The sequence below is a fragment of the Molossus molossus genome, unplaced genomic scaffold (genome assembly GCF_014108415.1).
Source record: "Molossus molossus isolate mMolMol1 unplaced genomic scaffold, mMolMol1.p scaffold_m16_p_16, whole genome shotgun sequence".
Lineage (NCBI taxonomy): Eukaryota > Metazoa > Chordata > Mammalia > Chiroptera > Molossidae > Molossus > Molossus molossus.
The window spans coordinates 72029048-72593555 of NW_023425351.1; the positions used below are offsets into that span (position 1 = coordinate 72029048).

Below are 564508 nucleotides of genomic sequence, written 5' to 3' on the forward strand. Positions count from 1 at the left end.
AGAGAACAGAGGACCAGGGCCACCTTTCCCTTGTTTCTGTGTGTGTTCTGTTTGAGTTTGTTTTTTGTTTTTATCATATGCATGTATTTCTTTTTCAATTAAAAAAGTAATGGAGGACATAGAAAAAAATGTTGTTTTTTTAAAGCCCAGCTGGTGTGGTTCAGTGGTTGAGCATGGACCCTGCACCAAGAGGTCTCCGGTTCAATTCCAGGTCAGGGCACATGCCCAGGTTGTGGGCCAGATCCCCAGCCAATCGATGTTCTCTCTCATCGATGTTTCTATCTCTTTGTCCCCTCCTCTCTCTCTAAAAATCAATAAAGAAAACAAACTTTTAAAAATAAATACATAGATAATGGAGGACAGGAGTGGTTCTCTCAGCAAATACAGCAGCCATGGAAAAACAATCTGAGCCATCACTTTGCTTTAAGCCAATAAGTATTTATTGACTCTCTACCATGTGCCAGTGATGTTTTATGACTTATTTTATTTTTCATAAAATAACAAAATGCTTTTCCTCATCCCTGCCCAGAGCCAGTGGACAACCAATTGAGTTTTACTGACTTGTTTTCCAAGGAGTAGGAATGACTTATCAACACAACACATCTTCAGGGCATAACAAGTGGAGTGGATTTCCAGTGTGCAGACCTACCAGCCAACCAGGGTTTTCAACAGAGGCGCCCAGGAGCTGAGGGAGAGCACCTCGGGGACACCACACAAGGCTGCCGGAGGTGGCTTCACCTAAGCGTGCAGGTTGATGGTCACAGAGCACAGAAAACAGACATGGAAGGCCAGCCTTTTTGGAGGTCTGTGTGCAGGGAACAGAGCACCATGCTTAGCTCACATGTCTTCATTAAGACCCATGAAAGGTAGCTATTCTTAGTGCTGAGGTCCAGAAAGGAAACCAGTTGGCTGGAATCACACAAGCGGCTGCAGCTATTTAGGGATTCCAATCGAGGTGTCTGATTCCTGGCCTGAGCTCTTTCCATAGTCCTTGTTTGTTCTTATTCTGTCTATAAATGGGTAAGGCAAGCAATTTGGAAATAAGATTGAAAGCCAGCAAAGGGAACATTGCTATTTTTAGAAAATTTGTCTCTGTTTACAATGTACTCACTTAAATTAACTTATTTTATTGTCCCAGCAAATCTGTGGGGGAGGGAGGGAGGAGAGTAATCTGCATTTTTACCAATGAGAAAACTGAAGCTCAGAAAATGTAAGGGCTTGCCATGGCCCCACAGCCATCAAATGAGGGTGTCTAGACCAGTCCCAGGGCTGTCTTGTTCCTGGGGTTGTGTTCTTGTTGTAGCTTTAACATTTCCTGAGCATCTCCTCTGAATGTTGAGAATTCAAAGAGTATGCCAACCTGCTCTCAAGGAGTTTGAAGATGCGTAAAGTTAGTAAGGAGCCTCTAAAATCATCAGGTCCTCCAGACCGCAGGCGGACGCTCTAACTGCTGAGCCAAACCGGCCAGGGCTAAAATCATCAGGTCCTCCTTGGCCAGTTTGGTTCAGCAGTTAGAGCAATGGCCCGCGGACCAGAGAGTTCCAGGTTCGGTTCCCACTAAGGGCACATACTTTTGTTGCAGTTTGTCCCCAGCCCCGGTTGGGGTCGTGTGGGTGGCAGCCAGTTGATGTGTCTCTCTCACATCGCTGTTTCTCTCTGTCTCTCCCCCCGCCCCTCCCTCCCGCTCTATCTGAAGATAACTGCAAAAAAATGTCCTCGGATGAAGATAAAAAAATAAAAATAAATAAAATCATCAGGTCCAACCTCACACCCACACCAAGAGCCCCTCTGCAAATGTACTAACAGAGGTGGGAAGCTTGATGATATGGAGCCCTGTTTGAAAGTTCTGCCATAAAATGAAGCAGAATATGCCCTGGCCGGTTTGGCTCAGCGGTTAGGGCATCAGCCTGGGGTCCCGAGAGACCCGGGTTCGGTTCCCCACTAAGGGTGCGTACCTCAGTTGCAGTTTGTCCCTGGCCCTGGTTGGGTCGTGCGGGTGGCAGCCACTCGATGTGTCCTTTTCATGTCAATGTTTCTCTCTCTCTCTCCCTCCCACTCTATCTGAACAAAAAAAATGGAAAAATGTCCTCGGGTGAGGATAAAAAAATAATAATAAAATAAAATGAAGCAGAATCTGCTTCCCTAAAACTACCGATCATGCAGTCTTAAGGATGAGGGACAGGGCCCAAAGTTGAAAACTGTCACTGAAACAAGAGTCAAAAGTACAGGTTGGAGCACCCACTCCATCGCCAACTACTTATGTCTTCCTGCAATGGAATGACTCCTTCACAGGGCTGGTAGTAGATAAAATCAAGTATGGGAAAGCCCTTTGAGACAGAGGAACAGACCTAAGTTCTGTCTCAATTCTTTCACACGCGACTTGAACAGCTTTGGGGTAGGCTGACCATATATCTTGATTTGCCTGGGACAGTCCTAGTTTATGGCTGTTGTCCTGGCTGAAGAGGTCTGGTTGGGTGATATGTTCACCCCACACTGGGCAAAACCCATCTCCTCTCGAGAGCCCTCAACAGTATTATGAAGGGTCCCTTACTCCTTTCCATGTCGTAGGCTGACTCTCAGCTACCGTGCAGTCCGCTCGCGCTTGTCCACAGCGCCAAGTCTCATCTGGGCTTCTAGTTCCCAAGCCAAGAGGAAACCACATTTGTTGTTGTTAATCCTCACCCGAGGATACTTTTCCATTGCTTTTAGATAGAGTGGAAGGAACAGAGAGAGAAACATAGACACGAGAGAGACACATCAATTGGCTGCCTCCTACACAACCCCAACCAGGGCCGGGGATCGAACCCAAAACCCAGGTACATGGTTTGATGCTCTACCCACTGCGCCAAACCAGCCAGGGCGGAAACTACATTTATTTAGCACCACTAAGAACCAGCCACTTGAGCAGATCTTTCACATGTATTCACTCAAAATAATACAATCACGGAGGCTACCGTTTACCTGGCAGGTAAATATGCAATGTGCTTGGCACAAATTTCTCCTCTAACCCAAACAGTGACCCTATAAGGTAGGTTGTTCTAATGTAAGGGGACTTTTTCCCCTTCCCCAGTATGGAATAATTGGGAAGTAAGACACAGGAACCAGACAATAGATACTTACAAATCAATGTTATTACCAATACTTCTTTGGGGAGGGTGCTTTAGATCTGGTTTTAGTTAACACAATCCTTCACCTTAGCAGTTCTCACAGGGGTCACCTCAGACCATCAGAAAACACACATTTCCGATGGCGATTCATAACAGTAGCAAAATTACAGTTATGAAGTAGCAACGAAAATAATTTTATGGTTGGGGGTCACCACCACACGAGGAACTGTATTAAAGGGTCAGGGCACTAGGAACGTTGAGAACCACTGCCTTAGAATTACGCAGACTCGAGTCCTAGCCAGAGCTGGACAACCAGAGGCCTCCCCTTGATGGTCCGAAGTCACACATGCTAATGAGGGACAAGGGTGGGATTCAAGCCCAAGATAAGCCCCAAAGCTCATTTTGAACCTCGCAACCACTCCGCAAATAACTATGGTCTTCTTTCAGAGATGACTGTGAAGTGATGGCAGTGGCTCAGTCATTGAGCGGGACACCCAGCGCCGCTTGCAGAGCTGGGGGCCTTCGGGGAAGGTCCCCCCTGCGCAAGAACCCTATCACAGCAGACGTGAGTGGGAAAGAGGCGAAAAGGTTGCAAGGGAAGAAAAGTGGGGACACCGCCCAGTGCCAGCCAAAATGTGGCCTCCCGCAGCCCGCCTGGTCTCTGAAGCCCGGCGCCCAGCACACCTGGACTCCGCGCGCTCTCAATGAGCGCCGAGCGAATCAGCCCCGTCGGTGAATGAACGAATGAATGAAACTCCAGCGCCCGCCTCTGGGGTCTACAGCGGCTCCACGACCTGGGCTTCTAACTGGCCAATCAACGCCTTCGCTCGCCCGCCGCGCCCCCCAACGCCCCGCCCCTCTGCGTTCCCTCCAGCTGCGCGGAAATCCCGGAACACTGGATTCCCGAGGCGGCCTCGCTGAGAGTGCGCATGCTCTAGACCTGGCGACGGCGAGGCGTCCTCTTCTCGCGGCGCCAGGAAGGGATTTGAAAGTGATTGGTTGAGAGATGAAGCCGAGCTCCACCCGCCTCCCCCACCAACTCCTCCCGTAGAACCTAAGATTCATTTTGGTAATGTCATCCCCACTAAGATTCCCAACAACACGAGGGGAGAGGTCTTCGTCGGAAGCGCTCCGTGGAGAGAGTGAGAACAGCCGCGAGCGGCCGGAAGTGACGCACAAGAGCGAGCGGAAAAGGAGAGGCCTCGCGCTTGTTGCCCTGGAAACCGAGCCACGCGCCTGCGTCCCTAGTGCGTCAGCAGCCCCGAGGACGCTGGCGCGGGCGTGGCGAGCTGCGCGCGCCCGCGGCGGAGTCGCTGCGAGGGCGCGCTCCGGGGTGGGCCCGGGGCCTGCCGGGGTGCAGTCCTTTCTTCAGCCCAGAAATGTGCCCGACTCCGGCCCGGAGGACACCGACACCGGGGAGAATTGGACCTGCGCAGATCGCCCCCTCCGACCCTCTGGCCGCCCCACCGCGGAAGTCCTGCCCAACCTGTTCATCTGGTCAATTTCCAAGCCCCAGCCCGAACCCAAAGCAAACCCACTGCCCTTTTCTGTTTTTCGCGGAGCCATGCATGCTCCTGCACGCGTCCTTCTTTTCTGCATTGTTCCTTCCGTCCAGAATGTCCAACTAGCACGGTCCTGCTCCTTGGCCTTACGCTGAGATGGCACATGGCTCCTTCCCAACTTCCCAGGCAGCTGTTGATCTGGGATGGAAGTGTGGGTGACCGATGGTCTTTCTGCTACATATGTCCTCGGTGTTTTGTTTTGTTTGAAAGGCGTGCATACAATGATTTCATAGTGAAAAATAATTTTTTAAGAGACCAGTTCTTTGTCCTCAAAGAGCTTGTTACTTTTGGAAACACTTTTTTGGTTTTTTTGGGTTTTTTTTGTAAATTTTTTTCTTTATTATTTTTGAGAGAGAGGAAGGGAGGGGGAGAGAGATAGAAACATCCATGAGACAGAACATCAATGGACTGCCTCCTGCATGCCCTCCCCCCCCCACTGGGGATGGGGCCCACAACCTGGCATGTGCCCTGGCAGGGAATCAGACTGGCGACCTCTTGGTGCATGGGTCGATGCTCAACCACTGAGCCACACTGGCTGGGTGGTTTAACTTTTTTTATATATAATTTCAAACAGAAAACTGGCAAAAATTGTAAAAAGAATTCCCATACACCCTTTATCCACAGTCACCAATCATTTGCATTTTTGCCTCATTTGATAGGTATCCCAATTATGTACTTTATAGCAGCTATATCACATGCCCAGAATCACATGCTGCAATTAGTTGTCATCTTTTTTAATACCCTTTTTTCTGGAACAGTTTCTCAGTCTTTTGTGTTTCATGACTTTACTATGTTGGAAGAATATAGGCGTTATTTTTAAAATATATTTTTATTGATTTTGAGAGAGAGAGGAAAGGAGAAAGATAGAAACAACATGAGAATCATCAATCGTCTGCCTCCTGCACGCCCCCTACTGGGGATGGAGCCTGCAACCTGGGTATGTGTGTGCCCTGACCAGGAATCCAACCAGCAACCTCTTGGTGATGGGTTGACGCTCAACCACTGAGCCACACCGGCTGGGCTAAGCCAGCTATTTTGTAGAACTTTCCTCAATTCTGAGTTTGCCTAGCACTTTCTCACAATTAGATTTAGGTTATGTAATTTTTGCAAAACACCACAGAAGTGCTGTGAGTCCTTAGTGCATTATCTCAGGAGGCACAAGATGTTGGTTTGTCTCACTGTTTGGGATGTTAACTTGGATCACTTAGCTACAGTGGAGTCGGCCAAGTCTCTCCACTGTACAGTTACTATTTTTCCCATTGTAATTAATAAGTAATGTGTGTATTTTTTAAAGTTACTTTGAGATTACACAAATAATCTAGTCTTCATCACACTTTCACCAATGAATATAATATCCACTGATTTTTTTTTTTTTAATCCTCACCCAAGGATATTTTTCCATTTATCTTCAGATAGAGTGGGAGGGAGAGAGAGAAACATCTATTCAAGTGTCGACTGCTTGCCTCCCGCATGACCCAGACCAGGGCCAGGGACCGAACCACAACCGAGGTACACACCCTTGACCAGAATCAAAGCCAAGACTCTGGTCCACGAGCCAGCACTCTAACCACGGAGCCAAACTAGCCAAGGCTCCACTGATATGTTAAAAATGATTACCAAACAGCAGAGTAATGACTGTCGCTATTTAAATTTCAAACAATGCACCATGCACTATAACATTGTTTTGGAAATAGCATGCATTTGCCCAGCAGACAATAGGTGATCAGTAAATACTATTTTCTATGTTGGGTTTCCTTCCTTTATAGGTTAATCAAGAGGTTTCCTGTTTCATGGACTATAAGCCGAAGCACTAGGTTAACTTGCCATCCAGATGATTCTTTTCCTGTTAGCATCTACATCCGTGCCTGTCACATATTGTTAACAATTTTTTTTAATTAACAAAGGAAAAGCACACACAGATCCCAAGATACTATATCAAAAAGACTGAAACATTATAAATGTGAGCAGCTAATACATAAAAGTTCTCACCAATGCATGGTAGTCACTTGTAGAACCAGAAAACTTGCAAAGATAAATACAATATATCCAACTTAATAGAATTGGATTTTACATTTCGAAATAAAGTTTAAATAAAAGAATTCAAAAAAAGAAAGAATAATCCTGAGGATATATCAGTAGCTGCAACTCCAGGTATGACCACCAGATGTCATAACAAGCTAAGTAGCTATTTTAGAAAAACCTCTGGCCTGAATTAGTATCTAATTGCCTCAAATTGTGTCCAAAACCTTGGATTTTTTTTCACTTTGAGAGAGGAGTCTGGGTCAGTCAGTTTTGGAAAAATTCAAAGTAGACTGAAGCTAGGAAGGAATTCACAAGAACCTTTGGTGTGTCTTAAACATTGAGGTTAATTTTCAAAAGGAGAGACTGAGGCTACATCGCTGCCATCTGTCAACGTGATACAGTATTGCTGAGTTACTCTAATAACACTGATCAAGTGGAAGGGTGTTTTGTTTTTTTTTAACCTCAATTATCCATTCCTTTGCCATTTCTTTCCTTCTTTCTCTGAAGTGGAGAAAGGATTCAGATCACTCAGAAACAGCAGAACAGTGGTTAGCAGGGGCTTGGGTGGGGGGGAATTGGGGAGATGTTGGTCAAAAGATACAAACTTACAGTTAGAAGACCAATAGGTTCTGGAGAGCTAATGCACAGCATAGTGACTATAGTCAACAATACTATTTATATACTTTAAAATGGCTAAGAGACTAGATCTTAAATGTTCTCACCCAAAAAAAATAAATAGCCCTGGCCGGTTTGGCTCATCAGTTAGAGCATTATTCATCGGACCAAAGAGTCTCAAGATCAATTCCGGTCAAGGGCATGTAGCTGGGTTGCAGTTCAGTCCCTGGTACCAGTCAGTGTCCTGAGGGAGGCAACCAACTGATATGTCTCTTTCACATCGATGTTTCCCTCTCTCTCTCTTTCCCACTCTAGCTGAAGATTAATGGAAAAGTATCCTCAGGTGAGGATTAAATAAATAAATATGTGAGTGATGGAGGTGTTTAGCTAACACTGTGGTGATTATCACATTGCAATATAGAAATGTATTTAATCAGCCCTGGCCAGTTTTGCTCAGTGGTTAGAGCATTGGCCCTCGGATCTGAGAGTCCCAGGTTCAGTTACCGCTAAGGGCACATACCTCAGTTGCAGTTTGTCCCTGGCCCCAGTTGGGGTCGTGTGGGTGGCAGCCACTCGATGTGTCTCTGTCACATCAATGTTTCTCTCTCGCTCTTCTTCCCTTTCTCCCTTCCACACTATCTACAGATAAATGCAAAAATGTCCTTGGGTGAGGATAAAAAAAGGAAAAAAAAAGAAATGTATCTAATCAACACATTGTACACTTTAAATGTATACAATGTCACTTGTTGATTGTATCTCAATTTTCGAAAAAAGGATTCAGACCAAACCGAAATAATGGTAATGGGGCAAGTCTAAATTGGTTGCCACCTGATTGGATGCAATACAGAGAGCGCAACATCACTTCTGTGATATTCCTGCCAAAGATGCATGACCTGGACTTAATCATGAACAGACAACAGATAAACCAAGTTAGGGACTTTCTACAAAATAAATGGCCTGTGATTTTTTTGAAAGCAAGTGTCAAGGTCGTGCAAGTCAAGGGAAGACTCAGGAACTGCTCCAGAGCAAGGAGAAAGCACAGCTAGAGGTCGGGCGTGGATCCGGATTGGGCTGTTTTGCTTTAAAAAATAAATTATTGAAACAGCTGGTGAGAATTGAAGCAGGTGGGAATAACACATGGATGTTAATTGTCTGACTCGGAGGGCAGTGCTGTGCTTATGCAATCCATCCCTGTGTGTGGAAAATACACACCAAGCAAGAGAGATGTCAGGGCAGCAGGGCAGCCACTCACTCTAAAATGGTTCAAGATTTGCCCTGGCTTGTTTGGCTCAGCGGCTGAAGTGTTGGCCTGCGGACCAGAGTTCCAGGTTTGGTTCCCAGTAGGGGCACGTACCAAAAAAAATTTTAATTAAAAATAAAATGATTCAGGAGCCCAGCCAGCGTGGCTCAGTGGCTGAGCGTCGACCCAGGCACCAAGAGGTCTCTGGTTCAATTCCCACTCAGGGCACATGTCCAGGTTGTGGGCCCAATCCCCAGTGGGGGGGGGGGGGCATCCAGGAGGCAGTCAACTGATGTTCTCTCTCATTGATGTTTCTATCTCTCCCTCTCCCTCCTTTCTCTCTAAAATCAATAAAGGAAAAAAAATTAAAATGGCTCAGTAAAATAACTTATTTGTAGTGTACTTGAAACTTAAGTTTGCAGTTGTTTAAAACTCATTCAAAAGAGAATTCTAAAGCAAGTCCAAGTGGTTAAAAATATACCACAATTTCCTGGCCTGGCTCAAGCATGCAGAAGAACACTGGAGGTGTGGCCTTGAAATGCATATTTTTCAAAGCACAGCCAGGTTTGGAGAGCAGCGACTTCCATGGCCCAAGGAAAGGCAGAGCAGCCTGTATGTGCAGGCCGATTCCTTGCACTGGTGCAGCTAAAAAAGAAACCTGTTCCATGCACATTGCCTAGTTCAATTCATTCTCCAGTGTCTGTATTCCATTCCTGCCATGAAACTAGAGATCCTTCCTCTCCCTATTTTTTCTTCTTCTTCTTCTTCTTTTTTGCTAATTGGTTTTTAGATAGAGTGCAAGGGAGGGAGAGAGGGAGAGAGAAACAGCAATGTGAGAGAGACACATTGATTGGTTGCCTCCTACATGACCAACTGGAGCCAGGATCAAACCTGCAACCCAGGTAGGTGTCCCTGAGGGCCCACGCACTAACGGCCGAGCCAAACCAGCCAGGGCCTTCCTCTCCCCTTTAACAAGAAATCAGTGCTGAAGCTGCTCCTTCTGGTGCGCTCCCCACGGCAGCTGTGGGGATCTGGCCCCGGGTATCTGTCACGAAGGGGAGACTTCTGGGAGCCTTGGTGGGGTCCAGGCTTCACTCTTGGTGCTTTAGGGTCCCCTCTGCTTTGACTGTGAAGACACAGCCCCAGGTTTTGGAGCTGTGACCTGGGCTGGGGTCTCTGTGCCCCCCCCCCCCAGTCCACAGGAAACGTGGTGGCTGTACTTTGCTCAGCACGAGGGGAGCTGCCTTTCCCTCTCCCGCCCAGATCCAATCGCTGCTCCAGCTTCCCCTCGGCAGCCTGCATGAAACCGCACGACCCCCAGAGACCCTTCGGGGAGCCCAGGAAGGCCACCTTCAGTAGGACAAGGCCATCAAAAATCGCTCCCTGCGGTGGCATGCAACTCAGAACATACTACACGCCAACTAGTGCAGTCTTCACACAGGTGAATTGTGTGCCATGTGACCTGTCTCCCAGCCTCCCTCTGCAGCCCTGCCCCAGCCCCACCCCCCACAGCTGACCACCTGGCTGAAGGCTGATTTTCAGAATGTCACTCTTCCCGTGCCTCTCAGACCCTGTTCTCTTTCTCTCCCCTGCCATGCACAATTTCAATGAGGCAGAGATTTAAAAATTTCTTTTTTCCAAAAAAAAAAGTTTCACTTTGCTTTTGACAATGTTACATCTAAACATGTTACTTTATAAAAATTTTCATGACCATTATTCAGGCTCATAAAACAATTTTTTTTTTCTTTATTGATATTAGAGAGAGAAAGGAAGGGAGAGGGAGAAAGAGATAGAAACATCAATGAGCCCTGGCCAGTTTGGCTCAGCGGTTAGAGCGTCGGCCTGCAGTCCGGAGAGACCCGGGTTCGGTTCCCGCTAAGGGCACGTACTTCGGTTGCAGTTTGTCCCCGGCCCTGGTTGGTTGTGCGGGTGGCAGCCACTCAATGTGTCCCTTCACGTCGATGTTTCTCTCTCTCTCTCCCTTCCTCTCTCCCTCCCACTCTATCTGCACAAAAAATAGAAAAATATCCTCCGGTGAGGATAAAACAAAACAAAACAAAACAAAACAAAATAAGAAACATCAATGAGAGAGAACACTGATTGGCTGACTCCTGCATGACCCCCCCCGCCCCCCCCACCCCCAGGGGTCCGGCCCACAACCTGGGCATGTGTCCTGTCTAGGAATCAAACCCGTGACCTCTTGGTGCGTGGGTCAACACTCAACCACTGAGCCATGCCAGCTGGGCTAAAACAATTATTTTCATCAACATTTCCCAAAATAGTATTGGATACTGTAATTTTTTTAACTTGGCCAAAGGTAACTGGAATAAACAATGCTTTCCTTTTCCCAGCTTCTTTTGAGCGTATCGAATTAAAGGGGGCGCCTCTAAACAAAAGACTACCAATTGCATTTAACAGCCAGGTGCCAGTGTTTGGTAGTACTGCCCGAAAATATTGAACTTTTGTTGTACTGCCCAGAAACTAAACATGAATGAGACTAACAGCTGGGTAATAAATCGTTTTCCAAACTAACTCGTTTCTGTTCATTTCTTTCTACAAAATTGAAGGAACACCTACTGAGTTGTTAGTTGATAAATCACTAAGAGTGATTTTCACCTGTGGCACCATCTGATGGTTGTGATGAGCTCAGAGACTTGAGAGACACCTGCTGTGACACTTGCTTCTTTCTTGGCTGCTCATTTATGTGGACGAGGTCTTCAGCACTTACATGCAAACCCAAAAACTAAAAGTAGGGTTGGTGCCCGATCTCTCTCATTCAAGCAACACACAAATATTTTCAGGTCCATAAAAATACTTTTAAAATATTTATTTCATTAAGACTTATTTCCAGTAAAATTTACCTTTATGTTAATTTGATGCTTGTCAAAATTTAATATATTTATGATGTTTTGGCCAATTGTGTACCACTAGTAACTTGATTGATAAATCAATAAAGAAGAAGAAAATTCTGATTTTTAGAGCTTATGGACTTAGGAATTTTAATTTTTAAAATATCAATTACTATAGATATTTTTACTGAAGAGAAGTGTGAGTCTGTCAGATGGTCAGTAATATAATAAAAGCTGGTGTAAGAAGGGGAATGGAAATGTGACTTCGAGGTTAAGGAAGCATTGGCACATACCTGCCTGGCGGGATGACCCCGTGACCACGAAGGGGGTTTTCTCAGCACCAGGCTTCTCCGTGGTGCTCCCGGCGTGCTGCCCCCTGCGACTTCCCCGAAAAGAAAAAAGAAGAATTGGTACAGATATGTTCTCAATGGGTTATGATAATATGGTTTTGGGATTCCACTTGGATACATTTCATTTTTTATTTTTATTTATTATTTTTTTAAATCCTCACCCAAGGATGTTTTTCCATTCATTTTCAGACAGACTGGGAGGGAGGGAGAGAGAGCTTGAGAGAGAGAGGGAGAGAAGCATTGATGTGAGAGAGACTCATCAATTGGTTGCCTCCCGAATGACCCCGATCAGGGCCGGGACTGAACTGCAACCGAGGTACATGCCCTTGACCGGAATCAAACCCGACACTCTCTGGCCTGTGGGCTGACGCTCTAACCGCTGAGCCAACCCGACCAGGGCCCACTTGGATACATTTAAAAGTAATGTTTTATCTTAAAATTTCAGTAATTACGAACTCTGGAATTTACATTGTATGCAACTAGTACTGAAGTTGATAACATTTAGATATCAACATAAAACCCACTGGACCTCAAACAGTCTCAAGGTCCCTGGTGTGGTGCAGACTTCTCAGCAAATGGAAATTCAGTTGAGAGAGGGTAAATTCACGTTTCAACGTGTCCCTTCTGTCCTGAATCACAGCAATGATGGAAAAAATATAAAAGAGGGACATTTTTAAAATATGTAATTGTGCACACACACGCGCACAAAACGAAGATAAATAATTTCTAAACGGTCTGAGCCGGCGCGGGTCACATCCACATGCAAGGCCAGTGCAGAGCCAAATGGTTTTATTGCACGCGCCTGGGTGTAGGCGGGCTGACTCCTTAAAAAAGAGCCCAGCCTCGAAGTCTCTTTGTTCTCTGGGTTCTATAGTTACAAACTATAAAAACTACAAAAAACTACATTAAAAAAAACCCCGCCCTGGCCAGTTTGACTCAGGGGTTAGAGCGTCGGCCTGGGGTCCAGAGAGACCCGGGTTCGGTTCCTACTAGGGGCGCGTACCTCAGTTGCAGTTTGTCCCCGGCCCTGGTTGGGTCATATGGGTGGCAGCCACTCAATGTGTCCCTTTCATGTCGATGTTTCTCTCTCTCTCTCTCCTTCCCCCTCTACCTGAACAAAATATTGAAAAATGTACTCGGGTAAGGATAAAAAAAAAAAATGTAGAAACAACCCAAAAACCCACATTCTCTTGGCACTGCGTAACTGGTGTCAGGGCTGATACAAGTTGTCTCAGAGGTAAGGAGTCTGCTCCAGCAGAGGTCTGGGCCATCATTAATCTCCTTTTTATTATGGTCCCTTCAAATTTCCCAAGGCCACCATTAACCCCTTATCTTTATGGTTCCCCTGAGTGTCAGTCCCAGGTTTTTTAGAAAACTGCTCAGATGTTTACGTGCAGGAATAACTGGTCAGAATTGAGTTTAATTTTGTTAAAACATTATTAACCCTTTTTGTTTCCTTGACCAGAAACAAGAAACAAGACTGAAGCAGGCGGAGGGGGTAGGTCCTGAACGTGGCAGAGGAGGGTGGAAGTTACCCCGGAGGGAAGAGGCACGGTAAGTACCCACCTCAGGCATGCAGCAGGTGGCAGCTGCACAGGGGGACCCTCCCGCTTGCACAGGGGACCCAGAACAGATGGCCTAGCAAACTAACGGACATGTGCACCTTGAAACCTCCCAACAACCTTCAAAACCTGCACGGTCATCCCTGTGGGAGGCAACCGATGATCTCAAAGACGTCAGCACCTTAACCGCCAATCCTGTGAATGTGTGACTTTTCGTGGCCAAAGGGACTCTGCCTATGTGACTGAATGAAGGGAGGTGATCCTGGGTTATCAAGTGTGGACCTGTCATCTCCGAGGTCCCTGTGAGAGGAGGCAGGAGGGTCAGTGTCAGAGGAGAGCCGGGCGTGCTCTGTGACTGGCCTCGCGGAGGGAGGAGGTGCCACAGGCCGAGGAGTGTAGCTGCCCAGATGCTGGAAGAGGCAGGAAATGATGGTCCTCTGGAGGCTCCAGGGGACACAGCCCAGCTGTCCCTTGACGTCAGCACCTCTGTTGTCCAGAACCTAAGGTAGCAAATGGGCATCCTTCAAGCCATTGGGTTTACGGAGATTCGTCACAGCAGTGAGAGCAAACCAACAGGACTCCCACTTTATGGATGGAGCAACTGAGGCTCATCGCAAAGCCCCCATCAGTGAGGGGAGAGGCTGGCGACCTCAATGTCCACCTTTCTCCCTGACTCCACTGCTGCGTGTCTGGGTCTCGGAGCCACCCTGGACCACACCGGACCTGCTGAGACCTGTGGCCACTCTGAAGGGGCCGTGTCCCAGGGGGACATTCTGCCCTGGCACCAGCCCCTGTGCCCATCTGCAGTGGTTGTCACCGCCAGGCCAGCACAGGAGGGCCGCCGTGCTGGGCAGAGCCATGTGGCATTTCTCCTGCCTAGAGATTCAAACTCAGGGCAGACTCCCGGCCCCTCCAACGCCAGGCTGAAAAAATATGCAAAGAAAGAAAGAAAAAGCGCAGAACCTGGCTCCACCGTCAGAGCTGGACCCAGCCCCAGAGAGCTTGCAGGACTTCTTCCAGCTGAGGGGCGGCAGCCCTGGGAACAGCGTGGCCTGAAATAGATTTCCTTTTACAGGGACAGTCAGGAAAAGTGGGTCAGCCCTTGGCTTTTTCTTGGCCTTTTTTTTTTGTTTGTTTTAAACAAGTACACCCATTTCCAGAGCTTTATCTGGGCACAGGGCCAGGTAAGCTGGGCCTCTCCAAGGCTCCGCCGAGCTGCCCACGTTCCTGCGGACACTGGGGAGGTGACCCTGCACGCTGACTCAGGACCGCGGGCTGCGAGCCCAGCACCTGAAGCGTGACTCAGTGAGGTGACCAGCCCTCCTTCCCAGTGGAAACAGCCGGAGGTGTGTGCGCTTTCTGTCACCACAGCGAATGACTACATGTCCACAGGTGTCAGACCACCACCGTACACCTGGCGGCTCTGCGGGACGGAGCCAGCTGGTTCCAGGGACGAGCCCGTCTTCCTGGCTCCATCGAGTTGTTGGCGGACGTCGGCTCCCTGCAACGCTAGGGCCCGGGCCCCACTTCCTCGCTGGCTGTCAGCTGGGCCCAGGTCCGCCTTCCTGCCTCTTCAGAGCCACTACCGCCAGCTGAAGTCCCAACACTGCAAGTCCCTTTTGCCTCTTCGTTTCTAGAACCCGACTCTTCTGCCCTCTCTTCCTCTCCCTCTTTTAAAAGGTCTTGTGTTACCCCAGGGCCCACCTGGACAATCTGCCCAACTCAAAGTCGGTGGCTTGGTCACGTCCGCAAACCCCCTTTGCCACGTCAGGTGGCAGGCTCACAGGTTCTGGGAGTGGGGCATGGACATCTTTGGGGACCACTGTTCAGCCCCCACAGGCGGGAAGCAGACCCCAGCCCCGAGGAGAGGAACAGGCCCATGACTCGACTGTGGCCATCCCCGAGGGGGCCCGTGGCGGACTGTCTGCATTTCCTCCCGCCTCTCTCACCGTCCTGTCCACACAGCACCTCCGCTCACACCCCGCACTGGGCTCCCAGAAGGGAGGCGACATGCCCGGGTGAGAAATGAGTCCTGCTCTCAGATCGCGGAGACCAGCGGGCCGGCCGCTGTGAGCCGTGAGTAAGCAGTGACCTCAGACCTGACTCACCCCGGCCCCGGCGGGGCTGGCGCACAGAGTGATTCAGCGTCCGTCACAGGGTCTGGTGGCCAGCTCCAGGGCGGGCTCCCAACGTGCCACTTCCTTGCTCCATTCTGCCCTTTTCCTGGACCCCAGTCACTGGTCCTGGGCACCCATGCCAGTGGGCGCGTCCTGGCTGGGTCTGGGGAGCTCCCTCTTCCGCCAGCCTGGGGTTCCCTGGGGGCAGGCGAGACCCTGGTCCTCTTGATAACCCCGCGCAGGCCTAAGATGGGACCGTCCCTGGACTACAACCACCTTTCCTCCGCCCCACACCCGGGCCTGTGACCTGCGAGCGACAGCCCTGAGCTAGAGGCAGGAGACGGGGTGGGCGGGCACCAGCCCCCACGGCCGCCTCCACCGCAGGGCTGCAGGGCTTGCACTGCCCTGCTCTCGGCCGGCACCTGCGAGCTGTCCGCAGGGTCAGGGAGCCAGGGTGCGGTGATGACCACACAGGGCTCCTGCTACTGTTACTACGATCTTTAAGAGTTCAGGGTTGTCTGGTTGGTGGCTGGTGTGGCTCATTGGTGGAGAGTCGACCTATACACCCAGAGGTCACTGGTTCGATTCCCAGTCTGGCACATGCCAGGGTTATGGGCCTGATCCCCTGTGGGGGACATGCGGGAGGCGGCCCATTGATGTTCTCTCTCATCGATGTTTCTCTCTCCCTCTCCCTCTCCCTTCCTCTCTCTCTAAAATCAGCACAGGCACCAGCACTTGGTGAGTCTCTAGGAATTGCCTACTGAGCTGACCTGCAGGGAAGGGCTTCGTCGATGTGCTGTGATGAGGTGGGTAACAGGCAGAATGATACACACACATCTTTCACATAGGTGGGTGCAGGGTGGTTACCTAGCACGGGGAAGAAGTGGGAGTCGCGTGGAGAGCACTCACCACGGGCCAGGCCTCCCCTATGCCGGCTCTTTTCAGGCCTAAAGCATTCCCCTTCACACCTGCCCCGAGGTGAGTACCACTGTCCCCATTTCACAGGTGAAGAGGGCAGCTCAGCCAGGTGAAGCCACGTGCCCAAGGCCTTGCAAACTCAAAGACCTAAAGTACCCATACAATTATTAACAACTTTTAAACTAAAAGCAGTTTGTGGCAGGCAGTCATGTCCTAGGCCAGCATCTTCCCTGACAAACGTCAGGCTTTTCCTTAACTGAGCCGGTCTATTGTCTTCAGCATCTACAATAACATTCCTCTGGAATGTCAGAAACTCCTCTTTCTCCAGACCCCGCAGGGCACAACCAATGCTCTCCTTGTCATTGTTATCCTGTGACTTGTTGACTGTTAGCTATCCCGTACCCACCTATATGAAAGATGTATGTCTATCATTTTACATTTTATCCAAACTCCGCCCCTTTGCTTTCTCCCACCTCCCTCATCTATCACCAGTGGGTCTCATGTAACCCACTTACATCTCTGTTGATTGCCATGTATAAAACAAGGTGCAGAACTGCCCTTCTCCAGAGTATCCTCTCCATCCCTTGAGATATTGCTTCCTGGCAATTTTTTGACAATTTGGCTCAAATAAACTCACAAAAAATTATCTATAGGTTTGAATGTTTCTTACGTTGACATCTAGACCGTATACACTGCCCAGGGCTTGTGCTCTTGGCTGCAGAACAGAAACACCCAGACAATCAGGACATTGATTATGTCACATTACAAGAAGTCAGGGGTAGGTCAGTTATTTCAGGGGCTTAGCAACGTCAAGGGCCTAGGTCTCCCATCTTTGTTCTTGGCTGCTCTCTCTGTGTCCACTGCTCTTCATGGCTGCATGATGGCTGCAGCAGCTCCGAGCATCACACATTTATCTATCAAACCTGGAAGCAGGAAAAGGGGGTTGCTGTCTCATGCCTCTCTTTTTAAAATTGAGATATAATTCACATAAATAAATGTTGCCATTTTAAAGTGCATGATTCAGTAGTTTTTCATATATAATTTCTTCTAAGGGTACAGGTCCGCAGTATTAAATTAAGCACATTGACATTGTTATGCGACCATCACCACATCCATCTGCAGAACTGTTTCATCCCGCAAAACTGAAACTCTATACTCATTAAACAATGATGCCCATCCCTCCTTCCTCTTAGCCCCTGGCAAACAGCAGTCTACTCTCTGCCTTTATGAATCCGACTGCTCTAAGCCCCTTCTGCTCCCGGGAGGAATTAGAAGTGTTTTCTTTTGAACATGACATGGGCCAGGACAGCCAGAGGGAGCTGCTGAGACACGCTGGATAAGAATCCCACACGCTGATGAGCAGCGGTTGACACTGCAGCCATATTTTTTTATTGTAAGATGTATTGCAGGAAATCTAAAAATGAGGGAAAGAAGAAAAATGTCCCATAGCTGCACCCATAACACAGCCACTGCGACAATGAAACACATTTCCCTCTTCCAGTCTCAGGAACGGGGAGACGGGTAAAAAGGCGAGAGAAATACTTCAGTGTTAACTGACCAAGAGGCCAGACCGGACAATGAACAAGGATGCGACGCATAAAACATGTCTGTGGGTGGCAAATGCGTGGAGGGACTTACAAACCCCAAGTCATGGGAGGGATATGGGAAACTTTTTCTATTTCTAGAACTTTCTGCAATGACAGTGTGGGCCTACTGCTGCAGTTAGATAAAAGGGACAAAGCCAGAGTGTGCTGGCTGCCTCCCGCACAACCTCGACCAGAGCCAGGGACTGAACTGCCCTTGGTCAGAATCAAACCCAAGACTCGTTGGTCTGTGGGCCGATGCTCTAACCACTGAGCAACCCAGCCAGGGCTCTGCCGCTTCTTTATTACAGGAGTGGGGCTGGCTGGTGGTGTCGCTGCTCTGAGCCTCGGTATCGCCGTCTAGAGAAGCAGGGTCAGAACGCTGACCTGAACCACTGTTTTGGAAGTAACACAAGGGTAGGAGGGATGTCAGCTGAACCTATGTGTCCTTTTGTTCGTGCCCCACCGGGGATGGAACCCACAACCCAGGCATGTGCCCTGACTGGGGATTGAACTGGCGACCTTCCGGCGCACAGGGTGGGGCTCCATCCGGTGAGCCACTCCGGCAGCCGCACTGCTCCCGTGTCACAAAGCTGAGGAATGTTCCCGAGCAAAGGGCAGACGGTGAACAGTGCAGAGCAGGTGAGTGGCTCAGACAGGAGGTCTGCAGGACCTCACTGCACGGCGGAGTCCCCACTGTGATGGCCCTAGAGAGCACCGGCTGGACACTTGTGCCCACCGCTTTCCCCAAGTTCCAGGTGCTTTCCTGAGAGGCAGCCCGGAGGCAGAGCCCCTGGACCAAAGGCACCGCCCCTTATGCCTTACTATGTTCTGCACTCCGCACAGCCCTGCCCGGGGGTGAGCCCTGCCCGGGGGTGAGCCCTGCCGTGGGGTGAACCCATCCTGGGGGTGAGCCCTGCCGGGGGGTGAGCCCATCCGTGTAGTGAGCCCTGCCTGGGGGTGAGCTTTGCCCAGGGGTGAGCCCATCCCGGGGGTGAGCCCTGCAGGGGGGTGAGCCCTGCCCAGGGGTGAGCCCATTCGTGGGGTGAGCCCATCCGTGGGGTGAGGCCATCCGTGGGGTGAGCCCTTCCTGGGGGTGAGCCCTGCCCGGGGGTGAGCCCTGCCCGGGGGTGAGCCCTGCCGTGGGGTGAACCCATCCTGGGGGTGAGCCCTGCAGGGGGGTGAGCCCTGCCGGGGGGTGAGCCCATCCGTGTAGTGAGCCCTGCCTGGGGGTGAGCCCTGCCGGGGGGTGAGCCCTGCCGGGGGGTGAGCCCATCCGTGTAGTGAGCCCTGCCTGGGGGTGAGCCCTGCAGGGGGGTGAGCCCTGCCGGGGGGTGAGCCCATCCGTGTAGTGAGCCCTGCCTGGGGGTGAGCCCTGCCGGGGGGTGAGCCCATCCGTGGGGTGAACCCATCCTGGGGGTGAGCCCTGCCCGGAGGTGAGCCCTGCCCAGGGGTGAGCCCATTTGTGGGGTGAGCCCTGCCTGGGGGTGAGCCCTGCCCAGGGGTGAGCCCATTCGTGGGGTGAGCCCATCCGTGGGGTGAGGCCATCCGTGGGGTGAGCCCTTCCTGGGGGTGAGCCCTGCCTGGGGGGCAGTGAGCCCTGCCACACAAGCCACATTTGATCAGGGATCATTGCTTTGGCTCATCATCTTTTATTTTCCCACTTATTATCAGATAGAGTGGGAGGAAGGGAGAGAGAGAGAGACAGAGAGAAACATCGAAGGACACATCGACTGGTTGCCTCCCTCACGACCCGACCAGGGCCGGGGAGGAACCACAGCCGAGGTACAGGCCCTTGACGGAATTGAACCTGCGACTCATTGGTCCGCGGGCCAATGCTCCAACCGCTGAGCCAAACCAGCCAGGGCCATCACCCTTCATTAATTAAACTCATCAGGGTGCCCACACTGAGCCCACAAGGTTCTAGGCCACGATGGAGGCCGTGGCCTTCTCATGCATTCTAAGCTTCTTCCAGACTACACAGGAAGACAGGGACACCCAGGACACAGGCCCGCACTGAAGAGCAACAGTGCCTTCTCCAGTCCTGCCTGCCTTTTCCCGAAAGCACCCACTCCGTCAGCCGTAGTTGCATGAATGTTTGCTTGTTACTTGAAATTAAGGCAAAGAAGTCCCAAGAGACTTCTTGACAACAAACCAACAAACAAACCCCAGAAGATTCCCCTAAAGGCTAAACAATGTTTCACTCTCACATCAATGTTGCTCTCTCTTTCCCTTTCTCTCTCTCTAAAAATCGATTTAAATGTCTTTAAAAAAGGAAAAGAAAAGAAATGTGAGCTTAATTGGTGTGTGTTCTAGGCAAACCCATCTAACCTGAAACATCCCTGGGACCTGCCGGGGCTCCAGCCTGGATCTGTCAGCTGTTTCGGGGTGACGCTGGCCCACACCCAGCTGTAGGTTCTCAGTCTGCGAAAAGGTACAAGGCACACGGGGTCCCCTTTTCCTTCCTGGATAAGTAAGGATCAGATCAAGGTGGTTGGTTTATGATAGGGTAACAGTGTCATTTGTCATTCAAGCCAGGACACTTCTAGAGTGAAAGGGAAAAAGAAAGTGAAAGGGGTTTGATAATTACTCTGGTTCAAGAGGCGTAAACCAGGACCTGCTGTGCAGACCAGGCCCCATGCAGACACTCGGCTGCTTAATCACGGAAAACCGTGAGTGGCTGCACGGACAGGCATTTACTGACCGTGCTCTAGGCCAGGCGCTGGGCGGTGCCTTCTCACGCTGGCCGGTTGAGTCCTCACACCAGCTGCTGTTCTTCCGTTATGGCTGGAGCCCCGACAGCCAAAGCAGCTTGCTTGAGGCCACACAGACCAGCAATCCTCCAAATGAGCAACAGAGACAGAAGTGCTCCAGGAGGTTGCGGGCAGGGTCAGCGAAGACAGGGCTGGACAGGGTCTGCAGGAGCCGGCTCTCTTGAGGTCCCTGGGTCTGAGGGTCAGTGCTTTGCAAACACCTCCACCTGGGCTGAGGTCAGTTCCCCCGCAGGCTGCTGTGTGTCCAGCCTGCACTAACCCAGACCCAGGAAAGTGCCGGGTTCTGGTGAGGAAGACGAAAAGGTCTTCGCTGTCACAGCCACAGTCACAGGGAGAGACAGCAGGGCGGTGACTCCAGTAGGCACTGCCACGGGACGAATCTGGCCATGTGGGCAACACATGGAAGCCTGGGGACCTGAGTCCCCCAATTATTTCTGAGCTGAATCACTGATGGGTGGAATTAAGAGTTTTGTGGTTTGTGAATCAAAGGCTCAATTCTGTAAGCCTGAGGGCATGGATCCATGGGGATAATGGTACAAGTCCTGCATCAAAGCCAGACCCGGAAACTCTTCCCATCAGGAATTCGGGCCCTGGCCGTTTCGTCTTGGAGGCCCCACCGCACTGGACTGCGGCCCGCCCTCCTCTCCAGCGCCGTTGCTACCTCGCTCGCTTGCGCGGTGCTGGGCAGCGTGGCTCCTAGTCACTGGCCTCCTGGAGATCACAGGCTGCTCCTTCGGCCCTGAGTGCCCTTCCCTCTCTCCGTGGCTGGTCCCCGACGGCCAGGCTCCGCAGGAAAGGTCAGAGGGCAGGGGAGGATCGTGGGTGTGCACCAGGTTTTGCTTCATGTTTCTTTTACGTATCTACTTTTCCTCATTTTTTTTTACGTCAAGAAGTGTTGCTTTGGTAAAAAGAAACAATATTTGAGGAGGAGGAGGAGGATGTGCACCAGCTTGGGTTCCTGGGAACCTCCCTTCCCCCACCCCCAGCCAGCTGGGTCTCTTCCCTGACCCTGCTCCTGTTCTCCAGAACACTCGAGGGGCGTGCCTCTGCCCCATTCCCCCCATTACTGAATTCTATCTCTTACCCCCACTGGCTCCACACAGACAGCACCTCTTCTTCTTCTGCTTTAATCAACTTCAACCTATAATCTCGTACAATAAAGAGCATCCATTTTAAGTGGACAGTTTAATGAGTTTTGGCAAACATATACACACCCCTGTAACCAACTGTTGCAATCGAGTGAGAGAGGGAGAGAGAGAGAACACGTCCCCCAGACCCCCAGCCAGCCCCTCCCCATCCACAGGCCACCAGGGGCCTGTCTCCTGTCCCTCTGGACCAGTTTGGTCTGACCCAGAATTCCTCGTCAGTGCAGCAGGTAGGGGTGCTTTCCCGTGTCTGGCTTCTATTGGCAGGACGCTTCTGAGACTTGTCCAGGCTGCTGTGTGTGTTTGTAGCTCTTTTTTTCATTGCTGAGCCCACTGCGCGGACGGGCCGCAGTCCGTGAAACAGTGTCTGGGGTGGGCATTTGGGTTGCTTCCAGTTGTAGCCATTAGGAATAAAGCTGACACGAACATTTGGGGACAATCCTCTGTGTGGGCATAAGCACTTGTTTCTTCGGGTAAACATCTCGAGTGGGGCTGCTGGGTTGCATGGAAGAATGTATTGAACTTTTGAAGAACTGTCTGCCTGTTTCCTAAGTGTCTGCCCCAAAAGCCGGGTTGGCAGCAGCAGGGAGAACTGCTCGGGCCTGTGGGGGCATTGATGGACCATGCCTCTTGCACAGCACACCCCCCCTGCTGCCCCGCTGCCCTGGTGCTGCCCACCGCAGGTGCCCTGTCCGCCTTGGCAGGGTGCAGGAGTGAACACACTCAGCTTCCATCATCATTTCCAAATCAATGTGTATTTCACTTCCACTTGTCTGGGTGGTTTTCCTTTCTAATCTTTTGTTATTTTAACAATCACACAAATAATACATGGCTAGGGCAAAGGAATTAGAACATCAGTGTAAAAATAATTTTTAAAATCCCCCTTAAATCTCTCCGACCAGAGATTCACTTCCCAGGTTCTATACTGCCACAGGGAAAACGAAGATAAATAAGCTACGTTCCTCAGCTTCAAGGAAGGGGGCTCCAGCCCAACGGACCCGAACACAGAGTCCAGAAATACTCTTGCATTTGTGGTCAAATGATTCTTGACAAAGGTGCCAAGTCCACTCAGAGGCGAAAGGACAGACTTTTCAGCAAACGGAGTTGGGAAAACGGAACACCCACCTGTAAAGAGTGAAGTTGGACTCACTTTACACTGTGGACAGAAATTCGCTCAACACAGGTCCAAGCTAAAGCTATAAACGTCTCAGAAGAAAATAGAGGGAAATGCTTCATGGCATTATCTTTGGCAAAGATTTCTTAGGCATCACACCAAAAGCAGGGGCGACAAAAGAAGAAATAGATACGCTGGGCTCTGTCAAACCTGGAAGTGTGTGTGCATCAGCGGGCGCCTCGGCAGACGGCGAGGCCGGCTCGGGACGGGGCAGAGACTGCGCATCGCGGATCTGGGAATGAGTTAACATCTAGAATAAAGAACTACCAAACACAAGCAACCGATTCAAAATTGGGCAGAGGACTTACGTAGCATTTCTCTAGAGAAGACAGACAAATGGCCAAGAAGCCAGTGAAACTATGTCCAAGCTCGCTGACCATTACGGAAATGGAGGTCCCAGACACAGTAAAGTGTCACTTCCTACTGATTAGGATGAATATTATCAAGAGAGAAAACAAGTGCTGCTGCCCTGGCTGGTTGGCTCAGCAGTTAGAGCGCTGGTCTGGCCCAAGCAGACCAAAGGGTCTCGGGTTTGATTCCTGGTCAAGGGCACATACATGGGTTGCAGGTTTGATCCCTGGCCCCGGGCATGCAGGAGGCAAGCAATCAATGTGTCTCTTTCGCACTGATGTCTCTCTCTCTCTCTCTCTCCTTCCCTTCTACTCTAAAAAACCAGTGGAGCCTGGCTGATGTGGCTCAGTGGTAAAGCATCAACCCACGCACCAAGAGGTCTCTGGTTTGATTCCCGGTCAGGGCACATGCACAGGTTGTGGGCTCGATCCTATGGGGAGCATGCAGAAGGCAGCCAATCAATGTTCTCTCTCGTCGACATTTCTGTCTCTCTCCTTCTCCCTTCCTCTCTAAAAATCAATGAAGAAAAGAATTTAAAAAAATTAAAAAGGAAATTCTGACACAGGCTACAACATGAACCTTGAGGACATTATGCTAAGTGAAATAAGCCAGTCACAAAAGGACAAATACTACCGCATGATTCCGCTCACATGAGACACCTAAAGTAGTTGAATTCATCGGGACAGGAAGTGGACCTGTGGTTGCCAGGAGCTGGGGGAGGGAGGAGGCAGAGCAAGGAGCTATGTTTGATGGATACAGTTTTAGTTTGGGAAGCTGAAAAAGTTCTGCAGATGGATGGTGGTGATAGTTGCACAACAATGTGATGTACTTAATGCCACCAAACTGTACACTTAATGGTTTAAGAGCTTTTATGTTGTGTATATTTGCCACGATTAAAAAAAAATTGTTTTGTGTGTGTGTAAATCATCTATCAGCTCTTGTCACTTTCCCGCTGAAATCTCTCCAAGGACTTTCCATCAGCTCTTCCTGGACCTCAAGGCTCTGTACAGTCCTGTCCTCCAACCTCTCCCCTCCCGCCTGATGCAGATCAGTGAAGACCTGACAGTTCTGCAAGCTGCCAGCCTGGTGGCAGCCATCACGACGGTGGGCTCTGGTTTGCCCATCATCCCTGTATCCAGGCCATCATCTGTAATGACAGCCTGGCATAATTACATTTTTACAATTTGTGTAATTATACTGCACCGAGCTAAATGACCATTATCACAATTATTAGTTATTAAGCACTCCTAGCCACGCAAAACTAATAAGATGTAGCTTCAGCTCTTAAATGTCTTCCTTCCTAATTCCACCTCAGATTCAATTTAGGCCAGTCCTCCTTCTTGGAGAAGGATGGGGAACTTCTGGTTTTGGCCTGAGGCATAATTTACATGCCTGAGCTCACCTCAGCTTCTCAGTGATGGTGGGAGCAGACGCTTTACCTTGTTTGCAGGTGTGGAGACTGAGAATCAGGCTGGGGAAGCCAGTGTGTAAACCGGTGAGGTTCAAATTTAGATGTTTCTTTAAAAAAAAAAAAAATGTTTTTATTGATTGTTGAGAGAGGGGAAGGGAAAGAGAGAAACATCGATGTGACAGAGAAACACCAATCCGCTGCCTCCTGCACACCCCCACTGGGGATAGAGCCTGAAACCTGGGCATGTGCCCCGACCAGGAATTGAATGGGGACCTCTTAGTCCATGGGACAATGCTCAATCCACTGAACCACACTGGCCAGGAAAAACTTAGGTGTTTCTGACCACAAAGTAACCACTCCTCTCATGCAGTGCGGTGATCTGGCTTATTACAATGGGCTACTTTTTTTTTCTTGTTTACACCTTATGTGTCAAATACTGTGGTATATGCTAGCCCAGTGGGGGAAACTTATGAGCAAACGAATCATGCTAAAATAGCGTCCTAGGTCAGGGTTGGAAACTGAAATGCTCGCAGGGGCCAACCAGGCAGTTGCTTCCCTGGGACATGCTGATATCTGACTGCAATTAGCATTGGAGCTATTGGGGGTGAGAGTCCAGAGAAGGCTCAGTATCCCCTTGCCAGGTGAGCACCTCAAGTGCACTCACAACAGGACTTTAAGCAGGTGAAGAATAATCTCCTCAGGCAGGCAGGGGACTATTTCCACTGACAAAGAGGCTCAGATGCATGGGATGGGGGTTAGGTCCTCCCAACTATCCCCATTCTAATTCCCACTCTTCCGGATCAATAGCCTAGCTTCAGGGAAAAGACCTGGTGAAGGTGCGACTTCAATTTATCTTGTAATCATGCACCAGGTAGGGTTAAAGGTAGGTCTGACCTTTAGCCTTATCAGCCCCAAGGCTACAAAAGATAAGGAACCACCTAGGGCCAGCACAGGGTCATCCTGTGCCAGGAGGCTCCATTCTCATTGCAGCCTGCCCCGCAATGAGCACTTGATCCAGGCAAGGACAGGTGAGTTCACTCAACCATTCTGCAGGCGAGGTGAGGTCGTCTCTGTACCAGCACAATCATTCAGACAACAAACCCCGGCTCCCATCTTCCTGGGCCTGTTTCCTAGGACCATGTACATATGTCCCGAGGTTCAATCAGGAAAGCAGAAACTTTAGCTCTTTCCAACGAAAGGGACTTATTGCCAAGAATGGACTTCCGAGGTGTTGGGAGAGCTGCAGGAGCAGGAGGGAAAGGTGTTCTGAGTGAAAGCGGAGGAGGATGCTACCCAAAGCTCAGGAAGCTGGTACTGCCCCTTGCTCGGAGCTCAGGAGCCCAGGAGCCCAGACCGGCCACTACTAGAGGGGCTACTGCTAAGTGGAAACCCAGGGAGGGTGAAGTGGCTCAAACCACCTCCGCCATGCCCTGCACTCCCCACCCTGCCGCCAGAGCCTTCACGGAAGCAATGACCTGCCAGTCTCCCTTGGAGGACCTGAGCAGAAGTAGGCTGGCTGGGGCCCTGGAAAGTGCAGTTAACTGGGACACAGATACTGCAGGGGGCTAGGACCAGCGCTGCAGAAATAACGAGCGCACCTGCTGGGGGCTGTGGCGATAAAGTGGGCTAAGGGACAGCGGCGCCAACAACCCAGGTCGTTCTGAGCTCCCCGAGAGCTCCTGCCTCAGGGCCTTTGCATCTGTGGTTCCCTCTCCCAGGCAAGCGCGTTCTCCCTGCCCGGCCTTCCTCCGGCCGCCCCGACGTCTCTGCATCCTCTTCCCGCAGGGTCCTCTCCCGGCCTCCTTCTGGAAGGCTGGCTGCGGGGAAGCGCTCCTCTGTGCTCGCAGCTGCATCCCCGTCCCAGCGGAGAAGGCACCGAATACAGAGTGGCGACCGAGGGTGAAGTCTTTCCCCGCCTCCTGGAGGCTCTCTTACCACGGTCCACCTGCTCTGGGCAGCACCACCCTCCCTCGGGGGACCGCACGCCCCACCCCTCCGTTCTGGCGCCCGTCGGCGCTCCTCCCGGCCCCTCCCCCCGGGCTCCTTCCGCGCAGCCGCGGGGGCGCGCGGGGCATCATGGGTCTTGTAGTCCGGCCCGCCGACGCACCGCCCCGGCACTACAACTCCCACGGGGCAGCGGGACGCCGCTCCCGCGCCGACCGAGTCGGCCGGCCACCTTGCGGCGGGTCCCGGCTGCCTCCGCGGGGGAGGGGCAGGAAGATGGCGGAGGTGGTCGTGGGCAGGGACAAGTGCGGGGAGCAGCGCCTCGTGTCGCTGCCCCTGTCCCGCATCCGGGTCATCATGAAGAGCTCCCCCGAGGTGTCCAGCATCAACCAGGAGGCGCTCGTGCTCACGGCCAAGGCTACGGTGAGGCGGGGGCCGCACGGGGCGGAGTGAGGTGCGGGGCGCGGGGATGGGGGCCGCCGGGAGCGGCCGCGCTCGCCGCTGGCTCCCTTTCGCGGGCTCGCGCATGCGCGCCCTTCCGCGAGCCGCCTCGCTTTCTCGCCACGCCGCGCGCGCGCGCGCCCCAGCCCCCGCGCTCCTCCCTTCGGCCCCGCCCTCCGCGCGCCGCTCCCGGCCTCCCTTGCGCCCTCCTCGCCCCGCCCACCCCGGCTGCTCCCGGCCTCCCCCGCGCGCCGCCCCGTCCTCCCTCGCGCGGGATCACCGGGGCAACGGCGCGAGGGGGCGCGGGCCTGTTGTTCCTCCTCCAGCGGCGTCGCGGAGCCCCGGGCCCCAAAGCTTTCCCCTCTCTCGCACTCGGCCTGTTCCGTGGTTTCGGGGCCCCGGCTGCCCAGACGGCCCAGTGAGGGCCCGGGCTCCGTCACGCGAAGCAGCCCGAGGGCTCAGGGCAGTTGCCTTCGACAAGTTGTTGAGCGACATCGGAAACGGGGTCCATCCTGAGCTTCCGCCTGTTGTCTGTCTGATTTATAGGGAACCGCGAAGACAAAGTATTCCGGAGCCGAGCAGAAATTTTGAATGGTCTCTTGCTCTCTCTCTTTTTTTTTTTTTTTTTTACTGTACAGCTTGGTCATTAAACATTTATGACTCATTGTTAAATGTTTTTCTTGAGTTAAAAATCTAAAATAAACTTTAGGGAAATGCCTGCTTCCCCACCAACTTTGATACGACTTGGTTTCCTTCTGACCTCATATTTCTTTTTTCCGCACCCGGTGGTTTCCTGTCATTTGAGAAACCAAGATGATGTGCAATCATCTAATCTTAATGAGATTTAAAATTTTCAGTTCTATGGCACATTTTCAAGGCACACCTTTCATCGCACCTTTTCATCTGTTGTAGGAACTCTTTGTTCAGCACCTAGCCACCTACTCCTACAGACATGGCCGTGGGAAAGAAGCCAAAGCGCTTACTTACAATGATCTGTCCAGTGCTGCAGAGGAATCAGAAACTTTTCAGTTCCTCGCAGGTACTTGGTTTTTGAAATATTCTCGTTGAAAAATGCTTAGTAATTTACAGCCTTTCTTCCCTACTTTCCCTGAAATAAACATTTTGCTGCTTTCTCTAGGTGCCAAAGTTACCCATGACCTGGCACAGTTTTGTCTGTTGAGCATGTTTGTAATGGGGCTCACCTAGAACAATAATGAGGCCAGCAACCTCCACAAGGGTGTTTGGCTGGCTGAGCCTGGCAGACCCACCCTCTCAGACTCCTCTTTGCCACTTGTCTAGTTGGCCCCAGAAACAAACTAATTGTTGTAGAACAAGCTATGTGGGCCATGGCTAAAAAGGGCTATTCTTCCCCTGGGGCCGGCCAGCCTGTCTCAGGTAAGTTGGGTGGGTTGCTCACAGGCTTACCAAAGCATAGAGAAGAGAGAAGCACATGGTTTGCAGTCAGTGAAATGGAAACAGGTCTCTAGCATTCGTCAAGAGATCATCCAGAATGGTAGTCTGATTTTGTCTTGTTTGGAACCTATTCTAGAGGTCAAAGCAGGAACTAGTACATTTTGAAATCTGCATGGTCTGCCATAAGCAACTACTAATGTTACCTTTATGTTTTTAAGATATATTACCAAAGAAGATATTAGCTAGTAAATATCTGAAAATGCTTAAGGAGAAGGATGAAGAGGATGAGGAGAAAGATGACGATGGCGAAAGTGATGATGATGAAGCAGAATCCTAAACCCAAAACAAAATGCTTTAAAAGTCAGCCCGGTGAGGATCCTCTTGGATTAGCACAACACTGTGTGACTTTAGTCTTCACTTTCCAGAGACTTCGAAGACACTGTATTCTTTTCTGGCTGAGATGGAGGACCTCATGCACCTACACCATAACGAGCCAAAAGGAAAGTTGTCAGGCCCAGTGTTGGTGGAGGCACCAAGCAAGAGCCTGTCCACCAACAACATTTCTGCTTAACTTCCATGTAAAGGTGGAGCTCAGAGAGCTTCTGAACATCAGTGATGTAGGAAAGGCCACACCCGGTTTTAGTTCTGCATGTAGTTTGTTACGTTTTGTTACACTGTGTGTAGTATGTTAGTTACATTTGCATTTTGTATTTCAGAAAAATCTGTTTGAGTATTTGTCCAAATAGTACATTTTTAACTGTAAAGACAAAAAAATTTTTTAATTAAAAGTTGTATGTATTTTTACAGTAAAATGTCCTATAAATCTAATTTTAGAATCCCCTGTTGTTCTAATGCCTTGCTTATTACCTGAGACTTTTATGAAATTTAAAAATAAGCATTTCTAGCACTATTATTCCCAGAGAAAAATTTTAAGTCAAATCATAAATCCAAGAAGAAAATTTACCTCTGCACATTTTTCTTAAAAAGCACTTAGAACATTTTGTATGTCGAAGATCTGATTTACTGTTCCTTCTTTACACCTGTAGTAGTTGTCTTACTCTCCACGAGAGAACCACATGCTCTGCGTGTTTTCACATGGAGCACCTTTTTGGCTCTTGTCATGTTAGCAAGTAGTCAGGTAGCCACTGATGTTTTCTGTCTCCCTTGTTTTTAAAGTTTCTTTTTAAGATAAATTTAAAACCCACTGGTGTGTGGGTCTGAGTTTTGACAAATGCTGAGTCATATAACTACAGCAATTAAGATACTACCATTTTATTACCTCCCCAAATTTCCTCCAGGTCCAGCTCCTTCCTGCCCTTGTACCTTGGCAGTCACTGAGCTACCCTCTGGCCCTGCAGCAGGCATCAGCACTTCCCGAGATGGGGAAAATAGTTCACGTTCCTTGGGCTACGTAATGTCTGTCACAGTCCTCAACCCTGCCGTTGTGCCCAACCAGCCAGAGATGGGACCTGAGGAATGAGTGTGGCGGTAGCGCAAGAAAACCATTTCCGGACACTGAAATTGGTTTTTGTATAGTTCTCGTGGGTCTAAAATTTTAAAAAATTCTTTTAACCACTTGAGAATGTAAAAGCCACTCCCGTCTTACAGGTCTTACACAGTAGCCCCCAGACCTGGGTGTTCTGACCGTCACACATCCGAGGCTCCCGTGTTTGCGGGCTCAGCAGCCCTCCCCACTGCTGAGCGGGCCGCGGCATGGGCACGCCAGTTCGTCCAGCCCCAGGGGGATGGAGAACTCCCTTTGGACAGCTCACAGACAGTCCTAGGAGCGTTTATGTAGAGACCAAAACCTCAGCCTGCTTGTTACCATGTATATCCTAGTATTTTCAGACATTTTTTTTTTTCCTTACTCCAACCTTCCTTTCCTTTCCCAGCACCACTCTTCCTTTTGGTACAGAGCCCAGGGAGGCCACCGGGGGTTTGAGCCACCCAGTGCATGTAACTATAGCCAGGGCAGACGGGGCTAAGGGACGCACCAGGCCGCGAGCCCCGGGTATGGCCAGGTCTGCTTCCCACACAACATGGAGCTCAGGGCTTTGCACTCGAAGGGGGCTCAACTGAATAGTTTTTTATTTCTTCCCTTCTCATGGCTGTAAAGTAGAAGCACCCAACTCATCCTAGAGACATTTGTCCTGCCATTCAATCCATTCCTGTGGCTTCCATCCCCAAACTCCCAATTCTCGGGCAGTGCCCGGCTCTGTCGAGTACACTTCAAAGAGTAGGCCCTAGGTGTCTGTCACTGACGGTGTGCTCCCATCTCGGAAGCCTGTGCAGAAGGAACTTCCCAAGTAAACATGAGTAATTGAAGACCTTTGGGAGAGGCAGCTGTAAATACAAGGAATTTTATTTTTTTGCTGACATACTATGAGGCAAAACAAAATTGACACCATACAAAATAACTTTATAAAATATCATTCACATATTATATCGGATTTACAGCATTCTTTGCATGTTAAAGGGTATGTAAGGAGGTGAAAAAACACTATGCCAAACTTTTAGTATTAGTTTATATACACACAGTAAGAAACAAAACAAATAACTGTTAGAGTTTCCATGAATTTATTGCAAAAATAGTGCAAACTACTTAACCTAGTAAGCTGTAAAACAAACTCGAAAGGACCCAGCTAAGCTTAAACACAACAGGTGCTCAGTGTCTCAGCCTTTAGCTTTTCACCAGTTTCTCTTTTGTCAAGACCACTCCCCATCCGTTCAGTTCCGGGCGAGGGCTGGGAGGAATGACGGCTGGCTCTCCAGGGACCAACCGGTCCGCTGCCTCCCGCCAGCAGTTCCTTTAGGGTCATGCTACTTACTCAATGGCGACTGTGTGAGGTCTGTATTGAAAACGTTTAAGATGCCACCATGTTTAAATCTGGCCTTAGAAACGAGTTACCCAGCCTCTTGATGGCACGGAGAAAGAATCCAGAAAGCAGCATGAACGGAAAGGATCGGGAACATGACTGTCCACTCATGGTACCCTTTTTTCAGATGTGTTTGGGTCAAGTGTTATTCTACTGGTGGGCAACCTTTGAACCAGATAGTGAAGTTAGAAATGAAGGGGGGGAAAAAAAAAGGGCCCTGTATCCCTACAAGGGTAATTTTAAAATTTCTTCCAACAGTCTATTGGGGTCCAAAAAGCATATATCTAAACAAAATAATAAGAGCAAAACAAAATGCTACATATAAAAGCTAAAGAAACAAAATGCAGCATATTCAGGTTCTTTTTCTTGAGGTACCTATATAAATTTAATCACCTGCCCCAAAGTACTCCTGTTAGGTAAAAAACAAAATGCTTCCTGGCGAGCCAATCGTAGGGCATTTATTATCATTGAGAAAGTGCAACAAGGCCCAGCCTGATACGCAGCATGCGAGGGTGACTCGCTCTTTACAAACAGCCTACGACTGACCTGGTGGGAGTTTCAAATGAAAGACATTGAACTAGAATCATCCCCTTGTTTTGAGATCCTGCAGCAAAAAGCCTCCCAAATCAACTTTCAAAGTTTTGCCACTAAGGAATGTTGGTTCTCTTGTAAAATTCAGAGATCTCTTTAAAATAGTAAAACTATATACTACAGGCAAGATCCTGAATTTTTGTTTCTTACTGGTATAAAATCAAATTCTTAAGACTCCAAAATATTGCATTACCTCCAAAGAATTAAGTTAAAAAAGATCGCCATAGTAGGAAAAGTTGAGAATTGTAAACTGCCAAATACGAAAGCAAGGAAAGTCACGGTCTCCTCTGCTTCCTCACCTGCCAGAACGCTCCCCCAGCTCCCGGGAACCAACCAGGCTGCTGCTGGAAGCCGGCCTCCCTCCCCACAGCCTCGCCGGAGGGGGCGCCCTCCTCCGTCCGTGCTCAGGAACCCCTCTACCAGGTCAGGAGAGATGACGTCAACAACAGTCCATTTGCTGCTTATGAAATAAACTTACATGCCAGACGAAGAAGGGGCCCAAATGGCGAAAAATCAACAAGAGGACACATGAGCTGTTTTGGCCGCCCCTTCATTGGCACAGAAAATGAAGTGATAGCTATAAATATGTGCATAGAAGAGTTTGGAATTTGTTTGCAAAGTGTTAAATTTTCTCTTGGACACGATTTGTCTCCTTTTCACAGAAGGCAGTTGGGATCCCAATATATGTTAGTGGTCGGCTGGGGAATCTACCAAATGCCAAGGCCAATCGGGCTTTTCTCCCCACCTGCAATATAAAATATTTAATTCATACTGATATTTTTTCCAATGCATTAGGATTCAACACAAAAGGCACAAAATAAATAAAAATATTATTAAATGAACGGAAATTATGATTTCAAGCTTCATGTGGAGTTATAGCTCACTGTTTGGTTACTTTTTCCAATTTAATTTGACAGACTTAGTAAATAGCACCCAACTGTTTAACTGAGGTAGATCCACATTGTAGAGAAAGCTGGGTCCCCTCCATTTTACGTCTGAATTTAAGATGCTTTTACAAAAACAAAAATCTATTTAATCATATGCAGAAGCAATGGCAGGTGGCACCACCTGAAGAAAGCTTAGAACATGAGCAGGTTTGCAAGTAAGATCTACGCCCAAATCATACTCTCCATCAGCCACAAATAAATCCCAGGCTGGAGGGGAAAATTCAAACATGTAAAAATAACCCTGAAAAATTCAAGACTTTCAAAACAGATCTTTTTTTTTTTGACTGACTGCCACAGAGATGCACAATGGTCTGTCTTCATCAAGCGATGGCAACAGCCTGGAGAGAGAGAGAGAGAGAGAGAGAGAGAGAGGGAGGAGAGAGAGAGAGGAAGAGAGGAGAGAGAGAGAGAGTCTTACTGAATGTCTCCCTTTGTAACGTTGAATCACAACACAGCATCTTGATCTGGACAGCTTACACTCACTCTGCCTAATATTTTTGCATACTCTGAAACTTACAAATTGAACATCTGATTAAGGCTTAATTTAAAGTGGCATCACCACCCAGCATCATGCAAGCATTGGACTTCCTCCACACACACAGAATGGCAGTGAACTAAAGACACGGACATGAAGCCTCAGAACTGTATCTAACAGGTACTATAATTTCATAATTAAGTTTACAATTCATGTAGCAAATGAGAAGGTACACAGACAGAGAGGCCAACGAATATAAATACTAGTTTATATAGGAACTGTCCATTCACAGAACAGCACGCGGCACGGTGTCTCTGCAGGCACGACACGGCCACAGGACCTGCCGCACGGGGAGGGCGGGCGGGACGCGAGTACCACCCAAAACGAGACCCTTGCAGCTGCTTAGCTTCTTAGAAAATCGTAAACTTTAAATGGTTGTAACACATTTTGATTCAAAATGTCTTCTAAAATGTCTTATTGTGGGGGGAATTAAGAGGAGGCAAGATCTACCTAGGGAACTTTTGAATTCATTTTTGGTTCTTTTTCAATTATTTTATAAAAATAAAATAAAACTAGAAAAGTTGATAAAACCCAGGGTTCAAACCCCTCAATACATATTAGGTAAGTGATCTGAAGTGTACCAGAGGTAAGAAAATTCTGGATTTAAACCCTACATTCTTTTCTTGTAGTTAATGAGTAATTAGCTATTTTGCTGCAAAGAAACTTACAATTATTCTCATAAAACTTTTTAAAAAGTAAAAACTCACTGGCCTCTACAGTTTTAAAACATGGAGTTCACACCTTCAACAACTACACTAACATTCACTATCAAACTCAGGACTCAAATTTCGATTTAGTGCTAAACTACACACTTCCAGGATTTTAGTCAGGTACATATTTGGCTTTGAAGAGGGACCCAAACTTCCAATGTGTTGCTCCCCCTGCAGCCAGCGGCGCTCAGCACGGAGGGCTGGGGTTTGGTGACGGGGGGCCAAGCAGGCCTCAGGAAGGACTTTCTATACAATTGTAGAATAAATAACATGGATTATCTCGCCCACTTAAAACCAAGAGAATCATCCCTTGACACGAAATGGTGATTTGCAATTAGACCATCAGCCAAGAAAAGCGCTCACTACCTGGCCCGAAAAAGCACGAGCTACAAGCTGCATTTTAGATGTGTCCAAATGAGTCTGTGCACAGCCCGAGGTGACCCCACAGCCAAGCAAGCAGTTTCCCGCAGGTCACAGAAGGGAACGCCAGCCTTCCAAGGCGAGGACAGCAGGCTGGACGGCACCTACAGCTGAGGGTCTCAGGCATGTCACACAGACTCATTCCCATTCCTTGGAGAAAACTCAGTTCCCCTATACTAAGTACTCGAGTGACTCTGAACAAAATCACCAGGCCAGTGCCTGGCTAAGGGATCGGTCTTGCTAAGGCCCTGCAGGTGTGGCCTTGGCCAGGGCGCAGGAGAAACCACGCAACCGGAACCTCACGTTTCCTGACACGAGACAGCACGCACGGGCTTCACAGTTTGCAGAGTTGGGAGCGGAGGAGCAGAAGCAGCGTCAAAGGCAGAAGGTGGATGACCGACGTGTGGGATGGCACAGGCTTCCTTCCCAGCGGAAACGCAGCCCCAACATGATTGAGAGGACACTGGGACCAGACGATAAAGGCACAGAGGCTGAGACGGGGTCTTCTGGAACATGCTGTCTGGTCCTAATGGGGACCAGAGGGGCCGCCCTCTCCCACCCTCCAGGGTGTTCCCACAGTCCCCCACACGGGCCCGGTGGCGCGGCTGTCCTTGGGACCAGCTCATGGAGTGAGGACCTGAAGATTCAGAAGGTGCTGAGTGAGGAGGCCTCGACATCTAGTTCCTGGAGTCACTTGGGGGGAAGAGTCAGTATTTGGTGTTTTAGCTTTAACTCTGCTTAAATCCAAGGGGGCTGGAAACAGAAGTGATTCAGCCCCTACACCCCCAGGGAAGGGGGTGGGGTGAGATGAGGACTCCCCCTTTGGTCATACCACCCAAGGGCATTTAAGGATCTCATACATCTGAAACTTTTCACTCAACCAATAAGAGAGTAAAGTGTTAACAAAAGCACCAGTGATCTTCCGTTCTCTTATTTTCAACCATCTCTCAGGAACGCAAGTGTGGTGGGGGCTGCCTCTGGGTTCCAGAGATGTGGGTACAAAAGGCCAATGGGCGATGGAGCCCAGTTCTTCGGGCCCGCTGCCAGATCGAGCGGGGGCCACTGTGCAGGGTCCCCTGAATCACCCCGTGTGGGATTCTGGCTGAAAGTGAGACCAACCCAAAGGTCAGCAGACATGTGGGCACTCTCCCTGACATCCAACTTCTCAGGGTAGACAGTGTGACCCCGAGAGACCAGCGGACCCCAGCTGTCAGAGTTAAAGCACAGCACGCAGCATGCAGAGCATCGCCATCCAAACCACAAGGCGGAGGGCCACGTCTGTCACGTCTGCCACGTCAGGGTGCGCGCGAGTCTCTCTGGCCCAAAGCCAACGAGCGTCCAGGAGCAGAGCAGAGCCCCCCCGCCCCACATGCGATCGCCCGCCTGTGCCTCCCAAACTTAAGAGCAAGTGGAGGGACACAATGCCAACCTTCTGAGGACATGAGAACATAGGAACCCAAACAAGACATAAGGGGGTGACGCCTGGCCCACAGCAGTGTGTGGGCAGGAGACACTTCGGACAGCAGAGGGACCATTCACAAAGGGGCACTGAGTCCTGACCAACACCCAGGGCGTGGGAAGTCCTGCCCTCGTCACAGCCGTGGACCCTGTGTTCCTTCCGCACAGGGGCCGTGGACTTGAACAGAATGTCCTGCTTGCAAACCTCAGATCGGTTTCCAGGAGGGAGTGACGGGAACGCAGGCTGCCGACCCCAGGTCAGTCCGCCTGCACTGCTCGAACCAGAAGGCGTGACCTCCGGGCCGGTGTGGAAGCACCTTGGTGAGTCACAGAGCGGGCACAGAGGGAGCAGGGAGCAGAGGGGGCCATTTCTGACCCGTTTGTGAGAAAGAAGAGAAAGTGCCTCCTCCAAGGCGCAGGTCGTGAGAGCCACGGGTCACGGTGGCACGCACATCTGCCGCACTGCACAGAGATGTTCACAACTCGGTTTATTCGGGCGACATTTTGGCCATTTCAGTGTGGACAGCTACGCGTAAGAGCAGACATGAATCTACTGAGAATTCAGAGGTAGCCTTTATCTGCATTTACTTTTTTTAAACTGAAAGGTATTTAGAAACCACCTTCTGTAGTGATTTGGCTAAGCCAATACATTCACCGTAGACAGTAACATGGCAAAACATTTCCAGAAAAGCATCACGAGGGCCCTGTGGCATCGGCGTGAGTCACACGCACCCGGTGACTGAATGGGCTGACGCCTCTGTGTGCCTGACCCGGGCGGCCCGGCCGCAGACAACCACACACAAACCTAGCGGACATCACAGGCAGCAAAGAACACACTGGGCCGAGGGGCTCTCCCCAGAGGACGGTTGTGACGTGACAGTGCCGCGTGGCTTCAAAGCCATGGCGACCCCGGCAGGTGGGCCACACGCGTGCTTGCCACCCGCACATCAAGTGCTGGGCGGAACCAGGAGGAAATGCTTTTGGGAGTCATGGCAAATAACAAGAAACTAAACCACAAAACGTGTCTAAAGGATTTACAATTAATCCTCTTAAAATTAAGTCTTCAGACCTCAGGGGAGCTCACTCCCCTTTCACTAGATTGCAGACGGCCTTTTAGAAAAACGGGCAAAGGGGAACGTTTCCTTCATGAGGGGTCGACAGGCACGCGGCGGAAGAACAGAAGCCAGCCCACGACTCCAGCCCACGACACTGGAGAACGCGGCAGCGTCGCAAACACAAAGTAGCGGGGTTCCTGTCACTTCTGCTACCCTAAGTCTATCTACAGTCATCACAGACGAGTACAGCAGACGCAAGGTGGGGCATAATTAGAAAAGGAAGTTGTCAAAATCAGTGCAATTATTTTGAGCTGAAAATTTTCCTTACAAAAGAGTCTCCATGTGTGTGTAACGTGGACAGTCACACGTGCATGGCCTCTACACTGACCAGCGGCACAGCAGGGAAGCGGCTGGGTGGCAGCCGGAGAGGACAGTCTGTCACTTCGGGGGAAAGGTTTAAAATATAAATAAGAGAGTTGCGTTCCGAGAGTGAGGCGCACGAACACTGAGGACGTTCCTCTATTGTACATTCCTTTTCTCGTGAGCGTGAGAGATGAGTCAGAGAGGTCACAGGGAAATGTCTATGGCTTGTCCGGGCCACTGGGATTGTCCACTGTCTGGTTATGTCAACTTCTAGAGTTCCTCCTAATAGAACTGCCTCTGGTGTAGGAAAATGCCCATGAAAATCCTTTTAACTGTCCAACAGCTCAAAGTCCCACTGAAGAGCCACCCAGATACAAATGGCCACGCGCTTCCATGACACAGGGCAGAGGCGCCGCCGTGGCCCACGGGGCCTTCTGGGGACAGCCTGGGGTCCCGTCGCAAGACGCTTAGCTGCTCCACCCTTCACATATTGCATCAAATATATAATTTGACTGAGAAAATGCAAAAAGAAAATTTAAATCACCCCACAGATCAATGTAAAATTACACTGCTGCATATATAAGCAAAACAATTCATCCAAAAAAATTCCATTTGCGGCGTTCAAAAATAAATCATCCGGCAGACCTGAAGGTAGACGTCAGGCGACTTATAAAAGCTGGGAAACAGCCAGTACCCTGTCCATCAGGTACCATGTGCACTGGAATATCCACATTGGCCAAATCAAACCAGAGTAGAAAGGCAAAAATAAATAGCAACGTTTGCATCGACGACAGTAAACACAACATACAATACAGCATCAAAAAGCCCCCTCCCACCCTGCTGGAGGAGGAAACCCCTTTCTAGCCAGCCCTCCAGCCGGGGCCAGAGTCCGGAGCAGCGTGGATCTGGCCAACCTCGAACAGCATGAAGTCCCTCGGTTTCCAACAGCGTCCCCCCGGCCCACTGCCAAGGTCCGGGGTCGTCTGTGGGTCGAGAGTGCGCACACATTCACTGGAGGGAGCATGAGAACACCACCAAGAAGCAATACACTCTCGACAAGAAAAGGCAGACCCTACCGTATAGTACCCAGCGAGTCAAGTGTGTGTGTGTGTGTGTGTGTGTGTGTGTGTGCTTGCTTCTCAAAACAGAAAACCTAAACCCAAACCAAAACAAAGCCTTTCTTTCGGAAATCACAGGCATGCCCAGTCTTACTGAATTTATCTGGACTAGGGAGACCAGAGCTTATTGTACACAAATAGCAGGGTGAGGTCCCAGCGGCACCAAAGTCTCTTCTGCAAAATGGCGACCGGGACGGGTGCCCTGGGTTCTTCAGGGGGGCTTGTCCACTGCGACAGACAGTGGCGAAGGGGTGGGAATACACTGATTTTTCTCAAAGTGGCTGTTTTGAAATATGCTACGAAGAGTATCAATGTGAGAATCGAATTGGGAGACGCTCTTCTACAGAGATGAGGGAAATCCCAGCTTTTCTCTGACATTTTCACATTCAGTTCGCTTCGAGCAAGGCACACCTTACTACCAGTGGGCTGGGGCGCCCCCTCGGCCTGGCCCGAGGTAGCCCCGGGTCAGAGGACGGCAAGGGCCCCTCTGGCTCCCAAGCGAACGGGGCTTGGGCTGACCCTCCCGCACCGGGAGGTCTCACACGGTCTCGGAACTCAGAACGCAGCCTAACAATGGGGCCTGGCAGAAGCTGGGGAAACGGTCTACCTGAGCGCGCACCCACCGCCACGCCCTCTGAACCCCCAAACGAGGGCAGGGTGTGCAGCCGGCGAGACAGGCCGCCTGGTGATCCTTTAGTGTGAAAAGTTCTATGAAACAAGCACAGGGCCATGAAAAGCACCCTTCTCAAAGCACTTTGGCCCACTGAAAATCAACTCTGCCTTCAAAGTAAGTTTTTTAAAAAAGTAGGTGTAATTTTCTGCCAGCCTGTGATCTTCCCGAGGTTTTGGCCTAGAACATGGTCGCCGAGGAGCCCTGCCCGCTGGGCCTCCGTGTTTGTGGGAGCCCCTCCGGGAAGCTCTGCACCGGGGGCCTCAGACGCAGGCAGCCCCGGCCATGAGGTTCGCAGCCAGGCCTGGGAGTCTGATTTTAACCAGGCACCCCGCCCACGAGATCCCCTTGCACATGTTAGAAACGCACCTTTGAGACAAACAGGTTTAGATGACCCTAAAAATGGCTGAAAACCGACCCAATTTAAGAGTGTATTAGTGAAGATTCCCCCCTCAGCTTGAAGGCTCCCAGAAAGTAAGCCAAGAGTGGGCTGGTGTCCTGACGTGGAGAAAGTGCCACTTGCCAACGGAGCGACAGGGACCTGCGACATCTCTCAGAGCAGAGGCTTCTGTCACTGAGAGACAGAGACACAGCGAGGAGGGACTAATGCCATTAATAAGACACCCACATGCACACACTTCCACACGCACGCACCACTCTGAGCAGACAGCTTCACAAATAATATGCATCCTTCTGTCACCACCACCGAGACGCAGGCGAGGGTCCGCGAGAGCCCAGAGCAGAGACCGGGAGGCAGGCGGGCGCCCGCTCCAGCGGAGGCTCCCCTGTCAGGACCAGAGGTAAGTGTCAGCCGGGTGGGGGTGTCAGCAGGGACAGGAAACCTAGAGCACAAAGCAGCACGGGGGAAGAAGGCTCGTCTCCTTCCTCGAGTCTCTACGACGAACGTGGACTTGACTCTCGGTAAATCTGCCTACAGGACAAAGAGCCCACTCAGCACAAACAGAGCTGTCAGCGGTCACCCCTTCCAAGCTGTCCATGGCATCACTCCGAGTGCAACGGTTTCTGGGTTGGCAACCCCACGTCTGGGCCCAGAAGGCAGATCCCAGCAGGAGGGTCTGGCCCTTCCAAAGGCGTCCATCCACCATCCTGTGGGGGGCAGGGCTCGGCTGCTGACTGCCGCACGGGGCCCCCACTGCAGGCTCCCGCGTTCAGTGTCAGGTCCTGTGGGGTCGCCACAGGACCCCGCATGGCGAGGCGGGCCCGCCAACACACGGACGTGCTCCCAGGACCGGAAGAATGCGTACATTCCATTTGTGCTTAATCGGCTGAGCAACACATGGGATGGAGGGGCAGGGAGGGTGGCGCGTGACCACTGTGAGCGCACCCGGTCCCCTGGGGGGCGGGCCGCGGGCACAGGGGGTGCAGTGCATCCCCCTGTACTTGAGCACTGAGACCCACAAGAGCGGCCCAGTGTCCAGGCCTTGAAACACTGCAGATCACAAGAAGCACCCCGTAGTCAATAGAACAAAAAGCAGCATCTAGCTATCACATGAATACTGCAAACCAGGTATATAATTCTCTTCTCTTACATTAAAGACATAACAGTGAAAAAGGATTGTACTGTACTTATCACCACAGACCCGTATTCTTTAGAAACTTTGGAAAATAAATGTCACAGTCCTATAGGACAAATCTTACGATTAGACTGTCGGCATATTGTCTTTTTTCTTTTTTTTTTTTAAATAAATTTTTATTAAAATGGCACTTGCTGCCAATCTCTCTGGACCTAGAAGTGTTGTAAACGCACATGGCCTCTGCCGCCACCGCTGCCCCTCCCCCGCGGTGGGAAAGGCTGGCCGTGGACGCGACGCCCGAGGGCACCCGGAGGCGCCTGCCCGGGGGTCCTGACGCGCTTGCGGAGCCACATCAGGACTCGGGCGTCGCTGCGGCAGACTCAGCGACAGCAGAATGGTCAAGGCTTTAAAACCACAACCTCATCGTGTTGCTCTGGCTCTCAGAGAGCAGTCACAGCTAGTTTGAGCCCATCGATCTCATCTAGAATCATGTGTTAAAAACAAGTGAATCGAATGACCAAATAAATTAAAAATGTTTTAAAGCCCTGAGTTCATAGACTGCTTTTAGGAGATTTTTTAAGGAACACGGGACTCTAGTTTAACAAGCAGCTCATAGATTTTGGCAAACCATATTTCCTATGATAATGGGGTCTCATACAGGTCTGCAGTTCAAAATCCAAGTTTGAAATCCAGGACGGAAGGCATTCTGGGAAGTGGGGCATCTGCTGAGCCAGCGCCGTCTCCTGGTGGGCGCTGGCTGCCTCGGGAGGGCTGGCGTCTGTTGGTCTGGGTGTCTCCTGGTGGGCGCTGGCTGCCACGGGAGGGCTGGCGTCTGTTGGTCTGAGTGTCGCTGGTCTCGTGTGAATCCCACTCGGCACACAATCGTAAACACAACACGTCAAGCAAAGTACATGGTGCGCAGTGTGTCCTGGTGGACCTGGACCGCCTTGGCCAGCGCCTGATGGTCGCGTCCGTTACTCTGCCCGGAGGTATGGCTTCCTTCAGCACTGCGGGGACAGGGACACAGAGGGCGCAGCCTTGAATGCAGCACGGGGCAGCACCCTGACAGCTAAGCCAGGGCCACATGCTGGCCCTGCTGACACTGGCGTTTGGGCTTCCGCGTCGCAGCTGGCTCCAGCCACCGAGACCCCACTGCTTCCCACTTCAGAAAAGCAGCCGCCAAAGCCTGTTTCAGAAATGACCCCTGCTGTGACCTCCAGCCAGGAAAGGCCTGCCACTCACCTGTCATGTTCTTTATCCACCAGGTGGTACCTGGCCCGGAAGGCCACCAGGTGCGCGTAGTATGCTGGCGCTGGGATGGACACGGAGCGCGTGCAGCGCACGTAGGTGTGACACAGCTGGTAGGTGAGAATCTGCAGCTCATCGGAAGAGAAACGATTGTCATCCCAAAGCACATGGTAGTGGGAAGGCCTGCTTGTGCCCTAAAAGCAGATCAGAGGGTCAGAGATGGGCAGGCGCACCTGCCGACGGCACCGCCGACGCGCCGAGCGCTCCGCACCTGGGGACAGAACAGCTTACCGGGGACACGGCGCATCCAACACAGACACCGACAAGGTCAGGTCTACTGTGCAAAGGCATCCGGACCGGGCGTTTCATTGCCCGGTGGGCAAAACACAGACCACACAGGTGTCAGCGAGGGAAAGACCACGGGGAAGGTGCACACGCTGGAAACGGCTGCTCCGAGGACAGCGCTGCTTGTGCAGGTTAGTTCTCCCGGCGTTTCATTTACAGGCAGGAGCACACTCTCTCCGTGAAAGCTACATGTTAACGGCACTCTTTGTGTGCGCGCGCGTGCGTGTGTGTATTTTTTTAATCCTCACCTGAGGACATTTTTCCATTTTTTTGTTCAGATAGAGTGGGAGGGAGAGAAGAGAAAGAGAGAGAGAGAAACATCGACGCAAAAGGGACACATCAAGTGGCTACCACCCATGCCACCCAACCAGGGCCGGGGACAAACCGCAACCGAGTACGTGCCCTTAGCGGGAACCGAACCCGGTCTCTTGGGACCGCAGGCCGATGCTCTAACTGCTGAGCCAAACTGGCCGGGGCTTAACGGCACTCTTTAAAAGCGAGTTGGCAAGTGTGTTATTTTATGCAGTTTGTACAGTTTGACATCTTTTGAAACTAAGAAAAGCAGGAGTTGGTGGCCTTGCCCACCCACGGCAACACGGAGAGCAGATGGCACTGCCCACCCGCCGCTCCGCCGGGCCCCTCCCCGGCCCAGCTGCCTGCTCAGCGCCATGTCAGGGCCACAGGCGCCACCGCCCTTGCTTTACCACTGGACCCGGTGTGGCACCCACCCTGGCGTGTTGTTGGCGGCCGTCACAGGGCCTGCCAGGGTCACAGCATGAATGCCGAGCAGGCCCTCTCGAGGCCCAGGTGTGTCACAACACTAAGGTCTCAGCAAAGAACAGGCCCAGCCACTGAACAAGCCGGAGGGCCCGAGGGAGGCTCCACCCAGCAGGCAGGACGCCAGGAAGAGAACAGGCCTCGGCGAGACAAGGGCCTGTGGTCACCATAGGGCCCCGTACAGAAAGGGCACCGGCGGGCACCACATGGGCCAGGACAGATAACTAACTGCGCTAAGAAACGAGAGGAAGGACTCTGTGTTCTCACTAAGGCATCTTCTTTTTCTTTCCCTTTAACAACCTTTAAAAATGTGAAAACCATTCTCTGTGTCGGGCTGCATCAGGCCCCAGGCGCAGCACGGCGACACAGACAATGAAAATACTTCCTGGGGAGCAGGACCAGTGCCAAGTTCATGGCGCTCTCCAAGGTGGGGTGCACAGGCTCTGGGGAGGGGTGCGGAAGTCTTGGTGTACTCTCTGAACAACCAGAGCCCCGCATGAAGAGGCGGTGAGCTGGGGCTGACACCAGGCTGGCCAGAGCGGCGCTCCGAGTCACCCCAGGCCGGCTGGGCCTCTTCGCCGAGAGACGGAGCAGCCCGGCCGTGATGACGGGCCACAGAACCGTCCCTGTGTGCCCAGCAAACATGCATGCGTGGGGGGGACACAGGGCCGCACCCTGCCCTTCCCACAGCTCCTGAGACGTCCTTACCATGCAGTGTGAGGCCGACTTCCACCAGGTGGCCTTGTCACCTGCGATCTCCCCAAGCTGAGCACCAGGCACAGCGATGCCCTGGATGCCACCAGAGCGCCCTGACTCTGCATTCACTGCTCCTCCTGCCTGGACCTCATCTCACCAAGAATGCCCCCCAGCTTCCCAGGGGTCCTGTGTCCCCAACACCTGGCAGTCCTGAGCCTCTGTTCACTGGTGAAGCCCTGACCACAGCTGAAGCCCTTCCTGGGTGCTCACCACTGAGCCCCCGAATGTGTGCGTGACATCACAGACACTGCGACTGTCCGAAGGGGACCGTCTGCCCTTACCTGGATGCCAGCGTGACTACACAGGTAGAAGTCAAACTCGGTCGGGTGGGTGATCTTCGTGTCCACGGTGGTGCCTGCTGGGATGTTTCCACTCTTCCCCACCTTCAGCAACAAGGAGCCCGTTAGACGTGCCCGAGACAGGACAAAGCGGAGGGAGCGAGCCCTGCCTACCTCGCCCGAGGCTGGCCCTCCCGCTCAGGCTGCCCGCTCCAAAGTCTTTAACTCGGACAGTGCATTTGCTCAGCACCAGAATGTTAAACTAAAACCTAACAAAAACTAACATCCGAAATGACTTAACTCTAACTTTACACAGCAGGACCGAGGTCACTGGAGACCCAGCTACTGCTATTGCAGCCCGCCCCCCTAGATCCGTACCCCAACCCACCACCATGCCACTGACTGACTTTTGAGTTGTGTACCCTTTGAAATATATAGGGTGTCCCCCCCCAAATGTTTATACAAAACAAGTGTAATTACAAAGCCAGTGTTTAATGAAATACATTTCATTTTCAAATGTAACGGAACCTGCAGATGGCCTGCCTACATTTTTTGGGACACCCTGTACACATGAAAGAGGACCCCATGGGCCTCTTGCCTTCAGATGTATTTCTGCTTCTTGCCAACCTTTTGTACACCTTCAGTCTTTTAAAAGAAGTAAACTATTTGAAAACACGGCCCCCGTCTCCCTTCCGCTGCCGTCTGGGTCCCGGGCTTCACGCCCACGGACGCCCACCTGCCTCAGCCTCCGTGGCTCACAATGCTCCTCTGCAGTGTCGTCGACATTCCGCTACCTGCTGTTCTGGCTCAGCGTCACAATTTCGTAGTGACTGTGATACATCCCATCACAATCACTGGATAGATGTGCAGCGTGTTAATTTTCACCCCTATACATCTATGCCGATACGGGACCACGCCACCACCTTTTCTCCTGTTAGCAGACAGTTAGAGGAGTATCTTGCTGTAAGACTTGACAGATGTGTGGGTTTCTCTGGGGCAGCCCTCTCGAGTGGCTGAGTTGTGCTCCAAGTTCCCTCTGGGACAACCAAACTGGTTATTGGTCTGCACTCCATCAACATCACGAGGGTCCTCTTCACAGCACTGCATCTACTCCGTGGCCAAGCGTGACGCTGTGCTTGGCAGGATAGCTTAGTGAAGCCTCCCAGTGTCCTCAGGGAGGGGGCCCTGGGGGGCAGGGATGCTGCAGCCGCCCCAGCTCCTGACCTCGGCACAGCACCCACACCCTCACCACGCAGGCTCATCTCATAACTTGTTTCCTCCCCCTCCCCACGGTCTGAAATACTTTGTATATGATTACTCGCTGAAAGTTGGGTAAAACCTGCCTCTCCAACCCTCCACACTAATTCCACGAAGTACGCTGAGGCGTCCCCTCTCTCCCACCCCCTGCACAACTAGTGGCTTGCCCACGGACCTCCCTGGGCCTGACGCCTGTTGCGACAATGCCTGGACTGTCCCCCGAGCTGCTTTGGTAATTTATGGAGTTCTGCAAGCAACTGTATCCATTTCTTCTAAGCTTCCCGGTGTGTCGGAGGCTGGCAATGACCTACGATGGTGTAACTGCAGCGCTCCTGCAGCCACACTTCTGCTTCGCCCCCAACGCGCAACGAGTCTGCTCCTGGCTGAGTCTTGCTGGGCTCACCCGTCTGTGAAGATGCTTGTGTCTATTTGCTCTATGCTTCATGTCCCGCCACATCATCATCCGCTGACTCGGAGCCCTCGTGACTCAGGGCAAAGGGGGCTGGCAGGCTGCGGGGGGCGGGCAGGCGCCCCAGCACTCCTGGACCTGGGGCTCGTCTCTCTTCTCCATCCTTCCTCCATCCTTCCTCCATCCTCCCTCCATCTCGGGCTCACCTGACGCACCGAAGTCCACGCTCCACACACGGCTTCAGCGGCACTGCCTAAGGTTCGACATGAAATTCTCTTGGTTCTGTTCAGTTCTGATTACCTTGTAATTTTTATCTTCTCTATGTTTAACGCATGTGCCACTTAGAAGTGAATTCAAAATGTCAAGCTTTCTCAAACTTCTTTTTCTAGTGTTGAGTTAAAATTTAATTGTATAATGATCAGAAACTGTGCTTTGTAAAATGCCGAGGTTTGGAAATCTGCGGCCTCTTTTGTCGCCTGGGATGAGGCCAAGTCCCCGAGCGTCCAGGTGACCTCGGCTGCTCCGGCAGGACCGCCCGAGATCCGGCTTGTTCGGGCCACGCTCCCAAGCTCCGGTGCGGCCGGTGCGCCCGTCAGCGTGTGACAGCTGTGCTGCAATGCGCCTGGCAGGCAGAGGTCTGTCCTCTCCTCTCTTCCCCTAATCTGAGGCCGTGGTGCTAGGACTTCCAAGCTCACAGCTGCCACACTCGGCGGATCAGCCCTGGGTGGTGACAAAGTTCCCCTCTCTCGCTGTAACTCTGCCTCCGCACGCTGTGTCTGCGGGGCCCACTGCGGGGGCCGAGGTCGCGGCGGGCATCCTTCGGCACTGGGACGTGGCCCCCTGCAGCCCGAGGACTCCCGCCTGTCCTCGGCGGGGAGAACCGCCAGCAGCCACGCCCGCTAACCTTGCTGTTCCCGCACACGGCCTCACCCTGGACAGCCGGGAGGCACCTGGCCGTCTTCCACCTGCTCTCCGGACCCCTGCCCGAGCTGACCGCGCCTTCTAGCCCCCATCTCCCGAGGCCGCAAGCTCACTCCGCTCGACAGCCGTCCTCACGACTGGCCATCGCCGCGGGGGCGGGCTGACTGTTCTTTTCCAGAGCCGCCTCTCTGGAAATTTCTATCCGATAAACGACATCTGCCGGTCCTGTCTCAGACCTGTGGGATTTACACGTCCAAATTCTCCCCAAACTGATGGCCTCCCCTCACACACACAGCTGGGACTCCGCACAGCCCTCTGAGGACAGGGTCTCCCTCCCCAGAACAGGGACAGAGTGGTCCCACAGGCACTTCGAGGACACGCACCCGCTCATTCTTGTCCGTGCAGAAAAGCCGCGTGTGGTGCCGCTTCTGGACCACGATGAACGTGATGCCCGGCTGGTAGTCCTTCTCCAGCTTGATGCACGCCTCGCGGATGGCCAGCAGCTCATGGTGCAGCACCTGCGGGGGAGGGGCGCCCGGGCCGTCGGTCACCGGCAGCACCTGACACATCCTTGTGGCTACGGCTCCCAGTCCCTGGCTGGCGTCAGCTGTGGGCCTTCTCCTCAGAGCCCAGTCTCCCCTCAGTTACGGGAGGAGGGAAATGACGAGGCCAGGGCTCAATGGCCTACATAAGATGATGGACAAAAACACCCAGTGCTCGAGCCCTGGCCAGCTTGGCTCAGCGGTTAGAGCGTTGGCTTGCAGACCAGAGAGTCCCGGGTTGGTTCCCACTAAGGACACGTACCTCGGTTGCAGTTGTCCCTGCCCCAAGTGGGGTCACGTGGGTGGCAGCCACTCGATGTGTCTCTCACATTGATGCTTCTCTCTCTCTCTTCCCCCTTTTCTCCTGCTCTATCTGAGGATAAATGCAAAAATGTCCTCTGGTGAGGATAAAAAACAAACAAAAACACCTAGTGCTCAATAAATGGCCTGACCCGGGAGCGGCGAGGGGCTGGGGGACACACACGAGCACACCGATCCCACGACTCGTCCCGTCTCGGGAACAGGGAGAGGGTCTAGTGGAGGAGACAGTGGCTTAGGCGTCGGATGTGAGCTCAAACCCTCACGGACACCAGGCAGCCGTGTGGCTATGGGAAAGCCCAGCACCCTCTCTGATCCCCCGTTTTTTTCACTTTTAAAACGGGACCACCCTACCCTGCAAGCTTGCCGTGAAGACTAAAGCGACATAGAAAACACGAGGCATGTGAGTCCCTGGGAGGCAGGGAGCGAGGACGGCCAGACCCCGGCGCAGCGATGGCGACTGCAGGGACTGAAGCCAAGACTCAGTGACTGTCCTGATCAAATACTGTGCGGTGACGTCTCAACATGGCATCGGTCCAGGGTCAGAAGCCCAGTGGTGGTGCTTCTGTCAGACACTGAGCATGTTCACGAGTGATCACAGCAGTGACCACGGTGGAGGGAGCCCAGGTGTGTGGGGGTCACACTCTGGACCTGACGGGACAGCGCGGGAGCTACCAGCTGGCCAGGGAGTGGCGAGCTCATTCTCCTCGCTGGCCCTGGCGGTGGGATCCGGCAGCCACACGCCTGCCACATGCCACCAGCCTATTCACCGAGGCAGCCTCAGGGGTCCCCTGCGGCATCGGGTTGGGGCCCCACATCCCGCTCTGCCTCCCTGCTAACGCCTCCCAGTGACGCAGTCATCCGGCCAGTGTGGACACCTAGATCCAGGCTGGGATGGACCTGCTGCCCACAGATCACCCCGACGGCGAGGTGCCGCACTGCCTCCAGCTGGACACAGCCGCCCTTTCCCACACGCCCCGCCTACGGAGCTCCCTGCGCCTGTGACCGCTGGCCTTGCAACCCCCACGCCCCCCAAGATGCTGCCCCTCCCTCCACACTCAAACAGTGGCCAGGGTCTTGCTGATCTACTTTCCAAAGGGTTCCCAGCCATCCCTCCCTGGGGGCCTGCCCCACAAAACCTCTGCCCACACTCCCAGCCTCCGCCGGCACAGCTCCCCAGGCCCCAAGCCCAGCCTGTCGCCCCTCCTGTCTCCGTCTTGCCTCAGCATGGAGGGTGCTGGGCCCAGCACCCCGGCCCACCTTCCGCACCACGACCAGACAAACACTGGGGCAGAATGCAAACCGCACCGTCCTTTTCTGTAGCAAACCCAAGAAGCTATTTTGCCAAACGGGAGCCTCGGACTTCATGAGGACGGAGAAGCTGAGGCTCACCTGCTGAAACTGCCCCTCGGACACGCCGTCGCGGTAGAAGATGATGCGGGTGGGCTTGAAGCGCGTGGACTTGTAGAACTGGATGAGCAGCTCACGCACCATGGCGGCCAGGTCCTGGATGATCTCCTGGCGGTGCTGCTGGACCCGCACGGTGGCGCAGTAGCGGTTGGGGTGGGCGTCCATGCTGCCCACGACCTGTGGGGCACGAGGTGTGCTTGTCAGGGGCCCAGAAAGCCCCGAACTCAGGCAGGCGCCAATCCCCTCGAGCAGGCGCTCAGCCTCCCTGACCTTCCTCGCGTGGGAAGAGGTAGCTGTCGCCGACCCCGTAGGATCAAGACGACGGTTACGCGCCCAGCCAGGGCCCAGCCCAGGGCCTGGCATGGAGCAGGTGCTCAGAAAATGCCAACACTATCGGATTTGTGTGGAGGGAACGAGGGGCAGGACGCACGAGCTGCCCTAGGCAGACAAACCAACAGGGGGTCTCAGGTGACGAGTACACAGCACCCAGACCTCACTCTGGCCGCCCCACTGGGGACGAGGGGATCCTGCAACCTCGGCTGCAGAGGACAGGAGGTACCGGCTGGTGCTGCCCTCCACATCTAATCCGCACCACCCGAGCAGGCCTGGTCCTCACCAACAAAAGGCTGCAGTAATGATGGCGCTGCCCCGCCCCCCCATACCCCAGGAGTCAGCTGTGGGGACGGAGGTGCTGCTGACTCAGCCAAGGGGAGGGGCGCACAGCCAGGCCTTGGGCCCTGGGACCGCCTCCGGGGCGAAACTCACAGCTGAGGGAGGGCAAGGACCGCCCAGGCCAGTGCACACGCACATCACAGGCCCGTTAATGCGCTCCGTCTAGGAGACTGCAAGGGTGAACGAGAGGATGGACTGAACTCTCGATGGTCTCGTTCTTTTACTCACAGTTGGCATTTTGTAAAAAACAGAAAACAGCCTTGGCCAGTTTGGCTCAGCGGTTAGAGCATCGGCCTGCGGTCCTGAGAGACCCCGGTTCGGTTCCCGCTAAGGGCACGTGCTTCAGTTGCAGTTTGTCCCCGGCCCTGGTTGGTCGTGCGGGTGGCAGCCACTCGATGTGTCCCTTCACGTTGATGTTTCTCTCTCTCTCTCTCCCTTCCTCTCTCTCCCTCCCACTCTATCTGTACAAAAAAAAAAAAAACCCAAAAAACAGAAAACATCTGAAATGAGGGCAGCCTCTGCCCTGCAGGACGAGAGCCCCCAGGACCTCGGTGGGGCCCGATGCGGCCTGTCGGGGTTTCTGGACAGAGCCCGCTCACAGCACGCTCACTGCCTCACAGGTGTATCCGTCCACCTGTGGCGTCCCCCAAACACCATCACCCCGTGACGGGGATCCCGGCGGCCTCCCGGCCTTCCAGGAAGGGGCTCTGGCCCCTGGCTGCGGGGTGCCACGTCCCCTCCGCGGGCAGCTCGGGAGGAAGGTCACCCACAGGGCCCGGCGGGCGGCACCGACACTCACAGCAGCGATGGAAGGCTTCTTCCCGTCCCCTGCGGGCGGGTGGGTGACGTCGGCCCCCAGGAAGATGACGGGCTGCTGGAACACCGGCGGCCTGCGGGGGAGCAGAGTGTGAGGGGCCCGGGCTCAGACAGCACCTGCGCCCCGGTCCCGCCACCGCTGTCCCTCGTGGTCAGGGGACTGCGGTTGCGCTTTCAGAGTCCTTCTCGCTTACTGACGCACGCAGAAAGCCCTCCAGGTGGTGACACGGTCTGAGGTCGGCCTCAGGAGAACGCGGGGGGGAGGGTGCAGGTGGAATGGCCGCCGAGGCTGGGTCAGGGAGGTGAAGGGCCACCTGTGACCACACGCGAACGTTTCCAAGATAACTGTACGCCCCGAGCATGGACAGAGCCTGAGGGCGGAGGCACGGCCGTCGCTGACCCCGGCCCAGCAGGGAGCCTGCGCTCCCGGACCCAGGCAGCAGAGGGGCTGCTGGGAAAGCCTTCTCGGCCTCACATGGAGCCAGCGCCCACCCCGCTACACTCATCTAGAAACCCCCACCCGAGCTGAGGTGTTAAGGAAAAGGGTGCATTTGAGTGTGTACAACTTGTCAGTGCCCACAGGTGTGGTTCTGACACCCTGGCAGCTCTGGGCCTCCCCGGGGACATCAGGAGGCTGCTTGCTACGCCCCCGTCGCTGCCATCACCTGCCTGCACAGAGGGGCAGAGGGGCAGAACACGCCCACAACCGTACCAGCTACCCTGCCTCACATGCCTGCCCCCAGATGCCATCCGACCACCCACGCCGCCGCCGCCCCTGCCCTCGCCCTCCCCCGGATGCGATGCAGCAGCAGCAGCCAGTGCAGCAGGGCAGGCTCCGGCCACCCGCCTCCCACCAACCGTGCAGAGCTCCGCCCGCCCACTCCGTGCTGCGCCCCACACCTCACTGCTGCTGCCCCCCAGCACCACCCGCGGCCCTGGTGACTCACACCCTCCACAGGCAAACCCACACCGCCTGCCCTCTCCACCTCCTCCCACGGCCTCCTCACTCCCTTCTTCGTCTGGTGAGCACAGTGCAAAGCTCCAGATCAGCCACACCGCTCTCGGCCTCCCGTGCTCTTGGGCCCCTCCCAACCAGGCTGCACGCTGCCATGGCAACCAGACTCCTCTCTGCAAGGTCGCCAACCACCTGCACGCTGCCCAGCCGCTGGCCCAGCTCGGGATAAACTGCCCCCAGGGCCCAGGACCAGCCCCCCCCCGCCCCCGGGCCCCCGTCCTGGCGCAGAGCAGGTGCTCACACCACGCGGACCCTGGGGCCGGCAAGGGCGCATCCAGCTCGCCACTGCACTTGACAGGTCCCCCTTCCATCCCAGGAACCGAGGGAGTGGAAGGGCCCCTCCTCTCAGAGCCAGCACCCCAGGTCAAGCCAGACTCTGAACTCAGGATCCGTCCATGGGACCACGGCCTCTGTCCAGGTAACAGCGCAGCTCAGGGAGCCAGAGCCCCGCCCGGGGGGCAGCCTCACCTCCCCTGGGGCAGCAGGATGTTGTTCACGCCCCCCAGCTTGACGTTGATCTTCAGGCAGAGGTTGGACAGCGTCTGCGGCGTGGTCCGCTGCACGTTCTTCATCTGCACGCACTGCGTGGCCATCCCGAGCACCGTGTCGCCCACGCGCTTCACCTCGGCTGCGGGGCAGAGAAGGCGCTCAGCGAGGTGCTCCGGCACCCCCAGCTATCGTCCCGCCTGCCCGCCCCTCTGCAGCCCAGCCGGGAGCCAGGCGGTCAGGCAGAGGGAAGTCAGAGCCTCCGGGTTCCGGCCCTGGCACTGCCCACCGGCGCCGCCTGCGTCAGTCTCACGCTCACTCTGCCAGGGGTCAGCCATGCCAAGGACCCCAGTGGAACCCGGGGAGAAACGCCACCTTCCTTCGCAGCACCCGGGACCACAAGCAAACGCTCGAGTTAAAGTAAAGGCATTGGAAGCTTGCGTATCCTCGGCCAACGCCAACCTGACATGGAAGACGGCCGGGCCCACACCCGTCCGCTGGGCCGTCCTGGGAGACCAGGCTCCCAGAGAGCAGGACCAGGACGGGCCACCGACAGCGCCCTCTTTCCTTCTTTACTGGATCCGTAACTGGGAGGGAAGCAAGCCTTCCCTGGGTCCGGACCCTGTGCCGCCCAGAAGGGAGGCCAGCAGGCAGATAGCCACACGTCGCTCTCTCTCCTCTGCCCCCGGCGCCCCACTCCCACAGGGCCTGGTCCCAACACCTCCCCACGGGAGCCCGTGCCGCCAACGGCCCTCAGCGACTCAGTCCCCGGCTGTCATCAGCTCTGGCCACACCTGCCCCCATCCCGGTAGCAGCCCAAAGGGAGGGCCTGGGCCGTCACCCGGCCTGGGAAACTCAAGCTGAACGAAGTCACAGCTGCCTTTTGGCACCAAGGACTTGGACAGACGTCCAGAGGACTCTGAGGAGGGCCCCTAGTGGGCCACCTCGTGTGCCCTGAACGACTGTCCTCCTCCAGCCAACACCACATTGCGAGGTGGACAAGACAACCACACACACTGACATCCAGGAACTGTGGCGTCAGACAAGGCTGACAGGCCGCCTGACATTGGCGTGGACAGAAACCACCCGGTCGCCTTTGCGCACGGGTGAGTCGAGGACACCCGCGGTGGCCCGGCGGCCTACCGTAAACGGGGGTCTTGCCCGGCAGGATGACCACCACCAGCTGGAGGCCCGTGTAGGTGTTCTTCAGGTGCCGGAACATGGGCTCCACACTGTCCGCGCCCTGAGCATACTTGCAGAAGCACGGCTGGCCCTGGATCGGCATCCCCGCGTCCCTCGAGATCTTCCTGAGCTGCTCCGTGAAGGACCTGAAGGGGAAGGCGCGTCACGCCAGGAGTCTAACTGGGGTCCTGGACAGGCCACGCCCACACACCCACGTGTGAGCAAAGGGCGCGCACACAAGCAGCTCACGTGAAAGTCACTGCAAGGGCACCCAGCCTCCTTGCCACGGCAGAGCAGCAGACGGTGTCCGAGCTGCCTCCCCGCTGTGACCCCCGAGCCAGGGACGAGGCTGCCCACTCGGCAGGCCCACCCAGCCCTGCTCTGGTCCGGACACAGCCAGCGCGCACGCAGTGCACGCCACACCCTGGCCGCGGGGCACCGTTACTCTCCTGTGTACAACTTGGAGCCGTGGGTGAGACAACCATGGAGAAAACAGAACAGCCGAAGCTAGAGCAACACCAGCAGCTGCCACCGACCGGCCCCGGAGACACGGACGGGCGGGGAGGACATATCAGCAGCCTCTATTTTAAGCTCAGAAGTAAAAATGACACTGCCTTCTACAACGTGGGTAGAGACACCGAGATCCAGCCCAGCCTGTCAGTGCTCAGCCGTCCAACGCGAGTGCCGTTGAAGAAACCAACGTTTTGAATTTGTCTCCAGGTGAATTTCCCGGGACGAAGGGCCCAGGACAGAACACAGGGGGGCCGGGCCCAGATGCCGAGCCTCAGCCTGGCTCCCCGAGCCCTCCCCGGGGCGTGGGGACCAACAGCAGCCTCCCACGGGCAGCCTCTTGCCCTCCACCGGCTCTCAAGAGCGCTCTGGGAGCTACGCGTGTCGGAACACCCTCTGCTGAAATGTTTAGGGACCATGCTTCTCGGGTCTGTCTTTTCCTGTTACCCCCGAGGCAGGGCACGAGCTCTCTTCAACTCTGTGGCGCTGGGTGCCACTGCCAGGTCGGCTGCCTGGGTCACGTGGCCGCACCTGGGCCACCGGGCTGGGAGGGGCACGCTGCCCAGGGCCATCGGGCAAAGCCTCCGCTCCTGCGGACGACTTTTGATTACTCCCCTGGCCCAGGAAGGAAGAAGACACCGCCCAGCCCAGGCCTGTTTGACCTTCTTCCTCATTCTGGCTCCTTTTCCTTCTTCTAACACAGAAATATGTAGCTAAAGTGTGTTAGAAAATAAGCTTAGTTGATTAAGTCCAATTTTCTCTTTCGCTCGAATTTTGACACTCACTCTGGTTTGCTGTCTGCCCGGTGCTGTGCGCCTCTCCGAGAAGGAGCAGGGCTGAGCCCACACAGGAAAAGGCTGCCAATCCTGCCACCGAAGCCGGGCGTGCACCCCACTCCCAGCCGTCACTCCCCGCCCGTCCCAACCGGTGCCGGTCCGGGAGGCGCCTTACTTGAGGTGCACCTCCGTGCACTGGCGCTGGGGGGCGAAGCAGGCGATGGCCCACACCTTGATTTCAATGCCCGTGTGAAACTGCTTGTTCCTCATGTCCCAGACGCCCTGGACAGGGGTGGCAATCGCTTTATTCTGCAGACGGCAAGATGTTCAGAGTGAGAAAAAACGGGGACCATATTCCTCTGACCTTGGATTTTGTTCTATCCACACTGCTGGGGTCCCCTGACCAGACAGTGGTTCCTGAGACTAAGAACTGAATCCTTGGGTTGTTGCCCGTCTCCCTGTGCCCAGCACTGCAGGTGGTCCTGACACTGCAGGACAGGTGGACGGATGGATGGGGGATGGACAGGTGGGGGACGGAGAGGAAGAGGTAGGAGGAGGATGGAGGGATGGTGGATGTGGGATGGACAGATGTACAGATGGGTCAATGAGGAGGTGAAGGGAAGACGGGGGGATGGGCGGGAGCACCCCTTCAATGAGGACAAAGACACTAAACAACGAACGTGAAACCGTCTCTAAGATTCTTATGGGCTCTAAGAAAAACCACTAAGTAAAAAAGCCAGGTGCAGAAGGTATTCAATATGTCACCTGCAGAAGGAGTGGAAAAAATCCGCGGCCCATCCCTGGACAAGTTTACAGAGGAGAAAGATAACCCACTGCCCCTGGGGAGCCACCGAGAGCTAAGAGACTTCCTGCAATTCTGAGTTACAAAACATTTAAAACACTCATATTTAAAATATAAAAGGAAAAGACCCTATAAACAAAACTAAACCTTGTAGAAGTCCTGAGGACTAACCCCCCTGAGGGAACACTGCACCAGGCAGGATGGCACCGTCAGCGGAGCTCAGCCGGGGTCTCTGACACCAGGCCCCCAGGCGGCCCCCACCCCAAGGTGCTGTGCTCTGTACCCGGAGACAAGCCAAGAGGGAGAGACCCGGCCCATGAGCCCTGCAGGGCTTGGTGGTCAGGACGCATTTGCCACTAGGGTCAGCTAGGGTCAGCGGGCAGAACCTCACGCCCACGTGACTGATGGCTGGACCTGCTGCCGGGCACCTCCCAACAGCAAAACGCAGAAAGGGGGGCCTCCGGAGAGGAACGCACTGCGGGCCGAGCACCCACCACACAGGGAGACTGCTTCTGAATTCTTTGTGGGTTAACAGAAGTCACCCTTTGAAATATCAAGGTTAATCCTGAGAAATTTCATAAAGGCCAGGAAAGCCGGGCCTCTATGAAGCCCCCCAACTCTCAGGCTCCACCTGAACCATGGTCTGCACCTTGGGGACGGCTCCGACCAGGCAGGGTCACACACTGCCACTCCCTGTTCGACATGCAGACCCATGTGCCCGACACCCAGGAAGTGCCCGCCTGGCCAGCCGGTACGTACCCGGCCCCCATAGAGGATGGAGGGGGGCTGCAGGACCCGCCCGGTCACGTCCGTCATCTCGTCTTTGACCATGATCCCGAATTCCCGGACATACGGATCTGTGTTAAAACTGGCACTTCTCATCTTGAGAAGGAGAGAAAACAGGCAGAGTTGGAGGCAGTCTGTGCTTCTCTCCAGAAGCTGTGCCTGCCCCAGGCCCCTGGGCACCCGCCCTGGGCACCCGCACTCACCAGCTTGCTAATCTCTTCTTGCCGATCAGGCGCTGACCTGGCAGTTGCTCTGATCATGGTTGAGGTCTGATTGTCGGTCAACTTTTTTATGCATCTCTGTCCCGCCACAATGTTACAGACCTACGAAGAAGGCGGCCGCCGCGCATCAGCACCAGGGCTGGGGGAGGCGGGGGCCGCTGGCTCTGCCTGGGCCGGGGGAACGGCGCACCTGCTGCGCTGCTCCGGGCAGGCGGCCGACGGCAGAGCCCCAGGTGAACCCCACGGAACCCAAGCCCGTGCCAGGAACTGACTGGTGAGAAAGCACAGCCCCGAGACCACCCCCAGTGGCTGTGTCTCGGCGTGGGCTTTGTGGCCTCTGTCCTCACAGTGGGGGACGCAGGCAGAGCTGCCCGCTGCTGGGAGGAAGTCCACCTCAGGACCACAGCACGGGAAAACCAAACCTCGTCCCGGTGCTGGGTGGACTGGAAGTTTCCTGACCAGCCCGAGGGATGTCAGGGAGGGGGACTTGCCTCTAGGGGAAGGTAGGTGTGTTTCTGCTCCTGTCCAACTTGTAAACATGGGAGGTGGGGGTAGCGCAGAACCAGCTTGTGCCTGTCCTTGAAGTACTGGGCCACCGTGCACTCCACTGTCTGCCCGCTCTCCTGCTGCAGCGGGAATCTGGGGGAACAAAGAGGTGCCCAGGGCCCTTGGAACAGCGGCAGCGCCCTGCACACGCCTGTCACCCGGGCTGCCAGCATGGGTTGGCCCTCAGGGAGGTAACACATGGGACCAACAGTCGAAGCCCCTCCCGGGTCATCGGACCATTCCCAAGCCCCTAACCTTTCGCTTCACCTCTGCAGTTGGGAAATAAAAACACCTGCGTGCCTACACTGCACAGGGACCCAAACGACATGCGTGGCTGCGTGGCCACGGGCCGGGCAGGTGCAGCCCAGCCCGGAAGGAAAAGCCTCGGTGTCTAGCTGGCGAGGACACAGTGACTGAAAGTCGGTCAGGACCCAGGGCCCCAGGAGTGCCTGGGCACCTGACACCTCCCGGGCCAGCCAGGGCTCCCGGGGCCGCCCACGTGGGGGCAGAGGCAGGAGAGGGAGCAGGCGAGGCCGGTGTGCGGGGTGGGGGGCAGGGGTGCCAGACCAGGCACGCCCCGAGGGAGGACAAGAAGTGAACGAGCAGCGCTCAGGGGGCCAGGAGACCCCGTGGGGTTTGGGGGCCACAACATCACTTCTCCCCAAATGGACACAAACAATGTGGGACGCCCCCTCCTGTGGCCAGGCTCATTACTACACGGCTTTGGATGCTGAACTCGTGAGTGAAGTCAGGGCAGAGACACAGCGTAAGGGGGGGGGCATGTCCAAGAATCGGGGCGACGCCCACAGACCCCCTGCCTCCCAGCACCGCTCGCACTGAGGCTCAGAGTGGAAAAGCCCCTTCTCTCTAAGGCCACGTAAGGAGAACCGGCAGGGAGTCCCCCCCACCCCAGTGGGCCCCATATTTCACGTCACTAGGCAGTCTGGAATCCACCGAGCTGAAGGTGGCGCTCTGGAGACTTAAAACTGCCCTGAAATCGTTTTTCCACTAGAGCCCGTTCCCCAGCTGGGGCCTCGGCTGCCAGAGGGTCGGGGACGTGGCGGGAGGAGGCGGTTACGTTTGGTGGCTGGCGGGCCGCCGGGTCACGTTGCAGACGCGGTACTTCCTCTTCATCTGCCCACAGTGCGTGATCTCCACCTTCAGACCTGTGACAGAGCCGTGCGCCGGGTCAGGACAGCCCGGCGGCAGCACGAGCCTGCGTCCCCACCGCTGCGTGCCCAGGAACAGCTGCCGGGCCCACGCCGGGCATTCTGGAGCCGCAGGGCCCCACCCTCTGCCCCAGCAGGGCCAAGGCCCCAGTCCGACGCTGACCCTGAAGAGGTGGGCCGTGCGGGCGCAGCTACAGGCTGGTGTCGGCCGCCTCGGCTCTGTGCCCTCCTGAGTTATATTTAGCACCAGTGCTGGGCCCGGCCCTCAGAACACCCCCAGGAAAGCACCGGTGCAGGGGGCCGGGGCCAGGCCACCGAGCCCCGGACGCGTCTGCCCGAGTGGCCGGCAGCCAGGGGCGGACGGCGCCCCGGGAAACCGACTACGGCCAGCTCTGCTCTGGCCCGAGGTCGCTAACCGAACCCTCGGCCCACACGCCTGGCGGTGGCCCCGCCGCCCTCCGCCCCTCGGCCAGCTACCTACCTTTGATTTCTTTGGTAAACTTGACCCTTTGGGAATCTGTCAGAGGTTTTTGTTGTTCTTCAATACTTTTAAAATCCAAAACTTCACAAACAAACTCGATTACTGGCTGTGCTTTATAAAACGCTGTTGCAGAGACTGGAGGCGGGAGGGAGACAAAGGCAGGAGCGTGAGGGGCTCGGCCGCTGAGGGGGGGCACGGCCCTGTCCTCAGCCTCCGCCAAGCCCACCATCAGGCCCTGGACGTGGGTACAGCCGGGGGTGGGGGTTCGCGCCTGGTCACGGGCTGCCTGATAGGCCCTCCCGTCAGGGGCTGCTTGAGGGGCTGCTAGAATCTAAAGTCACCCTCTGAGATGAGAACTAGGTTTAAAACAAACCCCAACATCATAACCATAAAGGTCGAACTTCCTGGTGTAAGTCACTCTGAGGTGACCATGCCACGGGGGACCAGCCTGAGGAGCACACAGGAGATAAAAGGACCTGGCAGCGGGGTGCCCACTCACCACCCCCAAGAAAACCGATCTCACCCAGTGGACACCGGCTGCAGGGTCTGGGACCCTGTTAGAGACCCAGCCCCCAGCCCCCAACCCCACCTCGGGGTAGGCCTAGCAGGTGGCTCTGGGCTCCACCCGAGGACCCCCGCCCTGCCCTGGCGACAGGCGAGACCGGCCAGGTGCGACACGGCAGCTCAGCTCCGGCAGAAGCTGTACTTGGAGCTGGCCGCATGGGCCCTCCCCAGGCCTTGGTCCCACGATGAAAACCAGGCTCTGCTCACCATCAATGTTCAGCATCATTTTCCAAAGAGAAGGGCGGACAGACTGATGGAAGCCAAACCACACTTCTCGGCCCCCGCCCAGGGGGTTGGAGCAGCCCTCGGACGCAGTGAAGAAGGAGCGGCCCACGGGCGTGTACCTGCAGTCAGAGACCCTGGTTGATGGGGGGGGGGGGGGACGACACGGACACGGGCCAGGCCTGCCCCCCGTCAGCCCAGCAGGCGCCCAGAGGGGCAGCCTCAGGCACACGAGGCCTCGCTGCAGGGACAGTGAGAGGCTCAGTGCCCACAGGCGGGCACACAGAGAACGTTCTCTGCGGAGCTGGGCTCCAGCTCAGACACATGGCCACAGAGACGGCCACAGAGACAGCCACCGGGACGTGCTGTGGCTGCACGTCCCTGCTGCGCCGCGGGACCCCTCCACATCCGCCCCCGGCCATCCTCCCACGCCTCTCTCTGCGCAAAGCACGTCACGCCCTTGAGCAGGGCGCTGTGGCTGCACCAGTGCAGACAGGGGCGGCGTCCGCCACGTGCCAGCCACAGCCGGGCTGAGGGCTGCCCAGGGCCAAGGGCCACGTCAACGCAGCACCAGGCCCTCCACTCCCAACTCACCAGCTCCCTCCACGGAGCCACCTAGTTTCAGGGAGGGGACAGCAAGGCCACACCCACGAGGGGCCACCTGGCGAGGCAGGCACAGCGCCAGTGCAGTGACATCGGCAGCGCCCGGCCACCGGCAGCATCTCTGGGGACTCCCAAAGGACAGAGCGCTTGCTGCCCCGGCTGGTGTGGCTCAGCAGTCAGAGCATCAGCCCGTGGACCAGAGAGCCCCAGGTTCGGTTCCCGCTAGGGGCACATGCCCTTTGTCCCCGTGTGGGTGGCGGCCGCGCGATGTTTCTCTCTCTCTCTTCCTCCCTCTCTACCCCCTGCTCTGTCTGAAGATAAATGTAAAAAGTGTCCGTGGGTGAGGACACAATAAGTAAATAAATAAATAAGAAGAAAAGGACAGAGTGCTGCTGGTGGCCAGGCACCCCTGCCGGGGACAGCCTGCCCTGCTGTCAGCCTGTCTGAGCCTGAGCCCACCAGGCTCCCCCCAAACTCTCGCACAGCACTTCAGCTGCCTCCTCTCACCCTTACAAAGGAACAATAGACGCCTCGCTCCCCTCAAACCCCAGCGCTTCGGCCGGTTAGGCTGTGCCCCTGCTGGAGCAGTTCCCCAGGCTCCGCTGTGCGGGGCAAGCGGAAGGCACAGGCGTCCCAACCCAGGGGCCGGGCAGCCCCGCCCAGCCAGCCAGCACGTGCCACGTGGGAGGGTCACTGCCCCTGGTGGTGAGAGTGAGCCGCAGGACCCACGGAAGTCCGATGCACGCAGGCGCGCCCTGCAGTCCGAACAGGCCCCGTGGGCGGAACGTGGACGCTATTCCACTGTGACAAGTCCCAGGCGTGAAGCCGCAGAGAAACAGCAGCGGCCTCAGCACCGGCGCAGGCGCACAGGGAGGCAACCTTTCTGCGCTCGGTTGAGAACCCCAGACACTTTCCTACATTAACGCCCTCCCCCACATTAGCACGGCTGCTATTTCCATGACACAAACCCACACGACCAGCACCCGACCCCAGGACCCAGGTGCCACCCACAGACCGTCCTCACCTCATGGAGGGCAGGTGCCTCATGACCACGTCCAGGGCCTGGATCGTCTCAAAGGGGACGCTGGGCAGCCGCCCCGAAAGTGCATCGTGTAACGCCTGCAAGCTCACACAGGACACCCACTTGATGGACACCTTGAAGATGCGGTCCTTCCCTTCCCCTGGTAGCGTGACCTCCAGCTCCACCTGCAGGGCCAGAGCGCATGGTTATCACGCTGCCCGAGGGCCAAGGCGGCGGGTCAGCTTCCAGAACACTCTGGGTTGGGGCAGCTCGGTCGTCCTTATCCAAGCACACACTCGAGGGGCACACACGCCCCTGAAGCCTACCAGCACAGCGACTGCTAGGACTGGGACTTCTCCCTGCCGCACCCCGTTATCGGTGCCCACACGCCCTGTAGCACACAGCACCATCATGCCTGGTGCCCCAAACTGGGAGTGGCCGGAGGCCCCCAGGGAGGACAGAGCTGGAAAAGGAACAGGTGCTTCTGGGGGGCTGGGTGCCAGGCACCCTACTGAGGGAAGAAGGGAGGCGGAGGACCAGGCGCAGAAGACAGTGCCAGACTCTCCCGGCAGCTGCACAGCACCAGCCGGGCACACACAGCTGGCAGGACCTGCGCAGAGAGGGCCAGGGCGCCTGCGTCCCCAGGCAGGGCCGTGGGGTGGGGGGTCATGGGGAGCACCTGGGAACTTGGGGGGAGAAGATACTTCTTGGCCTGGATGGTGGGTACGTGGAATTTGTTTTACTTTTTGTTTTTCTTTAATGATTTTAGAGAGGAAGTAAGAGGGAGAGAGAAACATGGATGAGAGAGAACATCGATTGGCCGCCTCCTGCACGCCCCGCACTGGGGATCTGGCCCACAACCTGGGCATGTGCCCTGACCGGGAATCGAACCGGTGACCTCTTGGTGCAGGGTCCACGCTCAACCAGAGCCACACTGGCCGGGCTGTGGAATTTGTTTTATTACTGCTCTTTATTATATATACTTTTTTATTTACTGTACTTTATAATTAAAGTTTAAAAAATCATGTAGAAGTAATAATAACTGAAAGTCACCATTTTACATGGTTCCAATCAAGTGGCAGGCGTTGTGGAATCTGCCCAACAACCTGCCAGGCTGCGCTGCTTCACCCTCCGTCAGGGAACGGAGCCCAGGAGGCTGGGCGAGTGGAGCCAGGTCACACGCAGAGAAGGCGAGTGTCCACTTCGGACGGTCCGACGCCAGGAGGGGACACGGCCGCGGCCCGGCTCCCACGGCGGCGGCGGGCGCGCGCGGGCCGCCCGTTCAGAAGTGGCAACGCCGAGAACATGGCGACCACGAAGGGAAATGTCAGCTCCCTCCCGGCCACACAGCAGGCGTCTCCACCCGCACTGCTTGGCGCAGCTGCAGAACGCGTCCGTGCGGTCACCCTGAGGGCGCCAAGGGCCCTGGCCGGTGTGGCTCGGCAGGTAGAGCGTCGGCCTGTGGACCAGTCGCGGGTTCGATTCCGGACAAGGGCACGTACCTCAGTTGCAGTTTGTCCCCAGCCCTGGTCGGGTGGTGCAGGAGGCAACCAGTCGATGTGTCCCTCTCACACTGATGTTTCTCTCTCCCCCCCTTTCTCTCCCTCCCACCCTATCTTAAGATAAATAGAAAAATATCCTCGGGTGGGGATTAAAAAGAAAGAACTGCCTGATGGAACTGAGGGGCATTCAGGGGGGCACATTTTCCTTTAGCAGAAGATCCTCACATCTTTCAACGCAGTCCAATCCAGCCCCCTCCTGGCCCCATGAAGGGAGAAGCAAGCCCAGGCCCTGCAGTTCTGTGCCAGGCACGACGCGTAGGGCTGACCGGGGCCTGCATCCGGCAGCGCGGGGACCGCACGGGGCAGGGTGGCACTGGGCTTTGGCTGTGACATGCGGCTGAGAACATTCCATGTGTCTGGGCTGCTGGCCAGCAGTGCTGGTCCCTGACCCAAGACTCTCTCAGTGCAGTACCACGGCACCGACCGGAGGTCCCCGGGACACGGGCTCCCAGCTCTGTGATCCCTGTGGTCTGACCGCGGGCAGGTGGTGGCATCGGGCGCCCCAAATGTATTTGCTCCCCAAATAGGGCAAGAGGACGGCCTGCCCACCTCACAGAGCCCCCGGGAGGACCGTCTGTGACATGGGACACTGTTACTGCTGTCATCTGAATGCAGACGACCAAGAAGTTGGCAAACAGCACCGACCCCGGGCCTGGGACATGGCCAGCCCTGGGAGGCTCCATCTCTGCAGACAGACCTCAGCCCCACACCAGCCCTTGGTCTGAAAGTCGCCAGCCAGCGCGACGGGATCAGCATCGTAGCAGAGTCCAGCCGGGGACAGCAGGGAGACAGTGCGTGAGGACACCAGGACGCGGGGAGCCGCGAGCGCCGGGGACCGGCTGTGTCCCCGTCTGGGCGTCCTGTCTAGAACTCCGCAGAAGCACCGGCAATGCTGGTGGGGCCCCAGGGCAGAGCAGGGGGCTGCTCCGCTCGGTGTAAGGGACCCCTGCTGAGTACCTCCGACCTGGCCCGCCTGGGTCCAGGGCACCCCGACACACGCAGCTTCACTGGAAGGACCCTCAGACCCGAGAGGCAGCAGGTCAGCCCCAAAGAACAGGCCGGCTGAGCAGCCCCTCCCTGTGTCACCCGAGGAGGGCTCCCTGCCCCCAGCCGCCTGCCCTCAAAGCTCCGGACCCTGCGCACACAGAGGCTTCCTGCCCTGCTCGGCACCTGTCATTGCAGGTCAGCAGTCGGGCCCAATGCCCGGTCGACGGCCGCACAGGCGGGAGCACCAGGCGGTGGTTTCTTGGGAGGTTGTCTCCCCCTTGGCGCCGCCTCTGCACAGGGGCTGTTTGTGATTCCAGGGGTACATCCGGCCTAACGTGCTCCCCTCTGTGCGGTGTTGCCGCTGAAACAGGCCCAGCAGCTAAACCTATGCAGCTCTTGTCTCCTGTCCAGAGAAGTGAGGCGCTGGCCGGGGGGTTTCAGCCCTAACAGATGCTTCTCTCCCCACACGGTGCTGGTTCAGGCTAGGGGGCTAGTCTTTCAGCAGGAGAGACGGAGGAGATGACAGCTGCTTTTGTGAGGGCCACGGGCCACAGCCACCGGGCTCACAGGACAGACACGCAGGGGTTTTCTCTTACTACAGAAGTGTCCACGATACAAAGGAAAGTATAGAGAAAGGAAAAGATGGCCCTTGGCTACGAGATGCGAACATATAGGGAGAGAAAAGCAGTGACCTCTTATTTTGGTTCTCAAGAGGTTACTTTCTGCATGTCACGACCACGGGACAGAACTTTAAGAATGAGTGGCGGGTGCTCTGACGCCAGCTTCTCGGGTGAGGGTGTCCGGGCTTAAACTGCGGAGACACCTGAGCGCCCGCCAGGTGTTGGGTGGTACGCAGGCGGGGTGCCTGCAGGCACGGGGCAGTACCACATGGGTGAGGATGACAGATACGGGTCCCTTAGACCCCGAGAACTCAAAACATGACTTCGGACCAGCAGCAAAGACTTAGGAGCTGGTGAGAGACGCTGAGGCCCTGGAGACCCAGGACTGCAGGAAGCGCTAAGGGGAAAGCTCTTCTGGGGGCGCACCCACATTCCACTCACACAAGGACCTGGGAGGCAGCTTCTATGCAACCTCCCCATTTCACAGGTGCGGCAGCTGAGGCCAGCAAGGTGAGGCGGCTTACCCAGGGCGCCCACGAGGAGGACGAAGCAAGGACTCGGATCAGACCTGCTTCTACCCTGGAGGCGCAGTTCACCTCCACAGGGAAGTGTCTCAGACTGGAAGGGCACAGAGACTCCCCCAAGGAAAATATTCCTCGGCACCCCCAGTGTGGAATTATAAACGTGTACAGACAAAACTGAGAATAAACTCCTTATGGTTTTCTTTCTTACGCAACTTTAAACAAAAACAAATGTGCAAATTAAGCACAAAGCCTTATAATCAATGCATTTCAAACGCACAGAGTGCTGCTTTGCAGGGTGCTCGCCGGTGGCACAGGCGCGGAGCCCTGGCACTCCCCCAAATCGGGACCTGGTCTCCATCGCCCTGGCCAGTGTGCGGTGCTATCTGCTGCTATCTCTGTCCCGAGGGCCCTCGGCACAGCTCTTATCACCTCCAGCCTCACCCCAGCCCTAACGATCTCTCCTCTTATCAGCCCAAGGAGCCAGAACCACCCGGCCTGCTGGCCACCCAGATGGGGGGGAAGGAGCTTACTCTTTTTAAAATGATCATTAAGATTCGAAAGCACAAATGTACAAAGCCGAAGAGAGTCACCGACAGCAGTGAGACCGCTGGCTCTGGTCTACCCGCCTCGGGGAGCCGGCATTGAGGAGCTAAGTGTGCCGCGGAGGGTCTGCCTCGGAGGGAGCCAGCTCTCGCCTCCCCTAAAGTCCGTGCGAAGACTGTTCCACACTGAGCCTCAGCCCATCTGCGAGCCAGGAAGCCACAACCCCAGACACGCCTACTTCCCAAGCGAGCCCGTGAGGACAAAGACCCCGAGGAGAGGTGCCAGCGACGCAAGCAGAGCCCCTGACTTTCTGCTCTGACCATTATTTCAGGTGCAATTCGACTACTGCGGCCAAATGTCAGCTTTGCTGGACGGCCGGGGCCACGGTCACCCCCCCCCCCCCCTGCGGCACGTGAGCACACGTCTCCTCAGCGTGTGTCCCCACCACGCAATCCGGGCTCGCTCTGCCCGGGGCGGTGCACCTGCGTGGGCCTCTGTTTCACATTTAAAACCCTAGTGGTTTCAAGACGCCCTCAACTCCTGTCTCTGGGTGCGGACAGCTTAACCGTCCGCAACCGCGAGCCAGGGCTCCCAGAAGGCAGCCCCGAGGGACTGACGGTGAAGCACGGAGCCGGCCGGTGCTGGGACGACCGCCCTGCCCTTCCCGCCCGGGCCCAGCCGGTCTCCGTGAACTCACCTTCTCCCTCCCGATCGGAAGGGGCATGGCCGTGTAGAGGTTCTTCCTCCCGTCGAACACTGGCTTCCGGTCTCCGAAGATCTGCGTTTTAAAGTGCTGGACCATATGTTCCACTATCTCCCTGAAACAAGACAGATGTGAGTGAAGCTCAATACGATCAGAGAAAAGGCACTTCCAACTTTCTCGGGGGAAGAATCCACCAGAAACCTGAGTGGGTTCATCTCGTCCACTGCATCCTTCAGACACCACAGCACCAGCCACTGCGGCTGCAGACACGGACGGCAGGAGCCCCGGGACTACCGGGGGCCCCCAGGAGAGGATTGCGGGGAGCAGGAACACCCCGTCCCCAAAGCTGGAGGCTTGGGTGCCACGTGCTTTGCCGTGAGGCTCTGCAGGCCACCCCCTGGGCACAGAGGGCAGTCCCTACCCTGACGACATCGGGTGCTGGCTCTGCTGGGCCTGGCTTTGCTCGCAGTCAGAGGTGCTCAGGGGGTTCATGTGGTCCCTGCAAGAACTCGCCCCGGGGACTGCGGCCCTCAGGCTGAGCTCCAGAATACAGACCCTGAATGTGACTCAGAGCCCCAGCCAGCCCAGTCCCACCACAGCCCCCCTTGGGCTGGGAGTGCCCAGCGGGGTCTGCTGCCGGCCACTGACACTCGGGGGCTGTGTGTCCCTCGGGGACTGCAGCCACAGACCCCGAGAGAGAGCACGCAGAACTGCTCTGCCGCAGCTCTGGGACACCAAGGGGAGTCGCAGCCCTCCCTCAGCAGAGGCCCAGATGCACACTCTGGGGTGACCAGAGCCCCCCATAGCCCGGCTGGCTCTGCTCCCTGCTCCGAGCGCCCACCGACACCTCTGCCAGCATCTCGGGGAGGCATGAGGCCCTTCAATCCAATGCCCGAACACCCGACGCTCTTGCACAGGGCGCCTGACAAAGGGCAGGCCGGAAAGGCCCTGACCCCGCCTGGCCCGAGGCCCTCGTAAAAACCTGTGAAGAGCTGATAGCCAGCCAGCAGCCTCAGAGGCTCAAAATCTCGTCCAGTATCAGGAAAAGGCGGCTCCCTCCTGGGACATGGCAGGAGAGAGAGGAATCCTGACCGCAGGGACGGGGAGGAAGTCCGAAAGACCGACCCGCGGTGGGCCCAGAGCCCGGCTCTGCGGGAAGGGCTTCTCCCCGGGCGGAGCCGTGGCCGTCTCTCAGGCAGCGACAATCCAACCCTCCCCACCTCTCAGGGCGCAAGAAAAGCTGGCTGAGCCGGCTTCCCGCCTTCACCAGGCTTTGCCACGGCCTCCCTAGGACCCAGCCAATCCTGCCCCAAAGCCCCTGTGCCTGGAGTCCTTGGGGCAGACGACCCTCTCCACACATCTTCGATGGCACCACCAGAAGGCACCAGGCCTCCGATCCCCCCCCTCCCAGGAGATCACAGCCCCGCAGGCCCAGAGCCCAGAACCTCCAACCAGCCCCCACCTCAGCCGTTCCTGCCGGCAGCCAGACCACCCTCACCGGGGGCACCTCAACGCACCGTCTCCAAACCACTGCCCCCGCCTTCACGGACCCATCTTCACAGTCAAGACTTCACGACGGACGCAGGGCCAGCCGGCTCCACGGGGCAGTGCCACCCGCATTCAAAGAACAGCTCATCCCACCAAACCTGGTTCACTGGGAGCAGAACTAAGGGCACAGGCCGCCACGCAGTCTGCGCGGCTGACCAGCCCCGACCCCGAGACCCGACGGGGCGCTGCTCGCGGCCGGGTCCAGCAGACGCGGGAGAACACGCGGGAGGACACGCGGGAGGACACGCGGGAGGGCACGCGGGAGGACACGCGGGAGGACACGCGGGAGGACACGCGGGAGGGCACGGTCAGGGCCAGGCCGCGGCGTGGAGCTCGGTGTGGACTCTGCAGCGGCAAAGCCCTGGCCCTTCTGGGAGGAAACCGAAGAGGAGAACCTGTGCCGAGCCCGGGCAGACGGGCTCTCAGGGCAGTGCCAGCTGGAGAACGAAAAACCGGACTTCAGAAAAACTAAAAACGTTTACTCTTAAAAGACACCTTTATGAAGAGGAAAAGGCAAGCCACTAACTAGGGAAAACATTAAAAAAAACCATGTATCTGACAAAGGACCCGCACACACATGTAAACATGCTTACAACTCAGTAGGACACACAACCTAACTTTACAAAACGGGTGAGTCCCTGCCAGTGTGGGTTAGAGCGTCGGCCTGTGGACAGAAGGGTCACGGGTTCGATTCACAGTCGGGGGCACACACCTGGGTTGCAGGTTTGATCCCTGGCCCTGGCTGGGGTCCTGTGGGAGGCAATCGATCAATGTGTCTTTCTCACATCAATGTTTCTCTCTCCCTCCTTTTTACTCTAAAAATCAATGGAAAAATATCCTGGAGTGAGCATTAACAAAAAAAATAAGAGATGGGTTAAAGATTCGACAAGAAATATTACAAAAAAGGATACAGAACTGGCCCCTAAGGACATGAAAAGATGCTCATCACCAGTCACCAGGGAGACACTAGTGAAAGCTGAGACACGGAACACACCCACCAGAAGGGCTCTGGTTAGACGGCCACACACCCGCCACGGGTCACCGAGCTGGGAACCAAGGTCCACGTACATACACCACACAAGACAAGAAAACACAGAACCGCCAGCACCTAGGCCCACATGTTTATAAATAGCCCTGAGCTGGAAGCATAAATGCCCATCAACTGTGAACGAATGAATCACAGCCCTGACGACAGGGTGGTCACTGTGCTCAGGACCCACCAGCCCACGCACAGGCGCCGTCTCTGTGGCAGTGGGCACGGCGACCGTCGGCAGGATGATCTTTGGGGCGGGGGGGGTGTAACAGCAGAGGACTAACTGAAAAGCTTGGGGGTCATCAGAATGCCCCACACCTTGACTGAACATGTGTATACATTTCTAAAGCTCACACAACTATACGTAAAATCAACGTGTTTGTTGTACGTGACTATATCTCAAGTTGATTCATATTTTAAACACCAAATGTAAAAAAATTAAAAATTATGATCCTCTCAAAGATATAGGAAAAAGGCACTTAATAAAATCCAATACCCATTCACAATGTGTTTTGGGTGAGCAAACGAGGAACAGGGGGAAACGCCCGTCCCCTGGCGCCCCCTGCGGCCGCGGGCGCGTCCCCACAGCAGGTAAGAACGGGGATGGGCTGTGAAGAAGGGACACTGGCCCTGGCCGGTGTGGCTCAGCAGTTAGGCCCAAAGAGTCGTGGGTTCCATTCTGGTCGAGGGCACCTACCTCGGTTGAGGCTCGGTCCCCGGGCCTGGTCGGGGTGGTGCCGTAGCCGTGTTTCTCTCTCATCGACGTTTCTCTCTCTGCCCCCTCCCTCCCTCTCTCTCTGAAAACAAATGGGAAAATATCCTCGGGTGAGGATTTAGAAAGAAGAAAAGCTACCGTGCTCATGATGCCGCTCGTGACGCGAGGACTGTACTCGCTGAAGATCCAGACACCCGACCGGGACACTCGGAAGTGGCAGGCAGGCCCCTCCCTTCCCTGACGCCACCGGGGCGCAGCACGGTGGCCTCCGCACTCCACCGGGAGCCACCGCACACATATCCCCAGGGCTGAGTCTTCATCCATTCACGGGTTCGCTCATCCCCGCTCCCGGGGAGGGGGAGGGGCGGCAGGCCCGCGGAGACCCGCCTCAGCACCCACGCCCAGGAGACCGGATGTGGGCAGAGGCGCGGGAAGGCGCTGGGAACTGACAGGCAGGAGCAGCTTCTGCCCCATCCTCTGGGCCTCTGAAAAGCCAAGATTCCCCCAACGCTTCGCTTTCTGGCAGCGAACACGGGGTCACATTCTCCCTTCTCCTGGGAGACGGCCCTGGGCTGTGGCCACTCTGATGTCAGTTTCTGATAACAGCGGAGGGACCTCTGAGTGCTCCGGCCACACAGGACAGAAGTGTATGGCGATACAGATGCAGATTATTTTATTACCCAGTGTGATGTAGTTATCAACAAAGATGCGACGTGCTCATGTTTCCAGAACCAGCGGCCACCCTGTACCCCGAATCCCCCTTGAACCTAGTCCCAGATTCTAGGAGAGCCCAGCCCCGGGGCTTCTCTGCCCGGAGACTGGACAGTGAGGAGTGGATTCAGTGGGAGTTAAACTTGCAGGAACGAGGGACAGGGGAAAACTAGTTCCAAGGGGCTCACACACATCTTTCCTTTATGAGTGGGACACACCATAACATGCTAAAAGGCAAAACAGAGCAACCAGCGAACATACCACACTCATGGACTGTCAGACTCCATTCTCACCGAACCAATGCGCTCTTCCATGCCATGAAGATCAGAGTGGTTTATTTTTATTTGCTGGAATTCAATGAACTAGTTCTAAAATGTGGTTCTAAATAAAGACAAAGGCCAGGACACTCTCCAGACGGTCAAGGTGGACATGTAAAGCCACAGACACAGATGGTTTGCTGCTCAGCTGGGACAGACAGGAGACCTCCGGCAGAACCAAGGACCCAGAAGAAGACCATGGGCGAGAGGACATTTCCTTTACGACAGCAGCAGCAGGAGAGAACAGAGCTGAGGCAACCAGGCACCTGGTATTCAAAGCAGAAAGATGGAGCCCATGCACCTGAAATGCTCGTTAACACTGAAGCTGACAACCCCCTCACACAGCAAACTGTGGGGCAGGAGTCACCAGGAATATCTGTGCAAGGAGGAGGCCGCTCGACCATCACAGCTAGGCCACGCCCTGACAGGTGACAGAGCCACCTGGCCACCACATGAACCAGGGGAGGTGCCCCTTACCCACGCACTGCCCCGCCTCCGTGTCCATTTCTGTGTGGGTGACGGTGCTATCACGCTGTCACCAGTTTCGCACTGTGCACACAGGGGTCACTCTGCTTAATTTTTATCACAGGATGGCAGCTAATTCTAAAATGTGGAGGTCCCTTGACTCCATTGACACAGACCAACTCCAAGACCTCCCTCCCTCTCTGTGTCTTTCTTTGTTTTAATTTTGGTAATGACTAGCTCACATAAAGCATGCCATTTCGGTCATTTCTAAGTGCACAGGTCAGCAGCACTGATGTCCAGCCATCTCCACCACCCAGCTCCAGAAGTTTCCCTCATTCCCCAGGGGAAGCTCCGTTCCCACGGAAGACTGACCCCCCCAAACCCTCCACCCAGCCCCAGGGCTTCTGTGACGAGCTGTTCTTCAGCAAGGAGGAGCGCCTGGGGACATGTTCTTGCGTTTGCTTTTATTCTTCCTTAACCTCGCGTCTGACCACTGGAAGCATGTTCCTGCACGTTCACCTGGCTCCCGGACAGACACCTTACTGACCGTGGTTCTCACCTTACCGTAGCTGGTCACTCACACACCGGCAGCTTACAGGGTGGTCCGTACACTAAAACGTGGAGTAACAATGACTACGGCAGACAGGTCAGCCCTTACTCTCCATCGGGCAACCCACTCAACCCTGACAATAACCTCACAGTCGGGACGCTCGTCCACGGGGACACAGCCGCACACGGGCACGAGGCAGCGGACGCTCGTCCACGGGGACACAGCCGCACACGGGCACGAGGCAGCGGACGCTCGTCCACGGGGACACAGCCGCACACGGGCACGAGGCAGCGGACGCTCGTCCACGGGGACACAGCCGCACACGGGCACGAGGCAGCGGCCAGCCGCAGACCGCCTGGCCGTCAGGCACAGGTTTGCTAACCTAGAGACCGACATGCTCTGTATCGCGTGTCCGCCTTTTCGCAGGGGACAAACTGGGAAGTTCCCTGAAAAAGGGCACCTTTGTTACCTTCTGTCGCACAGTTCTGCACGGATACGCTCTCATTGTACATTTCAATGCGGACGATGCTGCAGGACGCCCGGTCCCCTCCTCCTCTGTCCCTTTCTCAGGAGGAAGCCGATCACTTCAAGCCCATGTGCCCATATGAACACAAAGGTACATAAAGAGAATCATATGACGTTATCTTCTTTTAAACACACCGCACCGAACTGCAAGACCTTTCCTGGTCACCATGTACAAGGTCATCAGGGCAGAGACGGAGACGCCGCCGCACCGCGCCCTGCAAGGAACAGTAACCGACCCGGTGTTCACGCTGCGACGCTCCACTGCCGCCAGCCCCCAGTGCGCTCTCTGACCCGACCCCACTGGTCGACGCACCGATGATGCCCCCTCCTTGCCTGCTCTGTCTTTACAGTCAGACCTCCTGTACAGACCTCTGTGGGACAGACACAGGTAAGCTGGTGGGAGAAAGGGTGAACACACAAAGAACCACCTTTTAAAAAGCCTGGGCCACGCACCCTCCCTCCAGGGGACAGTGCCCAAAGGGAGCCCAGGCTACAGCAGCCCAGCTGCGGGGCCCCCGCCCCCCAGGCACAGAGAGGGCTCTGCGGGCTGCCCTGGGGCCACCTGACTGAGCTCGAGAGGAACGAGAGGGAGGGCGGCTGGAGAGCAAGGACACCTTCTTGGGGTCGCGCCGGGCTCCTGAGCACAGCGCTGCCCATGTGGGTCCCTCGGCAGCACCAGCCACACCAGCGTGAGGCCTGACTACACCAGCTCTGAGGGCCGCCATCCCCGGGCCCATGGTGCCACGGTGTCCTGAGAGGACAGGCCCTGCCTGGCACTGAATCTGCCCCCACTGCCACTCTGCCGGTGAGGCTGAGGGCCACGGGCAGGACTCGGTGACTCATCACCAGGTGCGCAGGTGGCCCTCTGAGCGCAGGCGGAGTTCTTCCCTAGGCCCCGAAAAATCCTCTGGTTGAACTTATTCACCATCTACCAGGTGCTCTGCACAAGGTGTGGGGAATGCGGAATCAATGCTGTCTTTGCCCTCACAGGGGGGACAGGTGAAGAGATGGGGTGTCTGAACTGTCCTGACAGCAGCACTCCTGGGGGACAGCCCACAGCCTGAACCGAGTTCTCTCCCATTGCCTCCGGTTCCACTCGGAGCCTCCTCCCACGGTGCTGAGCTCCAGTCCTGCTGACTGCTGGCCGGGCACAGGGACTGGGTCTGTCCTGCCCACCTCCCAGCCCCAGGGGCACAGGACCGATCACTCGCACGGAGGTTTCCTGAATGTTGGCCGGCTGCTCGCGTGGTTGGGAGGAGGGGCTGGGCAGGTGCCACGCCAAGAAGGCCCTCCAACAACTTCCTATGCTATTTTGATTAGATGTAATTTTGAGATGGGACCTTAGCCACGCTCCACCAGAATTAATAGTAAAATAAAGAACCCTGAGGGTTCACACATTTAACTAGGCAACAACTCTCGGGCTGACTCAAAACCTAGGGGAACAGCAGAACATGCTGGCATGTGGGCTGGTTGTGGCCACAAAAATGCATCTCAGGCCTCACCTTCGCTACTTTCAGTTTGACTTGAGGGGATTTAAACACTGGGTAACTTTCAGACCCACCGGGTGTCACTGCACCAGAACTGGGGTGGTACAGGGAGGCAGAGACATCCAACTCAAACCACTACCACCTCTCCCTGGTGCATCACCTTGGTCACGCCGATTTCCTTATTTCTTTATTTCTTTATTTATTTTTATCCTCACCCGAGGACACTTTTCCATTTTTTGTTCAGGTAGAGTGGGAGGGAGAGAGGAACAGAGAGAGAGAGAGAAACATCGACGTGAAAGGGACACATCGAGTGGCTGCCACCCGCACAACCGACCAGGGCCGGGGACAAACTGCAACCGAGGTACGCGCCCTTAGCGGGAACCGAACCTGGGTTTCCCAGGACCGCAGGCCGACGCTCTAACCGCTGAGCCAAACTGGCCAGGGCATGCCTATTTCCTTAAAATCACGCTTCTGTGCACTGTGGTTGACGGCACAGGAGCCAACTTGCCACCATGCCCATCGAAAGCTCTGAAAAAGTGCCTGCTGTGGGTGCCCCCCTGCAAGAGTGCCGAGTCACCCAGGTCTCTGGCCCAGGGAAACGCAGAAGCAAACAAACAGGCCCATTCACGGAGCGTCTCAGGGCTCACAGACACACTGAAGGCCTTCGGTAAACAAAGCCACCGAAACTCAGCTGCTGTGCCCAGAGTTGCGTTCAGAAACACAGCCGTAGTGAGCACACCTGCAGAGGACCACACGCCACCGTAAGTGCTGCCTGTCTGGAGACGAGCGTGGGGACACATACTTAGAACTGGTGGGACGAGGGTCTGTGCTATTCTTATTCTAATACACACCAAACCACCTTCTACAAAGTCCGAATTAACATCTGTTTAGTTTCACAGGTAAAAGAGCCGAACCCCAAGCATTCTCTCCGACCAAGGCTGCGACGTGGGAAAACACCCGGCAAACAGTACTTAGCAGAGCAGCAGCACAAGCTGGGCAACACTGGGTCATCGAGCTGCACCTGAGAATTCTGTTTCTATCCTTTCCCCAACCTTAAAAAACCAAGAAGGTGGCCCCGGCCGGTGTGGCTCAGTTGGTTGAGGGTCATCCCATGCACCAGAAAGTCATCAGTTCAATTCCTGGTCAGGGCACATGCCCAGGTTGTGGGCTCCGTCCCCAGCAGGGGGTGTGCAGGAGGCAGCCAATACTGATGTCTCTCTCTCTCTCAGAAAATTAAGTAAAAAAATACATGTTTAAAAACAAACAAACAAAGACTAGAACACTTGTGGAAACAGCAGAAGCTGGGGGCTGCGAGGGTTGAGGGAAGGGAACCCCTGAGGGAAGCCAGACATTTACTGTCTGGGAACTGTTTCCAAACCACGAAACAGGGAAGGCATGCTCCCGACGGCAGTCCTGTCCGGCGAGGAGACATGGGCCAGGAATGGGCCGCAGAAGAGGCAGGAGTGTATGGGCAGGGCCCAGAGAAGCCAGGTTCCTTCAGTGTGACGTACATAATGTTCAGTAACAAAATATACACCGTAGGTGTGAATGAACAACAAAAGATGACACGTCATCTAAGACAAAATCTGCCAGACGTTATCGTTAGCAGACAAAGGCTGCTACCTAAATATTCTCTATACGTACATTCGAGGTCATCAAGAAAAAGGTGAAACAATGAGTGAACAAATGGGGAATCTCAACAAAGCTTGCAAATTATGAAAAAGAACCAAATGCAAATGCTAGAACTGAAAGTAATATCTAAAGTAAAAAATTACTGGATGGTTAGTATAGAAGACTAGAAAATTTTTTTTTAAAGAATAGGTAAAATGATCTTGAAGACAGATCAATAAAGATTATTCAAACTGAAAAAAGAGGGTTTTTAAAAAACCACAGGCTCCGTGACCTGAGACAACAGCGAACATCAGACACAGAGCTGCAACCCCAGAGGCAAAGCAGAAAACGGGGCAGGAACAGTATTTTTTTTTTTTTCCTCACCCGAGGATATTTTTCCATTTTTTGTACAGATAGAGTGGGAGGGAGAGAGAGAAACATCGACGTGAAGGGACACATCGAGTGGCTGCCACCCGCACGACCAACCAGGGCCGGGGACAAACTGCAACTGAAGTACGTGCCCTTAGCGGGAACCGAACCCGGGTCTCTCCAGACCGCAGGCCGACGCTCTAACCACTGAGCCAAACTGGCCAGGGCTAGGAAAAGTATTTGAAGAAGAAAGATATCAACATACAAATAAACGTAAGAGTTAATGACCACCAGAAGGATAAGTACAAAGAAAGCCACACCTAGGCACATCACAGTCACACTGCTGAGAAGCAAAATTGAAATAAAAAATATTCAGAGAAAAAAAAAAGACAAATTACATACGAAGGAAATACAAGAAAATGAGCTGACATTTCCTCAGACACAATGAGGATTAAGGTGGGAGAGTGTGAAATAGTCAATTTAGAATTCAATGCCCAACAACAACAAAAATCTTTCGAAAATAAACACATTCACAGGTTGAAAAGGGTGAGGGGTGCTGGGGAGATCCCCACCGGCAGGTGTGAGCAAGAAAGGCGGGCGGCGTGCCTCCCGCCAGGGCGATGAAGCGAGATGGAGGCACTGGTCAGCAGGAGAAAACGCGAGACCCAGAAACGTTACTATGTGAGTAGTCGGACCATCTTAATTCTGTAAAATAACTTCAGATCATGGGTTTATAATACCCATAGAAGTAACATGCAGGATAACACCGGCCAAAGGTACCGAGGGAAATGGAATTCTGCTATGAAGTTACATAGTTGCATATATGAAGTTACAATGTTTAAAAAAATAAGTCACACGCTTGGCCATAAAATAAATCCTAATAGGTTCCAAAAGACTAAATGTACAGAGTGTGTTCTCCAAGCATAAAGAAACTAAACGAGCAACCAACAGAAACGCCAGGCACTGGCTCGTCCTGAGCCGGGGCAGGGAGATGATGGCACAGCCTCTTCGGGGACCACCTGGCAGTTTTCACACAACTGAACCTACACCGGCCCTTGGCCCAGCGAGTCCTCCCCCGTTATGTGTCGAGATGCAAGGATGGTCACAGCAGCTCATGCCTACGACAGCCTGACAGCCCGAGCGTCTAACAAGAGGGTGAATAAATAAATGATGGGATATTCGTGTCATACAGTCCTGAGCAACAAAAACAAGAAGGTACCAGTACACACAAGGATGCAGTCGATCTCAGGAACGCCGTGCCGGCGAAAGCAGTGGACGGAGGGAGCCGAGCCCGAAGCTGCGCAGCTGCGTTCACACGGAGAGGAAGTGAATCCGTGCGACACAGATCAGAACACACCTCAGACGGTGGGGACCGTCTGGACGAGGGCATGGGCCACATCTGGGGGGGACAGGCATGTGGGTGTAGCCTCGCCCAACTGCACCCATGTGTGCATTCATTGCACCTCGATACAAAAACATTTTTCACAAAACTGACACGATGAGAACACCCTGGGAAGAAAGTCGGAAGGACCCGCTGAGCAGGGACTGGTGAGAACCTCGTGTTCGCACACAAAGATCATGCACATCCATCAGTCAGGATCAATAAAGGAGGAACGGTACCTGTTCACTCTCCTCGGGCATTTCTCGGGCTTGATGTCCAATTCGTAGTGATAGATGTCAATTTTTGGAATGTCCATTTCAAAGAAGTTGGCCTGTAACTTGATTGTTCTCCCCGAGGTCCCGAAGTCGGGTCTGGGCGGAGGCTTGAAGGCATATCCTTGGATGGGGGGTGGCGGCGGTGCAGGAGGCGCGAGCGCTGGAACGGCAAAGAGGTCACGTCACACGGGAAATGAGCGGAGCGCGGGGCGGTGGGCTGGGCGCTGGCCTGGCCATTTTCCCCACCGCTGGGGACCCTGTGCCACCAGTGCCCTCAGCCCCCTGCAGGACTCCCTCCTCTGTCTCAGCAGCACGGGACATGCACCATGCCCTCCTTTTCCAAACTGTCCCCTCCCTGCTCCGTTCCTCGCTCTGCGAGATCCTTGAAATGTTCCATTTTCTCTACGGAGAGCTCACAACCCTTCAGTGCCTGCACCGCAGCCCCCTTCCTCCATCATGAGGCTGTGGCCTACCCACTGCCGAGACCCTTCCCACACCCTCTCCAGCTGCAGCCACCTGGCCCCATCCTGTCTTCCCGCCTCTGCTCACATTCTCCACAACCTCGTGTGCCCTGGCGGCTGCCCCCCACTTCCAGGCACCCCAGGCCCCTCTCCCCACTACAGGCCAGAGTGCCCGAGCTCGCCTGCCCAGTGCCTCCGTGGCTCTCGGGCACGACTTCGACATCCGGGCAAGTGCAAGTGCCCACACCCGAGCCTCAGCCTCATCTCCCATCTCCCGCAGCTCCAAGACCCCACCCCAAGGCCCAACCTTCACCCTTCGGAGCCCTGCAGGTCGCCCCGCCGCCCAGCGGTCCCGATGGAATCCATCAGTCCCTTACTCCTCACGTGGCCGGCTCACTTCACTCATGTCCACTACCAGGTGCCACACTGAGCTATTTGGGTCAGAATTTGGGTATCTGTCTCCCTAGGGGAACGACGAGCATCTCCTGAGGGTCCGAGAGCACATGACACACAGAGAGAGCCCAGACACCTGATCAAGCCCTCCATTTAAGTCTCAGGAAGCTGAGGGAGGGGAACGCTGCCCGTCACAGCGCGAGTCCTCTACGATGGCCACCCAGCCACAGAGGAAGATGCCTGAGCTTCAGGAGCGAAGACCCAGGCCTTCCCGACTCCAGTGCCCACACCCTCCTGCAAGTGACGTCTGCCCGCCGGGTGCACGCGGCACCCAAACGTCCACAGCCTCTGACTCTGGAGACGGGCTCAGCACCCCTGCCCTCGCCCAGGACACCCTTCCGCGGGCGGCGACTCCACACGGAGCCAGCTCTTCACTTAGAACGTTCTAATGGCTCCGTGGCCACCGTGCTGGCTGCGAGCACACCTGCTCCCCCGCACGGGGCAGACTGGGCGGCAGACAGACATGGAGACACAGCCACACGCACCGAGGGGCCAGGCCAGCATTGTGTCCCGCCCACATCTCCACTTACACCATCGCTTTAATTAGGGAGCACCCTCCACCCCCAGACTGTGAGAGGAAGTTCATCCCGACTAAAGTCTCAGCCATTCCACCAGTACAATTAAAACTGCAGCTTTAAAGAAAAACAAACAAACAATAAAACCACAAATATGTCCCCAATAACAGAATACTTTTAATTTTCACTCAAATGTCTTTGTTTAAAAAAGAAATTCCTGTTCGTCAGTTCCTGCTGCCATTCACTGGGAACAGAAGTGTCCCGCTAGCGAATGCATACGCTGTTCTCAACGTGTCCTGACCCACAAGACTCGGAGTCCTTGAATTACTTGTTTTTTGTTTTGTTTTCTTCCTGTGAGAAAGCGAACACGCTTTGGAGGTTATTAATCTCACCGAGCTGTCCCATCTGGAAAGCTTCAGGCCTCTCCCCGAAGCAGGATGACGTCGCAGATGACAGATGTGTGGCTGCGCAAGGCTCTGTCCCAACAAGCACGCTCGCGTACGTGCCGGGGAGGGCGCCAGGGACCAGGGGCGCAAACACACAGGGTTCCTGGCGGCGCCCGAACCTCCCCAGGACACTGAGGGCACATCGCCAAGGGGACATGTCACGTTCATGTCTTTGGTTCAGCAGGTCACATGGGACCCTTCGCACTGGGGCTCCTGGCCGAGCTGAGGAGTGGACGGCACTGTCCAGCCAGGCCCGGCTCGTGCCGAGGACTGCGGCGGCCTCTCCGCACTCAGCACCGGGGACCAGCTCACACATGGTCCCTGTTGTCAGGCAGCCTCCTGTCCAGCAGGAGGAACCTCATGAGTGCAGACACAGAACTGAACCCAGAAGTCCCGCGTGTGTCCCGGGAAACGTCCGGCCACAGAGCTACAGGACCTGGCCCACTCCAGGAGCGAGCCCCTGCAGCAAACACTCCCAGCTGAGTGCTGCGCTCGTGTCCGGACTGTCCCGAAGGTGCAGGGCAATGCGCCGCCGCCTTTAGAAAGTGGCCCGACAAGGCTCAGCTCCAAAGCCAGGCTCCCTCCGCCCTCACTAGCCCCACCCCAGCCAGATGCTGAAGGTTCCCCCCTACTTAAATCTGACACAGGCTAGGCCTCTGCCATTTCTCAGGCTGAGCCTGTTTCCCTCCGTCCCGTCCCTCCTACTTCTGCAGGACTCGCTCTGGGAAACAAAGAACACTGTGCACCAGTCTGTGCTGCTAACCTGTGCTCATAAAAGCAATGTAAAATCTGCAATCGCGACAAATTTGTGAAATACACGACTCCATGGTGTTTCCTCCTCCAGCAGGTGAGGACGGCAGTGCTGGCGGCCGTGGGGAGGCGGCAGGATCCAAGGCACAAGGAGTGGACACCGTGACGCTGGCCGGCCGAGAACACAGGGCGGGGCCCGGTGCGCAGCGTCGGGCAGGGACACACTCCTGCTGGAGAACAGGAAGACGGCAGGGCCTGGTCCTCAGAGATCTCCATCTATGTTTATCAATCACGGGGAGTCCCAAATGCACACAGCCAGAAGCAGGGGTCACAGATGAAACAGGAGAGGCTCACACTTGGCAGAGGTGCCCGGGTGCCACACTCAGAGGGCATGAGGGACAAGGCCACTCACCAAAGTGCGAGCTCTGGGCACCCAGGTGGAAACCCACGCTGCCTGAGGCCACGCACCTTCATCACGGGGGGCACAGATGACTCTGAGAACTCCAGCAGACCCCTGATGGCAGGGGATACGCTCGGACCACCAGTGGCTGCCTGAAGCCTCGAATAGCACCGACACTGCACACACGATGTGTGCACACCTACGCACACACCTTCTCACTCACAGGAAGACCTGGGGCTTCTCTGGGGCGTATCCGAACTGCCAGCATCACTGCTCTTGCGCTTGGCGTCACGAAACAAGATTAGGGTGACACGGCCACAAGCACTGAGTTACCTCAGCACCAAGATGGCTAAGTGACCAACAGGAAGGAGCATCTGCAGCGGGACAGAGGGAGGAGCCCCATCCCTGCAGGACGGAGCAAGACAGAGAGGGACGGAGTGGACGGAGCGGGACGGAGAGGGACGGAGCGGGACAGAGAGGGACGGAGCAGGACAGAGCGGGACGGAGCGGGGCAGAACAGGGACGGAGCGGGGCAGAGCAGGGACGGAGAGGGACGGAGCGGGACGGAGAGGGACGGAGCGGGACAGAGAGGGACGGAGCGGGACGGAGAGGGACGGAGCGGGACGGAGCAGGGACGGAGCGGGACGGAGAGGGACGGAGCGGGACGGAGCGGGGCGGAGCAGGGACGGAGCAGGACAGAGAGGGACGGAGCAGGGACGGAACGGGACGGAGCGGGGCGGAGCAGGGACGGAGCGGGACGGAGAGGGACGGAGCGGGACGGAGAGGGACGGAGCGGGACGGAGCAGGACAGAGAGGGACGGAGAGGGACGGAGCGGGACGGAGAGGGACGGAGCGGGACGGAGAGGGACGGAGCGGGACGGAGCAGGACAGAGAGGGACGGAGCGGGACGGAGAGGGACGGAGCGGGACGGAGCAGGACAGAGAGGGACGGAGAGGGACGGAGCGGGACGGAGCGGGACGGAGCGGGACGGAGCGGGACGGAGAGGGACGGAGCAGGACAGAGAGGGACGGAGCGGGACGGAGAGGGACGGAGCGGGACGGAGCGGGACGGAGCGGGACGGAGAGGGACGGAGAGGGACGGAGCGGGACGGAGCGGGACGGAGAGGGACGGAGAGGGACGGAGAGGGACGGAGCAGGACAGAGAGGGACGGAGCGGGACGGAGAGGGACGGAGCGGGACGGAGCGGGACGGAGCGGGACGGAGCGGGACGGAGAGGGACAGAGCAGGGAAGCAGGACATTGTATCTGTTGCTCAGAAGGGCAGGCGATTTGAACTCAGGAACGGCGTATTTCTGGAATGTTCCACTCCTTATCTTCAAACTGCAGCTGACCGCGGGTGAGGGGGACAACTGTAACTCCACTACCACCTAAAGATCAGATCTCCACCTGCTCTTTCCACAGCCCACGGCCCTTCGCTATCCCGTAGGAGGACCTGTGACCGCCGATACCCAGCCGGGCAGGCGGGCATCAGAGGGAAGAGAGGCAGACTCAAGCCCAGGTGAGCCCACCGGCAGGTGCCCGGTGGACACGTGCCTCTGACATCAGTCCTTGTCGCTCCGGAGCACGAGCCCTGGCTGACCCCCACCACAGCCCGGCAGCAGGTGCATTAACCTCTGCTGAGCAACCAAGCCTAAGAGGACACAGCCCCCGGGAAGACTTCACTGAGGAGACACTGCCAGGCTCCTTTCCAACCTGGCCTGGCAGGGTGGCTCCGCAGAGTGGCGGTGAGCAGGGTCACCCTGCCATCAGCAAGGAGGTGACCACAGAACACACCTCAACTCTCCCAAGCGCATCCATGGTGTGGGTTCCAAGAAGTATGCCAGGGACAGAGGTCTGGAAATGTGCCATGAAGGCGATGGGCTCTCCAGATGTGGGCACGGACACCAGGCTCCACAGAGCTGTCTGGGCAGAGGAACAAGGAATGTCCCACGCCGTGTCTCGGTGCGGTTGTCCAGAAAACGTAACGAGGATGAAGACTCACCAAACACGCTCTGTGCACTGGTCACTTCTGTACCTGTCACCACTTTAAAAACTCTTCAAAAACAGCCCCCCACCCCCATCCCTGCAAAAAGAGACGCCACTGAGCTGGTGTCCAATGAACTGGCCATGGCTCTGGCCCCATGGGTCTGTTCAGCAGGGACCTCGCCCCAAATCCCTCCCAGCCCACACTGGGCCCCACGGGGCTCCCCAGCCCCAAGGTTCTCCACATCCTCCAACGGGAAATGCAGGCTCTTCTCCCTCGTGAGAACCGGCCGACTCTCAACTGCGTTCGCTCCCGGCCACAGCCAGCCAGCGACCGCAGCCTCAGCTGCCGGCCAGTGCAATGGTTTTGCTTTGATGGATTTCCTGTTGTTTCTGTAACTGTCAGTCCTGCCCCCGAGCTGGGGGATCCCTTAGGAATGGGGGGCAAACCCTTTCCATCAGGGAACACTGAGCACTGGACGGCGGCCAGCTCAGGCCCGCAGCACTTCGGTGACGAATCTGTTGGTCTGGCCTTCCGGCAGGAGTGACCTCCGAGGGCCGGGTCCTGAGCCGAGTCCAGCAGTGTGGGGACAGAGGAGCGTGTTGGCCGCACTGCTGCCAGTCACCAGCACGTGTGTTTAAAAATTCCATTTTTAGAGCCGTTTCTCAGTCAGCGAGGGGGAACGCGGTGAATGAGTAACCGACTTCCTGTGTGAGTAAGCGGGTCCCGGCAACCAGAAAACTTCAGTGTCCGTCAGATGCTGGGAGGCCAGCTTGTCATGACTGGCCTCCTAACTTCCAGGGGAGGGTCGCAGAGCAGGCTGGGGGACACGTGCCACTTCCCCACAAAGAAGAGGGCAGCCCTGCCCCAGAGGGCGCTCTGGTCCCCACGCTCCCCTGCTGAGGCCGAGGCCAGGGGAGAGCTGCCACACAGGTCGGGGCGGCGAGGTGGGGCGTGCCAGGGGGTCTCCAGCGGGTGGGCGCCCTGGGCGGGGCAGGGGCCGCAGCCGTCGGATGTCCTCGGAGCACCCCTCACAGAGACACTCGGTCAGCAGAGACCCTCGCGTCTCTCCGGGGACTCCTTACACCCACCTTGGTCAGGACGCAGGGACAAGTGAGACTTAGCCCCCAAAAGGAAGGGGGGCAGCGTGCGGGGCCTGGGCTGCCAGGTCAGGCAGGCAGGGAGCCACTGAGACGCTGGGGAAGCTCCCCAGTCGGGCCACCGCGTGCTCCCAGGGGCGGGCCTGCTGAAGAGCCTGGAAGGGCAGCAGGCTCAGCTCACCGCTCACCAGTGAAGCCAGCCCGGCCCAGGACACACACGCAACTTACAACCACACGAGCACCGTCCCTGCTCCCGCTTGGCACTGGGAGGCCCGGGCACAGAAGCGATTCTCTGAGACCACAGCAGGCCCAGCATGGCAGCGGGGGCAGAGCTGGGTCCTGTCCCCCAGGGCACAGGGGGCAGGGTGCGAGGGCACACGCAGAGCTCGGGCGGTCAGTGAACCTGGACCGGCCTCCGAGTGAGACACAGCTCTTCTCTCCTGAGAACCCCGGCAAGACAGCAACACCGGGCTCCGGGGAGCCACGGGGGCCGTGGCACAGGGCTGCCGGCACAGGCCGCTCGGTGTGCTCCTAACTCCCCGCTCCTTGGACACAGACTTCCTGGGCCTCCCACCGGGGCTGAGCCGATGGCACTCAATACGACCGGCCCGTCACCCTCACTCTCAGGACCGCATGCCGACGCTCTAACCGCTGAGCCAAACCGGCCAGGGCGTCACCCTCACTCTCATCCTGCTCTGGTACGGGCCCCACCAGGCAGACAGGGGCTCGTCTCTCAGCAGGGAAAACGGGGTCCCAGCTGCTGATTCTGTCACCACCCCTCCCTGGTGTCTGTGCCATGTGGAAGGTGGGCGGTCTGATGTCCCTGCAAGGGGACAGCACTGCAGGCCGCCGATGACGGCTCTGTCTCCAGGGCGCCCTGGGAGCGCGTCCCCGATGTGTGGCTCAGGTACCAGCTGCCATGACAACCAGCTCATCACCCAGGCGCCCACCACGAGGGGCGGAGTCGGGATCCAGAAACCAGACATCCTTCCCTTCCCACTGGGTGTCCCGGTCACCGAGTGCCCGTCAGGCCGGCCCGGCGCCACGGGGAGAAGTGAGCAGCCCGCCGGGCGTGCGGACAAGCGTCACTTCTGAGGAGCTCTTCATGCCCACGCCTCTCTGAACCCCAGCGCGTGAAACCGTTTCCAGAGCCTGTGACATGCGAGGTCGGGCACAGACCCGGGGCCTGAAGGTGCCCGCCCGCCAGCCCTCCTCTGCCCCTTCCACAGCACCTGCCGCAGCACCGACAGAGGCCGTCAGGCCAAACAGCAGCCTTGCCTCGGATGACGTGTACTATGTACTAAACCCCAGAACTGGGAGCGGGCAGTCACCCTGGAAACTGGGGGCCAGGAACTCGCCCTTCTCCCTCCAGCCCGCTCTGAGTCACTGATTGCGAGCGGGGCTGTAGGCGGGTGCCGGGGACACGGCACCGAGACAGGTCCGGGGACTAACACCAACAGACAAGCACCCGGACTTCCCAGAAGGGGCACAGCGCTTCCTGTCTCCACCCCGCCCCCGCCAGCACCCTCCACTCCGTCACTCATGACTACATGACCTTCAAAATCCGAGATCTGCATGACTGCTCACGGCGGGGTGACCTCGATGTTCCCCAAGACGATCCAAATCACGGAGCCGTAGGTAAACAAGCAGCCCAGCTCTGGCTGGTGGCAAGTGAACCAAAGGCTTGTGCTCCGTGCCGTGGGCTCTGCTGTGGCCAGGCCCGTGCCAGACGTGCTGGGAGCCTGGATGGGGACACGAGGCGCCCCTGCAGGACAGGAGCCCGGCCACCAGCACCCAGGTCTGTGGGACAGGGACGCCTTTGTCAAGCTCTTTCAAACCTCACTGTGGACGTCTGTTTTCCTCTCAGAATTGTTTTCATTATACTGGGCAGCAGCCAGAAACTACGAAGGCAAAGACTGACCAAAACCGCTCAGGGCTGGGCGTCAGCAGCTGTGGGTGTCCGGCTGCCCCAGCGAGGAGCGCACAGAGGCTCTGGCGCTGGGATCCGGGAGGGCGCCTGGCCCGGCAGGCCCGCCACCCGGTGTGTCCTGCCCTGGCTCTCAGCACGGCTGGAAGGGGCGAACTCCGATGGCTCTTCAGACACAGACCAGAAAGCTGATGCCGGAACCGGGACACGGGGCTGCCACGCCCTGCGCCCACCTGCGGCCCGCACCGTGGGTCTCATGTTCGGCCCCCCCGCCGCCTCGTGGGTGACATGAGTGGGACATCTGCTCTTGGCAGGAGAGAGAACACCAAGTGACACTCTGTCCACAGAACCACGATTCAGGCCCACGCAGCCCGGCAGCCACTGGGAGCTGAGGAAACCAAACCCAGCCGCGCCAAGCTCCCGGGTCTGCAAGGCACAGAGAGGGGCACGTGGCGGGGTAGGGAGGAAAAGGGACGCCCTTCCCTTGGAGGCCCCTCGAGAGTCCCTGCCTGCATACTCCAGACCCAGGAGAGTCACCTGACGCCTCCAGGACTTTTCACGGTAACAAACAGGCCACATGCCGCTTGCTCTCGGGAGGGCTGGCTCCTGCTCTCAAAAGGGAGGGCCGGTCCCCGCTCTGGAGGGCTGGTCGCTTCTACTCAAGCCTTGGGCAGCTCGGTCACACCGGGCAGGCTCCCCGGCAGGGCGGGCTGGCCTGGGAGAAGACAGCCAACAGTGGGTCAGAGCTGTTCTCTAGAAATGGGCCACTTCACACAGGCCACGGTTCCTGGAAGTCCCTCGTTTCTTCCTCTCTCAGTGAAAACTCTGTGGGAAATTCCATTCTGTGTCAGCCTGGTTCTTGGCAAACCCACCGAGCCAGGAGCAGTCACCTGGGCAACAGCGTGGTCCCAGAGGCTGACAAGCACCACCAAGCCAGCGTTCGGGCTGAATGAGTAACAGTCTAAGAATGTGTCAGCCTGACTGTAGTGAGCAACGCGGTGTGAGTGTGCGACACCCTTCGGGTTAATTACAAAACAAAACCAACACCTCCTGCCGCTGACCAGCGGGATTCCGCCTGATGTCTGCTGCGACCTCAAAGAACTCCGTCCATCACGGGCTTCTAAATGGACTTTTGTGGTCCAAGTGGAGACTGCAGCATTTGAAACAGGCTCTCTCTGAGAGATGGCCCCACAGCCACCCTGGGATCTGCAGAGAGAAACCGTGTCTTACTGTAAAAATGGTTTTAATAAAATGTCCCTAAGTTCAAGATGAGCCCTCTGATGCACCGTCCACCTTCACCCGAAACATCAGAAACGACGACACACACCAGGAGGGGTCAGAGAAACACCAGGGGGCACACCACCTCCCGCAGCAGCGGCACCGCAGGCTTTCAAGCCCCCATCACGCACCTGACACGCTCCGGGCAGACCCTCCCGTGTGCGTGTCCTCCCGCTCGGCAGCACGGACCAGCCCGCCCCCTGGGACGCAAGCCCCACGGGCGGGGGTGTGTGTGTGTGTGTGTGCAGTTCTGTGCATCTGTGGCACGAATGAGCGCTGGACCACGGAGCAGGTGGGTAGGATGCCCGGCACTGACCCATAGCGCGACTGAGAACTTCCCGCGAAGACCAGGACAGTCTGTTGCGACTGGTCTGCACCACTGCAGCTGAAGCAGCTACCAGCGTCGCCTGACTTCCCGGAACAGCGAGGACACCGGGCACCTTCCCAGCTGTTCGGGGTTTTCAGTTCACAGAAGAGAGACTGGGGCTGCTCGGAGGGTGACTCACCCCAGGTACCAGCCAGCAGACCGCAGGGCCACCAGACTTCCAGCCACCGCCCGCGGCCGTGTGCTGCAGGGCCCTCCGCAGCCTGGACTGCTCCAGCCCCCCTTACAGAAGAGCTCACACGACACCGCTCGTATTTCAGGAAGGTCTTTTTCTCCAAAGAACCTAAATCCTTCTTTTCATCACCCCAAACACCCAGATCTAACCAATGCCCCACCCCCCTGCTCCCACCTCCCCGGCAGCTGGGAAGTGAGGAAACCAATGTGTCCTTTATTATTTCCAGCAGCTGGGCCACGCTCATCACCCAGGGCGCCGCCAGCCTGGCTGGCCCCACCCTCTGTAACGTGTGCTGCGCCCTGTGATGAGCTGGGGAGTGACGGCCACACCAGCACAGCAGGCACGGTGCAGAAAGGCGGCCAGCCCCGCGCCCTCACTCCTGAGCACCTGCTCTGTCCCCGTCCTCAGGGAGCAGGCCACTCGGACAGTTCGGGGCTGCGGTGGCATCTCAACCAAAGGGACAGAAGTCCAGAACAGTTATAACAGTTTCTGAATAATTGAGGGGAAATTAAGGTGAGCTCCCTCACATCTGTTACAAAGTAAATTCCAATCGGCACAGAACTGTAGGTAGATAATGTTTGTAAATGAAACAAAAACATCTGAAGAAGTAACCGCCTTTCACAACTTCGGGTGGGTGCGCGCCTTCCCGGAGCCAAAATGCAGAGGCCACAAGCGACAAGCTAGACTACGTAAGATTTTTTAAAACTTCTGTAAATGTCAGAAATTTGCAAAATCATGCGCCCTTTGATCTAGTAACTCAACATCTAGGCATTTATCCTAAAATACTGACACCTGGAGCCTCACCCCAGTTTATTATAACAATGACGATGGCTTCCTTGTCCCTCGGTGGAGTCGGGCGAGCAAACGGTTGTGACAATTCAGACACCACGTGTCCACCGTTACCGGGAAGACGGCACGTGGTGAGCGGGGGGAAGTCTCCAGTGGTGCCTGGTGCCACCCACCTGCACCGCGCCTACACCCGGGAGGCCCGGGGGAGGGACAGAGCGGCACCCCAACCATGGGGACTGCTCCCCAAGTGGTCGCTCTGCCTCCAGCTAAGTGCCGTATCTATCACTAGGAAACAGTAATAACGCTATTTTTAGACCCTAAAGAGACAGCTATGAATCAATTCTGGGAAAGAGATACATGGGCACTGGATGTGTTATTCTGTTTTTCTATTAAAGAAAATAAAAACGAAGATGTAAGTAGCCTCAGTCATCACCCCATGTAACAGACGTCCAGAGAGATCTAAAAACCTGCCCCACTCAAGATTTGAGGTGGGCCTGCTAGTCCCCACGTCCATTGTACAGGTGGACAAAGTGAGGTTTGCTGGAGAGAGGGGCAGGGAGCAGGCCCAGCCTGGGGAGGCGCGGCTCAGAGGGCCCCCACTGGCCAGCACAGGACGCACACCAGGCACCTCTGCCCCGAAGCCCCTCCAGCCCCCAGCACTGCCACCGAGAACAGGCTGACGCCGCGGCCTGGTGACCCCGTGAGGGAGCCCAGACTAGTGCAGCACAGAAGAAACCGCAGGTCCAGCTGGTGTGGCTCAGTGGCTGAGCGTCGACCCAGGCACCAAGAGGTCACCAGTTCGATTCCTGGTCAGGGCACATGCCCAGGTTGTGGGCCCGATCTCCAGTGTGGGGGGCGTGCAGAAGGGGGGCAATTGATGTTCTCTCTCATCGATGTCTCTGTCTCTCTCTCTGTCTCCCTCTCACTTCCTCTCTAAAAAAAAAGTGTTTTTTATAAAAAGAAGAAACCTCAGATTCATTTCTGCCACTTTATGAACTTTTTTTTTAAATTCTCACCAAGGACACTTTTACGTTTATCTTCAGATAGAGCGGGAGGGAGAGAGGGAGGATGAGAGACAGAGAAACACTGACCTGAGAGAGACACATGGAGGGGCTGCCACTCACACAACCCCAACTGGGCCGGGGACAAACTGCAACCGAGGTACGCGCCCCTAGCGGGAACCGAACCCAGGTCTCTCTGGACCACGGGCCGGTGCTCTAACTGCTGAGTCAAACCGGCCAGGGCTGTGCCGCTTTATGGACACGCCGCATGGCTGCCCTGGAGGGACCTGCCGGTCTGCTCGTCTGAGTCAGAGGCCCCGTCTCCTCCCTGCAGGCTGCACGGGGAGTTGCTGTCTGAGGTGGCAGGGAAACCACCTCACTTTCGTACCCTCTGCTGAGGAGTGCACCTGCATGCTCTGGGCGCTGCTGTCGCCGGGACACCGTGCCAACTCAGCAGCCCACAGCTCCCACAGCTCTGCGGGGGCAGAGACGCTGAGCACAGGGAGCCACCCGGACTGGGAATCAAACCCACGACCCAATATGTGTCCTGACCGGGAATCGAACCCCAGACCTTTTGGTATATGGGATGATGCGTCAACCTAACTGAGCCATACTGGCCAGGCAACCCACTGTCTTTGAATAATTCCACCCAGGACAATCGCCGTGCCTCGACTTCCCCATTTGAGCCTGCTGTGCTGCAGGGCCCTGTGTGGCCGCAGTGCTGGCTGCCCACGGCCACGCCACGCGGTGCTGGCTGCGCTCTCCACCCGACAACTGGAGCCCGGTGGGCGGCCATCGCCTCCCCTGGATCCCCGCAGTGCCTCGGACAGCCGGGGCTCCCAGCCCCGAACGACACGCCGTGGTCTCCTGAACCAGCAGGAAGACTTCTCAAGGGGTCTATCCCGGCTCCGCTTCACCGACGGGATGGGCGGAATCGCACACGAGGGCCACGCCGTTAGAAGGCAGACGCGCTGGGATCTCGCCCAGACAGCGGGGCAGCTCAACATCTCCAGTGACCACAGACCCGAGAGCGGGCCAGAAGCAGGAGCAGGCGTGGGCTGTGCGCCCGCAGGGGTGGCTGCCCTGGAACTGCAGCCTCGGTCCTGCACTCACAGGTCTGGGGCCAGATTACGACGGTGAGGTCCTGCAGCCCCCACCTGGACACTTAGCAGACACAGACAAGTAGCCACAACACTAAAAACTTAAACCTATTGCTTCAAACCAGGAGGCGTGTGTGACACGTTCCTCATGGAACTTTCCACCCTGCGCCTTGTCTGAACCTCCAGACCCTCTCGTGCTCGAGGAAAACAAAACAGAACACAGACAAAAGCCCCGGCATCTTAGGACAGAAGGGACTTCCTGACCTGACAAGTGACCTAGGAATCACCCCCGGAAGCTCCGCCCACAAGCGGAGTTGAGAAGGATTTCGTTCAAGGTTGGAGCCAGAGGATGCTGCTGAGGGTGAGGCTGTGGCCGAAGGCAGCAGGTGGGTCACAGGGGAGAAGACATGAGCAGCCCGGCTGGAAACACCAGGCGACGTGGCCACAGAGAGGCAGAGGATGCCGGCCCCGCCGCCCCAGCCACCAGAACGCCAACTCGCCGCTGTTCGGACAGCACCGCACAGGCTCCTGCGCCAACCCCGAGGGCGCGTGGAACCTGCACGGAGGGTTTCGATGACCTCGCCCTGAGCTCAGGGACAGCCTGGGCCATGGCCCCGTGGGATCCCGTCTCAGACCCTTGCAATGCGCTCCCAAGTTGGCATCACGGGGCTTAAAGACCCAGGAAACGCTCCCTCCTTCATAGAAAGGGAACCAGGGTCCTATGAGCAGGTGCAAAGTGTAACTCGAAACAACACACCACGCCCAGCAACGCTTTCCAATTACCACCACCCAGGGCCAGGTGGTCGGACAACTGCCGCCGCCCTGTCCGTAACCTTCACACCTCTGCAGCCAGGGACCGGCGCCGGTCTGCAGAAGAGAGGGGCCAGCGAGCGCCAGGGCCGGACCGAGGCCACGCAGCCGTCGTGGGCAGAGGTGGGCCAGCGGAGCCAGCAGCTCCCTGCTCCCGACCTGGCTTGCTCGGGACCAGCCCTCCCAGGCTGTCGCTGAGGACAGTGCGGCATTCGAGGGTCGCCCTAAACAGCACGGCCAAGCGTGAGCCTCCGCTTCTTGCACGTGAAGCTGGGCTGAACGAAGCTCCGAGAGGACAGCTCCATGCCGCTCCAAAACAGCCCGAGCCCTCTGGCAAAGAGGGGGACCCACGGCCCCTGCTCTCCATCGCCAGGCGCGGCCAGCCCCGAGGGCAGAGGGAGGCTGGGGACCAGCAAGGTGGGTCAGGTGGGCCGAGCAGCTTCCACCAGCCCTCTGCTTGCCAGACATGTCCCCGTGACACGCTTCTGGGGAGCCCAGCCAGGCCACACACAGGCTGCCTGGGGTGCCTGGCCGGCAGTCCCGGCCAAGGCCTTAAGTCACCACAGCCCAAGTACCAGACACGCGAGGAAAGAAGTCTCCAGATGGTTCCAGCCTGAGCCGCCTCCTGCCCCTCGTCTTGTCCAGACCCCTGAGCCGCGGGACCAGGAGCACAGTGACCGCTGTCCCCCTACTCAGCTGGGAGGGTTCCATCCATGGCAGCAGGGAGCGGGCACACATGCCAGCTCCCGGGGTGACCAGCCAGAGCTCCGAGTCAGAGCCGGGCCCGCCGCAAGGCCCCATTCCAGCCAGAACAGACACCCCCATGTGTGCACCTCAGAAGACTCACGCATGGCCCTGGCCAGTTTGGTTCAGTGGTGAGTGTTGGCCCGCGGACGGGAGGGTCGCAGGTTCGATTCCCAGTCGAGGGTGCATGCCTGGGTTGCAGGTTTGATCCCTGGCCCTGGTCGGGGTGGTGTGGGAGGCAACCAATCGATGTCTCCCTCCCTCCCTCCCTCCCTCCTACTCTATCAAAAGTCAGTGGAGGAATATCCTCGGGTGAGGATCAACAACAGGACGCACCGGTGAGGATCAACAACAGGACGCACTGCACCGCACCGCACCGCACCGCACCGCACCGCACCGCACCGCACCGCGGAGGTGAGGGAGCCTCCTGGGGACTCCCTTGTCAGCCACGCCCACTTGGGGCGAGGAGGGCAGCAGCGCTCAGGTTGCCAGAGCACAGACAGTGGCCCGGGGGGGCCTCTCTGGACAGAAAAAATCAGAGAAAGCAGCCTCCCCAGAGGCCAAGGCCAAGGCCAAGGTCAAGGCCACAACGCCCTCCTGCCAACTGGCCCCTCCTTACCCTTGTGGCCGCCAGCCTCCCTGGTCCTCGGGGTGACCCGCAGCCCCCGTGTCCCCACATGCAGCACCACCTTCCTGCATTCTCCTTGGGCTTTGGATCCATTTTCAACTAAGAGTCACCAGAAGAGGACCAGCCCTCGCCACACACGGATGGACGGGTGCCCGCGTCGGGGACTGGCCCAGCACCACTGCCCCAGACTGGTCTCGGCGCCCACAAGTGCTCCGATCACTCCCCTCACAGACAAGAGGACAAGGACAGAGGGAGGCTCGGCCAGCTGCACAACCCCCACAACCAGCTGACCGGCTTCAGCAGCAGCCGCACCCCCGACAAAGTCCCACTGAAGCGCTGGCGGAAACGCCCGCCAAGCTGCCAGTCTTACTCCGCAAGGCGGACAGCGAACCCCCCACCTGGAACCAAAGGGAGCCCCCTCCCTCCAACTACCCGCCAGCCACGTAACCCCTAACTCTCCACAACCCCAGGCCCCTCCAGCCAGGCTCCTGCCCCTCCAGGCCACACAGCTGCTCTTGCCGGCCCCACACCGTGGTCACAGCTGCGCCCCTGCCCATCGCCCCGCGCCTCCTCCCGCTGCTCCGGTCCCGGGCGGTTCCTCCTCCCTCTCGCCCTCGTAGGCCGGGCCTCCTGGCGTCCGGTCCTGCGCACCGGCTCCGGCCTCGGCGAGGCCGCGGGGCCGCGTGCGTTCCAGCGCCCTCCACGTGCTGGCCACCGCTGGACCCGCCCCAGTCCTGTCCCATGAGCCTCCTGCGCCCTCAGTGCCTCGGCCCGGGCGTCCATCAACACTTCGAACTCTACGTGTGCCCCATCTCCCCCTGCCCCCAGACCCGTGCCCACTCACCCCTGCTTTCTCGGGCCCTCCTCCCTCCCCTCTGCAGCCTCCCTCGAAAGAGTCCTCCTACCCTCCTATTCTCTCTGTCCCCTCCCAGGTCAGCCGGTCACCCCAACTCCTCTGTGGCCACCTGACAGTCACCAAGACCCCCCATTGTGAACCTGTGGTGTCCTCACCTCAATCCTGAGGCCACTGCCCAGCCCACAATGTTGGAGTCACCCCCTAGTCTCCCTCCCATCACACAAGCAGCCACAACCAAATCCTGTTGCCTCTACCTCTAAACACGCGCACCACATACCCAGACCCACCAACGCCACCCGCACTGCCAGCCTCAGGTCCAAGCCACCGTGTCCCCCTGCGACGGCCCCGCCATTCCTCACGGGTCCCTGTCTCCGCCGAGCAGCCAGAGACCAGAAGGCAGACTCACTGCTGCTCTGACCCCAGGGCCTCTCTCCGGCCTCCGCCTGGCACCTGGCTCCAGCCCAGGGCCTGTGCACCTGCCATTTCCTGCTCGGAACTCTCTCCTCAGAGACCCTGTGCTCGCGCACTCCCTTCTCTCAGTCTCTGTCAGATGTCACTGTACAGAGACCACTGCTGTCCCGGTAGAAATGGTGTCCGCCCTCCGGCACGTCCTGCTTTGTCCTGCAGCAGGTCCCGTTATCTCGGGTCCTCCCTGAGGGCAGGGTCCTGGGCCCTGTCGCTGTGACAGCCCAGCACGTGGGTGGATGTCTCAGGTAGACTGATTTCCCTCTGCTCCCCAGCAGGGCCGAGTCTGAGGCTGCTGGGCCCCGATCTGGCGGCCTGACCCTCCGCCGCCGCCGGGCACACGGCTGCAGCTGCCCGGCCTGTGTGGCCGCCCTCGCAGCCAGGCACCTGGAGGCAGCAGGCGGGCCGGGGGCCGGCCGTGGAAACCCGAGAGGCACGGTGGCTTCCAGGGGCACAGTGCCCAAGGCCACACACCCCTGGAGACTGAAACCAGGAGTCACACACCCTGCGGGGTCCATGTCCCTGCAACAGGACCTCTGGGTGTGCTTACGGCTCCATGCACCCAAGTACACCTCCCCTGGTCACGTTGTGGCCCACGGTGAACACGCGGGGTCCTCTCTTTAAACGTGAGGTAAAACAGGTTAGAAACAAACATCACGAAGAAGAACTTCAGCCCTGGCTAATGCTGTCTGCTCCGTGGTAACAGGGTTTTCTGTTTCACATCTAGCTATTCCCGGCCGTGACCGGGCCCCTCTGCAGCAGTCTCTCTCCCAGGGCCACACGTCGGGCCTTCCACTCAGACTGTTACAAGGACACTCCTGTGTTTATCTGAAATTACAGTCGCTGTATTCTGCGAAAAGAAATGGGACTTGCCTGCTAAGGAAACAAGGCAAAGTTGAATAGCAAACATCACGGTGCCGTCAGCAAAAGCCCACCAGGCCCCAGGATGTCCCCGTACCAAGGAACGCAGCTGACACTGAGCCCAGCACAACGGCCTCCGCTCGGTCCCAGAAGCCAGGTTCCCGGCTTCGGCAAGGCCGCGCCCGGGCCCGTCCACGTCAGCCACGTCCACATAGCTCCCTCAGTGTGGACACGCACCCCAATGTACCAAAGGACAGAAACCGGAAAACTCCCCGACCTGCACACCCGGGATCTGAAGTGTCACTTCTGAGCACCGGCATCTCGTGACGGGACAGCTCCCGTCGGTCAGAACAACTCGGGGAGCAAGCGTGCTGAACGCCAGGCAGACAGAACCCCTAGGGCCGGGCCTCCCAATCAGTCCTCCCGTGAGACGGACACTCAGCTCGGCCGGCAGTGGTCCCCGTGCACCAGCGAGACCTGCGTGTCTGAGGGCGGCCGTGCCAGGCGCGGGGCTGGCTGCTCTCGCCACCGCAGCTCCAGCCGTGGGGGCGCCTGGAACAGGGTCCCCGTGTCCTGGGGAAGCTGCAGCACAAGGTGGGGCTCGAGCGGCACTTTCCATGGGCCACGACCAGCCTCCCCGTGAAGTCTGCAGGTGCCTTCAGGCCCGAGGCCCATTGGGAACCTGGGCCGTGGAGATGCACGAAATGATCCAGGGCCAGTTTGTTTTTTCAAATCACATTAACATTCACATAACATAAAATTCACTGTTTTAACCATTTTCAAGTTTACAATTGAGTGGCTTTTCGTACGTGCACAGTGTCGTGTGCACCATCGCCGGCACTTAGTTCCAGAACATTCCACGCGCCAGGAAACCACCTGCCACCACTCTCTCCTCTCTGGGCGCCTCCTCTGCCCACTCAGACCCGAGCTCCTCTCCCTGAGCAACATCTTCCGAGGTCGTCAGCTCTCCACTTGGGGCGGCTTCGACAGGCCCCACGGGGAGCTCGCTCCCACAACACGCTCCCCGTCACAAGGGCGCAGAGGGGCTGGTGGCCGCCTGCCCTTTGCCCAGCAACCCTGTGGCCCCGCTGCCAAGGGAACAGGAGGGAATCTCCCACAACTCCCTGGGGCTTTCTGAAGAGCCGGAGTGTTTCCAACTGAACAGGCGCAGGCGCGGCACCTGCCATCCCATCCACGGGGCCACAGGCCGCTGCTCCCGAAGGTGAGGACGCCTGGTGACGCTCTGCACACCTGCGCCGTGTCCCAACCAGACACCACGCGCCTGCCTTTCCGGCAAGGCCTGCCCGCACAGCAGACTGAGCCACCCCTAAACGTGCCGTGTCTCGGAACAACCGTGGGTACGAGGACGGATAAACAGATGTGGTCTGTCCCTGCAATGGGTCTTCTCCTGCCATAAAGGGAAGTGGGAACAGGCAGACATACAACGTGGACAAGCCCTGAGAACACTTCCAGGTGAGAGGAGCCCGGCAGGGACAGCCCGCCGTCACCGTCACCGCCGGGCCACACGAGGCAACGCAGCCTCCACTCAGACTCGTCGGGCGGGTGAATGAAGACACTGACTTGGAGTGGACCCTGAAACACCCCTGCGGTCAAAAACACACCCCTGTCCGAGTCCACCGCCGTGGGTGTGGGCCAGGACTCCAGGACTTTCTGAAAACACTGCGGCTGCCTCGGGTCCCAGGACGACGGGTGCAGGCAGGTCCTAGGACACACGGGAAACACACTGCTGGCGCCCTGCAGACACCTGGGTTCGGGCCGAGGTGACAGGTGAGCCATGGGGACCACAGACACTCACCACTGGCCATGTGCTGATGCAGGAGGTGAGAGACTGACCTCGACAGGCCTCTCTCCAGGGATCAGATGAAGGGCGGACCGTCGGGGAGCCGGGGGCCGAGATGGCCTGCAGACCTCCAAGGATCAGGCTGATTTACAAACGTCTCTGTGTGACCAGCCAGCAACTTCTGACGGGACACGCCCACGGGGAGGCTGGTGGGCGCACGGAGTCGCACGAGCACTGAACTTTCGGGGCCCCACAATGCAGGTACTTTCCTCTGTTTTTTTGTTTTGGCAGCCAAACGTTTGACCAGCCAAACGTCTCTGTATGACTGAGGGAGGCAACCTCAGTGTGGCCGCGATGACCCGCAGGGGGGCTCAGCGCACGAGCTGAGGGGCCCCCCCCCGCACGCGTGTCCTGCTTCACCGTAGCCACTGCCCTCAGCCGGCTCTTTCGATTCTGCTATCGAAAGGATGATGACACGGGACCAGGGCTGTGCCCACGGAGCCCTTCCCCTGTGCCCAGTGCCCCCTTCACACACGGCAACGGCTGAGCTCCTGCAGCCTCGGAGGGCGCCCGGCAGAGGGTGTCGCTGGAAATCGCCGTGTGTTCAGTGCCGCAGGGTGAGCCCCACGGAGCCCCAGACGGAGTTGGTCAGAAACGACTCAAATCCAGTTAAAAAACCCAAAAACACCCAAAAGTAAAACTCAAGTCAGCATTCATAAATTCAAAAGAGCATCCTATAAAAAAAAAAAAATTTCACAGATTGCTCTTTTTTTTTTTTTTTAATCCTCACCCAAGGACATTTTTCCATTTTTTACTCAGAGCGGGAAGGAGAGAGAGGAAGAGAGAGAAACATCAATGTGAAAGGGACACATCGAGTGGCCGCCACCCACACGACCCAACCAGGGCCAGGGACAAACTGCAACCGAGGTACATGCCCTTAGCGGGAACCAACCCGGGTCCCTCTGGACCGCAGGCCGACGCTCTAACCACTGAGCCAAACCGGCCAGGGCTCAGATTGCTCTTTAATTAAAAGACTGAAAACTTCAAACCCGCTTCGTTTCCAGTCAATCCCTTCCTTTCTTCTGTCGTGAAGTCTGTGCTGCACATCTGGGTGCTCATCAGCCAAGTTCATGGCCCGGCACCCAGGTGACACCCTGGGTCAAGGTCCCGGGACTTCTCTGGGCCTCAGGCTCCTTGCTTCCAAATCGAGGAGGCCAGGAGCCGGCCGGGTCAGGTCGACACACACAGATCCCCTTTCCAGGGCCTGGTACACAGTTACCACGCTGTTGGCCAACGTCGTCATTGCTGCACACACTTCCCGAGCCCCAAACCTCATCTGTGTGGCTCTTGTCACCGTCTGTGACACAGGCACGGGCCACTCCCTGCAAGTCACCATCACTGCTTTCCACCAGGCCTCCACAAGTGGCCGCCTCTCAAGTCCTGCAATTCGGTCGTAAACGGGACTTTGTAAGGCTGCAGGTACCGGTTCGCCAACGCGAGCTGGAAAACCAGACCCCTTCTAAATAAAACAAACACGACGTCCGCGCGTGGGGGACTGCTCCTCTCCAGGACGCAGGGCGAGGCCCGGGGGCGCAGGCCCTGCCCCCGCGGCGCCGCCTCGCACGGAGCACGGCACCCACATGGCCATCTGCACAGAGGCGGCTCGAATTCAAGGCCAAACACCGGGACGAAACGGGGACCGGCTGGCTGGCGATCCACAGCTGGCGTGCTAGGGACGGAGGAAAAGGGCATTACGTCAGGTCAGCGGGTTTTTTCTGGGGATCGCAGCACGCCCTGGGGGGCGCAGGAAGGTAAAGTGAAAACTTAACGTGCTCGGAGATGTAAAGCGATGGTCGGCTCCCGCCTGCCACGTGGCTCTGTCACACGCAGAGCCGTCCCCTCCGGGCACCGGGAGCCCGTCCACGGAGGTCTGTTCTGAGTCTCTGCAGGCGCTTTGTTTAGAAAACAGCAGGGACCCAACACCAAGGGTCACATACGAGCCTGTTCCCGTTCAAAGAGGGTATTTTGTGAACACCCACACCCCACCCCACCCACAGTCCGCAGTCTCCCAGTCGAGGGGGCTCGCCCGGTGCACAGGCCTCCTGGAACATCACAGAGATCCAGGGGGTGGGCTCACCCAGCGGGGTGTCTAGACCACCTATGTAGGGTTTGCACTGCACTGCCCACACCCTCCCTGGGGCACGGCCCCGCCCTGCGGCCCCGCAGGAATCCCTGCTGTGCAGCCCGCAGTCCTACCAACAGGCTGCCCTCTACACCCAACTTCAAGCTCCTCTAGGAGGGGCATGCACCCCAGGAGCCCAGCCTTCCCCCCTCCACTGACACAATCACTGCTCTGGCAGCTGGGAGTCCAGCCTGGGTACCAGGGGGCACTTCCCATGTGTGAGCCCATGTTACCTCCACAATGATGATCACCGTTAGTTATGGCAATATAGCAAGTACTAATCATTACGTGATTAGCAATCATTCACAGTGAAAAACATAAGTATAAGCGACGTTTATTGTAACTGTCCGGTACACAGAAAACAACCCACCCGTCAATCGTTAGTCTGACAGTTCTGTGACAGTGGCTACTAGTGCACAGTTCCCGGCTACAGTAACCAAAATAGGTGCTGGCGTTATCTCCACGTTACAGTCCCGGCTACAGGCACCCAGAGCCAACGTGACAAGCGAAGCCAGGGCATGGAGCCAGGGCGCGAACCCAGGCGTGTGGCCGAAGCTGCCAGTTACCTTGGGTTCCTCCCAAGAATGGGGGAACCTCGGGGAGGTAGGGAGCATTCATTCCTCTCTACTCTCAGCTTTGGGGTGCAGTCCCTCCAAGGGTGCACAGCAGGCATCCCAGTGCCCGCCCTACCCGGGAGGTCGGGTTACAGCCAGGGGCTTCTGCCACCAGCCCCTTAGGAAACAGATGTCTTAGCATGATCTGCTTCTATCTCGGTGCCTGTGTGCTTTTACTGAGTAGTCTGTCTGTCTGTCCCTCCCACCCCACCCCACACATGCACCCTCCAACCAACAGATACTGATGGTCTGCTCTCCGCTAGCACGTACGAGGGGCTGGGGGGCAGCTCCTGGTCAGCGAGAGGCAGGACACCAATTCGTCCCTGTACAGAGTACCCCGAGGAAGGGGGGTGTACTGTGACAGTCACACGCCAGCTCCTGAAACAGCTCGCCGCAGACTGGCCACTTGAGTTCATTAGCCCACTGACTCCACAATGGCTCTGTGGGGTCACTCTGCCCACTTTCCCAAATGAGAGGACGTCACACAGGTAGGTGGCCACAAAGCAGGAGCTGGCATAGCCAGCCGCCCATGCTGCCCACCTGTGACTAAGAGGCCACCACCTGGCTGAGTGCACGGCCATCACCTTCTCACTCAAACACCGATATAAACATGGGCCCTACACACACAGCACCCAGAAGTGCTCAAGATATTAGGTAAAAGGAACAAAATCATAAATGTAGGCAGTTCTGTCTGGATAGCAGTTGGTAAGAGACGGTCCCAATATGCCAGGCTGTGTAAGGGTTCGATCCCGGTCAGGGCACATGCAAGAATCAACCAATAAACAAAGAATGCATAAAAAGTGTAACAAATGGATCTCTCTCTCTCTCTCCCCTCTAAAGTCAATAAGAAAAAAAATTAAATAGAGAAAAATATTATAAATGTAGAATAATTCCAACTACCCATGTATGTATGGGGAAAAAGTCTGGAAATAAGTACACATTGGCACATTATTTCTCCTAAAGTACTCTACAGGTGATTATTTTCCTTTTAATTTATTCTAAATTCTTTGAAATGAGCATGTATTCCTTTTAACATGAAGAGAAGAATAATTTTTTCAGAAATCCGACCCCAAGGACAGCACTGCCTGTGGCCACAGCCCACACCGCAAGAAATTCCCGGTGGATCAGAGTGGAGTGCGGGAGGGGTGGGGCTCCGGTGCCGACGGCTGCCAGCCTGCACGGCCCCACCCCTTGTCGGTTTCCACCAGCCGGTTCTAACTGCACAGTGTCTACAGTGTAGCAAACAGTCCTCACGGAGCATTTACTAGCAACTGTTACCAAGTCCCTGTTCAGGCTCTGGCACATACTTGGCAGCAACTTTGTAGCAACTCAAACCTTTACAGGCTATACCAAGAAGGATTCTATAACAGAAGCTAGGGTTCCTTCTGACTCCTTAATTTGTTTCAGATTTTAACTGCAACATGAATAACAATCTCATTTTCCAGTGGACTTATTACTATACAGTTAAGTCAGTTTCTCATACACTAGCAGCGCGGGAAGCAAGGGCACAGGCGATGCGCCCCAAAAGGCTGCACAGTACACGCAGGCCCTGATCGCCTGGGCCAGACACTCGGATGGTGGCAGTGAAGGCGTCCTGAAGGACCCAGTGGCAGGGGGCTTGGGGACGCATGGGACAAAGAGGGTGCACGATTCTCACCGCGCACACTGAGGGGGAGAGAAAAAGTAATGGAAGTAGATGTCTGTACACTGAATGCTAAGCACACCCATCAGCTCTCTGGTTAGGACGTTACGACTCTGCTCTTCTAGGTCTGAACATACACGCAAATATTGTGGATAACGAGAGCCAGGCTTCTCCCTGTCCCACAGAGACGTCATCCACAAGGAAAGGGGACGTCGGGTGAACCCTGTGCTGCTGGGATGGCAGAGCCGTCAGCGTGAACTCATGGTTGTGACACACACATCGAAGGACATGTGAGTTCCCAGAGCCTAGGTCTTCCTTCCTCAACCCACCCTCCCATAAATGGGACAGGGGCCTGATGAAATGGGCTGGGGCCAGAGGCGCACAGGTGAGCTCGGAGCGGCCCGCAGGCCCTGGCAGCAATGCTCAGGAACCCTGTGGGGGTGGGGCGGAAGGATACAGGCGCCTCAAAGAGCTCCCATGTCAAGGTCACAGAAGGCAGACTGAAGAACTGTCACAGGTTGGAGAAAGCAAAGAACACAAGACAAAAAATGCAAGGTAGGCCCCAAGGTTGGGCAGAACATGTCCAAAAATGGACATTTGTCAGACTAATAGCCAAATTTGAATAAAATCAGTAGATCAGGTAATAGTACCGTATCAATGTTCATTTCCAGTTGTTAGTAATTATCCTTTGGTTTCATAAGACGATAACATTGTGGCCCTGGCCAGTTTGGCTCAGAGGTTGAGCGTCGGTCTGCAGACCAGAGAGTCCTGGGTTCGGTTCCCTCTAGGGACACGTACCACACACACACATACACACAAAAAGATGACAACATTGTGGGGGAGCTGGTGGGAACTCTGTACTACTTTGGCCATTGCCTATAAATCTAAAATTATTTTTAAATAAATGGTTAAAATAATATTTATGAATGCAATCACATGAAGTTTCCAGTGATGGGGGCAGAGAACAGGAAGAGAAGTCAGGGCTGGACTGAACTGAGCGGAGAGATGGTCCCCTGGGGGACTCCCATATTTTCCCCTCTACTTTCATGTACATTTGAATTTTCCCTCATTTAAAAGGCCTTTAAAACTTTTCTCCAAAGCTTCAAACTCTGCATAAATCTGCTCACTTCTGTGAGCGTATCGCATCACCAGCTACTCAAGCCAAAAGGAACCGCCCCCCAAATCCAACGCCAGGCATCTCCCAGACACTGTCCTCTCCCCAAGCTCGTCTCCACCGGGCCCCCGGCCCCTCCACGTGCCACTGGGGAGCATCTGCAGGCTGCTGGCTCCTCAGAACACGCAGCACAGGTGTGCCCTCACCTCTCCCCGGCGTTCTGGGTGAAGGCCACCGTGCAAGCCCTGCTCTGGGTCACAGTCCCTCCCATCCCTGGAAACACCTGCCGTTCTGGGTCGACTTGGGGGTGACCCTTGGATTCGCGGCTGTGTTCACGACTCGGAGCGCGGAGGTGTCGCCGGCAGGGGGACAGATGGTGAGATGGTCGCCCCACGGAGGAGGGAGACATGGAGACAGCACAGGCCTGGCAAACACGCTCAGAGCAGGAAGCCAGGTAAGGGTCCCATGTCTGGTTCCCTTTGTGCGAAATGCCCAGAGTGGCCAACAGAGACAAACCAGACTGGTGGCCGGGGCTAGGGCAAGGGAGGACGACTCACGGGGGCACAGGGTGGCCTTGTGGGGTGGAGGGGATGAGCGGCCGACGGTTCGCCTGGAAATGGCTTATTTTACATTATATGAATCCCCCCTCGTTTTTTAAAAAAAAGACCATGACATTTTATTTTTTTAATTTAAATGTTTTAACCCTCATCCGAGGATACTTTTCCATTTATCTTCAGATAGAGCGGGAGGAAGGGAGGGAGAGAAACATTGATGTGAGAGAGGCACATCGACCAGGGTCGAGGATGAACTGCAACTGAGGCACGTGCCCTTGACTAGAATCAAACGGAGACTCTTAGGTCTGCGGGCTGATGCTCTAACCACTGAGCAAAACCGGCCAGGGCTGGGCCAAGACATTTTAAAAGAAATTCCTCTCTTGAAAAAACACCTACACTTCTCATTCCTGTTGTTACCGGCTCAGACACACTGGGAACAGACCACACAGGTACGAACACAGGACAGCGCCGGGGGCAGCCCTGTGCCCGCAGAGCTGTGGCTGGGGGGCTAGGGGCACCCTGGACCCCAGGAGATAAAACCCACCTACAGCATCAGTCTGAGGACGATCAATCAGAAAGAAGACTTTGCAAGAACCCTTAATAACCACCATTCTATAACATGAACTTAAAAATTCTCCATTTCAATAAAATGTGCAAAAATAAAATCAAAACCACTGTTCAAATAATGTTTACAGGAACGGCTGCAGGGCAGCGCCTGGCGGCCCCGCGGCCACTGCACACCCTTCTCGAGGCCGGGATGCACCCCCGTCCGCGGACGCCACCCGGCAGCAGGACGGCGTCTTGACCCCCGGGCAGCTCAGGGAAGACCGGTTCCTGATGGAACGAAATGCGAATCCTTCAAAAAGCCAACCTGCTTCTTTGCTTTTCTTTAAAACAAGAAAAGACCAGTAAAGGAATATACTAATGCCACGCAGAGCTCCGACAGCCCACCGAATTCCTCACTGTCCCTTCTACTTACTTCACAGCACTTATTTTCAGAGAAGGCTCACCCAGGACGCCCATCTGTCCCCTCCAGAATTCCACCACCGAGAGGGTGCCGTGCCTGGCTGGTGTGGCTCAGTTGGCTGGAGCATCGTCCCGTACACGAGAAGGTGGCGGGGTCAGTTCCTGGTCAGGGCACATACCCAAGTTTTGGGTCTGATCCCCAGTCGGGGAGCGTGCAGGAGGCAACCGATCAATGTTTCTCTCCCTCTCTCGCTCACTTTTTTGTTCACCGAGGAAACCAGCGAGAGACCTGCGCTCCCTGCCAGCCGCACGTCCACCCAGCATGCCGTGGGCACCCACGAGTCAGTGCAGCCAACCCCACAATGCGGGCGGTCATCCCATCTTACAGAGGGAGGCACCGAACTCTACACAGACTTGGGCGCCTTCTCAGGCTCCACAGCCCAGGCGGATGCTCAAGAAGCAATGTAGCAGATCCCGCCCAGCCCTGCGGCCCCCAGCAAGAGCGCAGCCCCGGTCAGGGCCCAAGGGAGCAGGTCTTGTCACTTCAGCCTCGACAGGCTCAGCGGGATGCACCAACACCCAGACTGATGGCTTTCCTCTGCACGCCCACCCCCGTTCAAGTCAGTCACTGGCTGAGTGGCCCCTTGGCCGCTTCCCTCCACGCGGCTCGTTTGCGTGGCCCTGAGCGCCAGGCCACCCTCCGCTCCAAGCAGAGCCGGACACAGCCACCGAGACCACAGATTTTCAACTGCACAAGTTCCAAGTCGCCAGGTTTAACTTTGAAACCAGAAACAAGGTGATATGTACGCATCCAGTGAGTGAAGAGGAAACCCCGGTGGACAAGGAAGGCGGAGATGACCCAGATGATCTGAGCGAGGGGACAGGCAGACAGTGCGCAGAACACGCTGGGGCCACCAACAGGAAAGGGAGGGCGTGCCTGGGGTCCTCTCCTGGATTCCTGAGAATCACCTTCAATGTAGCAGGTCTAGCAGAGAAAACCTCCCCAGCCGCCCCCCATTCCCGTGCACCCGCCTGGACCAGCCTTCCCCCAGCCGGCTGCCCTGCCCTCTCGCCCTCACCACACTCCTCTGCCTCCAGGCGGACCAGCAACGGGGGCCGGGGGCTGACTGCACGGCTGACGGGAAACCGAGAGCTGCCTCCTGAGGAACAGCCTGCCGCAGCGGTGAGCGTTCACCAAACCCCAGAACCCGAACGGCTGAGGCTGCTCCAGCTCAAGCCTTCGGTTCTGACACCATGTGCCTGGCACGCAGGCCCGAGGCACACACCGGAGCACGCAGGGCAGAGGCACAGAGGACAGAGGCACGCAGGCCCGAGGCACACACCGGAGCACGCAGGACAGAGGCACAGAGGACAGAGGCACGCAGGACAGAGGCACAGAGGACAGAGGCACGCAGGACAGAGGCACAGAGGACAGAGGCACAGAGGACAGAGGCACGCAGGACAGAGGCACAGAGGACAGAGGCACAGAGGACAGAGGCACGCAGGACAGAGGCACGCAGGACAGAGGCACGCAGGACAGAGGCACAGAGGACAGAGGCACAGAGGACAGAGGCACAGAGGACAGAGGCACAGAGGACAGAGGCACAGAGGACAGAGGCAACAGAGGACAGAGGCACAGAGGACAGAGGCACAGAGGACAGAGGCACAGAGGACAGAGGCACGCAGGACAGAGGCACAGAGGACAGAGGCACAGAGGACAGAGGCACAGAGGACAGAGGCACGCAGGACAGAGGCACGCAGGACAGAGGCACGCAGGACAGAGGCACGCAGGACAGAGGCACACGCCGGAGCACACCAGGGAGCCGCAGTCAGGGCTGGGAACCCAGGAGTACCATTCACAAGCCAGTCTTCCAGCTGGGGCCCCAAGGGGACAGCGGCTGTTCAGGCTGGGGACAGGGAAAGGGGCAGTGACAGCCAATGGGCACAGGGTTTCTCTGGGCGGAGGGGAAAAAATGTCCAAAATTAGATGGTGGTGATGTGCGGGGACTCTGTACTAAAACCCACTGAAAATTACACTTTATTTTTTTTCTTTATTGATTTTGGAGAGAGAAGGAGGGAGAGGGAGAGAAACTCTGATAAGAGAGAATCATCAATTGGCCGCCTCCTGCATGCCCTCCACTAGGGATTTGGCCCACAACCTGGGCATGTGCCCTGACCAGGAATTGAACCAGCATCCTCTTGGTGGATGGGTCAATGCTCAACCACTGAGCCACACTGGCTGGGTGAAAATTACACTTTAAAAAATATATATGTCTTTATTGATTTTTCAGAGAGAGACAGGGGAGGGCAAGAGAGAGAAACTTTGATGAGAGAAAAATACCCACTGGCTGCCTCCTGCACACCCCCTACTGGGGATTGAGCCCCAAACCTGGCATGTGCCCTCACGGGGAATCAAACCAGCAACCTCTAGGTGGACGGGACAACTCCCAACCACTGAGCCACACCAGCCAGGCATGACTTACACTTTATTTTATTTATTTATATTTTATCCTCACCCGAGGACATTTTTCCATTATTTGTTCAGGTAGAGTGGGAGGGAGAGAGAGGAAGAGAAAGAGAGAGAAAAACATCGATGTGAAAGGGACACATCGAGTGGCTGCCTCCCGCACAACCCAACCAGGGCCGGGGACAAAATACAACCGAAGGTACGTGCCCTTAGCGGGAACCGAACCCGAGTCTCTCTGGACTGCAGGCCGACGCTCTAACCGCTGAGCCAAACCGGCCAGGGAATGACTTACACTTTAAATGGGAACTGAATGGTACACAAATTATACCTCAATAAAGCTGTTATTCTAAGGCTACTGAAGCCTGGCCGGTGTGGCTCACTGGTTGAGTGTCATCCCTGCACCAAGAGGTCGCAGGCTTGACCCTTAGGCAGGGCACACGTCCGGGTCGCAGGCTCAATCCCCAGGGTGGGCATGCCGGAGGCAGCGATCAATGTTTCTCTCTCTCTCTCTCTCTTCCCCTCTCTAAAGATCAATAAAAAAACCCACATTTAAAAAAGATGCTGAAGACACATGCCAGCCAATTACCCGTGAGCCTTACATGGATCCCGATTCAATCCAGTGTTCAAATCCACAGCACGCGAGAAGCCGCGCAGCTCAGAACACACCTGTGTGGTCCAGGACAGTGTTCGAATTTCACACTGGTAACTGGGGGACTCTCCGGGGGCGGGGGAGACAGGCAGGCACACTGGCTTTGAAGATTTCTCATGAAGTCTTTGTGACAGAGACATGACCGGGTCTGCATCAGAACACGGGCAGAGGCTGGGGCGTGGGCTGACGACACACGGACCTCCGCGGAGGCTGGGCCTGCACACCAGCTCTCACATCTGCACTTCTCCCATCTGGCCCAGCTCAGCTCCTCCACGGTGGCCTCCTCCAGGCAGACTCCCAGCCTCCACCCACCTCCTCAGTCCGTTCTTAACACAGCAACTACGGGGTCCTTTACAAACTCAGACAGCCGATGTCCCTCCTCTGCTCACTCCCCCGCTCCAAGTCCCTCCCAGGCCCATCCTGACTCCCCACCCCCATCTCACCTGTCCCTCCTCGAAGTTCTGGCTGAGTTCACCTCCTCTGAGCGCTGGAACTGACCACCATCCACAAGTCCCCGCCCTCCCCGGCCCCGCCCCTGCGCCCATGGCCTTCCTGGCCCGCAGCCCAGACACACCTCTGCCTTACCTAACTTGTGAATGTCCTGTTCTCGCTGTCCACCTCCCCACACGTGCTCCTGACTTCACCCCCACAGCTGCAGGTGCCTACAGCTCAAGGGGAAGCCGGAATGACCGGTCAGACGCTCGGACGCCGTCCAGGTCTAAGGCCATGTTTTCGCAGTGTGCACGCCGGCCACCTACCACACGGGGCACAGCACGCAGCCGGCGCAGAGGGAACAAAGCGTCCCCAGTGACGTCCCCCACCCCAGCCACCCACGGGCCACTCGAGTCGCCGTGTAGAAACCACAGGCAGAAAACGGTCTTACTTCCATCGGGCTGCGACGGCCCCGCTAGCTGCCGGTCAGCACGCCGGACACAGTGTTACCTCACACCACACCCACCAGGGTGCTCATTCAAACATTCAACCAATGGGGTCACCGGGGTCACCTAGGCGAGAAGCAGCCAGCTCCCCCATCAAGGTGCTTGGACGGCTTCCTCTGGGTGGGCCCTCCGCTGGGTTCTGGTCAAATCAAGGTTATAAGTCCCCGGGGGAGAGGGGACACTTCTGACCCCTGTGTGCACCCCCACGCCCCTCACCCGAGGGTGAAGCTGCAGCCACACTGCTCAGCACCTCCCATTGCCACAGCCGAGTAGGCTCATCACCCCATTTTCCAGGCAGGAAAGCCGAGGCCAGAGCCACAGAGCTGGTGAGGGGCTGCGGGGGCCCAGATGTTAGCGGACGCCCCCCACTAACTGAACGCCTGCTGAGTGCAGACGAGCCCATTCCTGGGTCTGAGCCGGAGCACTGTGTTCTGGGTGCAGGACCCACGCAGCCGCTCCCTCCGACCACCTCACCGGGGGTCACACGGTGTGGGCCCCAATGGCCTGCCCACTACCTCCGCACCCCACCGCCCCAAGCGCGGCCAGGCCCCTTCTAGAACAAGCCTGCCCACGGGCGCTCGGTGCCCAGCACCCAAGCGTGCACAGTCCACCCGCCCTCGGCTCTCAGAGGTCTGAACAGTGTGGAGCCGCCGAGGGCACAGCTGTTCCCGTCAGCCCTTCACCTGCAAACGTCTGGGGTTCTGGGGTTCAGGTGACAATGGCAGTCCCCGCGGCACAGCTCTTCCGAGACAAGGGCAGGTGTCAGGAAGAGTTAGGGCCCAGAGGACCGACAGTGATTCCAGGTTTTCAGACATCGAGGGGAGAAAGGCGGTGTTGCCTGATGACACTGACTGGCCGGGGGACAGCGGGCCACCGTGGAGAGAGGTGAGGTCACACGGTGTGTCCAGCTCACACGACAGTGCTGGTGACCACGACTGGGGAGGAGTCCGCTCACCTGAACCTTCAGGACAGGCTGTGCGAAGGAGCCACCGGGCCACCCACGCAGCCCCACACTGCAGTGTCCCTTTGCTGGAAGACAGAGTCCCACAGCAAGTGGGGGTTACAGACGCAAAGCCACCTGTCCAGAAACGCAGCTCACAACAAATGTGTCAGGATTAAAACCACAAGCAACCGGGTCTCCAATCAGGGACAACACAGCAGTGGGTCTGGGTGCGGTCTTTCTGGGACCCACTGAAGAAAACCTGGGGGAGACGTGCTCCGAAGACGACACGTCTAAGGCTGAAGTAGCCTCAAAGCCAAGCGTGGGGGAGCCCTGTCCGTGTTGCTCAGCAGTTAGAATGTCCACCCGAGGACTGAAGGGTCTCAGGTTCAATTCCTGCTCAAGGGCATGTACCTGGGCTGCAGGTTTGATCCCCTGTCCCAGCCATGCGGGAGGCAACCAATTGATAAGTCTCACATCAATGTTTCGCTCTCTCCCTCTGCCTCCCTCCCTTCCACGCTCTCTAAAAATCAATGGAAAAATATTGTTGGGTGAGGATTAAAAGAAGAGGGGGGCAACAGGGTAGGCCAGCTTCAGAGTCTACAGAGCCTCAAAAGACATAAAACCAAATTTATGTGAACTTTTATTAAAACTCAGGATCCCCAACAACCAACTGTAAACGTGCTCCGGAGATGAAAAAGTGGCCAGGGCCCGGGTGGAGGATGCCCCTGCCCTCGGACCTGGCACTGAGGTCTGGGGCTCGCTGCGAAGACTGCAGAGAAGGGGGAACAGGGCACAGGTGGGGCACCTGGATGACCGCTGAAGCTGCCGATGGCCGAGGGGCGCACTCCTGCCACACGACTCGGGCATTTTAAATTACTTTACAACGGAAAGGATTTTTTAAAAAAATCAACCATTACATTTTGAAGGCTCCCAGTAACAGTGCAAGAAACAGCAATGTATTTGGTCAGACTGCGCGTCGGGGGCTGCGCGGCTCATGCTGCGAGGAGCAGCCCATGGCGCTGTGAACCCTCGCCGCGCGGGCCAGCAGCCGTGCCAGTGGTTCTGCTTCTCAAAACCAGGCAGGTTTCAGGGGTCGGAGCTTCTATGTCTTTTCCTTACCGCCTTACATAAATCCTCCTCCGAGGTTTATAACAGGTCCGAGGGGGCAGAGGGCCATCCGCCTGGACGCCACGCGCCCGCGCGGGCAGACTGCTCTCGCCTCCGGAGGTGGGGCGAAGTAGGGCGCAGGAGGTGTCAGGCTCCACGGTGGAAGCAGTTCCTTCTCGGAGTCACCGTCCTGTCCAGACAAGCCCCCGGGGTCACAGAGGTCACTCTGCAGCAGATCCGGGAGGGTGTGACAGTTCACCTCAGCGAAACCAGCAAGCCCCGTGCAGAAGGCATTTGCTCAGTCTAAGATCTTTAAGTGGTTTTAAAAAACAAACTCATTGGTCCCGTGAAGGTTCAGGGCACTGGAGAGCCCGCCCACCATAAACCACTACCTCTCCGGAACAGCTCAGCACCTCGGAAATGGCGCCGCACCTCTTCAGAGCCCAGGTATCAGTTCACACCTGTGACAGCACCGTGAGAGGCATCACACCCCCACTGCGAACTGTTTTTAAAAATTAATTTACTTTGTAAGTTGCTTACTAAGCGTATTAAAATCAGAAGGAGCAACACTATCTGTGACTGTCGTACAATCCAGATCGAATGTCTTCTCATTACCCTAAAGCAGGACACACATTTAAAAGTTTCACTGAAGAGACTCTACTCTGAAAATTCCTTTTAAACAAAATTAAAAGCCTCCGTGTGCAGAAGACGAGGGCAGAGCCCCGAGGATAGTTACAGCTCCCTGGGACAGCCTGGAAGCGGGTCCCGTCCCGTCCTGCCATTAGCTAAGAACTACCCTGCGGACCCACTTATACTCTCTCAACCCGGCTGTGGTTCCAGGGCAGCGTATCCGTGAACCGTGGGGCCTCTCCCCACCGGCCACGCACAGCAAGTACTCGAAAGGCCGTGAGAGACCAGACGGGAGCCTGGAGTTCAGCACGACCAAAGCATTTTAAAAAAATGAAACAGACCAGGGAAGATCCCAGCACAGAGCACAGTCAGGTGAGCGGTGCCTCCGGAGCTCTTGTTTCAGTGATACCCATGCGCCCAATGACCTAGTCTAGACGGAACAGGTATCCTCACTGTGGGTCAAGGTCAGAAGGACTGACAGCTGCTTCTCTCAGGCAAGCGTAGGGAGCCAGCCAGGGATCAGACCGATCGTCTGCATGCTGGCCAGCCCTGTGACCTTGCAAGGCCTCACCCTCTCTGAGCCTCCGCAGTCTATCTTTAAAGTGAACACCACCCACGTAGTAAGCCGCCAGTGGACGCGAGGATGCAAAGGCCAAGGCCTGACCTTCCTCTGGTTCTTCCCTTTTCCCAGGCCTTCGACGTTCAAACTGAGTATCTGGGAAAATGTCAGCGTCTGGCCAACACTTGTTGGATCCTTACAGGAACCAGCTGGGAGAGCCCCACACAAGCAGGGAAGGGCTACCTGCCATTTCGAGGTGAGGGGGGCACCATCCTGAGCCTCAGGAGCCAAATCTGCCCCCAAGACTATGCCGAGAGAGACCAGGACCTTGTCCCACCAGGCTGAGTCATCTCCCGTGTAGGGTTAAAGCCAGTCTTGAGAATCACCTTGCTGAGCTCCCTTAAAAGTTGGTCAGGCTCAGCCTTGGAGAAACTTCCTAACAGTGACACCAGAAGACACGCTCAGGAGCCCCAGGCAGAGCTGTCTGTGAACAGACACAGCAGCAGGAGACACAGTCAGGGACCAGACGGGTGCATCAGGGCCTTCCAGTCCCTGGATCTGGGTCCGGAACAGGTGGGGCCCGGACCCCGGGGCAGGCGCCCTGTGGGCCCAGGACAGGAATGCGCCTCGTACAGGGGCCCGAGGGGCCTCAGCCTGCTGGAGCCCGCGGACAAAGGGCACAGGCTGCCCTGTGCAAGTGGCAGACCAGCGGGAAACTCAGGAGCCACGTGCCCGGAGGGAGCCCGAGCAAACGCTTTACAACACCGGACCATTTCCTTGGCCCAGCAAGTCAGCCGCCCTTCTAACGGTGCGTTTGAAACAGGGGGGGGGGGACGTGTTACTGCTTTTAGCACTGGAAGTTTTTTTAGAACTTTTCCAAAGAAAGAGAGGATGACTAGTAAAAAGGGGTCCTAGGGAAATCAACGCTCTCACCTCTCCTAGCAAATTGTAAAAGGCAATTAGCACTTGAATAAGGGGACGGCGTGTCTGGAATGAGAATGGGCCGCGTGCGGAGTCGGGGTGCCGCTGCCATCCCTCCGGGTCCACAGCCCGAACCACCCAGACACCCGCCCGCACTCGGCCTCTGCGGACTCGGCTTCGGAGAAGAGCTGGCAACACGCAAAGCGAAACTGAGTGCGCTCCAGGCCCGCGTCGCCCGCCGCCAGCGCCCCGCGCCCCGCGCCCGCCCCGGGCCTGCGCCTCGGCTCCCGGAGCCCGCAGCCCGGAGCCCGGCCTCCCCGCCCGGCGGCGGCGCAGCGGCCCAGACGCGGGCCTTGGGCCTAGCGCGCCGCCCGCCCGGCCCTGGACCCGGCCCTGGACCCGGCCCTGGACCCGGCCCTGGACCCGGCCCTGGACCCGGCCCGCGGGGCCCCGGAGGCGGTGGGGACGCGGGAGGCCCAGGCCGCGCGGGCGCCCCGACGACTCGGCCCGAGGAGGGGCCGGGGCGACGGCCGCCGCTCGGGTCCCAGCCCCAGGCCCGGCCCCTCCGCCCCCCGCCCGGCCCGGCCCGCGCCGCACCCGCCAACGGCCAACCGCCAACGGCCAACCGCCCTGCGCCCGGCGCCGCGGGGAGGAGCGCGAGCGGCCGGCCGGCGCCCGCGCGAGGACTCACCGGGGCCGGCTCCCGAGTACATGGTGGCGCCGCCGAGGGGCTCCGGGGCCGAGGGGCGGCCGCGCGCGCGCCACGGGCCCCGACGCCGCGAGCCGCGAGGGAGCCGCCGGCCGCACGATCCGCCCCGGCGCGGCCGCCTCGCCAAACAGGTTTACCCGACGCGGCCCGGGCGGCGGGCGGAGGCGGCGGCGGCGGCGGCGGCGGCGGGCGGGGGAGGGGCGGGGCGGGGCCAGCGGAGAGGGAGGGGCGAGAGGAGGAGGAGGGGCGAGGGGACAGGGCGGGGCGTGGGGATGGGCGGGAAGAGGGAGGGGGAGGAGGGAGGCTACGCGCGCGCGGCCGGGGTGCCCGGGCGGGGACCCCGCGGGGCGGTGCAAACTCGGCGGGCGGGGCTCCAGGACCCGGGCTGGGGGCGGGGCTGGGCCGGGGCTGGGGAGGCTGCGGGGCGGGGGACCCCTCGCAGCCACTCAGATGGGCGACGTGGCCTCCTCCGGGGGCGGAGCGGGGCCAGCTCAGCGCCACAGCCCGAGACCCGAGAGAAAGAGGAGCAAACAGCCCTCGTTTTCCCGCCGATTCCCGCGTGCTGGGGCCGCCTCTGGCTGCTCCGGGTGCGTGAGGGTGCAGACCTTCCTTGTCACCCCACCAGCGGTGCACTTGGCCACGAAGGAGCCCTGGTGTTGCACTCTGCGTTGGCACCTCAGCATCTCAGCCTGGTTTTTTGTTTTTGTTTTTTAAGTTATTAACCAAACCTGAATATCAGGAAGCTTGCTTCCCACCCAGAGTGTGAACTTGAGTGTGAACTTGAGCGTGCCAAGCCCTCGCACACTGACACTTCCCAGCCAGGGACCCAGATAATCCATGTGAAATATTTAGTAAGTTGTCTGCCTGTGTGGCCCAGTGGTTAAGCATCAACCGGTGCACCAGGAGGTCTCTGGTTCGATTCCCGGTCAGGGCACAGGCCCGGGTTGTGGGCCCCATCCCCCGTGGGGGGCCTGCAGGAGACAGCCCATCGATGTTCTCTCTCATCGATGTTTCTCTCTCCCTCTCCCTTCAAAATCAATAAAGGAAAAAATAGTAAGTTGTGGTGAATTTAAGCTGCCCTCCATGATGAGATGGAACTGACACCCCCATACTCGGGCCTCCCTGGCTTGGGGTAGCCCTGTGCTGCAGGACCTGTGCCTGAGGGTCCTCCTTACCCAGACCCTCCACCCTGCATGGCCTGGCTCCAGCTGTTCTCTGAGGCCTTTTCCAGGGCAGCCAGCCCACCAGTGGGACCTCCTTCCTCCCCTAATGGTGGGTGATGGACACCAAGGGTGAAACACCAAGAGGCTGGTCACCTTGCAACACCCTTGCCTGCTCGGCCTCCATCCCGTAAACAGGTGCTCTCTGCATGTTGGGTGCAGGGGCTTCACGGTCCTGCGTCCTCATCCTCGGGTGACTCAAAAATGAGTCCAAGTCCTGCCTGCAAGGGGCCCCACACCCAGTAGGTTTATTATTGGTTCTTTGCAACCTTCAAGGGCCTCCCAAAATAAGTGCAGGACCAGCACTTCCTCCAGAGAGAAACTTAAAGGGACACCAGTCTCCACCAATCAAATAAATTATCGCCATGAACGGGACCTTGGTCCATGGCCCATCCCTCCCTCTAACCCCCCCCCCCCCGGCCTCTGCTCTCATGGTGGACCAGGTGGCCTAAGAGGCCCCTGAAATTACTCTCCCCTGTGACCAGCTCTCCACCTGACAGTCAAGTCGGATTGGAGGACACATCGGGCTTTGTGCCTGCTTTGCTCAAAGCCCTTCGTTGGCGGCCCGTCTCCATCTGCCTGTGGTCCAAGCCCTCCACTGGTCTCCAGTGTCCTGCGTGACAGGCTGCCTGCGCTGCCAGTCTCCCCTCACCTTCCTCAGGCTCCTCCTCAGTGTTGTTGTGAGACTGGCCAGTCATCCGGGAAACCAGTGTGTGGTGGTATCTGGAAGCGCTGGCCACAGGGCCCTAGCAGGACAGCGCAGCTTGGGGGGATGCTGGCCAGGACAGGCCTGGGCCCGGGACGTCCTGGAGGGACAGCTCAGGAGAGTCACACCTGTTCAGGAAGGGACTCAGCCTGACAAGGAGCCCTCTCCAGCCAAGCACAACCCACATCGCAACAACGTCGGGTGAAAGAAGCCACAAGCCACACACGGTTTCATTTATAAGTTCCAAACCTGGGCTCAGGGCTGCGTAATGAATAGTAGTAACAAGCTAAGGAAAGACAAGCTGGTGGTTCCCAGGGCCTCAGAAAGGTGGGAGCTGCTGGCAGGGATGAGTATTCCGACCAGAGGCCCTGGGGCTGGGCGGGGGGGCGCTCCCTCGGCTGGCAAGTCTCTCAAGCTGCATTTATTTCCCACGTACGTTTCTGTGCCTTCACTGTAGTTCACAGCCAAGACATCTTAACGTGCCGGTCCTGCCTGTTGTCACTCGGCTGTCTGGGAACCTCTGCACCAGCGACTTTCAACTGGTGAGCTGCAGGAATTTTTAAAACATGCAGTACCTGTCAGGGGCGCTGACCTCTTTTCCCTGAGATTGTCAGATTTAAAAAATGACAACAGTTAACACAACAATAGCCGTCTGGTGTGAATGGATCAAAATGATACCGATTTCTGCCCTGGCCAGTGTGGCTCAGGGCTTTGGCTTCCATTTCTGGTCAAGGACACATACTTGGGTTGCAAGTTCACCCCCTGGCCCCAGTGAGAGAGCCAATAAAGATGTTTCTCTCTCACATTGATGTTTCTCTCTCTCTCTGCCCCACTCCGTCCCTCCCACTTTCTTCGAAAATCAATGGAAGAAGTATCCTTGGGTGAGGATTAAAAACAAGAAAAGCTCTTTTGCAGCATCTGCTTCGAGGATGAAGGCCACTCTCAGCAATCAGACGGTCGCTGTCCTAGAAAAGGGGGACATCACTCTGAAGGTGTGCACAGGTACTGAGAAGGGCCCCAGGGGCACCCTGTGGAGGGACTTCAGCCACATCCATGTGGAACTCAGTCTCCTTGGAAAGAAAAAGAAGAGGCTTCGGATGACAAACGGCGGGGAAATGGGAAGGAACTGGCCACGGTCGCACTATCTGCAGTCCCGGACAGAACACGATCGAGGGTGTTTCTCTGGGCTTCCATTACCAGGTAAGGTCTGTGCACGCTCACTTCTCCATATACGTCGTTATTCCAGAGAAAGGTTCTCTCGCTGAAATTAGAAATTTCTTCGGAAAACATGCACCCTTAGAGTTCAGATGAGGTCAGGTGTCACTTGTTCAGTATCTCGAGCCCAGAAAGATGAGCTGATGCTTGAGGGAAACGTCATTGAACTTGTATCAAAGTCAGCTGCCTTGTTCCAGCAAAGCCACCGCAGTTAAAACAAGGTGTCAGGCCCTGGCCGGTTTGGCTCAGCGGTTAGGGTGTCAGCCTGCAGTCCTGAGAGACCCGGGTTCGGTTCCCGCTAAGGGCACGGCTGCAGTTCATCTCCGGCCCTGGTTGGGTCGTGCAGGTGGCAGCCACTCGATGTGTCCCTCTCACGTCGACGTTTCTCTCTCTCTCCCTCCCCCTCTATCTGAACAAAAAACGGAAACGTGTCCTCAGGTGAGGATAAAAAACAAGGTATAAGAACATGTTTGGACGGAATCTGTGTTTCCGAAAAAGGAACGGTTCAGCAGGCTGATGCATAAGATCCAAGTTGTCCAGCGATAGGAACACCAAGATGCCAAATGCTTTGTCACACTTATTTGAGATATTTTAAAGATGTAGTAAAAGCCTCGTATTGATTTGGGGGAGAAAAATAAATTAAATAAAAAGTGATACCTTTTTGTGCCAGGCAGGCAGAAAATACATTCTCTGGCGCGGCAGAACGCTAGCCCCGAGCGGCTGTGCGCAGGAGGGAAAAGGCTGACCCCCTGCTCTCACCGGCACGGCGCCGCCTCCCCAATCCCAGAGGCTCGCCCCTGGCTGCACCTCTGGCCGCGGAGCCCCGCGGAGAGCCGGTCCTGGTCTTTGCGCTGGGCGCCCTGCTTCTGAGCACACAGGCGGTTGCGTGTGGCCGGATCGGCTACATAGTGTCGCCCGCGCTCCTTTGTGCCGCTTTCCCGCCTAGAACGACACGCGCGACCCCTGCTGGTGGAGGGGCGCTGTCGCCGGCCGGCCGGCCCTACGGCCCCGGAGCCCAGGCTGGCTGGGGTTCTCCCGGCCCTGGCAGGGACCTGCAGCCCTGTGCCCACCTCTTCCGGACCACACCCGTCAGGCCTGCGCTGAGGACCTGCCCCCTCCCTGCAGCCCCAACCCCCGCAGCTCCAGGGCCAGAGCATCCAACCAAGTTCCTCCTCCCGACCTCCTTCCTCCTGTGTCCCTGCGTGGCCATCACTCACCATCCGCCAAGACACCCCCAGGCCCTTTGCCTGCTCCCTCTCCCGCAGGCAGTGACCCACTTAACCCCTGAATGGAGCCGTGCGATTCTAGCTGCGCCTGCTCCTCCAGGCCTTCCTCCCAGCTGCATGCTGACCACACGGGGCCACCACGGGCCCTTGGGGCCCGGTCTCTCTCCCTAGCACGACTCACTGCTCCGTACGGGGGGCTGGAGGGGGGGTCCCTATGCCAAGACTGCAGGGTCCCCCGCACTGGTCAGCAGGTGTGCTCCTCGGAGGCTGCTGTCCAGACAGACCAGCAACTCCTGCTGGGAGACCAAGGGAGGGCAGGGGCCACAGCGCCCTCCTGTGGTCATGGCGCCCACAACGCTCTCAACTCGGAGGCCCTTGGTTTCTTCAAGACCAAAATGTAGACTCTGGAATAACCAGCTGTTCCAAACACGTCTGCACATGATAACAGAGGGGGTCAAGAGGTCAAATAAATTGGGAAGCATTTGGTTTACACTAAACAGACTTACTGACCACAAGCCCTCTCAGAGCCTTCCACAAAGGATTAAGAATCAGGAGTCCACAAAGCGGAAGGAGGGGAACAGACCATTTGCAACTTGTCCCAACCCCACTTGGTGACAGAAAGCTTTTATCACGGGGTGCCTTCAGGTTCCGGGGAGCACACTTTGGGAAACACGGAGGCAGAAGCCTCCCATGACTCCTTCCAGCTCTAATGTTCAAAGATTCTTTGAATAAAAATTCTGGCTGTCTGTCTGAATTAAAAACCCGAGCGCGTGGTTGTGGACTGACAAATATTTCTGTCACAGTGGGAACAAAACACACACCTAAGTAACCTCTGTCCACGAAGCCCAGCATGACACGGAGCCCACTCAGCCTGAACACAAGTCACTTTGCCTCGGAGTGCTGCCCCTGGCAGAGGCTCAGTCCCGAGTCTCCGAGCAGGCGGCCACGTGCCTGCACAGCCCGGGACCACTGACGCCGCAGGGGTGTCACCCAGTGGCACACAGAGTGCAGACACACCAGGGGACCCGTCCCCCAGCGTGGATTCTTTGCTCTCGTCATAGGGAAAGAACAGCCAAGGTGTCACTAACACTGGGACATTAACTCTAAGAGGACCACAGGCTGAACAGTGAACATAAAACTTAAACAAGGAAGCAAAAACCCAGGGCTAGGCAGCTCTTGGACTCGACACCAAAAGCACAGTCCAACAAAGAAAAGTGGACACGCTGGACCTCATCAGAAAGCAAGCTCTGGCTCGGGGAGAGGGCCGTGGAGGGGGCAGAGAGCCCAACGGCAGAGTGGGAGAGGACATCTGCACGCCACAGTCTGACAAAGGACAATATGCAGAGTATGGGAAGAACTCAGACTCAACAGGAGAAAAGCAAACCACGTAAAACATGGCCGAAAGGCCCGGAGAGACTTCCACCAAAGGCCCCAGGGCCAAGGGCACACGAACATCGCTGGCCACGAGGGACGTGCCAGCCGCAGTCCTGTACACAGACGTGCAGACCCGCGGGGATGGCTGACGTAGACAGCAGCGTGCCCCCGGGGCCACCGAGACTTGCTAAGTCAGGAGCTACAAACTCGTGCGTATTCTCCAAAGGTCTGGGATGAACGTGGAGGTGGTGGGTGCAGCTTGGAGCATTTCCTGGAGTCAAGAGATACATAAAAGCTACTTTAAGAGGCTGGGGGGAGGTAGACCGGGACAGGGGGATAAATGGTGACGGAAGGAGACTTGATGGGGTGGTGAACACACGATGCAGTGCGAAGCTTATGAAAATAACCAATGTCACCCCAATACATTCAGTGAAAGAAAGGTAATTTCACGTTGGGCGAAACCATGGATTAAACACGCCATGCTATCGATCGAAGGAGTCAAGTGGAGGACCCGGTAAGCCAGCCTCGAGGGCCGGCTCTCAGCAGCTCCTTTACACCGTGTTCTTACCATCCCAGGGTGCGTCTGTGAAATAATCTACTGATGCACCTGTCATTTAATAAGGTTTTCGGCTGTACGGTCAATATTTAAAAATTAAGCATAATTCTATATATCAGTGACAAAATTAAAAATGAAATTGAAACAAAATGAAACATCAAAAATCTAGGAATGCGTCTTATCCGAGACACTCCGACCCTCTGCACAGAAATCCGTACACCGGACGGAGTGAATGAGGCCTGCATAGTGGGGGGGCAGCCTGCTCCCACACCGGGACTCCCTGCTGCACAGACGTGACCTGTCCCCAGACTGACCTACAGATTTAGTGCAATTTTAATAGGTTTGTTTTGTTGTTGTTGGTGGTGGTGGTGATGGTGGTGGTGGTGGGGGACACACTGGTGGGGCAGGACAGGTTTCTTAAATAAAACAATACTACCATGACGAAAATAATGAAACCTTGGATTTCATTAAATTAAGACATCAGCCCAGCTGGCGTGGCTCAGTGGATTGAGTGCCGTCCCAGGGACTGAGAGGTCCTGGTTCGATTCCCATTCGGGGCACATGACCAGGTTGTGGCTCCATCCCCAGTTGGGGGCATGTAGGAGGCAGCTGACTGATGTTTCTCATCAATGTTTGTATCTCTCTCAATCTTTCTCTCTCTCTGAAAATCAATAAAAATACTTTTAAAAATAAATCAATTAAGACACTATATGGAGCCCTGGCCGGTTTGGCTCAGCAGTTAGAGCGTTGGCTTGCGGACCAAAGAGTCCCGGGTTCGATTCCGGCCAAGGGCACATACCTTGTTGCAGTCTGTCCCTGGCCCCAGTCTTCCTCTCTCTCTCTCGCTCTCTCTCCCTCCCTCCCCCCGCCCTCCCACTGTCTGAAGATAAATGTAAAAATATCCTCGAGTAAGATTTTAAAAAAAGAAAAAAACACTATATAAAAAAATTTTTTTAAAAAAAGACCATATGGGTACCCTTTATTTGGATTTGATTTAAATAAAAAAATTTTTTCTTTATTGATTTTAGAGAGAGAGAAAGGAAGAGGGAGAGATAGAAAGATCGATGCGAGAACATCGACTGGCCGCCTCCTGCATTCTCTCCTCTGGGGATCAGTCCACAACCTGGGCATGTGCCCTGACCGGGAATCGAACCCGTGACCTCGTGGTGCCTGGGTCGATGCTCAACCAGAGACACACCAGTTGGGCTGGATTTGATTTTTTTAACTAGACAAAAAATTGGGAGACTACTAGGCGGATCTGAATTCTGACTGGATATCTGATATCGAGGAATAACCACTCGTTTTCCCAGCTGTGCTAATGGTGTTTTGATGAGGTCACACGAAAAAGAAGCCCGTCTTTCGGAGAGGCCAGCGGAAGCTTTTCCAGGTGAGAAGGTGCAGTGGTGGGGACTGTCAGTGTGAGCGGGCGGGGGCGCGGACCTGGGGTGCGAGGCCTGGAGGTGATCACCGGTTTCCCACTCGAAGCCCTTCCCAGCCCACGGCCGAGCCTGGTGCTGTTTCCTCGCCATCCTCTCCCTCAACGCCTCCTGCCTCTCGGGCCCCTGACCGTGGCCCCTCACCCCTCCGGCTGCCCCCGGTCTCCACACCTTGCACAGCACTTGGATGGAAGCTCCCGGGCTGCTACGGTCAGTACTGAGGGCCACAGGTCTCCGTCCTGCGTGGGGCTAGCGCAGCAGTGGGCACAGTGGGGGCCGAGCACTCGCCGAGGTGCAGTTTCAGGGCCCCCTGTCCCCAGGCCGCACCCTGAGGAGGGCAGTCAGACGGGGACACTCCGAGGTGCGGTGCAGTCACCACCGGCCCAGAAGGAAGTGCAGACACTGCTTCTGACCTCACGTGAGTGTCGAGAAGAGTCGCTCTGTCGTTCCTGGAAAAGCAGAGCGGAGTGGGCTCCAGGAGAGGGCCCCGTCCCGCCTGTGGGGACACCATGCTTCGCAGCCCCTGTGTGACTGGCACAGGCAACTGGGGTGTTAGCAGAGCGACAGGAAGAGGCTGGGTCCCAGCCCCAGCACACTGGTCGGTCGTGACAGGCACCCCCTCCTGGCCGCTGTGCACAGCGCAGAGGGGACCGAGCCCGGGTCCCAAGGGGCCTTTTAAGGAAATGGAAACTGACCGAGTGATTCTAAAATATATACAAAACTGCTGTCAGAGAGGGGGGAGCCACTTTGATCGGCTGCTTCCGCATGTGCCCCTGCTGGTATGTGTCCACCAGGGACCGAACCCACAACCAGGGTGTGTGCCAGAGCCACCAGGGCAGCACGGAGCCTTTCAAATGGGGCCAGAGGGGCTGCCTTGATGTGCTGCGCCTCACACCTGGGGGTACCCCAGGACCAAACGACAGCTGGACAGGGCCGAGGGCACCCCCGCACCCCAGGGCTGTCCGCGGGGACAATAAGGAAGCAGGTGCTGACTGTGGACTGGGAACCAGACGCGTTGGTAGAATTAACATCTGTTACCTTATCTGTGCCAACAGAGGTGCCTTCCTGCCATGGATGTCACTGTCCCCCTTTCCTGACCCCGAAACACCCCAGCCTTACTTGGGCCTCGGCCTGAACCACTGATTCCTAAATAGCTATGCTTGCTCATCTCGAATAAATGCTTGTTTCCTCTCACTTTGAAGGCCTTTACATTTTTAGCTGAACACTGCAAATGAGCTGGAAAAGCCGAAAAGGAAGTATCATGAAAAAGGGAACAGGAGAGGACCCCAACTTTGCGGCTGCCTGGATGGCCCGGCGCGCAAACGCCCTCCTGGGACCACAGCCAGCGTTCTGTGTCACCCGACATCTTCACAGAGGTCTGGGGGACGTAAAAATATTAATTCAGCTACACCATTGCCAATGAAATGTTTCCACAGTTGAAGTGCTGTCGTTTATCACTTCGTCACATAGACTTAGTCCAACCCTTAGAGCTGCACACAGCTCGTTATCTATGGAGCGTCGAGGCCAAGCCACCTGTGGGCCCACCCGCCAAACGAAGGCTTCTGAGCGGAAGGCGACGCCACTGCAGGTTCAAATGCTCACACACACTTCCAGGGGTGCCGTGGGGTCCACTGGGAGCCGGAGTGAGGAGTGGATGCATCTCTGAGACAGACCGCTGACGGCAGTGCGCACGGCACTGCAGAGGCCGAAGGGGACGCGTGTCTCCGTCACGTGACGCTGTCCGAGCAGGACAGCCGCGCCCCCCCAGGCTGGGGTCGTGAGGGGCGGGGCCTGAGCAGCAAGGGCACGGCGAGGGGACGTGTGCCAGGTCTCCTTGGTGAACGTGTGCGACCATTAGCGCCGCTGTGAGCCTTGGGCTTTCCAGACTAAATGTGAATCAAGTGTAAAATCAAATAATCCCACTCGTTTCATGACACATCACGACTGGATTTTCTTGTGGATTTAGAGAAATCTTACGGTTTTTGAGCGATTGCTGGAAAACCACGGCTCTGCAGCTCACACCTGGCATTTGCTTTCTGCCGTGGGGTGGCCGGCACGAAGCCTTTGCTAAGATGGGATAAGATGAGGCTGATTCGCGCCCACCCCATACGGAAGAGAGTGCGGAAGCTGAGCTGGGTTTTGGCCAGTGTATCCCGAAAAATGGGGTGGTCCCAGACACACGGCAGCCAGAGCTCAGTGACCATCATGCCGCGCTCAGCTCTCTGCAAGGGCTCTCGTCCCAGCGGTGACTGCCCACCAGGACGGGGATGAGTCCCGAGGGTGGCTGTCCTGGGAGGGAGGACACCTGGCTCCGGTGAGCGGAGGCCCGGCGCCGCTAGGCCCCCTGCCGTGCACAGGGAGGCGCCACTGCGGACCAGCTGCTCTCACAACCTCCTGTTGCCCCTGTGAAGACGAAATGGACTTGGAGACCGAGCAGGGCCGGAGAAGAGACTCAGAGGTGGCCCCCCTTTGTCCACATGAAGTCAGCGTCGCATGTCCCCAGCAGGAACGGGTGTCACTCAGGAAGAGCCGGCTCCGCGGGGCCGTGCCCTCCAGGCCCCACCGGGGAGCCCCAGCTCCACGTGCTCCCCACCGGCAGGCGGGTCTGGGGACCGGTGCTGTCAGATCCCTCACCAGTGTCCACGGAGGAGGGCGTCCCCGAGGCTGGACTGACATGACGACACCAGGGCCGCGGGGGGCGCCCTTCATGGGTGACACTGCGCCTCCCTCGATTTCTGTGTTTAATAAGACGGAGTGAACAGGCGACTTAGAATGAGGGGCCGTGGCTCTGTGGTGACAGCCTCGCTTGTCTAGAAGGCAGAGAGAAAGAAACTGGTGTAATGACTGAGCTCGCCTGGGTGTATCTGATCTGACAGGTCATCTGGACAACGTAAGGGGTTTGAAGGAAAAGGAAAGAAAGGCTATCAACCCGAGACCTTTACTGGTAACACCTTTTTAATAGGTCAAAGTAACTGTACAGTTCATTATATTCTTCCTGAGAATAATTTATATCCCCCAACACACTAAAGGGAGGGTGTAGCTCTCAAAAGCACTGGACGGGACGGCGGGGCCTGGGCCGCAGAGAGCCGTCTCGGCTCGCTGACCCTCCGCTGGGAAGACAGACAGTCAGGTGAGTCGGCCCCAGCGGCTGCAGAACAGTCGACATGGCTTTTATCTTTTTCATAAACTACAGAAAAGTGGGACCAGGGTGCTTGCAGAACCTCTTCTCAATGCAGGTTGGGGTGCCCTGGCACAAAGCATCTCTGCTCCCCGAGAACTCTGCTGCAAAAGCCGGCCCGTTATTCCGTGAAGGCAGTTTTCGTGTGTTCCATAGCCAGCTTCCCACAGAGGCCTCCCCGACACGTGAAGGAAAAGCAGGAAGACGGGAGGGCTGTGGTTCTGAAAGGACCTCACGACAGAGCGTCCGGGCCCCCCTCTGTGAGTGGCGCGGCACACTGCGCCCACGGGTGTGCCAGCGACAGCGGGCCGCCGGCACCACGCGGGGCCGGGAGAGCTCGGCCCGGACTCCAGGCGTCTCCCCCACCCTCTCACTTCCCGGCGAGTTCGGCTGCTCCCATGGAGACGGACCCCACAGTCTCTTCATGATCCCTAAAAACTTCTCAGTTTCATTCTCAGAAAAATGCCACATTTTGGATCCCAGACTTTTCTGAACACCATGATTCGAAAACCAAAACAAAAAAATAAACCCAAATCAAAATGTGGTTAAACTTTAGGAGAGATGATCAGCCTGCTGTCAGTCGAGGCGCTGGTGCGGTCAGTGCTGGGCCGAGGCCGGCCCTGCTGCTGGGGGCGGACAGACGTCTGAGAGCACAGGGCCGGCTCAGTGCGGTCTCGGCTGCCCCAGCATCTTCAGCCTGGCCTGGTCGATGACGTCCAGCAGGTTCTTGGCGTCCACGGCCAGGGCGTGAGCAGCCGTCAGCATCTGCTTCTTGTACTCCTGCTGCAGGCTGGTCAGGACGTACTGCTGGGCCAGCTTCATCTTGTTGATGAGCTCGCCCAGGTCGGAGTTCAGCAGCTTCTGCGCCATCTCGATCTGGAAGGACAAGAAGGCGGTCAGGAGAGCGGCTTCCAGGGAACCTTCCAGGGGACTTTTATGTACTTCTCAGGTGCCTCTGGGAAAAAGACACTCTTCTCTGCCCTTAGAGGCCTTGGGATCGGTCACTGCACACAGAAGAGCCACCGTGGGCGTCATTTAAACTGCTTCAGCATGGACCCGCCCCGGGGCCCCACCCACAGTCCCAGAGCAGGGGCCATGCCTACCTCGCGGTGAGTGCTGGCTGGCAGGCCGGGGATGGTCTCATCCACAGTGGCCAACAGTGTCCGCAGGGCCAGGCCGACCTCCTATTGGGCAGGAGCACACAGCGGGTCACAGCGCTGCACCCACACTGCCCTCCTTCCTGTCCCTCCTTTCCCTGGGCTGAGCCCCGCCTTCTCACCAGGAGGCAGTTTGCCCCGCAGGCTCAGAGGGCTGACACAGGGCTCAACGCCCTCGGGAATGGGAACAAAACGGGTCAGGAGATGCCCACTGAGAAAGGGTCTGGGAGGACAGGGCAGGGCCGTATCCCTGGTCATGTGTGCCCCCCCCCACTGTGCCCCTGCCAGGGCACCCTCCCCTCAGCGTGCTCCCTGAACCCCCCCAGGGCACCCTCCCCTCAGCGTGCTCCCTGAACCCCCTCCAGCCCACACTGGACCGGCTGGCCTGCGCTGGACGCATGCGTATCCATGCTGAGTGCTCTCGTCTCTTGCTTTATTCCCTCAAGATCACAGGAGTGCCCAGTGACAGTGACCCCCTCCAGGGCTCCAGACCCCCTGCAGACTCCCCCGAGGCTCAGACAGCAGCGACAACTCGTGTGATGGCAGCTGTGATGCAACACAGCCCACGAGGGGCCGCAGCCTCCGGCGGTCGGTCAGGACGCAGCTCTGCTGGGACACATGGGCGGGCCTACCTTCACCATAGGCACGTACTCTTCTGGCGGGGCTGGCTGGATCTTGCTGGACATCTCGATGACGGCCTTCACCAGGCCCGTGACGTTCTCGTACACCCTGTCGTTGGAGCGGTCCAGGTTGGCAGTGGGCGGGGGGCTGATCTCCTGGGGCTGAAGCTGCCAACACAAAAGCTGGTCATCCTTCTATCGTCCAGGAGGTGGCGGCATACACCAAGCTCCTTAGGGAGGGTCTTTAAAAGAGATCAAAGCAGATTGCAGCACTGATTTTCTGGTTGGCATGGGGTGGAGTTCACTCTGAGGATGACAGTGAGTAACTCATCCGAGTGACACAGACATGAGGCCATCATCTTTCTAACTTTGAGCTCAGTTAAAGGAAATGAGGTGGAATCACACACATTACACTAAAGAGCCCGATTCTCTTGGAGAAGTGATTTGAGGTCCCCCCGCAATCATTTCCCCAGAGGAAGATCAGATCTTACACCCCCAAGACCGCAAAGAGGCTGGCTTGGCCGAGCGGCCTGCATTGGACGGACAGTCTCCACCTGCTCAGGACCCTGCAGTGAGCACGACCTCCCGCGGAGAGCTGCCCCCTGCAGGCCTGGGACGCGGGACCAGCAGGCCCTCCCTGGGTACACCCGGGTCTCACTCCCTGCTCTGGGCAAGACTTGTGCACCACCACACCCAGCGCTGCACTTCCTGGGAGCGGCCTCCGTGGGCTCAGAAGAAGGGACACGTGTAAAATGGCCACCCAGTGCCCGGGCACAGGGACATCGCCAGATGTTACCCAGATAAACTGGGCACTGAGTTCCACAGGGGCCCCTGGAAAATCTTCAGTGGCAGTTACACAGTAAACTGGCCACCCTGGGCCCACAGGACAGCCCATGCTGCTCCAGAGACCGCATTCAGTGCCCGGTCCGGTGCCTGCGGAATCTGCTGGCACAGGGCCAGGCGCCCACTTCTGAGCCCTCAGGCTGCCTCTGCCCAAGGAGGCCGGAAGTCAGGGTCCCCATCTGGGCAGGAGATGGACAAGGACGACAGTTCAGTTGGGGAGCTGGTCCCGTCTCTCACTCGGCACTACACACTCTGCTGCTGGCACACCAAGCCCAAGAGCCCGCCCCAGCCCGAGTCCTGTCCAGTCACATGCAGGGCGCTGGGCATGACACAGAGCTGGACAGACACACAGACACGATGTGCTTACCCTCCACGGCTATTGTCGAGCGGAAGGTGAGGAAAGGTTAGAGAGATTATCAGAGAGGGAGAAAAGAAAAACAGTATTAATGGAGGCAGGGACAAACCCCCGTAAACACGTGCAGACGAGCAGCCCGCGGCCCTGGGGCAGGCGCAGCCACAGCCGCGGAGGTCTGCCAGGCACGCCCGTTTCCGTGACAACGGAAACAACATGCAAAGCCCGAGAAGGACAGTCCGGCAGCCGCGCAAGGATCAGAAGAACCGGGGACTTCCCGAAAAGAGGAGCGAGGATGCTTGTGGCCACAGCCACCTGGCCTCCGGGTGACTCGGAGGGACGCATGCCCAGCCTGCCCTGGCCCAGCCTCCTTGGAAATGGCTGCACCAGCACACGGGACCCCTGGATGGGGCTCGGCTTAAAGATGTTAGGAGCTTGTTTTAAAAACAGAACAGAAACCCTCATCTGAGCAATTCTTGTGGCTGGCTCCTTCCACTGACGAGCTCCAGCGAACTTTTCTCTATGGCTTGAGCCAAGGCCGCCCGCTGTGCTGTGAGGGCCAAGCTCCCAGGGGAGGGGCCTCCTGCCCCTCCTCAGCTGTGCCAGGCAGCAGACCCTGGAGGTCAAGGCCCACCCCCGGCCTGTGCTGTCACTCGGGTCACTCGGGCTGTCCCACGGTGGGCCGTGCGGGCAGAAGGCTGTGCACTGACGTCAAGGGCTCCTGGCAGGTCTCAGGCAAAGCTCCGTCCACAGGCCACAGGCTCTGGACTGAGGGAGGCGCTCACTGCAGCGTCTCTGCCGCTGCGTCTCCCTTGCCCCCTCCTGTCACAGCCGTCCCGGGACGCCAGGCCCCTCATCGTGACTCAGCGTGGTTCACGGACATCTGGCGCCGGCTCCCTATTTCTGGGAACTCCTGCTTCTCGACCGCGTGGAGCCCCAGCAGGTGGTGAGGACAAACCCGCATGGGAGCAGCCAGCGCCAGCCACTGAGGAGGGGCTGCTTACTGCCTCCGACCACGGGGAAGCAAACTGGAGCCGCCACGGAGAGCGGGGGCTCGTCTCGGCACCGGCTACTCAGGAGCTGTGTGCACTTGGGGGAAGGCGAGCATTTCTGTCCGGTGCAGCAGCTTCCTTCAGACGACTGGACAGCCTGACCCGCCAGTGGGTGACGGACAGACATTTCACACGTACTGAGCACTAAGAACTCTTCAGTTCACATTTACTATATAGTGAGCACACTATTCACTAGGATTTCACTTGCTTGACGCCCTACAAAAGGGGACGTCCATCACGTTTGCTTGCGGATCCCCACGGGGGCGCGTGCGTCAGGGTTCCAAGCTGGTATCTGACCTGCTTCTAGCGCTGGTCATCACTGTGATCCCAGCCATTCTGTGGCTCACGAAAATGAAAAAAGTTCACTAACCTAATCCTGCCCTCTGTCCTTCCCTTTATGTCAAGAACCCACATTAGGCATGTGGTGGCCCCTCTCCTCCTCCCAGACAGCACTGGTGTGGTGCCCAGGGTGCTGGGAGCCCCGGCCGAGCTCCAGGACCGGCCCTCTGACTGCGGACCTGCCTGCTACGGTGGGCGCTGGCCCTGGGCTGCAGCTGCCTCGGGCTCCGCGCCTGGAGAGGACACTCTCCCCCAGCACGATCTCCGACTCCGGCCTGAGAGCTCCCGCAGGACCTGGCAGCACAGTGGACAGGACAATGGCTACATGCTGGTCAGCTGTTGGGAGGCCAGAACCTCGCACATGCCCTGTAACCTTTGGGGACCTCGGCTATCTTACGTGAAAGTGGAAAAAAGAGTAACCCCACCAACCTGTGAGGCTGGCGTGAGGATCTGAACACAGGACACAGACACTAAGCAAGTGGTGGTGATTTGTGAGCCTGGGTTGCTAAGCGACACTGTCATCAGCAGACCACGATGCACCTTCTGCTGCACCACTAAGAAAACACGCTGCCCACGAAACCAACACACTGCCCGGCCGCTGTGGTGCAGTGGCTGAGCGTCGGCCCATGGACTGAGAGGTCCCGGTTCGATCCCTGGTCAGGGCACAGGCCGGGGTTGTGGGCCAGATCCTCAGTGGGGGGCGTGCAGGAGGCGGCCAACTGACGTCATCTCTCGTCGATGTTTCTCTCTCTCTTTCTAAAACACTCAGAACCGAGAAGCAGAACACGTCTGAGTGGCACCTGCTCTCTCACGGAAAGCAGAGCTGGCCTCTCTCAGATGGGCACAGAGGGGGAGGCCCTCCCCAAGGCCCCCGTGAGCCCAGCACTGGAGGGCTGTGGGGACCCGGAGGGCCAGACCTGACAGCCCTACTGGCCCCCCGGGCGGGCGGCAGGAGGGCAGGTTTGGAACCACGAAGAAGCTCCCAGGTGTCTGTGCCCAAGCCTCGAGGCCCCTCATCCGAGGCTGGCCCCACGGAGCAAAGCTGCTTCTACAGACACAGCTCTGGCCTTGGATGGACAGGACAGAGGTTTCTGCTCAGCCAGGCTGACAGACCTGGAGACACACTTCGGAAGGTCTCACTTCACCCAGCATCCTGGTCTAATTACTTTTTAAAACCAGAAGCCACCCAGCACTTCATTCCAAAGCAACACTCAGTCCAGTGATGCATTTAGAAGCTGGGCTCTGAGCGAGGCCCTAGCATCTGTCACACGAGAGAGGATGGACAAGACTTCCGGTAAAGCTGGTCCCTGACCCTCGGGTGCGGAACCACACCAGACAGCCCGCAGCCCAGCCTCGGCCGAGACCCGAGGGCTCCACAGGCCTCGAGGAGTCCCGGCTCCATGCCCACCTTGACGCCCTCGTTGTAACTGTCCCCGGGGCTGCTGAGGCTGGCGAGGCTGCCCAGGTGGCCGGGAGCTCCAGGACGCGGGGGCTTCTTTGGCGGAGCTGCAGGATCTGGGAAAGGAACATGTCTTATTGAGTAGTGCACCTTTACAAGGAGCGGCAACAACTCACACGCGGTCCCCATCAAAGCAGACGGGCGGAGAGGCGGCCGCAGGCAGTCCCTGCCGCCTTCGTAGCACGGGCTGCGCTCCCAGCGTCACACGTCACACGTCACACGGCACACGTCACACGGCACACACGCTGCGGCTCGTGGAGGGAGCCCTGACAGAAAGCCACGAGGCCTTCCAAAGCTAAGACACTTAGACATTTAAAGCCACTCTCTCCAAGTTACACTAACTTCTTGATACATAATTTGTTTACCTGGTTTTCCCACAGGCTGATAAATGTGCTGGTTTCCAGTCTGCGGGAACAGAAAGTCCGGTCAGCAGCAGTGTGCACCTTCCGCTCCACCCACCCCAGCAGCTATGCTAACCCCGGTCAAACCCACCAAGGTTGGGGTGGGGCTGCCTTAAGGCCGCAGTTGGGGTGGGGTGGGGTGGGGTTAGGCAAATAAGAATGGATGCTAAGAGGGGTGACAGACGGGCTGTGACGGAGGCAAGCAGGGCCCCGTGGGAACACAGACGTGGCGATCACAACCAACTTGAAGTTCTCCTTGTGCCCTGGCCAGTTGCTCGGTGGTTAGAGCACTGGCCTGTGGACTAAAGGAGTCCCAGGTTTGATTCCAGTCAAGAGCATGCAGCTCGGTTGCAGTTTGGTCTCTGGCTCTGGTCAGGTCATGCAGGAGGCAACCAATCGATGCGTCTCTCTCACATCGATGTATCTCTCCCTCCCTCCCTCCCTCTCACTCTACCTGAAGATCAAAGGAAAGATATTCACAGGTGAGGATTTAAAAAAAAATTCTCTTTTAAAAAATTACATCCATGATGTCTCAGGAGTGCGGTGAAACCAGGCCTTCCCACCTCTGGGCTCTTGCTCAGGAAGCTCCGGCACCCTCCCGACCACCCTGCTTACCAGAAGGTGTGCAAGGGGAACCGCGATGACAAGAGGAGACTTCACACCACTGGGAGCCTAGACCTGGGTCAGCCCAAGACCCAGCCATGAGCCCTGACCCTGTGCAGAGGGACAGGACAAGAAGGCAGCTCCACTTCCGATCACACCAACTCCGACGCCGGCAGTCACACTTAGCACAGCCACTGCAGGCCGGCTCAATGGAAATAATATTTTTAGGACTCGTGCTAATCGTGGAGAGACGGTCCATGCTGACTCTGCAGTCGTGACTGGTGTGTGCTCACAGACCACTTCAAGCTGCGCTCCGACCCAGAGGCCTCTTCACGTACACCTGCGTCTCCGAGCTGAGAGGCGTGCAGCCCGAGGGGCCCCTTTAACTAGCCTTTGTGTAGCCCTCAGTTCACCTGCACTCACCTGCCAAGTTACTGACACCTGCCTGGTTCGGCACAAAGCAGGCTGGCCCTGCTGGCACCCCCCAGTGGGGGGAGAGGAACAGACAACCAAGGACAGCAGGCTGTGCCCAGGGAAAAAGGGTTGCGGGGCACCAGGAAAGTGCAGTTTCAGTAGGAAGGGCAGGCCTTTTGAGAATGTGAACTCTCCGCCCAGGCCGGTTTGGCTCAGCAGTTAGAGCATCGGCCCTAGGACCGAACACTTGCAGGTTCAATTCGGGTCAAGGGTGGTTTGGTACCCGGCCCTGGTTGGGGTTGCGTGGGAGGCAACCAATTGATGTTTCCCCCCCTCACCCCCACTCTGTCTGAAAATAAATGGAAAAATATCCTTGAGTGAAGATTAAGAAAAAGGGAGCGCATGACCTCGAGCAGACTCGGGGGAAGCAGTCAGGGAGGCAGGGGTGTGCGGAGCCCGTGGGCAGAGCAGCTGCGAGCCCAGCACGGGCAGGGTGGGGAACGCGGCCCAGACTTTGGAACAGACGTGCTGTGCTGTGCCAACTGACCTGGGCTGTAAAACACGCCTTTTAAAAGGTCTGAAACACAAAGAATGTTCTGGTTGATTCTCAGGTAGCAGGAGAGTTTGACAAACTGGAACACTGCCCGAGCCCTCGTGGGCGGATGCACAGTCTGCAGGCACTGTCTAGGCAGCTCCACAGCTCCACTCCCGAAGGGCAGGCCCCGGAGTCCCTGCCTAGGGGTGGGAGGCCACTGCGTGGACTGGGGCCATGCTCTGGTCAGCCGGGTGTCCAGCTGCAGGCCGTGGAGGACTCACTCAGCTGTGTGCACCTTCGGGTCTCCCATCTGTAACCTGAAGCTACCGACCCCTACCTCCTTCAAGGTCATCACAGAACAGACGAGCTGCCGCCCGTGCGCTGTGCTGGAAGCCCGCACGCTCTCCCTCTGTGCACACCGAGGGGCCCCTTCCACGGGCAGGCCCTAGCGCTCAGTGAGCCCAGGCTGACCCGCAGCCCGCACGCTCTCCCTCTGTGCACACCGAGGGGCCCCTTCCACGGGCAGGCACCAGCGCTCAGTGAGCCCAGGCTGACCCGCAGCCCGCACGCTCTCCCTCTGTGCACACCGAGGGGCCCCTTCCACGGGCAGGCACCAGCGCTCAGTGAGCCCAGGCTGACCCGCAGCCCGCACGCTCTCCCTCTGTGCACACCGAGGGGCCCCTTCCACGGGCAGGCACCAGTGTTCAGTGAGCTCAGGCTGACCCGCAGCCCACACGCTCTGGCCACAGGCTTCTCCTGGAGACGGGCGTGTTTTCGAGTGGAAGGTCGGAGGGCTTCAAAGTGCCACAGCCAGCAGCCACCCGGGAGGGGACCACAGCCGGAGCCATGCGTCCAGGGAGGAGGTACCCGTCAGCTGGCATGTGGCGCCTGGCACTGCAGTGGGCAACTCGGCGTGCGTTCTCTGTAAGCCTGTTTACTCCTCTGTGGGGTGTGGACGGCAAGTGCCTGCCTTCACAGGGCACTGAGGATGCAGCGAGGGGCAGGAGGAAGCACCCAGCACAGCACCTGCAGGCAGAGCGCCCTCCCCAGGGGAACTACACTCCCGTCTCTCGGAGGCCGCGAGCGCCCCTTCCCGCTCCACCTGTTTTAGTGTTCTTGGGTCACCCTTCAGCAGATGTCAGTCACTCCATCACCCTCGTCTCCACATTTCCCAGAGCCCTCACATGCCACGTACTGGACACACAGAGCTTTCCCTTTATTTTATTAGTATTTTTTCCTTTATTATTTTATTCTTAGAGAGAGAGGAAGGGGGAAGGAGAGAGAGACAGAAACATCGATGAGAGAGAACATCGATTGGCCGCCTCCTGCATGTCTCCCACTGGGGATCGGCCCACAATCTGGGCATGTGCCCTGACCGGGAATGGAATCGGGGACCTCTTGGTGCTGGGTCAATGCTCAACCCCTGAGCCACACTAGCCGGCACTTTCCTTTTCTAATGCACTTCCCTGTCTGTGACGTTCGCAACAGCTGGTCCCAGGATGAGGGCTTATTGTCATGCTGAGTCTTGCTTTCTTCTTTGCAATGTGGGTCAGACTGCTTGTCACACAGAAGGAAGGTGTGTGGAGGTGTCAGATGGTGGATGACCTGCCTCCTGCCAAGTGTACAGCACCCTCACCCGCTGGACGCTGGGCATGGCCCCCAGGGGCCAGATTTCGGGCCAGCTGGGTATCCCAGTTCAGACAGGAGAGCTCCTGGTGGGGTCCTTTCCCACTGGGCCTCTTGGAGCTGGCGACCAGTGTCTGACATGCACACGCACGTCTGGTGTGACCCGTGGTTGCTTCTAGCCAGAGCCTCACCCGTGGAAACTGGTCCCAATGTCTGCCCAGCAGGCACAGGCTCCTGTTCTACTGGGAGCGCCTTTCAGTGGTAAACGAAATTTTTGTTTATTTCAACCAAACATCTGCTGATGGATATCCTAACAGAACAATTTTAACTACTCTCCCCAAAAGACCACAGAAGCGTTCTAGCAGGTTTTAAATATATTTGGGTCAACCACAAACTAGCTCTTTTTGTTTGAATCCTCACCTGGATACTTTTTGACTTTCTTTTTGAGATAGAGTGGGAAGGAGGGATGGAGAGAGAGGGAGAAAGAGAAATCGATTGGTTGCCTACCGCATGAACCTGACGGGCCAGGGATCGAACCTGCAACCGAGGTACATGCCCTTGACTGCGAATTGAACCTGCGACTCTTTGGGCCACGGGTCGATGCCCTAATCACCGAGCAAACCGTCCAGCACATAAGCTAGCTCCTTTTTTAAAAAAATCCTCACCCGAGGATATTTTTCTATTTATCTTTAGACAGACTGGGAGGGAGGGAGAGAGAGACATCGATTGGTTGCCTCCCACAGGACCCCGACCAGGGCAGGGACCAACCGCAACCGAGGCACATGCCCTTGACCAGAATCGAACCTGAGACTCATTGGTCTGTGGGCCAACATCCAGCCACTGAGCCGAACTGGCCAGAGCTAAGCTAGCTCTGTAAAGAGAACGTTAGGCATTTCCCCTGACAACATCCAGAGGGAAAAACCGTACAGGTTTTCTGTGACGGGAACTGTTTCACTGGCCCGTGGAGGCTGTGAGGAGTGTGCACCAGCAGACACACTGTGTGCACCAGCAGGCAGCTCGTGCCCGCGCCTCCTCAGGGCACAGCGTCCAGCTGCCCTGGCGGGGCGGCTCTGAGGAAGGTGCGGGTGCGTGGACGCTGGGTCGGTGGCCCTGCACCAGCACGCGTGACACGGGAAGGACAGTCCGAGTCCTGGCGCGGACTCGACAGCTGCTTACCGGGCCCTGGAGACTCCCGTCCTCCCTGTCCACGCTGCCGCGAGAGAGCCGCACGTCAGGTTTCTGCAGTGGAAACAGAACCGAGCAGCTTCAGTCTTGGTTCTCAAGCTCCTTCCTTCCACAGCACGACTGTCCTGACCAAGGAGAGCTGAGAGGTCCCCAGTTTCAGGACGGTTCCCCAAACCCAGAAACGACAACTCCTGGCTGGCGGCCCGGCCAGGCCCTGCCCCCGGGCCCCGGCACTTGGCCCCTGCAGCAGCAGGGCGAGTGGTCCCCTCCCCGGGACCCTGCACTCGACAGACAGGAGCAGCTGCACCTCCCGGCAAGGCCGCGTGGACCTGGCTGTCCCGCCACAGCAGCAAGTTTCCCACAAAGCACCCAGAACACAGGCCCCAGACGGAGAAAACTGGGTATAACACAAGTGAGAGCACAGAAATGCCACCGACACCAGAACAGAGAGAGCCAGCTCCACGCCATCTGGGGCAACTCCCAGCTTGCCCACCATGCTGGCCACGCTGCCTCCACACCGGCCACCCCTCCTTGGAGCCCACTGTCCACCGGAGAGCTGTGGGTGTGCAGAGATCGCCCCTCCCAACGTGAGGGGCCTGCTGCAGACCCGTCCGTGCAGCCCTGCGCCCCGCGGGCAGGCCCAGCGCACGGCACAGCGCTGGCTGTCTCGCTCTTGTTACACGTCCACGTGCACAGGAGTGAACCGTGCCGCAGAATTCCCGAGTTCACACAACATCAGAGTGCGACCAGGTGGAACAAGGCGAGAGGCTGCACGGTGCCCCAGAGCCTGAACGTCGTCGCGACCAGACACGCAGGCGGGGCCTGGGCTCTGGCACGGGCCTGGCACAGGTCAGACTCCAGCCCTTCTGCGCTGTGTGACCTGGGCCTCAGTCCTCAGCTACGCAAGGGGCAGTGATGAGACGCACTGCGCAGGCTCGCTGGTTAGGAGTGTCGAGTGGATGAATGTTGGCACATTACTGAGTTTTCGCCACATTAAGTGTCAAGTAAAATAAGCACTTCCACTGTTAGTTGACCATTTGGGCCATTTTCAAATGTTCGACTGTTTAAACAGACTATGGATGACACCTTTGTGTACAAATCTAACTAAATCCCTGACTACTTGTATCCCCGGGACAGGTTTCTAGGAACGGAACTACTGGGTCAGAGGGTTCCAACATTCGGAAAGTTCTGGGTCTTGGCTGCCAACGGCTCGGCAGACGGGCGCGCTGACCTGCCGGGAACTCGGGTCTCTCCCACTGGGGGCCACTCAGGCTCGCCAGCAAGACGCTGTGCTGCCGGCTGTGAACGGAAGGCTGGCTTCTCCTCCTACGCCGCAGCCGTGAGGACGGGCGTGGCGGGTGCTCCCCACTGGGCCTCTGCCTTCTGGTGCAGCAGGGACAGGCAGGTGGGGGCAGAGTGACCTGCACTATGCCACGCCCCAAGCCCACCCCCACCCGCCAGGCGGACCCCAGGGCCCGGCGCAGCGCTCAGTGGACACTCGAGGAAGGGGTGCTTGGTCGCCACGCGGGCAGACGGGCTCGCAGGCGAGGAGCCTGACCCCGCGAGCAGGCGTGGCGGGCGCCACCAGCTCAGACGCCGGCGAGGCCTTCCAGGCTGGACGCACTGTGTTTGCCTTTCACTTCAACGAGGGCAACTCGAGTTTGCGTGCCCGCTGACAGAGTAAGGGACTGTGTTTCATGTCTTTACACGAATTACCTATTTTTCTTCCCATGTAAATCACACAAAATGACTTATTTTTATTTCTTTATACACAATAATTCCCTAAGTTATACTTTTCCGAAGACAGGATTCCATTTTAAATGAGAGAGGCCTTCACCACGAAGCCTGCGCTGTCCCGCGAGGGGTTCTGCGCTATTCCCCACGCACCTGCCGAAGGGAGGGCAGAGCTGGGCCAGTGCTGAGCAGCCTGCCCGGAGGGCGAGGGCCTGTCGCTGCTCCTGCTCGGGTGAGGCTCAGGGCTCCTGCCCCGCCCAGGGCACTGGGGATGGAGGGCAGTGCCCACTGGGATGGTCACGGACGGCAGTTTGGGACGATCTGACTGAGCTCCCCACCAGGCAGGCCCCTCTTCCTTAACGTGGGTGCAGCACAGACAACAAAGTGCACACATGTTCAGTGTAAAGCTCATGCCATCTTCCTGGACGTGTGCACCCGCCTATCACATCCCCGGATGGGATAACCCCACACGCGCCTGCCCGCCCTGTGGATTCCTGCCTTCCCCTCGCCGCATGGATGACCGTCTGAGCTTCAAGCAAGTGGACACAATGTGCACCTGGTGTGTCTGCATCTTGTGAGCACCTGTCTGCGAGCCCGTCCCTGTGTCTGTCCACTCCGCTACTGTGCGGCACCCGCAGCACGAATGTCTGTGCATTCCGCTGTCCAGGGCATGGGCTAGCTCGTTCCTGGCACCATCGAGAGGTGGCTGCGCATATGCTCCCGCGAGTGGGCATGCGAGCCCCTCGGATCGGTAGCAGAGAGCCGAAGGTGCTGTGAGGTTCTGGGGACACAGCTACCCACGCGCCCGCCTTGGTCTCTACTCTCAGGTGGCTGTCACTCTAAACACCTCGAGTGCAGGCCTCCAACTCAAAGACCCTCCTTGGCTGCACCCACCGGCTTCCCCACCGGCTTCCCCTCCGGCAGACGCGTCAGGCAGACACACGGGGGCTGTGGCCTGGCCCAGAAGCAGAGCGGTCTTCCCAGGGCCACCTTGGATTTGCTGAAGGAAACAGCTCAAATATCCATTCCTGTGTCAGGAAGTGGGCTTTGTGTGGACAGGCCGTTCTCCTGCTGAAGCTGAAACCCTGAATCTAGCACAGCATCACCTCAGAAAGTGCTGCGCAGTCATGAAGTGAGTCACACGACTGCGCAGCCGCCCGAGGGAAGGACGCGCTCAGCGCCCTGGCCGCGTGGACACAGCACAAGCGGGCGTGGCTGGCTGCCCAAGGACACGCTGACTGGGGTGGGAGAAGTGAGCACACCACCCCGCGAGCTGCCCTGGGCCCTGGCCGCTGTGAAACGGCACCGGCAGGCGTGTCTGCGGCCGTGCTGACCGCAGCACTCAGGGAGGCAGGGCCATTGTCAACAACAGTGACATGAGTCGTGTGAGCCCTGAAGATGGAAGGTTTCAATAAACAGCTGCAGACTCTGATCTATTAGAGAAGAACCTGGGAAGCAGGACTGAGAAAGAACCTAAGAGCTAACTTTTCAAGCAGAACCTGCCTCTGCAGGTTGCTGATGTCACGGGGGTGGGAGCAGAGCTGCTCCCCATGCCGTCCAACGACCGGGTGGGCCGAGAATGCTCGGTGCCAGGCCAGGGGACAGAGCAGGAGGCGAGCATCTCTAGCAACTTCTCAAGCAATCTGAATAGTTGGAGGTCTGTTGAAGTTCATAATAAAAAAGTTTGGCTTGTATGTTGTGTATCTTTTTTAACATTTCCCTTTTCTCATAACTGGTTTTATTTTATTTAACTAGGGAAGCAGGTCTACGGCAGTTCAGACTGAAGCAGACGCGGGCCCTGCCTCACTGACAGCTGGCCAAGCCTGCCCGGGAAGGCACCTCGGCCTCAAAGGGGGCATTTCCAGCACACGGGTTCTATATCACAGGGGACACAGGGCACTGAGACACCACCAGGGGCCCGTCAGCTAACTGGTAACAAGAGCGGATTAAGGTTTCTTTATAACCACCAATAAACCCAATAAAAGGACGTTCAGCTCCTGAGCGATCCCTTCAGGGCTCCTCTGCAGAATCCCTCTGAAACCGGCCAACCTCTCGCTCCACCTATTACATTAGCCTTTGGTCAGCAGGGGCCAGAAGGTACTCTGGGACACGAGGCACACGACCTAGGAGCCCAGAGCCTCATCGACGCGGCTCGCGGCAGCTGTGCAGCGCAAAGCGAGGAAGAGAGATGAAGGCCCTTTGAAAAGCTAACGGGGTGACTCCTGCTCCCTCCACCCAGGAGGGAGAGGTCCTGGTTCGATTCCCAGTCAGGGCACATGCCCGGGTTGTGGGCTCAATCTCCAGTTGGGGGTGTGCAGGAGGCAGCCGATCGATGTTTCTCACATTGATGTTTCTATCTCTCTCTCCAAAAAAATCAATGAAAACATTTTTTTTTTTTAAGTTGAAACATAAAGAGAGAAAACAACTTATGCAGAGTCACAATAAGGAGTTTTGACTCTCCAAAGTCTAGGATTTTTCCTCGTGATGCTGTCTTAAAAGAGGAGACTCGGGATGGAAGGGCCCTCTGAGTGCCAAGCTGCTCCGTTTTCCTGCAGCCTCCACGCCCCTGGCCACCCTCCTCCCCCCGCCCGCATGGCCGAAGGGCCCGTGTGATCTGTCCCTTTGTTCCTGGGCTTGGCTCCCTCCCAGCTCGCCTGGGCAGTGCCCTTTCCCTGGGGTGTCCTTCCCAGACCTTCTGGGCCTGGCCCTCTGGTCTCAGCTGCTCGGCCCTCCCCGTGCTCCCTGCTGTGGTCAGGAGCTGCCTGGGGGGACAGGGAGAGAGGAGGGGCTGGGAAGGAGGCAGGTTTTACATTAGAGAGCGACAGGATCAGACTCGGGCTTCGACTGCCACTGTGGCCGTGGCATGAAAATGGCTCGGAGTGGACAGCAGTGCAGAGGTCCTGACGGGAAATGTCCCCGGCGGAAGGAAAGCTTATTGGTCCCCGTCCCCTGGCTCTCGGCTCCCTGTCCGCAGAAGCAGCCCACCGCCCACAGCGCCTCTGGCGAAGACCAGAACCAGACAGGCAGCGACCCCGCAGCGCATCAGGAGCCAGCGCTGCGCTGGGCTGGGAGCGGTGAACAGTGACAATGCGCACGCCGTTCCCGCTCACAGACTCCAGTTCTGATCCCAGGGAACACCACACACAGAAGAAACGGCCTGAGAAGGGTCACCAGTCATGGCTGCGCGGGGGCCTCTCTCGGGAGGCCAGGCGAGCACGGAGCTGAGCGAACCTCACATCCCCCCGCTCACCCGTCCAGCGCTCTGTGTAAGCAGAAGCACCACCGTCCATTTGAACTGTGCAGTAACGCTCCACCAAGTCACACCGACCGGAGAAACCATCACAGACACGGTCTGCGAAGCAGAAGCAGGAGGAGCAGGCCAGGGGCTCTGTCTACCAAAGCAGCAGGAGACCCTTCCGGGGAGGAGTGGGGGTCTGTGAGCACTGAGTGAAGTACTGCTTTAAAGAGTGACAGCCATGACCTCGGAAGAGCCAGGGGACACTCGGAAAGCTCAGGGTGCATTCCTGAGGGCCAACCGCCTACGCACACAGAAATGCGCAGCGGGAAGTCCAAGGGGAATGGGACACACCAGGTCAGCGACAGGGAGCTGTCCCGGGGAAGTAAGACGCAGTCAGAGGAGATTACAAAAGCTATTCAGGAGAAATAGAGGAGGTCAGGAGCAACTGGGAAACGCCCTTCCTCCGAGCCCAGGAATAAAGACCACTGAGGGTGGCTGCGGGTGGACCAGCACCCCACTGGGCTGTTTTATGCAGCTCCCTGAGTGGATGTGGAACATAATCCTGAACCTATTTGGAGCGACAGCAGTGTTCAATGCAGGGGTACGGGTCACACAGACTTTTGCATCTATCAAAGCGCATCGCATTGTACACTAAGATCCGTGCAGTCAGGATCATGTGCAAATGATGGATTAAAAATGAAAACCGACCACTGACCGACCAGCCAGCAGAGTAAACGCAGTCTCGAGCCTTTCATTAGACCGCGAGAAACCACTCAGAAGACTGAATGATGCCAAGCCCAGCACCCACGTCCCACTAGCTAGCTCAGGTCCCGTCAAGCAAGGGGAGCCCTGACAACAGTCCCCGGCCGCTGTCGTCACACCCCTTTCCTTGGCCTGGGATCTGTTTCCTGAGCCCGTGTGCCTGGAACATCCCAGTCTGCCTTCAGCCTTGGCTGAACTCTGCCACCCCCCTGCCTGCCCTGGCACGGGCCGGGCTCATCACGCCACACCACAGCATTTCCACCCACTCCGGAGAACCCGTGGCTCGAGCGCAGCCCGACACAGGGCGCCGAAGTCAGATGCATGGACTGTAGTGCAGAGAGTTTGTGACATTTACTCAAAAACACAAGTGGCTGTGGGAAAGAGGCCGCCCGCACAGGCTGAGAACAGGGCGGGGGTCTTAGAGCCAAACGGAGACTCGCACAGGTTAGCTCAGGTCAGCGCAGTAACAGTGACCATTTTTTGAAGCTTGCCTTAGCATCTCAAAGCTTGCTTTGACCTAGCTGAGAATGCCATCAGAGTGAGCTCGGTTCCAAGAGTGCAGCACTGACAGCAGGCACGAGCAGCCTTACTGTGACGGGAGGTGGGGAACCAGGCCTGGTGGGGCGGGCCATGTGCCAGGGGCAGGTGCCGAGAGGTTAGGGCCACAGACCCGGGAGCGGGGCCACTGGGTGGCTGCTGGGTGGACTTCTGGCTCTGTCACACCAGCCAGAGGCCCTGGGCAATGAGAATCAAGAGGGACAGGCTCATATTCCTTTACCGTTGTTTACAGAATCTAAGACACTCCGAAGAATGGTCATTTTGTTTATGTTTGATGCAAACCAATTTCATGGCAAAACCCGAGGGGACCGGTGTGAGGTCTGTTCTCACACCTGTCAGGGTGCAGACTCGTGCTCTGCTGTCGGAATACCAGTGCTCCGACTGCGGGACGTCCTGAAGCAGGACCTGACACGTGGCACGTGCACCGGCCACAGCACCTTTCTGAGACAAAGCGCTGCACTCTGAGGCACACAGAACCGCAGTCTGGAGTAGTGGGTTCCGAGCGGCTGCGAAGACAGAGCCTCACACAGCAGCAGCATGCGGGGCGGCGATCAGCAGGTAGTGACACAGTGCCTTCTCTTCACCGCTCAGCAGTGACAGGCAGTGCTAAGTGTGCACTGCACCTGTACGGCAGTGACCTGCCTGTGAAGCATGGTATCTGTAGGCCTCAAAAACGAAGGTGATCAAGCCCTGGCCAGTGTGGCTCCGCGGGTAGAGCATTGGCTGGCAGACCGAAGAGTCGTGGGTTCGATTCTGGTCAAGGGCACAAATCTGGGTTGCAGGTTGGATCCCTGGTCCTGGTCGGGGTTGTGCGGGAGGCAGCCAATCAATGCATCTCTTTCTTTTTAATTTTTAAAAATTGATTTTCAGAGAGAGAGGAAGGGAGAGGGAGAGAGATAGAAATACTGATGAGCGAGAACATCAACTGGCCGCCTCCTGCATGCCCCCCACTGGGGATCGGGCCCACAACCTGGGCATGTGCCCTGACCGGGAATCAAACCAGGGACCCCCTTGATGCACGCACGGATCAACGCTCAACCACTGAGCCACACCAGCCGGGCCAATGTGTCTCTTTCACGTCAATGTTTCTCTCTCTCTCTCTCCCTCCTTCCCTTTCGCTCCCTCTAAAAATCAGTGGAAGAATATCCCTGGGTGAGGATTAACGACAGAAAGAGAAGGTGCTTAGTTCCAGGCCCACAGGTGGGCACCCGGCTGGCGGGCTTGCAGAGGTCGGCCGCAGACACCTCCACGAGGCCCTGGCCCACGGAGGAAAACGTGCTTCACTAAACAAACCAGTGCGCAGGCTGCTTTCTATACTGTTAACTAGAGTAGAAGAACTGCAAGCCACATGTACATGATGCAATCAGAACCCACGCCGATGAACTCTGCAGAACGCGGTCTGCAGTGCCGTGGCTGACGGTTCCAGCAGTTGACAGGGCTGCACCCAACCACACTGGAGTCCCACCCTCAGCACAGAGGACCGTGCGCGAGTCTGAGCACAGGGACCCTGGGACCACCCAGGGAAAGTCCTCACTCAAGGTTCTGTGGAAACGGTGGGAGTCTGGCCTCTGCTCAGCTGTCTCCCGTCAGGTCGCTTCGGGAAGACGGAGATAGCTGTGTGGGTGTGTGGGTTCTGAGGCTGAGGGGCAGAGTGCCCGGCAAGGGGCCCGAGTCCAAAGGGCCCTGTGTCAAGCGACACACAGAGAGCACTCTGTCTCACCACTTCCTGTCTGTCCCCAGAGGACTTCCCAGGGGGTGTCAACAAGCCTTGCTGAGAAAGACACGTTTCCCCACCCCCATACAGGCAGGAGGAGGTCTGCACCCCAGGCCAAGACGAGGGACCCCGGAACACTGCAGTGCAGGTGGGATGTTCACACACAGGCTGACACCCTGGGGGTGTTCTCTGAGCACAGTGGCGACACAGAGACCAAAGAAATGCACACCTTCGAGCCCACAAGGCCACTGCCAAAGCCTCAGAAATTAATCCTAAAATATAAGTCAGGAAAAGCAAATACCCTACACGCGCAAGTTTTAGGAACCAGTTGTAAAACTAGCTCTCTGGCTACGGAAAGCATGAACTTCTGCACGACTCCAGCAGGGCCTAAGGTGGAAGAGCAGCTCCGAACACAATTACCAGAAACCTCTCCTCCTTCTCCAGCCAGCGCTGGTCCTCCTCCATCTCCTGCTGCTGCCGGATCAGCCGCTCCTCCATCAGGTGTGCCGGCAGCGCCTGCCCGATCCCACGCAGGTCCAGCGCCGCAGGGTCCTGAGGGATGGAAGCTGCATGGTCACTCTCAGGTCTGCTTGGGAGGCTCGTCCTCGTCCTCTGTCGTTCCGAGCGGGAAGCGGGACAGCCAGGTGGTGGAAGCAGGCTGTGCACCGCCTGCGGGAGTGGCCTGGGCTGCGAGCTAACACGGCCTCTCCACCAAGTGCACGGTCGCTACGCTCAGCCCCATAGGCAGGGAGAGCTGCAGGACAGCCAGACAGATGTGCCAGAGCATGCCTCAGTCCTGGCGAACAGGGGACACTGGGAGGGAGACACATGGGCCTGTGGGAGGTGTACACTCCGTCCTCCTGTTCCTTCCTGGGCCCCAGGTCCACCCTGACTCCATGCAATCTAGGTTCTGCCTTTCATATGAATGGGATAATGGTGGTAGCCTCTCTCCTTTCTTTAGTAAAAAAGATCCACAGAGTCAGAAAGCATCTGAGTAAAAGGAGTATCCTGATCTGAGAACTGTAGGATTCACAAACAAAAGGCACCTTGGACAAAGCTATGTCAGTTAGCACAGCGAAGCCCAAGAACATCCAACTTACCTCCATGCTGGGCTGCCACATCGATATCTCCTGTGGTCTGTGATTCCATGAATCTGTTTGGTCCAAAAGAGACGCCTGCCCTGGATACAGGCTGCCTGCCACGGCCGTGATCCCATGCGAGCCAGGGTAGCCGGAGACCTGCGGGCGAGGGGGGCAGGTGGTCCTGACACTGAGCTCTGCTCAGCTGTCTCCTCGTGGAAAGGTCACTGTGATGACAGCGAATGCTCGGCAGCCACAGGACGGCCCCAAGCTGCTCACGCCCACGCCCTGCACCTGTGGCTGTGCACCTGCACGGCAAAGGGACTCTGCAGAGGGGCCGTAAACGGGACGCCCAAGATGGGAAGAGGGTCCAGCACTGTCTGAGTGGACCTGGTGTGATCACACGGCTCCTTAGAAAGTGCAAGGGGGAAGCGGAAGAGGCAAGAGGGAGATGTGACCACTGAAGATTTGTGACACATGGGCTGTGGCCCTGAACATGGAGGGAAGGAGGTCACGAGCCCAGGAAGGCAGGTGGCCTCAGTGGATGCCCCTGAAGCCACACTGGCCGACGGCTGCAAGCCGGCCGCACAGCCGCAGACCAGCTGCTGAGGGCTCTCCCAGGTGCCACGCGCTGGGAGCACACTGTCTCTGCAAACCCCCAATGTCTGCCCTGATGAACGGGGGCTGGTGGTGGGAGGGGTCAACCCCGAATTCTAACAGTGACGACTAAGCCATACGGAAGACAGTCAGCTGGACATGGAGAACAGTGTCAGGCAGAAGGAAACGAGAGGACTCAGACCAGACACCTGAACTTGTCCCCATGACTCACCAGGGTAGCACCGGATGGCTGGGGTGTTAGTCAATGTTTTAACGAGACAAAGAACAGCCACACAGCCACACAGCCTTCGCAGAGGCTGTGCATCTGTCAGGGCTCCTGGCACCACTTACCCGACAATACGGAACTGAACTGTCAGATAAGATACACAGACAGTTCTCACAGTTTGCTGAATAAAAACATTTAATAATAAAAAATTCCACTAAACAGAAAATGCTGTGCCGCTACTATATTTGGTCAGCAAGGACATAGTACAGCCCAAGCACTTTAAGGAATTTTCACAACAAAGAGATTTCAGATGGTCTCAGACAGTTTCTACATACCAGCCAGCATTGACAGGACCAGAAGCGCATTCTGGACTAAGAGGCACAGGAGATAGCACAGGGACGGTCCTGCGTGTTCTCACTCAGACGCGGAGGAGGCCACCCTTCCTCCCGACCAGCTGCGGCTCTGACTCGGCACCTGACTCAGCTCTACTCCACACTGCTCCAGGTGCTGCGGGTCCTCAGGGTGGACGCCAGGACAGAGGCCGAGCCCAGCTGAGCCCGCACAGGGCGAGGCCCCCAGGCCGGGGACCCGGGGCTCGCTCTCACGGCCACTTCTCATCTAAACAATTCTGGTGTCCGGCTCCTCTCAGTGCCTGCTGAGCTCGGCCTTCCTGCCCTCAGAAAAGCTGACGCCGCCCCTCGGACACAGAACAAAGCCTGTGCTCTGGCCCTTCCTCCGGGGGACGATCTCTCCCCCTCTGTGCGAGTCATCTGTCTGCCAGTCTAGCAGTCAGTCTGCACTGGTCCACATGGCACCTTCTCTGGCTTTGAAGGCATTTTGAATCTTACTCTTGGCCTCCAGAACTCCCCAGTGGCACCATCTCTGCAGGGCCTGCCCCCTGGTCCTGCACTTTGTGGGAACAGGAGGAAAGGGGCCTGGGCAGGGACTCTGGCCCTGCTGCTTGCGGACGACGGCTCGCAGCCCCGCGAGGACGGCAGGGCAGCGTGCACCTAGGCAGTGACTAGGCTGACTCCTTCCCAGCCTTCTGCTCGCCACCCCGCACTTCTTAGGACACAAATAACACGTAAACATACACAGCCTCCCCCCACCCCAGTCTCTGCGACGGCCGACGTACCTGGTAATGATTGGTCTGCACCATGTGCTGTGGGCTGGGATAAAACCCTTCGCTGGACCTCGGACTAGGATAACCAGGTCTGCTGGGCTGTGAACATATCAACAGAGCACCACGTGAATGTGAGCACGGACACCCCGCCGCCCCACACGGGGCTCTGTGCAGCCGCTCTGAGGGGAACACAGGCACACTTGTATACACAGCCCGGCGGCCTCAGATGCTGGGAAGTGGGGTTCACAGCTGTTCTGGGGGCAATTAAGCATTATTTGTTATTAAACTAGTAGAGATGGAGAAATGTCTTGGTTCCATCGCTAAAGTCACTTAAAGCAACATCCATGGGACAGATGACGGGCCTCCCTGCCCTGGCCTCCGGTTTTCCATTTGTGGGGTAGGCTAGACTGTGGAGTTCCTCACCTCTGCAAGTCTGAGCAGCTGTGCCAGTCCCCATACTTCGTCAGGGGTGTGACAGTGCTCAGTGCCACACAATTTAAAACACTGATCATGGCCCTGGCCGGTTTGGCTCAGCGGATAGAGTAATGGCCCATGGACCGGAGAGTCCCAGGTTCGGTTCCTGAAGGGCACGTACCTTGGTTGGAATTTGTCCCCGGACCTGGTTGGGGTCATGTGGGTGGCAGCCAGTCAATGTGTCTCTCTCACATTGATGTTTCTCTCTCTCTTCTTCCCTCTCTCCCTCCTGCTCTATCTACAGATAAATGCAAAAATGTCCTCAGATGAGGATAAAAATAAATAAAAAATAAAACACTGACCATGAAAAGAACTTTCAGGTAGCATGATAAAAAAAATGGTATAATAGCTAAAGAGCACTTTGGACTAACAGATTTCGAAACGTTTTCAAAAAGAAAATAGAGTAAATTAAAGAATTGTCAAAGTAGCCCAGGTTGGCTCAGCAGTTAGTTAAGAGTGTCAGTCTGTGGACCGAAGAGTCTCAGGTTTGACTCCAGTCAAGGGCATGTACCTGGGTTGCAGGTTCGACCCCCAGCCCTGGTCAGGGTCATGCTCCTGGGAGGGAACCAGTCAGTGTGTGTCTCTCACATGGATGTTGCTCTCTCTCTCACTCTTTCTCTCCCCGTCCCTCCTCCACTGTTTCTAAAAATCAATGGAAAAATACCCTTGGGTGAAGATTAACAAAACAAATAAACAAAAGAATCGTCAAAGATTCTTAATATATTTTTAACCAATGAAATATCAAACAGGAGGTAATTATTAACTGCAAACAAGCCTATTATCTATTTACTGTCCAGAAATGAACCGATCACTCACAGCAACTGAGCCAGTGTGAGAACACCCGCCTGTCAAACCAAAGGTGCGTGAGGAACCCTTAGTCCAAGGGGGTCCGAGGCCAGGCCTGAGGATGCTGCATGCAGTTCCCACCCCAGCCAGCAGCCATAGGCCAGAGGAGGCTCTAACCACACCAAACCCAGCCCAAAAGGAACAGGGTCTGGTAGGATTTGACTCCTGTTGAGACAAAGCGGAATGTGAAGCACTCCTGACCTCTTCTCAGTCCCTCACGCTCTAACCTGGACTTGACACGAGAGAGAGGGAGTGAGAGGCCCCCGACAACAGCAACGGAGCAGCCTCCCCTGGGGCGGGCTGCCGGCTGCAGGGAGACGGGAGGGAGGGAACGAGGAGGAGGGGGAAGGGAGGCCGGGAAGAGCATTTAAAGAGCACAGGAAGAATCCAGCCCATCTGCAGCTGAAATGGAAACTGGGACACCCAGTGCAAAGAGCAGGGAGCAGACAAGAAACAGCAGCTGGAGCTAAAGGGTTACTCAGAACAGTGTGATACTGGGTTTCCTCCCCAGACAGCAGCTGCCTACACCAGACCCTCAGATGCTGGGGGGAATGCAAAGCTGGGGCGGGGGCCTCTGCTACCTTGGGCGGCGCTTCGTCGGACCCTCCGGAGTCCCAGGACACGGTGACCTGTCTTCTGGACTCCATCCTCATGCGCTCCTCGTGCTGAGCCTTCTCCTCCTCCAGGATCGTGCTGGGGAGACAACACACAGGTTAAGGGAGCTGCCGGAGAGTCAGCACAGCAGCCCCACCCCGACCTGTCTCAGAGCACCAGGCTAATAGCAGATGATAATCAGAGCGGGACAGAGGATCAAGTCTCTGACTCATCACACAAGGAGAGTAGCTGGGTCCAAACAGCAAGCCGGGCTGCAGCCCAGCTGGTTCCCAGGCCGGCCAGGAAGACAGAGGTGCGGGAGCTCAGAGACGCACCCAGGCTACGAGAGTAGCTGGGTCCAACAGCAAGCGGGCCGCAGCCCAGCTGGTTCCCAGGCCAGCCAGGAAGACAGAGGGTGCGGGAGCTCAGAGACGCACCCAGGCGGGATGTGTGTGCCAACGTGTGTTTGGAGCCGAGGAGGATTGCCCCGAGCACCCCGGCGCCTCACCCAGCACAGACCTGTCCCAGGACAGACTGCACGGGAGCCCAGCCCCACGCACGGAGCCAGCACATTACGGGGCAAGTTAGCAATCTGGCCGATCACCCCCTAAACAGCCCTCTTCCTGCCAGCTTCCGGCCTACCCAGTACTCCACCACCCCGGGGGAGCAAGAAGCAAGGCAGCAGTATTTGAAGGGCTTCTGGAAATTCCGCTGCCTTCAGCTGGAAGCTCATGGGCAGCAGCACCCTACTTACCACTGCTCGACTACTCAGGGGCTCTCTGAGGCCCACACCCCTCCTGCCCGCTGTGCAGCGCCTGGTCCTGGCTGCCTGCCATCCAGAAACTACCCCGAAGCCAGCCTTTGCCGCCTGGCCATAGCACTCGGATTCCCAGGCTCGGCGGGCGGCAGGGCTCAGGCACGTAGGTCCCCGCTGTGGCAGTCTGCTCGGTCCCACAGGCCTGCAAGCCTGAGCTCTAAGAACGAAGCCGCCTGGTGGAGCGCAGTAAATACGCGCCCAGAATCCCTCCCGACAGTGAGGTCAGCTGCAGCGCCTGCAGCACACCCGCTCTAATCTGGGAATGTGCGCGACTGTTTCAACAGACATTCCTGCCTGACTGGAGGCCAGAGCGAGCTGCCTCTCAGCCGAGCTCCCAGCACAGGCTGCCAGGACGCGGCCATCGCTGTTCACCCGTGCGCGTCAGCAAACCATCACTACAGATGGGAGGTTCTTTTTTTTTTTATCCTCACCCGAGGACATTCCTCCATTTTTCGTACAGATAGAGTGGGAGGGAGAGAGAGAGAGAAACATCGACGTGAAGGGACACATCGAGTGGCTGCCACCCGCACGACCAACCAGGGCCGGGGACAAACTGCAACCGAGGTACGTGCCCTTAGCGGGAACCGAACCCGGGTCTCTCCGGACCGCAGGCCGACGCTCCAACCGCTGAGCCAAACTGGCCAGGGCACTACAGATGGGAGTTTTAAGGAAAGGAAATGTTTCCTGTTTTAGTGAAAAGATTCACCCCCTCCTCAAAATAAAATTCTGGTTTTCTTCTGGTTCCAGCTAGAATCATGCCAGCCAACAGCACGAAACCCGATAACTGAAGAATGGAGTGTCGCCTCCAGGCTCCGAGGTGCACGCCCGCCAGCACACTGCGCACCTGCCCGGCCGCGCCTGCAGCCCTGGGAGATGCTCTCGAATGTGCTTGTTTGCCTCTCACTCCAGCGGACCTGCGCTCACGGGCCGGCATCACCAGGTCCTGGGTCCAGGCTGCATCGCCACGGCACTGAGCTGCCGAGTGAAGCCACGAGCGGCAGCCAGCGTGGCCGCACGGCACAGAGCCCTCGCCCAGCTCCCATGCCCTCACCGCAGGGGGACCGCAGGCCCCTCCTGCCAGACGGCCGGGCAGGAGCCGGCCCTGGTTAGGGGTGCTCAGGGCCCTCCCTCAATCACCTGAACCTCAAAATAAGTAACGGACCCTGAATCAGAACTCCCCAGAACTATAGTTTAAAACAACTAAAGAGTCTATAAAAATCAAGAAAAAAAAAAAGTCCTTTTTTTTTACAATTTCTTCAAATAATGAAAATATAAGCAAGCTATGACAAGACCACGTGTGACATATTCTTTAAGGCAATGAGACCTCCATTTTATTTTATTTACTGAATTACTTTTATTTATTTATTTAATTGATTTTAGAGGGAGAGGGAGAGAAAGAAACATCGATTGGCCGCCTCCTGCATGCCCTGCACTGGGGATCGGGCCCACAACCTGGGCATGTGCCCTGACCAGGAATTGAACCAGCCACCTCTCAGTGCATGGGTAGGCGCTCAACCACTGAGCCACACCAGCCAGGCAGAAACTCCATTTTAAATAAGTCCCATTGGTGCAGTTTATCGCAAGTGGGTTGTTTTATGAAATGGGCCACCCTGATCTCAAGGTCACTGTGCCCCACAAAAATCTCCAGGCAGGTCATGTGAGGCCCCAGGCCGTAGACCCTCTCCCGCGCCAGACGCACGGTCTCCCACCAGCGGCTCTGCCCTGTTCTCCAGCTCCCGAACCCTCTGCCTGAACCCTGCCTGTCAGCGCTTCGTCACCACCGCCATCCACACTCCTGCTCAGCCCTCTGGCTTTGGACAGTGGGCTTCGCACTGTCACGGTCGGCCCCGCTGCTCTCATGAGCTGTGTGGCATCTGTGTGACAGTCACTTCAATGTTTCCTCCACTGGGCAGGCCAGTCTTATCCCTGAAGAACACAGTGGTAACCAGGGAGACAGCTCCTTCAATCCCAGCACTTCGTTCTCATACCAAAAGTAACACAGCAAGACACTTGTGGGAGCCGCAGCCTGCTGCTCGGGGTGGTCAGGAATATAACATGAGAGTCTGTTTCACAGCAGACAGTCCCGTCGGTGCAGCAAGGACGCACGTGGAGACCCCGAGCTTCTCTGTGTGACTGCTGGCGAGCCCGAGTGATCAGCAGAATGTGCAGTGTCAAGGAGGTCAGACTGAAACATATTTTCCCAAACTACAGTATTTTTAGTAGCGAAGAATTCCACTGGAAGCTCTGAGCCGCCCAACGTGAGCTGGCAACGAGCCCGCGTCTTCTCCTCGGATGGCGGTTTCTCAGTCGCAGCGTGCAAGGAGATGAAACAGAAGCTAAGATTTCGTCTAATACACGTGAGAACACGTGACTGTCCCCGTTTACCCATGAGTCCTGTCGAGGGAGAGTCACGAGGAGGAGAGTGAGTGCACTACGCACCCCAGCTTCGACAGAAGTCCTTGCAGACATGGGTTCAGAGCAGGACACGCGGAGTCCTCAGGGCCACTCTGGTGGTTTCTCAGGGCCCGCAGCTCCCGTGGAGCCTGGTCTCCCAGCCTCGGCCAGCTAGCATGGGAGATCCTGCTCATTCCCTCCTGGAGCAACAGAACATGATTTCACCTCTAAGGCATGTTCGTGGAGAGCAAGGAAGTGGTCTCATCGGTTCCTCGTTGCCAGCTCTGAGCTAGGACACGAAAGCGAACCTCCTGCACAGAAGGGTCCAGTGGCGGGCCATCCGCTGTGTGGGTGGGAGCTGGCCCGGACAGGGCAGCAGGAGTGGCCTCCTGCTGAGGTTTGTGACCACACCCAGCCCGGCCTGCTGCAGCTTGTTTCCTCATTTGCAGACGAGAACACGGTCTGCCTCTCCATGACTCAGAAGGAGAGATGAAGCACGGAGGAAGCAGTAAAACGCGTAGGTGAACGCAAGTTCGTTCTGTCTTCCTACCTGCTCACAGACTACTAGGAAACATGAGTTTCTAGCTGCTTCATTTCTGCAGCATTTTTCCTGTGAGTAACTACTCTACTGTTCTTTCCTTTGAAACTAAAAAAAATTGCTTTTTAAAAATATAATTTGCGTGAATAACTTTTTTGGTAAAGAGGACTTTGATCACTTCAACATAATTTTATGGTGACATCACAACATTTGCTTTGGACATAAAAATCAGGCTGGATTCAAAGCAACTTAGGCTAATCTGAAAAATATCCAGAGAAATAGCAGCAAGAAATTGGAAGGAAAAAAGCCAAGAGGGAAAGGCTTGTTTTGGCGAGTCCATGGGAATGTCATCGTGAAACATGATCTCTCGCCATCAGCAGCATTGCCTCAGCGCAGAGGAACGAGACCGACCTTTCGTAGCAGTGCAGCCCTGGGCCCTTACAGGCAGCGGGGCTGGGGATGGAGCTGAAGCAGGCTGGCATGCCTGCGGCTGGCCGGCCTCATGGGAAATGCCCACCAGTGACAGCGGACGCCTCTGCTCTTCTCTCACGCACGGGCACGGCAGACTAGGCATCTAGTGCCACGGACACACCAGAACTGCTTTTCTCTCTTACTTACTATGTATCTAAAACTGTGGGAAATAATGCACTTTTGTTTGGTTGTGATATTACCCACCTCAAAGTTATTAAAAAAGTGACTTCTACTGAAATCTCACTCTTTGGTGGGGACCTCTTTGTATTTCTGCCACGTCTGAGTAGCAGCTAGGAGACCACCCTCTTGCGGGCAGCGACTACGGATATAAGCAGTGGCTCTGTGGGAGCAGGAGAGCCACCCGAGAGCCGGAGTCTGGGAGCTGACACGAGAGGAAGGCAATGGCACAGGGTGGGGCCCACATGGCAATGGCCGCCAGCCAGAAGCAGGCCCCAATCTTACTGGTTTGAAGAACGAGATGACTGAGTTTGAGTCACCACAGGTGGCGAAAAGTGAGGGGGGAATCCCAGGAGGAAGACAGCCAGGCAGAGGGTTCCTCAAACTCTGAGTATAAATTCTGCCCAAATCTCTAGCTGACCTCGGAGCCACACGTGAGGCAGATTCCAAGAAGCTGAGCTAAGGCTAAGAGAGATGAATTAAAACGTGAGGCTGCCCACAGCATGGAGAGAGTTTGCAATTTGAGACCAGCCAAGTTAAGTAAGTACCTGCCCAAATCAACTAACCAACTAACCAACCAACCAACCAGACAGCCAACCAACCACTCTTCAAAGGAATATAACTGAATCTAGTCACAATATACAGGACAATCTGACATTACTCAGTATACAGAAGGAACAAAACAAACCCATGAAAATGTGATCTATTCTCAAGAGAGAAAAAAGGAAAATCTAAAGGAAGCTGACTCCAAAGAAGACCCAGAAGTTGAAATTAGCAAGCAAGGATTTTTTTTTTAAAGAAATAGTATTTTTATTTTATTTTGTTCATTTTTATTGATTTGTCACAGAGAGAGGAAGGGAGGGAGAGATAAAAACATTGATGTGAGAGAGAAACATTGATTGGCTGCCTCCTACATGCCTCCCACTGGGGGTCAAGCCTGCAACCCGGGCATGTGCCCCAACTGGAAATTGAACCAGGACCTCTCAGATCATAGGATAATGCTCAATCCACTGAGCCACACCAGCTGGGCAGCAGGCAAGGATTTTAAAGAGTTATTATATTCAAGGACATAAAGAAAAATTTGTTTATAATTAATTAAAAAAAACAGAAAATGTGAGCAGAAAATAGAAACTAAAAAAGAACCAACTGAAAAACACAATGTCTGAAATTATATCTCTATGGGATTGAATGATTGGTAGGGTGGAGATGACAGAAGAGTCAGAGAACTTGAAAATAAATCTGAAGGACACTACCCACAGGTTTAACATGGATGAGACTGGAGTTTTAGAAGAAAGAAAACAGCACAAAGAACATCTCAATGCACAGTGGTCAAAGACATATTTACAGATTCAAGAGGGTCAGTGAACCTCAAGTATGACCAACACAAAGAAAATCACACCTGCCCGGCCAGTGTGGCTCAGTGGTTGAGCGTCGACCCTGCACCAAGAGGTCTCCAGTTCGATTCCCTGTCAGGGCACATGCCCAGGTTGTGGGCCCGATCCCCAGTGCAGGGCATGCAGGAGGCGGCCAGTCGTTCTCTCTCATCAATGTTTCTATCTCTCTCCCCCCTCCCTTCCTCTCTCTCTAAAATCAATAAAGAATAAAATAAATAAATAAAAAAGAAGGTCCCCCCTAAGCACATCTCAGTTAAACTGCCGACATCCAGAGGAGAGAGAGCCGGGGAAGCAGCCAGGACGACGACAGCGGAGCAGAGGGACAGGGACAGGACGGCCGCGGCCCCTCGCAGGGAGGAGAAGAGGTCAGAAGACAGCGGAAGAGCCTTTAAAGAGCTGGACAACAGTCGCTGGGAGCAGCCCCGGAACAAGCAATGTAAACAAGGTCTGAGATGGGAAGCCGAATGGAAGCTCTTTAGGAAGAACAGAGAGCACTGTATGGGGTTAGATGTAAAATAGTCTTCCTTACAACACCATTTAAAACACAGACACCAGCTTATTCTGCCAGGTCGCTAACACGAATGCACCGTGACGACACCTGGAGTGTGCAGGGCGGAGGAGGAGCAGGCTTTCCGTATTTTACGTCAAGTACAATAAAGAGCGCTCTGTAGACCAGTAAGTTACACACGGACATTGTAAGCCCTGGGCCAACCAGTAAAATGCAACGCAGATGTGGGTTTAGGAGAGAAAGAAGGGGGGGGAGCTGCCGGCAAACACAGCCGACCTGGCCCAGGACTGCTGCCCCCCCGCGAGAGCCATGCTGAGCCGTGTCTCCCCACCAGCCTCCTGCCACCAGCAGGCACACTCCCTGCCGCTCTGCGCACGGAGGGGCCACAGCCCCTGGGCCACCGACCCTCCACGTCCAGAGAGGGGAGGCACTCGGGTCTCCTCTTCCCCATGGCCCGGGGGAACCACCCGGAGACGGAATTCAGTGAAGGGGGCTGAGAACAGCGGGAGAGAATGCAACCGCAGCAGACAGAACGGGGTCGTCGGGCTCTCGCTGTGGGCTCTGAGGTGGGTGCAGACCGTGAGCAGAGAACTATGGAGCACAGCTCAGATGTGAGCCTCGCCGAGTCGGGGTCTGGAGCACGGAGAAACCAGAGGGAGGGCGGTCCTGACTGTGGTCTCAGTCAGGAGAAAGTGGCTGGATCTTGGGTCCACCCTTTGTAACTGCCAGTCATAGCATTTATTTAGCCTCAAGTTCTCTAAGTGCAAAGGCAACGGGAACTCAAACATGGTGATGCATGTGAAAATGGCCCATGAGGTCACAGAAAGACAGAGGACGACTTTCTGTGAGAGCAAGTTCAGTTCCACCAGAAATGCCGATTTCACACGAAACCCAGCTAAGCGCTGTAACCACAGAGATGCGCAGCGAGCCCTGTATGCTGCTGAGACCACCAAGGCTGAGACTTGTCCTTAGATGAGAAAGAGCAAGGACATAACTTTTAGTGGAAACTATTTAAATTTTACATTAAATTCCTATTAAATTTAGATTTACTATTTAATTTTTACTACTGGGAAGGCTAAGGAACAAAAACCAAACCATAAACAACCCCCTTAAAGTTCAGATGTAAACATTTTAAGATGTATACAGGAAAACCAAGATCACGCTTCAAGATATTAGCTAGACCCAACAGGAGAGCAACGAGAAGAAAACACTGTCATGATGACTAAGGACCCACTGACACTCCGCCTGGGAAAGGAATTTTGGAAGCAAACACAAAACCATTTAAAAAAACACACGCGCAGCAAGAAGCACCGCAGCCTCACGCCACCGCCTGACCTAGAGCTTCGATGCACAGTCCCCTTTCAGGGGAGTGAGGACAGAAGGATTTAAAGAAACTTGCATGAGATGCTGTTCACATATTAAACATTTTAAATCCACGTTCCATAAGACATCTATAAAATGTCAAAAACATATTAAACATTTTAAATCCACGTTCCATAAGACATCTATAAAATGTCAAAAAGAGGTGCTTTGGATCTGGGTACCTGGGTCATAGCAGTTAACACTTTGAAAGTCAGATCAGCAGGTTTTAAAATGGGAGCTGACCGTCCTCCTGCACCCGCGACCCCAGGGTCCCTCTGGTCTTCAGGAGGAGCCTGTGTGACTGCTGCTACCAGAGCAGCTCGAGGTGCACCCACGGGACCCCGTGCCATCGGGACAGATCAGATGAGCTCGTTTACCTTGAAACTACATGTAGGTAGACTTGTGATCCTGCTCTTACAGGGACACTGAGCCACTTGTCCAAGGCCACACAGCCTTTTCAAGTCTAACCTTCATAACACAAAGTAGAGAGCTGCAAACACAGGGTTAAATTCCTCCACACTCAAGTGTTCGCTGATCTCATACTTATGTAGGACACACACACACACACACACACACACACCATTTACCCTGCAGGTGCTGCTGGCTTGAACTGGCAGCCTCACAGACCAGCTGACATCCACGTGGATATGCTATGGAGAGGTCATTTTAAAGTTGCATAAATCGGGGGCTGCAGCCACTCCAGGTTGTAGCTGTCTCCAAGGCCAGCTTTGTATGACAAAGTGAAGAAGCAAACATGACAACATGAAGTTAAAATAACAAACACCCCGCCCCCAAGCTGCGACAGGCTCCCTGCCATGCACATGGAAGTATCACAGCAGGTACCTGCGGACTGACCGCGCATTGCAGGGCTGGCCCCCACCTTGCCTCAAGTCACCCTAGAGACTCAGGCTCATTGAAAACTTCTCAAACAAATGTTAAGAAAACCAGCAGTGGGAACTCCTTGTAAAATATGTTTTCTTCTTCTTCCCTTTTAACCAGACGACGTTAGTCAGCTGCTCACAGGCCGAATCATAGGACGGGCACCTAGCGACCTCTGGGCACGTCTCCGTTGAGGTGCGGAGCAGGGCTGGCAGCTCGGGCCCAGCCTCAGGTGGACCTGCCTGGGACCCAGCCCTGACCCAGGTCTGCTACCTTACCACAGGGTCTCAGCAAACTGCCAATGCTAGCGCCACCTCCCCCAGACGTGAGGACCAGAATAAAGCACAACGCCTGCCACACATAGCGCTCCGGTGACACTGGCTCTGAAGGTCACAACCAGTCAGCCGACTGGAGTGAGGGAGACTTGCATCAGTGAACACATGCTGGCTCTAAAGGTCTTCCCAGCGCTCAGTGACGGGACCCACTCAAAACCAGGGGCCGCCTTCCAGGGAGCTGCTTCACCAGGCCAAGGTCCCTGGGACAGAAAAGGTCAGGTGACCAGTCTGCCCGCCACTCAGCTTCTCTGACCGCAGCGTCCACTGCAAACGGCGTGCTGGGAATCAGGAGTGGCTGCCAAAGGCTCGCACAGGCTGTGGCTGCAGAAGGACAGCAGTCGTGCCTGCTGGGGGCTCGCTGCATGTCCACGCTGGGGACCGGCGGCACCTCCTGAAGCTAGACTGGTGCACACGGCTGACTCTTGGATTCATACCCAACTGACACCCTTGTTCACGTGCTCACCAAGAGACACCCACTATTATATGTTCACAGGGCAAGAGTGTCGACAGCCCCAAACTGGAAAGGATCCGAGGTTCCACCGACAGCGGAGTGGTTCAACTACGCTACGTTCACACACAGACTGCACACGGCACAAGCACGCAGCACAGCCACCAAACAATGGGACCTTCTCAGACAGATGCTGAGCAAAACCCACTCCAAACACCAAGTCCGTACTGAAGGCCTCCATTGACAGGGCGCTCAGACAGGCGAACTGGCCACGTCAGTGTGAGCCCTGAGGGGCACAGCGACCGGAAGGGCAGCGGCGGGGTCTGGGCCAGCGTTGCTGTCTTGTTCTGGATGCTGGTTGTGAAAATTCAATGAGCCATTCACTTCTTGGCATGTTTACATGTTCACATCTTTGTACGCCAATAAAAAGTTTAAAAATATATCAATTATGGTATAAACTTTTAATTGACAATTGTTTTTGTTTTTTTGCCTTCATTTGTCTAAAAGGCTTCAGGAAGCTGCGCAGTAGCGGAAACAGTTCCCTGGACCGGTGTGCAGCCAACCCCCGTCTAGCAGAGAGAGCTGGGGCAGAGCCTCAAGTCCCAAAGGGCAGACAGCGCTGTCTATTGTGATCTCCTTGGCATCGTATCTACCAAAGTTTAACTGAATTTATCAGTGATGAACTGACTTTTTCATTCAAAAGTCACTCAGTGTACACCCATCAGCCGTCAGTCACACAGCACAAAACCGCCAGAGACCACGTAGAGAAACTTCCCCTGCAGGTCACTGCCCCATACTCCTGCTGAGGGTTCTACACTCGAAACTCGGCCGCCTACAGGCTAGTCTCGTTCTGAGTCCCAGTGAATTCACATCTATGAGTAAGGCAACGGGGTGAGGACAGACTCTGAGTCAGAGATCAGCCCAGGAGACTGAACAGCACTTCGTGAGTCCGCCTGACAAGGTTCAGCGCAGAGGAAGGGGCACGCGTGCGCCCCAAGGGGGTGGAGGCCTCAGTGAGCTGAGTCTGTCTGCAGACAAGGAGAACGGGATTTGGGAGACATTTTTAACTGCCCCAGGTAAGGACTTTCTGAAATTTATTACTTTGTTAACATCTTGGATATAATTAAACTTTTGAAAAACTCAGAAAAAGAACCTACTTCATTATTGTGGTACACCCGCACATGTAAGTGACCAAGTAAGCTGGTAGATTACAGGTGAACTTTGCTGGTCTATTTGGTAGCATTATTACACAAGTCCAAATGCAGAGTTAAACTCACTTCTGACTAAGACAGAACAATACAGAATCAATTATTTCTCAATGGCTTGTGCTAACTGTGCACAGGAAAATATCCATAAATTATAGTCTAGGTATATTATATTTATGTGTGTGTGTATTTGAAAATAATTCTATTTAGTTCTAAAACTTCATCGTGGACAGTTTTTTGGAGTTAATTTACCTGAAGGAACAGTCCTTAAATCAATGTCAATGTTAGTCTGCATGTGCTCAGCAAGGAACCCGGGCCACCGGGCCCTGAGGGGTCTAGGCTCCTGGCCTGGAGGGTGGGCGGCACCGAGGTGAGTATGACGATCCCTGTCCTCAAGGAGCTTCAGTCTAGTAGGGATGAGACATACTAGACTGTGAGCTCCTCGAGGGCAGGAAAAGTGCTCTAGTCATCTTGCCCAGGGACAGCACCAGGCCAACTACGGCGGTGCAGTGTCTGCGGGCTGAGCGGGCACGGCGGGCACGGTGGGCACGGCGGGCGCGGCAGCGCGTGGGGGCGATGAGGCAAGCAGTGCTCTGAGGGCTCCGAGGGCTGAGCCAGTCAGCTGGGAAGTCACGGAACAGCCAGCACGCGACAGAAGCCCAGAAGGACGGACAGGATCTCGCCGGGGGAGGAGGCAGGCCAGGCAGGGAGGGCCAGCTCGGGCACAGTGTGAGAGGGGCAGGACGGAGCAGCCCCTGGAAGGAGCCGCAGGGCTGCTCCGAAAGCCCCCGAGCAGAGCACGGCAGCGCCGGAGCCCCGGAAGGCGGACTGCGGAAGGCGGGCTCGAGCTCGCCGGGCAGGAGAGCGGAGTCAGGAGAGACGGGGCTGGAGGCCGGGCAGGGAAGCCTCTCCAGCTGCCAGGGGCAGGCGGGCAAGGAAGTGCCCATGACTCCAAGATGGACAGGAAGACAAAGGCCTCAATGTCACCCACGGAAGGTGAGGGGCTGAGGAGGAGGCAATCTCTTTGCTCTGGAGAAACGCGACGCCCGCACGATCGCAAAGGAGGGTGGGGCCGCGAGAAAAGGCAGCACAGCCGGAAGCTGATGACAGCGGAGGAGGAAGCCCAGCCCAGAGCACCTCCGAGAACCCAGGAGGACGGAGAGGAGGGGTCCAGAGCTGAAACCTCGTCACTGCTGAGCCATGAGCAGGGGTGCAAGGTCAACAGACAGAATGTCAGGGAGGCAGTACGTGGAACTGGAATCAGAGGGAGAAATTGCAAGGGCAGAATGTCCAACTGCGAGGAAAGATCGAAGAGGAACAAACAAGTTTATGAGCAAAACATGAAATCCAGTCCATTCAAACACAGCTCTAGCAGTGAGAGAAACATAAGTAAGCCACAGGGGCATCAGGAGGTGAGACATGTAGCTCGGAGAAGGCCTTCTGGGAACACGGAAGACCCGGCACGAGAAATGCGGGGCAGGCGGGCTCTGTGCCCTGGAGCGGCCCCTGGCCGCGGGCAGGCGGTGCGGGCCAGGAGCCAGCTCAGCCGCTCAGTCAGGGAAGCACCCCAAATATGAAACAGGTGACAGACACTCAATAAACCACGGCACTGGTTGGTTATTAAAGTGTCAAGCGTTAATCTGGATGCATCTTAATCCAATTAGACAGCTGTTTATTGAGCGCTTATTCGGTGCCTGGTCCCAAACTCTGGGATTACAGAAAAGAGTAAGACGCAGGGCCATCATCAAGAGCCGGAGTCTGCTTGGGGACACAAGCCAGCCAGTGAGAAACACCCAGGCCAGGTGCACGTGGTTCTGCAGACAGCGGAAGGCTGGCGCGCTGAGACGTCCCGCGTGCGCCCTCCAGGGCACTGGGAGCTACGGAAGGTTTGGGTCTGACAGCCTGGCACGAAGAGGAGCCTCTGATGGCAGCTGAAGGGCGATGCGGCTGTCCCCCTGGGAGAACAGCAGCTCTGGAAGGGAGCACAGGAGTGCTGTCTCTGGGGTCAGGGCAGGTTAGGGAAGCCTCTTGAAGGAGGTGACACCTGAGCTGGATTCTACCGACGGAATAGGGCTCGTTGGGGCCGAAGGCAGGGAAGCGTGTCTGGCAGAAGACAGCATGAGAAGAGGCAGGGCCGTGCCGGGAGAAGGCAGGCGGCTAGGCACGGCTGGGGCCGAGGACTGCGGCGAAGGAGCCGTGTGAGATGCGCCGGAACAGGTAAGCAGGGACCACGTTACTGCAGACCTTGCATGCCACGCTAAGTCAGTTAGAAGTTAGGGGAGAGAGACTTTATCATCATTTGAAATTCATTTGAAGATATAATCTACTCAAGACTCTTGTAAGGTATAAATAAATGCAAATCAATTTAAAAATTATGTTTGCCCAAGAAGCAGGTTAGCCTTCGAAATACTGAGAAAGTAACCTCGAACGCTAACACTCAGGGAGCAGCAGCACCTGCCCAGCCCGGCCCTCTCTCCCCCCACTCCTACCTGAGCTGAGCCTTGAGCTCAGTGAACCGGGGCCGCCTGCTGGGGTCATAGGCCCAGCATTTCGTCATAAGGCTGTAGAGGGTGGGAGGGCAATTTGGAGGCATTGGCAATCTCTCCCCATTCTCAATTCGCCCGATCACATCATTGTTCTTCACTCCTTGAAAAGGCTTCACACCATGCATCAGTATCTCCCACATACACACACCTGTGGAACGGGATGAGAACAGAACAGGGCTTAGCAGGCATCGCTTCAGAGTGGCCGAGAGCACCAGCGATGCGGGCAATCAGCGAGACAAGCAGTCAGTGAGCTCTGGTAAGCACAGCAACACTAACTTAATATGAGTCATTAAATATTAAATTACCATACACAAATCCATAATCTTTCTACAAGATTTTCTTCTCTAAGAATCCTCTATTAGAAAACGGTCTGCCAACCTCAGGGTCACTTCCTGGCTCAGTGACCAGCTCAAACGCAGCGGAATGAGTTTCAGCTCCGAGCTCCCCCAGCGCAGCGGCTGACCTGAGGCCCGACACGGAAGCCCGACACGGAAGTCCTGCACTGTCAGAATGCCCAGATCCCTCTGGCGCTGTCCTCTCGTGGATGGCCGGTCCTGGCTGAGGCACACAGTGGCACTAGCGTCTGGCTCACCCACCAGTCAGCCACTATGCCTGGGACTTCTCATCCAAAACGCCACAGTCAACCTCAGGAAGTATCCTCACACTCGACCCTTGAGAATCACATATTCTCAGTATCATCTGAAGAACATTTGAGCATACAACAAGCGAACCAAACCTATAACTGAAAATGATGACCCCTACGAATGACCCGGGCACCGAGCCCCAGCACAGAGGGAGGGTGGCTTCTCCTGGTGGCGTGTGATCACCACATGGCGCTTTGGCCCCTGGAGACCTGCCACCCTGAACATGCCACACATGTTCTTTCGGCCTGTGAGCCTCTCCAGCTGCACGCCGCTCCCGCTCCACGAGCTCTCCTCGTCTGAGCCAGGTCTGTGGGCCCTCCTGGGGCCCTTCCCGATGCTCCGGGCACCTCGGCTCCCTCCCTCCCTCCTCAGTGCGCGGTGCTCTGAGGCCCCAGGAGAGGCACTGGGACTTTCTCTGCATCTTCAGCTCCTAAGTGGCATGTCCCTCAGAGGAGGCATGGCACGCTCTCCTGGAAACACGAATCAGACCCTGGACTGAGCCAAAGTCCAGTGATTTCCGAGTGAAGAGTGCACGAGAAGAGTCACGCCCCAGTTCCGTCTCACAGAGGCGGCGACATCGTCAGAAACGCGGACGCCAGGTGCCCGTTCTGAAGGCACCTTGCTGGCGCCCCTCTCTGAGTGTGCACATCATCCTAGTCCTCACACTCTCATCTCCTTAGGAACTGGGTCTGGCCAAGTCTAAGGGGCCACGGACTGTGAGATACAGCATCATTTTATATGGCCAAGAAGAGGGGAGATGCTGCCGACTAAATTACGATACAACCCTTTGTTATCTCTTAGAATTACTTTATTCTTACCAAAAGCTCTTCTAATTCATCCAGGCAAGAAAGTAACAGAAACATGAATAAAACAGACAAAGCCCTCATGAGTGCGGCAAGGCAGCCAGGTCAAACATGCCGCCACTAACCCAAGTGTAGAAAATGCCACTGATTAGCGACACAGCCCAGTTCTAGAAACATTAAAATGTGAGAAAACCGGGCATTTAGCATCTCTGAAGTATGGAATTCCCTCGAGAGGTTAAGTAACCTCTCGAGAGGTTAAGTAGCTCTGCAACCGGGTTACAGAGCTAACAAGCGAGGTCCTGGGAACTGAAGCCGGTCGGTTGGACCCCAGAACCTTTCCTGACCCTGTCCGGCTCCCTCCTGCTCTGCCAGAGGCCCCTCCTGGACCCAGGCTCGGTGAGGGAGAAATGGCGACCGCCGTCGGCAACAGGAGACAGGCGAGCAGGAGCACACTAGATGCAGAGGAGCTGGGTCACTGACAGGAAGGCACACACACTGGCGGAGGGAAGACGGCCAAAGGCTGCGCGGACCCACGTGCGCGTCAGGACGGAGAAGGGCAGGAAGGGCAGACATGAAGCTCACGTTTGGACGCTACACCTTCTCCATGAGGCTTCATGGAAGGGAGACATCTCAGGTGACCTTGAGGTGGGGAGAGGGTGCAGGACAAGGTGTTCCAGGGGGGAGGAGCCACAGCAGGAAGGGGTGGGGGAGGGAGTGTCACCCATCTGAAAGGTAGGAATGGAAAACCTGGACTGGGAGCTGCTGTTGGCAGTGTGGTGCATGAGCCCTCCCCACTCACGGGGAGACGCTCAATGACGGGCAGCAGGAGGAGGGCGCTGCCTGGCGCGGTTGGGCAGGAGGGCAGAGCAGACACTGAAGGAGCAGGGGCACAGAGAAAGGGTCACACCCTGGCTGGGACAGTCAGGAAGGAGGCCCCGGGTTCGAGGGCCATCGCAGAGCCAAGTGGGCAGCTCACCCAGGCCGGGGAAGGAAGGGGAGAGATGGCAGAGAGCCAGGGAGGAGGGGAGGGCACTCTCCCTGTGGCAGGTGACGGCAAAGGAAAGCAAGGGAAGAGGGACAGAAGAGGACTCGGCGCGACCTGGAAGAAGCCACGCCTGGAATGGGCACCTGGGCTCCCCGACCATCTGCGCACGAACCAAAGAGGGCTTAACGCAGGGGAGGCAACCACCCTAGGGCTCGGAGGCCGGGCTCAGTTCTCAGTAGACTGGGGGACACGAGAAAAACACAAAGCCTTCCAAAATACTCACCAAACATCCATACATCACTAGCTGAGGTAAAACGTCGAAAATTGATGGACTCTGGAGCCATCCATTTAATAGGCAATTTTCCTTTGGAAGCTAGAAGATTAATTTTAGAAAGTAAATTTTCCCTGTTATCTGCTGAAGAATCTAGTAGTTATAGCTAGCTGAGATTTTTAGTATCAAAATAAAAAGCGTTAACTATTTGACCCTCGGACTTGTGTTTCATGGGAGAACTCCTTTCCCGTTCCTTGATGTCTTGAGGTCCCTGGGAGGACGAGGTCACACCGGGCGGGGGTGGGGACGAGGTCGCCCGGGCACATGGGTGCCCTCTCGGGAAGATGGGAGCAGGATGGAGAGGGCACGTCAGGGAGGCTCCCTGGCAGCCCTAGGGCGGGCGGGGCCCTCGCTGCAGGCATGGCCTGCTAAGGACAGGCAGCCCATTCCCATGCCTGAAGTCACCCCGAACCCTGAACCACCATGCCCAGGGAAGTATTACATGCACATGCTCAGCTCAGTCTTCAACCCAGACAACGGTCCCAGTAGGTCCCATCGTCTTCAGAGCACGAGGCCCAGGCACCTGGGGGGCCAGCCTGAGCTTGCCTCTGGGGACTTGTCATCGGGAGACAATGACATTCCTCACATTTACACTTTTCCATCGAACTTCCAGCCCCTTCTTGACAACTTGGCTCAAATGCTGTTTGACTCCTTCAGGACAAAGTGCCTCGTGCTGTGCTCCGACCTGAAGGCCCAGCAGCTGGGGCAGTTCTCTCGAAGCCCAGTGGCCCCGCACTGACCTTTCTGGGAGACGTCTGCGTGGCTGTCCACTGCCCATTCACAGCTCTGTGATGGCAGCTTTGCCCACCTTGCTGTTTGGAGTTTAGCTCTTTACTGGGATTCTAGGTCTTGGATCAGTTAGGATTTGAGCTGGACATGAACAGTATTTTAAAATAGTAGAGAGCTGACTTGGTTGTTTACAGTTAAATGACCAAATAACTGAAATGTATATACAACGAAAGGATTTCCTTTTCATGCAACAAAGGACCCCTGCTGACATTTTCAGGCCGCAGCACAGGAAGCGTGTGGAAGGAGAACAGTCCGGAGCTACAGGAAGTCGAACACCCGGGAAGAGACCGGCCTCTGTGGAGGGCAGCAGTGCCAGAGCACACGCTGACGGCACGACATGGGTCAGCAACGGAGGCCTTGGCGCTAGGAACGTGGACATCCATTAATAAAAGCATTGTTCAATAATAATTTGAAGAAACAAGTCAGTCTATTCAAGATCGGCAAATTAAAGAAAAACCACAGGAGCTAGATTTCAGTTCCCAAGCTTATGGACCGAGTCCTGGAGTTGGCCGACTTGAGATGTGTAGTCAGACGCCTTTCACTGGGCCAAGGCACAGCCCCATCTGCTGTCAGCTGCCTATGTCCACCAGCTGAAGGACACCTGGGCTAGTTCCAACTTATGGCTACTAGTAATAAGCTGCAATGAACATTCAAATATAGGTTTTGTGTCAAGTTTCCATTTCTCCTACAGAAGTGCCCAAGAGTGTCACTGATGGTTATAGGGTAGTTGGATGCTTAGGTTTTTAAGAATCTGCATACTCGTGTCCTGGCTGGTGTGGCTCAGTTGGCTGGAGCATCGTCCCAACAACGGTAGGTTGGGTTTGATTCCCGGTTAGGGCATATACCTAGGTTTCAGGTGCGATCCTTGGTTGGGGCGCGTCCCCCACCCCCCCCAAATCAATAAAACAAAAAACAAACCATATCCTCAGGTGAGGATGAAAAGAAAAAAGAATCTGCGCTCTTTTCCAGAGCGGCTGCACCATGTTACTTTCTCTCAAGCAGTTTCAGTAACTGAGTTTCTCGGTGTCTTTGGCGGCACTGAAGTTATCAGTGTTTCATTTGAGCCATTCTGATAAGTCCACAGTGGTATCTCACTGTGGCCTCAATCTGCTTGTCCCTAATGAGTAATGTACTTAGCTGCCATCTCCTCTGTAGTCAAACCTTTCTCCTTATCTTCTGCCCATTTTCTTTCTTTGTTTCTTTTCTCTGCTGAGTTTTGAGAGTCTTTCTGTATTCTAGACATTAGTTCCTTGTTGGATAGCTATGTGGTTGGCAAATCTTTTCTTCCTTCTCTTTTCATTCTTCAACAGGTCTTTTGTAGTACAGAAGCCTTTCATTTGATGAGGTCCAGTCCATCCGTCTTTTCCTGCTATGGATGCTGTGGCATCGGGTCTGAGGGCTCTTTGCCCAGCCCTAGATCCCAAAGACTCACTCGTGTTTCTCCTAGAAGGTGAACATGCTGCAGCTGCCTACGACGCTGTGAGCTCCAGGCCAGGTGGGCCACCCTGCCCGCCGCTGCAGCTCCAGCACAGCACCTGCGGGCTGTCCTCCCCGAACTGACGTCACGCCTGTCAGCCATCGCTGAGTGCGGTTCTTTAGAGAAATAAAGCCCTCGAAGCTGCTGAGCCTACTGCTAGCTCACTCCCCGGCCTTACCTTTGTAGTAAGTACTGTCTTCCATGTATCGGGAGAGTCCAAAGTCTCCGAGTTTCACGCAGTCATTTGAGGACACCAGAACATTCCGAGCAGCAATGTCCCTGGGTAAGAAAGCATTTGGGACACAAATGTTAGCAAACAGAGAACCCCATAGAGGCCTCTCTACTCTACAGACATGTAGGTGCTTTGAAAGACAGCTTATATACAATGCAAACAGTAGAGTCATCACACTGAAAAAAGGGCACTATCATTTTACTTCAAATATATTCCTTCTGGCAGATATTCAATCGTTAATATGATGATCACTATCTTGAGTGATGGCAATAACAATATTCTCAAATAGTAAAACCACTCATGACTTCTCAACCAATCGCACTGCAGCGGCATCATTGATAGTGACCACAGCCTGCCTGGGCCCGCCGGCCTCAGAGCAGGCGAGGGGGGTGGCTCCCAGCAGTTAACGCGGTGCCAGGGCACCGTCGCAGCACCGATACGACGCGCTGACCATGCCAGCTCCCCCTGCACCACCCTGGACCAGGCCGTAATCACAAACTCCAGAGGGCACCCACGGCCGTCACTGGCGAGGCCAGGGTGGTACCTGCACTGCACGCCCAGGTCAGGCACACAGCCCTGCCTGGACCTTACCTGTGCACAAACCTCTTGCTCTCCAGGTACGCGAGAGCTGTGCTCAACTGGTAGGCGTATAGGATCAAAGCCGCCAGATCCAAGCTGTACTTTCGGACTTGCAAAAATGACCTCAGCTGTGGGACAGTGACCAGATGAAAAGGAAAGGTTAGTGATGGAGAACAGAATCCACAGCAAAAGAGCCACATCCAACAACACTGCCCATCTCCAAGTGCATTTAATGAGAACGCTTCAATTCTCCCTCATACAAAAAGCGTGCGAATGAAACATCCTAGCTCAGAAATTATGGTTAAGCATTCTTTATTTTAAATCCTACTGTTAAGCTGGAATCTTCATGACTATAGACCAACTTTTGAGAAAAATCAGAGATGTTTCCAGGGAATAAATAAAAGCACTACATATTGCTGAATAATGACAGCTAGTTACCACTCGAACAAGCCACACACAAGCATGGTCAGCTCCTGCCACTCCGAACCTCGCTGCATCCCGGCAGGTCTGAGGATACGGTGATGGTGGGGGAGGAAGGCAAGGAGCGGTGTCCCCCCCTCGCTGCCCCCATGGAGTTTTGGGTGCAGAAAGGTAAACCGGCCACATGCTGGGTACTTATCCCACTGGGCTAATCAGTGCCTACTACCACTGTCATGATTAATTCAGCTAAATGTTGACATAGCAAAGAAAGGTAGAGGAATTGAACACTCTAATTCTACAAAATCAATACATAAAAAAGAAACATTTAGCAATAATTTTCTAATCCTGAAGAATTAGCAAATTCTTCCAGAGCAAAAGCAAAAAAACACTGTATAAAACATAAAAATACTCCATCTTATCTGAAAAGGTAGCACAGAAGAGGGGAGGCTCCATCCAGCTAACCCTGAGCACGTGCAGGGAGGACCCTTTCAGAGGAGGGGGCACCTGATGCTGTCACAAGGAGGAGGAAGGAGCAAGCCACATCTCGGTTCCTGGTGGCTGGCAACCCAGTACTCAGAACAAAGCTGTGCTTGGTCTCCTTTACACGACGAGAGCGTGGGGCATGTTTTCGAAGGCTGCACTACTAAGTTTCAGTAGTAGAAAGTTAAGTGTCGGAATCTGAAAAATCAACCCGTGTTTGTCCCCAGCCAGCCCGCAGATGGAAGTGGGGTGCTGGGCTGCGCTGCCCCGCCCCGCCTGCGGTTCTGAGCGAGCAGCCTGGCCGGGCACGGCACTCGCACCGGGACACATTTCCAGGTGGCGTTGAGACCCTGGTCGAGGGCTTCCGTGTCCGGGAGAAAGACGAGGACTGCTCCCGCTCTGCCACTCACATGCAGAGAAGCGGTGACAGTGCCGCTGCTCCGAAAGCCTCCGCAGAGTGCGTTCTCAAGAAGCCTAAGGAGCTGCTCAGACCACCAGCGCTCAGCATGAACCCACCACGGCTGCTCAGGCCTCACGCCACTAGGCCAGTTCTGAGGGGCCAGCACCAGAGAAGGAGAAAGAACCACGTGGTCACCTGGTACCTCCAGTCCTGACAAAACTGTGGGCCAGCGCAGACTAAGTTAGGGGATGGCTGGGGAATGTAATGAGGAGGACACTGCACCCCATCCTCTGAATCAAAACCACGGGGGACACAATGTACAGCTCCCTTTCTTAACAAAGGACACCACACAGCCCACGTGGACTGCCTGAGTACTGACTGCGCTGACCTGCCCTGGCAGCCCACCCACACAGGTGGGTCTGGGCACACGGGGCAGCCCGCCTGCAGGCCAGGCCTGGCACACGGTACCTCTCCAAGCGTGCACAGCTCCATGATGATCCAGACAGGGTTCTCTGTGATGACGCCAATCAGCTTCACAATGTGAGGGTGGTCAAACTGACGCATGGTTACTAGGGGAGAACAGAGTGCAGTTACTCTCTCGACAGGCTGTTAGGTGGTGACGGCTGATGCATTCCACAGTTTCCTGGCCTAGATGCTCTGCAGTGAGAACTATGAGACAGTCCTGCCAGGCCTGTGTGGTACGCACGTTAGAGAGAGAGCAGGATTAAGGCTGTACTTAGACAGAACTGATGAAGTCACAGGTGGGTTCCTGACTTACACTGCCGAGTGCCTTCTGTGAGCAAAGCAGACAGTCTCTGTTCCCTATGGAGCTCAAAGCCCACAGGGAGAGAGTGACGATAACAACCTTTAAGCAAGGCTTTTAGTCATGAATACTTGGGAAGGAAAGACCATGGCCCGTGATGAGGCTTCTGAGGAGAGACCACTGTCTGCGGTCAGATGGGAAGGGACCCAGGAACGGGCGAGGAGGGAGGAGTCCCAGCTGAGGGCAGGTGGGAGGGAGCCTGATGGGCACAAACGGACAGAACAAGCTCCTGTCTCTCCGAGTGCACATCCAGCACAGAAGACTTCCCCGCATGTGACCCCCAGGCAGCGGGAGGCGTGAACCCAGTACAGCAGGACCAGGGGACTGTCCACCTGCTCCCTCCCAACTCCGGGGCCTACAGCACGTGTGCTGGGACCATTTCTATATCTGCCCACTTCCAGGGCGAAGATTTTAATGGTACAAGGTACTGGAGGACGCCCTGGCCGGTTTGGCTCAGCGGTTAGAGCGTCGGCCTGCGGTCCTGAGAGACCCGGGTTCAGTTCCCGCTAAGGGCGCGTACCTCGGTTGCAGTTTGTCCCCGGCCCTGGTCGGTTGTGCGGGTGGCAGCCACTCGATGTGTTCCTTTCACATCGATGTTTCTCTCTCTCTCTCTGTTCCTCTCTCTTCCTCCCACTCTACCTGAACAAAAAATGGAAAAATGTCCTCGGGTGAGGATAAAAAAAAAAAAAAAAAAAAAAGGTACTGGAGGACAAAGGGACAGTAAGTCAATCTATCTTTATAACCCAAACATCCTGGCTTACCCAGAAAAAGCTGTAACTATGACCTATAAAAATAGTTACCTAATTTGCAAGGAAAGATAATAAAAGGGGTTGTCTCATAAAAGTCAAAACATTATTTTTCTTCTTCAGACAGTTTGGATTTCACAGATAAAGTCAAATGGAATTCCACAGAATTTTCCTAGAAACTTACAGGCTTCTTGAAGGAATTTCTCTCTGACGCTGTCGGAGGTGCAGTTTTTACACGTTTTAATTGCGACCGCCAAAGCTGGATTCTCCTGTGGGGAGACCAGAGTCACACAGATGTCAGAGGCCCCCTGCTTGCAGCGGGGCACGCCCACAGGGCTGCTGCTCTGCAGCCACGAGGACACGGGGCCCGACAGCACCCGAGTGCAAGGTCTCAGGCTGGGGCGCTTGAAGCCTCGTGAACCCAGGGGGGACGGGCGTGGGCCTGCACTGCCGCGGGGGATGTGCTGCCTTCTTTTCTGCAATGTCGCAGGCACTTCTTGGGGCCAAGGGTACACAGCGAACAGGGGCAGCCATGCCTCTCCAGGGGAGAGCAAGGACAAGGAACACAGAGACCCGCCATGGTGGCAGCAGGAGGAGACACTGGGTGGAGAAACGCACAGTGGTGTGGGAGGTGGGTGCTGCTGTGCCGCAGCCGTCTGGGGAGCCCAGGGCACAGCCCTAGGAGGGGCACTGAGTGCGCCAGGCTGGGCTGTGGTGAGGGCAGGTGGAGGCCACAAGCTCAGAGGGCAGCAGAGGCCCAGGCAGGAGGGGCTAATAGAAGCAAAGCTCTCTACTCTAGGGGAGACAGCAGTGTGGGGGGACACTTGCGTGGTGCTGAGAAAGGGCCACAGGGGGAGGGAAGGCAGGCACAGAGAGCGGCAGCTCGGGCCAGTGCGGGCCAGCGGAGGAGAGGAAGGGGACTGCACCTGGAAGGAGCTGGGTCAGGTTTACGGGGGGGGAGGGGGGGGGGCTCAGCTATGCCTGTGACAGGCCCCGTCACCGAGTCACACGGTGTGTAGGCAGCAGGGGCCTGGCCTGCAGAGAGTCTGGAGCAGTCACAATGTGGACAGAGAGGAAGTCGCCCTGGAGGCAGAGGGCGGGAGCTCTACCAGGTAATGCGGTGGGAGACCGGAGGAATGCAGGGGCACCGACGGTGTTGTTCTGGGAGGCAGGGAAGCTGACCTTTTCTTGAACAAGTTCGAGAGACAGCTTTAGAAGTAAGAGGCCACTTTGAGCAAGTCGACGGAAGGCCATGGACGGCCCTGACCAGCGACGTGAGTGCTTACCTCCTGCTCATTTTATGCTGTCTCTGCCAGAACCACCCCTCATCTAGCTTCATGCTGCGATTTCTGCAGGTGCCTCCCAGGACCCTGACCAGCACACCTACCATCAAACCTGTGTCTTCCTTCATCTCCTCCATCTCACTAAGCAAACAGTACTGACACAGGTAAACAACCTGGGGGCCATCTGGATTCCTCCATCTCCCCCCTCTCTGTACATCCAACAACCAAGGGCCCAGTCAATGGTCCCTCCCCAGAGCATGCACCCAGAATCTGCCTAGCTATGCCAGCACCATCTACGTGTGCCGCCTGCAACCCAGTCTCCAATGGGCATCTCATGATTCTGCTTAACCTCCTCCAATGGCTTCTGTTTCCAACATACTTAGAATAAAAGCCCGACCCGTCACCATGGGCAATGGAGGAACCTGAATACAGGAGAAGTCAGCTCAAAGGATTTTTTCCTAAAAAATTATTTAAGAAATATTTTTTCTTAAAAAAATTATTTTTATTATTTTATTTTTGTTACAGATGTTTCTCCTTTTCCCCTCATTTCTAAAAAACCTTTAAAAGAGGCAAACATGTCTACATAACTGCTCAAGATATGGATTTTTTTTTTCCTTTATTGATTTTAGAGAGAGATGAGTGAGAAGGAGAGAGAGAGAGAGAGAAAGATCCATGAGAGCCCTGGCCGGTTTGGCCCAGCGGTTAGAGCGTCGGCCTGAGGTCCAGGGAGACCTGGGTTCGATTTCCACTAAGGGCACGTACCTTGGTTGCAGTTTGTCCCCGGCCCTGATTGGGTTATGCGGGAGGCAGCCACTCGATGTGTCCCTTTCACATCGACGTTTCTCTCTCTCTGTCTCTGCCTCCCATTCTATCTGAACAGAAAAGGAAAAAATGTCCTCGGGTAAGGATAAAAAAAAAGGAAGATCTATGAGAGAGAACACCGATTGGCCCCCTCCTGCATGCCCCCCACTAGGGATCGGGCCTACAACCTGGGCCTTGTGCCCTGACTGGGAATCGCACCAGCGACCTCTTGGTGCAGGGGTTGATGCTCAACCACTGAGCCACATCAGCCAGACGAGAGATATGGTTTTTAAAAAACTTCTTTAAAAGATAGGCGACAGCCCAGCTGGTGTGGCTCAGTGGTTGAGCGTCAACCCATGCACTAAGAGGTGGCCAATTCAATTCCCAGTCAGAGCATGGACCCAGGTTGTGGGTCAAAACCCCAGTGGGTGCATGCAGGAGCTAGCTGCTTGATGTTCTCTCTCTTCGATGTCTCTCTCTCTAGCTCCCTCTCCTTTCCTCTCTCTCTAAAATCCACAAAGGAAAAAAACAGATTAGTTTAAAATATAGGCAGCATTCAAGAGGGCAAGAAGCTTCACTGTCCAATGAAAATGCCACTCTGACATGTACTCTCCTATACAAAGACTGTGATGAGGCTCAGGGTTAACAACAGCTGGGAGATAGTTAAAAGATTCTAACAAATAAATCTAGAGGACTGTTCTGGGATAAGTTGTGAGGAAGACAAACTTAAAACCAGTTTATAAGGCGAGGATCAGAATGATGAGAGAATGTACAAGTGTTTCTCAGCAGATACTCAAATAATAAAAAATAAGCCCAATAACCTTGCCCAATAAAGAAAAAAAGCCAACGAGCCTTTAAAATTCACCTTTACTGACTCTGAGAAAGGAACTCAAGAGTCTGACCCCAAGGCCCACCAGGCCCCATCAGTGCCCATGCCCTCTGGTCTCACCTCCAGGCCCCTCCTCTTCCACTCCAGTGCAGGCCCACTGGCCTCTCTTTGGCTTCCCACCCACACTCATCCCCAGGGGAAGCTCCTGGGCTGCTCCCCTCCTTGCTTCATTCAGGTCTCTTGATAAATAATTGCTGGAAAAATTCATTAAATCTCCATTACAGGAACCAGTAGTAGGCTCTTGCCCACGAAACCTGTGCTGAATCCAGTTGACCAGGTACTAAAACCCTTGATAAAATGCTGTTTGATCTTATTGAACAGTACAGAGCATAACCAGGGGAAAGGATTTTTAATAGGAACCCAGAGAAATGAAGACAATTTTGCACAGTCAAATTAGACTCTCACATTAAAAACAAAATAAACATGCAGCCCTGGCCGGTTTGGCTCAGCGGTCAGAGCGTCAGCCTGCGGTCTGGAGAGACCCGGGTTCGGTTCCCGCTAAGGGCATGTACCTTGGCTGCAGTTTGTCCCCGGCCCTAGTTGGTTCGTGTGGGTGGCGGCCACTCGATGTGTCCCTTTCACGTCGATGTTTCTCTCTCTTCCTCTCTCTCCTTCCCGCTCTGAGTAAAAAATGGAAAAATGTCCTCGGGTGAGGATAAAAAAAAAAATAAAAATAATAAAATAAAATAAAAACAAAATAAACATGCAAATATTTGTCGGAAAGATATTCAACGAAAGAATCCGAGTCCTGGTCTTCCTCTGGGGGCCAGGACTCGGTCAGCACCAGACTAGGGGCACTTCCAGCCCTGCTCTCTGCACTTTCCCAACACAGACGGACTGCTCGTTGTACAAGGGGACAAAGTCAGTCCACCGACCCGCTGCCACCTGCGTGCCCTGGAACCTCACTGACCGGCACCTGCAGAGCGTTTGCCATCAGGAATGTGAGAGAAGGAAGGGGCACAGAGACCACCGGGCTCACCTGCAGTGCTTCCGACCAAGGAGCCTTCTCCCTACGTCTCAGAGTCAGGGAGAGCAGGTCTAGAACGTAGGTCTTTGGACTAAATCTAGACCCAGGGCTCTTCCCACTGCGTTCTGCCTCCAAGAGCAGAGTGAAGAGAATGAGGAAGATGAGCGATGTAGATGCAGTGAAAACACTTGCAGGAGTTGTTGTCAGCTAACAGTATGCAACAGATGGTACCATGTTATATAAGTACAAGGGTAGAGGCTTTTAAAACTGAACTTTGAGCCCAGCTGGTGTGGCTCCTAATCAGGGTACAAGCGCAGGTTGTGGGCCCAATCCCCAGTAGGGGGCATGCAGGAGGCGGCCAATCAATGTTCTCATAGATGTTTCTATCTCTCTCTTCCTCTCCTTTCTTTTCTCTCTAAAATCAATAACAAACAAACAAAAAAATTCTAAAACTGAACTTTGAAAACCAGAACTTCCCATTTGTTTAGCTACATGGTGGCAATTATCTTTTGCTCCTGACCAGAAACTTCTGCAGCCCTCTGGTGGTAACAGAAACGAGCTGAGCATCTCTGGCGCACAGGTGAAGGGTGGAGAATGGTGGCCGTACTGTTCCTGGGGGTGCACATGTGCCCAGAGCAGGGCATTGCCAAGGGCCACTATCTGTGCTGCCGGAGCTTCATCAGTGGTCTCTTACACCTGCTGTTATTCTAGCAAAAGGAAGCTTCTCGAGCAAGCATTGCTTTTATCTTTAAGCGTCGTTTAAAAATTACTAATCTAATCAAAAGACACACAGTAATAAGTGTTGACAGGGAAATGGAGAAACGGGCACTCTCATACACTGCTGCTAGGAATGGCAACGTGCGGCTTCTTTGGCAAACACGTCAGCAGTTCATCAGAAAGTTACAGTTACCGTGGGACCCAGCAGTCCCACTCCTAGACATAAACTCAGGAGAACTGAAAACCATGTACACAGAGACTGTACATGAATGTTCACAGTAGCATTATTTATAATAGCCCCAAAGTGGCAATATCCCAAATACCCACCAGCTGACGAGCAGCTAAACAAAAAGCAGTGGATCCACACCACGCATGCGCTTTGCCAATGAGAAGGAGTGAAGTTCTCCTACATGACACGACATGGGTGAACCTTGAAACACTGTGCGGAGAGAAACAACCACAAAAAGCCACACCCCATATGATTCCACTTGTATGAGATGCCCAGAATAGGTCAATTTATACAAACAGAAAGTAGATGAGCCCTGGCTGGTTTGGCTCAGCAGTTGGAGCATTGACCCGCGGACCAGAGAGACCCGGGTTCAGTTCTCGCTAAGGGCACGTACCTCGGTTGCAGTTTGTCCCCGGCCCCAGTTGGGGTCATGTGGGTGGCAGCTACTCAATGTGTCCCTTTCACGTTGATGTTTCTCTCTCTCTCTTCCTCCCTCTCTCCTTCCCTGCTCTATCTGAAGATAAATGCAAAAATGTCCTCGAGTGAGGATAAAAAAAAAAAAGATGAGTGGTTGCCAAGGACTAGGGGGAGGGGGCAACAGGACGTAACTAACAGGGGTTTCTTTTTAATTTTTTTTCTTTATTAATTTTAGAGCAAGTGGAAGGGAGAGGTAGAGAGAGATAGAAACATCAATGAGAGAGAACATCGACTGGCCGCCTCCTGCATGCCCACACTGGGGATCAGGCCCACAACCTGGGCATGTGCCCTGACCAGGAATCAAACTGGTGACCTCTTGGTGCCTGGGTCGACGCTCAATCCCTGAGCCACACCAGCCGGGCCAGAGGTTTCCTTTGGGGGTAAAATACAATGCACTAAAATAGACTGTGGTGATGGTTGCACAACTCTGTGAATATGCTAAAAACAACCACTGAATTGTACATATAAGAGAGTTAATTTTATACCATGGGAATTATATCTCAATAAAGCTATTAGTAAATAAATAATTTCAAAAATTCACTTATCTCTTGTGGAGGGCAATATTGGGCAAATTAATGTTCTTTTCTTGAAAACGCAGGCAGGTGGGAATACTGGCTAACTGCTATTAACCATGTCACTATGTGTTAATCCCCGCCATGGAGCAATCTTCTGTGGAGTCTGTGCCCGAGACAGAGGCTGGCGGAGGCAAGTGACACAGACAGACGCGGCCCTCTCGGAGCGGTTCCGCTGAGCTTTCCTTTTGTAATACACTGAGGAAGCCGACATACATGATGGGCTTAAAAAGCCCACTGCAACACCTTGAAAGGACTTAAGAAGGCAAACGAGAGGCAATTTAAACTTAAACAATCAAAAGAAGTCCAGACTTCCGAACTTACGGGGCTCACGTAAACGCCTTGGTGCACGTCCCCGAACTGGCCTTCTCCAATGCACCGACCAAGCTCGATTCTTTCTCTCTGAATCTCATAATCCCTGGCTGCAAAACAGGGTCAAGTCGTCAAAACACAAGAGCAACATTCCAAATGTTGAAATGACACGTGACAGTTCATTTCATTAACATCCACCAGTAAAAATGTCATCAGAGGGACATCTTTCTATGAAAACGCTTTAAACAGTGGAATTCTCTTAAACAGCATTGGTTGAACTACCAAAACAGCGAGTTCTATTACAGGTAGATTTTTTTTATGTTTGATTTAATTTATATCTATGTGATAGTTTTAAAAAATAATTTCTCTAAGTATCAAGTTATATGCTTAATTAATAAGCGCTATTAGTTCAGGTATTAATATATGAAGGCTAAAAATGTTATTTACGGCAATTATTTTACAAATAACTCAAGTTTGCAAACACGGAGACAACAAAAAAATTGTGTCAAGAGCAACTTAAAAGTTTAAGAGTGTTCCACTTTATTATACTCCTATCTTGATATTATTCATGGAGCTAAAAGAGTTTAAAGAGGTAGCGTCTAAAATTTTCAAAATTATATGACTTGGAATCAGGTTGAACACATCACATACATTATAAGCATTGGTCTCAAATTAACGTATGAGATTGCTGACTTACACAAAACCAATTACGTGGAGGCATATGGACAGAAATGCCCACTGGGAGTCTAGGAGATGGTTCCGATCGGCCCAGGACTTGGCCTAGCTGCGGCCTCACCCGCCAGAAACGCAGCCCACAGCCCACACTGCCATGTCCCATTAGTATGATCACCGATGGAATTAAACAGCTCCCCCTGGTTTATCAAATTAGATAAATCATGCAGAAATTCAACCCAAATTTTAGATGGCTATTTTCCTCTTTAAAATCACTTTAGCTAGTAGTTCCATTGATTTAACAGCATGAGTAAACCAATGAAAAAAGGTTTAAAAATAAAAGTTAACCGAAAACGGAAACATCCCGTATCATTCCACAGGTTGCAATTGCAAGCAAATGCAGTTATTTTAAAGGAATCCTGTTACCTTCATCTATTCCATAGCTTTCTGTATTGCAATTAAGAGAGAAAAAAAATTGAAGACCTTGCTTAGAAATAACTAATAAAGATTAGGTTAACAACAATCAATTTGCAGAGTACATGTCAATGAGATTCACTTTGTTAAACTTTTAACTATGAATATGAGTAAAAAAAGAGGACTAGACACAAGTAGAAACAAAGTTTATTCTAGCTAACTCAATGCGACATAAACACCGCTTTAAAGTTCTATCTTGTGGCCCTGGCCGGTGTGGCTCAGCGGTAAGAGTGTCGGTCCACAGACTGAAGAGTCGAGGGTTCAATTCCAGGCAACGGCACATGCCTTGGTTGCAGTTCAGTCCCCAGCCCTGGCTGGGGTCGTGCAGGAGACAACCAATCGATGTGTCTCTTTTACACTGATGTTTTTCTCTCTCGTCCTCCCTCCCACTCTATTTGAAAATTAGTGGAAAAATATCCCCAGGTAAGGACTGAAAAATAAATGACAAAATGTCTAACCAAAAATTAATATTTTCCCAAATTGTTACTGCAAGTCAAAACGCACACACGTACGTTTTAGCTCTGGCCTCTGTTTCGCATCCCTCTCTGACAACACAGGCGGTGGGGAACGGGCCCAGGGCTCCTGAGGCTATGCAGGCCTCAGCGGGCTGGGTGGTTTCTCTTTATTTTGGTAACAGCTCCTCAGTGTACAGTAAGTCTAAACGCAAGCACCTTTTAAAATATTTACACCACACGGTAAAGCACTCCAGACATTTATATTACAAATATGTATGGCTCCACTGAAATCAGGTGTGAGCTGTTGCATTATTAATGCCTCCGAGGCTGTAAGGTGGAATTATGATGGGGCCTCTTTAAGGGGTAGGTTTACAGTTTTTAAAATGTGAATGACAGTTTAAGGGTGCCTCCAATTCTAGATCTGGGACTATAAGCTCCAACTGGAGACCCGGGCCTTCCAGATGCCCTCGATCAACCAGCCGCCTGGCAGTGAAGCGCGGGGCAGCCATCGCCGGCCGCCGGCCACAGGAACGCAGGAGAGAGAGCAGCTCTGTCCCCGGTTCGTCAGGGCGAGAACGCTGGTTCACGGGGACATGTGCCTCACTGAGCAGACTCAGGCATGGGATTAAATAGAGATATGCTTTAACTCTAAATAACATTTGTTTTCTACAGAGAGGAAATACTCTGATCAATAAAGGTTATACTATCACAGACCCAGAAAGCAAGAGGACAGCAAGCCTGAGTTTTGGGCACATAAATGCAGAATTCTGAGGGTTTTAAAGAGTATTTGTTAGACACTCAATGAGGCATTAAGAACAGTTCTAAAAGGCCAATAAGTATCTAAGGCCTTTACACGTGAGCTATTTACATATTAACTATCTGTCACCAGGGAAGGAGAACAAAGCAGAAGTCTGCTTACTTGAGGGCATGGTGTAGGTATCTTCTTCATCTATGATCTCAGCATAGTCGTCTGTTTCTGCAGGAAAGGAAACAGGTATGTTGGAAGAGGTTAAATATTTGAACTCCTGGCCTGTGGAGAATTTGAAAAGGCAAAATGGTCTGCCTCAATCCCCTATTATGCTTTCATGTTCTTAAAACACTATTACTCAATTTTTGCTCATACACGAGTCACTGAGAGAAATAAAAGTGGTATCATGGCCCCTGCTGTAGGACAGACCTGCTTCTCAGAGCAGACAGAGCACAGAGAGCCCTGGGGAAGGACCAAGACACGGGAACTGGGTCAGCCCCACCCCATGGGCACCGACGGCACCCTCCCTCCGCCCGCAGAGACCTCAGCACCACGCACTGTCCACTGGTGTCTCCAACAGCCCCCGAGGGCACTCACTCATCATCGGGCCCCACAGCATCGGCTCAGCGTTCTCCTTTGGAAAACAAAACTGGCAGCCGATTTCGGGGAGATTAACTGAGCTGATTCATTTTATTTGTTCAGGGCGAAAGCAGCCCAGGGACTTTTCTCTAGTAACCTTCTCACTCCGGTATTTGAAGAGCATACATTAACGCCAAACAGGCACAATATCTACCAAAAAGAGTAAGATGAGAATAAACAGCATATTAAAATGAGTTCTTTTCTGAGACATGGGCAAGGAGTCCTAGGACTTCCACTTACTCCTTCCCATGATGCAGCAACTTAAAAACCCACCCCCAAGTACTGGGGGACCGCATGGAGAGAGCCCCGCACGCACAGCAGCAATCACGTGTGGGAGAGGACACGCCCGCTGCTCCGCCTACGAGGCAGAGGAGGAGGGGCAGCCTTCGGGAATCACCTGACAAGAGCACTACTTTGAAAACCTGACCTGGCAGCCACTGGAAACCCCAGAGAAAGGAAAAACTAAATGTTCCTTCTTCTCTGATGCCATTATTTCTTCATTCCGATATGAAAATCGTAGAAACCAAAGAAAGGCGAGACTACAGTTCACACTCTCTAGGGCTCAGTCGTCCCACACACAGCTATGTAATGACTGCGAGCACGTCTAACAGTTCCCAGGAGAACTCATTTCTTAATTTGTAACCATCAGTACAAATTATTAAAGTAAAAAAAAATTTCAACTGATAGAGTGAAAAGTCGATAAACCAATCATCTTGAACACATTTAGCAAATATAAACCATTCACAATTTCTATATATAGGTCGATAACCTCTATTGTTCTTACGTGTCGACCCTGACCCTCCGGGACTGAAGAGGAACTAACCTAGCCCAAAGCCTGCATTCTTTCATTTCTACAGCTCTCCCTCCTACCTGTTCTCAGTGGACACTACGGACAGAATGTGCCCTGGTCCAGGCCTGCAGCGTTGCTTCCGTGTGAGAGGACTTAGCAAGACACTGTGACATGCAACTTGGGACAGAGGGAGCTGCCCAGGCACTGGTGAGAACCAGGACCGAGGGGGGAGGGACCTACTCTCTGTAGTTCAGACAACAGAAGCCACTTGAGCTGAGGGATGCTAGCTCACCATTTCCTCTCTCTTCTTCACTTAACAGGCTCAGCTCCAGGCCACTCCCATCAGAAAGCAAAACTAGCCCAGGTGTCCCAGACAGAACTCCCCTCCCTGGCTGGCCCTGAAGGGGGCAAGATGCTGGCATAAAAGCTGCTCAGACCCCACCTCTACTGCCCTCACCCAGCCACCCAGAGCTCCACTAAGGAGATGTCAGGACCCAGCGAGTGTCAGGTGCCCATGCTTCCCGTGGCACGGGCCCCACGGCTGCCAGTCCCAGGCCGGGAGGGAGAAGGTGACCCTCTTCCTGAGGGCTCACTGGTGCTGACACCCAGCTGGCTCATGGCTACTTCTGCTTTCGGCTAGAGTGCCACCTACTCAGGGACCCCTCTTCAAACTGACGTCCAATTACTCTTAACCATGTGCCTGTTCTACTTCCTCAGCACCTATGACGACCAGCGACCCGCCAGTCCTGGGCTCCCCATCAGCTCTCCAGAACGGGTCCCGTGTCCTGTGCACACGCTCAGCTCCTGAACGGCACCTGCACAGAGAGGGCTCAGGAGGCGCCTGTGACAACGAGGACAGCGCGTCGTGACCACGCTGAGCAAAGAGGAGCCAGGTGCAGGGCGGGGCGCACCGCACTCATAAGGCCCCCCTCAGCTGAGGCACCACCTCATATTTGGGGGTGACCTGCCTGACCTTCATCTGTCCGCCTCAGCTGCGCCCTCTGTATGAACGAGGACACATGCCCTGGAGGGTTGCTCAGGGTCTCAGGAGCTGTAGGAGCTGAGACCGGCCCTGCTGCAGGAGCACAGGCTCTGCCTCCTCTGCAGAGCTCCATGGACAGAAGCAGGCCTCGGAGGGCGAGGGCCGCCCAGGGGGCAGTGCTGGTCCCAGGGCTGCCTTGGTATCAAATCCTCAGTGGAGGCAGCAGTTCTGAAGCAGCAGGAATGAAACAGCTACTACCCGTCAGGTAGCACAGACCTGCCTTGGCATAGTGGAGGCGGCAGCTGGATTAATTCAGTGACCAGGAAGGGCCCACCCTTCCCTGGCCTGTCGTGTGAATTCCATACAGAACCTTGGGGATGTGCAGGCTCTCTGGAAGTTATCCGGTGACATCTGGGGTGCCAATGTGAGCACTGGGCTGCCATGGACAGAACTCGTGTCCTTCCCGGGCATCAATACCGCTGCACAGGTACAGGGACCAAGTGGAGCTCAGCGTCACCTTTTGCATGAGCATCTTTGAGTGGCAGCACCTGCCCGTTTCTCTGAGCATTCTTGACATTGATTTGGTTCCATTCCTGTCTTTCTCTCTGGGCTTTAGGATCACGGGCTGTATGACATTGACGGGAGAGGTACGTCCACACACTCGAGGCCCCTGAGAAACTGGAGCCCACCTGAACTGCCCAGCCTCCAAGAAATGGTGAGACAGAAGAACCAGAAACAGAGAGAGGAGACAGGCTCAAGACCGGGGCATGCGCACAGGAGCAGACAGCGCGCATGCTCCACTCGATGGTGGCAGCGAGCCCTGCGCCAGCCGCGGAGACACCATCAAGTGCTGTTCTCACCCCCGGGTGATGAGGAGGTTTCTCGGGGTACCAGGGCCAGTCCATGGCAGGCTGGCAGCAGAAGGCACTCCAGCACATGGCCCTCCGCCACGCTGAGTGCATTTTGACATGGATTCTTCCCTGAAGGAGGTCTGGGATCCCCATACCACCCCTTGTGGGCACCGTTTTACTCCAGGGCTGCTCACAGGAAGGCTTATCAGGGCCTATGTACTTGGGAGACAATTTTAGGATGCCTGGCCCATGAGTTAACCATTTTGAAATAAACACTTAAGCAAAAGTGCCCCGGCCAGTTTGGCTCAGCAGTTAAGAGTGTCGGCCAGTAGACCAAAGGGTTGAGGATTCAATTCCCAATTAAGGGCACGTACCTCGGTTGCAGTTTTGATCCCCGGTTGGGGTCGTGTGAGAGACAACCAATTAATGTCTATGTGTCTCTCTCTCCCTCTCCCTCCCTCCCTTCCACTCTATCTAAAGATCAATAGAAAAATATCTTCGGGTGAGGACTAACTACAACAAAAAGCGGGACTTCTAAAGCCTCGGACATTATTTGAAAAGTTTGGTATCACAGTACGTGGTAAAATAAAAATGATATGAAGACATATAAAAAGAACGAAAACCAACAGCTCAGAGACCTGCAGAGAAAGTGCTCGTTCTCATTTTAAAGCCAAGCGAAGGGACGCAGGGAAGCCACCATGACAGCGCCCAGAGCCTGAGGGCCCTGCAGCCGCTGGTGAGAGCCGGTCTGGATCGGGAGGGACATGGCAGCTGCAGTGATGCCCTCACTGGCCACCAATGAAGGGACTGCACAGCCTCCAGGCTCCCCACTTCCCAGGGCTGGCCGCCTGCTGACCTTCCCACAGAGGGCTGCAGACAGTGAATCTGTCACCAGGCCCCGGCAGGGAACGGTGGCCCTGTCCCCTGGTGGCATGGGTGTTGGCTTGGACCCCTGCAGTTCTGATGCGTTGTTCCCAACAGGCCTCCCCGAGGCCCTCAGGATGAGTGAACAAGCCATTGGTCCCATGTGGCCACATCTGCACAGTGACTAGGCTACTCGGTCATTCAGGGGCTGGACCGACCACAGCTTTCATCCACCTGGTGACTCAGACATGCCCTGCTCTTCCCTGTCCACTAGCTATAGGACCCAGCCAGGGGGGCGAACTTTTTGTAAATGGCCAACAGCACGGCTCACACAGCCCCAGCTACTCACACTCACTTGTGCTGCTCACACTACGTGGGTAAGAGCCACAACCACTAGGTAAATGAACCAGGTAACCATGATCCAATGAAACTGACTAATGGCCCTGACTGGTGTCACTCAGCTGTTAGAGTGTCAGCCCTAGGACCAAGGGGTCACAGGCTCGATGCTCAGTCAAGGGCACGTACCTGGGTTGCAGGTTTGATCCCTGCCCTGGCTGGGGCAGGTGGCAACCAATCGACGTGTCTCTCTCACATCGCTATTTCTTTCTCTCCCCCCACCGCCCCTTCCCTACCACTCTCTCTAATAATCAATGGAAAAGATATCTTCAGAAGAGGATTAAAAAAATTTAAGAGAAACAAGAACTGACTTGTGGACATTGCCATTTGAACTTCCTGTAGTTTCAATGCCACAAACACTATTCTACTTCTGTTTCCCCACCAGCCATTAAAAACGTAATAATCATTCTTAGCTCAAGGGGCGATATAAAATCAGCAGATGGGCAGTATTTGGCCTGCAGACCTCGGTATGTGGCCCCCTGACCTAAACTAAGTGATTAAAGGCTTAAGGCTCAGTTTCTCTGTCTGTAAAGCGGGCTACCAGTACTGCTGTGTCTAATGTCCAGCATCAGGAAATGCAAATGTGGGAGCACGCATGACGACGCCTCCTTGACGGACCTGTGCTTGCACAGCAGTCCCCCACACACCGGAGACCTCCCCAGGGGAAGACGCAGGTCCCTCATGTCAGCTGAGGGCAGTGCAAGCGGCAGCAGCCTGAGACCCAGCCACTCATCTCCTGGTGGCCACGGACCATCCGTGTCTGCACCTGCACAGCAGTGAATCGCTGCCCATGGACACTGCCCGTGAGCGGCAGCAGCTGCCCGTCACTCCCGGGAGTGCACTGGGAGTGAGCTCAACGCCCTGGCTGTGTCCACGAAGAAGACGTGCTTCTCCGGCCACACCGAGCTGAGACCTCTCACTGCACATGCTCTGCTCGTCATGCCAAAGTTGTCCGTCCCCTCACCCACGTGAACACAGGCGGAGCTTCAGCACGAGGAAAACACTCTCCCTGCACGTTCGCGGACAGACTGGCTCCTGAAAGCAGAGCGCGGCTGCGGGGCGCGGGGCACGAGGCAGGCGGACAGGGGCCACTGCCCACGGTCAGGTTCCCAGCTGACTCAGAGCGCCCTCCATTGCTTGGGAGCCGTCCTCACATGACAACTGAAACCTCCGAAACCCCTGGGGCCTGCCGCTCTCCTCAGCATGCACCCTTCCTGCCCACGCCCTCCCTCCCCAACAGCACGATGCAGGTCCCACACTCGGGAACAGGGTCCGTGTCTGTCATCAGTGCTCTCGAGTGCAACTCATGTTCCGAATGGTACCATTCAGACCACTTTTCTACAATTCTGGCTTGAAGGTCAAAATCTAGAAAATTCACTGTGAGTATATACAACTCAAATGTGCGAGTGAGACGTGGTGAAGGAACGGAGCCACGCTCTCCGTGTGGGAGCCCTGAACCCCTTGCTCTGTTGCACGGAAACCAGTCTGCCCTCACTCCACACTGAACGACGTGCACATCAGTACATACCGCCGCACGTTAGTGAACATGAATGAGAAAAGAAACATTACCGTCCCCACTAATTTCATCTGCAGATCCAGGCAGCATGCAAAGAAAGGGGGAGGAGAGAGGGAAAACACTATTAAAATGACAAGTAAATCAAAGTGTAAGGAAAATAAAAAAATCACCCCAAGGCCTACTTAAGACAGAAGATCTGCAGCCGAGTGCGGCAGCGTCGAAGGCGGTTTCTCTCACCGAACAACATTCACTGGATTGCCTCTCACAATTAAGTGTTAAAATGGTTTCTACCCCCCTCAAAGGGAATTTGGACGCTCTTAGATAAAAGTGAACGCAAGGCATCGTTAGTGTGGACGTTGACTGGTAAGCAGGGGCAGCCCGGCGGGCTCTTCCGCGAGCCCAGCGCCAGGCCCCGAGGGGCAGGCGCACGAAGCTGTGCTCGCTCACAGGCTGTTTCCACGTGTATCCACACGGCGCTCAGAGAAGTCCCTGCTCTATCACTACGCGTCTGCTTTCCTAGAACACCGTCCACGTGGCTGGCTGCCGCTACGCCCGCCGCCACCCCTCAGCAGCTGCCCCAAGCACAGATACTGCCCATGGCTCCCTGGCCACTCCCCTGCATCCAGCCGCATGCACCACCAGGAAAGCACGGTGCAAACACAGTAGCTGCCGGCCCTGCACTACAACACCCACACCACCCCCACCCCAACACCCACACGTGGAACCAGGAAGCTCCCTACCGCCCTGCACTGCATGCACACATCAGCAAACAGGCGAACAAAATCTTCTACCAACAGAGCAGCCCGAAGACCTCTACTTGAACCCTGGCCCCTGAATCGCTGCTGGGTGGGGCAGCGCACACAGACCCCAGCAAGGTGGCTCTGCCCGGGCCCTGTGGCGGCTAAGGGCCTGTGCAAAGGTGAGTGCAGTACCCGTAGGAGGCTCGTGGGAACAGAAGAGCAAAGGGAGGAAGCGCCTAGCTTTCTTAACCTTATGCTGGCAGTGACTGACTCCTTTATAAAGAGGCGAGAGAAGAGAGAAAAACAGAAACATTATTTCAGTACAAAAGAAATGTATGTCACATTTTACGGCACAGCTATAAAAATAAATACAAAATTGCAGTATCTTATTTGACTATTGACACAGTTTCTTACTATGATTGACGTGGGTTTGAAAAAACATGAATATTTTAACATGCAATTTCCTCTTTTAGCAAAGATTAGCACTAGGTAGAGAGACTTCTAGCAAGACATAAGGAGAGTCTCACAGTTCTGCACCCAGCCAAGTGAAGGTACAGATATCTTTACAAACAACAAAACCAAAACAAAATGAAACAAGACAAAATTAAAGACCAATACATAATTCCAGATTCTTGTGAACATCTAACATTCAACCATAAAGCAAAAATTGTGGGAAACGAGCATAGCTGATCCTGATTTGTAAAAGAGCTTTATGGGCAATTTCCCCCAAATCATCAGCAGACACAGACTTAGAGACCGTACGTGTACACCTCAAATAAATTACCTTATTATAAAAAACTGGTGATTAGGATGTTTGAATCCACAGGTTGTAAAGCCCTCTGCCCACTGACAGCGCTTACACATTCACTCCCTCGTTCCCACACCCAAGCTCGTCTGACAGTCAGCATCACTACAGTAGGCACCTGCTGGATCAGCAAGACATCCCGGCCCTCCAGGAGCTCACAACACAGTGAGAAACAGAGAAGAAACGACAGTATGTAGAGCAACAGCAGAATGTCACAGTGAGGGCAAACAAGGGACACACAACATAGCCCTTTACGATGCAGCAGTGACAATGTGTGACAACAGACATGGGTGGCGTGAAAGTTTAACCGCAGACCCATCGAGAAGGATGAGGACGTCAGGTGTGGGCCCAGGGAGAGCACAGGTCAGGGTCAAGATGGCAGCACTCACAGACGTCATCAACGAGTTAGGTAGGAACGGGGAAGTGGGACATCATTTAAGGAAACATCAGGGAATGATGAGGTCAGGCCCAGTGGGTCAACATGTCCTCTGATGTGTAGTCACGCAAGTGACCAGGCCTCTCAATCTCATTCCTCTCCTTGGAAATTACAGTTTAGTGCTAACAATGCTGAACTTGATCTCAGCCCTGAGTTCCGAGAAAACAGCCCTCCTGGCAAATCATCCAACCTGGGGTGCTCATGGGAACCCCTGCCCTCAGCATTGCTAGAAATCCATGAATTCCCACCAGACAACATCTTCTGGGGAGGGAGGCAGCTCACTGTCCGCGCCCGCGGGGGAAGGGAAGGAGGAGCCTTTCCAGCAGGGACCGTTCCTCGGGCGACCGGCTGGCCAGTCTCGCTGAACCGCCAACGGGGAAAGGAATCCGCTGTCCCCTCTTCCGGCCCGATGGAACCCAGGCGTGGAGATCAGTGGCTGCGAAAGCGGTCAGGTGATGTGCTCACGGGGCTTTCCAGTGGATGCATCGGACAGACCAAACCTACTGCTCGGTCCGAGTGTCACAGACAGCCAGGCGTCACTTGCACCACCCATGACGCGGTCTCATTACAAACACCCATTGAGCCCAACTCCGACCAAGCCTCTCTGGATCCTAATGCCCAGCTTAGAGAAAGTGCAAGAAGACGGGGGCCTGGGAGCAATGCGCCCAGCAGGACATCACAGAGGTGGATCAGCCAGATCTGGGGCGGGGGGGGGGGGGGTGGACAACAAATAAGCTGCGATCAGAAAAGAAAGGAGGAAACAGGAGAAGCAGCAAGTTCGACCAGCACTGCTGCTGGCTCCTGACCAGACAGCTGAGTGAGGAAGCACCTCGAGCAAAGGGACTTCAGCACAGACTGGACAGCTGGTACACAGGAATCGCAGTCCATTTTCTTGTAGTACAACACTTCCAAAGAGCCTTACGTTCTAGAACTACTTACAAATGAAAGATCATTGAAGCCTGGTGAAGGCCTGTCCTGAACCAAGCCCCCGCCCCGTGACCACACTCCCAGACCCCTAGTCACAAGTGCTGCCTGTCGGCTCTGAGTGCTACCTGAGATCTACACAACATGCACACGTTTCCTGAAAGGAAAAAAGTCTTGATACTTAGGCTAGAAACCTACTCTAGGATTCAGAATAATGTGCTCAAGGAAGTACACTGTTCTGTTAGACATTTTGTAGATCTGTTCACCTTATTATTATTTCTTGTTAATCTTCATTCATGGATATTTTTTCCACTGATTTTTAGGTAGAGTGGAAGAAAGGGAAGGGGCGGGGGAGAGAGGGAAGGGGAGAGCGAAACACCGATGTGAGAGACGCACAGATTGGCTGTGCCCTACACACGCCCTGACCAGGCCAGGGATTGAACTGCAACCCAGGTGTGTGCCCTTGACTGGGAAATGAACCTGAGACCCTGCTATGCACAGGTGGATGTTCCAACCACTGACTCCCACCGGCCAGGGCCACCGTACTCAATTTTAGAGAGAAATTTGGTCTTGATAGCGAAGATAAGCTCTCCACATACTTAACATTAATTGTAACTGTCTTACAGAAGATGCAATAAGTACCTTTCCTTCGCAATGAAACACAAGTGAGGCCTGCTATCTCATCACCGGAATGAAAGCATACTGCTCTATTTCCCAGCCGGGGCCCCCTGGGTGCTGGATCGAGCGAGTGCCTCCACGGCCCCTGCCCATAAGCTCCTACAGAGCCCCAGAACAATTCGCAGTGAGCAGCTCAGGATCGTCTGGGAGACCAGGGACCCTCAGGGTCACTGCTGGCTCTCAGTGTCCCTACTTTTCTCCTTCCTATACCTGAGCGTGTCCCTAAGTGCCCAGCACCCTTGCTCGGGCACAGAAATTCATTAAGAACATTAGCAACGTGCTGGTCACCCTACAGCCCACCAGGCATGGGACACCATCCACCAGGCACCGGCCCTGGAGCCAACCTCTGCTCCACCCTGCTGGCAGTGCTCAGAGCCTTCTGACGCCGAGTACTCGGCACACATCTGTCACACGCACGGGGTACCTTTGAGAATCAGACCAACACAAGCACACTTCCTGAGAGGGGCTTACAGGGTGCTTACGCACAAAAGAGCAATGAGCAGCCCGGTGGGTGTGCTCAGTGGATGGAGCGTGGTCCCATGGACTGAGAGGCCCCAGTTCGATTCCCGGTCAGGGCACAGGCCCAGGTTGTGGCCCGGGTTGTGGGCTTGACCCCAGTAGGGGGCGTGCAGGAGGCAGCTGATCAACGTTTCTCTCTCACATCGATGTTTCTATTTCTCTCTCCCTCCCTCTCTCTTTAGGAGGGAAAAAAAATCAATAAAAACATATAAAAATTATTTTTTAAAAAGAGAGTGATGAACAGTTACATGTGTGTGTGGAAAACAAAGCGCCGCCAGCAGCGAGGCGCAGCGAGAGCGGAGCTTCGGGAAAGGGCTCGAGGCCAACGGGCGTCCAGGAACCCGCCGGGTCTCCCCGAGGCCAGGCTGCGGCCCCGGAGCTGGCAGGGGCTGAGTGGCACACATCGGAGGACAGACCGTGTGTGCAGAACACGAGTGTGCTGTGAGGTGGAAGCCTGGGTCCACCGAAGACCTGTTTCCTTCCCCCTCCTGTTTTCCAGTTTTCAGTGGAAAGACACATGTATTTTGAAAACATACCAAGGAAAGCACAGCACGCTCACCATGCCAACAAACAGTGAAGATGATGTTCATGCCAGTATCTGAACTAGACGTTTAAAAAAGTAAGGGTGAGGATAAAAAAAAAAAGTAATAATCAAACACCATTTTATGTTAATTGTGAAAGACAAAAACCATTTTAAAATGTATCACATATCTGGAACATCAGAACACAATGAATATACAAAATATACTCTGTTAATTCTGCTGAACTGCAAAGATAAATTATAATGGCAATTCCAAAAGTAAAAATTTCACACTAAATATGGTTAACATGACAGTAAAACTAAAAACCGACTTGGAATTCTATAGAACTGTGTGAGTAATCTGGAATTACTCTTGTATGGCTCACCTACGGAAAACCCGTATTTACACCGATTTAATGATGGTGAGATTACGCAGTTGGGTAGTCAGTGTCTCATTTCTATGAGCTGTTCAGGAGGCAGAATCATAATAAAAGGAACAGACATCTGCCGCAATGACCCTCCTACCACCACCTCCACCGAGCAGGGTGCTCTGTGGGTTTCCAGGCGAGCCCTTACCTGACACGGAGACCGCGTGTGTCCGCACGCCCTGCTTCTCACTGTTGGCCAGCCTGAAACAGAGGGGTACCGCTGTGAGTGCCATGCTCTCAGCCAAACGACTGTCACTCTTTCATACTGAACTGCCGACAATCAGGAGAACCACACTGTTTCCCATGAAGACTCACATAATAGAGGGCAGATTTTTAAAAAAATTGGATTCTACTATCCAAACCCTTAAAATCACCAGACTGCTTTAATGTTTCAAAGATCAGAAATAAGGACAGACAACTGCTCCGAGAAAGCAACTGGGACAGTGACCTCGTGCCCTGCAAATGGGAAGCCCCCAACCCCAGGGCCTCCAGCTGCAGTGCTCCTCTGTGGGCCCTGGGCTCTGCTCACACCTGTCTGGGAGCTCGGGACACAGCTGCACCTGCTCACTGGCCTGTACCCTAGACTTCACTGTCATCTGGTCCCTAGTTTCTAGTACACTGGCTGAAAAAGAGACATTATTAAGTTCTTTAAGCACTACTATCAATTATTTTAATTATGTAGATCAATACATAAACAATGAAATTTATGACATAAACAAGTACAAAAAACTAACATAAATTACTTTCATAGTTTTTAATTTTCTCACTTGTAAAACAGCCAGAACGGTCCCTATGTCCAGGTTCTCATAAAGACCAGGGACAGTGCGAAGTGCGTATTTAACCGGCCCCACAGCACCACTGCTCTGACTATTCTTGAGCTCCCTAATGAATGTAAGATAAAGGGAAGATTCACTCTCAACTTCTGATTGGACCTAAACACGTGACGTGATGTACATCTGGCTGGCTGCTCTCGGAACGTGTTCCAGCCCCTCCCGAAGGGCGCGCCCTGGCTGTGCGGCCGATGGCCCTGGAGCCGCGGTCCCACCGCTGGGCACAAACGAGCGCCAGGAAGCGAACATCAGCACTTACTTCGGTATTGATGGCAAAGCCCGTTCGCCTTCTGGGGGAAAAAGAAAAGACAACGGTGAGGTTCCCTCTGTTCCCTTGGGAAGATTCTATGCAGAAAACGGGGGAGGATGAGTCCCATCGCAGCATCTGCGCAATGGCCCTTCAAGGGAGCTGAAGTGTGAAGGTGACAAACGATGAAAAGTGTCTCCCCAGGAGGCCCTCAGAGACGAGGTGTCTGCAGTCAGCACCCACCCTCCCCGCGGAAGGACTGGACACTGCATCTGACAAACATGCTCATTAGCAGCGACACCAAGCCTGTGCAGGAGACACAGACCCAGAGATGTGCGGCTCCTGAGGGACAGAGGCCCCGAGGGTCCAGGAACAGGCCTGCAGAGCGGGCACCTGGCAGAGTCTGTGTCTTGGAGCTCTCTACCGACAGTGGTCACCTCCCACCTGTGACAGGAGGCTCGGGACCCAGTCCCGGGTTGGGAAGACTCTCTCCCCCCTCTTCTTCTACAGCAGGATGCAAAGAGCCCCCTGGTTTAATCTCTTCTATCTGTATTAACGGGAACAAACTCCTACCTGATCCTGTCCTGCAATCCACCTCCCCCAAAACAAAGTCATCAAGTCATGCCCCTGCTCACAACTGTACTGTCTCTCTTGACAGTGTTTAGGATGAAACTGATGCAACTGTTTATCCCACAAAGCACCGCTCTGCTCCTATCGGCACAGAGCACTGCTCTGTCTCCATCCTCAGGTGTGTCTGTGGGGTGGGGTGGGGTGGGGTGTACAGGTGGGCAGTGCCCATCTACCACCCGTTTCTCTGATCCTTTCCCAGGCAGCTCCAGGCTAACAGCCCTGGTGCAGTCACACATGCTGCCTCTCCTTGCACTTGCCCTTGAACCTGGTCCCATCAGCTCTCCCCCCAGTACACGCTTCCCGGTGCATCACTCGGCCCTTGCACACTCCAGTTCTTGAAAGATGCTCTTCCTTCTGGAGCAAACATTCCTCTTCTCAGTCTTTCAAAGCTCAGTTCCAGCACGGTCTCCTCAAAGGAGCCCTCGCTGAGACACCTCCAGAGGCCGTGGACGGTCCTCGTGGCATCTGCTGCGGTACCAGAGCACTTCCCACATGGCCGACCACCTGCAGGCTGCCCTGGGCCTGCCTGACGCCCGGCAGAGGCCTGCACTCAGAGGCCGTCGGCCCCGCTCAGTGAATGGAGAACTCAACCAGCCTCGCGACACCCACACAGCACTTCTGAAGTGGTACACCCTCACCTCCAGGGTGGGTATTCATTCTAATCGGTTTCATCCCATGACATTGAACTAATTTTGTTCTTGGACTGTTCTAAGCTTCTGAGATGTATAAGAAAAAATAGCCAAAGAGGCTTTACTGACATGAGTTAGAACAGATACTTTAAAAAACAACAACACCCAGAACATAATCCCAAAAGTTTATTAGGAAATACTAATGGTCACCTGGAAAACACTCGAGTGTGTTCTCGCAGTACAGCAGCTCTCTGTGCTCTGTTCAAGCCCAGCTCCTGGGCTGGGAGCTGGGCCTCTGCACTAGGAAAGAAGAGCACAGACTTACAGGCTGAGTCATTCGCTCGGTGTTCGAGTTCAGTTACCGGGAAGAGTTCCAGGCTGCTGGGGGCCCGTCAATCAGCTAGGTGAGAAGGTGTGAAGAGAACCGAAGCTCACCTTTCTGGGGTCTGATGATGAACGACTGCGAGGCTCCGTTCACCAGCCGGCAGTAACCGTCGATCAGGTCGGCCATGTTCTCGGCAATGGTCAGGGACGGTGCTGTCACTGTCAGAGGCTAAAAGGGGAACAGACCGAGAGAGAGCCGTTATTGTTCTGCCTGATACCCAAAGGGACAGCTGCGCATGACATCAGGGCTCTGCACACCCGCACAAACAGGCGAGTGGCAGTGGGACAGGGTTCGTCGTGAGGTCTGAGTGAAAAGGAAGTTTGATGTTTAAGACGCTGTTCCTAGACTCTGGCAGAAGGCGAACCCAGACGAAGACGGAAAATCACTCACACTGAGACTCACTTTCTAGAACAAAAGGAAGTGGGAAAGGGTTTCCCTTCTGAACGCCTGGCCCCTCTGGCACTCTGACTCACGGAAGAGGCTAGAGAACCATGCGCGGAAGGGGACTCATCAGAAGCGACACTAACAGGGAGCACATTTTGACCAGCCAACCGCCATAGTTTTTGTGACTCTGAGATCAGTGAACCCCAGCGTTTCCAGCAGGCACAGCAGTCTCTGCCTAGGAGCTCAGAAATCACTTTGACAGAACACGTGTGCTTGAGGCATTTCCCAGCGACTGTCACTGAGTGGTCCCCAGCAGGTAATCAAAGCTGCATTTTGCTCCCAAATACAGGCTTGTGCTGATTCTCGCAGCATGTATAACCTCTAAACGAACAACTCGCCTCGCCTGCATCATCCCTCTGTTACGGGGGGGGGGGGGCGGTGTGAAAAGCACGGTGCCTGACGAGGACACGCCGGAGCTCTCTGCAGGACATCTCCACTTGTAGTAGGGTGCCAATGTTTCGTGGCGTCACTGAATACCAAGCATCAAATGCACTTCCCAGAGCCTCAGAAACCCACCCCCAAGGCGGGCAGAACAAGGACAGGCGAGAAGCGCTGTGCTGCGGGGGACTGGAGGAGCGCCTAACAGGCCACCACGCACACGTGTCTGCTGCCGGCCAGCGCCGCCTAGCGCACGGCGTCCTGTGCTCTGCAGAAGGCTCATGCCGCTCTGCCAGGGCCTCGCTTCTCCTGCCGCCGTCCTTAGCGCGCTGCGTGCACAGCTGAGCACCCAGGCCCTGGGCCAGGCAGTGCACTTTAGAAAATAACAGTTTATAGACATGTGTTTCTACACAATTTTAAGAAGTTGACTTCCTTGGTAATTTGCATTAATCTTCAATTATCTTCACAATAATGCTCTTGACCGATTTTTATATCTGTTTCCTGTTCTACACTTGGGGGCACTTAATCGTGATTATCATGACTGATGACCCACGAAAAAATCATCATCCCCAAACACCCCGGCCCCCGTGCGCCCGGAGGCTGCGCGCTCCTACCTCGGGCGCGCCCGCTATCTTCAGCTGCAGCGTCCCTTTCCTGTCCTTGTCGTCGCTGCTTGAGTACTGGATGGTCTGCACTTGATTGAAGTCGGCCAGATGCGTGGGCTTTGGAAAGAAAAGGCGCAAACTGTGGACCACAGATAAAAGACTAGAGACTGACGACACACTCTGCGCATCTCCGCCCACCCGCCCCACCCTCCTGAAGATGCTCCCGGGGGCTCTCTTTCTGAGCAGTGGTGGAGCTGCAGGGCTGGCTGTGCCTCGTGCTGAGAGGCCACGGAGGATACTGCCCCAGGAGCTGGCGGAGGGCCACGCAGGTGCCACGCCAGGGACAAGACAGCGAGGAAAGTAGAAGGGAGTCCCTGACTTGGCTCCTCACCAGCTGGGGTGTGTGTGTGAGAAATTCCTGGTCGGAGTGAACGTCTGCTCCCCTTCCCACAGGGAGGGACCAGGGCCCACTCCCAACACACCTGCACCTGCACACACCCCAGAAACCTGAGGTTCCAGTGTGGAATGGAGCGTGGGAGGCAGGAAGTGCCCAAGGACCCTCCCACGACAGGCCCAGAGAAACTGTTCCATTTCCAAGCAGAATCAACTCTTCTTTTTAGGAATATAAAATATGCCCATCTGTCTTTTAGCACTCTAGCATGTCAAGAAAGCGATTATTTTGCATGCAATGAATTCCTACACGTTTATTCAAAACAAGTAGCCTGGTTAAGACCTCTTGCTCTTAGCATGTCACGCGCATCCACTTCTCCTGCCAAGTGACCCCTCAGCACAGGTTACGCCCTGGGATCGAGCTGGAACTCGGTGCACAAAGGACTCAAGGAGTCTTCCTGAGATGCCCGCGGGCAATACTCCATGCCCTCTGCCCCGGGCAACTGGCAGCACAGCCCTGAGGTGCTCAGCCCTCGGCCTGGGGACAACTAGCTGCCCAGGATTTCCTGCGCCCTCCCTGGCTCGTGCAGGGCTCCTTCACTGGCTTCTCCCCTGCTCAGACTACAAGTGTTCAAGCACACAGACCCAGTGAACCCCCGTTCCTCAGCTCGGTCTCTGTCCGCAGCGAGCCCACATGGGGGCTATGCACAGCAGTCCAAGGATGCCCAGAGCAGACTTACATTGCAGCCCTTGTCTGTGAGGTAGCTGATGCCTTCCTCAGGGCCGATCGCCAGCTCCACCGAAATAATCCAGCTTGACTTTGAAGGTGAAACAGATGAAGAAAGAGGTACCAGGAGGAAAAGGAACAATTTTAGATGAAGAGTCCAGGGCACATTAAAGGACCAATGTGGGGCCAGCTTAGCTAGCCATTAACCTAACCAAATAAGCAGCATCTTTATCACTTCATCGATCCCGTCTGCCTGGCCTGGACAGAGAGCATGTGCCTTCCGGCGGGCCTGAGCTGACGTTTCTACGGGAAGACTGTTGGGCAGGGCAAGCTAGCCCTTCAAGAACAGCCCATCAGCCCTGGCCAGTTTGGCTCAGCGGTTAGAGCGTCCGCCTGCGGTCTGGAGAGACCCGGGTTCGGTTCCCGCTAAGGGCGCGTACCTCGGTTGCAGTTTGTCCCCGGCCCTGGTTGGTCGTGCGGGTGGCAGCCACTCGATGTGTCCCTTTCACATCGATGTTTCCCTCTCTCTCTCTTCCTCTCTCTCCCTCCTACTCTATCTGTACAAAAAATGGAAAACTGTCCTCGGATGAGGATTAAAAAAAAAAAAGAACAGCCCATCAACCAGCTGCTCAGCTGGACAGGGAAATCTAATCACGAACGCAGACACGCTGTTAAAAAGGATGACTTTGCTCTCACATTAATATATTTTGCATTTTCTCCACATTCTGATGTTGTTAAAAATGTGACAAATTCTATTCCGACCGTAAATTTAGATGCACCTGGGTAAGGAAAAGCCGCCGCGAAGCCTCAGCCTCGCACCCTGCCTGCACTTACGCCGAGAGCACACTTGAAGCATTCCTTGTCAAATCTGTACACCGGGGAGAGGATCTCGAAGAACTTCAGAATGCTCTCTTCTCTGTTGAGGTTGGCAAACTGTCTAAAGGTCTGTTGGATCAGTTTTCTTAGTGTTTTGGCCTGCACGAGAAAAACCACAAAGGTGATCAGAATGGAGACTGAGTGAGGAGCTCAGCAGCTAACCTCAAGAGGAGGCTCCCCGCCCACCTAATCCGCCTATGTTCCATTGTTATAAAATGTCACCTTGTGGGAGCTTCACTTCTGTTTAAGTAACTACCATAATAACATGCACCTAACGTAAACGAGGCATGGCCACCATCTCTCCATGTCCGTCCGGGCACTCAGCTCTCCGTCCCGTACGAACCTGTGCAGCAGTGCTGGTGCGGCAGCGCGTGCCTGAGGGAGCGATGAGAGCACGTCCCCCCCATGGAGGGCCCTGGCCCAGGTGAGGGCTCAAGGCGCTCACACGGCCCCTGCTGGGAGGGCCTGTCAGCGCTGCCCTTCTGAAGGTCACACAAACCAGAAACCTTAGAAGACCACAACTCTTGACCCAGCGATGAAAATCCAAGGACGTTATTCCTTAGAAGTGATTACAGAACTATGCAGGTTCAGCAACAGGGAGGGTCTGCAGAGCTGTCTGCAGTGAGGCCCAGCCAGGCATGCACACGGTGTGTCTGTCTACCCTACGCTCGATGCACCCCGGGGACGGCTGTGTAGAACTGACTGACAGACAGTAAAACCCATCATACAGTTCCATGAAGAAATAGGAGAAAACAATGTGCACACATAGGTGCTTTGGAAAGGAGAGCACAGGCCCTGGCTGGTTTGGCTCAGCGGTTACAGCGTCAGCCTGTGGACCAGAGTGAAAAGGAGAGCACAGCCCTGGCCGGTTTGGTTCAGTGGTTAGAGCGTCGGCCTGTGGTCCTGAGAGACCCGGGTTCGGTTCCCGCTAAGGGCGCGTACCTCGGTTGCAGTTTGTCCCCGGCCCTGGTCGGTTGTGCGGGTGGCAGCCACTCGATGTGTCCCTTTCATGTCGATGTTTCTCTCTCTCCCTCCCACCCTACCTGAACAAAAAATGGAAAAATGTCCTCGGGTGAGGATAAAAAAAAAAAAAAAAGGAGAGCACAGGATGAGACTCACACTCAGACACGTGTGAGCACACAGAGCACAGGGTGGGATTCACACTCAGACACGTGTGAGCACACAGAGCACAGGATGGGATTCACACTCGGACACGTGTGAGCACACAGAGCACAGGATGGGATCCACACTCAGACACGTGTGAGCACACAGAGCACAGGATGGCATTCACACTCGGACACGTGTGAGCACACAGAGCAGAGGATGGGATTCACACTCGGACACGTGTGAGCACACAGAGCACAGGATGGGATTCACACTCGGACACGTGTGAGCACACAGAGCACAGGATGGGATTCACACACGGACACGTGTGAGCACAATGAGCATGAGGTGGACTCACACACGAACACGTGTGAACACACAGAGCACAAGGGGTGGACTCACACACGGACACGTGTGAGCACAATGAGCACAGGGGTGGACTCATGCACGGACACATGAGCACACTGAGCACAGGGGTGGATTCATGCACAGATACGTGAGCACAATGAGTACAGGGGTAGACTCATGCATGGACATGTGTGAGCACACCGAGCACAGGGGTGGACTCATGCACGGACACGTGAGCACACTGAGCACGGCAACAGTGCACGAGGAAGGGGAAAAACCAATGCACCTTTGTTTTCTGTGTAGAAAACATGTATCCATGCATGCTATTCAATTCTGAACCAATTCACCTACAAACTGCTTAGCATGGGACACTTCTTCAAAACGAAGCAGTGTTACTGGGTCACAGCATCAGAAATTACAGCTATAGCCCTGGCTGGTTTGGCTCAGCGGTTAGAGCGTTGGCCTGTGGTCCAGAGAAATTACAGCTATGAAATACTTTCATATCAGTCAACATTCATCAGATGCTGCTAGCAACAAGGGACACCAGGGCTTCCCAGATAGAAAGATTATGCTGTAATGCTAAAGAAAGTTTCCAAAGGAATAAGAGGCTGTTAAATACTAATGTGTTAATAGTTCGTGCAAAGTGTGCTTTTGAAAACATGAGATGTGACTGACATAATACTACGTTAGTTTTGGGTGTCAACACGAGGATCAGTATTTGTGTGTGCTGTGAAATGATCGCCCGATGGCTAGTTAGCCCCTCGTGCAGGCAGCGTCATTGACTGGTCACCGGGCGGTGCATTACATCCCTGGGGCATTTACTTTGCAACTGGAAATTTGTATCGTTTGAATCCCTTTGCCCATTTCACCCACCCCAGTCCCCACCTCTGGCAACCACCAATCTGTCCTCTGTATGTATGAGTTTGGTCCGTTTTGTTTTAGATTTTGTTTTCAGATTCCACACATAAGTGAACTCATCTGGTATGTCTCTAACTCGTCACTGAGCACAATGCCCTCCAAGAACAGCGTGCTGTCACAAATGGCTGAGCATCTTCTCCACCCATGCATCGCTGGACACCTCGGCTGTTCGGCCTGTACCAGATACCAGGGGCACCTGTATCAGGCAGGGTCTTCCCATGCAGACACAGAGTCACTGCCCACACAGGGGCTGGCACACAGCAATGCCAGGAATGGAGTGCTGGATCACTCCTAAGCCAGGCATTCTGTGCTTAGCTAAATGTCAAGCCTGCAATGGTCACCTGCCAATCACAGACTGGAGAATAACTGTTCTCTCCAAGGATGAAGCTAAGCGTTCCTGACAGCACTCCAGGGAGCAGTGTGATGACTTGTGAACTGGAGAGAGAGTTCTCAGAGCGGGCCAGGACAGGAGAGGGCTCTCAAGCCTTCTCCAGCCCACCTGAGGTGGACGTCTTCCTCGACCCGGGCCCGTGTGCTGAACCATGCCCTGACACTGGTAAGGCCCTGTCCACTGCACTGCAGGACGTGCCCACAGCTCGCCGTCTGCCCACTAAGAGCACTGTCCGCTCTATCCTTTGACCGTCAGGATCTCACACTGTCAGCTGTCACAGCTTCTTAACACTTCCGAAGAGTAATGATCAGAAAGTTGTACCCGTAACATCATAACTTTACATATGAGGGAGAAAACCATATACCACAGGGGAGGGTTCTGAATCACATGGTCATCTGAGTATGATAAAATGAACTCTAATTACCTTGACAGAATCCAGTAAACTCCTAGGAAAAAACCGCTTCAAACCAACATCTTTTCTGAAATATAAAAAGAAGTGTAACAATAACACCACCAAATCAATGAATATAATGACACTATTGCAAGAACACAGGAGTGTGAACTACTTATCCCTGCACATCTACTCAGGAAGAAAGGACAATGAAGGTCGGATTATCTGCCATATCACGGAAGGGGTGGGCCTAGTCATCCTCTAGATCATGCAGAAAAGCACCAATGTGATGTGGTGCGAGTAGGAAATCTTCTGTTCCTTTGATGCTTACTGGAAACCCATTTAAATGCTGCCCCACTGCAGACTTCAATGCACAGACACTGTTCTCTGAATATTGCCTGAAGGTTAGTCTTATAAACACCATTTGAAAGGAGCAATGCTGTATTTGCAGACAGGCCTAATTAGGAAAAAAATTGGGGACATACTACGGAAGTTTAAAAAAAAAAACCTGAATTAATCCTAAAGGCTGAATCTTTTAAAATAAGCTTTCTGAATAAGTGACACATTCACCTAATCAAGGTTCATCCTCTCAGACTCACATAGGAAACAAAAGAAATTAAGGGATTTGCCTAAGGTCAAAAGGTGAATGCATGAAAATGCTGGAAACCCCGTGACTTCCTTTATATCAGGCTACAGGATCAATCATGATTTTCAAGAGTCTCAAAGCACTGTGGCCAAGAAAATAAATGGATAAGAAGAGCTCCTTCTACTTTGGGTACTAAATGCCCAGGTGTTTTGACCACTAGATGGCAGTCATGTGCGGGTAAGATGGAAAAGCCTGGACACAGCAAGCAAGGAAAGATCAGGAGAAAAGTAAAATACAGGTGTCTGTTCAGAATTACATAAGGAAACAATAAACTGAATATAAAATATAAAAGAAAACTATGAGATAACTTAGTCATCTATGCTCTAAGTCAGCCGCATTCTAGAGAAACGACGGGAGACACATCAGTGCGTGTGGTTGATCCTACACCAGTTTAATCCTACTCTACACTCTGACTGGTTAGGACCTGAGCCAACAAACGCCTTGCTAAATCCAAAACCGCTCCCGGCTCTCACTTTTGTATGTTTTTCTTATCTGGTTCACTGCATCTTTATAAAATGCCACCTTGGCTCTATGACATACTGCTTTGTGGTTTTACCTATCAGTTAATTCACGAAAGCCCTGGTTTCCATCTATTTCTCTAAGTTCTCATCTTTTCAGACCTGCAGCATCTACTCTGACTCCAGGACACGAGGAGGGAGTGTCCACCAGACTCCTCCACTCCGATGCCTCCTGAGAAGACAGGGCTCTGCATTCTAACTGTTTGTGAGTAGCTGGTGCTGATCACTATGGGAAGTAAGAATGAGCACAAAGGAAAAGCAAACACCTAGAATCCTGACACGTTCCTGAGCACCCCTTCCCGGCTCCCCTTCCAGGCAGCCAGGCCACCTCGGAAACGCTTCTTCTCCCACAGACAGCTGGGCAAGGACCGTGGCTGTGCCGTGGGCAGACCTGGCTGTGGCCTTGCCCCTGGGACCTGGGCTCTCTCTTGTAGAGGGGATGCTCCCCCTACTGCACACTGCAGGGCTGAGGGCGCAGTAACGAGTTAAGTCCTGGAACCAACTCCGAGGGTAGGCGCCTATCCCCGGAGTACTGCAGGCCCCTCCTGTCTGAGAGTTTGACCCACAGGCCTGCCCAGCGGCCGCTCTGAGCAGAGGGAAGTGTCACCTGACCCTGCTATGAAGAATGCACCGTGAGGGGGAGGGCAGGAGGCTGATGGCCTGGGAAGAAGCTGTGCAGGGGGAGATGCAGGAGCTGCTCTGGCCGTAGAGTCCGCAGAGCTGAATGACTGGGTGTGTGGCAGAGGGAGAGCCGACTCTGGGGACACTGACACCATGACTGGGGGGGGGAGGGAGGCTGTGGGGGTCTGCTTCAGACGTGGGGTGCGCCCTCCAGTGGGATTTCAGGGAGACGGCTGGATGGGGGAAGACAGGCAGGGAGCCTATTCCGACCGTGGCTGGGGGCGCCTAGTCAGACCTGCCACGTCTCTACCTCTTAGTCGGGTGGGAACAATCTGCGGTGTCATCACCGCCACACGTGGGAAAGTGCAAGGTGGACCAATATGGTTGTATGTTTCAAGAAAAATGAGAGAACATATTTCTTTGTAGAAATAAAGCCTATTCCTGGGAAGACAACTCCACTTGAAAGGACCGCTGAGGCCAACGAACGCTGAGCAAACATGCAGTTTCTTTTCCCAACTGTTGTGCTAGGAAGGACTTTGTAACGTTTGTCCGCATGTTAGAACGCCTTGAAATGGGACGCCTGGAAAGTAAGAAAGTAAAAACGAGGCTCAAGGACACAAAACCACCAGAAAACTTCAGCACCACCCTTAGCACATGTCTGTTGACTGAGTCGAGACGCCGGCTTCCTGCAGGCTCCGTGGTGGAGGCCCCAGGCGCTCCGCTCAGTGCAGGGAGCCACGGGAGACACGGGAATCTAAGCTCTGGGAGGGAGCAGGCGGGGACCGCAGGCTGCCCACTTGCCCACGGGCGCTCTCCGAGCTGGTAGTGGCACAGCACCGCTTTACCAATCACTTGGCTCGGCAGCCACCGGGCTGAGCTGTAGGTGGCGGGAACCTCACTTGAGCTCAGACGCCACACCTGTGCAAGTGACTGACACAATGAACAGCACTTGTAAACAAAGTGCGGCCACTGGCCTTCCTGCAAGGTGACCCTTTACTATGCAGTTAGTTATAAAAATAAACACATGAACAAACGAGCTCACAGGGAACTTTCAGAGTACATACTGCTGGACCCCAGCCCCAAAGCCCCTCCCTGGGGTGTTGCCACCTCGCCCAGCCGACAAGACATGACGCGGAGAGCTGCACGGCCACTGCAGGAGCACACGCAGCCCTCATCCTGAGAGCAGGTAACACTGAATGTAAACATCTAGCCCCAGGCCCCGCACTCGGGGGCCCAGGAGGCTGATAGCTTCTGCACTGTCCGGCTCGGTGCTGTGCGCCCACTGGCAACTAGGCCAGGCAGGGAGGGTGACATGGGTGGACGCTGGGCACAGCCGCGGGGTCCAGCTGGCATGGGCAGCGGGAGTGTCTGACTTCTCCCCTCCCCTCTCCTCAGGACAAGCAGAACAGGGTCCTGTCATCTCGGCCCGAAGACACTTATTACTCTGAGGTGCAGCTCTAAAGACAGCGAGCCGGGCTTGGTCCCTGATGCCGTGGGGCACCGGTGGGCAATGGCAACCCCGCAGCGCTCCATCTTCCCGGCGAGGTGCCAGCGAGGTGCCAGCGTGTCTGCTGCGGAGAGGAGGGTCCCGGAGACTCCCCGCACTCACGCCCCACCGCGTACCAGACGGCCCAGCGCACGTGGCATCCGCCCCGCCTGCCTGTAGGTGGGGTCTCAGACCAGGGCCAGCTCAGGAGGCTCTGGTTCTCCTCGGTTCATCCTCAGAGCTCTGCCTCCCCACCTCCACCCGTGGCTTCCTCATGTTCCCCTTTCACACCACACTGGCCATTCGGGTGGTCCGGCGTGAAGATGGGCCTCCCTCCACCATGGGGGAGTTCTACGTCAAGGATACACGATTTCCTCTTGGGATTGGTTCCGAGAAGACTGGCCGTCTGCGGCTTTGGTCACTCCTCGCGGCTCTGGAGCCCAGGCAAGCCTGACCGAGTGCCCAGTCTGAGCCCATTCCTGCAGTGGCCAGGCTCATCCTCACCCCACACCTCAGAGTGAAGGGCCTTTCATTTAAAAGTACACAGAGATACTTAACCTCTCTTACAGATGAACGTGAAATCCTCTAAGGGCAACAAAGACTAATGCGTCTCCATGGCAGCGTCTCCTCCCCCGGGGACAGCTGTCTTTCAGACAGGGACAGCACCTCACTCCTCGGGGAGGCAGGTGGCCCGTGACTGTGTTTTGGCCAATGTCCCTCTAAGGAAAAGTACTATGTACACACGTGTCCTTGAGTGGGGAGGAAAGGAGGGCGGGAGAGCGAATGTCCATCTCTTCTCTCCTTCGGGTTAGAATGCAAATGTGATGGGTGAGGTCCAGCAGCCACCCCAGGCCACGAGGTGGTGTGATGTGGATAAGGAAGGACAGATAAAAGGGGCCTGGTGATGAGGAACACTGACCGCCTAGGACTTTTCTGTATGAAAGAGAAATGTTAGCTAAGTTACTGTCAACTCATGCCAAACCTGTTTCGGAACCATGACTTTAAGACTATCATTAGCTTACTTGGGTCTAATGTGTCATGGGCAGCAATGCAGGTTTGAAGCTGGATAACAAAACATTTTCTTAAAACATCTGATCAGACCTGTGGCAGCTGCCTTCTTTTCTACCCACTGCCTCTAATTTACAAAAGATGTAAATGAAAGTCTTGTCTGTCTGCACCGTTTGTTCCTGGCAGCGTGAGCCTTCGGGATCCAGGGATCGGATGGAGGGCTCACGCCGTGCACCTCCCCCGCTTGCCTACAGAAAAGGTACCTTGGTTCTACCAAGGTTGAACATTTTTATATAAATGAAAATTTCTAGATAGTGCTTTTCCCACTGTAAAGTGTGGCCCGATTTTTAGAATAAAAATACTAAGAGTAACCGAACTGTCTCCTCAGAGCAAGGTGTTCTACCCAGAACAGTGACGGCTTTCCAGCCAGAATCCAACCATCCGCGCTTCTGTCCCCGCCCAGAGCCGGCTCCCTCCTGGATCAGCCTGCTGCCCGGCCAGCTACCCCTCGCCTGCCCACACTCCTCCTGCGAAACTCTGAGTGGACAACCATCTCAGACATTAAGTACCACCCCTACCCTGACGCCCTCTAGAAACTTCTACATTAGTTCTTAGTATGTTATTTTATATTTACTTTCAAGTAAAGATAAATTAATAGAAACTGCAGTTTGAAGAATGAGTTAGTTCTGACCATTTGCTTCTGAAGGGCTCGTTCCGGTGTGTAATACTTACTCTAGCACTTCATAGTTAGACTTCTTCTCTAGTGCGTTGCCCCGCATCTCCCAGTATGATCGCCTAAAATCAGGAAAGATACAAAGTTTTATATATGTTTAAAGAATGTCTATTTATCCAATGATAAAAACTGTGGGGGACTTCACCACCCTGTGGCTCAGCCATGAACATGCCAATCAACTCGAATACAGACAAATTTGATCCACAGCATGTTCTCATATCCTAATGAGGCACAATCTGTTAACCCGGACCAACTTCCTTTTTAAAATTATCATTTTTTAAATATGTTTTTATTAATTTTTTAGAGAGAGAGGAAGGGAGAGGGAGAGAAACACAGATCAGCTGCTTCCCGCACGACTCTGACTGGGAGCCTGCGACCTGTCGGCACAGGACGACACGCAGCCGAACCAGCTGGCAGGGCCACCCAGAGCCCTCCTACTGGCCAGCCTCCCTCCCCGTTAGGGGAAGTGTGTCTGGCTCTCTGCAGACAGGACAGGTTCCAGTGTCAAGGGGTGAGCTACATCCCCTACTTCTGAACTTCTACCTTTTCTCAAGGGACAGCACACAGAGCCGAACAGCCACAGGGACACCAGACGGCGGCTGTGGCCGGGTGTGAGCCACACCCACTCCTGCGGAGGCTTATGTCATTGGGTGACAGCATCAGACACGGCATAGAATGATCAACTTAATTCAGAATCTTACCAAATTTTCACTCCCATTTTATTCAATATTCTATTGATAATCTTTATGAGAAAAGGAAAATACCTGGATAATTTCCAAAAATAAAAACCATTGATGATTCAAGACCTCAATGTACAGTGATCACCTTACCGTATTTCTAGACACCCCAACTTCAAAGCAATGTCCTGGTCTACTTGGTCGGCTATCGCTAGCATGTAATCGCTCTTCACCTGTGATGAAAAGGAATGGGAAACAGTGCTGTTTCAAAGGAGCACACTTCAGACTTACTCATGCAGTAAATGCTGACTTCTCGTACGTTATACATCCTGTGTCAGTATAACTATGCTCGCTGGCTGGTATGAAGATGAGCAACATCACAAAACAGGGAAAGGGAGCCAGGGCCCCTCCTCAGAGGAGCTTATGTAATCTATGAGCAGCACATGGGACTCAGAGAAACAATGAACTTCCCCGGGATCCCAGTAACGCCAGGCTGCTCCTCCCCCTTCCCGTGCTGTCAGAAGTGAAAGCCATTCCCAAGCAAGTTCGCAGTGGACATGTTCTTAACTCGAACTTCAGTTCCAACAGCACTTTTGAACCTTAGTGCAAGATCAGGAAAACGGACACATCTCCAAATCTACTTACCTCAGCAACTGACTTTGCTTCTACCTACCCACCAACTGTGATTAATCTGTAAAGTAATGAACATGCTTCAAGTCTAATATAAAGAGAAGAACCTAACAGAACTTCACAGATGCCTTCCAACAATGCTTATACTCAACTCACACAACCAATGGACCGTGTGGCACTTAGAGCCACTCTCAGCGTGAGGACGTCTTCACAGGGCAGGAGGTGAGCCTCCTTATGGTGACACTGAGGGCTCAACACCCGCCATGGAGGCTGATGCTGGAGAGCCCCCATCTGAACCTCAGCTACGGGAAATGCCCGCCCCCCCCCCCCCAACAGAGCTCCATTTTTAGCATGCCTGTCCTACGAAACACTGCACTCAGCTATCGGGTTATGAATTTGACCAAGCAGAACTGTGGACATCATCTTGGTGTTATGTAATATTTCATAACACCCTAATTTTGCCTCTTGGTCCTCAACCCCACAGTATTTACTCTCTGGCCCTTTACAGAAAAAAGTGTGTTGACTCCACCATAGAAGACCCCAGCTCCCTTCTAGGCTTGTCAGTTTGCTTGCTCGGAAGGTCTCTGCTCCCCCGTGGGTCACTCTGCCCACCTCCTACTGTGCAGCTCACCACTGCCATCCATCTTCCACGCAGCGACCCCAGCTCCCTTGCCCCATACCATTCCGGGACTTTACTGCCTGGCAAAACCACACACAGGAAACAAGGCACACCCCTGCTTTCCACGCTTACTGCCGAGCACCTGGAGAAACTGCAGTCTGGGATTCGCTTTAAATGCATAACGATACCCTCCAACGGCCAGCTGGAACTGTCTGGAAGCTGAGGGATGCTTGTCCGGAAGCTCGCCCGCTGGGCCCGACTTCCTCCAGGAAAGACAGCTCTCCAGACGGGGAGGCCTCCTCAGCAGACCAGGAACTTGCGCCACGACAGGCGCGTGTCCTCGCCCTGCCAGCCCTTCTGGCAGCGGGGCGTGGCAACTCGTCCAGCAGTGGACAGCCATCTGCTGTCTCTGACCAAACGCCCCTCCCTCCCAAAACCCGCTTTAGTTTCCGCATTAGCACCTCGACCGCAGTGCTCAGTCAATATTTGCTGACTGAGCGAGTGAGCAGATGAAGGAATGAACAGTGATCAAGCTGGGTCTCAGTGCCGGCGCGAGCCATCCCTACTACTTGCACACAGTAGGCAGGCATCTCAGGCTGACTCAGAGGAGCCAGATGACTCAACCCACCAAATAAAGTGAAAAGCTTCCATTCTAAAATCATTGTGTTTATACTTCATTTGGCTCTTTCTCCTGTACAGCAAATCGTAAGCCCAAAGGTAAGAACCAAGTCCTTGCATCACTGGTAGTTTTGTCATCGAGCAGAAACAAGGCACAAGGAAGGACCGAGACACGCGTGTATGTCCATCAGGGAGACACTCCCGTCGTCCTGACGGAGCCCCTGCGGGGGCAGACTTAGACAAACCACAGCAGAATAACCTTAGAGCTGAGGAAGATGCATCACCACAGACTGTTTTAAAGATTAAGTATGTAATTTTTTTTTAACCTCACCCGAGGACATTTTTTCCATTTTTTGTTCAGATAGAGCGGGAGGGAGAGAGAGGAAGAGAGAGAGAGAGAAACATCGATGTGAAGGGACACATCGAGTGGCTGCCACCCGCACGACCAACCAGGGCCGGGGACAAACTGCAACTGAGGTACATGCCCTTAGCGGGAACCGAACCCGGGTTTCTCTGTACCGCAGGCCGACGCTCCAACCGCTGAGCCAAACCGGCCAGGGCTTAATTATGTAATTTTTAAACACTATGTACAAGTGGGAAATGTAGTCACTTGCTTTATTTCATTTATCAAAACCAAATTAATATTAGTTGCAAAGATATAAAAGGGGAAATCAGAATGTAACAATCCTAACGGGAAATCCCCTTTTCACAAACTTGACTTAAAAGTTCTGTGAATTGTTTTCCCTACAGCAATAACCTACTACTTTTGAGCTGTCGGACCATGGCCTGAAGTCCATTTGTGGTCTGAGGTGACCGACATGTTCTGGGAAGTGTACCGACCCAGGAGGGACAGGCTGTCACAACAGGCCCTCGTCGCATGGCCTCACCACCAGCCCTGGGCGGCTTCCCAGCCAGTTCCGAGGCCCAGAGCCTCTCCCTGTCCACCGGGCCCTGGAGCCGTGTTCCCTGTGCATCTGCGTGTCTGCTGTCAGCACAGGACTCGGGTCCTTCATGCTCAGTGCCTGTTTCTTTTATAAAACATTTCTTGACTACCTTCCATCTACTAACTCCAGCAGAAGGTGTTGCTTTCAGCTGTGAAATCAATGCAATCCACTGAGCATTCAAGGGTGAGTATGTACTCACAACTGCTTAAACAGCACCATCCAGGCAGATAGATCTACGCGCGGCACTCACTCATTCAATCTCCATCACTTCGCAGTGAGCGGCACTTCTGCCCTCGGTCATCGGAAGAGGCCTGGGAGGAAGACGGCAGAGACCGCCTGCTGCCCGGGGAGTGCCTGCCAGGGCGAGGGCCCGGCACTGCGCTGGTCTCCGTGCACTGTCCATAATCCCTGCAGCTCTCCAGTCAGTCCTCAGTAGTTCTGCTTTATACAGAGGATCGGAACAGGTCACTGACCCAAGGTCGCATGGCAAGTGTCCACCACTGCGCCTCAGGCTTCATGCGGACCCCCTCTGTGGACGCCGCAGGAGAGGGCATATTCTCTGCGAGGAGGCCGGAGGCCGAGGGGGACTCTGCTCACCACCCTGGGGTCCCAGGACTACACGGGCCTCGCAGGCCTCTCCTGGTTCCTGTTCCCACCGTCACTGCTTCCTTCGACACTGTTTACTATTGTTTATTCTCTCCTCTGCCAGCCTGCCTACTGGTGCCCCTCTCCCACGAAACGGGCTGGGCTCGGGCTCCTGCTGTGGCAGGCACTGCATCTGAGGGCCCCCACTCCTACTCGGTGACGGAATCAAGCACAGGGCTTAGAGCAAAGCCGCTCCCATCGCTAACAGAAGGCATTAGTCCTGAACCACTCCATCATGTGTTCAGCTCAGTGCCAAACGGTTCTGTACGGGTCAGTCAACATGCCAACTTCTAGACTGAACACAGATGGACACAGACCTTCAAACCCATGGCCACCACTATTTGCAAAAGGTTACCACCAACCAAATACACTTTTAACAAATGTGAATTCGGAGAGAGAAAGAGGAATCAAATGCTATATGGCAAAGGAAAATTTGATTTCAGGGTAAAACATAGTTTTCTTGCTTTAAAATAAGCCATTAGCTTTAGTGTCGAACTTATTTTTATAGACTCCTGCTCTACAGTGAACAGGTTACAACAAGATCCAGTTTATTTTTAGAGTGTGCTGATTTACATCTTTCAGAAGTTCTAAAACGGGTCAAAAGCACTGAGGGCATCACTGATGATCCCTCACATTGGGAGTCCCACTGGGGACATCTTTAAATGAAACTGCTTCCACAGAACAATACCCCATCATCACTCACAACACCCACTATCTCCACTGACACCTTGTGTTCCTTGAGACACCATCCCAGAGCACAGGACATAATGAACAGGGGGCTGAAACTGGGTGAAATTTCAAAATAACACCGGCAAGGTAGGTTATTATAAGCTCTCTCTCTCCCTTCTCTGGGAATGTCGGCAGAGAGAATCTAAACATAATCCCTTCACTCCTGTCTAATGAAAGAGACAAAACAATAAAGACACGGTTCCTTCTGAAGCGCAGAGCGAACACTCAGGAACATTCGCTGTTCCCCGGTCTAGACCCTCAAGATCCCAGATGTGAAGTCCAGCAAAACAGCCGACCCCCACAGACACAGGCCACATGTCCCTGAACAAGAATTAGTGCGGTCAACCCAGCAGACAGAAAGCCCAGGGGTGAAACATGTTGTAATTCAGACTCAGAAGAGAGACACTGACTCTTAATGACATGATGAGAAATAAAAGGCAGGAAGTTAGCAAGTAATAAGGGCCCTATAAAAGATGACCTCGGCCCTGGCCAGTTGGGCTCAGCGATTAGAGCATCGGCCTGCGGTCCAGAGAGACCCGGGTTCGGTTCCTGCTAAGGGCACGTACCTCGGTTGCAGTTTGTCCCCGGCCCTGGATGTGTTGTGTAGGTGGCAGCCACTCAATGTGTCCCTTTCACGTCGATGTTTCTCTCTCTCTCTCTTCCTCTCTCTCCCTCCCACTCTAGCTGAACAAAAAATGGAAAAATTTCCTCGGGTGAGGATAAAAAAAATGAAATAAAATAAAAATAAAATAAAATAAAATAAAAGATGACCTCGCAGATTTAAAAAAGTGTGTGTGTGTGTGTGTGTGTGTGTGAGATAACTAAAAAACAATCAATAAAAACTGAACAAATATACAACAAATAGACCTGGCCGCATCTGAGAGCTGAGGACCTAACAGAGCTATGTGGGTCCCAGATTCCAGACAGACAGGAGTGGGAAGCAGCAAAGAGAAGTTAATAGACAGTCTGAGAAACTCTAATGTAGGAAGAACAAAAAATGAAGAACAGGCAGTATCTGAAGAGACATATAAGGCATCTCTAGAGTTGAGGAAGAAGACATAAACCTGTAGGCACATACTGCATAACACAGATAAAGAACAGGTGGAATCCACACCTCGTTAGTAATAACACCGCAAAACACTGTGGACAAAGGGAAGGTCTCCAAGCCACAGAGAGATAGGACAGATAATCTACTGAGACAGACAGGACAAGAGGCAACTTCTCAGCAGCAATAATAAAACTCAGACCAAAAACACCATCACAGTTCTGAGGGGCAGGGGTATGTTCTCTGCGTCTGGGCAGCGGAGTCTCGGTGCTCATCTTATTAAGTATCACTCCTTATAAAAGATGTTACAGGATCTACACAATTAAATAGAACCGTTGTCATCAAATTCTGAGCCTCTTTAAAATGGATCAATTTAGCTTGAAATTCAGTAAAAACATATGAATGTATATATGTATACATCTTATATACTTCAAATATTAAAGACTTAAAATTAGAGAATGGGTGTCATACAATTCAGAGGCACCTATAAAATATATTCGAATTTAGTGAAAATTTCTATACTCAAGTCCCTCCAAAATATTTCAGCTGCATTCTCAGTTAAATAAATAGGTAAAGGGCCAATTTTTTCATTGACATGTTTTTGGGGGAGCGGGAACGAGCTTCCTGAATTCATGACTGATTTTTCAGGCTGGAAAAATGAAACCTGCTCCCAGGTTGGGAACCGCCTGAGTGGGTAACGCACAGGTCACCTGTCAGAGTCCTGAAGTTCCTGCACACATACCAGGACAGATTCTACACCAAGAATTTATCACAAGAAGTCATATAAAGATATAATTATTTACCAATGCAGCGATGCAAAGATCATACTGCTTTCAAAACTTTCCAGTGAGACCTGGGTAAAAAGAAAAGGGGTGCATTTCCCCACACAGGCGGAGCGGCGGATACACTGTGCCCTGGCCTGCCGGGAGCCGCAGCACTTGGTGGAGCGCCCTCCGTGCCAGGGCAGAGCGCGCTCCTCCAGTCGGCCGTGCGCCGAGCGAGGCCTGAAGCTGAGCGGGGCAGCCTCAGCGAGCGCTTCTGTGAGACACCCGCACGGCTTCCGGTTCCGGCCTGCCACTGGACTGTCCCTACGAGCACCCTGGAACACACACGGAAATCTCATGTCTTTGGACAGAGCCTTCGAAGTAGAATTATTAATTCAAACCAACTGAAATAGCCAATTTTCAACTACTTTTTACCTACACAACTGTTGCTGTTCAAGATGTCACACACAGACCATCAGGGCTCAGGGTTTTCCGCCCACTGATGCTCGTGACAGACAGCACCTGTCCTCCCCCTCACCTCCTTGGTTCAGCTTCCCCTCCCCTGCATTGCTGCCCTGAGCCCGGACTGGCCACCAGCCTGGCAGGGCACTGCTACGACTGCATGTGCGTTGCTTTCACAAAGTGTACTTGGCAGAACATTACAAAAGCGTACACAAACGGAAGTGACGCTTTAGAATCTTTTCCAAACGTCCTAAGACTGCCATGTGCTCTAAGTGTAGAAAGTCACCCAGGAAAGAGTGCCGAGAAGCTGTGGACGTGGAGGACAGTGGGTGGGTCGGAGGGACTGGAGCCCCGAGAGGGCACGGGGAGGGGACACTGCCCTCCCAGCGTGCGCAGCTCCCACTGGTGCCAGGGCACGTACCTGGGCAGCTGCATGGCGACGCCATCTCACGGGATCGAGTCAGCAGCCCAGGATGGCATCCTATCTCGGTTTCCGTGGGTGAGACGAGGCGCGAGGGGCTGAGTCACACGTCACCGGGTGCAGAACAGGCCCCTTGGGCACGCCCCTCAGCCCACACCGAGTTCTCTGAGGGTTACAACGACACTCCCCGAGCTGCCAGACGGCAGAGACACAGCCCTGCTTGGGGGAGCCCTGGGAGGCACCTGCATCAGCGCTGACTTCCAGTTGTAGGGACAGAGCAAGGTCTTGGAAAGGGGAAACCAGGACAAACTAGTGACAACGTGGAAGGAACACAAAAGTTGCTGACTTCTACGTGAGCCCAGACATTCTAAAAGGGGTCAATGTGAGCTACTTAGGCCTGTACTATGCATTCTGGAAATCAGTGTCACTGCAGCAGTCCTAGATCTCCTCCACGGGCAGATTTTTCAAAAGTACGCCATAGTGAAACAAAGCACTACCAGAGAGAAGGCCCAGCACACACTAGCTGACTGCTCTTGGTCGTCTCCCTCGCCGAGCTTTGGACGAGGCTCCCCGTGCGCTCAGGACAAGAGGCGCCCATGGTGAGAAGCAGCAGACAAACTGGGGTGGACTCTGCAGGGAGCGGGCTGCAGCCCGAGCCCCCACACACCCCTCCACCCTTCCTCGCCGTGTGACTCCCCCTCACAGACAGGCTGGACCCTTCCTCCGCCCCTGCTCTCACGGTGGGCATCTAGGTGGGAATAACCAGGTGCCTGGCGACACCCCGGCCTCTTCCTCCCCCAGGTTCACGCTCCATCTGCATTCACTTCGTCCTGAAACACCCCGCACTCGGTCTGCGGGCTGCCCGCTTCGCCGCAGACCTTCCTCGTCTGCTGCCCGCATGGCGAAGTGCCTACCTGCTGGCAGCCCTTCAGGCCTCGCTCCACCGCCAGCCTGCCACCCGGTGGGGGCCTAGCTGAAGAAGGCATTCACTAAGGAACTTCTTTTCCTGGCACCCAGTGACCTGCAGAAGACCTCACGCCCCTTCACATGATGTGGCCGTCTCTCTGACCCGCTTCCTTTCAAACCACACTGGCTCAGACTCCAAGGCACGGAGTTCCTCATGTCCTCCGCGTCCTCATCAAGCTGGAGACTCCTCAGAGGCCAGCGCCCGGGGAGACCCTCGGTCCCACACTCCCGGGTGGCGGGCCTCCTGGGCCCAGTGGCGTCTCCAGCACAGCAGCGGACTGAACACAAAGCCGCCCACAGACGCCCCCGAACTGAGGAGCTGGAGGGGCAGGCCCTTTCAGTTCTGCTTTCATGACCCGCCGGAGACAGACACATACTTTCATTCAGCCGAAAATCCCCAAGTGCATGCAAACGTCTCTGGTGCTCATCAGGCAGTCTGGAGGGGCACTGTTCGCTAACACTAACGAGGAGCACTTCTTCGGTCACACACTGCACTGGCTCATTCACGCCATGTACACCCACCGCCTACCCGTGTACACCCGCTGCCTGCCTAACACCGTGAGGGCAAAAGCAAGCTGCTCTTAGTGCAGAAAGTCAATTCCGGCTTTGTGCAAACTGCCCGAGGTCTCATGGTGCCATTAGTTAGCTCTCTCACTTCTACATCCGACAAGTGTGCTGATGTCCAGGCATGTCAGAATGACCAATGCTTGTGTCACTTGGGACTTTTAAGAGTTGCCCAAGCATATAAAAATTCACAAAATGTCCCAAGTTCCTAAGTTCTCACCAGCGAAAAGATTCTCATTGCCACACAGTGACAAATGTATATTCCCAAATGTGATGTTTAATCTGATTACAAAAGAAAGCTATGTAATAAATAAAATTCAAATAAACAAAGGAAAAAGTACATAAATCAGCCTCCTATACCTGTTGATAGAAGAAGTTCAAAGTTGGCTTGTCTTCAGTAAACTGGCTTAGAAATCCTTTGGGCAAATAACGAATTCTCAATTCATATCTAAAAAGTAATTCACAAAACAGAACAATTAGAAATCAGCATGTTTCTCAATTTGCCATCTACAGTCACAATATGATGTAAGGCACTGCCAGTTCTCCAATCCACCAGCAAGTCCCGTGAGCTCTACCTGAAGCGTCTATCCCTGTGCAGTTACTTCTCACCCCTCCTGTTACCACCCCTAGTCCACCCTCCTCTCCCAGCTTTGCCTGGGTTGCTGCCCTAGCTTGTCCATGGTTTCCTGCGTCTATCCAATTAGACTGTGAAGTTAACACCATAGGTGGGTCTAGGGAGAAAGGAAGAGAAGAAAAGAGGTCTCTGGAGCAGCCCGGAGTACAAAGGCTGAGCAGAAGAGAGGTGAATGGTCAACACAGCAGGACCACCTTTCCCAGAGGACAGCCTGGTGCCCGGGAGGCTGAGTGAGACGCACCCAGACAGGAGGAAGGGACTGTGCCCGCCACTGCACACTGGTGGACAGGCACACTGAGAAGAGCCCACTGGGGGACCCTCAGCAAGCCGGGGGGGGGAGGGTGGTCTGAACCATGAATTACTTGGGAATGTGTTTTTAAACTGATTAATATACTGTTATGTACAAAATTCTGTATTTCTACAGTAAAGAGTTAAATACATAATTTACTGCTCACTACTGTGTTCCTTCTGTTTTATTAGGAGGTAAGCTTTATTCTTGTATGAATGCCGTTGCTTCATACATTTGGAGGAGAGTCTTTAGGAATTTATACGTTTAAGAGTTATACCTGCTTCCACACTTATTAAGTCTGTGGTGAGAGGAGCCTTTCTTGTTATGCGGATGCCCTCTGTATCCCTAGGGTGCTTTTCCGACATGGAGCTTTCTTCACAGGCTATTCATAGAGCAGACCAATCCACCCCGAGCGCCTGGCGAGTGCCCGGGTAGTCAATTACTTTAGCTACCTATTTATTATTATTATTTTTTATCCTCACCCGAGGACACCTTTCCATTTTTTGTTCAGATAGAGTGGGAGGGAGAGAGAGAGAAAGAGAAACATCGACATGAAAGGGACACATTGAGTGGCTGCCACCTGCACAACCAACCAGGGCAGGGGACAAACTGCAACCAAGTACATGCCCTTAGCGGGAACCGAACCTGGGTCTCTCTGGACCACAGGCTGATGCTCTAACCACTGAGCCAAGCAGGCCAGGGCATAGCTACCTACTTAAAAGAAGTAGAGCCAAACAGAATGGCACTGAAGAGAAATCCTCAGACTCCAGTGTAAATAGTAAGACTAGCATGGTTTATGATCTATAGATGCAGACCCATTACACAGAACAAATTTTAAGATATACAAACATGTACATGTGCATTAGAGTGTCAGGTAAAATACGTTTCTTCCTTTAAGTCAAGAAAAACACCTGACCATCGCTGTTTCAGACAGCTCTTATAAAAAGCAGAGTGCTGAAATACACCTTCTGATCACACCCTAACAATCTGACCATTTACTGTTCATATACCTGCATTTATTTCCAAAATCTTATTGTGCCTCCTGTTTTCCGATTCCCACGTTTTCTTTTCTCCTTTTCTTGCTGGTGGCTAATTTCTCTAACACCTACTTACCCACCTGCCACTGAAGTTATAAACTGTCTCTGATGTTTCAGTTGTTACCCTACTATGCCACTGTAGAACGTGGCTGACAGTGTTTGGACTCTGACCGCCTCTGTCCTGTCACGCATCTAGTACTTGAGCTCCACTTTTTTAATAGAAAAAAATTAGTTCTTACCACCATCTTTGTTTTTAGAGCCAATGCTCACTCAGCTCAGCCCAGTTCTCTGCCTGCACTCCTCCCTCGCCTGAAAGGCTGCGTCAAAGGCACTCCCCTTTCCTGGCGGCGTCGGGGGCGTCCTCGGGCAAACTGCGGGACCGAGCTGGCCGACTGCAGAGCTCGGGCCTGCTCTCCGGGCGCCTGTTACCACTGTGGAGAAGTCTGGACTTTCTCTGGCTGCTTTTCACATCATCTCCTTTTCCTTGATACAATGCTATCTTCCTCTCACCTGGATTTAGTTGTACTAACCCTGTTTGAGACTTTATGTTAATCCTGTATGTGAGGACTCCTGTCATTCATTGATTCTAGAAGATTCTCAGCCATTATCTCTGGATTATTTCCTCTCTTCCCTCTTTTATTTATTTTTTATCCTCACCCAACGACATTTTTTGCATAGAATGAGAGGGGGAGAGAGAGAGAGACATCGATGTGAGAGAGACACATCAACTGACTGCCATCTACACAACCCCAACCGGGGTGGGGACAAACCGCAACCGAGACACATGCCCTTGGCGGGAACCGAACCTGGGTCTCTCTGGACCGCGAGCTGACGCTCTAAGCGCTGAGCCAAACTGGCCAGGGCCCTCCCCCCTTTCTGAATACTCTTCCCCCAGAGTCCTCGTCAGCGATGGGCTGACCTCACTCTCCCATCACTCACCTGCTTCCACATTCTCCATCTGCTCTTCTCCCTGCGCTGTGCTCTGGGCAAACTGTCTCAGACCTACGTTCCTGTCTACTGATTCTTTACCTATATCTAATCTGCTGTTTTATCTGTCCAATGACTTCTAGAACTTCTGTTTGGTTGTTTTAAAGGAACTTCTCTTCACTAATGACACTTAAATTCCCTCTCCCTGCCCGGCTGGTGTGGCTCAGTGGTTGAGCCTCACCCAGGCACCACAGGTCGCCAGTTCAACTCCCGGTCAGGCACCTGCGCAGGTTGCGGGCCCGATCCCCAGTGGGGGGCGTGCAGGAGGCGGCCAGTCGATGTTCTGTCTCATCGATGTCTCTCTCTCTCCCCCTCTCTAAAATAGAGAAAAACAATAATAAATTCCCTCTCCTCTGAAAGTCGTGGAATGATCCGCATTAACCCTCACACTCTGGAAAACACCACATTGGTGTCGATTGTGTCTCTGAATACATTTTCTTTCATACCTCCACCTACATCCATGCAACTGTCACTAGACGTATGAGCCTGGCTCACGCTGCAGCCGAGGAGCACTCCGCCCTGCCGAGAGGGTGGGCTGGCTCTCAGTACCCGTGAGCGCGACCTGAGCTCGCAGTGCTGCGCCCCTGCTTCCGTCCACAGGACAGGGCACTGGCAGTCTTCACCTCACGAGGTTAGAGGAAGGTTGAGTGAGAACACATCTTACAAATTACTAACATACAGATATGAACAGCATGTAGCTGGCACGGCCCCTGGCTCTTCTCAGCCACACAGTGGTGATGTCACCACCGTCCGCAGTGTCATTACTGGCAGCATCTCCCTCATGGCGCAGGGTCGGACCATGTGAGGTCCTATCTCACCCAGTCCACATGGTTCTGACTTTTGAGGACTCAGGCTCCGATGGATAAAGTAGTGCCTACTCAACTCTACCTGAACTAAGGTCAAATCAATTGGCTTAAAAGAACAAAAACAAAAGCCCTCCCCTCAGAGACTGACATTCGGCAAACATTCCGTGGCGCGCTAAGAATGGCCTTGGCCTGAGTGTGCCTGTGGAGACTACCTGAGTGCGCTTCGTGCGGACTCTGCCCAGCTCTCAGACACGCTGCCGCGGAGCTGGGCAATGTCTGCAGCTGGCAGAGCAGGCCAGAGGTTTCGTGCTGTGACCTGTTTTAAAAATAAAGCCTCTTAAAATCACAACAACAACAAAAGAGGACACTGGAAGTGTGTGAAATAGAAGTGTCCGCGGGTATTGTTAACTGATTTTTAGAGTCGTAGTTTTAAACACTTATTTCATTAACTGACTAAATAGTTGCAGGTTGAATCTCCGCTAGCCATTGATGTCATCAGTTCCTGCTATTTGATAAATCTGAAAATATAAGTCTGTTTTTTTAATGAACTCTAACTGGCACAAGATTCAATTCAACTAGAGGTTTCTGAACCTAAACTGTCAGTTTTCCTCTGAAAATGTCTACTCGATGCAGATGCTTGGAGAAGTGCTGCCGTCTGACTGCCTGCTTCAGTCGTGATCCCACGTGTCCCCGCAGAGGTGACAACACCGACGGCTGGCCCAGGCCATACTCTCTCCAACATAACTGTCAGATGTCCGCTTCCACCCAACATCGGAGGAGAGAACCAGGGGAAGGACAACTGCAGGGAGCTCCTTCAGTTTACCCGAGTCGTCAGTTTCACTAAGTCAGCACAAGCCACTAGGAGATCCCTTCCTGATGTAACGTCCTCTGTGAACATCGGATACACAGCCCGGGACCACAGAGCAAGCGATGCAGCCCGGTGACGAGATCAGCGGCGTGTCCTCCTCCAGGCGAATCAAGTCCTGCACACTGAAGGACGCAGCGGAACAGACAGTGGGAGTCAGAGTCAGAACAAACAGCACAGACGTGGGAAGTGGGACCAGCAACAGACCATCACAGTGGAAGAAGTCAGTGGTGCCCCAGAGACACACATTAGGACAGATCACTGGCTGGCAGTCACCAGCCAACTTCATACAGGAATCACAAGGACAACCAGCGTGAAGAGCAAGCAACGACATTCACCCTCTTATGCATGGCTGAGTCTAGAAAACAGAGCAGTGTGAGTGACACGAAGCAGGTGTGTGACCTTACTTCCACTCCTCTGGCGGGTGTGCGAGCTCATACTTCTCCCTCACGCTGGACACGCCCATGTCCAAGTGGAGCCAGTGAACCTCCTCCGACCGCAGGTGACTGAGCCGAAATCCGTAGCAGGCCACGTGCTTTACTTTGTGACTGTCCACTATCTTCTGAATGATGCCCTAAAAACACCCCCACAGAAAATGACTATTACACACAAAAAACTACATGTGGAATTAAGGCAATGGGCGTTTCTTTTCATTAATTATCAGAAATCTTTGGTAAAAGAGTTTCAACTTAAGTTGAATTTCACCTAGGACTCTTTTTCTCAAATAGTATTCTTAGGAACAAGGACACGCTGAGACAAGAGGTGAACAAGGCACGGAGATGCAGCTGGTCCGCAGCTCTGCGCGCCCAGACTTGCCACGTGCACCAGCCGCCCTTCTGCATCACTTGCTGAGGACCAGACCCCAGAAGGGGTTACATTTCTGAATGAAGGACAGCATATTGTTCAAAACCAGGCTACAGTTAATATTTTTTTTAAAAAAAATAACACACATTTAGGAATATATAATTAAGACCATGTCTCTGATAACATTGATGACATATGAAAAGTTATTTGAAGTTGGGCCTAACCTATCTATTAGCACTCCACAGAGTAATACACAGCAATCTAAAATAGCCCCCAAGTCTGATGCTTCCAGCCTCTGTGGCCCGCGAGCTCACTGGCGGTGAAGGTAACCTCTGAAGGAGGCCATCAGGGAAGGCTTCCTGGAGAAAGCAGTTTCCTCTGGGCCGTGGAGAGGGCAGCGGTGGGCCTGACTCTCGCCCACACCTGCACCATGTGAGTCACATGCATGTGTGCCTGTGAACAGGCACACACGGACCACTCACTTGGGAACAAAACCATCACTGCTCTTGCATGAGGGTGTGCTAGTCACAGTCTCCAGAATCTCCTCAATCTTTTAGGCCATTTATAATGTGTTTTTAATGATGCTGGTATTAATACATAAATGTCTATTAAAGAAAACCATCAGTGGTTTTTAAAAATTTACAATCAACTGCCCGGCCAGTGTGGCTCAGTGGTTGAGCCTCAACCCATGCACCAAGAGGTCGCCGGTTCAATTCCCAGTCAGGGCACGTGCCCAGGATGTGGGCCAAATTCCCCATGGGGGGCGTGCAGGAGGCAGTCATTCAATGTTCTCTCTCATCGATGTTTTCATCTTTCCTCTCCCTCTCCCTCTCCCTCTAAACACTGAACAAAAAAAAAATTTTTTAATTTACAATTAACTGGAACTATTAAAATGTAAGACACATCCTAAAATTCCTGCAGACAGTAGTATTTCTTTATGACAGCACAATGCTGTTGATGACACACTTAAGGGTGCTCCCAGCCCTCCCCATGAGAAAAGATAGTAACACGTACTATACACAAAAACCAGCAAGGACCCCGAGTGCCCACACTACGGCCATTTGTACGCTGTGCTCCTGGTGGCTGCATGTGGCCGACCCCCCTGTCAGACTGCTCAGCCCGGCACAAGCTCTGTGAGGCACAGGAGTGTTGTGGGAGGGACGGAAGGAGGGAGGGAACAAAGGTCCAGGCTGGAAGAGTCAAAGACAGCTTTCTAAAGAATTCTCACGGGACAGGAAGGATGGGTGGAACAAAGCTAGGCATAAAACATCCTTCCTGGCTTTGGGTTCAAGGCCAGGGACTTGTGACAAGGCCACTGGGAATGACGGTGCGGGCTGTGCCCTACCGGAGGGCGCTCAGCCAAGGGGGCGGGGGGGGGGGGGGACGACTGACATCCAGCCCGAGCTCTGGGAGGGGGGGGTCTGTCTAGAGGAAGGCACATCTTTCTCTAGTGACTCTCTCACAGGCCCCTCTGCGGCTTCTCCTTGCCAACGCTCAGATCCCCGCGCTGCGCAGGACAGGAGCTGGCGCCGCTTTCAGACCCCACAAAGGCGCCTTTGTCTGCGGCCCGGCCCTGCCGGTTCACGGCCAGCGCTCACCAGCACCAGCCACCCTTGCTGAAGCACAGGGCGTCTCTGCTCCACAGCAGCGGGCGCTGCGACCTTCCTCCTCCTGCTGGGGCTGCCATTCACATCTGTCTGGTTGTCTGTCCCTGTGCACCTGCCTGTCCTTCCATGCCAGTCCTTAGACCTGTATTTGCACAAACACGGCAGAGGAACTCCCACCTTCTCTGGGTGCCTTCCCTGATGACCCCTCGCCAAGGCTACTTTGTGTCCTCTGAACTCATGGGGCACACATAGGAGGCTCTGCAGAGAGACAGTGCTGACTGGACAGGCTTGGTCTAAACTGTGGTGCTTACGAGGGAAAAGCAGGTTCCCAGTTTGGGGTTTTGTGGAACTGACAGAATTGCAGTCAGTGCACCTGGTCACAGTGCCCGCAGACACGCAGGGTTCCGAGTTTGGCTGCGTGGCAAAGGCGCTGCCATGCCCAGTACCTGGGGACTGAGCAAGGTCACGGCTTTTACTCTTCACTAGAAAATTAAAAGCAGTAACACAGAGACATTTCCTTCTATTATGCTCCCATGTTGTGTTCTGTGCTAGTCCCGGCCCCAGTGCTCGGCAGTCTCCCTGACGCGGTGGCTGCCAGGCACTGGCACAGGGGGCACTAAGCACACGTGCCAGGTCACGCAAGCACCTCTGAGAACCACGCGTCTGGGTGCGCGCAGCTGAACACTTAACCTTCGGAACTGGCTATTCCGTGAGGAAGGCACATCTTTCTCTAGTGACTCTCTCACAGGCCCCTCTGCGGCTTCTCCTTGCCAACGCTCAGATCCCCGCGCTGCGCAGGACAGGAGCTATGATGGTACCACGTGCAAACGTGGCCGTTTCCATAATACACACACACACTAGTATGAACCCATGTTACTTCAGAAATACAGACATTTAGAAAAATGGCTGTTTCTAGGGAGATAAGGGACTAGGTTTACCTACTGCATCAACTGGAGTTGAATTCAAAGGAAAAGCTTAGCTTTCTAAGACTTCTATAGTCTCAAACACCAAAATTATTCGAACCCATAATAATCAGCAGCCAGGTTCTAGGGAAGTGTCGCCGGCTCCTCTCAGAGACAGCTGCTCGGACCCTGCTCAGACCACACAGCATGGCCGTGACGACACAGCACTGCCGCAGACAGTCCTCCCGCTCACTGGGCTGTCTTTCCAATGTGCAGGTGGATTCCTTTGCTGTGTATTAAAATACCACATTTTCCAATGTCACAGCATCGAAGGATTGATGAGAGTGGGTTAGGGACCCCCACTTCCACCACAGTGACCCCGTGCCATGTGGATCTCATGCGAGTCCAGGAAAGGCTGCTGGCAACCAGCGCCAGTCCAGAGCTCTCTGCCTTGAGCTGAACATCATCAACTGATAGGGGTATCTAAGAATAGCTGTCAATTACTATGAAATAAAACAACTTGCAGGGCGGGAACAGGAGAGGGTGTCAATGAAGGAAAAAGAAGAAACATCTGTAACAAAATAATTTTAAAAAATAATAATAATAAAATGAAACAACTTTTTTTCCGGCCACAGATCTCCCCAGGTGGCTCTCCATAGAAGTTTGACAGACATGCTCATGTATCTTATGTGTGTGCATCTAGTTTAGATTTTTCTTCCCAACATGTATATTCTGATGCCTGGTAAGTTTCTAACATAGGCTAAAGGCTGGCCTGTGCCCAGTGACCACCATCCTCTCTCAACATACTATCTCAGGTGCAGGAAGTATGCTACTAAAGCCACGGTACACTTGTCGTGGAATCTTTCCAACATGACTTTTCTGATATAATAGATCTTAAATATCTACCAAGCATCGTGACAGATACATAACCTTTGACAGCTCCTCTCCTGCACAAATGTTCCGAGCTGACTAAGGCTGAAGCAGTGGTCTAAAGAATTTCCTTGTTCACTATAATTGAAATTTACCAGGACAGGAAGATACACACAGCCTTCCCATAAATGTTACATCTGCAAGGGTTCTCTTACCATTATCACCAGCTTATGTGAAGGTGGAATACTGGCCACAGGCCTTTCTACCAAGTGATCAGGTTTCTAAGGCTAAATATAAAGCAGAACTGTAGAAAAAGCCAGCAAACTTTTTAAAAAGTTTATAAAAAGAGACTATATTTCAATGATAGCACGTGAATAGGTATTAATACACATTTCAATCCTGAATGATTCTCTTTTTAATTAATCCATTTGAATAGTCAGTATTGCAATATTACAGACACACCAGAAAATTACACATAATTCAAATGTAATACTGTAGCCTTAAATCTAAATTCTACCATTCTCTTTATTGTGTTTAAAAGTTGTTAAGACATATAAATTAAAGAGTAGCAAGTTAATTCGTATCACTATTATAAAAAGAAAGGAGGGGAGACATATCTGTTCATCTCAGTCACTGGACACCTGGTCCTCCTTAAAGGTGGACATGGACTAAGCGGAGGCGGCAGGAAGGAGGAAGGGTCCTTTACCATTTGATCAAAGTAAACTCATCTCAGTAACCTTTGTCTAGGATGTGCTCCACCCAGAATTCCTGATCTAACTCTCACTCAGCACCCACAGGAAACCCTGTCCAGGCTAATCTCACATCCAGGGTTCCTCCTCGCTCTTCCTCGTTACCGGGACACCCCAGGAAGCACCTGCTGCACTGTGTGACGGTCACGGTGTCTCCCCGACACACTGTGAGCTGTCCCAGCAAGACCTTGTCTATCTCCAGAGCCTTGCCAAGTGTCTGATATTTAGAAGATAGCCAACAACTTGTAAGAAATTATCCTATTTGGAATCATGAAAATACCTTCAAAATTACACTTTCTAGAAAATAACTTTCTTATTTCACAGTATCAGAGGCTGTTTTAATTGCTTTGTTTCTTTGTATCCTCTGCAAAATTAAAAATGAAACCAGGGGAGAAAAACAAGTCAATGGCATATATATGATTCAGTTATTATTTTTCTAAGAAATTTTACAACAGTCTAAACTCTGGTCAACCACACATTAGCGGAATAAATGTTATAAAGAAAAAGTTGCCTGGCTGGTGTGGTTCACTGATTGAGCATAACCCATGCACCAGGAGGTTGCCGGTTCGATTCCCAATCAGGGCACATGTGCAGGTGTGGGCCAGATCCCCAGTTGGGGACATGCAGGAGGCAGCCAATGGATGTTCTCTCTCATCAATGTTTCTATCTCTCTCTCCCTCTCCCTTCCTCTCTCTCTAAAATCAATAAAAAAGAAAAAGTTAACATCTCTGCAATATGGGAATAAGAATTATTACTTTGTAAGTGCCATCAACATCTAACTGACATACACGATTCTGTCCGCAAGGAAATGTGCTCACCCTGACATCAGTGGCATCTCCATGCCTAATGATACTGGCCCAAGTGGTCGGCTCACTGTTGCTTTCAAAATAATGAAAGACCTTTAGCACTCGCTCCATGGCTCCTGGGGAACGTTCCACACTGGCACCCAGGTGCGTCTTGGTACTCGAATTTGGTGTGTGATTCAAGTTTGGGTCCAGGTAAGCAGCTGCCATTATTTTGCTAGATGCTAGGTACCTGTCATATTCTGTAAAAGAAAAAACAAAATTTTCACTGTACCACATTTGAAATCTACTGATTGAAATGATAGTGGATAATCATATTAACAACACTGGTTTATGTCCTCTCCTCATGCTTGAAGAGAACTGGGATCTAGTCCAACAAGACTGTCCCCTATATCCCATACCCACACTCAGAGCAGGACCTGGTTCATGGTAATCTTTATTATACAAACTAGTAAAAGGCCAGGAGTCCTATTTCAGCTCTGTCAAAAATGCACTGTATTATATATAAACAATGTAATCCCCCCCTTTAATCACAGACTAAATGTGTGGGAAAACCCGTCAGGAAAACCAAGCATGTCGATTTCGCCGCCCGCTCTGAGAATATTTACCAAGAACAGGTTCCCTGCTCACAAGACAGCTCAGCGAGTGTCCTTGCAGAGTGGGCGTTGGTGACAGACAACCACAGATAGAACAAGGTCCTCCTGCCTAGTCAGTCACCTTGCAGGAGAGTCAGACACATCAAAACAGAAAACAAAACCCAAAAAAACCCCCACAAAAAACAGAAACAATTACATTTTTAAAAAAGTAGGACAGTACTTACATTTGAGCGTGAGGGAAAAGCTTGGGCGAGACGGAAACGCCCACTGGGAAACCCAGCAAAGCCAGGTTGACACACAACATGAACAACGTCTGGAGTCCCCTTGGCATCTCAGACATCGAGAGGCAACCCGACAACAGGTGGCAGAGATGGCTGCCGCTTCCCAAAGGGCATTTGCCAATTCTGTTTCTCCAAGGGCCTGAAGAGCCCAGAAAAAGCCACTGATGAAAGAGAACCCAGCAGAGCTTTCGGCAGTGAAAGACCAAGGCGTGAGTGTGAGGGCCCAGGGTCCTGGTGAGAAGGACAGGGTAGGAACCGAGCCACACGCTCTGCTGTTGTCCCTTTAAGACACTCACCAGTCCTGAAGGCCAACCAAGGAGGAGTTAAGCGAGGGAAGGGAGGGCCAGAGAGGAGAAGGAGCACACCTGATTGATGAGACCCTTCTAACTTACAGCAGATCTGAACAACACGGTAACAAACTTGATTTCATCAACACAGAAACCACTACGCCCAATAGCAATTCATCTACGCAAGTGAAATTTTTACTAAATATGCACATGAAATAGTTACTAAATTGACCACATGCTTGGTGAAAGAGAAAGATTCAATAACTATCGAAGGACTGCAATTATTCCGAGAACATTCTGTGTCTGGCTTTAAGCTGGACAACAACAAAAAGACAACCAGAAAATCCCAGTTGTCTGGGAATTAAGCAACGCAACTCAGGTAACCCATTAGCCAAAAAGGAGCTCAAAGTATTTTGAACTGAATGACATAATGAAAATATCGAAGCCCTGGCCGGTTTGGCTCAGTGGTTAGAGCGTCGGCCTGCGGTAGAGAAAGACCGGGTTCGGTTGCTGCTAAGGGCGCATACCTCAGTTGCAGTTTGTCCCCGGCCCTGGTTGGTTGTGCAGGTGGCAGCTACTCGATGTGTCCCTTTCACATCGATGTTTCTTTCTCTCTCTCTCTCTCTCTCTCTCTTCCTCTCTCTCCCTCCCACTCTATCTGAACAAAAAATGAAAAGGTGTCCTCGGGTGTGGATTAAAAACAAAAACAAAAAAACTGGATGCAGATAAGATTCTGCTTAGATTAAAATCTACACTTTTAAATGCGTATTTTGGAAACGTAGATTGGAAATCAATGATTTTAAGTAATTAATAACTAACAGTATAATTTAAAAGCCGAACAAAATGAAGTTATTTCTTTGAAAAGAATGATGCAACTGACATATGGCAGACCTCTAGCAAGTTTAATCACGAGAAAAGGGGAAAAACTAGCAATATCAAGGGCGAAGGAGAACAGGTAAGAAAACGTTAATAATAAGAGGTAATATTAGAATATTAAAATATTAATAAGAGATTCTGAACAACTTTATGCCAATAAATATGAAAATTTAGATGCATGCACAATTCCTCACAAAGTACACCTTCCCAAAACCAAAACAAGAAATATAAACCCTAAATAGACCTATTCTACTAAAAATAAATAATTTGTAATTAAGATTCTTTCCACAAAGAAATCTTTGAATTGTTTCAACAGTTTAAGGAACAAATAATATTAACCTTGCTGAAATTCTTCCAGAGAACAGGGAACACCTCCCGCCTGTTTTAGGAGTCCAGTGAAAAGCAACACAGACCATGATCATTGAGAACAGTGAGAGAAAGGGCGCACGTCCAGCTTTCTTATCAACACAGGGGCAAAATCTGTGCAAAACACAGACATTTTCTTAGCAATATTTTAAAAGAAACATGTATTAGGATCAAGAAGAGTTTATTTGCCTGGCCGGTGTGGCTCAGTGGTTGAGTGTCAACCCAGGCACCAAGAGGTCGCCAGTTTGATTCCTGGTCAGGACACATGCTCAGGTTGTGGGCCCAATCTCCAGTGGGGAGCATGCAGGAGGCAGCCAATTGATGTTCTCTCTCATGGATGTTTCTCTCTCTCTCTCTCTCTCTCTCTCTCTCTCTCTCTCTCCCTTTCAAATCAATAAAGAAAAAAAATTGTTTTAAAGAGTTTATTCAAGAAATGCAAACGTGCCCTGGCCAGTTTGGCTCAGCGGTTAGAGCATCGGCCTGCGGTCCGGAGAGACCTGGGTTCGGTTCCCGCTAAGGGCACGTACCTCGGTTGCAGTTTGTCCCTGACCCTGGTTGGGTTGTGTGGGTGGCAGCCACTCGATGTGTCCCTTTCACGTCCATGTTTCTCTCTCTCTCTGTTCCTCTCTCTCCCTCCCACTCTACCTGAACAAAGAATGGAAAAATGTCCTCGGGTGAGGATGATAAAAAAAAAAAAGAAATGCAAACGTGGTTAAATATCTAAAAAGCAACCAGTATTTACAGCAGCTTTATTCACAGTCACCAAAACCTGGAAGCAACCAAGATGTCCTCCAGGAGGTGATGGATAAACAAACTGTGGTTCATGCAGACAGTGGAATAGTACTCAGTTCTAAAAAGAAATGAGCCGTCAAGCCATGGAAAGACTTGGAGGGAACTTAACGGCATGTCACTAAGTGACAGAAGCCATCTGAAAGAGCTGCATCCCGTGTGGTTGCAGCTGTATGACATTCTGGGAAAGGCAACACCAGAGACAGTGAAAAGGTCAGTGGATGCAGAAGTTGGCAGTGGGGGTGGGGGAGTGTGGGAGGATGAATAGCTGGGCACAGAGGGGTTTTAGCGCAGTGAAAATACTCTGTATATTATTATGCTGAGAACATGTTATTGTATTATACATTTGTGTAAACCTTTGAGTGACTGAACCTAATGTAAACTATGACTCTGAGTGGTTACAATGTATTGGTGTAGGTTCATCTCTTGTAACAAATGTATCACTCTGTGGGGATAATGGGAGGCTGTGCATTTATGAGGGCACTGGGTATATGGGCAATCGGTTCATTTCGCTCAAATTTTCTTGTGAACCTGAAACTGTTTTTTAAAAAAAAGTCGATTAAAAAAAAATGCAATCAAGCCCTGGCCAGTTTGGCTCAGCAGTTGGTGGACCAAAGAGTCAAAGGTTCGATTTCCGGTCAAGGGCATGGACCTGAGTTTCGGGTTAGATCCCTGGCCCTGGTCGGGGTGGTACAGGAGGCAACCAATCAATGTGTCTCTCTCACATTGATGTCTCTCTCTCTCTGTCTCGCTCTCTCTCCCTCCCTCCCTTCCACTCTATCTAAAAATTAATGGAAAAATATCCTCAGGTAAGGATTAACAAAAAATAAAAATAAAAGAAAGCAATGTAATTCACCATATTTTTAGAAAGAAGAACCATAGTTATCTCAATATATGTAGGAAAAACATCTGCTAAAGTTTACCAAATACTCATGATTAAAAAAAAAAAAATCTTAGCAAAGTAGGAATAGGAATAAATGTCCTTATATCTACATTACAGTGAAATACTGGTGGAAAGGAGCACCCCCAACCCTGACTGGGGGTAAATCACGGTTGCCACCACCACTTATATTTGACATGTCTGGAAGTCTCAGCCAGACGCTGCAGGCAAAAAGGGAAGTAAAATAGGTTGGGAAGGAAGAGCCAAAACTATCATTGCTCAGACTCCATGGTTATGTATGAAGAATATTTGTAAGATTCTGAAGGTAAATTATTAGAATTAATCAATGATTTACGGAGGTTGCTGGACTGTCAAACAAAACCAACCACACCCGATGGCTTCAGCGAGCTCTCTGCTCCCAGCCCAGACAGGGAAGCACGACAATGAAGCGCAGTGCCCAGTGCTCCCTGAAAGAAACCGTCTGCAGAGTGGGCAGAACAGACACCCCGGCCCTGAGCACACTGACTCCGGACCCTGGGCATGGCGGGGGAAGTGGAACCAGAAAGACAGCACCACCGGAATACACCTCTGCAGCCCAAATCCGTGGTGAAGCCTCCCTAGGCTTCCAAGTAGGCCCGGGCAGTTTTACAGAAAACCATTCTATGATGGTAACAGAGTAAAGACATAGAAGTTTTTTAAATTTTTAATTTAATTTTTTCTATCACCATGTATCCCCTCCATGGCCTCTTCCACCTCCTCCCATCCCCCACCACTCCCGAAATCACCACACTACTGTCCTTGTCCAGGAGTTCTCTCTGCCCCTCCCCACACCCCAGAGCTATCTGCCTGAAGCTATAGCAGTTTTAAAGATAAACCACTGTGTTCAGTCCGATCAAATGGGTCTGTTTTAGTTTAGTGCTTTCGTCTGCTTGTCAAAGTCTACTTGTGCTAGAAATTCTCAAACTGGCCACATTCCCACCATCAAGCCTTTCCTGACCCTTCTAAATCGTTCTGTGCCTGATTCTGTTAACAGCCACCTCTCGTCGGTGGCATTCATGTCTGTGTTGGTCTTGAGGATTCTGCAAGTGGCATCCATGTGGCCTCTGGCCATGACACTACCATGGTTAGCCAGTCTGAGAGGTGGTCTCCATGGAATGAGAAGTCCCAGAGCTGCTTTCTGCTACACTGACTATTCTCTTTCCAACAGCGAACAGAACTCTCTGTGTTGTTTGAGTGGCTCTGTGTTTGTTTTTGACCTGTAGCTGAAGTTGTGTAAGTGGTGGTGCCAATTCTGTCTCGAACAGAAGAGCCCTTTGCCCTCGGACCAAGAGAGGGAGGCTGGCTGTCCTGGACCTGGTTGTAACCCACCCTCCTACCACCTGTGGCCAGAGTTATCTTTTATAAGTTTCCAGATTAACCAAACGTTAAGGGTCCTGCTACTTGTGTAACTACACAATATCTTTTTCAACAAAGTATCAAAGAGGAGGAAAGAAAAAGACTAAAAGTGGAAACAACTGGTTCACAAGGCTGGACACCCACTCCTCCAATCATCTGTAGGGAAGGACCAGTTTGTTTTGTTTTACAACCTGAACCAGACCAATATATACTTTTGTAAAATATGATGGAAAGGAATTTCTAAGAAAATGAAATTTAAAAATAAAAGACACACAAAGGCCAAGCACAAAACTTCTACCACCAGAGTCACTAAACATCAAATGACTGTCAAACTGCCTGAAGGTTCCAGAGGCTCACACCAAATTCTACCCTTCCTGCATCCTAGGGGCAAACAGCTCCCCGCCAGCCCAGGGAGCCGGCCACGCTGTGCAGAGCCCCTCCACCTCCACGGCAGGAACGAGGCCCAGAACCAGCTGAATGACCGCGCGGACAGCAGCGAAAACTGCGAGCTACCCTCAGCTGAGGCCTCCCTTTAGTTAACATAGGAAGCATTTCAAGGATTCTTGGTGCCAAACTTCTTCTTGTCTTGGAACAAGGAGGGCAGTCCCAAGTCAGGCTGTGAGTGAACAAGGTGCTGACACACCCTGGAGCTGGCTCCGAGGTTCCCTGCAGGCCGGCAGACGTGTCCATGGGACAGCACACATGACAGGGAGAGACGTGAGGACTGCCACGAGCATCTCTCCAGAGTCCCCTGCTCAGTCACTGCATTACACAGTAAGAGCTCACCAAGACAGCAACCTCCTCACGCTTGACACACACTGGCCCTTTAATGAAAGTTGAGAAGCTTGCCAGAATATGAGTGAAGACGCCAAGAATGTAAATCAAGACAAACAAGTCTGAAGAGTTTTTAATAATTTGGTAATGATCCTAGTTAAAGTAAGTCCTTAAACTGGACTGGTGTAAATGTTTTCTCCTCCCTAATTTTCTTCTTTCACACAAGATTTGGGTTTATTTTCTCACAGATCTCTAACCTGAATACCCTACCCTTCATTAGACAGGGAAGCTAACATGAAAGTGTTCCATATCTAATAGCAGCATGTGGCAGCTGCTTTCCAGGGCCTCCTCCAGCAGGACGGCACTCCTCCTTTCAGGAGGTGAGTCCGTGCTCCTCCCCTTGAATCTGGGTGGTCCTAACATTCTAACCAGACAGTAAAGGTGACAGAGAAGAAAGGAAAGAAGAGGCCCCTCCAGCCCCCTGGGTGCCCTCGGGGTGCTTGCTCACAGGACCCCGCCTCCTAGCCCTCCGCAAGCCCAAGCAGCCCCAGAACTATGCTCCAGGGACCAGAGCCTGAGCGGAGCTTCCCAACAGCCAGTGTCAACTTGTGTGCCCTGGGACAGAACCAGCTTAAAGGTGAACCCTCTGGCTCCCATTTGCATCACCCAGCTGCCACCACCAGGGGAGAGATGAACTGTCCCTGGTGAGTCCTGTCCAGATGGCAGATCTTAACAAAACAATTAATTCTTGTCATTTGCAGCCATATTCCACAGCAGTCTTAGCAAACCAAGTTCCCATTCTTTCCAAATTTCCCTGGTAGCCTCTGTTTTTAGCAGTCTTTCAAACTCGACTCCTTGGTTCACTGGATTCTGTGCAGGGTCTCAGAGCTGGGAGGGAAGGTTAAAGGGGCCAGCATGTACCCTCCCTCCATGCCATTTAACTCTTTCATGTCTGCTCCCCCTTCAAGCCGCTTCCAAATCGAAGGAAGTGTGAAAACCTGAGTCTGGCCCCGGCCAGGTTTGGAGATAGGAGACGAGGAGGGACTACCCGAGGAGGTTCAGAAGCTACGGCCAGTAGGTTAGGTGGGAAACCAAGAGTGATGGCTCAGAAACAGAGTCCAGGAGAGTTTCCAGGGAGAGGTGCCACGTGCACCACCTGGTCAAGATGAGCACCCGTGCATGGGCACTGCAGGACACCCCAGCGGCCGGAGGCTGTGGTCTAACAGGGCTGACAGGAGGGAGCCCTGGCGAGAAAGGGCTCCGTGAGCGTGTGCAGGGACCAGGCAGAAGCGCCCAGCTTCTGGAGCGCAGACCGGCCTGCGGTCTAGCACACGAAGGCCACACAACAAACACACTGCCTGGAAATCAGGATGGGTGATTTCGCAGATGTTCACTAAATGCACAACTGAAATCCCACTCTAGTAAAAACAGCATATGTCTAACTTCTATTTAAAAGGCAAAATCGAGTCAAGTACTGCAAGATAAAGAACAAAAACAGGAACAAAAATCCTTTGTCTGAATGCTGACAAATGTGTTAGGCATCCAGGTAGTTTTGTTATCCGTTTTAACTCACTTGATTTGATCCTGAACAAATCCTAAGAAGTAAACATTAATCCCAATACACAGGAGAGAACATGGGGGAAGAACAGGCCTGGATGGCCCCTGCCCCAGAATCACTAGCAACTACCGAAAAGCCGGCAGCCGTTTCCCTGGCGTGGGTAGCCAAGTGGACAGGTCCCACTGGCTGCGATAAGGAGCACAGAGGGAGACACTGTTTGCTGGGGAGGAGAGGGCAGGAAGTTGGAGATGAATCCAGTTTGGGGAACATCACAGGCCTAAGTGCCTGACCTCTCGCCAGAATGAAGGAGGCACTTCATGCCTCCAGTGAAGGGGCGGGAGCAGGGAGCCTGGGCCTGCGGGAGCTGACTGGAGAGGGATGTAAACCTGGTCCACCCCCACCTGCTCTCAGGCTGGGGGGGTGACAGACGAGTGCTGTTAGATTTGGGCTCTTTGACACCTTTGAAGAAACTAATCTCACTGGTAAACGGAGTCTCTGTGCTCCTAAGGAGATAGCCATTGCCTCTGGGAAACTCTGGGAGGCTTTGCGAAACTAAACAGCACGTGCTGGGGCAAACCCGGGTGAGCTGGGGCAAACGCCGAGACCCCCTTCCAGCAGGGCACTGGGTCCGCATGGAGCGCAGGCACGCCCTCCGCAGGGGCAGGACCGTGATGGCACAAGCATTTACCGTGCCAGCACCGTCCTACTCAGAAGTGAACTCAGCCAGGAGCCAGGCAGTCCACCCGGAGACCACGCTCTGACGACCACGCTCTGACGAGCTCCGCCGGGCTTGCCGGGTTTCCGCCGCATCTGGAAAGCATCACCAGCTAAGTGGCAGCACTCTCCTGTCACCAGTCATCACCGCTCGCTGTCCCTGGCCAAGAGCCAGCTGCAGTTTACCGGCGCTCCACCCGCCTGCTCCTTCTTTCCCGCCACCCTCCCTTACGTCCATTGACCCTGAAGCTGTTTGCCGAGCCCACAACCAGGCGGGGCCCTGGAACAGATGTGGGGATGTGGACAGTGACCTATATATATATGTACTACATATATACGAGACACACACACACACTCACTCACACGTGACTATTTAATTGCAACTCTAATAAGTACTGTTAGAAGCTGACAACTGTGGTTAGAGCTGTAAGGAAAAGCACCCAGTCATGGAAGTCTCAGCGGGAAGCTGCAGGGCGTCATCGGGGAGGAAGGCCCTGGGCACTGCCAGGAGGGGTGGCAGCCTGAGAAGCAGCCACAGGGGCTCCATGCCTGGGAACCTTCAATCCAGAAACCCTCAGCTGTGGTGCCAAGGTCCCCGCACCACTTCCTGGGTGCCTTCCTCCCTTTCCACTTTCTGGACTTCTACGTTCGCCACCCCAATTTCTCTTCCTCCTCCACTCATTTCCACTCCGGGCTCTGAGAGGGCCCTCCGCGTGCCCTCCCAGGGCCTTCCCCAACTGAGTCTGCGCCTCTGCCACTCCCAGCTTTCCTGGTCGGGAGGCCTGGCTCTCTGGAGATCTTACCCTGAGGCGGACTGTTCTGTCTGTTCTTAGTTCCCTTCTGCTTGCCGTGTCACCTTTGTTGCCTGGGAACCATTGGCTCTGGTCATCTCCCTGCTTTGAAAGCAGAGGCTATCTTCAAACCCGGGGACCCCGCGCTCAGCAGGGAAGCGGCCACCAGTCAGCGCCCCTGCGTGTGAGCACCACCTCCGCTCAGGAGAGAGCATGTCCACCTCCACCCAGGTGGGCCCAGGCTTCCTCACAGGGTCCGGGAGCCAGGGGGGGAAGCACGCCTCATTCCACGCAAGCCCCAATTATGAGTAGCAGAATGTGTTGTTCTAGTATTCCGGTTTACCAGAAATTGTCCACAGTCATGTTTTAAAACTCTATATTCAGACAGTGCACAGTGGGGAACATAACTTATTACAATTGTTATGGCCTTGAAGACTCTCACTGGTGAGGTGCACCCACAGAATATCGAGACTAGATTACTCTGCCTTAAGCCATTCATTCACTTTCTATGGGCAAGACACCCTAGGGTCACAAGACAGCTGAAACTTCACCTAAATCACCAAAGTAAATGTTTAAAAGCACGAGCCAATGTGACCTCTGAGACTGTCACTGGACAAGGCCGGGCCCACAGCAGAGGCACGTCTCAGGGCTTTACAGGCTGTGCCCCTGAGCAGCACCTGATCCAGAAGCAGGGTCCGCTGCTTGATAACGTGAAGAACTGAGCCTGGCTCCCCACTCACAACTATGAGACTCTGCAGTCCCCACAGGTGCCCTGTCTGTAGGTGGAAGTGGTCATGTCACACCTACCCTGTGAGCTGAGATAATACAGGTAGAGTGCTTAGCAGGACACAGGAAACAAAGTTAGCATTCAACAGATAACAACAGTCGCTGAAGAAGGGCAACCTGATTCTCCAGGCCAAGAAAGGGGGAGCAGTAAGTGGACTGTTCTCTAAACGGAAGCCGTCAGACCTGCCCACTGCGTCAAGCTTCAGAAGCGCGTCCCAGCCCTGCGCAGCATTCGGTGACGCTCACAGATCACCATTCTTCTCCTGACAAGATCTGCAAGTTTGAGATGTGTTATCACACCCAAACACCAAGTCCAAGTCCAGCACAGCATCCTTTAGAACGTCCTCCTAAACCTTGCCCTATAAAAAAAATGGGGTTTTCAAACCTGGAACATGCCACCGGTATAGCATCCCACCACAAACTTACACAGAAGTAGGATGAGGAGAACATGCATCAGTCTGGATGCTCACCTTCTCAGTGAATGTCTGCTTTCAAAACAGTAAGATCCTTACAGTAAAAAAAAAAAAAAAAAATGAATATACGATATCCTAGCAGGACTTTGTTTCTTAAAAAAAGCAAAGCGGTTTACACAGCAGAGCGTGAGGAGACACACCACCCTGGCACCACCCCGGCACCACCCCGGGTAACAGGCCTGGTGATTTCCCTGGTGTTTGCGATAAGGCAGACGACACACACCTTTCAACACACTTTCTGGCCAACGTAAATATAAGGAAAATGAGTATTTAGACCCCCAAACTCAATATAATTTTAAACAAAAGCATGTGTGAAAAGTCTCAAGTTAAAATTCAGATAAAATTTGCAGGACCTCAAAATCACCTATAGAGTTTGAAAAGCCAGGTGTCAGCGCTGGGGGACACTACCCTGGAACGTGACTGCTCCAGAGGTCCCATGAGTCCCGTGCCTCCCCCAGCAGCAGAAACCATGGGGCGGAGCGGAACCTCCTCACCCTTCTGCTGCAGAGCCACCGGGCTGAGCTTCTAGAACTTCCTCCCAGGACAGCCAGCCGCCCTTCTTCACCGAAGTCCCCTCCTACCTCCCCAGCCCTCTTCCTCACCTCCTATTTCTCGGAAACACCTTCTCTCCTATTGTACGTTTGTGTGTGCATTTGTTCCCTAGCACCTCTAGCTCCTCTGTGACCGTCCCCGTGCTGCAGGTCCCCGTGCTGCAGGTGAGACGAGCACGGTGTGACCGTCCCCGTGCTGCAGGCGAGACGAGCACGGTGTGACCGTCCCCATGCTGCAGGCGAGACGAGCACGGTGTGACCGTCCCCGTGCTGCAGGTGAGACGAGCACGGTGTGACCGTCCCCGTGCTGCAGGTGAGACGAGCACGGTGTGACCGGAGACCTTCCCACACGCGGCCTTCCCCATCCAGTCAGCAACCAGACCCAAGCGCACACATGACGTTTACTTCAACGCTCCAAATGAACACGTCCGTAAGCCTAGGACACTGTGATGTGGTTGAACTCGTTCTAACAAAGTCCTTTTAAACAGGTTAGACTCTCGCCACCGCCCGTGGGTGGGATCTAAGGTGGCGCTGCAATGGCACAAAACACTGTGTGACCGAAGAGACCCCAGAGGCTGTGAATACCTGAAAGGTTTCAGTTCAAAGTATACAAATATAGGTCTGTCCCATTATTTTTAGCCTGTTCTAAAAAGTATTTATATGTCCTCCTAAATTGGGACACTGCTGTGTTTTGAGGTTAATGTGGCTGATAAAATCAAAGGTGAGGTTTAGAATGTCTAACTGCAATGAGAGACCATATTCTTTGGATTTGAGCTTTTCATTTTGTATTTATCTAAAAGTAGGAACTTCTATACTTGACAATAACCAATTCAGCCAGTTCCTTTACACCCCCATCTTTGCTTTTATCATGTAACAAAAATCAACCTGAATAAAGCTAAGCCCTCCTGCCGCCCTGCCGGGTGCAGAGTGAACTGAGAAGGCGGCAGGAAGGGCACGCAGAGCCGCGGTGGCTCACGGTGGCAGCGGCACGCTCAGCCTGCAGAACAGGACGCGGACAAGCTCCTCAGTGTTCTGAGTCTCCTCCTGCACAACCCAAGGCAAGACCCCTGCTTGGAAAGGGCCTGCTCCATCCCCAGACAGACTGGCTCTGACCTGATGCTGCCCCCTCTCTTCCTGGCGTGGACACGCGAGCTCTGTCTCTTGCCCAACCCTTGCTCCCTCTATCAAAACGGCATTTCAGTTAAAAATGCCTCTACTCATTTGCTCTGCCAGTTAGCAAATATGATTTTTAAAATAGGCTGCTTCGAGCAACTGCTTTGGGATGAGCAAAAACACTACAATTTCTCTTCCAAGGTTCCTGTTTCTAAAGTTACTTTGAATTTTTTTTTAAAAAACCTAGTAGCTGGTCACTTCATGCCCCATTGCTACTGGACCGCAGGTCTGGGTCTGGCCTAGACCCAGTGAGTGAGGTGGCAGCCTCACTGTGAAGGGCCAGCGCTGACAGATGTGCCAGCCAACGCAGGTCTAGGAAAAGACCGAAATGTTCCCCAAGCACAGAACTCTGTTCCTGAGCGCTCATTGCTGGTCACGCTCAATTATACGAGACACCCGGAGCTTCCCAAATCCAATTTCTAAAAGTTCTCAAACCCAAAGACCTTTAAAGTTCAAGAGTTTTAATTAACTCAGCGAAATTGTTTCTCTTTAACAAAGTGACAGGTGCTTCACTCAGATAGCATTGCACTAAACCAGTTCTTTTGTCACATGTGTTAGAAATGCCGAAAAGCCTAGAAAAGAATGCTCAGGTAACTACGGGCCATCGGTGCGCTCTGGCAATGGAGGGCGCGGCTCCAGTTCGGTGCTGCCATCCACCCCAGTGGCACCATCCACAGGACTGCAGCTCTTCCCGAGCACGGGAGCCGCCTTCGCAAAGACTGCCCAAGTGCAGTCACGTGATGTCCACACTGCACATGGAAACGAGAGCACTTCCCTACCCCTCCCTGAGGACTGGCTGTCTCCCAGACTGAATGCTCACCGCTCCTCCAAGGGAAGCAGCCAGAGGCTTCAGTCTTCCTCCTGCATGAATTTATGGCATTTTTAACTTCTAAACATGCTCCCCGAATACTGCCTTAAATACTGCAATAAAAATGCTACATTTTCTATTTACATTATTATATAAATAAAGACCCTAACCACTGTGATGTGGAAGGCCGTTCATTCACAGTGGTGCTGACCCTCAGTGAGAAGCCCACCTTACCATACCATGGAGTTCAAGTGGAATAAATACTAGCCTATACAGGAAGTAAAGGAAACCAATTTTTGAAATTAGAAAATCCATGTTACTCTTTTTTCCTACAGTCTTATCTAAGTTAAAGTTGGTCTCATTATTCCTTAAAGCATCCTACATCACAGAACAGACATCTTGATTAAAACACGAACTAAAACATGAAACTTCAAAAGACATAGGACAGAGCATATAAAAAAGACAGTTTACGCACTGACAATGCATTTCCATGAAAACCCTTTTACTGCTCGAAAAGCAGCCTGCTGGGCTCCCCGCGAGCCCACAAGCCCCGTGAGCCCCGTGAACCCCGTGAGCCCCGCGAGCCCACAAGCCCCGTGAGCCCACAAGCCCCGTGAGCCCTGTGAACCCCGTGAGCCCACAAGCCCCGTGAGCCCCGTGAACCCCGTGAGCCCCGCGAGCCCACAAGCCCCGCGAGCCCACAAGCCCCTGAGCCCACAAGCCCCGCGAGCCCCGCGAGCCCACAAGCACCGTGAGCCCCGTGAACCCCGTGAGCCCCGCGAGCCCACAAGCCCCGTGAGCCCACAAGCCCCGTGAGCCCCGTGAACCCCGTGAGCCCCGTGAGCCCACAAGCCCCGTGAGCCCCGTGAGCCCACAAGCCCCGTGAGCCCACAAGCCCCGTGAGCCCCGTGAACCCCGTGAGCCCCGTGAGCCCACAAGCCCCGCGAGCCCACAAGCCCCGTGAGCCCCGTGAGCCCCGCGAGCCCACAAGCCCCGCGAGCCCACAAGCCCCGTGAGCCCGCGAGCCCCGTGAGCCCCGCGAGCCCCGTGAGCCCACAAGCCCCGCGAGCCCACAAGCCCCGCGAGCCCACAAGCCCATGCCACACCAGTGTCCATTTCCCTTCAATTTAGTTGTGACCTATCTGAAATAAATTCTGAGAAACCCTCACCTACCACTTCAGCGCAAAGCAGGACTATAAATAAAATGTAACCGAGCCGAGTTTGAGGTTATTCATACCTTTAGCCCAACACACTGGGAAGGGGCTACAACCGCTCCTCTCCATACAGATGGCCCCTGCTGGCTCCAGGGCCTCTCGGCCCGCCAGGTCCAGCAACATCAACTCAGCGTCAGAAAGACCAAGCCCGGAGTCCGCACACCCAGTCCCAGGTCACGGCCCCACGGGGCGTGCTTCCATCTGCCAGAAGCCCCAGCCTCCCTGGCTCCTTCTCTCAATGCGCGAAGCACGCGGAGGGGCTCCTGCTGTTCGCAGCGGCTGAAGAGTGCCCCTCAATCAGTCTTCTGTTTCCGCAATCTGCAGCAGGCCGTCCTGGCCGGATCAGGCGCTGAGCAGAATGAAGCCACCCGTAATGTGACCCCATGGTCTGTGTTCCTAGATTCATTCAGGGGAGGAGGCAGGGGAGGAGGAGGGGAGGAGGAGGAGAGCAGGGAGGAGAACAGGGAGGAGAGCAAGAGGCCAGTGCCAGCCCCTCATGAATATGCTAATCTCAGCCTCCAGCTCGGCTCACCCAGCAGACTGGATGACAAACTGACAGGAGCCCACCTCCGAGGGGGAGCTGCAGACCAGCGGCCAGCACAGGCCCCCCCGCAGACCATTTCTGCCTTCAAAGTCATGCCTTGGGCATTTTGCCGTCTAAATCTGGCCTCACAGTTAAAATAACTACCTTAATGAGGTAAGAATCATTTTGGGAGAAAAAAAAAGCTTCATCAACATTAAAAACAAGTTTGTAAAATACATGTCCGTAGGAACCCAAATAGTTTAGAGGTGGAATGCTTTTCCAGACTGACATATCCATGGTGAGTTTGTAAATGTAGACGACTAGCTAGAGCACAAAGAAGCGGAAATTGAGCTTGCAGACTTGTTCAGCATCAGCTTGGAGGACAGGGAGGGTCCACATGCACAATGGCTTTTCTTAGCTTCAAAACGTCAGACGCACACTGGAGCAGCGGGACAGAAAGGACACCAGCAACGCTTTAAAATGCAAAACTACTTTTTCTTGCATTCAAGCTGAGAGACAGTGAAGGTCAGCTCAGAAGGCCAGCAATGTGAACACATCCATGTCAGCAGCTCGGTCCTGAGTAGCGAGGCTCCTGGAGCCCTTCGCTAGCTGAGCACAGGCCTCCAGATAGATGGGCCATGCTGTTAGTAGCCAATCCCACAAACTAACAACAACTAAAAAAAACAAGTGCTTTACTTAACTGTGAACATGACTAAGACTTTGTGCGTTCACTAACTTCTGAAAATGAGCTGAACAAAGGCTAGAACAAGAGGCGTATCTGTGTCCAGTGATGCCCAGACAGTCTGCTTCATGTCTAACACTTGCTCTTGATGATGGCTCTGTCTCCAGGCTTCACATTCAGGCTCCTAACAGCGGTGAGGCTCAAGTGACCTGGAAAGTGCCCCAGTGAAAACACATCAGTCACCAGTGTGAACTCTGACCCCAGGCAACTCTGGGAAGAAAAGGGGCTCCAGAAAAACACAGGTCAGCCAGCTGGAACAAGAGCAGAACAGCACACAGACCTGTTTGAGCACATGCAGACTATGCCAGCTCTACCGTCCGAGGACCTTGGCGCAAAGGCCACTGCTCCATGGGGAGCGCCAGAGCGAGGCTGACAACCGACTCGAATCCAAGAATGGAGGGTGGGGGGGCCGGGGGTGAATCTGAATCATCAACTGAGACACTAGAAACAACCAAGCAGACTGTAGGTCTCTCTTAGAGTACAGAGCTCTCAGATCCAATAAAAGCCCCTCTACCAGTCCCCTGGACACCCTACACACTAAATGCGGGTGAGAGACATCTCGTTTTCACATCTTCTCAGCAAAAGCAGGGCTAGCGCATCTGTTAAGTATGTGTGAAGACAGGGTTACACAACAGGAAGAGGTCACTGAGCCCAACCGCTATCCAGGAAGCCGGGGGTCTTCACCCCCCCCCCCACTAGGGGCATGAGCCAGACTGAACCGAAGCCTCGGCACCAACTGGAAAGAAGATGGGGTGGCACAAGCAAACAAGTGGGGGGAGAGGCTGGGGCAAAGGCAGGGCAGTGGAGGAGGAGACAGGCACAGACATGGAACTTTTTAGGATGTGGGAAGTGAGTGTGGAGAGCGAGGGAGGGAGAGGGGAAGCCAGGTCTCTGCCATTGAAGTGACCAGTGGATGGCAGCTCTCTCCCACCCCACCAAGCTTTGGTGATATCCAAGTATCACCTCCAAATGAACAAGGTCCTGTGGGCCTCGGAAGACAACAAGATAAAGAAGACAGAGTCAGGAAGAGGGCCCACTCGGCCTACAGACAGTGAATAACCAGGGAGAACCAAAGGGATGAAGAAAGAAAGAAGTTCCGGAAACATGCCGCAGAAAGAACACAAGACAGGTGAGCTGCTCTCGCCGCATGCACCTCTGATCCGTGCACGCAGGTGCCAGCCCTCTGGGTCAGCAATCCTGCCCAGCACAGACTCAGACAGAGCCACCGCAGCACCTGGTGGGCGCGGAGCAGGCAGCAGAGAGTGCAGTCACCACCGGGAAATAAGCACGACCACCGAGCTAAACAACACTGAGGGCCAAGAAATCGAAGGGAAAATGCAACACCAAAAAGGCAGAAAATTCTGAACTTTGTTCTTAATCTAAACAATACTGAACTAGAGCAGCGATTTTCAGCTGGTGTGCTGCAAGAATTTTTAGAACAGGCAATACCTGGGGCCAGTCAGGGGCATTGGCCTCTTTTCCCTTAAATTGTCAAATAAAAAAGAAAATGACGATAGCCAACACAATAAAATTTGTCGGTGTGAATGAATCAAAAGTATACCTATATTTTTATCAGATGGGCAAAAAATATGCTTTGGTGTACTGCAGAATTTCAGTAATCAGTGTGTGTGTGCCACGAGATGAAAAAGATTGAAAACCACTGGACTAAAGCACTTTCACAGACGCTAATTAATGGTTATTTCTAAGTGTTTTGCCATATAGGAGATCAAAGTTAAATTCCAGGTTTAGAAACTGTTGGGAGGTTACTTGTCATCAAGTTTAAAAGAAAAAAAGAAGCCCTGGCCGGTTTGGCTCAGCGGTTAGAGCGTTGGCCTGCAATCCAGAGAGCCTCGGGTTCGGTTCCCACTAAGGGCGCGTACTTCGGTTGCAGTTTGTCCCCGGTCCTGATTGGGTCGTGCAGGTGGCGACCACTCAATGTGTCCCTTTCACGTCGATGTTTCTCTCTCTCTCTCTCTCTCCCCCACTCTATCTGAACAAAAAATGGGAAAATGTCCTCGGGTAACGATAGAAAAATAAAATAAAATGTTGAAAAATTTTAAAAAAGAAAGAAAGAAGGTCCCCGAGTCCAGCCAGTGTGGCTCAGTGGACTGAGCGTCATCCCATGGACTGAGAGGTCCTGGTTCGATTCCCGGTCAGGGCACGTGCCTGGGTTGTGGGTCTGATCCCCAGTGGGGGGCGTGCAGGAGGAAGCTAACTGATGTTTCTCTATCACATCGATGTTTCTCTCTCTCTAAAAAAAAAAAATCAATAAAAATATATTTAAAAAAAAAAGAAGGCCCTTGAAATCAGCAAGATGCCACTTTAGTTTTTCAAATATACTAGTAGAGGCATGATAACAGTACAGGCCAAGAAACTCTGCAAAAATTTCAACCTAACTATCTATGGTTATAAAATAGAGGGGGTTTTGTTTATATTGATCAAAATAACACAAACATCAAAAGTAGTCAAGTAGTTATTTTCTTTCTTCTTTTTTTTTTTTAATCCTCACCCGAGGACATTTTTTCATTTTTTTGTTCAGATAGAGTGGGAGGGAGAGAGGGAGAGAGGGAGAGACAGAGAAACATCAATGTAAAAGGGACACATCGAGTGGCTGCCTCCCGCACAACCCAACCAGGGCTGGGGACAAACTGCAACCAAGGTACATGCCCTTAGTGGGAACCGAACCCGGGTCTCTCTGGACCACAGGATGAGGCTCTAACCGCTGAGCCAAACCGGCCAGGGCGCTAGTTATTTATTTTCATGTTGACACTGCTCTAATCAACTCTGAAACTTTATTTTATTGAACATGCACATATACACCCAACTTACTTTAACATCTTCATTAGTGTTCACTTTTTTTTTACCCTATAAATCCCATGTATCCATGGTGTGATCACTCACCTTATTTAGCAAACAGCAACAGTGTCAAAGGACTGGTCTCCTTGTTGGACATGGAAGCAGCGGGGCTGGTCCAGCTGCTACTGCAGGAAAGCATGCTGGTGTCCGGAGGACCCCTAGTGGTGAACGTGGGTCCCTTCTACAACCTACATTTCTCAGCTATGAAGAGTGAAAAACCAACACTACATTTTAAACTGTCCCATGTGTGGCTTAGAAAAGCAAACTGGCTCTACAATCTGACTCTACACTCCATCTTCGAGAAAGAGCAGGGGCAGCTGGTATAGCTCCATTCCTTGCTCCATATCTAGTGATATTCAGAGTAGGAGACAAAAATAACTTCTCTTTCCAAACACAGCTATACAGCGGCTGGCTTTCTTTGTCAATTGCCCTCCCCTACATATCTGGTTTTATTGCACTGGGATTGACAGATATTATCCCAACTTAGCAAGAAATTTATGCAGTCACTTTTACAATTCTACCCCAAATTTTTTATCACATTAAAACCTACCTTTTACTTATTCGAATGATTACTACTTAGAAAAACAGAGAATAACAAATGTTGGCAGGGATGTGGTAAAATTATACCCCTGTGCAGTGCTGGTGGGAAAGCACAATGGTGCCGCCGCTGTGAAAACCAGTATGGAGTTTCCCCAGAAAAATCAAACTAGAATGGCCTTGTGACCCAGCAGTCCCATTCCTGGGCAGACATCCACAAGCACTGGGAGCAGGGTCATGAGGAGATATGCAGACACCCACGCAGAATCACACAGCCTGATTCTCAACAGTCGAGAGGAGAAAGCAAACCGAGCGTCTATGGATGGAGGGATGGATAAACACAACGCGGTCAGTTCATACAGTGGAATATGATCTAGCCTTTGAAGGGAAGGGCATTCCGGCACTTGCTACAGCAGGGGCGGACCTGAGGACATGGTGTTAAGGGGAGCAGCAGTCACAACGGCAGAAGCTGCCTGGAGAACCTGAAGTGCTCGGGTCTGTGCGTCAGAAAGAACCGTGACTCGGGGCCTGTGGAGGGGGTGGGGAAGGTGTTCAGGGGCACAGAGCATCAGTTCGCAAGATAAAAAGCCCTGGAGATCTGTTTCACAACAATGTGAATGTATTTAACACTTCAAAATGGTTATCATAGTAAACTTGATGTTTTTTATCAAAATAGAAAACTTTAACATGTTAACACCACTTTAAAAGAATGAATCTCATTTATACTTCACAACAAATCTGCAGAAACGATATAACAACGTCTATTTTTGAGGCTGAGGGGAAAGCCTGGCCATGTTCAGAGTGTGCCCAAAGTGCAGGAGGCAGGAAGAAGGGAGAGCCAGGAACTAGTCCTTGGCTGACGGCCCAACACTGCACAGGGCCCTAAGTGGCTTTTCCAAGAGAGCTAACCCTTTAAGAAACGCTGAGATAATTACTGACATCACTGTCTTCAAGGAAGAGGGTACAGAGGCTTAGCGAGGCCAAGGACCTGGACAGGGTCGCACTGTACAGATCAAAGCTACCCTGCCTACACACAAACCCTGACCCCTTTCCCACCCCCACACCCTGAAAGCCCAGCGTCATCCACCAGCTTTGTTCCAGTACTCCCTGAATCCCCACTTGGCTACCTACAACCTGTGTGACCATGGGCACTTTCTAAGCCTCGCTCCTTCACTTAGTTTTCCCAGTAGTTACATAAAGTCGAGAGCAGAGTCCATCTTCGCTGCTATGAGCATTAAACACTGCAGACCCAGGGCTCTGAGCGCCCAGCACACAGTACGGCTCGAGGGGTCACCAGTGCAGCACCCGGCACCTCTGTGCCATGCAACGGCCTGAGCACTAGGACCCAAAACACTGGGACAGAGCTCAGAGCCGAGGAGGAGACAAGCATGTGAGTCACAGCATCCCGGTCCTAGCTTCCGGCAGGTCTGAGAACCCTCCAACAACCCTTTATGGTTTAAGGCAGTTTGAGGCTTAACTGACTCATAGGTTTATCTGCAATACTGAGAAACTAGGAACTGCCTACATGCTCAATAGACAGGAATTAGTGACTGAAGTTTGAAACATCAAAAAGAGTGACTACAATTAAAACTATGCAGTCCAGCCGGTGTGGCTCAATGGACTGAGCATCGTCCCATGGACTGAGAGGTCCTGGTTAGATTCCTGGCCAGGGCACATGCCCGGGTTCTGGGCTCAATCCCCAGTAGGGGGCGTGCAGGAGGCAGCCAGTCGAGATGTTTCTCTCTCACATCGATGTTTCTGTCTCTTGCTCTCTAAAAGAAAATCAATAAAAGCATACTTAAAAAAAACTATGCATTAAAAAAGTGTGATGAAAATTTCTCAGTAACACTGGAAAATACTCATTAATGAAAAAAGCAATACATAAGATTTAAAGAGGAGGGAAAGCACCAGCCTTGAAATGCAGATTTTCAAGATGCATATTTTAAGTATTAGAAAAGGGTACACAGGATTATATCGGATGCTATATATCAGTATGGCACCTCCGCATGGGGATGCCGAATACCGCTAGGGAGTTAGTTACACAAGCCATTAGGAACAGTGATTCATCTGGAGAAAGAATTCGGGAAAGAATAGGTTTAAAGCCCTGGCCGGTTTGCTCAGCGGTTAGAGCGCCAGCCTGCGGTCCGGAGAGACCCGGGTTCGGTTCCCGCTAAGGGCATGTACCTTGGTTGCAGTTTGTCCCCGGCTCTGGTCAGTCGTGCGGGTGGCAGCCACTCGATGTGTCCCTTCATATCGATGTTTCTCTCTCTCTCTCCCTTCCTCTCTCTCCCTCCCACTCTACCTGAACAAAAAATGGAAAAATGTCCTCGGGTGAGGATAAAAAAAAAAAAAAAAAAGAATAGGTTTAAAGAATGGAAGGTTTATAATCCACTGTGTACTCACTTGAATTTTGTGCCATGTATATTTTCTATTCAAAATAATAAATGAACATAAAAAGTAGCTATTTTGAAGACATGATATTGAGTAAAGTTCCTAATATTTCCTAAGTAAACAATCCTTTCTAAAGAACACATGGGTCAAGTAACACATCAAAAGAGAAATTCAGAATATGTTTAGAACACAGTGATAATAAAAATAAAACATCAAAATCTTTGAGATGCAGCTAAGAGGACCTAGAGGGAAATTTATAAGTTTAGGTGCTTATATTTAAAAGGTAAAAACATGATGTTTTACCTTAAGAAACAAAGGCAACACCAGCAAACCAAGCCTAAGTCAGCAGGAGTAAGGGCTGGATTGAGGAGCACAGCCGCACGTGAGGGCACAGGGAAGCGAGTGACACTGACCCTGTCTTCATAAAGTCTGGTGTCATGTTCTGCATGGACTTTTGCATTATTTTTTTATTTTTTAAACTACTGCATTAAACTGTTGTTCATTGATAACTGAGCTTTTAGAGCCCCCGTCAAATGCCCACACACAGCCTTTCCCACAGCCCACTCTTCCCCTCTGGCCCCATCACCTCACCCCACAGCTCCCCACACCCAGGACCTATCACCTGGGGGCTTGTGAAATTAGAAACATTTCTACCCAAGGCATGTTAAATACAACCACTCAACTTTAAAAGTTCCCCTCTGAGAACAATAAAAACATTTAATGCTTCTTTTTCAAGAACCAGAATCACAGTAACTAAGGTGTCAAAACATTATCTACTTGAAACGGTTGCAATGCATTTTTTTTAATCCTCACCTGAGGATATTTTTCCAAATATCTTCAGATAGATTGGCGGGGGGACCAGAAACATCCATGTGACAGACACATGGATTGGCTGCCCCCCACCCACGACCCCAACCAGGGCCGGGGATAAACTGTAACCAAGGTATGTGCCCTTGGCTGGAATCAAATGCGAGATTCTTTGGTCTGCGGGCCGACGTACTAACCACTCAGCAACCAACCAGGGCGCATTTTCTTTTCACACTGGCACAGCAAATTCCTAAATTCCTAAATGTCTGAACTTTAATAAAGAAGGCAAACCCTAAAACAATGCCATCTACCTTATCCACCTGGTAGGGCTGCTCAGCACCTTGGAATAACGGAGCACCCGGACGATGGAGAGGGGGATGGTGCACCACTGCCTTCCAGCTGCGACCACCCCCTGGCAGGCTTCCATTCTCACAGCTGCTCGAGCTCCGCCCTCCAAGCTGCTATCCCAGAGTTCACCTCCTCCTGACCTCACCTTTCAGAGTGAGCACACCCTCCTCTCTTCCCTCAGAGGCCGGCACCCCTGGCTTTCCTCACACCTGCCTATGCCCACGCTGCTCGCTCTCCTGGACCAACTGATGACCGAGTGACCCAGGGTTCCGGCCCTGGCCGGCTCTCCCCTCAGCTCGCTCCTGCAGTGAGCAGTGTCACTGCATCTTCGTCTGCACTTCCAGCTCAGACTTCTCTTCCAAGTTCCAAACGCCTACTTCCAGCTGCCTCAGACCCTGCCCGACCTCTCAAACTGCAGGACGCCCAGCAGCGAGCTCTCCCCTGCCTCTACCCCGAGCCCGCCCACAGCTCTCCACTGCCTCGCTGCCCAGGCCTGAGGCTCACTGCCAGCTCTTCTCCTTGCTTTTCCTCACATCCCTCAACTCTGTCAGCAAACCCCACTGTTCTACCTTCAAAATACATCCAGGGCCCAATGATCTCCACCCAGCTCGTCTTACTACCCCAGTCCCAGCCACCACGGCCGCTCACCAACTGCGTGTAGGCCTCATTCCACTGCACGGCATTAAGAAGAAAAACGGTGTGTGACCTCTGTTAATACTGCCTCCCCATCAAACTGCCTTGTGCTCCCCCATAGCAAACTGGTCTGAAAAGCTGTTATTATCTTAAGTTACACCTAATATTCTCCCTCTCGTTCAGATTTACTGAGAAAAGAGAACTTATTTTTAATGAGCATTAAACAGTCCTTTGTTCTGCATTTAGTGAAAACTACCTGTGGCTTAAGCAGTAAAGATGCAGAGATGAAATAAAATCTTTGCCTTCAAAGGCTCTCAGAAACAGACTTACCCCCAAATGTTCAAAATGACTGTTGTACAAAGATGCACACACCATGGACTGGGAGGGGAGTTAAACGGAAACAGAGAGCTGGGCTGTGACCATGACCTCCCCTGAAACAGTCACACCTAGCAGGCTCCTCCCGCAGCCAACACAGAGCAGGGGGATTGGAAAAACAAGAGCCACACTTCCAGGCCTTGCTAGGAAATTAAAACTGCATTACACAATTTCCTTTCCCTAATACCTAATCTCTGTAGAAAGAGAAGTGAGTTCAGGGAGCAAGGAGAACAAAGGAGGAAGGTGAACTGATCCTCAAAAGGAAATGAAAAAAAAAAACACAATCCAGGGCCCTGCCCCTCAGACATCTAAGACAAAGACACTGCCAAAGTCAAGTTCAACATAAACTATAAATTGCCATGAATTCTGAGTCCATGAAGTCCATGTTCACGAGGCCTTTGCCACAGCAGCATATTGGTAAAACAAAATGCTTACCCACGCCAGCACCCCCAGCAAGCTGTCGACTACCTGCCCTACCTACCACTAACCTACCAGAAAGAGCAGTCTGGGATCAGACAAACTAGGACAGAATCTCGACTCTGCAACTTCTCACTTGTGAGCAGAGAACAAGTTACAAATTAACGAATGACAAATGACCCTACCACTCTGGGCTCAGTGTCCCCTGCACACTGAGATCGGAGCGAGAGCCCTGGCCAGTGTGGCTCAGTGGCTGGAGCATTTGCCTGCACACCGAAGAGTCATGGGTTCTACTCCCTTCTGGGGCACGTACCTTGGTTGCAGGTTCAATCCAAGCCCTGGTTGGGGCGCAAGCAAGAGACAACAAATTGGTGTGTCTCTTTCATATCGATGTTTCTCTCTCTTCTCCCCTCTCCCCACCCCCTCCTTGCCTTCCTTCTATTCTCTCTTAAAAAAAAAAAAAAAATCAATAGAAAAAATATCCTCAGGTGAGGATCAACAACAAAAGGAAAGACACCACCGAACAGTCACCCTAAGGTGTGAGTGCTGAGCACACTCCACGTGTCACAGGATCTGCACCACCGCCGGGCAGAGGTCCTAGAACAACACCCCAGCCCGAGGGAAAGCTGGGCTGGGTAGTCACAGAGGGTTCACGAGCGGAGCCCACGTCTGCACCCCAGGCCTATGGGAACACAACAGTATGAAATGCACACGCAGAAGCCACACGGAATTGAACCTGACTCCGCGACTCTGAACCTCTCCGTGTTCAGTTATGCACCTGTGAAACGGGGAGAAGGGGACCTGCACCCAGGGTTACTGTGAGGACAGTCAGCGGTTGGGAATCAGGGTTACCCTGCACCAGGCCGTGCTCTAAACTGTGTGGTCAGCACTGTGGTCAGCAGCAGTCTGCGCCCACCCTGTGGCGCTGCCCACCCCAGAGCACGTGCGAAGCGGGCACACAGGAGGCCTGCACAGCTTGCGCTTCCCGCACCGCTCTGCAGAGTCAGAGTCGCGCTTGGGTTGCCTGCCGTGTGTCAGTCCCCCAAGGGCAGGTGAGCGCAAAAGCAAAGGAAACCAAAGGAGGCACCAGCGTAGCAGAGGCTCACACTCACAGTCAGAGGCCACAGCGGTCTGTGACGATGCCAATGCGTTTCGGGGAGTGCTCCTAGTTCCTCTCGCCCCCTTCCATGGCGCCGCGAGAACCTGACGAGAAAGACGCGTGTAAGAGACGACCTGTCCCGACCATCCTCAAAGCCTGCTGTGCTCACCCCTCGGTCAGCTCCGCTACCGGCCACGGCACTGTGTACGACGAGGGGTGAGAACGTGAAGGCAGGTTCCTGTCTTCAAACCTACATCCCAGAGAAGAAAACGCATGTGAAACAACTGAAAACTACCAAAACAGGTCAATAATTTCAAATTAATATGCACCAGAATACATATACCTATTTCACCCCCTCCCACTAAAATGATTCTAAAGAGGCATTTAAATTTTCTTTGAAAAAACAGCACAGGGAGAACTGAAAAGAAGGAACACAATTTTGGAAGTTATAAGGAAAGCTTAGTTCTGACATGAAAGATAGAGGCCAAAACAAATTTTTTAAAAAAGCGGAAGAGAACACGGAGGAAACACAAACTATAAAAAGCTTGGAAGCAGAGTAAATGACTCATGGCCAGAAAGCCAGACTGCGCCAGCGCGGACGCCGAGAACCGCTGCGGTGACGGCGGCCAGGAGGCTCACGGGCACCAGTGCAGACAGGGCTGGGCGAAGGCTGGCGGAGCTGCAGCCAGAACGCAACACCTTGCCTCCATGTGACTGTCCCTCGCTCAGACAGAGGACTGGCAGTGCCTCTGGACTGAAGCCACCTGCCCAGCTGTACAGAGCAGAGGGGGGTCTGATCATGGTGCACACACTGAGCAGTGACATCTCCCGGCCAACGGCCAACCCAGCCCCATCCTCCCACCCACACATTCCACTCCCAGAACTCGGCAGTCAAGAAGCTGGAAGAATCTTCTTAGGGAATCTGATCAGTCCCAGAAGAAAACCTAAAGACACCAACCCTGGGGATTCCCCGACAGGAGGCCACTCGGAACACCCTGCTGTCAAGTCGTGAGCCCACCTATGTCAGAGCGAGCAGGACAGAAACAGGGAAGAGGGAAGGAGGAGAGGAAGGAGGGAAGGACAGAGAGGAGGGAACAAAGAATTGGAAACAGAAACTATAGGAACTATCAATCACAGTTTCAATCATACACAGTCTCAAAATATTTTACCTCCTAAGCCTCCCAGCTCAGAAAGCCACTGGAGAAAGTCTCCACCAAAATGTGAGCATGAACAAATATGAGGAAGCATGGGGTACGGAAAACAAAGCTTTGATGGAGACCAGCAAAGGGCAGGGAATCCCCAGGATGAGGTGAGGAGGGCTCTGGTGCGGCAGCTGCATCAGCATCAGCGGGACAGACGCCAGGCGGGCTGGAGCGCTGGTCCAGAAAAGGGTGTGGAGGCGGGTCTCCACCTTGCCTGAAGGCACTGCACCTCTTTTCATGGTGATTAACCTCTGGATGATGCACTCTACCAAAACAAAGAAGTCAGCCAAGAAAGACAAAGACGAGATAACACAAACACTAAGACAGGAGGAAAGTCAAAGGCTGAGAGCAAAGGAACGTCAGGGGCCAACACAGTGAACAGCACAGGGAGTAACCAGTTCGGAAAAGAGAACAGAGACTCCAGGAAATTGTCTCCCAAGAACAAAATGTGAAGAACGGGTGAGTCTACGTGACTAACTTTAATGGGAAGCTGACCAGCAGGCCATCGGAAAGTATGGGGAAACAAGCGGCAGGTATGGAGAGAACTGAGAGATGGGGCTGAGCCTCGCAGGAGGGCTGGCTGCAGGGCCCATCACAAGCTCACCGGCTGCGCTGTGATGGGTGGAAGACTCCCTCCCTCACCGGCCCATGTCACCTCGCTGTCCCTTTCAGAGCCCAGCAGAACACCTGCAACAAGACTGCACACAGAGGCCAAGGCCTTCGAACCCGGAGCACACTGCACAGCTGGCTGTGTTCCAGGGAGCCAGAATCCAAAGACATGCAGCCCCTGCATGCCCTCAAAGAGTTCAAACTATGTTTTATTCCTGAAAAAACAAGTATTATCCCACATCCTCATTCTCCCCAGAAGAAAAAGAGTTTGCCAATGGCCTATGGAAATTCAACAGTCCACCTACCACTAGTGGATATGAACCCCAGACCTGAGAATGCTTTTTTGAGATGACATGCATTGTGTAGGATGAAGAGCACCAGACTAGGACTAAGAAGCCTGGCTTCTAGTGCTTCAGAACTGTTACTTTTGAAGAAAGAAAATCCAGGTTCCTTCCCACGACCTGTCAGTCCCTAAGGACCAAGCCCATTCTGACCGGCAGCCCCACTTCTCTCGCCACTGTCTCCTCTGAACACACCTGCTTTCCGTTTACGGGACGACCTGCACGCCTCTCCACCTCCTCCCTCCAGGTCAGACGCCTCTCTCCGCATTCCCACAGCCTTCCTGCCCTCACAGACCTTCACGGGGCGACTGACACCTGCCATGCACTGGACTGCACAGCAGTGAGCGGAGACACGGCCCTGCTCCCAAGGACTCCAGTGGCATCGCTTCCTGCCTCACACACTTCCTGGAGTGGGTGTGGAGTCCGGCTGACCCGTTTCTTCCTCTGCCCACACAGCAAGGTTCTAGGGGCCATGACAGCGTCTTCCAGCTCTGCGCCCTCAGCACCTGCACCAGGTGAGCGATGCAGCCACTGTGCACTGACTGAGATAGAATTGAGAGCACAGCTGGCTGCAGCGGGAGGAAACCCTTGCTGCTCAGAGGCCTCCGACTTCTGTGCCTCTTCTCTGTTGGATGTGTCCATTGGAAGTGCCACTCACTGAAATCCTGCAAGTCTCTGGGGCTGGCTTTCCTCTTCCTGCCAAGTGCCAAGGCAGAGCGTCCCCGTCCCTTCCCAGGTCTGGCTCTGGTCACCGCTGCATCCCCGACACGCACTGTATCAAGCACCTGGAGCCCACAATCAGCGGACATGACGATGCATGAGAGGCTTAACCAGTGAGTGAAGGAATGGTGCTGGTTTTGGGCACCTTTACTTTGCTTTTTATTTATTTATATTTTTTATCCTCACCCGAGAACACTTTTCCATTTATCTTTGGATAGAGTGTGAGGAAGGGAGGGAGGGCGAGAGAGAGAAACATGTGAGAGACACTGAATGATTGCCTCCTGCACGAGCCCAACAAGGGCTGGGAACTGAACTACAACCGAGGGACGTGCCCTTGACCAGAATCAAACCGGAGACTCTTTGGTGGCCCAAGGGCCAGGGCCTTTTACTTTTTGTCTTAAGGAGAAGTCAAGCAAGTAACAACATTCCATTCTGTCAACACCAGGCCTCCGCTTGCGCGCTCACTACTTTAGCAGCAGGCAATGAGGGCTGCGTTCGACATTATCTACCCCATGACCTCATCTATCTATATTAATATGAATCTATGTATTTTAATTATGAAATTAATAGAAGCATAAACATTTGAACTAGTTCAAATAGAACAGAAAGCTGGACATTACCCAAACTGTAGAATTAAAATGTTTAAATTCTTTTGTTCCAGATGGATAAAAGTTAAACTTGGCTCGTTATACAATGAAATGTATTGCCAACTCCCCCAAGCTATTTGTGAGCTGGATGCCCCACCTCTCTGGCACGAATGGTGCATCTTAGGATGGGTCTGAGTAGATGCCCGAGCTGCTGAGAGCCCTATCCCTTCCTGACAGGCAAACTGAATTCCTACTAGTCACACACCCTGAGTCTGGGCACCACTGACATGCAGTGTCATCCTGACGCAGTGTTCTCACTCCAATGCGCAACCCAACCTGGCCCGCTCCCTAGCACCCGTCTTTCTCTCTGAGTCTGGATGGCAACCCCAACCACGGACACGATGGCAGCCCCACACTGCGCAGGCCCTGCTATGTCATGCCTTCTCCTCAGGGCCTCACAAACAATGCTCCTTTACCCTCACAGCGCTAACTCATATGATTACTGGTCCTGTTTTACACGCAAGGAAACGAAATCTTAAAGAAATTAAGAAACTTTCCAAGGTCACACAGCAAACAAGGGAGAGATGAGGAATTCAAACACTGGCTAATCAGCACTCTTGAAACCATGATGCTCTTCTGGCTTCCCCAACTAACCAGGTAGTAAATACTGTTAAAACAATGAACATGACCTGAGCTTTCCAAAACTGCCTGACAGAAGAACTCTTCCTGAAGCTGAGTAACATTCCATTTGGCATACTGAAAACTTATACAACATCTGGCTGGAATTAAGCAGGTAGGCTGACCCTGAAAAAGGAATGGTCTGTTGGATGCTATCTGCTAAATATGACCCAAACTCACCGCTTCTTAACCCATCACATCCCGACAACTTGTTTGTGAAGGTCTCCAATGTCCAAAACATAAAACCACTTCACGTAGGGTTCCTTCCTGTAAGCTGAGTCTACCAATAGTGTCCACGTGTAGGCAAGCTGTGACCCGTATTCTGAAAGAGCATAGGTCAGAACTAACTTCCTGAAAAACCAAAAATATATGAAGAATGTAAACATGATTATGAAAATCATCTGGGCCAACACAAGCTTCTCTATGTTTCCAAATAATTTTCTAGCTAAAAATATTCTGAGATTGTGGAGCTGCTCACAGGTGGGGAGCCTAGGCCAGCGCTTGGTGCTGGGCTTGCATCCCACTGCTATCAATTACTGCCTACATTTTGAAAAACCAATATTAACAGCAATAATAAACTTACTCAGCACAGGAAGGACCAGGGAAACCTTAATCCTGTGGGACAGAAGATGCAGATAAGCCAGTACTGAGATGAGACAAGTGTTAGCATTAGCTCACAAACAACCCTATAAAGAAGCACACACCCACCCTGGCTGGCTTGGCTCAGCGGCTGGAGCGTCGGCCTGCAGACCAGAGAGGTCCGGGTTTGGTTCCCGCTAGGGGCACGTACCAAAAAAAAAAAAAAAGCAGCAGCAGCACACACCCAATACACTCGGTACACTGCACAAAAACTTCTCTCTCCAAGATGAACAATGCTCTCCAGGATTGCTTGAGCCAATGGTCAGTGCTCTGGTCTCACTGACAAAAGCAGGTCCCCACCCCTTTTCCTGGGATCCAGGACTCATCTCTGGTTTTCTCCCCACCTCACTGGTGTTTCCTTTCTTCTTTCAAACCAATTGAACCTAGAGTCCTTTCTCCTCCTGGCCACAATTACCTCCCAGGCAAGCTCCCTTTAAATGCTGTCCTGTGCTAACCCTGCAAAACCGCACCTCTTGCTTCAACCAGTGGGCTGGCTGTTGCGCTGGGCTGACTGCTGCCAACTCTGCTCACAGCCTCCACTGTCCACATGCTCCTGTGCATCACAGAGGAGGAGCCAAAACTACATTTCCCAAAGCCCCTTCCTGCTCCAGCTCAGGGTCGGAGGTAACTAATAAGGGTGCTCGAGCCAGGCTGGTAAAGATGAAAGAGAACATTCTTCTCTGGAGGCAGTGTGGGCAGCACACAGCGGCAGGCAGATGCGTAGGGAGAAAAAGAATTCACCGATGTTGGCAGCAGGACCTAGAATGGCTTCTACTGAGAATTCCCTGTGACCTCTGAGACCCCAGAGAGCACCTGCTTCAAGCAGAGATCAGCAGCAGAGGGTCCAGTTGCCCAGGCCACTGTGGACCCAGATGAGCTCCCGGCCAGCACTCATCTGTAACAGCTGCTTCCCTGACCTTCAACTCCGCCAGCCCTGCCAGTGGCAGCCACGGAGTCTAACCCCTTGTACAGGCAGACCTGCGGTTCGGTTTCAGACCACCGCAAAAAAGCAAATATTGCAATAAAGCAAGTCACATGATTTTTTGGGGGGGTTTCTCAGTGCATATAAAAATTATGTGTGTATTACATTATAGCCTATTAAGTGAGCAACAGCATTATGTCTTTTAAATGTACAGACTTAATTTAAATATACTTTAGTGCTAAAAAATGCTAGCCATCAGAGTCCTGATCTTTCTGCTGGTGTCCCTGCCTCCACGCTGATACTGACGCTACTGCTGACCAGGGCTGCAAAGGCTGGGGTGCAGTGGCAATGCCTCATACGACAGTGACGAAGTTTGCACATCAACTGACGTCTCCTTTCATGAGCAATCTCTCTGGAGCATTGGATACTGTTTGACAGCATTTCACCCACAGCAGAGCTTCTGTCAAAACTGGGGTCAGTCCTCTCAAACCTGCTGCTGCCTCATCAACTAAGTTCATGTGATTTTCTAAGTCCTTTGTTTTCATTTCAACAATCTTCACAGCATCATCACCAGGAGCAGATTCCATCTCAGAAAAAACTCCTTGCTCATCCGTAAAAATTAACTCCTCATCCATTCAAGTGTGATCACGAGACTGCAGCAACGCGGGCCCGCCCCTCTTCAGCTCCACTTCTACTCTCGTCTCTCGCTGTTTCCACACCTGCAGTTCCTTCCTCCGCTGAGGGCTGGAACTCCTCACAGTCAGTCAGGAGGGCTGGAAGCAACTCCTTCCAAACCCGTCAGTGTTGATATTTTGACCTCGCCCATGAATCATGAATGTTCCCAATGGCACCCAGAATGGTGAGTCCTTTCCAGACGATTTTCCATGTACTTTGCCCCAGTCCATCAGAGTCACGATCTACGGCAGCTACAGTCTTATGAGATGTGCTTCTTCAACAATGAGACTTGGAAGCGGAACGGACTCCTTGACCCCTGGGCTGCAGAAGGGATGCTGGTTAGCAGGCAGGGAAACACTGAGCACACTGCCCACCCCTCAGAGCTCTGCAGCAGGCGCACGGTCAACGAGCAGGCACACTTGAAAGGAGTGTTTCCTGAGCAGCAGGCCTCCCCAGTGGCTCGGACTCTCCAGTGACCGTGCTGTGCACAGGCGCGCTGTCACCCAGGCTGGCTGTCCAGGCACAGAGCACAGGCAGAGGAGACTGAGCATCTGCTGAGGGCGTGGGATTTCCTCATGGTGAGAGGCACTGGCTTCAGCTTAGTCACAGCTGCATGAGCCCCTGTCAGCCTGTCCTGTGAAGCCTGGCACTGACTTCTCCTCTCCAGCTGGTCCGTCTACACTGGAAGTCCGTTGCTCGGTGCAGACACCTGCATGAATTGTGAGCCAATTTTGTGGGTCACCTGCTGCGGCCTCCACATCCGCACCTGCCGCTTCACCTGGCTTCTGTCCTGCAGCCTCATGAACCGACCTCTGCGAGCCCCGACTTTCCTTCTGCAGCCTGCCCACCTCTGCCAGCCTTGCCAGAACTGCAAAGCGGGCCTTGCTCTGGGCGAGGCTCTGGCTTCAGGGGATGCTGCGGCAGGCTGTGCTTCTGTCCAGACCACTGCCCTTTCTCCACATCAGCAGTCACACTGTTTCACTTTCTCATCCCTCGTGTGCTCGCTGGAGCAGCACTTCCAAGCCCTCCAAGAGCTTTCCCTTTGCAGTCGCAGCGGGGCTGACTGGTGCCAGCAGCCTCACTTTCCCCTTTCTCGCTGCCACGGGCCTGTTCACTGAGACTGGTCGTTTCCAGCTCTCCACTTAAAGCGACAGACATGAGACTACCTTCCACTTGAATAGAAGGGCCACTGCAGGGTTATTAATTGGCCCAATTTCAATATTGTTGTGTCTCAGAATAGGGAGGCCCAAGGAGAGGGTGACAGAATGGGGGACAGCCAGTCAGTGGAGCAGTCAGAACACACACAATAAACATGTATGGATTAAGTTCACAGTCTTATGGGGGTACAGTTTGTGGCGCCCCCAAAATCATTACAACCGTAACATCGAAACAAAGCTCACTGATCACAAATCTCCACGACAAACACAATAATAACTGAAAAGTCTGAAATATTGCGAGAACTACCAACATGTGACACAGGGACATGAAGTGAGCAGACGCCGCTGGCGCCGACAGACTAGCCCCCAGGAAGGGGTTAACTGGCCACAAAATGACATGCCCACAGGCAAGTACCCAGGATAGAACCTTCCACTTTCTCAGTTGGTTTCCTTTCCATTAAGTCCACCATTGTACACTGTTCCTGATATATTTTACCTCATTGGTTTTAGCACTTCATTACAACTTGTTGAAATATTTAAAAATTCTGATGGCAAAATGAGCTGTCCCCAGCGTGACTCCTCCCTCACTTCACATTCCTGACACAGCATTAGGAGAGCATCAAGTGCGCCACACCTCTGGAGACATTTGGCAGAAATTCTGATGCTTTAGTTTTGTGGTCAATTGTACCGTGTGGTTGCAACATGTATCTTCTACCTAAAGCAACACTTCCTTAAACTCCTGAGTAATGACAAACAATGATTTCCTTTTTTAGGCTTGATGCAGTAAAGGATTAAACTTGCCCTTAGAAAGGCTTTGCTGCTGCCCAGCTCCTGGGAAGTAACCTCTAAGCCCCTGGCATCTCTTGCCTGATAAGGCTGTCTTTGTTTAGCTGGGGCTAAGAGTCTCAGCAGACAGCCTTCACCAACATCATTTTGGGTGGAGCTTTGGGCCTGAAGGGGTTGTCCGAAGGGGTTGGAGACTAAGTTCAGCCATGCTGGTAGTACCTATATGACCAGCCCCACAATAAATATTCTAAATACCAAGGCTCAGGTGAGCTTCCTGGTTGGCAATACTCAATGCCTATTGCCACACGTGTCGCTGAGAGAAATGGGCATGCCTCCATGGGGAGGACATCTGGAGCTCGTGCCTGGCCCCTCCTGGACTCGGCCCTACCCAGCACTCCTTTGCTGATGTTCCCTGTATCCGTCCACTGTAATAAACCATGACTGTGAGTGTAAAGGCTTTCCTGAGCTTTGCGGGTCCTCTAGGGAATGAAACACTGAACCTCAGGTAGTCCTGGGGGCCTCAAGAGCTGCAGGTCTTTGTGATTTACAATATATTCCACCAACACTACAGAGCAGCGCTTCTCATAAAGGTAACTGGACTCCATCTACAGCGGAAGTGACATTCAACATCTCCGAGGGCTGGCCCTGGGCATTTGCATTTGGATACACTCGCCTTGGTGGTTCTTGCTTACACTCCTTTCAGAACCACTGATGTCATGAGGGCAGGGAGGGCGTCTCTGTCAGCGACTCCACATCACCTGGCACACAGCTGGCCACGTGGTAGATGCTCAAGAGCACCTCATGAGAACCCTGCGAGTGTGAGAGAAAGGGGAGCAGAACTAACATCATTCATCTTTTAAAACTCAGAACAGCCCTGGCCGGTTTGGCTCAGCGGTTAGAGCGTCGACCTGCGGTACGGAGAGACCCGGGTTCGGTTCCCGCTAAGGGCACGTACTTCGGTTGCAGTTTGTCCCCGGCCCTGGTTGGGTCGTACGGGTGGCAGCCACTCGATGTGTCCCTTTCACATCAATGTTTCTCTCTCTCTCTCTCCCTCCCACTCTATCCATACAAAAAATGGAAAAATGTCCTCAGGTGAGGATAAAAAAAATAAATAAAAATAAATAAATAAAATAAAACTCAGAACATAAATATGTAAGACTTGTTTGCAACTATCCAAGATAATGTGGGAACAAGGAAGCGAATGGAGACCAGAAGTCAGCTGGGAATGATCTGGGCAGCAGACTCAGTGATGTCCACCTCCTAGGCCACTCTGTCAACACCGTCGATGTGTCCATCTCCCCTCTGACAATCAACAGGGAAGCTGAACTGTATAAGCTGTCTTCACACCTTTCATCTACTAAAAGGGTCGCCACCACGCTAAAAGTCGAGACAGCTAAGATTCTCTTAGGAGCTCTCCCAATTTACCACCAAATAGTCACGCATCCTTCCTATTATTTCCTCATCTCTGAAGTGGGAGCTCTGGGCCAGAGAGCAGCTCTAAAATTCTAGATTATCTAAAGCAGTAAGAAGAAAGGGGCAAAACCCAGAGGGAAAGTCTGAACACTTTGCAGTGAAAGGGTCAAAAGGGCAGACTCAGAGGACAGATAAAAACCAGACACCAACTCTTTACCAATCAAATAACCAACCATGAACTGTAAAAAAATTAATTCAATAAGTCACTATGTTGTAACCTGAAATTAACATAATATTGTATGTCAACTATAATTTAAAATAAAAATATAAATGAATTCATTCAAATGTAGACAACCTGCATTTAAACCAAGTTCCTTCTGCAACCTATTCTAGCAAGTCAATTCCTTAGGCTACGCCTACTGCTGTTCTTTCCAAACAGAAAGCAAACTGCCACCCAAACTGCCATGACCTGAGCCCAAGCAGACTTGAAACTTTCCGCCTGCACTGAATGACAATTACCCCCAGCCTGAAATCCTGAGGCTGATAGAGTCTTACACAGTCTAACTTCTACACCATCACTGAGCTCCATCATTTCTTAGATCTCTGCCATTCATGACACTTTGTGCTTAATGGAGGCCACAATTTTTCTCAACAGGAAAAGAGAAACTCTGAGAGATACACCCATTTCCAGTGTCTCCCCTGTAAGACCTACCCCCTAAGGGCGGCCCTCTCCCCCAAGCTGCAGGGATTGCTGTATCTGCAGACTGACTCCTGAATAGAATCATGCTGATGTCGAGCAGGAGCCAGTCTCACAGACCCCAGAGCACCAGATTCCAACAAGTAGTCACCAGCTGCCCTGTTGCTCCTGTGCAGGTCACCTAAGGGGTCACCGTGACAGCATGATTTAGGTATTGTTTTACAACCCACTACTCACATTTCTAATTGGACAGAAGGAGCTACACTCATTTTTGGTGTTAGCATATGCTACACTTAACAATGACACCTGCCCATCTCTCACAGCCATGTGACTATTCAGATATGCCTAACAGTAGAAAACTTTAGCTTTGTCTAATGTACAGCAGCATGTTGGAAATGTTTAATGCCAATTAGAGTCCCAAACACCTGGCTGGCTTCTAGGTATGAAAACGTGACTTGTTTTGACTTTTGGAGGGTGGGGGAGGCCAGGGGAAACATTGTAATTGCCGGTTGATACGGCTCTATTTTGGAGACAGCTGCATGGGTGCATCTGACTTGGCAGTTCAGGATATATCACATTTACAGTAAGATTCCTTGTTCTGGAGGTTAGCTTTCCCTTAGGCCTCAAGCCTCTGCAGAGCACCAGGTGCCCACCATCTAACAAGGCCTGGCTGCCCTTGGGGTGGGGCTCCTTTCAATCACCTGACGAAAGCCCCAGAGGCTCTCCCCAGGGAAACAGCTCACACACACACACACACACACACACACACACAGAGTCTCTTATGATTTCTGAGGTTCATGGACCTAGAAATGTTTCCTCCTCAAAGCAATAGTTCAATCACTAGTATTTGCTAAAAGAGCTCCATGAACTTGTCGCCGACCAGGAAGTCTGGGAGCCGTGCACGACTTACCCTGGACCCCCCGAGAGGTCCTGCCGCTGCATGTGCCAGCTCAGAGCCTGGAGGTGAGCTCAGAAGCAGGCGTTCACATCATCCCCTCGCTTCCATTCCTCAGTTGCACCCGTAATTAAGGCTTTCTTCATTTATTTGTACAACACAATTATATCATTAAATCAGACCATCTGAACTTTGCCCATCACTTTACCAGCGAGGCCAGACTGGACAGCCATTGCCTCAATGGCAAAAGGTCGCTCCCTCCCTCCTCTTGAGTGCATTACTGTGACCCTCCTTCACCGAACCCTGTTACTCTGGTCCAACCCTCCTGCCCCATAAGCCTGTTCTGTATCAGAACCAACTGCAAACTGCACTGGTCTTGCCTATAACATCAACTGCACCTCCTTCTCCACCCAGCCTTCCTGCACTCCACACTGGGGAGAAACACGGGTTCCACAGACCCCCGCCACACCTCTGCGCGTCTGCACAGGTGTGGCCTCCATCCGCAGGCCCGCGTCCACTCGTCCACTGACCTTCGACAGGACCTTTCGCACGGCTAGAACCTGCAGAGGTTGCCACATCTGGTCCGCAGCCAGTTTTTGTAGAGTTCTTGAGTTAAGAATAATTTTTTTATCTTTTTAAAGGGCTTTAAAAAAAAAAAAAGTGGCAGGTCACACATGGCTCACAAAGCCTGAAGTGTTTACTGTCTGGCGACACCTGAAGTTGACCAGCACCGGGGACACACCCTGTGGGTCTTCAGAGCACCTGCTGCGACATGAGCACTGCAGGCACCCACTGCTCGCCAGCGAACTGTACCAGGCTCAGCCCCTCAAGTCTGTACCTTTATAAGAAAGGCATCCAATGAACGCTGAACAAATGCAGTCACTGAGGAGACAGCTCCAGGGTGAACTAGGAAAACACACCGAGTACGGATCGGCCTTCGGGAGTAAACACTGTCGTCTGGTGGAGATCCAGGGCAGGCCCTTCGCAGCTGTGCCCGCTTTACATGGTGACCGTCCACACGACCTCAGGCTACCTTGCCAGCACAGACTTGATCGGTAAGGACGCCGAGATACAGGAACGGGCAACTTGTCAAAGGCAGAGAGCCAACATGTGGACCCAGGTCTTCTGTTTCCTAGATGAGATGCTCTTCCTGTTAAAAAGACCTGCCCCTCTACACAAACTAGACTACACACCTTCCATGACTAACTCCTGAGGCTTTGGGGGCGGGGGGCAAATTAAACTTCTGTCTCATTATTTACTGTTTATAATTTTCAAACTACTTTTTGTAAACAAACAAAAATGAGAAGGACACCCAAAAGAGCACTAGGCTAAATGGCCTTAGAATAACCACAAACCAACAATCTTCTTTCTTTCCTTCTTCTTTTTTTTTTTAATTCTCACCTGAGGATAGCTTTCCCTTGATTTTCAGATAAAGTGGGAGGGAGGGAGGAAGAGAGACAGAGAGAGAAAAACATCGATGTGAGAGAAATACATCAACTGGTTGCCTCCTGCATGACCCCAACCAGGGCCGGGAATTGCAACCACGGTACGTGCACTTAACCAGAATCGAACCCACGACTCTTTGGTCCATGGGCCCACAATCTAACCGCTGAGCCAAGGGCTCTTTCATTTTTTAATCAGTCCCTGAGAAAGTAAAATTAAACAGCTTAATTAGCAAAGGCAGGAAAGGCAGGCAGCTGGGCCCAGCGTGAGCCCTGGTCGGCAGCTGAGCTCCAGCAGGCTGGCAGTGACAGTCACTTTTCCGGAAGCTTCAGTTTGGGCAGCACAGGGCCAAGAGCTGGTCATGTACATTCACACCTCGACCTAAGCCAGGAAACAGCACACCCATTTCCAGAGGCAGAAATAAAACACAAGAAACTCTCTTTACTAAAAACTTAGGCTAATCTATTACTCAAATCCATTTTGCATAACCGAGGCTTATACACAGAGCTGAGTTCAAGTAGCTTAGAGCCCAGATGTTTCTAAGTTAGACCAAGATCTTACCCAAAGTGAACTATGACATGGGCCTATTTAAGATAACATTTCAAAGACTTGGTTTCATACACAACAAAAATTTTACTACAATCCAACTTTAGAAATAAGTCACAACAAGGTACATCAAAAAAATTCACTCATTTGGAATTCATAAAACACTTTACAGGAAATCTTAATGTAAATTAGAAAATAGAACTAAATAATAAACATATTCATACAGTGGAACAATAAATGTCTTATGAACTAAACAAAAATACCTCACATCAAAATTTAGCCCTCAGGTAAAAAAAGATTCCTTAAATGAAACGAAAAAAAAGAATCATAAAAGAAGACACTGATAAAGATGACATTAAAGTTAAGAACTTTAGTTCCCAGACAGCTCGGCAGCAAGAAGCTGGCCGGAGTGGACAGGGAGACAGGGCTGCTGGTGCTCACAGAAAACGCACAGCTATGGCAGGAGGACAGAGAGGGGCAGGCCCACGTCCTTCCTAAAACAGAAAAGATCTGGCCAACAGATGAAATGAAGCTCAACAGCATTAGTGATGAGGGAAACTCAATTCAAAGCCACAAATAGATATGATTACATACCCAACAGAACGGCAAAACTGAGAGCCAGACAAAATAAACTGCTGGCAAGAACGTGGAACCAGGAGTCATTCTTTCTTATATCCGTGGGGATGTAAATTGGGACAAGCACTTTGAAAGCAATTTGGCAGCAACTAGTCACACTGAAGACTGGCCAGCCCAGAGCCCAGCCATCGGTTCCTGGATGCACGGGCTGGACATCAGCACACACATGGCAGAGACATGCGCAGCAGCATTTGTTTTTTTTTGTTTGTTTTTTTTTGGTCAGGTAGAGTGGGAGGGAGAGAGAAACAGAGAGAGAGAGAGAAACATCGATGCGAAAGGAACACATCGAGTGGCTGCCACCCGCACAACCGACCAGGGCCGGGGACAAACTGCAACCGAGGTACGTGCCCTTAGCGGGAACCGAACCCGGGTCTCTCTGGACCGCAGGCCGACGCTCTAACCGCTGAGCCAAACTGGCCAGGGCTATTTCTTTTTTTTTTTTTAATCCTCACCCGAGGATATTTTTCCATTTTTTGTACAGATAGAGTGGGAGGGAGAGAGAGAAACATCGATGTGAAGGGACACATCGAGTGGCTGCCACCCGCACGACCGACCAGGGCCGGGGACAAACTGCAACCGAAGTACATGCCCTTAGCGGGAACCGAACCCGGGTATCTCCGGACCGCAGGCCGACGCTCTAACCGCTGAGCCAAACGCGCAGCAGCATTTGTGATGGGGGAAGGCTGGCAACACCCAAGTGCATCCACTGTGGGCAGGACGACGCAACAGTGAAAATGAAGGAGCACAAACAACATATTCCCTTCCGGTGAGTTTCAGGGTCAGAGCTGAGTGCAAAAAGGAAGTCATGAAAAAACACATATAGTGAGCCCTGGTTGGTTTGGCCCACTGGTTAGAGCGTCGGCCCGCGGACCAATGGTCACGGATTTATTCCAGTCAAGGGCATGTACCTCGGTTGCGGTTCGTCCCCGGTCCTGGTTGGGGTCGTACAGGAGGCAGTCAGTCGATGTGTCTCTCTCACATCAATGTTTCTCTCTCTCTTTCTCCCTCCCTCCCACTCTATCTGAAGATAAATGGGGAAATATCCTCGGGTGAGGATTAAAAATTTTTAAAAAAACCAAAAACACACACACATATAGTGTGACCCCTTATAGTACAAGACACAAAGACAAGAAATGCTACACACAGTATCAGTCAGTGACCACTGTTCAAGTGCTAGGGATGTGGCACTGAACAGACATTCTGTCCTCAGAGTATACACCACAGCCAAGTGACAAAGAGGATAAAGTAAGTAAAATACAAACAATATCAGATGGCGGAAAGGGCTTGGAGGACAGGCAGCTAAGGGCTGAGGGGAGGATGGTCATGATGGAGGGGCCCGAGGGGCTGTGTTAAGCAGTAATGTTATAAGCTGAGCAAAGAGCCCAGGCGGTACGGCTCTGTGGTTGAGTGTCGACCCTACACCAAGAAGTCCTCGGTTCATATCCCAGTCAGGACATATGCCCAAGTTGTGGGCCCGATCCCCAGTGGGGGCATGCAGGAGGTGACCAACAGGTGCTCTCTCTCATCGATGTTTCTCTCTCTCTCCCTCTCCCTTCCTCTCTCTAAAATCAATAAAGAAAAAATATTTTAAATAAATAAACTGAGCGAAGATGCAGGGAGGATTGAGAGCTCTGAACACTGGCAAACTTTCATGCAGATGTTTACTTTTAATAACGACCACATTTCTGCCCTGGCCAGTTTGGCTCAGTGGATTGAGCATCACCCCATGGATAGAAGTCCTGGTTTTTAATTATCGGTCAGGGCACATGTCCCTGGTTTCCGGCTCGATCCCCAGCAGGGGGCATGCAGGAAACAGTCGATTGATATATCTCTCTCACACTGATGTTTCTCTCTCTCTAAAAAATCAATAAAAACATATTTTTTAAAAAATGATTACTTTTTGTGAAACATTTCAGAAGGCCAGGGACTAGTGAACACCAGAACCTCACATGCTATGTATCATTTAATTCTCCCATCAGCTCACAGTTCTAGCATTTGGCTGATTTAACTGACCAGAAAAAGGAGATTAGAGAAGTTAACGCGCCGGCCCAACATCACGGAGCCTGCGCCGAGGCCGTCCTTGGACCGCTGCACTCCCCAGCGCTTACTTCACTTTGAAGTGAGTGAGCAATGCCATCTCATGAGCCACAGTTTGGAAAGCAATGCCTTGCCATACGTAGTGGGGTCTCCCGACCACCAGCACTGCACCAGCTGGGAGCCTGCTAGAAATGCAAGATCTGATGCCCCACTTCAGCCAGACTGGGTTCGAATCTAAAACTGAATGAGATCCCCAGGTGACATGTGTGCACGTGGGAGTCTGGGGCCCCAAAGCAGCACGTGTACCTCTATTTTGAGGGAGATGACCCAGTTCAGACACAGAGCCTACTCTAGTTAAACTGAGCGTCCATCTCTGCTGCTCACTCTGAGATCCCAAAGCAAAGGAAGACAAGTGTGGGCAGGCTACACCCTAGGCTGCCACGACGAGGGTTAAAATGACAGCCCTGTCTGTGGCCCTGATATTTCCCCTCCACCCACCTCAGTCCCTCTTCCTTCGCACCTGTCTGACAGAGCCTAAGCAGCCACAACCCCCTTTCTACCATGGGTTCGTGAGCCTTCCTCCTGGAGTGGCAGATAAGTCACATGCCCCAGAGAGCAAGGAGCTGCCCAGTGCGTGCCAGGGCCAATCCGCAGTATGGAAAGCTGGCAGAGGGCAGCAGGGCCGCTTCCACAAGTCTCTGCGGACACTCTCCAAAGACTGGAGCACCGTGAGCCACAGAGAGAGGCTCCAACGCATCCCTCGTAACAACACTGCTCTTACCAACTAGCAGGGATTACTGAGTGAATGGACGGATTGTCCTTTTAGGTTTCCCTCTCGTGACCTTTTAAATCTGGGGTTTCTGCCACCTCTCTTGACATGAGAATCTAATTGATGGTGCAGTAAACCAGTCCCTGCACCTGCTTTTCTTCTACCTAGAACACTCTCCCCATCCTTTCTTGCTCCCCAGGCTAGTTCCTGCTGGCCCCTCCAGAGAGGGGTGCGGCCCTCCTGTGAGCTCCTGCAGTACCCTGCAGCGTCGCCACGTACTTGAAACATGGCATTGCAACTGCCCATTCACTAGACTATGCCCTCCCCCACCAAGGGCCGGGATTCAAATCAACATATTACAAATGTTTTCACTAGATCTCAGTTAGAGTGGCAGATATTTGGAAGATAACAATCAGTACTCAGTGGTGCCTACTCAGTGCATCACCGGCACTAGTCTGAGAACCCCCGCGGGCCTTCTGGGGAGACTTCAGGACGAGCCTATGAAGGACCCTGTACTGGCGGCTGTCGGTCAGACCGGTGCGCCACGGCCAGTGCTGACCACCAGAGAGCTCCGCGCACATGGAAACGTCCTGTCTCTGCGCTGTCCGAGCGGTTGCCACTAGCCAGTGTGGGGACTGAGCGCTTGGAGAGGGGCAGTGTGACTGGAACAGAGAGCAGGTCAGGTCCAGACGGCAGACACTGGAGTGGGAATGAAAGAAAGTGTCCCTGGTTCCTAACTGCAGGCTATGCTACTGGGTCCAACCCTCCCCTTGAAAGAACTTAAAAGATGGATGGAGTACGTTAATCTTAAAGCAACTGGAAACCAACAAGACAACGAGGAAATGCTTGGATAAAATTTAAGTGAGATCAAAAACCAGAGAGAGAAACAAGCACAGAAGCCACCTTTGCCCTGAAGTCATTTGCCAATTCTGAAATTTTCAACTTTCCTTTTCACAACAGTATAGGGAAAGGCAGACAGAAATCGAAGACCGAGTCCCCCAAAGTTTCTAACCTGACCTCAATAAACAGGACCCCAAAGGCTACACCACTCAGGATGTGAATGAACCAGAAGTGAGCCGTCTCTCTCGTACAATTATAGTTCGGGTGGTCCAAAGTTCCTCAAGCCTTGAACTTGATTTTAGGTGATCCCAGGCTGGTTGAAGAGAAAACAAATGTTCTTTCCAGGCCTCAAATCACTTGGCTCCACAGGCTATACCATAAATAAAAATGATCTCAAAATGAATCAAAGGTTAAATGTAAAACGTAAAACTACAAATCTTTGGGGAAAAGGATGGGAGAAAATCTTTGTGATCTAACATTAGGCAATGTTTTCTTAAACATTACACCAAAAAAGCACAGTCCATAAAACAACAAACTGATAAATGGGACATCATTAAAATGTATAACTTCTGCCCTTCAGGACACTGTCAAGAGAATGAAGAAACAAGCCGCAGTATGGGACAAAAGCATTCGTATCTAATAAAGGACTTGTAACCAGAATACATAATGAATCCATCAGTTAAAAAAAAAAAAAATGTTCAATGCGCAAAATATTTGAACACTAAAGATAAAGGGGTGGCAAATAAGCATATGAAGAGATACTCGAAGTCATTAGGCCTTTGGGAAATGGGAACTAAAACCACAATGAAACACCATTGGACCCTTTTACAACGGCTCCAGCATAATAGACTCACCGCACCCAGTGCTGCCCACTGGCACCCGCGGGGCTGCTGGGAGCTGAGACGGCACAGCTCCTCTCGAACACAGTGTGGCCCTTTCTCCAGAAGGTAAACACGCACCTACCAGGAGAATGAAAGCCTATGTCCACAAGACTTACACAAAAATATTCCTAGACTTTTTTGTAATATCCCCAAACTAGAAACAATTCTCCCCACAGAGATCTATATACGTTCAAAGGCATCCCAAACGTATCCAGAATGCGTTTCTGTGGAAGTTGACAAGTGGCCCTCAAACGTGTGCAGATCCCCGAAGGCCAAGGGTAGCCGAGTGCACCTGAAGGAGCCCAGCAGGCAGAGTGCTCCGGTGCGCTGAGCCTTGTTGTAAAGCTGCAGGAACCCGGCAGCTCAGTGCCAGGGGAACTGAACAGATGTGCACGTGTATGGCCCCTTCATTCACAACAAGGTAGTACCGCAGAGCACTGGGGGAAGGACGCTCTTCTCAGTAAATGGTATTGGGACAAACAGACATCCACATGTTAATGAAACTGGATCCTTCTTCACACTATACATCAAAATCAATTGAAGAGAATTATAAACTTAAAGGAGAAAGGCAAACTATGAAACATTTAGAAAATAACAGAGGAATTAATTCCTGACCTCAGGGTAGGGAAAGACCTGAAAAGCACTCATGATAAAGGAAAAGACTGATAAACTATACTACATTAAACTTCTGTGCATAAAAACACAACACCATGGATCAGTGAAACGGCGTATGACAAAGTAGGAAGAGACAGTTTCAAAACATGTAACCAACAGAGGACTTCTAAACACACGAAGAAGTCTGCAATCAATTTTTAAAAACCTAACAGGAAAGGGCACTTCATGAAATGGTGACTGGCCAGCAAGTGTATAAAAAGATATGGAACCTCATTCTAACCAGGAAAAGGCTATTTCAAACCACAAAGCGGTGACACTACAGAAACCACCAGCAGGGGTGGGGAGGAAAGACACAGGAGACCAGAGAGACGGCGCAGAGTAGGCAGAGAAGGGGTTGATGGCTGGCCCCCGGTTCATGAGGCGTGCCAGGAGATCAGGCACTGGGTCAGGCACCCTGCAGCACACTGCACAGGGCACACAGCCCACAACTGACTGTGAACTCCAGCTTTCATTTCACTTGACTAATTTTAAGGAGACAGATACTGTTCTAGAAGGCTCCTTCCCTCAGCTCATTTCTCCATTTCACCTTCACAGAGCTATGCAGTTGACTGGAAGTTTGATCATGAGGTATGGGGGCAGGGAGGCAGGAGTGGGGTATTCATGTGCAAACATCCTTCTCCTGTTTTGGGGATTCCACTTAATTCCCTCCATCTATCCTAATTCTTCTTTTCTACCTTTGTAACAACTTTCATATAGGACCCCTTCTCACAAAGCCCCACAACAAAGTGATTTATTCTGGTCTTTGTAATTGACTCCCTTCAGGACCGCAGCAGGAGAGAGTGTCCTTAATCAACCAAAGTACTGACCACCTCCCTGCACTAGCAGCATGAAGAAGCTGTGGGACCAAAAGACTTGGAAAGGATAACACAAAATCCTTGTCCCTGAGCTCACAGTGTTCTCTCTGCCAACAGGTGCACCTAATTCTGCATACGACATGAGAGAGATGAGGCATATCACCAATCTCATCTTTGTACATCATGAAACTTGTGTTTAACCTTTTTCTTAGGAAGAAGGGAAAGGACAAAAGGCAAAATGAAATGTATTAAAGTTAGATATGAATTTAACACTAGGCAGAGAATCGATTCACACAGCACTTCCATTAGTCACCCAAGACTTGGCAACCACCCTGACTCCAGTAGAAGCTAGCCAGTGTTTCAGCACCAAGACAAAACCACCAAGGAGAGCGTGCCTGGGGCACTCACACGTCCTCTCTCCTGCCACTGGCCGAAAGCCACAGGTCCAGGAGCCATACAAACTGCTATTTCAATGTAAAATTGTCCATTTAAAACTGTTCACTTTGAAATCAGGTTCAAAAGAACTAAGTGGTCTTAGCATAAAACATTCAAAATCCCTCAACAAGAACAGTTTTAGGGTCTTCCCCAAACTCTCAAAGTGCTGAAAGACATATTTAAGAGTTCTGAAGTGAAGGCAACCTCATTAGCAAGTCTAAGTGGTCACTCCTCTGACCCCCAAAAAGTCACCAAAGAAAAACTCCATGAATGTATAAGTTACCAAAGCATGTCCTTGACAAATAAAAAGCGTCAATCACTGCACAGTGCACTATACATTTTTATTTAACTGCTTCTACACTAATTTATTTATTTTTTATCCTCACCTGAGGACATTTTTCCATTTTTTACTCAGATAGAGCGGGAAGGAGAGAGAGGAAGAGAGAGAAACATCGATGTGAAAGGAATACGAGTGGCTGCCACCCACATGACCCAACCAGGGCCGGGGACAAACTGCAGCCAAGGTACATGCCCTTAGCAGGAACCGAACCCGGGTCTCTGTGGACCGCAGGCTGACGTTCTAACCGCTGAGCCAAACCGGCCAGGCTGATTCTACACTAATTTAAAATAATTAAACAATTTTGGTATTTCATTAAGATTTACCTATACCATGTTGGCCAGATCAGAACTTCAAATTCTGAAACTATCAGATTCAAACAAAAAACACAATGATTTCAACTTCCCCAGACAGGCTAACCCACTCGCACACTACTCACTCCCACTTCAGAAGACGGGCGGAGGTGTTGGCGACTGCCCTCTCTGGTCAGGAGCTAGCTGCCCCGGGCAGTCCCTCAGGCCTGGCCGACCAGGACCCGCCACTTTGGGGCTGAGAGGCCCTAGCCACTCTACCCCAGAACTGCAGCTCCCCCTGTAGAATGAGGACATGAACAGCACGACACGCTCTAGCACACAGGATTGAAGCACTCTGCTTGGGTCTGGCACACAGTGGGTGCTGAACAAACAGAACACACAGTGCAGACACTCTGCCACATGTCGCTCCTCTGGAAAGGGCAGCAACACCTACCAACACGTGCACCCACAGTCATGTCCCATTTCTCCCCATCACTGGATAACATCAGTAACTTACGTCATTTTTCTGGTTCTGAAAAGAGTTCACAGTAAATGGCAATGTGCACAAATAAAATTTAGGTAGGGTTATTTTTTTCTTTATTTTTTTTTCAACTTCTTCAAATAATGAAAATAAGGCAAGCTATGACAAGGCCATGTGTGACATATTCTGTAAGGCAATGGAACCTCCATTTTATTTATGTATTGAATATTTTTTTTTTCTTTATTTTTAGAGAGAGAGGAAGGGAGAGGGAGAGATAGAAACATCAATGAGAGAGAACATCGATTGGCCGCCTCCTGCATGCCTCCCACTAGGGACTGGGCCCACAACCTGGGCCTGTGCCCTGACCAGGAATCGAACCAGTAACCTCTTAGTGCATGGGTGGACGCTCAGCCACTGAGCCACCAGCTGGGCTAGGTAGGGTTAGTTTAATTAAATACAAAGTTTGTAAGGAAATACTTTCATGCTCTTAGAATGAGGTGAGCGTGTGGTGATGCTACCAGACCTTCTCCGAGGCTTCCGACGGCTAAAGAGGAGGAATGATGCCGTAGGGCCAACATCTATTTCCTACTTCCGTCTAGAAACCAGGTCAACAGTGTTTATGCAAATCAGACTAAAATTAAAAGCATTTGCTAAAAATTCCATTTAAACTAAAGGTTGAACTACATATGCTTATCTGGATTTATTTTCATCACAAAGTCTAGTAAAAAAAAAATACCCAATTGTCACAGATAGGCACAGAGGGGCTCCTCCGCTGCTTTATAAGCAGAAGCGCAGACAGCAGAGAGAAAGCCGTAAAGGGCTCAGAGGATCTGCTCCTAAGGCAGAAGAGGAGGAAAAAGCTGCTCGACACGGCTGGGGGACAGTGAGCCCAGGTGCACCCGGGGCTCTCCATCCTCTTCCCAGGCACCTACTAAGGACTGAAAGCAGCTTAGCGTTTGAATGCTTATTTGCTTTCAGAAATTCCTGGACTTTATTACTATTGACTCAAATAAGGTAATTTGCTTTGCCCAAATTTTTAAAACTGGCATTTTAAATAATTAAGACAGGCATCAGTCTCAAAGACCTTTACAGCAATTTTTTGCTAATTATTTAGGTTTTTTTTTTCAAGGGAAAACAGTAATGAAAATACGTTCTTAAACACACTTTAAGATAAAGTACTACAGAAATTACACTTTTCTGATTTTGTTTTAGCAAAAAAAAAAAAACTCATTTCACAAATATGGTAATAATAACAACTTTTAATGCTATTGAAATTTAAAACAAGATTTAACTGAAAATCTGTCTTAACTGAAAATGTTTAATTCCAAAAGTTAAAGATTTACATACTGTATTAACACTTTGAATCAAATCTTTTGTTGCCCTGAAGACAATTTTTAATTATTTTCTCAAAATTAAAACATCTTAAAATACAGAAAAAAGGGTTTCCATAATCTCTACAGAGATATGAACTAAGATCCCACTTCTTACTCAAATAACATCCAAAGAAAGAATAGTAACTTCCAAAATTATTTTTTTACTATGTTAATAGTGTATATATATATATATATATATATATATATATATATGACATATGAAAATTAGATAGAATATATATTAATTTCTTCTGCAGGAACTAATAAATCATTTTTAAAGGAGCTAGTTTTAACAATACGATTTTGTGATTTAGACAATTTCTCCAACTTCCTACCAAGAAAATTATCTGACTAGCTGAACAACCCAGTTTTGAGAAATGGGACATTAAGTTCTGTAATTTCCAACAATGGGCATGGAGTATTGCAGAAACAATTTTAGTTAAAAATATTTTAATGATTTCCAACAACGGGCATGGAGTGTAGAAACAATTTGTTAAAAATGTCTGAATGATCCTCATGGCTCTCCAGACCTTTCATTGCTGCCACATTCACGGAGCTCCACTCCTAACCTAACACTTATCCACACTCCATGGACGCCAGTCTCAAAGGGGCTTCAGTCACACCTTCACTTGGTGTGCCAGAATTTGCCCAAACCGTACGTAATAAGCTTTGGACCCAGTGTCTTACTCACCGATGCCTATTCTATTCATCCAGTGCCTACATGCACTGAAGCCTATGTGACTGTGGGCGCCTCTAAAGGGGAACCTGGGTTTGACAGTATTTCCAGCGCTCACTATTGAACTGGACTACTTGGTCATGACGAGTGAAATTCATGGGAGGAGAATTTGTACTATTAGATCTGGCCACTTCTGTAGCGCTTAGCACACAACAGTGTTCAGGAGATGGCTGACAGGCTCTGCTAGGCTCCCCTCCAAGGAGAGCCACAAATATAAAGCAGTATGCTCATAGAGATACTGAAACACAAACTTCCTTTAAAAGTTTCACATGTTGAAACACAACAGGGTTTTAAAAATGAACTCAAGTACACTGGACGAAAACATTATCTGGCTTGTACTAAAACAAAAGTAGGCTGAAGGCTCGTTTACGTCTCTCCCATCACTTCATCACATTCTTTCCTTCCACCTTGCCACAGGTTTTCAAAGACGGGACAACTGAGCGGAGGCTCGGCTGTGTCGTTTCCAAGAGGAGAGAGACTATTTTCACTACGTTTCACAAATACGAAGGGTGAGGCTCTGTCCTTCATTCCAAGTAGCAATGCCTGTCTGTTTTTCCACCCATGAAAATATTTACCTTGGGAGCAGAAATCCCAGTGACGGCTGTCTTAAATCCAGATCCCCCAACTCAGACAGCGCCTCCAGTTTCCACCATTACTACAATATTACTACTATCTCACCCGCACTGCCCAGAGCCAGCTGCAGGCTAGCTAAGCAAGAAAGGGACACTGTTGAAATGGCACAAAAAAGAAAGTTACAGTTAGTGCATTAAGCCTCAAAATCGTGCGATCAAATAAAAGCAAGTAATAGCAACACCTACACACACCCTCCTGATGGAGCAGGGGTGCTGGGCAAGGGACGCGGGGGGACAGCAAGCAATGGTCCCCGGGCAGGGGGACTTGGGGGCTGGACAGAAGAGGAGGAAACTTGGGAGGCGCGATGAATCCACCCAGGTCCTCAGGGCCATCGCCAGGGAGCCCCGGGCCCCAGGATGCGAGCGCCAGCTGCGGGGACGGAGCCCAGCCCTCCCGCCCGGGCCGGTGAGTCTCCATCCCGCCCCGGCTTACCCGGGTCTCCCTCTTCCTCCTTCCTCTCCCCCCTTTTGTGAGGCAGTCGGCCCACGCCGGCCACCCTCCCCGGGCCCCGGCCTCTCCGTCTCCCCACGTTCCCGGCCTCCCCGAGCCCCCGTCTCCCCACGTCCCCGAGCCCCCGGCCTCCCCACGTCTCCGGCCTCCCCAAGTCCCCCGGCCTCCCCGAGCCCCGGCCTCCCCGAACCCCCGGCCTCCCCGAGCCCCCGGCCTCCCCGAACCCCCGGCCTCCCCGAGCCCCGGCCTCCCCGAGCCCCCGGCCTCCCCGAGCCCCCGGCCTCCCCGAACCCCCGGCCTCCCCGAGCCCCCGGCCTCCCCGAGCCCCGGCCTCCCCGAACCCCCGGCCTCCCCGAGCCCCCGGCCTCTCAGTCTCCCCACGTCCCCGGCCTCCCCGAGCCCCCCGGCCTCTCAGTCTCCCCACGTCCCCGGCCTCCCGGGGCCGCGGCCGGCGGGCGGGCAGCGCGGGAGGAACCGGGCGCCGTCGCACCCGCCTCCGGGGCTGGTCCGCCCGGCTCCGCTCGGCCCTCCGCCCTCGGGCCGCGGCCCTGCCAACCGCCAGCTCCGGGAGTCGGCGCGCCCGCGCCCCGGCCCGGCCCGGCCCCGCACTCACTCGGACCGCGCTCGGCGCGGAGACGCGAAGACCGACGACGACGGGGCGGCGCCGCGGGCGGACAGGCCGCGCTCCTCCCACGCCTCACGCCGCGGGCGCACAGCGGTCCCGGCCCGGCGGCGGCGGCGGCGGCGGCGGCGGCGGCGGCGGGCTCGCGCCCTCGGGGCCGAGCTGCGCGTGCGCGGCGTCTGGCCGAGGCGCGCGCTCCCCCGTCCGCTGCGCGCGCCCGACGCGTCCCTGTCCCGAGCTTCCGCCTCCCTGAGGACCGGGCCTGCGCGCCGCGGCCCGCGCATGCCCAGCACGCTGCCGGGCTCCGCTCCCGAGGTCGCGCCGGGGACGCCGGGCCGGGCTGCGCGAGGGGACGCCGGGCGAGCTGCGCGGGCGTGGCTGCGGGCCGGGGAAGCCCTGGCGGGGCGCGGCGGGGGCCTCTGGGCAGGCGGGGGGACACCTCGGGGAAGCCCTCCGACCCCTTCCCAGTCCGCAAACCCGGTCTGGCCCCTCTGGATGCCCGGGTGGGCGACCCAACGGTCCCGCCCCAGAGCCGGAACCACCCGTGTCGGATCCCGCCGTGGGCCCAGGCCTGGTCCGTGACCTCTCCAGGCTTCGTGCCCCCCCTAAGGAGTTAGCTGTCCCGGGCCCCTTTGCAGATGGGGACACCGAGGCTCGGGGGCTTGTTTCAGCTCCCCGAAGATCTGATCTTGGAAGATGGTCTGAAAGGGCCTTTATGAACCCGCTCGAGGTGGACAGGTGGACAGGTTACGGCGCTGGTCTGGGTCTGGAGGCCTGAGTGAGGGGAGGAGGACCCCGGAACCTGGACCTCGCCAGGCAGCGGGCGTCTGAGCAAGAGCCAGTTTTGCGGAGGGGCTGATGGGTCAGGACGACTGGACCACGGGCGTTGGGGTGCGGGGCAGGGGGTAAAAAGTGCGCATGGCAGGGCCCTAGTAGTCCGGCTTAGGTGCCTGGCCTTTATTCTTTAGCAGCAGGGTCCTACGGACAGGTCTGTGCCGAAAGTGATAGTTGATTTGTGTTGTTAAAGAAAAAAAAAAAATCACTGGCAACCTTGCGGTAGGAAGTGAAACCAGAAGCAACTTTCATTTTTATGGTGTCACTGAACCTCACCACAAGGCAGGAGGCAGGGGGGGCACCTGCTCCTTCTGAAGCTCGCAGAAGTGACCCGTCATCCCGTTTTCAGAAGCTGTAATTGGGTTCCCATTATAACAGAATCAGGCAAAATAGAATGCTTTTGCTTAGCAAGAATTTTTTGATAGTTAATGTCTTCTTGTTTGTTGTTGTTTAATGAAATGTATTATGGTAGTTTTGTTCCTTTTAAAATGGGAAGGAGTTGTGTCTCCGAACATCAGCCCCAGGGCCTTGGCGGTGGCTGTTTGCTGTGCCTGGAACTCCTCCCCCTCTGCTTGGACCTGGTCATTCTCACTTCCTTCAGCGGAGCACTCTGTGTGATGGGAACCACCATCCCTGCACAGGTGCTCCCCACCCCCTTACTCTGCTCTGTTGTTCTCCAAAGCACCTGCTGTTCACATCCTCACAATAGGTACTTGTTTATTTCTCGATTGTCTGCTCCCTCCACTATGATATTAGATTCATTAGAATAGCAACTTTGTTTTTGTTCGTTTCTGGGTCCCTGGCACATAATAAAATATTTGTTGAGTGACTGAATGAAGCTTTGAGTGATGTGAAGTGAGAACGTATTATTCAAAGTGTAGGAAGGGATTGGGAATTGGGAGGGGAGCGAAGGGCCAAGCGGGATTGTAGTCAAGGATATCTTTGTGGGAGGGGTTGTGCTGAGCTGGTAGACTAAACACTGCTGCGAGTCGGTGACACTCCTCCCAGTGAGAGATGGAAGCGAGCTATTCACTCCTTGAATTTGGACTGATGTTGTAACTTGCTTTGACCAATAAAATGTGATCCAGGGATGTTGTCTGACTTCTTTGCGGAGGCCTTAAGAAGCCGTGCGGCCTTTCTCTTCACCCTCATACACAAGCTCCAGCTAGTTTAGTGAGGCTATGTAGAAGAAGCCAAACATCCTGGCCAACAAGCTGCCAGCCGCCAGATGTGAGTGAGGCTACCCCAGACCACCCAGCCCCAGTCAAGCATTCAGCCACCTGGAGCCACGTGAGACCCAGAGAACAGCAGAACTGTCCAGCTGTACCCATCCCAAACTGCGAAACCAGAGAATCCTGAGCAAATAAAAGTAAAACTGTTTTTTTTTTTTTTATTTTTTTTATTTATGGATTGGAGAGAAAGAGAAACATTGATTTGTTGTTCCACTTATTTATGCGTTCATTGGTTTATTCTTGTATGTGCCCTGACAAGTGATCAAAACTTCATTCTTGGCATCAGGACAACGCTCCAACCAGCTGAGCTACTAGACCAGGGCAAAACTTGTTGTCTTAAGCTTTTACATTTTGGGATACTTTATCACCTAGCCATAGAAAACTGAAACATTCAATTTCCTCAACTCTAACATAATACATCGGAAATTGATATTCTTGAAGGCAGCTTTGATTATTCTGCTTACTGAAGAAAATAGGGGAAAGGCAGGAGGAAGAATGGATGCAAATGAGAAGGGCAGACAGGAGAAAAGGCAGACAGCATGGGCAACATTGTACGGCCAGCTGTCTAATGAACCCTCTTTAGCCCTTGAGCATCCTAGTGATGCCTCAGAGCTGAGGCTCAGGGCTCGAAGGACCCATGGAGCAGACCCAGGTTCAGATCCAACCATTCAGCAGCACCTGACACTGGGCAGGTTGTATTCAACATATCTTAACCTCATTCCTCATCTGTAAAATGGGGCTTGGGACCTACATGAGACTGGGTTGTTGTAGGACGAAATGAATCAGCTAAGACACTTAGAAGTGTGCTTGGCATAATATAAGTGTCACTGATTAGCTATAGCATTACTGTACGGATTACTACTAACCTTGATGATCATGGACCACCCAGAGCGTAGTGTTAATGAAGGCTGATTTTATTTGGGTCCGTGGGTCGGGTCCTGTAAACACATCTCTAAACCTCATAGCAACCCTGCAGCATAGATAGTTGTCATCATCCCATTTCACTGATGTGAAAACTGGCTCAGAAAAAGGAAGCGATGAGACAGAGAGCACGGCTGGAATTCAAAGCCACAATCTGTCCAACTGCACGCCTGTGCTCCCCCCAGTACAGCACTTTACCCCCCCCCAACACACACACACACACAAACAAAGCAGCACACCATTTGCCTGTCCCCCTCCTGCACTGCGCCAGATGGGCCGAGCGCTGACCTGTGTGGGCAGCTCTCAGGAACAGCTTCCTGCTTGTTGGCAAAGCAGCTGCGCACCCTGGGAGCAATTCCCCTTTAAAAAGCCCCTGCCTCCCCGGTCTGGTGAGGGCTTGCCTCCCGGAGCCACTCGCTGGGGAAGCAAAAACACACATTTCAGGTCAGGGAGTGGATCACGGAGCTGATGTCACCGGGAGACACTGAGGCCCTAGTTACTGCCCACATCATGGCACTGATTCACTTAGAGAAGCTGCAGAGAGAGAGAGAGAGACACAGGAGACCCTTCCAGGTCCAGTAAGAGGTGCCCCTGGGAGCCATGGGCTTGTCACAACCCCAGATGCTGACCCTCAAGTGTCAAGAATTGGAGACTGAGCAGGGACGAGGAAGCCGGGAGCACCTGTGTTTAAATCCCAGCTCCCCACACGACAGCCCAGGCCTGCCATCCTCAGAGCCTCACCTTCCTCATCTATAGAACGGAGAAAGGGGGCAGCAGCTGTAGAGCAGAAGGGAAGGGAAGGGGGGTGCCCCTAGGGAAGATGCCCAAAGGGAAGCAGAACAAAGGAGGGACAGTTCGAGGTACCAGAGGCAGAGTCCGGGCAGCGTAAAGAGATGAGCATAGTCCTGGCCGGTTTGGCTCAGCGGTTAGAGCGTCGGCCTGCGGTCCAGAGAGACCCGGGTTCGGTTCCCAATAAGGGCACGTACCTCGGTTGCAGTTTGTCCCTGGCCCTGGTTGGTCATGCGGGTGGCGGTCACTCGATGTGTCCTGTTCATGTCGTGTCGATGTTTCTCTCTCTCTCTCTCTCTATCTCTCTCTCTCTTTCTCTTCCTCTCTCTCCCTCCCACTCTATCTGAACAAAAAATGGAAAAATGTCCTCGGGCGAGGATAAAAAAAGAAAATCATTGAATTCTACTTTTTTACATAAAAAGGGGGAGGCTTGACTGACTCCTGGAACTTCAGCTTCAGGCTAACCGAGACCGACCTCTTGCGGACGCTCTCGACCTGTCTTTCAGCTTAGGGCCCAGCCACAGTCCTCCCCTGGTGATGGCAAAGTGGTCCCTGTTTGGGTATTTTGCAAGATGACTAGCTGTTGGAATTTATTGGTGTCTCTCTCATGATGAGTCTGGAGTTATGGGTTGTCGGGAGGAAGACCACAGACGTCAAGTACCGTTGTAACACATGGCATCAATAGTTCACACTGTCCACGTGACTTATGACGGTTGACAGTGACCTTGGTCACCTGGCTGAGGTCGAGTTTGTCAGGTTTCTCCACCATAAAGCGACTCCCCTCAGACTGTGTGCTTCGAAAGGACGTCTCTGTGCGGAGCCCACACTGAGAGAGCGTGGGGTTCCGCTGCCCGGCCACGGAGGGCAGGAGGCATCATAGGTTATTTGGAATTCTTCTGTACAGGAGACTGTCTCTTCGTCCCCTCTCGCTCATTTATTCCGTCGTTTATATCAGCCCGTACTCATGGGTGTCTATTTTTTTACTGTGGGGTTTAATCCCTCACCACTTTATTTAGTTGCTCTTTGGACGTCGTTAATGTCCACAACACTTCCACGTCGGACATCGTCCCTTCAAAACCAGGCCAGTGTTGGCACAGTTTAGAGCTGCCTCGCGGCAGAAAATCAGCCCTGGCGACACACAGACGTCTCCATGCGTGAAAAGAGCCAGGTGAGCAGCGGCAGCGGGACGAGGGTGCTGGGTCTGGGTATAAAGGCCGAACACACCTCGTGGGTCGATAATGTTCGTCCCCTCTCACCGCACCCGTGCCGAACCCCTCGGAGGTGCCGACCAGCAGGCTAACCACCAGGCTGCTCCGTCCCGGTGGGAGCAGACAAGTACACGGGCCATTACGACACAGCCGGCCAAGCTTGCGGCCGCAGAGGCGGTGTTTGGGTCGGGTCTCAAAATCAGGCGAGGTCAGGGAAGGACGTCCCCGGAGAGGGCGCAGCACAGGCAGGGTGTGAGAGGGCCTGCCCCTTGGGGAGGAACACAGGCCAGCTGAGTCACTGACAAGGCAGACGAGGTGTTTGGGGCCAGACGCCAGGCTTGAGATCTTAGGGGAGAGAAACGAAAGTGTGACGTCCGGGCTCAGCGACGAGGCTCCTAGAGCGGCAGAAAGAATCCCTGGTGGATTTACGCCCAAGTCCTTCTACAGGAAGTCCTGTCTGTAGGATTGGCCTCAGCTGTGGTCAACAGGGACACTCCTGCACAGAGAAAACATACCAGGTTGGTTCCGTCACGCGAACAGGTCCAGAGGTAGGGAGAAGAGAACCGGTACGGAGACCTCGTAAACTCAGCAGTGCCAGGCCCTTCCATGCCTCTACCCACTGTCCACGACCTCCATGCCCAGCTCGCCTCATGGTCGAAGATGGCTTCTAGAGAGCTCCAGCCACTGCTCCCACAGTCCCAGCTGCAGGAAGGAGGAGGGACCAAGTGACACACTCTCTTGAATGTCCCACCAACTACTTGCGCATACATCCTTTGGCAGGGACCACTCATGTGGCCATACCAGCTTGAAGGGAGGCTGGGAGAGGTTTTTACCCGCAAATCGCAACTCTGAAAAAAATGGGAAGAATGGAATTGAGGAGGTGACCAGGGGGCTCAGTGAGCCAAAGGGAAGCCGGAGGAGCAAACTGAACACAGGCAGGAGCAAGGGACCCCTGGGGACAGGCAAGAGACATGATGAGAGAAGGGCCTCCCTGCCCTGCCACATGCCACCAGGAATCCTTTCTTTCTTTCTTTCTTTCTTTCTTTCTTTCTTTCTTTCTTTCTTTCTTTCTTTCTTTCTTTCTTTCTTTCTTTCTTTCTTTCTTTCTTTTTATTTTTTTTAATCCTCACCGGAGGATATTTTCTCAAATATCTTCAGATAGAGTTGGGGGGGAGGTGGAAAAACATCGATGTTAGAGGGACACAGCGACTGGTTGCCTCCCGCATGACCCCAGCCGGGGTTGGGGACAGACCTCAACCGAGGTATGTGCCCTTGGCTGACATTGAACCCGCGACCCTCTGGTCCGTGGGCCGACGCTCTAACCGCTGAGCCACACCGGCCAGGGGGAGGAATCTATTCTCACAGCACTGCTTGCTCAGGATTCAAACTCCCAGAGAGGTGCATCCCAGTGGCCCGTCTACGCCGCACGGCGGCCCTGGCTGCGGGCAGGGAGGGAGAATCACTCTCCGTCTCTCTGGAGGGAGACCGAGTCCAGCCCACTTGCTGGGAGTCTCGTGGGCAGGGGCTGGCGTAGGACAGCCACAACAGACAGACCCACGGAGCCACACTCCATCTCTGAGGGGCCCGGGACCGCGAGTCCAGCTCACACTGCATCTCGTACCTGCTTCTTTTACCTTCGCTTCCACCGTCACTTCTCCCTCTCGCCTCTTAGCTTTCTCGACTCCTGCACACTCCGTTCCACCGAGGCAGGAGCCGTCCAGGAGACACGGTCAGAGCTGGAGGAAAGAGGAGCATCTAGTGAGCACCTCCTGTATACCTGCCCAGCCTGGGTGAGCTGCCATAGTCAGGGCTGAGGAACAAGGACAGACACAGGGACGTTTGAAACAAGGTATTTTAGTCCAATGAAGTGAAATGCCTTCTAAGCGCCTGTTCATTCTCTACCTACCTTTGCTTCCTCCTCTGTGACCCTCAACAATCCTGGCTACAACTGTTGAGTAATTATTAGATCCCAGCCATGTAAATTCGTATCTCTTATCATCACTTCCAAGTTCAATGTTATTATTCTCCCATTTGACGGATGAGGAAACTGAGGCACAGAGAGGTTAAGAAACTGTCCAAGGTCAAACCTTTCGCTCCCTACCACGGGGCCTCTTGTCTGGCTTGGTGTGAACCTGCATCTTTCTTTTTTTTTTTTATCCTCACCCAAGGATATTTTTCCTTTTTTTTTTCAGGTAGAGCGGGAGGGAGAGAAAGGAACAGAGAGAGAGAGAAAGACATTGATGTGAAAGGGACACATCGAGTGGCTGCCACCCATACGACCCAACCAGGGCCAGGGACAAACTGCAACCGAGGTACGTGCCCTTAGTGGGAACCGAACCCAGGTCTCTCTGGGCCGCAGGCCGATGCTCTAACCGCTGAGCCAAAACGGCCAGGGCTGAACCTGCGTCTTTATAACCTGAAACAACCCAGAAGCCAACACAATGTCATTGGAAATGCTGTCACTTTAAATGACAACTGGTCTCTGAACCTACTCTTCTGCTTTTCCCAAAATGCCCTTCATTCTTTGTCTTGAGCTATTTTCCTTTTCATCTCCCCCAGCTCTATGCTACTGCCTTTTACAGGTGGCGATCACTCCCTTTTCTTTCTCTAAAGTTATCTGGCCAAAGCGAGTGGTAGTTTATAATCTCCACCGGGTAAGTGATAGGTGTGACAACCCACAGGCGTCACACGGACTTCAGCGCCCGGGCTGGGAGGCGTGCACAAGGAGAAAAGCCTGTATCCACCCGGGGACACTCACACTACAGGTGACATCTTGTCATTCGCACTCAGTCCTTGTCAACAGTGTTGACAAGCACCCAGTGTGGTCACCCCGAGGGGAGACTGAGACCTGGCAAGCTCAGTGACTCCCCCGAGGCATCAGCAAACTAGCTAGAGGTGTGGGGCAACTGGCGTGGGGCACAACCCAGCCAAGAATGAGGGTTACCTTGTGCTGAGACCGGTGTTTGTCGAATGGCTGAACGACGGTGTTCCTAATGGCTCACTTCTCCCCACGATCGTGCACAGTGTGTAACCGTGGGCCCTCTGCTTTGGTTCTGTCTTACTTGACTTGCCTAAACTATAGACACCTTAGGATCAGAAATGAGGTGGCTGGAGCTCCCCAAAGTTGATGTTCTCTGTCTGCAACGGAGAGCGTCATACGGCTCACTCATGGGTGGTTCTGGACACCATGCAGAGGGACGAGCTGGCGTCTTGTCCACTGTGCATGGGGCCAGCACTGACTCTCGTCTGATAGGAGACACTTAAAGTGTCTGCTGGGTGGAGTGCACAGGAGTTAGCAGCAGCCGTCTCATGTAACCCATGGCCACCGTCTGTCATCCACCTAGAGCGTCCTGGACGCTCACCTTCCACCGACAGGCTTTCAGACACCTGGGTGAAGAGAGACACGCGTCTAAGTAGGCAGCCCAGAGCCAACTCCAGAAGGGATTAGACTCCGGCTCACCTGGGCTGGTAATTACCACCTGGAAAAATCCCCAGTGACTCAGCTGTGTGGAGATGCCGTCTGTGCCTTGGGGACAGGAAAAGACCTGGGACCTTGGCAGCCCCGACAGGCCGGCAGCCCTCTGGCTCCTGGTGGGAAGTCAACGTGGTTTTTCTTGCCGCACAGGAAAAAAACACGCACCCGGCTCCGCAGCTGCCGCTCCCGCCCACGGCACGTCACCCTCCTCAGCCTCGCGCTCTTGGCCTGTCGAAGGACTGGGAACTCGGGGGAGCTCCCAGGTGGCCCTTCCACTTCTGAAATCCTATGACTGCACAAAAGGTGACATCGAGTCTCCTGCAGGCTTTAGCGGTGCTCGTAGGAGCTCCCCAAGGCCAAGGGCCAAGCCTTGCTCTCACACAGACGGCAAAGCTGCCGTGAGGATACAGCCAAGAAACCGTTTGTTCTGCTCCGAGATGGGACTTTAGGAAAAGCCCCTCGCCTCCCACAAACTGACTGTGGCCGCAGGCAGGGTTCAAGGACAAACATGTCGCAAGGCGCTGGGCGTTCCGGCCCAGCTGAGGTTTTCTGAGATTAACCAGAGCCCACACCGGCCCGCAAGCAGGCCTCAAAAGGCCACCTGGACGAGGGCCTGCAGCAAAGGACAGTGAGTGGGACCATGGGGGGCAGGCGTCCACGAGGGAGGGGCTGTGGGAAAGGCCTTCGATTTCAACCCAGCGGAACCCTGTGTGCGGATCACCGCCGAGCCCCCTGGCTGCGAGCGCTGGCCTGCGTCCGAATGCGCGGACTTGTTTGTGTCCCTCAAGAGAACACGGGGCCGGAGAGCTTGGGGTGTGTCATCTGCATTTTCTTTCTGTTCACCCATGTGCCAAGTCGAGGCTTCTCCTTCAAGCAAACACACTTGTTTGCCTGGAAGGGTCAGGAAGGAGGAACGGTGGTCCAGGGTAACCCCACGCACCTCGTGGATGCCCACTCTTATGTCATCCCGGAGGGGGCATGAGGCCTGGCGCCTCTGCCCGCAGCTGCCTCCTTCCCGTCAATAAATCAGCCACAGGTGTGGCTGGAGCACCGCGACGTGCGAAGGGCAGGCCAGGTGCTGGGGCAGGACAACGGAGCAGAAGTGACTCAGGCTGGGGCTGCCTGTGAGGGATGCACAGGGGCCAGCAGTGCCCGAGGCCTGCCTGTGGCCGGGGAGGTGCTGGCTGATTCCTGTTGTCATTCACTTCTCCACTGTCCCCCCGCACCGATGAGCCCCACAGCTGGGCCTCTGACAGGCTTCTGCCCAGAGTTCCAGACTAGGGTCCAACGGGCACACCAAGCTCACTGTACCCCAAACGGAAGCCCTCCCCTCCCACCAGGCTGCCCTTGCTCCTGGAACCTGGGCCTCTTCACAGCCTGTTCCCGGCTCCCCATCGCCACCATCCCCTCCACGCCCCTTACCACTCCCTGTCAATTCTGCCACAGGCCTTCTCTAATCCATCCTGCTGTGCCCATGCCCTGGGGGTCACCCCTTGGGCCCCAGGGCCACCCATTCCCACCCTGCCCGAGGCCTGGGTCTTCGTGTCTCCCCGACTGTGAGGGCTAGATCACATCCGTCCAGTACATTCCTTGTGGGCTCAGTTCTTAGGGCCCCTGTCTGCTGCTTGTGCCCAAACCATTGTTGTGGCGCGAGAGAACCGAGAGACCACCAGGGCCAAATTAAAGCCAAATAGAGAGCAAAGCCGGCCAGCGACTGATCCCAAATTCTCGGAGACCAGCCCTGGGGCCTGCAAATGTTGTGGCGCGACAGAGTCAAAGAAAGACCACTGGAGAATTGAAGTCCAAATAAGAGCCATGTATTAGCTGGCCGGAGTCTGATTCCAAACATCCCTGTGACAGAGTCTTTGGAATCGGCCCCGATGTGCTTTATCACATGCCTTTCATACCTTACAGAAAATAGGACCTTCTTGATATAATGCCCAGGGCCACAGCAATGCTGTACAGAATTACTTTGCCTTACGGATAACAGGAACACCCAGGCTCACCCAGGAGCACCCAGTCTGTTATCTCAGGTATTTGAAGGTACACCGGGTCACACTTAGCCCCGAGCTGCACAAACACAATGCAAGCCTGATTCCTTGAGATTGTGGGGAGGTCGAGTCTCTGACTCAAGACCTCCAGGCTCCGTGGACTCTGTCAGACACGTAGCTGGCTCCCAACAATTTCTTGGTTCAGGGACTATTCCAACCCACCGAGGTTATGTTGACCAAACAGGTTCAGCTAGAGGGCACACAGTGACCTTCCCAACCATTAGTTATGGGGTATAAACGTGCCAGCACACAGCCAGCGCCGGGCCCTCTCCTGCCCCCACCTTGGGCAGAGCTGGTCCTGGGCGGGGTTCCCTTTTATGCCGGCCACCTGCCAAGTCACCGCATCTCCCCGCAGACCCAGGAGCCCCACCCTCTGCCCCATCTTCCTCCTCCTTCCCTCAGCGACAGTCGCGCTGTGCACGCCTCAGAGGCCGAAGGCTCCCGGGGCCGGGGCTGCTGGACGGTGTGGTGGGGAGCCTGCCTCCCCCCTCATCTGGCTGCTTCTTTCCGGAGCTCTGGAGCAGGCCCTGCGAGGACACCTCCCCAGCGCACGCCCAGACACTCCTGAGACAAGGGTGGCGATGAACACCGTCACCTCCACCACGTCAAGTCTGCACCCCGACAGCAGAGCGATGCCAAAGCCCAGTCCCTTCCACAGCAAAGGGACGGCTCACGGCCATCGCAGCTGCCTTCCTCCCCGGAACCACGGTGCTCTGGAGGTGTCCACATGCAACTGGAGTGGGTGGGGGGAGGGGCGAGCACCTGCCTGTGAACCCCAAGCCACTGTTTCCTCCAGGTGGGACCCCGGCAAGTCACCTAAGGCTTCTGAGTCCCTGCTGCTTTATCTGAAAAGTTAGCGATACTCCCTTAGAAGACGGCGGCGAGGATGCGGCGATGGTGCCCAGTAGGGTTTGATATGGTGGCCATGGGTGTCCTTGGTCTATAGGCATACTCCCCACGGTCCCTGCCCCCACCCCACCTCCATCCGGGAGTCTGAGATAAGGAGCTGGACAGCTGTGGCCTCTGCACCCCTTCCTGTCTGAGTGGGGAGCCGGGAGGGGGCAGGCTCCACTCCGACCCCTCCCCTGGGCCGCCCTGCCCGCTGGTCACAGCCTAGGTGGAGGAGGGTGATTGCACACAGGCCCTGGCATGCCTGGGGCGGGGGCACACTGAATTCTCACTGGGGCATCTGATGGCGGCTGTGAGTCATGCCTTCCACTCGAGTTCAGCCTTACCCGTAACAAAGCCACTCCGTGGGTGTCCAGGGCCTTCCACCTGTGGGCTGGAACCCAGGAGGGACAGGCGAAGCCCTGTCTACATGGCAAATGGTCGCAGAGCATTTATAAGCACCGGGCCCTATTCTGGGCATTTTACTCACTGTGACCTATTTAAATTCATGACCGCCTGAAGAGGGAGTGACCGCCACTACCCCTGCTCGTAGCTGAGGGCCAGAGAGGGGACTGGCCCTGGAGCCACAGCTCAGGAGGGGCACGGGCCGGCCCTGGGCCCAGCTCCCGGTCCCTGCTCCAGCCCCTGCTGCAGGTCTGCTCCGCAGTGGGCTCTGCAGCCCTTCCTCCAGGCCACAAGCCTGCGGGCGTGAAACACCCCAGGCTTGTCCTCCTATTTTAAGAGCAAGCAGTGGCTGGGAGGAAGCAGATAAGGAGCATGTGCTTCCCAAGGCCAGGGCCCGGCACACCCTCCCATCGGCGTGGACCAGGGTAACTGCGCCGCAGATGGGGGGGCCTGGAAGAAGTCCCAGGGGTGCGTGGGGGTGGCTCCCTTCTGGTCTGCAGGCCTGCAGGCGGAAATTACTCACTGGACATCAAAATACGTGAGCCACTGAAAACAAATGTAATAAACACGTGGAGACACACCAGGAGAGGAAAAGGGAAACGGGGCTCCAAGCCCAGGACAGACGGCTGCTGAGCCCGTGGGCCCTGCAAGGACGCGGCCCTAATGCACACGGAGCCGGAGGAGCTAATCAGCGCACACGCCGCGTTCTCCTCCATAACTGATGTAAATGCAGTGAGCAAGGGGGGGGAGGGGAGGAAGTGCCGCCTGGCCTTGCACCCCCGGAGAGGGCTCCGCCTTGCAGGTCTCATAGCCCCGCCCCGCACCAGCTCCGTGACCTTGAACCTCTGAACCCAGCTTCTCCCTCTGGGTTGAAGGGCCTGCTGGCATGTGGCAGCAGTTCTCGGGCAAGATCGGCCATCACCGTGGTCACAAGCTGTCCCTTCAGGCCTGGAGGGTGCAGCCCAGGAGCTGGTGGGCGGGGCGATAGAATCCAGTTAGACCAGCGGGGGGAGAAATGTTTCCACCGGGGCCTCAGGCTCCCTGGTCACCTGAACCAGTCTGGTCCCCAGAACGTGCTGGACGACGCCTCGCAGAGACTGCCGTGAGCACCTCTGTGGACCGGCCGGGCCTGACCGCGGTGACCACCCCCCCGGGTCAGGGCCACGCTGCAGGAGGCAGGCGCCCAGGCCCAGGCCGGGCCCAACCTGTCTGGGCAGACAAGGGCAAGCGTAGCTGGAGGGCTGGCTCGCTGGACATGTGACCGGTGCAGTCACAGGGTGCCTGTGCTTGGACGGAAGGCTTATGACTTCAGCTCAGTGCCCCGCAGTCACCACCTTATTTATTTATTTATTTATTTATTTTTTTATCCTCATCCGAGGACATTTTTCCATTTTTTGTTCAGATAGAGCAGGAGGGAGAGAGAGGAAGAGAGAGAGAGAGAAACATCGATGTGAAAGGGACACATCGAGTGGCTGCCACCCGCACAACCAACCAGGGCCGGGGACAAACTGCAACCGAGGTACATGCCCTTAGCGGGAACCGAACCCGGGTCTCTCTGGACCGCAGGCCAACGCTCCAACCGCTGAGCCATACCGGCCAGGGCTGTGGTCACCACCTTAACATTCCCAATAGTCTGTGTGTCATAAGTTAAGTCCAGGGACCATGAAGTACCCTTGGGGGGACTTGAAGCCTCAGCTCACATGGGGTCCCACCCCCATCATCTCTGGGCCTCCCTGTCTCCCAGTGCCCTGGGCCCCATCCGACCTCACCCTCCCTGTCCCCACCCTGGGACAGGCTACCCTCCGGCGGGTGGGGCATGGTAGAGGTTGTCCCCACCCTTGGCTGGCGGTACCACAGCAGCTTCCTCTGATCCTAGTACCGGAGGTCTCACCCTTTGGGGGCCGCCCGCCCATGGCTAGGGCGAGGCCAGGGGAGAGGAGATATACCTTGTCCCTGGCTGGAGTGTTACATTTGCATTTTGCCTTGAACTCTGCGAATTATACAGCTGGCCCTGTGTGGCTGGGGCAGTACAGAGGAGCCATGACCTTATGCACTGCTCCGGGTTGTCCCCAGAAAAAGAGGATGGCTCTCCAGGGCCCCTTTGCCTCTCCCCAGGGCGGCACGGAGACCAGGTGACTCATCCCACGAGATTCTCAGCGTCCGCCTGGAGCCAGCCCCGCTGATGGCCTCCGGCAGAAGGACGTTTCTGGAGGAGATGACAAAGGGCTTGGACCTCCCAGGAAGAGCGAGGCTGCCTCAGGCTGGAGGAACGGCATCTGCTGAGGGTCCTAAGCTTGAGCATCTTGATGTCCCGGGAGGACCCCCTGGAGGAGGCGGCACCCGAGCTGGGGTGGCAGAGTGAGGGCGTTCCAGGCAGGGCAGCCCAGGGCAAAGGTGCTGAGGCCGAGAGAAGAGGGTGCTGACCACAGCACCCAGCAAGCAGTGGGGCACAGCGCACATTCGTCAGGGTCCTGCACACCTTCCCTCCCACAGGGTTCTGTCGCAGGTGCCCCTCAGAGCTGGGTGCCCTGACCTCACCAAAGCCCAGCTGGTGACCAGCCTAGGGACCGGCTGCGGTGACCTGGCCACACCTGAGAGCCAGGAATGTGGACTGAGAGATATGGAGAGGATCCTGGGCTTGGTAGGGAAGGGGAGTTAAAAAGATGCTGAGGTGGGGGTGGGGGGCAGGATGGCAGTGAGGTGGTAACGTTAGAGGTCACCAGCGAGTAAGCGAAAGCACTGAGCGGGGGCTCCTGGGGGAAGAGCCCTCCAGGTGGGGGTGGGTGAAGGCCTGGCCTTCCCTGACGCCCCTGGCTCTCGAGTCCCATCCTGGCCCCAGTCCTGGGGTAACCCGAGCAAGGCCCCGTCCTGTGACCTGGGCCCCCAGGACCCGCCCGTTCTCCACGTGGTCCCCAGTCCCAGTGCCCACCCGAGCCACCGGGACGCGTTCACGCTCCCTGCGCACACGGGACCTCACGCAGCTCGTTTCGGACGCTGCAGCGTTATAGGAAAGCGTGACAGGCCCTGTGACGGCGAGGGCTCTGGTGGGGGTGCACGGGGGTCAGGAGGCAGCCACCGTGTTGGTCGGCGAGCAGCGTTTGGCCAGGAGCACTTACAGTGACTTCAGGACAGGAAGTGGCTAGAAAATGTTCGCCGTGGTGGCTGCCACCACACGCAGGGAGATGGAGGCCCCGTGCCGCAGGACCATAATGACGGACGTCTCAGTGCGCCTTGCCCACGGCGTGCCCCACGCACGAGGGAGTCCCACCTGGGCTGTGTTCTCCGTTCTCTGTCTGACGCCCCTGCCCCCGGCCTGTGCCGCTGAGGCCTTAGCCTGCTTTGCACCACCCCTGCCCAGGCACACCCTCTCCCCGTATGGAGCCAGCAGGGCCTCTGCCCTGCTCCCCAGCCTCCACAACACAGGTGGACGCCCCAGCGGCTCCCTCCCTCCTCCCCGGTCTCCCTGCAGTCTTCCCACACCGTGTTCCCAGGCTCAGGGTGAGCGCGCTCGAAGCTCAAGAGATACACCATGTCTTCTGCGTACACACAAACACCATGGCAACGGCAACCCCGAGACAACAGCAGAGAAGCCGGATGACAATCTCCAACCCAGGGAACCGACCATCTGCGAGGCCAAACGCCCCAGATGCTGCCTGTTCTGAATGCTCGTGGGAACCCGGCTTAGCAGGTGGCAAAGGCCACGGGAGTGGCACAGAAGTGGGCAGGCGACATGGGAAAGCCCTCGAATGGGCATGTTTCTGACCCAGCGCGACCAAGACAGGGAGCAGCAGGGACCAGATGTGAGCCAGCAGGCAAGGGGGCACTTAGCAGGGGCACCTTAGGTCACGGAGCGGGAGGGTTCTCCACCTGCAAAATGGTCTAGGTAGTGTATACCCATGATTCCATTTTCTTTTTCTTTTTTTATCCTCACCTGAGGACATCTTTGCATTTATCTTCAGATAGAGCGGGAGGGAGAGAGGGAGGAAAAAAGAGAGAAACATCAATGTGAGAGAGACACATCGAGTGGTTGGCACCCAGACGACCCCCCTGGGGCCAGGGACAAATTGCAACGTGCCCTTAGCGGGAACTGAACCCGGGACCCTCTGGTCCACAGCCCGACGCTCCAGCTGCTAAGCCAAACCGGCCAGGGCCCGTGATTCCATTTTCAAGCTCATCAAGAAGTCTCCTTTCTGTAGAGGCAAAAAATCTGTGCACATTTGAATCAAAAGCCCCTATCCATTTAACCTCCGGGGTGTGGGTTCACACAGGTTATAACAATCGCACTGGTCTTCCGACGGAGGACACACCATGCTGGGCAGGCTCTGTGCTGGGCCCTTCATGTGGGCTGGCTCAGTCACTCTGCAGCAAGCTTAGGAGGAGGCGCCGTGGTGACCGTATCTCTGAAGATGAGAAAGCATGCTAAGAGGTGTTACGTGTGTGTCCAGGGTCATCGAGGTCCTGGGAAGAGGAAGAAGGAACAAAGCAGGTCCGTCCTGCTCCAGGGAGTGAATTCTTGACCTTCAAGTCACTAAGGGGTGAAGACAGCCTGAGGGGTGCCCTGTGTGGACCAAAGAGGGGTTCTGTGGCAAGCAGCCTTGCCGGTGATCGGACCATGAATCCCTGCCTGGGCAGGTCACGCCTGTGACTTCTCAGTAAAAGGTTTATCTTTGCCCTAAGCAAGCCCTGTCCCTTGTCCTTGTGCATCTAGGTGAGCACACCTTTGAAACAAGGGGCAACCGCCCTGGAGGGAGCACATGACCTAAACTCTCCTGCTGTCCCATCCAGCCCGGCTCCCCCCACCTCCAGGTCACCTTCCCCACGGCCCCTCCTTCATCTCAAGCGCGCACTGTCATCCTCGGGAGCATCTGAGATCTTCCCGGCAGTGCGGCAGCCTTGACTCCCTCACAGGCACTCAGAGAAACTGCCTCCGCGTGCGGACCGTCCTCACCTGGCAGAGGGGTGCGGGCACCCCTCCGTCACTGTCGCTCTCGGCTGTGTCCTTCCTGATGCGGGCTCTGGGGCCTGCTGCCCCTTCAGGGTGCTCGGCAGGAGCTATGCAGGTGCGGGGCCCAAGCGTCCTCTGAGTCATGGCAGGTTCACTTCGGCTGCGAGTTTTGCATGAAAAAGCCAAGGTGTGGGCCTAGGTGCTCAGAGCCCCTCCCCCGCAGGGCTGCTCCGGGTCACGGTTCTGCGCCCTGCCGCTTGCGTTCGAACTTCCTCCCAGCTCTGACCACCGACCGCAGACGGCACGTGTGCTGACAGCGCTTCCCTTTGAGATTACAGGTCTAGGCGGCCCAGGGAAGCCCTGGTCTGAGCGGCCGCAGCTGGATCAGCCACCGCCCAGATGACCTGGGTCAGCATGGCTTCTGTGACTCTCCCAGCCTCTGCCTTCCAAACCGGCCCCCTGGCTGGACGTGGAGTCAAGTTGACCAGGTTTCTGTCACCCACTTGCAGCTCCTGACCTTGGAGTGGGTCTCGGTGTCTGCACAGTGTACATGTGTCTCCAAAGCTGCTGTCACAGTGACCATGGCTGGTGACGTAACACAGCGGAAGTTCATTCTCCCATGTTCCTGGAGAGCAGAGTTTCAAAGTCAAGGTGTCACCAGGGCCTCATTCCCTCGGGAGGCTCTAGGGAAAGACCCTGCCCCTTCCAGCCCCTGGTGGCTCCTGGCGCTCTTGGCTGGTGGCTGCATCCCTCCAAGCTCTGCCTCCATCACCACGTGGCCCCTTTTCCGTGTCTTCCTTTTCTAAGGACACCTATCGTTGTGCTTCCGTCTCACCTAAATCCAGGCGGATCTCGTCTCGAAGTCCTTAACCTACTCTGCCAAGACTTCTTCCAAATAAGGTCACACTCACAGGAACTGGGGGGTCAGGACTTGAAGGTATCTTTTGGGAACACACTTCTGTTCCCCACACATGGGGACAGTGACCTGACCCAACCCATGGTTGGGGCAGGAGGGCGAAGCGAGAGAGAGAAGCAGAGGGCTGGAGGCCACCTACAATGGCCGGGGGAGGGGCAGCCCCACCCCAGAGAGCTGGCCTGGGGGCTCACCACCCGCATGGCTGCCGGTGCTGGAGGGCCCACGGCCTCTCCTCATTTCTGTCTGAGCAGCAACACCCCCAGCTCCACGGGGGGGAGGGGGGGCAGGGCTGCCTCTTACCTGCCCGGCTGTGCAGCAACCCCTCACCCAGCTCTCCTCTCTAGCCTCCCGCCCTCGGCCTAAATCCCAGCTGGCTGCCCCCTTTCTCCTCGCTCCCTTGCCGTCCATTGTTCCTGTGCATCTAGAGGAAGAAGGAACAAAGCAGGTCCGTCCTGCTCCGGGGAGTAAATTCTTGACCTTCAAGTCACTAAGGGGTCAAGGCAGCCTGAGGGGTGCCCTGTGTGGACGGAAGAGGGGTTCTGTGGCAAGCAGCCTTGCCGGTGATCGGACCATGGATCCCTGCCTGGGCAGGTCACGGCTCCCGACTCCAGCCCATGGCCTTCTCTCGCTCCAAGCAGAGGGTGATAGCCATCTACTGGGCACCCTCTTGGGAGGACCCCACACAGGAGTGAAGGGGGCAGAAAGGCACCCCTCTAGAGCCTCCGCCATGGAGGGACTATGGCCACACACATGGTCACTAGCGCCTAATGACATCCCTGCACAGGTGAGCCTGGGCCTGCCTCCTCCCCAGGTCCTCCACCCTCAGAATGAGCACATGTGCACCCCCTCCCTGGAGAAGTGCCCCCCAGCACACCCCCGGAGGGTTCTGTGCAAGCCCAGCGTGTACCCCCGGCTCCTTCCTGGATGGTTACCTTGAATGTGGGGTGAGCAGAAGCCCATCTGGTTCTGAGTCAGAATTCTGCAGCTGCTCTCACTGCCACTTGCCCGCCCCAGGCCCACATTCGGTCCTCACCTGCCTCCTGACTCAGTTTCCTATTGATCCGGGACACGGAGTCAGGCGGTGAGATTAATGGGCACCCGCAGCCACCCACATGGGGCTTCCCAGTGATGTGGGCTTGTCTCTGTTTTCCCTGGGACGGCCATGGGGCAGCGAAGGGCAGTGGGGCTGGGATGACACAGAGTGCCCTGATGCTCGGTGATCCCCGTGACACACGGCCCCCCTTCCAGAGAGGGAACAGGTGGCCCCAGGCTCGGGGGGCACGGCCTGTGACTGGGACGCTGAAGGCATGTTCTCCTGATCCTGTGTGGTGACCTGACCTCCAGCCTCCAGGCCTTGAGGGGTGTGGGGAGGTGGCCGCCCCTCGGTGGCCCTTGGTGCCCAGGGCTGGGGTGGCGGATCTCCAGGACTCCCTCCTGCCTGTCCTTCCAGCCCCTCGGCGCCCCTCCGCCGGAAGCCCTCCCCCGGAAGTGCAGATCTGGCTATTGTTTGGCATTTCCTTCTTGGCAGAGGGCCCTGGCTCCTGAGCTGCGGCCTCCTGGCCTCCCCCGCTGCCCAGCCGCCCAGGGGCTGGGCTCTCAGGGGCCCCAGGGCCGATCATCGCAGTCACTGCGGAAGCCATCCGTCAGCCAGTCGGTCAACACACACTGCTGGGGCCCGAGATAACGGGACTCGGTGACTCGGTGACTCGGTCCTGCCCTTGAGGTACGGGTGTGGTGAGAGACTGAGCCAGACCGCTCAGAACCACCCGACGCCCTCCAGCTGGTCCTTCCTGACCTCACCAAGGAGAGTGAGAGACAGATAATGAGACTTGTACCTGTGGTCAAATACGGTGACACAATTGACCATTGTAACCATTTCTTTCTTTTTTTTAATCTTTACCCGAGGACATTTTTTTATTTTGTTCAGACAGAGCAGGAGGGAGAGAGAGAGAGAGAAACATTGACGTGAAAGGGACACAGGGAGTAGTTGCCACCCTCACGACACAACCAGGGGGCCGGGGACAAACTGCAACTGAGGTACGTGCCCCCAGCGGGAACCAAACCCGGGTCTCTCTGGACCGCAGGCTGATGCTCTAACCGCTGAGCCAAACCAGCCAGGGCCATTGTAACCATTTCTAAGTCATGCAAAGAATATCCACATTGTTTTTGTTTGCTTGTTTTGTTTTTGGTACGTGCCCCTAGCAGGAACCAAACCCAGGACTCTGGTCCGCAGGTCGACACTACAACCGCTGAACCAAACCGGCCAGGGCTTTTTTTTTATAATATCCACATTGTTATGCAATCCACCTTCCATTTCCAGAACTTTCTCCTCTTCCCAAGTGGAAACCGTCCCATGAAACACTAACTACGCCATGGCTGCCGCAGCTTCCGGCACCCAGATGCTCCTCTCGCTGTGAACGTGACCCCTCTAGCTGCCTCTTACACAGAGCCCGCAGTGCCCGTCCTGTTGTGACTGGCTCATCCACTTGGCACATCCTCAGGGCTCCTCCAGGTGGTAGCAGGTGTCAGAATCTCCCTCACTGTGAAGACTGGATACTATCCCTCCACACGGCTGGGCGTCGGCTGTTTGTCCGTCCATCAGGCCGTGATCACTGGAGTTGCTCTCCCCTCTGGCTGTTGTGATACCGCTGCTGTGAACACGGGTGTGCAGATAACTGTGAGATTCTGTGTTCAGTTCTTCTGAGTGTGTACCCTGGAGCTGGATTTGCTGGGTCACAGACGGAGACCGAGAGAAACAGGTACAGACAGACAGACAGAAACACAGAGACAGAGAGACAGTGAGACACAGAGGAACAGACAGATGAAACAGATGGAGAGATGGAGAGAGAGAGAGAGGCGGAGAAGGAGGAAAAGAGAGACAGGGAGAGACAGACAGACAGACAGGTGCGGGGACAGTCCGAGAGTGGGAGGGTCCGCTGCTGCTCCAGGCGATGGGCAGTGGGCCAGCGACTTTCTCCGAATCCCGTTAGACAGCCTGGCTGGAAGGTGCTGGGATTCCCAGCTCCCTGGCTTGTTAAGCTATGGAAAGGCCTCCCCGGGCCCCCAGGGTGGGGGCAGGGTTCCCACTCAAATATATCATGTGATGACAAGTCATTTGGCCCAAAGAACACAGCCTGGAGAAGCCCGGCTTGTTCCCACATCAGCAGCAGCCGTCGAGTGAGAACTGTCTTGTGGTTGAGGTTGGTTTGGGTGGTTTCCAGGGAAGTTCAAGTCGCCCTGGCTCGAGAGAGGCGCTCACGCCTCCGTGCGCGTGCGCATGCGTGTGTATCGGGTGCGTGTGTGTGGTGTGAATGTGTGTGTGCCGCTGTTCGTGGCTCAGAGTGGATGACAGCTGTGACCCTCACCAACGTGGGTGCTGACGACTTCTGTTTATATAGTGGTGCTGTCCTGTGTGTTCCACGGTGATGACCCATCTGCACATCGCAGCCCCGGGATGGGCGCTGCTCGTTTGTGGCGGAAGAAACAGCGTACCCAGGCAACGCCGTGGCACCGCGCTAGCATGCGGTGCAGGACTCACACGCCAGCCCTGGGGTCCGAGCCCTCTGCTCCTTCTTCTGCTCGCCACAGACACCTGCCCGGAAGTCTGTTTCACTGTGAGTGACAGACAGGCGCCCCTGGCTCTCTGGGGAGACAATGTGATTTTCCTGTGACGAGGAAAGACCCAGCCCTCTAGAAGAACACTGAGCACCAGACTGAATCAGAGGGGAACCCTAGAAGGCTGGCTGGAGAAGGTGTGCCATAAACTGGTCTGTGGGCCAGTTAGGATTTCCATCAGCTACACATACCAGCAACCAACCGTAGTGGCTCAACCAGCAGGGGTTTATCTTTCTGATAAAACCAGAAACCTGGGAGGAGGCAGCCCCTTGAGAGGCGGTCACGGATGGGGCCCCTCTGGCCTCCGGCTCCACCATCTGTAGAGGCTGGCACTGTGCTCCCCGCAGCAAGCGTGGCTGCAGCTCTAGGCTTTGCCTTTGCAGCCCAGCAAGGGGAGGGGAGGTGACGGTCAACAGCAGAAGTCAGCGGGGTCAGCACAACCCCTCAGGAGCCGGGGCAGTCACCTTCTGAGCTGGTCCCAAGGCCACCCTCCCTGCAGAGGAGAGTGCCACCTGGCCCCGGGCCCCGGGGCACCACCAGGGCTATCTCAGGAAGGCAGAGGGGCGGCAGGGTCATGGTGAGGGCACTGAGCTGGGTCCTGTGAGCTGGGTAGGGACTCAGTGGTCGGCAGTGGGTGAGGAGGGGAGCCCAGATGAAGGCAGAGGGTGGGGTGTGCAGGTGACTCCCTGGGCACACACTGTGGTGGGAGGGATGAGCATGTCTGTGTGTGGTTGTGTGTGCATGCGTGCACACATACGAGTGTGTACACGTGTGCCATGCATGCTGCTGTGAGGTGACAGTTACGATGGGGCAGGGAATGAGCTTGGCGGTGAAGGCCTGAAGTTCAGATTGCTCTCATTTTGAGCGCCACTGACCAATGCATGGGAGGGGCCTCCGTGGGAGTCAGGGAGGGGCCAGGAGACTGGTGAGGGGCTGTGCAGATGGGGGAGGGCAGAGCCACAAAGTAAACACGGTGACATTCTCAGCAATGTGGCCCTGGGCAGGCCCACCCCGAGCCTCTCCACGGTGCCATGGAGGCGGGATAGCCTGGGGGCTCGCCAGTGGGCTGGGGCGCAGCTGCCAAGGTCCCACCGCAGCCCGACCCCTTGGTGCCTGTCCAGTCACTGAACCGTCTGTGCCTCGGTCTCCTTGTGCGCACAGCGGAGGGAAGACCCTGCCAGCACGTGGGCGACGCTGCAGGTGAGCGAGCAGAGTGCGCGTGAATGAGTCATGGGCACGTGCCCACAACGCAGGTAAAGGCCCGGCTGCGCCCGCGGCTTCCCCAGAGCTGCTCCCGCGCAGACCCCGCCACACACCCTCCCGCCTGGGGGACCAGCGGGCACCCCTGAACAGCGGGCCCCTGGCCAGAATGCCGGGAAGTCTGTCCCCAGAGCCATTCCCACGCAATCCCAGGGGCGGGCCCAGCGCTCTGGCACCCGGAGCCGGCTTCGCCCCGTGCTCTGCTTCTGTGGGTCCCAGGGGCCTGTGCTCCGCGGGGACTCAGGTCCGAGTGGGCGGCACTTAGCTCGCTCTGAGCCCCCAGTGAGCCTCCACGCCTGTGCTCCCAGCCCCTGCCTGCCGTCTGTCCGTGAGCGCCCTGTACCCCGGTCACCAGTGGGGGCGCCAGAGCCTCGGCTGGGAGCGGGGTTCATGGGAGACCCTGTCTGCCTGGACGGGAGGCTCTGATGCTCTGGGGGACACAGGCATTTATTTACACATTGTGTCGTCACGTCTGCTCCCAGCAGTGACAGGTCTGCTTACGTCCGAACAAACCTGCAGAAACCAGCTGTGAAACAGGCTGGAGGAAATACAGAACATCTACCTGAGAGGTGGTCTTGAGAGGAACGAAGGCCACATGGAACCGAGGGGCGACGAGCCTAGAAAAGGAGACACAGGAGGAGGTCGGCCGGACGGGGGCCCCTTGCCCCTCGGGCACACGCTAATCAAAGCGCGAGACCCACAGGCTGGACGCTTAGCCCACCCTGGCGTGGTGTTTGCAGCCCCACGGGACTGGGGTTCAGGGCTAGCCAGGCGGCCGCCCCTGGGAGCCCCGAAACAGGAAACCAAAGAGAAGGGAGTCCGGCATTCTGTGCGGCTTGCCCTCAAGATGTTGGCTGCGTCGGAGCTGTTCGGGGCCGAGGGGCCAAGAAGCCAGGGAAAGTGGCTGCTGAGAGACTACGGTGATAAGCCGGGCTTCTGGCAATCTCAAGATGCCGAAGGAAAAGGAAACTGGGGTGCAGAGCCAGCCAAGGAAGACAGGCCTTTGTCGGAGCACCCCGTGTTCAGCCGAGACCCTGCTGTCTGTGTCTAGGTTAAGGTAAGTCACTAACCGCCCGGCCAGTGTGCTCAGCGCGCCGTCCCATGGACTGAGAGGTCCGGGTTCGATTCCCGGTCAGGGCACATGGGTTGCAGGCTCGATCCCCAGAAGGGGGCGTGCAGGAGGCAGCCGATGGATGTATCTCGCTCACATCGATGTTTGTCTCTCTCTCCCTGCCTCTCTCTCTAAAAAACCAATAAAAACATGGGCATATATATATGGTAAGTCACCGACAGGCCAGTCCTCACGGAGCCGGGATGCAGTCCCGTTCCTCTCGGTTCTTCACTGGTCCCAAGTGGTTCTGCCCCGTGCTCACTTCCAGCCGAGGAAAAAATCAAACCCTCTCTGGAGGAATGTAGACTCCTCCAAAGGTTTTTTTTTTTCAAACACGAAGTCTGGCATTAAATAAAAAACCCTGGCCACTTTGGCTCAGCAGTTAGAGTGTTGGCCCACAGACCGAAGGATCTCCAGGGCGATTCCTGGTCAAGGGCACGTACCTGGTTTGCAGGTTTGACCCCTGGCCCTGGTCAGGGTCGTGCAGGAGCCAACCGATCCATGTGTCTCTCCCACATCCATGTTTCTCTCTCTCCCTCCCTTCCACTCTATCCAGAAATCAATGGGAAAATATCCTCGGTGAAGATGAACTAAAAAAAAAACAAACAAAAACTAGGCATATCAAACAGAGCCAATCAAAAGAAACTGAACACAAAGCAGAACCAGAAACCCAGACAGTAGAAACAAACCCACAGGTGATGCAAATACTGGATTGAAATACGATGAAAACATTTGCCATGGAGGCATCAACAGGGAGCATTTCTGAAAACTAGAACTTACAAAAATGAACCAAGTGGAAGTTATAGAACTAAAACCACATACTACGTAAAACGAACGGCTCGACAGAGGGTCTCGCGGCAGATTAGACACAGCAGAAAAGAGGACTCACGAGCTAGAAGTTAGCTTTGTCGAAAATGCTCAGACTGAAGCATGGAAAAACCTGGGATGAAAAACACAGAAAAAGAACCTCAGAGAAATATGAGGCACCGCGGAAAAGCTTAACGTATGTGAAATCACACTCCTGGGGGGAAGGAGAGGATAAAGCAGATGTGATACTTGAAAAAATGATGGCTGAGCATTTCCAAACTGACCAACGACATCAAGCCACAGACTCAAGAAGCTCTAAGAACCCCTGAGAGCCCATGGACGAAAAATAAAGTCAGAGACAGAATCTTAGAAGCGTCCAGCGGAGAAGACACATTCCATGGACGAGCTCAGTGCCTGGAGCAAGAACGGAGCTGAGCGAGGGTTTCTCAGAAGAAATGATGGAAGCCAGAGATGATCTTCAAAGCTCTGGAGCCCCACACAAGGCTAACGGAGGCTTCAGAAATGCACCCAAAATAAAGATGTTTTCAGATCACCAAGAGCTGTCAAGGTTTTGCACCAGCCCACCCACCGTCAAAGAAACACTAAAGCTTCATCAGGCAGGAGGAAAATTATCCCAGGTGAAGGGAGTCAAGTGAGAACCAAGAGCGCCAAAGTAAAAAGGTAGATAAAATTAAATAAATTTCAACAGTTTAAAATAGTATCTTGTGCCTGGCCGGTGTGGCTCAGTGGTTGAGCATCGACCCACGCACCAAGAGGTCGCCAGTTCGATTCCCGGTCAGGGCACAGGCCCAGGTTGTGGGCCCGATCCCCAGTGGGGGGCGTGCAGGAGGCAGCCAATCGATGTTCTCTCTCATTGATGTTTCTTTCTTTCTTTTTTTTAAAATTAATTTTTGTTACAGATGTTCCCCCTTTTTCCCCCACTGATTCCCCTCTCCCCTTCCCTCCCTGCCCTGTCCCCAGCTTTGTTGTCCATGTCCACTGTTCATGCACACATGCATATAAGTTCTGTGGTTTATCTCTCCCCCACCACCCCCTCTTCTGGGGGTTGTCAGTCTGTACCCCACTTCCACGTCTCTGGGACTACCCTGTTCTTCGGACTGTTATGTTCATTATATTCCACAAATAAGTAAGATCATATGATACTTGTCTTTCTCTGTTTGGCTTGTTTCACTTAGGATGATACTTTCCGGGTCCCTCCAAGTCGTCTCAAAGGATAAGAGATCTTTCTTTCTTACAGCTGCATAGTACTCCATTGTGTACATGTACCACTGCTTTTTTATCCATTCGTCTACTGATGGACACTTGGGCTATTTCCAGATCTTAGCTATTGTAAATAGTGCTGCTACAAACATGGGGGTACATATATTCTTTCTGACTGGTGTTTCAGGCTTCTTAGGGTATAGTCCTAGAAGTGGGATCACTGGGTCAAATGGAAGTTCAATTTTTGATTTTTTTTCTATCTCTCTTTCCTTCTCCCTTCCTCTCTCTCTAACATCAATAAAGAAAACAATTAAAATAGTATCTTGTAGGATTTAAAAAATATGTACACTGGAAATAATTAACAACAAAAAAGTTGTCAATGAGAATTATAAATCCGGAAGCCAAAGTCTTATCTGAGACATGGGCAAAAAAAGCAGGGACCTTCCAGAATATAGATGTGCCTACTGCCACCTAGTGGCAGCATGCTACAATTGCAGGGAAACTATAGGAGAAAGATTTACAAGGTGTAGCAACCAAAATCCTCAAGTTATCAAATGGGAGTAGACGTGGCAACCAGGCATCGAGTTGTTCAATAAATATTTGTTGAATGAATAGATGATTGCTGTGCTTTCTTCCCAGTATTTATGCTTAGGAGAAAAAATTACACTAAAAGAAAGTGGTAACTGTTCATATAAAGAATTCAAAACAACCAAAGAACTTATATGCATATATGCATAACCAATGGACATAGACAGCAATGCTGGGGGTTTGGGGGGGGCGGGATGGGGAGGACGGTGTCTAGGGGGGGGAAAGGAGAAACCTCTGTAACAAAAATAAATTAATAAAAGTTGAAAAATAAATAAATAAATAAACCAAAAAAGAATTCAAAACATGCTGAAAATCTCAAAGATGGGAGTGAAAACCAGCCTGAGTCCCACCAGCCAGAATACCCAATAACATTAGGTGGACGTCACTTTGGACCACTTGACAGGCAAATGCAGCACACACAGACAAGCCTGGGTAAGGAAGAGATGGATGGAAATACTGTTATAAAACCAGAAGAAACACATTTCTGATACAATTTTCTTTGTTTCTTTTTTTTTATCCTCACCTGAGGACATTTTTTGCATTTATCTCCTGACAGAGCAGGAGAGAAGGGGGGAAGAGAGAGAGAAACATCGGCGTGAGAGAGACACATCGAGTGGTTGCCAGTCATTCGACCCCAACCGGGGCCGGCGACAAACTGCAACTGAGGTACGCGCCCTTAGTGGAACCAAACCTGGGACTCTGGTCCGCAGGCCGACACTCTAACTGCTGAGCCAGTGAGCCAGGGCTCTGATACAATGTTCAATGGAATTTTACTTGAGTTTAACACAAGAAAAAGAAAGGGAAGTTGGTGGAATTGCTGAATTCATAGAAATATTTCTTTATACAAGAGCTACTTCCCCTAAAACATCCCTTCCAGTTTAAAAAGAGAAGCTGTGAGAACCTTAAAGGTTGACCTTGTTACGATCTTTCCCAAGGACACATTTTCATTTTCATTTGTCTAGACTGACTTCTGGCAGTAAAAGGGGGTTACTTGGCCCAGCCCTAGACCAGTGAGTGAGTATCAGCCACCCCACTCCCAGGGCACGTTCTTCTCCTGGCTGCCCAGATCCCACCACCGGGGCCAAGCCCAACCCCCCGTCTCCCCAGGATCCAGAGCCACAGAGGAAATGGGACTCTGGTCCCCTCCCAGGCCACCTTCAACACGCCCTCTTCGCTCCAAGTAGCTTAGCGTCCATCTGGGATCGGGCCCACACCTGGGCACGTGTCCTGACTGGGAGTCAAACCGGCGACCTCCTGGTGCCTGAGTCGACGCTCAACCACTGAGCCACACCGGGCAGACGTAACTTATACTTTTTGATGTAATACCTAAGTAGGCTTTGTCTAACCCAAGATTATGAAAATTTACTCTTATGTTTTTCTCAAAAAGTTTCAGCTCCTATAGTTGGATCGGTGATCCATTTTGAGTTCATTTTTGTGTGAGGCTGGGGTCCAACTTTATCCTTTGTGTGTGGGTATCTCATTGTCCCAGCATTGTTTCTGAAACTCACTGAGTTTTTATAAACATAAAGAAATGAATATATGTAAAGCACTTACAATAGTCCATGGGGATGCATAGCAGCACTGAGTGACTATTATTTATTATTACTTTATAATTTATTGCACTGAGTTGGCACTCGATGTTTACTTGTCTCTCTCTCTCAAGAACCTAACTTAGTGTTTGTACCTATGGGCCTGGCCTAGTGCCCACCAGACACTGCACATTGAGTGGATCTGTCGAATGGATGAATTATAAATGGGGTTTCTCTTCTCAGGCAGTGAGTGGGTAAAGCCCAGGACAGAGGCCAGTTTCAACGCCAACATTCTACTGGGCTGGACCTGAGTCCCTTCCACGGGGCCTCTCAAACTAGAGCATGTTAGCAGTGGCTGCCCTGGGGCGTCTCCCCGAAGGGCACAGCGTGCCATCCTGGGTGCCGGTCACTTCAACACACTGGTCATCCTCGTGTCTCACTCCTCTCCTGTCTGCTTCTTCCTCCCCTTGTCCCCGAGCCTGAACTCGTGGGACACAATCCCTCTCTAACGTCAGTCCCTGCCCAATGTCCTTTGCTGTGGACTCTGACTTTCCACCCTGAACGCTGCAGGTACGTGACTTACTCCCGCCCCTTCGCAGGCCCCGCCCACATTCCCCCGCGTGACCTCATCGTGCGGTGTTAGTGTGGATGACTCCCAGCCCTGTTAACTCTCTAGAGATCCCGACTTAATGTCAGCTGTCCGCTCCGTGTCTCATCTGGGGTATCTCACAGGCTTCGCAAACGGAACCAAAGTAGTTTCTCCCACAAACCTTTCTCTGTCTTCCTCATCGAAGCAAATGGCTCCATGACATTCTTCCTTGGCTGAGGTAGAATATGTAGGATTCGTCCCTGATTGCTCTTTCTTGAACCCCTATAGCAGGCCAGTCTCTTGGAATCTGCCATCAAACTATGCCAGCACCTCATCCCTGCCCATTGCCCCCCGTGGCTCCTCCTTTTTTTGTTGTCTTGTTAACCCTCACTGGAGGGTATATTTTCCACTGATTGTTAGAGAGAGTGGAGGGGGTGGGGAGAGCGAGAGAGAAACATTGATGTGGGAGAGACACATCTGTTGGTTGCCTCCTGCACCCACACGGGATCTCGGGCATGTGGGCTGATGCTCTAACCGCGAGTCGTGCCGACCGGGCCAGCGGGGCCTCTTGAGAGCAAGCCCATCTGCTGACAGCGTCTGCGCGGTGCCCAGGACTGCTCTCCCCCCGGCCCTCCCAGTTCCGTTCTCTACGCAAGTAGCCCTAAGGATCTGCTTAAAAACAAGGGAGATCACACCACTCCCTGTTTAAACCCTCTCTGAATGGCTTTCACTCCCATTAGGAGAATATTCAGATTTCTTACCATGATCCACATGGCCTTCTTGGTAGTAGCCCTAAGGATCTGCTAAAAACAAGGGAGATCACACCACTCCCTGTTTAAACCCTCTCTGAATGGCTTTCACTCCCATTAGGAGAATATTCAAATTTCTTACCATGATCCACATGGCCTTCTTGGTCTCGCCCTTTCAGTAACACAATGTTCGAAGTTGAAATCTCTGTCGGGTACACAGATGAAATGATTCGAGATTTCAGAGTGAGTTATCAGTTCGTGATAGGAGGGTTTTCAAAGGAAATGGATGTAAACCACTGGAAACCCTTTGGTAAAAGAAAAGGGTTGAGACAGTAAACGAGAGACGATGTTTTCAGGAATAAATGTTTAGAAGGATCTCTCTTTTTATGGTGAATTATTTTTAGTACAATTTTACATTCATGCTGTGGTGGTAACAACTTTCACATTATTTGTGGGACTAATTTTCTTAGTTAACTTTTTCATGACAAAGTCACAGTGTAACATAATACACAAACATAAAGAGGTTTTAAACAGCCCTGGCCAGTTTGGCTCAGCGGTTACAGCGTTGGCCTGCGGACCAGAGAGACCCGGGTTCGGTTCCCGTTGGCCTGCGGACCAGAGAGACCCGGGTTCGGTTCCCGCTAAGGGCACGTGCCTCAGTTGCAGTTTGTCCCCGGCCCTGGTTGGGTCGTGCGGGTGGCAGCCACTTGATGTGTCCCTTTCACGTTGATGTTTCTCTCTCTCTCTCTCTCCCTCCCACTCTATCTGAACAAAAAATGGAAAAATGTTCTCGGGTGAGGATAAAAAAATAAAAATAAATAAACAAATGTGGAGGAAGGACAAATTTGATATATTAAACCAAAAAAAAAACCCTATTTGAGTATGGGCTGATCTGAATCTATTTGCATTTGAGAAAATATTTTTATTTGTAACATGATCTCATAAGGATCTCTCTTCTTTAAAAAAATGTATTGATTGATTTGAGACAGAGAGAGAGAGAGAGAGAGAGAGAGAGAGAAACATTGATTTGTTGTCACACTTATTTATGGATTCATTGGCCGCTTCTTGTATGTGCCCTGACTGGAGATCAATCCTGCAACCTTGGCGTGTTGGAATGACACCGAATGAGCTACCCCGTCAGGGCAGGGACCTCTCTCTAACGTTGGGGTTGGAGGACAGGACTCACACATCCATGTAGCTACAGTATCTTCAGTGTGGTCGACAGACTTTAAGTTGCCCCCCAGGCCCCACCCCTGGTGTCCTGACCTTTGTGTAACCCCCTCCTTTGGAGTGCCCATGGAGAATGTGACTTACTTCTAGCCAATAGAAGATGACAAAGGTGATAGATGTCCCACCTGTGATTACATTATGATATTCAAGACTCTCCAGAGACTCTCTGCCGACTTGAGCCACCACGTAGAAACAGCCCACTTGGCAAAGACCAGGCACCACTAGGACCTGAGGGTGACCTTCGGCCAACACCCAGCCAGAAGCAGATGCGCTCGGTCCCATGACCACCAGGAAATGAATTACTTCACTGGAATCATAAAACTGGGTGAAACCACTGTCAATCATTTACCTTCGGGGCCCACCAAGGATTTAAGAGGAGGTTTGCTACAAAGGTGAACCAAGGAATGTGACCTTGAAGGACATGGCGCTCCCAGGGAAGGGGGCGTGTACCAGGGAAGCTGGGCTAGATGCAGGCTTCTTCAGCTTCACCGTTGCCCAGGTCTTGGCCGCAGGAGTGTCTTCCTTTTCTTCTTGCCTGTATACTTGGATCTGGAGAATGATTCTGATGGAGGAGGGTCTGTTCACAGGGCCCAAGGATGGCATAAGAAGGATGAAACTCATCACAGACTCCCTGAGAAGAAGCCCTCTGCATTGATGCCAACCACGGCAACATGAAAGCAAAGCCAGAGAAAGCAAATGAGGAGCAGTTGCTGGGCACGGTGGTAACTGAGCCCAGGGGGAATTTGCATCCTTGCTGAGCCAAGCTCACCTGTCCTCCATCCCTCCATCGCCTGAGCATCTTCCTTCCCAGCGAGCCCTGGCTCGAAGGCAGAGCCTGGCATTCTGTTCACACCCCCGAGGAAAAACCCCAAGAGGACTGTGAGTGGGGGTAGGAGGGGGTCAGGCAGGGGTGGTGACCAGGGGAGGGGCCAAAATGCAGCTGGTACTGACAGCCCTCTCCATGCTGCTCTTTGTCCTGCTGTGTCTCCTGGGCATCCTGGCCAACGGCTTCATCGTGTTGGTGCTGGGCAGAGAGTGGAGGCGGCGTGGGAGGCTGCTCCCCTCGGACATGATCCTCATCAGCTTGGGTGCCTCCCGGTTCTGCCTGCAGTGGGTTGGCATGGCGCACAACTTCTACTACGTCGTCCACCTGGGGGAGTTCAGCGCGGGTCCTGCCCAACGGCTCTTCGGTGTCCAGTGGGACTTCCTGAACTCGTCCACCTTCTGGTTCACCACCTGGCTCAGCGTCCTCTTCTGCGTGAAGATCGCGAACTTCTCGCACCCCGCCTTCCTCTGGCTGAAGTGGAGGTTCCCAGGGTCGGTGCCCTGGCTTCTGCTGGGCTCTCTCCTGGTCTCCATGGTCATCACCTTGCTCTTCTTCTGGGGAAACCACGCCGTGTATCAAGGGCTCTTTGCTGGAGAGTTTCACGGGAACATGACCTACCAGGACTGCAACATGAGGATGGAAACTCACTATTTCCTGCCCCTGAAAGTGGCCACGCTGTCGATCCCTTGCTCCCTGTTTCTGGCCTCGATGGCGCTGTTGATCAGTTCTCTGAGGAAACACACTCGGACCATGCGGAGTGCCCACAGCCCGCAGGACCCCAGCACGCAGGCTCACACCCGAGCTCTGCGGTCCCTCACCTGCTTCCTCGTTCTGTACATCCTGTCCTTCATGTCCGTGGTCAGCGATGCTGCCACCTTCTCCTGCACATACAGTGACTGGTACTGGCTGTGGCAAATCTTAACTTACCTGTGCGCATCTGTCCATCCCTTCATCCTCATCCTCAGCAACCTCAGGCTTCGAGCGGTGTCCAGGCAGCTGCTTCTGGCGGCCAGGCGCTTCTGGGCGGTCTAGGGGGATGGGCTCCTATCCCGACCCCAGAGGACCCGCAGGCCAGGCCGGCAGGACCACCGCCCGTTTACATGGAAAGATCGTCGTAGGCGGACGCCCCCGGACCCCGCTGTACCTCCTCCTTTGAAAAGGAGGGCGACATCTGGAACTCTCCGAGCATGACCCCATTCAGGTGGGGCCCCGAGGGGCCCGGAGAGCCGGTGGTGTCCAGAAGGTCAGAGGACAACATCCCGTGCTGCAGTCTCGATCCTCTGCCGTGGGGCCTGCCGTGGCAAAGTCTAAATTCACTCACTGTTTTACCCCCACGGCCTCGTGGGGAATGAAGGGAAAACATGTCTGCAGCTGAATTCGGGTGTGGGGGAGGCAGCCACCTCCTCGGGGACAATGTCACGGTACCTGCTAAGGGACGGCGCGGTGGACAGGGCCAGGGCTGTGAGGTCTAAAGGCACATCCTTCTGCGGAGACTCTGGCTCTCACTGGACTTGGGGACTTCAGTTTTAATTTGATTGAAGGCACCGGAAGGGTCTTCACGTCGCTCCATCTCTCTTCACTGCTGTTTCCGTTGTCCTGCCTTTGAACTGTCTCTTCTCCGAAGTCCAGGGCAGCCAGGCCCCGTCCCTGCTTATTCCTCCTTTGGAGTCACACACTGGGATTTTCTCACTGACATGTTGTCGCGGGAACACTTGTTCTCGTGAACACGTCACAGTCACATGTGAATTAGATAAACATGGACTTTTTGTTCTGAAAACAAACACTCAAGAATTTCACTTGGTTTGTGCCCCAAACTATTTAACCTCTTCTGTAAAAATTATTTTTCCTTCATTGACTTTAGAGAGGGAGAAAGGGAGAAGGAGAGAGAGAGATAAAAACATGGATGAGAGAGAACATCAGTGGGCCGCCTCCTGCACGCCCCCCACTGGGGATCCGGCCCACAACCTGGGCTGTGCCCTGACCAGGAATTGAACCGGGACCTCTCTGCAGGGTCGACGCTCCACCACTGAGCCACACCTGCCAAAAGAATCACCCTATTAAATCGTATGTTTAAATGTTTTAAAATAGTTTGCCCCAACTGCTATGTAAATATGTTAGAAGTAATTGTGTAGAAAGGTTTGAAGGCGGGCTTAACCATTCCTGCTGAAAGGCATCAGTACGCGCATTTCAGAGACCAACTTGCGACTGGATTCCTGGCAAGGAGACAGGTCAGTCTCCTGGGGTGGGTGGGGGGGTGGGGGATAACTTCCCTCCCAACGTGGCTGAGTGTGGCTGAGTGGATGCAGACTCATGAATCAGCATTTGGGGGCAACTTATTCTGTATTTTTTAATAGGTGGTACATTTGTATGGTTAAAAATTCACAATGTACGTAAGAGTGCTTATAAAAATCTTCCTCTTTCCCCTTCTGAGGCAGTCTTACCAATTTTAGTTTTTTTTGTTTTTTGTTTTTAATTGCAGTTGACATTCAATAATCTGTTTCAGCTGTATTCTTACTGGTGTTTTGGCCTGTCCTTCTAGAGATATTTTACTTTATAGCAGAAGGCCACTAAAACCAAACCAGCCAATAAACTTGTGCACATCCAGTAGCTAACTAACCAACTAACTTATGAACCATGTTCTCCCTGTGTCTTTAAAAAGATATTTTAAAAAAAGAGTCTCGTCCAAGGATGTTTATTGATTTGAGAGAGAGGAGAGAGAAACACTGTCCAGGTCCTGACTGGGGATTGAACCTACTTCCTCCCTCCCTTTCTTTCCTTCCTTCCTTCCTTCCTTCCTCCCTCCCCTTCCTTCCTTCCTTCCTTCCTTCCATCTTTATTGTTGAATGTATTACAGATGTTCCTCATTTTTCCCCCACTGATCCCCTCCTACCCACTCCCGCCCCCTCCTGCCTTTTCCCACACTGTTGTCTGTGTCCATTGGTTATGCATATAAGTTCTTTGGTTTATTTCTTCCCATCCCCCAATCCCCTTCCCTTTGAGGTTTGTCAGTCTAGCAACCAATTTGTACTTCTTAATCCCTTCACCTTTTTCACCCATTCCCACCAACCCCCCTCCCATCTGGCAACCAACAAAATGTTCTCTGTATCTGTGAGAATATTTCTGTTCTGCATGTTGATTTTGTTTGTAGATTCAGTTGTCGATAGATATGTAGTTATTGCCATTTTGTTTGTTCATCTATTTTACATTTTTCTTCAAAAAGACCCTTCAACATTTCATATAATAACAGTTTGGTGGTGATGAACTCCTTTAACTTTTTCTTGTCTGGGAAACTATATAGCCATCGATTCTAAATGACAGCTTTGCAGGATAGAGTAATCTTGGTTGTAGGTTTTTGCTTTTCCTCACTCTGAATATTTCTTGCCACTCCCTTCTGGCCTGCAAGGTTTCTTTTGAGAAGTCAGATGACAGTCTTATGGGAACTCCTCTGTAGGTCACTAACTGCTTTTCTCTTGCTGCTTTTAAAATTCTCTCTTTGTCTTGAACCTTTTGCATTTTGATGATGATGAGTCTTTGTGGGCCTCTTGGGGTTCATCTTGTTTGGGACTCTCTGTGCTGCCTGGACTTGTATATCTGTTTCCTTCACCAAGTTAGGAAAGTTTTCTGCCATTATTGTTTCAAACAGGTTTTCAATTTCTTGTTCTCTCTCTTCTCCTTCTGGCACCCCCAAGATGCGAATGTTGGCATGCTTGAAGTTGTCCCAGAGGCTCCTTACACTATCCTCATTTTCTTGGATTATTTTTTCTTTTTGCTGTTCTGATTGGGTGTTTTTTGCTTCCTTATATTCCAAATCGATGGTTTGCTTCTTGGCTTTACCTACTCTACTACCGAATCTGTGTAAATTATTCTTTATTTCAGTTAGTGCCTCCTTCATTTCTGACTGGTCCTTTTTTATGCTCTTGAGACCCTCACTAAGTTCGCTGAGGTTCTCACCAAGTTCATTGAGCATACTTATCAGCAGTATTTTGAACTCAGCATCTGTTAGGTTGCTTATCTCCATTTCGCTTAGTTCTTTTCCTGGGGTTTTGTTCTATTCTTTTATTTGGGACCTGTTTCTTTGTCTCCTCATTAGGGCTGCGTCCCTGTGTTTGTTTCTATGTATTACTTAGCGAAAGGTATGGGGCTAGCTGAGACCAGATGCTGCTCGTTTGAAAGAATTTAGGGAAACCTGAAGCAGGATCCCAGACAGGCCAATCCTATAGTAAAGCAACTGGCAACAGCTTGGGTGGGCCTGAAAGGGGGGGGGGGTGTGTGCTCAGGGAATCACCAGGGCGGGGCTACCAGTGTGAGCCAGGTTGCAGGAGTCCCAGATATGGTAGGTGTCTGCAACCCCAGGGAAGGGCTCACCAAAGGAACAAAGGCCTCTGACAGCATGTTTGTCTCAGAGAAAGCCTCCTCTCCAGTCCTCCCTTCAGTGCCAAACAGCTCAGTTCTTCCCTGTATGACTCTGGTGCCCCTCGAGCTGCCTCCCCTCCCAGCTTAGAGGGAGAGAGTCCGGTGAGTCTGTGCGCGGGCCCTTTAAGAGGAGCTGCCTGGAGCTCCAGCAGCAGCCTCCCTGAGCCTCAGTTCCCACTGGTTTTCCAGCCAGAAGTGATGGGGATTCTCTTCCTGGCACTGAAACCCTGAGCGGGGCACCTGGTGTGGGACGGGGACCCCTCAGTCCTCGGGGAGGACCTTCCCAGCCGAGGTGTCCTCCTGATTTTTATGTACCACCCGTGGGTGTGGGACCAGCCCATCCACCTCCACCCCTCCTACCAGTCTCGATGCAGCTGCTCCTTTAATTCCGTAGTTGTAGGACTTCCATTCAGCTGGATGTCAGCCGGTTCTGAATGATGGTGGTTCTGCAGTTTAGCTGTAACTTTGATGTGGTTGTGGGAGGAGCGATGCCGCCCTCACCTGCCCGCCGTCCTGACCGGAAGTTCGAACCTGCAGTCTCTGGTGTAGGAGATGACGCTCCAGCCAACGGAACCACCCACCAGGGCTCCCTGTGTCTTTGGATATGAACGTGCGTACAGTGCATGTGCTGTTCTGCGGGCCACAGGCCGCCAGGTGCCGCAGCAGCCTGCAGGTGATCCTTCCACCCCTTCCCCAGGGCTAGCAAGGAGAGCTGGGCCCCAGGCAGGCCAAGGACAGTCTTCTCCGGGAGGACGTGCACCAGCATCTGGGGGACCCCGCCGGAGGGGTAGTAGAGGAGGAAGTACTTGGGCAGGTGCAGTGGGGTGTGCAGCCTGGTCAGCAGGGTGATGAGCCCAGCTGGGTCAGCTGCTAGGCAGCCCCAAACAGGACAGAAAGTCCGGCCGGGTCTGCCTGTCACTGGAGGGGCGCGTTAAGACAGACGCACCCAGCCAGCTCAGCTGCCCCTCCTCCAGAACAGGTGGCCGGGCTGTTGAGGAGGCAGTGGGCAGAGACACCAGAATCAGGACCAGGTCACAGTCGGGAACCGAACAGAGGACTCAGTGAGGGATGCAAGGACTTGTATGTTTTCTCCACCAGACACTGAGCTTCTTGAATGATTGTTCTTTTTTTTCAATTTTTTATTTATTAATTTGTTTTTGTTACAGATGTTGCTCATTTTTACCCATTGATACTCTCCTCCCCTTCCCCTCTACCCCATCCCCAGCTTTGTTGTTTATGTTCATTGGTCATGCATACATGTAAGTTCTGTGGTTTATCTCTTCCCCCACCCCCCCTCCTCTGAGGCTTGTCAGTCTGTACCCCACCTCTATGTCTCTGGGTTAATTTTGTTCAGCATTTCATTTTGTTCATTATATTCCACAAATAAATGAGATCATGGGATATTTGTCTTTTTCTGCTTGGCTTATTTCGCTTAGTATAATACTCTCCAGGTCCTTCCATGTCGTCTCAAAGGATAAGAGATCATTCTTTCTTACAGCTGCATAGTACTCCATTGTGTATATGTACCACAGCTTTTTTATCCATTTGTTTACTGATGAACACTTGGGTTGTTTCCAGATCTTAGCTATTGTAAATAGTGCTGCTATGAACATAGGGGTACATATATTCTCTCTGATTGGTGTTTCAGGCTTCTTAGGGTATATTCCTAGAAGTGGGATCACTGGGTCAAATGGCAGTTCAATTTTTAACTTTTTGAAGTAACACCATATTGTTTTCCATAGTGGCTGCACCAGTCTGCATTCCCACCAGCAGTGCACTAGAGTCCCCTTTTCTCCACACCCTCGCCAACACTTGCTGTTTGATGATTTGTTGATGGCGGCCATTCTGACAGGTGTGAGGTGATACCTCATAGTTGTTTTAATTTGCACCTCTCTGATGATTAGTGATGTTGAGCATTTCTTCATATGTATGATTTTTCTTTTTATACAAAGATTGCTAGTAAATGTTTCTTCAGATAGAGCGGGAGGGAGAGAGAGAGAGAGACACATCGACTGGTTGCCACCCACACGGACCCCAACCAGGGCCGGGAACAAAGTGCAACCGAGGTACGTGTTCTTAGCAGAAACCGAACCCGGGACTCTTCAGTCCATGGGCCAACGCTCTAATCGCCAGGGCAGAAGAAAACATTTTTGTTGGGAGCATGAATAAAAAGAGTATACAGGTCATGGGCATTTGTGCTCTGGCCCCAAGATGCCGGCCTGGAGCTCCCCTTTCTCCTTATGACTCCGGTGGGGTCAGCGGTTCTTCGTGATTCTCCCATCAGCCAGGCTGGGTCAGTGGCAGAGAAAATCGCTCCCTTTACTGGGCAAGCTCAGCCCTGGGCTGATCAGATCGAGGCCTCACTGGAGAACAGTATCCCGACTATAAATATGTCCTAACTCGTGCGCTTACGCTGCTTCCTGGGTGAGATGCTGGCATTCATTCGAATGCTAAAGGAAGTGAATAGTAAAAGACTAATGCACACACCACTTTCTTGCGGCGACAGCATTTGGAAACGGCCGGTGCCGGCAGAGGAGGTCCGTTGGGGGTGCCTCCGAAGCCCTGTGCACTTTGTCACGTGTGAATCCTCGGTCACGGCAGAGACAGGTTTGTCTCTAGAACACCTCCGTTTCCGCTCCTGGTCCTTAGCCTCTATCCCGGGATAAAGGTGCCTTTCCGCTTTGTTGATACGAATGCTCTAAGCGACGTTATAGTCTGTCTGTCTGTTCATCCGTAACAGGTCCCTCTAGCCCCATTTCAATACGAGCCTTGAGTGACTGCGACCGGTGTGCCTTTTCCTGCCGTCTGGTAGGATAGTCAGGGGAGAGCACGGGACGCGGGCTAGGGTCCAGTCGCTGGGAAAGCCCATGTGAATGCCCACCAGGGGAAGCCTGAGAAGGAAGGAAAAAGCTCCAGGTAACGGGGTTCTCCTGTGAACCCCCCGGGGCCCATGGTGGGTCCCAGGTAGGTGCTTCCACATCCCTGCACATTAGAATCACCTGAGATGCTCCGGAGACGCGGAAGTCCAGGCCACCACCCAGGGGATTAAATAGAGTCTCAGACGGGTGGAACCCAGACATTACTATAATAGTAACTGTTCACGCTCCCCAGTAATTAACACGTGAAGCTACGTTTGAGAATCACGGCCTTAGAGGAACCTCGAACCTGACTTCTGAAGATTCATGGGGTCTGAGAGAGGGATTTGTTCTGAGATAAACCTCGAAATGTTTTTGAGGAGGAAAGATCTTTTGAGCTAAACTTCTGATTTTTTTGTTTTTGTTTGTTTGAAAAAGTTGAAGCCAAGCGAGTGTAAATGACTTGCCTCAAACCTCACTAGGAATCAGGGAGAATGTGATCCTGGGCCCCGAGCCTGGGGTGCTGGGTCTGCCTTGGTCTTAGCTTTCTGAGATCTGGTCCAAAATCAACGTTTTAGAACATCTTAGACCCAAGGAAGAACCAGCGAGTATCCAATGAGGTGATGCGGGAGAGAGTCCTTCCTACATTTCGGGGCGTTGTCCACAGGAAAAGGGTTTGCAGGAAGGATCTGAGAGAGATGACTTACGGAGGCGACGGAATGGAAATGAAAAAGCGTTTAACCCAAGTCTCTAACAGGATGTGGAAATAGGGCTCGTGGTCGGATGGGGGGAAGTGGGCAGAGCAGCGGGTTACGTTCCTCAGTCTTTCCTGGATAGTTGGAACCTACCCTCATCCACGCCCAGCGCTGCCCTGGCCAGAAGGGGTCACTGTAGAAAATGCTAAGAATAGAAAATGGCTTTGGTGCAATGCCCAGCCGCCGAGTTTCTGAGACTGGACCTGGGTTGGGAGCTCCTGGCCGTCCGCGGTCAGCACGGTAAGTCACCAAGCTGCGTCCCCGAACCTGGCTCCTGAGTACGGAGAATAGCAGCTGAAATTCTCACCGCTGAAGAGGATACAATGCAAAATGGAAAGTCACAAAAGCACGGAAGCTGGAAGGAACTTGCAGGGTCATTTCAACCTCACACTCTACAAACGGGAGAACTGAGTCTCAGACAGCAGGAGTGATCTGCTCGAGGTCCTTCTGCCCACTGGGAGCTGAGCGAGAGCTGGAGCTGGATCCGGAGCCCCAGGACCACAGTCCCCTGTCCTTCCCGCTCCGTTGTCGTGATCCTGCGAAGCACGGGAGTCTGTCACGGCGACACGCAGGCAGCAGCACCCACAGGATAACCCGCGGGGCAGGTGCGGTTCATGGGTGGAGGGGGAGGTCAGGAAAGGGATGTTCTCTTGGGCAGGGGGTGTGGCGAGGTGGAGACTTTGAACTGCCACAAAGTAACAGAGGGCAACAGACTGGAGGGCAGTTCAGACAGTCAGTGGACAGAGGTGCAATTCACCAGGTCAGCTGCCCTCTTTCCATTTCATTGTACAAGGGAAGCACCCACTTCGTAGCTGAGTGAGCGTGTGGAGCCCACACACCAACTCAGATTTCTGAGCAGCCAGGAGGGAGAGCTGGAAACAGCCCCCACCAAGGGCGGCTCCCACACCCTCCTTCTGACCCTGACGGCTGCTGGGAGGCTGGAGAGGGCGTTTCCTTCGCTAGTCTCTAAACCGACCGGCACAGCCCTGGGCTGACTGAGCGGACGCACATCGGGGAGGGTTTCTCTGAAATCCATTCTCTCACCTCGCAGCTCGGGGTTGAAATTCCTTATGGATGTTTGTGGCGTCCGCTCCGTGAGACCACCTGAATGACTCCACTCAGAAGGGTCTCTTTTGTTTTTTTGTTTTTGTTTTTTGGGTTTTTTTTTTTTGGTACAGATAGAGTGGGAGGGAGAGAGAGTGAGAAACATCGACGTGAAGGAACACATCGAGTGGCCGCCACCCGCACGACCAACCAGGGCCGGGGACAAACTGCAACCGAAGTACATGCCCTTAGCGGGAACCGAACCCAGGTCTCTCCGGACCGCAGGCCGACGCTCTAACCGCTGAGCCAAACCGGCCAGGGCGGGTCTCTTTTGTTGTTGTTAATCCTCACCCAAGGATATTTTTCCATTGGTTTTTAGGTGGAGTGGAGGGGAGAGAGAGAAACATGGATGTGAGAGACACATCGATTGGTTGCCTCCCACTTGACCCTGCCTGGGGCCAGGATCGAACCTGCAACCCAGGTATGTGCCCTTGGCTGGGAATTGAACCCATGACCCAAACAAACAGACAAACAAATAACCTAACTCTCAAACTCAAACAAGGGGATTAGTGGGCAAATATGTCAGACTCCTGTCCCTTTTTCTAAACTCTGACTTGATGATGTCTTCTTTGGATAAACTAGATGTACGCACTTTTGCTGTGGAGAATAGAAGCATTCGTTTATAAACAAAAAATATGTTTTAATTATTAAGTTGAGAAGGTGTCAGTAGATTATTGTCCCAACTGTATCAGACATCTGTAATGTTTAGGTAAGGGTTGCTTTATTCTGATTTTTTATTTTTTTATCCTTACCTGAGAACATTTTTACATTCATCATCAGATAGAGTGGGAGGGAGAGAGGAAGGAAGAGAGAGAGAGAAACATCGATGTGAGAGAGACACACTGAGTGGTTGCCACCCACACGACCCAACCGGGGCCGGGGACGAACCACAACCGAGGTACATGCCCTTAGCGGGAACCGAACCCGGGTCTCTCTGGTCCGCGGGCCGACGCGCTAACCGCTGAGCCAAACCGGCCAGGGCTGCTTTAATCTGATTTTTAAAAGTTGTTTTTAAAAACATTTCTCCGGACAACATCATCGCTCTTCCCGCCCTCCCTCAGGACGTGCAGAGCTCAGCCGCTGACTGTGCTCGGGGCCGAGCTGTGCGGTCAGCAGTGGGTAACCCGATTCCTTCCTGGCAGACGGCGGGCACCCCCGGTGGCGTGTGCCGTGCTTTCTCGTCCAGTGTGAGTTCTTCACACACCCGTTTTCACGAGAAGATATCCTCAGGGCTGACTGTGCAGGAAGATACGTGTTCGGGTCCTGAGCGCTGGACTTTTGGGTAGCCATTCGCCACCACAGCACATCGGAGACGGAAACACGCAGAATGATGTCCCCGTGACTCACACAGGGTCCAGTCCTGCTCGTCCGGCTGCGGGGACCCCGGCTATGACTCTGGCTCTAAGTGTCTGTGTGAGCCCCCCACCCTGCCCAGCTGGCTGCAGCCTGTGTGAGCCTCTCGGATGCCCTTGGCACTGCTGGATGCCCTTGACATCTGCTCCCGTGGGCACAGTGAGATTTGTAACTCGGCTTCCCCTCGCCCCTTTTCTCGCTGAGTACGGAAAAGCTTTGACATACAGTCGTAAATTTCAGCGAAGGAATGGACTTTCTTGGCACACACTTGTGTGCTGCCCTGACCTCTGATTTAGTCTCCCTTCTAGTTATAGGCGCCACTATGGACATTCCATTTAATGTTTCTGTAGGCGTTTCTAAGTCGTAATTTACATTTTTAGACTAAGTCGGGATCAGAACCAGAGTCCAAAGGGTCTCCAGCACCTGCAAAGACGTGGTGCGGGCCCCCTGCTTCCTCGCGCCCACACCGCGCCACGTGCTCTAGGGCAGAGACTGGAGTTTCCATCCAGGGCTCCTGGTCAGAACCAGCTCAGAGCAGCCTTTGTCTCCTGGGTCCGCAGACTGGAGGCGAGCGGCTTCGGCCGGGGTCACGGCTTGCAGAGCCCTGCTCAAGGTCGGCCCGCGCGGTCCTGGAGTCTCTGAGACACGGGCGCTCAGGACGAAGCCACGGTGCACGGCTGCATCGCTGTGTAATTACCTGGCATCCTGGCAGCAGACTCGGGCCCGCGGGCATGGAAACTGCCCCTGAGCCGGCTCCAAACTGGAGGAGGCAGAACGTGCCTGGGCCCAGGCTCCCGGGGAGGCAGCGAGAGGGGAGTGTGCTCTCGGGCTCAGGCTCCCTGCCAGCCCTGTGCCAGCCCTGTGCCAGCCCTGTGCTCAGGTGCTCACATTCCAAATCTGCTCCAATCCTACGAGAGGTGTGGTCTCCTCCCGCCCTCCCTCCCTCCGTCCCGGATCTGCTGAACACCTGCCTGGCGTCCCCAAGACCTCACACCCGGGGAGCATCTGCAGGAAGATGGCTGTGACCTCCTCGGGTGGGAAGCAGGGAGCCTCAGTAACTCAGGGAAGGGTCCCAGGGGACTTAAAGCCCAGCTGGGACCCCAAGGCTGACGGGGGCCTCCCACGTGGGGGGACCTGCATGTGGCAGGCAGGAGGCAGGAAAGAACCCGTCTGGCCTGGCAGCTGCGGGAGGGGGACGCGGACACTTGCAGGACCTGGAGCCCAGGTTCAGGCGAGGTGGGGGTCCCAGAACCCATTTCCCGGGCCCCCTGCCTCCGGTACCTCCTTGGCTCCCGGCTGCTTCGCCAGGAAGAGGCCCGCACTGGTGCACAGAAGGAGCTCTGACTGCAGGGAGTGAGGAAGGAGGGCCAGCTGGTGTGTATTTTTGGATTGCTTCTCAGGAATCTGCCCCTCCTCCACCTCCTCCACCATGGCAACCAGGCGGCAGCTGGGGAGCCGCCTGAGCTGGGCTGAGCCGAGGGGGACGTGGGCTGGGGACGGGACTCCTGCAGGGGGGGAAGGGGGCCGCTCTCCCGCTCTCTGAGCCTCAGTTTTGGCATCTAGAACATGGGCAGGACCAGGTGCAGTGTCCTCTCCTGCCAACCCAGGCTCTCCAAGAAGCAGGTGCCCGGGCGAAGGCCCGTGAAGTGAGGGAGGAGCTGCGGGGCAGCCTCCTGGGGGCTCAGCAAAGCGGTGGGGAGCCCTTAGCCCCGGGGCCTGCACTTCCCACCGACCAGCCTGCCCTGGCCAGCCCACTGCCCTGCCTCCGCCCAGGAGCCCGGGGAGGGGGAGACCAGCCAGGCATAGACACCATGGGGGGACATCCTGTGAGCCCCGCAGTGAGCCGTCTGGGCGGCGTCTCCCTGTGGGGAGGCCAGGAGGGGGCGGGGCCTGGGCCTGCTTCCCGAGGCTGCTGCACCAGTGACCACAGGCCCGCTTGACTAACAGGCACATGTTCTGTCCCGTTTGGGGCCAGAATCTGAAGTCAAGGTGCCGGAGGGCTCCAGGGGAGGGTCCTTCCTGCCTCTGCAGCTTGGGGTGGGGGCGGGGGCTCCGGGGCGCCTTGGCTGGTGGCGGCTCCCCTTCAGTCTCTGCCTCCGTCTTCACGTGGCCCCTCTTCACCTGAGGACACCAGTCCTTGGATTGGAACCCACCCTTCTCCAGTGGGGCCTCACCTTCCCTGAGCACATCTGCAAAGACCTACTTCCAAATAAGGCACACTCTGGGGCTCCCGCTGACCATGAATTTGGGGGACGCTCTTCAACCCACTGCAAGCCCCGATTAGACAGCCCAGTACGCGGTCCTGGGTGCAGCACGGTGGTGGGGTGGTGGTCGAGGGTCCCAGAGGGAGGGCTGGGTTTGTGGCTTCAGGTGGCCGTGGGGAAGAGAACCGCGGAGGAAGGTGGACGAGCTAGGGGACCAGGGTCCCTGTTCCTCACGCCCCACCCCCCACACACGCTCACACTCCTGCTCGCCCCTTGGCCGGCCGTGGCCCAGGCTCTGGGTCTCGCTGCCCCTGAAGCCCCTCCCAGGACCAGTGCCTGCATGAAGTCCTGCCCTCTCCGCTGGACTGGGGGCTCCCACCCTGCTGCCCCCTCCCTGCTGCCTCCTTCTTCTCCTCTGCCTTCCTCTCCCCTGCTGCCCCCTCCACTGCTCCCCTCCCTCTGTCCCTGCCCCTCCTCTTCGTCTGGGCCCTCCCATCCTCCTCCGGTTGCAGCCTCTGGGCTGTCCCAGCGGAACTCAGGGAACAGGCTGTTCCTGGCTCACTCCATACTTCCCTTCTCTCCGACCTCCAGCCAGCTCCCTCCTGCCCCTGCCCGGAAGGTCCGGGAGCTAGACGGAGAGGACGGGCAAAGCCAGAGAGCTAGCCCGGAGCTGGGCAGTGCCGCAGGCCCTCACCACAGGGCCTCTGGGTCCAGCTCTCAGCAGCCGTCTTGGGCCAAGTTCATTGGGGGAATTGGGCATACCCCAGCTTCTAGGCCAGGCATCCCCACCCATGCCCTCCCACACCCAGCCCCCCTGCAAAGATGCCCCTCCGTGGTCCAGGGTCCCCGTTACCGCTCAGTGACAGCAGCATTGTCCCTTGTCTGTCACCCAGCCCCAGGCCAGCGCTGTCCTGTGGGTGGCAGCATGCTTAGGTGGCACAAACTGACCTGTGCCTGTATCCATGAAGTGAGGTCCCCTCAGCCTGCTGAGTCCCTGGGCAACCGGACGGTCTCTGTTTCCGGGGTGCCACCTCCCTCGGCGGCTGTCTAACCCTGCTCTCCGGCTGTCGCCAAGGCCCTTCCAGTGCACCGTCTGCACATGCCATCTGTTTCCTGCTGGGACCGTGGCAGATGCGATTGAGACAGGAGACAGGAGAGCAGTGGCCGGCCAGAGTCCGCGAGGAGGTCCACAGGGTGCCGTGCAGTCCCTGGAGGGCTGGGGGAGGGGAGGGTGGAGAGGCTGGGATCGGAGAGCTGTCAGGACAAGTGGGGCGCACACACATTCACCCCACACTCCTGTGAAGAGCAGCTGGGGCCCACTGTACAGGGGAGGTGACTGCAGCACAGAGAGGGTGAGTGGGTTCCTTGAGGCCCCCAGCAGTGAAGGGGCGGGGCTAGGCACGGAACCCTGGGCTGCCCACCGCCTGTGTCCCCTTTCCCTGTGACCTCTGGGAAAGCGGCCCCTCAGCCTGTGGCCATTTGCTCGGATGGGCTTCACCCTCGGGCCCCAGCCGCAGGCCCTGCCGTTACACCCATGCACCTGGGCGCCTGCTCTCTTTGTCCCTGTCCCTCCCAGCTGGTCACTTGGCGCGGTCTGCAGCACTGGGCGAGGCCTCAAGTGGGGAGTGCCCGCCTGCCCTCCGTCTGTGGCTGCGATTACAAAGTACCACCCTTACTCTTTGTCTGGCTTCCGCCTGCTGCCTCCGCCCGCGGACTTTGTTTTACCTTGGAAAGAAAATTGATTCGGGGTCGCTCTGAGGAACGGCTGTGCCGGCTGCCTGCCCGCCCTGTGCCACCCCATTTGCGCAGCTTCGTGGTTCCCTGGAGCCCCACCCCCACCCCAGGGCCCTCTGCCCTCAGCACTCCAGGTACCCGCTGAACTCTGGGCCCAGCCTGTCACCAGCCCCAGGGGCCCGCCTGCAGCCCCGGGTCCTCACACCAGTCCAGAGGGCAGGCGGGTTGGCCCCTGAGACAGAGGGCTGCAGACGCCAGGTGGGCACTGGGCCCCCTGGACCAGCCGTGAGCACTGAGTCTGCGCTGACGTCCAGCTCGGTGGGCACTGTCTGCGCAGGGTTGCCCTGGAGATGCTGGGTGGTGGTGGACCAGGACCCCAGGGGGAGGATGGGCACAGGGGAGGAGGAATCACAATAGGGAGGATGGGGAGGGCCGGGGTGGGGGTGGTGGACCCTAGGAGCCCTGTCCAGGGTGGTGGTTCAACTCCCCTGTCTGAGCTCCGTGTTCTGGGACAGAAGGAGACTGTGCCGGTCCTCTGGGAGCTCATGGCCCAGTGCAGCCACAGAGCACAGAAGTGCCTATAGCTGGGGCTGGGGCGAAGCTGGGGGCAGGGGCTGGGCTGGAGAGCCTGCACAGACATTGAAGAAACAAGCAGCCTAACCCTGTGCCCACTTACTAGCTGCGTGACTTCAGGTAAGCCCCTAAAACTCTCTGTTTCCGCTTAAATGTGTGTCTGCAGGAGGAGCTCTGCAGAGCACCGGGTCTGATCACACGGGCTGCCTGTGGCCCCGTGAGACACCCACCCCGGGGACGGGGGCAGGTGCCTGTCTCACCCAGCGCTGTCCCCAGGGCCTGGCCCCTGACCTGCTCAGCGTGCAGGGTTCAGGCCAGCCAGCCCGCTGCCTCCTGGTGCTCTGCGAGGGAACTTGTCTGCAGAGCGGCAAGGGCAGCTGGGTGGCCACCTGGCCCCAAAGCTCTCTTTCAGCCTCCCGCTCCCCCCTGGTGAAGGGGACCCAGGTGTGGTTTCTGCCCAGTGAGGCGGCCTGCTTTGGTCTCTCCGGAGATGGCAGTGGCTGTCGCCCCCTGCTGGCCTATTCTTGTTACTGCAGAAGGTAGAGATCCCTGCCTCCCAGCAAGTGCCCAGCAGGTGCCCACCAGGAGCCAGCCTGGCACGTGTTTCCCATTTCACAGGTCAGGCCACGTAGCTGGGATGTAGCAGCATTGGATTTGGAGTCGGGATGTTTTCTGCAGCTGACGTGGTCCCTGTTTTCACCAACCCAGGAGGCTCCACTCCCTCTGCGCTCTCTTCTGCCAAATCCTTCTGTCCCAAGGCCCCTTTCACTCCTGAAAAATCCCTGAGTCACAGACCTTGGCCAGGCAGGAACTGAAGCTGAGCCTGGGCCAGGGCTGCTTAGAGCCCCTGGGGAGGGGGGTGCCCAAGCAGAGGTAAATGAGGTGCTGTCCTGACCCTCAGGCCACATGCCCGTGATCACGTCAGTGCCAGAGTCTCAGTAAATGACCTTGGAGTGAATACATGGCTAAATACATGTGCTCAGTGGCTGGCACAAAGCTGTCAAATCCTAGGCCAGTTGGCAAACTCTTATTCATCCTTCAAAACCCTGTTCAGGGGCACCTCCTCCAGGAAGGAAGCACCCTCTGAAACCCTTCAAGGGAGTGCACCTGGCACATTTGACTCTAGAGCAGACCTCGGTATGTGTTAGAGCTGGGTGCAAAAAGTGCTATGAGACTTTGGGGGGCAGACACTTGCAGAAGTGGTGGTGGGAGGGAGGAGGGGTGCTCAGGGAAGGCTTCCTGGGGGAGAAGGGGGCTTTAGAAGATGCAATTGTGGGGATGGGCGGCCGTGATGGTCGCACAACAGTGTGGACATGCTTAATGCCGTGGAACTGCGCGTAGAAACGGTCAAAATGGTAAATTCCGTGTTGTGCCTAATTTTACAACAACAACAACAATAATAATAAATCCTTGAGCCCTGGCCAGTTTGGCTCAGCAGTTAGAGCATTGGCCCAAGGACCAAAGAGTCATGGGTTCAATTCCGGTCAAGGGCATACATGCAGTTCGGTCCCGGCCCTGGTCGGGGTCATGCGGGAGGCAACCAACTGATGTGTCTCTCTCACATCGATGTGTCCCTCTCTCCCTCCCACTCTGTCTGAAGATAAATGGAAAAGTATCCTCGGGTGAGGATTTAAAAAAAAGCCTTGTCTCAAAACATCTGCTGACTGTTCCTGAGGCGGGCAGGCGGGAAGCCAGGCGCTCCGCCGGCCGTGCAGGGTCCCACCGCCACGTCTCGTACGGCGTGTGAGCTCATCTGTCCTTGTGAAAAAGCCAGTCCTGGAGGTGTGAGTGGTGTCGTGTTTGAGTTGTGCTCCCACCAAATTCGAAACCATGGTTTGAAGTCCTACCCTCCGCGCGACTGTATTTGGAGATGGGCCTTTAGGGAGGTCATTAATGCTAACTGAGGTCACGGGGCTGGGGCCCTGATCTGATGGCACTGGTGTCCTTACAGGAAGAGAGAGAGTGCCAGGTCCCATGCCCTTCCTGCGTGCGTGCGCACAGGACAGCCACGGGAGGGCACCGTGGGATGGCTGCCGTCTCCGCCAGGGACAGAGGCGGCCCCAGGACCCAGCGCCGTGGACACGGTGATCTTAGACGGTGGTCAGCCTCCAGAACTGTGAGGAAATAACGTTTGCTGTGTGAGTCCCCAGCCAGCGGTGGTTGTCACACGGCCCCAGCTGACTCCTACAGGGACCTCTGGTTTTAGTTCTGACTTGCGTTTCTCTGGTGGCTACCAGTCGAACATCTTTCCCTGTGCCCTTTGCCATGCTGTGTCCTCTTTGGACAAGTATCTATTTAGATCCTCTGCCTGTTTTCGTTTGAGTTTAAGGGTTCGTTCTGCGTTCTGGATATAAGTCCTTTATCAGATAAACAAGTGTCTGATGTTCTTTCCCATTTGGTGGGTTGTCTCTTCGCTTTCCTGACGGTGCCCGTAGAAGAACAGGAGTTTTACTTTTGATGAAGCTCAGCGTGTCTGCTCCTTCCTTCTGTGGCCGGTCGCCCAGTCCCAGATCACGAGGTTACCCCTGGGTCCTCTCCTAAGAGCTCTGTGGCTTTAGCCCCTGCTGCAGTGGGGCCTTTGACTGACCTTGAGCCCGTTGTGTACGTGACGTGAGGTGGGGTCCGCCTCCACGACTTTCCACGTGGATGCCCAGCCGACCACGCCGGTCCGGTGAGAAGACCATCCTTTCCCTCACTGAGTTGTGTTGGCTCCTTTGTCAAAAAATCGACTGACCATAAATGTCAGGGCTTATTTCTGGACCTCAGTTCTATTTTATTGTAGCTATCCTGGGCCCCCCCCCAGCTTTCCTGTGGATTTTAGGGTCGGCAGAGAAGGTGGCTGGGATTCTGACGGGGATCCCATGGAATCCGTAGGTCAGCGTGGGGAGCACCACCCTCTCAACATTAGGTTTTCTGATCCGTGAACATGGCAAGAGTAGTTTTCCGTGTAGTTTTATTTTTTGAGTAGGTAAAAGTTGTACATGGCTGAATCATTTATTTATTTTTTAAAATCCTCACCCGAGGATATTTTCCCACTTCTCTTCAGATAGAGTGGGAGGGGGAGAGAGAGAGAAAAACATCAATGTGAGAGGGACACACTGACTGGTTGCCTCCTGCATGACCCCAACCAGGGCTGGGGACTGAACCACAACTCAGGTTCATGCCCTTGACCAGAATTGAACCCTTGACTATTTGGTCCATGGGCTGATGCGCTAACCACTGAGTCAAACCGGCCAGGGCATGAAGGTTATTTTTTATTTTTATTTTTTAAATCCTCACCTGAGCGTCTTTTTCCATTTATCTTCAGACAGAGTGGGAGGGAGAGAGAGGGAGAGAAACATCGATGTGGGAGAGACGTCGATCGGCCGCCTCCAGCCTTCATTTGGCCCAGATGGCCCATCTGTCCATGGGGCTCCTCCCTGGCTCATGCCCCACTGCCCGCAGGTGCCGGTGCTCGGCCTGGCCCTCACTGTGGGTGTGTGCGTGCACCTGGCTGGGGTGCTCTCTCCTGGCTTCGTGCCCGAAGCGCTTATTTGGAGCCTGTTTGGCTTCCAGAGGTCGCTGTGCCTGCGCAGGCACAGTCCGCGTGGCTGGGAGTTCACCCCTCCCTGCACAGCCAGCCAGTGACCGAGAGGTGGGGGAGGCGCCCTGCCCCTTTGATCCCTGGGAACTTCCCCTCCAGAGCCCCCTCCAGCATCAGGCTCAGCCCGCCTGTGACTTGGCCTGAGAGAGCTGCCTGCGTGGGGTTCCCCCGCCCGCCCTGCGGCCCCACCTGCCAGGAATCCCCACTGGCTGGGAACCCCGCCGAGACCGCAGCTCTGCAACTGTGTCCATTCAGTTCGGAAAGAGCCCGCTCGGTCCCTGTGACTGCACTCAGACCGCCATCGTGTGGATCTGACCCCGTGGAGGACCTGGCCTCTGTGCCTACCGCGCAGTCTTGCCCGTGCGTGGACGTGTTGAGAATGAACCCCTAGAAGTAGGACGCAGGGTGAAGGGTGACTGACTGTGAGGGTGCTGCTGTAGTACAGGCTGTCATAGTTCACACCCCAGAGGGAGCTGAAGAGCCGGCAGGTGGACGGATTTCTGTCAAAGGGGAGTGGAGGCCTGGCCCCTTTCCTCCAGCTCCCTCCAGGGGGCGCCAACCCTCCTGCCGGGAAGGGCAGGCCTCCAGGGCTCCTGTGTGGGGAAGGTGGGGCTGGAGCCTGGGGGTCGGAGCTGGAGAAGCACTTCATTTTCACGTGCGGGGAACTGAGGCAAGGGGGGGGGGTGAAGGGACTTTCTGCTTGTTCCGTTTGCCTTGCACTGTCCACACTGGGGACATGCCGCCCTTGTCATGCCACACACAGTCAGCTGTCATCTTCCCGCAATGCCCCGCCTGGGAAGGGGCCCGGAAGAGAAGCAAAGGGCGGCAGAGGCTGGAGGCCACGCGGGATGGGGGGCTGGCACAGGGTCCTCTGGACACAGCCAGTCATCAGAAGGGTGAGCCCCTCAGAAGCTCTGAGAGGGGGGCCTGCTGTGCCCTCTTTACCGAGGAGTGCAGCACCCCTTGCTAAGGGGCAGAGCGGAGACCCAGCCCCGGGCCCAGGGCCCTTGCTGACTCCGTGCCCCGCCCTCCGCCCGCTCAGGCCAGCCTCAGTGATGCCGGGACGGCCCTTCTCCACAGCCTCTGCAGAAAATAAACAAGCACCGGCCAAGTCTTGCTTCACCCTGTGAGCAGCAGGGCGTGGAAAAGGGAAGGAAGTGAGGTGCCGGGTGCACGGTGTGTGATCAGCCGGGATGGCCCCAGTCACTGCTCAGAACCGCCGGAGGTCTACCACCGCCCATTTCACAGATGGGAAGAGCAAGGCTCCTTTTGAAGGGAGCTGCCCTGCACCCTGCCCCCCTCGCCCCGCGGCCCCACACCTCCAAGACCAGCTGCACCCTGTCTTTCTTCCTGAATTTAGGTGATTGCCACAGCAATGTCCCAACCAGAGAGGAAACGAGAGACCGAAGGAAAGCCCCCCCCCGGCCCCCGCTCGGTTCTTCCCAGACCCTGTCCACCTCTGGGCCCCCGCCTGCAGGGCCACAGGGCCTAGTGACCTGAGGGACTCGCGGGGCTGCTTCTGGCCGGAGCACCTTTGCTTCCCTGTGGCCACACCAGCTGTGCAGCTACAAGGTTTCGAAATAAGTGTTTTCTCTTTTTCTCACATTAGACATTCTACATCATTACAGTAGAAGTATTTAAAAATAAGAAAAAAGAGAAAAGCACCTCTCATAACCCCACTGCCAGTGGGCAGTGTGCACCCCGTGATGACTCATCCGGAGTGTTTATAGAGCACCTGCCGTGTGCCGGCGCCGGAGGCCCTGGGCGTGACCGGGAACAGGCCTGCGCGGAGGCCGGCTGGGCGGGCCTGAGGCTGTCTCCTCTGATCACCCTGCTGGACCATCTGTTGCGCTGGTGTTTACACTAGAGGATCACAAAGTGGCCTGGGGTCACATAGCAAGTTTCTCTGCCAAGCCCATCCAGCTGCACCCCACATTTGGCCTGGAGCAGAGGTCCAGCTGCCAGGGTGTCTGTGATGTGTCGGTGACGGGCCAGGCTGCCCCCTCTCTGGGCCCCAGGTCCCCCCTGGGCCTCCTAACTTTGCCTGTCCCAGGGGCCCAGCCACTCATCAGAGGAGTGACCCCTCAGAAGCCTGAGCCACTCTTGATTGTCCTTGTCGCGCTGCGGTTCCTCATCTTCACACGAAGCCCTGGCCCAGCGGGCAGCGTGGTGCGGGCGGCTGGGTCTGGCGGAGGGCCTGAGCGGGAGGCTGTTACCCGTGTGGGGGACAGGTGGTCGGGAAGGGGTGTGCCGTCCTGTGAGGAAGGAGGCAGGATTGTCTGGCCCGCATCCCACAGCCGCTTTCGGACGGTGGCAGCTTGGCCGTCACTTCACAGATGCTGAGCTGAGCTGGGGTCCCGACGCGTCCCCCCATAGTCTCCTGCCTCTGGGCCCAGGGTGCACCACCCGCCACCTGTCGAGGAGAATGAATGATGAATGATGAATGAATGGGCCATCCTGGCCCCTCTGCCTGAGCTCCAGCAGCCTGGCTTCCAGGTTCCTGTGCCCTTGGGGGAGCCACCTCCAAGGCTGGGAGCGGGGGACGCCGGTGTGGGAACTGCCATCTGCGAACCTGTCACATCACTGCCCCTGGCATCGGTCCCTCACCTGTGTCCCGCCACCTGGGCTGTCCCTGATTGCCAGTGTGTCCTCTGGGGCTGGCCCTCTGACCAGGCTCTGGCCCAGGTCCTGGCTGCGAAGTCGGCAAGGAGCTGGGGTCTCTGACCCTCCCTCCGAGTATCCTCTGTCTGCGCTGACATCTGCTGAGCCGGCCCCAGCCTGTCCCCTCAGGGTGTGGTCCCTGCAGGGGACGGCTATGTGCTGTGTGGTAGAAAGCAAGGCCCCTGTGGGTCTGCCCACTTCTGTGCCACTTGTGGACCTGTGGGGAAGACTGGGGACCTGCGCTGTCCCTGAGACACACCGATGTCCCTGCTGCCTCAGCCCCCTCACCACACTGTCTGGGTCCCTCATCCCCACCCAGCAGCACTGGAGGCCCGGGGGTGTGAGCACGGGCTGGCCCTCCCCCTTGGAGCCGGCGTGGGGGTGGCAGGCAGGCTCTGCTCCTGCGTGTCCCCCCCCAGCCTGGAGTGGGAAGCAGCCTCGATTCAGCTCTTCGTTCTCAGGAAATGGGGCGTCACTGCTTTCCCAGGCCCGGACTGTGAACACTCACCCGCTGTGGCCAGATCCAGGAAACCCGGGGAAACCCACAGTGGTCAGATCTCGAGAACATGAACCTGCTCACAGCACCTCCTGACACGGCCAGAGAGGCAAGGATGGCGGAGCAGCCTGGACACTGCTCTGGAGGTGCCCGCGTGCCGCTAGGGGGCTGGGGCGCCCCGAAGGCTGTGGCCACCGCATGGACACAGAATGGGGGGTGATAGTGGAGACCACAGCAAGTCAGTGGTCCAGAAAGAGGGGTGCAGACCCGGATGTGGACAGTGGCTGGTCAATGAGGTGTCTGGGTGCAGAATCGGCAGGTGGCGGGGCCACAAGTCTGGGCTACGACAGCGAGGTGCCTTCCTGGCCCGTCCCAGCGCAGTGCCCGGCACGTGGCACAGGTGGACCTGGGGGATCGTGGGTCCGAGACCGACCTCCACTGTCAGGCAGCTTTTCCTAGTGGACGGTCTCGCCCCGTGTGTACAAAGGCAACAGCGGCCCGATGTGCAGGTGTGCCCCGAGGTGCCCGGCAAGGGAGGGGGGCCGAGGCTCGGCAGGAGCTTCCGGGCCCATGGCGTCCTCTCAGGACACAGACCCCGCCGGCCACGCCAGCCAAGGGTGAGTCATTCCAGCGCTGAGCCCGTCACACGGCCCAAGGCTCCTGCCACCGGGCTCCGGGGAGGGTCACGTGAAACAGTGTGACCACCACAGTCTGTAAGGGGTTCTGGGCAGATGGCAGTTTGGGGGCGGCAACGTTTTATTTTTATTTATTTATTTATTTATTTTTATTATTTTTTTTAATCCTCACCCGAGGACATTTTTCCAACTTTTGTTCAGGTAGAGTGGGAGGGAGAGAGAGAGGAACAGAGAGAGAGAGAGAAACATCGACGTGAAGGGACACATCGAGTGGCTGCCACCCGCACAACCGACCAGGGCCAGGGACAAACTGCAACCGAGGCACGCGCCCCTAGCGGGAACCGAACCCGGGTCTCTCAGGACCGCAGGCCGACGCTCTAACCGCTGAGCCAAACCGGCCAGGGTTTTAAATATCCCCGGATCCTCCCCTAGAAAAGAACTAGGTGTGGCTTTCCCTGCTCGGCTGAGCTCCGGATTTGGCCCCCGCCGTGACCCAGCGCCGTGGCGGAGGAGGGCGTCGCTGCCCGAGGTGGACGGACGCTGATGCCACACTGACGAGGGCTGGAGACCGCCCTGGTTCACGACGGCCTCGCGTGGAATCACGGGGCTGCCAGCGCCTGGGACCAGCGCCGAGCCCTTGGCGTGCTTGCATGCGACAGGATGAGCCATGCGCGGCAGGTTGGTGGACACCAGACCAACCTCGTAAGGTTGCCGCCAGGAGCCGCGAGGGGGGCCGGCCTCTGAGATGGACAGAGGGCCCGGAAAGCGGTAGGCCGCAGTTGAGTGGCAGTTAAGGACGATGACAAAGACGCTCGGGCCAAGGGTGGCCTCGAGGAGTCCTTCAAACGCCAAGGCGTGAACACACACACTTGGCTGTTATTCCTCCAGAAAAACAGAACTGGGCAGCAAATGGCAAACCGAAGACTAGCACTTACGACAGCTGTGCCAGTGAACCCCAAAAACCCGTGGGTGGGGACGTGTCTAGGGTCTGCCGCTTCGAAGGGGGCTCTGCCCGCTGATCTCAGTGTACGGACATCACCCTGCACCTGTGTGCTGGGCTCAGCTGGGGCGTGAGGAGGCCAGGCCTTTCCAAGGACAGCGGACCCGCATGTCGAGTGTCTAAGTCCAGTAACGGGAGAGGAAGGAGGCAACGGGGTAGCTGGTAGGCCAGCGGCCGGCAGAGCCTCAGGGGCCCCGGACATCTCCGGCAGCTGTGCCACCCCTGGGGGACAAGGGGTCTCACCCACCCAGACGCAGGTGGGTGCAGGGGCCTGCGGGTTGGGGGGGAGGCTGGGCCCCTGTGAGCCCTCAGAACTGCCAGGGTGCTGCGTGCGGTCACGTGCCCCGCGTCCAGCGGCTCTGCGCGAGCGGCAGGGTCGGCCAGCACCCCGGCCCCTCTCATCTACTGTGTGGCGCTGACCGAGGGCAAGGCCCTGCCCTTCTTCGGCTGGGCCTCTGTCCCCTGTGAGGCCTGATGCAGCTGCCAACATCTGGGCGCCGCAAGATGTCCAGGGGACCAAATATCCTAACCTCTCCTCTTTTATATGCAAAAGAAACACTTTTGAGTGACTGCGTCCATCGCAAGGTGACAGCAGTGTGTGGGCGTCATCTAGCTGTCCTCCTCGGGTAGACTGCGCCTCTCGTCTTCCTCGCAGCGAATCACAGGGCAGACACGGGGCGTCTGGGGAGCCGGGCCCTCCTCGAACAGGCCTCGGGGGCGAGCAGCCCCGCAGCCCTTCCTCTGTCTGGGACGAGCTTGAACTCTCGGGCTTTCTTTCCTCCTGCGAAACTGAGACCGGTTTCGTCTCAGACCCCAGAAGGTGGGACAGCGGCGCTGGGTCTTAACTGTCCCCTCGCCCCTGTTTTGGGGGGCTGGCTAAGGGCCGTGTGCCCGGAGGGGGAGGGACCACGGGGCAGCTTGCACAAAGCGAGGAAGCCGGCGTCAGCGGCGGGGGAGCAGAGGGTGCTTCCTCTTTCACTTCCAGGGGAAGGTTCTCAGACTGCAAAGCAGTTTCTCTTCCAGCTGCAGGGGGCTCGGGCTGCCCCCTGGGTGGCCCCTTTGTGGGGAGCAGAGGGTCAAAAACAGACAGAACAGGGAAGAGGGCCCAGAGTGGACCGGGCCAGAATCCCAGAGGCCGGCCCCTGGCCCCACCCTGCTTCCTGGGTGAGGAACAGTCCCAGAGGGTCCCCACAGTCCCTGAATGGGGGGCCGGTTACACTGGGGTGCAAAGGCCCCAACACTGGCTTTAGATGGGGGGAGGCGACTCCCCTTGCCCAGTCCTCCCTGTGTGCTCTGCTTCCCCCCTTGCATCCCCAGCGGTGACCGCTGCCCCTGCCACGTGCGGGTTCGGGGACACAGCGGCCGGCAGTGGCCAGCTCAGTTCTGCCCGGTTCTCCACTTTGGCAGGTGGTTTTCTCCTGCGTCCTGTGTCCTCCTCTGTAGACGGGACCCGGCCCCCACCTCCCGAGGACGACGGAGGCCAGGCGCGCACACACCGGTGTGGAGATGGCCCACAGCACGGAGCCGAGGGTCACGCCTTCTGCAGCCACTGGGGTTAGACTAGGCCACATATGTCACAAAGCCTCAAATAAGTGGCTTCAGCAAAATAAAAGTTTGTTTCTTCCTCGTGTTAGAAAAATCTGGAACTGAGGCGCCCAGGTGTGGGGGAACCTCACTGTCCGCAGAGACCCAGCTGCCTTCCATCTTTCCGCTCTGCAATCCTTTTTTTTTAATCCTCACCGAGGGCATTTTTTCCATTTTTTGTTCAGATAGAGAGGGAGGGAGAGAGAGAGAAAAACATCCATGTGAGAGGGACACGTCGCCTCCCCCCATCTAAAGCCATGTGAGTGGCTGCCACCCACACCGCCCAACCAGGGCCGGGGACACACTGCAACCGAGGTACGTGCCCTTAGCGGGAGCCGAACCCGGGTCTCTCAGGACCGCTGGCCGGCGCTCTAACCGCTGAGCAACCGGCCAGGGCTGCTCTGTGATCCTGAACGAGGTCGCTGTGGTGCAAAACGGCTGCGGGAATCCCAGGCCCAGAGAACAGGGAGGAGGAAAAGGAAGAAGGTGTATAAGGTCTTCCCCAGAAGTCTCACCTACTCCTACGTTCAAGGAGGGCAGGGAAGTCCTCACTGGGCACGTTGTCACCCCGGTTACGGAAAGATGGGGGCCCCTGCGGGCACGTGGCTGTCCCACAAGGAGCCTGCCACCCGGAGGCCTGGCCAGCTCCCTGTGGCTGCAGGGTCAGCTCAGGAGGGCGAGCCAATGCCCCGGCCGGGTGAGAAGGGTGCTTCACCAGGCCGGGCAGGAATGTGGGTGCCAGGCAGGGCAAAGAGGGCAACCTGGGGTGGTCATCAGTGACCAAGGACAGAAGGCAGGTGGGGCCTCAAGATGCTCCGAGCTCAGGCAGTGGCCAGTGGTGGGGGCAGGTTTTGGCAGCACAGAATCACACCTGGTTCCGCCGCACTCAGAGGGCTCACTGGATCTGTGGGGACGAAGGGACACCTGTGCTTGACTCCAGCCCTCGGAGGGCCCCGCGCGCTGAGTCTCGTGAGGCAGGCCTCATGGGAGCCGGGCCCGGAGCACGTGTGGGCGACGGGGCTGCGCAGCCTCAGGCCCTTGGGCAACGTAGGCGCCCAGGAACCCGACGCCTGGACCGCGGGCACAGGACGCTGGTCAGCCCTGGGCTCCAGTCTTCTCTGGTGTACAGAGTGATGTTGTTCTTATCTCGCCAAGTGTGGTGAGGGTGAGAGAGCAGCTGAAGTCCGTGGGCAATTGTCCCTCCGCAGATGTCGCTTCCAATACCAGCATTTTAGAACACAGCTCTGCTTGGCTTCCACACGCTCCCCAGGGCCCGTCATCTGCAGGTTTCTCCGGGTTTGGTTTTCCCGTCAGAACCGTCAGCGGAGCCTGCGTCAGACCCAGCCGGGGGCATGAGCCCGGAGCCTACCCCGCGAGCGGGTGCCTGGCTTTGGGGACCAGGCAGCAGACACCCCGGTGAGAAGGGGCTGCTCTGGGGAACCTGTGCCCGGAGCCCAGTCTCTCCCCAGGCCGCCTCCCCACGGTGCAGGTGCGGCGAGCTTTGTGACCAGTCTGGGGAGTGAAGGACTTGGGGAGAGACCCGGACCTGGTCTGCCCAAGGGACGCCTCCTCTCTAGACACGGACGTCAGGCTAGGGAAAGAGATCTCTGCAGGGAAGGAGAACATGGGGTTGAGCAGCAGTTTCCTTTACGTTTCTGTGGAAAGGGGTCGATAGGAATAGGTTCCACATGATTGTAAGAAAACCCGGCAGTTTGTCCTAGACCGGGACATCCTCTGCTCCCCTCCACCTCCGTGTTTGGGATGGAGCTGGGTGCTGTGTGGGTGTCACCCACCCCAGCTCAGTGGCCCCCTCAGCCACCTGGGGACAGTCCCCCCGCTGACCTACAGAAACACTGGCCTGGACAGTCACGCAGGCAGGGAGAAGGAGCAGCTGGGACAGAGCCCGGGCTTCAGTCCAGAGTCAGCCTCCAAGGAGGGAAGACAGACCCCGGCCTAAAGCCGCCGCGCCTGGGGACAGGGCCTGGAGCGGCTCCCAGATCCGGGTCTGAGGCCGGTGTCCCCCTGCCTTGGAGTGTGGCCTGGGGCAGGGTACCTGACCTTCGGGGAGCCCAGAGGCCAGAAACCTGGCTGACTTGTCCTGCATCTCTGACATCTGCTACACGCTCAGTTAACGTCCATTTAGGGCAGCGGTTTTCAACCTGGGGGTCGCAACCCCTTTGGGGGTCAAATGACCCTTTCACAGGGAGCATCAGGAAGGCTGGAACCCCTGGTTTAGGGGCGTCCGTGAATTTCTCGTCCAGACCTCTCAGGACTAGCCCTGTGCAGGGAGTACACGTGGGACACCAGCCACAGCTAACCTCAGCAGCCACGGAAGGAACGTGGACAGAAACAGGTGAGATTAATTTTAGTAACCCTTTTTATTTAGCTCAACATGTCTAAGATATTACCACCTCAACCTGTGATTGATGTAAATTATAACAAGGTGTTGACATTCTCCTGCGCCACGTCCTTGACACCCATTCGGAGCCATCATGTGGCCGGTGGCCAGTGCTGGGCAGCACAGGGCTGAGCAACCAGAGCCAAGTGCGCAGCAGGTACGCAGCGTGAGGGTGGCACGGTGTGTGGGGCGTGGGCACGGCACCCAGAGACGAAGGCTGTGGCAGGTTTGTGGGTACATCTGCAAGGCCATCGGTAGGTTCCTGTGACCCCTATCCTGGCGGGAGTGGGGACCAGTGCAAACCAGTCAATGGGAGCAGATAGCCCCGCCCCGCCCACAGCACTGCCCTGCAGGGGAGCAGGTGCCGCAGGTGGCAGGTGAGGAGCCGGGCCTGCTGGGCGCTCTGGCTGCAGCCCCTCCCATTCTCCGGGGTGATCCCCAGGGCAGTGGTCAAGAGCTCCTGAACCAGCCACCACAGCTCTGAACCACCGGCCGGCAAGGCTGTGTTTCAGGTAGTGAACCGTCCTGGGCCCACAGCCTGTGCTGTTGTGACCACGTCCCCCGCGGCCAACTCACCCCAGCAGGCCCTTCGGATCATCAATCAGACTCAGCTGAGGAGATGGCTCGGCCCCCCTTCTCCCCTGCAGGGCAGGACTCCTCTCGGGACCAGGGCTCCACCCAGCTGGGCCAGTTCCTAGATGCGCGGGGAAGTGGGCGGGACGCCTTCCTTCCGTGAAGACCTGTGTGCCGTTCTTGGAAGGGCTCCAGATCCCTGAGCAGGATGTCTCCACGGTCAAGGCTGAGTGGGACACGGGCGACCCAGCCGCAGGAACCACCTTGGCCCCGGCCCACCCTACCAGTCGGCCCTCCATGCCCCTCCCACCCGACACACGCACGTGCTCGGGCTCGCGCCTGGCCGTGGGTGTCGGTGGCTCTCTTGGTGTCCATCTGGGGGAGCAGCAATGGCACTGGCCGCAGCTGGGCCTCCCGGCCTCTGCCCCTCCATGACCCTGGGGTCGGCCCGGCTCTGGGCTTGGAGGTGAAGAGGGACAGAGATGGGCAGGAGGGCCCAGGGCGCCCAGAGGTGTTGGTGGTTGAGACCTGAACTGCCCGGAGGCCCCAGGCCCACACCCTGTGGGCGGAGGCTGCGCCTCCCTCTGGCTGGCACAGGACTGGCTCCCCCGCTCCTTAGAGGGGAAAGCGTCTGTCTGGGGATGTGTGTCCGGTGGGGAGGTAGTGTTTCCAGTCTGGCCTTGGGGCACCTCTGGGAGGCCCTGAGCCCCTCTCCCCTCTCCAGGCTCCTCTCTCGATGTTTCATTCAGGACTCGGCCGAGCCCAGCGCTGGCACCTGAGCCGGGACCAGCCGGGCATCTGCAAAGTGCTGTGGGCACTCACGGGCCCCTGGTGAGTCCGAGTCGATGGCAGCTTGGTCCAGCCGTCCGGAATTCCTTCTAAGGATCGCATTCCAACGAGGGGGACGGGTGCTCTTCACCACTGAGCGGATTTTAGACCCACCTAAACTTTCAAGTGGTGAAAACGTCTCAGGCCCAAAGCTTGTGCTGTTTTGAACACATCACCCTTGGCGGACTCTCCCTGGAAAGCCCTTTGGATCATTCGGTAGAACTGACGTGAGGGGCGGGGCCCACATGGTGCTGAGTCCCGTCTGGGGCGCACCTCCACCTCGCGCAGGGCCTAGGCTCTGGTGTCAGACCGGCCCAGGCGTCCACCTGGGTCCCACACTGCCGGCAGCGTGTCCTTGGGTGTGAGTGGCTGTTGAGCGGCCCGGCGGAAGAATGCACTTATAGCACCAGCGCCCACCGGGGGGCAAGGAGAGTCACCGCCCCTGTCTGTCTGCCCCAGCCAGGCCCTGTGGCTGCAGGGGGCCCTCGGAGGGGAGCATCCTGGGCAAGGTGGGCAGGGCCCACCTTCACTCTCACGTCAGTCCCTTGAGGTCCACGTGGCTACCTACCCCCTTGCAGCTGCTGAAAGGTGGACCTTGGCCAGTAGTGGGTCTTTCTGCCTCCTACACGGGTGCCCTTTCCGCTGGATGGGTGCAGGGCAGCACCCTGTCCCCTAGGAGGCATCCAGGTGAGATGGGCCTAGACTGAGGCTCTGGAGCCAGAAACAAGTGAGGGGTCAGGTCAGTTATTAGATTGGAGGCCCAAGGGCAGGCACAGAGGACAGGGACCTGCCCACTTGGCACTCGTGGTCAAAGGGACATGATGAGGGCCCGACAGGTGGGATGGGGGAGGAGGGCTGGCTGCCCCAGCCTGGACAGGAAAAGCAAGGAGGGCTTTCTGGAGGAGGCAGCATCTGAGCCTATGAAAGGTAAGTCAGTTATCTGGGCAGAAAAGGGGAAAGGACTTTCTAGGGCAGTGGGAACAGTAGCCACAGAGAAAAATAACCTTGAATGACCTTGGGCTTCCCTCTTGGCCCTCGAGAGCTGGGTCGTACCCGAGTTCCCCTTTCCCACCCACTTACTGGCAGCTTGTCTATTTTTACTGGTCTTGATTCCCAGTCCGGTGGGTTAGGCTAGTTCTCACAGCTGCCCTGCTGCCCTGCCCAGCGCACAGCAGCAGGGGACCGCAGCTTCCTGTCTGTCTTCACCCGCAAAGGGCCAGTACGGCCACCCACTGCCTGGGCTCAGACCTGGCGCCCTGCCCGCTCCCTTCGGCCCTCCTTCCCTCCGGAGTCTCTCTAAGTGGCCCCTCCGAGGACAGCTGGGTTTGCGCTGCCATCCTGGAGACTGGGAGACGGCTGGCCCCTCTCGGCCATCCGTGTGGGGACCTCAGTGTGCCCACCGCAGCCACTTTGAACACACTGATGATCCAGAAATAGACTGTGGCTTTCTTTCTGGTAAAGGTTTTCATACTCACAAAGAACGTGTTTGACCATTCCGCCGTGCTACAATGCTACCACTGCTGACCTCAGAGGGCCATCGAGACCGCTCCAGCCCCGGACACGGAGTCACCGTCCCTGGTGTCCACCTCGGCCTTGGTTACATGGGTCGCGGTGTGCGTTCTTGTGAGACTTGATTCTTTTGCTCAGCATTAGGGTGGGGAGTGGCTGCCACAGCACAGCTGGGCCCTCCTCAGTGAGCACCTGGCATTTAATGCTTCTATTCACCAAAGGCTCCCGTGCACCGGGCTGTGCTGGGAACCCCCGTGCAGAGCGGGGTCACCCGGCCTGTGGGGCTCAGTAAGCTCGCTGAAGGGGGCCGGCGATTCTGTGTGGGAGCGGAAGCACCGATACTTCTGCTTCCCAAGGGGTGGAGCAGAAACAGCGCTGCCGGCCGTGGGGAAGCCTGGCGGCACCTCCGGAGGCCTGGGCTGCAGCGGCTCAGGGCACCCGCACCGCCCCGGGGTGCCCGACCTGCGTGTCTGCACCTTCACGGTCCTGTGAGACACTGAGCTCAGAGCCAGTCTCCATGGCAGCCTGGGTGGGGAGCACTCACCAGTCTGTGACTTCCTCTAACTTATTTTTAGAAGAGAAAACAACTCTGACAATGGAGCTGTAGAGGGCAGCCAGGGGCATCGGGCAGCTGGCCCCTCCCTCGGTGGTGGTTTGCTGTGATGACACCGTTTTCATCTCTGAGAAGGCTGGGCCTGTGGCCCGAGGCCCAGAGCCTTGGATCGCTGTTGTCACCACCCTCTGGTCTCTGGTCTCCATCCTTTCCCTCCGGAGGAGAGGGACAAAAGAGGTCTGGACCTGAACCCAACACCCAACAGCAGGTGTGCGAGTGCGCACGCACACACAGCACGCACACACACATGCGCACACACATACGTGCACACACGCACACGTGCACACACGCACACTCACACACAATCGCACGCACACACGCAGCCTGTGGGACACCCACGTAGACAGCCCGTCATCCGTCTCTCTCAGGCTCCTCTTTCTCCACCTGCCTGGTCCTCATGGGACCTCCCTACACGGTGAGCGTTGACTGTCCTGGGCTCTGTGCCAGCACCAGGGACAAAGCAGGGGACACCTCAGGGAGCTGAGAGTCCACCGAGCCTCTGGACAGTGCTGTCAACACTGGGGAAGGTCTTGTCTGTGGGGCAAGCAGGAGACACCTCCCTGTCCTGGTGATCGCTCCGCCCCTCCCCCTGCACCCACTGCCCATTCCGCCCCTCCCCCTGCACCCACTGCCCATTCCGCCCCTCCCCCTGCACCCACTGCCCATTCCGCCCCTCCCCCTGCCCGGTGACTGCAGCACTCCCCTGTGCTGTCCTGCCTCTGCGCTGCTGCCCAGCCAGCGCCCTCCAACCCCACCCCACCCCACACTGGCCCCATTTCTCTCCTGGCCAAAGCCCGCAGCCACTTGTCATGATCCCCAGGATGGACGCCAGCCTCCTGAGCAGGGCGCCTGAGCCTGCCCCGTCTGCCCTGCCTCCTTTCTGCTGGCTTCACTCTTCCCAAGTGGCACAGAGCCTCCCCATGCCGTGGGCACTGCTCCAGGGCCGGGCAGAGAGACACCTCCCACTCACTCCCCCAGCTCAGGGCCCAAGGGGTCGCTTGTGGGCCTCTGCACACCCCATGCCGTGCCCTGCACACCCCATGCTGTGCCCCTGCACACCCCATGCCGTGCCCTCTGGCTTTTCCCCTTGGAAAATGCCTCTTTGTCTTCTGTGGTTGGTTCCAGGGGTGTTTCCACTGCCTGAGTCTCCTGCTGAGCCACTTCTGATTCCAGAGCACCCTCCTCTTCCTCTCTCCGCTGAATACACATTTCCTGGTCTGGGAGCTCCTGGGGTCGGTGTTTTTGTATTTTATTCTTTGTGTTCCTGGCTATTATCACAGGACCAGGCATACAGTAGGTGTTCAATAAACACCCCAACAGGAATGAGTAAGCTGAGGCTCGGGATGAGAGGCTGGTTTGTCCCGACAGGTATGGTCATTATGCTGCCTGTCCTCGCCCTCTGCACACGGCCCCTCCCGCATCTACTGGTATATTCACTTTTTCGCAGCCTGCGGGGTGGGCATCACCCCGATTTATAGATAAGAAAACTGAGGCTCAGAGAGGTGGGGTGAGTTACCCAGGATTACACCCCCAGTGGGGGCAGACCAGTCCTCTGGTTCTCAAGTTGGCACCATAGTTCCAGTACAGGTGGCCAGTGGAGGGAGCAGGGCAGGCTGGCATGGGCTGGCATGGGCTCTGGGCAGTCATGTGCCCACAGGCTGTGATATAAACTCATCACCAGACCCTTTCTCCTCCTCGAGGGACAAGGGCCGTCCACCTAGAGAGCATGGAGCAGCCTGCACATTCAGAGCCCATGGTGTTGTGGTAGCGGTGAGGGTTTTAACTGAGAAATAAGACCGTTTCACTCTCCCGATGCCCATCAAGTCCTCAGGACACTGGTTACATGGGGATATTTACGCACACTTAAAAGTGGCACATGTTGTACACTGCACTGGCTCTGAGGACATGGACGCAGGTGGGAGGCGGCACACCTGCACACAGAGCAGCTGGGGGAGGCAGGTGCAGTGGGCAGCTGTCACTCAGAGGAAAACAGGACTGCCGACCCATCACCTGTTGAGAGACACTAGGTGGAGCTACCTTTTGGGTATTGTGAATAATGCAGGGGGCAGAGAATGCGACCCCAAACTATGTCACGACCATGTGGGTCATTTTCTTATTTTAAAACTTATCTTTAATGTTCAATGTATTACAGATGTCCCCCCCCCGCCTTGACACCCTCCTTCCCAATCCCACCCCCCTCCGCTTTCCCCACACTATTGTCTGTGTCTATTGGTTAGGCACATATGCATATAAGTTCTTTGGATTCTCTCTTCCCGCCCCACCTCCCCCCTTCCCTTTGAGGTTCATCAGTCTAACAACCGATTTGTACTTCCTAATCCCTTCATCTTTTTCACACCCCCCACCCCCCACCAAATTTGTTTTTTTTTTTTTTTTTTTTGATATTTTGTTCAGATAGAGTGAGAGGGAGAGAGAGAGAGAGAAACATCGACGTGAAAGTGACACATCGAGTGGTTGCCACCCACACGACCCAACCAGGGCTGGGGACAAACTGCAACCAAGGTACGTGCCCTTAGCGGGAACCGAACCCGGGTCTCTCCGGACCGCAGGCTGACGCTCTAACCGCTGAGCCAAACCGGCCAGGGCCCCCCCACCAAATTTGGCAACCAACAAAAAGTTCTCTGTATCTACGAGTCTGTTTCTGTTCTACTTGCTCATTTTGATTATAGATTCAGTGGTTGATAGATGTGTATTTATTGCCATTTTATTGTTCATACTTTTTATCTTCTTCAAGAAAACCCTTCAACATTTCATATAATAACGGTTTGGTGGTGATGAACTCCTTTAGCTTTTTCTTGTCTGGGAAACTCTTTATATGGCCATCGATTCTAAATGACAGCTTTGCAGGATAATCTTGGTTGTAGGTCATTGCTTTTCATCACTCTGAATATTTCTTGCCACTCCCTCCTGGCCTGCAAAGTTTCTTTTGAGAAATCAGCTGACAGTCTTATGGAAGCTCCTTTGTAGGTAACTAACTGCTTTTTCTTGCTGCTTTTAAGATTATCTTTTTTTCTTGAACTTTTTGCATTTTGATGGTGAGTGTCTTGGTGTGGGTCTCTTGGGGTTCATCTTGTTTGGGACTCTCTGTGCTTCCTGGACTTGCATGTCTGTTTCCTTCACCAAGTTAGGGAAGTTTTCTGTCATTATTGTTTCAAATAGGTTTTCAACTTCTTGTTCTCTCTCTTCTTTCTGACACCCCTTTGATACGAATGTTATTTTGCTTAAAGTTGTCCCACAGGCTCCTTATACTATCCTCTTTTTTTTTTAATTCTTTTTTTCTTTTTGCTGTCCTGATTGGGCGTTTTTTGCTTCCTTATATTACAAATTGATGGTTTGCTTCTTGGCTTCACCTACTCTACTATTGATTCCCTGTAAATTATTCTTTATTTCAGTTAGTGCCTCCTTCATTTCTGACTGGTCCTTTATTATGCTCTTGAGGCCCTCACTAAGTTCATTGAGCATCCTCATAAGCAGTGTTCTGAACTCTGCATCTCTTAGATTGCTTATCTCCATTTCATTTAGTTCTTTTCCTGGAGTTTTGTTCTGTTCTTTCATTTGGGACATATTTTGTTGTCTCATTTTGGCTGCCTCCTTGTGTTTGTTTCTATGTATTAGGTAGACTTGCTATGTCTCCTAGGCTTCCTAGGGTGGCCTGTTGTTGTAGGTGTTCTGTAGGGTCCAAAGGCACAGCCTCCCTGATCTCAACTGAGTCCTCAAGGTGCATCCCTAGTGTGGACTGTCCACCCTTCTGTTGTAATTGAGTCTTGATTGCTGTTGGCACCTCAATGGGAGGGTTTTACTCAGGCTGATCAGCTGCAAGGACTGGCTGTGCCCACTGTCCACTGACCTCTGACTACCTTGGAGGATCAGCTGTGCAGGGCCCACCACACAGAGCAAGTCTTACTTCAGCAGGGCTCTGGTACCACTGAGTCCATTCCTTGCATGTGTCACTTGTGGAGGTGGTTGGGTGGTGATGCTTTGATGTGGTCTGAAGCTGTCCACTGGGTGTCCTGGCTCTAGGGCAAGGTCAGCCACTGCCTGTGTTCTACCCAGGGCCACCAGGTATAAGCTACAAAGTGATCTGCCAGTGGCTGCTTCTTGTGCTGGGCTTGGAGGTACCCAGGTGAAGCCAAGCTGTGGACCAAGGCTGGCTGCTTCTAGTGCTGGGCCTGGGGCCACCTTGCAAGAGGTATGGGGCTCGCTGAAGCCAGGTGCTGCTTGTTTGAGAGAATTTAGGAAAATCTGAAGGAGGAGCCAAAACAGGCCAATCCTATGGTAAAACCACTGGAAACAGCTTTCATGGGCCTGAAAGTTGGGTGGGGCAGGACCTCAGGGAATCACCAACGCGGGGCCAACAGTGTGAGCCAGGTTGCTGGAGTCCCAGCTTTGGTGGCTGTCTTCCTGCCCCGTGGGGGAAGGGCTCACCAAAGGAACAACAGCCTTTGCCAGCATGTGGGTCATTTTGAGCTGAAGGCAATCAAGACCCTGCAGACTCAAGAACGACTTTGACCTCTCCCTTAACTATCTAAAAGAATTTAGGTAGGGCCGGCCCAGAGAGAGCAAGTCCCAGAGTAACCTTTATCTGAAGGGCCCAGCTAGAGAGCAGGGCAAATATATAATCTCCAGACATCTAATCTACCATCCTGTCAAGGACCCTCTTCCCCTTGGAGGGCCCATTCCTTAGCTCAGGATGGCGCATAGCCTCAACCGCCTGACTTGTCCTTGGGTCTCATTGTTGGGGGGTCACCGTAGGTACATAATTAAATTAGTTTTTCTCCTGTTCATCTGTTTTGTTTTTGTTTGTTTGTTTGTTTTTTTGTTACAGTTTTATATGTGTGTGACTCTATAGAAGGGGATGGTACAAAGCATTTTCTTTCTTTTAAATTTTTTTTCTTTATTGATTTTTAGAGTGAGAGGAAGCGAGAGAGAAAGAGAGAGAGAGAGAGAAACATTGATGAGAGAAAACATGATTGGCCACCTCCTGCACGCCCCCCACTGGGGATGAGGCCCACAACCTGGGCATGTGCCCTGACTGGGAATCGAACCTGCGACCTCTTGGTGCAAGGTCGAAGCTCAACCAGTTACCTCCATTTTTGCCTCACGTCCATTAGCACTTGGTGAGAGACAGGGCAACGCTTGTGGTAGGTGCTTTGGAAGTCGCTGCAGCGAGTGTGGGGACTTACTTAAAAATGCAGAGTGAGGCGCTGGGAGCCTGTGGAGGTCACCTGGCCCCTCTCTGGTATTAGGGATGAGAAAGGGAGGTCTGGAAAACAGAGCCTGGCCCTGACAACAGCTGGGGCCCCACACCGCGGGAGCCAGCCTGGACTTTCCACTCCAAGTTGGACCTCCCCCCAAATCTTTCCACCTGGCAGAGAAAAGACACTTGCTCCTGCTTGAGGCTGACCGGATCCCCCTCCCCAGCTGCCAACTGTTTACCTCCCTGAGCCCTGACCACACCCGCGATGCTCAAACAGGAAGTCAAGGTTTAGAGACACTGAGGAGCCGGAGTCCAAACCAGGTCCCTGCAACCTCAAGCTTTGCTGCCATCCTGGGAGATGCTCATGCCTCCCCCTGGTATCTTCCCACCTCTCTCCTAGGCTCTGGGGATTCCCAGGTGACACACTGTGCCCTGTCCTCACCAACACTGAGGACACCGCGGAGAAAGCCAGACAGTTTGAGCAACATCGGTCCTTTTGCAGTCAGTGGCTGTAACTGCTTGTCAGCTTTCGGAGGACGGTCTTGGCTGCCTGGCCACCTCTAGACCTGACAGCATCAGTGGTGCCTCATGACCCTCAGGTGACTTAATATTGAGTAAAACACAAACCCCACCTGAGCCAGGCTGTGGGCCTCACCAGCTGGAGAGGATGACAGCACCCTTCCCCTTGGGTCCAGCGCCTACTCCTTGTAGTTATTGTTTCTTTTGTACTCAGGCAGCTGTTTGAAGTTACTGTTAAGCATTGCCGGTTTAAAGAGAATAGATTATTAGAGCTAGAAAAGTTTCTTTGGAATCATTTCCCTTTCGGTTTTACAAATGCTTATGCTAGGGTCCAGCCAGGATTTGCCCAAAGTTCACTGGGACCCCGGTCCCCTGCCCCTTGTCCAATGACCAGGCACCAAAGCTGTCCCCAAGTACAGGATAGCCCCCCTTCACTGGGCCCAGCCTGCGGCTGGGGGAGGCCCACCGTCCACAGAGATCAGGCCTGGAGCTGGCCAGGAGGGGCCCTGTCCGGCCTCGGACCGCCCTCAGTCCTGTTCCCAGGGCTCCACACCAGTGGTGCCTGCCCCACCGCGCTTCCTGCTTTTACTCCACCTCTCGCTGGACACGGCCAGCCTTGGGTTAACTGACCGGAGTTACTAACCAGGGGTGGACCTTACCCCGCCGGCCCTTCCTGCTCTCCACGCCCAGCCCACTCCCAGGCCGGAGGGCCAGATTCATTCCCGGAGGCGGCGGCGGGGCCTGGGCCTTAGCCCCTCGGCGTCACCCACCGCCTGGGGACCCCGCCCACTCCTTCTTTGGTTCCCGGGGGAGGGGGCCGCGCGCGCAGACGCCACTCACAGCGCTGGGACCCGCCAGTCCAGCTCGGAAATGACCCTGCGCCCGCCCCGCCCCTCTGCAACCCGCCCGGCCGTCTCTCCAGGCCCCGCCCCCGCTCGGGCCCCGCCCCCGCTCGGGCCCCGCCCCGCTCAGGCCCCGCCCCGTGGGCGGCGCTCTGGGTGTATCCGGGCGGCAGCGGACGGAGCGCGCGGGCCGGGAGGCGGCGCTGCCCGGGCGCGGGGCGCGGCGCGGGGGTCCGGCGGCCCGAGACGCCCGAGCGGGGTGCGCCCAGCGGGCCGCAGCGACGGGGCAGCCATGGCGGAGCCGGCGCCGCAGCACCTGGAGCTGCCCTCGGGGCTGCTGGAGCTGTGCGCGCTGCTGGGGGTCCCCCGGGACCGCCTCCGAGCCCAGGAGCAGGTGAGCACCCCGCGGGGAGACCGGGGCGGGCGACGGGCGCAGACCAGGGTCAGGGCACCCCACGTCAGCGCTCCGGGGACCCTCGCGCCACCTCCCGCTACCCGCGGCGCCCCGGGCGCGGACCCCGCGTGTCCGCCGAGTGCGGCCAGGGCGCCTGAGGTCCGGCCAGGGCGCCTGAGGTCCGGCCAGGCCCGCTGGCCCGGCCCGCCCGGGGCGGGGAGCGCACGTGCTCTCCCCAGAGGGGCGTCGCGCGCGGCTGCCCCTGCGGGCTTCCCGCCGCCCCGCATCCCCGGGGGCGCTGGAGATGCCCCAGGGCGGGCGCTGGCGTCCGGCCGCGTTTCCCTGGCTTCTCCCCGCTGCTGCCCCAGGACCCCCGTCCGGGCCAGACCGACGCGGCCTCGGCGCCCCGGGCCTGCCCGTTACCCATTAAGTAGTTCAGTTCGCTGTTGACGCATGAGGAGGGCTGTAGACTAGGGGCCCCTTTCACTGTCTCACATGCAGCGGTTTGGCGGTGAATTCTCACTCGCACGAGAGGCCGTCCCACCACCGCGCCCCCTTTCCTCGCCCTGCCCCTGATGGGCCAGAGCGATCAACTCACCACCGCGCCCCCTTCCCTCGCCCTGCACCTGATGGGCCAGAGTGATCAACTCACCATCGCGCCCCCTTTCCTCGCCCTGCCCCTGATGGGCCAGAGTGATCAACTCACCACCGCGCCCCCTTTCCTCGCCCTGCCCCTGATGGGCCAGAGTGATCAACTCACCACTGCGCCCCCTTCCCTCGCCCTGCCCCTGATGGGCCAGAACGATCAACTCACCACTGCGCCCCCTTTCCTCGCCCTGCACCTGATGGGCCAGAGCGATAAACTCACCACCGGGCCCCCTTCCCTCGCCCTACCCCTGATGGGCCAGAGCGATAAACTCACCACCGCGCCCCCTTCCCTCGCCCTGCCCCTGATGGGCCAGAGTGGTAAACTCACCACCGCGCCCCCTTCCCTCGCCCTACCCCTGATGGGCCAGAGCGATAAACTCACCACTGCGCCCCCTTCCCTCGACCTGCACCTGATGGGCCAGAGCTATAATCTCACGTCCCTTTTCTGAGCAAGCAGCAGCTTGGGACATTCTCGTCCCCGTTCGTTTCCTGGGTCCCGGGGCCGGGCTTCCCTTTGAATGGGCGTGAGCCCCCGGCTCCTGGCGGAGGGTGACCGAGACCAGCGTCTCTCTGGGTGCAGGGGATGCTTGGTGTGTTCAGACCCCCGACTTCGTTGCCCAGTCGGCGGGTGAGTCAGTAAAAGGCATTTCCTGAGCAAGACTGCAGGCTGAAGGGGCAGAAATTGCTAAAATTAACCGGGCTAATGTCAGCTGCGCTCTGCTGGTCTCTGCTTCTTGGCCCAGCTCGATGATGTCTGCGTTCCCCTCCCCTGTCTTACTCCCTGAACCCCCAAAATGTCTGCGTCCCCTTTCTGGTCTCTCTCCTCTGACCTTCATCGGCCAAATGGCCGTTCCTTTTTCCTGTAAATGGAAATGATGTTTCAGCCCTGGTCTCCTCCGGAGGCGGCTGTGCTTCTTGGGCAGTTACGACACACTGGGCAGTTGCCTCTCCGGGAGACCTGTTTTGAGAACAGGGTGAGTCAACTGGAATATTTATGGTGCTACTTCCGGAACCCAACAGACTAGGACATCCTCCCAGGTCCCGCGGGCAGTTTGCTAGGTCTTCAGCCTCTGCTCTGTATTTGGGTTGTTAGGGGTTTCGCGAAGGGCGGGGAGAACAGTCCCTGGAGGAGGGGGGAAGAGCTGAGGTCCGCTCCCTGGAGCGGCTCTACCTCCAAGACTCACTTTACTGTTAAAATTAACCAAACATATGATTTTACTCATTTTAGGTTTTTTTTTCTTTTTGGAGTAGCTCTATTTTGAATGTCCAAGGCTTTTTAATAACTTAATTTTGCTTTTTTTTAAAAATCACTATTTCTCTGTGATTCAGGCATTCCTATTTGGTGAGAACTCTCCAGCTTAACCTTTTTCTTTTTTTTTTTTTTCCTTCATTGATTTTAGAGAGAGAGGAAGGGAGAGGGAGAGAGAGATATAAACATCTATGAGAGAGAACATCGATTGGCCGCCTCCTGCACACCCCCCACTGGGGATGGGGCCCACAACCTGGGCATGAGCCCTGACTGGGAATCGAACCTGTGACCTCTTGGTGCAGGGTCGACGCTCTACCACTGAGCCACACCGGGCTCGGCTTCATCTTAGTAGTGCCCTAACTTTGGAGTTTATTTATTTCTTAGACGAGGTGGTATTTGTTTTGTTGACAATAGTGACAGAATTCAATCCCCATGTGGGTTCTGTGGTTAGTGACACTTCCACCACGCCTTGGTTGCTATGGACACGAAGCATAGGGTGTGAAGCCTCAGGCCCCATCCATCGGTGTGGAAAAGTGCTCAGAGCACCTCTCACCTCGCAGGGCACGAGCCTGGTTCTTGTGCATGAGGCGTGTCCGCAGCGGTCTGTGGAGAGCATCCTGCCTTCAGTGTCAAGACCAGCACGGTCCCGCGGAACCTTCTGGATGATGACACCGGTGTTCTTCCTCTGTGCCCTCCGGTGTGGTGGCTCAGGCGACCGGGGGCTTGCTCTGTGGCCAGTGCCCCTGAGGACTGGGTTTCACATTTAAGCCACGTTTTAATAGCCACCGGTGGCTGCTGGTGACTGTGCTGGACGGCAGTTCTAGAGCATTAGACAGTGATCAACTTCTGCTGTTTCACAGACGAGGATCGCGGCGAGGTCAGGGCCACGGCGTCTCACGGAAATCTGCGGTTTTCACTTGCTAATTAGATGTGTTTACTACAATGATGTTTTTGATGCCCTGGCCGGTTTGGCTCCGTGGTTAGAGCATCGGCGTGTGGACCAGAGAGTCCTGGGTCCGAGTCCAGCCCAGGGCACGGGCCTTGGTTGCGGTTGGTCCCCGGCCCCGGTTGGGGGCGTGCGGGTGGCGGCCAGTCGATGTGTCCCGTCGATGTTTCTCTCTTCCTCTCTTTCCCTCCGACTCTGAAAAAAATGGAAAAATGTCCTCAGGTGAGGATAAAAAAATAATAAATAAATAGGATGATTATATTTATGGAAAAATAAGTGATATTTATATATTTGTAAAACATATGTGGCCCAGGCTCGCCGTGTGTTCCCTGGAGTTGTGGGACTGTGGGGGAGGGTGTATTGCTCATCCCGTCGGAAGAGGTGACAGCAGAGGTTTCCACTGTGGGCAACGCCAGGAGCGTGATGCCCACCAAACGCCAGCGTCACTTCAGGTGACCAAAGCTAGCGAGAGGGGACAGCCGGGAGTTTGCTGGCCGCAGTGGATGGCCGGCATTCAGACCAGATGAGCGTGCCCATTCAGACCAGGGGTCACCGAGCGGGGCTGGACGAAGGGCAGCCACCAGGCCATCGTTTGTGCTAGAGGTGGGGACACAGGAGTCGTGCGGGAGGCAGCCAGTCGATGTCTCTCTCTCTCTCTCTCTGAAGATAAATGGAAAGATATCCTCAGGTAAGGATTAAAAAAACATTTATTGATTTTAGAGGGAGGGAGGGAGATAGAGAGAAACATCGATTTGCTGTTCCACTTGTTTATGCAGTCGTTGGTTGACTCTTGAGTGTGCCGTGACCGGGCATGGAACCCGCAACCTTGGTGCCGCTGGAAGATGCTCTGACCACTGAGCACCCAGCCTGGGCAGTGCACTGGCTCTACAGTGTGTTTAGTGATTGGAAACACTGTCACCGTGTAAAGAGTCCTTGGTACCACTGATTTTTGTTTTAAAATATATTTTTATTGATTTTTAGAGAGAGAGGGAGAGAGAGAGAGAAAACACCGATGAGAGAGAACATCGATTGGCCGCCTCCTGCATGCCCCCCACTGGGGATTGGGCCCACCACCTGGGCATGTGCCCTGACTGGGAATCGAACCAGTGACCTTTTTTTTTTAAATCCTCACCTGAGGACATTTTTCCATTTTTTTGTTCAGGTAGAGTAGGAGGGAGAGAAAGGAACAAAGAGAGAGAGAGAAACATCAACGTGAAAGGGACACATTGAGTGGCTGCCACCCGCACAACCAACAAGGGCCGGGGACAAACCGCAACCGAGGTACGTGCCCTTAGTGGGAACCGAACCCAGGTCTCTCTGGACCGCAGGCCGACGCTCTAACCGCTGAGCCAAACCGGCCAGGGTGAACCAGTGACCTCTTGGTGCATGGGTCGACGCTCAACCAGAGCCACACTGGCCGGGCGTCCACTGATTCTTACTGAGATACTGATGCTGGCTATTCCTGGCTGCCGGTCAGGGTCCCATCGGTCCTGGCAAGAGTGCCGTCCTTCCTGGGGCCTGTCTAGGGTCCAGTAAACCCTCACTACCTGCCCCGCCGGCTGCCTCTTCCCTCCCCTCCTCTCTCTCCGGAGACTCCAGCTTTAGCCTCGTCTCGTTTCCGCTGTCTGGGAACCTGACCACTTCCCTCTCCTCTGGGCTGCGTTTCCTGCCTGTTCTTGGAAACATCTGAATTCAGTCGGGCAGCAGCGTGCTCAGTCCTGACCCCACTGAGAGTCCATCAGACACTGTCGTTAGAAACGAGATCAAAGCAGAGCCTATGTTTCTTACGTTATTTGGGGGGAGAAGGAAAAAGAGGTTGAAAAATAAAATCGTGTACCCAGTTAACCTGTGGAAGAACTCAGGTGCAAAGACCCCGTTATTGATCCGAAGGGACGTGTGTCCTCTGATTCCTCACTGCTCACCCCGGGCTCCCAGGTCAGTGGTGACAGCCCGCTGGCGTAGGGCTGGACACGATGCAGAGCCCGTCACTGCTGCCCGCCCCACCGCCTGTGGGGATGGGGACTTCTGGGGACCCGGAGGGCTGAGCACATGACGCACCCGTGGCACCCCTTCTTTGCTGCACTCACCCCTCAACAGGGAAGCCCGCGGCTGAGGCTGCAGTTGGCCACCAGACAGAGCCCACGTCTGGGCTCGGGCGAGCCCATCGCAGGGCCGGCTGTGCTCAGGGTGAGCGGCGTCGTGCGGATGCGGCAGGGCCAGGCTCTGCGCGTCTCCACTGCCTGGACATCGGGCTTGAGAAGTTCCTAAAAGTACCTTCGGGGATCCTTCCTGTCATGAGCCATGGGTGGGAGGGGCCACACCCATGACCGTGCACAACTGCCGCGTCGACTCAGTGGGTCCTAAGGGGCGACCCACGTGGACAAGGGCCGACACCATCGCAGTAACTCATTTCTGCCTGCTCCAGGTCGCCCAGAAAAGGAGAGTCCGGAACCCTCCCTCCCTGGACCCCGAGGTGCTGTCGGTTTTCGTGCCACCCTTGGTCAGGAAGGACGGTCAGCCGGCCGCCGCTGGCTTCGGGACTCTGAGCAAAACCAAGAGGCGCTCCTTCAGGAAGAAGAGGGAGAAGCCCAGAGCAGAACACAGCAAGGACCCTCCGGGGGGCCCTCGGGGGCTGGACACCGAAGACGTTAGTGTCCCCAACGGCGTGGACCTGCTGGCCCTGCCTCAGCTGTGCTTCCCAGGTACTTCCCCTCCCGGTGGACGTGCCTCAGGCCACACCCATGGTCAGTGTCTGGACGTCACCGCACTCAGCAAAGTGCAGCCGGAAGCCAGCTGGCCACCCCTCGGGGCCCTGTGTCCTGTGTTCTTGACCTTGGGGGTTTCAGAGCTAAAAGGGAACTTCGGTCATTTAGACAGTCCCAGGGTTTTGAAAACAGTCCTGGAAGACGGGGACCCAGGTCGCGCTGTGTGTTCGTGGTGCTGTCGAAGGGCCCTCGGGTCGGACCTCAGCCAGCCTTCAGAGGCCTGGCAGGGGCCAGATGACATCAGCTTAGCCGGTTCCCCCAGTTCCGTCCCTCCCCCCGTTTCCTGGGTCCCCAGGACCAGACGCACAGGTGGCGTTTCCCTCCCCAAACTGGCCAGTTCGGCCTCACTTTTTGGCTGGTCTTGGAGGAATATTCCAGGGGCTGATGTGGAAAACTCTCTGGGGACTTGGTGTAAGTACCCGTCGGGCCGTCTCCACGAGACATCGATGCTGCTGCTCGGTCTCGGGAGAGTGAACCGAGGGCCGCTGTGCTCGGGCCTCACAAACCCTTTCTTCTGTCTTCAGGGGGCCTGTGTGTGGCCTCTGAACCCAAGGAGGATTGTGTCCACTTCCTGGTGCTGACCGACGTCTGTGGGAACAGGACGTACGGCGTGGTGGCCCAGTACTACCGACCGCTGCACGTAGGTGACACCCACGCCTCCCGACTTTGGGTCCAGGGTGGGTCTCCGGACAGCCCCATCTTACAGAGGGGAATGGTGGCCCAGAGAGGTCCAGGGACTTGTTTGAGGTCAAAAGGCAGGCAGGGTTTGAACTTGAGCAGTAGGCACTCAGGATGTGGCTGCGGGCGACACGGACGGGCTGTTTCCAGGGCCCCTCTGCCCGGCTGGCTCACAGTGACCTCCAGTTCAGACAGTCCCTACCACTGCGCTCCTCCCCCCCACCCCAAACCCCCAAAGAGCCCGCTCCCCGGGGCCAGATCAGGGGCCTCAAACAGTGTGCCCCTTGTGAGCTGTGCCTACTGGAGCCCCTTGTCCCGGCCGGGAGCCCTCCTGCTCCCTCCTGCTGTCCGTGACGCCCCCTGGTGAAGCCCAGCCTGTGGCCCTTCTGGTGTCTGGCCGTGTTCTGTCCTCTCACGGGGCAGTGAGCGGCTCCAGGGCGGGGACACACCGCCACGGAGCAGCACAGAGCAGCACCCAGTGGGGCCCGTCCCAGGGCTGAAGGCTGCTGCTCACTCAGACTGGCTGTGAACGGGGGGCAGCACGGGGGGGGGGGGGGGGGGGGGGAGGGGCTGGCTGGCCCAGCCCCTGCTGTCTGTTTCGAGGATCCCCGCGGACATCCGCCGGGGGAGGTGACTGTCGCCCTCGCTCTTTCTCTAGAACGAGCACTGCTTCTACAACGGCAAGCCGCACTGGGAGCCCACCCGGCCGACCACGAGCGCGGCCGGCTGCTTCGTGCCCTTCGCCGTGTGCGTGGTGTCCAGGTTCCCCTACTACAGTGCCCTCCGGGACTGCCTGTCCTGGTGAGCCGCCGCCCCGGGGGCTGGGGCTGTGGTGCGGACCTGGGACCGTGACAGGGAGGTGCCCTCGGAGGCAAACGATCGGAGTGAAGTAACCTGCAGGGCTTTCCATGGGTTTTTATGGAGAGATGTAACCCAGGGAGAACTGTTCTGGCCGGAGGAAGTCAGCGGGCTGCTGGCGGTTCCCACGCGTCCAGTTACCCCTTTGGGTGGACTTGTTAACGGGTTTAATGCTGATACTGGGGTGAAAGCCTGAGGGCAGAGAGCTTGGGGAAAATTGGGGAACCCTGCTTCTTGCCTGATCGACTCCCCTCGCAGGGGTGTGACCACGTGGCACGGCGCAGACGCTGTCCTGTCCCGCCGGGCACACGGCACCGCCACTGAGCTGTTCTCAGGATTCAGTGCTGGGCGGAGACAAGGCAGTGAGGGGCCATGTGCGCCAGGTGCTTCTAGTTCCTGGTGGGGGACAGGCCACTCTGACCTCATGCCCTGTGGGGGCCCCGCATGGGTGCAAGGCTGGTGCCCCCAGGAAGCTGCTCTCCCGAGGGCTGGCTGCGGTCAGTGCAAGTTGGGGGCCCCAGAGACTCTGCTTTGACTAGAAATGCTCAGGCCATTGGATTCTCAAATGTGTATGATCTGACTTTTTTCCTTTTTCAATTTCAGTTTATTGCCTCATCTAAAGCTCTGCAGAGATTTCGAAGTTGACAATCACATAAGAGATTTTGCTGCGAAACTCTCTTTAATACCTAGCCCCCCGCCTGGACCGCTCCACTTGGTAATTCTCTCTCTGTCTTTGCAATATGTTGACCGGTTCCTTCCATTCTAGCTGTGTGTGAACTTTGCTACTCAAGATCCTTACAAGCATTTCAGACACTATGTCTAGAAGTCAGAAAATAAATAAAAGTAGAGATTTAGATAAATAAAAGTAAAAGCGTAGAAATAGAAGTTTGTTCTCACACTGACAGTAGGCTTGAGCGTCGCCGAGTGGCTTGCGACAGCCCGTCAGTAGTTAACACGTCAGTCCACTACTTGCTGTGCAGAAAACACAGCGTTTACTCAGATCCCAAACCTCCCGTTTGTTGGTCCGCAGCATCGGGGTTACTCTGACCTTGTCCCTGTTTTCTCCTGTCCAGTGTGACTGATGACACATTAACTGGCTTGATGTTCCTGTTTTGTTATTCAAAGAGCCACTGTGTTATTTAAGTAACAGTCGACCGTTTCCCAAACTGGGTTCCGGTTCCGAGGAACCTGTCCCGAGACGTGCTGGCTGCTTCGTGAGGGGGCTGAGGCGGGCTCGGAGGCCGACCCCGCTCTGCTCCTGTTGAGTGCCGGGGCGGACGGCTGCCCGCGCGATGCGGCCTCTTCCACGCAGTGTTTTTCAGGCTAATTGAACCACGATGCTCCCTTCTTACAAACAGCAGACCCAGAACAGCAGGCCTCTGTCCGCCATCCCAGTGAGGAGTAGCCCCTGAGCCCTCTCCTGCCTGTCCCTTCCGGAGGCCGCACAGCGCATCTCGGCTCCTACGTTTGCTCACTGACCGCTGAAAACTTGTTTATCGGGAGACGTGATTACTAACTAAACTGTCTTTGTCACGGTACCTGCACCCAGGCCCAGAGCCGGAGCGGACCGTTGACTGTGGGGTGTTCTGCAAGGCCCTCTGTCTGTTACGTGGGTGACTGGCAGGCTGTCTGTCTGTTACATGGGTGACTGGTGTTTCTTTACTGTGCAGCGAAATCATCCAAGTCTGTGCTCTTGCCCTGGGAACTTGGCAGCACTCACGGGCCCACTGCAGCGGTGAACAGCCCTCGGGTCTGGTCTCTCCGTCCCTCCCTCCCCTGTCCTTGGCTCACCCTTAGGCCCCTTCTGTTCGCTCACCTGTGGGCTCCCGGGGTGGGCGGGCACCCAGCACCCACGAGCACCTCCCGTGTGGCTGGCGCTGTAGAGGAGGGGGGCTGGCAGCACCCAGACCCCACTTCTGGGCGCACCGGAGACCCCGAGAGGAGGGGACCACACTGCCCTTAAACGCATGACAGAGGCATTCTGTGAAGACAGAATTTGAAGTGTTACTTAACAGTGTTTAGAAAATCAAAGGGCCTTAGCATGTTTTGAACTGCATGTCTCTGAGGAACGTTGCCTACTGAACGCTCCGCAGCGACAGGTGACAGCACCGGCGGAGAGCACTCGGAGGTGCCTGGGCCTCTGTTTCTCTTTGTTTTGCTGCTTAGTGAGAGTCCGAGGCCGCCTGGCTGAGACATGCAGTCCTCAGTTGGGCTGGCCCACGACGGCCGGTCCTGTCCATTTCTGGGCTGTTCCTGTGACGGGCAGGGTGACCGCGGAGTCTCGGACAGTGTTTCCTAAGTCCGAGCTTTCTGAGCCCAGCGCGGATGCCAGAGCCTCCCGCCCGGCTGGGAGCAGCTCCGAGCTGACCGCGGACACGGGTCTCGGCAGGTATTCAACATGAAGCCGCTGCAGATTGTGTTCCCCTCGCGAGCGGACCCCGAGAGCCCTGTCGTCGACCTGGACCTCCACCTGCCCTTGCTGTGCTTCCGCCCCGAGAAGGTGCTACAGGTGCGCGGCCCCCGGGGCGTCTTCCATGACGTGCAGACCAGCGAGCTCGGAATGGTCATTCTCGTGCTCGAAGCCGACGTCCACTCCAGGGCGCGCTACTGGCAGAACTGCACTTTGGGGGGGGGGGTGTCCAAGTGGCTTTTGTTTTGGCAGATGGAGCAGGGAAGCCCGGGTAGAATCCGTCCCCCAGGTCTGGGCTGTGGCGTCCTCAGTGGGCTGTGCCCTGTCGGAAGCATGTCCACGTGTGTCCACCCCAGATCCTGACGTGTCTCCTGACGGAACAGCGAGTGGTGCTCTTCTCGGCCAGCTGGGCACTGCTGACGCTGATGGCCGAGAGCTTCCTGGCCTACCTCCAGCCCCTGCACTGGCAGCACACCTTCGTGCCCATCCTGTCGGGGCAGATGCTGGACTTCGTCATGGCTCCAACGTCCTTTCTCATGGGCTGCCACCTCTGCCACTTTGAAGAAGTCAGCAAGGTCAGGTAGCACCTTGGACGCATAACCTTGAGCCTGGCCAGCCCAGTGCAGGGACTCATGGGAAGCCGCGGAGGACGTGCCTGGAGGGAGGCCGGGCAGGTCCCTGGCTGTGTGTGGCGCCCCGCACACACCCACACCACCCCACTTGTCCTCACGGACCCCGGGGGGCGCGAGGCCCTGTGCCCCTTCTCAGTCCACGTAGTCACAGCAGCTTGGAAGGCTTCCCAGAGCTTTCCAGTGAGTGTAGGCGCTGGAGTCCATGGCGCTGACTTCAAGTGCAGCCTCTGCTGCCGGCGCGACCTTGAGCGAGTTGCCTCTGGGAAGTGGGCAGGGCTCAGCCGAGGACACCCCGGTGCCCCACCCAGTACCCTGCACTGACCGAGGCTTGGAAGACGGTGGCTGCCGCTGCTCCTGCTCCATGTCCTTTGACCTCTTTTTGAAAAGTTTCTTTCTTTCGTATTTAGTTAGCGGGAGTACCAGGCTCAACTCATCCAAGATACGAGTCCGTGGCACCTAGTGTCTGTTGACTTAATTTCGCGAACTATTTTATTTATTTCATTTCTTTCATCTTTGTTGTTGAAAGTATTACGGAGGTCCCTCCTTTGCCCCCACCAACACCTTCCTCCCAGGGGACAGACACACTTTGAGAAGGCCATGCTCTGAAGTTGAAGACAGTTTGTTTTCAGTCATGAGGGGGCAGAAAACCACCTTGTTCCAGACCCTTCGGCAGGGAGACACGGGGCCGTTCATCTAGCCGCTGCGGGGCAGGCGGGAAGGCACCCCTTTCGGTTGACCTGTTCTGGGGATTTCAGGACCAGCAGCAGGACTTTCCCGAAAGCGTTTGGGGTCTGGCCACTTGCCGGTGGTGCTGCAGCCCGGACGCCACCCTAGAGGAGGCACCCCCGCTCAGCGGGCTGGGCCACCGCCTGTTTGCCCTGGAGACGTCGCCGGCATGTTTCATGCTAGGTGGGGCCCAGCCCAAGGGCTGGGAGTGGACCTGCAGAGGGCCCGTCACATTCCAGGGACTGCTGAGTGCAGGGCCCAGCGCATGACGCCCTGTCTGTGTGCTTTGTCACAGATAAGACTGCACAAGCAGGCCGTGCACATATTTTAAACATGCCAAGTGTGTGCGGTCGCCGAGCCAGGGCCCTGCCCATGCTGGGTTCTCAGAGGGGCAGGGTTTGGGGCAGCTGGACGGACACGGCGGGTACAGATATTGGTGTTGCTCTCCTTGGAGTTCTGGAATGTTCTTGCGATCTTGACTCAGGCGAGCACTGAGCTCGTTATGGCGACTCGTGGTATTTACCGAGCTCCTGGGCGAGATCACAGGCTGTGTGCCCTCGTTGCGTGGGGTGATTTGATGGTGGCGACACTGTCTGTGTGCAGATGCCGTTCTGTTTCCAAAGATGTGCTCAGATTCTCACAGCAGCCTGACGCTCACTTCGTAGGAAGCGGACGGTTTAGTTCTGATCAACATCGACAGCGGGAGCGTCACCTGCTCGGGCGGCGACGGCGCGGACATCCCCGACATCCCTCTGCTGGCCGCGCAGACCTTCATTCAGAGGTAACGCTGGGGAACACCTGTCCAGTTCTCGCCGGCCAACTCCGACTCTCTTTTCCAGTCTTATGACTGATGTTTTACGTGTTTATAGTTTGGAAATGACGTCATTTGTCTTTATTCTTATCTGTCAGTTACGGTCTCGTAGAGGCTGGTGATGGTCACGGCTCCTAGGAAACCTCTCTCTTCTGGCCCCGTGATCCTGTGCCTGTGACCTCTGAAGTTCCTTCTCTTTTGTTCATTCACTCATTCACCCGCCCTCCCGTCCACCACCCACCCTAGATGGGTTTCCAGTACCCCCATGTGCGGCCCCTGCCCTGTGACCCTGGAGTCCCAGGGACCCGGACGGACAGACCCGCCACCCGAGCAGGTCACTGCCCCTCCCAGCGCCCTGACTCTGCAGACTCTGTTTTGCAGACTCTGTTTCATGGCTCTGCGGTGCCTGCGTCCCGTCCTGGTGGAGAGGCTGGTGGGCACCCTCCTGGTGCTGCTCTGGGAGGAGGGATGGAGTCACTGCTGTCGGGCAGAGGGGCACCCTGGGCGGGACGGCCGGCAGAACGGTCTCGGGGGCACTTTCTTCCCTGGGAGGTGATGCGATGGTGGCGGGAGACCCTGCGTTCGCCCTCCAGCCCCCGCTGCCCTCACCAGTGTGGCTCCAGGAGCGGCCGTGGCTGCGGGGGCAGCGTTGGCACAGCCAGCAGCCAGGTGGGGCAGAAGCCTGTGCTGAGTGAGGTGAAGTCAGAGGGGGCCAACGTCCCATTTTTAAATTTTCTTTCTTTCTTTTTTAAATCCTCACCTGAGGACATTTTTGCATTTATCTTCAGATAGAGTGGAAGGGAAAGAGGGAAGGAAGAGAGAGAAATAAACATCAATGTGAGAGACACATCGACTGGCTGCCTCCCGCACGACCCCAACTGGGGCCGGGGACGAACTGCAACCGAGGTGCCTGCCCTTGGCCAGAATCAAACCCGGGTCTCATTGGTCCACGGGCCAACGCTCTAACCGCTGAGCCAAACCGCCAAGGCTGTCCCCTTTACCTTGTCGGGAGGTCAGGTAGGGGCGAGCTGAAGCCTGGGGAGTGGAAGAAGCGGGCGGCAGCCGACCGATCTGACTGTTCACCAGCCTGGGCTGTAACGAGCAACACGTGGGTTGTCTGACAGTCCCGTGAAGACACGTGATGTGTACCTGCTCCTTCCAGGGTCCAGAGCCTCCAGCTGCACCAGGACCTGGACCTGGCCCACCAGGGCGCCAGCACCGACCTGAACGACGGGCGAGCCCGCCGGCGGGCCTGGCAGCAGCGGCTCAACGCCCAGATCCAGCAGCTCACCCTGCAGCTGCTCGTCAGCATCTTCAGGTACCTTCCGCCCCCGTCTGTGACGGGCGAGTCCCACGGGCTGCTGGGCAGTCCCTCTGCCCCGAGGGTTCAGGCCCGCAGCCTGTGTGACTCCTTCAAAACCGACATTTCGATGGGTGGATTCTTCTGATGTCTGTTTGCCCGAAGCAAACTGTTAGGAAGCAGAGGCGTCTTGTAGACGGGTGGCGTCACCTCTGCCCACAGCCGTACGATTTGGTTGTGGAAATGGTTTACTTTTGTTCTAGTAAGAGGACATCTTCCATGGGAAGGTTTTTTTTTTTTTTTTAAATAAACATTTTGTAAATTTGATGAGTTCCTAAAGAAACAGAAAATGTGATTACAGATAATGAAACTGTTCCCTTGATGAAATAATTTTTCCTTCACGAAGATGACTCTGACCCTATTACGTACTATCGCTGTGAGATCCTTCAGATCTGGGACATGGTTTGCCAGAGTCCCCACGGGTTCATGGACGAGGAGCGGGGTCCAGAGCTAGAAGCCGGCTTGGGGTCGGGGGTCAGGCTGGCTCCCCTTCCTGGCTCCCCCCACCCCTGGGACTCAGCTGTGCTTGAGTGGACACTTAGGGATCATTGCATTCTCATTTCCGTGAGAAGCCAGGGGCTGCAGCGACAGGGACCCGCCCTCCTGGCCGTCACTCTGGTCGGAGGGCAAAGCTGTGCTGAAGTGAGCAGCTCGGCCCAGACACCCCCAGGGTGTGTCCCTCTGGCGGCAGAATGTTCTCCCTGAAGAACAGCCTTTCCAAGTGCACCTCTGGTCGCCTGCCGGCGTGTGATGTGTGCTGTCTGTCTGTCTGTCTGTCAGGGAAGTGAAGAACCACCTGAATTACGAGCACAGAGTGTTTAACAGCGAGGAGTTTCTCAAAACGCGCGCCCCCGGGGACCAGCGCTTCTACAAGCAGGTCAGCAGGGCCGCGAGCCACCTGCTGCTCGCTCGTCCTCCGCAGCTAAACCGTCCTCCGCGCGACTGTCTTCCGCCTGTGCGCCTGCTCAGAGCGCGCTCTCCGGAGGCTTCTTTTAGCAGCTCCCTGCCTGTCCTTTGGCCCAGTCTTATTTTCCGGGCGTAATTTATTAGAACAAAACACTGAGTATGATGGGTTTGGACAGATGCGCCACCTGGGTCCTCTCCAGGCCCCGCCCACAGCCCCGGGCAGCAGAGAGCAGCTGTGGCCAAGTGGAAGGGCCCGCCAAGGGAGGGAGGGAGGCTCACCTGGGCGTGGGCAGCGGGAGCTCGGGCAGATGTCCCGAGCCGATGGGAGGTCAGGGTGCAGGGCGGGCCATGGTCCCCAGGACACTGCGGAGTTGGCGACAAACCCAGGCTGTGCTGCGGGGGCGGGGCCAGGGCTTCTGCACTGTCTCGTGATTTCTCAAACGCAGAGTGACCCGTGCTTCCCAGTCCCGAGAGAGGAGCCCAGGGGTGCCGCCGGGCAGCATGCCTGCAGGGGCAGGGCCGGGGGGAGGTGGGCCGGAGGGCCGTAGGGAGCAGGCAGGGCCCGGGGAGGCAGGCAGGGCCGGGGGGAGGCGGGCCGCAGGGCTGCAGGGAGCAGGCAGGGCCGGGGGAGGCAGGCTGGAGGGCCGCAGGGAGCAGGGAGCAGGGAGCAGGGAGCAGGCAGGCCTGGGGGGAGGCCGGCCGCAGGGAGCAGGGAGCAGGGAGCAGGCAGGGCCGGGGGAGGCAGGCAGGGAGCAGGGAGCAGGGAGCAGGCTTGCGTGGCCTGCAGGCACACCGTCTTCCCCCGCAGGTCCTGGACACCTACATGTTCCACTCTTTCCTCAAAGCCCGGCTCAGCCGCAGGATGGACGCCTTCGCCCAGATGGACCTCAGCACGCAGTCGGAGGAGGACAGGTGCCTGCGTCCTCGCGTCTGGGCGCTCAGCTCTCCGGGGACCGGACCCTCCGTGGTGTAGTTTTGTTTGCGCAGATAGATGGTGGATTCAGTCACAAGGCCCCTGTTCAGCAAGGCCTGATGAGCTGCTGACAGCTCCTCTCCGAGTACTGACTTGGGGACACTCTGAGCCTCACGCTGGCATGGCCCCTGCACCTCTGGGTCTGCGTTCAGGCTGTTCCCTCCCCGTCTTCCTCCTCTCCCTGCACTTTCCTGAAGCTTTTCCTACGACCCTCCAGTGCACGTCAGCCGTGGGTGACGCCCCTGCTGTTTCCGGGCTCGGTGGCCTCTCCCGGGGGTGCGGTCTGTCCCCCAGCCTTTACTGCCCCCGTGGAAGACTGGACACTGGCCACCACCCTGGGGAACACGCGCTACTGAGGCTCACTCTTCAGTCATTTCTGCGTCTAAAGCACTGCTTTCTCCCCAGAATAAGCGGGATGCTTCTAAGCCCCAGACGGCCAACCATCGAGAAGATGGCCTCTCACAAATCTTCGCCGCAGCGCGCGGCGCACCGGCGCATGGTGGTCAGCATGCCCGACCTGCAGGACATCGCCGCCCCCGAGCTGCCGCCCAGGAACGCGTCGCTCCGGAAGGTCGACCCCCCAGGCTGCAGCAGCACAGGTGACGGGCTCGCCGCTCCCTCTGGGGCTGCGGCTTCTCGTGCGCGGGCGGAGGGAAGACACCAGAGCTCCATTCGGCAGATGGGGCCGGGCTTTTACTTATTTAACAGTGTGCGTGTAACACTCTTAGGAGATTCATTCTGCAAACTGTCCATCATAGGAAATAGTTTCCTGTCTGTATCTTCCATCACGGAGCCTCAGTAACAGCTCTACAGTCTTGGTCTTCCACATATATGTGCACGTATATGTACGAGGGTGTGCGTACAAAATACACGTCTACGTATGTCACCATCTGATGGGACATGACGATGTTAGGCCCCGATAAGTGCCCCGCACCCGGGAGCTGACTGACACATGGGACGGAAGCAGACGATGCGCAGGGTAAACCAGTGCTGGTCGTCGGTGTTGTGGTTGGAGGAGGCAGGGTCGGCACGGTGATGGGGCCAAGCACGGCAGCAGCATTTCGGCGGAGAAGCGAGTGAATGGAGGGGCCGGGCCGCAGTCACGGTGGGGGGGGCGGGGCAGGCACGGGTCATGAGGTACGCGGCTGCATCTCTGCGGCAAGTCCACACAGCTCCAAACGTCAGCTGGGACTTTCCTCGGTCCACCGATGGCTGTGAAATGCCCCTGGACGTGTGTCGGCCTGCGGCTTATCTTTGTGTGACCACAGCAAGCCACGGGCCACGCGACCTCAGTGACTGACACCCAGGGCTGCTCCCCGGGCGCCCCCTGGTGGCCACTGTCTTGGGCTAAGGCACCAGCTACCAATCGGTGCCTCGGATGTTACGTAAGAGGGCTGGAGACTGAGTGAGGAACTCGCCTCACTGACACCAGTGTCCCCTTTAAATGAAAAGACCTGAAAGAGCAAGAGTTCTGGTGGTGACGCTGGGTCCAAGTGCCCTGCACAGCTGCTTCCTGGCGGGGTGACCCTGGGCTGGTTTCTTCACCTCTCTGGGCCTGCGGTGCCGCTTCTGGAAAGCCCAGCAGTGTCTTTCTCCTCTGCTCTGTGGGAACACATTCTGCAACCTCTGGGCCCCCACCTGGAGCTCCCTGCCCCTCCCAGGCTCACCCCTCCTTCTCCAGGCTTCACGGCCGAGACCCCAGCTCTGGGGTGAGTGCCTACCTGCGGGGCTGGCGGGTGCTGCCCATGGCAGCCCCTGGGAGGCCCTCAGCTGGCACCTGTTGAAGGAACTGGTGAGGCACCCTGGCTTAGGGTGGGCTCTGGCACTTAGCAGCTGTGTACCGGGACAGCGGAAGCCCGCGTCCACATCTACACGGTGGGAATAACACCACCTGTCTCGGAGCAGCTGTAAAGGCAGCCAAACGGGGACTTCACGGGGCTGAGCCCTGCCCAGCGAGACATCTGGGCTCAGGTTATCCGCTTAATCCTCCTGTGAAGACAGTGACGGATGAGCTCGGCATTGATAGTTTCAGCGAGTAAAAGTATTCGGTATTCTCAGGGTGCCATGCAAGCAAAGGCAGGCTCCGTGGAACTTTCCGGAAGAGGCCACATGTTCTTGCTTTGCATGGCAGGTCGACCTTTCCCGGACAACGTGTCGGCGACACGGGCTTGTTTGCAGGTCTGTGCTCATTGTCTGCTTCTCCCCTTCCCTCTAGTTCTGAACGTGAGCCCCAAGTTGACGTACACGTTCAAGATCCCGGAAATCCACTTCCCCCTGGAGAGCCAGTGCGTGCAGGCCTACTACTCCGACTGCGTCTCCCTGCTGAGCACAGCCATGAACTGCCTGGCCCCCGACAACTCCGTGCTGCTGGCCAGGTACCTGTACCTGCGAGGACTCGTCCACCTGATGCAGGGCCAGCTGCTGGACGCCCTGCTGGACTTCCAGAGCCTGTATAAGACGGACCTCAGCATCTTTCCTGCTGACCTCGTGAGGAGCGCGGTGCAGTCCATGCTGGGCCCCGAGCGCGCCCAGGCCGAGCGCACGCCCGAGCTGCGCAGGCTCATCAGCCAGGTCCTGGACAAGCCTGGGGAGGCCCCCAAGGCTGACGACCATGTGAAGAACTTCGAGCTGCCGAGCAGGCACATGCCGCTGGATGACTTCGTGCAGAGGGTCCAGGAGTCGGGCATCGTGAAGGACGTCAGCATCATCAGCCGCTTGTTTGAGGCCTTGACTGTAGGTAAGAGGACCAGTCGGCTCGTGGGCGAGACCCCCGGCTGTGCTGCTGGCCTGGGTGCCTACAGGAACCGGAGCAGAACAGAGCCAGGCAGGAGCAGTGAGGGGCTAGATGGGCTGGACTTCTTAGTGGTTGTGCGGGGTGGGGGGCCCCACCGGCATGTCACAGAGAAGGAAGCGGGTCCTTTCCACAGCTTCCGGCAGCCACACTGCTACACAGTAGTGACGCTGGGCGTGAATATTGAACATCAGTAAAGGTTACTGTGTCATTTGAGATCATCTTGGCCACAAATAATAAAAGTAATTTATCAGCTCGCACAAGCAGGGATATTGTGATAGTTGGCTTCAGGCACGGCTTGATCCAGTGGCATGGGAGTGTCACCAAGGATCTGGTTTCTTCAGAGTTAGCTTTTTTTAAAAATTTTTTATTATTTTCTTGTATTTTTATTAGTGGGAGGGAGAGAGAGGAAGAGAGAGAGAGAAACATCAATGTGAAAGGGACACATCGAGTGGTTGCCACCCGCACGACCAACCAGGGCCGGGGACAAACTGCAACCGAAGTACATGCCCTTAGCGGGAACCGAACCCGGGTCTCTCCGGACCGCAGGCTGACGCTCTAACCGCTGAGCCAAACCGGCCAGGGCTTTTCAGAGTTAGCTTTGTCTGAGCACTGGCTCCCCTCATGGCCCCAAGGTGGCTGCCACCAGTTCCAGTGGTGGTGACACAGATGTTTGCCACCAGAGTGTCCCCATCCCAGTGTTCACACCTGATGTCCTAAGTTACTGTGACTACCTGGCTTAGGTCACACAGTGATCCCTGTCCCTGGGTTAGCTGCTGGAGAGGGCGGATGGGTTGGGTCTAAACCTAGGCTCACCCTGGGCACCTGGGGCTGCAGGGGGAGGGAGGGGAGAACGCCCAGGTGTTTTCCATCCAGGTAGACAAGTGCTGGCGCCACCTGCTGCCCTGTCCAGGTAATGTGCTACTTCTTAGGTGATGGGAAAGTACTGGAGCACAGCTGTGTGTGGCTTAAGACATCTCTCTTCTTTATAAAATGTAGGCCAGCAAAAACTGATTGACCCAGAGACATTCAGAGATTTCTACACCTGCTGGAAGGAGACAGAAGCAGAGGCCCAAGAGGTCAGCCTGCCGGCGTCGGTGATGGAACACCTGGATAAAAACGAGTGTGTTTACAAGCTCTCCAGCTCCGTGAAGACGAACCGCGGCGTGGGCAAGATCGCCATGACCCAGAAGCGCCTGTTCCTCCTGACGGAGGGAAGGCCGGGCTACGTGGAGATCTCCACCTTCAGGAACATAGAGGTGGGGCGGGGCCCGCGTCTGTCCGCCCGGCAGCTGAGCCCCCCTTTCCCCTGGGGAAACCCAAGCTGAATGGCGACTCGGCGCGGGCCTGGTGCTCCTTGTCCAGACCCACACGAGTTAGCGGGGTTGTTCTCACCACTGTCCCGGCAGGGGAGCAGCTGCGCCCACGGACCCTGGTTTCCCCCCCGTTTCCTCCACACTGCCCCAGACTCTGCCCCAAAGTGAGACCTGTTTACGGCGCTGAGAGGAGGAACCGCCTTTAAGTGGTGCGGATGAGTCCGTGTGCGGACACGTTGGTGAATCTACCAGGAGGATGCTCAGCCCTGACACCAGCGCCGACTCGATTTTGTCTGTGCCTGAGACCAGGGTCACTTGGAGGTCCCTCCGCTTCCTTCTGGGACCAGGGTCATTTCAGGGCCCTCTCTGTCCTGCTGGGACACACCCTCCCTCCAGCCCCCACCAACCCAGCTCTGGTCCAAGGCCCGAGGGCTCTCTGGGCGGCCCTCACCCGTTCCGGGCCTTCATGTCACAGCTGAGGGTCCTAGCAGGTCCCCTCAGCGAGTGTGGACAAGGACAGCCGTGATCTTTAAGTCAGTTTTTTTAAATCCTCACCAGAGGATGTTATTTAAGTTGATTTTTTAGAGCCCTGGCAGGTTTTGCTCAGGGGTGAGAGTATCGTCCCATGGACCAGAGTCGTGGGTCCGATTCCAGTCAAGGGCATGTATCTCGGATGTGGTTTGATCCCAGGCCCTGGTTGGGGTCGTGTGGGAGGCAACCCATTGATGTCTCTCTCACACTGATGTTTCTCTCTCTCTCTCCCTCCCTCCTACTCTATCTGAAAGTCAATAAAAAAAATCCTCGGGTGAGGACTAAAAAAGAACAAATAGATTTTTTTAGAGAGGAGGGAGAGAAACGTTAACACGAGAAAGAAACACAGATTGGCCGCCTCCCGCACACACCACTGCCAAAGATCGAACCCAAAATCTATGTATGTGCCCCAACCGGGGATTGAACCTGCAACCTTCTGGTGCACGGGCGGTGCCCCAAGCAGCCAGGCACAGCGTGGTCTTTCGACAGCTGCTGCCCCTCAGGCCCCGGGCCCCGGGGGGTGGTCGGGCCCTCACCGTCCCCATCCCCCCCCGCCTCTGCAGGAAGTCAAGAGCACCACGGTCGCGTTCCTGCTTCTCCGAATACCGACTTTAAAGATCAGGACGGCGTCCAAGAAGGAAGCCTTTGAAGCCAACCTGAAAACAGAGTGTGACCTGTGGCACCTGATGGTGAAGGAGATGTGCGCCGGGAAGAAGCTGGCGGACGACCACAAGGTCTGGGCGAGGGGCTGCCCCTGCTCTGACCCAGCCCCGTCGGGTCGCTCCCGTGTCCCCGTGAGGACGCTCGGCCCTTGGAGCTCAGCGCCCTCGGTACCCAGGTCGAGCTAGACGAGGTCTGGCCAGGACGCACCGAGGGTGCTGTGGTCCGTGAGACCCCGAGGCCTGTGGGCGGACACCCCGTGCCCCGGGAGTGGTGGGAAGGGCTGGGCTCAGCAGGTTGGGCGGGTGCACCGACCCCTCCCGCACTGTCAGGTCCGCGTGCCAGGTTTCTGTACCTCGGTGACTGTCTCCCCGCAGGACCCTCAGTACATCCAGCAGGCGCTGACACACGTCTTGCTGATGGATGCCGTTGTGGGCACAGTGCAGGCGCCCCACGCCATTTACGCCGCCTCCAAACTCTCCTACTTTGACAAGATGAAAAACGAAAGTAAGAAGCACCGTCAGTGGGTTTATCTGGGGGACGTTTTGTCCCTTCCACGTCCCTCAGACGTTTCCCTCTACACTGTCAAATGTGTGTTGGACGTCCTTGAACTGTCCCCCTCCTCTCCTCCCTGACAACCTGCCCTGGAGCCCTTCGCTTGCGGGCACAGGGCAGCACCTCCCCCGCCTGGGCAGCGCCAGGTGTCAGCCCTGAGCCCCTCGACGCCGAGGATCACCCACCGCAGGGACAGCGCCGTCTGGGGATGAGCTTACGGGGCGTCTCCGCTTCCCTCCGTTGAGGCTGTGGCACTGCTGTGTGCGTTTCCTTGGGGACGCAGCGGGCTGTCTCTGCCCCGGACGAGGAGCCGCAGGTGTGGATGCGGCTCGGCACACCGCTCGTCACCACGCCCGCCCCAGGACCCACCCTCCTGCCACAGGCAGATGCTCTGCTGCCACCAGACCTGCTGGGGGCTCAGCTGTCAGTAGTCCTAGAATAAGACACTGAATATAGGTTTTTGGGGGTTTTTTTTATCCTCACCCAAGGACATCCCTGCATTTTTATCTTCAGATAGAGCAGGAGGGAGAGAGAAACATCGACGTGAGAGAGACACACTGACTGGTTGCCACCTGCACAACCCCAACTGGGGTGGGGACTAAGTGTAACCCAGTACGTGCCCTTAGCGGGAACTGAGCCCAGGACTCTCTGGTCCGCAGGCCAACGCTCCAACCACTGAGCCACACCGACCAGGGCAAATGTGGGTTTTTTAAGGAGCAAAATCAAATCGATGCTACACTTTGGCTGTTAGACCCCTAAGCTCAGGCTGAGCCAGCCTCTGTCAAGTTTACAGAAAAGCCTTCTGCTCCTTGTAAACACCACCCACAGTGCCCCGGCCAGTGACACCTGCCCTCCGTCCACACGGCAGAGGGAACCTGAGATCCGTGCCCCGTCCCTGTTACAACAAGACCTGTCCCTGTGTGTGAAGCTTCGAGAGGCCGGTGCCCGTCCCGGGCTGACGTTAGCAGCTTAGGATGGAAATTCTGAAGACGAAGTTTTGTTGCGTTTTTACCCCCTGCCTGGTGGGTGTGTCTGGGGAGGGTGTGGGGTGCTACTGGCACCCCCTGGCCGAGGAAGGGAGGCTGCTCAACACCCTGCCTGCCAGGGCGGCCCCAGCAGCCAGGTTGGTGACCCGAGGTCGCACAAGTCAGTGCTCTGGGCTCCGTCGGGGGGTCTTCCGTTGCTGAGACGCGTCCATCTTCTCTGGCAGGCCTGGCGGTGGTGTGTGCGGCGGGTCGGACCACGGCGCTCACTGAGCAGGACCACGGCCACCGGCCGCACGTGGCCCCGTGTCTCCTCTCTGAGTTTTTCTCACAAACTACCGAGCTTCACCCCCCACAGGCATCTGAGGAAGCAGAGGGGCCGCTGGACCAGGGCGGTTTCAGAGCCCTGACCCCCATGTTTGCTTTCAGTGCCCGCGGCCGTTCCCAAGACAACTGCAGAGACGCTGAAGCACAAGATCAACCCTTCGGCCGGAGAGACCTTCCCGCACGCCGTGGACGCGCTGCTGTACACGCCAGGTACGTGCCTCCTCCTGTGCGGTGCGCCTGACGCGGGGGGACGGGCACCAGCTGTTCCTCCCTCGGAGGGGAAACCGCTGCACCACTGACCCGACTGTCCCCTCGCGGAGGCCGAGGCCGAAGAGCCCAGGGAGGTGACCAGGGCAGACGCTTCACATGGTCCCACTCCAGTGACCGTCCCTCGCATTCTGCGGCGGCTCGGTCAGAGCACGGGCGCTTGCGTCCCTCCCCTGGGCCGTGAACCTGGTCACGTTGTCGTCACCAAGTGACCACCTCCGAGCGTCGTCTCGGACACCGTCCACTGCTGATGGGAGTGACGAGGCCCCGTCCGCACGCAGACGTTCGCGGCAGTGGCGACAGGAGACGGTCACCCTGGGGTTGCAGGTCACAACTGTCAGGCGTGTCGTGTGCTGTGACTGGTGAGCGCCGCCGCCGCGAGTGTTACTCTGAGGGCTGCGCGTGCTGGGAACAGCGACGGCCCGCGTGTCCAGTCTGTCCGTGTCTGAGTGGCGCCGTGACGCGCTGTCCCATCACGGAGGGTGAGCTCTGCACACCCGTGGCCAAGAACCCGGGCGGGAGGGGGCTGGAGCCCAGGCCCTGGACCAGCCTCTGGCGGACTGAAGAGCAGCCTCCGTAGGCAGCAGGCTGGCACGTGGGTACCTCCTTGAACGATGACAAAGGCGGTGTCAGCAGGGGCTGGGAGGGCACTTCACCGATGGTGTGGGGACGCTGTGGAAAACAAAGCTGGACCGGTCCGTCCTCGGGCCGTACGTCATCACCACTCCAAGCGGACAGGAACCCAGAAGCAGACACCAGTCAAGCCCACAAACTCCTTGGAGACAGCAGACGTACTCAGGCCTCGTGGGAAACTCAACAGCACAGAACTGCGGGCGTGGCGGGCTGAGACAGATGCTGAACCTGGCTGCCCCAGGGAAGGGCTTTCCACAGACCTTCCCAGAGCGAACGTGGAGCACAGCCTGGGAAAGGAACCGACGGGCTCGCCCAAGACCAGGACGCTGCACATCAAGAAGACAACAAGCAGATTCAAAAGTGGGTGCGATGCATCACGTAGAGGACTCCCCGCTGGCCCGTTAGTGCATCGGCCTGGTTTACGCAAGTAAACCACGAGAGAAACACCAGAATCTGCCACACGCAGGATGGCCAGAATGAAACAGATGGAAGGTGCCAAGGGCTGGTGACGACGGGGAGCCTGGAGCTGCCGTGGTCCCGCTGGCTGTGCCCTGGGTGCAGGCTGCGGCCTGGGGTCTCCATGCTCACCTCCCTCCTGTCTGGTGCCCAGAGCGCCTGCTCCTCCTGTTCCCTCGGCCTGCAACCACTGTCCAGTGAGATGTCAGACACCCTCGAGATCCAGGCTGGGCAGAGCCACCGCGCCGTGTGCCCTCCTGACTCTCGTCTGTGTGGCTCTTGCTCCCGGGACTCTAAGCTCCGCGAGCACAGTGGTCCCGGAGGTGCTCACCTGTGTCCTGGGCCCCCGGCGTGGTGCCTTGGTGCCTTGCAGGTACCCAGGCCGTGCCTGACGGTGGCACGAACCCCGGGCTGACGCTTCAGAGGGTTTTCCTTGACACGCTGGCCGCTCTTCTCTCTAGGGCACCTCGACCCGGCAGAGAGAGTGGGAGACGCCCACCCCAAGTTGTGGTGCGCACTGCACACGGGCAGAGTGATCGTGTTTGACGCCTCGTCATGGACTGTCCACCAGCGCTGCGTCCACGTGGGCACCGCGAAGCTGGTGAGCAACGGGGTGCCGTGAGGTGCGGCCAGTTCTCCGTAAGCGTCCTGACCCAGCTGTGAGTTCACAAAAGTGGACGTGTCACCCTGCGGCGCCCCCGTTCCGGAATAGGGGGGCTTTCACATTTCTCTCTCGGGTTTTAAAATTCAATGAGCAGATGCTGGCTTTGACCACCCCCACTCCAAAATCTGAGCCCGGGTCTCAGGAACGCGCAGCCCAGCCTGCATCCGCCACTTGTCTCCAGTGGACATGTGGACATTTGCTTAACACATTTGGGAATGAAAACTAAGCACAGTTTAAATCAAATTTGCATGCTACTATAATCATCCCTTGTTTGAGAAACCCTAATTCTTTGAGCTTTGAGACCGATTACTTTTTAAAAAGTAAATAAAATGAAGCCCTGGCTGGTTTGGCTCAGCGGTTAGAGCATCAGCCACGACTGAAAGGTCGAGGGTTCGATTCTCAGTCAAGGGCATGGACCTGGGTTGCAGGTTCGATCCCCAGCCCCCGCTGGGGTCGTGCAGGAGGCAGCCAATCAACGTCTCTCTCACATTGATGTTTTCCTTTCTTTTTTTTCTTTCTTTTTTATCCTCACCTGAGGACATTTTTCCATTTTTTGTACAGATAGAGTGGGAAGGAGAGAGAGGAACAGAGAGAGAGAGAGAGAAACATCGATGTGAAAGGGACACATCGAGTGGCTGCCACCTGCACAACCCACCAGCGCTGGGGACAAACTGCAACCGAGGTATGCGCCCTTAGTGGGAACCGAACCCGGGTCTCTCAGGACCGCAGGCCAACGCTCTAACCGCTGAGCCAAACCGACCAGGGCTCACATTGATGTTTTTCTCTCTCTCTCTCCCTCCTTCCCTTCCATTCTATCTAAAAAAATCAATAGAAAAATATCCTTGGGTGAATTAACTAAAAAAGGAAAAAAAATGAAATAAAATTAATTCCTGCGCCTGCCCCCATCACACACATGACTAATCCAAGGGTGGGGTCCAGACCTATGGAAATCAGCCCCCTACTTTCCAGAGACTCCCAAAGTCCCCACACTGCCTTTGACGCTCATTCTGTATGTTTCACACAACATGACAAGTGACCACCCGCAACGGGGCCTAAAGGCGAGGCTGGAAGGTCTCGGGGGAATCCCGGTGTCCGGGTGAGGTGGTGGTCAGTGGGTCCCTTTCAGACCACAAGAGGGAGCTGCTAGTCCCACCCCAGGGCTGTTTATAAAAGTCTAGTAACGCTTTAGATAGTGAAGCAAGGAGAAAGGAAATCGTTTGGATTCTAAATTTTCTTGTTGTTCATTCTTAGTTACAAGCATTTTAAAGACTTTTTAATAGTAAAGTAACTCTTAGAATCAGTTAAAACAAAATCAAAAGGCCGCCCTGGCCGTTTTGGCTTAGCGGTTAGAGCGTCAGCCTGCGGTACAGAGAGACCCGGGTTCGGTTCCCGCTAAGGGCATGTACCTCAGGTTGCAGTTTGTCCCCGGCCCTGGTTGGTTGTGTGGGTGGCAGCCACTCGATGTGTCCCTTTTGCGTCGATGTTTCTCCCTCTCTTTCTCTCCCTCCCACTCTATCTGAATAAAAAATGGAAAAGTGTCCTCGGGTGAGGATTAAAGAAAAAAAAAGGCCACCTGTTGTAGGTGTCTGCTGCCTCGCTGGGCCTGGCAACGTTCAGTTCGAGCTGAGCCGTCCCGGTTGGGAGGAAACAGCGTCCTGGGCGCAGGTGTTGGCGCACCCAACAAGGATGCTGCCTGCTCTGACGTTTCAGGCTCCAGGTGGTTTAGTGAGATACCTGTGGGCCGCCGAGAAAGGCGTTTTACCGAAAGCGACCGATTCTCAGACGGACACCACGAGGGAGAGGCCTTTTTCAGGTGACTGACTCCGAGGTGAGCGGTGAGCACCTCTTCCCACCCTGTCTGCTGGTAAAATGAGACCACCGGGTTGTATCAAATTCTCTTCTGACGTGAAGGTGACACCGACCCGCCGCTGCGCTGGTTCGATCTGGTGAGAGATCCAGCCTCAACCCTCCGATGTGGCATCACTTCTACTCATTAAAAAAAAAAAGTTCTTATTTTATTTTATTATTATTTTTTAATCCTCACCTGAGGACATTTTTCCATTTTTTGTTCATATAGAGTGGGAGGGAGAGAGGAGAGAGAGAGAGAGAGAGAGAGAAACATCGACATGAAAGGGACACATCAAGTGGCTGCCACCCGCACAACCCAACCAGGGCTGAGGACAAACTGCAACCGAGGTACATGCCCTTAGCGGGAACCGAACCTGGGTCTCTCTGGACCGCAGGCCGACGCTCTAACTGCTGAGCCAAACTGGCCAGGGCAATTTTATTTCATTTTATTTTATTTATTTTTTTATCCTCGCCCAAGGACATTTTTTGATATTTTGTTCAGATAGAGTGGGAGGGAGGGAGAGAGAGAAAAACATTGACGTGAAAGGGACACATCGAGTGGTCGCCACCCACACGACCCAACCAGGGCCAAGGAGAAACTGCAACCGAGGTACGTGCCCTCAGCGGGAACCGAACCCGGGTCTCTCCAGACCGCAGGCCGACGCTCCAACCGCTGAGCCAAACCGGCCAGGGCCAATTTTATTTTTTTAAGAGGAAGGTAGAGAAACATTGAAGTGAGAGAAACAGCAACCGACTGCCTTCTGCACGCCCCCTACTGGGGATTGAGCCCGAAACCCAGGCATGTGCCCTGTCTGGGAATTGAACAGGGCTCCTGGTGAATGGGATGATGCTCACTCCACTGAGCCACACCAGCCCGGCTCACTTCTACTCTTTGAGACGTGCTTGCATGTGAACACAAGACATCGGCTCAGTTGCCAGTAAAATGCTCCCCTGTCCTGGAGACGACAGGGATGAGCTGCTGGTAGGTCAGAGCGAGCGTCCTCGCCGGGATGGTTGGATTGGTTGGGATGGGCTGGCAGACACAGCCGTGTCTCCCATGTTCATGGTTTGACCCTTAATTTCTAATTTCAACACTCGAAACACGATTACGGGCTGACTGGCGAAGCCGGGACGAGAACTCTGGCTGCAGCAGGCTGGGTGGTTTTGTGTGGTGTTCACGTGCTCGGGGCTCAGCGTCTGCTACCTGCTCAAGCTCATTTGCAAGCCCAGAGCAAGGACTCGGGGCCCTGCGGGTGCCAGATGCCGAGTCCTGTCCGAGGTGGGACGAGGCTGCAGTCGCTGCTGCAGCTCCTGCTGCGCACAGGTGTCGTCTTCACGGCCTCTCGTGCCAGGTTTGGTTTTCACATTTCTGTGTTTTTTGTTTTTTTTAAATCCTCACCCAAGGACATTTTTGCATTTATCTTAGATAGAGTGGGAGGGAGAGAGAGAGGAAGAGAGAGAAACATCGGTGTGAGAGAGACACATCGAGTGGTTGCCACCCACCTGACCCCAACCGGGGCCGGGGCCAAACTGCAACTGAGGTACGTGCCCTTCATGGGAACCAAACCCAGGACTCTCTGGTCCGCGGGCCGACGCTCTAACCTAGTGGATCTCAACCTGTGGGTTGCGACCTCTTTTGGGGTCAAACGATCCTTTCACAGGGGTCGCCTAAGACCATCGGAAAACATATTTCCGATGGTGATCCATAACAGTAGCAAAATTAGTTATGAAGTAGCAACGAAAATAATTTTATGGTTGGGGGTCCCCACCACATGAGGAACTGTATTCAAGGTCCCCACCACATGAGGAACTGTATTCAAGGGTCGCGGCATCAGGAAGGTTGAGAACCGCTGCTCTGACCGCCGAGCCCAACCGGCCAGGGCCATTTCTGTGCTTTTGAGGGTGCTCTCTGCTGCTGAGCGTGGTGGCCTCCGAGTGCAGAGGTGAAGCACCGCCTCGCGTTCCCGCGAGCGAGCACGCGGTGCGTCAGGTCAGCTTTGCTCTGACACGCGGGCCAGTGCTGTTGGCTGTGGGTTCGACGCTGACAAATCCGCAGTTCATGCAGAACACTCTGGTTGATGGGTTGAAAAAATGTAACCAGAAACCTGCAGGAACCTGGCTGTGCGTCTCCGGGGTGCTGGCTCGGTCTCTGCAGGGTCGGTGATGTCTCCCGGGGTAATGCGGTGAATAACGAGATTCCAATCCCCCGGGACAGAACTGCATGGCCATGGTGGGGCAGAGCCAGGTGTGGGCCGGCTCGGAGGACTGCACCATCTACATCATCAGCATCCACAGCATGTCCTGCAACAAGCAGCTCGCCGACCACCGCGCCAGCGTCACGGGCTTGGTGGTGCCGGACGGGACGGACGCACCCAGGTGTGCTGGGCTGGTGGGGCGAGGGGAGCGAGTCTGGACGAGGTGTGAGGCGACGTCCTTGTCCGTCTCTGGTTTGGGGACAGTCACGTCTGCTGGGGGAACCCTCGGGCCTTTCCACGGCTCCCTCTGCTACCCTCCTTGTCCCCAAGTTTCAGAGCTGTCATCTGTCCTCAGCCAGGCCCAGCTCAGGTAGACGTAAGGTGCTGCCATCTGAAGGTGGGGCCACACACTGTATGGCTAGAGGCCACCTCCCCAAAGCTGCGGCCACCGAGGCCTGGGCTAATGCTGACCTGAGCTTGGGGAGGCAGCTCTCCAGCCCCTTGTGTAGGGTCACGTTTCAGCTTATGGTCCTGTTGCGGCTGGTTCTGCTTCGCAAACCTGCCTTGACTGCTAGGCCTGTTCTCCCGCAGGCGTGGGCGCCAGTCTATCCATGTGCCCTGCTTTTTGGTTACATTGTAACCAAGGCCTGTTCTCCCGCAGGCAGGCATGGGCGCCAGTCTATCCATGTGCCCTGCTTTTTGGTTACATTGTAACCAAGGCCTGTTCTCCCGCAGGCGCGTGCGCCAGTCTATCCATGTGCCCTGCTTTTTGGTTACATTGTAACCAAGGCCTGTTCTCCCGCAGGCGCGTGCGCCAGTCTATCCATGTGCCCTGCTTTCCCGGCCACTCTGATCTTTTCCGGGTTACAGTGCACACTGGTTTCCAGGGCCAAAATGAAATGTGTTTTGCCTCCAGCCAGGTGTATTCGTGCAGTGTGGACGGGACGGTCCTGGAGTGGAACGTGAGCACCCTGCAGGTGACCAGCAGGTTCCAGCTGCCGAGCGGGGGCCTCTCGTCCATCAGGATGCACGGCGGCTGCCTGTGGTGCTGTAAGCCCTCTGCTCCCTGTCACCGCTAGCACCAGCCCTTGCTCGGGGGGGAGGGGGTGCAGAACGCACACGAAGTCCTGACTGCGTCACGCATCTCCCACTTTTCCTTAAAGCCCGCTGTCTCTTGGAGCTCTGGCCCCCCGCTCTCTCTGCTCCCCTGGCTCCTTACTCCGCCCTGGGCGCATCTGCCCACAGCTAATGGGGCGCCTCCTCCCCTCTGCCCGCTCGTAGCGTGGACGCAGCCGCGTGCGTCCAGGAGTCAGCTCCTTTGGTGCGCTCCGTGACCCTGTCCCCGTGTCCTCCTGAACTTCGACGCTGGCTCGGTGGCTCCGGCGCCTGGGGGGAGGGGTGGGGGCACGTGAAATAGAAATGTACAGAAGGCCAGGTCCGCACACTTGCGCTGCCCAGTTCCCTGCTGCCCACGGGCCTGGTTTTGCTGACCTGTGCTCTTCTCGCCATGTCTCCCAAACCCACAGGAGTGAGTGCCGGGTGCCAGTGGGCTGCTCCGTGAAAAGGGGCTGCTGGTGCACGTGTCACCGTGAGGAGAGTGTGAAAGTGCCTTCTCTTGGCCGGGGCCGGCCCCCCCGCAGCAGGGAAGGTCGCAGATGCCGCTCTGGGCCAGTCTGGACGGCACGAGGCCCACGGTGGCTTCCTGGCTGTTCGATCCTGAGGCTTGGCCTTCGCTCTGCCCGCCCTCACCCCGGCTCTCCTCCTGCAGGTACAGGTGACAGCATCGTGGCAGTGAACAGCCGTCTCCCTCAGGAACTGAAGATCGGAGAGAACTTCAAGGAGAACACCTCCTTCGTGGCCTTCCAGCTCGTCCCGGAGGTACCCCGCAGCGTGGCTGTGCGCCCCCAGCCCCAGGCTGCCAGCTCCTGCATCTGATCTCTGTCTCAGCAGGAGCAGCTGTGGGCGGTGTGCTCGGGACTCCACAGCATTTACATCTGGGGCCTGGAGGACCTGGCCCAGCCCCTGGGGAGGATTCACCTGCCTGACTGCTGCCAGGTCAACTGCATGATCAGGGTGAAGAGGCAGGTGAGGCGGGGCCGCCTGCCCACACGGGACAGCAGGAGGGTCTGGATTGGGGAAGCCCTTCCCCATCTGGCGAGTCAAGCGCTCACTGCACAGGGACGAGGGCTCCTTCCGGCTGGGCTGTGTGCTGACGCCCGTCTCTCCGGCAGATCTGGGCGGGCGGCACGGGGCTGGCGCAGGGGAAGCCCCAAGGGAAGATCTACGTGATCGACGCCGAGAGGAGGACGGTGGAGAAGGAGCTGGTGGCCCACACGGATGCCGTGCAGTCCCTGTGCTCGGCGGAGGACAGATACGTGCTGAGCGGCTCTGGCAGACAGGAAGGGAAGATCGCCATCTGGAAGGTCGAGTGAGCCGGTCGGCGAGCTGAGCGCTGCGCTCCGGGAGCAGGCATGTGTGCCGTAGGCCCGCTCCCGGGCGCACGTCCAGGGAAGGCGGGTCCGGAGCCGGTCCGCTGGGTGTGTCCGCTACAGGTGCCTGTCTGGCCTGTCATGAGACCAACAACTGTGCACTTTCTCTCTTGGACTTTCCTGGTTAAATTGGACCACAGTGAGTCAGGTTGGGCGCTTCTCGGGCAGGCAGCTGGATCAGTTTTTTTGATCCTCACCTGAGGACATCTTTTGTTCAGATATAGTGGGAAGAGAAAGAGGGAGAGAGAGAGAAACATCGATGTGAAAGGGACACATTGAGTGGCTGCCACCCGCATGACCCAACCAGGGCCGGGGACAAACTGCAACCGAGGTACATGCCCTTAGCGGGAACCGAACCCGGGTCTCTCTGGGCCGCAGGCCGACGCTCTAACCGCTGAGCCAACCGGCCAGGGCAGCTGGATCAGTTTTGTGACCATCTCTGCCGAGAAGCTGCCCTGTGTGTTCTCCAGGAAGTTCGAGTCCACAAGCACAGCAGAGCCAGTCCCTCCTGGCCTGTGGACTGGACACCTGTCTGGTTTGGCCTTTCCTGTGCTTTTCATTCATTCACCACTGCTCACTGAGCGCCCGGCTTGCGGGAGCCCTGTGCCTTCCCCCGACCTCGTCTGCAGCCAAGCTTGTGAGCAGGCTCCTTCCAAGGAGCACGTTGTGCCTGCCCAGGGAGGGGACAGCACGGTGACAGGGCCGTATGGACGGGTCAGGGCAGCTAAGGCAAGCTCTGTGTGTCTTCTTCTTTAACTAATGCAGAAACCTAGACAGACTTTTTTCTACCAAAGATCACACAGAGTTCCCTCTCAAGCAGCCCGTAGAGTTGCCACGAGTCCTCACCACATACTAATGTACCTCCCACTGGCCTGTGTCATGTGCAGTGCGTGTGCGTATAGATGGTGCTTTATTATTTAACTAAAGGTGATCTCGTTAGCTATCAATGACTAAAAATATGCGAAAGAGACCTTTTGCACATTTCCCTGTGGTGCTGAGGTTCGGCTCCTTACAAGCCCGGCAGGGAGGCTCTGGCATGGTTGCTGGACATGGAGCGTTGCCTGCTGGCTCTGCCTGCAGGGCTGCGGGCCCACGGCTCTGGGTTTTGGGGTTCGGATGCTGTGCCAGCCCTTGCTCACCCTGAGAGCTCTCTGAGGTGTGTGCTGGGAACCTCTGCAGGGCCCCCAGCATGGATGCTCTGGCCAGGCCTCAGGCTTGGTCCATGGGACCCCAGCGTTTAGGAAGGTCCCAGTCACTGGCCGGCATTTTGAGGCACCCTAAGAAGTTCCCCGGAGTCTGCTGACAGAGTGTGTCCCCAACTCTTAGGACAGCTCGGCCAGCAGCAGAGGGTGGAAGGTCGAATTTGCTTTTGTAAACACATGATCAGTTCCAATAAAAGCCTGAGAAATAAACAGCTTAATCAATGCCAATCCACACGTAACCAGGTATTTTCAACTTGTCGATAATAAACTTTCGCTTACTGAACACGGGGCCCTCTCCTCTGCCCACACTCACTGGTGGCGGAGGTGCAGACAGCAGTGAGTGTCACAGGGCTGTTCTGGATTGGCTCCCAGTTCACCCTGAGCACCCAGCACGGGGTTTTAATGCAGACTTTCCATTTCCTTATTGGCCGATCATTGCATTTAAAACAGCTGATGCAGAAAGAGCAGACTTAGGAAGCGGTCATTTATAGGAAAGGGAAAACGGGGAGCCCTGGGGCGGAGGGGCCAGCGGGGGGGGGGGGGAGCCCTGGGGCGGAGGGGCCAGCGGGGGCGGGGGTGGGGGGAGGGAGCCCTGGGGCGGAGGGGCCAGCGGGGGGGGGGGGGAGCCCTGGGGCGGAGGGGCCCGCGGGGGAACCCAGGGGGCGGAGGGGCCGTGGGGGAGCCCGGGGGTGGAGGGGCCAGCGGGGGTGGGGGAGCCCTGGGGCAGAGGGGCCAGCGGGGGTGGGGGAGCCCGGGGGCGGAGGGGCCAGCGGGGGGGGGGGAGCCCTGGGGCGGAGGGGCCCGCGGGGGAACCCAGGGGGCGGAGGGGCTGTGGGGGAGCCCGGGGGCGAGGGGCCAGCGGGGGTGAGGGAGCCCTGGGGCGGAGGGGCCAGCGGGGGTGGGGGAGCCCGGGGGCGGAGGGGCCAGCGGGGGTGGGGGAGCCCTGGGGCAGAGGGGCCAGCGGGGGGGGGGGAGCCCTGGGGCGGAGGGGCCCGCGGGGGAACCCGGGGGGCGGAGGGGCCGTGGGGGAGTCCGGGGGCGGAGGGGCCGCGGGCACAGTGCTGTCAGCTCTGCATGTAAGTCACTAGGACCGTGTGGGGGACACCGTGCCTTCGGTGCTTCCCCCGCGCTTTGGATTTCCATGCTGAAGGAGCCACCTCAGGAAAGCCCCAAGGTGAGCCAGACTCCTCACACAAACAGGGATGCCTTCCCTGCCTCGGCCGGAACCTGAATCAAACTGGTACCAGAAAAGTGTGTCTTCAACTAGAAGCCAGCCTGCTCTAACATAATCAAAGTTTCCGCTGTGCTGCCGTGTTTCCGACGCCAGAGAAGCAAGCTCGCTCGGGGTGTGGTGCGACCACACCTGCCCCGTGACGGCTGCAGGCTGTGGAGACGGCACAGGGCAGTGTTTTCATGCTGTGCTCTCAGATGACAGCCTTGGAACTGGATGTCACTGTGACATCTGAGTGAAGAGAGTGTGACGTTGCTCCATCCTGGGAGGCCTCAGCAAGCTGAGGGTGGTTTCTCCACGTGGCTGGGAGGACACAGCTGGAAAGCCAGGCAGAGATGCCCCACAGTCTCTGCTGCCTGCAAATGTCTGCCTTTTTTATGGCAATGCCATGGGGTCCCCCTCGTCCCCCAGGGTGGGGTGAGGCAGAGGCTCCTGGACACTCGAGGGCTGGTCTCTCTTGAGCATGTGGCTGCCCCTCAGCCACAGTGCAGCCGTGAGCACGCACGGGACTCTGGGTCTCTGTGCCTTGGAACAGAGGTCCTGGGGCCCCGGTGCGGCAGGTGGCCTGCGCCTGACCCCGGCCTAGCTGGGACCTGGCCACGTGACCCGGCCCCTGTAAAATGCTGACGGCTCCTTCTTCCAGGGCTGGTTGGCAGACTTGTGCAAATCCTAAGAGCACATAAGAGCACGGCAGCTACTGTAGTGGGCTGAGCAGTGGCCTTCAGAGATGTCCACATCCTAGCCCTGAAACCTGGGACGTGACCTTCCTCGGAAAAGGGCCTTTGCAGGAAAAAAGTTCAAGATCTCACGACAAGATCACCCGGGGTTAGGAGGGACCCTAAACAGTGCCCTTGGTCGAGGAGACAGACGGCACTGGGGGAGCCCCGCTGCACGCGCGTCCCTCAGGCGTACCCGCAGCGGTCACCTGCGCATGTCCCTGGGAGTAAATTCACCGGAATGAAAAACAAGACCGTGATGGATCCTACAGCTGTTGGAAAAGATCCCAAGGAAATCTTTTTAATTTGATGCCAATAAATCTGACAACTTGGATGGAATGGAAAAATTATCTGGAAGACAGACAGCTACAGCTCATGGAAGGACAAACAGATGACCTGAACGGGCTCGTTCAGCCCATAGTCTAGAACCTTCACGTCAAGAAAACCTGAGGTGAGGAGCTCACGGGGCTTTTCGCAAAGGCAAGAGCGCGTGGCGCGAACGGTCCCTGCCTCCCTCTGGGGAGACGTTGCCTTGCTACGGAGCCAGACAGGGTATCACAAAGGAAAAACACCCAAGTCCAGTCCAGCGGCACGTAAGAAAGATACTGCCTCAGGGCCAAGTGCGCGTCGCCCCGGGATCAAGGCTGGCTTAACAGTCAAGACCACAGATGTGATTCGCCGTCTTCACAAGCGAGAACCCCCAGTCCATTCCGACGGGTCCTGAAGAGCATCCGACATAACTCAACACCCTCCATGGTGGCTGCTCCCAGCCAACGAGGACTCGAAAGAAGCGGCCTCAGCTGGCTCGGGCAGCACGGAACCCCCACGGCAAACATGACGAGGTCAGGAACGAGGCAGATGTCACTCTCACACCCTGGGACAAGACAGGTATCAGATAAAGGACTTGCACCCTTGGAAACTCAACAATAAGGAAAACAAACCAACTATAGAAAAGACAAACACTAGGTCAGACATTTCACTGAAGAATATACACAGGTGCCCTGGCCGGTTTGGCTCAGTGGATAGAGCGTCGGCCCATGGACCAGAGACTCCTGGGTTTGGTTCCCGCTAAGGGCACGTACCTGGGTTGCAGTTTGTCCCGACCCCGGTTGGGGTCGTGTGGGTGGCAACCAGTCGATGTATCTCTCTCACATCGATGTTTCTCCCCCCCTCCTCCTGCTCAATCTGAAGATAAATGCAAAAATGTCCTCGGGTGAGGATTGGAAAAAAAAAAAAGTATACTCAGGGGACAGACAAGTGAAGGTAAAGACGTGTCCCGTCTAAGGAAACCCACACGACCGCAATGGCCCCAGTCTGTACAGGCGCGGGCAGGGTGGGGAGACCTCAGACCCTCGTCCACTGCGGTGGGGATGCAAAGTGGTGCAGCCCCAGGGGAAAACAGCGGGGCGCTTCTGTCTCATTCACAGACACCATATGAGTCAGCAGGGAAGAGAAGTGGAAATACTCAGACTCCTGTATGCAAATGCTCACAGCAGTTCTGTCCACAGTGACCTGTCCCACAGGAACAGGGAACAAGCCGCTGTCCACCAGCTGCTGAGCGGGCAGAGTGCAGTCTCTTCCGCCGCTGGGCTACTACACCAGGAAGCGGAACCAGTGACACCTGCCAGAGTATGGGTAGACCCGAGCGGTTACGCTACAGCAGAGAACCGATCTCAAGCCTCCTGTGGGCTTCCCTTTATATGAAACTCAAGACAAAGCAAAGCCACAGTGACCCGAAGCCAGTCAGCACCTGCGACGAGGAAGAGGTGGGAGGAGGATGCGCCTACACAGGGCGAGGGGACCTTCTGGGTGGCCGCTTGCTGCCGGGGCGTGCGGGCAGTTCTCGCGCGGCCATCTGTGCCCGGGCTCGATGCAGGCTCCCTGGTGAGCAGCTGTGTCGTGGGTGCAGTGCTGGTCATGCACACACACATTTCCCAGAACTTCTACCTAAAACAAGCTCTACTGCATGTAAATTATATCTCAAAACGTTCCTATTTAAAGTAAAGAAGGAAACAGCCCAGCCGGTGCGGCTCTGTGGCTGAGCGTCGACCCTGCACCAGGAGGTTGCCAGTTCGATTCCCGGTCAGGACACATGCCCAGGTTGTGGGCCACCCCAGTGGGGGGCACGCAGGAGACGGCCAATCCATGTTCTCTCTCATCGATGTTTCTCTCTCTCTCTCCCTCTCCCTCTAAAATCAATAAAGAAAAAAACCAAAGTGAAGAAAGAAACAGGTCAGGACTAACCCTGACTTACACACCCCACGGCCGTGCAGTGCTGAGGTATACTCACTCCGAGCTGTGGACGCAGCCGGGTCTGAACTCTTCCTCGTGGGTGCCAGGCATTTCAGTCCTGCCAGGGGGCGTGTGGTGTCCGTGTGTCGGCTGCCTCCGTGGGCACCTCTCCAGCCGTCTGCAGCGCCCAGTCCAATCCGTCTCCCAGGTGTCCTGTCTGTGGTCCTTGGGGGACCCCCTACCTGGCGACCATGAGCGCTGTCAATCCCTCCGCGCCCGGAATAGGACACTGGGCGGCCGTCCACCTTCACGGAGCTCTGAGCCGTTTCCTGATCTAGAAACTAGTCTCCTCTCCAGTATTCACAGAACCAGATCACGTCCTGATGTAAGAAACCACAGGACTTGTCACGAACGGCGCCCTCTAGACTGAGTTCAATGCCAAATGTGAGCTTTCTCAGTATCTAACTCTCTGTCCTCGTACATCTGCTGGAGGTCTCCCACTCTTCCCAGGAAAACCCTGTTTCACCCAGAAAGACAAAGGAAAGAAGTGTGATTTCCGCCCTGCAGACGTGGCTCGGTGGTTGAGCATCGGCCACGCACCGAGAGGTCACTGGTTGGATTCCCGGTGGGGCACGTGCCTGGGTCGCAGGCTGATCTCCAGTGGGGGGCGTGCAGGAGGTGGCCAATCGCTGTTTCTCACATAGATGTTTTTCTCTCCCTCTCCCTTCCTCTCTCTAAAATCAGCAAAAACAAAATTTTTAAAAGTTTAAAACAAGTGCTGAATTCTTAGATGAGATACAGAAAGGTAAAGAGACAGATAGATGATATAAAGAAAATGTTCTAGTGAACAAACCAAACCAAAACAGTAAACCTCTGTTCATGTTACAAGAATGGATGCGATCTACCTGTGCAAAGATGATCAAACATGTTGAATGAAACATGTAGAGTGTAAACTGTACGTAGTGTGGTTCAATGTTCTGTTAAAAAACAAACAAACGACTTTCCTCCTAGCCCGTGTGGCACAGTCGTGAAGGTGTGCAGGTTGGGCTGTGGGCAGTGGTTTTCTGTTCCGACGGCAGGGCCACCGGGGAGGCATGTGCGTCCTGGGCCGGGTGCCTTGGAGGGGCTGCCCCTGAGCCGGAGCAGCCTGGTGGGTGGCGGGGGGCAGACAGCAGGGGGCGCTGTGAGCTAGTGCTAGCCAGGCTGGGAGCGGCTGCTTCAGGGAGGCACTTGGCCTGCAGGGCGCCCAGGTCACAGGTCACAAGCGCAGGACCCAGGCGTGGGAGGGAGGGTGGAGGGGTGTTCTGACCTCCATCCTGATGTTCAAGCTGCACCTCACACTGCCCCAACCCTGTGCCTGGCCCGGCTCCCTCAGGGCCCCTCCCACCACGCATCGGAGGAGTCTTTTAACAACTGTCTCAGATTCAAATCTCACCAGCGGGGTTACCCTGGGCCAGGCCCACCCCTTCATTTCCTCTACTGCCCCCTGGGGAGGGGTGACAGCTACTTCCTGGGCTCTGTGGCAGGCTCACACATGCCCATGGCAGCCTGGCTGCTCAGTGTGCAGGCTGGAGGTAACCAGGCCCGTTTCTGAGCCCCCTTCCTCACATGCCCTCGACAGGCGGTTAGGACCCCACTGTCCACCCCCAGGAAGGGCTGCCCGCCCTGTGGCCACACATGCCTGAACCTCCCAAGGGCCCTTAACGGTAACCAGGCAGCCAGCGGCAGGTGGGCGGGTCTCATCCCCAGCTGCTCAGCCTGACCCCGCCCGAGCCAGGTGAGGTGCCCATGCCAAGACCCCACCACCTCTGGCGGATGGTGCTGCCTGGGAGAGCCGCGGCTGAAGGCACCTGTGCTGGGGGTTCAGACATGGGGTCCCCAGTTAGTGAGCTGGGGGGGCCTTTGGGGAAACAGCCCACACTTAGTCCACTGCCACCCGAAGACCTTGGCACAGCCCTCCCCAGATGGGACCCGCCCAGGCTCCAGAAGGCAGTGACAGACACGCCCACAACATCACCTGGTCAGGACAGGTTTATTATAAAGATTCAACCGCAAAGTAACAACAGAGGGGACAGACACAGGAGGCCCTGGCCCGCACGGAGGCGGGCGAGCGCGTCACAGCAGAGTGGGGGACACACGGGAGGAGCAGGGCTGGGACCGCGCACCATGGGGACAGCGGAGCCCAGCCCTGCGTCCGCACACACACCAAGCCACTCTGTCCACCCGGGAAAAGTCAGTCACGCACGACATTCTTCATACTCCCTTCCCTCATACAGGTTATGTGTTTAACACACAGATATGGTTGCTAAATCAGCAAGAGCTAGTACAGTGCTCCAACTTAATAAGTTGATAAAGGTCGTCCTGCAGCCAGTTCACAAAGGAACCAAATGGTGTTGTTCCGAGACGCTTGGGGTTTCTCTGGCAACGAGGCATTTCCAGTCATTCTGCCACCAGGACACCTGGGGCCGGGGCCCTGCCTGGCCGCCTCCTGGCATGGAGGGCAGGGGCACGTGTGGTGGGGGCGTTCAGCTCTGAGTCCTGGTGGAGTGGCCGCTCCTGAGGGGGTGCAGGCCAGGCGGCCATCTTCCCACGAGGAGGTCGCAGGTGCGGCTGGACCCCAAACATGCCATGTGTCCCAGGCGGTGCTGAATGGACCCCACGGCCAGAGGTGCGCCCAGCCGCACCCAGCAGTGCTCAGGAAGGGCTCCCCAGTCTGCAGCAGGCCAGAGGAGGGGGCTGGCAGAGGTCTGCCTGCACCAGCACAGCCGTCCCAGGAGGACCCGCCGCCTCACCCACGCACGCAGTCCTGGTGGCTACAGGCGGACAGACGCCAGACCGCTGGGAAAAGTCACGTTTGGTGCCTCTCTTCTGAAGCTGGTCGGTGTCTAGCGGGCTTGGTGTTTGCCGAGCACGGTCTGGGACAGGCTCGCCGTCCCTGCTGGGCGGACCCCCGGCCAGAGGAGGAATGCTGGGCACCTTTCAGAGCAGTCTTCACGCACGCCTGGTGGTCTGTGCCCCAGAGGGCCGGAGAGGAGCCCTGCACAAGCCCGCCGGCCCCTCCTCCCCACAGCCCTCGCCTCACGGGCTCCACCCTGGGGCTTGGGGGCACACCTATTCTCCAGTCACTGGTGCTTTGGGGAAACACACCTAAGGACTGGAGCCACTGACCTCCCAGGAGGGCCTCGCTGCCCTGCCTCCCCCAGGGGACACCCCTGCCTGGCCCTCGGAGGGTGCCAGGGTGCGGTGGAGAGCGGCAGGCATGCCCCGGCGGGGTGGGCGCTTCCAGCTACAACACCCGCCCCCACTGCCAGCTCTCCAGCCACGGGGACACCCCAGCGCCGCTGTGCACAGGAGGGGCAAGGGCTGCAGAGGCAGCTGGCACGGCTCGCCAGCCACCCCTTCCCCCCAGAGCACTCCTGCACGGCCCAGACTTCTGCCACATGCCTGGGGCATCTCTTAAAGGGCTCTTCATTCAGCTCCCTTTCAGAGGGCACAGCCGCAGAGCAGACCGGTGCCACCGGCTTCGGTAAATTAAGTCCGTTTCCAGGACAAGCAGCCAAGCGGAATCCCTGCCACACACACTCCAGGGCCTCTGCCAGGCCCCCTCCAGGTTGTCCCCAGCACCGGCCACCCACCAGCCGCCAGGGAACACTCCCAGGGCCTGGCCGGACCGGTCCCTTCAGCCAGGGCACGAGAGCCTGTCAAGTGACCAGTCACAGCAGACCTGCGTGCCCGCCGCGTCTGAGGTAGTGTTCGAGAGCTCACCCACACCGGTCTGCACGCACTGTGCCAGCGGCCAGCCCTCCCTCAGCTTTTCTTAAGACACAAGGTGACGACACTGTTTCAAGTTAGTGCAATCGCGAGAACCTGCAGGGACGGGGCGGCCCTCCACGGCCCTCCAGAGCTCACCCCTGCAGGGGGGCCAAGGGGGTAGCTCGCAAAGGGAGCCCAAGGCTCCTCCGCCCGACCCAGGCGCCTTCCTCACAGCAAGAGGGACCCACACAGTCAGACAGACTTTGGTCACAAACATCCAAAAAGCTTCCAAGTCTTTATGAACCTACCGGCAGGCCACTGCACCCTCCTGTGCGGGAGGGACAGCAGGCCCGCCCCCTGGTCTCCGGGCAGCTGGCGTGGAGACAGGGCTGTGCTGCTCCTCCTCCAGCAGTGACCTCCACAGAAGGTCCTCTGACGTCTTTGTGGTCAAGTTTAAGGCTGGGATGTCAAGGGTTAATGCCCTTTTTGGGCGGTGGTCTTGCCATTGCCCCTCCTGCTGCTAAATCAAGCCTGAGCCTCCACCCTGCAGGGCACATGGACCTGGTGGGCTGGCAGAGAATGGGCGCTGGTGAGGAGCCCAGGGCATGTGCACTGGGGCATGTTCTTGATTGAGGTCCCTCAGCTGACCCGACGTCCTCGGCTCCCCAGCCTCCTTGTTGTCTTGATGTCAGGAGACCCCTGGAGGAGAACAAGCCGGTAAATCGAGGTTTCGACTTGGATGACCCGATGTGTCCTGAGAACCAACGCAGAAGAGCACCTGTGATGGTAAAGCCCCGAGGGAGGTCAGCTGCGCCTCAGGGCCCGCTGGGCGCCCGCCGAGAGAGATGATGACCGGCCGGCTGCCCTGGGCATGCCCGGGAGGGCAGCGCCTGTCCCGAAGCGAAGCCCGAGGCCGTTCCGAAGGGCCAGGCACAGACACTTGCACCTGGCAGGCGGCTCTCGGACCCTGGGCTGAGGGGACACCGGCCTGAGGCGCCTGGTGTGGACAGTGCCCCCAGCAGGAGCCGCCAGCAGCTGAGACATGGCGAGATCGGGGCCAGTCACGTGCATCCGAGTCATTCCTTTACACACACAGAAAATTCAAGTAATTTACTTCAAAACTGCTTCGTTTCATCTTGAAATATATATTTGCTTTAGAATGACCATGTTGCAGCATGATTTTCATGCACTTTAAAGTACTTTATTTAAAAAAAAACAACTTGAGGCAGCGAAGTATTACAACTGTCACTCTATCGGGGGATGTGGGGAGGCCGCCCCCTCCTGAGACTGCGGGTCCGAATAAACACGCAGGAACACCTGCTGTAGAGACTGGCCTGCAAACGGCTGCAGCACGAGACGTCTGCTCCTCCCAGGGCGCAGGGCGGCGTCTGCGCTGACGCCGGCATGGGGCTGGGCCGTCCGGAAAGGGCCTCTGTGGACACTCTGCTCACTGTGCGACGCTCCGGTCCCAGTGTCAGGCGAGGGGCAAGGCGAAGAGGTCAGGGGTTCAGCAGCGTCCAGCATGGTCGCAGGCACGGGCCGTGTCCCACACACCGAGGTGGGGCTGGGGCAGGACTGGGGAGGGCCTGCTGGGCGCTGGCACCCTGCTTCCCAGCAGATGGTTGAAAGAGGAGTCAAAGTGCAGTGAAAGTCTGTGCCCTGCCCAGGAGCCTGCGTGGACACGTGCCCGTGGGGCAGACCTGTCTGCCTCGCTGGGGTCCCCGTGGGCGTGTCTGGAATGACCCTTGCCCATCGCCCTGCTCTACCGACAAGGAGCCCGGGCCGCCTCCTCCCAGCTTTGGTGTGCGGCTGCCACGCCCGCTGCCCGGAACGGGCACATGGTGTCAAATGCTCTGAGAAGAGATGCTGTTAGTCTTAAAAAAACAGTTTTGGGAAAAAATTGTTTTCTAAAATAATGATAAAGAAAACTACTCTCCCATAGCTGCAGCACCAACAAAATGTGGCGAAATCTGACAGACGTCCCAATACCGGTAGGCATCCAGAGAGATTTGGTGACGATGTTTTAGTCACTGAGCACGTGACGTTATCTGAAGTGTTCGGATAAGATGCAGCAAAGGATGCCAGATACTTGTTTTCCATTATACTTTAGAAATTCAAAATCTTATTTTGTTCTAAACTGTTTATGGTCTATATTGTAAATCTGGTTTACAATGAAAACACATGCAGAATAATATACCTGCAGAGTAAAGGATAAAGTTGAAATTAAAACATCTTTTTCAATTAAAAAAAACAAAATTTCAAATGATTTGTTTAATTGTGGAAAGAGTTCGTCAGTGTGGTACTTTGCCTCGCGGCGCAGACCTACCCTGCACCCAGTCCCCAGCCGTCTCAGGACGGGCGCGCTCGGCCCCAGGCGCAGCCCAGCCTGCCCGCCAGGTGCCGGCGCCTGCCAGAAGGTGCGCACGGGAGCTTGGCTCAGACCATGGACTCCGTCTCCACGGGCCCCTGCAGGCCCTCCTTCCGGGACAGCCTCAGGACGGTGGGCTTCTCGCCGCTGCCTCCGCCGGGGGGCTGGGAAGACAGGCCCCTCTGCTCCTCCTGGGCCTCTCCTGGCACCTCCGGGTAGATCACCAGGAACGCAGCTGTCAGGAAGCCCAGGAAAGAGCCCACAGAGGCCACCATGGGGATGACACGCACAGTCCCCACGGCGTCAACCACGGCCCCCAGGGCAGACGCCACGAGGATCTGGGAGATGTACACCTGGCAGGAGAGGATGGCACAGTCGATGCCGAAGCCGCGCTTGGAGTTCCCAGGGCTGTGGTGAATATACTGCAAGAGAAGAGACCGGGGTGAGCGCCGGGGTCCAACCACGACAACATGGTTGGAGCGTGAGCTCAGAAGTCTAGAAAACAGAACCCGCCTCCCTCCCACTCAGCTGCTTGACAACCACTCAGCTCGCCTTCCCCACCCCATCCACTTCTAGTCAGCACTGTGCTGAAGTTCTGGCCATTGCAAAAAGACAGCATAACAAATAAAATGCTTTAGTGTTAGAAAGGGAGAAACAAAGCTCATGCTACGAGGAGGACGGGACTGTGCAGAAAGCCCCTAAGAAGCACAGGCGACACCCGTGGACAGAGAGGCTCAGGACCGATGGGCAGGGAACGAGCACAGGCTTCGGAGCCCGACGACCAGCGACTGTCCTCACGTGCATTTCCAGGCCCTGCCCACCGGGCCCACGGGCGTGCACGCACCTCCTTGATATCGTGGTACTGCCCGAGCAGGGCGTAGGGGCAGTAGGAGATGCTCATGGACACGACGCCCATGGTGCTGACCATGACCATGGCGACGTAGACGTTGTCAAACATGGCCATCACAGCCGTGCCAATGGAGAAGCCCAGTGTCCCCAGCACATAGATGACCCTGATGCTCAGGTCATAGTTGTCCAAGTATTTCTGGAGCAGAGCTGCAGAGAAAGCAAGGCCACAGGACAGTGAGCAACAGGCACGGCCTGCTGAGCGCATGTGCACCTCGTCGTCCCCTCCCCCACACTCATCCTGCTCAGGAGCCCACAAACGTCCTCCCACCACACCGCTGCCCACACTGCCCAGCGCCCGCTCCGCGTCCAGGGGCCCCAGCCCCTCAGACAGCAGCTGGCCCTCTCAGCCCAGGCTCCGCACTCTGCCCCAGCCTGCGCTCCCTGGGGCCTCCCTGCCCACCAGCACCCAGGCCCACTCAGTGCCTCCTCTGGCCCTAGGCCCAGTCCCAGGCCAGTCCTGCCTTCAGCTGTTGCCGGTTTCCTCATGCATACCCCTTGGCTCACTGTTCCTGCCACAGCAGTTAAGTGGCACCTCTCCCAGGGGCATGGCAGATGCTGCTCTGAGAACGGCCAGGGCTCAGACCGCTGTGTGACCGTCACACCGGCGTCCAGCGCAGGGGAATTTCCCTCAGCCACCCTCAGGTCAGGTCAGGCTGACGCGCCTCCCAGGGCCCTGTGCTCGCAGCACTCTGTCCTGGTGGAGGTGCCACGGCCCCTCCTGGGCTCTGGGGCCCGGCCCGGGCACAGCCCCTCCCTGAGGACCCCTGCAGGAGCCGGTGCAGACGACACCCACTGAGCAGCCGGCCCTGCTCAGTCTAAGGCAGGGATCCCTTCTGGGAGGCGGGTGCCCTCCACCACATTTCCAACCCTGGGTGCTGCCCGGGGTGCCCTGAGAGCCACTTACCTGAACAAATTGCCCCAGTGGCCGCATAGATGACCAGGCCCCAGCAGCCCATCTTCACGCCCGCGTTGTACGCCTGCCAGGCAGTCGAGTTGGAGGGAGCCTGTTCCAGAAACGAGATGGGGTTCAGGGGTGGGGACACGTGCCATAGCCTCTGGGCCAAGAAGGCGATTTTGCATCTCAAGTGCAGTGCGCTGTTTACTGTGAAGCGGAAGACACACTGCTCCAAAGACACCCGCCTCCACTTAAGTCAGCTCCCGGACATCGCCCCCCGCCTTGCTCTTCCCGCCCCGCCCCTCGGAGCCCCTCAGCCACACAGGGCAGCTCCACAGGTCCAGAAGGTGAGAGACAGAGGCGGATGAGGCCTGAGCCTGTGCCGAGGCCAGCCCAGCCGCACCCAAGGTGACAGGCCCCAGGTGGGAGCCGCCGACATGCCGCCCAGAAGCCATGGTCAGCAGAGCTTGCCCCGAGTAGTAACGGATGGCTACGCAGGACACCGAGTGGGGTGCCCTCAGGGACACAGCCGTGGAGGGCCAAAGCTGTCTCAATTCAGGCTTGAGTGCCCCGCCCGGTGACAGCACCCATATTTCTGACTGCTAATCCTGGACCAGGCATAAATGACCTCCCAGGTTCAATGAGGGCCCAACCCCGTCACCAGGTACATACTGTCTGCCTGCCACCAAGGCCGCCCACCCAGCACCACGTGGCACTGGGGCTCCAGGAGGTGCTCAGGAGGGGCCTCCCTGATGCCCAGGCTGGGGCACCAGGCCTCACCTCTGTCCAGCTCTCCACGGGCCCGCTCATTCAGCCCTCCTGACCGCTGCTGAGTGGCCCACTCACCTTGGGCTCCCCTTTGAAGATGACCTGGCCCATGAAGTCGGTGTAGAAGACGGCCTCGGCGATGACGGAGAACCAGGTGAGCAGGTGGCAGAGGCAGAGCCGCAGCAGCTCGCGGGGCATCTTCAGCATCGACAGCCACAGCAGCCGCACGGTGGTCTCGCTCTCGCCCTCCTCGCTCTCCGTGTCCCCGCTGGAGTTGGTGGCCCCGCTCTGGTTGCGGTGCCGGCTGCGCTGCCGCTGCCGCTTCTGCAGGTCGTACAGGTCACTCATGCTGCGTGAGGGCTTGATCAGGACCACGGCGTTGGCGCGCCGGTAGCGGTAGCGGTGGGAGCCGATCTTGCCATAGTAGGAGAAGGTGCTGGAGGCCTGCCGGCGGAACCCGTGCCTGCGCCTCCGCACGGCGGTGGACGCAGCCGAGGGCTTCAGGTCCACCGTGATGCAGCCGTGTGGGCCGTCTCTCGGCGGGGAGCCACTGCCGTTGGGGACTTTGGCTTCGTTCACGTGGTTGTCCAGCAGCGTGGCATCCTCTTTGGTGGTGTCCCTGAGCAGGGAGGACAGGTGGGGCAGCCTGGCTACGGCAAGGTCCTGGCTGGCGCTGCGGGGCGTGCCCGGGCCGGAGGCGTCGTGGAAGATGGAGGGCTCGATGCCGTGCAGGAACAGCAGCTCCGACTCCAGGTCCAGCGCGGCGTCCGGCACGTGCAGCACCGAGTCGCTCTTGCTCCGCACCAGGTCCACGTCCAGATAGTCCAGGGCCAGCTCGTGCTCTGACTGCACCTCATCAGGAAACAGGGCGCTGCCGTCCAGGAGGCTGGGGTGCGAGGCAGGCGGCAGGGCCGCCTCCACGCTGCGCTCCTGCGGGGGGCTGTGCTGCTCCTCCTCAATGCTGCACAGGTGCAGGGCCGCCGACGCCGTGAACACGATGGCCGCAAAGAAGAACAGCACCTGGTTCTGCGTCCGGAACCAGGAGCCCAAGAAGGTCTGCGTCCAATCCAGCCCCCCCAGCACGTAGCCGATGGCCCCACCGAGGCCTGAGCGGGCAGGAGGGACAGAGCAGCCAGTAAGGGTGCCAGTGCCTTGGCCCCAGAGGTAGACAGGCCAGCACAGACCCCTGAGGCTTCAGCCTCAAGGGGGGCTGAGGCCGCCACCCAGTTACATCCGGAGTCAGAACACTCCAGTTAGAAAGGGACGTGAGAAACCAGCAGGGAAGGCAGACAAGACGCTCCGACTGACCCTGGGTCTGGAATTCTGACCCAGCAGATTCCGGCTTAACGAACTGGGCGGACAACTCCCCGGCTGGGAAACGGTGCCCCCCACGAGCACCCCGCACTAAGCCCCCCCGGCTCCGGAAGGAGAAGCTGCCCCCTGCAGGGCGGGGAGCGGCCCGCACGGAGCCCCTCGCAGCAGGGTGGTCACAGGGCCTGCGGGGCTGAGGGCCCCGCGGGAAGCTGGTGCGAATGCCCACCCTGAGGCGGGGTGCTGGCCTCAGGAGCAGCCACCCCAGCCCTGTAAGAGCGGGGAGAGGGCCAGGGCAGAAGAGGGGCGCGCTCTCACCGGCAGAGAAGGCGTGGATGTTGAGGGCCATGTCCTGCTCCTCGCTGTCCACCACGTCCAGCAGGTAGGCACGGATGGGCCCCTCGGTGGCATCGGCACTGAAATCCAGGACCACCACGCCCAGCACCGTGAGCACGATGCCGATGGGCTGCCGGCCGGGGACGTCCCCCAGGAACAGGCCTGAAGGAGCACACAGCTGGCTGTCAGGTGTCGGCTCGAGTGCTGGCGTCACCTCGCGGGAGACGGCACAGCCCCGCCCAGCGTGCCCCTCAGAACACAGCATGCGCTCGGGGTTTCCCATTCCCGTCGTCGGCAGGGCTGTCCTCTTATCCCGTTTACACGAACCGTTCCGTGAACCTCAGAGAGCTTCCTTACCTTCATGTTTTATAACTAAAAAGGGAAAAGGATCCTTCTCACCCATCTTCACGGGGAGTGGGGTCCCCACTGGGAGCACCAGCAAGAAAGGGGCCTATCTGTGCCTACTTGCTGGACACGTGACACACTTGGTCACACACACCCCTGTGCACACGGCGTGTGGGGTCCGATGTCCGCTCCTGCAGCGGAGCCCACCCAGGCCTGCAGGGACACCTGTCGGCACTCACTGAACGCACAGGTGACGGGAGCGACGTGTGGGGCTTCCAATCAGGGGCCTGTCCTGGAGGGCTGCCCGGCAGAGGGTGCAGCTCAGGGAGGGCATATGTGGGCAGCACCTCCTGCCCCGCCTGTTGCCACACAGGCCTGAGAAGCTGAGCGAGGCCCTTGCCACACCACATGGTTTCCTGGGGCGTCCTCCTGAGTGCCGGGCACTGCTGACCACCCCCGAAGTGGGCAGACGTGGGGCCAGCTCAGTGTGTCAGACCCAGACTAAGTTTTGTTTTCAGCAGTTTTACCGGGTGCCCTCAGGGCAAACACAATTGTCCCACGTAGAGTTGCTTTAATTAAAAACAAAACCAAACAAAAGCAGCAAGTGTGAACCGACAAAGCACGGCCTGGTCTGGGCGTTCTGGGGCCAGCCCGGGGAAGGAAGAGATAAGCTGCGCAGGAACGCTGGCCACAGGACGCGGTGTCAGACACGCCGACCGGCCCGGCAGGAAGCGCTTCCCTGTGAACGGGCTCCCCGGGCTTTCCCACCGCCGCGCACGGGCCTCTCGGGCTGGAGGGACGGCCCCCCGCAGCGCCTGGCCGAGGCCTCCGCACTCACCGATGGCGGAGCCGTTGAGGAACAGTGCCACACCGAAGAGCACGCCCACACACAGGGCGAGGATGAAGGGCCGCCGCCGGCCCCAGCTCAGGGTGCACCGGTCACTGGCGGAGCCGATGAGGGGCGTGAAGATGAGGCCGAGGATGGGGCTCAGGAACCAGGTGAGACTGTAGTACTGCTCCGGAAGGCCTGCAACAGACACGCGGGCCGTCACACCCAGGGACGCACGGGCACATGGGCCTGCGGGCGCACACGCGCAGGCTCGTCCGCCCCGTCAGTCTGCTCCCATGTGCTCAGGAAGCACAGAAAGGAGAGCCGCTGGGGGCACACACGTGGGCACACGTGCGCCTCTGACAGACATGCCAGGACAGAAGGTTCTACTGTGAGGCTGGGCGATTTGAAATTAGCCAAAGCCATTGTGCCATTTTACAGGTAGAAAGCTGAAACCCAGAGAGGTTGGGCACTCTACCCTGGGGCACACAGTGAGAAACTAGGAGCCCTAGGACTTAAACCCAGGGTGCCAAATTCCAAAGTCTACGCCACACCAAGCCCCCATGCTGGCACCCTACCACACAAACCCAGTGCCCATAAGGGGGACGAAGAAACGAATCTCGTGCCATCAGCCACTGAAGAGCACCAGGGAGCTGCTGGATGAACAGGCCGCCGCGTCACCGCAATGCTGCTGGGATCCCACGCACACACTGGGTACAGCAGAGCCTGTGCTGTGGGCTCCATGCACATGACTTGCAAAGTGGTAAGGGGTCTCTGCCGGCACAAGCCAGGGGCTGCCAGATGCTATGTTCCATTCTTGACCTGAGTGGTGGGGGTCCCTGGTGACAATCCAGCCAGCTGGAGACTTTGATCCTGCACCTCTCTGTATGTTATACGTCAATAAAGGGTTGACTTAAAAAACAGAAGGTGCTTTGGTACGCTAGAACCCATTGGGCTGATACTTTATACGGCCACAGACACGGAGAGACGGAGTGTGCAGAACCAGTCAGTCTGGGCTGGAGAAGGAAATCATTTTCAGAAGAGGGAACCACCTTCCCAAACACTAACATGCCCGTGAGAACATCTGTGCTTTCGTTCTGTCCAGAATCCCAGGAGCCTTCGAGCCCCGCGCGGCCCAGCGCTGCAGCAGGGTGAATTCCAGGGCCAGGCCTCGGCAGGGCGCTGGGCCTCAGGGAGCCCGGGCTCGCCGAGTGTGCTCCGCGGTGCGCTCTGGGTCGCACGCAGCCGGTCCCTCTTCTCTCACTGTCAGGCGTGCGGACAGCAGCTCTGCGCCAGGCCAGGCCACACCCGGCAGGGCACCACGTTCTCTGCAAGTGACTGCGCCGTCAAAGTTCCAGAAAGAACGGAAAGACTCACAAATTGTTGGGATTTTTAAACGTTAGGACTTTACTAATGAACGCTGGTGACAGCGCCTTGCAGAGTCACAACGTACGTGTGTGTGTAGGTGCCCATGGCCCACTCCCTGCAATGCCCACCGGCCCTCCTCCGTCCTGGCCTCCCGCTTCGGCCACGGCCCACCACTGCTACTGCTGTTGTGACCGAGCAAAGAGGGGGTCAGGGCCTGGTCGCAGGAGAGTGGTTTGTCCACGCTCTCTCCCGCACCCAAACATCCTGAGAGCATCCATGAGGCATAAGGCTCTGCAGCCCAAGGGGTAACTGAGACCTGACCACTGTCCTGAGTGCCTGGTGGTCGTGGGCCCCAGCCCCACCCCCCTGCTGACCAAGCACATCAGGACACACCGGGGCCCAGCCGGCTGTCAAGGTGACAAGGAGAAAGCCATCTGCACTGAGGGCGGCCCGGAGACAGGCCCCTGCTCTCTGCAGGAGGGACACGGCACGCGGAGGCCCGACACGGCCCTGGGACAGACGCCTGTGCAGCAGGCACCCAGGAAAAGCCTGGCGACACTTCAGCCGGCGCTGCCTCCACACTTCAGGCACCCGAGAGGCCGACGGGACGACGGGATTTGGGGAGTGGTGCTTGTTTCTGGGACCACACACTTGGCCCACGGGCTCCTGCAGCACATAGGTCACGGGAGACCAGCCAAGCAGGTTAAGAGCATGCTCAGCACACATGCCCCCCACACGCCAGGGATCTGAAGTTCTGGGCGGCATTTCCGGGGCAACACTATTTTTGAATTCACCCATGCGCCTTGGCACAGCTGGGAAATGCCTGTCGGCCCACAGCGGCTCCCCCTCAGGGAGCTGCTCCCTGTGCCGACTGCTGCAGGCAGCCTTCGGAGCAGCAGTGGGCACAGGTGGGGCGCGGGCAGCCTGCGCTGTGGGCGGTCGAGCACCTCTGGCCGCAGCGGCAGCAGCAGCAAGGTGCGGCTTCCAGGTTCACAGCAGACTGGGAAGTTCTTTCTGAAAACAGTCACACAATTTAAAGCCGAATCTTAGAAACACATCCAGAAATTTGTGAAGCTGGGTGCTGGCTCGCCTGGAAAACCACCGTCAGTGGGCTGGCCGCAGCAGGAAGTGGAGGCCCAAGCCCTGCAGGCCGGTGCCCCTCCCGCCACGGTGCAGACCCTCCGTGCAGGCCTCGCCCCTGCCCCGAGCCCCACAGCTCTCCCGCACTGCCCTCTCCAAGGAAGCCCCCGTGCTGCCACCTGCCACCGCCGGCTCTCATCTGCCAGGCTGGCTGAAGACGCTGAGGGCAGGGGTGTTGGCACAGAGGCTCCCCTGGCGCTGTGCGCGGCCTGCAGTGGGCATCGAACACGTGCTGAAGATGCTGCTGGGCGTCGATGCCTGAGCAACACCCCCTCGAGTACCACCCAGACTGGTGCTCCTCACCCCACCTGGTCCCTCCTCCCACCCACTCTGCACTATCCCCCCACATCCAGGGAGGGCCTCCTGTGGGGGGTCTCAGCAGGGAGCCAGGGCAGGGCAGGCCGAGGCAGGCTGGGTGCCCGAGGAGCAGACGGGACCAACGGCAGCTCCTGCCTCTCTCCTCCGCCCGGCTCCTCTGAAAGAGGAGGCTGCCTGCAGCTGAGCGGGTGTCCCGGTCACTAGGCTTCTGGGCACTGCTCCCTGCAGGCACCCGGAGCTGGGACCGCACAGGGACACTGGGCAACGACTTTCTTTGTTTAAGCACATTGGCAAGAAAAATAACCATTTCCTATCAGGTCCCCCAGACCGCCCGGAGTTGTGACCGAGCCCGCCCGGATGCCCCGCGCGGTGAGAACAGTCCCGTGCCCGCTGGGCTGCTGCTGGGAGGCTGCGGCCCCGGCATTTCCCAGCCAGGCTCTGAACACACAACACAGCCCGTAGTAAACAATCTGTTTTCTTCCAGGCAAGAGCTGAACAACAATGGTGGGACCAGGAAGGCTCCCCGTTCACAGGAAATGCTTCATGTGTCACCGCTTGTCCGAGGGCTGTGTGAGGTCACGGGCGACGGCAGCCACGCTTGGTCACGCGCAATGGCTTCCATTCAACATGGGTCGTTTTTGATAAACTACTTCTGGGGGAGGGGCAGGGGATGGAAAGTTGCCTGTGAACGGTTAACAAAGACCAGCCACGGGAGAGGGATGTCACTCCTCCTTCGGCAGACAAAGCCGTCCACTCGAGACACGCCCGCGTTCTCAGACCAAGTGTCGGGACAACATCCACCGCGTGAGACGCGGCTCTTGTGGGAAACGCTCAAAGGCCGTCAGTGACCTTGGAGGGATTTAAGTCACTGAACCCTGTAGGAACTGCCACAAAGTGGCTCCACTAAGGAAGCCACATGGAAAAGTCCCTGCCCCCCAGACATGCACAGGCCCTGCGGCAGGGACAGGTGGCCACCGCCTCGAGGGCCAGGGCCCCCAAGCAGGGCGGCCGAGGGGGCAGATGACACCTCCAGATGGAGGCAGGGCCACAGAGCTCCAGAGAATGTTCGAGAATCCCAGAGCTACGGAGGAGGAAGGAGTGTGGACAGAAAGGGAAGTCAGCGCAGTGATTTTCTGCGGCTGCGCGTGGGCCAGCAGTTCCCAGCTGTTTCTGGCGAGAAGGAGCAGGGCCTGTGAGTCCACTGGGCCAGCAGCCTTGAGCGCAGCAGCCAACCGACAGCAAGGCAGCAGCGAGGGCCTCCTCTGCTCGCCGCACTCCGCACGGGGCCGGCCCAGATGCAGGAGCGCGTGCGCATCGCGTCGATGACGGGCGCCAGGCAGTGGCGGCGTCTACAAGGCGGCAGTTCTGGTCTGGCTAAGTCGGGCTTTGCTGTCACCATCTAGCAGGATGACCGTGAGGAAAATGGGGGAGGGGTTCGTGTTCTGGAGACTGTGGGGACCCGCCTCGTTACCCTGCCAGGACCTGAGACCTGAGAACCAGCAGCCTCGGGCACAGACAGGCCTCTGGGGCTCTGGAAAGAGAAGCGTGGGGCACACAGCTGCTGCTGGGCCAAAGCACGCCTCAGCGCCCCATCCGCAGGGACAGCGGCATGAAGTGTGTAGGCCCAGAAGGAACGAAGGTAAGACGAGTGGCTTAGCTGATGCAATAGCTGGGCCCCTCCCCAGCCGAGCTTGCCGCCCTCCTCACCCTTGGCAGCCCTGGCGACTTTCTGCCTCCACCTCGTTTCACCCACCACGACGGCAGGCGGCCCCTCTCCAGGCCTGACCACCCAGCTTCCCGTCTTGTGGTCTGCCTCCCTCTAGACTTGCAGAAGAAGTCCTACCGAGTGACTTCCAATCGAACACATCAGGCTGAAGCTTCTCCAAGCTCTTTTCTGTGAGGCTCCTGAGGCACCTGCACCTACTCCTCATCTAAACGTGCTCGGCACCGGAGACAAGCCCGCCACTCATACTTGCACATGCTCGTGTTCTGTGTGAAACTGTTTCATGACAAAATGACCATCACCTGGGAAATAGTTTGCTAGTGGACACATACCATACTGATTAGTATAACTGATACATTTTTTTCTGTCTTCTTGAATCCCACTGTGCATATGGTTCATGTTCTGTCACTACTATAATTTAGGAAAATTATAATGGCCTGTTAAATTTGGAAACAGCTATAATACAATATAGTGCTATTAAGACTTCTAAACACTATTGCTGCTTCATCAGTGTTAATATGTGCAACACTAGAAAAGGGCAGAATGGCCCAGGTTTCTCTGTAAATCACCTCCTTCGAGTGGCATATAAGGCCTCCTTTTATCTGACCCCTGCCTATCAGGGGCCAGATCTCTCTCACCACCTCAATGCAGCCTCCCCCAATTCCTTTCCCCTCTTTCTGCACCCAGTTGGTCAGCTGTCTCTCCTTTTCCTACCATTCCCCATGGTCACCTTCAACAGACTGGGCAATGGCTGGTATTCTAGCCATGCTTCCTAATCTTGCTTCTGCAGACCACGGATCACAACCTTCGCCCCCAGCCAGGTGGAGTACCCTGCACAAGGTACCACACACCCTCAATGCCACCTATTGACAGCCTCCCAACCTGGAGCTGCTAGCTCCCCGAGACCAGGGCCCCTGCAGTAGCACCTTCACTCCTAAACCCCATTCCTCATCAAACCAACTGCTGGGTCCCAGGCCCCATCACTGTCCGAGCCGTGAGCCCCTGCAGGCCCAGCTCACCTCCAGCAGCTGGCCTGGCACAGGCACTGCACAGGCAGAGCTCAGTCTGATGACAGAACAGGCACCAATTCCTTGGGGAAAATGACTACGGCTGACATTTCATTGTTTCTAAAATACAATGATCTGAAACACGAGGAAACGCAGACTTCCCAAGCCAAACAAAACAGCCTCGCACCAGAGGTTTTCAGTTACTCTGGTCAAAATTCAGGAGATTCCGCCAAACTCCCGCCTGAACCACGGCTGTCCTCTGCCGTGGGTTTGACTGCGTGTCCGAGGCACACCCGGCCCCGACCCGGCGGCTCCCACATCCGGGCTCCCAGGCAAGAACAGCATGCCCGTGTTGCGAACACTCTCCGGCTGGACAAGGGCGGGCGGCCTGCCATCTCCGGCAGGGCCATGGCCACCCTCCGTCTCCTCAGTCTCTGGGCAGCAGGAATCCAGTTGCAGCTGCACATTCTATAGGGCCCATTCCATCTCTTTTCCCCACATTAAAAAAATTGTGGCGGAATGTACACGATGTAAAAGTTGGCACTGAAGCCATTTTCAAGTGTGCAGCTCAGCGGCACTGAGTGAGCGCGGAACCTGTCACCTCCCACACCGACACTGCAGGGCCACCGCTCTCCCGCCCCCGGAGCCGTCTCCATGACGCTGACCTCCCTACGGACCTGGCGTGGTGCGAATCGCACGCGGTGTCTGTCCTTTTGGGTCTGGATCATTTCCTTGAGACTGCTGACTTAAGGGACACCCCCCCCAATTTTGGCCATTAAAACTCAAACATCCCAACCTGTTCTCAGCCAAGGGAACAGCCCTCTGTGCAGGGAAGGGTCCTCCTATACTCCCGAGTGGGTGGCACCAGGGAGAGGCAGAGTCGGGCTCTCAGGGACGTCTCTGCCCACAGTGACACCGAGTGTCTGCATGCTGTCCCGGGGCGGGCTGCCTATGCCATCACCTCAGCTTGGGTAACAGCTGCAAGTCACTTGTCAACCAGACCCTCTGTCACCTGCTGGCCCCCAGAGCCACTGCTCACACTTCTGTCACCTGCCCATTTTCTAGGGGTTTGAAGACAAGGCCTCCAGCCTTTCTGAACCATCAATTCTTTTTAATCCTCACCCGAGGACATTTTTCCATTTTTTGTTCAGATAGAGTGGGAGGGAGAGAGAGAGAAAGAAACATCATTGTGAAAGGGACACATCGAGTGGCTGCCACCTGCACGACCCAACCAGGGCTGGGGACAAATTGCAACCGAGGCATGCACCCTTAGCAGGAACCGAACCCGGGTCTCTCTGGACTGCAGGCTGGTGCTCCAACCGCTGAGTCAAACTGGCCGGTCTGAACCTTCAATTCTTCAGGCCAACGTGGCCGCCTCATTATCTGCAATATCCCTTAAACGACCAGCTTCCTCCTCCAGCCACCATGTGCACCCTGCAAACCAGGCTGCTCACAACTCAGCAGAAGCAGAGTCCAGGCCGCGCCGGCCCTGCCACCAGCCCTGGGAGAACCTGGGGGCACTCACCCCTCATCTCTGGGCTCGCCGCCTGCACCATGAGGCCCAGACACCTGCGGCAGCAGAGTGGCCATGTGCCCAGGTGAAACAGGGCAGTTGTGCCCTGGAAGTCCTCCTGCACAGAGGACACAGGAGAGGAAGCTGGGCCGGCCCTTTCCGAGCGGGAAGGCCCACCGAGGACGCCCCCTGCAGAGGCGGGGCCACAGGTTCACCGACCCTCTTCGATGTCCACCACAGTGAGGACGGCAGGTGTGCTTGGACGGCAGGAGTCTTAGAATAAGGGACACCCCCAGGCAAGGGGGCTCCAGCCGTGTCACCGAGCTTCGCCCCCTGACGGCAAGCTCCACATCAGATGCAGCAGAGAAAAGGAACTGAGTTCACCACACACCTGGTTAGCAACACCTGTGCACACCTGGGGCCGCTGTCCATGTGCTCAGTTGGGATGAGAGTCCCTTTACGCACACACCTATACACGCACGTGGGCGGCCGGGATGTGTTTCCACTCCGGTTACAGAACCACCTCTATTTCTGAACTCTCGCCACCGACGTGTGTCCACGGGCATGCCCTGTGGATCTCAACCACTCAGCTAGGAGTTGGTTGCCCAAGGAGGCAGGTGGCTTCGGAATTGCTGGGGGGGCTGGGCTGTCACCCTGAACTGCTAGGAGGCTGAGGGCTGTATGGATGACTGAGTGCCAGGCTGCCGGCCGGGCACGGCCCCCTCGCTCCTGCCTCGCCAGCCCCCCGCCAGTTGCAGGCGGTGGAGAAGCGGCTGCACGCAGGGCCCGGACCCTCCAGCGCCAAGGCAGGGTCCCCACAGGAGGAAGAGGTGAACGTCAAGTCCCACTGGATCATGTCCCCAGAACCATGATCTCATTAGGCTCCCGTGGAAAATGGAAAAGTCTGACCCTTTTTTTTTTTTTTTATCATCCTCACCCGAGGACATTTTTCCATTTTTTGTTCAGGCAGAGTGGGAGGGAGAGAGAAGGAGAGAGAGAGAGAGAGAGAGAGAGAGAGAAACATCGACATGAAAGAGACACATCGAGTGGCTGCCTCCCGCCGGGGGACAAACTGCAACCGAGGTACATGCCCTTAGTGGGAACCGAACCCGGGTCTCTCCGGACCGCAGGCCAACGCTCTAACCGCTGAACCAAACCGGCCAGGGCAGTCTGACCCTTTTTTAACAGACAGACTCAAAATGAACATAGGCTTCACCCCATCCTGACAGACAGATTCGCTCTGACGCTCCCCATAAACAGCCCGCGGCACCCCGCTCGTCCTGGGCCGCCTGGGCAGTCTCGACCTGCACCAGGCAGGAGGCACCAGGATTCTCTGCGAACCCAGCTCGTCAGACCGAGAGGCAGCAAGACATCCTTTATTCTTTATATGATTTTCCTTTCCCTGGAGGCTACTTCCGGAACCAAGAAGAAAACAATGAGCGTGTGTGGCCAGGGCGCCCACACTCCTCCTTCCCGGGAAAGGCCGTGTGGGAACAGACCTTGCCAGCAGGCGACAAGCCCAGGAGGGGCTGGCAGGCTGTTCCCAGCGTTTCCTTTAAGACTGACCCACCTCCCACCTGACTCTCCTCTGAGACACCACATTCACCCGCTGCATGGGCACACGTTAGAGGCTGGCACCTCAGCCGTGCGCACGGCTGGTGCTGGTCTGGAGTCCCCGGGCAGCCAGCCCCTCCTCGGCCCTCAGACCGTGCGGGGCGGACGGGGGTGAAGCCATGGCTCTGTGGGAGGCGGCGGAGCACACTGCTGAGGCCACCGGGGCAGAGTGTCCACCTCACCCTCTGCTTCGGACACCAAACATTTTATATGTTTGGAAAAAGGAACATTCCTAAAACAACTCAAATAAGTGGATTTTACAAATATTTTACCAAGAACATGTGAAATCCTAGAATGTAACTATGCTTTCAAATAACTTGGTCCCTTACTCAAATCTCTTTTAAGTTGGGAAATTACAGGCTTTTGTTTTAATCCTCACCCGAGGATATTTTCCCATATACTTTCAGACAGAGTGGGAGAGAGAAAGAAACATCGATGAGAGAGACACAGCGATTGGTGGCCTCTCACACAACCCTGACCGGGACCAGGGACCGAACCACAGCCGAGGCACGTGCCCTCGACCAGAACCGAACCCACAACTCTTTGATCCGCAGGGCGCCGTTCTAACTGCTGAGCCAAACCGGCCAGGGCGGGACAGTCCCGATCTTTAAACGTCCTTAGACGACGGGACTGGTGCTCGCCCATGCAACCTGCAAGGGACGCGGTGCCTGAGCACAGCTGTGACGCTGACCCAAGTGCAGCAGGGACCCCAGGACGCGGAGAACACCCGTCCTTCAGCCAGTGTCAGTCCCGATAAACTCTGGCTGAAGGGGACAAAGGGTCAGAATGAGGTCGTTCAGCCTCTCCCACCGCCAGGTGTCATCCAGGGCGCACCTCCTAACTATCAGTGGCTGGTCACAGGCCCACTGGAACTGACCAGTGCCAACTGCACTCGCCCAAACCCCCAAACCCGATTCCACCTCAACATCGATGACCGTTCTTCTCCCCCAACTTGGTCTCAAACAGGAGGAGAAGCGGCCAGAGTAGGCTGAAGGGAGAGAAGGCAGGATCGGGCCCAGCTCCCAAGCACACTTCCGGCCTCGGGCAGGCAGCACTCACCGATCTGCAGCAGGATCGGTGTGACCAGCGCCGTCTCCATGGCGTAGCAGAACTCCCTGCCGAACATCACGGCCCCGTGCATGACCCACAGGCGCACGGGGATGCGGTCGATGGAGCCTTCGCTGACGGTCTCGTCGCGCGGCTCGAGGTCGGTGCTGGGGGGCTTCTGCAGCTCGGGCAGGGGCACCGGCAGCTCCTGGACTTGCACAGACTCCGCGTCGGCGTTCTGCGGGGCCATTCTCATCACCACCAGAGATATGGATGTATTTACTTACTCTATCTATATAAATAACACTATCATATATCTTTAAGGATAAATTAAGACGTCTTCTCTTTCTGCTTCCGTTGCGTTCCCCGGCAAGTAATACTTATATTCCTCTTTGCACAACTTCTCACAATCGGATGCGGCTCCCAGCAAAACACAATGATATTTGGTTGGGTTTTAAGCACATGGCTTGTTGGATTACTGTGAGTTAGGGTTAAAAATCCATAATGACCACTCAGTTAGCACCAGCTTCATCGTTCTGACTGAGGAGGTGCTGGCGTGATTTCTCTGGCTGCAGAGGGGCAGGGTGATGACGCGGGAAGGGGCTCCACCGGTGCTCCCCATCGAGCGAGTACGGATCTGCAAAAGAGGGCAAGACCCCAGCAGTCAGCAGGGCCACCCCAGGTACCAAGCCATGGTCACCTAGGAGATCCAGACCTCGGAGCACCTCAGTTCGCTGGTGCTTATTCTAAGTCATCTGTGCAAAAGAAAAACAAACTCTAATTTCTATAGAAACATCTTCTTATATGGAATATAATCCTGGGGGAGGATAAAGACGGGGTGACCGAGGGAAGCTGGACCAGAGGAAATGAACAGACAGAAGGAGCTCAGCCTCCTCTGCGCAGTAACAGTCACCGGCTCCGGGGACTGCAGTGTGGGAACCCTGCACACAGAGGCATCGGCCTGTGAATGTCATGGTGCGACCAGGGGAAGAGGGGCTGGGGGTGGGGGAAGACTGACAGAGGAAACGCAATGCTACTAGCAGAGGGGCAGAGGACGATGCACTGATGTCTGGAGACACTGTGGCAGTCACAGCTTTGCTGGGGGTCTGCTGCACCTGTGGGTTGGGACAGGGGTGCTGCTCAGACTCTTAGTGACAGGCCGCCTCACACAGAGAATGACCAGCCCTAGTGCCGACTGTGTCTGGGTAAACAAACTCTGTTCCAAGGTTATTAAGTAGGAAAAGTGTTCTCTTTAAAAATGCGGAAACCTTTGATTTTGACTCAATCAACTAGACCAAGATTGCAAACTCAACTTCACTACTGCTTTGTTTCACTGAACCAGCCTCACTGAAGCCAGGAGAGCGCGACGCAGGGTGGCGGCTTCGGGAAGGGAGAAAGGTCCACAGGGGGTGGCGTTTCGTGGTGGCCTATTTTCCAAAAGCGGGCAGAGCAGGCATCGCTGAGGCACTGAGCCCCCCGCACTTGTTCAGGGGCTGGGCTCTGGCCACGGGCCTCAGCGACATCGCTGACAGGCCCCAGGACTCAGCCAGGTGCTCAGCCAGGGCTGCTTGGCCTGGAAAGCCCAGGGGCCGAGGACTGAGCTGGGCGAGGGCACATGCGGACTGGCCACGGGCCAGGGAAGCACAGGTAACTACACTTGAGTGCTGGCGTTTCCCACGAGTGTCTGAAAACAGTCCGACCTCAGCCTTGGGGACACAAGATGAAAGGAGGGAGACGGGCAGCCGGACGGTCCACGCGCCATGCACATCGAGGCTGGAGTGTCCGCTCATCTGTCGCCCCCCCCACCCAGCCAGGGCTGGGCAGCGCCCCGGCAGCTGGTCAGAGCCGCCTCTCGTCAGCAGGGCTGTCACACCCGGTCCTGCTGAGTCAGTCTGCCGGCCGGCTGCATGTCTAGATGTGCACACAGGTCCCGCTGGAGCCGTCCACACATGTGGTCACTGCCAGGAGCTGGGACACACGTCGAGACAGGGCTGTGGTCTACTGCGGGACGCAGTCCGCGGTCTCGTCCTGTCCTGGTTCTATCTGGGGTGGGGAAGGGGAGGATCCCCTGCAGGGAGGACGCCTGCCATCTGCATGCTGCGTGCTCAGGCTCCACCTGCCCACCTCTCACCCCCTCGAGCCACATGAGTCCCTCAAGTCTCTTCTCAAGGCCCAGCCCTCCCCATAGAACTGCCAACCACCCTCCTTTGCCGCCAAAGGCTCGCACAGCTGCTGTCCTTGGGGGCACGTCCTGCCCAGACCGATTAGAAGCTCCCGGGAGACCCCATCAACCAGCCCCTCTGTTCTCACATCCCCACTGCCTGGCCACACGGAGGAGCACAGGAGGGTCACTGTAAGAATGAATGAATGCGGACAGCCAGCTAACCCAGCAAACCAGTGAGACGTACTCGGGCTGTCTGCCCGGGAAGCTGCCCCCACCCTGCCCGCTCTCTTAAAGAGAGGCACACCCAGCCCTGCCGGTTTGGCTCAGTGGTTGGAGCGTTGGCCTGCGGTCCAGAGAGTCCCAGGTTCGGTTCCCGCTAAGGGCACGTACCAAAAAAAGCCCAGAGAGGCACGCCCAGAGGCTCTCAGGCAGTGGCATGAGCACGGGGTGGGTTACCTGTTAGCCAAGGCGTCTAGGCATTAACACAGCCGGCTCCTCCGTCAAGCAGTGCGGATGCAGCAGCCCAGGCAACGTCACTGTCACCTGCATTGACGGAAATGACAAACTGTCAGCACCCTGTCAGTAGCAGTTACTAAGTGCTCAGCCCTGTGAACTCACCCCGCAGTACCCTCGAGTGGGCACGGGGACACCACACCAGTCCTCACACTGCCGAGAGCAGGCCCGGCCGTCAGGGCGCTGAGGCCCCCTCCAAACAGTCCTGCCAGCGAGGCTGAGCTGCCGCGACCCCGGGCCTCCTCGGAGACGCGCACTGACGTGATGGCCCGTTTCAGGTCGGCCCGAGGGTCACGCCCAGCTGCTCATCAGCAGGCGTCGCCACGGTGCCCACATGCTCCTTCTCTGAGAAGCCCCGGGATTCATGACATTTCAAGGATGATGCAAAACCATTTAGAGACCAAGTTGAAGTATTGACACCTAGAAATAAGGTCATATCACCACCCAGGAGTGAGTGGCTGCCCCTAAAGACCTAGGTCGGGGGCTGGCCCAGCTGGCACTTCCAGAAAAGCCTCCGTGGAAGGACAGCTAATAGGTGGCACCCCACAGCCGGTGCCATCGTCCTGACACAGGGGAAGCACAGGCCAAGTTCCACAGGGCTACACGCAGACTGCGCAACGGTCCAGCAGCCGTCAGTTCCCAGAGGAGGTCTCGAGGGTACGCCTTCGGTCCTGGGCCACCCTCTCCCTGGGGCCCACAGCTGTCTCACGTGACTTCTCTCCAAGTCCGTCCCCAGCACTCTGAGGTTTCTCCTTCACCGCATGTGAATTTGCACCCGAACTTGGGTCTGCTCCATGTTCCACTGCTGTGGTGCCACCGCCCACATCCCCCGCCAGCGCGGAGGGACAGTGCGAGCCTGCAGCCCGCCCGTGGGCCCTCCGCCGCTGCCCGGCCTCCCTCCCCGTTTCTTCCACAGGCTCATTCGTGCGCTGCGGCCACAGGAGCTTTCAGAGCTGGGCGAGCTGAGGGACAGCTGTTGTATTTCTATTGCGATCCCATTAACGCGACGTCAGCCGAGGGCGGGCCGCCGTCCCTAGGCTGACCCCGAGGGGGCTGCCCTCCGCGCCCGGCGTGGCCCAGGAGCCCCCAAAGCACTCCCACGGCTGCACCCGTCCCCTGAGTTTCTTCCTAAGAGCTGATCTTTCTGGTGGTTGCAGGGATGAAAGGGGAAGAGAGTCTCCCTCCCGTGCATCTCCAGCGGGCAGGTTCGCACCACGACGGCTAGCAAGTGGTTCCTCAGATCAAATGTACATGGAGTGAAAATGTACATTTAATCAGCTCTCACAACTTTGTATCAAGACACAAACACTTCTAACACCATGGAAAGTCCCCTGTGTCTCTTCTATTAAAATAGATCAATTAAACCCTGCCGGTGTGGCTCAGCGGTTGAACATCGACCCTGCACCAAGAGGTCATTGGTTCGATTCTGGTCAGGGCACAGGCCCAGGTTGTGGGCCCGATCCCCAGTGGGGGGCATGCAGGAGGCGGCCAGTCGATGTTCTCTCTCATTGATGTTTCTATCTCTCCCTCTTCCTTCTTCTCTCTCTAAAACCAATAAAGAAAAAAAAAAAAAGATCAATTAAGGCTATTGATCTATTTTAATTTAATAATCTAACTCTTTGATAACCTAATTCTTTAATTGTATGAATGCAAACAACTCTATTAACCATCACCAAAATATGACTGGTGCCCAACTCAGCTTCCGAGGATTGTGTTCTACACTCAGAGGTTCACTGTTGGTGACTCGGGGTCCTGTCCCACGGCACTTGCTCAGGGGCACAGAACAAGGACCGTGTGGCACCTGCCTGCCCTGTCCTGGCCACAGGACTTGGAGATGGAGTGTCACCGCCCTCCATTCACAGCACCCAGGCCCCTTCCCAAGGCCTTCTCGCCCGGGACACGTGGGAGGGAGGAGAGCAGCTCTAGGAAGAAAGGAAGGAGCCGCACGGGTGGGACCGCAGGGCTGCTCTCCCATTAGCAGGTGCCTGGTGCCAGCTGTCGCCGTGCTGACGGGACAGTCGGGGACCATGACTAGGATGACTGTTCTGAGAATGCTGTCCACGCAGAGATCTCCTCTGGCGACTTGCAAGGAGACAACTGTCGCCTGGAGCACTGCAATGCTCTCCCCTGCAGTGCCCCTGATGCCCAGGCGGGGGCAGAACAGCACAGCAGGCGCCTCGGAGAGCAGCCTGCCCTTCCCCAAGGCAGGCGACTCTGGATCCGGCCGTCCCAAGGCTGCTCTGCCCAGGGCGCTCCGCTCAGGGCCAGGGAACCCCGAGGACGGGCTCCCCGAGGACGGGCTCCCCAGCACAGGCACCTCCCGCCTGTCGAGCGCTGGGCCACAGCAACGTGCTTGTGATGTGCAGATGCACTTAGACAAGTGAAACCACAATTGTTCCAATCAACAACTTCCTCTATTGTCCTGGTTCTAATTTAAGGGTGATGCCAAAACACGTGACTTCCTACAATTTGCTATGTGGAGAAGCTGGCTGGACACGGAAAGTCATCCACAGGTGGACGCAGAGCCACTTGCCAGGCACCCACAGGTCAGGCCCAGTCCGAGACTCTGCCTGAAAGTCACAGTGCACACCAGTGTTGTGGGGACAACACCCCTGAGGATGGTCAGAGCCCGGCACGGGGATGCGAGGCCCGTGCTCACGGTGCAGGTGCGCGGCAGCAGCTGTCGGTTCTGCACACCCACCACTTCAATCAGCCCCCACAGGTTTCTAAAATGGCATCAACTGTTCACTAGTAAGGATATTAACTATTAAGTCTGTCTAACACTTGCTGGTACCAACCTCTCCACACACTCTCTCCAGATACCTCCAGCAAAGACAACTAACTGTGCACGACATAGAAGCCAGGCAGGGCACAGACACGCAGCAGCACGTAACCAAGACAACCAGCTTCTGGACCAAAAGTATAAAACAGGGCCTAAGCCCTGACCAGTTTGGCAACTAGTATTTGATCCAGTTTGACGGAGATGTGCTTCCCGATCAATCGGAAGCTCGTTTGGGGGGAAACGACACAGAAACACAGACTGGCCCAAGGAAACACTGCCGCACTCCCCTTCTGCAGAGCACGGGAAGGGCACTCATGCCTCTTTCTACCTGTGCTTCAGGCGGTGGCTCCTTGGTCTGTACCACTGGCTGAGTAGGAGGGTGTTTTGTTTTTTAATTAAAGATCAACGGGTCTGGCCCTGGCCGGTTTGGCTCAGCGGTTAGAGCGTCGGCCTACGGTCCGGAGAGACCCGGGTTCGGTTCCCGCTAAGGGCACGTACCTCGGTTGCAGTTTGTCCCCGGCCTTGGTTGGTCGTGCGGGTGGCAGCCACTCGATGTGTCCCTTCACGTCGATGTTTTTCTCTCTCTCTCTCTCCCTTCCTCTCTCTCTCTCTCTCCCTTCCTCTCTCTCCCACTCTATCTGTACAAAAAATGGAAAAATATCCTCGGGTGAGGATAAAAAAAAAAAAAAATCAACGGGTCTGGACAGCAGAGCCTCGGGTGCGGGGACCACAATCCCAGGGAGCTCCGTGCTGCTGCCTCTGGGACCAAGAAGGCCAGGAGACTGGCCGCCCTGCTCCAGGACGCCTGGGCCGAGGGCCGGAGGCCTCCTTCACCAAGGGGCCTCGCTGTGCTTCTGCTGCCCTCAGCCCCACACCACGTACGTTGCCGTGATTGGCCACCCAGCGCCCTTCTGAGATGATGGGAATGTGCCCGACGTGCCCGGCCACCCCCAGGACCCCCAGGACCCCCAGGGCCAAAGCACAGAGTGGCGGAAGAAACTGTGAACACCTCCACTGACAGGAGACGTCCCCTTCCCTGCGGCCCCCAATAAAAATGTGAAAACCAAAAAAAGAACGGGTTTCTCTACTCCTCTTCAATGTTTCTAGCCCCGACTGCTAGTTGAAGCCACTTGAGTGAGAATGAAGCTTTGGCTGCCATGGCAACAAGCAGCCTTCACGCTGCGCAGCTCCTGGAACCCCGGCCAGCGGGGACTGAGCGGCGGGCCAGCCCGAAATGCCAAGGAGCCACCACTGCAGCGGTTCCGGACCGACTGCTGTAGCTCCAGACGTCTAACTACTCCATCTAGGCCTCAGGCCAGCTACCAATAAACTCGGTCTCCGTCACTCGTGACGTGGACAGGAGGCAGGTTGCAAGCTGCCCAAGGACACTTAAAGCCACCAAATGATATTAAAATATAAAAATTCCTCACGTTACATACATATAATCAAGACCTGACCTCAAAGACAGGGCGTAATTAAGGAATACCACTAAAGGCTGCCAAGATGCAATGAAGCCTCCTGACGGTATTTTCACATCAAATCAAATCAAAGCAGGTTCCAGACTCTCGGCAAGAAGGACACGAAGTGAAACTGGAAGCCACGGGCTGACGACATGAATTATCTGAATTATGGTCCACGTGTCAGGTAAACGTGTGTCAGTGTTTTCAAAGCGGGGAAGTATGGAACACACTTGAAAACTGCCACAATCAAAACTGGTGTTTTAAAAAGGTAAATTTTTGATGGATGAAGAGAACTTGCATCTGGCTTTGGCCTGGGGTTAAATTTATTCTTACCTTTTTTTAAAACATTTTTTTTTTATTGATTTTAGAGAGACAGGAAGGGAGAGGGAGGGTGAGAGAGATGGAAACAGCGATGAGAGGACATCGACTGGCCTTCTCCCGCACGCCCCACGCTGGGGATCGGGCCCACAACCTGGGCACGTGCCCTGACCGGGAATCACACTGGTGACCTCTGGGTGTATGATCGACGCTCAACCACTGAGCCACACCAGCTGGGTTTTCCTCCTTTCAAGGACCATGAAACAACAAGACCGCCCCTCACTGACCTCCCTGCACACCAGCGGCCCAGAGGCGGGATGAGGCAGGTCTGCACCGTTCACAAGACAGCACGGCCTTGCTGAGCCGGAAAACTGACCTTAGGGCCGCACACCTCAGCATCTCGTGACACTCCCAGTCGCTCAGACCCGTCCTGTCTCATGGCCCTCCTCCCTTCCCCAACCCTGTCTCCGTTCAGGTCAGTGCCTAGGAGCAGGGGAGGGCAGCCCTTCCAGAAGGAAGGAGGGACGAGCCTGCTCCGCCTCCCTGACTGTATAAATGAGACGATAAACCCACAGCGTCTTCCTCTGCCTCCACAGAGCCAAGTAACCTCGACCGGCAGGGCCTGGTTTTCCGCGACGAAGAAGCCCAGCCTGGTAGCGAAATGACCTCCTCCCCCACTGCCAGAGGAGCCCACTATTCTGAAGGGGCTTTTGTGGGGTTACTGCCGGCCGATGTGCTCCGTCTACACTGCCACCTCTAGGGTGAAGGCTGGCAGTCCGAGTGCTGTCAAAATGACATCTTAGCCCTGGCCGGTTTAGCTCAGCAGTTGGAGCGTCGGCCTGCAGACTAGAGTCCCAGGTTCGGTTCCAGCTAGGGGCACATACCAAAAAAAAAAAATGACTTCTTAGCCCTGGCCGGTGTGGCTCAGCGGTTAGAGCATCGACCTGTGGACCAATGAGTCTCAAGTTTGATTCCGGTCAAGGGTACGTACTACCTTGGTTGTGGTTCGTCCCGGGCCCTGGTCAGGGTCGTGTGGGAGGCGACCAGTCGATGTGTCTCTCTCACATCAATGCTCCTCTCTCCCTCTTTCCCACTCTATCTGAAGGTAAATAAAAAAATATCCTCAGGTGAGGATTAAAAAAATAAAATACCTCCTTGAAAACCGCAGACCTTTCGAGACTTCCGGTCAGGATGGTGGGTAGGTAAACGCAGTGTCCGTCCTCCCACAACCACATCAAAGTTACAGCTAAACTACAGAACAACCATCGTTCAGAACCAGCTGACATCCAGCTGAATGGCAGTCCTACAACTGTGGAATTAAAGCAGCAGCCACAGGAGACTGGTAGGAGGGGCGGGGGCGGATGGGCTGGTCCCACACCCACGTGTGGCGGATAAAAATCAGGAGGACGCCTGGGCTGGGAAGGTCCTCCCTGAGGACTGAGGGGTCCCCGTCCCACACCAGGTGCCCCGCTCAGGGTTCCGGTGCCAGGAAGAGAGTCCCCATCACTTTTGGCTGTAAAGCCAGCGGGAACTGAAGCTCAGGGAGGCTGAGGCTGCAGGACCCCAGGCAGCTCCTCTTAAAGGGCCCGCGCACGGATTTATTGGACTCACTCCCTCTACGCTGGGAGGGGAGGCAGCTCGAGGGGCCCCAGAGACATACAGGGAAGAACTGAGCTGTTTGGCACTGGAGCGAGGGCTGGACTTTCTTCGGGACAAAAGTGCTGTCAGAAGCCTTTGTTCCTTTGGTGAGCCCTTCGCTGGGGCGGCAGACAGAAGCCATATCTGGGACTCCAGCAACCTGGCTCACACTGGTAGCCCCGCCCTGGTGACTGCCTGAGGACCCGCCCCACCCAACTTTCAGGTCCACCCAAGCTGTTGCCAGTTGCTTAACCATAGAATTGGCCTGTCTTGGATCCTGCTTCAGGTTTCCCTAAATTCTTTCAAACAAGCAGCATCTGGTCTCAGCTAGCCCCATACTGCTCTTTAAGTAATACACAGAGCCCTGGCCGGTTTGGCTCAGTGGTTGGAGCATTGGCCTGAGGACCAGAGAGTCCCAGGTTCGGTTCCCACTAGGGGCACATACCAAAAACAAAAGCAAAAAAAAAAAAAAAAAAAAAGTAATACACAGAAACAAACACAGGGAGGCAGCCAAAATGAGGCGACAAAGAAACAGGTCCCAAATGAAAGAACAGAACAAAACCCCAGGAAAAGAACTAAGCGAAATGGAGATAAGCAACCTAACAGATGCTGAGTTCAAATCACTGCTTATAAGGATGCTCAATGAACTTAGTGAGAACCTCAGCGAACTTAGTGAGGGCCTCAAGAGCATCAAAAAGGACCAGTCAGAAATGAAGGAGGCATTAACTGAAATAAAGAATAATTTACACAGATTCAATAGTAGAGTACGTAAATCCAAGAAGCAAACCATCGATTTGGAATATAAGGAAGCAAAAAACGCCCAATCAGAACAGCAAAAAGAAAAAAGAATCCAAGAAAATGAGGATAGTGTAAGGAGCCTCTGGGACAACTTCAAGCATGCCAACATTCGCATCTTGGGGGTGCCCGAAGGAGAAGAGGGAGAACAAGAAATCGAAAACCTATTTGAAACAATAATGGCAGGAAACTTTCCTAACTTGGTGAAGGAAACAGACATACAAGTCCAGGAAGCACAGAGAGTCCCAAATAAGATGAACCCCAAGAGGCCCACACCAAGACACATCATCATCAAAATGCAAAGGTTCAAGACAAAGAGAGAATCTTAAAAGCAGCAAGAGAAAAGCAGTTAGTTACCTACAAGGGCATTCCCATAAGACTGTCAGCTGATTTCTGAAAAAAAACACTGCAGGCCGGAAGGGAGTGGCAAGAAATATTCAGAGTGATGAAAAGCAAGAACCTACAACCAAGATTACTCCATCCTGCAAAGCTGTCATTTAGAATTGATGGCCATATAAAGAGTTTCCCAGACAAGAAAAAGCTAAAGGAGTTCATCACCACCAAACCGTTATTATATGAAATGTTGAAGGGTCTTTTTGAAGAAAAATGTAAAATATATGAACAAACAAAATGGCAATAAACTACCTATCTATCGACAATTGAATCTACAAACAAAATGAACAGGCAGAACAGAAACATTCTCATAGACACAGAGAACATTTTGTTGGTTGCCAGATGGGAGGGGGTTGGGGGAATGGGTGAAAAAGGTGAAGGGATTAAGAAGTACAAATTGGTTGCTAGACTGACAAACCTCAACGGAAAAGGGGTAGGGGGGTGGGAAGAAATAAACCAAAGAATTTATATGCATAACCAAAGGACACAGACAATAGTGTGGGAAAAGGCGGGAGGGAGGCGGGAGTGGGGAGGAGAGGGTCATTGGGGGGAAAAACGAGGAACATCTGTAATACATTCAACAATAAAGATTAAAAAAAAACAAAAACAAAAAAACCGCAGACCTTTCAAAATGCATCAAAAGACTAAAATGCGCATGCCCTTTTCCAAAGGGGTCCCGCACCCAAGGCCACACGTGAAGGCGGAAGCTTCCCCACACGCGAGCAGTTCTGACAGCAGCAGGGCGTCTAGAGATTCAGCTCCGTTCTGACACGATCTGCCCAGAGACAGACTCAGATTGCACACATCAAGGGCTCAGCCCCGCGAGACTGCCCTCCACGCCAACGCCAGTCCAGAGCCCCGGTTACCCGTCCTTCTGACCACCTGGCTCTAAGTTAGAGAGAAGGGCCCAGGACCCCCTCCTTGGGTTCAAATAATTTGCGAGAAAGGCTCACAGAACTCAAGCAAACCCATTTACTCAATAGATTACTGATTTATTCCAAAGGATATTAAAGGATGCGAATCAACAGCCAGATGAAAAGATACCTACAGCGAGGCCCCTAACAAAAGAGTCTCTGTCTTCCTGCAGCTTGGGGCCTGGCACGTGGAGGTGGTCTGGTTCCAGGGACCAAGGAGCTGTCCTCTGGGTCTTTACGGAGGGAGCACATTACTAGTCCTGATTGACCACTTGGCCACTGGCACCTGAACTCCACCTCCAGCCCCTCTCCCCACTGTGGAGGTGGGGGTGGGAGACAAAGTTCCAACCCCCTAATCACATGGTTGGATTTCCTGGCAACCAGTCCCCACCATTGGGTGCTTTCCAAAAGTCACATCATTAACCTAACAAAAGATACCTTTATCACTCTCCACACCTGAAAAATGCCAAGTGTTTGGGAGTAGTGAGCCAGAAACCGTAGATGAGACACAGGGATGCTTAGTGTTAGTGAAATGACTTCTGGGAACCACCACGAACAAACCTGAATGTCCTAAAAAGATGTTAAGTAAAGTCTGGCACAGCCACACACAAAACCACGCTGCGTGACTATTGGTGGATATGGAAATATCCCTAACAGTAAGCGCAAAAAACAGGTCATAAACCAAGCACACGCGATCACATTAAGTTCTTTTTAAAGTGTGAATGCAGAGAAAAAGGTGATCGCTTTGGGTGATTCACTATAATACTTTTTCTGCTCCTATAAGACGTAACATTTATTTTTCATAAAAACAGTAAACTATCTTTAAAAATAATTTTCTGGTTGGCCTAGCCAAACCTCACAAGATCTCGCTATGTGGTCAGACACTCAGGAGTACTTCAGTGTTGACCCTCGGACGGCCTGGACAGTGCCAACAGAAGCTGCCATGCCAAGCAGCCACGGGGGGGTGGGGGCAGCAGGTCTGAAAGCCACCTATGGACTCATTGAGCTACTGGCAGGTCCACTTAGTTGGTACAGACTCGAAGGTGGTTACCAAGAACCACCCCGGAAGCCTGCCCAACCTGACAGCACTGACCAGCCAGGAACTGTCCGTGACCCTCGTGTGTTGGTGCAGAGACTGTACTCCATGGTGCGCCCGGCACAGTGCTTCCTTCGGCATCTACTGCAGGTCTCAGCCGCAGCAACGGGACTTTCCACCCCACAGCCCATCACCACGTAGCTCAGACCTCGCTCTATTTACCCTTCTTCCACTGGACCGATGTCAAGCACCACCCCCAGCCGCAACCCCACCTGCTTTGTCCATCCTGGATTCTCCCACAATGCACTGCAGGCAGGCTAATGCATGGTCAGCCTCAACTGCCAGGCACAGTGCCCATCAAGGAAAAAGGAGTCAACCACTCTCTCCTCTTTCCTCCAGGCCAAGAAACAAGATAGAAGACCTGCACCAAGGTCCAGATGTTGGAATTAAGAAGCTCTGCTTCTCGTCCTGCTGAAGGATGGCACCCACCCCTGCCTGCGGCTCAGGCAGCACTAACTCCCAAGGCCAAAGGCCTCATTTGGGTTTCTTAGCTGAAAACACCAAGCAACAGGCACCTTCCCAACTCATTAACTTGTGGGTGCTGACGTCTCCAGGCCTAAGCACTGCCCACCAGTCTCAGGTTGCCATCTCTGAGCCAAGAGAAGAATGCTGCCCGCAGCCCGTGGCTGTGAACCAGTAGAAGCGTGCCGTGAGCCGGCAGAAGCGTGCCGCGAGCCGGCAGAAGCGTGCCGCGAGCCGGTAGAAACGTGCTGTGAGTCGGTAGAAGCATGTTGCCCCAGTCAATGCCAGGAAAAAGGGCCAGCGCACAAAGAAGGCCCAGAATTCCTGGCACCTGCAACCCCAGTGAGCACTGGAAGGGCCAGCCAGTTCCAAGCAAGGTACGTACACATGCCACCTTCTACAAAAGGACACCCATCACGGATGGGGCGGAGCCATACTCAGCCAGCCTGATGTGGCACAGGTCCTCTCTTCAACATTCGAGAGTCCAGCAAACTACTGGGCAGGTCAAACAATGTCTGATGTGAACATGGCCAGAAGGCCACAGGTAAGGCCAGAAGCCCAAGAATGACACCTGACTCCCCGAAGAGCAGCACCCTGCCACCAAGCTGGACAAACATTCACAAAAGTGAAGCAGAGGACTCAAAACCCAGGAAGATCACTGAACCCAAGCCACTCTGCCACAGTGCAGTCCTCAAACTCATAAATACACGTCTGTTTTGGTCAGCTCAACATGGCAGTAGGACCTGAATGTGCTAAAATGAAAGGGGCTTAAAAGAGGTTACATTTTCCTTCTACTGGAAACGAAGGGTCATCCAGTCACCACACTCCCCACCCAAGAGTCAGTAACACTCCGCCCTGGACTCACCTCTGCATCTCCTGGGGTGGACCCTACACAGGGAGCGGGGCTTACACTCCCACAGTCCCGATACCAGACGGCGTCTGGGCAACAGGTGTTAAGTACATGAACGCACAGTACAAACCAGTCTGCTGCATGTCCAATAAAGGTAGGGAACAGCTTCCGCTGCGGAAGATGAGAAATCGTGAGATGCTGGTGGTGACGGCTGCACATGGACGGGAATGTGCCGTTGACACCGCCATATGAGTCCTTTCCAAGTGGTCGTCTTTGTCAGGCATATCTTACCGCAATGTACGTAAGTAAATGTAGTATGATGGGCATATCTAGGAAATGACCTGGAAGGTTATGATCGTAAGAAAGTGGGGGTTCTTCCCCTGTAGGAACCCAGTGTACCCAAGACGATTCAGCCAACCAATAATCTTTAAACACGATTGTGAAACCCACAGGGACACTGGAGCATGGACAGGGATGAAACCTGTGTGCAGTGTGGGGACACGTGACTGTGGCCACCAGCGGCCACCAGCAGCACAGATTGCTGACCATACACTCAGCCCCGGGAATGAGTCAGGAGGGAAGGAGACAGATGGACAGAGACAAGAAGACAGGCAGAGGCACGAGGAGCAGCAAGTCAGCAGGGCAGAGCGAGTCAGCTGACCCAGGAGGAACTACGAGGCCTGACCAAGGGCTTCCAGGTCTCACAGAACACACACAACTTCACAGCATGAGAGCTGGGCCCGGGCCTTGCTGGGTGCCTGTGCTCAGGCGGGGGCCCCTCTGGCCTGTTTGATGAGGGCCTAGCATACTTTACACCTCCAGGGCAGTTCACCTGGCCCCTCTGGCCCCCACCAGGCCTAACACCTTATCTGGGCTCTCCCAGCCCCTGGTGAAGTGCCCGGTCCCCATCGCTGTGACTGTCCCCACATACATTCTGCAGGGACCCAGTCTCCGGACACGGCGGGCACTGCTCCACGGCGCGCCAGCACCGGCTGGGGCTAAGGAACACGGGGGCACACCAGCAGACAGCATTTCCATACCGCCTGTCTGCAAGGAGGGCTGCCAGGGACAGGACACAGGTGGATGAGACGCAGAGAGTGGTTTCTTTGACCGAGAAGTAACAGCCCAGGAGCGGCCTGCAGAGTGTTAGGTGTAAGTGTGCTCGGTGCTGTCTCCCTTACACCTGAAACCTCCCGCGCACACGTGCACAAGGCCACACCCACCCCCGTTCGCACTCCCGGCCCAGTTCTTTCACGCTGAGGCCAGTGTTCCCTCTGGACGGAGGTGTCTCCAGTGGTCAGGGGACAATCCATAAAACGGCAGGGCTCTGAGTGCAAAGTCACACCCCTGAATCTCCGGCCAGGCAGAAGGACCAGGACCTGAAAGTTTCCCGGGACCAGCGCACCAGCTCCCCCCCCCCCCCGCTCCTGCCCAGTGCCTGCCAGGAACAAACAAATACCACAGAGATAAACCCTCTTACAAGAAAAGCGAAACAAGTCTATCTGTTAACAAAAACTAACTGTTGAATTAAAGGTTGCAAGTTCAAACACAATCTGCCTATTGTAAACAGTGCCTCAGTTTATCAATGTAACAATAACTCTCTTTCAGAGATTGATCAAGTTCTCTGCAAACACTCCCCCTCCAGCATTTTTAAGATACTTTACAGGATAAATATTAGCTTGGGACTTGCCTCCCGGAGAAGTGAAAGCTGCCAAAGTAGTAGTTTCACAAAGAAAAGGAGAAGAGCCGGCCGGGCCAGCGCAGCTGCGCCCTGAGCTCGCCCTGCGCCCCCCCTGCTCCCTGAGCTCACCCCGCGCCCCCCCCGCTCCCTGAGCTCGCCCTGCACCCCCCCCGCGCCCCCCCCCGAGCTCGCCCTGCGCCCCCCTTGCACCCTCCCGGGCCCACCCCTGCATCCCCCCTGGGCCCACCCCTGCGCCCAGCAGAGACGGCGGGGCTGCAGCAACTGTCCCCGGGGACAGACAGCACTGCAAAGTGGAGATAGTTAAAAGGAGAGAAGGAGAGATCTTAAGATAACTGTAGAGATGAAAAAGAACAAGGAACATTATAGCTTAAATTTCATTTGAGCTCAATTTCTTGGAAGACAGTCAAGTAGCCTGGGTGACCAAATGCAAACAATGAGCAAAGTGTGGGCCAACCCCCAACACCACAGGGACCTGCCATCAGCAGCCACCCCACAAACCACCAGGCTGGGTGGGCGTGCGGCAGGTGGGTCTGTGCTGCCAGTTCTCACCACAAACTCTAGGTGTCACTTACCCTTAGTCACCTGGGAGATCCCTTCACATTCAAACACCATGGCTTTACCTCCACAGGAGCCGGGAGCGACTCAGGACAAAGCCAGGCCTGCCACCGGTGACATGAAGGGCTTTCCTGGCAAGTGACCGGCTCAGTGAGGCCAAGAACATCCACCAGGGTCACTGGGGGTGGGCTGCAGAGCCAGGCTCAGCCAGGGTCCTGCAAGACCAGGTCCAAGGACCTCTCTCCTGCCCCCGCCTGCCATGCCCTGCTCGTCCGCTCCCCCACGGGCCTTCTGAAACAGCGGTGCTGAGCTTTCTCGTCCCCACACTGCACCCGAAACAAGTGGAGCTTCCTGACCGCACCGCAGAGAACGGTGCGGAGAGATGATGGCCAAGCGCGCGTCACAGACCGTCTCTTATGACAGTGTGGCTCCATACTGCCCTTCAGCTCCCATCTGTGCTTGGGGACACCTACAAGACTGTCCTGAGGACTAGTGACACAGGTGATCACCAGGGCGACAAAAGGCAGCAGGTCCTCAAGAAGGGGATGCTGCCAGCAGAGTCCTCAGCTGGAGTGAGGAGGCCACGCCGATGACATTCCGTAAGACACGAAAATGTCCCGTGTGAACCAAGTGCTTTGTTCAACTGCACCGGGGCACGTGGTCCAGGGCCCAGCCCTCAGAGCAAGGGCGGGGAAGCCGAAGCAGCCTCACACCGAGGACCGAGGCACTGAGCAGTCCTCGCGCTGTGTGGCTGGCCCAGAAGGACATCTAGCAGTGGCAATATCATTGGTTTTATGAGGCTCTTTACCCCAAGTTGCCACTACCAGGAAGAATTTTCTTTTCTTTTCTTTGAAATACAGATATTTAGGTTACTAAGGATTTCCACTCAGTTACCTGAAGTGAGTGTGGCCTGCTATGTCGCTGTGCAGGGCCCGTTCAAGCCGGGACAGCCTCCACACCCTGCCACTGGGACACTGCCTGGGAGGGCTGGTGTCAGCTAGGTGCACAGGCGCACCGACGAGCAGGCCGCATGGACACGTAGCGCCGGGGTCCAGGACAGCCCCTACCAGGCACCTAGAACGGGGCAGGTAGAAGGGTTAGAAGGACACCGCTCGGCACAGGCAATGCTGGAGAAAGCTGAGCCAGAGGAAGAGGAGGCAGCTGCGCCCAGACTCCAGGCAGCACAGGGCAGCTGGCTCACCCACCGTGAAAGGCACTTCCTGGTGAGGGGGATGGCACGGCCTGCCCTGCCCTTTCATGGGGACACCCACCGTGGAGAGCACAGCAGATTCGGCCAGCCTGGGGTGGGAGTACTGTGCTGCAAACCCAGGGTGGGGAGGCTGGGAAGGGGCCACCAGTACAAGCAGGGGGCAGGAGCACAGACTTGACCTGGGTTAGCCAGGAGCTTCAAGACACCTGGAGCAAATGTAAGACCAGGCAGGAGCCTCCTCTGGACATGGGACCACTGTAGAGGCTGGGAGGAGCTCAGAGATGGGCCTGCCCCACCCAAACCTCACAGGGGAAGCAGGCCAGGAGGCCAGAGGCTTCTGGCGAGAGTGACAATGAGCAGGGTGACCTTGACATCAGCTCCTCCTGCCCTTCAGGTGTCCTTGTCCTGACTGGGGAGGAAAGCGCCATACACAAAGCAGCCATCCTGTATTGTGCACCATGACCGATGACACTGGTCCCTTGGCCTGTGGGCCCCTCCTCTCCAGGATGTCCTGCCTCCACCTGGACGCCTGCCCCACTGGCAGCGGCTTCCTGAACCAGTCGCTCACTCCTCCACTTGCCACTCTGTCCCCAGCACGAGGACAGCTAGGACGAGAGGTGACGCTGTGCTCAGCTCAACCCCTCCTGCTATGGCTCCCTCCTCCTCCAAAACAGCAAGCGTGTCCCACTCATCGTCCAAGGCCATGGCTACAAACGGCAGACAACCTCCAAGAAGTTAGCTGCCTTCCCGTGGAGGCAGCCTCTGAGATTTGGACAACGTCGCACCAGTCTGCAGGGTTCCCCTGGTGCCAGGACAAGTGGCCACAGGTTTGGGGCCTGAGCTGGTTTCCTTTCCTCCTGACCCCCCAAGGCTGCTTCTCAGCTGCGAGCGGGACCAGCTGGGTGAGGCTGGAGTCAGAGGTGGCAGAGGAGGGTCTGCGAGACTTCAGCAAGCCTCCCGTCCAGTCCAGCGGGTGGGTCCGGCAGGACACCCAGACCTGCCAACTGGCCTTCACCCAGGCCCCGTCCCAAGTGGCCAGCAAGTGTTTCTAGCCAAGTTCACAGGTGCAGAGAGCCTCCATAAACCAGCCTGACCATCCCAGAGCATCTGCTCTCTGTTTGCTGTATCCACCACTTGCTATAAGCCTCACCGCTGTACCCTACAACCTCAGCGCCAAATGACCCCCGAGCTGGTGCAGAGCCTCCAAGCAGGCCACATCCAGCGTCCAGGAAGACCCCTCCCACCCAGCCCAGCCACAGCTTCCAGCCCAGAGCTGGGGCAGGTGGGAGGACAAATGAGAAAGCTCAAAACTGGAGCCTAGAATGCCAACTTCTCCAGAAACTCCAGGCGTCAGCATCAGCTCCAACTTAGCCTCCACTTTAGGGTGGTCCCAGGGGCCACCAAGCCAGGGCACCAGAGGGACTACAGCCAGCCAGCCCAGCTACCCAGGTGCAAAGCCTCCAGGCCGGTCCTTCGGCTGCTGCCCTCGGCTCGAAGGCACAGGAGCTGGTGCTGTGCAGACGCAGCCAAGGCCTGCTCGTGCTCCAGTCTCGGCCTGACGGCAGCCGAGGGCAGCCCGACGGCAGGGCGTGCTGGATGCCCGAGAGGTGCCAGCCCACACACCATGTTTCACAAGCACGCAGCAAGCCCGGGCCCAGGCCTGGCACATGAGTTCTCGGTAACGCAGTCTCCCCTGTAAACTCACGAATGTGCTCCGTGAAAGCACGTCCCATAACGAGACAGAGTCCGCCATGGAGGTCTTCTAGCTCATCGACACATCTGGGCTCGCTAGCAGCCCCCCTTCACCGGCTCCGACCTCCGCCCGCAAGCACTGCCCTGAAAGGCAGCGATGCGGTGACTGCGGCCGGGCCACAGACGCCGAGGCTGCGAGGAGCCGCAATGCCAGGCCCGGGAGGAAGGCAGGCTCCGGCTCCTGGGCAGGTGTGCGGCGGCGGCGGCGGCGGCGGCAGCGCCTGGCTCCGGAGCCGGCTCGGGAGCCCCCGCCACCTCGAGACGGAAAGTTGGCTGGAGTTGGGAGGACGTCTGGTGTCTATAAAAACGTTCCTCCCTGGGGAGCCTCTGGAGACAGACTCCAAGATACTTCATTCTTTTCCTTATTTGCCGCTCTGAAAAATAAGCTGTTCCTCCTATTCCGAAATGGAATATGGGTCCAAACCTTCCACAGTGAACGGTGACCCAAAGAAAAAGGTCACCAGATCCAAAACATTTCTCATCTGGCCAACGGCCCAAAGCAACTCGACGCTGTTTATGTGGTTCGAGCCGAGCTCTCCCGGGGGTGGAAGCCTGACCCAGCACTGCCACGGCCCGTCGTCGGAGTCCCGGGAAGAGGCTGAGAGGCAGGAAGCTTCTCGCTCCCCCGGTGGGCCCTCCTGGGTGTGCCCCTCCCAGCCCCAGCAATCTTCACCCCAGGAGAAAACACCCGCCCACTGAGCTGTGCGGGTGTCGGCCCCAGGCCCCCGCGAGGCCCACCCGGGGAAAACAGGTGTCCTCAAAGGCGAGCGCAGGACAGAAAAGGGCCCTCCCACCCCCACCCCACCCCACCCCCACGCCCCGCCTTGGCCAGCAGCCCAGGTAGTACGAAGCGATGGCTCGTTCCTGCCTTCACCACAGGGTCCTCAGCCGGACATCTCCTGTACCGGCAGCCACAGGACATCCGTCACACTCGACAACCCACCGGCCTGGCGTGGGCCCCGGCGCCTCCCAGGCTTCCACCCCATACCTGCGCTGAGTGTGTGGGCTCGCCAGGCCACCCTCATCTGCATGGGGTGCAGAGGTCCCACTCCCCACTTTTCTCCCAGCTGCACACATCCACGCACCCTTCACACCCATCAGAGTCCTGTGCAGGGCGACGGGCCTCAGCTTGGCCCAGGCCAGCGCAGGGCCCGTTCTGGAGGGCCCGCTGGGAAGACAGCACACACTCCCGGGCCAAGTCCCACCGGAGCAACTCGCCTCAGACAGGTTTGCCTTTAAACTCACGGGAGAGGCCAGCACTTGGTCAATGTACCATGTCCACCTGAAGACATGTCCTGAGGCTATGCGGAGACCCCCAGGTGGGAAACACGGAGCAACAGACAGACGGACGGGTGGGAGGTGGGCACAGGAGGCAGCAGAAAGGCCGTGGCAGAGGCCGGCGCAGACACTGATGAGCAGAGTGCAGCAGCCACGGAGGGGTCTGCCCTCTTCCTGCGGCCATGCCTCCTCGGGCCAGCACGTCTGCAAACGTGGAGTCCCCGTCTTTCCCACAGAATCTCGGAAGATGCTCAAGAACGGGTTTGAGCAACAATTCAGAGGAGCACCTACAGTGCTTGTAGAACCCCCCATGTCAGTCCACAAGCTGGGTGTCCCCAAGACACTGCTTCTGAGGACATATCATCCGTCAGCCTGAAATGGGGGTGTCACATGCAGGGAAGGTGAGGAGGCTCCCCAGTGGCTCCTCCCCAACACTTACTGCACACATGACATGAGAGTCTGCCAGGCTGGCTTGGGGAAGCTCCTACCCACTGGGGAGCTCCAGTCACTGCCCCCATCCCTGCATCTCCTAGGTGAGAGCTGCCTCCAAGGGCAGAGGGGAAACAGGAGAGGCTCCAGCCCCGTAGGAACTCCTGAGCCAGGACCACGCCTAGGCCCCCCCAGGAGCTGAGGGTCTGAGCTCATGATCCCCCTTCCTTCCCTCCCTTCTAGAAACAGGAACAGAAGAGAGGAACTGTGGTGGTTTGGGCCCAGGCGGGCAGCCAGTCTTTACTGGGGCCCGCCCTCTGTGCCCCTAGAAAGCTTACAGCCCGAGAGGTGCACCTCCCCCTCGTGTGGTTCACCAGATGAGGTCAGCATGCACACCTGCAAATACCCCTCACTTGTACCTTTAGCGTGTTCTGCACTCAGACCACCTGCCACACTTCCCAGAACAGGGGGTGTGAGCCGAGGGACAGCCCAAGGCGAACCTGCCGCCGCAGCGCCCATCACGGCGGACTGCCGCCGTCGGCCGCCCACCCTGAGCAAGCGCCCTCAAGGTGCCAGGAGACGCCCGCTGGTCAAGGCACCAGCAGCCTGCTCCCACCCCAGGAACTGGGGCCGCCCGGAAAGGACAGAAAGGAGAAGTAGCCACTCTTCTCAAACCACTCGCACCAACAGGGAGACCAGCCGCCCGAGTGACGCTCCCACACCACCACCGCATCGCCGAGAGCTGGTGTCCGTGTCGGCAGCCACACATCACTGGAGGTGGGCAAAGGGGGTCAGACGTGATCGACATGACCACTGGGCAGCACGGGCCAGCTCGTCTTGCCAGGAAGCTACAGCTTCACACACTCCGGGGGATCACACTGCACTGCCCTGCCAAAGGGGAGCACCTCGCTCCTCTCTCAGGTTCCAGCCTGTCAGGGGGAGCGTGCACGCGAGCCACAGAAGTCAAAATGAGCAGCAGTAGGTGCCTGACCACAGAGGGCTGTCAGTCCAGCCTAGGGAAATACTAGACTGGTTGGCTGGTAGGCAGGCCCAGTACAAGCCTACAAAAGATTGAAAAGTTAATTGGTTATTTTGAAAAAGCTTCTGGGCCTAGCCAGGTGGCTCAGTCGGCTGGAACATCTCCCTGTGCACCCAAAGTGTGTGTGTTCAATTCCCGGTCGGGGCACACAGCTAGCCGTCAGGTTCAACCCCCAGTCAGGGTGCACACAGGAGGCAACCAGTCAATGTTCTCTCGTGTCAACGTGTTTCTCTCCCTTCCCCTCTAAAATTAATTTTTTAAAAACAAACCCTCAGCTGAGAATTTCTTTAAAAACTATCTATCTATCTATCTAATATATAAACAAGGCTCCTGGTCTTTCCCAAGGCCAAGAGGATATAACCCCAGGGGAACGAAGAGGAGCCCTCTCATCCGAACACACCAGCCATCGGGGTCGAGCAGCTATGGGCCACGGCAGACCTCACAGGCTCCAAAGGACCAAGCTTCACTACGGGACAGAAACCCTAGACGCTGGCCTTCGTCTTGGCCTTGATGAGGACAAGACTGGCTCTTTCCGTGGCAGGAAGGACAAAGATGGGACACTGGGAGCCGAGGAGGGCGCCGTCCATTTCCACCCGAATGAGCCTTGCCACGCCACAACCTCCGGCGTGCGGGTCCGCGAAACGCTCCTCTCGCGATGCCGCAGAGGAGACCGCCGGCAGCACGCACAGGGCTCTGCCTCAGCTAGGCCTGGACACCAGGGGGGCACAGGCAGCAGAGCAGGGCCCCGAGGACACACGCCAACTGCTGGGTGGGAACATACCCCTGTGCCCTGCCTCCCACGGCTCTAGCCCTACCCCTGAAACCCACACCAGGGCGCTCTCATCGCAGGAGGCCTGCGGGGCTGGGGGAAGCTCGTAATGGACACACCATGAACTCGGCACACCTCGCTCGCTCTTTAAAACCAATGTTAACAGCGAGCAGACACGACACCGCCGCTAACAAACTTGTCCCTGCGGATGTAACTTGCAGCACAGTGACCCAGCTGCCCTGATGGCCTGATGGGTGCGGTCACCTGGACGGGCGAGGCTGCTTTCAGAAGTACCTGCAGGCAGGGTGAGGGCAGCCAGCATGAGGGCAGCCAGCAGAGCATCCGGCTCTGGGACCACCCCCCGCCTCCCTCTTCCAACCCCTCCCGGGCAGCCTGGATTCCGAATTCCTTCCAAGCCGCGGATCCACGGCCAGGGTGCTGGCCCTCTGGCCTAGCTGGTTGAACAACCGATTAAAGGCAGTTAAGTGCAAATATGAAAATTATTTGTGTGTTTGGTTACAGAGATTGTTCTTTTGGGCATCTGATAAGTCTAACGAGAAAAGAATTTAGGCTGCGGCAGGTGTGGCTCAGCTGGCTGGGCGTCATCCCGTGCACTGGCACTCTGAAAGGTCGCCGGTTCAATCCCGCTCAGGGCACGTGCCCAGGTTTCGGATTTGATCCCCAGTAGGGGGCATGCAGAAGGCAGACTGATGATTTGCTTTCTCTCCCCTCCCTCTAAAAAAACAAACAAAACAAAACCAGTAAGGAGACTGCTGTGTCTCCAGCCGCTCTGGCACCAGCAGAGAGGTGCTCGCAGGCCTCCCAGGGCACAGTCCACGATGGAGACAGGCACCAAGGCCCCTGGGCAGGGTGCACAGTGACCAGAAATGTGGGTCACATTTCTCCCACCCTGTCTTGCCCAGAGGTGGGTCACGCCCAGGCCGCTCCAAGCACAGGTACTTCAACAGCTCCTGCCTGACCACCACCCTACACCCCGCTGCTCCCAGCTCTCTAACACCCCCGAGTGGATTCTCCACCTCCTCTTCCACCCCCACCCACTCATCTGCCCCTCCACCAGGCACCCCGCTTGCACACGGGGAGCCCGAACCATGTGCTCCCGCCGCTTCACTGCGCTCACGAGGGCCTTCCAGTCAGGCGCCCCAGCACCTGCTGGCCCTGTACGGCCCTGCCTCCTCTGCTGGGCAGCCCCTCCCATTACTCCAGGTATGCACACCACCCTCCAGCACAGGGAGTCCTGTGTCCCCACTGGGAACGCTAGTGCTCCCCGAAGGGACTGGACCCTCAGCTGCTCCGTGGGGTCACAGCTACAGCTGAAGCTCTGAAAGTCCCTCCCAGGAGCAACCGTGCTGCAGGCCTGTGTGCATCGCCTCGAGCCCTCGAGCCCGGGGCCAGGGTGGGGCCTGTGCAGGGACACAGAGGCCAAGCACTGCCGGGAGCTGTGAAACGAGCCCTGTGAAGCTGCAGCCAGCACGGGCACGTCCTGCCAGAGCTGGTTAACACAAGGTCCTGGGGGCTGGGAACGGTGACCAAATGGGAGGTGTCCAGTGTCCAGGGAACGGGAAGGTGCCACCCTGGCATGCAGAATATTTCGGAGCTGATGTCAGGTGAGCCCAAACACACACAGGAAGGGCTAGTTTTGTTTGTTTTGTTTTTAGCTCCCCCTTGCCTTCTCAGCGATTCAGACAGAAACCCTGCTTCGGGAAGGGACTGTTAATCACCTTCACACGTTCACCAGCAAGAGACAGTCAAGACCAAGCAGGGGCTTATTAGCTGGTCCCCTGGACCCCACCGTGTCCCACTGTTTCTGGGCTCCACCCTCCAGGCTACCTGTGAACTGCCCATTTTCACCTTTGGAATCTAAGACTCCACCCCCACCCTTCTCATTTCGCCTGTGTCTTTGGAATCCCCATGTTATGTGAATTGGCTGCGCACACACATTCAAGTGTGATTTTCACCTGCTCATCGGCTGTATGTTGCTTGAATTACTTGACCAGCCAGAACGAAAGGGGTTGGGGAGTTTCCAGCCCACACGGTGGGGCAAGGCCAGGCAGGCGGCTGGACACAGGAGCCCGGCACTGCGGGCTATGTCAGAGCCGAGTCAGGACGCAGGAGCGGAGGGCAGGGGCCGGCGGAGTGGCAGCGAGGGCACACGTGTGGTCAGATGGAAAGCGAGCACGAGGGCTGTGCTTGCTTTTTCATGGAGGAAATAGATGCCAGCCAGGCCTGATCAAACCTCTTCGTGTAAAACACTCCTAACTTCACTGCCCGTCCGTGAGTAACAGCCATTAGAGCAAAGCGCGGGCTCACAGTGACGGCGGCCGACTAATGACTTCCCATAAAGACGAGGGCTCTCCTCACTGGGGCTGAGATGGAGCCGGCTGCCAAGCAGCATCAGGAACCGACTCGACCTGCACCCTCGTTACTGGAAGAGAGCGAGGAGGTGGCTGTCCAGAAGGGTGGGACCCGGCTCTTCCTGGCTGGGAAGAGCTGGGCCGGCCTACCACAAAGTGCTCCGGTGCCGGGGAGGCTGAGCTGGAGAGGGTCGTGGTCCTGCCTTGAGAGGAACTAAGAGGCCACATGCCAAGACCCACGAGACCGCCAGAGCATATGGCCTCTGCACGGGGCCTCCAAGGAGGCTGGAGGGAGCAGGCAGCCCCGGGCCCTCAGGGCAAAGCAGGCCCTTCGCTGAACCTCCAGCTCCTGTGACTCAGGAGCTGGCCAATCCATCTCTGCCCAGAGGGCTCAGATCAGAATTCCAGCCCCCACTCCCAAGTCTTATCTCAATGTGACATTGCTCAGTTCTTCTGGATAACCTTGACTCTCTGTGGCTCTCGCCGCTAATTTTAACTACCCTACATTTTCCCATAAAGTAAACCGGAGCATCGCAATGTCACCATCGCAACAGCATTTCAACAGTCGCTCTAGGCGCCAGTGCGCCTCGTCAGTGCCGGCGGCACAGATGCCGAGTCCCACGGGCAGCTGCTGCTAATCGAGGTCACAACAAGGAACCACAGCCACCACCCTTGGGGTTGCTCTCTAACACGCTTCTCGGGGGCCAGCCCGGCCTTGGCCAGCACCAGCCCCATGCACCTGCTCCGGGGGTGCCAAGCGCACTCGGACTGCCGGCCACGCTCCCCATCTGTCCTGGAGCCCAGAGGCAGGCCAGGAAGCCCACCCTGCAGGGTCCATGCCTCGGCTCCAGGACAGGGTTCCTCAGCTGTGGAGAAGCCTGGACGGGGTTAGAAGACCCGTGACACTCCCTCAAGTATGCAGAATATGGGGTCTTTTTGCAGGAAAGAGGCCCGCCTGCAGCTCTCAGCACATTTTCGAAGGGATCCATGACCCAGAACAGGTTGAGAGCCACCCAGTCAGAGGACCGAGGAGGGGCCATGTCCAGGGCCACTTGAGTGGCAAAGAAAGGTCTGCCTTGAGATGATTATTGCGTAATCTTTTCATAATTTTTAAAAGTCAGTCCTTCCTTTTGTAGTTTCCTTTAGAATGGAGTTGTGCAATTTAGGTTCAAACAACAGCAAAAAAAGCAGGATAAAAAAAGCCCTGGCCAATGTGACTCAGTGGTTAGAACGCTGGCCCACATACTGAAGGGTCTCTGGTTTGATTCCTGGTCAAGGGCACATACCTGGCCTGCAGGTTCCATCCCGGCCCCAAGTCAGAGCACGTGTGGGAGGTAACCAATCAACATCTCTCTCTCACACAGATGTCTGTCTGTCTGTCTGTCTGTCTCTCCTTCCCTCCCTCCCTTCTAGCCTTTCTAAAAAAATCATTGGAAAAAATATCCTTGGGTGAGGATTAACAACAAAAAGAAGGATGGATACTACATTTAGGAAAACTCGAAGGGCCAGCCCAGGTTATTACAGAGCTGAGACTTTTCTGTCTCATGAAACAGTAACATCAGAAACTAAAGATCAAGCACTGTTTCCAGAATGAGCCCGAGGAATGCGCAGAAGTAAATGACTGGCGACCTGTCACATAAAACAGTCGGCAGGCAAGGCGGCCGGGACGAATGCTCTCGCTGGGCCGGGGGATAATGAGCATGTTTTGAGCCTCCTGTGTGTGGTATTAGCTCATTCACTTTGAAAAGCAACCCAGCACAGCCCAAGCTGCGGAAAGGCTGGGGAAGAAACCAGGTCAACAACACACTGGTCTCACGTTTCATAACCGAAACAGAAGCCCGCTCCAGATGACACTGTAGCGCGGTCAGCACACTGTGTGGACACACGGGGCCGGGCAGGGCCTCTCACCCTCGGGGTCGGGAACAGTGTGCACTTCCAAGTGTCCACCTGCAGGGCTGACCGCCCTCAGCACACGCTGGGTGCTGGTTATTGGGGTTCAGGCTCACATCTAATGAGGCTGCCCTGCCTCGTCCAGCCTTCACTGCACTCCCAGCGCAGGTGTCATGGCTGGGGGCTCAGCCTACCCTCAGGCGAAGTCAGGGCTGCCCAGGAGATGGTGGGAGCCCTAGGGCAGTAGGAGTGGCCGTGCACATGGGATCCGAACGCACCCGAGCACGCTCAGCCCCTTTCTCTGCCACCTCTTCAAGACCCCAAGTTACCATAAACCCAGAGCCATCAGTTCTCAAACAGGAAACCACGCCAGGCAGTCAGAAGGCCGAGAAGCTGGAGGACAGGCACGGTGAAGGCTGACAGATCACAGCCCCCTTTCTCCGTGGTTCCGGCCCTGGGCTGATGTCCACGAACACTGCCCACCCTCCACGTGGCCCCTCCCACTCTCCTCGGCCTACGTGCAGAGGCCGCCTACTTCCTGACAACAGAAGGACGCCACAGATATAGCGCAGTGACCCTCGTGCCAGACACACGGGCGCAGTCACCACAGGCCACTGAAGCTGTCAGACAGGAACACGGCCGCTACCCAACCAGGAAGGGCTGGCTCAAGACGTTCTTGGTTGCCCTGAGGTGGCTCAGACGGTTGTAGCATCGTCCCATACACTAAAAAGGCTTCGGATTCGATTCCTGGTCAGGGCACATATTGGAGGCAACTGATTGATGTTTCTCTCTCCGTTTCTAAAAATCAATGAACATATCCTCAGGTGAAGATTTTTTAAACAGTAAGTTCAAGTTCCAGGTCATTCTGTTACCAAATGACGTCTGGAGCCAGCAGCCTTGAGCGGGACGGGCTGCAGACAGCAGGGTGGGCAGACTCGGCTCCCAGCACCCTTAGACAGGAGACCTGTGCGCCCTACGGGAGGAACTAACACGAGGCATCAGAAATCAACAGTCCACTGTAGAGACGGCAGCCCACGTACGTCACGGCTGCAGTGGACGTGGAGAGAAAGTGTGTGGCACTACCCCAAGTACAAGACGTGACCACAAACGCCCCACTGCGGACAGTCCACTGGGTCACCTTTGGGCTTAGGTTGGCGGTATTCCTGGGAATGATACTGAGTGTATAAAACTGCTTTGTGATTTTTAAAAAAGTAAATCTAGACAAGATCTTCCCAGGTTGAAAACCTATAAAAAAAAAAAAAGGTGAGAAAGAATGGGTTGAAAAGTTGAGAAATCCTGGTTTGGGGCTCAAGACCAGCTTGTGCAAAAAGAACCAGGCCAGGCCCACTCCGCCCGGGAGGATCCTGGGCCTGCGGCCGGCTCCCAGGCGGCAGCCCCTCCCCTGCCCCCTGCCATCAGCACAGTGCTCCACCAGGCCCAACGGGGGCCTGCCCGGGCTCCAGACACACTCCACCCTCGAAAACCAAGGGTGAGCACCCACTGTAGGTCCCTGGGTGCTGACTACCTCCCCAGGTCAGCCCACACCCAGGCTCCCTCTCAGAACCCTCCGGGGGCAACTCCACCTGCCTCATTCACGGGTGGGAAGATGAGTCGAGAAATGGCAGAGAAGTTGCCAAGGTCAACCGCAGAGCAGGGCCCGGGTCTGCCAGGCTCCCCGCGAGTTCTTCACGTGGGCTTCAGGAGCAGCCACCATGTTTCTAGGTCTTATGCTGGCAGGGACCTGGCACCCCGGGAGGGACACGTCCAGGAGAGAAGCCCCTGGGTGGTCCAGGGGCCACAGGTCAGGGTGCAGGTGAGATGCAGAGACACAGGGACAGCATGGACTGGCCGAGGATGAACAGAGGTACTCTCGGGGCTCACAGAGGCTCCCCGGTCCTCACAGTGGCCTTCAGCAAGACCCCTGGCCATCATACCTGTTCCCAGTGGGCCCGGGGCCCCCAGAGGCTAAGGATCGGCCTGAAGTCGCGGAGTTCCAGGCAGGTGTGGCCCCAGCCTCCCCAGCTGCTCCTGGCCTCAGCTTCCTCACCTGCCAGGAGCTGGTGGGTTTGGCCAAGGGCATGTGGCTGCGATTTCCAGGGCCACTTTCCAGTTAGGTGACCCTTGGCCAGTCCCTCAATCTCACCAGAAAGGATATCTCATTTTTAGAATGGGAATAAAACATTTAAACTTAAAACAGCCGTGTGTGAACCCAATGACACGTGGAGCGCTTCCAAGTCCCTGCCTGAGGTCATGCGAGAGAATCCAAGACAGAGCTGGTCTGCAACCCCGGTCATGCCCTCGTGACATGCAGGGGTGTTCAGACAGATGGGGACAAAACAGGCTCAACCAAGGGGCTGTAGCCTCACAGGTCCTATCCCCTGAGCTGCCCCGGGGGCCCAACCACAGCAAGAGACAGGCCGAGACCTGGGGAGAGGCTGCAGGAAACCAGGCCAGAGAAGTGGGCAGGCAAGCCAGGGAGGGACACAGCATCCGGACCGGGACACCTGGCCAGTCCACCTGCAAGCACACTGGGGGCACATCTCCCCAGGGCTGAAGGCCGCTCCTGTGCCTGGACCAGCAGGGAGTCACACAGACACCACCCAGGTGTGTGGCCCAGGCGCTGAGCACGGAGTCTGTCTCCTCAGCTCACGGACTCCAGGCCACTCAGCGGCACACCTGAGGTCCATCCTGGTGTCGCCGTCAGCCTGACAGGCCACCAGTCAAGCTCAGTGGTCCCTTCTCCCTGATGGCATCCCTGGTGGCAACCCGGCTGCGCTGTCACTTATTGAAACAGATGCAGCTGAAGGCTCACCTCACCTCCGCCTCCCAAAGGGACAACAAGGTCCTTAGGCCCTGACAATCAGGCTTATAAGTCGTTATGAGCCTCCACTTCCAAGAAGTCCTCCCTGAACAGCCTTGTGTGGAGGTGCAAACGCCCTGCGTGCCAGCCAGCACGTCAGCCTCTCTGCTCAGGCCGAGGCGCTTGCTTCTCCCACTGTCCTCGGCACACTCTCGGGCAGACACCCAATCGGGAGAAAGCATTCCAGATGGTTTCTTAAGGCCCCGGCCTCAGTGCCTCATTTACAAAGTGGGGGTAGCATTGCTCCTGCGCAGAGCAGCTGGCAAATTCAGAAGCTAACCCTGAATCGAGATGACAGTTCACACCAAGCCCAGCACCACCACTTACTCAGGAGTGTGTCAGACACAGGTGCCCATGGGATTCCTGTGAGGACCCCAGAAACACTCAGGGGGAGAGATGACACCGGGCACACCAACACCCAAAGCACAATGCCGCTGGATTCGAAGGGCAGCTCAACTCATTGGAACTCATCACTAGCGCCCCCCAAGCTCGGCACCCTACAGACACGTGCTGAGCTCGCAGCAAGGGCCCGGCAGGAAGTTCAGGAACTGCTCCCTTCGGGTTCTTCCCGGCACACAGCCCACGTGGCGCGTCCCCCTGCACCTGGGTCACTGAAGTCGAGTGCACCCAGGACTCCGCAGAGCGGCAGACCTTCCTTCCCTCCAGCCGCAGTGAGCCGCGTGGCCAGGAGAAGGCGGTGCTGTGGGGAAGGTGGGGCTGGGGCCCCAGCCGAGTCTGAAGGGCTCCAAGCGAGGCAGGCTATTTGGGCAGGAATAATCCCCAGATGGACCAGGTTCTAAGGGACCATGAGGAAATCCACATGAAAATGGTTAAGAATTGTTTCCCAAAACGTATCGTAAGCACTCATACGGCTTCCAGGCTCTCCCATGAACCCCGAGACGATCAGACCCTATCTGAACCTCACAACCACAAACTGACACCACGCGCAGGGCCCTTATCTGCACACAGCCTCGCTGCCGAGGCTGCTCGAACCGTCAGGACAGACCCAGGACAGACCGATAACCAGTTGGGCAACAATGCCACTGAGGGCCGGCCCTGGGACGCCTCCGTTCACCTGGCTCCAGTGACACTGCAGAACCTCGTCTCCCCTCACGTGGTTCTGGATTCTTCTGTGACTGCTACCAGCCAGTTTGTGACGCATTGAAAAACATGGACCCAGTTTTATTTTGCATTTAATTAGTGTTAAACGTCACTTCTTTTATGAAAAATTGCCCATGTTTTTCAGAGTCATGGTATTGAAGAAAAGAGACACGATACCCCGAATTGCAGAAACACATTTTGAATGCAGCTGTGAAGCCAGCCTTTCCGGTGGGCTGAGGCATCCCACAGCCCCTTCCCAGCTCGAGCGAGCAGAGACCAACCCTCCACGGGTGGGCTCCTAGGTTCACGCTCAGGCTCAGCCACTTACTGTGTGGTTTCGGGCAAGTAACTTAATCTCTCTGTGCCTCCTTTTCCTCCCTGCTAAATGGAGATAATACAGCACAGCCCCCACCAGGTTCTGCAGAGAATGAGGCTGAGTGCCCTGCACAGGGCCTGGCCCTCTATATTATTTCTCAGGGCTTGCTGAGTGCCAGGAACAAACGCTCATTATGCTCCCAGGTTACAGCACAGAAGCTGACGCTCCGAGCACTGGGCAGCTTCTGGGCCAAGGACACGAAGCCAGGAATGGCGCAGCCAGGGTGTAAGGGCTCCCTGCACAAGGCAGGCTCTGGAGCGTTTCCGCTGAAGAAGAAAAGGCACAGGGCCCCTCCGTGATCTCTGAAGAACTGAAAACACTTTAGACATCTGGATAATTCAAGGGTGAGCTGGACATGTTCTGAAGGCCCCGAGCTTCCCTTCCTGCCCCACCAGGCTCATGAGCCCGATCTGGCAAGTCAAGGAGCAGACCGCCTCAACTCCACAACCCACCCCAGTACCAAATCAGAGCGGCCTTCGCATGGGCGTGGGGCACAGAAGGGGCACAGAAGGATGGGAGGCAGCCCTGGCCAGCCCCAGAAGATCTGGCTCCATCCAGCAGAGGGTAGCAGTGTGCAGGGCCTGAGGGCCTGACTCCCCACTTGCAGTGCAAACGTCTTTCTGGAGGTCCCGTTTCAGGCAGCGCCACTGGCCACGAGGTGAGCGGGGGGCCTAGGAAGTGGTCACTGTGCAGCGCTTGAGGACCTTCTCCTCCTCCAGCAGCCTTGGCCCTTCTCTACTCCCTGTTTTCTGAACGAGCTCAGTGTCGAGAGGCCAAGAGGGTGTAAGCAAGGACCTGTGCTTTCAGGATCAAGGGAGGTGCATCTTTAGGGCTACTTCTTCCCCGTCTCCTGGGCGGGGAGGGCGGCGCTGCCCCGCCCAAGTTCTTCCTTCTGCACTGTTTAGGCAAACCACAGACTCCTAGCCTGTGACCACGGGAGCAGCTCCTCGCTTCACTGATCCCTGGAACAAGGATCTACTCCCAGTCTGAGGACATGCCTTGTCCCAGACACAAGGCCAAGTTCATGGTGACACCTCTTAAGTGGATTCTCACCAGCAGCCTGAGAACAGAAAGGTAAACTCCCAGCAGGTCCACACGGCCAAAAGCCTGAGTTGGGCGGGCAGCCTGCTTTCTTGCAAACTAAGCTGGATTGAGGGAGATCTCGGGGAGAGAGAGGCCCCACCCTGGCAATCTCCCGGCAGTCAGGGCCCCTGAACCCCTGAGACCTCCACCACCCCGGTGGCCCTCTCCCTAGACATGAGCAGACCACTCTCTCCAGAGCTGTTACTCGAGGAGGGAGACCAGCACAGTAGGCCTGTGGACTCCTGCAAGTGAAAACCTGTCCCAAATCCAAAACCCAACCCCGAGACCTTTCCTACTTCATCACATCTTTCTGGCAAATTAAAATTTAACTCAAGGCATAACTCCATAGGCTTAAAATTTAACCCAGCCAAATAAAATTAAATTGCCGCTCACTGAAACACACGTTTATAAAATGTATCATCTTCTGCCCTTTAACTCAACACCTGGAGAAAACATGCAATTAACTATTAAACACAAACAGAGCAGCACTGAGATCCCAATTAAACAACGTGGCGAATGCTTCCCCACCCCCAGGCAGGTGACACCGCACGTGGGAGCACTTCCAGCCGTGGGCCAGAGGCCGCCTCAAGTCACAGGTGTGGGCACTCGGACTGATTCACAGACCCTCACCGTGGTGGAAGCCCAGCCCTCACAGGGCCCCCACCCAAGGTCGCCCTCACACACGCCCTTCCTCCCCACCAAAAGAAGGCACTCCCCTCCTGGAATGTTCCAGCAGTGAGGGCGGAGTTGGCACCAAGGGCAAGTCAGTAATTCCTTTAATTGAGGCATCTTAAGTGGACCCCCCTTTGAAGACACACCCCCATCCACGGCGTCTTTGGTGCATTTGGTGGGTAACTGCAGGCGGGCGGCGGCGCTGCTGCGGACTCAGGTGCAGACCACTGCGTGCAGCGGCTGCCGTCGCCGGTGGGCGGTCCCGCAGTGCTAGGAACACAACCTTGCGACGCCCTAAAGCGAGGCCGCCTCAGTTCTCGAGATCAGCGATATGTTTATGCTCCTGTAATCAATTTCGTACTGATCATAAGTACAAGGACAAAGTCTTCTGGACGGAGGCAGCGCGGCGGCGCGAGCACCGCAGCGATCAGAGGTGCAGTTCCCGCGCAGAAGTGGGAGGAACGATCGATGAGACTGTCGAGTATAACAGCACGTGACAGAATAACATTCCACAAGGAAACGGGGCAAAAATACAAGTTCACGAAGAAAAGGGAAACGTGTCTGTGTTACACATTTTTTAAAGGGTGTGGCCCTGGCCGGTGTGACTCAGCGGTGAGAGCGTCCGCTCTCGGACCAGAGTCTCAGGTTCAATTCCAGTCAAGGGCACGTGCCTCATTGCGGCTCGTCCCTGGCCCTGGTTGGGGTCGGTCAGGAGGCAACCAGTCTATGTTTCTTTCTTTCTCTCCCTCTCTCCCCCTCCATCCCGCTCTATCTGAAGATAAATGGAAAAATATCTTCAGGTGAGGATTAAAAAAATAAAAGGGTGCTGAGGGCCCCAAATCGGGGTATTTCACACTGGAGACTTTGGGAGCAATAAAATAGTTATCTTAAATGTCTATATTTACAATATTCTAGAAATTACCTCTTTCACAGCTATTTAAAATTAGCAAGAAAAAGGTTAGATGTCAACTTAAAACTGTGCTCATGGTGTTTCAGTTTACAGAACGTGAGCAAACACGCGAAGACGGCCGCTTTAAGGCAGCGTCGCTCAGAAACAACTGCAATTTAACGGCCGAGGTGACGCGAGCATCTTCCACCCTCTTGGTGGGTGCTCCTCAGGGTCACCTCCTGCGTGGAGATGTCACTCCCCCTTCAAAATAACTCAGGGAAAATAGTCCTTTTCCATTCCAAACCCAAACTCATACTCTTCTGGATAAATATATTTTCCTAAAACGATGACTAAACTGTTGGCAACGAGGAGCTCATTTATTGTTTGCTGGCCATGCGACGTCCAAGCGGCTGCTGGAAATTGTGCAATGAGCTCTGTATGTAACCGGTGCAGCGACCTCAGCAGCTGGACCAGGCAAGCACCCCGCTCCCACCCCATCATCTGTTTTAAGGTTTGCTACGTACTTTACACTCAAGAGTTTCCTTTCTTTGAAATGGGAAGAATCTGGTAGCCAACCGAGCCAACTGGCTCCAGGATTCAAGGGCAAACCGCGGCAGAGCCCCTCCAGCAGACGCCAAACACTCCAACTGTGCGGTTCCCCAGGACCCCAGGTGGAAGGCCCTGTCTGAATGCAACAAAATAAAGCGCTCTCAGGCACTGGTTCAGGAATGCAGCTTCCCTCTCACTGCCAGCAAAATCCTTCAACAGGTTTGGGAGGATGAAAACACCAAGGACCTAGGGCTGAACAATGAATGCTCCCGTCACCTGGGCTCCAGGCCAGGCAGAGGTGGGAGGGCAAGGCAGCCAGGCTGAGTAACCTGAAAAGGCTCTGCAAAGCCCTTCAGCTGTGAGAAGGGCCTGCTTGGTGACAGCCAGCACCTTGATGCCTGCACCTGGGGGCAAAATGCCCAGCACCAGGTGCACCCTTCATGGGGGCAAAGGGCACAGACTCTGCTATCCACCCCATGCGACCTCGTCTCACCTCAGGTTCCAAACCAGCCAAACAGAACTGAGTCCTTCTCTCCACCTGCAGGCGTTTGTTACGTTTCCCATAATCTCTCAAAAAACTAGTGAGGCAGACCTCGTTTTAATACGCTTTGAGGATGTTGCATTTTTTACTAAAATGGGGGCAGAGACCAGCACAAATGACTTGCCTTATTGCCATGGTCTGGAACGGAACACATGACATTTCTGAGGTCTGCCTGTGATGGCTTAACTTAAAATGAGCACACTCAACAGGTGACCTCACCGACTGCCCAGCTTTGGGCATCCACATAAGCTGAGGCCCATGATGTGGTGGGGGCCCCCTGGGGAACACAAGTCCAAAGGAAAACAAAGTCAATGATGTCAAGGTCTGTGGGTGTTTTAATCATCTTTTTTAAAAAAAAAAATGTTTTTATTGTTTATTGTTTTTGTTTTTTTAGAGGGAGAGGAAGGGAGAGAGACAGAAACATCATTGTGAGAAACATCCATCATCTGCCTCCTGCACGCCCCCTACTGGGGATCAAGCCCAAAACCCGCCATGTGCCCTGACTAGGAATCAAACCGGGACCTCTCCGTCCATGGTTCCACGCTCAATCCAGTAAGCCACACCTGCCAGGTTGTTTTAATCTTCTTAAAATGCCTCGTCTAAAAGTCATTTGCCAAGAAAGCAGGTTCACAAACACTGTTAGGCCCCCACCAAACACTTCCAGTGCTACACTACTCAGTGGCAGTGGGTTCGAGGCTGCCTTGGCTATTCCCCCCCCCCCCCCCCCCCCCCCCCCGATTTCAGGCAGGGACGCTTCCTTCGTGCACATTAAAGAGGTCCACCATCTCCCAGTTCCCTGAAAGTGCTTGATTTCACAAAGGCTTAACATTTGATACCTTAAAAAAAAAAAGAAAAGAAAAAGGCCACTCGAAGCACACTTTGAAAGTCCCACGTCTAAAAAGATCCTTGTTCATTGATTTTGGTAGGGTAATTAAGCTGATCTAAACAAGGGGACCTTGTCTGGGGACTGTGGGGGGGAGGGGCGGCCGGCTAGCCTCTGCTGAAACCCCTGCACAGCAGGAGCACTAGCTCCAGGGGTCCCTTTCCACCCCTTCTTTTCGAGGCTGCTCTTCTCCTGGGAGGCCTTTCCCTCTCTCTGGTCAGATTTCCTCTCGCAAAGCTGAGTACTCTCATGTTTCCTGGCGCGGCGTGGAGGCAGCCCACCTAACGGTGCTGCTGCGCACACGCACCCTCACCAGCGCAGTCCTGCTGTGCTCACAGGAACCCGGGGAACCAGACGGGGCCAGCCCGGAGCAGCACCCTCCCTGGACACAGTAGGAACACGGCTTCCAGCACATTCCAGCTCCACAAATTACAGGCTGGGCTCTGCCAGGGGTGTTTCCGAAGAGGCCCTAGCAATTTGGGGTTGTCTACCACCTACGGCGCTCGCCAGTCGCCCTCACTCAGTGCCAGCCCACGAGGCTATGAGGCTGTGAGTCACGAACCACCCCTGCTGGCTACATGGGGCTGGGCTTCGGGGCCTTGGGGACCAGAGGGAGAGGGTGCAGATGGGTGACGGCACAACAGGCACCACAGTCAGGAAATGACAGCATGGCCCGGACCCCAGCTCATCCCTCTGCTCTCCTCTCTACCGTCCCTCAGACAACACAACCCACCCAACACCGAGCTACTGAAATGCTGGCTGCTTTCCTCCACTGGAGACAGGGAGCCACCGCTGCCGCAGCCCCCGCTCGCCTGCAGACCTGTCGGCCTGGACCTCCAGCTCTGCCAGGGCAGGGTCCCGTTCCCAGGCTCCTCCACCCCTTCCCACCTCCCCTCCTCTCCAGTAAGCACAGTTGGAGGGCACAGATAGCCCATGATGTGAAAAGCCGAAAACCAGCTTGGAGCTTGCCCAGTCCAATCTCTGCTCAGCTTTCCTGATGCGACAGGGCCCAAGGCTGCAGCACACTTCTCAGCAAGGGGAGCAGGCCTCTCTCACAGGCTCCAGGGAGCCCAGGAGTGGCCGGGCAGGGCAGCCCAGCCCAGGGGGACACCCATCCACAACTACCACCACTAAATCCCTAATATGCATTTCAAATGCATCGCAAATGAGCCACTTCTTTTCTTTCCAGCTGCTGCCCCTAAAAACAATCAGCCTGAATGGGGCTGAAATGCTTGGTTTTTAAGACAACCCATTTCCCCACCCTCTCAGGAGCACTTGAGGTCTCCATCACACCAGGGTCATTCCACCTGGGGCCTGCATGGCTCCAGGCCACCACTGCTGCCTCTACCCTTCTTCTAGCACATTCTGCAAAGTCTCTCCCAAGCATTAAGTCAACTCTTACTCTTCAGTCCACAGTTCGGATCTAGCAGAAGACTTCGCATCTTTTCAAGGAGGCTAGGGGCTGCTGGTTCTGATGCCCACCCGTGTTACACGTCATGAGCAGTAAACCAAGCTTCAAACACAAAACTGAGGAGATGCAAGGTCACCCCACACCCTACCTGTCTGTTCACGCCGGAGGATGGGGGGAGACCCCTGCAGGGAAGAGAAGTGGAGGGCACACACGCACGCACGCGCACACACACACACACACACACACAAGCTGGGAAGAGCTACACAGGCTTAGATCCTGACAAACACCTGACCCACAACTGCTTCAATTGCCCACCTTCTAAACCCTCCTCCCCTCCCAGGCCCTAGGCTAAGAGACACCCCAATAAGCAGAAACTACAAGACCCCTTTTGCTGTTCTCAGCTGAGGTGTCCAAGAAAAAGAACACACTCCCTAGGAGACCAAGCACCCCTTCCCACCCCTCCCTGGCCACCACCCCAAACCTTCTAGAAACATTGCCAATAGTTAACCAGGAGCCTGTGCTCTTTTTCAACGCACCCCCCCCCCATTCTGACATGCGTCCCCGGGAAAGGCTGTGGGCTGGAGGTGCTCCCTGGGAACCCAATCACGAGCAACACACCTTGGGGAGGAATGAGTTAAGCCCGAGAGCTCCAGGAGGACGGGCGGCTCGGGAAAGGGAAACCCGTGCGGAGATGCTAGCGCCAGGGACTTCTGCAGGGCGCGCTCCGGCTCTCGCCCGCAGGGACAAGCTCGTCCCCAGGAAGTGAAGGTCCTCCTCCACCGCGCAGGTAAGACAAAACCGAAGCCCGCAGGGCAGCGCTCGGGCGCCACTCCCGCCGTCCCCGCAGAGGCCCGCGCGCCGCGGAGGACGCAGGGAGTGAGCCCTCCGAGAGGGCAGGGCGCCAGGCCGAGGGGGCCGGGGCGCAACTCTCCGAAGTTGGCGATGTCGGGCCGAGAAGGCCGGGCAAGGTCGCGGCCACGGGGGCGAGGAGCCGGGAAAGCTGAGGAAACGGGATGGGATGCTGAGGGGTGCGACGGGGCAGGTCCACGGGAAGGCGCACACCTCGGAGTGGGGCCCGCGACGCTCCGGGAGGCTGCTGGGACGGGGACGAGGAGGGGCAGGTGCAGCCCGGAGCGAGGAAGGAGGGGGCCAAGGCTGAGGGCGGGTGTCCCGGCGGGAGGCGGCGCCCGGACGGGGCGTGGGGCTCCCTCCCCGGAGAGATGCCGGCAGCGGGGGAGTTCGAGGCCGCGGCCGTGCAGAAGTGGGGGTGGGGAGGCGGCAGGTGCCGGCGCCCAGGTGCAGGGCGCCCAGGTGCGGGGCCTGGTCCGGCGGGCGGCCGCTCACCTGTCTCCTACAGCCGGGGCCGCGGGGGCGGCGGGGCGGCCGGGCCGGGCGGGGCTGGGGGCGACGGGGGCGCGGAGCCCCGGGCGCTCGGGAGCGGCGGCGGAGGCGGGGACCCGGCAGCGGCGGCTCCTCGGAGGGCCGGCCGGGCGGGCAGTCAGCGAGCGGCGCTGGCGCGGAAAGAGCGCTGCGAGAATGCGGCCGGCGCGCTGGGACAACGCCGCTTTATCGGGTCGGAAACAGCCGCCGCGCGCCGCTTCCGCTGACGCAGCGCCGGCCTGCGCTCATGACTATGCAGCAGCCGCCGCGGGAGGCCGGGGCGGGGCCTGCACCGCGCGCGCCCATTGGCCGCCCGCCGCCCCGCCCACTTCGCCGCCCCGCCCCGTCTCCCTTGGCCCCGCCCCGGACAAGCCCCGCCCCTGCCCGCGTCCCACCTCCCTCCTCCCGGAGCCGCGTCCCGCGCGCCCCCAACCCGGGTTCCTCTTGGCCTGGGCACCCGCCCCTCCCCAAGAGCCCTCGCCCGGGGATCCCGCCGCAACCCTCTCCGTAGCCGCAGGAGGGAGGGAGAACCCTGCAACCCCGGCCCCTCCCCTGTTCACCTCGATCCCTGCCTCTCCCCAAGCACCCTCCTTGGAGAGGGGCCTGGGGAACCTCGACAGCCACCACCAGCCTGGCCCCACTACAAACACCCTCCTTCCATCCACCACCACTAGCACGCGCGCGCGCACACACACACACCCTCCCCAGGTGCCGCAGCAAACACTCCTGGTCTCTCCATCCCGGTCAAACCCTCCTCACCCCTGCCTCGCCGCGGGCCCTCTCCCCCTCCCCACTCTCCTCCCATCTCCCGCGCACTGCAAGAGGGCCCCCCTTTCTAGCCCTCAAGCACCTTGGAGAGCTGGGCAGGACCCCAGATGGAGCCTCCCACTAGAGGCCTGACCCATGCCAGGGACACCCATCCAGTGTAACCGGGTAAGCAGATTGGCTATAATTCCTAGGATGGGGCCGCTGGGAACCCATGGGCACAAGTTGGAGGAGGCAGCTTGACAAACAGAGAAACAGGTGATATAACGGGCTGAGGTCAGACAGCCCTGCACCCTCGACAGTCTTGAAGTGGCTTTGGACAAATTACTTCACCTCTCAGAGCCTGGGTGTCCTTATCTGTGCCACAGAGATCATAAGACCCATCTCATGGGGTTGCTGAAGGGATTCAGAAATAAAGGGTGCACTATACCACCTCCAGAGCAGTTAAAATGGGAAAATCCGACAATATCAAGTGCTGACAAAGAAGTGGAGCAACTGGAACTCTCAGACACTGATGGTGGGGCTGGGAAGTGAGGCAGCTGCCTTGGAGCTGAGCTTAAACCCTATGACCTAGCAATTTCCCTCCCTGATGCATATCTTATCTGATCATATTTCTGTTTACAGCAGCACAATAAACAAAAATTGAAAACTACCCAAAATGCCTGTCGTTGACAGAACAGATACATAAATTTGATTATAGTCACGCCATATGATAAATAATCTTCAACCACACACAAAAATATGGCTGACTCTTACAAATGATTTTGAGGAAGGACAAAAAGCCAGATCCAAAGCACATGGAAATCCATGCATATAAAGTGGTAGAAGTGTAACTATATGGTGGTGCCAGTCAGGATAGTGGTTAACCTTAGAGAAGGGGTCTAGGGCCTGGAAAGAAGTGTCCTGGGGTGCTGGTTACATGGGTGTGTGTGTGTGTGTGTGTGTGTGTGTGTGTGTGATACTTCAATGAATGATCAATAAGCACATCAGTGGTGTATATATAAGAGCCCAAACTGGCACCTGATACATTGTGGGTGCTCATTTCTGTCTACCAACCTCCCCTGTTGGGTTTTTGTCCTGTGGCCAGAGGATAGGGACAGAGGCAATTCCACTGCACTCTGTGCCACCTGCATGACCTTGGGCACCTGACTTAACCTTTCTGATTCCTCATTTAAAAGCGAGTCTTCTAATAACACCTAGCTCGCAAGTTGTCCTGAGGATTAAATAATGCTTTTTAAAAAAACTTGATACAGGAAGGAACACAGAGTAAGGACTTAGTAGTTTTGTGTAATTATTTGCTAAACAGGAAATGCTTGTCTTTATTGCATCTTCTTCATTTTTTATTCATTCAGCAGCCAACTCCTGAGTGCCTACCATTCGCCATGTACCACGCCAGATGCTTCCACAGGAGCAGGGAGCAGAGCCTCCCTCCCCTCGAGGGTCTCATGCTGGAATGAGACCTGCACATAGATGAGGGAAGGCTCAGTAGCCATCGCGGCCATGGAGCCCAGAACAGGATCTGACTCAAAGCCGGTGCTTCCTAAAAGCTTCTGGAAGAATAACCGAGTCACTGATAAAAGTGTACTCATATGCTTTTATGTGAACAAACTCTAGAAGGCAACTTCTAAGCCAGAGATGTGGGAACATCAGAGTAACTTACTTATGAAACCTGAAGTTTGACACAGAGATTGGACGGAGCAAAGCTAGGAAAAGCATGGCCCCAGTGTGCATGTACACATGTGTATGCGAGTATGTGTGCACGTGTGTACATGAGGGCCTGGGACAGGGCCACACTGCCAGCACTCCATCCACCTGCCACCACCAAGTAGGGTACTGTGAACTGCATGTTTGTGTCCTCTCCAAAACTCATGTTGAATCCCTAACCCCAAAGGGATAGTTGAAAGCGGGGCCTTTGGAAGGTAGTTAGGTCAGGATAGTGGCGCCCCCGTGTTGGGATTAGTGCTCTTATTAGGAGAGACATGAGCCCTGGCTGGTTTGACTCAGCTATTAGAGCACCAGCCCTCAGATCAAAGGGTCTCGGGTTCAATTTCCAGTCAAGGACATGGATCTAGTTGCAGGTTCATCCCAGGCCCCGGTTAGGGCCATCGGGAGGCAACCAATCGATGTCTCTCTCTCTCACACAGATGTTTCTCTCTCCCTCCCTCCCACCCTCCAGTCTATCTAAAAATCAATGGGAAAATATCCTCAGGTGGGGATTAACAGCAGCAACAACAAGAAGAAGAAGACAAGAGAGAGCTTGCTTCCTCCTCTGTGCAATACACCATGGAAGGCCACGTGTGAACATAACCAGGAGGCCCCCAGAACCTGGCCGTGCTGGCACCCCAATCTCCGGGTGGCAGCCTCCAGAACTGGAAGAAATAAGTGCTGGTTGCTTGAGCTGCACAGTCTCTGGTGTCCTGTTATAGCACCCTCAGCCAGCTGCCACCAAGGGTAAGAGGTGTCTGCAGCCCACTGTCCCACAGTCCCACTGTCCAGACACCAGGGCAACCTGGCAGTAGGGCCCACAGGACCGCACACAGCTTCTCCTTACTCCATCTTTGAAGGGCAGGATCCCAGTCTTATGAGGAGTGCTCGACATGTGGGAAGCCCTCTTGCCTGGGAGTCAGAAAGACCTGGATTCTGGCCCCCGAGCAGGGCCTGCCTGGGCACTTACCTGTCACAAGTGTGCAACCTGGGCACGTGCTCAGTCGCCATGCTCAGAAGAGCTCCACACCTGGTCTGCTGTCCCCATCTTTAAATTCTTAATAATGTTCAGTAAGAGCCCCACAAATTATGGAGCCAATCCTGTGTGCTCTTTCGTGAGTACATTGACGCCCCAGGGTGCTTGTGGGGAGCCTGGGGCATGACGGTGTCTTAATCACTGCTCGGCAGCCCTGCCTTCTCCCCACCAAACCTATGGACCCTTGGAGCAGGGTGGTGTCCCTTTCATCCTTGGACTCCCATGGCCGAAGAACTAGTAAAACTGTAACCGTGACCATTTCTGGAGGTCTGCCAGGAATTGCTTCTTCCAAGAAGCCCTCCTGGGTATCCTGCCTCAGGGAAGTCAATGGCTTACTCCCACGAACTCTGAGTCACTCCACCTTTCACGGATCAATGCTAAGACCCCTCACTCCGGACTATAACGGGTATTGTCTGTCTCCCTAGTGGTCTGCGAGCCCTGTGCAAGGGGTCCTAGGTCAGGGTCACTGTTGCAGCCCAGAGCCTGCCTACTCGACAGCTGCAGACATGTTTGGATGAAGAGAGAGACAGAGAACAAGAGAGTCAGGGAGCCCCGGCCTGTTCGGTCAGTGGTTAGAGCGTGAGCCCGTGGACCATCTCTCTCTCTCTCTCTCTCCCCCCCCCCCCCCACTCTATCTGATGATAAATAGAAAATATCCTGGGGCAAGGAATAAAAAAAGAAAAAACAATTAAAAAAAAAAAAAAGAGTAAAGAAATTAAAAAAAAAATTCTCCCCTGAAGATATTTTTCCATTGATTTTTAGATAGAGTGGAAGGGGGTGGGGGGAGAGAAAGAGAAACCTCAATGTGAAAGAGACACAATGATTGGTTGCCTCCCGCATGACCCCGGCTGGGGCGGGGATCTAACCTGTAGCCCGAGTCCATGCCCTTGACTGGGAATTGAACACAAGACCCCTTGGTCCGAGGGCCAATGCTTTAACTGCTCAGGCAGAGAATTTCTGAGCAAGGACCCACAGAGAGACTGAGGGTCCACGCACCCCTGGAACAACATGAGCCAACTTCGATGGGCATTTGCTGAGGGCCAGACCCAGCAGTCTAGGAGTTTCCTACAGGCATGTGCCTACATAGGTCAAGAGCTTCCATCTTTGCCTTGTGACCCAGTGGGTTCAGGACCCCTGCAGCAGAAGGCATGAGGCCCCTGCAACCTTGGACACCCCTGACCCTGTCAGGAGGCAGGGACATAAGGGAGCGTTGGTCTGGAAGAGGGGGGAGGGAGGAGCAGGATTTGGGGCAGGTAGGGGTTTGGGAAGTGAAGGAGCAACCAGCAGACAGATTTGGGGTCACAGGGCCTGGGTTTGAACTTTGACCTCACTGAAGGTGAACCTCAGTCTGTGAAACGGAGGGGACATACCCCAACGAGAACAACGTTCAGGAAACAGACAGAGCCGCCTTCCGGGGCTGGAACCCCAGTCCTGCCGCTGACCAGCTCTCTGACCTTAGGCAGGTCACTCAGTCCCCTGGCCCTGGGCCCCCTTAGCTTCCAAAACGGAAGGATGACAGCTCCTGCCTAGTCAGGCGGGTGTAAGAAGTAGACGAATTAGTACAGGAGTCCCCCCTTATCCGTGGTTTTACCTTCACGGTTTCAGGTACCTGCAGACAAACCACGGTCCGAAAATATCACCTGGAAAATTCCAGAAACAAACAATTCAGAGGTGTCCAGCTGCACGCCATTCTGAGTCGTGTGATGAAACTTCGCCCCGCCCCACTCCATTCCCCGGGGATGTAAGTCATCCCCTTGCCCAGCGTCCCCACCTGCAGCCGCCCTGCCCGTCGGTCACTCAGTGGCCTCCTCAGCAGTCGGATGGCCCGTGGCGCAGTGTGCGCGAGCAACCCTCGTCATCAACTTATCAAGTCACTCTCCATCGTTCTATTTTATTGTTAGCTACTGTTGCCAATCTCTTACTGTGCCTAATGTAGAAATTACACTTTAACATCGGTCTGTATCACAGGGGAAAACAGTGCGTACAGGGCTTTGTACTGTCCTCGGTTTCAGGCAGCCTCTGGGGGTCTTGGAGTGCATTCTGGTGGACGGGGGGACTGCTGTATACGTCCCTGCAAGCCATTGACATGAGAGGAACTCGATCACCCGAGGCAGCTGGGGTTCACTGTGACTGAAAAGGATAAACCTGCACTCTGACTGAGGCCCCTTCCACGCCCTGCTGGGGGGAACGGGCACCTGGAAGCTGAGACAGCGTCTCAGCTGGACACTCCCTTTAGGGGACACCTTCTCTGCTCCTTTTCAAGTCTCTGTTTTTTAAGCAACAAACACTTTTTAAAACAAACTTCTGCAAATGCCCACTCTCTCCGTTAGCAGCTGGTTTCCCGCCAGACAGGTCTGAGGCTGCCCTGAGCCAGCGGGTGGCCTGCACACACACACACCTCCTCAGGGTGCCGATTTCCAGCTGTGTCTACCTGACAGCTGTTCTCGCTCCACACCCACCCCCACTTCTCTTTGAACCCCGTTCAGGTGTGCTGGAGAGAGCAGAGGGCACAGGGGCAGAATTCCGCTCTGCCCCGTCCCGCTGGGTGACCTTGGGAAGATACCTAATGTCCGTGAGCTCCAGGTGGGTCCACACCCCACAGGTCCCAGACCTTAGGCAAAGCCAAGCCCCCAGTGGCCCATGACAGACCCGAGAGGACAACGCCTGCCCAGGTGTCCTGGGGCTGAGCGGCCGCGGCCTCCGCCTCGAGGGGGACAAATCCACAGCGGGACTTCCAGGTGCTCAAATTGCAAAGAGAGCAGCAGGCTCCCTGAGGCCGTACAACCTCCCAGGGTTGCGCAGCCCCTTGGGGTCATACAGCATCCTAGGATCTTAAGTCCTCCAGGGTCATATGGCCACTTGGAGGGTCATAGGACTTCTGGGGTTGTATGGCTTTCCAAGGTCATATGTCTGCTTGGGGTCCTATGGCTACTTGGAGTCATGCAATGGCCAGGAATCTGGACATGGGGTGACACAGGGTCACATGGCCACTTGGGGCATTATAGGTGTGTCTCATTGGAAGCTGGGACTCCTTCCAGGCCATTCCACTACCTGCGTGTCCTGGTGAGCCTTGGGTCCTCATGTGTGAACAGAGAGAACACGTGTGTCTAGAGCAGGGGCTGTGGGGAGGGGTGCCTGAGGACAGGGGTACAGGCCCACCCAGCACGGAGCCGCTCAGTAACGGGCTGCAAGGCCAGAAAGACCACTGGTGCCTGGGGTGTATTACTCACCCCCCTGGCCTGGGCAGACCCAGAAGGCTCCCCAGGAGAGAGCTGGGCAGGTTTGTCACCTGGCAGGGGCGTGCCCTCTGGCCTGGGTACAGCGGGCGAAGGCCTGAAGCTAGAATACACTTGTTTAGGGCAAGATGATGGGGTCAGGGCGGGGACAGCTGCATACGGGGAAGAGGAGCTGAAGGGAGCAGCAGGCTGCGCCCCGAGGTGGCAGAGACACACGTACCATGCCTTTTCTGCAGCTGGTTTATGTTCCACCGTGAAACATGTAGAATAAACAAACAAAACAGTAAAACAGGACACTGACTTCAGCCAGATTAGAGGGCCCTCGGTGCCAGCTACAGGAACAGGCATCATTCCTGAGGGTGAGGGAGCCCTGGAAGTCTTTAAGAGGCTGATGGGGGTGCCCAGTGAGGCAGCGGGTGTCCCACGCTGGTGAGGAGTGGGCAGCGGAGAGGCGGCGGCCAGGGGCAGGTGTGTGACTGACCGCATGTGGCAGCAGGGCCTGCAGTCTGCGTGCAGGTGGCGCGAGGCTGCCCTCCTGTATCCCTGCAGACCTGGCAAGGCCTGCCCTCCTCCCCGCCCCTCCAGCCCTCTCGGTCCCTCCCAGCACACGGCTACCTTCCCGCTCCCCTCCTCCCTCAGGTGTTTGCTCCCTGAAAAGTGGGCACCGCTAACCCCCAAAGGAATCCATTGCTGATGAGGGCTCCTGTGGCCTAGAGTCACAGGAGAATGTTTACTTGGGACGGCGGAGCCCTGTTTAGGTTTCAGAAAGCCACATACACACATGCGCACCACGGCTGGAATGCCAGCCCCTTCCTCCTGACTCAATTCTTATGGAAGCGGACACTGCCAGAGCCCCCAAGTTCCAGGCAGCCTTCACACTGGCAGAAAGGGGCACCTGTGCCCAGAGACTCAGGAATCCTGGGGTGGCGATAGCACAGGCGCCAGACTGCCCGGGTCTTGGTCCTGACGCTGCCCCTCCCTCGCCAGCCCCTGCTTGGTCCTGGCTCCGAACAGTCTCTGCTTCCCTGCACCATGGCGATTGCATCCGTCAGGCGAGTGCACGGGGTCAGAGCCCCTGCTTGTCGGGCGTGGATGCGCAGGTCGGAAGTGATCAAGGATGAATGTCACGAGGGACTCAGTGTCACCTCGGGTCCCAGCTGACCAAGGCCGCCTCGCATGCCAGCAGCCACGTGCTTGGTGTTAGTGGCCCTGTCTGAGATGGAGGTGCAGAGAGGTTAGGTGGCTGCACACATGTCATGCAGTAGGTACATGGCAGAGCTGGGATAGAAACCCAGGCTCCTGGCCCTGAGTCCTGGTGCCCTCTGCCCAAGGTCATGGGGCTTGCAAGGAGCTCCCAGACTGTCAGAGTGGGAAGCTGCAGCGGTCACTCGGCATCTGGCGTCCAGCTGGCAAGACAGCGATGGGGGAGGATCGGGGCCCCTTCAGCTCAGCCGTGAACCGAATGACCAGGGTGACCTGGGGAGGAGGTGGGAGCCAGCCGCCCATGGCAGGTAACAGGGTGGGGCTTCTGGCAGGGCTCCTCAGAATGAAGGGTGAAGGCGGGTGATGTGTGGGGACACCCCACCCAGGGCCCCTGGCACAGGCCACACCTACCGAAGTCAACAAAGGCAGGGTGGGCCTCTGGGGTGCTTTGGCCAGGTCATGGTCCCCAGACAGTGATCCATCTCCAGACTTCCAACCCCACCCCAGCTTGGCTGCCAGCTCTCAGCCATCTAGGTCGCCTCTCTCCTGCCGTTGCTCACTCGCTCCTTCCAGCAGACCCCTCCCTCCTCCTTGGGTCTGCTGGGCCTTGTGCACCTCCCCCAGGAAGCCCTCCTAGACCGCCCAGCACATAGTAACCCTGCTTCCTGCAGCACGGGCAGTAGTGCAGCTGGGCTTCGCTTATGTTCTGAGCCACCATTTACAAAGCACCCGGCACTTCCCATGGCCCCTTTCCTGTCCACGGTCTCCTCGGGCCTCATAGGAACACTGGGGCAGTGGTTCTTGTTCCCCTTTCGCAGGTGGGGACCAAGAGGTGAGGGAAGGGCCTGAGCTCATGGCGGTATAATTGTACCCGTGGCTAGCACTCCCTGAGACCTCCCTGGGTACCCAGGTCTGGCCCACGTGATCTCCATTCAGTGACTGTCACCAGGTGCTGTCACAGTGGTGAGCCAGCCATGGACACAGGCCAGCACCCTCTCTCCTCCTGAAGCCCGCACCCTGGTGGGGAAGCAGAAAATGAACAGGTAGCGCCCTGGCCAGTTTGGCTCAGTGGTTAGAGCGTCGGCCTGCGGTACAGAGAGACCCGGGTTCGGTTCCTGCTAAGGGCACGTACTTCCGTTGCAGTTTGTCCCCGGCCCTGGTTGGTCGAGTAGGTGGCAGCCACTCGATGTGTCCCTTCACGTCGATGTTTCTCTCTCTCTCTCCCTTCCTCTCTCTCCCTCCCACTCTATCTGTACAAAAAATGGAAAAATATCCTCGGGTGAGGATAAAAAAAAAAAAAAGAAAAAAGAAAGAAAAGAAAATGAACAGGTAGTACAGTACGCCAGGGAGGGCACCCCCTTGCCAGGTCGCAGGAAACAGCACCCCCTTAGAAGCTAGCCAAAATGGGGGTGTCCTGGTTCTCTGCCCGCGGTGCGCGCATGTGGTCACCCACAAACACAGAGTACAGGTCAACTCCGAGGTGCCAGGGCGCCCTGGGCCTGAGTGACGCAAACAGGCTGAGCACGTGCTCTCAAGGGCTCACGTGCTAGTGGGGCACAGCCACGAGTCAGTGACAGGAGCCCGTGGTCATAGCCCACAGAGGGAAAGGGGCGGGCGGGCGCCGCTGTCTGCGGCAGGCGGCCGGGAAGGCCTCCCGGTGGGTGCGCAGTCGGGAGGGTCTGGGCAAAGGAGGGACACAGCAAACGCACTGTGTTAGGGGCCTTCAGGCAGGTAGACGACTGAGGGCAGAACAGGGACCAGGGTGCTTCTGTGACAGTGCTGGGGGGCGCTGGCAGTGATGAGGAGTGATGACTCGGGGGGGCGGTGCCCGGATGCTGGGTAAACAGAAGCCACAGAACTGTCTGCTGGATGGACTGTGGGACGGGGGCGCAGAGGTGTTGCGGTGGCGAAAGCTCACCCTCGCCTCCTTCCACCTCAGTTTTCTTACCTGTAAAATGGGGTGCTGGGGCCCCACTGCCAGGCTCTGGGAAGGGCGGGAGTGAAGCCAGCCCTCATTCACTCACTGAAGCCCTGCTGAGGAGGGCGATCGATGCTGGGCATGGTCCAGGCAGGGACGTGGTGGGTGCTTCACAAATAGTGGTTTCTTGTTGAGAAAGCAGGTGGGACAGCACGGAACCCACAGGCAGTGAGGTGCCAGAAATGACACAGGGAACGGAGGGCCACTTTCGTGGCTGGAGGCGGGTCATTTTGGACCAGGGGTGGTAGTCCTGTTAGGTGGCTGCCTGCAGCAGGGACAGCTCAAGACAAGTTGCCTGGGGTGATGAGTCCAGAGCCAAGAACGACAGGCTGCAGAGGGTTGACCCCGTTTTCCCAGGCGGCAGTGCAGGAGGCCTGTGCCCTGTGGTGTTGACTGAGCTCTGAGTGCCGGGGCCTGTTCCCAGGGTCATCCCCTGACAGCACCCAGGAGGCAGGGAGGGAGCGGAGCGGGCGGCTGAGCTGATGCTGCTCTGGGCATCGGGCAGGGTGCAGGCAGCAGGAGTAAGGTGGGAGGCTCCACCCCTCCTTAGTCTGCAGTCCTGGGGACCCCCCCCCTCTGATTGGAACTCAGGGCTGGGGGCCAGGGTGGACCTCAGTGGCGACCCCTTACTCCAGCTGCCGGCAAAGGAAGGGCCGGAGCAGATGCAAAGGAGCCCTGGCCCTTTTACTGAGTCAGGGAGCAAATAGGGTCAGGGTTCAGTCCCTAAAGCTGGTGATAAGTTGTGGGTTGGACCAGGGCTTAATGAATAATCAGGGTCAGGGTTCAATGTCTGAGTAAGGTTAGGTCTCCGAATGTGAACAAGGACCGGTCTCAACGTGTGACAAGTGTGAAGCCCCAGCCCAAGAGCAAGATCAGAGTTCAGCCTGTGACTGGGGTCAGGGTTTAGTGTGTCATGGGTTCAGAGTTCAGTGTGCTCAGGCCTCCGTCTGGGACGGCGACCAGGCTTGTCTCCGTGTGGAATCAGGACTCAGACAACAGAGATCAGGCGCGGCCGGTGCTCACGCAGACCGTGCGGCAGCTCGGAGCCCACGGTGGGCTCGGGTCCCCTCTCCCTGTGCAGTTCAGCCCGTTCATCTTTCTCTCTTTCATTTAAGAAGCACGTACTCTGTTCCAGGTGTTTCAGAATCAGAGGTTGCTTGGCCGAAGTCCCAGCCCTGAGGAGCGCCCATCTCCCGGATGGCTCAGTCAAGCCTCCTTCGTACAAGATGCTCCAGGGCCCGGAAAGGACCAGGGACGCATTTCCACGCGGGCACTCAGGCTTCCTGGAGCAGGCGGCTCGGACAGCCAGTTTGTCCGGTGGAGTGGGCAAGAGGGCTTTCCTGGCAGAGGGCACTGTTGAGCAAAGGCGTGGAGGCCGGTCAGCTCAGAGCGAGGGCGGCTGGTTGCCAAGGCGAGCTTGGCCAGTGCTCGGAGCTGGGGGCGCCGGGGATGAACAGGGGTCAGGCATCAGACCGTGAAGACTGGGTCGCCTCTTTGGACAGAGAGCCACGCTTGCCACAGACTCAGAGGCAGCCCCTGCCAGTGCCCGGGACGATGGCGTGGCTGCTTTGGTGAGCACTCCCTGCTCAGCAGGCCGCCCACCTTGGGTGGACCCGAACACGGCAGACAATGGGAAGGAATGAGCGTGGGTGATGCCGACAAGCAGAGCTGTGGGGGAGGGGGCGGATGGGTGGAGGCGAGGGTGTGGACCGCCCTGGGAAGACCACTGTCAGCCAGGGACACAGTGCGGGCCTAGGACACACATGGAACTTGGCTGTGGGGCTCCCAGCCAGACACCGTCACTGAGTGCTCGTCCAATGGGCCAAGTCCTTGTCGCCTTGAGGGCTCCCTCTCCCCACACCCAGCTTTCAGGCCTTGCCTAGGGGACCTCCTGGCCCTCTGTCTGCCATCTGTGCAGGCCTGAGGCCTCCCTAGACCTCGGCCTTGGTCTGGGTCCTGGCCCACTTCACATCCACCTTCACAGAGCCGAGGAGTCATCCTTCCCAAACACAAGGGAACCCGGTCCATTCTCCTGTACCTGGCCCCTGGACCAGGCCACCAACTCCTCCAGAACTCATCCACAGCCTGGCTCACGTACCCCCGGCCCCCACCCCACTGGAGGGCAGCCGCTGGTCTGAGGCCGGGCTCTGGGTGACAGCAGGGCTGCCTCCAGACCGGCCGAGAGGAGTGGGAACAGGCCCCCCGCAGGGCTGGCTGGGAGTGCAGGTCGGGTTGGGGTCCTCCGACCCAGGGCTGCACAGCCCCAACTCCTTCGATCCTCAAAGAGCCATTTCATCAAGCCAGGTGCTCAGGTGAGGAAACCAAGGCCCAGTGCCATTCAGTGACACGCCCAAAGTCACCCAGCCATCGGGCAGTCCCAGGGCTGGAGCTCCAAACCCCAGGCGCTGCAGGACTGTCAGGAACGGGAACTGACCGCTGAAAGAAAATAAATCCACCTAATGACCAGGAAGGAGGGCAGCGGGTGCTGTGCAGAGGGCCTGAGGTGGGCACGCTCCGTGTTGGAATGCAGAGGCCCCTGGGCAATCGGGGTGCTGGGGTCCTGCCCAGCAGTGTCCCAGGCCCTCAGAGCACCCTGCCGGCTGCCCCTCCTGCTGGAGGTGGTGTGAGCCTGAGTTCAGCACGGCCGACCTTGACTGGGTGTCTGCTCTGTGCCCAGCCCTGTCCGTCCCCTGCTCATCAGAGCCTCCCTCGGGCAGGACCATTCTGCTCTCCACAGCAGGACGCAGAGCCGAGTGGAGAGCGGCGTGCTGGCCTGGCCCCACGGCGAGTGACGACAGAGCTCGAACCCTCTGTCCTTTACCCCAGGCTGTCCTCAGGGCCAGGAATAAGGTCACCCTCATTCTGCGGGTGGGGTGCTGGGATGGAACGAGGCCCACCCAGTTCCCGCCCAACCTGCTGGGTTGGTTTGGCCCTGCCCATGCCCCATGCCCGGGGAGCCAGCTGGTGCCGCCTTCCCCACTGGCTCTCTCTATGAGCAGGGACTTCTGGAGTCTGCTCTGGCCACAGGGGGTGTGGGCCCTTGGGGTGTCCTCCTTGGTCTCTGCAGAGCGCCAGGTTTGAGGAGCCTTGCTGGTGCCCAGGCCCGCCCAGACGGCAGGTGTGCCGTGGGGAACAGCGCTCAGGACACAGGCAGCCCCCAGGCCACGGACAGGTCACGTTGCTGGCTGGGGCCTCTGCTTTCACGTCCGCGACCTTGGGCAGTGAGCACTCCTCACAGAGGCCCGGAGAGCGGTCCTTGGAGTGGCTGGTCTGGGTGGAGGCCCAGCACCTGGCCCCACCAGGCTCAGCCCCCTGGTCCCACGACGGGGTCAAAGGGCATGGACTGCAATCAGAAGCAGAGGATGAAGTCCCTTGGCCCTCTGCCAGCTGTGAAGTCAGACCACCTGCTCCCCGCTCCTCGCCTCAGTTTCCCTGAGTGGCACACGGCACTCTCAGGGATGGCTGGGGGCGTTCGAGTCTCTGAAGCCACCAGAGAGACTTGTGGCCCATCAAGTGGGGGCTCCCCGGGGGCACGCGATGGGGCTCTGTGCCCACATATACACACTCTGCTCGCAGACCTGCAGGCGAACACACGTGTGCACAAACGTGGCTCAGCACACCTGGCTGCCACACACACTCACCCCACACATGCCACAGGGCCACACCTCACTGGACGCGCCCGGACACCTCCCACTGCACACGGACACACATGCCGTCCCCTCCCTGGCTCACCCCCAGTCCCTCGGGTCCCACGCCGGCATCCCCAGGCACCTGAGAGCCGGCCTCGGCCTCTGCTTTGCTCTACGTCTCCTGCCATTTTCCTCGGACACCTGCGTCTGAAGCTGTCCCCTGGGAGTCAGCCCTGGGACCGAGGCTTTAGGCAGCATCGGAAAACTAGGAACCATCCAGGCTCTGTCCCTTGGGCCCCAGCAGGGTTCCCACAGGCTGAAGTTGCCCCTACATCCATCCTCCACCCACGAACCCCACAGATGGTCTGCTGGCAGGCCCGTGTCCCATTCACCTGACCCGAGAGGGCTGGAGCCAGTGGGTGGGTGGGGTGGGAGGCTGCGGGAGGCTGCAGGAGGCTCCCCATCTGCACTGTGAGGGTGTCCAGAGAGGGGCCACTGTCAGTGGTCAGCCCCACTCCCAACCCAGAGGCTGCTTCTGCCAGAATGTCACCCGTCCTGCCCACACTCTCCGCCCCATTCGAACTAAACCAAAATGCAACCTCCCTCCCAGAGGCTGTCCCCACCACCACCAAGACGTGGGAGCGGGAACACAGCCACACTTGGACCAGAAGACACATGCCCAGAAGGCCGGCTGGGAGGCTTCCAGGTGAGTGACTCCAGGGTCGGATCTGGGGGCGAGGAAGGGCCTGGGTGCGAGGCCGCAGGAGGTCAGCCCCACTCTGCCTTTCTCTGACCCCTCTGAGACTGCTGGTCTCCAACATCCGGCCAGGCCCCTGCAGGACTTGCTAAGTATTAGGGACACAACTGTCTACAGTGGGGTTCCCAGCAACTCGCTCCCACAAAGCTCCTGGGGGCGCTTGCGGTGGGGCCTCCTGTCACAGGTGTGGCCCGAGCATCCACCCAGTCCTCTGCACAGCTTGTTTCACAGATGGGCACACTGAGGTCACAGCCAGGAGGAAAACAGCGTCCTGGCCCCAGGGTGGGGTGGCAGGAGGGAAGGTGCCCAGGCTGCTCCCTGAGCAGGGCAGGACCTGCACCCATCTGTGGGAACTGTCACCCGGGACCTGGAGAAGAGACAGTGATAACCCTGGGCGCCCACAGCCATGACCCGAGGAGGAGGAGGCTTTTGCAAGGGCCCAGATTTTGAAATTTGATGGTGACAACTGTCTGGTGAACTTGATTCACCCACAGGCTGGATCCACCTTCTCCAGGGCCACCTCCCTCCAGGTAACCCGCAGCCCTGCGCCCAGCGGGGTCCTGGCCTTCTGAACCCCTGGGCCTCCCTTGTCTATAAAATGGGGTGGTGAATCTTTCCTTCGGGGGTGTTATGGGTTGAATTGTGCGACCCAGAAACCTGTGTTTGAATCCTAACCCCCAGGTCCCCAAAGTGAGACCTGACTTGTTGAGCCGCACTTTCGGGGCTCAGTGGCCCCTGAGGACCCAGATTTTGAACTTCTGGCCCCGGAACATTTGTAGAGGTGATGCAGTGAAAGTGGGGTCACTGAGGGGGTGCCTGACCTGATCTTACTGGCATCCTTATGAGAGGGGTCATTTGGACACAGGGGCACAGAGAGAGCACCATATGAACTGGCAGACCAAGGACAGGGGCCTGGAATAGATGGTCTCTCACCAGGGGCCTCAGAAGGAGCCAACCCTGCTGCTGCCTGGATCTCGGACTCCGGCCCGGAACCTGAGGTCATCAGTGTCCCTGCCTCCGCCGCCCTGTCTGGGGGTGGGTCACAGCAGCCTGACCTAGCGAACACAGGGAGGTTGTGAAGACCGTTTAGATGAATGTATTTGAAGGGCAAAGTAGGACGTCTGGCAGATGCGGGCCTCCAATACGTAGGGGTGATCACATGAATATGTAAAAGCACATCACACCCCCTACAAAACAAAAAACAGGTGCTGAGACCTGGGACTGTGCAGCTGGGAAGAGCAGGGCTGCTGTGTACCTCTGAGCCCCTGGGGTGGGGTGCACCATGTACCTATGGTTAGGGGCAAAATCGCTGAGGGCCCTTCAGTGACCAACTCAACACCTCTGTGGCTCAGTTCCCCCACTGGCTAATAGTACTCTCCAGGGGATTCTAAAGATCATCCAAGGCAGGGGTCAGCAAACTCTGCCAAGGGCATTTCACGCTGACAGCACATCTCCACTCGGAGCAGCCGCACTTTCGGGGCTCAGTGGCCACGTGAGGCTAGCACACACTGTGACAACAGGCTGTGGAGGCTGGTGGGAGACCACTGTCCAGGGGAGGCCTGTGGCGGGCCCTGGGTCCCTGCTCAGGCCCAGCCCATGTGGGGCACACAGGATGGACTGAGGACTGGCCCCAGATCCCACAGAAAGCAGCACGGAGTCTGGGCTCCTCCAGCATCCTATGCGTGGTGCAGAGCAGCAGACCTGCCTGGGTCAGTGTCAACCCAGACAGCTGGTGTCCTCAGCCCTAGTGGTCAACCTCCCGGCCCCTGGCCACCCCCACTCCAGACTAATGTGAGGCTTCCTGTCCCAGCTGGAGGGTGACCTGAGGCCTGACCCCAGCAGCCCTGGCGGATGAGGCCGGAAGGAAGGCCTTCTCCTTGATGTACTCCACAGCAGGCGCTGGCCGGGGCTTCCCCGGGGACTCCCTCAGGAAGCACTTCACACGCTGGTGGGCACTCAGCCAGGGGGGCCCCCAGCAGCCAGGAGGCCACGGCCTTGGGGACAGAAAGGACCAGCACTCAGCATGTGGGGCTTCCCATGGAGCCTGGGTCTGGGGGTACGCCACAGTTGTCCCCACAGACATTCAGAGCTCTTAAGGAGCAGGCCAGCAGGCCAGCAGGCCGGTTCCTCCCAGCCCTGGCCACTGCCCTCACACTCAGGGCAACAGAGATGGGGTCAGGAGCACATCTCCCTTTGCGGCCTGGGTGAGGTGTGGTACCTCCCTGAGCCTCATTGGGACCCCTCTCTCCCTGGCCAGGGTGGGATTCAATGGGCTCCTGTTTGTGCATGTGGGTCCCCACTGAGAACTCTCTGTGGCCGTGTCGTGACAGTTTGGGTCCTGGGACTTCGTTTCTGGGGTGTGGCCTCATGTCACCTGAGCTGAACTCTGCTCCCAGGACAGAAAGTCTGCCTCACGCTCCTCGTTCATCTTCCTTCAGAATAAGTACTTAGGGGCCTCCAGTGAACCCACAGTGGCCAGCCGTGGGGTGTGCCTCTCTCCTTCCTACCCCCTAACTGTTTATCGAGCACTTACTACACGGCGGGTGCTGGCTAGAACACAGACAAAGCCCTGCCCTCAGGGCGCAGCCCGAAGGCGGACAGGAATCACTTCCATGGACAGTAAATGCAAGATGTGGCTTCAGTCCGGTGGAGAGCTCCCGGCTGGGGGGTGGGGGCACTGGGGGGCGGATAGCAGAGGGATCTGGGCCAAGGAAGTGACGGAGAACCGAAAGCAGCGTGGGAAGCTGGTGGGATTCTGAGAATGTCGTGTGGCAGGGCCCCTGTGGGCCGCGGTGAGTGGAGGCTGGGGACCGGGCAGGCCTGGCCAGGCCTCCTGGGGTAGGCTGGGCTGCTGCTCTCGCAAGAGCCCTGGCCGCCGGGAAGGGCACTAAGCAGAGGTGGTGCGTTCTGACCTAAGGGGAGGCTGTGAGCTTGGACTGGACCGTCGGGGTAGGAAAGGGGAGAAGTGGGTGTCTGCGTGCAGGAGGCGAGAACCACCAGGCCCTCTGACAGGTTGGCCTTGGGGGCTGGCGAGTGTGGGACGGGGAACTCGTCGCACGTGGAGGGCGCTCTCCCGGGTGCTGCTCCTGGCCGCCCGCCCCTCCCACCTGCTCTGATTGGTGGGGCCGGAAAGAGGCCTTGCGCATGCTCACACCGGGAGCCCGGGCCTCTGGCGGGGCGCCCTCTGCGCATGCCCATCCCCGGGACGCCGTCCCGCAGGCGGTGTGCCCTCTGCGCATGCCCAGCCCGGAGGCCCTGCCCGCAGGCGGCGCTGAGTCACTGGGAACCTGGGCGCCCCAACCTTCCCCTTGGGAAGGGCCCGCGGGAGTCCGCCGGAGCCGGACCCCTGAGCACTCGCCGAGTATCCGTTCACGCAGGAGCAAAGGCGGCGTTGCCTTCCCGTGCGCCTTGCTCTACCTGCTCTTTGAGACCCCAAGGAGTCCCGTGGGGAGCCTTGTTCAGAGCTTCCCTTTATTTCTTGCATAAAAAGAAATTAAAAAAAAAATCTTAGCCTATTTACAGATTAGGAAGTAGCAGCTCAGAGAGTTTAGAAACTTGTTCAGGTTCACCGAGCCCGTGGGTGGCAGAACAGGATGGAGCCCGCTGCACCCCGACCCGTCGTCAAAGCCCCAGCCCTCACCTGGCAGGATGGAGCCCGCTGCACCCCGACCCGTCGTCAAAGCCCCAGCCCTCACCTGGCAGGATGGAGCCCGCTGCACCCCGACCCGTCGTCAAAGCCCCAGCCCTCACCTGGCAGGATGGAGCCCGCTGCACCCCGACCTGTCGTCAAAGCCCCAGCCCTCACCTGCGGCCGCCGCAGGCCCTGGCAACAGGCTGGAGGCAGCTGATAGCTGAGAGGGAGGCTGCCCCTGGGTCCACAGCCCTGGGTTCAGACTCCATGAGTGAGCTGTGTGCCCTCGGGCAACCCACCTCATGCGGTCCTGTCTATCAAGCGGGATGCTAGATAGGATTTTAAAAGATGTTGTGAGAATTCGATGGGAAAATCCTGCCCGACTGCAGAGCCAATGTATTTAGTTTCTGATCAGTAGTCTTTACAGTAACTCCCCGGGAGGGTGGGGGTAAGGGTCAGAGAGTGGTGGTTCGAGAGGCCAGAGTGGGGTCCTGGGCATTTGGGAGGCTGCCAGGGCTCACGTCTAGCGTTACAGCCCCTCCTCATGAATTAGAAAAAGGCTCTGAGCAGACGGAGCAGACGCAGGCCCTCGGCTCGCTGGCTTGTCCCCTCAAAAGAGATCCAGTTCTCTTTTTAAGCCTAAAAGGATTGCAGTCCCCCCCTCAGCCCTCCTCCCTCTGCCTCAGCTGGCTGGACCACATGACTGGTTCTGGCCAATGGATTTGGGATCAGGTTCAGGGCTCAGAATGTGATTAGGGTCATGGCTCAGTGTGTGACCAGGGTCAGGGCTTAGTGTGTGACCAGGATCAGGGCTTACTTAGCCTGTGACCACAATCAAGGGTCAGTTTGTGACCAGGGTCAGAGCTCATCGTGTGACTGAGATCAGGATTCACTGTGTACCAGGACCATCGTCAGTGTGTCCATGGGATCGGGGTTCAGTGTGAGACCCACACCAGGATTCAGTGTGTACCAGGGCTCAGCACGTAACTAGATCCGGGCTCTCTGAAGCGAGCAGCTCCATGCAGACCTCTCTGGTTGGCATGGTTGGACTGGAAGCCGGGTCGTCATCCTTAAGAGTGTACCCTGCCTGAGACCCAGACTTGCACCTGACCCTGACTCAGCCTGACCTGCAAATTTTCTCTCCCCCATCCCAGTCCTTATGCACACAGCTGGGCCAGGACCCAGCTGAGATGGAGGGGAAGGGAGCCTACTCCTAGGTCAGACACAGCTGGAGAGACGGTTTGGGGAAACCAGCAAGCATGTGCACCTGACACATGGGTACCTGAATGCAGGCTGGCAGCCTACCCCCTGCCACCGAGCTGACCCCAGTGAGACGAGGGAGGGCCTGAGTGCCTGCTGCAGGTGGCCGGCTCTAACACGTGTCCCTGAAACCCACTCTCATCTGCACGGAGCAAGCTGAGCACAGAGAGGGTGCCTGTTCATCCCGCATCACACAGCAGAGGAAGCCGGGGGGATGGGAAAGGGCAGTGCTCTGGCCTCAAGACTGACCGCAGCAATTAGGCAGCTCCTTTGCCTCTTGAATGATCACAGTGATCTCACTCGGGTGTTGGGGGTCTCCCGTGATGCTCCCAGGAATACTTTTTAAACAGAGTGCAACGCTTAGCCCAGCGTAGGTACTCCCAAACATCTGACCTGGTCCTTGGTGGGTTTGCCTGGGGCCCCTGTGTACTCTCCGTAACTAGCAAAGGCCCTGCCCCTGGCATTGCCCTGTGGAAGCTTGTCTGGGCCATGCAGAGGTGACGAGACTTGAAGATAAAGAGCCCCTGAGACCTGGGAACGATGATGAGGTCTGTGATTGACACTTCAGCAGCGGGATGACATCGTATCGTTCTACATTCCCAGACTCTCCCTCTTCCGGTTGGCCCACTGTGCTGTTTGGAAGTGATGCTGTGACCTCAGTCACATCTTGACCAGGAGGGTGACGCCCCTCCCTGCCCCTCTGGTCTGAGCCCACCTTCTCTTCATCTGGATCAGAAGCTTTTTAAAGTCTTTAAATTAAGTAGATTGGTTAATAGTTCATTGTAAGTCTCGGGTGTACAGCTTGGTAGTGTGGGGTCTGTGTGCTCCGGTGTGCTCACGCCCGAAGTCCAGTCTCCTCCCCTCTCCATAGATTCAACCCCCTTTACAAGGCGATCCTACAGAATGTTGGCTGAAAAGAACCTTGTCAAAGACCCACAGATCTTTTCTTTATTCTTCAGACAGAGCAGGAGGGAGAGAGGGAGGAAGAGAGAGAGAGAGACATCCACGTGAGAGAGACACATCGACTGGTTGCCACCCAGACGACTCCAACTGGGGTTGGGGACAAACTGCAACCGAGATATGTGCCCTTAGTGGGAACCGAACCCAGGACTCTCTGGTCCGTGGGCAGACGCTCTAACCACTGAACCAAACCGGCCAGGGCAAGACCCACAGATCTTAAATACTTTTTATAAATGAGAGCGTACCCCAAATAGGGTTTCATAGAATATGAATTTTTTAAAAAATCTGGTTGTCGGGCTAGACAATATCCCGAAAGATCCCGGTGCCTGGGCCCTGGTGGGTGGCCTGGGCGGCATGACCTTTCCCCCACATCTGTCTCAGGGTGGGCTCTGGGGTCAGCCAGACTGGGTTCCAGCCTGAGTCACGCCTTGGGAGCTGACCAGCTGAGGGAGGGGTCAGGCCCTGGTGGTGGAGGGCTATTTCTCACCTACCCCTCCAAGCCCTGTGTGGAAATCTAACTCCTCCCATTTTATGGAGGGGGAAACCGAGGCTCCATGTGGTCTCCACCCAGGCCAGAGCAGGGTCTGAGCAGCAGGCTCGCAGCCCCTAGCACCCCCACGCTCCCCCTGGAGACCCTCCCCCTGCTCCCTGCTCCCTGCCCAGGAAACCTTGCCTTTGCCGCAGCTGCCGTCTTCTGTGCCTTGCACCCCTGGGCCTTCTGCACCCTCCCAGCTCAGGGAGCATGGCAGACCCCGGCCTGCGCATCCGCGAGGCCCCCCAGGGAGGGAACAAGGGGCTGGGAGTCCTGTTCCGCCTGCCTCTCTGTCCTTTGTGTGGCGTCAGTCTCCTGGACCAGGGGGTCCCGACGCTGGGGGCTCGTTCTCCTCTGGGCTATTCTAAGGCGAGGAGCATGCACCGCTGCTCTGGTCGCCCGGCTCAGAAGTCTGAGCTGAGGAGGGGGGATGGGGTAGGAGGGATGAGGGCAAGGCGGGCACAGGCACCGGTCTGGGGCCGGGAAGCAGCCTCCAGGTTAGGGGCCCGTTGGCCTCTGACCTGAGAGGGAACTTGGACCCGTGGGCTCCTCCCCTCTCCAGCCTAGGTTTCCTCATCCATCGGATGAGATGGGGTCCCTTCCTCCTCAAAGGGCGTGAACAAGGTCACAGATGGCCCAGGGCACCGAGACCGTAGACTGTTAGAAAGGACACAGTGGTCCCCCCACCCAATGTGACAGCTGGCAGCTTCCCACAGCAGTGTCCCTACTGGGCAAAGGCTGCTCCCTGGTAGGCTGGGGGCGGGGGCGGTTGGCAGGATCCTTGGCGGTGTTCTCATCTGTGTGTCAGTGGTGACGGGAACATTAATTTATCTGAGTGCCTGGTGAGGTCCAAGGCTGGGAAGATGAACCTTTGCCAAGGTTGGGCTGAGGGCACCAGGTGGGGGTGGGGAAGGCACCCATGGTGCCCCTCCGGGGCCACTGGTTGATGTCCCTAGGGTCTGTGGGGCTCCAGGCCGTGTCCCCAGACTCCATGGACCCCCGGAGGGAGGGCCAGTCTGACAGGAGGGGCAGAGAGGGAGAGAGCCTGGCATGAGGGGGCCAGGGCTAGTGGGCAGAATCGGCAGGGCCTGCTGGGCAGGCAGTGGCACCGCTGGTCCGGGGCACGGAGGAGGCGAGGAGGGGATTCTCCCCTGGAGCTCCAGAGGGGGCAGGCGCTGCCACCTAGATCTCAGGACCCCGGCCTTGGGGAGTGTCGGCAGTAACTGTGTGCTGACCACTGCGTTTGGGGTAACTTTGTAAAGCAGCAGCCACAGGAGGCTCAGCCAGAGGCCAGCCGAGCCCTGCCAGCTGCCTCCGCGGAGCAGGGGGTCAGCCCCGTCCCAGCGCCCAGTGATGGTCACTCAGGGTCCTCAGGTCGCAGGCCTGGCCCAGCTCCTGGATGGACTTGGGCGCGGGCTGCCAGGCCCTCTGGAGACAGACGCCTGTGGCCCCAGCCTCGTGCATGGCACTGGGGTCCGTCCTGGAGCAGCAGGTCTGTGTGGGCTGACGTGGGAGTGGATGGGACCTGCTGGCCAGTCTCTAGGGCACTTTCTCCCGGGACACCTCCAGAGCCAGCCAGGACGCTGGGACGCCGGGACCAGTGGGTCACGGGGAAGGCACTGTCCTGTGTTGACCAGGGCACTGTCACCGCAGCCTGGTCATCCAGGAGCTGGGCTGGGCTGGAGGCAGTGTCGAGAGCGTCCCGGGCACCACACGTCGTGTTTGGTTAATCCCTTCACCAGTCTGTCCGGTGTCGCTATACCCGTTTTCCAAATAAGGAATTTTAAACCGGCTTCTTTATGGAGGTAAAATTCACACAACATAACGTTCAAGTGAAAAGTTCAGCAGCATTTGGTGGAGTGACAATGTTGTATGGCCACTAGCTCTACCTGGTTCTGGAACATTCCATCACTGCAGAAGGAGACCCTGTACCCAGTGGGCAGCCACCCCAACCCCTGCCCAGTCCCTGGCCACTGTTCCTTGTGGATTTGCCAGTTCTGGACATGTCACAGAAATGGAGCCATGCTGTCCGCGACCCTTTGTGTCTGGCTTGTTTCACATAGCCTCATGTTTCCAGGGTCCATCCACGTCATGTGTGTGGGGGGCTTCACTCCTTTTCATGGCTGAGTAATATTCCAGTGTGTGGTTGTTTCTTCAGTCACCTGCCCATGGGTGTCACAGCTACTTCCGCCTCTGGCTGCTTGAACGGCCAGGGGAGGATCCTGAAGCAGGCTGGGCAGGGCACCTGCCCGGAGCCCAGGACCAGTGGGTGGAGCCAGGGTTTGAACCCCTGGTGGAGTCCCGCTGTGCTCTTCCACACCCCTCAGTGCTCGAGCCTGTCCACCCCGAGACCTGCTGCGGGTGACTTCCCGCCAAGGCTGCAGATTCGAGTCCTGCAGCAGCAAGGCTCAGAGCCCTGGGGCCTGCAGCATCTCGGGCACTAGCTTCAGAAGTTTCAGTGTGTGTCCCGCCCCTGCACCCACCGCGGCAGACGTCACCAGTCAGGACTTGGCGGGTCTGGCCTCAGCATCCCTGGACAGCCACCACCCCCAACTCCAGGTGAGGTCTGTCGGCCCCGCTCAGGCAAACTGCCCACCTTCAGCCGACCCCTCCTGGCCTTCTGGACCCCCACGCTCCTCCCTCTCTGCCCTCCGCCTTCTGCCCTCCTACCCCACCGGCCCCTGCTCTTTCCTGCCACCCCATCCTATGCCCACCACACTGAGGCAAGGCCTGTGGGGCAGCTGGGAAGGGGCTCCAGGGAGGGCCCTGAAGTGACAATCCTGAAAGGTCTCAGGCTGGGGGAGGTGGGAGGACCCCGGTGACAATGCCCTGGGGCCTGCTCCTGCTCCACGGGGGGGGGTTCTGTGCACTCTTGTGGAAGACAGACTGTCTCTGCCCCTTGGGCCCCTGCCCTGTTCTCCCACCTCGGCCTGGGAGCCCGAGTCCTCTGTGGGAAGGAACAGGCTCTGGGCCTAGAAATAGCCCAGTGTGGACAGAAATAACCCTAGCTCCACAGAAATGGAAATTAAGTAGGGAGCATTAGCATTCGCCTGGCACTTTGCACGGCCATTATCTCACTGGGAAGGTGATGTTTTTATCTTCATTTGAGACCGAGGGAACTGAGGCCCAGAGACAGGAAGTGACCTGCCCGAGGTCCTTCTGCCGGTCAGCAGGGCCTTTGGCCCCTGCACTTCTCGGGTTTGGCCTGCACCCTCACGCCTTTGGGCCTCTGCTACACACGCCCTCGCTTGCTTCTCTCTAAGAGGCAAACTCCTGCTCATCCTTCAAAACCCAGCTAACTGCCACTTCCTCCGGAGAGCCTTCCGCAATCCTGTGGAAGGCAGTCAAGCCCGAGTATGGCTCTCTGCCCGGACCTCGCCACGCCGAGAGAGAGCTGCGGGCCCCATGTGGGCTGCATCCTGTGATTCTGTGCCAAGGAGCACAGTAGCTCAGTGACTGCTTGCTGAGTGACCGGTCAGTGGGTCCGTGGAGGCATTCCCGCGATCGTGGGAGTGGTGGTGAGGTGAGAGCTTGCCCCTTCCCTGCATTTTCATCACAACAAGCTGGGAAGTGAGCTCCACATCACGGGTGAGCTCAGAGAGTGGACTCACCTGCCCAAAGGTCACACACATAGCAACTAAGGGCTGGACCTGGGATTGAACCCAGTTCCACAAGCGTGGGTCTTTCTGGAGAGGCAGCTGTGAGCCTGCTCTGGTGGGACTTGAGGTGGGCAGTGCATCTGAGCGCCCAGCCATCCACTCCCTTCTTCCCCATGCCTCGGGCTGGCTCTCAGGGTGGCATCTGAGTGCCCAGCAGCCCCTCAGCAGGGTCTGGCATCATCTGCTGAGGGCTCCTCCCAGGCTGGGGCACATGCTCTCCCAGGGACACCACAGCGCCCTTCTCAGCCGGGATCCTGCCAAGTGCCACCTGCAGCCACCAGGGGGGACCCGGGAGACGATGATTTTCATGGGCAGACAAGGGCTCGGTGAAACCAGCCCGAAGTTCCACATTTGGGGGAACCCGCACGGCTGTCTCAGGGGTGCTGAGACATTCCCTCTCTTGCCTTCCTCAGGCTGGCCCTCCACTTCTTGTCCCCTTTGAGGGAGGCCCTGGCAAGCTGAGGCCTGAGGTTACCCCTGGGAGAGGCTTGGGGGTGCAGGGCAGAGGCCACAGTGCAGGGAAGAGGGGAGTGGGCATCACAGTGAAAGAGGACCCAAGAGAGATTTCAAGATTCTGCTTTAAAGAATTAGGTTCTAGGACGATGGCCATCTCTGGAGCTTCCTGGGTGCCTGTGGGCACATCTAGGGGACAGACCAGTCCGACCTGCTGCTGCAGGAACCCAGGCCCTGGGCCCATCTGGCTGGAGCTGGCCTTGTGCCCACCCCACACAGGCCGCCTTCCTTAATGAGCCAGATGGGGGCTGCCTCGTGGACGGATGGTGGGCAGGTGGGAACATGGGCAGCATCAGGCCCAGCCGTCAGGCTGGGGTCTGCTGGACACTGTCCCCCTCAGGCCCGGCCGCCAAGTGACTCAGACTCAGTCCCGTTTTTCCCAGTCTGTCCGTCCATCCATCCATCCGTCCGTCCATCTGTGACTTCTCACTGCCTGGTCCTGGGACAAGTGCCACTGCAGCAGTTGGAAATCCATGGCGCTGCATGTCGGGACATCCCGGCCCCTGGGCGTGTTCCTCTCCTGCTCAACTGCCAGGCTGTGTGCCTCGAGGCAGGCGTCTGAGCCTCTCTGGGCTCACGAGATGGTGAATGAGGTGCCGTCAGTCCTCGTTCCACAGGAGGGCGGCTCACCATTCGACCTGCCCTCACTGTGGCCCGCTGGCCCAGCTCCCCTCTGGCAGGTGGGGAGACGGAGACCTGGGGCTGCCACAGGGTTTCTGAGCAGGAGGGGCCTGGGTTTCCGGGGCTCGGGCTCTCATCTTCCCAGGTGGGCCAGGAAACAGCTCCTCGGCCCCTCCAAGCGGCTTTTCCAGGACCACTGACCAGTCTTCCAAAGGTCAGGGGGTAGAGGTGACCTGGAGGGTCGCTGCCAACCCGGGGCCACTGGCCGCCTCTCCCAGGCCAGCAGCGCCACCTGGTGGCCCCAGGCCCCCAGACACATTGGTCCAACTGGCATTTCCAGCAGATCAGTGGGAGAGGCTCGCCCGTGGTCACCCGCAGCTCTGAGGACCCAGGAACCCTGTGCCGAGACGAAGCCTAGAACGCGCCCCTTAGCTCTGCCCCACGCCAGGTGTGTGCAGGTTCAGGGGCAGCTCAGGGCTAGGGCTTAACCTAGAGGGGTGTTCGAGGGTGGGGGTCTCAGTCACCGTGTGTGGTGGGGGCTGAGGTCCTGCTGCGGAGACCCTCAGCCTGTACCTGGCACAGGGAACGTAGAGGGTGCTGTCGAATGAATGGAAGAGAATGAATGAATGTGCGGGGTCCTTCCTGGGGGCAGCCCTGGCCCCTCCGTTCCTCAGGTCAGTCACTGACTGAGTGCTGAGCACCCTGTGTGCACTACATACACATATGCATACACACACGCACACATAAACATACACACACTAGTGCTAATTCTCACCCCCCTCCCCCGTCAAGGTAGAAGGTGTCAATTACCCTCGCTTGACAGAGGAGGAAACTGAGCTCAGGATGGCGAGGGGCTCACTCAAGGTCAGGGAGGCTGGTGTGGCCGGGGCGTGGCAGGGTGGGGCGCTCTGTTGTCCTGCCTGGCTCTGTTCCTAGAGCGCCTGCCGGGGCTGGGCCGTGGCGCCCTCTTTGCAAACCTCTGGCGTTACTGTCCCAGGAGCGGCTCCCGCTGGCCCCTGGGCTTTGCCTGGAGAAGGACAGGGTAGAGTGGGGTTCAGACCCTTGGACCTCATCCCCACACACTAAAGCTTGACTCTCAACGCCCCCAGCAGGCCACTAGGAGGGGCACCAATGGGGTGGCAAGACCCTGACAGGGGCCAGGACTCCTCTATGAATGGGTCCTGGGGCCACCAGTATACTGGACACCTGGGGCTTATGCGGTCAGCTGCCCTTCATTCCCCATGGCCTCTGGATGTGAAGGTCTGTGGGTCCTGGGACCCCGTGAGCCGCTGGGAACACTGACATCTTCCCGGGGCCACAGCTGGGTCCCCATGGCTGAGTGCAGGGCAGGTGACTGCACCTGGCCCCCACTCCTCGGCACCCCCTCCAGAGTCCCCACACTGTCATGTGGTACCCTGGGAAGGCCTCCCTGGCTTGGGGGGTACCTGGTGACCCCGCCCTTTGGGAGGCCACTTCTCTGCCCAGGACCTGCCACCCCGAGCTGGAGCCCTGGAAGCTGAGGGGCCGCGGGGGAAGGGGAGGCAGAGGCTCCGCTGGTTGATGAGCGGAGCTTTCTCCCATTGAGTCCTGCTGGGCCCGGGGCAGGGCGGGGCGGGGCGGGCGTGCAGTCCCACCGAGCGCACACGGAGCGGCAGGGCCCACAGGCTGGGGACGTGAGGCCGGGAGAGGGCCAGGCGCGTGGCTGGGGTCTCGGGGGACTCAGGGGGGCTCCTGCCCCACGGGCCTCCGCGGCCTCTCCTGGGACCTGTGCGGAACAGGGCTTTGCACCTGGGCAGAAGGCTCCCCCTTACAGATGGAGAAGCCGGAGGGTCCCAGGTCAGCTGTTCAGCTGGGCAGCTGGTGGGGCTGCAGCCACGGCATGGCACCGGATGGACTTCCTTCCCGCGAGCAGGGAGCCCTGGGGAGGGGTGGGGAGGGGCTGTCACTGGAGGGCATGGGGCTGACTGCAAGTCTCAGAGGCCCCGAGGCTAGAGGTCCATGTGGAGATGTGGGGTACCCAGCCCTGTCCTGCCCCTCCCTCAGGCCCCTCTTTTCCTCTCTCCTCCCCACTGCACAGGGGCACCCTGCCCTCTGCTGACGCTCAGCCAACTGGTTTCTGCCGACTTGCCCACAGCTTTCTTGGCTCCTTTAAGGGGGCAAGGGGTAGGGGTGGCCTGGCCCTGGGGTCAGGCAGGTCTGGGTGGAAACCCCGGCTCTTTTTCAGGTGGCATTGGGTAGCCTGGGCGGGTCCAGTGCACCTCTGAGCCCGTTCTCCTCTGTGCTTTGGGAACGCAGACCCTGGGGTATGGGGACCTGCCCCCGGAGGGTGTGAGGCTGTGGCCCAGGGGTGTCTTCACACACCCACTGCCCTCGGCTCCCCTGGCCCCAGCTCTCGGAGGGCGCAGAGAGCCTCCTGAAGGGGGGGCAGGAGTGTGCAAAGTGGGGCGGGGGGTGTCACCAGTGTGGGGTGTAAACCAGACGTCGGGACGGACATCCATCTTTGCAGGGCGCCTGCCTCCGGCCTTAGGCATCAGAGGCCTCCAGGAAGCCAGGACGGGCGCCACTGTGACATTTCCTGCTATTAATGGAGCCTAATCTAAACAGGCTCTAATATTTACCTCCAGCCGCCTCCGGCCTCAGAGGGCGCCAGACGGTGAGAGTGATGAGCCTGTCCGGCCAGCGCCCTCCCGCCCCGCACTTTCTGGGCTGAGGACAGACCCAGCTGTGTGTGAGCAGGAAGTGGGAGCCGAGGTCTGGAACCTCAGTTTCCCCGTTTGTGAAATGGGGGTGCCAATCCTGACCTCCCAGGCTTGTAGGGAGGCTCAGAGAAAGGGACAGTTCAGTGCCACTTTGCAAGAACACAAGTCCTGCCCCAGTCCGGCCCTCTCCCGAGGGCGTCAGCTCACTGACCCACCTCCTCCCTCCCCCTCCAGAACTTACCTTTGGTGATATGAGGATGCTAAAGGCATTTTGGCAGCCCCGCCCACATCTGCATCTTCTCCCTGGGCAGGCGGAGCTTGGACCAGGATGGGGCGAGGACCCCTCGTTCTGCTGGTCTGCACCCCTACTCCAACGACTGCACCCATGCCCTGCCCACAAGTCTGCCACCTGCACCTTCACCCCCTGCCCTTCAGAGTCAGTGATGGCCAAACCACGACTCCACCACCAGCCTTTCCTGGGAGCCCACCTGTCCACAGGACGGCGAGTGCAGAGGGTCATGCGCAGGCCACACCCGGGCTCAGTGCCACGCGGTGACCCCTGCCCACCATCTGAGTCGAGGCACAGAGGGAATAAACAGGTTTAATTTGGGACGAAGACTTCTCGTCAAGGAGATTGCTTACATCGGATATAAATACACATGCCGTCCACATCCCTCGGGATTTTGGAAAATCTGGAAGGGAGGCGACAAGGAGGGGTGTGCAGAGGCCTCACACCCTGGTCTGGCCTTGGGCTCAGAAGGAAGCATGCATCTGTGGGAGCGTGGGGACCCAGCCCCCAGCCCCCTCTCCCTCCAGCTTCCAGACCAAGGAGAGGGTTGGGAAACTGAGGCCCGTCTAGTGAGGGTTCTGCATGGGGGCCATGAGGCTGAGTTCTCAAAGGTATGAGATAGGCCCACAATTCCTGCCCTGGCCCCAGAAGACAGGTGGCCACCCTGTCAAGCTGAATGGCAGAAGGCTCCCCCAAAGCCTGGCAGTCCTGGGGAGCACAGGCTGGATGGATGGTGGAACTGCACCCCTGGGGGCCAACAGGCACAGGGAGGCGATCCTGGAGCCCAGGTCCGAGGAGGCGATCAGAAGCTCAAGCCAGAGAAATGCTCCCTCCCCAGAAAAGGCAGGAGATAGGATGGCCAGGTGAGCACAGCTGGTCAGAGCCCCTCTGCTCGGTGTGTGGGGAAGGCGACTCGAGGCCAGTATGCCTGCGTTTGAGTCCTGTGTGTGCTCTTGGTTTTTACATCCATAGGATGGGGCCATGAGCCCTGCTGTCCTCCGGGGACAGCGAGCAGGGTCTTTTTATTTTTTTAAAGAATAGTTCATGCCTGGCTGCTGTGGCTCAGCGGACTGAGTGACGTCCCATGGACTGACAGGTCTCGGTTTGTTTCCCGGTCAGGGCACATGCCTGGGTTTTGGGCTTTATCTCTGGTAGGGGGCGTGCAAGAGGCGGCTGATGGATGTTTCTCTCTCTCTCTCTCTCCTGTCCTCTCTCTAAAAAAAATCAATAAAAACACATTTCAAAAAAAAAAAAAAAGGATAGTTCACTGATTTTTAGAGAGAGAGGAAGGGAGAAGAGAGAAACGTCAGTGTGAGGGCACAACATGGATTGGCTGCCTCCTGCACGCCCCCTGCTGGGGATGGAGCCCGAAGCCCAAACATGTGCACTGATGGGAATGAAACCAGCAACCTCTGGGTACACAGGCCAATGTACAACCAACTGAACTACACCGGCCAGGGCAGTAGGCAGAGTCGGTGAGAACATTCCTGGGGTAGGGGCTTTGGGAAGGTCTGAGCAACCTTCTTGGGGCAGGCGCAGGGTGTTGGAGGAAGTGGGACTGGGTTTTGATTCGGACGCGGCCACCCCCAGCCGTGGCACAATAGTTGGTATTGAGCCCTCACCGCAGATGGGCGGAAAATAGTCTTTCCCTCGTGGGGTTGCTGCAGGTTCCGGCATCAACCCAGATAGCCAAGTACTGGCTGAAAGCAAAGCTCCACCTGGGGTCACGTGGTCCTACTGTGCACAGACACGCACCCGTCCCGTCCCTCAGGTAGCTGTGTGCCCTGACCCTCCCCTCCTGTGCCGCTGCTGCTCTCTCTGGGGGGGAGGGGGGCAGAGAGGGGAGGTGACTTCTTCAGTTTGACTTTTTAACTCTCCTTGGGTTCCCCAATCCTAAAAAATTCTCTGTCCCACCCTGGCTGGTTTGGTTCAGTGGTTAGAGCGTCAGCCCGCAGACCAAAGAGTGGCAGGTTCTATTCCGGTCAGGGGTACGTACCTCAGTTGCGGTTCAGTTCCTGGCCCTGGTCGGGGTTGTGCAGGAGGCAACCAGTGCAGGTGTCTCTCTCACATCGATGTTTCTCTCTCTCTCTCTCTCTCCCCCTCCCACTCTGTCTGAAAATGAATAGGAAAAAAAAACTCTGTCCCTTCTGTGGAGGCCCCCCTTCTGGAGACAGAACGGCCTGGGTGAGGAGGAGCCCCTGGCTACCCCTCCCGGCTCCAATGGCCACAATGTATCCTCTGGCGATAGCACACAGTCGGCATTCAGGGTCCCACACCCCATCTGGAGACCTTGGCAGACATTGCTAATCAACTAGAGCACAGTGGCCTCAGAACCTCCGTGCTGTGCCCTGGGCAGTCATCGCCAGTCGATCAGGGTGAAACCGATTTGCTGGCTCTCACCTGGCATGCTCAGCCCAGTCCTGACCTTGGGCTTCCTGGCTGCGTCCTGCCAACTATGCTTCAGGCCCATTGGCCAGGGCCTGCGTGAGGGCGCAGGGGCCAGCGCTGAGGATGTGCTGGTGGCCGGAGCCCCTGGAGCTCCTGCGCAGGCTGACCACGTCGCCAACGCCAGCCTCGCACTCTGTTCCACGCCGGCGGAAGAGGCCACGGACCGTGGCCTGGAAGCCGCTGGTGATGAAGCAGTAGACGATGGGGTCCATGCAGCTGTTGAGGCTGCTGAGGGTCACGGCCACGTGGTAGACCACGAGGCTGATATGGGGCGGTATGTCGGGCCACAGGGCCACGACCACCTGGCGGGCGTGGAAGGGCGTGAAGCAGACGAGGAAGATGACGAGCACGGTGAGCAGCAGCTGCATGGCCCGCACGCGGCGCTGGCGGCCCTGGCGCAGCAGCCCCGGCCGCGACAGCGCACACACGATGCGGCCCGTGAACGCGCTGATGACCAGCAGCGGCAGCAGGAACTCCAGCACGGTCAGCGCAAAGATGCGGCAGCAGGGCCCGCCGCCGGCCGTCAGCACGGACAGGGTCACGGCGCCGGCCACCAGCCACACGAAGGCACACACGGCCCTGGCACAGGCGGGCTGGCGCCAGCGGCGGGAACCCTCCGGCTGCACGATGGCCAGGTAGCGGTCCACGCAGATGCAGGTGAGGAAGAGGATGGAGCAGTGCATGTTGAGGAAGTAGCCGAAGACGTGGGGGAAGGCGCAGGACAGGCAGCCCTGCGTGCTGTAGAAGACGGCGAAGCGTGTGGGCAGGGACAAGCCCACCAGCAGGTCGGTCACCACCAGGTTGATGGTGTAGATGATGGAGGGCGTGGTGGCCCGGGTGCGGCAGCAGAAGACATACAGCGCCAGCCCGTTGAGCACCAGCCCCGCCAGGAAGATGACGCCGTGCACGGCCATCAGCGCCAGCCACAGGCCCGGGAAGTCGGTGTGCAGATCTTTGTCCAGAACAGCGAACAGGTAGAACAGGGGCTTCTCCGGCAGACTGAGGTTGGCCCACGCCGCCGCCGTCGCTGTGGCATTGGGGGCCGCCACAGTCGGCCCCGCTGGAGACTCAGAGGGCATGACGGCAGCTGGCCAGCGCTCGCTCCAGGTCTGGGAGGAAAGAGATGGGGTTACCCTGGGGGTACTGGAGCCCTGCCTGGGGGCCTGGACTCGGCTGGTCTGCCCACCAGCACCCCCATGCTATGCCTTCCTGCCTCTGCCTGGACCGGCCCTGCAATGTCTGCCCTCTCTGCTCCCCGGGCCCTGGCACGTGCCCACGGGGAACTCTGGCAGAGGGCTAGTGCTCAGAGCCTGCTCCTCCTGTACCAGGGGGCGAAACCCCTGCCCTGCAGGACCGTCACCAGGACCCGGAAGGCAAAGGTGATGGGTGTGGCACAGCTAGGAGGGTAGGGCCACCTGTGTGGCGTTTGAATCCAGCTCCAAACCTGCCTCCCCCCTACTCTGTGCAGCTTTGGGCAAGTTGCTTAGCCTCTCTGGGCCCGTGTCCTACCTACACAGCTGGCATCGAGGATCTGGGGAGGATTCACACACCCAGCATGTGGTAGGTGCCGGAGGAACCAGTGCTCTGCTCACAGAGCCTGGCCCTGTGGCCCCACCCATGCTCACCCTACCCAGCCCTCCCCACGCCCACGAGGCATGGCTCTGTCCCCCAGGCTACCCGTCTGTTCTTACCTCCTCCAACGCTGGCACCAGGCCAATGCCCTGGGTGAGGGTCCTCGGAGGGACCTTTCCCGAGGAGTGTGGGGGTGCTGAGACCCAGCCTCCTGAGTGCCCAGTTTCCTCCCAGCCCTGAGGCAGCCCCTGTAGTGTTGGGGGCACACGCAGGCTGCTTACCGCGGTTAGAGCTGGAGCAGGGCCCTGGCGCAGTGGGGCCTGAGTGGGTGTGAGTTAAATAAATTCCATGCTCCCGGGTGTCCACGCCTGGTGGCCCAGACAAGGGGTGGGGGCGGTGGGAGGCTGGGCTGGGGCTGCCCCCTCTGTTTACGTTCCTGCCCGAGCTGTTTAACTTGGGAGATTTATCCCTTTATTTGGGAGATTTATCCCAAATGAAGGGTTAATGGCCCCCACCCCACCGGCCAGGCTGATCCTCCAAATAAGGACATTTCTGGCTTTTTCGGGGAGAGGAGAAAGCTTTGGGGAGCAGCAGGGAGGAAGGGCAGCCGGGGGACACCCAGGGGCACAGTGTGCCCTCCCCAGCTGCAGGGCCAGGGGAGCCCCTCCTCTGCCCCAGCGGGAGGGAGTGAGCACTGTGAGCAGGTCTCTGCCCACCTTCGCCGGAGCCGGGCAGCTTCCACCCTGCGGTGAGGACTCTGAGTCCTGCCTGCTGGGGGAGGGGCAGCCGACTGCCCTGCCTGCTGAGTGGGCAAAGGAGAGGCGCCCTCGCTTGCTGAGGCTCAGGTTCTGAGCTGGCCTGGAGGGAAGCCTGGCAGAACAGGCGGCCGCCTCCACCCTGGAGCTCAGAGAGGGCAGCACCTGCCTGAGGTCATCCGGCCGAGCCTCTGCCTCTGCCCCCTGAGCCCCTGGGAGGGGTCGGGTGCTGCCCAGGCCTGTGCCCTGCCCCTCTGGCCAGCCCCAGCCTACGTGGGCCCAGGCTTGGCTCACAGTGTCCTCCAGGTGGGCTGTCCTCTGCTCGTACCCCTGGCTCCTAACAGGGTCAATGGGTGTCGTTCGGGGAGACGGGGTGTGAATGCCATCTGTGGGCCTGTCGGCTGGGGGTCTGGGGTCTCAGGGCTATCGGCTTCATCCTCTGTGCGAGGGGTGGAGGACAGAGGTCCCCAGGAAGGGAGGGGTGCCTCCCAGCTGTCCCTCCTTTACGACGAGTAAACCATGCCTTGCAGATAGATCATGGGAGGAAAGACCCCAGGATCGGGGAGCTGGCCCAGGGCACAGATGGCACAGTTTCTGGATCCCACATGCTTTCAGTTTCCCGCTGTGTCTGCACTAGGCCGTCATCATAATCGGAGACAAATACAGATCACAGAGTGTTTCCTCTGAGAGATGGTCCCAGGAAAGGCCCAAGGGACAGCTCTGCACGCTGGCCAGCAAGCCCCTCAAGGTGCTGGGTCTGGCCAGGGCCAGGGCAGCGGGTGGGGCGCGTGCAGGATGCTCAGGACACCCCAGGGACCGCACTGGCAAGAAGACCAATGTGGGCCAAGCCCTGCTGATTCCCAGCCCCACGTCTTGACCCTGATCCGAACAGAGCTGACCCAAATCTCAGCCGCATACTGAGCCCCAACCCGAGTCACACCCTCAGTAACATGATGAACCTTGATTTGTCACACTGAGCCCTGACCCTGCTCCCACTCGGAGCCCCGACCCAGGTCCCACTCGGGGCCCCGACCCAGGTCCCACTCGGGGCCCCGACCCAGGTCCCACTCGGGGCCTCGACCCAGGTCCCACTCGGGGCCCCAACCCAGGTCCCACTCGGGGCCCCGGCCCAGGTCCCACTCGGAACCCGACCCAGGTCCCACTCGGGGCCCCGACCCTGCTCCCACTCGGAGCCCCGACCCTGGTCCCACTCGGAGCCTCGACCCTGGTCCCACTCGGAGCCCGACCCTGGTCCCACTCGGAGCCCCGACCCTGGTCCCACTCGGAGCCCCGACCCAGGTCCCACTCGGGGCCCCGACCCAGGTCCCACTCGGGGCCCCGACCCAGGTCCCACTCGGAGCCCCGACCCAGGTCCCACTCGGAGCCCCGACCCAGGTCCCACTCGGGGCCCGACCCTGGTCCCACTCGGGGCCCGACCCAGGTCCCACTCGGGGCCCCGGCCCAGGTCCCACTCGGGGCCCCGGCCCAGGTCCCACTCGGAGCCCGGCCCAGGTCCCACTCGGGGCCCGACCCAGGTCCCACTCGGGGCCCCGACCCAGGTCCCACTCGGAGCCCGACCCAGGTCCCACTCGGGGCCCCGACCCAGGTCCCACTCGGAGCCCGACCCAGGTCCCACTCGGAGCCCGACCCAGGTCCCACTCGGAGCCCCGACCCTGGTCCCACTCGGGGCCCCGACCCAGGTCCCACTCGGAGCCCGACCCAGGTCCCACTCGGAGCCCGACCCTGGTCCCACTCGGGGGCCCGACCCTGGTCCCACTCGGGGGCCCGACCCTGGTCCCACTCGGGGCCCGACCCAGGTCCCACTCGGAGCCCGACCCTGGTCCCACTCGGAACCCGACCCTGGTCCCACTCGGGGCCCCAACCCTGGTCCCACTCGGGGCCCCGACCCTGGTCCCACTCGGAGCCCGACCCAGGTCCCACTCGGAGCCCGACCCAGGTCCCACTCGGAACCCCGACCCAGGTCCCACTCGGAGCCCCGGCCCAGGTCCCACTCGGAGCCCCGGCCCAGGTCCCACTCGGAGCCCGGCCCAGGTCCCACTCGGGGCCCCGGCCCAGGTCCCACTCGGAGCCCGACCCAGGTCCCACTCGGGGCCCCGGCCCAGGTCCCACTCGGAGCCCCGGCCCAGGTCCCACTCGGAGCCCGACCCAGGTCCCACTCGGAGCCCCGGCCCAGGTCCCACTCGGAGCCCGACCCAGGTCCCACTCGGAGCCCCGGCCCAGGTCCCACTCGGAGCCTGACCCAGGTCCCACTCGGAGCCCCGGCCCAGGTCCCACTCGGAGCCTGACTCAGGTCCCACTCGGAGCCCCGGCCCAGGTCCCACTCGGAGCCTGACTCAGGTCCCACTCGGAGCCCCGGCCCAGGTCCCACTCGGAGCCTGACCCAGGTCCCACTCGGAGCCCCGGCCCAGGTCCCACTCGGAGCCTGACCCAGGTCCCACTCGGAACCCGACCCAGGTCCCACTCGGAGCCCCGGCCCAGGTCCCACTCGGAGCCTGACCCAGGTCCCACTCGGAGCCCCGGCCCAGGTCCCACTCGGAGCCTGACCCAGGACCCACTCGGAACCCGACCCAGGTCCCACTCGGAGCCCCGGCCCAGGTCCCACTCGGAGCCTGACCCAGGTCCCACTCGGAGCCCCGGCCCAGGTCCCACTCGGAGCCCGACCCAGGTCCCACTCGGAACCCGACCCAGGTCCCACTCGGAGCCCCGGCCCAGGTCCCACTCGGAGCCCCGGCCCAGGTCCCACTCGGAACCCGGCCCTGGTCTCAGCCTGCGTCCTTGCCTCTGACTGCCCACTCCCTCCATTTCTCCCTTCTGGTGCTGGCGTCTCTGTCCCTGTCACCCCACCCCCAGCAGACCCGCCCCTCTACCTCGCAGCGACCGCAGGGTTTAGGGTCCCACAGGCCTCTCTGGGCCACCTACTCACCACCCTTTCTGCTCTGGTGGGTGGGGGACTGTAGGCCCCTGGCTCCACTCAGGGAGCTGGGCCTCGGGGGCAGGTGGCCGGCGGACGGCCTGCAGTCTACTTAGCTCTCCCCTCGCAGGCGGGGAAGGAGCCAGGCTGGGAGGATCTGGGCTGAGCCGCCTGCCTCTGCCCAAATGGCCTCAGGAAGGTCTGTGCCTCGGTTTCCCCACTGGTCTCCACTGCCTCAGCTCCTACCCTGAGGCACCCCATGGATGGCTCCCTCCCAACCCCTGAATCCGCTTGCTCAGTGTGTGCCCTTTGGGGGCCGCTGAGCCCTCCACAGAGGGCCCTGGCCCCTCCCACGTTCTCGGCAGGCCCGAGGTCCCACGGGAAGGTGTGGAGGCACGGCCAGCACTGGCCAGGTGCTGGGCCTTGTGGAAAGGTGTGAACAGTAGCACCAACCGCAGAAATGGGCGTGGGCTTCCTCCGGCCCCAGTCCCCCTGCCTCAGGGTGATGTGACCCTGGCACCTGCCTTCTGCGGTGTCCCAGAGGGTCCGAGGCCTCGGCGCGGTGACTGTGACTCCCGCAGCCCTCCACCTGCCTGGGGTGAGCCCATAGCCAGGTCCTTGGCCCTGAGAGGGCAGGTGGGCGCCCAGGTCCCGGCCCCTCTGCCAGCAGGGCACAGGGCACCCCCTCCCCATGGGCCCCTCCTGCTCAGCCTCTAAATATAGCCTGGAATGGGGGGAAAGAGATAGTTTTGTTCCTCTGTTCGGACAGCCTGGCCCAGGCCCACACACGCAGTCGGGGGGAGGCATAGCCTGGCCCTCAGAGGGGCCCCAGCAGTGAGCAAGCACCTGAGTCCGGGTTCAAGTCCTCTCCGCCACTCCCTCACCCCAGGACCTGGGCCAGGTCAGAGAGCCTCGCTTTCCCTGTCTGTTAAATAGGGTCCCCAGTGTTCTCCATGGGGGTGGCACAGCCCAGTCCCTACCCCCTTCTTGGCAGATGCCCGGGGCCTGGCCGAGGGGGAGCAGACCCTGACGCTGGGGCCGGCTGGCGGAGCCCAGTGGGTAGGGACCATGTCTCTGTGGCTCCCGGCACAGTGCTGGGCTCAGGGCCTGGACACCGCGCCAGCCGTCCAAGGCCGGGAGCTGTGTCGCTCTGCCCTTCACAGTGCTTGGTCCAGGTCTCAGAGCCTCTGTTCCTTCACCTGAGATGCTGGGAGTCATGTTTGTTGATCGAATAAGGTAACAAACCAGTGAATGAAATCTGGCAGAGAGGCTGGAGGTATGCGAGGGAGTGAGAAATAGCCGCCCTGCGCAAGGCTCAGAATAATGACCACAGTGCTGGAGGCCCCTGACTTCCCTGCCTGAATGGAGGCCCGCCTGGGCCTGCCTGCCTGCCCATTTTTAGGAGAGGCCCGGGCATCCAGTGTGTGCAGTGCAGGACTTCTCAGAGCCTTTGTGAAGGCTCAAACCCAGGGAATCTTCCCAAAAAGGAAGAATGAGTATTTTTCTCCAAGTCGTCTGACCCTGTCCCTTCCTGGGGCTCCCTCTCTGTCCACACCAACTAGTGGGTGTGCTCCGCTGTCTCCACTCACAACTCAGCGGGTCCCTGTTGTGTCCAGCAACACAAGGCCAGATGCCACAGGGGAACCTGGGCCACGTTAACCTCCCCTCCCTGGCAGGTAGGGATGTCCTTTCGAACGCCCCTGCCCTCAGCCCTGCTCCCTGTCCCTGCGTGTTCTCTGTGGGTGCCCAGGTGCTGAGCAGACGCCCGCCCTGCAGCCTGGCTGCCTCCCACCCCGCCACACCTGGGGCTGCAGGGAAGCCTGGGCTCAGCTATGGGACACAGGTGGCTGCTTGGGAGTGTGGCCCCGGACCCCACCTGCTGCAGCACCCGGGGAGGGGCAGGTACGGAGCACAGGCCCGGCTGTCCCTGAGCAAGGTGCTCAGAGCCTCTGCCGCACCCACACAGCCATCCCGGGCCTCACAGACGAGGGTGAGGGCGGAGGCCCGGAGAGGGACACATCCTGGGCCCCAGCGCAAAGTTGGCGGAGCTGGGAGTCAAAGCCGGGTGGGGCCAGGCCAGGTGGGCGTCTCTGGGTGTGGGGTTTGTTGTGCACAGGAGATCCTCAGGCACACAGCACCTGTGTGTGCCCATGCCCTCAGGAAGAAGACATTCCGGGGCCCCGAGAGCCACTGTTAGGGGGACCACCTGCCTGTTCATTTTTCCGGTGATTCTTGGATTCATGGCACCAGCTTCGGAACATCCCCTGCTGGTTCTACCAGGATGGCCGGGCCCTTCCTGAGGCCCCCAGAGGGACCAGACTGGCTTGGTCACCTAGTAAGTCCTAAGTGGTGCCAGGCAGAGGCTAGGCTCTGGGAGAGGGGTCACTCGTGGGCGTGGCTGGAGCCCTGTCTGAGGGCACAGCGGCTCTGCCATGCCTGCCTTACATGCCACCACCTGATGAAATGCAAGCTCCTCTGGGAGGGCAGCCCTGGGGTCACTGCACGTGGGGGGCCTGTGGGTGCTCAGACAGCCCTCGCTGCCCCCCCTGGCTCACCCCTCAAGGCAGCTGCTGTAACCCCCGCCTCCAATGCAGCCTCTCCAGGGGCAGCAAGACAGGGTTCCGGGCTGCACCTGTCTGGCCGCAGATCCTCGGCCTGGTACTCACGACCTTTGCCCACACTGTCCCCTCTGGTGGCATGTTGCCTCTGCCCACTCATGGCCCCTGTACCCAGTCACAGCCCACACTGTCCTCCCTGAGCCCCTCTGACCTCCTGGTGCCTTGGACACCCTCCCACTGGGGCAGAGCTGTAACCCCACGATTCGTGTGTTGTCATCGAGATGGCCCCTTCCAGGGTCTCCCTGACCTCTCCCAGACACCCCCAAGTTGTGTTACCAGCCCCATTTTGCCTGTGAGGAAACTGAGGCATGTCGGAGTCGCCCAGCTGGGGGTGGGGAAGCTGGGCTTCGGTCTCTGCCCTGGGGACCCCCCTGCCGCACCATGCCTCGGACAGCTTGCCAGGCCTGCTGTGCAGAGAAGGGACTGGGCCCGGGGCAGCAGCTCGACCCGGCTACAGCCCGGGAGCCCCTGCAAGGGAGGTGACCTCTGAGTGCCCTGGCTGGGAGTGACCACGTACTGACAGAAGGACATGGTGGGCAGTCTGGCGGCGGGTCCAAGGGCTGAGTGCCGCCTCCCTTCCATCCAGTCCGATCCTCCCGTTCCCAGTCTCGACGGAGGCTGCACAGCTGCGCCTCGTCGGCCCGCCCGCCACCTGGCCGCAGTCCAGGTCCCAGCCCGCCTGCCCGCCCGCCCCCCTCGGGACCAGTTCCTTCTCACAGGGCAGCTACCGCCAGTGAGGAGCAGGCAGGGGCAGAGCCGGCTCTGAGGTCCATGCTGGGGGCGGCGGTGGGCCTGGGCCTCAGTCACCCCACCCCAGCCAGGTTGGAAAGGGTGGGGCTGGAGCTAGGAGCCTGAGTGGTGGACCGGCCTCCCCCCCACTGGCCCTCCACAGGGGGTGTGCCTGCTTGGAGCCGTCCCCATGAACCCCTCAACCCTCAGCCTTGCCCCAGCCTGGGGGAGGTGGTGGCCATGATCCCGGAGCTCATCGAGGCCTCGGGGGGGACAATCGGCCCAGCCGGGACCTGGTGGGCGATCGTGAGCGCGGAATGAATGAGCAGCGCGTGGGCGGGGCGCAGAGAAGGGCTCTGGGGGCTCGGCAGCACAGGTGGGCTCTGGGGCAGGGGCTCTGCCCCCCTCTCTGCACCTGGCTGCTCTAGCCACCCCCCCGGGGCTCAGTTTTCCCATCTCTACAATGGCTCCTACAGGGCTGGACCTCAAGGCCGCTCTGTCCCCGGCTGCCTGCCGGGGGTGAAGACGCGGCTGGGTCAGCCCTGGGCACTCACCTCACCTCCGCCCACCGGGGGCTGGGGACAGAGCCGGCTCCCTGGGCTCCCTTGGCAGCTCTGTGGCCACTCAGTCAGGCCGCCCAGACTCGCCTTCCTGGAGCCTGACGTCAGGCCGGCGCCCGGGTCTCCTTTTGGGCAAAGGCAGCAGAGGTGGGGGCGGGGTGGGGGCGGGGCAGAGGCGGGGGCGGGGCGGCTCGGTTTCTCCCAACTCCCCCCCACGGCTCCCTAGTGGAACGTGGTTCCAGGGCCCTCAGGGGAGGGGCTTAGGGACTGCAGAATCCAGTCCTGCCTGGCAGAGGAGGAAACTGAGGCACTGAGGGGTGGGGCCAACGCTGCCCCCCAGGAAGGTAGGGAGAGCAGGGAGGGATGGCGGCTGCAGCCCTGGCTCTGTGTTCCCCCAGCGCCAGGAGGGCGAGGCTGGCACGTGCTGTGGGCAGGCAGGGAGCGCCCAGACCCAGCTTTCTGCCCCGAGGGACAGGTGTCTGTCAAGGCCGCCCCTCGCTGCTCTGCGGGTTCTGTGTTTGCATCTGGGCCTGGGTGCCCATTGGTGTGTGCCCCTAGGATGCGGCATCACAGGCGCACACTCATGGCTGAGTGTGTTTGTGGGTCTGGTGCCAGCCCGGGACTGTGCACGACCTGGGGTAACCTCTGTGAGTGCTGGTGGCTTCCATGGGACGCCTGGGTGGGCTGCTTGGGACCTGACCTGACCGGGGCCAGTGGGTCGAACAGCTTAGCAGCTGAGGCCGGTGCAGGAGTGGTGCTGGGAGGGACAGACATTCTGCCCAGGGTGAAGGCTGGGTTTCAGATCCGAGTGAGGGTGGCCGGGTGAGGCCGAGGGGCTTGCCCGAGTCACCTGCCCTGTGCTCACGCACACTCCCTGTCCACAGAGCGGCCTGTGCTAGGCACCGGGACAGGGACAGCTGCCTCACTGAGGCCCTGGCCGCCGACCCCCAGTCTGGTGATGGACACTGTGGAAGTGCCACCAAGCGGAGGTGCAGAGGTGCCAGGCCCTGGCCCAGCCTGGGGGAGGGGTGCTGGGGGGGGGGCTCCTGGAGGTGCTCCGTAAGAGACAGGCAGCCTGGGTGTGTAGAGGGAGGCCATCTGGGCAGCAGAAACTGCACCCCAGGTCCCCAGGAGTGGAGGACAGGGAGGCACAGTGACGCCGGGAGTGAGCAGGAGGCGGTACACTGGGTCCGAGCTGCCCCCATGGGTCCAGGATGGTGGACTTGGCCCTGAGGGCAGTGGGGAGCCACCGAGGATTCAGGGGGAGGGTGGTGCCCGAAGCAGCCTTCCTGCCCCACCCCGGGCTCCCCGCTAGTGCAGGGCTGAGCCCACAGGCTACCGTCTCCTCAGAACACTGCTGTCCCTGTCCCAGAAGGGGAAACTGAGGCCTCAGAGGTGTGGGAGGCTCTGGCCCATGAGGCCCCCGCCTCAGTCCGGCACTGGCTGCTGGCTGGCAAGGCAGGGGCACCCCAGGGTCTTGCTGGGGGAGTGTGGATTACGCGCTGGCCAGTGTGTGGGTGGGGTGGGAGGCTGAGCCAGCAGAGGCTCAAATTTTATGAGCTGGAGCCGGCCGCTGAGTCACAGACCAGGCCCACCAGGCCTCGTGCCCACCTCTGAGGGCCGCGGTGGCCCGTGCAGGCTGGCTCTCTAAGAAATCTCGAGGAGTTTCTCCAGGAGACAGCAGATGCCCGCAGACAGTCTGGGGGCTGGGTGACAGCCTGGGTGGGCCTTCGGGTCCCCTCTCCAAGGGAGGCTGTCCTCTGTGGGACCCAGGAGTGGGGGTGGGGGAGGTGCTGGAGCCCAGGAGGGTAGGGGGACCCTTCCACCGCCTCACAGCCTGTGTCTGCGTCAGGGGTTAGGGGTCAGGGGTCAGGACCCTTTCCAGTGGGTTGGTGGGAGAGTTCAGGGCGGGCTGCTCAGCTGGGTGGAGAGCCCCCGTGAGCCCACCCAAGCCCCCACCCTCACGGCTGGAACCGTGGAATTGTCACCGAGACTCTCAGGACACGTCTGCCGTCTGAGGGTGAAGCCACAAATAGCAGCAGAACAGTCAAGTGGGGGCTGAGGGGGGGCAGGGGACACTCTGTGACAGCCAGGCGGGTCCTGTAACCCTCCTGGGGCCTGTGCTCCAGACCTCCTCTGTCCTGCAGAGTGGCCCTTGTCTCGGTGTCGCTGGGACCCTGGCCAAGTGTGTGTCTTCTGCCCAGGTAAGGCCAACCAGGAGCCTGCCTGGTGGGGGGTGCAGCCCACAGGAAGCAGTGAGGGAACCTGGTGAAGACAGGTGCAGCGGGGGCTGGGTGGGGGGGGAGACCCCGTGGGCCCTCCCGAGGGGTCAGTGCCCCTGTCCGCACCTGGAATCCCTGGCAGGGCCCAGACCCCATGGGGGAGGGCCCGGTGGGCTGGGAGTGGTGGGGCCCTTGGGCAGCCCTGGGTTCGAGTCCAGCGGGCCCACTCGCTCATGTGCTTGAGGGGATGACAGGCCTGTGACAGGCCGCAGACTGGCCCTGCCTCCCGGGAAGCACCCAGGCCCATGTGTCTGCGGGGCGTTGTGCAGGAACGCTCGCCCCACAGATATGGGGTACGGTGGAGGTGGGGACCCTGCTGAGGCTCACGAGCGCGGGCGGAGCTGGAGAAGTGAAGGAGAGGTTCAGCGGGGCAGGTTTCTGAAAGTGAGTGAGGAGGTGCTGGGCTGGGGGCTGCCCGCTTCCCCCCCCAGATTCTGCAAGTGCCCCGAAATTGCCCCGCTGGGCCAGGTTGGCTTTCTCTCCAGAAGCCTTGAGAACCCATCCCCCAGGGATGGCGGAGAGGCCCCCATCCCCTGGCCCAGGGCAGAGTGTGTCGGTTCGAGGTCTCTCCCAGGGCCAGGCCCCTGTCCCAGGCAGCTGACCGCCCAAGTCCTGGAGGCCCAGGCCAGCCACCAAACGCTGCCAGACTGGCCCACCCAGGTCAGGAGCCAGCCATGTCCCCCGCAGGGCCTCGGGACCTGCTTTCTATTTCAGAGCACCCCGTGGCCTGGAATAGCTGTGTCTGTCTGTGTCTGTTTGCGTAGCAGGCCCCACAGGGTGGCCTGGACTTCGGGCTCTGCTGATTGAGCGGCCTCGATGACCCTGGAGGGGGAGCACGGACAGCCTGGGGGACACAGGGACTCAGCAGCAGCCACTGTGCCGTCTGCACCACCCTGTCCACCTTCCTCACGGGGTAGTGAGCTCCCCATCACGGTGTGTGGCCAAACAGCCTGGACGGGCACCCTGCAGAGCCGCCGCATGGGCATCAGCACTGGGTGAGCAGGAGGCCGTGGCCTGTGAGAGTGGGGCGCAGAGACCCAGGCTCTGAATGTCGCTGGTCCGAAGACACTGTGATCCCAGATGTGTAAGATGCCACTCTGAGAGCGCGGGGTCAAAGTTCCCAGGACAAGCTCTGCCCAGGCACTGGGCACAGCCCCACTCATCACCTGAGACAGGAGGGGCACACCTTCCACCCCCACACTGTTCTCTCTACCTGCAGTGCACCCCACTTCCCTCCAGATCCAAATCCAGCCGCGCTTCAAGGGCACCTCTTCCATGAAGTCTGCCCTGACTGGCTCCTCTCAGCCCCGAATTCCAGCGGCAGTTTGGGCCGGGATCGTCCGGATTTTTCCAGGCCCTACCTGGATGTTTAGCTCCTCCTGGGCACGCCTTTGATTTTCATTATTTCTCCCTCCTTGATGCCCAGCATGGGTGAGGGTTTACAGTGGGAGCTCAGTAAATGTCAGTGCCCACTCTTAAAAATGGGCAGACAGCCCTGGCCGGGTTGGCTCAGCTGTTGGAGCATTGGCCTGTGGACCAGAGAGTCCCGGGTTCAGTTCCCGCTAGGGGCACAGACCACAAAAAAGGGCAGAGCAGGGCTTCAGGCTGGCATGGCCCCACACAGGCACCTGGACCCCTTTCCTCGCTCACAGGCTTCCCCAGAGAGCCTTTCGGGGGGCACCTACCCCTCCTGTGAGCGGAAGTCCTTCCTCGAGTGTGACCGCCTTCTCTCTGGCTGCACCTCGGGCTCATTCTGCTGGGTTTTAGGCCACTCACCCTGTCCTCTTCTCCAAGGGGCGGAGCAGCCATGTCTTGGTTGGAGAAGGGGATGAGGGGGGGAGGGGGCGCCGTCAATGCTGCCTGCCTGTTATGGGCGAGGGGACCAGGGCCCAGAGAGGGAAGGGGCCTGAGCCACCTGGCTAGTGGGAGATGCAGCTGGGATTTGAACCAGGTACTCAGGGTGTGACCCCCACCTTCCTTCGCACGCAGCCCCTCCTGCAGCGAATGAGGCATGGGGGTGTGTGGACGAGCCTGGGTTGACCCCTGCCTCCCAGGGGTGCCCTGGACATGTCCCAGCCTGTCTCTTCCTGCCCTTGGTCTGTCCCTCTGGGCAGCAGGCACAGCCCAGCCAGGGTGGTGGGAGGATGTCCTCAGGGTCACGGTCTGTGCAGGACCCGCCTTCTCCTCAGTGCCCGCTGCCCCGAGGAGTGGACAGCTGCTGGGAACGGGAGGGGGAGGCTGTTTCTGTTGGCCAGGGTGGTGGCTTTCCGGAAAGTTCATGCCAGTTCTCCGGGGTGGTGGGCGGGGAGAGCACGGGAACAGAGCCGCAGAGGGTGGGCGAGCACCGGGCAGAGAGGGCAGGGGCGAAGGCGGACCCCATGTGCCTCCACAGCCCCGACCCAGGGTCCTGAAGCCCCATCCGCTCTGAGGCAGGAACGCACGGGGTCCCTCCGCGCGTCCACCGACGGCCCCTGCTTACTGAGCACGGCCAGCGTGTCCGCTGGGGGGGCGTCACGTAACACACAGCATGTGCGCATCTTCTCTGAACCCCAAGGGACGCGCAGGCCGCCCCACAGGGCCGGAAGCGGCTGTGCCTGTGCCGGCTCCTGTTCTGCAGAGAAGGGCCTGCGTCTGCGGGACGCACCCCGGGGCTGGGACTCTGCTCCCGCCAGGCCCGAGCCCCGGCCTTGCTGATGGGACGCAGTGTGGAGTCGTCCCCCACTGAGGAAGTACCTGACCCCCAGAGCGGTCGTTCTGTCCTGAGCCGGCTTCCCAGAGGCCTCCAGGGTGCTCGGCCACCCACCCCTGCTGGGCATTGCCTTCTGGCAGTGCTGGGCTCACGCGGCTCTGTGCCCGCCCCCAGGGCACTTGCCGGGGAGGGGCTGCTCCTGTGGCCCCCCAGGGCCTTGGCCAGGTCCTCAGAAGCTTTGCTGGGACGGAGACCATGCCAGTCTCAGCCCGAGACCGGGGCTCAGGTCCTGGCTCAGCACTTGGCCAACGTGGGAGACAGGACTGTGGCTTCACGGCCCAGGCCTCAGCTCGCCCACTGGGGGCAGGGGCAGTGACCCCTCTGCCCGGCCAAACTCACGGCCACAGGAGGTTCCTCTTTCCCATGAGGAAGGGGGTTCTTGGGGCCCCATCTGAGGCCCCTCCCCAGCCCTCCTCTCTCTCCCCACGGAGCTGATGGCGTCTGGGATTCGCCAGGGGGGCCTGTTGGCTGTTTCCTGCTTATGAGACATGTCAGGAGGATGCAGGCCAGACCTGGAAGGTGTTTCGATGTTGGGAGGGGTTGGGAGTGGGCTGAGCTGGGGGTGAACGCCGGTGGGGGCCAAGGCTTGTTTTCAGGCTGTCGGGACGGCTGCCCTCGGTGCAGCTGCTCTTTGACGGCCAGTGACCTGGTCCCCATTGCTGCCTGGGTGACCTTGGGCAAGTCAGCGGAGGGGGCGAGGGTGAGGCTGAATGTCTGGGCCTTGGCCCTGCTGTCCCTGTAATGAACTGGACTCCAGGCTCTGGCCTCTTCCTGCCTGTGCTTGGGAATCGAGCCGTGTGCCCACACTGGGTGCCTGTCCCAGACCCTGCGCTTCAGGCCCTGCTCCGTGGGGGCTCAAGGGGCTTGAATCGGGCAGGAAAATCGGTCAACAGAGTCACAGACACAAATGGGTGTGACGGTGACGATGCCCTTCAGCGATCATTAAGATAGTAATTATAGCGGGCATGGCTGGAGTTCACTGGGCACAGACAGAGCCCGGCTGAGGCTGGCTCCCCACGAGGACCGACAATGTGGGCGGAGCAGTTAGGAACAAACCTGCTGCAAATAAGGGGAAGTCCCAGGGGTGGTGACCATCGTCACAGGGCAGCTGGGAGGGAGCGACTTGTGACCACAGGGGTGTGGGGCCTCAGAGACCTGCAGCGTCTGGACAGCGACATGTCAATAGTACTAGTAACTGTGTAGCGATCACTTTGTAAGACTCGTAGAGGTGGAATACCTTCTTTGTTTTGTTTATTGTACACCAATGTTATCTTTCTTCTATTGTTGAAAGTATTACAGATGTCCCCCCTTCCCCCATTAACCCCCTCCTTCCCGCTCCCACCCCCTCCTGCCTTCCCCAGCCTAGTGTCCATGGGATTGGTTGTACACATATGCATGTAAGTTCTTTAGTTTATCTCTTCCCACCCCCATCCCTCTGAGGTTTGTCAGTCTGTTCCTTACTTCCATGTCTCTGGGTCTCTTTTCGTCAACAGCTTATTTTGTTCATGATGTTCCACAAATAAGTGAGGTCATGTGATATTTGTCTTTCTCTGACTGGCTTATTTTGCTCAGCATAATACTCTCCAGGTCCCTCCATGTCATCTCAAAGGATAAGAGATCTTTCTTTCTTACCGCTGCATAGTACTCCATTGTGTACATGTACCACAGCTTTTTTATCCATTTGTCTACTGATGGGCACTTGGGCTGTTTCCAGATCTTAGCTATTGTGAATAGTGCTGCTATGAACATGAGGTACATATATTCTTTCTGATTGGTGTTTCAGGCTTCTTAGGGTATATTCCTAGAAGTGGGATCACTGGGTCACATGGCAGTCCAATTTTTAACTTTTTGAGGTAACACCATAGTGGCTGCACCAGTCTGCATTCCCACCAGCAGTGGACTAGAGTCCCCTTTTCTCCACACCCTCGCCAACACTTGTTTGATGATTTGTTGATGGCGGCCATTCTGACAGGTGTGAGGTGATACCTCATAGTTGTTTTAATTTGCATCTCTCTGATGATTAGTGACATTGAGCATTTCTTCATATGTCTCCTGGCCATTTGTATGTCCTGTTTGGAGAAGTGTCTATTCAGGTCTTCTGCCCATTTTTTAATTGGGTTCTTTGTCTTTCTTTTGTTGAGCTGTGTGAGTACTCTATATATTTTGGATATTAACCCCTTACCCGAGGTATTATTGGCAAATATATTCTCCAGAGAGTGGGTTTTCTTTCCATTTTTATGCTGGTTTCTTTTGCCATGCAGAAGATTTTAAGTTTGATGTAGTCCCATGGATTAGCTTTCCCCCTTTGTTTCTCTTGCTCTAGTGAATACTTATTTTGTACACCTGAAACTCATGATACAACACATAACTCTACTTCAATAAAGAGTTTTAAACAATGGACTCAAAACCACTGTCCGTAGGAGGAAGCTCTGAGAAGCTCCTGCGCTGTTAGCTGGGGGCCTGTCCCAACCCTCGGGTTCAGGGCCGTGACCCCAGCACCTGAATGTGAGGTTGTCCGTTTCTAGGCCAAGGGTCTTCCAGAGCCTTGGAGCATGCAGGACCCTATCAGCCAGTGGGCAGAGGCCCTGCGGTCACACAGGGGTCTCTGATCCCAGCTTTGTTCCCGAGAAGTGGGAGGGCCTGGATGGGGCCTCGGATGAGAGGATGGGGGCATTTGAAATGACAGATTTGGAATCTAACCCTGAACCCACTGTCTCCTACGTGAGACGAGTTCCTTAGTCTCCCTGTGCCTCGGTTTCCCCATCCGCACGGCGAGGACAGCCACGCGTGGCCCTGCGGTGAGGACTAAATGAGATAGCAGATGGTTCAGGGTCCACTCATGGCCGTGGGGGTCGGATGTGTGGGTGTGCACCCGGACCACCGGGGAGCTTCCACCGGATACAGACACCAAGCCGGGCCGACCAACAGCTCCTGTCAGCACACGGAGGTGCTGGTCGGAGTGGACGCTGGGTCTCCCCTTTCCAGCCTGGACCCTAGCTAGCCCCGCGCCACTGTCGGAGGTTAGTCTCGGCTGGGCAGCGTCCCTCCCTCCACCCGCCCCTTTGTCTCTCCGTCCCTCCCTCCATCTGCTCAGGAACAAATGGACTTCACTTTGTCCAAGGCCGTGCGTTGGATTGCTTCCCTCCGTAAATCAGATCCTGTCCGATCCCAGTGCTACCCCGCAGCCCGAGCCCCCCCGCCCCCCCCCCGGGCCTGCTCCTCGTCTCGCACGCAGGTTTGTTTAAGCCCCTGACACGTCTCCTCCCGACGCCTCGGCTGTTTACACCAGGGCTGTGCTGGAAACTCCAGGTGTGGGAGGGAGGCCTGACTTTATCCTGGCGGGGGGAGCGAGGGCGGGCTGCAGGGGTTCCAGGGTGCCCTTCCTCACGGAGTCTGGGGTAGCACCGTCCCCAGCCCTGTCCCTGTCCCTATTTCACAGGGGGGTCCTCGGACGATCAGAGGTCACCGAGCAGCCCAGGGACAGACCTGAGAGGTGACCACAGGCTTCCGGGTCTCTGTCCCCTCAGAGGAGGAGCCTAGGAAGGCTTCCTGAGGGAGGTGACATCTGAATTGGTTGTGAAGACTGAGGAGCAAACCAGAGACCGCTTGAGGGAAGGTGTTACTAGCAGAGAGAGCAGCCTGGGCAGTGGCCGTCACCACTAATTCCAGAGCATTTCCATCACCCCAAAGGAAACCCTATACCCACGGAGCAGTCACCCCACCCCGTCCCCGGGTCCCTGGCCACCACGGATCTGCTCTCTCAGGCTGTGGGTCTGCCCATTCTGACATTTCCCAGAAACGGACTCGTGTGGCCTATGTCTGGACCCTCTGCCACATCTGTTCCAGGTCCAGCCGTGTGACGTGGGTCAGAGCTTCACGCGTCCCGTGAGTGAGCCCCCCTTCTGTCAGCTGGTGCGCTGGGATCCCTTCTGCCCCACCGTCCCGTCCGGACACACAGACACTCTGAGCAGGTTTGGGTGGAGCCCCTGCTTGGAGCCCTTTGGGGCACATGCCTGGGAGTCACCCCCTCAGGGCCTTCCTTCCACTGGTGGTTCTCTGGGGTCACTGTCCCTGTGTGGTGCCATTTCCTGGGACGTTAGCAAGTCCGCCTCAGGGCGTGCGTGGCGTCATGTGCGTTTGGTGGAGGGACCGGTGCTGCCACTCTCGGCACAGCCCACAGAGCCCAGTCGTCCTGTCGCTGTGCCTGCCCGCACGGCCGGGGGACAGGGACGGGCGGGGTCTGGCGGGGTCTGGCGTGCAGCAGGTGTTCAGGTGCACTCTCAGGACCGGGATGCATTCCGAGCATGACTTGGGCCCCTCTGGGAGCTTTGTTTGTGCCCGAATGCCCCAGGGCCAGGTGGGGGGGGGGTCTGCTCCAGGGGCAGCCCCTCCCCAGGGCCCGGACCAGGTGAGTGCCCACTGCCATGTTGGGCACAGGTGCAGTGTGGGGGCTGGGAAGTGCTATCCTCCTGGTGCCTCATAAACTGGGTCAGCAAACTCCCCAGAGGAGTTTCAGGGGTGCACACGGGACCCCTCCCGCAGGAGCATCTCCGCCCCGTCTACCTCCTGAGCAGCTCTTAGGTTGCCTCCAGGGACGAGGCGCTCACTGCCTTCCCAAGTGTGGACTCTAAAAAAAACCCAGAACATTGATCGCACGACTGAGGGTTGAAATCCTTACGCTGAGCTGACTCTGGGACCGCTGCTCCTGCACGGAGCCCTCGCCCGAGTGTGCGGTGCCGGGCCTCCTCCCGCCTGTTTCGTGGCTTGGCCTGGGCACCCCCGGCCGCGGGGTGGCCACGCTGGCGGCAGGTGGACTTCGGAAGTGGCGGGCCTGCCGGCCACAGCCGCGCAGCCTGGGCTCCGTCCGGGCGCTTCTGAAGGACGCTGTTCCCTTCGTCCTCTTGCTTCTGCGGCCGAGACCACAGAGCCGGGCCCACTGCTGGCTATTCTCTGAGTCCCGGAGAAACCTGGGAGCCCCCCTCGGCAGCCCAGCCCGAACTCACTCGGTTCCTCCCTGCCCGGGGCCCTCGCTCTGCCCCCTCTCTCTGCGGTGCCCCCAAGCGTGCCTTCAGCACCCAGGCAGGTGGGTGGCTAAGAGCATCCGCGGCAGGGGTTCTGGGTTTGCCTGGCTGCTCCGTTTCTTTGCTGTTTCACGTTGGGCAGGCTCCCGCCCTTGCTGCTAACCGGGGACAAGTCGATGCCCAGCGCCCTGAGTACTCAGGAGATGCCACTGCAACCCCCAACGCCTGAGGGGCCCCTGCCCGAGCCCTTGAAGGGCCCCCTGGTCCTCGGGGCAAAGCCTGGGCATGTTGGCCGGGAGCCCGAGCTCCTTTGCTGACCTGGCACACCTCACCGATTGCCCCAGGCCTGGTGGTGCCGGGCTGCCCCTGTCCCCCAGGAGCCACTTGCCATGTGCTTCTGCAACTCTGCCCGGGCTGCCCTGTCCACCCGGGTCCCTGCAGCTTCCTGCAAGCCGCACACAAATGTCACCCAGCCCCGAGGGTCTGCTGGGACCAGAGAACAGCCCTCCATCGCCTGGAGGGCTGCATAGGGGAACTGGGGGCTCCGGGGGGCTGGGGGAGCATCCCTAGCCGAGGGCGGCCACTCCTCCAGCCTAGGGAGCTGTAGCCACAGTTCAAGCGGGCTCCCCTGGTCAGGGCGGTGCGGCGAGGGCTCTGCAGTTTGCACGGTCTGGGTCAGAGCATCGTGTTTGCCAGGGAGCATTTGGATACTCCTGTGACAGGGAGCTCACTTCCTCATGAGGCACATTTTCAGCAATGGCAGCTTCTTGGGAGTGAGGGCTCACGGAAGGAGCCCAGAAGGCTCCCACGTAAGGAGAGCAGCAGCCCCGTGTTGGGAGGGAGGTCAGCAGCCAGAGGTGGAGTGACAAGTTGCCGGGTCCCCCCTCTTCAGAGACGCGCAGGGAGCTGGGCTCTGGCGAACTGTGCTGCCCCCTGGTGGCCACCGCATGCAGGTGCCAAGCTCTCCTGTCTGCATTCTCCTGGGTGGCCACATGGACCATGCCCCTGAGCACCCGCTGCTGGGGATGCAGGGGACCCCTGGCACCCATGGAGACTGTGGTCCTAGGAGAGGCCTCTGAGTGTCAGAACCCGGCTGCACAAAGCCCCAGGAGTCAGCCCAAGAGGGTCTGACCTTTCACCCCCAACACTGTAGGGAGAGCAGATGTCCCAACTCTTGGCCCGCCCACGTGCCCTGCCCCCGGGGCCCAGAGAGTCCTCCTGGGCACAGTCTGTGGTTGGGGCGCCTCTGAGGGCAGTGAAGGGGTCGTTGCACCCCTCACAGCAGTGTGTGCACAGGAGACAGGAGTACACCTGTGGAAGGAGAGACAGGGAGGCCAGGAGGCTTCCTGGGGGAGGGGACATCCACTTTGATCCCCGAGGGTCAGTGGGATTAGGGCTTGTCCAGGGTGGGCTGAGGGGTTCAAAGGCCCAGGGGAAGAAGGACACCGACAGAACCACCGTGGGGTTGGCAGGACAGGTGGGGGTCCTGCAGGAAGACCAATAGCCGTGTCTCAGCAAGCTCAACCCCAATATGGGGGACCCCCAATGTAGAGGACCGAAGTCTGCAGGGGAGGCCCCTCCAGAAGTAGCAGGCATTGGCGACCAAGGTGAGGGACCCCAATCAGGACCGGAGGAGTGAAGATTTGCCCCCCCCCCACGCACCCCAGCTTGCCCACTTCACCCACGCAGGTTTGGACGGGCTCCTCAGCCCTTTTTGGGAGCACTGGGTTTAGGAGGGCACTTCCCTCGCTCCTGCCTACCCTCCCTGAGTCTCCAGCAGTCCCTTGTGTGTCTCTGGGCAGTATCATCCCTGCCCCTCGTTCTCCAGGGGACCCTCTTAGACCGGGTGAGACCCACAGGGATGAGGGCTGGCTCCACACCCAAACCAGGAAAGCAACTCTGTTACTAACATGGAAGTTCCCAGTCCTGTCCAACCAGGGTAAATAAAGGTCCCTCAACTGGGAGACAAGAGGAGGAGGATGAGGGGAGGAGGGAGAGGAGTCAGGGGGGCCTGGAGAGGGCCCTTCCTCGGCCAGCAGCCGTCCCTGCCCGCAGGCACCACAAGGGGGCGCCCAGGCAGCATGCCTGACACGGTCCCTGGCCAGCGCCCAGAGGTGCCCACACCAGGCCTTCCATCCCGAACTGTTCGGTCAGCAATGTGGGCAGGGTGGACGTCCAGGCTCCTCTGAGGGGAGCCCTGGATGATGGGAGCCTCGGACTCTGCTGCAGCGTCCCGGGTGGAGGGCACAGCCTATGCAGAGATTTGAGGTGGGCTGGACTGGGTGCCCTGGAGACCCCCAAGTGCAGGTGGGCCCAGGGCCGGCAGGCTGGTGGGGGACACGCCTGGCTGTGGCCACCTTTGCAGGCACTAGAGCATCTTCCCCTCTCGCCTGATGCCCAGGTGCTCCTGATGGCTATGAGTAGGGGCTGTCTGGGGGGCTCCCTGGTCCCAGTCTGCAGCCCCCCAGCACAGCCCAGCACAGCACCCAGTAAATGTCAGAACCATGAGTGGTTTCAACCAGCAAGCAGGACATGGCTGGGACTTTCAGGCTTAGCTGGGGACCCTGTCCCCATAGGATATCCCGCTCAGATGTCCTCCAAAACCCCGGGCTGAAGGACAGTGGCCCCTCAAGGCAGGGCCCCTCCTCTCCGCAGGGAGCTGAGCGCCCCCTGCAGCCGCCCGCCCTCCCTCCCGCACTGGTCAGGGCTGGCCTGCGCGACCCCTGGAAGCCGCCCAGAGGACCGTGTGTGACTTCGGGAGCTTGACCGCAAGCTCACTGCAGCTTGCTCTCCGCGGCTCGGCCTGGGGAAGCCAGCCTTCTGCCGCCCCGCGGAGCTCTGCTCAGGGAGGAGGGGCAGCGGCCACACCGGCTCCCCAGCTGGGAAGGCCAGCCACTTGGAAGCAGTCCCTCCTGCCCCGGGATCCTCGAGATGGTGTGGCCTGGGCCATGACTGTCCTCACGAGAGCCTGAGCCAACGCCACCGGACCCCAACCCACAGACCCTGGAGAGGACAAGTGACTGTTGCCGTTGTCAACTCCCACGTGTGAGGTGACTGGCGTCACAGTGTGAATGCCCAGCACACAGCAGACGCACAGGTGAGCCTTCCATCACCCAGGGGGCCGGCTGTGCTATTGCACACTCGGGAATGGGAAGGGGGGACCCCTCACAGCTGCCTCCCCTGAACCCCGCTTCTCCGGCCCTGCTTCCTCTTCATACTTGGAGTGTAGTCGCTCATCTGGTTCGTTAGCGGAGCCAAGGCGGGGGCTTGGGCACAGGTGGTTTCTTTGGGGCGACCCCAGGAGAGGGGCCAGGACAGCCAGCACACCGAGGGTCACAGAGGCCTGTCCTGGGCCCAGGGCCTCCTGAGCACGGTCCTGGATGCCCCCAGGGTGGTCCATCTGCAGACCCACTGGTGAGAGCTGGCCTGAGTGTTACACCTTTGGGGTCAGTGTGCCCTGGGGGCACTGTCAGGGTGAGGAGGGTCTGAGCATGCTCGGAAAGGGCCCTGTTGCTGCAGCTGAGATGGGGGTGGGCAGGGGGTGGCATGGCTTTCGGGCTCCGGTCCCGGAGGCTACCCCTTGTTCTATACATACTCCTCGCACACATGGTGACCCCACCTCAGGGATGGGGAAACTGAGGCAGCAGAGGTTAATGTGTACAGCCCAGGGTTGGGGCTCAAAAGCTGCCCATGGCTGGCTTTCGGCCAGGTCAGGGCCCCTGCTCTGTGACCCTGGCGCTTGCGGGGTAAATCCGCTCCGCACTGCCCTGTCCTGTCGTCCTCGGAGCTAATCTGCTGACCCTGCCAGCGGGGTCCCTCCCGCCTGAGTCCTCCGAACCCACCTCCTCCTGCCGGCCTCCCCAGCTGAGGCCTTGCTCAGCCAGGCTCTGGGCGTGGTGGGCAGGCCCGGGGACGGTGACAGGTGGTGGGACGACCCTCCGTGGCGGGAGGACTAGAGGTCTGGGATTCAGGCCCAGGCTCTGATCCCTCCTCTTCCTGTCAGCCCCCCTCCTTCCCACCTTCTCTGTACAGGAGGCCGCGGGGCTCCTCTCGTCTCCCCTCCCAGCCAGGGTGCCCATCGGGTCTCCCAGACCTGGGTTCAAATCCCAGTTTTGTCTTAGCTGAGTTCCAGTTTCCTGATCTGCAGGCCCGTGGGGTGGCGGTTCCTTCTCTGCGGGGTGTGGTCAGGGCCTGGCGGCACCAGGCCAGGGGAGAAGCTCCGGACAGTCCTTCCGCCCCACGTGAATGCCAGGAGCACGGAGATGGAAGACCCTGCTCGTGGGCAGGGGCAGGCAGGGAGGGTCTGTCTGCAGACTGGAAGGCAGGCCCAGGTCAGGGCTGACTGGAGGGTCTCAGCCAGGCCCGGCTCCTGGGCAGAGACAGCCCCCCAACCCGTGCCCGGCCCTGCCCAAGCCTCAGCTGTGGCCCCCGGAGCAGGAAGGTGAGGCACTGGGTACCGAGACTCAGTGCCCAGGGCCTCTGCGGGCCTGGAGGTGGTGCGACCTCGTGGGGACCCGTGTTCTTCTCTCTAAAGCCCAGCGACGTGTCTGGAGCGACTCTGCTGTCCTCGGCCGGCAGGCTGGAGGGAGTTTGGGAGAAACTCTGACACTCAGACCTGAGCCCCGCACTGCTGCCCCCGCCACCCCGGAGCCACTGCCACCGTGCCCTGGATTCCCCGGACGGAGCTCGGTGAGCCCGGGGTGGGGCAGCGGGGGACCAGCGTCCTGGAAGCTGCCTCCGCACCAGCAGTGACCGGCCAGGCCGGAGCAGCGGCTGTCCCCGGGGAAGCACCCCAGGGCTCAGTGTGCGCACAGGCCTCCCAGGAGGCTCTGATGCCCCCATGCAGGGAGCACCATTGCTGATGTGGGGGGTGGGAGGCCTGCACCCCCACCCTGCAGTATGCTGTGGTTCCATTCCGGGACTCGGATTCTGGGAAACTGGCAGGAGCTGCAGAATGTTCTAGAACAGGGCGGTGGGTTGGAGCAGCACCCACAAGGGCCTGACTTCCCTGGGGTTTGGTCCTAGAAGTGGTCCAAACCCCAGGAGGGGGGCTCCAGCCACGGGCCCGGGGGTCTCGGGTGCACTCGGGGTTGACCTGCTGGGGCAGGGCCCAGGCTCCAGCGCTCCCAGGGGCTGCCCGGGGCTCACTGGGTGACAGGTTGGCTTCCAGCCAGCTCTCCTCCTCTTGTCTCAGTTTCCCCTTCTGCAGAGGGGGCCTCAGACCTGCTGTCCCCAGCTCCTGCATTCCCTCAGCCCCTCCTGGGAGCTGCCGAGCCTGGCCCACGCCCTCCCTAGCAGGGACCCTGAAGCCCGGTGGCCCAGCTGGAGGAGGCAGGATCGAGGGCAGGCAGCCCTGCCCCATCCGCTTCCCAGGGGACCATGCTCCCAGCCTCTCTCCTGGCTCTGGGGCCCCTCTTGTGACTCAGGCTTCCTGGAAGAGGCAGGCGGATGGAGGGTGCAGAGGGTCCCGCCACCCCGCCCAGGGCCTGCAGGCACGTCTGCCCTCAGCGCGTTACCCCAGGGGTCTACCTGCTTGTCTGCTCTGGCCCCGCCCCTTGGAGCTGGGACACCAGCCCCTCCCCCTCCCTGGTCTGGCTCTGCCAAAGCAAACATTTTCTCCCCTTCATCTCCGGCGGGTCAGCTGCTGCGTGTCCTCTGGGCTTCACTCCTCTCTGGACAGCGGCCCAGGGGCCCATCTGCTGGGAATTGCCATATGCAACTCAGGGGGTGCCCGGGGGTGCCCAGGGCCCTCCACAATGACCCACTGTCCCCTCCACATGGCCCTAGGGAGCCCAGAGGCATGGCCCAGGTCTGCCAGGCCTCTCTGGGTGACCCTGGGCCCGCCCCTGTTTTTCCTGGGCCTCAGTTTTCTTGTCTGGAGAATGGGGAGCTTGGACAGACCATGGACCTCACAGCGGACTGGTGGGGGGTGAGGAGCAAGCCGCTGACCTTGATGGTTAGGCCCCACCCACCCGAGCCGGCTGCCTGCCTGGGGTCGGGCTCTGGGTGTTTCCTCGGGCGCACGGAGCCGATGGCCACGCGCTGTCCAGCATCGCACGTGAAGCTTCGCTCAGTGCTCACCGTGCACCTCTTCCTGACCCGCCCACGGGCGCAGGGCCCAGGTCTGGAGGGGCCTCCTGATGGACCCTGGACACAGGGCTGTGGGCAGGGGGTGTGTCTGGCTGTCCCCAGTCTTGGCGCAGTGGGAGGGTGGCCGCAGGCTCTGTGCCCCTCCACCTTGGGCCATGGCGGGAGGGAGGCCGCAGGGCTCTGTGCCCTCCACCTTGGGCCACGGTGGGAGGGTGGCCGCAGGGCTCTGTGCCCCTCCGCCTTGGGCCACGGCGGGAGGGTGGCCGCAGGGCTCTGTGCCCCTCCGCCTTGGGCCACGGTGGGAGGGTGGCCGCAGGGCTCTGTGCCCCTCCGCCTTGGGCCACGGCGGGAGGGAGGCCGCAGGCTCTGTGCCCCTCCGCCTTGGGCCACGGTGGGAGGGTGGCCGCAGGGCTCTGTGCCCCTCCGCCTTGGGCCACGGCGGGAGGGAGGCCGCAGGCTCTGTGCCCCTCCGCCTTGGGCCACGGCGGGAGGGTGGCCGCAGGGCTCTGTGCCCCTCCGCCTTGGGCTGCACGGCGGGAGGGTGGCCGCAGAGCTGCTGGGCCCTCCACCTTGGGCCACGGCGGGAGGGAGGCCGCAGGGCTCTGTGCCCCTCCGCCTTGGGCTGCAGCGGGAGGGTGGCCGCAGGGCTCTGTGCCCCTCCGCCTTGGGCCACGGCGGGAGGGAGGCCGCAGGCTCTGTGCCCCTCCGCCTTGGGCCGCGGCGGGAGGGTGGCCGCAGGGAGGGAGGCCGCAGGGCTCTGTGCCCTCCACCTTGGCTTTCGCCCACAGGGTGGGGATGCAGGTCGTTGCTTGACCTTCCTTCTGTGCCTGCTGAGGGGCTGCCCGGGCCTGTACTGCTCCCATGGGGGGTGGGAGAAGGCAGGGAGAGGAGGCCCTCGCCCAGAGAGGGACCCAGGCGTGAACAGGACCTGCAGGACAGAGCAGTGGCCTTCCTGGGGTGTGTCCTCACGACTGATGCTGTGGAGGGGCAGGAAGTCAGGATGGGCTTCTGGGAGGAGGTGGCATGTGGCCCGGGCTTGAAGGATGTGGGCATCACTGTGGCTGGAGGGAGGGGCTCAGGAAGGGGCAGCTGGGTCAAGGCAGGCTCCCGGGGCTCAGGGCCTGAATTCACAGCACTACAGGAGCCAAGTGGCACCATGATGAGCCCGCCCTGGGCTGGCAGGGAGCCCATCCCGGGCACCTCCGTTCATCCTCACAGTCAACTGTGTGGCAGCTGCTGAAGCTGCCTGTTTCCCGGCTGGGGGGCTGGGTGTTGGAGGCTGAGACCCCGACCTGGGAGGGGGTGGGGCAGGGGGCTGGCTGAACGCAGGCGGGCAGTGCCCAGGGCAGCGTCGCCCGGCTGTGCTCTGTGGTCCTTGCCCGTGTACAGAGGGGGCCACAGAGGAGCCTCCAGGTGTGTGGGGAAGTGGGGAGCGGACCCATCCTGGCACAGCCGCGCTCATCCTGTCCCGGGAGACCCTCTGTGCTCTGGCCTCCCTTTCCCTGGCACTGAAATGGGCGGAGGGGCCGGTGTGGTGTCTGTGACGCGGGGGCGTCAGGGGTCGGGCAGCAAGCCTGTGGGACTGTCTTTGCGCCTTAGGCCCCCGTAAGTGGGGGAAGGTTGGGAGGCGTGAGGGCGTGTGGGTCCGGTGGCGGGCACACCAGGCTCCGTGGACGGGAGGCAGCCTCCCCGCCCCACCGCCCCCGGCTGTTCCCACGGCCGCCTCGCAGGGCAGCCCAGCCGCAGGGAACCATCTGGAGGCCGTGCTCACCCCTCCCCAGCCTCCCTGGCAGGAAGTCGCTGGAAGGGCTGTCCCCAGGGGCCCTCGGGCCTGTGAGGACAGAGGACAGCCAGCAGCTGGGGGTCCCCGGCGGGGCGCTGGGGGCAGGGAATGAGGGCAGAGCGGGCAGAGCGGGCAGAGCTGGGTGCTCCGGGGCCCACGTGACTGGAGTGCGGACTGAACTGTTCAGACAGTGTGTCCGTTTGTCCATCCACCCTGTCGGCTCCTCCTTCCACACATGAGCCTCAGGTGAGGCCCAGCAGAGATCTAGTTGTGGGTGAGGCTGCTGCAGCCTCAGCCTCGGTGGTTAGTGTGATGTTGGGGAGCGGTGGGAGGCGAGGTCTGGGGGCACTGGTGGGGACAGTCGGGGTGACCCCTCTCTCCACCCCCAGCCCCTCCCCCATCACCCTGCAGGTCTGGGCTTCTGCTCCTCGGGATGTCCACTAACTGGCCAGAGTGTGGCTGGCTGAGCCTGGGACCGTTCCCACGACACTGCCAGCTGGGCCTGCCGGCCCTAGAGGGACATCGACTCCAGCGGGGTCCTGCATCCTGCGTCCCTGGCTCCTGTACCTGTCCAGGCCTCTGTCCCTGAGACAAACCTGGTGGGCTCAGAGGCCAGAGCCCTGCCCACCAGCCACCGGAGGCCAAGGAGCAGCCCCCGCTGGTTCCTAGGCCCCTCCCCTCCCCTCCCCCTTCCCTCTGGAAGCCTCTGGCTCTGGGTCCTTGTGGGCAAAGCCCTTCCTGAGGGCTTGCTGGGGTTTCAGGGCCAGGGCAAGTCTCCCCACCCCCGGGAGGAAATGAGTGTGAGAACCAGGGCTTGGGGCAGAGCACGCTGCCGGGAGGCGTGTCCATCAGCCAGTCCTGGGCGACAGGAAATGTTCCGGGACATCGGTGGGCTGAGGACAGGCAACTGTCCTGGGAGGTCCTGGGAGGGCCGCTGGCCATTCCCAAGCACAGACTGTGTCAATTCCGCTGGTCTATGACCCAGCCCCACAGCGGCCCTCAGGGGTGGGGCCCTGATTGCAAGGCCGAGCCAGGCTGACTGCAGGTCCGAGTGGGGTTGCCTCGCCCACTGCCCTGTGGGGAGGTCCTAGGTGGGTCAGGACAGGAAAGATGGAGGGAGCGGCCTTTGAAGACACTGGCTGCGTGCGTGATGCTGCTCAGTCCTGTGGGGGAAATGCATCCAGACCTGGAGTGACTCACATGTCCATCAACTGAGGAGCAGACAGCAAAGTGTGGTCTCGCCACACTGTGGAATATTACGCAGCCATGAAAAGGAGCGATGTCCTGACAGGGCCACCACACAGATTACCCTGGAGACATGATGCCAAGTGGAAGAAGCCAGCCACAAAAGACCACATAGCAATTGATTACACTTACGTGAGGCGTGCAGACTAGCAAATCCATAGAGATAGGGGCTGGGGGGCGCGGCGGGAGTGACTGCTGATGGATATGGGGTTTTCTGTTTGGGGTGATGAGATATTCTGAAATGAGATCGTGGGCGACAATGACAAAACACTGACATACTAAAAAACACCGAAGTGCACACATTACAATAGTTAAGATGGCGAATGTTATGTTATGTGAATTTCAACTCAGTTTAAAAGTGTCAAAATCCCTTCCCTGCCCGCACACACTGGCTTGAACAGGCTCTGGGTTAAAGTCTGCGAAAGAGGATTAGCCTGGCTCTGCTCCGGGCTCCCAGGTGGAGGGACTTTCTTCGCTCTTAGTGTGGCTGACCCTTGCCCGGTGCTGGGTCGCGGTGGGAACCCCAGGCTGGAACACCGAGCTTGGGTCGGGGGGCTTTGCAGAGTGTGTGAGTGGAGGCTCAGGCCGGGCCCCGCGTCACCCCTGATGTGCGGCCTGTGTGCCGGTTTGTGGGGTCTGCTGTTGGTCCCTTCCCAGCTGGGAGTTTGCCTCCTGGGGGCCCTCAGAGCCCGGGCGTGCTGGGTAAGGGCTGCGTGGTGTCAGGCTGCATCCCAGTGGCCACACAGCCTCTGCCTTACTCTGGACCTCAGGTCTCTTGCTCACAAGGCCTCAGAGTCACCAAGGGTCAGCTGGGGTGACGTGGGCACGTGCTTGGCCCCTGCTAAAGGGCGGCCCTCACCTGTTCTGTCCCCGTTCACTCTTCTCCAGAGGGGAGGGGCCAGAGAGAAGGGCAGCAGCGAGGGGGACCAGCAGGACCGCAGCACGGTGGGGACTCCGCGGGCCTCTGTGCTGTGTATCTTGGGGACCGTGGCCTGCCTCCCTGGGCCTCAGCCGCCCCTTGTGCACAGGCTCCGTGGGCACGGGGGGAGGGTCTGCATCTCGCTGCCAGACCGACCCAGAAATAGCCGTGACCTTCCGCACCCGGCTTGGCAGCGCCGGGCTGAGGCTGCGCCCACGGCGGAGTCCTTGCGGGGCCGTGGGGCCGGCTATTTTGGACGTGGCCTCCCAGGCCAGAGCTCTTTCCCGCGGCTCCCGCAGGCTCCTCTGACGTGCGTCCACCAGGACCTTGGCCAGCAGCCCTGGCCACCTCTGTGCTCTCGCTCCCCCTTCCTGTTCTCCTGACCCCCAGTGGCCCTGGGCTCCAGGCGGGCAGGGGAGGGGACCCAGTGAGCAGAGCGAGAGCTGGCTGAGGGGCCTCCTGGAGCCCTGCCGTCGGTTGGAGGGATGGCCTCACCTTCCCCTCGAGGGGCCGTTTTAAGTAGAAAATGCACAGAAAGTGTCTGTCCGGGCTGGGCGGGTCCTGGCTCAGCCCTCCTAGCCGCGAAGCCCTCAGGCGAGGCGCTGACCGCACAGCCCGGGCCTCAGTTTCCTCGCCCACAAAGTGGGGCGACGGTGCCTCCCAGAACGGCGCTGAGGATGGATGGGGAGGGGTCAGTGCCAAGGGCACCACGTGAAGCCACTATGCGGAGGGGCCCTCGGGCCTCCCCCACTTCACAGGGCTGGACGCTGGGCCCCAGGGAAGGGACATTCACGGCTGGAAGAGGCATCGTGAGCTGGGCAGGGGCGAGTGTGCCCATGTTCCAGCCGCAGCCTCCTCTTCCATGACGTGGGCAGTGTGCTCGCCTCCTGCTCTGGCCAGGTTTCTGGTGTGGCGGTGACCAAAGGGGCCACCAACCATGAGGCCCCAAGGTCCAGCCACCCTGGGGGCCCACAAGCTTCCTGGGCACCCTGCTAACAGGGTCCTAAGTCTGAGGACAAGCTTGCTCCTCACCTCCTAAGTGGGCACAGGGTGGCTGGGTGGGCACGAGGGATTGGCTGCCCGTCTGAGGGTGCTGGGAGGGCAGCAGGGGCTGCGTGGCCTGGGGGCATGGCTGCCAGCTGCCAGCCCTTCCCCTGCCCCGTCCCGGGCCCCAAGGAGCCACAGCTGCTCCTCAGCAGAGTGGCCGGGGGTCCGCAGCCTGGTTCTGTTCGGGTGGGTGCAGAGTCCAGTGCACTCCGAGTCCTTGCTGCAGAGCTAGCTTCCCTAGAGACCACCCCGCCTCCAGACCATCCAACCCCTCACTGGGCACCCGTGGGCCGGGCACTGTGGGGTGCAGGTCCTGTTTTCTCCCCTTGTGGGTAAGGACCCGGAGGGCAGCCTCATCCCAGCCTGGAAGAGGGACTGTGGGGTCACAGAACCCACCCCAGTGCTCTGAGGCCGGGTCTGGGGCCTGGTGTGTGCCCCGCAGTTCCTTGGCCTGCGGAGAGTCCGTGTGTGCCACACGGGAGGGTGGGTGCTGCCTGGTGGGCCAGGGAGGCCCTGAGTTTTCAGGGAGGAAAGTTCAGGGCCTCCTGGGAGCCCCTCCTTCTTGTCAGGCCGAGCTGGAGGCCTGGGGGTGTTTGAGGGCTTCTCAGGAGCACTGAAACTGAATGCCCTGCTGGCACAGCACGCCCGTTCTGGGCATGGCCTGTAGGGGCCTTGGAGACGTGGTGCCTGGTGCCAGGAGTCGGTGCCAGCCGTTGAGGCCCAGGAGGAAAGTGCCCGGGACTGTGGGCACAAGGGTAACGCCGAGAATCCTGGGGACACAGAATTCCAAGGCCCACCGCCACCTCCCTGAATGATGGGCTCTGGGCGGGGGCTGCTGCCTGCAAGGGACCAGGCCCCTGGGACCCGGCGCCACAGCAGGAAGGCTGGGGGCAGGGGCACGGCAGGCCCACGAGCTCTGCTCCCAGCTGCCCAGGCTCAGCCACGCGTGTGCAAACGCAGGTGCCTGGGCTCCGTCAGGGTGGTGAGGCCTTGGTGCCTGTAACCAAGGGTGAGGCTTTGGGCCCACAGAGAGTCCAGCCACGTCCATTCCAAGACGGCTGGGCTGGGGCCAGGAGGGCAGTGACGGGCCCAGGGCCCACAGGGGGAGGCCCTGCCCGATGGTTCCAACACTCTGGGTACCGAGGCAAGGCCCCTGGGCCTCAGAAAGGTGACAGCCCGTCTCCACGGTGAACCCCCAAGGCTGGGTGGAGGCACCTAGCAGGGTGCGGCCGGAGAGCTCGCCCTGTCTAGTCGGATGTCCTGCCTGGCGGTGGCCTCCTGGACGGAAGAGGGGCCTGGCCCGCACCACGGGAGGATAGGAGGAGATGGTGGTGCTGGGCTGTGCCTGGGGGGGGGTCCCCACGGGAGGGGCCCCCCCTGGCAGAGCCTTCTGGTCTGGATGTGCCTACTTGCAGCACGAGTGTGTTCACACTTCTCCACGTACACGCTGACGGATCCGTGGGCTTGTCCACTCGGGCCGTCACGCTGGAGGTGGCTGAGCGCTGGGACTCCGTCCGAGCTGCCGACTCGGTGGCATCACAGACCTGTGCTGCCCGCTGTGTCCGGTGATCCTCTGGGGTTTGCTTCCACCTGGGGGTGTTCGGACGAGGCTGAGTGTGGCCCTGTTTTTCAGGGGCCGGACTGGTGGGAGACCTGGGTGGCAGGGGTAGGCCCTTCCTCCAGCTACTGCTCCCCATTGCTCCCCTGGGGGGCTGGAACAGCATGGGCTTCTTGGTGGCCTCCCTCTGTGCCCAAGAATTTCACTATAAGGAGCTGGACTGGCCTGAGATCCTCCCACACCCCGTCCAGAGTGGGGGAGGGGCTCCACCCTTCCTGATGTCACCCGGACGAGGCGATATCCTGGTGGGGGAGGGGCAGCACCTCCCCCACCAAGGGGGGGTTCCCACTTCCTCAGTGCAGGAGCCAGGCCTGGGTGGGCTGGGCCGAGCTGCCCACTGGCTGACCCCTCCTGCCCAGGGCGGAAATGGCCGCGGCAGGACGACTGCGCCTCTGAGCTCGGCACTTGGGAAAACCTGGGCTGCTACCTGGATAGGAGGGACCCTTCGGCCCCCCAGCAGGCTGGGGACGGGAGGGGTGCTTAGGTTGATGGCAGGCTATTTCTGTGTGGGCAGGAGGGGGTGGTGGAGCGTAGTGAGCCTGCCCAGCAAGGAGAGGACCCTAGGACCCTCTTCCCAGCCCACAGCAGGCAGGGGAGACAGGCCAGAGGCCTGGGAGCTCCCAGGCTGCCCCCTGCCAACCCACCACCCGTGCCAGCTGCCAGGTCTGGGCCTTGGTGCCTGGACTCCCCTCCCCTCTGGCTCTGTGCCTGCACCTCTTGCCCCCTCCTACCCCTCCAGCTCTAGCTGCCTGCAGTTACAGGGCCCTGGGGACCGCCCTGCCCCCGTGGGCCCCAGCACCGACACAGCGGAGGAGGGGCTCTCCTTCCCTCCTCCTGGGACCAGGGTGCCCCCTGCGACCTCAGACCCGCGTCCCAGCCCCCCTGTCCAGCTGTTGGCTGCCCTTGGAGGCGGGAGCCGAAGGCTGGGCGGCAGGAACCTCCCAGGGCTGCCCCTGCCAGCGCCCCAGCCTCCCTGCCGAGACTCAGGGCGGGCGGGGGTCTGGGGCCTTTGACGCGGAGGGCGGGCAGTTGGGCAGGGATAAAGCCAGGCTGGGGGCGCGGCCACTGAGGGACTCCAGGACGTGGGGCTTGGGTGAGTGTTCGAGAGCTCCCGGTGGGCACGGCGGGCCCCGGGGTGGGGGGCTGGAGGCCTGGAGTTGCCATCCCTGGAGGGACCTCAGGGGCGCAGCAGGGCCGGCCCCAGGCCTTCCTGCTACGCTGCTGGCTGAGCTGGGGGCCTCGGTGGGCTCCTCAGTCGAATGGGGCGAAGGGTCCCCCTGGCGCTGGAGCCTTTCCTCGCAGAGCCCAGGCTGGGCCACGTGGGGTGTGCCCTCTCTCCAGACTCGGACATTGTCATGTGGCCCCAGCCTCCCAGCGGGGACAGGAAGAGGCTGTGGGCAGAGCGGGGTCACAGTGCAGTAGGGCCCAGCCTGGAGTACTGGCCCTTGCTGGTCACGGAGCCCTCTGCGCCGGTGTCCTGTTTGCTAACGAGGGTCCTAACCCAGCGCTGAGCACATTTATCACGTTGGGGAGTGAGAAGAGGGGTTGTGAACAGTCGCTCAGGACAGCCGGTGTGCACGGGTGGCTCAGGTCACCCTGTCGGCATTGCCCTGGGAGGTGCTGGGGGCATACGGGCTGCCACACACGTGACCCACGTCTGGTGTGGCCACTCGTCGGGATGGACTGGACCACGCTCTCTCCAGCCCCATTGTGAACCTTTGGTCCCTACGGCATCTGTGCCCACGTTAAGCCCCCTTGTACACAGCGAGTCGAGGGAGCGTCAGGGACACAGACGCCCCCCAATAAAGAAGGGGCTTCTAATCTGTTTGACCCCAGCGATCTTCAGCTCTTCAAAAAGTGGGCTCTCAAAAAGTGGGTGACGGCCGCTCTCCGACTCCCTGCGAGGGGCTGGCAGCTTAGGCGGTCATCTGTTGTTACCCTGGGTTTGACACCCCCGAGGGTTGGCGTAGCGAGGCCAGAGCCGCAGTGCCCTGCCCTTGCCGTCCGCCTGCCTGTGAAGGTGGCAGAATCAGCTGCCCGGCCTGTGGTGGCGCTGTGGCCTGCCCAGGCGGTGCTGGTGGCGGACAGCGCGTGAGGGCGGCCTCAGTGGCAGGCCGCATGGGTGGGCAGGTCAGCGCCACGCCCACAGGCACCGTGAACGCCGTGTGTGTGGCGAGGGTGACCTCATGCAGCGCTTGTGGCCAGCAGCTGAGCTCCAGGGAGCGTCTTCTCCACCTCGAGACCGTGGTGGGAGAACAGGTGCCTGGCCCGGGGAAGCTGAGGCGTGCTTCAAGCCCTGCTTCCGGGGCCCAGCGGGGCGCCTGACCAGCTGGGAGCCGCCGCCGCCTCGGGAAGTGGCTTTCCTCCTGGCCACGTCTCCATTTACAGAGGAGGCCGCAGGCCCCAGGGAGGGCAAGCGCCGGCCCTGCATCGCACAGAGTCGGAGCAGTTGGTCGAGCCCTGATGTTGTGGTTCTGGGCGAGGAGCATGCCTGTCTCCCCTGCCGGTCACCTCCTCCGGGAAGCCTTTCCTGACTACCCAAGCCTCCAGCTCTGCCTTCTGCAGTGTCTGCCTGCTGTGCTGGTTTATTCTGCTTGGGAGCTTTCCTCCTGCTGGTCCCTGTCCCAGCAGTGAGCACTCAGGGGCACCAGTGGGAGGGACCGATCACTTGGGGAGCTGCCCAAACGCAAAAGGCGCTGCCAAGGAGTGAGCAGGGAGGGCCGGGGCGTGCGAGCTGGGGACTAGATGGTGGAGGTGACCTCTGAGGTTCCTCTGGACCTCAGGGGCTGAGATCCCGTGATGGGTTCTGGACATTTCCCAGATCTGGACCTCCGCCCAGAACGTTGGGTCATTTGTCCACAAACAAGTGGGGGCCCCTCCTGGTGCCAGGCAGGAGGCAGGGTGGAGTTGACAACCTTAATGTCCGCCTTTGGGACACGCCTTCCCCGGGGCTGGGCCACTCTCCACTCTGAAGGGCGTGTGGCTGAAGGGAGAGGGGTTAGGACAGGCGTGGGGGAGAGGAGGCAGCAGTGGCTGGCCGGTGAGGCCGGCCGGACCGGTGGTGCTGGGTGCAGGGGTGGAAAGACTCTGGGAAGGTTTCCGGGGGGTGGGTGGGCGAGGGCTTGGTGGCTCGGGTCTCCCCTCCAGGCCCCCTAGCAGCATGTGGACTTGGGCTTGTTCTGGGAGAATTCCAGGAACGGCTCCTGCCCGATAAAAATAGACTTCTCCGAAAGGCTTGGGGCCGTGCCAGGGGCAGCAGGTGCCCCCCGGCCTGACCAGAGTGGGTGCCTCAGGCAAGGGGGACAGGGCTGCTGGGGCCCAGGTCCGCAGTCCGAGCGGCAAGGTGGGCTGTGTCCCGGGTGTGGATCCCTGAGCTGGTGGGAGCCGTCACCTGGGTGGATGAGGAACAGGCTGGGTGGGGGAAGCCACTCGCCCAGAGGTCCTGTCTCCCAGAGGGCCAGGGCCAGGAGGAGCCAAACTCAGCCGACTGGGGCTCTCCCGCTTCCTGGCTGGCTGTGTGCCGGCCGGTCCCGCACGCTCTCGGAGCTGCTGTCAGCCACACCACGTGGCCAGCAGTCCTGTTCGTGGATGTGGTCTGGCAGTGTCTGAGGGGCAGATCCTCGGTGGGCAGTCAAGGTGGGCGACTGGTGGGACCTGAGTGCCCAGATCTACGTGTCAGGGAGATGATGCCAGGAGCCAGGAGCCCTGAACTAGGAGTGCCAGCCAAGGCCACCTTGTGCTGGGTGGGGGCGCAGGGCAGAAGCCCTGGTCTGGAGCTGTGCCATCGGCTCCTTGAGCTGGTGGCAGACCACCTGCTGGCTAGGGGCATGTCTGTGGGTGGGGTTCCCGAGGAGCCTTCCACCTGTACAGTACCCATCTGTGATCAGGGGCACAGACGTGGCTGGTGCTCTCTGGATGTGTGTATGGAGAGTACAGGACAGCCGTGTTCTCAGCTGGCCCCTGCCCGCTCCCCTGCTGCCCCGTGGTGCTGGCGGCCGGGGAGCTGGGCTCAGAGCAGAGCAGGGTTCCCAGGAAAGCTAGGCCTCCGGGGACCCCGTGTGCAGGGGGTCTTCCCACCCAGCCCTCCCCCCTTTCTGAGGGCCTCTGGGCTGGAAGGGCAGGTAGGGCATTGACCATCCTGATGTCAGTCCACTCTCGGGGCTCACAGTCCAGGACACTGGTGTCTGGACATGGTGCTCCCTGGAAGCTAAGCTTGGACCCTGGGCGGGTCGTGTCTGGGAACATCACAGAGGGCCTCCCCAGGAGGGGGCATCTCCCGAGCTGTAGAGGATGAGCCGGTGGAGCCCGCCTTCCTGTGGAACCAGTGTGGGCCGAGTCCCAGCGCCTGATTCCTCAGGTGCACACTGGGGCAGGATGGGGACGACCGCCCCCCACCCCCGTGCCCGCGGGCACAGCCAGGGGAAGAGGTGTCTGGCACACAGGAGGTGCTCAGGCAGTGGAGGGGTCCTCAGCTGCGGCCTGAGTCCAAGCAGGAGTCAGCAGGCAGACTTCAGGACCAGGCGGGGCGGGTGGCCCTCCTCAGGGGAGTGTCAGCCTTGTTAACCCACCTGGGCCCTGGGCACCTCTTTCGCATTTTCGCAGCTGGGAGCTGTGGGTCCGGGCCGCGGCCCGCGCTGAGGTGCCCGCCGGGAGCACGCCCCGCGCCTGGAGCCCCGCCCCGTGCAGCGCCCCGCGGCGGGGCCCCTCTCTGCGCGAGCGGGCCGCGGGGAGCCCGGGAGGGTCCCAGGACCGCGCGCACGGCGGAGGCAGGCAGCGCGTCGGCCGGCAGGGGCCCCGCCCCGCGGCGGTCAGCGGCCCTCCCCTCTGCCCTTGCATTTCCCCTTCCTCCGCGGCGCTTCCTCTGCGCTCGGCCCTCCGCCGCCCCTTTGTTTGCCGGGCGCGGCGGGCCCACGGTTATATTTAGGCGGCAGGTGTGGGAGCCACAACAAGCCAGGTCGCGGCCAGCCGGTCACCGGCCACCCCGCCCACGTGATGCCCGGGCGCTATAAATAGCCCCCGGCCGCCGGGCCGGCGGAGCGTCTGCGGGGAGCCAGCGCCCTGCACCCTGGATCTCCTGGCCCCGGCCCGGTCTGGCCCCGTGCGGATGGAGGCAGCGGCGGGACGCCTGCGCGCTCGGGTGAGCGGGGCGCGCAGGGCCGGGCGGGGGGCGTGCCGGGAGGACCCCAGCCCCGCCCCGGGGAGGTGGCCGCACCCCTCGGAACCAGCCTCCACGCGCCCCGCCCAGGGCGCACGCACGCGGGACAGGGCAGGCCCCCCCCAAGCCCACTCGGGCCCAGCCCTGCCCAAGGTGCTCTCGGGTTCTTCCTTATTTATCCTGAGACCCCACTGTGCCCTAGTCCTTCAGCCTCCCCCCATCATGCCCGTTCTGGGTCCAGGGCGCTGGCCTCTCTGAAATCCTCTGGATTCAAACTCTTGCGGGCTCCTCGGCCAGCTGTGACCAGGGACGAGGGCACCCTGAACCTGTTTCCACTTCCGTAGACTGGGTTGCTCGCTGCTCTGGTCTCCTGGACTTGAGCTTGAGAAAACCCCTGGGGAAGACTTTGCTGGTCTGGTCAGGACTCAGAGAAGGTCCTGTCTCTCCCTGGTCTGCTCACTCTGCAGGCAGGGATGTTGACGGAGCCTTCCCCAGCACGTCTCCAAAAAACAGTTCTGGACTTGGCAGACAGCGGAAGGAAGCGGCTGGGGTCTTGGGAGGGGGATGCAGGCAGGGGCAGGAAGCTAGAGGGGTGGGCTTCTGGCCCCTGTGGACTGGGGGGTGGGCATGGGGCTGGGGCTGGTGGACTTGGGTCTGCCCTGCCTGGAATCCCCCTCAGTGACCTCACTGAGGAGGTGTGGTTAGGAGGGAGGGCCCTCCCTGGGGGTGGCCACAGGCCTGGTTGAGCTATGTGGGCATAACCGTTTGCTCCCGCCTGGGGCTGGGAACGCCAGATCCTGCACAGACAGGTGGGGTGAATGGCAAGAGCCCAGCCTCGACAGTGGCCTTGTCCAGCCTCTACCCAGACCCCTGATCTTAGCCGGGCTAGCTCCTGACTCCACTGACTGGTGACAGCTTCCCGCGGTCCTTGGCCCTGAGGCCTTTCCCCGGGATACTGGGCAGCAGACCCAGGCCATCTGCTGTTGCCCACAGGGTCTCCCCAGGTGCCTAGCAGCTGTGGGCAGTGAGGTGGCGGTCAGCCGCTCAGAGAAAGGCCTGGAGTCCTGTGGCTTCCTTGGGCGGTTTTTTTCCTCTCAATCTGGTAAACACACACACACACACACACACACATGCACACACATGCACACGGGCACATTCTGCTGCCCCAGGAGGTGCAGGTGTTGGTGTGCTGGGGTTCAGGGTGTCCGTAGCTGTCTCTTTCTGGCGCTGGGATGGCTGAGCCACGATGGGATTCCTTCCCTCTGCCCTCTTCTCCTCCCAGGGTGCCACACCCCCGTTCAACCCTCCGGGGCCCACGGCAAGGGGCAGGTTGTGAGATGCGGCATCTGCCCTGAGCCCAGGAGCGGCAGTGGAGTTGGCCTACAGCGTTCAGGGCCTCAGGCCTGGGGCCCTTCCAGCTCCCAGGCTGAGGCTCCAGGGCCAGCCTACTTGGCAGGGCGGCTGGAGAAGGGGGTGCAGGGGCGGGGGCAGAGGTGAGGTACGGTGGGTTGGGGCATGGAGAACCCTGCCGAGTGAGTGGTTAAGAGTGCCCGCTGGTGGGCTTGGGCTGAGCCAGTGGCTGGAGTCTATTGGTCACAGCTGGAGAAACCTTGCGGGCATCTTGTTTGGCCTCTCTTTGTGCAGATGGGGAAACTGAGGCCAGAGACATGCCCAAGGCCCTCACTCAGCCTGTCCGTGGGGGTGTGAGTGGGGCTGGTGCTACTGCTGGGGCCTGGGGTCTGGAACCTTTGGGGCCCAGAGAGGGGCAGGTGTGGAGGTGCTTGCTGGCTGTCTCTGGGGCCCTGTCACAGAGTGACCCACTCCTGGCCGTCTGCGCTGTCATCACCTCGGCGTGTGCCTGGATGGAGGCCTTTGGCTGTTGTGGTCCGTCCTGGCTCTCTGAGCTCCCTGAGGGCAGAGCCCGGCTTGTTTACCCTGTGCCTGGCCAGCCCTGTGGACGAATGGGGGGGCACAAGGGGGACAGAGACATTTAAGGTGGTTCATGGCTGTGAGTGGGGCCTCCTTCCACTCACCCAGTGGGTCCCAGCCCCTTGGCCTCCATGCCTGAGCACCTTTTCCTGATGACCGGCTGCCCAGAACCATCGGCTCAGAAATTCCACGGCGGACAGGGCGCTGTCCCAGTGTGGGTGGGGTGTCTGCTGATCACAGGTGGGGGCCCAGCTCAGGGTCCAGGCCTCTTACCACCTGGGCATCTGTGTGTTGGTGTTCAGGTGTGGGTGTGGCCCTGGAATGCCCCCTCCCTCTGTCCCTCTGCACTCTGTCCTGGTGGCTGCCCTGTCACCTCCGGGCCCTGGGTCAGCCATGACAGGGGCTGTCCCACTGGGGAAACTGAGGCCCTAGGAGGGACACTCCCTCAGCAGGCTCCTGCAGCAGGGCCCTGGGAGGAGCATCACCGACTGGGGGTCGAGCAGGCGGACACCCCTGTCCAGGGCAGGGGCTCCTGGTGACCCCCGTTCTTTCCCCTCCGTCTGCAGACGTCGCCTGCTGCTGAGCGGCCTGGGATTCATGGAGAGGTCCTCGCGGGGGCGCTCTGAGTACTGCCGTGCCCAGCATCGCCGCACCTGCTGCTGAGGGCCCCTGTGCCTCTGGCCCTCACCATTGCCCTCGCCCGCCGATGGCCTCCGCCCGGCCCAGGGCCACCTGAGCCCCCTGCTCCCTGCCAGGACTCGCCGTGCCCTGATGGGGTAACGTGACAGGCCCGTGCCTCAGAGCCGCTGCCTGCCCACCGCCGCTGCCTGGGACCCCACCCCAAGGAGGCCCTGTTGGTTCCGTTCAAGTTTGTTTTTCCTTTGGTCCTTGGGCTTGGGGCCCGCCTTTGAGTGGAGGGGATCATCACCTGTCCACCGATGCAGAGAGGAATTCCCAGCAGCAGGCACAGCGCTGGACATGGATTAACTTTGGGCTTTTTAAAGTTTTCTTTGCTGAGTTTTTTGGTTGTTATTTTTTTTTTTTGTCATTTTATAATTATTTGTCTCTAAGAGGCAGGAGCTCGGCCGGGCCCATTCTACTTCCGCGGAGTGCCGTTTCTTCTTTTTCTTTATTAAAGAGTTGAATTTCCTTTGAACTATCCACACACCGGGCAGCGTCCTCCCCCTCCCAAGTATTTGCACAATATTTGTGCGGGGTGTGGGGGCAGGTTTTTTAAACAGCATTTCCTCTCTCTGGGACAAGCACAGGGATCCTGTTCTCCGGGTTGGGGGGCTGTGTCCCCAGCCCGTCTCGGGGAGGAGCCATGGCCCGCATGAACCGGCCGGCCCCCGTGGAGGTGAGCTACAAGAACATGCGCTTCCTCATCACGCACAACCCCACCAACGCCACCCTCAGCACCTTCATCGAGGTGAGTGGCCAGGCTGGGCGCTGCCCACAGCCTCCTGGGAGCCATTTGTAGCTGTCAGCCCAGGAGGGGCAAAGCTGTTGCCCTGGTTACAGCATCCCCCAGGGGGTACATGAGTGTCCTGGGGAGCTGGGTACGAGGGCTGCAGGGGCTCAGCTGCCTCCCTGGGGGCGGCGTGTGGGCAGGTGGACCCCGGGCTGCGAACAGGTGGGCTCAGAGGTAGGAGGAGCCGCCCATTTGCTGGCTGTTTGGCCTCTGCAGAGGCTGAGCCAGAAGGAGGAGGGAGGGGCCCCAGGTCAGGAGCCGCTGCTGAAACAGCCTCCAGACAGGCGGGTGGGCGTGTGGGCATGGAGGCCAGCACCATGGCCAGCTCCAGGCCACTTAGGCAGGGAGGCTGGGGGCTGGGCTGGGGGCTTCGGGGTGCTGATGTCTGTGAGGAGGGCTGGCCAGCGGGGGGTGTGACTGCTGTGTCCCAAGGAGTCGGCAGGCAGGTGGCTGTTGCTCCTCGCCCAGCAGATGTGACCAGATGTGTCTGTTGAGCCTGCACCTGTTCTCACCGCCTCCGGGAGGAGTCGGGGGGTCAGGGGTGACCTCCTTGCTGTTTGCAGAGCCGGGGGCTGTGTGTGGCCTCTTCCCTCTGCGGCAGGAGTGCTCGTCATCAGTACACGGGGGCCCTGGGCCGGAGAGGACGGAGAAAACTTGAAGGGGGGCCATGGGCACCCTGCCATCAGAGGGCCTGGACCCTAGACATGAGCCCCGGGCCTTTCGGAGGGCTCGCCCCTCACAGCTGAGACCCTTGAGATAATAGCAGGGCCTGAGGAGAGACAGCACAGCACTAGCCTGTGGTCGGGGTCAGGGCTCAGCGTGTGACCGGGGTCAGGGCTCAGAGTGTGACCGGGGTCAGGGCTCAGCGTGTGACCGGGGTCAGGGCTCAGCGTGTGACCGGGGTCAGGGCTCAGCGTGTGACCGGGGTCAGGGCTCAGAGGGTGACCGGGGTCAGGGCTCAGAGTGTGACCGGGGTCAGGGCTCAGAGTGTGACCGGGGTCAGGGCTCTGCGTGTGACCGGGGTCAGGGCTCAGCGTGTGACCGGGGTCAGGGCTCAGAGGGTGACCGGGGTCAGGGCTCAGAGGGTGACCGGGGTCAGGGCTCTGCGTGTGACCGGGGTCAGGGCTCTGCGTGTGACCGGGGTCAGGGCTCAGAGTGTGTCCGGGGTCAGGGCTCAGCGTGTGACCGGGGTCAGGGCTCAGCGTGTGACCGGGGTCAGGGCTCAGCGTGTGACCGGGGTCAGGGCTCAGCGTGTGACCGGGGTCAGGGCTCAGAGGGTGACCGGGGTCAGGGCTCTGCGTGTGACCGGGGTCAGGGCTCTGCGTGTGATCGGGGTCAGGGCTCTGCGTGTGATCGGGGTCAGGGCTCAGAGGGTGACCGGGGTCAGGGCTCAGAGGGTGACCGGGGTCAGGGCTCTGCGTGTGATCGGGGTCAGGGCTCAGAGGGTGACCGGGGTCAGGGCTCAGAGGGTGACCGGGGTCAGGGCTCTGCGTGTGACCGGGGTCAGGGCTCTGCGTGTGACCGGGGTCAGGGCTCAGAGGGTGACGGGGTCAGGGCTCAGAGGGTGATCGGGGTCAGGGCTCTGCGTGTGACCGGGGTCAGGGCTCTGCGTGTGACCGGGGTCAGGGCTCTGCGTGTGACCGGGGTCAGGGCTCAGCGTGTGACCGGGGTCAGGGCTCAGCGTGTGACCGGGGTCAGGCTCAGCGTGTGACCGGGGTCAGGGCTCAGCGTGTGACCGGGGTCAGGGCTCAGCGTGTGACCGGGGTCAGGGCTCAGCGTGTGACCGGGGTCAGGGCTCAGCCTGTGACCGGGGTCAGGGCTCAGCCTGTGACCGGGGTCAGGGCTCTGCGTGTGACCGGGGTCAGGGCTCAGCCTGTGACCGGGGTCAGGGCTCAGCGTGTGACCGGGGTCAGGGCTCAGCGTGTGACCGGGGTCAGGGCTCTGCGTGTGACCGGGGTCAGGGCTCTGCGTGTGACCGGGGTCAGGGCTCTGCGTGTGACCGGGGTCAGGGCTCAGAGTGTGACGGGTTCAGGGCTCAGCGTGTGACCGGGGTCAGGGCTCAGCGTGTGACCGGGGTCAGGGCTCAGCGTGTGACCGGGGTCAGGGCTCAGCGTGTGACCGGGGTCAGGGCTGAGAGTGTGACCGGGGTCAGGGCTGAGAGTGTGACCGGGGTCAGGGCTCAGCGTGTGACCGGGGTCAGGGCTCAGCGTGTGACCGGGGTCAGGGCTCAGCGTGTGACCGGGGTCAGGGCTCAGCGTGTGACCGGGGTCAGGGCTCAGCGTGTGACCGGGGTCAGGGCTCAGCGTGTGACCGGGGTCAGGGCTCAGCGTGTGACCGGGGTCAGGGCTGAGAGTGTGACCGGGGTCAGGGCTGAGAGTGTGACCGGGGTCAGGGCTGAGAGTGTGACCGGGGTCAGGGCTCAGCGTGTGACCGGGGTCAGGGCTCAGCGTGTGACCGGGGTCAGGGCTCAGCGTGTGACCGGGGTCAGGGCTCAGCGTGTGACCGGGGTCAGGGCTCAGCGTGTGACCGGGGTCAGGGCTCAGCGTGTGACCAGGCTCAGAGTGTGACCGGGGTCAGGGCTCAGCGTGTGATCGGGGTCAGGGCTCAGCGTGTGACCGGGGTCAGGGCTCAGAGTGTGACCGGGGTCAGGGCTCAGAGTGTGACCGGGGTCAGGGCTCAGAGTGTGACCGGGGTCAGGGCTCAGCGTGTGACCAGGCTCAGAGTGTGACCGGGGTCAGGGCTCAGCGTGTGACCGGGGTCAGGGCTCAGCGTGTGACCGGGGTCAGGGCTCAGCGTGTGACCGGGGTCAGGGCTCAGCGTGTGACCGGGGTCAGGGCTCAGCGTGTGACCGGGGTCAGGGCTCAGCGTGTGACCGGGGTCAGGGCTCAGCGTGTGCCCGGGGTCAGGGCTCAGCGTGTGCCCGGGGTCAGGGCTCAGCGTGTGCCCGGGGTCAGGGCTCAGCGTGTGCCCGGGGTCAGGGCTCAGCGTGTGCCCGGGGTCAGGGCTCAGCGTGTGACCGGGGTCAGGGCTCAGCGTGTGACCGGGGTCAGGGCTCAGCGTGTGATCGGGGTCAGAGTGTGACCGGGGTCAGGGCTCTGCGTGTGACCAGGGTCAGAGTGTGACCGGGGTCAGGGCTCAGCGTGTGACCAGGGTCAGGGCTCAGAGTGTGACCAGGGTCAGGGCTCAGAGTGTGACCGGGGTCAGGGCTCTGCGTGTGACCAGGGTCAGAGTGTGACCGGGGTCAGGGCTCAGCGTGTGACCAGGGTCAGGGCTCAGAGTGTGACCGGGGTCAGGGCTCAGCGTGTGACCGGGGTCAGGGCTCAGCGTGTGACCGGGGTCAGGGCTCTGCGTGAGACCGGGGTCAGGGCTCATGTGTGACCAGGATTGGGGCAATGTGCATGCCGGGGGTCAGGCTTTGACCTGGGTTCGGCAGCACCCTCTGTGCCAGGCACAGCCTCAGAGCCCTCCACCGGCTCCTGCTCCCCAGCTCTCTGAGGGGCGCTGTCCCGCCCACACTGCCCGGTGTCCCTGCCGCAGGACAAGCAGGGCCCAGCAGCTGATCCCTCATCATCCCCAAAATAGCTGCTGGGAGCAGGTGTGGTGGGAGCAACCCCTGCGTGTGGCTGCTGAGGGGACCCCCCCGGGGTATAAATATCCCGGGGCCTGGCTGTGAACTGCCGTGACCTCTGCCCGGGGCTCCCCGTTGGTGTGCAGGGCCCAGCTCTCCTGCCCTTGCTCAGCACGTCTGCTCTTCCCGCTCCGACGGCTCCGCCCCGGGAGGCTGGCCCTTCCCAGACCGGTAGCTCCAGTGTGGGGTCCGAGTGCCCCTGGACTGGACCGTCCATGCCCCTGGCAGGGAGGGCTGCCCAGAGCAGGGACCACGCAGGGCCACGCCTAGGCTGGTGGTGCCCTGTGCCTGCTTGGGGACCCAGGAGATTTGCCCGGGAAGTGGGGTCTTCACGGGTCCTGAGCACCCAAGAGGAGGGAGGTGTGTTGCCGACTGTGGTGGGAACCTCTCTGCTGGGTGGCCATCAGGAGAGACTTTTGTACCCCGCAGGTCCCGGCGCCCAAACAGCGCCCCTAGAGCTCACGTGGCGTACCAGCCTTTTTTGTCTTGTTGAGTGGGGCTCTGTAGCCCAACTCCGGGGACTCTGGTCCGGCCCACCCGAGCCCTGCAGCCCAGCCCAGCCCTGCCTTCTCCCTGCTCACTCCCCCCAGGACCTGAAGAAGTACGGGGCCACCACCGTGGTGCGCGTGTGCGAGGTGACCTACGACAAGGCCCTGCTGGAGAAGGACGGCATCACTGTCGTGGTGAGGGTTGCGTGGTGCCGGTGGCCCTGCTGCTGCCCGGGGAGGGCTCCTTGTCTGTGTGGACCGTGCTGAGGGGCAGGCGCCCTGGTCTCCCTCCGTGCTGCCTGCCACCTGGCGTGTTCGTGCCCGGGCACCGTGTGTGTCTGGACACATGTCAGGGTGGCCCAGGCATCGGGCTGTGTGACCTCCAGTGAGTCGCCTCCTCGCCCAACAGCCTTGTTCCACCTGAGTGGGTGTGCTCGTCCCGGCCGGCCTGGCCCGGAGGCGGGAACACACTCTCTGCCGCGGCCCCGCGTCACGCGCCAGGCCCCCCGGTGCCAGGGCTGGCAGGTACCGCGCTTCTCAGCCTCGGGACGCCTCCCCGAGTGGCTTGGTGTGGGGAAACTGAGGCTGGGGTCAGTGGCTGTCTGAGGCCACAGCCAGACTGCGGCAAAACTGGGACCACCTGGGGAGTGGCACTTCGGTAATAACACCCACTCCAGGGGGGCTTCTCCTTCAGGAGCTGGGGCTGTGACCCCAACAGTCCTGCCTGGCAGGGACCAGGCCCCACTGTGCGGATGCCTGAGACGTGGCGGCTGCCCACGGTCACCTGGCGGCTGTGGGGCCTCTTGGGGTCCGGCAGCTCCCTCTCGGGGGTCCGGCAGCTCCCTCTCGGGGTCTCCTCTTAGTCACTTGCTGCCTGTGTTTGGGGCCCTGTTGCTGGGCAGCAGGAGCTGCAGGGGCGGGGCAGGCGCACCTGGCAGGTCCCTGGGGAGGCTGTCTGTGGAGGCCAAGGGGAGGGACCCTTGGGCTGTTTCCTTGGTCCCTGGCCCTGGGGACCTGTGTCTGTGCAGAGGGTGTGTGGCTGTGCCACCCTGTCCCAGTGGGAGGTCTCATGGCACCGCCCTGGTGCAGGGCTGCCTTGACTTGGGCTGGAGGCACAAAGGGCGTCCAGCAGGCCCCCCAGCTCTGCTTGGGCCCAGCCTCTCAGCACCAGAGGACCCCTCAGTTACTCCTGTCCTTGCAAGGACCCCTGTCCCTGCGGTTGTCACTTTATGACCTTTGCTCGGCTGTTTGGAGAGAAGGAGCCGGAGCTTCCGAGTCACAGAGACCTGACCTGCGTCCCGCCTCTGCCCCTTCCCAGCCTTGTGACCCCGGGTCCTCACCTGTGGAGTGTGGGTGCTTGGAAGGACTCAAGATAAAAGCGTGTGCAGAGCCTCTTAGCATAGGGAGTCAGCGGCCTTGTCTTCCTTCCACTGCAGCAGGAAGGATTCGGGTTAGACGTGAGGCAGCCAGGCAGATGGGTTTCTTCTGGATGTTATTGTATCTGGAGACGGGACAGGTTGGCCTGGGCCTGTTGGTCCACCCACCTCTGGGGCAGGGGTCCTCAGGGACTGCTTCCCTCTGCAGGACTGGCCGTTTGACGACGGGGCACCCCCGCCTGGCAAGGTGGTGGAGGACTGGCTGAGCCTGCTGAAGGCCAAGTTCTGCGATGACCCTGGCAGCTGCGTGGCCGTGCACTGCGTGGCCGGCCTGGGACGGTGAGCGGGGGGAAGGGCAGGCCTCACTGATCGTCAGGAACTTACGGCCTCACTCTTGGATGGGGTGCTGAGCCCACATCACACATGACCTGTTCCCAGAGGGTTCCCAGATGTGGACTTCCCAGCCTTGCAGGGAGGAAGTCCTTCCTGAAGTCTGACTTCACTCCCTCCTGCTGTGGTTGCAACTTTGTCCCTGTCCTTGAGCAGGAAAGAGCGGTCCGCCCCGATCCCCAGACACAAAGACTCTGACCCCATTGAAGAGTCTGGGTTGGACCGAAACAACCCCGCTTTGCAGAGGGAAGACCAGCTGAGCAGGGCTGACAGCTGAGTATCAAGCTCTTAGGCTGAGCCCAGCACAGAGAGTCTGCCTGGCCCCCCCAAGGTCACACAGCAGGGCTAGGAGGGAATGGAATTTGGACCCTGGTGGTCAAGCTGAGCTTCGAGCCTATGCCCTTCCTGGGGTCAGAAGGGCCCTGGGGGGCGTCTGGGCGGCTGTCTGGCTGAGGCTCCGCGGGGCTGTTGGGAGGGGAAGCAGACGCTGGGTGACGCGTCCGCTGTCCGCCCCCAGGGCCCCGGTCCTCGTAGCACTGGCCCTCCTCGAGAGCGGGATGAAGTACGAAGACGCCATCCAGTTCATCCGACAGTGAGTGGCGGCTGGCGGGGGTTGTGACCGCTTAGGGGTCCAGGTTTAAGGTCCCACCTTGCAAGGCCCTGAGCCCTGCCAGCAGCACTCCTGACCCCTGGCTCTGGGGTGTCCTCTAGGGTGTCTCCCAGTTCCATGCCCCCTCCTGGCCATGCGGGCCCAGGGCCATGCCGCCCACTCTGAATGAGGACTGGCCTCTGTGTGTGGCCTGCCTCACCCCAGCCGCCTTCTGGGGGCTGGGAGTGTGGTGACGGGAGTGTGAGGTGAAGGCTGGGCTAGCTGCCCCACCTTTGGGGCTGTGGTCCCTCAGCCCGAGGCCGGGAGTCAGGACAGGCTGGGCCATGCTGCAGTAACGAGCAGCCCTGACCCCAGCCACTGAGAGCCACGCTGTGTCCCTGCTCACGGGACCTGTCTGACACTGTCAGTGGGGACAGCCCCATCTCCAGCACTGCCAGCTGCTGGCCACGGAATGCCGTGGTCGAGCCACGCTGTGGTATAGCCACACTGTGGCTCCTGCGGCTCCGCCCGGCTCACGCGTGTCTCTTCCACACACACTTCATTGGCCACGTTTGAGGTCCTGGAGGGCGTGGGGATGGATGACCTTCAGAAGGGCTCGGTGCACAGCCCTAGGCACCACCATACCCTGTCACGGGGGGTCCTCCCCTCCCCACTCCCAGAGGGCAGGTTTGTCCAGGCTTCAACCTGGTGGTCCTCCAGGAGCCATGGCCTGGGGTGGGCTGATACCTGGATAAATGTGGGCGTCTTGGGAGGATGGGGACCGTGGAGGTGGGGAGATCAGGGGTCAGCCTGGAGGAGATGACAGCCAGGGTAGCTGAAGGCCAGCAGGGTGACAGCAGGTGACTGGGAAGCATCGCCCTGGCAACGGGAACAGCTCTCTGTTCCAGCCCCACTGGGCTCCTGGGCCTCCAGCTGCCTGGGGCAGGGCAGGCGGGCGAGCCAGGTCCCAGCCGATCCCCACCCTGTCCCCTCTCCCCAGGAAGCGGCGTGGAGCCATCAACAGCAAACAGCTCACCTACCTGGAAAAATACCGGCCCAAACAGAGACTGCGGTTCAAAGACCCTCACACAAAGACCAAATGCTGCGTCATGTAGCTCAGGACCTGAGCCGCGGGCCGGGGGTGGCCGCCCGCCCAGCCCCACCCAGGGCCTTGGCACTGCCATCTCGACAACACCTCAGCACACCTGCCTCCCCGCCCAGCTCCACTGAGCGCCCTCGGCTGTCTCTCCATCCATCTGTCCGTCTGTCCCTGTGTCTGTCGCCTGTCTGCCACCTTTTCGGTCCCTCCTTCCCGTTGTCTTCTGCCGCATGCCCTGCGTCTGTCTCTCTGTCTGTGTGTCTGTTTCTGAGGCTTAGTCCAGGACCCTGTCGCTGGCCTTCCTGCCGTCACCCTCCCTGCTCCCCCTCCTGTGGCCTTTGCTGGGGGCAGGTGGACTTGTTAACCACTGGGCCGCCCCGTCCTCTGCCGCCCCTCCCCCCAGCCTGCTCTCAGCCCCTTAAACCCCTGGGTCTGCGGGCGGTCGGCTGCTCTGGACACTCGAAGGCAATAAAACAGGACCCTGAGGCTGTGTGTGTGCAGAGAGGGCCGGGCCGGCTTGGGGGTGGGGGGCCTCTGTCCAGGCAGCCCCGGGCGCCCTCTGGTGTCCACACTGGGTCCCTGCGCGCCCCAGCTTGGGGACCAGGCACAGACAGCCCTGACACACAGCCCCAGAGCTCCACAGGGGCCATGTCCATGTACTGGGGGCCGGGGTGTTAGAAGGCGAGGCCGGGGCCTGGTGTCCAGTAGGTGACTGCCCTGTCCTGCGCCGCCCGGTGTCATCTCAGCCTTAGAAGACCAGAAGGGAGCGGGTGATGGAGGCTGACTCCGCTCAGGGTGGAGGCACACTGCAGGGGTGGGACCCCAGAGGGGCAGGAGGTGACCCTGGGCCCCTGTGGGCGAGCAGGTCTGAGTGTGGGTGCAGGGCCGGGCCTGTCCGAGGGCACGCTCAGGGCCCTAGTGTGTGGCTCGCGCAGACCTGGGGCCGGCCCTGCCTGGGCTGAGGAACAGGTGCCGGGAGGACAGGCACACAGCTGGGGGGAGGGAGTCCGGGCTGGTGTGTCAGGCCGTCCTGGGACCCCTGCTCCCCTGCTCCCCAGCACTGCCACTCGCCTTAGGACGTCCCCACAGGTCTCTACTGACCCCTCCCAGTTGCTGGGACCTGCTGGCTGTCATAGACGTTGCAGCCCCGGGGCCTGCGTCCACCTGCCCAGCCTGCCCCTTGGGGCCACCTGGCCTGCCCTCCCTCCATCGCACCCACCCCCGTTCTGGGGTAGCGGCTTTCTCAGCTCCCTGGTGGCCACTGCTTTTCGCAGGGGAGGAGGTGGGCCCAGGAAAGGTGCGCCCCAGGCACATGGCGAGGCCTTGGAAGAAACTCAGGCACCACGGAGGCAGTGCCCCCCCTGGGGCCCATTCTGCTAGTACTTGACGGGTGAGCCCTGGGTGGGTGGCCAAGAAGGACACGGGCCTGGTCTCTCCATCCCCTGGCCAGCTGCAGCCCGCCTGGGTCAGTTCCACGTGCCCGCTGTGCGGAGCCCGGCCACCCTGCTGGGCAGGAACTGGGCTCTTCCCCACCGCCACACTCAGCTTCTCTGAGCCTCAATTTCCCCGAGGGGCTCCAGGAGCCATGAAGGCCAGGCCCACCCAGCTCCAAACTTTACTAAATCTGACTTTCTGGAGGGAGAACGGACTGGAGGGCAGCATGGAGGGCTGCCCACCCACTGCCCAGAGGCCACCAATAAGGGGAGATGGCAGTCCCCACCTGGACCACACCCACCAGACTAGACCCCTTAAGGGGACCCTGCTCCCCAGCCCCTTGGTCCTAGCATGTACCCCAGCCAAGGGCTGGAGTAGTGGAGTATCAGTAGGGTCACTTGAGGGCGGTGGACAAGATGGGCAGTTGTGGGAAGGCGGAGCCACTGAGAAGCCCCCCTTCCGGGGCCTCCATTCCGAGATGGACAGACGGATAAAATGGAGGTGGCGGGAAGGGGCCCAGGCCCGGCTCTCCCTGGGCTCCTGGGTGGGGTGGGGCTGCCAGCCAGCCCTACCAAATGGTTTTCCCTTTGTCCCCTGAACATGTCTGAGGACACAAGTAATGTGTGTATTCCAGGGAGGTCACTGTATTTCTTAACCCGGCATCCAATTGTGGGGCCTCCTCTGTGCCAGCCCCGTGCAGTCACGCCCCTGACGCGAAGGACTCAGTGTGTGGGGTGGGGCAGGCTAGGAGTTTGTCTGGTGCGAGGGGGTGCCCAGCCAGAGGAGGAGCTGATGGGGCCACGGGCAGGGGCAGGGACACGTGGGCTGGCCCTTGAAGGATGGACTGGTGTGGAGGTTCCAAGCTGGGTGAGGGTGGGGAGGTGCTCCCCGTGGGAGGCGTGGTCGGGGACAGCGTGGGCCCAGGGGAGAAGGCAGGTGGGCAGGCTGGGCTGGAGGACACCGTTGGACGGGCGGCCGGCTGGCCTGCTCCAGAGGGAGACAGCCCGGGATGAGGCCGGGGAAGGGCACACTGTTCGTTTCGCATGTGGGGTAACCAAGGCTGAGAGGGAAGGACCGGCCGGTCAGGTGGGACTGGGCCCCCGAGGGGCCCCGGGAGGAAGGTACTACTACCCATATTACAGAGGGAACAGTGGAGGCCACATGGCCCATGCAGGTGGCCAGGCCCACGGGGAGGGTTCTGCTGCCACCCAGGCGAGGGCAGCAGAGGACATCGGGCCACGGGACTGCTTCCTCGTCGTTAGCCCCTTCGTCGCTGGCTGGAGCTCTGAGCTGGTGACAAACCGAAGACTCTGGGGTGCCTCGGTGAATGGCCCCCTTCAGCCACGAGCCCGTGCCCACAGCCCTGTGGTGACCTCAGCACCCAGGACGCCGGTGGGCTGTGGCTTGGGCTCGGGTAACGTGCAGTCCACTGGTCTCCAGGGGCGGAATCGCTGTCCTTTGCAGGGCCCCACACAGACTCTACAGTTTGTCTCTGGGGACCTGGCCTGCCCTGCCCCACATCCCAGGTCCCGGCAGTGTCTCCTGGGCTGGCTTTGGTCCTCTGGGGCCCTGGGGAGGTGGGCAGGGAGCCGACGAGGTGTGATGCTTCTTTGTTGAATCTAGACATTTCTTTCAAATGAAAAAATGTTCTGCAACCAAGCTCTGTGCAGACAGGGCAGGGCTAACCAAGTGGGGGGCAGGGAGGAGTGGGCGAGGGAGGAGGCGGGCGATCACTTCCGTCTGGCTGCCAACTCTTGGAAGAAGCCGGACAGCCTGGTGGCGGATTCCCGGATGCCAGGCTCCAGGTCCTTTCTGAGATTTTCGAAAGCTCCGGGAGAGGAGGGACCAGTCAGAGGGGACCCCGCAGCCCTGTCTCGGTGGAGGGAAGGGTCCCATGCTCCCCGGGGATAGGGTGGGGGTGGGGCGGCAGGATGGGCCCAGGCCCCACCTCCTCTGCCTTTTAGGCCCTGGGGGGCTTCGGTCTCCAACCCCACCCTCCTTGGGCCCCTCACACTCGGGTGCCCGCCCCCGTAGCCTCAGGTGGTGGGAGCCCGTCACAGGGTGGGCGGGGGCTGCTCACTGCAGAAGAGCAGCTTCAGGTCCGAGTCGGTCACTGTCTGGGACGTGGCCTGGGTGTGGAAGCAGCCAGTATAACCTGCGTGGCGGACAGAGGAGGGCGTACTGGCCAGTGCATGGGACTCACCGGTGGGCTCCCTTGTCTTCTTTGGGGGGGCACAGACCTACTCCTGCCCTCCCAAGGCTCCCCACCCACCACCTTTTCTCCCTTGCTAGTGAGCCCTGAGGTCCAGCTGCAGTGTGGCCGGGGCAGGTGAGGGTCAGGGTGCTCAGCAGGGGTAGGTCTGGGGGTCCCCGAGCCCGGTCACGTGCAGTCACCGATGAAGAGTGCCGCCCAGGTCTTGATGTGGTGATGGTGGCTGTGCAGGTAGCTGAGGGCCTGTGACAAGTGGATGCTGAATTCCTCCTGGCTCTGGGTCATCTGGCCAGAGGACGGCATCCTGTTGTTTGCTGGGACAGCGACCCTGCCTTGCCCCCCTTCCCAGCTCAGCTCAGGTCCCTGCACCCCAACCTCCAAGCCCCTCACCAGGGAGGACCAGAGGAAGTGGCGGGCACAGAGACCCTTCTCCCAGGCCAGCGTGCAGAAGAGGGTGTGCGGCAGCCGCCACCGGAGCAGCATGGAGCAGCGGTAGAAGGCGAACTTGGCCTGCTGCAGGGACAGGGGAGGGGTCATCTGCCACTGGGGTCTCTGCGCCAGAGGACAGAGCTTGGGGTGGGGTCTGAGGAAGCCGCAGGGCTGGTGTGGCATCCCTCCTGGGCTCCCTGGCTCCTCCTCACTGGCCCCTGGGGGAGCCCCTGTCCCCGAGCTGCAGCCCCGGGGCCGCAGGAGGTCTGCAGGCAGCTGTCCTGTTTGCTTTGGAGCTGGCTGCTTCCTGTCCACCTCCCCGTGGCTGGGACTCCTGGACGGCTGGGCTATGCCGTAACGGTCTGGGAGCAGTAGGGCTGGCACACAGTAGGACTGGCACACGGTAGGGCTCAATCCATATTTCAACAGGTTTGATGAACAACCTGAGCGCCCACCATGTGTCAGGTGCTGGGGACACAGCAGTGGGCAGAACAAACTGGGTCCTGATGGCACAGAAGGCACAGCTGCATGTGTACATGTGTGTGTGCATGTGTGTGCACACAGGGAGCAGATGATCGTGTGCTTGCATGTGTGTATATATGTGCGCATGTGTGTATGTGTACACACGTGTATGTGTGCATGTGTATGTGTATGTGTGTGCGCACGTGTGTGTATGTGTGCACGTGTGTATGTATGTGTATGCGTGTGTGTATGTGTGTGTGTGTGCACATGGGGAGGGTAGATGATCGTGTGCTTGTGTATGTGTGTGTATATGTGTGTGTGTGTGTGTGCACGGGAGGGAGGCTGACTGTGGAGATGAAAACCAATGCAGGAGCCAGACCTGCTGTCCCAGGGGGACCCATCCCTCTGCAGACCCCCCCCCGTGACCCCTAGCCACTTGTGGGTCCCTAGCCTGGCCAGAGCAAAGGCCCGCCAGCAGGCACTGACCGTGACGACGGCAGGACAGGGGTCCTTCAGATGCAGGAGCAGGGGCACCATGCTCTGGTGTACTTGGGTTCGAAGGCTACTGGGCTCCTTGCCTGCCATTGCTGCCACCAGGTCCCCGAACAGTGCCATGGATGCCGCCCGGATCCCGTCCCGCTCCTGCAAGCCAGGGGCGCAGTCACAGCCAGACCTTTCTGGAGTCCCTGCCTCCACCCAGCTTGGGACCTCCGCACCCTGTGGTGGGGATGGGGCTCAGTTCCCTCAGCAGGATGCTTTCACCCAGGCCTGGGGCTCCCAGGGCAGGGCCCCGCCTCCCGCTCAGACAGGGCTCCTGGGGGGCTCCTGGGGCAGGGCGCTGTGGGGCGGGACTTAGCTCCTCATTGCCCAGTGAAGGGAAGACAGCCCTTGTAAACACGAAGACCCCTCAGGAAGGGGAGGAGCTGGTGGGGTTGGAGATTGGAGCTCAGCTCTGGCTCAGCCATGTGGAGAAGGGCCAAGCGCCGGCCGCCCACCTGAGCCGGGGCACACCTGGGGGGGCTCCTGAGCCTCCATGTTCTCCCTGCCCTGGAGGAACCTGGCCGGGAGGGCATGGGCAGGGGGCGCCCTGCCCCCGCCGTGGGCACACTCACGTCGTCGAAGAAGGCGCGGGCGTTGATGGCGACAGCGAGGCTCTGGGCCCCCGCGCCATGTGCTCCCAGGCGGTGCAGCACGTCGGACACCGCACCCATGACGCGCACCACCACCGGCTCGCTGTTCTGGAAGAAGCCACTGAGGAAGGGCGGCAGCTGTCCCCGGAGCAGCCTTCCCTGGGGTGCAGGCCGAGACCGTCACTTCTTGTTCTTGCTTAATTGCCCTGCCAGGCCCGTCTGCCCCTGTGCCCCTCCCTCTACCCTGCTGGCTGGACCCAGAACAAACCCAGGTTCTCCCTGCAACATCCCTCCCCGGACCCCCAGCCTGGCCGGGGCGCCCGCACTGCCCCCGAATCCCTCCGGGACGTGGAGGAGACAGGGATGGAGTCCGTCACTGCTCTCACGACCCTGCCAAGAGGCCATGCTGGGCCCATTCTACAGATGAGGAAACCGAGGCCCAGAGAAGTAAAGTCACTTGTTCCTAACCACATGGCCGGAAGGGACAGAGCTGGAGTTGGAACCCTGTGGGCTTGTCCACACCTCATGACCCAGCCGCTCGGGTGTGGCCACCTCAGCTCCCGTGCCCTCACCTTCTCTGGGTGGAAGAGGATGTTCCTCAGGCCCTGCAGGCTGAGCACCTGGACCTCGGGGCTGGGGTCCCTGAGGCTCTGGGCCAGCACGGACAGGGCGTCCTGTTCGGACAGCACCTCCAGCAGGGTGGGGCTGTAGAGGAACTGGGGTGGCCCCCAAGGGCAGGCAGGTCAGGCCTGGCCCGGTCTTGCCCAGGAGCAGGGCCCTGGGACCAGGGGCTGGTGGGAGTTTCAGGGTCGGGGGGTTGGTTGACCAGCACCCTCTGGGTGTCTTGGTTAACAAGCATTTGAAACCCACCGGCAAGCTGGTTCCACTCTGCAGTGAATAGCTGGGGACGCTGAGGCTCGGGAGAAAGGGCCTGGCCTGAGGCCCCCCAGCAAGGCTGGGGCCAATGTCCCTCCCCAGCCTGGCTCAGGAGGCCCCTGGGGACAGAGCTCCATGGAGGGCGACCCAGACATTCCTGCTAGCAGGGTGGGGTGGGGAATGGCACCAGGCTTTGATTTGGGTTTCTCCCTACCAAGGTCCTTATAGAAATGACACCCGACCCCTGCCCCTACTTCCCCGCCCCGCTCATAGCTGCAAAGGCAGCCACGTCCTGCGCCGGTCTGCTTCTAGCCACCACCGTCCAGCCTCGGTCCTTCCAGAGAGGACGGGCTGAATTTCAAGCCAGGTGAGCCTGACCTACACTGTGAACCCCTTGGAGGGCTGAGGCCAGGGAGGGAGGGGCTGCGGGGGCCTGAGAGGTGGGGTCCAGCCGGGAGCCCAGGGCAGGAAGGAGGGCTGCCCCTCATGGGTGAGGCCCTGGTGTGGTCCTGATGGGCATGAGGGCAGGTGGAGGCAGGCGGCAGCCATCTCTGAGGGCCCTGCCCTGCCCAGGACCCACCTCATTGAGGATGAGGATGGCCACCTTCCTCTCCCGCTGCTCCGAGCTCTGCAGGCTGGGCAGCAGCCGAAGGGCCACTGCCTTGATCTGCCCACAGGGGCTCTGCACCATGGCCCTGGGGAGGGGAGGGGAGGGCAGGGCCTGGGCTCACGAGAAAGCCCTGTGCCCACCTTCCTGCCAGGGCCCAGCCCTGTAGCCACTGGGTGCCAGGTCTGGGCTGGGTGTGGGAGAGAGGAGCAGGCACGGCCCTTGTCCCCTAAAAGGCCTCGGGCTGGGGAGGGTCCAGGGAGATACCTGTGACCGTAGGTGCCCAGAGCATGGGTGTGACTGGGCACAGGGGCACTTGCTTTTCGTGCCCACGGGTGTATGTAGACTCCATGAGTCCACGGAGCTCTTCTCACAGGCTGGCCCTGGGGTCACTGCTGCCCATCAGCCCTCCCCTGCCCAGCCCCACCCCTACCTGGCCAGGAGACCCACACCCTGTGGGTAGGTGTCCATGGTGGTGAAGAGGTCCCAGGCGCCCTGCAGCTCCAGGTGGGCGAAGTCCCGCCAGTGCCCCGTGGTGGACAGCAGGCTCTTCAGGGCCCCCAGTGAGATGCTGCAGGGGAGCAGAGGGGTCACGGAGCCAGTCCTGCCCGTGGGGAGGTGCCCAGCCGCCCAGCTTATTTCCGCCCTCGTTAACACAAACGCCAGTTTTCCGAGTCACAGGTGGAGGGGGTCTCAGCGGAGCCTGGGGGGACGGTGCCCTTTAAACGTAGGGCTGAGTACAGAGAGGGCAGAGCGGGAGGGAGAGGAGAGCCCCGGAGAAGCTGCGTTCCACGGACCAGTGCCCATGTGTGGCCGAGCGCCGGACGTGAAGCTTGGTGACCGAGTGCTGGTCACCGACCCGGCACCAGCCTCTCGGCCACACTCCCTACAGGAGGCAGGCCCGAGAGGACACACTCCGTCCGTCCTGGTCACTCAGCCCAGGCGGGGCAGCAGACCCCTGGCTCCAAGCCCGCACTGGGATGCCGTGGCACGGGCCCAGGTCCTGCAGGAGGACACAGGTGCAAGGCCCGGGGACACTGGCCCACATAGGCGGGGCGCCCCTTCTGTGCCCATCGCTCGTCCTGGCCAACCCGCGCCTGGTCCTAGTGAACGAGGCTGTCAGCTCTGCCCAGGCGTTCTGCGCAGACTTGCAAAACCAAGTGTCAAGGACGAACGCTGCTCCCCGGAAGTCCCCGGTGGTGCCAACCCAAATGCCAGCTGGCTTGTCATCTTGCTCCAAGCCACGGCGCGGAAAAGAGGCACGATTTTCAGGTCATTGGTCTCAGCCCGGGGAAGGATGGTTTCAGGAGGAGGGGCCTTCGGGGCAGAGCGGCATTTTGTCGTCCCCCCCTCCCCCGTGACAACTCTCCTGATCGCCTGTCCCCACAGCCACAGCGGGGCTTCCGGAAAGGCGGTGCGGCCTGATTTGGGCGTTCTCAGGGCGCCTGCCCGGCTCTGGGGAGAGCGGCCTGGCGTCCAGCCTCCCGTGGGTGGAAGCGGAGGGGCTGAGGCTGTGCGTGGCCGCTTCCTCCACCCCCCGCGTTCCGGGAGGAGGCTGTTTTATTAGCTTATTAGGGAAGATTCATGCATTTTGCACGGCTGATCTGACTAAAAAAGGAACTTGATGCACATTCGAATTCAGAAGCAATGCGAGGAGAAGCGACATTTTTTTCAGTGCCGTGCCTTGGGGAGAGCTGTTAACACTGACAAATTGCGTGAAGCACATCGTAACACAAACAAATGAAAAGAGTCAGCCCCCGCGGTTTTAGAGACTCGCTTATTGGATTTCTGAAGACGCGATGTGGCGCAGGGAGCTGAGGCCGCCAGCCCCGCCCCGCGCCTCGGTGAGCGCAGCAGGCCCCACCCGGCCCTCCCACGCGTCCCTCCATGCCCACGGCAGGGCGGAGAGCAGGGACCATCCGTGCCATCGGCATACAACTGGCCTGGGGCGGTGCCGTGCATGGGGGGCCCAGAAGGGCGGAGCCAGGGGGGCCCCTGCCATCTGTGGACTCTAGCTCAGGAATGCACAGATAGTCTGTGGGGCTCAGGGAGCTTCGCACCTCGCGGAGCCTCAGTTTCCTCATCTGTAAAGTGGGGAGACACATTGGTCTCACAGAATCCCTGCAAGGACCACAGTCAGGGAAGACGTGGCAAATGTGGCGCCACCCCGTGAGTCCCACGTGCCCGCAGTGTCCCTGCTGCTGAGCACCCTTGGTGACGGCAATGGGACCACTGCGCCAGCCACAGATGGGGTGTGGAGGGTTGAATTATGTCCTCCCAGAAATTAGCCAAAGTCCTAGCGCAAGTCCTGGCCAGTGTGGCTCCGTGGTTAGAGCGCCACCCCACCCACTGAAGGGTCCCAGGTTCAATTCCTCATCGAGGGCACCTTCCTGGGTTGCAGGTTTGATCCCCGGCCCTGGTTGGGGCGCGTGCGGGAGGCAACCAATCGATGTGTCTCTCTCACCTCGATGTTTCCCCCTCCCTGCCTCCCTCCCTTCCACTCTATCTAAAAACCAATGGAAAAATATCCTTGGGTGAGGACTAACAACAACAACAAAAGTCCTAGCCCTTGGCACCTGGGAAGGTGGCCTTATTTGGAAATAGGGTCTTTGCAGATGGACTCGCATTGGGATGAGGTCATTAAAGTGGCCCCAATCCATCATGATGGGTGTCCTTATAAGAAGAGAGATATACGCCCTGGCTGGTTTGGCTCAGCGGTTAGAGTATTGGCCTGCGGTCCAGAGAGACCTGGGTTCGGTTCCCGCTAAGGGTGCATACTCGGTTGCAGTTTGTCCCCTGCCCGGGTTGGGTCATGGGGGTGGCAGCCACTCGATGTGTCCCTTTCACGTCGATGTTTCTCTCTCTCTCTTCCTCTCTCTCCCTCCTGCTCTATCTGAACAAAAATGAAAAAATGTCCTCAGGTGAGGATAAAAAAAAAGAAGAGGAACATTGGGACAGAGAAATGGGAAAGTGCCCGTGGTCACGGCAGCAGGGAGGAAAGTGAGCGTCTGCACGCCAGAGCCACGCCAGGGCCACGCCAGGGCCACGTGGGTGGCCGGGAGCTGCCAGGGCTGGACGAGGCGGAAGGAGCCTCCTGCAGCTTCCAGAGGGAGCCCTGCGCACACCTTGGACTTCCAGTCCCTGGAACACAGAAGGCGGCCTGTTGCTTGAAGCCTCCCGACGGTGGCACTGAGTTACTCGGCCGCGGGAAGTGGATACCACACTGGCCACGGCAGGTCCTGCAGGCAGCGTACCTCTGGGGGCTGGGCGCCCCCGGCTCCTGGGCCTGCTGGTCGGGCTGGGGCTCTGTGGGCAGGTGCAGCTCCAGGACGTAGTGCACCTGGCTGAGGAGGGCCAGGAGGAGCTGGGGGTAGGCCTCCAGCACCGTCCTCTTGAACTCTTGCGCGTACTGTAGCTTGTGCAGTGTGTTCATGGCCTGTCGGGGGGGCAGGGGACAGTGACACACCCGAGTCCGAGGGCCTGGGGCTGGGCCTGCTGAGCACCCGTCCAGCAAACCCGCCTCCGGCCACACCTCCCCTCCCTGCTCTCCAGCGGATGCCCCTGGGCTGTCCCTCCCGTGGGCCTGGCTCCGTCAGCTCACATGGCTACTGCCTCCCATGCCTACGAGCATTCGGTCCAGAGTGTGCTCGGGGTGGGATTGAGCAGCCATAACAAGGAAGGGCAGGGGCAGGGGCAGGGGCAGGGCAGGGTGTGGGAAAGGCTGCCCGCAGGCCCGCGCTGCTGTTTGGTGTCCACGGGGAAGCTGGCACCAGCAAGGGGCTGGGGGGCACTGGGGACAGGATGGGACTTCCCTCGGCCACTGCGGTCAGCTCTCGACCCCCTGCTGCTCAGCGGCCTGTTCAGGTGGGAGGAGCGCTGTGTGCTCTGGGCTGCTGCTCAGCGGCCTTGGGGGCAGGGGGAGGGCTCAGCAAGACCAGGGCCGGGCACGGCTGGCAGCTGCCTCATCAGAGTCCAGCCAAGGACAGGTGTGGCCATGTTGGGAGGTGAGCTCCCCGCTCCTGGGGCTGTGCAAGCAGGGCCTGGGCTCATGGGCAAAGCTGGGGGCTGGGCAGATTCCTACGGGGGCGGGGTGCTGCAGGAGCCAGCCTCTAAGATTCCTCCAGAATCTGCAACCCCAGAGCCCACCCCCACCCCCACTGCTCTGCCTCTCTGCCCCACACTGTTTGCACAGCGCGCCCCGAGTTCCGCGTCTACACACTGCTCGAGGGCCCTCCCCAGCCCTGCAGGGCCACCACGGCCACTTCACGGAGCGGGAATGGGCTCTGGAGGGCCCAGGTCCTCGGCCAGGAAGCGGGAGCTGGGCCTGGCCTAGGGTGCCCGTGCAGTCAGCTCCAGCTGGGTGGCCCAGGGGCCCCCTCCTCCAAGCCGGGCTGGGCAGGGCTGGGCGCCTCCCCTCCCCGGGACCTGGCACGTGGTGGATGCCCAGACACTGCTGATGTCTGCCCGAATGCCCGCAGGAAGCCACGTGGTGGCTGGCGGCCTCTGGGCGGCGGAGACTCACAGCCAAGGAGTGCCGGCAGGTCCTGTCCTGGGGTGGGGGGCCGCTGCGGCTGGTCCCGACGGGCAGGGGCCTCTCCTGCAGCCACGCCAGCAGCGTGGCCAGCACCAGGCGGCTCACGTGCTGCTCGGCCCCCAGGGCCCTCCACAGCTGGAAGGTGCGGCTGTGGGCAGAGAAGGGCTGTGAGGCCTCAGCCAGGTGCCACCAGGACCGGGGCCTCAGGTGCCGGAGTGGTGTGGCTGGGGGCACATGGGAGATGCCCTTGTCCCTGTTCCTGGGTCTCCCCACTTTCAGGACCTCTCCTCCAGGCCCCTCTCACCCAGCTGCAGACTCTGACTCTGTCTGTCACCTTCCGAAGCTCCCGAGTGCTGGCAGAACAAGTCCAGCCGGCCCTCGGAGCCGTCACGCTGACCTCCAGCCCCCGCCTGTCCTCCCTCTTCTCCTGCCTCTGGCCTCCACTCGTTCCCGGTGCCTGGTCACGCCCCCTTGCTGGCCTATTTCCACTCTGCCTTTGGGGCTCGCCATGGAGTCCCTTCCGCCCGGAAGCCTGCCCTGGCTACTTCCTCCCAGGCCTGGGTTGGCCGGGGTCCAGCTCTCCCAGGCCCCACCCAGGTCAGGCCAGTGGCCGTCAGCGGTATGTGCAGAGCATTGCAGTGTCCTTGGGCCCATTTTGCAGGTGGGGAACTGAGGACTGGAGAGAGAAAGGATGTGCCCTGATCAGGGCTCTGCCTTGTAACTGGGGAGCTGGGACTGGAGGCCAGGCCTGCATGGTCCTATGGCCCTTCCATCGGGTCCACAAGCGTGACGCTGTGAGACCCTGGGAGGCAGGGGCGTTGGGCTCCTGAGATGTAGGTGACGGTGACGGCCTCTGTTTTCTGTGCAAGGTGGCCTTTGGGCCTGAGTGCTGGGTGGAAGGGGCTGGAGGGGTAGGAGAGACTCTGGAATGATGGGTGGGGACTGGGAGGGCCATAGTGGTGGACTGGATGCGCTCCGACTCCCAAGCTTTAGGATAGACCCAAGTGGGGGCACCCTTGAGCCCTGGGGAAGCCACACCTGTCCCATTTTCCCTGGGCTGGGTGGGCACAGAGCTCAGAGGACTCTGGGGGACTCCCAAGTGTGGTCACTGTCCATCTGGAATGAGTGGGCCCTCTGGAGTCAGAAGAGCCTGGGCTCAAATCCCCTCTCTGCCCCGTGCTGGCTGTGTGACCTTGGGCAAGTCACCTCACCTCTTTAGGGGCAAAGCCCACCCCCAGAGGCTTACAGGAGATGATTCTCTGGGAGCAAGGGTGCCCAGGGGTCCAAGGTTCCTGTTTTATTCCCTGTGGGCATCTATCACCAGGCAGTTTGCGTGCTAAGCACTGTTACATACCGGCAACCTCCCAGAGGACCCGCAGGGACAGACCCAGCAAAAATCCCTGAGTGTGGCGTGGCCCCTACCATCCGACATGGCAGCAGACAGGGCACAGGAGGCGCTGAGGGTGGACAGCAGGGCAGGGAGGGCGTCTGGAGCTGCCAGGTCTAAGTGGGGCAGTTGGGGAGAGCCAGCAGGAGGGGATGTGGGCACGGACTGAGGCTGCGAGGGGACAGCGTGCAGCCCAGGGGTGGGGGCCTTGCTTCAACTCCACGTCCCATGTGAGGATGACCCTCACACACAGTGTTGAGAAAGAAGAAAGCCAGATAAAAGGACACTGGAAGAATGCCAACGACACAACTTCTGTTGACCCTTCTAGGACCTCCGAATTGTTTCCTGTACTTCCAAGAAAGAAAAATGACCCTCGAGCTGGGGCCCCCTCTGTCGTGCAGAGAGACGCGAGAACACCGCGCCTCAACCAGCACCCTGGGGGGACGCGGACCGGGTCCCCTGAGAATCTGAGTCACCAAATCTGTTTCGGGGTCTGATTCACACCACCAGCGTGGCCCCAGGAGACTCAAGCAGAGAGTTGAAATTTGAAATGTCCTAGGCTGCTCGTGCCCCCAGGTGCCCGAGAAGCCACCGAGAGCAGGTATGAGGCACCACCCACGTTGCACACGCCCCCAGTTCATGGACGCTGAACCGTGGAAAATGCTCCGAGAACCAAGGAAGCCAGAAACAAATTCCGACACAGAGAAAACTCAAATGACACGTTCTGGCCAGCGGAAGACCGTGGTGGTGGCCTGACCTCCCCCCTCTCAGAATTTCCTGGAGAAACAACACAGCGCAAGAAGAAGGGTTAGGTGAGAAGACTCAAAACTGTGACCTCAGGGAGCACCTGAACCCCGACGTTACCGTGCACTTAAAAGCAGAACGCCAGCCCCAGCGCGCATGCCCGGCCCAGCGCGAGGCCAGCGCAGGGTGTGGAGGAAAGAGACGAAGGGCAGTCCCGTTAGAAGGGCGCTCTTCAACGGGCACAGCTTTGGGGACCAAAAAAAGGCAATGTGAAGACGCCCCCTTTGGGAATTAAGCGGTGAAAGAGAGGAGACCCCAGAACACTGGGGGGCATGTGACCCTTTTACCCACCGCCGAGCCAGAAAATCTACCGAGTGGTCTGGATTTTGCTGTACTGACAGGAGAGGGTGCCATTGAACTTGAAATCCTAGAAAAAGCTCCAATAGTGTTTTATATGAACAAGAACAAAATGAACAGATCCATCGAGTAATTGCAGAGAAATCAGGAGACGAAATCAACACATCGGACGAGGGAACTCTCCCTGCAAACCACCTCGATGCAGGAAGCGCAGCAGACGCACTAGGGCGAGCTCGGGCAGATACGAACACCCCCTCGCATGAGACATTTTAAACAGGACACACAAAAAGCCTGTCATAAGAAGAAAGAGAGAGTTGATTGAATTCAGGAAAGAGATGGAAGAAATGACAAAATTATCTCAGAAATTAAAAGAAAAAAAAAATACAAGGTGCTCAAGAGAGATAAGACCCAAATGAAAATTTAATAAGGGGCATTGAGGAAAAGCAGTAAAATAATCACGAGAATGCAAGTGAATTTAAGAAGTCAAAAGGATCAGAGAGAAAGTAGTGGGAATGAAACAGGTAAGGCAGGAATAGCATTTGGATTACTGGACTCTCCGAAGAAGAAAAACAGCGGTGGAACTGAACCAATATTTAAAATTGTGACCAAGAGAACTTGTCAGAAGCAACAACAACAATAAAATGCTTAAATCTTCTTATTCAAGGAACCCACCAGGACCTGGGAAAATTAATAATCAACTCTGAGACAATTTTTTAAATGTGTTTTTATTGATTTTTTTAGAGTGAAGAAGAGAGAGAGAGAGAGAAACATCGATGTGAGAGAGAAACATGGACTGGCTGCCTCCTGCACGCCCCCTACTGGGGATGGAGCCTGCAACCCGGGCATGTGCCCTGACTGGGAATTGAACTGGGACCTCTCAGGCATGGGACGATGCTCCATCCATTGAACCACACCGGCTAGGTTAGGCATTTCTTAGTATAACTATTGGATTTCAAAGACAAAGGAAAAACAGCTGCAAGAAGCGCATATAACTTACAAAGGCAAACATTTACGAAACACTCAATAAAAGAAAGTGTGAACCAAGGGTTTTATATCCAGACGAGCTGTCCTCCACAGAAACAACTTTCAACATGAAGAACCTGGCAGGGTTCTGAAGCCACGAATCCTTCCTGAGTAATCTGTCTGAAGATAAGTTTCATCCAGCTAAGAGATGACCAGATGACTTTGGCAAAGGGACTGGGGGTGAGTGCATGGACACAATAGTAAAGCATAAACTTTCAACTGAAAAAAATGGGAGGATATGAGAGTCAGAAAAAGGAAGATAGAGTAATTTCACAAATGGTTATATGGACAATGGGTGGGAGTTAAAGAATATCAATACAAATGGAAAAACCAGCCCAGCTGGTGTGGCTCAGAGGTTGAGCGTTGACCCATGCACCAAGAGGTCGCCAGTTCAATTCTTGGTCAGGGCACATGCCCATGTTGTGGGCCCGATCCCCAGAGTGGGGCATGCAGGAGGCGGCCAATTGATGTTCTCTCATCGATGCTTCTATCTGTCTCTACCCTTTTCCTTCCTCTCTCTTTAAAATCAATAAAGAAAAAACATTTTTAAAAAATGGAAAAACCAAGAGACTGTGGTAATTAAAATAGGTTAGAAGTACAAAGATAACATCTAGAACAAAAATACAACCTTTTCTAAATTAAAAAACAAACAAACACCCTAAAGATCAAAGAATACACATCTTGTAGAAAAAGAAATGTAGCAAATGTAACACAACACACAATTACAAGATGTTACGGCGGAGTTGAGACTCAACCTATCAGTCGTATCAATAACTATTTATTGGAACTGACTTACTGATGAAAAGAAAGAAGGTTTTAAATTTGGATCACAAATCAAGGCTAAACCCTATGCTATGTGGCAGGTGACATGTCACACGATGGGTTCTGAAAGGAAGGCAGAGGCAGGTACCCTGAGAGCAGACAAGGATACAGAAGACCTAGACAACACAGCCAAGGGGCATCTTGTGGCTATACATCTACACACCTTCTCAGGCGCCCAGAGAACATCTCAAAAACTGTTTAAGAGGTCTGTAAATTTCATAAAGCAGAAATGCTACAGATGACATTCTGAGAACATAATGTGATAAAACTAGAAACTACTAACAAAAACCAGCAACGTGGGCAGCTGCGTGTGGGGCTGGGCAGAGAGCAGGGGCTGGGCAGAGGTGTGGGGCAGGGCAGAGGGGAGGGGCTGGGCAGAGGTGTGGGGCAGGGCAGAGGGGAGGGGCAGGGCAGAGGGCAGGGGCTGGGCAGAGGGCAGGGGCTGGGCAGAGGTGTGGGGCGGGGCAGAGGTGAGGGGCTGGGCAGAGGGGAGGGGCTGGGCAGAGGGGATGGGCAGGGCAGGGGTGGGGTGGGGCAGAGGGCAGGGCCTGGACAGAGGGGAGGGGCTGGGCAGAGGGGATGGGCGGGGCAGGGGGTGGGGCGGGGCAGAGGACAGGGCCTGGGCAGAGGGGATGGGCGGGGCAGGGGTGGGGCTGGCAGAGGGGCTGGGCGGGGCAGGGGGTGGGGCGGGGCAGAGGGCAGGGCCTGGGCAGAGGGGATGGGCGGGGCAGGGGTGGGGCGGGGCAGAGGGCAGGGCCTGGACAGAGGGGAGGGGCGGGGCAGAGGTGTGGGCGGCCTGGGCAGTGCCACCACTCTCACAGAGGTGTGTACTTTTTCCTGCATGCGGCTGTGACTGCGCAGGTGCAGGTGTGAAGTGGGTGGAACCAGGTTTACCCAGAGTGGGGTTTTGCCGTTGAATATGACTGGGGGGACAAGGGACTGGGGTGTGCTCAGAGGTGATCACGACACTGGGAGATGGAATTCAGGCTGGTAAGGAGGGGGACGAGGACGGGGGAGGGAGCCTGAGAAGGTGGGTGGGGCAGTGGACTGGAGGTTGTGGAGGACGGGGGCTCTTTGGGGTGCCAGGGATTGAGCTGTGAAGGTGACTGTTTGGAAGTGGCAGGGGTGCTGGGACCGGAGATGACTGAGTGGAGGGTGACTGTGGGAGTGGGTGGCGGAGGGAACAGGGAGGACAGGGTCGGGGGAGAGGAGACCGGGTGCAGAGAAGCCAGGGCGAGGGAGAGAGTGACGTCCCTCAGACCCAGGGGGAGCGAGCGAGGCGCCTGTGGCCCGGCCCTCCATGGGCAAGCACCACCGCAGGAGCATGGTGGGTGGGCAGCAGGTAGCACAGACTGATGGCCTGTGGTTCTGAGCTGAGATCTGAGGGAGGGAGAGGACCCCAACCCACCTCTAGACTTGGGTTTGAAGGCTGTGGTGGCTCCTGGGGAGCAGGGAGGAGAAGGGTTCCTTGGTGGAGCAGGAAGGAAGGAGGCTCCAGTGTGTTTGGGGGATGGTCAGGGGCCCTCTCTTCGAAGTGACTCGGCTGAGGTGGGAGGGGCTTATCTCACGCGGAGCACCAATAGGGTGAGAGGTGGGCAGAGCTTCCCCAGGCCCACCCTAGGGGGCGCACAGTACCTGAGCAGGTCCACGGACTCCCTCCCTGCACCCAGCAGTGGGGGTCCTCCTGGACTGGGGGGGGATGGGCAGGAGGGCAGAGCTGGGGGTGGATGGGGTGGGCTGGGCACCTGTCCATGGGCATGGAGAAGTCCAGAAAGGCAGCCACCAGCTCGGGGGCGTGGTTCCGGGCCAGCAGGGTGATGGTGTGCAGGGCATCTCTCCTGGCTTGGGGGATGCGGACAGAGGAGAGCTGCAGGTGGATGGCCCGGCCCAGGTTGGCAGCCTGTGCAGGAGGGGGTGTGGGGAGAGGGCCATCTGAGCCGGAGGCCGGCCTGCCCTGGCGAACCTACGGGGGTGGGAGGCCCTGCCCAGGGAGACATGGGGCCCTTTAGATACGGTCCTCTCCTGAGCGGGGAGGTGAGGGGAGACACAGGCCTGCCCTGGACACCTCGTTGGAAAAGGGGAGTCCCCATCTGAGAGGGAGGCAGTCCCACTACCTTTCGCAAGGTATTTGAGGTCTGCCAACTCTGTCTAAATGTTGCCAGTCACTGGAAGGGTCAGACATACCCACCTCGGCGTCTCCTGAACACGCCACACTGGCACATGCTGGTCGCTGTGCCTGGAATGCCCCTCCCCCACTCCTGGGTGTCCCTCCCCCACTCCTGGGTGCCCCGCCCCCACTCCTGGGTGCCCCTCCCCCACTCCTGGGTGTCTCCTCCTCACACTTCTGTGCCCAGCCCCACATCGCCCACGTGGGGTTTTGTTGCAGGACCTGGCCCTAGTCACCCTCTTTCTGGGGGGCACTGCCCCACGGGACACACTGCTTTGCCTTTGCATTTCCTGTGCTGTCCAGCCCTTACTTGTCTGGGGTGTGTCCCCTTCGACAGACGAAAAGCTCCTGGAGGGTCCTGGCCACGCCCCTTCTCCCCCATCAGCGTGCGCTGCTTGACCCCTGAATGCACCCTGGCCCAGCACACCTGCTTGGGCCCTTCCCTCCCTCCTGCTTTCCTTCCGTATAACCTGTTGGGGTGGGGTGTCTCCCCACCAGGCTCAAGCTCAGGGCCAGCATCTTGGCCCAGAGGCCCTAGCCCTTGAGTTCCACTGCCGGGCCACCCCTCAGCCCCCGGCCCCGTCCTGGTTGGCCCTCGCCGGGTTCCCCATCCCCCTCACGGTCTCCAGCTTGGCCCCGTGCTCCTGGATGACAGCGAGCAGCATGTTGGTGGCCGCCTGCACGCGGAAGGGGCTGCTGGAGCCCAGGCCTTCGACGGCCGTCGAGACGAGGTCGGTCAGCTCCGCCAGCGTGAGATGCTTTGAGACCTCCTGTAGCAGCGAGTGGAGGCAGCCGTCACTGCAGGTCACCTGTTCCCGGAGCCCGCTTCCCACCTTTGCGTGTGCCCCTCCTCCCATGCTCCAGGCGCCCCATCTCTGAGCACTTCCACACTCCTGAGCCCCACTCCTTTGGGTCCCCCACACGTGGACCCTATTATGCAGTTTGATTGCCTTTGAGCAGACCACAGCCAGGGGCAGGAAGGGAGGCGTGAAGACCATCACAGGACAGAGACCAGCTCCGCTCCAAGCTCAGACCCCACTGCTTGTCCCAGGACCCACGTGGCTGCCAGCCTCCTCTCCTCTCTTCCTCTGCCCTGTCCTCCCCGCATGGGCCTCCTCACTGCTGCTTCAGCCCAGCTGGGTGCTCTCCATGCCAGACCCTGGTCCCCCAGTGTTTGATTCAAGACCAACTGAACTTCAGAGCTGGGAGGACCTTCAAGGTCACCTGGACCAACCCCTAGGCTTGAAGAGGTGTTTGGGCCACCCTCACCGTGTGTAGGGCAGAGCTGGGAAGGGCCAGGCTGGGTCTGGAACCCAGGGCTCCTGTCCCGTGGGAGGACCTCCCCGGGGGCCCCACTCTGCCTGCTCTCTGCCCCCGTTCCAGGGGCAGCCTTACAGGTTCAGGGAGGTGGCTGTCACTTTCGACACCAGACCATGAGCTGTGCAGGGTGATCAAGAGGCTCTCAGGGAAAGGCAAGGTGGTGGGTGGGATCTCTGAGATGGAGGGCCTGGGTCAGCCCGGGCTGCTCAGGTGGAAACTTCTGGAAAGACTTAGAGCATCATCGCCAAATATCGTAGCCAGTAGCCACACCGAGCCGTTTAAACTTAATTTAATTAAGTACATTTTAAATTTCGTTCCTCAGCTGCACTAACCACATTTCAAGTGCTCAGAGCCACACGTGGCCAGTGGCTGCCTTGGACGGCGCAGATAGGGACGCTTCTGTTCTCTCAGAAAGTCCTATTGGAAGCTCTGACTCAGCACCTGGTCATCAGAGGCAGATACGACGTGGGTGATGGAGGGAGAGTTGGGAAGCCTGATAGAAAATTATGTTGCAAGGACAGTGAGGATAGTGTTTCTTTGCATGTTAGGATATTGGTTAAACATTATGAAACTCTATTAGAATGTTTGTATGTATATTAGATATAAAAATAAGTGGTAAATAATAGGATGTTATTATTCTAAAATTTTGGTAAAATTTTTGTGAATATGTTGTTGCTAGAATGTTAACATAATTTCAATGGAATATTTGTAGTTTATACTAACTTTTTAACAAGAATATTAGGCTATTACAAATATGGTTAGAACATTTGTTAGAAGATTAGATTTAAAAGTGTTTTCTAAAATGTCAAATCTTGGTTCAAGTTCTAGTATTTAGAATGTTTGTGAAGAAATTCAACTTGGCATGGTGGTTAGATATTCAGAATCCTAGAATACTACAATCTCAGGATTGGTAAATACTTTTGGGATGTCTGACTTTAACCCAGAGCATGATAGATGTGAGACGAGGGTGACGGCAATGGTAGAATTGGTGGTGGAGATGATTGTGGTGGTGGTGATGATGGTGATGGTGGTGGTGATGGTGGTGGTATGGTGGAGATGGTTGTGATGATGATGATGATAATGATGAGGGTGATGGTGATAGTGGTGGTGGTGGTGGTGATGATGCTGGTGATGATGATGGTGGTATGATGGTGATGGTTGTGATGATGATGATGATGATGATGGGGGTGATGGTGATAGTGGTGATAAATATGGTGGCAGTGATGAAGCTGTAGTGAATCCAGACCACATGGGGAATCCAGGACAGACTTGGGAGTAGGACCCAGGTCTGTTCTCCAAACCTTCATAGATCTACTATCCCTTAATTAGCAGACCCTCCCATGCTCTCCCTCTCTGTGTTCCTGTCCATCACTGTCACTTGTCCAATGGAGAGCCAGAGCCAAACGCCCACTCTCTGTGTTCAGGGACAGTGCAGAGTGGGGCAGACTGCCCCTTCCCAGGTCCTGGACACTATGCTCCTAGCAGCTCGGGCCATCTGAGGGCCTGCATGCTCTGGGGTCCCTCCCTTCCTGCTCTGCCTCTGACCTCAGCCCAAGTTTATTGGCATAAACTGAAGCCAAACCAGGTTCTCCCATTCTGGCCCAGCCAGAGATGTCCTGGACCCCAGGGCCTTAGATCTTCTGTACCAAACTTCGGATTGGCCTCCCAACAGCTCGCTGCAGCTGCAGAAAGTTCAGGTTCTGCAGTCAGCCAGGACCCGATTCGGAACCCGTGGGTCCCTTGCCACTTCTTCATCGTTTAATTCAACTTAATGAGTGTTTATTGAAGGCTGGCTCTACCACCAGGCCCTGTGCTGGGCCCTGCTGAGACCCCATGTCTGGGTGGGAGTGCACAAGGTCTAACGGGGAGACTGACACGCACTCCAAGTCTTCACGGCCCACGGGTTCAACACCAGAACGGGCGAGCCGGAGTGGCCACGTCAGAGACACATGAACTGCCCACTCAGAACATGGGGCTCCTTGCAACATAGTCCGTCCCCACCAGCATCCAGCCACACTCAGTACTCAGCCTTGCTCATCCTCAGACGGGAATGCAATTCAGATCAGATACGAAATGGCACAAAGATACAGGATTTCATTATGGCGATGAAAGGGACGTTGGGGAACCACTGGACTCCCCAAGCTGTTGACCAAAGAGGGTCTGGCCTAGGCAAACTAGGTGACAGTGGGAGAGGAGACAGGATGTGCCTTCAAAGGAGTAGGGTTTGGCTTTGAGGGTTAAGCAAGGCCCCCGTGAAGATGAGGAGGGTAAGAATATTTCTGCAGGGTGACCATCCTGCAAAAACCACTCAGGGGAAGGGTGTCATGTGGAGCCTCAGAGAACACCTACCATGACAGTTGTCCTGAGAGTGCCATTTATTGGGTGCTTGTGGAGGCTGGGATGTCACTGACACAGCTCTGGCCCATTCGACAGAGGCAGACTCGCTCAGAGAGCAGGGGCTGGTCCATGGTCCAAGCAGTGGGAGCCAGAGCTGGGACTCCAGCCTGGGCTGCTGACCCCAGAGTCTGTCTCCAGCTCCTCCCTCCAATTCCCTCCCACGGGCCGGGGCTTCCCCCAAGCTCTCAGTTAACCACCAAACACATAGGTGAGATCCTGGCCAGGTTTTAATACTCATGCCCTGGCCCAGGTGCTGACCCCCTGGGTGCAGCCCGGCTACACCAGCAGCCGGAACCCCGTTAGAGGGGGCGGCAGTGGGGGTCAGAGCAGAGCATGGCCACCGCCCCCCACCCGGACCTGCCCACGATTCTCAGGGCTTTGACCTTGATGACTTGGTGGCTGCCCAGCTGGAAGACTGGGTCCTTTGGGAACACCACCTCCTGGGGGGTGGGGAGAGAGGCCTTCTGGTCTCCACTGCTCCAGAGCAGGGCTCCGTCCTTGCTGGCCTGGGAGAGCTGCTGGGGGACCAGCTCTGGCACCTGTGAAGACTCTGCTGGCCAGGGGGCAGAGGGCAGGGGTGAGCACAGGGCAAAGGCGGCCTTGGGGTCTAGGCTGGGACAGGTTGGAGTTAGGTGGGGTCACTGGCACTCAGGGTCGGGCTGTGCTCAGGTTTGGGGATGTGCTCAGAGTTGGGGTCTGTGTGAAGTCATCGTAGCAGTATGGCTGAGGTTAGAGGAGGGTCTGGAGGCAGACTGGGGGGCAGTTGACTTAGGAGTGCTGGGGGGGGCGTTTGGCTGAGGCTGTGGTTAGGGAGTGGGGCCACCGGGGTGGCCCTGGGAAGCTCACCTCTGTGGCGCATGATGAGCTGGTAGACATGGCCCAATGCTTCCAGGCTGCGGTGCTGGGTGTACTTGTCTGGGTCCTGGCACAGAATCCCCAGCATGCCCATCAGCTGCCCGATCCGTTTGAGGTCCTCTTTTGGCTATGGGGAGAGTGCAGGACAACCACTGATGGCAGAACCCACCCATGGAGCCCCCGCCCTGCCACACGTGCCCCCCAGCATAGCCCGTGCCGGGATGGACGCCCTCCAGTCATGTGGCAGGTCTGGGACTCGGGCTTGGGCAAAACTGAAGGGGTGGCCAAAAAACTCAGAAATCAAGAGAAATCATATTTGCATGTATTATTTAGAAAAATCAAAATGAACGGAAAACCCCCATGCTGAAGTAAGTTTCAGAATTGTAAACAACGACAGTGTCGACTCTCCATTTCCATGGCCTCATTTGTCTTGGCCTAACCTCAGACCTGAGCCAACAGGCAGGCAGCCCACTGGCCAGAGTTCGCCGAGTTAATTGTTTGAAACGTCCCATGAAAACATTACTGATCCTGATGGAAGTGTGTGGGCATCCAGGGAGAGCCTGGCTGGCCACCTGGCGCTGGTCTGCTCTGATTGGTCAGACCTTGCTCCACCACTCCACGCCCACTCTTCACCTTCCTTATCGCCCAGGAGCTCCCTAAGGAATTAGTGCTGCTTCTGGCTGATAGGTGAGGGACAGCTCACTCACTCCCTGAGCAGGGCTGAGGGCTGATGTCCATTCACCCCAGGGACCATAGCGGAAGATGGAGGTTAGGCTGGGACCCATGAACCGATGGGGGTCCTGATGGACGGAGGGTGGTGGGATGGTGAGTGCTAACCCTCGTCTGGGGCACGGTGGAACACTTTCCGAGCCCTTCATGGCCCCACTTCCTCTGACTGCCGCCTTCCCTCCCGTCTGTGGGTGAGAAGCTCAGGGTGGGGCTCTGGGAGCTTTGACAGGAGCCCAGCCTCCTGGGTCAAGGGTCAGGGCATCTGGCTCAGAGCCCAGCGGGAAGCCCCGAGAGGTCCTTAATCCCCACCCCAGACTATGTCCTCAGATGTAGAAGGGGGGGGGTTGTTACCTGGCCACGCAGGGCACTCGGGCATCCACCCTGTGCTGGTGGCAGGGGCGCAGGGGCCTTCAACCCTGAGAACCCCAGCAGACTCTGGGAGGGACAGGTTTGGCTGGGACAATAGAGGTGGTGTGGGGTGTGGGACCCGCGAGCCAGGTACTCACGTCCAGGTAGAGATTGTCGCTCAGAAATTTGAGGAGGCCCACGCAGCTGTTCACAGCCCGCTGCCGCTCGTGCGCCTTCTCCGACGCCAGCCAGACGTGCAAGTGCTGCAGTTGGGCAGGAGCAAGGGTGCTGCCGGCCTGGACCCAGCTCGCCCCACGGCCCCAGGCCCCGCCCTGCCCAGGCCCCGCCCCACCGCAGGCCTCGGCCCCGCCCTGCCCCAGGTCCAATCCCTGCTCACCCACAGCAAGGCCCTCCTCTCATGCCCCGCCCACATCAGCTCAGGCCCCGCCCCCTCGGCAAGGAGCTGTCCTATAAGAGGGCTCAGGATCCATCATAGGTTCAGGCTCCGCCCCCTCAACCCCCACACTCTACAAGGCAGCCTTCTTTGTCCCTTGCAGAGGCCCAGGCAGCCCCACTGCTAGTCTTTCCCTCCTTTTGTAGCTGACACAGCCCTGCTGCTGCTCAAAGCCCGGGGAAGCTCCCGCTTGTTAACCTGCCCACGCAAAGCTCCCCTCCAGAGCAATGCTTCCCTGTGCACAGCGGAACTGCGCAGAATTGTAAGGGGTACCGAGGCCCACGAGACAGCCCCACGCGGTGAACAACTTTAAGACAAATCGAGTTCCTTTGTTAGGGCAGAGTGCCACTAGAGTAGTGATTTTGAGGTCAGAGGAGGGTAAACGGTATTTAGGGATGACACCCTATGACATCTGTGACTTCCACAGGTGGCAGATGGTCCCTCTGGCACTGCTGAGGTTTGTCAACCACGTTCCCAGGGGAGGGGCTACTCTGCAGCTTGAGGGGAGTGAAAAGGTGGATGGCATTTCCTCCTAGCCATGCTCGTGCACCCCAACTTCCATCTGTGCCCCCAGGTTGGGAGCCCCTGCTGACCTGACCTCACCTTAGCGCCCAGCCATGCCCTGGCCATGCAGAACCCACTGGGCCCACTGTCCTCATACTGCTGTTCACTTCCCCTGTGTGTCCTTTGCCTGCGGGGCCCTGCCTGCCCTTCCCATCTCCCTAGTCTTCATTAAGGTGCAGTCCCAGTGACCTTGACCTTTGACCTGCCTGGGTCCTGCCCTACCTCTAGATACTGTCGTTGCCTAGTGAATGGTCTCCCTCCTGTCCAGGCAGGACCCCCAGAGGGCAAGTGAGAAAGTGGGGCTGGTGAGCTTATGAGTCCCCCTTAAAGCTGGGGGCATGGCTGCAGGGGATATTCTCAGGGGTGGAGGGTGGGAGGGCACCAGCTCCCTTTAGTGTGGCATTTCTTTTTTTATCCTCACCCGAGGACATTTTTCCATTTTTTGTTCAGATAGAGCAAGAGGGAGAGAAAGGAACATAGAGAGAGAGAAAGAAACATCAACGTGAAAGGGACACATCGAGTGGCTGCCCCCCGCACGACCAACCAGGGCTGGGGACAAACTGCAACCAAGGTATGTGCCCTTAGCGGGAACTGAACCCAGGTCTCTCTGGACCGCAGGCCGACGCTCTAACCGCTGAGCCAAACCATCCAGGGCTAATGTGGCATTTAAGACCCACTTACCACCTGCTGTGCCTGCCCCTGTGCCACCCCCAGTTGTCCCAAATCATTGTGATCCCTATAGAGGTCAGCTCTCAAGCCTCCTGGAACTCCCCACCCCAGTTCCGGCCTTGTCCCCTCTGGACGTCCTGCTGCTCACCCTCTGTCCTCGGCCTGCCCGTGCCCTGGCCTGCACTGCCCCCCACCTCACCGACAGCAGGAACTGCAGCTCGTCCGCTGTGGGGTTCTGCATGATGAAGGTCTGCAGCATCTGGTCCAGGGCCTCTGAGGTCTGCTGGTAGAGGGTCTGTGTGGGGACGATACACCGGTCAGGTGCCAGACCTGGGGCGTGGACAGGCGGCAGAGGCCTGTGCGGGGCTGAGTGCTTCAGGCCGCTCAGTGCTGGGACTGCCCACTTCCTGCAGACTGCCCAGGCCAGGGTGCCCACCCGCGAACTCACACGTGCGAGGAAGGGCCCCATGGCAATCCCTATTTGGCAGATGGGTGGGCTGGGAGGAAGGTGGTCTGGGCCTGCCCAAAGGCACAGGTTTCTCGGTAGCTGAGACTAGTTCCTTTCTAGCAGGGCTGACTTCATGGGCAGGCAGCCCACACGGGCCTGAGATGGGCCTGCACGGGCCTGTGAGGGTCCCGTTTATGGCTCTGCCATCACCATCTTGAAATTTTTAATAGATTCTAAACACGAGTCCCACATTTTCATTTTTCAGGGGTCCCAGCAAATTACGCAGCTGGTTCCAATTCTTGGGTCCCCCACACGAGGCCCGCAATCTTTACTGCTTGGCTCACCGGGCATGCTCAGGGAGGGAAGGGGCCACAGAAATGACTTAGCTCACCCTCCCTCAGAGCCCATGGGAGCAGGGCCCTTGGGTGCAGGTGTGGACTCCCTGGGTGCCCTGGGGAGCGCCACAGGGCCTGGCCCATCGCAGGTGCTGTTAACACCAGCTCCCTTCCAGGGCATGAGCAGCAGACAGAGCTGGGTACCCTGCCCGCGGGCCCCTCTCGGAGAAGGTGTGCAGGCGCCAGGCTCACACCTGTACATTGGGTGGCTCCAGAAAGAGGCAGGTATGTTTCTCTAGGACGTCCAGCAGCGGCAGGGCCAGCACGCTGCGGAGGCAGACGGACAGGAGCCGTGATTTCTTCTCAACGTCCAGGGGCGGCCTCAGCTTACTGTGTGGAGAACAGAGGTGGTGAGGGAGGGGCTGGGGATGGAAAGGGGACACCTGCTAGCGTAGCCAGGAGTGGGCAAGCCCCCAGCAGCAGCCCCCCTGGGACTCAGGGATTCCCTTTTCTCTGGCCTTTCTGCTTTGACTCATGTGTACACTTCTGCCTCCCCAGCATTTCCCTCTGTGTCCGTGGCAGGCCTCCTGTGCAGGTGGCTTCCACAGGTGTTTGTAAGGGACTCGCTGGATCAGTTGGGAGCAGGAACTCACAAAGCCCTGCACCCCAGGCACATTTTATGGGGCATTCTGGAATCTCCCCGGCCCTGGGTTCACATTGAGATTTGAACCTGGTCTCAGCACTCTGAGGAGGGCCCGCCCAACTCCAGCTGCGCCCGCCGAGGGCATCGCTGGGCTCGCGGGAAGCTTGGCTGCTGCCTGCCGTGCTCCTCTGCAGTTGGAGAGCAGGCAGCTCTGAGCTCCCTGAGCCTCCGCTTCCTGGGCAGACTCACCCTGTCCTGGGCAGGGAGGGGGCCAGGTACCCCCTCACCCTGCTTGCAGGTGGACGGCTAAATCAGGACCTGCCACCTGCGCTGCCGTCCCTGAGCCTCATTCTTCCCTGGGATGCTGGCTGGAGTCCAGGCTCAGTTTCCCTTGTATTTTCTCCTCGGACAGGTGGAGCCTGCTCTGGGCTCTGCCTGTGGCTCGGACCTTCCCTGAGCGACTGCTCCGACGCCGAGTGCGCAGAGGTCAGCTCACTCTGGGGAGTGGCCGTGGCCCCAGACCAAATGATCTGGTCCCCTGGCCACCACGGCCACCCTGGCCTTTCCCAGCAGGGCTTTGACCTCTGCCCTGTCCCCCGTGCGGCTGGGGAGCCTACCAGAGGCTGGAGATGATGTGGATGGTCTGCTGGCGGGTCGATGTGCACAGGGCGTCCGTGGGCTCCTTCTCCATCAGAACCTGCCGGTACCCCGGTGAAGACGGTCACTCGTGCAGGGTGAACCCTACTCCTGACACCAAGTCTAATCTCTTCCTAAAGACCGTGGTGCTGGGCACTCGGCTGACCACTGGGTGCCTGGCCCCACTCAGAGAGCTAGAACACGGACTTCAGAATCAGACAGGTCAGCTGCCTGACCCTGGGCAAGTCTGCAGACTCTCCGAGCCTCGTTCGCGGATAACATGGCGTTGTTGCACGTGTGTTATTCAAGAGGAGAGGCAGTCCCCTGCTGTCGTTACTCCTGTAACTGCCCGTCCCTGTGCCCATCGCTGGTGCGTTTCCCCCATAACGGGGTTTCTGTGCGGCCACAATCTCCAGTGACTACTGGTCTTAGCTCGGTCAGCATAAGCAGAACGGATGATTTCGGCCTCTCTGGGCCTCAGTAGCATCACCTGTGCGGGGACGTCCCTGGCCAGCTCGGGGGCACTGGGAGAGCCCAGCGAAGGGGACGAGGATGAGCTTCCAGACACGGAAGCCTGCGCTGGGTGGTACACGTTCCGGAAGCCCGGCTGCCCGCCCCCTTCCCAGCAGTGCCCCCTCTGAAGGCCCCCCGACCCCCTCCCTGTGCCCCAGGACCTGGCTCACCACCAGACACTCTAAAAGCTCCCCGATCTGGAAGAACTCGTAGCTGTGGGCGCCTCTGTTGCGGCTGACGGCCCCCACCAGCATGAGGATGGAAGTAAGGAAGCTCTGCTTCAGGGTCTCGTCCTGCGTGGGGGCGAGGCCCAGGAGCCGGGTGGGGAGGACAGAGAGAGCGAGAGCCACGGTCACCAGCAGCAGACGCGCCGAGGGGGAGGGGTGGCCCTGGGCGCAGGACGTACCCAGGAGCTGTAGCGGAAGAAGAAGACCATTCGCGACAGGATGTTGTCCACCCACGGCAGGATGTGGGACTTGGCCTTGGCCGCCATCTGACCGTAGGCCAGGAGGATGGTGCTGCTGGCCCACTTCCACTGCAGGTCCTCCGAGGTCCGGCCCTGGCGGGGCAGATGAGGAGCGTCAGGGCCCGCTCGACCCCAACTCCGGGGAGCAGTGATGGGAGGCACCCCAGGCCCTAGCGGGGTCCTGGAGGCTCAGGCTCTGAGGGCGGCAGTTTACCTGAGTAGGAAAATAGGGAAAACATCTCTGCCCCTGGGAGTTATCTGGGGTGCAGCAGGGTTGGGGTGGCTACCCCATACTTCGGCCGGGGCTCATGACCTCTGGCCCTTGTTTCATGTTTCAGACGAGGCCACCGGCAAAGAGATGCTAATGAACACAGTGGCCACCACAGCGTACCGGGAGCTGTCACCAAGCACTTCCTGGCACAGCTCATTTTAACCCAACAGCTGGCAAGGGAGGGAGGAACTATTCGAGGGGAAACTGAGGCCCAGGGGGTCACACTGCAGGTGGGTGCAGAGGTGGGTCAGAACCAGAGGCCAGGACACATGGTCCGAAGCTTGTGCCCCTAACTTGCCCCAAGGGGTCCTTCTGGGAGGCTCAGACCTTTCTAGAGGGTGGGGGCCCCGATGTTCCAGTTCCTTGCCAAGACCCCAATAACCCCAGAGCCAGTACCTTTGGGGAGAAGCTGTGAAGGCTCCACTTGATGGGTGTGCTCCGGCCAAACTGCTCCAGGACGGCCCACACGTGGTCCAGGTGGCGCACTGCGGTCAGCCCCATCGTGAGAGCGAGGCCCTGCGGGTGGGGACAGGGTCACCATGTGGGGACCCCAGACCAGGCCTGGCCCCTCACTGAGGGTGTGGAAATGAGACCAGGATGGGGCTTGTCTGTCGCAGATACCCACCTTCCACCCTGCACACTGGGACATGCATCTCTGAGCCTGACCCCACAGTGGTTTCTTTTACGGGGCCTGGAGGGTGGTTGAGGAGGCAGGAGGCGGGGGTGCCTCCGGGGAGGCCTGTGATCACCCCGCCCCAGCTCTGAGCAGAAGGAGCTAGAGGTCGGAAGGACGGTCCGGGGATGAGGGCAGGGCTCAGCCGGTGACAGGGGCGGGCCAGGCTTGCGGTCAGGCTGAGAGCTGGGTCCTCACCTCCCTCTGCTTGGGCCACTGGTGGGACGTCCCCAGGAGGGTCCTCAGGTGTGTCCTGACTGTGGTGCTGTTCTCCTCAGCTTGAAGGACCAGTCCATAGAAGACGAACAGGAAGGCCTGGGGAAGGTTCAGCTTCCTGTCCTGAGCCGGACACCCCTGTCCATCCCTGTCCACCTGGGCGGCCTGCCAGGGCCCCCGCAGCTGCCCTGTGGGACCATCACCCCGCCTGGTGGCGAGCTTCAGGGGTGCGACTTCAAGTCCTGCTCTCACCCCAACCCCCTCTCTCTCAGGTCTGCCGGTTTCTTTCTAGCCCCAGGGCCCCTCTTCAGGTGTCGCCCTGTGGGTGGGCAGCAGGCCGTTCCTGGGGGCGGAGCGTGGCCCACCTTCTCCGGGGGCTGCTCCTGGTGCGTCCGGTCCGGCTTGGTGAGTGCCCACAGCAGCTCCTTGGACCACACGTCCACGCTCAGGAACTGGGCCGACTGGGCGGCTATCTGTGAGCAGATGGGGTGAGCGGGGCTGGGGCCCTCGGCAGCCGGGCCCACGCCTGCCCTCCGTGCCCACTCAGTGGCTCCCCCTCCTCTCCCCTCCCCCTCCCGACAGTGTGGAGAATTGGTTTCCTTCTTCCTGAACGGTGATGGGATTGACCGGCGCGGTGCCCAAGCCCTGGAGCTTCCTCTGCGGGCCGGTGCACGACTGTGACTCGTGCTGGCACAGGGCCCGGGACTTCCGTGTCCCCGCAGGCCGGTTTGGCCCCTCCTGCCCCAGGTAACTGGCCTAACGCACCGAGGACTCGTGTCCTCGCTGTTCACGTGTGAAGGCCACGAGGGCGGCCGGCTTCCTCTCTGATTCTGGGATTTTGTTTTCATTTTCTTTATTTTATCATGATCATTATTATTTTTTAAAATATTTTTTTCTTTATTGATTTTAGAGAGAGGAAGGGAAAGGGAGAGAAACAGAAACATGGATGAGAGAGAACATCGATTGGCCGCCTCCTGCACGCCCCCCACTGGGGATCGGGCTCACAACCTGGGCATGTGCCCTGACCGGGAATCGAACCGGCGACCTCTTGGTGCAGGGTCAACGCTCAACCACTGAGCCACACCGGCTGGGCTGTTTTCATTTTCTTGATCAACCTATAAGCCTCTTTTTGAATAACCTACTTTGGGTTTTATTCACACTCTATTGTTTGTTCTTTTAGAAACTTTTTGATTCCTCCTCCGGTTTTTATTACTTCTTATCTTCTACTTTGGGTCAATTTGCTCTTTTCTTGAGAGAGGGCTTCTTAAAATGAAGGGTTAGACAACAGAATGTTGCCTTTCTTCTTTTCTAGTATAGGCATGCACACATATAAATTCTGCCCTGGCCGGCGTGGCTCCATTGGTTGGGTGTCACCCTGTGCACCGGCGGTTGCGAGTTCAAATCTGGGTCAGGGCCCATGCCTGGGTTGTGGCTTAGTCCCCAACATTTCTCTCCCTCTCCCTTCCTCTCTCTCTCAAAAATAAAAATAACAATGTTTTTTTAAGATAATAACATAACAATATACATTTCCTTCTAAGCACTGCTTTCTGTCGAACCCACCGACGTCCATGGGTGGCGCTCTCATGTTCAGCTCACATAGTCTCAGCCCCCTTGCGATCTCTCCGGTGATCCATGGGTCACTTACAAGTGTGCTGTCTAATTCCCAAACATTTGAAAAATTTCCAGGTCTATTTTTGCTATTGATCTTTCATTTATGTTCTGGCCAGAGAAGGGACTCTGCTTGGTCTCAGTCCTTCCAAGTGTACTGGGGCTGCCATGTGACCCTGCAACGAGCGGCCAGCTTCCCTCCGAAAGGAACGTCAATTAGATCAATGTGCTTAATTAGGTTGTTCAAGTCGTCTACACCCTGAGTGATTTTCTGTCTTATTTCTCTATTAATTACTTGTATCGCTGCCTCTGCTGGTCTTGTTTCTTCTAGATACCATTTAATTACGACTGTTCTGCTGCTATGTGATAATAGTAATTAACATTTAACAGGCCCTTTATGTGGGCTCCCCCACAACCCCCACAACAGACTCTGAGCTCGGCACTGCATCCCCAGCCGACAGACCAGGGAACGGAGGTTCTGAGAGTCATAGTAGGTCAGCTGGGGTTGGCTGAATGTGGACTTGGGCCCAGTCAGCCAGTGTCCCACAGTCCTTCTCCTAGCCACACCGGCCCTCATGGGGGAGGGGGGTTCAGAGACGGTCCTGCATAGACACCATGCCTCGGCTATGGCGGCTTTAGCCCACCCCAACCTGCTTCCTTCCTGCCCTGCTTGGAGATTCTGCCTCTGCATCCTCTCTGGCCCCTCAGCCACGGGTCCAGCCCGAGATGGGTGGGAAGGCCTTCTGTGTGCTGTGCCAGGCACGCAAGGGCCAGCGTTCAATCCCCAGGGACCAGCCATGACTGTGGTCAAGTCCGCCCCTCCCAAAGCCTGTGTGCTCACCTGCAAAGTAGGGCTCCCCCCAAGGCTGAGATGTGCCCATCCACGTTGGTGTACAGCCTGCTCCCCCACCCCCGCTGTGCTCACAAAAGGCCCCCCTGTCCGGCCCCTACCTTGGTCAGCTGCTCTTCCCAGCCTGTCTTCTCCTCCTGGTTGAAGAGCTCCTCTGTGGGCGAGAGGTCACCGGGGCCGGGTCTGACGTCCCCGCCAGGCCAGCTCTCAGGGTCCCCTCCCCTGTCCCTCGGGCACCGGGCTGATAGGGTGGCGCTGTCCGGCCTCAGCCCCAGAGCAGGGGAGCCCGAGGACCGTGAACCGCGCTGGAGCTCCGGGCCCAGAGCCAAGCTGGCCTTGCGGCCCTGCGGCCCTGCTCTGTGACCTCGGAGGCCATGTGAGGTTCACCAATGGCGGACGAAGGGGTCCCTCCGGAGTAGCCCTTTGGAACGTGCCGGGGTCCCCTCAAGGTGGGAAAATAAGGCTTCGAGAGGGGAGAGGGGAACATTGCAAGACAGGAAACCCAGCCTCAAAGGGAAGGGCTGCTTCAGGGGTGACCCTGGGGGTCTCAGAGGTCACCCCAGGCACAGAGGGACCTCCATCCAGCCTGCCAGTCCCAGGGCAGGGGTGCAAAGCGGAGGCAAACTGGATGCTGCCTTCTCCTAGGCCTTAGTGGTTAAACTCCCAGGCATGGCCGTCGAGGCCATGCTCTGTCCTCCTCCTGCCCCCAATCCCTCGCTGACACTGCCCACCAATACCTCCCTCAGCCCTGAGGCGAACACATTCCCTCACAGACAGCTTAGACTTGGCCGCCTCCTCCAGGAAGCCTTCCCTGATGGCCACCAGTGCCTCCCCAGCTGGGCAGCGGTGAGCTCAGCTCACACTTGTGAATGAATGAATGAATGAATGAATGAGTCTAATGAGAGCAGGTGCTTGCCTGCCTGTGCGCTCCTGGTGGCAGGGAGCCTGGCACCTGGCAGGCTCTCAGTCAGCATTTGCTGTCTTGCGCTGGCTGAGCCCTCATCCCAGTGGGACCCCAACTTAGAGTCAGGATGGGCAGCACAGCTGAGTGGTGGTACCTTCCACAGGCTCCCACCATGTCTGGATTGGCCGAGGGCGGTGTGTGGGGGTGCTCGGTCCGCAGCTGATTGCCCTCTGTCATGAACATGCTTCACCCCTCAGCCCTCCCCCCCAATCTCTCTCCACGACTGCCCCACCCCCACCACGCTGGCCTGGGAGCAAAGGGTGGCTTGGGGGCGCCTCAGGACCCACGGGCAGGACGTACGCTTGGAGGTCAAAGTGCCCATGACGTAGAGGAAGCTGCGGTGTGGGAAGACGCCCGTCAGGACCTCGGTCTCCAGGTGCTGGGCCACCGCCCTCCAGGAGTGCCTGCAGATGGCCACCAGCACGTTGCTGGCTGCGTCCTGGTACGCGTCCTCCAGCTCCTGCGGGGCATGGGTGGGCAGACAGTGAGCGCGGCCGGCTCCCTCACCTCTGCAACTGGTGGGTGGGGTAACGTGGCTGAAGAACCAGCCAGGTGCCTGGACGCCCTGCCCCCTCTGCACACCTGAGACCTCGGCAAAGTCCGGAGGCCTGGTGTTTGCAGGGGGTTCTGAGCCGGGCCTGTGCGCAGGGAGTGGTCACCGGGCAGGCCAGGTCCTCTGCCACACCTCCCGGCCTCAGCCCCCAGCCCGGGCACTGGACTGGGTCTGCTCTGAGGCTGGACGGCCCAGGAGGAAGGACAGAGAGCTGTGACATGGGGGTGCAGGGGGCAGTGGGCTCACCCCTGTACACCACGATGGACCCCGCACCCTATCAGCTGGCCTCTGTGTCAGAGCGCCCGATCACCCCTGACCACCCGCAGCCAGCGCGCGGGGGTGGGTGGGGGGGCAGGCCTGGGGTGTGGGAGGGGATGACGCCCGCGTCCGCACACCCGACGGAGCCCAGAAGACACGGGCCGAGCGGGGCGTGGACGCGTCCAGCAGAGCCCTCTCTAACATCCTCTGAGAGACAGAAGGAGATGTGCGCCCCGACGCGCCGGCAGTGCGGCAGGAGAGGGGAGCGCTCTGAGAACAAATCAAGATCTGGAAGCTGGAGACGCGGGCGAGGACGGGAAACTCAATTAGGAGGTCGGAGATAAGGACGGTCTCCGGGTGGGCCGGAGGACAGAGACGGGGAAGGCAGCGGTGAGATAAGCACATCAGGAGCCTCTGAGCGCCCCGCCTGTGGTAGGCGACCTGGGCCCAGAACAGGGCCTCGCGGGGACGGCACCAGTGGACCGACGTGAGCCGTTCCACCGAGAAGAGCCGAGCAGCCAGAGGCAGGACCACAAAGCCTGGTGGCTGAAAACAGCCCCAGAGCGAGGCCACCGTCATGAAGCCCAGAGCACAGGGCGGAGGGAAGGTTCTGGAGCCTGCCAGCAGGGAGGCAGGCCTCGGAGACAGAGCAAGGCTCGGACGGCGCCCCCACAGCCCCGGGGGGCAGGAAGACCATGGGAGCACCATTTCCAGTGCACGGTCTGTGGCGAACAGAGCAGAGGTGTCCGGGAAGGCGAGGTCTGAGAGTCCTATTCCCGAGCACGCTCCCCAAGAAGCTACTGCGGGATGTGGAACAAGGTCCTGACCGGGGTGGGCAGCAGGAGTCCCAGACGGGCTCAGGCTGAGGGCTCAGTGCTCGGCTGGTCTGGACCTGGGTGAGGGTGTGCCCGCTCTCCTCTGAGTCCTGACCAGCTTGTGGCACCCGCAGGAGTGCCTGCCCCGACCCAGGCTGGAGAGGGCCCCCAGCACTGCCCCGCCCCTCAGGCTGCCCCAGAGGGGCGCTTGTCCACCTTGGAGGGGCTGGAGTGAGGCTGCTACCGGGACACGAGTGGGCTCTGCTTGTCCTCCAGCCTCACTCCCTTGGTCAATATGCCCCTCCCCCAGCCCTATTATTATTATTATAGGTCTGTGAATTATACATAAATGCCCTGAACTTTTAAAATATGCCTGATCTGCCCAGGCCAGTGTAGCTCAGCAGATTGAGCCTCATCCCATGGACTGAGAGGTCCCGGTTCGATGCCCAGTCAGGGCACATGCTCGGGTTGCGGGCTTGATCCCCAGCAGGGGGCGTGCAGGGGGCAGCGGATTCATGTTTTCTCTCACATCCATGTTTCTCTCTCTTTCTTTTTCACTAAAAAAAAATATATAAAATATTAAAAATATGCCTGATTTACTTCAAAATGATGAGTTAATGTTTTTTATAAATTAAAAAAAGAATTTTAGAAAAAAACATAGTAGCTACGGACATGCTTCCGTTGTTCTCTGACAGTCAGGCGAGGGTGATGAGCAGGCATCTCTGCGGGGGCAGGGAATTCGTCACACCCGCTGTTTACCATCTGGGTAGTGACTGAGGCACCTCCTAAGAGCAGCGCCTCGGCCCCTCCATCTGTGAGTGGGGTTGCAAACACTTATTGGGGGTGAGTCATGCCATTCCCGCCTCGTGGGGTGCCAGGGCGTGGACCCAGGGTGGTGAGCCTGGTGACCAGTCACCACTCTCTGACCATGACTAGTCGTGTGTTTATTGGCTAGTCCAATGAACTGCCCGGAGCTAGTGGCCGGAATACGAGCCACAAGCCCCCGAGCCCCTGCAGCCATAATCAGCTGAGATAGTCGGCTGGCCTGGAGCAGCTCTCTGGACTGCAGCCTTGGGGGAACGTGGGGTTGAAGGGGTGGTCCACGTTCAAACCTGTGCATCTCGGTCAGGCAGGACCCCAAAGGCAGGCAGCCTGGGTGATGGGTGAGACCCGGCGCCGAGCGGTAGCAGGCATTTGGCTCCTTGCTATGGGCCCTCACACAGTAATGAGCTCTCTGACCTCACCTTTCTCAACTGTGAAATGGGTGTGTGATGTTGTCCCTCTGAAGGGGCTGGTGGCGAGAAGACGAGAAACTGGACGGGAACCACTTGGTCCACCCAAGGCTGGGCCGTCCTAGCGTATTTGGATCCCTGGGCAGCTGCCTGCCTCCCCGGGGCCCTGGGGAGAGGGGAGGCCCACCGTGGACTTGGTCATGTTCTCCAGGGCCAGCTGCATGAAGGTCTCCTCCCAGCTTCCCTCCAGGGAGTCAATGGCTTCGATGACGGCCTCCAGTACGTGGAGGAGCCGGAACCGGTGCCTGTCCGAGATCTGTGGGCGGCAGAGCGGACAGAGGCTCAGGGGAAGTGAGAGAGTGATGGGGGAGGGGGAGGAGGCCCGAGGGGAAGACCCCAAGTGGATGCATATGTCCAACATCCATCTAGTGAACACCTGCTATATGCAGACCTTGAACTAGTTCTGCAGAGACAGACGAATAAACATGTGTCCCCACCCTCAGGGAGCTGCTAGGGGGTTTTAAAAGCATTTCTTCATGTATTCACTCATTCATTAAAATTCATACACATCTTCCCCAGCAATCATCCATCCATCATCCCATCTGTCCATCCACCCGCCCACCCATCACCCATCACCCATCCATTTATCCATCTCTCTCTCCCACTTAATGGTCTGTGGCTTTAGGCAGATCCCTCCCCTTCCCTAAGCCCCAGTTTCCTCATCCACGAGGATCATAATATCTGCGTCGTGAGATTGTTCTCAGGTCAGTCAACACATACAGGTCTGCTTTCCCCGCTCCCCTCAGACCACTGGACAGCAGGAGACTGTCGTGCCCCAAATCACGCAGCTGCTGCATGAAGCAGCCAAGGTCTGGGTTTGCCTCGGGATCCAGCCCCCTGCTCCCCGGGTCTCCCACGAGTGGCCCGAGCGGCTCCTACCTTAGGGCTGTCTACGAAGTAGTCGTGAATGGCTTCCAGCACCAGGTTGGGGGCCTTGTGAGCCATGTTCTTGATCTTCTTGACAATGTACTTCAGTCGGACCGGGTCCGAACCATTCAGGTCTCGGAGCATCTTGAAGCAGATGGCTAGAGCACATGGCAAGCAGGTGTGAGGTGGGTGGGCTGTCGTGCCAGTGGGGCTGGGTGGGCGGGGATGGGAGAAGCCTAGAAGCGAGGGCTGGAGCACTGAGCACGCCCCTGGGCCCCTGAGGTTCAAGACAGAAGGAGCAGGGCTGCCTCTCTCCTTCTATTCATTGATCTAACTATTCCCTTTCCACCCGTTGATCCACCTACTTATCCAATGATGCATCTGCCCATCTACTTACACATTCACACATTGTTTGTCCATCAATCCATCTATCCATCCTCTTGTTTGTGCATCCTTATACTCATCCACCAATCCAACCATCAATAAATATATCCCTCCACTCACCCATTGATTCACCCATCCATCCATCTATCCATCCTTCCATCCATAAACTCATCATCCATCTCTAATCTCTCCATCTATTCATTCTTTCATCCCTTCACCCTCTGTCCAGTCACCTGACGTTCGATGATGTTCACTCTGGGTGGTCCTGGGGCTCAAAGAGGAGTCAGGGCTCAGCTATGTTCTGAAGGAGCCCTGGGCAGGGAGCCCTCACCAGTATCAGTAGACTGGTTCTGGGGGGTAGTTGTATAAAAGGCCCTGGGCACGCAGAGGGCAGGGCCAACAAATGCCGACTAAGAGGAGGGGCAGTGAAGACTGGCTTCTCAAAGGAGGGAGCGATTTAACTTTGCTTAGAAGGATGGGGGCAAGTCATCTTTGAGTGAGGGGAAAATCTTCTCAGGGAGTGAGCCAGGCCTAAGCCGAGGCTCTAAGGTGCGGGAGGTGCGGGAGGTGCGGGGGGTACGGGAGGAGAGTGGAGGAGAGTGGAGGAGAATGGAGGTGCGGGAGAGTGCGGGAGGAGAGTGGAGGAGAGTGGAGGAGAATGGAGGAGAGTGGAGGTGCGGGAGGAGAGTGGAGGTGAGGTGTGAGAAAGGGCATTTTTGGGCTAAGGCATCATGAAGAGGCCAAGGAGGGTGTGCAGAGCTCCCTATGTCCACACCCGACATCCCCCAGGTCCTGGAGGGTGGACTCCCCTGGCCCTCATCCCCGGGACTTCTATGGGTGAAGGGCCATGATGGAATGTGCTAGAACCTGAGTCCAGGCCTGGTGATCACCTGCATTATAGGCTTTCTCCAAGAACACCTTCTGCTCCTGGGGTACCAGGGCAGCCTGGCTGCTCTTCGACTTGCACAGGAAGATGGTAGTGGGGTGCATCGGTTTGTCCCTGTGGGCGGCGGTCTGGGGCGCCTTTCCGCAAGACACGTCCTTCATGGATTCCAAGATGTGGGAGGAGATTCTGAAATGGAAGCGGGCTCCTGGGTGCACGCACCTGGGTGCCCTGTGTGTGCTCATGGATGTGAGCGCAGGGGACACTGATGCACCTGGGTCTGGGTCAGGCTGGGTCACATCCTTCCAGGCGTCTGCCCTTCCATTCAGTGGATGACCGAGCCCTGGGAGGAGGCTCACGTCTCGCAGCCTCAGGGGCACTGTTGAATCAGCAGCACTGCCTGTGGGCTCGGGGGGGCCTGTCCCCCAGCCAGTGTTGGTGGGACAGACAAGGCTGGTAGGACTGGAGGGCTGGGACACGACATCCGGGCAGCTCTCTCGTTGACTCAGTGGAGGACCCGGTCTTTTCAGGACCACGCAGTCTGCCCTGGCCACCGCCCGTGGCTGGTGGGGTCTCGGAGGGAGGTCAGAGGGTGTCGGGAGTAGGTGGGGCAGCGGCATATTAGAGAGTTTGTCTCTCTATATTTTACGCATCCACCACGTAGAAAAGACGTCAGATCCCGTCACTCAGCATCCCCCCGTGGTTCCCCGTACAAAAAGGAAAGAGCGCGGCTTGAACGAAAAAAGCGAGTACATCAGACGTGCACATATAAAGTCAGGATGCAAAAATCAGTCATGTTTCTATACTGGCAGTAAGTAATTGGGAATTGAAATACAAAGGTACCGTATACAACAGCACTAATGATTATGAGGTGTGTAGGTATAAACCTAACCGATGATTGCAGGATCTATATACTGTAGAGTACAAAATGATGATGAAAGAAATGATGAGGACGTTAATAAGAAGAGACATACCATGTTCATGGATCAGAAGACTCACTATCGTCAAGACATTAGTTTTCTGTAAATTTGTCTAAATACTTAATACAATTCCAATGAAAATCCCAGGAGGATTTCTTTCTTTCTTTCTTTCTTTCTTTCTTTCTTTCTTTCTTTCTTTCTTTCTTTCTTTCTTTCTTTTTTTGAAGGAACCAACAAGTTGTTTCTAAAGTTTATGTGGAAAAGTGAAGGAAGTGAAGCCAAAACAATTTGGAAGAACAACAACACAGGAGGAACACCCGACTGATTTCTGATTTCAAGATGTATCACAAAGCTCTAGCAGACGAGACAATGTGGTGTGACGAAATCACAGAGCTATGAACAAATGGAACAAAACACATAGTCCAGAAAACGACCCACATCTACAAGGCCAGTTGATTTTTGATGAAGGTACGAAGGCAGTCTAATGAAGAAAAGACAAATAGATGGTGTAGCAATGACTGTATATACAGGTGCAACCCCCCCCAATGTAAGCCTCCAACTATGTACAAAAATGAACTCAAAATAGATCATAGACCTAGAAGCCAAACCCAACATTCCAAAACTTCTAGGAGAAAATGTAGGAGAAAATCTTCGTGATCTTGGCTTAGACAAATATTTCTTACGTTGACACCAAAAGCACTATCCATAAAAGAGAAACATCACAAAATTGGGTTTCATCAGAATGAAGAACTTCTGCTTGTGGAAAGACACCTGCAAGAAAATGAGAAGCTAAGAGCTGTGGACCTGGAGGGAGTATTTGCAAATCACGTAGCTGATGAAGGACGGTTTCCAGAATATATGGAGAACACGACACAAGACAAAATCACCAACAACTTGTCCAAATATGGGCTGAAAATGGGAACAGACACTCCACCCAAGGAGACAGACGGCAAATAAACACACAAAACACGCTCCACCAGCCTCAGTGGGACATCACCACGTGTCAACTGGAGCCGCTAAATCAGAGAAACGCGACACACTCAGCGCTGGCGAGGTTGCCGTGTTCCTGGACGGTGCCGGTGGCGCTGGCGGGATGCCGACGGGTACGCCGCGGCCGCTCAGCTCTTTCACACCGAGGCCTACCCGAGCGCCATGACAACGTGCGTCCACCCGAAAGTCTGTACACAAGTGCGTTTAGTGGCTTTGTCATAGCCCCAAGCGAAAACCACACACATGTCCTTAAAGTGGTGGCCACGGAAACTGTCACATCCATAGAAACACCGCGTGGCAACTGCGGCAGATGAATCCCTGACAAATGCGACCACCGGGTGCTTCTCTGTGCATTACGCTGGGGGAGAGAAACCACACCCTGACGCTACGCGGAGCCTGGGCAGAATCACCCCTTCCTGCCTTCATTCATTCGGTGGGTGTTTATGAAATGCCAGCCGTGTGCCTGGCACTGCTCCGGTGAACAGCACACGCACAGACCCTGTCCCTCGTGGCACGCCCATTCTTGGGGAGAGACGGTGAGCGGACAAGAAGCTACGTGTCATGTTGGCGGGGGACAGAGACACGGAGGACAATCAAGCGGGGACAGGGATGGACAAGCTGCGGGGCTCAGCGGGGCAGGGCCGAGGTTGTGCCCAGGGGGTGTGCCGGGCCACTAAAGAAATGCCCGAGAGGCTAATGAATGAAGTCATGCTGGGACGAGGGCAGCTGCCCCCCGCCTGCCTCCTTGTCACCTCAGCTCTGCCATCGCAGCCTCAGCACCCAGCGAGGTGGCCTCCCACCAAGCCCACGAGCTCGGGCAGGCAGAGGCTCAGGGACCCGTCCCAGGCACGCGGCCTCTGCAGAAGGGTGCAGGCTCAGACCTGGGCCCTGGGCCCGAAGCCTTCACCCTGGAGGGCTCGGCATTTCACAGGAAGCCTGGCTGGTGCCACCTCTCTGGGCATCTCAGACCACAGGGCCTGGAGCCTAGCCTCCCTCTGTGCCCAGGAGGGGCCTCGGGCCAGCTGGCACGGGCCACGGCCACCACTAAGACCGTTATCTCTCCCCAAACCCGCATTTAGCCCAGCGGCGACCAAAACGGAACACATTTCTAATCCAAAGAGATGATGGGAACACGGACAGACAGCTGCAGACCGGAGGGTGTTCTCGCCTTGGAAGCATCTAAGTCGGGCAGAGGAGGAGACGGCCGGACATCCACACGGAGATGAGCACGCGGTGATCAGGACTGAAGTGGAAGGTGCCAGGCTGCTCCCCGGGACAGCCCACAGGAACGGGCTCACGGGCCGGAATGGGCTCCGGAACCGCCCAGGAGAGTCTGGGGAACCGGACCTCCCTGTGCCCCCCTGGAGGGCACCCTCCAGTCAGGAAGGTGGAGCTGCCCTTAGGCCGTCCAGGACGCTCAGGACACTGGGGCCCAAGGCCATCAAGGGACCTTCCTTGAAGAAGCTGGAGCTCAGGGGAGCAGGGCGTGTGTCCCTCTGGGCACTTCCACCGCAGGCGTGTGGACTGGACTGACACCCGCCTGCTGCGCACGGGACTCAGCAGCTACAGGGCTAGGTCCCGGTTCCCTCCCCCAGCTGCCTCGCTGCCCCCCAGGGCTCAGTGGGGGCCATCCCTCCCCAGCTGCGTCCTCAGTTCGGGGCCTGGGGGTCTGTCCTCAATCCCCATTCCCCCCAGGGAGGTTCTCTCCAAGAGAGGAAGAGGCCAGGGGACCTGTGGGAAGTAGGGTATCGGGGTCCCCTCTTGGGATCCCAAAGGTCCTGGCCTGGCATTGGCTAACCTGGGGCTCTGGGACATGGTTGATGATGTCCTCTCCGCTGTGATGTGGCTGTGTTGCTTTTCCAAATGCTGCCTGTCCATCTTGGGGTGCAGTTCGGAGAACCCACAGGCCCTGTTCTCATGCCCAGAGGAGCAACCCTCTCTCTGGGCACCTCTCATCCCTGGCCCTGCCAGCCCTGACCTCACCCCTGAGGTCACAATGGTTCCACATCCAGGGTCACTGTTGTGAAGCCAGACATGGTGTCCCGGGCACAGCAGGGTGTCTGCGTGTACTTGTGTCCCCGGTGCGGCCTTCGACCCGGCCCTCCCTCTCTGGCTCTCAGCCGTCCCCTGTAAGAGCCGGGGAGCCAGCCCCCGCAGACACCTTGGCTGCAGCCTCGAGAGAGACCCTGACAGAAGACCCAGCGAGGCTGTGCGGGAGCCTGACCCAGGAAACGGAGAGCGAAGGGAGCGGTTTGAAGCACGACGATGGTTTGGGTCGCTCGCTACACAGCGGGGAACTGCTCATGCTCCGTGCCGGGAGGCGGGCAGAGTCAGGGTTCCGTGTGACTATCACACTGTGCTGTGGTCGGACCCCACTGCAGAGGAGCTGGGTCCAGAAGCAGACTGGGGACCCCCAGCACGGACCCTTGTCACCAAACTCAGCGTTTGGAAGCCCTTGGTTGGAGTGAAGAGTGAGGCTGTGAGGGTGCTGCAGGGACCGTGGGGATGTTGGTGTCGGGACCTGCTGGGCCATAGCCCCAGCCCCAGGGTGCCTCCCTCTGCCCGCCAGCCGGGACTGGAGGGCCCAGGCCACCATGCTGTGCCCGCAGCCCCTACACTCTGCTGACAGCCACATGCCCAGGCCTGGGGCCACGGTGGGTGAGTCTCAGACAACAGATGGCCACTGCCCACCCCCAGGCCACGGAGGCTTTAGGGCTGGGCCCGGGGTTCAAACCCCAGCTCTGGAACTGCTGGCCAGATGACCTGAGGCTGTGACCCCTCTGTAGATGGGCCACCGATGCCACCTCGTCAGGCTGTTCTGAGACACGAGAGCTTTTCCGTGAGCGGTGCTCAGCTCAGCACGGAGGCCACCGCGCATGGCTGCGGGCATTCTGGGCGTCCTCGCCAGGCCCTCAGGCCATGCCTTGGAGGTGTCATGGACTCCTGCTAGGGGGCAGGAGAAGCTGAGGCTCGGGGGTGTGTCTGTGGAGGCCTCCCCAGTCCCTGGCTCTGTCCCTAGCAGGTGACCTCGAATCTGCAAACCCAACACAGGCCCAGCGGTGGGTGCTGTGGTTTCCTCCGAGGCCCAGGGAGGGGAAGTTGTCCACGGGTCACTCTGCAATGGCAGGGTCAGCACGCAAGGCAGTTCTCCTAGACCCCCTTCTCCATCCTGCCAGCACCCACGGGGGCGCACCTGGTGCCTGTCTCCCCATGAACCTTGCAGGACCCGGGCTTCCAGCCTGGTGGCCGCTCCTCACAGCAGCCTGGGAGCCGGGCGTGCTCACCGCCCTGCACGCTGGCGTTGGGATGAAGCTCAGGCAGGTCAGGAACTGGCTGGGGAGTCAGTGGTGGAGCCAGGTTCAAACGGAAGCTTCCTAACCCCAGTCCAGGGGGAGGAGGAGGCCCATGGACCACTTCACACCTGCCCCTACCCCCAGGGCGCCAGGACCTCCCCAGGGTACAAGCCCAGCTGGGGCTTCTAGGCTCACTCGCCTGCACCTCCCTGTGCCGCCAGCAGATGGCGCCGTGGGCCCAGGCAGGACTCCCTGCAGGGGATGCGGAGAGGGTGGACCCAGCGTTCTTTCTGTGACGCTGCTGTCCCCACCCGCAGCCCTCCTGAACCCTGAATGGCAGGTCAGGGAGTGTGAGAGGTGACCCTGACTCCACCGCAGGGGTGGAGCTGGGGCTGCGGACTCTGCTCCACTGGGGGGCTGTCGCTCTGGGGGAACACCAGGTGCTCTGACCTTGGCTCCTTGGCAGGGACCAACTCCGATTCCTTCCCGGCCGCTGGGGCCACACAACAGGCTGCTGTTCCTGCCCTAGGAGAAGGGGTCGAACCCCGGGCCGCAGCCCGGCCCAGGCCCTGCTGCTGGGACCCCGACTCTGTGCCCTCCAGCTCCTCCCCCTGGCATTTGGCAGCCTCCAGCCCTGCCTGGTTCAGGGAGTTACTCCCCTCTCTGGCCTCCTGTGGGGTGGCAGGGAGAGCACCCATCTGATGGGTCTACTCAGTCCCTGGCACCTGGGGTCAGTCCCAGCCCTGCCGGCCCACCCAGGCTCACCCTGCCCTGCACACGCACACACACACACACACACACACACACACACGCACTCCATCTGCCGGAACCTCCCCAACCCGCCACTGCTCCAGGGGCCTTTCTCATGGCCTTGGCCAAGCCCATGCCCCTCCCCCAGCCCCCCGCCTTGGGGTTTTCCCTGGCCTTTGGCTCATAGCCAGGGTCTCCCCACTGGACCCTGCACCCCATGAAGGTGGAGACCAGGAGTTTCTTCCCCGCTGGGCTGCAGTGTAGTAACACCCACAAAGTGCCTGCTGGGTGAAAGGGGCTGCCCAAGGGGGGTCCTGCCTCAGGGGTCTGGGACCCATGGGATGAGGACCCAGAGTCCGCAGGAGCCTCCTGGGCCCCAAGCAGGTGCACTGCTGAGGGACACCTCATCCTCCAGGGCTCCCTCCCCCCTTCACACCTCTCTCCTAATCTTTCACAGAAAGAAGAGGGGAAAATGGCAAAAGAAAGAGGTTTTCTACTCCACTCTCTGAAAATGAGATCTTAAAAATAACTGCAAGACAGTGGCGGCACAGGAGGGGTCATCTGGAAGAGTGGGCTGTGCCGAGCGGGTCCAGCAGGGCCCCCGGCCCTCCTCCTGGCCACCACCCTCGCCTCTCCCCCTGGCTGTGGCCCATGGCCTGTGCCCTCCTGGTCTCTCTGCCTGCACCCCAGGGAGGCAGGAAAGGGGAACTGTGCAGCGGGGGGCTGCTGAGAATGGAGGTGACCGTGGCGGTGAAGGAGGAAGGCATGCGTGAGTGTGAGCCCCGCTGGAAAGTGGGGCCCCCACTCTGGCTTAACACCTTTGCTCCTTCTCCCGGCTCACCGCTCACCAGCCACGCAGCCTCCTGGGCTGTCTCCTGTCCCTGGGACACTGCCTTTCCTACCTCAGGGCCTTTGCACGTGCTGTTCCTCAGGCCCTGCCCTCCCTTCACATGACATGCAGCCCTTACCCGCGGCATCAATGTCATTCCCCTGAGGCTGTCCCTGACCACAGAATGCTACTGAGGTGCCTCTCCACACCCACCACTGCCAAAGCTCCGGTCAGTTGCCTTATCACAGGTGGTATTTATTATTATTATTATTGATTGATTAACTTGTTTTTTAACTATCTCTCCAGCCAGACCATAAGCTCCTTGTGGTGGGGACTGGGGAGTAGGTGATACTGGCCCCCCCACCCAGTCACTGCAGCCTTGACTTTCTTTGTCTTAGGGAGCTTCCTGGCCACCGGCTGAAGGTGCCAGAGAAACCACTCTCCTGGGAGCAGCGCTCAACCGTGGCTGACACGTGGGTGGGTGACGATCAGGGCTCTTCACCCCTCCGACAGGAACACCCCGTGGGACCGTGCCCCAGCGGCTCCCAGAGATGACCACCTCTGTCCCCTGGGTATGCGTCCAGACCTCTTGTCCTCACACTGCTGCCTTAGGATCTGCATGACGCCCCCCAAACATCTATGTTCTAATTCCTGGAACGTAGGGCTTCATGGCCGAGATTCGGTCAAGGATCTTGAGGTGGGGAGATGATCCCAGTTATCGTACAATCACAGGTTTCCCTGTACGAGGGAGTTTTGATACAGACAGAAGAGGAGGCCATATTGCCGCAGAGTCAGGGATTGGGGTGACATGGCTGCAAGCCAAGGAGTGCCAGAAGCCACCAGAGGCTGGGACAGGCAGCCACGGGTCATCCCCCAGAGCCTTTGGAGGGACTCGGCCTGGCGATACCTCGATTGCAGCCCAGTGACACTGTTTTAAACCTCCTGGTGCGGGGTGGTTTATGACAGAGGCCCTGGGAAACTAACGCACTGTGTTTCTTTTTTTAAAAACTCAGAGGGCAGGCGGGTGGAGGGCGGGAAGAGATAAACCAACGAACGTATACGCATATAAGCACAACCAGTGGACACAGACACCAGTGTGGGGAAGGGGGGAGAGGAGGGAGTCAATGCAGGGAAAAGGAGAGACATCTGTAACACTTTCAACAATAAAGAAAAAAACCACCGTGCTTTGAAAAGATATACTGCGTCTGTCTTAATTATAGTGGCAAACTGGAAGTTGTCCCTCCAAAGGCAGGGCTGCGGACCCCACTTCCAGCCTGCTTCCCTTGCGCCTGGTTGCCCGGGTGTGGACCACGCTTCCAGCCTCCCTTGCAGCTAAGAGTGACCGTGACTCGATGCTCACACCCGGGCTTTGAAGGGAAGCACACCATTTCCCCTGGCGTTTTCACCTGCTTCCCGGGGTTGGAATGCAAAGTGGCATGACTCCGTTCAACCCAGCAGATAAACACAGTTTATGAGCCTCAGTTTCCCCATCTGCAAAACAGGGCTGAAACCAGCTGGCCTGAGATGAAATGAGAGCAGTAACGACCTCAGAGGAGCGATGATATACTGCAACAAAATAGAAACTGGTCCCGGTCATGGCATCTCCCCGCTCCCCAGGCCCGGCTCCCTGGCCACCTGGGACAGCAGCCTGGTGGCTGCCAAGCTCGTCTTGTGGGGGCTGGGGGGGGGCGCGTGGGGGCTGTGGGGGGCCGCGAGCTCTGCAGCTCCCCTGAAGCCCTCGTGAGTGTGCTGCAGGCTCGCCGACAAACCTCGGAGGTGGGCAGAGGCCAGACCCCCACTGCTTGAGCTTGAGGGGGGCCCCACAGCCCCTCCCTGCCTGCTGCCAGGGCCAGGCCCAGGCTCCCCTCCCCCAGAGGTTAGGGGCTCATTTGGGGGAGAGGGGCTCTGCCCTCCCACTGGGGGTCTGGCCCAGACAGGTGCGCAGGCCTTGGGGCTCCCAGGGAAGTGGGAGGCAGAGCAGCTGCAGGTTCCTCGCCATGGCAACCACAGCCTCCCGCCCACCCGCTCACAGCACCTTCCTGGGCTCCCACAGGGTCCTGGAGGCCGGTGCTGTCCGACCCCTATCTCGGGGACTATGGAGTTGCTGGGAGAGGCTGCTGACCAGCCCTGGGCCCTGGGGTACCTGTGAGATGAGAAGGTGTCGGTGGGAGGGGTGGCCAGCCTCTGCTGGGTCATGACCTCCACTGCTATGTGAGCGTTTACAGGCTGGGGCTGCGGACACCAGAGAGACAGAGCAAAGGGGAGGGAGCGGCATGCAGGCCATTAACCTGGGTGGGTGGTGGAGGTGGGGGAGGTCTCAGAGCCAGGATGGGGGCAGGATGGCTCCTGAGCAGGGCCAGGTGAGCGGCAGGGTGTGGGGGAGGGGCCATGGTGCCCACTCAGCTCCCTCATCCTCTCCCCTCCCAGCCCAGCCCACTTCCAGGTGGGCCCCTTTAAATGCAAGGTTCTTTCCTCTCCTAGGAGGCCCCTCCCACAGTCTCCTGGGCAGCCAGGTAAACACGCCTGACCCTCAGGCTGCTGCCATGGCCTCCCCCTATCTCGGGGACCCCAGCAAAGCAAGTCTGCCACCTCCTTCTGTACGTACCCCAGGTGAGACACTAGGTGGGGGAGGGGTGGGGGAGAAGGGGGTGCCCATGGCATCTGGGGCTCTGAGACAGAGAGAAAGCAGCCACCCCGCCCCTGCCCCGGAGGGTAAGGGCCCCGCTTAGGTCCCACAGCAGGGCAGGGCTGGGGTTGGGGCCTGGGCCTCGGCCCTTAACCAACAGTCCTTCTTCCTGCTCTCCGGAGGACCAGCTGCCCTGCAGCCCTCCCAGGGGTCCTGCAGCCTTGCACCCCTCAGCCTGAAGGTGGGGAGGGTCCTCTTCACTTCTCAGGGCTCCTTCCAGGTCGTTCTCTGGCCCCTCCCCCATATACCTAGACCCCCACTGCTGCATCCCAGGTCCTCAGAAATCCCCTTCCACACCCCCACTTGAAGTCACTCCTCCCCCGCCCCACCCCCACTTCCTTGAATTAGATTCTGATCACTGACCTTCTCTCCATCTCTGTTGTCATCAGTTGGTGATTTCTTCCCTCACACTGGCCCCTCAGTCCCCCAGACTCCTCTTAAATACCTTGTCCCCCCCCACCCCCACCCTGGGCCTCCTCAGGATGCAGACTGCAGCCCAGCCCCAGCCCCGCCTCAGGAGTGTCACTCCAGTCAGGCCCTCTGGGGCAGGACCCCAGCAGCCCTTGGGTGGGGGGAGCCACGGTCTCTAGCAAGTTCCCACTCCTTCCACCTGTCCTGCCTGCCCCCATCCCTCTGCGTGACCCTCACACCCTCACACACCCCCTCCCATCTGGCAACCCCCCTAGTTCCCTCCCCCTCCTTGCCTGGGCCCCTGCAGCTGGGAGAGACTCAGCCACAAGAATGCCGTGGGGGCTTCCACAAGCTGTGCCCCTGCATTTCTCCTCTGTCCAGCCTCCCTTCAAGCCCCCCCCCCACGCAGCTGGCGGCCCAGCTCCCCCTTTCAGGAGCAACCAGAGCCATGGGAAGAGGACTCGGGTGGGTTCCTGGCACGAGAGGCACCGCCCACCTGCACCTGTGCCTGCAGGCTCCTCCCGACTGCTCCTGCGCATGACCCACCCCTGCTTCTGTCAAGGCCAAGTTTGTGCCAGCCCCTCACCGCAGTGCCCTCCACGCTTCCCCTGCGGCGCCAGGACACTCTCTCCCCTAGGTCTTCCATCAACACAGAAGCTGTTTACCCCACCCCTTGACCCCCCCTTTCAGCTACCTGATTTCTCTGCGTTCCCTTTTACAGCAAAACCCCCCAAAAGGTTGTTTGTACTCGCCGCCTCCCAAGCTCCCCCCCATCTGCTCCGGAACCCACTGGAAGCAGGCTTTCTCCCACCGCTCGCTCGAGCAGCTAAACCCGAGGGAGTTCTCGGCCTCGTTTGAGGTCACCTGTGGGCAGCTCATGGCGCAGGCTCTTGCCTCCTGGTGTGGCTCTTGGTTTCCCTTCCACAGCGCTGCTGCTCCTCCCAAGACGCCTCGCTGGCTGCCCCTCTCCTGCCCTCATGTCCCTGGTGATTTCACCCAGTTCCGTGGCTTTAAACAGCACCGTCCAGGTGTCTATTTGGCCGGGAGCACCTGCCCCATCCGCTCCTCTCTCAGTAAATGGGGTCAGGCTCAGAGCCTCAATGTCGTCCTTCTTTCTTCGCTCCAGTCCCAATCAGCAAATTCTGACATTTCTATCTTCGAGACATATTCAGGATCTGAGT

The 564508-nt window shown here is 56.9% G+C and overlaps 8 protein-coding genes across 30 annotated transcripts; 4 read left to right on the forward strand and 4 right to left on the reverse strand.

Annotated features, from left to right (window-relative positions):
* The first annotated feature begins 26930 nt into the window (after positions 1-26930).
* CHRAC1 (chromatin accessibility complex subunit 1) lies at positions 26931-29319 on the forward strand. 2 transcript variants are annotated; one of them, XM_036263906.1, is made up of 3 exons: positions 26931-27147; positions 28078-28204; positions 28797-29319. In XM_036263906.1, exons 1-3 carry the CDS (start codon positions 27001-27003, stop codon positions 28913-28915), a joined length of 393 nt encoding a protein of 130 aa, XP_036119799.1. In that variant the 5' UTR covers positions 26931-27000; the 3' UTR covers positions 28916-29319. The 2 variants fall into 2 exon arrangements, with proteins under 2 accessions (XP_036119799.1, XP_036119800.1); XM_036263907.1 differs by lacking the exon at positions 28797-29319 and adding an exon at positions 28304-28788.
* A 3956-nt stretch (positions 29320-33275) lies between these two features.
* AGO2 (argonaute RISC catalytic component 2) lies at positions 33276-414819 on the reverse strand. Of its 10 annotated transcripts, none has more exons than XM_036263898.1 (21): positions 414699-414718; positions 400783-400869; positions 398175-398799; positions 76880-77075; positions 65923-66043; positions 60993-61174; positions 59351-59487; positions 58580-58714; positions 58008-58095; positions 56875-57022; positions 56366-56485; positions 56136-56258; positions 54750-54883; positions 53250-53434; positions 52089-52248; positions 50589-50679; positions 49100-49294; positions 47231-47365; positions 44264-44365; positions 42099-42229; positions 33276-41863 (listed from the first exon to the last, which is right to left on the reverse strand). In XM_036263898.1, exons 3-21 carry the CDS (start codon positions 398416-398418, stop codon positions 41755-41757), a joined length of 2736 nt encoding a protein of 911 aa, XP_036119791.1. In that variant the 5' UTR covers positions 398419-398799; positions 400783-400869; positions 414699-414718; the 3' UTR covers positions 33276-41754. The 10 variants fall into 10 exon arrangements, 7 of the variants coding, with proteins under 7 accessions (XP_036119791.1, XP_036119790.1, XP_036119793.1 ...); XM_036263897.1 differs by having other exon boundaries at positions 42099-42298; XR_004959850.1 differs by lacking the exons at positions 33276-41863; positions 42099-42229 and adding exons at positions 44997-45191; positions 46133-46179 and having other exon boundaries at positions 44288-44365.
* Positions 122507-271984, reverse strand: PTK2 (protein tyrosine kinase 2). Of its 11 annotated transcripts, XM_036263893.1 has the most exons (35): positions 271822-271873; positions 246542-246632; positions 221504-221730; positions 216161-216327; positions 211496-211583; positions 202882-202961; positions 202051-202113; positions 197073-197127; positions 193846-193986; positions 193025-193102; positions 191904-192011; positions 190518-190635; positions 188836-188866; positions 187895-187947; positions 182750-182767; positions 176830-176886; positions 175408-175428; positions 174322-174419; positions 168247-168331; positions 166962-167062; positions 165206-165321; positions 164561-164661; positions 162069-162158; positions 159297-159501; positions 146267-146378; positions 144378-144464; positions 142441-142578; positions 141761-141892; positions 133326-133388; positions 128936-128975; positions 128520-128626; positions 125736-125744; positions 124538-124693; positions 123852-123932; positions 123412-123624 (listed from the first exon to the last, which is right to left on the reverse strand). In XM_036263893.1, the coding sequence occupies exons 3-35, from the start codon at positions 221696-221698 to the stop codon at positions 123412-123414; spliced, it is 3207 nt and encodes a 1068-aa protein (XP_036119786.1). In that variant the 5' UTR covers positions 221699-221730; positions 246542-246632; positions 271822-271873. The 11 variants fall into 11 exon arrangements, 10 of the variants coding, with proteins under 10 accessions (XP_036119779.1, XP_036119786.1, XP_036119788.1 ...); XM_036263886.1 differs by lacking the exons at positions 246542-246632; positions 271822-271873 and adding an exon at positions 235824-236041 and having other exon boundaries at positions 122507-123624; XM_036263895.1 differs by lacking the exon at positions 246542-246632 and having other exon boundaries at positions 271822-271984.
* On the forward strand, positions 303128-304051 carry LOC118631504 (taste receptor type 2 member 41-like). The gene has a single exon (XM_036263905.1). The coding sequence runs from the start codon at positions 303128-303130 to the stop codon at positions 304049-304051; it is 924 nt and encodes a 307-aa protein (XP_036119798.1).
* Positions 340759-371799, forward strand: DENND3 (DENN domain containing 3). 2 transcript variants are annotated; one of them, XM_036263884.1, is made up of 23 exons: positions 340759-340860; positions 346129-346405; positions 346993-347108; positions 347805-347947; positions 348608-348719; positions 350394-350513; positions 350771-350989; positions 352438-352553; positions 353746-353901; positions 354724-354820; positions 355658-355761; positions 356228-356421; positions 358038-358559; positions 359613-359872; positions 361024-361194; positions 361498-361627; positions 363088-363195; positions 364803-364942; positions 369069-369229; positions 369965-370098; positions 370817-370926; positions 370996-371133; positions 371280-371799. In XM_036263884.1, exons 1-23 carry the CDS (start codon positions 340759-340761, stop codon positions 371478-371480), a joined length of 3831 nt encoding a protein of 1276 aa, XP_036119777.1. In that variant the 3' UTR covers positions 371481-371799. The 2 variants fall into 2 exon arrangements, with proteins under 2 accessions (XP_036119777.1, XP_036119778.1); XM_036263885.1 differs by having other exon boundaries at positions 370999-371133.
* Positions 414820-467213: 52394 nt separating the features above from the next.
* GPR20 (G protein-coupled receptor 20) lies at positions 467214-468287 on the reverse strand. Its single transcript, XM_036264482.1, has one exon. It carries the CDS (start codon positions 468285-468287, stop codon positions 467214-467216), a length of 1074 nt encoding a protein of 357 aa, XP_036120375.1.
* A 35891-nt stretch (positions 468288-504178) lies between these two features.
* PTP4A3 (protein tyrosine phosphatase 4A3) lies at positions 504179-515738 on the forward strand. 2 transcript variants are annotated; one of them, XM_036264058.1, is made up of 6 exons: positions 504202-504265; positions 506779-507641; positions 511902-511994; positions 513384-513514; positions 514083-514157; positions 515155-515738. In XM_036264058.1, the coding sequence occupies exons 2-6, from the start codon at positions 507537-507539 to the stop codon at positions 515267-515269; spliced, it is 519 nt and encodes a 172-aa protein (XP_036119951.1). In that variant the 5' UTR covers positions 504202-504265; positions 506779-507536; the 3' UTR covers positions 515270-515738. The 2 variants fall into 2 exon arrangements, with proteins under 2 accessions (XP_036119952.1, XP_036119951.1); XM_036264059.1 differs by lacking the exon at positions 506779-507641 and having other exon boundaries at positions 504179-504265.
* Positions 515739-518417: 2679 nt separating this feature from the next.
* On the reverse strand, positions 518418-557236 carry LOC118631779 (maestro heat-like repeat family member 5). Its single transcript, XM_036264374.1, has 30 exons — positions 557157-557236; positions 553456-553637; positions 552194-552339; positions 551442-551570; positions 548697-548856; positions 547534-547586; positions 545340-545447; positions 544957-545073; positions 544482-544601; positions 543755-543907; positions 543519-543641; positions 542817-542896; positions 541811-541946; positions 540973-541068; positions 539245-539349; positions 538001-538136; positions 537538-537707; positions 534058-534207; positions 533016-533170; positions 526926-527085; positions 525695-525839; positions 522837-523014; positions 522377-522491; positions 521493-521636; positions 520903-521079; positions 520277-520432; positions 519290-519412; positions 519082-519184; positions 518768-518842; positions 518418-518515 (listed from the first exon to the last, which is right to left on the reverse strand). The coding sequence occupies exons 1-30, from the start codon at positions 557234-557236 to the stop codon at positions 518418-518420; spliced, it is 3873 nt and encodes a 1290-aa protein (XP_036120267.1).
* Between the last annotated feature and the right edge of the window lie 7272 nt (positions 557237-564508).

Excerpts from the sequence above, each read along its gene's own strand:
- PTK2 (XM_036263886.1), bottom strand. The coding sequence starts at position 235,923 with ATGTTGCTGGACCTGGCGGGCCGAGAGGCCCTGGAGCCAGCAGGGGCC. Across the intron at positions 221,731-235,823 it reads CCCAGTGTGTTGGGCTAAAG|AATATGACAGGTACCTAGCA; the intron begins GTATGAATAACC and ends TTTCTTTTACAG. Across the intron at positions 202,114-202,881 it reads TTGGGGTGTCTAGAAATACG|GCGATCATACTGGGAGATGC; the intron begins GTAAGGTGATCA and ends TCCTGATTTTAG.
- PTP4A3 (XM_036264058.1), top strand. The coding sequence starts at position 507,537 with ATGGCCCGCATGAACCGGCCGGCCCCCGTGGAGGTGAGCTACAAGAAC. Across the intron at positions 507,642-511,901 it reads CCCTCAGCACCTTCATCGAG|GACCTGAAGAAGTACGGGGC; the intron begins GTGAGTGGCCAG and ends CACTCCCCCCAG. Across the intron at positions 514,158-515,154 it reads GCCATCCAGTTCATCCGACA|GAAGCGGCGTGGAGCCATCA; the intron begins GTGAGTGGCGGC and ends CCCTCTCCCCAG.
- GPR20 (XM_036264482.1), bottom strand. The coding sequence starts at position 468,287 with ATGCCCTCTGAGTCTCCAGCGGGGCCGACTGTGGCGGCCCCCAATGCC.
- DENND3 (XM_036263884.1), top strand. The coding sequence starts at position 340,759 with ATGGCGGAGCCGGCGCCGCAGCACCTGGAGCTGCCCTCGGGGCTGCTG. Across the intron at positions 347,948-348,607 it reads CTCCGGGACTGCCTGTCCTG|TTTATTGCCTCATCTAAAGC; the intron begins GTGAGCCGCCGC and ends TTTCAATTTCAG. Across the intron at positions 359,873-361,023 it reads CCACCTTCAGGAACATAGAG|GAAGTCAAGAGCACCACGGT; the intron begins GTGGGGCGGGGC and ends CCGCCTCTGCAG.
- LOC118631779 (XM_036264374.1), bottom strand. The coding sequence starts at position 557,236 with ATGGACAGGCAGCATTTGGAAAAGCAACACAGCCACATCACAGCGGAG. Across the intron at positions 541,947-542,816 it reads CACATCATCTCCAGCCTCTG|TAAGCTGAGGCCGCCCCTGG; the intron begins GTAGGCTCCCCA and ends TTCTCCACACAG. Across the intron at positions 523,015-525,694 it reads CACAGAGCCCCAGCCCGACC|CGGGCAGGACTGGCTCCGTG; the intron begins AGCAGGCCCAGG and ends GGCACCTCCCCA.
- AGO2 (XM_036263897.1), bottom strand. The coding sequence starts at position 398,418 with ATGAGAATGGCCCCGCAGAACGCCGACGCGGAGTCTGTGCAAGTCCAG. Across the intron at positions 58,096-58,579 it reads GTTTACCAAAGAAATCAAAG|GTCTGAAGGTGGAGATCACG; the intron begins GTAGGTAGCTGG and ends GCTCTGTCACAG. Across the intron at positions 41,864-42,098 it reads GTGGATAAAGAACATGACAG|TGCTGAAGGAAGCCATACCT; the intron begins GTGAGTGGCAGG and ends CTGTCCCCGCAG.
- CHRAC1 (XM_036263906.1), top strand. The coding sequence starts at position 27,001 with ATGGCGGAGGTGGTCGTGGGCAGGGACAAGTGCGGGGAGCAGCGCCTC. Across the intron at positions 27,148-28,077 it reads TGCTCACGGCCAAGGCTACG|GAACTCTTTGTTCAGCACCT; the intron begins GTGAGGCGGGGG and ends CATCTGTTGTAG. Across the intron at positions 28,205-28,796 it reads AACTTTTCAGTTCCTCGCAG|ATATATTACCAAAGAAGATA; the intron begins GTACTTGGTTTT and ends TATGTTTTTAAG.
- LOC118631504 (XM_036263905.1), top strand. The coding sequence starts at position 303,128 with ATGCAGCTGGTACTGACAGCCCTCTCCATGCTGCTCTTTGTCCTGCTG.